Source organism: Sus scrofa, chromosome 4 (assembly GCF_000003025.6).
Source record: "Sus scrofa isolate TJ Tabasco breed Duroc chromosome 4, Sscrofa11.1, whole genome shotgun sequence".
NCBI classification, from domain to species: domain Eukaryota; kingdom Metazoa; phylum Chordata; class Mammalia; order Artiodactyla; family Suidae; genus Sus; species Sus scrofa.
This window is the reverse complement of record NC_010446.5, coordinates 17,910-554,950: the sequence shown is the minus strand read 5'-3', so window position 1 is coordinate 554,950 and position 537,041 is coordinate 17,910. Positions and strand designations below refer to the sequence as shown.

Here is a 537,041-nt window from a genome sequence, read left to right as displayed (position 1 = left end):
AAAAAAAAAAAAAAAAAAAAAAGAAGAAGAAGCAGGGATCAGGGAGTTTTCATGGTGGCTCAGCAGAAATGAACCCAACTCATATCCATGGGGATCCGGGTTCGATCCCTGGCCTCACTCAGTGGGTTAAGGATCCTGTGTTGCTGCGGCTGTGGCTCCGATTTGACCCCTAGGCTGGGAACCCCTGTAGGCCACAGGTGTGGCCCTAAAAAGAAAAAAAGAGAAAAGAAAAAAGGAAGTAGGATCAGGAAGGGCGCAGCCCTGTGTGGCCAGGAGAGCCCAGGATGTGTGTGTGGCAAGGGGCGTGGAGGTCGCCTGCGACTTGTGCCACAGCAGCAAGGAGACCCTGTGAGCTCCGGAAACAGCCGTGGGGGGCGGGGGGGGGCGGGGGGGGCTGGCCCCGCCCGGGGACGAGGGGAGGAACCGAGGGGAGTTCCCCGGCAGGCAGGGTGTTTGCCTAGAGAAAGAGCTACACCCCTGTTTGCTTCTGGGGGTGGGGATTGGGGTGGGGGAGGGGTGCGGCCAGTGGAACCTGGGGACAGATTCGGGCTGGGTCCTGCTTCAGGCGCGTAGTGGCCCATTACCCTGGAAGACCGTCCCGTGCCACAGGCCGGGGAGCCCTGGTCAGCCTGGCCAAGGCGAAAGCGTAGGACAGCTGGGTGCGGGGACAGGACGGGGCTGAGGAGCTGAGGGCTCAGGGCCCCTGCGGCCCCGGTTGTAGCTGCCGTGTGGCAGGAGGGGACCAGAGCCCACCTAGGCAGGCCCTCCAAGGCCGGTTCTCAGTGGCAGGGCGGCCAGGGACCCAGAAACCCCCTGCCATGGGTTCCAGGAGGTCATTTTCCTTTAGAATTTCTTCACGTTCTCTCCTGAGCAGTTATGACCGTGGATGTAGACAGAGGGTTAGGGTTTGTTCCTTCTGTTGACTTCGAAGCCTGGGCTGAGAAACTAGCCTTGCGAGCGGGCCTGTCTACTAAGGTGTCAGATCCCCAGCTCTGAGGCGGTCTCACTCCCTGCCCCAGTCCCGGCCTGGGGGGCTCGGCTGTGAGGCCTGCTGTCTCGGGTCTGCCCCCCTCAGCCTGGCGCCTTCCCCTCGTCTCCTTCCTGCGTGTGCTGGGGGCCCCATGCCTGCCTGGCACGGCGGCCCTTGAAAGTGTGTGACGTTTGAGCCTCAGAGCAGAGGTGGACACAGGGGCCAGGTGGGCCGGGCATGCTGGCCAGAGGACATTTGGGGAGCCAGGTGTACCAGTGCCAGGACTGCCGTAACCACAAGCACGGCTGGGGGTCGGTCTGGGCCACCGCAGTGGGCTCAGCACGGCTCCGGAGGCCGGGATTCGGAGACCAGGTGCTGAATCCTCCCAGGCCTCCCCTGGCGTCGTGGCCTGAGGCAGCATCACTGCAGTGTCTGCCTCTGTCCCCCCCGCGTCTTGTCCCCCTGCGTCCGTCTGTCTTCCTGCTGGCTGTGGGGCCCAGCCCACTGTGACCTCATCTTAACTGATTGCATCTGCAAAGACCCGGTTTCCAAAAAAGGTCACGTTGTGAGGTTCTGCCAAGTGCAGGAGTTTTGGGGACCTTTCACCCCCCCAGTCCTGTCATCCCGAGCTTGGTCCGGGTGCTCGGAGGGCGTCTTGTGGGCGGGTGTGGGGGTTTCCGGGGGCGGCAGTGTTGCGAGTGTGTGCAGCTGTTGGCTGCAGCTGCTCTGTGCCGCGGGGCCCTTGCAGCTCTGCAGCGCTTCAGCGAGAGCACCCTGGAGTACCTGGCCAACCTGGACCAAGCCCCAGACCCCACAGTCAGGAAAGATGCCTTCGCCACCGACACCCTCAGCGCCTACGATATCCTCTTTCACCAATGGCTGCAGAGCCGGGAAGCCAAGGTGCGGCTCCGCGTCCCTTAGGAAGCTGTGGCCTCGCCTTCCCGGCTGCCCTCTCCCCGCCCCGGGCCTGGCCTGCCGCCGGGTCCCGCTCCCGTCACCTGGGTCTCTGCTGTCGGCCTGTCTCTGTGCGTGGGGGGAGGATGGATCTGTCGACGTGCCCCCCCCCCCCCCGCCGGCACTGTGCTCAGGAGCCGAGGGAGGGGGTCTCCGCCGCAGGTCCCCACAGAGCAGGGCTTGTTTCTGAGGCCCAGACGCACAGACGCCCTTTCCCTCCTGCGGCCCCAGCACCGGCTGCGTCCTGGCCCTGACCTTGGCCTCCGACCTCTCCCCGCGGGACCCGCTCCCTGGGCCCCTTTAGGGACCCCCGCGCACAGTAAGCGGGTCCCCGGTGTCCAGCCTGGGGGCCCCGCTGTGAGGCGCGCTGTCTCGGGGTCTGCCCCCCCAGCCTGGGCTCTTGGCGAAGGGGCTTTTTACCCATTTCTGCCGTTCCTGCGGGCGTTGCTGCGCTGGTCTGGACGCGGGCGCCTGCCGCTGTCTCCTCCCAGCTCCGGCTCGCTGTGGTGGAGGCCCTGGGGCCCATGAGCCACCTGCTGCCCAGCGAGAAGCTGGAGGAACAGCTGCCCAAGCTCCTGCCTGGGGTCCTCGCCCTCTACAAGAAACATGCCGAGACCGTCCACACGTCCAAGGTGCGCGGGTGGGGGCAGCCCGGGGCGGCAGGCTCAGCGGAGTGTGTGGACCGCCCTGCACGGCCGGCAGCCTGGGGACCCAGGGCCACCTGGCCTCACCGGCGCCCCCTTTCCCGATCCCTCCCCTCCAATCCCCTCTGACCCCAAGGGGGGCTCCGTGTTAGGAGGCTCCCCTCAGCTGCGGGTGGGACTGATAGTGTCTCCTCTCCACCCTGCCACGAGCAGAGCCTGGCCCAGATCCTCGAGGCGGCGGTGAGCGTGGGCAGCCGCACGCTGGAGGTCCAGCTCGACTCCGTCCTGGCCGCGCTGCACGCTCAGGTGGGTCCTGGTCTGGGCGGGTGCGCAGGGGGAGGGGCTGGGGCCGAAGCGCATTTGGGGGCAGCCCTGGCCATGCAACTGCTCAGCACTGGCCCCAAGAGGGACACAGGACACTTGCGTGCCGGTGGCAAGAGCAGACAGCCAGCAGGACAGGGGCAGTGGCTGGGGTGTCTCCTCCGCCTGTGGGTGCCTGAGGGCCCCACACAAGCAGAGCAGGGGAGGGTCCTGGAGGCTCTGCAGAGAAACGGCCTCGAGGAGGCTCCTCGGCATGCAGGCCCCGCCTCCCAGGTCAGATGCGCTGCTTGGAGGTGGTGGGGACGGGAGTGGAGTCCGGAGGACTCTCTGAGTGAGAGAACCTGGGCAGCCGGCTCTTTGTGGCAGAGAAGCAGGGAGCCAGGCACTGCCCACACCCTGCCCGCCTTCCCCGGCCTGCACCTGCTGGATATCAGCCCTGCCCCAGGCCCGCTGGCCCGAGCCCTCTCCCCCGCACGCACAGACTGCCCGCCACGAGGGGCGGGCGGTCTGCGGTGGAGACGTTAAACACTGATCTAAGTGTTGTGAGCAATGGTAATGAACTTGAAAAGCCATATGAAATGAATAGATTCCTTGAAAGATTTTTAAACATCAAAGTCAGCAGAAGAGACATAGAAAACTGAAAGCAATAAAGAAACGGAAATCGCGTTCCAAGACCTTCCTTCCTTGAAACAGACCCAGGACCACATGGCTTTAAAGTTGAGTTCTACAGGACTTTCGAGGAAGAGCTAACTTCTGCCCTGTGCAGTGGGCTTGGAAATGAGAAAAAAATCCCGGAATTCCCGCTGTAACGCAGTGGTAACAAACCTGACTGGCATCCATGAGGACGCGGGTTCGATCCCTGGCCTCGCTCAGTGGGTTAAGGATCCAGCGTTGCCGTGAGCTGTGGTGTAGATCACAGACGAGGCTCGGATCCTGCGTTGCTGTGACTGTGGTGTAGGCTGGCAGCTACAGCTCCAATTCCACCCCTAGCCTGGGAACCTCCAGATGCCGTGGGTGCGGCCCTAAAAAGACAGGAAAAAAAAAAAGAGAAAAAAAGTCCAGAGCCACCTGTTAGAGTCTGTGAGGCTAATCTTGATTCCAAATCCAAGGCAGGACCACCCAGGAAACCCTTTGTTCATGTCTGTTAGGTTGAGCTGAGGGTCCTTTACTCAGTGAGGCTCTCGGACCCAAGGCCAAGCGCTCTGTGCTCAGCCCAGGAACTGGGGCTGTTCCGGGCTGACACCTGTCAGCTCACGTCACCATGGAAACAGATGGGGGGAAAGGCTCTGTGAGCTCCGCCGTCAGGGCCGAAAAGGCTTTTGATGAAGTTCGCCCCTGTTTGTCATCTAAATTCTTTGCAACCAGGATTGGAAAGAGGAGTTCCCAGGTGGCCTAGCAGTTAAGGACCCAGCATTGTCACTGCTATGGTGAGAGTTCCATCCCTGGCCCTCCCACTGTTGTGTGGCTCTGTTAATGGTATGTTTTTTGCCATGCAAAATTATTTAATTTTTACATCATAATTTATCATCTTTTATAGTTTGCTTTTGTTATGTTTAGAAAAGGCTTTCAAATTCTGCAATTAACTTTTTTTTTCTTTGCTTTTTTTTGGGGCCGCACCCACGGCATCTGGAGGTTCCCAGGGTAGGGGTCCAATCGGAGCTAAAGCTGCCGGCCTACACCACAGCCACAGCAACTCCAGGTCCAAGCCTTGTCTGTGACCTACACCACAGCCCACGGCAATGCCGGATCCCTGACCCACTGAGCGAGGCCAGGGATTGAAGCCACATCCACATGGCTGCTAGTTGGATTTGTTTCCGCTGAGCCACAGCAGGAACTCCCATGCAATGGACTTTTCCTTTCTCCCATTTTTCCCCTGTACTTTTATTGTTTAATTCATCTGGAACTTATTTTAGGGAGAGACTGAGAATCCAGTTTTATCTTTTTTCCAGGTGACTACCCACTTGCCCTAGTTATCTGCTGCTGTTTGACTGATTACTCCAAAATCTAGTACCTTAAAACAGGGGCAGTTTATGATCCCGAGGTCACTGTGAGGTCGGGGAGCGGCTCAGGCCTTGGGTAGAAGGGCCCAGGACAGCGTCCCTTGAGCCCCACCCCCAGGGGCCGTCCATGCTGGGTGTCTGGCCGTCTCCCCCGCCCCAACTGCAAGGCTGAGCTCAAGTGCCCGGAGCGGAGTGGCCTCCAGTCACAGGGCCAGCGGCCCCTCAGCCAGCAGACAGAGCGCCGGTGTCAGTGACCTGTGTCCCGCATCCCTGAGCAGGTCTGCGTGCCTGTGGAGTCGTCCAGCCCCCTGGTGATGAGCAACCAGAAGGAGGTGCTGCGCTGCTTCACGGTGCTGGGTGAGTGCACCTCGCGGCGCGGGCACTGGCGGGCTCGGCTCGGCTCTGGGCCCTTGCGGAGGGTGCCCTCCCTGCCGACTCGGGACCTCACGGCTGAGGCCTGGCTGGGGCCAAGGGCCGCTCGTTACGAAGAGGGTCTTGTGTCCTCGCCCTGCAGCCTGCTGCTCGCCTGACCGCCTGCTGGCCTTCCTACTGCCCAAGCTGGACTCCAGCAGCGAGAGGACCCGTGTGGGCACCCTGCAGGTGCTGAGGCATCTCATCAACGCGGCCGGTGAGTGCCCTCGCGGGGCAGAGCCTGAGACGCCCGGGGATTCCCACCCTTTGGGCGAAAGGGGCTTCTTGCTTTGAATGCTTCCAAGAGTTTCCCCAGCCTTCGGTGTCGCAGGATGCCAGACGTTTTGAAAAGTTGCGGGGACAGTGCTCATCTGCCTGCCAGCAGGTGTCTGTCGCTGACCTTGCCTTTGATGGCTGGCCACAGGCAGAGGGACGCTGCGCCCTGGTCCTGGGCCCGCCGTCCGGTGGCTCGGGGTCTCGCCGAGCTGTCACGCCACCTGCCGTCTGTGGCCGCCGCCCGGTGTGGCTCCAGTGCGCTGCGGTCCGCTGTCTCTTCGCCGCGGACCTTTGGGAAGAGGTGGGGCCGGTTCTGCAGGACGCCCCTCAGCTTCTGTGCGTCTGATGGTTTCCTCACAATTCAGTGGAAGAATTCGGGCTTCTGGCTTTTTAGGTGAATTTAATCAGCTACGAGCTTGAGCAGTTTTCACATGTGGGTCTGTTTTTCGCGGGGAGTCTCGGCCGCTGGCAGTGACCGTGGGCCGTGGTGGCAGTGATTTTACACGGCAGCGGGCTGTCAAAGCCGAGGAAGAGGAACCGGCGACGGAGATCCCGTGTGGCCCCAGCAGCCTCAGAGCCCTTTCTGGCCCTTCCCGGGACTAGTGCGCCCACCGAACAGCGTCCGTGGGCATGGGCAGCGCACAGATTTGGAGGTGGGGGGACGAGGCAGCCCCTGGGAGGGACAGGGACGGGGAGAACGGCCGCCCGGACCTTGGCCCAGGTGGCCAGGAGCCTAGGAAGGTGTGGCGGGCAGCCTGCCGGCTCCCAGCAGAAGGCACGCGGACTGGAGGCCGTGGGGCTGGGACAGAGAAGGCCACTGGCAGCCCCCCAGCCTCTTCCTTGAGCCCACAGTGCTCCCAGACCCGAGGGCGAGGAGGTGAAGCCAGGGTCTGTGGGGCGCGTCCGGGCGGTGGCCGGGCCCTGGGCGCCTGCCTGGCTCCCCGACTTGGGGTCTCTGTCCTCAGAGGCTCTGCCCTCTATGCGCCCGACCTGCGTACCTTCCTTGGTTAGCGCTGCCTTCGCCGTGATGCCCCTTGAGCGTCATGCCCCTTGAGTCGCTTGCTGCGCACCTGTGTTTCATTTGTTCCTTTAGCTGCTTTTCTGGCCGTTTACATAGACGTCAGCGCATCTATGCAGCAGACAGGTTTTTTCCCTAACCAAACAATGTGGTTCAAAACACGCTTCACGTCTGAGTACATCTCGAGAACTTAGTGTCAGCCCAGGCCTGTCTGTCGTGCCTCATGATTTTTATTCCGAAGCTTGTCTCATGCAGAGGGTGTGCACGCCGAGCCGACGCCGTGAGGTCACGGGGCCCACCAGCTGTGAGGACTAGGCCACACCAGAAACCGCCCCGGGCCTCCCGCGGGGAGCCCGGCCGCGCCCAGGGCAGGGTGGCCAGGCTGCGCGGGGCGGGTGAATTACTGGTTGTCCCCGCGGCGTTCTGTTTGTGACTCGATGGCTCAGGAGGGCCCTCTGAGGGCCTCCCAGTGAACGATCGGGTAGGGGCTGCTTCCTGGCTGTTTCGGTGCAAATATTTTCCTGTCCTTCCGTCGAGGAGCAGTTTCAGGTCCCAAGGAATGCATGTGTCCAACTGCAGGGCTAAAGCCTCCTGTTTTCCAGAGTAGCTGTTTCTACCCCAGTTTCCAGCCCGCGCCTGGCACCTCCCACAGCAGTGAGAGTCCTCCTGCTTCACGTCTTTCTCGGCGCTCGTCAGTCTCTTGTTTCTTTCAGGGCCGCCCCGCAGCGTATGGAGGTTCCCAGGCCAGGGGTCTCATCGGAGCTGCAGCTGCCGGCCTACACCACAGCCGCAGCAAGGCCGGATCCTAAACCCACTGAGCGAGGCCAGGAATTAAACCCGAATCCTCATGGATACTAGTTGGGTTCTTAACCCACTGGGCCACAACAGGAACTCCTGTCAGTCTTTCATTTTGGCCACTTTTGTGGTGTTTTGTGGTGTCTCACCATTTTATAAAACTATGAAATATATTTATTTTGATTTACAACGAGAAATTTGTCAATAGCTTATTGATCTATCTATCAGAAGTCCTTAAAAATTCTTTTTTCTCGGGGTTCCCATTGTGGCTTATCAGTAACAAACCCGACTAGGATCCATGAGGATTCAGGTTCGATCCTTGGCCTCACTCAGTGGGTTAAGGATCTAGCGTAGGTTGCAGAAGTAGCTTGGACCCCATGCTGTGGCTGTGGTGTAGGCCGGTGGCTGCAGCTCCAGTTCTGCCCCTTGCCTGGGAGGTTCCTGGGTATCTGCCAACTGGTGCAGCACTAAAGAGGCAAGAAAGAAAAAATTTTCTCGACGGCTACCAGATTTTCTTCTTTTTTCAACGTTCCTGAGAGATAATTGACACGGAGCGTTGTGTGACTTTGGGGCACACAACTGGCTGGAGGCCGCAGCCGCCTCCGTGGCTGGGTCCTCGGCAGGGCTGCTGTCCCACTGCAGCCCTGCTCTTCATGGAGCTCCTGCCGCATCTGAGCTCCGGGAACCTTCTGGGCACCTTCCAGAGGGCACTGTTACCCGGGGCCAGAAGAGCTGGCTCAGGTGCTGGAACGCCCTCCCTGCAGCAGCACAAGGCGGCAGGCCCAGGGTGCAAACCCAGGCCGGGCTGGAGCAGGCCGGCTGCTTTTGGATGTCTTCAGATTTGGGACGGACGTGTAAGCCGATGAAACTTGGGGCTGCGGTTGGCCCCCGGCAGGAGAGGTGCGGTCCTGGGCACTGTGGTCCCGGCAGCCTCTTGTGCCCGGGGAGCGCCACACCCTCCCAGCCCGACCAGCCGCGCGCCGCCTTTTGGCCTCTCGTGCTCTCTCCTCCTCGGGAGCCTTGATGCGCTGCTCCGTTCTCTGCGAGCCTCGTTACTGTGACTGCAAAGTCTGACGAGGCTCCGATTTTCCTCACGGAGACTTGGTCTTGTTGGCCTGGATGCCCGAAGGAATTTTATTTTTGTAAATCCAGAAATTTTAATGACTGTCCCGGCTGTTTTGGGGTGATACTTCTTCCCCAGAATGTGGAGTGACCTTTCGATACGTTGCTTCAGGAGTTCCCATGTGGCCCAGTGGGTGAAGAACCTGGCATAGTGCCTGTGAGGGTGTGGGTTCGATACCTGGCCTCACTCAGTGAGTTAAGGATCTGATGTTGCCGCGAGCTGAGGCACAGCCCTGTCGGGAACCCCTTCCCCACATCCCGTCTCAGTCACGGCTCCTTCCATTCACCCAAAAAGTGACAGTTATCCTGATTTTTTAAAAAGACGTTTTATTTTTCATTTCTTGGCCTCCCTGTGGCAGAGGAAGTTCCTGGGCCAGGGACCAGATCCTCGCGCCCTTGTGACCTGCCCCGCAGCTGCAGCAGCGTGAGGCCAGGGTCGAACCCGGGGCCCCAGCGCGTCCGAGGCACCACTGACCCCGCTGCCTTCGCCCCCCCCCGGGCTCGTCGGGGTCTCGGGGTGTGCGGCTCCCCGCGGGCGGCACCGTCTGCAGCTGTACGTGTTCATGTCTAAGAACAGGGACTGTGCCAAGTGCCCAGGGGCAAAATCAATGCCCAACCTTCTCGTTTTCCCTTGAAAGTCAGACTTTAAAACTGACAACACTGTCCACTGTTTTCCGTGAAATGACAACCTCGCTTTGTTCATTGTTGAGAAGATACCTGCTACGTCTTGGTATCCGCCGCGTCTCGGTGGCTGTGGCCTGTCAAGGTGCTTTTTTTCTAAGACAGACGGCTTCTTCAGACGCTGCAGAATGACATATGTGTCCCTCCTGTGTCACCACGGAACGTGACGAAGGGAGGCACTGAGAGGCCAGCCTTAACGACGTCCGGGCCTTTGCTGCTTCCCGCGCACACTGGCAGGTGAAGGCGCGTCTCCCGTGTGCGGGGGTGATGCCCTGGCCGCAGGGCTGTTTGGTGCACCCCTGACGGGGCTCAGGCTCGAGCGTGCTCGTGGGAGCGTCGGCTCAGCGGTCGTCAGGCCGGCCGGCCAGCCGCAGGGTCCTGGCTTCTCGGGAAGGAGGCGCCTCCCGTCGGGGGCCACGGCCTCTCCCAGGCCTGACACCGTCTGCACTATAGGGAGCCTTGTTGGCAAGCGGGAGAGGAGGCGTGAGTGAGGCTTTAAGGAGCAGACGGGTGGGGGGCAAGCTCAGGCGCGGCTGCCTCTGCAAGCGGAAGGCCCTGGGTTGGAGGGACGCGTGCAGGGAGCGACTTTCGCACTGAAGTGTAGCCATTGGTCCAACATTTGTGACCCTGAACGTTGTGTAGTCTGGGGGCCTGTGTCTCCACAGTGCCCGGGACAACACCACCACCTTCACTGCCAGGGCCCCTCTGGGAGCTGCAGCCTGGCCACCGCCCCCAGCACTGTGGGGCCCGCCTGTCCTTCTGAGGCCAGGGCCCTGTCTCCCAGACCCCCAGGCTCTGGGGACCCAGCAGGTGCAGGTAGGCTCATCTCTCCAAGTTCAAAGTGAAGAGTTAACACAGACAACACGTTGTTCCTTCCAAGGCCCTTCCTTGCTCAGGACTGAAGTCCCCCTCCCTGCGCTGCTCACGAAGGCTGCCAGTCCTCCTCCAGCTGCTGGGCAGCGGACAGCTGTGGGCAGCGGACAGCTGTGGGCAGCAGACAGCTGTGGGCAGCCTCCTGGCCTCCCCGCCTCTCCGCGGCCCCGGCCCCCAGCCTCTGCGCCCGCAATGCTCTTCCCTTTCCCCTGGACACCTGGGCAGGCCCAGGGCCACCGTGCACGCTGCAGGGCCCTGCCGGGACAGCGGGGGCAGGGCCGGTGCCCTGTCCCCATTGCGCCCAGCCGCTGCACAGTACCAAGCGTGATGTGGGAATTCTTTGGTCTGGCATTTATAGCAAAAGTGGGAAGGCTCAGTTCTGTCTCTCGGCAGCTGCCTGAGCCTGCCGTTTTCTTCCCAGAAACGCTCGTATCAGAAGGTGGAACTGCCCATAGTAGCCGTAATCCCATTTTTGGCCACACCTACAGCATGTGGACGTTCCCGGGTCAGGGATCAAACCTGTGCCACGGCAGCAACCCAAGCGGTGACAGTGACAACACTGGATCCTTAACCTGCTGTGCCACCAAACTCCCTACCGTTTTATTATTATTTCTTCAAACGAATGCTTTGAGGTGTAATTTACATGCCAGACAACTCACTCTTGCAGTTTTAGAATTTTTCATGGTGCCCGAAGCAAGCCTGTCCTGCGGCACTCTGCACCCCTGCCCCCCCTTCATCTCTACTCTGCTGGACAGCCCCTCCCCCATGTGTCGCTACCCGTCCAGCAGGTGCGACACCTGGGTGGTCTCCACTCTGGCCGTCACGGATGCTGTGCTGTGTGGACACGCTTCCACGTTCCTGGGCATGTGCCCAGGTGTGGGCTGTGGGTTACACAGCAGCTGCGCGGTAACCCGCTTCACAGCCACCAGCCGTGCCAGTGCGTGAGGGGCTGCATGACTGCCTCAGCTCCCGTCTGCCCTGTCCCAGCTCCCCCCTCTGCAGGAGGGCGTGTGTCCCAGAGTTTGACACCCCAGCGGTCAGCGAGCCTGAGCGCCTCCTGCTGGCTTGCTGGCCACCGGGCCGGCTGAGCTCCCTGAGCGGAGGAGCCTGCGCCTCGCTGGCCGGGGCGGGGCTTGTGGTCTGGATTTTCGTAGAGAATTGCGTCTCCTCTTGCCGTCTGTCCTTGGGACAATTCCCAGACTTTAAAGGACTTGGGTTTTGGGACCTTTGCCTGTTACGACTGGTGCCCCGTGTACCACCCTCTCTTTGGAAGTCGATCCCAAGCACCCTCCCACTCCAAACAGGCGCCCGCTCAGTGGGGCCTGTGTGCTAACCACAGGCAGAATGTGGGTGATTCAGGGCACTGCTCTTCCATAAAACTGGACTCATCCTGCATGGGGGCCTGATGACAAGCGCCTCAGAGTGGCTGCAGCCCCTCAGGAAGGTGAGCAGGGCGCCAAGCCTTCTGTCCGCCTCCCTCGGATACCCTGGCTCTGGCCGCGGCAGGCCAGCAGCAGGTCCAGGTGCTTCCAGTGGCGCAGGCGGTCCCGCAGAAAGCGATGCAACTGCAGGAGGTGACCGCGAGATCGCCTGATCTTCTAGAACTCATGACCTGCTAGTTTTCTTGTCTAAACTTACGTCCCTGAAGTGCTGTAGTTTAGGCAGAGCCATTACAGAATTATACAGAGGAGTTTGTGGCTCAGTGGGTTACAAACCCGACTCGTATCCATGAGGACGCGGGCTTGATCCCTGGCCTTGCTCGTGGGTTAAGGATCCGGCGTTGCCGTGAGCTGCAGTGTAGGTCGCAGACGTGGCTCGGATCCTTCATTGCTGTGGTGGAGGCTGGCAGCTGTAGCTCTGATTAGACCCCTAGCCTGGGAACTTCCATATGCTGCATGTGCGGCCCTAAAAAAAAAGGAAAAAAATTATATGTAAAAAAACTATTGTTCCTTAAAAAACTAAAATTAGGAGTTCCCCACTGGCTCAGTGGGTTAAGGATCTGGTACTGTCGATGCCGTGGTTTAGGTCACTGCAGTGGCTTGGATTCAGTCCTGGGCCGGGGAACTTCCACATGCCTAGGGCACAGCCAAAAAACCCCCCCACTAAAAATAGAGTTACCGTATGATCCAGCAGCCCCACTCCTGGGCATGTATCTGGAGAAAACGTTTAATTCAAAATGATACATGCATCCCAATATTCACAGCAGCAGCATTTACAACAGCCAAGACAGGGAAATACCCTAAATATCCGTTGAAAGAGGGATGGATAAAGAAGATGTGGTCCATGTATACAATGGAATATTACACAGCCGTAGAAAGAATGTATAATGCCATTTGCCACAATATGGTAGCAACCAGAGATTATCCTGAGTGAAGTAAGTCGGACGAACATCATATAACACGACTTTTACGTGGAATCCAATACAAATGATACGAAAGAACTCATTTACCAAATAGAAACGGACTCACAGACAGAAAACAAACTTGGGGTCACCAAAGGGGAAAGAATTTGAGATTAACAGATTCACTCTAGTGGAGTTCCCGTCGTGGTGCAGTGGAAACAATCCGACTAGGAACCATGAGGTTGTGGGTTCGATCCCTGGCCTCGCTCCGCAGATTGAGGATCTGGCGTTGCCATGAGCTGTGGTGTAGGTCGCAGAGGCGGCTCGGATCTGGTGTGGCTGTGGCTGTGGTGTGGGCCGGCAGCTGCAGCTCCGGTTAGACCCTTAGCCTGCAAACCTCCACATGTCATGGGTGCGGCCCTAAAAGCAAAAAAACAAACCCACAGATACACCCTGGTGTGTGTAAAATAAATAAAGAACAAGGACCTACCATACAGCCCAGAGAACGATACTCAGTGTCTTGTAATAAACTAGTGGAAGAGAACCTTTAAACGTATGTGTATTCTTTTTTACATGTATGAAAGGAATCACTTTGCTCTATGCCTGAAGCACTAACATTCAGTGGAAAAGTTGTATGCATGCGTATTACACACGAACTTCTCCCTCTTTTGGAGGCTTGGCCGTTGGCGCTTTAAGCGGTTCGTTTACAGTTGGTCTGATGTGCACCTCTTCTCATCTTGCAAAGCGCAGCTTCTGTCTGCATCAAACAGCACTCCCCGCCTCGAAGCCTCTCTCAAGTCGCAGGGTCCCCCCCCCCCCGTATGTTCTCCGTTATGGTTTATCTGCGGAAAGAGCCGGGGCCGTTTCACCTGGAGAGTTTCCTTTACGGGGGTGTTCTCGAGGTGCAGGTTCATGTTTTCTGTCTGCATTTCTTGCAGACGGCGGGAACTTGGGTCCGGCATCAGGGTGGCCCAGCCTCGCTCCGGGGCCAGGCGGTGGGGCCGGGAGCAGGTTCCGTTCCTTCGTCGTCGAGCCACCGGACGCCTCGGTCAGGACGTCTTCACCCCCTCCCATTCGGTCACGCAGGGGTGCGGCTTCATAAGAAAAGCAGGGTCAGCCTCGCCTCTTCGGTTTTTTTCTCATTTTCAAGATAATAGATTAGTCCCCATCATCATCCATTGGCGACCGTTTCTCTCTCTCTCTCTCTTTTTTTTTTTTTGGCCTTTTTGCCATTTTCTTGGGCCACACCTGCGCATGTGGAGGTTCCCAGGCTAGGGGTCGAATCGGAGCCATCATAGCTGCAGGCCTGCACCACAGCCACAGCAACGCGGGATCCGAGCCGCATCTGCGACCTACACCACAGCTCACGGCAACGCTGGATCCTTAACCCACTGAGCAAGGCCAGGGATCGAACCTGCGACCTCATGGTTCCTAGTCGGATTCGTTAACCACTGCGCCATGGCGGGAACTCTGGCGACCATTTCTCTTAAAATATGAGGGCTTATGAATGGAAACACATCTGATAGATGTCAATTCATTGCAGTTAGTACCACTGTTGAAGCTGGGACCGCGTCATCTTTGGGTTGTGGGAGCCTCTTCCCGGTCTGGATCCTTTGATGTGGCCTCAGAGCTTTTGGCCAGTTTGTTGTGTTTCTTGCCCCAGGCCTGGAATCAGCTATTTGTCCAAAAGCTGTGTTTGCTTTAGCGAGAAGCTGTCTCTCATGACACCAGCCGGGTGCTTGCAGTGGCCCTAACTGCTAGGTGGCCGCTGTTCTGGGCTCCGGGGGTGTGACAGCAGGTGGATAACGTCCCTATGGGTTCACATGGACACGGCACTTCGACTCGGGGCTGTGTTGGTCTTTTCTCTTCGGTCTCTACGTCTGCTCTCTGTGAACCTGCTCCTCAAGGGCCACATGGCGCGGGAACAGCCCGCGTGCTTCTCCCCGTTAACGTGCCAAGCCCCCCACTGCTGAGGCGACCCCTCCAGGGAAACGCTAAGAACAGGAAGTGTTTTGCACGTGCCCTCCCGCCTGCCACCGTCTCAGGAGCAGCGTTCAGGCCTCCGCGGTCCCAGTGGTGGCGGGTGGCAGGTGGCATCTCAGCGCCTCCTGCTTGTCTGAGGTCTTTCTCCCATGATCCCACGGGAAGGGCTCAGGCGAACACAGTCCTTGACTTCTTGCTTATCGGTAATGGTTTCTTTCTGCTTTTTATACTTGCTGATCAGTTTCGCTGGATATAAAATTCTTGCCAAAAAGTCATTTTCTCCTGGAGAGAAACGGGTGGGCTTTTGCTTGTGCACTCTCTCCTCCCTCCTGGGGGCCACGTGGGACCTCATGGCTTTGGGCCTTGGGTGGTGGGTGGGCCGGCAGCCTCCATCCTGGGGGCGCCTGAGCCATCTGTTCATTTCTTGCAGCCGCGCAGATGGAAGTTAAGAAACCCTTCATCCTCTCCTCCATGAAGCTCCCCCTTCTGGACACCAACAGCAAGGTAACTCAGAGGGCCGGCCCTCTCTGCGCCGAGAGCAGCTGCGGCAGTGTGGCTGGGCGGGCATCTGAAGCCACCACGGACCAGGCGGCCGCCCCTCAGCCAGGCCCAGACCTGAGCGGGCGAGTGCGGCTGAGGCCCCAGCTCCTCCTGGCATGAAGTTGGGAGGTGGCCTCTGGGACCCCCCCCCCAGGGCCCAGTCGCACTCTACGAGAGGCCCCGGCACGCACAGGAGCTGTCGCAGTCGCCACACGGGTTATCAGACACAGACAGACAGACACCAGCCAGGGCAGAGGTGCCGCGGACAGGGCCCGGGAGAGTCTGAACCTGGGGCCCTCCTTGTCCTGTCCCCAGAGAGGCGTGCGGTGACTGCATGCACGAGGGCTGCCAGCCAGCGAGGCCCCAGCCGTGTGCCCAGGGTCCTCGTTGGGCCTGGTTGGCCTCCCTTGGGAGGCTGAGCCGGCACCACCTGGCCCAGAGCCACCCCCACATCACAGTTTGGCAGATAGATGTGGCTGAAGCCCTGGGGGACAGGAACACGGGACTCAGGCAGGACATGCAGGGGCTTAGTGACGCCGCCCAGAACTGACGACACGACTGATGCTGACCTGTGCCCGGAGCAGGGTTCGGCCGGGCCTGCCTGCTCAAAAGTGCGGGGCCCCGTGCTCACCCCCGGGGGCCCCCCAGCCTTGGCACGTCCTGGGCATATCCTGTCCTTTGGCACCTTCCGTGAGAGTCTCAGGAGCTAGTGAAATAGGCCCCAAGCCACCAAGCCTGCATCTGTTTCAGGGCCCTGGGCCCCTGGGACCCTCCTGAAAGGGCCACGCCATGTGATGCCACGTGGCATGTGGTGGCCACGTGCTCTTAGCCCAAGCTCCGGCGAGCCACCCCCACACCCGGCAGTCCCACTGTCACTCAGGACACCTGTGTAGTTGGGGACGACCTGAGGCCCGGGGGAGGGGAGGCATTACCTGCACAGGGAAGGGCCCCCAAGGAGGGGCACCGGCCGTGTCTGCGGACAGAGTGAGAGTGGGAGGCCCTGGAGGGGACAGTGGTGCTCTTTCGGCCTGATGGCCTGGCGGTGCTCTCGCGTCACCAGACGGAGTTATCGAGTGGGGCTGGTCAGCCGGCTCCCAGCTCCCGGGGTGTTTGGGAGACAAGTGCAGATTCAGAGACTTTGCCCTGAAGGGTGAACGGAGCCGGTGTGATGGCCCGTGGAGGCAGCCGCCCTGAGGAGCCCAGCCCGCCGCCCGAGGCGGTAGCGAGCACTGGGCAGGGGGCCGGTGCTTCTGGAGCCAGAGAACCAGCGTCTGCTGCCTGGGAGGGAGGTGCGGGGGATCCGTGCTGAGAGGGGTGTGGGTGCTGAGACAGGTGCGGGTGCTGAGACAGGTGCAGTTGCTGAGACCGGTATGGGTGCTGAGACGGGTGTGGGTGCTGAGATAGGTGCAGGTGCTGACAGGTGCGGGTGCTGAGACAGGTGCGTTGCTGAGACAGGTATGGGTGCCGAGACGGGTGCGGGCGGGGGTGTGAGTGCAGGTTCAGGCACGTGTGCAGACAGAAAGGGTCAGAGTCCTGTCTCCCAGCTGGCCTGCCACGGTCACATGCAGCCCTCCGTCTGAGTCCCCTGCCACCTCTCTCTTGGTTCCGGGCAGGTGAAGCGGGCCGTGGTGCAGGTGATCAGCGCCATGGCCCACCACGGCTACCTGGAGCAGCCTGGAGGCGAGGCGATGATGGAATACGTGGTGCAGCAGTGCGCGCTGCCGCCTGAGTCGGAGGTAAGGGGAGCCTCCCCACCTGCTGCGGGCCATGGTGCCCCCTGCTGTCAGGGACCAGGTCGTCGGAAGCTGCCTGGCCCCAGGGAGGCCGGTGGGTGGCTGAACGCCGGCCGGGTCTGGGTGCCGCCTGCTTTCCCAGGCTTCTGAGTCGGGCCCTGCAGCCAGAGTCGCTGCCTCTGCTCCCTGGACGCAGGGAGAGGCAGGCTGTGCACTTGGCTCTGCGTGAGGCTTTTCCGCAAATCTCAGTTTCTTGAGGAAAAGATGGGGTTCGGCCTGTGGCTGAGCCCAGCTCTCGGGCGCCTCCCGCCCTGGTGCTGGTGTCTTCAGGCCCACAGAGCGGGCCTGTCGTCCGGGGCCAGCTCGGGACCCAGGCGGCCCCGTCCAGGGCTCCCCGTGCCCCTGAGTGGGACGTCTGCACTGAGGCCGAAATGCTGGAGTTGACCCGGGGCGCGTGGCCCCCGGCCAGGGGTGCCCGGCTCGGAGCTCTGCGTCCTCACGGCGGCTGGGAGGGAAGCGGGGGTGACACAGGCGCCGTGAGACCGCCCGCCCCGCCCCTGGGGGCTGGAGGATTGACGTTTGAAAACTCATGGCCTCCCGTGCTACGACCTGTCCTTTTGATCAAGACTCTATGAATTCTCTAATTCTGAACAGGAGGAAATCTAGCCGATTTAAAGACTCCTGAGAACAGCCCTGGCTGCATGTGGGCATCCTCCTTGGTGCCCTGCTCGATGCGGGAGCTGGGTGGACCCGTGAGGCTTCGTTGTTCAGTTTCTAAGTGTCCAGGGTGCATTTTTAAAACACAGAACACCTTTTGTCACTCTGAGATGAGATGGCCTTGGCAGGGAGTGTGCGGTGGCGACAGGACCCTGCCCGCACCTATCCCTGGGAGAGATGTGTCATTTACAGGTTGTGCGGCCACTGCCGTGTCAGGACACAGAAGGCTCCGGCTGCCACAGGTCCCTCGGCCTCCTTGTAGCCAGCCCCTCCTTGCCCCAGGGCACTGGCAACCCTCATCTCCTTTCTGCCCCTTGAGCCTGACTCGTGTCCCCGCCTCATGGTGTGTGAGGTCATCGGTGTTGTCACGCGTATCCGTACCGCGTCGTCTTACTGCTGAGGTGGATTCCGTGGCCTGGACACGCCAGTTTGTCACCTGCTCTCCAGCGGAGGGACGCTTAGATTGTTTCCAGTCGGGCAGGTGCCAGACCTGCGTTTGGACACCTGGGGCAGCACCCAGGAGTGAGATGCTGGGACATGTGGAAGGTCTGTGTTCGGTTTGGTGAGAACCTTCTAAACTCTTTTCTGAAGAGGCCGTGCCGTTTTCACGCCCCGGAGGTGGAGCAGAGTTGCGGCATCCCTCGGCGCTGGGGGCTCTGGTCTGTGCCGTTTGTTTCTTTTTCAAGCCATTCTCTGAAAAATCAGGGATTCCCACACTGAGAACTGTGCCTTTTATCCCTTTTGATGCAGACTCCGCGGGGCTGTGGCTCTAATCTGCGTCTCACTGGTGATCGGTGAGGCCTTCTTGTGGTTCTCTGCCATCCGCGTACCTTCTTTAAATGTCTGACACGTCTTTTGCCTATTTTGAAACTGGGTGGCTTGCTTTTTTTGTGTGTGTGTTTTTTTTTTCTTTCTGTTTTCTGTGCACCCGATGCTGGATCCTTAACCAGCTGTACCACAGGGGAAAGACCTTCCTCTTTTCTTTCTTTCTTTCTTTCTGTCTGTCTTTTTTGTCTTTTTAGGGCCACACCCACGGCATATGGGGGTTCCCAGGCTAGGGGTCCAATCAGAGCTACAGCTGCCAGCCTACACCTCAGCCACAGCAACATGGGATCCAAACCGCGTCTGTGACCCACACCACAGCTCACGGCAGCACTGGATCCTTAACCCACTGAGCGAGGCCAGGGATCGAACCCTCAAACTCATGGTTACTAGTTGGGTTCATTAACCACTGAGCCACGACAGGAACTCCCGAACTTCCTCTTTTCTTAGCTATTAAGTGTAGAGCGTTCTTTATATATTTGGGATACAGATCCTTTATCAGATTTATGGTTTGTAAATATTTTCTGACAAATCTGTTGCATCATACTTATCTTTTTATTTTCTTAACAGTGTCTTTCAAAAAGCAGAAGTTTTAATATTTTAGCAGTCTGCTTTATCGGGTTTTTATTTATTTTCTTGCTTTTGGTGTCCTAACTAGTAAATCTTCTCTTAACACAAAGTCACAAAGATTTTCTCCTATGGTCAGCATTCCCATCGTGGCTCAGCAGAAACGAATCCGACTAGTATCCACGAGGACATGGGTTCAATCCCTGGCTTTACTCAGTGGGTTAAGGATCCGGCGTTGCCATGAGCGGTGGTGTAGGTCGCAGAGGCAGCTCGGATCTGGCATTGCTGTGGTTGTGGTGTAGGCTGGCAGCTGCAGCTCTGATTCGACCCCTAGCCTGGGAACCTCCATGTGCCGTGGGTGCAGCCCTAAAACGCAAAGGAAAAAAATAGTTTTTGGGGTTTTTTTTTTTTTTTTTTTTTTTTTTTTTTTTTGGTCTTTTCTAGGGCCGAACCAGCAGCATGATCCTTAACCCAGAAAAAATAGATTTTCTCCTATGTTTTCTTCTAGAGGTTTTGCGTTTTAGATTTTACCTATAGGTCTGTGATCCATTCTGAGTTAGTTTTTGTTTAAATGTGAGCTCTGGATGAAGGTTCATTATCTTGCGTGTGGCTGTCCAGTGCTCCCAGCACCTTATACTGGAAAGACGCCCGTTTCTACGTGGATGGCTTTCGCCTTGGCATCTTTCTCAGTAGTCAAGTGGCTTCATCGACGTGTCTTGCTCCACTGGTCTCTCTGTCCCTGCTGGGACCACACTGTCTTGCCTGAGGCTTTACGTCAGTTTCGGAGCCAGAGAGCCCGAGTCCTCTAACTTTGGTCTTCTTTTCAAATTGTGTTTGGCTATTGCATTTCCTCTGCTTATCCATATAAGTTTTCGCATCATCTTGGTGATTTCTACAGAAGTAAACCTGTTAGAATTCTGATTGGGGTTGTGTGGAATCTGTAGAAGAGGCGAGAACTGACCCTTGGATGAGCTGAAGTGGGGTCTGCCCATTCGTGAAGATGGTACCTCTCTGCCTTTATTTAGGTCGTCTTTGAATTCGTCCATGGATCTTGTGTCGTCTAAAGCAAATAGATTCTGTACACATTTTGTTAGATTGGCAGCTATTTTATGTTTTCAGTGCTATTGTAATGAACAAGCCAATCTCCACTTGTCCGTTAATGGTGTATAGACATACGGTTGATTTTTTCCGGCTGCCCTCGTGGCATGTGGAAGTTCCCGGACCAGGATCAAATCCGAGTTGTAACAGCTGTGGCAATGCTGGACCCTTAACCAACTGTGCTGGGCTGGGGATTGAACCCGCCCCACCACAGAGACAACACTGGGTCCTTAACCTGCTGTGCCACAGTGGGAACTCCTCCAATTGAATTTTTACATATCGACCTGGTAGCCTATGGGCTTTTTATAGATTCATCATGGTTCCCTTTTTATTTTTTATTTTATTGTGGTATAGTTATTTATAACGTGGTGTTAATTTCTGCTGTACAACACGGGGCTTCGGTTACACGTGTGTGTTCTTTTCCCCTGTGGTTTAGCACAGGACAGTGGGTACAGTCCTCGTGCTCTGTAGGACGACCTTGGTTATCCACCGATATGCGAAAGGTTCATCCGCGGATGCCAGACTCCCAGTCCCTCCTCTCCCGTATCCCCTCCCCTCGGCAACCACAGACGGCCACAGCTCTATGTCTGCGAGTCTGATTCTGTTTCATAAATCTGGAACCTCGTGTTTTCTAGCAGTTCAGTCTTCCTTTCCGGTCTGAATGGCCCTTGTTCCTTTTTCTGGCCCCGCTGCCTTGCTCGGGGCCGTCAGTACACTGCCGAGTGCAGGTGGCAAGGGCACATGTCCTTGCTGTGGTCCCAGTAGGAGGGGAGCTCACTCAGTCTGTCACCAGCAGAGTCTGCTTTCAAGTCTGTCACCAGCAAAGAGTCCGCTTTCAGTTCTTTTGAGTTTGGAATTGACATAATTGATTGCTTTTTGAATATCGAGTGGACCTTGCCGTGCCAAGGTAAACCACACTCGGTCATGATTTGTGATCCTTTTGCTATAGTGCGGGATGTGATCTGCTGATATTTAGTTGAGAGATTTCGCATCTCTTCAGGAGGGTTATTGGTCTGCACTTAATGCCTCTCCCTGGCAATGCCTCATTAAAGGTCCCCTCCCCTCTAATTTCTGGAAGAACTTGTGAGGCATTGGTATCATTATTTCCCTAAATTTTGAGTAAAATTCCTCAGTGGAACCACATGGGCCTGGAGGTGTCTTTGTCGGAAAGTTAACCCTGAACTTAACTTCTTTCATAGACAAATTGCTGTTCGGGTGGCCTGTTTTCTTGAGTTAGCTTTGGTGCTGGGTCTCTGGGTCAGGGATGCTAAGACCACCTCCATGCTTGTGATTCAGAAGGACTTGCAGGACTCAGGGGGGTTGTACATGTAGCCAGGCTCCCGTGCTCACCCAGCAAGGGTCTCGCAGGACACACCCCCTCTTGCAGGGGTGAATGCAGCACAGGCGCAGGGTCTCTGCCCAGGGAGGCCGCCTGACATCCCAAGTCCATGTGGCCACATCGGCACCCTCTGCCAGCCACACCCACCAAAACAGCAAAAAAAGAAGAAGAAGAAGAAGAAGAAGAAAAAGACAGTCTCTTCAGCAAGTGGTGCTGGGACAGCCGGGCGGTGCCTGTAAATCCATGAAGTTAGAATACTCGGAGTTCCCATCGTGGCTCAGTGGAAACAAATCTGACTGGCATCCATGAGGGTGCAGGTTTGATCCCTGGCCTCACTCAGTAGGTTAAGGATCTGGCACTGCCATGAACTGTGGTGCAGGTCACAGACGCCGCTTGGATCTAGCATTGCTGTGGCTGTGGTGTAGGCTGGTGTCTGCAGCTCTGATTCAACCCCTAGCCTGGGAACTTCCATAGGCCGCAAGTGTGGCCCTCAAATAGGAGAAAAAAAAAAAAAAGAGAGAGAGAGGGAGAGAGCACAAAAGCTAACTCAAAATGGGTGACGGACCGAAACATAAGACATGACACCATAAAACTCCCACAAGAGAACCCAGGCCAAACCTCCTCCGACATAAATCATGGCAGCAGTGTTCTCTTAGGTCAGCCTCCAAGGCAATAGAAATACAGACAAAAATAAACGAATGGGATCTAATCGGACTTAAAAGCTTTTGCACAACAAAGGAAACCCTAAACAAAACAAAATGAGAACCTACGGAATGGGAGAAGATATTTGCAAATGACACGACCAACAAGAGACTTAATTTCCAAAATATACAACAGCTCACACAACTCAATTAAAAAAAAAAAATCCAGGGAGTTCCCGTCGTGGCTCAGTGGTTATCGAATCCGACTAGGAACCATGAGGTTGTGGGTTCGATCCTTGGCCTTGCTCAGTGGGTTAAGGATCCAGCGTTGCTGTGAGCTGTGGTGCAGGTGGCAGACGCGGCTCGGATCCAGCGTTGCTGTGGCTCTGGTGTAGGTCGGCAGCTACAGCTCCGATTCAACCCTTAGCCTGGGAACCTCCATATGCCACGGGAGCGGCCTAAGCAGTGGCAAAAAGACAAAAAGACCAAAAAAAAAAAAAAAAATCCAGGAGTTCCTATAGGGGCTAAACGAATCTGACTAGCATCTATGAGGACGCAGGTTCAATCCCTGGCCCCACTCAGTGGGTTAAGGATCCAGCTCAGATGTGCCATTGCTGTGGCTGTAGCATGGGCCAGTGGCTACAGCTCCGATTCAGCCCCTAATCTAGGAACCTCCATATGCCTCAGGTGTGACCCTAAAAATAAGTAAATAAATAAATAATAAAAACAATCCAATTGAAAAATGGGCAGAAGGGAGTTCCTGCTGTGGTGCAGTGGGTTAAGAATCCAGTTGCAGTGGTTCAGGTTTGATCCCTGGCCTGGTGCAGTAGGTTAAAGATCCAGCATTGCCACAGCTACTCATAGGTCGCAGCTGTGGCTCGGAGTCAATCCCTGGCCCCAGGAACCTCCATATGCTGCGGGTATGGGCATTGAAAAAAAAATGGGCAAAAGATCTAAATAGGCATTTCTCCGAAGAAGAGAGTTCTGGCCAACAGGCACATGAAAGATGCCCAATTCAGTAGTTATTAGGGAAAAGCAAACCAAACTACAATGAGGTATCACCTCACATGAGTCAGAGTGGCCATCACTAAAAAGTCTACAAATAACAAATGCTGGAGAGGGTGTGGAGCAGAGGGAACCCCCTCCTTCACTATTGGGGGGAATGGACCTCGGTAGAACCATTATGGAAAACAGTATGGAGGTTCCTCAAAAACTAAAAATAGTGCTACCATATGATTCAGCAATCCCACTCCTGGGCATGTATCCAGATAAAACCCGAATTTGACAAGATACATGCACCCCAGTGATCACTGCAGCACTATTTACAATAGCCAAGACATGGAAGCCACCTAAATGTCCATCATCAGCTGAATAGATGAAGATGTTGTGTGTGTGTATGAAATGGAATATGTATATAATGGAATATATATATAATGGAATACTACTCAGCCATGAAAAAGAAATAACGCCATTTACAGCAACATGGATGGAACTAGAGATTCTCATATTAGGTGAAGTAAGTCAGAGAAAGATAAATACTGAATGATAAAAGTTATATGTGAAATCTAAAATATGACACAAATGAACTTATCTACAAAAGAGAAACAGAGAACAGAGTCTCCATCATGGCTCAGTGGTAACAAACCTGACTGGTATCTGTGAGGACGTGGGTTTGATCTTTGGCCTCACTCATGGGTTAAGGATCTGGAGTTGCTGTGAGCTGTGGTGTAGGTCGCAGGCATGACTCAGGTCCTATGTTGCTGTGGCTGTGGTGCAGGCTGGCAGCTGCTGCTCCCACTCGACCCCTAGGCTGGGAACTTGCATGTGCCATGGATGCGGCCCTAGAAAGCAAAAAAGCAAAATAATAATAATAGTAGAGAACAAATTTGTGGTTGCCAAGGAGAGGGGACGAGGGCATGGATTCGGAGTTTGGGGTTAGCGGATGCAGACTCTAGGTAGGTCTTCCTCTGTGGCACAGGGAGCTCCGTTTACTATCCCGTAGTAAAACCACATGGAAGAGAACATTTTAAAACGAATATACATAGAAAACTGACACTATAGACCAAGTATAACTGGAAAATTAAAAGCATTAAGATAAACAGTGTGTATAACTGAATCACTTAGCTGTACAGCAGAAATTGCTGCATTTAAATCAACTAACCTTCAATAAGACAAAAATTCTGTATTTCAGCTCTAATAATTTTTCAGTTTTCCTTGTTCTTGGGTCATATTGCTATTTTCCTACCTATGGAGTTTTCCAGGTTAAGGCTCTTTTGGTCCATGTGCTGTAGTATTTCTGCTTTTGTTGGACTTTAGTTTTTGGGTTTGGTTTTGTTTTTGTTTCTTTTTTTTGTCTTTTTAGGGCCACAGCCACAGCATATGGAGGTTCCAGGCTAGGGGTCAAATCAGAGCTGCAGCTGCCAGCTTACACCACAGCCACTGCAATGCGGGATCCAAGCTGCATCTGCAGCCTACACCACAGCTCATGGCAACTCCGGATCCTTAACCCACTGAGTGAGGTCAGGGATCAAAGTCACATCCTCATCGATTCTAGTCGGGTTGTTATCACTGAGCCACAGTGGGAACTCCTTCTGTTGGACTTCTGTGTGTGGCCTCACTGTTTGCTGTCACATGGTTTGCACTTTCTTTTCTTTTAGGCCATGCCCACAGCATGTGGAATTTCCTGGGCCAGGGATTGAACCTGTGACAGCAGTGACAATGCGGGATGCCTAACTGGCTGAGCCACCAGGGAACTCCTATTTGTGCTTTTAAAAGGTTGTTGAGATGTTCTTTTTGGTCTAGTAGATGGATGGGTTTTCAAAGTTGTTTGTGTTTATTTGGCACAAAGTTTTACCTGTATTTTTAGAACATGCTTTAAAAATCGTTATTCAAGCCCTAAATATCTCCTTTTTTTCTACTTCATCCTTGGGTTCTTTTCTTTTTCTTTTTTTTTTTAGGGCTGCACCCATGGCATATGGAGGTTCCGAGGCAAGGCGTCGAATCGGAGCTGCGGCTGCCAGCCTACGCCACGGCCTCAGCAACTCGGGATCTGAGCCACATCTGCAGCCTACACGGCAGCTCACGGCAACGCTGGATCCCTAGCCCACTCAGCGAGGCCAGGGAGCGAACTCGCGTCCTCATGGATATCAGCTGGGTCCGCTAACCGTGGAGCCACAACAGGAACTCCTGTCTTTTTTTTTGATTCCTGGTCTCTGAGTGAAAGGTGTTCAATGTTTCCTACCAGTTCTCGCCGTTTCTCTGTGTTGCCCAGTGTGTGCTTTTCCGGACAGAGGGTCAGAGAGCCGAAGTCCTTCTCTGCAGTCAGTTCCCAGGGAGCTGGGGTTGGGAGCACCCTCTCCTCAGGTCTGCGAAACCACTGGCCCATCAGGCTGTGGAGCTTGGCTCTGCTCTCGGTGGAAAATGGTGCTTCCTGGGGTGATTATCGCTCCCACGGAGGAAGAACCTCTCCTTTCTGTGGACCCAGCCTTGCCCACATCAGGGATGAGGTTATTCCGCAGGAGTCAGTGGCTCATAGGAAATGCTCACCGTTTCCTTTATTCTGGCGACGAGAACTAAGCCGGGTGAGCCTGCTTCCTTGGGCGATTTTAGCACAGAGTGGGTTTCCTGCTGGGGCCAGGGGACAAGGGTGTCCCTCAGGGGAGGCTGGGAAGGGTCTGTCCCTCCAGCGCGAGAACTGAGAGCCTGGGGCCCTCGCCCTCCCGCAGCCTCAGAAGCCCTGCGCCGACAGCGAGAACCTCCCGGCCGACGGCGTGCGGGCCATCAGCATCAGCACCCTCTACCTGGTCAGCACCACCGTGGACAGGATGAGCGACGTGAGTGCGGCCCCGCCCCCGGGCTGGCCACGCCCCTCCCCACCCCTCAGCCTGGGGCCGCCCGCCCGGGGACAGCGACCGGGGGCTCCGTCCGCCCTCCTGGGAGCGCAGGGCAGGGCGCCGAGAGGCTGCCCGCCAACGGGGCGCTGCTGCCCGCAGGTCCTCTGGCCGTACCTGCTCGAGTTCCTCGTCCCCGTGCGCTTCACCCGGGCGCTGACCCCGCTCTGCCGGAGCCTCGTGCATCTGGCCCAGAAGAGGCAGGAGCAGGACGCCGGTGCCTTCCTCATCCAGTACAACGGCAACGGTGCGCCCCGACCCCGGCCCCGGCACCGCTCCCACCCCGACCCCGACGCCGGCCCCGGCACCGCTCCCACCCCGGCCCTGGCCCCGGCCCTGCTCCCACCGCCGTCGCACCCGCACCCCAGGGGTTTGTGGCGTCCCCTGAGTGTTTCCCGCCTCCTTTGCAGTGACCCTTCCGTCGCCCTACGCCATAACCACGAGACTTCTGGTAAGTAGCATCACAGCACGCAGGCAGCGTCACCTGGCCGTCAGAGGAGTGGGCTCTCCCCTTTGTCCCAGTGTCCCCGTCCTCCTGCAGTCACCGCTACGGAGAGGACACTCTCCCAGTGGGGACCGCCAGGCCCTCCCGGCGGGGTTTGCGGGAGTTGCGTCTCAGGGGGGCTCCTTGCACCTGGGTGGCCGTGCACGGCTTTGTGTGGGACATTGTGGCTCTGGCGTGAGTGGAGAAACCACTGCTGCCTCCTGCAGGTCGTGTCTTCCAAGCCCTACCTGGGGGATGGTCGCGGAGCGGCCTCCCTGCGCCTTTTGAGCGTCTTGCATCGGAACATCCATCCTGAGCTGGGCCAGCGGTGGGCAACAACCATCCCTCTGCTGCTGGAGCACCTGGATGGTGAGGCCCAGGAGGTGGGCGGCGCCGCTCCTCCTCTGACCCTGTTTTTGCCGGTTGACATCAAGTCTGGCCAGTAGGGACCAGGGTTCTGAAAGTTAGAAGAGGAGTTCCCGTCGTGGTGCAGTAGTTAACGAATCTGACTAGGAACCATGAGGTTGCGGGTTCGATCCCTGGCCTTGCTCAGCGGGTTAAGGATCTGGCCTTGCCATGAGCTGTGTGGTGTAGGTCGCAGACGCCGCTCGGATCCCGCGTTGCTGTGGCTCTGGTGTAGGCCAGCAGCCACAGCTCCGACTCAACCCCGAGCTTGGGAGCCTCCATGTGCCTTGGGAGCGGCCCTAGAAAAGGCAAAAAGACAAAAAAATAAATAAAATGAAAGTTAGAAGAAATGGCCTCAGCTCCGATTCAGGAAACAGCCTAGACGGTGGGACTGGAGAGGTGCTCCAGGCTCGCTGTGGGCCCAGCTCTGTGCTTCCCTGGTTGGAGCAGATGGGGTGTGGCCTGGGTGGTGAGGGTGGTGGGAGGGGCGGGGCGGGGCGGGTGCTGGGGGCAGGGACGGGAGAGGCCGGGCCCAGTGGGGGCGGGGCCTTGGCCTGGTGGGAGGTGCCCCCGCCTGGTGGGTGGATTACTCTGAGCCCACCACTCCTGCCTGTCCGGATGGGTCTGCCTACCAGGCTGAGCAGACGACTGGTCCTTTCAGAATATACTGAGGAAACCCTGCCACAGAAGGAATGGGAGGAGAAGCTGCTGATGGTGAGAGAAGGGAGAGGAGATGGAGTGAGGCCAGTCTTGGGCACAGAAGGCTTTTCTGGCCTGACTGGGGGAGCTTGGGGCAGCAGATGCTGGGGGGGGGGGCTGTACCTTCCCTGGGTGCGGATGCCGACCTTGACCTGGTGCGGCTGGGGAAGGCGCAGAGGGCCAGGAGGGTGTCTGGAGTGAGGACGGCCGGCTGCCCTCACAGATGGTCGACCTGCTGTGACAAGGTCGCCTTCAGGGGCTTTGAGCTGCTTTGGTCTTCCTTCCCGTTCCCTGCTTGGCTCAGAGCTGTCTGTGCCCCTGGGCGGTGCACGTGCCTGACCACCCAGAATGTGCCTTTTGTGGGCTCAAAAGTTATTCACAGCCATTCAGAGCCAGGGCACAGGACCCTGAGGTCACTGCGTGTGACTCCTCTGGGCCTTGGGGCCCTCCCCACCCCGCCCAGTGAAAGGCCGAGGTCCCGGCCCCTCGGTACAGCCCCTGCCCACAGTTCCTTAGAGACACCCTGGCTGCTGTGGCTGACAATACGTGGATTTGCCAGCTGAGTCTGGAGATGTGCAGGCAGCTACCGAACTACAACGAGACGCCCCAGGAGAAGGTGCGGAGGGGGTGGTAAACAAAGAGAAGGTGGGAGGGGGCGGCCCAGGAGAAAGGGCAGGGGAGAGGGAGGCGCACCCCAGGAGTAGATGAGGCGGGGAGGGGAGGGGGCACCCCAGGAGAAGGGGTCATCCCAAGAGCAGGTGTGGGGAGATGACCTGCCAAGGGTCTTCTGGGCATGGTGCTGAGGCTCTGAGTTCTGTTCCCTGATCCTGTGTCACCTGCTCCCTGAGCCTGTCCCTGGTGGCCCCTGTGGTCCTGGCAGAGGCTGGAAGAGAAGACCTGTGAGCCTCCTCTTGGTGGCCGAAGGCTGGAGATGCAGGAGCTGCGCACTGACCTCCCGCTCCTCAGAACTGCTCAGAACTCACCTAGTCCTGGCAGTGGTCAGGGTCGTGGGTCCCAGCAGCCCCTCCCACAGCCGGGGCAGTGCCTCGGTAGTGGTGGGCGTCCCTCCGCCCCGGAGCCAGGCTCACTGCATCCTCCGGCTCTGTTGCAGAACTTCCTGTACAAATGCATAGGAACCACCCTGGGCGCTGCTTCACATAAGGAGGTGGTGAGAAAACATCTGCAGGAGCTTCTGGAGACGGCCAGATACCAGGAGGAGACCGAGCGTGAGGTGGCCGTCACCTTCCCCACAGGCTGGCTTACAGCGGTCCCCACTGTGCTCTCAGACACTTAGCTAGCACGTGCATGTCTGCGTGTGTGTGTGTGCGCTGGTGTGTGGGGCGTGTCTGTGCATGCGGTGTGTGCTTGCCTGTGTGCTCCTCCCTGCCCCCACCCTGCCCAGGTGTGAGTGCACCTGTGTGCCCCCCAGGGCCTTGCATGTTGCTTCGGGATCTGTGCCATCTCCCACCTGGACGACACGCTGGCCCAGCTGGAGGACTTTGTAAAATCGGATGTGTTCAGAAAATCCACGGGCATTTTCAACATTTTTAAGGTACAGAGGTCAGGCTGACAGCGGAAGGGGCGGTCTGGGCTGGGCTTGGCTTATGGTTTTGTCTCAGCTGTGGTGCCCTGGAGGTCCTGGAAGGTAGAGGGTTGGCTTTGGAGCTTCCTGGGTTGGGTCCCCTGCAGGCTAGGGGTGGGACGGGAGGTGGCGTCCAGTGGCTGGCGCCGAGTGGTCCCCTTACTATCTACTGCTGGCCGCGTGTCCTCTGCCCCCTGGTGGCCAACGGAGGCCGCATTCTTGCTGGAGCCTGATTAGGGAGGGCTGGACGCCAGCGGCAGGCCTCCATCCCAGCCCTGTCCCTAGGCTTCCTGTGTCCCCCACCCCCACCCCCGGCCCAGGACAGCCAGTTGCAGAATCTCAGGGCTGCGTGGGTGTCAACAGGCCACGAGGATGCAGGGCCTCCTGGGCAGCGCCTCTGGGCCCGCCCACCCCGTTCCGCACGCAGATTCCCCGTCCCCCCGCCCCTCGCGCCGCTTGTCCCTGCCACTTTGGTCCCCCTCCGGCATCTTTACCCCTCTGCCCCTTGACCTGTCCTGCTGTTCCCGACTGAGGGCCTCTGGGCGGGGGGGGGGCGTCGCGCCCGCCCGCCGGGTCTCCCCCTCTTCCTGCGCACTTGGGCTCCAGCGCCCCCGCTCCGGCCTCGCAGGATCGAAGCGAGAACGAGGCGGACAAGGTGAGGAGCGCGCTGGTCCTGTGTTACGGGCACGTGGCAGCGCGGGCCCCCCGCGAGCTGGTGCAGCCCAGGGTGGAGTCGGACATCTTCCGGAACATGTCCCAGTGCTTCAGCACCAAGGTGGGCGCCGGCCGGTGTCTGCGGGGCGGGCCGGAGGGAGGGGCCGCCGCCAGAGCCCCGTCCTCGTCGTAACTCCTCTCACTTTCGTTGTTCAGGTTCTGGGGATAAAGGTAGAGACCAAGGTACAGTGTGTGGGCGGGAAGCGTGAGCTCCGCCTTTCCTCGCTGCTGGGGGCTGAGCTGTGAGCTTCCGGGCGGCAGCCAGGGGTGCTCGCTGGGGCTTCTTGCGCCCAGTCCCAGGGCTGGGCACTGGGACATCGCTCCGGGGCCTGTCCCTACTACCTTGGAGCAGCCCCTCCTCTTGGGGCCAGGGTGAGGGCCCAGGAGCAGGGGCTGCTCTGGCCGAGGCCCTGACCGTGGGCGGGCGGGAGGAGGGGACGTGCAGCCTTGGTCACAGCCCCTCCCTGGCTCCACCCCCGAGGCTCACGGCCGCCCCCTGGGCAGCAAGCACCCGGGAGAGGGGTGGGTTCTGCAGCCAGGGACGGCGCCCTCTGGCCTCACTAACACCTTTCCTTCCTGGACTGTCCGGCACTAACCTGGAGGCCCTCCCCGCAGCGGCCGGCTCTCCCCTTAGAGAGCGGACCCTCGGGGCCTCCTGGGGTTGGCTGAGCGGTGGGGCTGTTCTGAGAGCTGTCTCTTTGACTGAGCCCACCCTCTGTGTCCCCGACACGGGCCAGAGCCAGCCCTACCCTGCTGGGGCTCTTCTCGGGGAGCACGCATCTCCTCCCCTGGGGGTGCACCTCCAGCCACACCACAGGTGAACAGAGCGTGGTGTGTTGCCAGGCCGAGGCCAGGCAGAGAGCTGGGGGCCTCAGGGTTCCTTCACAAAGCGCCTCAGCCCGCCTGTAGGATGGGCTGAGTGCGCCGAAACGGAGGAGAGGACCGGCCGTTGCTCTGGCCTTGCTGCTGTGGGCAGCCACCCATTCTGGCTCAGCCCCGTGTGCCGAGGAGGAGGGGCCACGGCCCCGGGGCAGAGCACTCGGGTGGGGGGGACGGGGGGGCTTGCCAGCCTCCTGCAGCTCGCGTCCCCCTCAGGACCCGACGCTGAGGCTGAGCCTCGTGCGGAGCGTGTGCATGGCCAGCCAGGCCATCTGCGGCAGTGCCCAGGGCAGCGCCTTCCACTTCTCCAGGAAGGCGGAGCTGGTGGTGCAGATGACGGTGAGTGTGGGCAGGGCGGGGCCCAGGCCCCCGTGAGTTGAGGGACGGAGGCCACCTGAAGCCAGGCTGACACGGGGGCGAGCTGGTGATTTGGCCGAGGGCTGTCACGTAGCTGGTCCCCAGGAGTTCATCAAGGCAGAGCCCCCGGACTCCCTGAGGACCCCCATTCGGAAGAAGGCCATGCTCGCCTGCACTTACCTGGCGTATCCTTTCCCGTGGGTGCGCGGGCTCGGGGCTCAGGGCGGGCTGGAGAGGCTCCAGGCCCTTAACTCGAGGCTCAGCTCCCTGGAGCCGGCGCTGGAAGAGCAGGTGCAGGCAGAGCTGGTCCACAGTTGCCTGCACAGCGTCTTGGCCGTGCTGCCTGAGCCCACAGTGGAGGACGGCCGCCAGGAGGTAGCAGACAGGGCCCTCAGCTCACCCCTGGCCCTGGGGGCAGCAGGGAGGCTGCTGTGGGTGGCAGGGTCACAGCGGAACTGGTGGCCTCTCTCCTTCCAGTCCCTGTACCTGGACACCATGCAGGCCCTCAAGGACCTGCTCACGAGCCTCCTTCAGCGAGACATGACCTCCCAGGGCCTGCAGCGCATGGTGGAGGTATGTGCGCTGCTCTGGGGGTGCCATGGGGACAGCCACAGGGACCATGTGGTCCTCCCTGCAAGTGGGGGGGTGGCCTGGGAGCATGTGGGCAGCACCCTTCCTGCCTGGGCAGGCGTGCAGATGGCTATGGGTCTCAACTGGCCTGGGGCCGGTTGTCTGTTCCTCCGTCACGTGGTGCCAGATGAAGCGACCCTGAGGTGCCCAATGTGAGCTCCTGACCTTCTGGGGTCATCAAGATGGCAGAAGGGGTGGGCAGTGCTGGCTGCTGCCCTGCCTCCCTTTGCAGCCCTGCAGGGGCTCCTGGAGGCCCAGCTATGTCTGTGGGCCAGGCTAGCAGGACAGAGTGGCGGGGCAGGGATGCACTGCGCAGCTGGCTTGCTCTTGCCTGGCCCACGTGGTGGCCTGGCAGGGATACTACCCCTGAGCTAGTGCCTATGCGAATCCCTCTTCCCCAGCACCTGAGCCCGTGGATCAAGTCCCCAAGGGGCCATGAGCGAGTGCGGGCGCTCGGCCTGAGTGCTTGCCTGCTGCAGTACTTCCTGGAGCACCTGCATGTCAGCGTGAGTACCCACGTGGCCACCACACAGCCACGCCCATCCCATCCCCATTCCTGTCCTGGCGACAGGCCTGGGGACCACTGCATGTGGCCCTCAGTCTCCGAGTTCCCGGTGGATTGTCCTCCAGCTGCGGCCCAGGCTCATCCCGCGTCCCAGTGAGTCCCCCAGGCCTCTTTCTGGGGTGCGGACGGAGGACCTGTCAGGGCCAGGACTTATCCTCAGGCGGAGTCGGAGCTGATGGGCACCCCCGTCCCCAGGAGCCTGAGCATCGGCCAGGGCTAATGCGTGACGTGTCCGCACGCGAGGCAAAGCGCGACGGGCACTCAGGTGTGAGAGAGGCAATGAGGCTGACCGCGGCAGAGGCAGCTCTTTGGGCAAAGGGGGCCCCCTCTGGGCCCTTTGAAAGCCCTCCTGGTTTGCAGGTTCTGTGGCCGTCGTCAGGGTCACTTTTCCTCCAACCGTGTTTAATAATGGCTTGTGACGGGCAGGCGGAAAAACTATGGATTTTGGGGCTGTCATTAATTCTCTGCTCTTCAGACACACACTCGTTACAATCACAACCGTGGCAAGCTCACCTTCGACCCCGATGTCAATGCTGCAGCCGTGCCGTCGCCTGGCGCCAAGATGAAGGCTGTGGGCAGCCGGGGCTGCTCTGGTCTCGCTCTTAAGTGCGAAGCTTGATTTGCTTGGCACTGTTTATTCTGCATCACGTTCGAGAAGCACCTGTCTGCTTGTTTTAGTGACTGGCCGACGTCGGTGTGGTCAGGCACCTTTCTCTTGCCTCCCGGGAAGGTCTGGGCTTTTCCTGCTGGTTCTTGGTGTGCCCGCACCGTCACCACGTGTGCGGCTGCACCTGCAGGCTCCACGGCCTTACCACGTGCCCTCTCAGCTCCTCCTCCCAGGCGCCCCTGTGCCCCAGTCCTCATAACTCCAGTCCCGCTGGACTTCACACTGTTTGCGAGGACACGTCTGCCCTCACTGAGAGGAGGGCCGGCGGGTGGCCCTTCACCGACGCTCCAGCCTCCTCCTCCTGGAAATCCCTTTGGGAGCCTGTGCAGGGCACGGGCGGGTGGGGGGCTGCCAGGTGGACAGTGGAGGCAGGGAGGCTGGGGCTGGCTAACTGAGAGCGGGTCCAGGGCATAGGAAGCAGCCTGTTTGCTACGAGCAGGGTAGAGAGGGCTCAGGATCTGAGAGCAGAAGAGCCCGGGAAAGGTGGGAGCAGGACCCCGCCAGGGCGAAGTGTCCTGCGCAGCCTGTTCCCCACCCCCGGCACGGGCTTTGCCTTCTAGGGACTCAGCAGAGCCTGCCTGCCCTCTGCCTGCACATGCCCACCTGCCCAGCCCCGCTCCCCTCCTAGGGACCCTCACTTGGAGGGAGGGTTGCCCTGCGGGAGGAGGAGCTTGGCAGGGGCCGTACTGGCCAAAGGGACGGACAGGGGCCGCCCTTCTGGTCCCACTCCTGCCCATTTCTGGCTCCAGGTGGTGCAGGCAGGACCTGCGTCCCCTGAGCCCCAGCCCCCGACTCCGGCCGTCCCCCCAGGGTCCCCACAGCACCCCCAATCTGCCTCTCCAGGCCGTGGTGCCCTTCCACAACCTGGGCCTCCTCATCGGCCTCTTCTCCCCACGGTGCGCGGACCTCTGGCCCGCCACTCGCCAGGAGGCGGTGAGCTGCGTCTACTGCCTGCTCTACCTCCAGCTGGGCTATGAGGGTGAGCCCCTTGCCGGGCAGAGGCGCTGCAGGGCTGAGGGAGCAGAGCCGGGGCCTCTGCTGTCAGGGAAGACCTCCGCCCAGCGCCACGCTGCCTCCTGCCTCTGCAGGCTTCTCCCGCGACTACCGGGACGACGTGGCCGAGCAGCTCCTCGCCCTCAAGGATGGCCTCGTGCACCCTGACCCCGCTGCCCTCTTCCACTCCTGCCACAGCATAGCCCAGGTACTTGCCAGGGCAATTCGCCCAGGGGAGGAGGGACTCTGGAGGGGCCGCCCACGCCTCCCCAAGTGTCTGCTGTCGAGCCCCACCCCTCGCCCTCCTGCGAAGTCCTCCCTCTGAGGCCCAGGCCCGTGTGTGCGCCCATGTGTGTGCGCCCTGTGTGTGTGTGTGTGTGTGTGTGTGTGTAGGAGCTCAGCTGCTGCCTCCGAAGGGTGGGGAGAGCTGCCCCAGCCAGGATGGTGCTGCGACACCGTGCTGTCTCTCCCGCAGCAGGAAGGGAAGGGTCGGCAGGGCCCTTTGGGGAAGCCAAGACCCAGCCATGGGCGAGGCTGGGCGGGCTGGGCGCTTCGCGTCAGGATCAGACTTCTTGGACCTTCAGCCCTTGAATGCTCTCCTTTCTTCCTTGTACACAGTTCATCTGCTTTGACCTCTGGCCACCCTCTTAGGCAGAGGAAGGGGCTCTTTGCTGGGCTGGGTGGGCACTGAGGGTCCTATGGAGCCATCGTCTGACCATTGATTGTATTCTGGAGTCCAGAGAGGCCGCACGGTCGGGGCCACTCCCAGCCCGCCCCACTGGTCAGGAGGAGCCTCAGAGAGGGCGCTCTGACCTGGACTCCGCAGCCGTCCAGGGGCCAGGGCCTGGAGGCTGCGTCCTGGCCCCGGCCGGGCTTCAGTCTGGGGATGGGGGCTCCTTTGTAGGGACTCCCAATGGCAGGCAAGGCCTGCAAGAGGGTGGGAGAGGCTGGCGGAGGGATTTGAGAGGCAGAAGTGTCAGCCCTTCTTTGGCAGCTCCAGCCCCTGGCTAGCAGGCCTGGAAGCGGCGGTGCCCCGCCCGGTCTTCCTGACGCAACTGTCCCCCTAGGTGATCGCCAAGCGCCTCCCTCCAGATCAACTCATCAGCCTCCTGCTGACCTTATTTGAGGGCCTGGGAGACCCCGACAAGGACTGCTCCCGAGCTGCCACTGTCATGATCAACTGCTTGCTGAAGGAGCGAGGCCACTTGCTCCTGGAGAAGGTGGGGCGGGGCGGGGCGGGGCGGGGCTGGCGAGGTGTGTGGGCGGGGCCGCGGGGTGGGGCGGGGCTGGCGAGGTGTGTGGGCGGGGGCGCGGGGCGGGGCGGGGGCGTGTCCAGAAGTCGCTTGCTAGAGTGACTTGTGGCTGGATGACTCCGGGCTCCCCCCCACCTCCTCTGTCGGGGTTTGGCCCTAAGTACTTGGCCTCTTTTTCTTGTGAGCCTGGTTTGGGCAAATCTCTGTCCTTTGAAGACAGAATGTGGCGAAAGTAACTGCTCAGTGGCCAAGGCGGGAAAGGCGGCTGAAAGGGCAGCGCCGGTGCTGAGTTGTGGCACCGCGTGCCGCCGCTAGCTGAGCGCCCTGCGCGTGATGCTGGTGAGGACGCAGGTCGGGCAGGTCCCCAGGTGCCCACGCACAGGGTCCCACAGCAGGAGGGGCCCAGAGCACCCGGGCCAGGAGGCCCAGCTGCTGCCCCGTCCACCACGCATCACCCCATCAGCTCCGAATCCTGGCCCTGAGCTCGCGCTGTTGCCATCCACATCGTTCCCAAACTGCGTCAGATGGGCTCAGATCCCTGCAGGTCTGAGGCAGGCCTCTAGGGGTCACGTGGTTTCTAGACTGAGTGCCTGTGAATCCTGGAGAGCCAGGGGACCCGCCAGCAGGGTCCCTGTGTGCCTGGAGGGAAAGTAAGCTCCGTGTTAACGTGAAACAGGAGTTCCCTGGTGGCTCAGTGGGTTAAGGATCCATCATCGTGGCCATAGCTGAGGTCGATGCTATGGCTCCAGTTCAGTTCCTGCCTGGCTCAGGGACTTTTGCATGCTGTCGAAGTAAAGGAAGCACACTGGCGGAAGAGGGGGTCTGTCCCGACTGCATATGCCCTTGGAGTTCTCACAAACATGCAGGAGCAGCGTCGCCACCAGCCCCAGAGCCCTCGTGCCTCCAGCTAATCCTCACAGGCTGCCGCATCTCCCCGCAGTACTGAGCACAGCCTGGTGTGTGCTTCATGCAGAGGGGCCTGAGCACCTCGTTCTGGGTCACGCCTGTTTGACCGTCAGGCTCACTCGCCCGCCCGCCTCAGTGAACCCCCAGGCAACTCCCAGTCTGAGCACCCAGACTGAGCCCAGGTCCTTGGGACCTGAGGGCGCGCAGGAGAGTGACGGGCCTATGGGCACCGGGTGAGGCACCGGCCCGCCCCGTCCTTTTGCCACGGCCGAGTCTGTCCTTTCTGGTGGGCGTGTGCCCACCTCGCATTAGACTCTCATGGCATTTCTCTGGTGGCTTAAGAAGTGGAACAGGAGTTCCCGTCGTGGCGCAGCAAAAATGAATCTGACTAGGAACCACGAGGTTGCGGGTTTGATCCCTGGCCTCTCAGTGGGCTAAGGATCCGGCGTTGCCGTAAGCTGTGGTGTAGGTCACAGACACGGCTCAGATCCCACGTTGCTGTGGCTGCAGTGTAGGCTAGCTGCTGTAGCTCCAATTTGACCCCTAGCCTGGGAACCTCCGTATGCCGTGGGTGTGGCCGTAAAAAGCAAAAAAGAAAAAAAAGTAAACCCTGGGGCAGGGGGAGTGGAACACTTCTGCATGTTTCCTGGCCACTCGGAGTCCTCTTCTGGGAGAACAGCAGTCTTGCCCATTTTTCTTCTGGGTTGTCTCTGCTTTTCTTACTGACTTGCAGAAGTACTTTGTATATGCTGGATGCAAGGCCTGTGTGGATTGCAAATATCTTCCCAGCAATGGAGGAGCACGCATTGCGGGTGGGGAAGGGCATAAGGACTGCAGGGCTGCAGGGACCACGTGCCAAGGCAGCTGTGTGCGGGGTGGCGCCTGGGGAGGAACGCATGTTCTTGCAGGGCACTCAGCCAGGGCTGGGGCATGGGACCTGGGAGAGGAAGACGGTTGGCAGGGGGAGGAAGCGGGCACAGCCGTGAGTGGGAACTGGAGTTTGATGGGCGAACCCAGGGGCTCCCGGGTCACACTTGAGCCGTTGAAAGGTGCCCTGGTGGCTTTTGCTGGGGGAGGGAGCCAGGCCAGGTGCAGGTGGTGGCCACGGAAGGTCCCCTGTACATACATATATATACACATACGTGTCACATTTCGTTTATTCGTTCATCTGGCAGTGGACACTTGGGTTGTTTAGGCTGTTTTCACCTGTTGGCTGTTGTCAGTAACTCCGCTCTGCATGGCTGTGGACGTTTCCCTTCAAGATCCTGTTTCCTTCTGGGTAAATACGCAGAAGTGGAGTTGCAGGATCACATCTTTGTTCTATTTGAATTTTGGAGGAACTGCCACGCTGTTTTCCACAGTGGCTGAGCCAGTTTACACCTCTCCTAACCGAGCCCAAGCATCCCAGTTTCCGCATCCTCACTAGCACTTGTTACTGTCACTTTTGTTTTTGTCTTTTTAGGGCGGCGCCCACGGCATATGGAGGTTCCCAGGTGAGGGATCGAATTGGAGCTGCAGCTGCTGGCCTCCACCACGGCCACAGCGATGCAGGATCTGAGCCATGTCTGTGGCCTACACCACAGCTCACGGCAACGCCGGATCCTTAACCCACTGAGCGAGGCCAGGGATCAAACCCGCAACCTCATGGTTCCTAGTTGGATTCGTTTCCACTGCGCCAGGATGGGAACTTCTCCTTCTAGGAGTTTTTTAATAGTTCTCGATAAACCCAGGTGCCCCTCCCCTGGGCCCAGCACACCCAGCCACTTCTGGCCTCTTGGGAGCTGCCCAGCTGCCTCCACTCAGCTCAGGCTGGCAGACATGCTCAGCACGGGCTCCAGGGAGGGTCCCTGAGTCCCTCCTCGAGCCTGCCTGCAGCATGACGTGGACGCTGGCATCCATCTGCGGGGTCATGGAGGGCCCCAAGTTCTTTCCTGCCTGAGACTGCGGCAGGGGACCTCCTGGAGAGGCCTCAGCACTGTTGGACTTTGAATTTCTCTGTCACATCAAGTCAGAACACTTGGAACTAGCAGGTGACCTGCGACGAGGCTGAGCTCCCCCCACCCCACACACACCTCAGAGGAAAGTGGGGGAATGGGGCCAGGCGGGCGGGGGATGCGTGAGGGACACGGAGGGAACACCAGGAAAGGAAGGACCCCCCAACAGACAGGTGGGAGTGGAGGGCAGAGCCCCCATTGTGGAGACGCCCTGGGGACCGTGGCTGCGCCTGGAGAAGTGAAAGAAACTGGTCACTCCAGGCCACACAGCGTGAGGCTCCATTTCTCGGAATGTTCAGAAGAGGCAGATCCAGAGGCAGAAGGTGCTCCGTAGTTGCCACAGGGGACTGGGGACGGGGGCAGGGCACCGGGGCGGGATGGGGCATGGGGAGGGCAGCTGGTGGGAATAAGGCTTCAGGGCGGTGCAGGTGTTCTGACGGTGAAGGCGGGGTGGGGCACACCTGTGAATAGGCGGAAACCGCTGGATCGTCCCCTTCCGGTGGATGAAGTAGGTGGTGTGTGTGTGCAGATACTGTGAAGAAATGACCTAGACCTAGTGTGGGGCAAGTTCAAGGGCCCACAGCAGCCCACCCAGGTCTCGAGGGGGGGCCGCGGCCACCCTCTCCCAGCCTGCCCCCTTGCCTGCCTAGCTCAGCGCAGGAGGGGGTGCAGGCGGGGGGCAGCCCGCGGGTGGCCTGCCCCGGGCCCAGCAGGGCCCTCCTCGGCTCCCACAGCTTCACTCATGGAACATGGGGCCCCGTGGCTCCCACTCTCCTCTGCCAGGGGCCGCCCTCCCCGCCCCACCTCCGGGCAGCTCCTGGTGTGGGTGTGTCCCCACTGCAGGCCTGACCCGGCCACCCGCCCACAGGTGCCCGAGCTCGTGAGCGTGCTGCGCGCCAAGCTCCAGGAGACCCGAGAGGAGCATGTCCTGCAGGCCGCACAGCACAGCGTGTACCTCCTGGCATCGCAGCACCATGCAGCCGTGGTGTCCAGCCTCCTGGGCAGCCCTCTGCCCTTTGACAGGTACCCAGGTTCCCCCCGGCCCCCACCCCAGCTCCTCTGCAGGAGCCTGCAAGGCCCTGACCTGGGCTGGGGGGAGGCTGGCCCAGTGGGGGAGCTTTGTCTGCCCTGCTCTGAGGGCCCGAGGCTGCCCAGCAGGCTCTCCTTCGGCCCTGGGTCTCGGGCACCCTTGGCCACGGTCACAGGCTCTGCTGGCCAGTTCTCCAGGGCTAGTAGCTCCCTGCAGGGCATCCACGTGTATCTGCAAGCGAGCCCTGGACCAGGCCCCTGCTCGAGCTGGGAAGCATCCATACCCCACTTGCACCCCCAGCCCCCGCATCAATGATCTCAAGCTGCTGTCCTCAGCTCTAAAGAGCAGGACTTCTCACCAGAGGTCTGCGCCCCGTCCTGCATCCACTGTGGCCCCCAGGCACCAACCTCCCTCCCCCTGCGCCCTGTGCCGAGGCCCCCAGGGGGCTGTTGCCATGCTCCTGGCTCTTCCAGGGCTCAGGGCCTGCTGGTCCTGCCTTTCTTTGCTGTCCGTGTCATGGGTGAGGCCCCTCTGACCTCCCGGAGACCCCTGTGCCCTGGAGGCAGCACAGCTACTCCCTGCGGCTGGGGCCCGGGTGGCCCAATGCACCTGCATCTGCCGTCGGGGCTTCGGGCTCACGCTGCCTGCTTTGCTTTCAGTTAGATGCGGGCGCCATGCAGCCCAAGGTCCAAAGGCCCGCACCTCCTCCCCAGGGCGCCTTCTGGCCCGAGGGCCTCCGTTCGAGGTTGCCTGGGGTCCCCTCTCCCTTCCCGCCACTGTCGGCCTTGCTTTGCCTTTGCCTTTGCGGCGCGTCGCTGTTCGGTAGGAAGTAGCTGCGCTGCGTTGCCGACGCTGGGGGTTAACTCCGCCGCTGCCGCCGCTGCCCAGTATTTCCCTCGTCATTCTCGGCTCTGCTTTCGGTTGGCAGGGTTCGGCAATGACTTGGTCCCCACTCCCTTGGTGTGGAAGCGGCACACCTGTCGCGTCCTGGGGGCTGCTCTCAGAATGGCCGTGTGCGCACAAGCCCCCCGCCCCTGGACAGCGCCGTCTCTGCAGGGCGGCTCCTCTGCTCTGCTGGCTTGTACAGGTCTTGCTGCCCAGAGCCTGTCACTGTCGCAGCCGCTCTGTACGAGGTGGACCTGCCACAAACCCACCACTGGGCCCTGCGTCCGTCCCTGTGTTCCCTTTTCATGGGGTGCAGAGCACGTGCTGTCAGGACGCCTTTCAGCGGATCTGGGGGCCTGTAGGCCTCAGCCGCCCCTGGGCGGGAGGCAGCATGCACCCCCGTCACAGCTCCCTGCAAGGCCACCGTGGCCAGACTGCTGTCACCAGAGGTGTCTCTTCCTCTCCTGACCGTGGCGTGAGGGAGGCCGTGGGACTCCCTCCCGCTCCTTTGCCCGTGCATGTCCTGCTGGGGACCAGTTCCCCGTCTCCGGACATCTGAACATGCATGTGCCCGGCTGGCTTTGAAGGTGGCTTGGCAGTGGTTTTGTGTAGCCCGGGCAAGCTGACACGCACTTTCTGGCTCCGAGTCAGCGGGTGCCGATGTTGTGAGGGACACACACACCGGGTTTGCGGTGCTGCGCCTTCCGGGTGGGGTCTGCAGGCTTCTGCCCTTCGTCCTGCCGGGCAGCTGCCGGGCGTCTTGAGCCTGTGCCTCAGTGTCTGTGGTCAGCTCGGCGTGGCTTTCAGCCTTCCCTCCAGACTGGCTCTTCCTCGGCTGGTTTGTCACCAGTTCTCGGCGGGCCGACCTTTCCAGCCCTCCCGCACGCCCCGCTCTGCCCCGAGCTTCCGCCGGGAGGCACCTCTGCGGGGTCCCAGGGGGCTCCCTCTCCGTGTCCTCCAGTTCACTGTTTCTCTGTCCTGCTGCGTCCAGGCTGCTGCCAAACGCGTCCCCGAGTAGGGGCCATGAGCTGTGTTTCCAAAGCGCTGTTGGCGCCTCCAGACCTGCTCCGCCTTAGAATTGCCCGTGGGGATGGAGGGCTGGGCTTTGTTCCTTCTTTCTGTGAAGGGAGCCGCCTCCCCCTGTGCTGCTCGGCCCCAGAGCCCACTGCCTGAGCTCCCGGGGCTGCTGTTCTCAGGCGCGCGGCGCTCTGTGGCCACATGCTGCGTGTTGCTTGGGGCCAGTCCCTTGTAGGTGCCCCAGGCCTGGGGTGACACTGGCTCCTCCAGGGAAGCCTGGTATTTGCCTCTGGCAGCTCTCAGGGGACACACCCCCGCCCCCGTACCCGAGGTCTCCTGCTCTTTTTCGCCAGCCCTGCACCCTGTGGGGCTGCCGGCTTACAGCCCCGGGTCGGAGGACGGGGCAAGCTCAGATCTGAGAGCAGGACGTCACTGGCTGCCTGGCTGGAGCCGAGACGGGCGGGCGTGACTCGGGGTGTGGAGCCGCGGTCGGCAGCGCCTCCAGGTGACCGCCTCTTGTCCTGCGCTAGCCACACCGGCACCCTGTGGCGCGCGCTGGCCGTGGAGCCCGGCCTCACCGCGCAGGTCCTGGGTCTGCTCCTGGAGAAGCTGAGCAGGGACGTCCCGTTCAAGGAGGGCCGAGCCTTCCTGCTGAGCACCACGCCCGACCGTGTGGCCACACTGCTGCCCCTCGCGGTGAGTGCGGACTGGGGCCGCCGCGCAGCGCCCCTTCTCCCTTCTTGTCCGGGGGGCTGCGGGGCCGCTGGTGGGAGAGCGGGGCGGGGAGTGGCGGGCGGTGCTGGATGCTGCCCTGCAGGCACCTGGCCGCCAGCTAGGGCACCAGAGTCAAGTGAGCTCGGAGCCCGGCTCGTAAAGGCCCTGCAGGTGCTGGTCCCCAAGGGAGCCCCTCTGTTTCATCCCCGGGAAAACACAAGCCCAGCTGGGCAGGCTTCCACACAGAGCAGCTGTGGGCACTCCCTCCGCCTCCCTCTGTGGAGCCTCGAGCAGCTGGTGAGGCCCTGCCCCAGGGCGGCCACCCTGCCCCAGACCTGCCCCTGCCGCCTGCCCCTGAGCACCTCGCTGGGCAGGGCGAGGCTCTTGTCCCACCCACGCCCTGCCTCCCAGGGACCAAGGCTTCTGAGGACACGTGGCGCTTGTTCAGGAAGGGGGCTCCAGGCGTGTTTGGGTGCTGGGGTGCAGAGCCAGCCTTGTTGCTCATAGCCCCAGAGAGAGGGGTGAGGCTGAGGCAGTTCCTGCCCCCAGGCCACCTGTGCCCTGTACGAGGTCACGTCTGTCCCGGCCTCCGGGCCTGCAGTGCTGGAGCTCTACCCCCAGCTGTTTGCGGCGCTCCTGCTGCGTGTCAGCTGCACTGTGGGCGTCCAGTTGCCCCGGAACCTGCAGGCCAAGGAGAGGAGGAGTAGCGGCTCGAGCCTGGGCTTCAGGAGCCTTGAGCCCTGCAGGTAAGCGGGGCCGCCCTCAGCCCACCCGCCCCGCGCCCTTGGCGTGCACGGGCGCCGGCCTGCTTGCTCCAGGCTGCAGTCGGGGGAGGAGAAAGGGCTGGCAGGTGGCGGGGGCTGGGCTGAGGGCTGACGCCTTCCCTCAAGATGTCTGCGGGGGTAGCAGATGGGTCCTCAGAGCAAGAGGCACGTCCGGCCCCAAGGCTGCACTGGATCAGGGCGCCCCCTTCAGACAGAAACCGCACCGGCCTCACCGCCTCCCCCGCAGGGGCCTCTCACCTGGTTGGCCCCGGCCCTGCCCTGAGGGTGCCCAGCTGCACCACCTGCTGAGTACCAAGGCCCTGCCCCCCCATGCCGGCCTTGTGCAGCTCTTGCTGGATTTTGGGGCCCTGTGCCCAGGGGCTCGAGTTGTTTGCTGAGGGCAGCCTGCATGTCCTGCCTTTGGAGCCATTCCTGGACCGCCGTGGTGGCTCTTTGGGGCTCCAAACAGCTGCCAGAGGCCACAGGGCAAGCAGAGGAAGCTGATGCCCTGGGGCCACGGGAGCCTGAGCGCCAGTGAGCCTGGCCGCCGCTTCAGCCTTCTGTGGTGTCTGGAGTTGGATGCGCCCTTTGGCTGGGGACACCCGAGAGGCAGCGCTCGTGCGCCCCGCCCCTGCAGGGCTGCTCCACCGCAGAACCAACTCGCAAACTTCAGCAGGGGCTGCGTGCCAGGGCCGGCCTGACGCGGCGCAGACCAAGTGGAAAATGTGAATGGACCCGCGGACAGCGGCCCAACCAGCCCCGGGCCTGGCACGCTGGGTTCAGCTCCCCGGCCTGTGCTCTGCAGGGGCCACAGGCCCCCTGCCCCAAACAGGGGCTCCTGGGCCACCACCCCGAGCAGGCACGTGTGCAGAGCTGGACACAGGTCCCTGGTCTGATGCAGCCCGTCAGCCAGCAAGTCAGATCCTCGCAAAGGCCTCATCCGCGCAAGTTCTGGGTGGTGGGTGAGCAGGCGGGGGGCGCGCCCTCATCCGAAGTGCTGCGCCTTCCTGAGTCAGACCTGCCTCCGGCCACTCACAGTCTGTGGCGGCCGCCACGGATCCCCTGAGCACACGCAGCCCAGCCTGGTGCAGCGGGTGGGGCCCTGCCCCCACCATGAGGGACTCCTTGGTGATGCACCGTGGGCATCTGCCAGGTGGCCAGTATGGTTCTGTGCCTGGTCAGTGCGACTGCCCCACATCAGGGCCACCGTGTCTGGGCCTCCCCTCGAATTGAAGGGCTCCTGAGACAGAGCCACCTTCTAGGGTTTTCTCTGGGGAGGGGTCCCACCTGGGCGCAGGCAGCAAGGGCTCCCTGGGTGTGCTCCAGCTGTAGGCAAACAGCAGATCACCCTGCCGACGGCCCCTGTGGGGTGACCTTGGGGTTGGGCTAGGGTCTGAGCGGAAGGTTGTGTCCACACTGCTGGGCTGGGGGTGTCCACCAACGTCCGCCAAGACCCCTGGGTCCCCTCTGCTGCCTTCTGCCAAGTTCAGGGCCTTTGCTCCCTGCGTGAAAATCTCACAGGACCAGTCACAGGGTCCCCAGAGCTTGCTGGCTTCCCACGCCCACTCTGCCCCTCCCTGGATGGGTGGCCCTGCCCAGCAAGGCCTGCCCTCATGCCTAGTCGTGGTCCCAGGAGGGCAGGTCCAGTGCAGCTCTTGGGCCAGGAGCCCCGGGAGGGTCTCATGGGTGCACACGCGCACCTGCAGGCCGACGCTGGCCTCACATGTGAGGCAGCCTTTTTGCGGGGTGGGGACCGCAGGCTCCTCGTCTCCCAGTCCTGTCTGTGGGGTCCCACCCCAGCGTGAGTGGGGGGCAGGGTCAGCAATGAGACCAGGCCTCTCTTGCAGAGGAAACAAACAGCCGGGCACAGCCTGTGCCGACGGAGTCGGGCGCTTCCTGGCCCGCAGCCCCAGGTCTTGGCCACAGCCTAGCCTTGGAGCAGAGGTCTCTCCATCACTTGTGTGGGAGCCTGGCTGAGTATCTGAGTGGAGCAGGGCCCGCGGGCCTCGGGGTGGGTGTGGCTGTCATCAGGATCAGGCGGTGTGCGTCCTGGGGTGGGAGGCTCTGGGTGTGCGGTGCTGGGGTGCCTGCAGCGTCTGCTCTGGGGGCCCCCATGGTGCCAGGGAGGAGAGCCAAGAGGCAAGGGGCCCTGTGCATCCAGAAGGGCACCTACCCACAACACTGGGGCCCCAGAGTTTATTTTATGAAGGATTGGCTCCACTTTTCTCTTTTTTAATTAAATGAAGGTCTTCAAGGCAGCTGAAGCAAGCACTTGGTTGGTACCCTGAAAGCATCTGAAGGCTTTGCCCTCCCCAGAGGGCCTTGGGGACACTGCCCTCAGGCGCACAGGGAACAGGAGCAGTGTGCCTGTGACCAGAGGGTCCACTCTGGGGCTGAGGCGGGGGGGACCCAGCAGCTGCGCCCCATAGGACCGCCCGTAAAACACACACGGGGGTGCAAAGCTGAGCGCACACAGGGGCCTCTGGCCCGGGAGCCCCGCCAGACACACCCCCACCCCATCTCCACAGCTCTGCGGTGGATGCGCTGCAAGCCGTGCTTCTCCGAGGCGGCAACGAGGATGTGGTGCAGCGCATGGAGCTGGAGGGGGGCTGGGAGCTGCTCAGGACCTCGGCAGGGCACGAAGAAGGTGTCGCCCGGCTGGCCAGGTGAGCAGGCCCTGTGCACGTGCAGCAGCTCCAGCGCTGGCTGAGTTCCAACAGGCCTGGTTCCGTTCAGACAGCATCTAGGGCTCTGGTGGACCCAGCACGAGGAGCGGCTGCCCTGGCCTTGCGTGCAGGCCATGAAGGCAGGGGTGTCCTTTGGGTTCTATCGCCTGGGGTTGGGGGGAGCCCCTCAGAGGCCAGGTCAAGTGGGCCGGGAGGGGCGTGTGCAGGGCCTGGCAGCTGGGCGGGAGAGAGAACTCTTGACAGTGCCAGGTGGGCTTGGGGAAGCGCGAGGGACCAGACCGGCTCCTGCTCAGCGTGGCCTCCTCCCCAGCGCCATGGCAAAGTTCGCCGGCCCCCGGCTGCCCTTGGTGACGAAGGCGCTGTTCAGCACGCAGAGCAGCGTGTACGACATCCAGAGGGTCACCTCCACAGCTTTCCTGGCCGAGGTAGGAACCGCGTGCTCTGCACCCGGACCAGGGCCTGGCAAGGCAGCGGGAGGCCTTCCCGGCCGGCCGAAGCCACTGCCCAGCTCCCTCAGCAACCCCTCCCTCCCAGGTGCGCTCTCGAGAAGCCTGGAGAGCACCGCCCTGGCCATCTGGCTCCCCGTGACCTTGGACTGTGGCTGCCCGTGGCTCAGGGGTGGGGAGGGACAGGTTGAGCCCCAGGCCAGCGGGAGGGTGCTCAGGGCCCCTCTGCCCCCAGCTGCTCAGCAGCAACGTGGTGAGGGACCTGATGCTCTTGGAGTCGCTGCTGGACAACCTGGCAGCGCGGCAGAAGGACAGCTGCGCGAGCGTGCGGCGGCTGGTGCTCCGGGGTCTGGCCAACGTGGCCACCGGCTCCCCCGACAAGGTGAGCTGTCCTGCCCGCCCTGCTGGCCCCGCCCGTGGGCGGGGGGAGGGGGGGAGGCTCCGTCAGCGAGGAAGCCCAGGCAGACGGGCGTGGAGGGACTGGGACACGGCTGTGTGGCCTCCCCAGGTGCGGGCCCACGGCCCCCAGCTCCTGACGGCCATGATCGGAGGGCTGGACGACGGGGATGCCGCCCACAGCCTCGTGGCCCTGGAGGCCATGGTGGGCCTCGCGCGGCTGCTGGACCTAGTGGAGGCCTGGGACCTACGCTCCGTGCTTCTGCACGTGGCCATTCGCATCCGGCCCTTCTTTGACAGCGTAGGTGGGGGTGGGGGCAACCCGAGGCCCTGCAACCCTGCCCGCGGGGTCCTGAGCCACATGCCCACCACACCCCCTCCCCCCCCCGGGGCATGGTGCCTGCTGTCGACCAACGGGCAGGGCTGGGAAGGGCCCCAGGGGCTGATGCCTGCCGCCCCCGCACCCCAGGAAAAGATGGAGTTCCGTGCGGCATCCATCCGCCTCTTCGGGCACCTCAACAAGGCCTGCCGCGGGGACTGTGAGGACGTCTTCCTGGAGCAGGTTGTGGGCGGGCTGGCACCCCTGCTCTTACACCTGCGGGACCCCCAGGCCCCCGTGACCGCGGTGAGTAGCCCACGCGAGATGGGCAGGCCCAGCCGGGCACAGGGGGGACCCCAGACTCAGCCAGGGCTCTGCAGGCCTGCAGGTTCGCCCTGCGCATGTGCGGCCCCAATCTGGAGTGTGAGGAGCTGGCCGCCGTCTTCCAGAAGCACCTACAGGAGGGCCGGAGCCTGCACTTCGGGGAGTTTCTCAACACCACCTGCAAGCACCTGGTGAGGGGCGGGGCCGGGGGCGGGGGCGGGGGGCGGGGCCGGGGCCTGGCTGACGTCTCTCTGCAGATGCACCACTTCCCGGACCTGCTGGGCCGCCTGGTGAGCACCAGCCTGTTCTACTTCAAGAGCAGCTGGGAGGACGTCCGAGCTGCGGCCCCCATGCTCACAGGTGAGCGCTGCCCTGGGCGCCCCCTGCCCCCCCACCCCCACCCCTCCCAGGGACCCTGACCTTGGCTGCGCCCCCTCCCTGCAGGGTTCCTGGTGCTGCACGTGGAAGCTGAGCACAGGCCACAGGTGGACCTGGAGCAGCTCCTTGCAGGCAAGCCCCAAGTCCCGTGTGTGTCCCCCGCCCACAGGGTCAGGAGCCCAGAGCCCCCCCCATCTCCGCGCGCCCCCCCCAACACACGCACGTTGGGCTGTGCTGACCCTGTGGGCACCAGGGGGGACTAAGTGATTTTCCTGGATTTCAAGGATTTTTTCCCTGTCACTGGTGACCTCATCGTCTCTAGTAATTCACGGAAACTTCTGAACTGTTCCAAAAGAGCTTAAAAAACACTAAAAAAGGAAAAACTATCTTTCCGTTGGCTCCTGAGCCCTCCCGGCAGAGGCCTGTCTTAGGAGGGCGGTGGGCGGGCGGCCCCACGCACGGGGTGGGGTGTGAGCCTCGGGGTCCTGGCCCCCAGGCCCGGTGCGCCAGGAAGGGGGGCGGGGGGAGACCAGCCTGAGCCGCAGCTGTTGCTGGGGTGTAGGCGGGGCTGTAGGCTCAGCGTCGGTTCTCAAAGGGCCCTGGAGGCACCCCCAGCAGCGGCTCCCTGTCCCCCAGCGCTCCAGCTCCTGCTCAAGGACCCGGCCCCCGCAGTGCGCGCAAAGGCTGCCGAGACCCTGGGCCGCCTGGTGAAGTTCGCCTGAGGCTCCCCGGCAGGGCTGCCCTGACAAGCAGTTGTGGCCTGGGCCTCCAAGACGGGACCCTAACGAGCAGAGCAGAGCGGAGAGTCCCCGGCCCACAGCGAGGTGGGGGGGCGAGGGCCACCAGGGTGCGCAGTTTGCTGTTGCCCCCACCCACCCCAAATAAAGCCATTTGCTCCTCAGCAGGTGGTGCAACGGTGTGGCCTCTCCTTCTAGGCAGGTCGGTGCCCCCCCACCCCCCCACAAGGAACCCCAACTCAAGAAGGTCACACCAGCAGGGAAAAGGCCTCTATTGAGGGTCCGGAGCACAGGCGCGGCCCCGGAAGCGGGCCGCCTAGGAGAAGAGGCGGACCGTGCCGTCGGCGCCGGCGGAGAAGACCCAGGGCTGGGTGGGGTGGAAGGCCACGTCCAGCACCCCCAGGTCTCGGGTCAGAGCGTGCCCCTTCAGCACCTTCACGGGCACCAGCAGCGGGTTCTGCAGCAAGTCGCTGTGGGGGAGGACAGGCTCAGGACGGGCGCTGCAGAGCCCCGGGGCAGGGCGGGCGGGCGGGCGGGGCGGGTACTCACTTGTACACCATTCCGTGGCAGACGATGACACTGCCGTCGTCGGAGCCAGATGCAAAGAGCGGGTACCGGGGGTGGAAGGCCACAGCCCGCAGGGCCTTCTTGTGGTGCCTGGGGGGAACCAGATTGAGGCGGCGCCGGGGGCGGGGGGGCGGGTGGAGGAGGCAGGGGCGCAGCGTCACAGGCCGTGCTCTCGCCGGCACCTCACCTCAGCACTCGGTATGGCTTGGTAGAGAGATCCAGGTCAAACCACACCAGCTTGCTATCATAGCTGCCACAGATAACGTTGTCACCTGGGGGCAGACACAGTGGTGGGGACCTGGGGGCGCCCCCCCACCTGGCGCCCACCTCCCCCAGGATGCCCCCTCACCTGCAGGGTGCACTGCCAGGCTGGACACCCACTTGCAGTTGGGCAGCAGCTTCTTGGTGAGCTCCTGGCGCAGCAGGTGGTAAAGGCGGACGCTGCGCTGGGAGGCCACGAGCAGGAAGGGCCGCACGGGGTGGAAGGCCACGCGCTGCACCTGACCGTGGCTGCGGCGGAAGGGACTCTGGCTGCGACGCCGGCTCAACTGGTGGATCAGCACCTGGGTGTGGCCCGTGGTGGCCAGCACCACGGCCAGGTAGTCCCCACGCCCATGCCAGGTCACCTGCGTCACTGGCTGCAGGAACAGAGTAGCTAAGCCTCGCCCTCCACCCCTCCCTGTTCCCCCCACTCCCGCGCAGCCCCCACACCTTGCCGTGGCAGACACGCAGCCGCAGGCCCCCCCGACGCTCCTCCTCTGAGGCTTCCAGCCACTGCGCGGGCTGCGCAGCAGGCTCGGCAGGCGGGGTGTAGGCGCTCAGCAGCTGGTCCGTGCTGCTCACCGCCAGCCGGTCCCCCACGGTGGGGTTGAGCAGCAGCACCGTGTCCTCCCTGCAGCCAGAGCCAGAGGAGGCCACTCAGGCCCAGGACTGCCCCCCAGTGCCCCAGGCACCCCGGGCCTTGTACTCACACGGCCACGGCCACAAGGCAGATGGCAGGCTGGGGGTTCCAGGCCACACTCCGCACGACACCACCCACAGGCACGGTCCTCACGCAGCGGGCGGTGGCCGCCTCCCAGAGCCGCACCGAGCCGTCATCTGAACCTGGGCAGGGCAGACGGTCCCTCAGGAGCTGGCTCTTCAGTACCACCCCCCGCGTGGCGCTGCCCCGACCCTGAGCCCACCTGATGCCAGCCACTGGCCACCCGGGGAGACACTAAGGCAGCGGACAAGGTCACTGTGGCCTCTGTAGACCTGCAGAGAAGGGGCAGTTAGGGGATGCACCCCTGGGGACACAGACTCCCCGGCCACCCTGTCCGCTTACCAGGGCCTGGCACGTGGGAAAAGGCTGCAGGTCCCGTGGCCGAGGCAGCTTGGGGATGAGGTCTTCGGGGTCTACGTTCACCTGGGCGGGGGTAGAGCACGGGGTCACCTGTGTGTCCCCCCGCCCCTCCCCCCCATGCATCGTCACCAGCGTACCCTCATCTTGCGCTGCCGTGGGCACAAGTAGAGGTCGAGGCAGCGCTCAAAGCGCTCCTGGATGAAGCGGCCATAGGCGGGCACAGCCCGCAGGCTGGAGAACTGGCGCGGCAGGAAGCTGAGCTTCCTCTCCTCCGGCTCCTGCTGGTCCCAGGCCAGGCGCTGTGGAGGCAAGGGGGCGAGCTGGGAGCCGCGCCCACGCTGGGGCAGAGCCCAGACCCCCCCCCCCCCTGCGCCAGGCCCACCTCCTCCTCGCTGGGCAGGTACTCGGGAGGCGGGTTGTAGGACTCGGCGTGGCCAGGCAGGGCGAGCTTGGGAGCAGGCACGTGCATCTTGTGACGGCCCAGCACAGCATTGGGGTCCTCCTGCGCCCACAGGTCGTAGAAGCTGGGGGTGGGGTCCCGAGGCCGGCGCGGCTGGATCCAGCCCATCTTGATGGCGTGCACCATGCGGGAGACCTGCACAGACGGTGGGGTCAGAGCGGGCGGGGGGGCTCACCTGGGGGGTGGCGGGCTCACCTGGGGGACGGGCCCCACCCACCTTCTCCTTCTCCACCAGGGACGGGATAAAGCTGCGCTTGTCAGCGGGCCGGTTGGTCACCGGATGGATCATGAGGTCCCCACTGAAGAAGTCCACAGACGGCTGGAAGGACAAGCAGGGGTGTGTGGGCTGGGCCCCTCAGGGGGCCCCCAGACCCGCGGGCCAGCCACCGCCACCTACCTCGTATGGGTCAAAGCTCACGTCCCCAAACTGGCCCCTCTGCAGCCGCTGCACCAGGGCCACCTGCTCATCCGTCAGCCTCACGTCGTGCCCGGTCGTCCGGTCCTGCACCGTGCGCCTGGGGACTGCCCGTCAGAGCGCGCTCCCTGCCCCGCCCGCCCCCCGCCCCCCGCCCGGCCCCCACTCACCAGTAGTCAGGGTTGTCCATTTTGTCCAGAAACTGGTCCAGCTCATCCTGGGTGCGGAGGGGCTTGTAGATGCGTCTGCCATCCAGGTCGTAGCCCACATGGGGGAAGTCCTCGTACCACGCCAAGGGCACATTGCCCACTGTGTTCCGGATGTCCTGGGCCAGGAGGCCAGCATGTTGGCACTGGATGTCCACTGTGCCCACCCTTCCCTCCAAGCCCCCAGAAGATACAGAAGAGGAAGAGGCAGGACTCGCGCCTTCTCCCTGGGGTGTGACGTGGCACAGCGGCCGGCACTGTCCCCCATCCCCCGACCCTCGGAGGCGCCGGAGCTGCACCTTCACATTTTCCACTGAAGTGGTGCCAACCCCAGAGCCTCCCCCCGGATTCCTTGGCCGGGGCTCTGGGCAGCCACAGGCAAGGTGACCTCATCGCCCGTGGGCTCCCTCCCCTGGTGGGGCCTTAGGCAAAAGCGGGCAGCCGCGGGCCGGGACTCGGGGAAGACCCCCGCCACTCACCCCTCAGGGAGGCAGAATCCCCCACCTTGTGACCTGCAAGCATTCAGGGACTCCCGCAGCCCCCGGCCTGTCCCCATCCCACCCCCAGTGGGCAGTGCAGCCACATTCCTGGATACACATTCCTGGTCGAGGCCCCTGCCAGCCACCACCCTCCCTCCACCCAGCACGGAGACTGCTGCCCAGGCAGCCGCTTCCTGCAACAGTAGCCACAGGGGGAGGGGCCCAGATGAGACGGCACAGCTGGGCGCCCCCCTTGAAGCAGGACGGGACCCTCCGGGCTCGGCCCCTCGGCACCTGCCCAGCCCCACCTGCCAGCGTTAGTCCTCCCGGCTCCCCCGTCCTCCAGGTGCGCCCCCGAGCCCTGCTAGGAAAGCCCTTCCTTCTCCTGTGCCCCCCAAGTCTGCAGAGCCACCCCTGAACTGGGCAGATGGGGTTAGGGGTCCGTGGCCCAGAGAGGAGCCCACCGGAGCACTTGGCAGGGGAGGAGGATGCGGGTGGGGGTCTCCCGAGCAGAAGCACAGGCAGGAGCCACAGCCTGTGCCAGACCTGGTGTTTGATGCCAGCAGGGGTCAGGTGCAGCAGAGAAAGGCTGTGCTGCCAGGGACCCCAGGCCAAAGCTATTGGGGGGCGGCGGGGGGCAGCAAAGGGGCCGGGCTTGCCCTCTGGCCCCTCGATGCTCCTCGGTGCCCCCTTCTCCGGGCACAGAAGGCCCAAGTGTACATGGGAGGGAGGCAGAGGCAGACAGGGTGTGGCCGGGCACTGTGGCCAGGGCAGCTGGGTGAGCTTGGTCATGCCAAGGAAGGCCTGGGTCATGGGTCCTGCTTGATCCTCCTGGCCCCAGCTAAGAGGGGAGAGAGGAGGCCCCACCGCCCCGGCAGCACCTAGCAGGGGGCTCCCCCTTGCCCACGTCCCCCGGAGACAGCAAGATGCTCCATCCAGGCCCCTTCGCAGCGGCGCGCGAAGGCAGAGGGACGGAGGGCCCCTGCTCCAAGCCGCCTCCGGGGGCTGGGAGGCGGGGAGAGGGCGGGCCGGCGCGGGGGAGGGGCCGCCGCCGCTATAAAGGCCCGGCCCGCGGCCCCGCTCCAGCCCGGGACGCACACGTGCGCGCTGCGCCGCCGCAGCCGCCACTGCGGGAGCCACCGCCGGAGCCGGAGCCCGAGACCCGCGCCTCCCTGGCCCGGCGGCCGGCGGCGGCGGCATGCGCTGCGCTCAGCGGAGCTGACGGCGGCCGCCGGCCCACGTCCTTAGCCATGCTGCGCTCGGCGCCGCCCGGCCGCTACCTGTACCCCGAGGTGAGCCCGCTGTCGGAGGACGAGGACCGTGGCAGCGAGAGCTCGGGCTCCGACGAGAAGCCCTGCCGCGTGCACGCGGCGCGCTGCAGCCTCCAGGGCGGCCGGAGGCGGGCCGGGGGCCGGCGGGCGGGGGGCGGCGGCAGCGGCGGCCCGGGGGCCGGGGGGCGGCCGGGCCGCGAGCCCCGGCAGCGACACACGGCGAACGCGCGCGAGCGGGACCGCACCAACAGTGTGAACACGGCCTTCACGGCGCTGCGCACGCTCATCCCCACCGAGCCGGCCGACCGCAAGCTGTCCAAGATCGAGACCCTGCGCCTGGCCTCCAGCTACATCTCGCACCTGGGCAACGTGCTGCTGGTGGGCGAGGCCTGCGGCGACGGGCAGCCGTGCCACTCGGGGCCCGCCTTCTTCCACGCGGCGCGCGCGGGCAGCCCCCCGCCCCCGCCCCCGCCGCCCCCCGCCCGCGACGGCGAGAACGCCCAGCCCAAACAGATCTGCACCTTCTGCCTCAGCAACCAGAGAAAGTTGGTGAGTGCTGCCGCGGGGCCCAGCCCCACCCCAGCCGGCAACCCCGCCGGAGGGCAGGGAGGGCGGGGCCAGAGGCGGGCAGAGCCCCCAGCAGCACCTGTAACCCAAGGGAAGCCCCGGGCCCTGGGAAGGAGGCGCACGGGGAGGGCACAGCCAGGAAGGCAGGGCTGGCCTTTCCTTGGTCTTCGTCCCCACGAGTCTCTAGGACAGGAGCTTCCCTGGAGACCCGAGAGGGCCACCCAAGGCCCGGGGGGAGGAGACCAAGGCAGAGCAGACCCCAACCTGGAGGAGGCTAGGAGGGCGCCAGACCAGAGCGGGGTGGCGAGCAACTCTGGCCACCCACCCTGCCCCCTAGGAAGGGGACTCCTCTGGGGTCCATCTGCTCCGCCACAGCCCCTGCCACTGGCGTCTGGCTTATCAGGGCACCTGCCCGCCCTCCTGGCCCCTGCCCCTGGGGCTGCCCACCCAGACACCAGTGCGGGATCTGCTGGCAGAGGCTGGCAGGAGACGGGGGCTGGGAGAGAGGGCCACGCTGTGGGAGTCGGGAGGTGCTGGCCGGCTGTGATTTACAGCCCCTGCTGTGCTTGGTGGCACCGGAAAAGCAGGGTGAGCAGGGAGAAAATACGGCGCGGCTTTCCCCAATCCCCATTTCCTCTCCAGACAGCACGCGCGAGCTCCTGGGGCCTGAACATCTGGGAAATTTAATTTTACAATTTCGGCTGTGCAGCAGTGTTCTCCTCCCCAAACTGCACGGGGAAGATGGGGTGAGCGCGGAAGGGGGTACTTTCAGCACCCGCCACCCCATTCAGCACCCAGTGGGGAAGCCCAGGGGTGCAGGCTGCTGATGGGTCCCTGCCCAGGCCCTCCCTGACACTGCCCTCCCCCCGCAGAGCAAGGACCGCGACAGGAAGACTGCGATTCGGAGTTAGAGGCCGATGCGGCCGGCCGGCCACGCAGAGCCCCCGTGGGCCTGACTCCCCGAGGGCGCCCCCAGCCCAGCCCTGCCCTGCCCCCCGGCCGTGAGCGGGGCCAATGGACAGACAGGCAGCAGGACGCGGAGCTGGCCCCAGCACTTGCCCAGGGCCACTGGAACTTTCCGTGCTGGCTTCCTACCCAGTTTCTTCTGGTCACTCTGTGCTGGCATCTTGTGCCTTTGATATGATAATATAAAGTCTGGAAATTTTGTATAATTAAAAAACAAAACAGTATCTTCCAAACACAGACGCACACCGTCCTTGCGAGCCGTCAGGAACGCACCCTGAGCCACAGCCTGCGCCCACGCTCCCGGCCTGCGCCCGCAAGGCTGTTCTCTTTACGCATCCGCCCTCTCCCCCGCCCCCCGCACCTTCTGCTGGGGGCGGGGGCAGAGGAGGCCAGGAAAGGAGAGAGCCCACTGCCACATGGCGAGGGACAGAGCAGGACACAGCCAGCCCCAAGGCTGGGGAGCAGCCTTGCCCCCTGCTCCTCCCCCCGCTACGAGGGCCTGCCAGGTGCCCTGAGAGGTGAGGAGGGCAGCACTTGGAGCAGGCGAACTGCTGGCCTTCGTGGCCTCAGCAGCCGAGACTTTGCTGGCAGAGCCCCTAGAAGTGGGTGTGTGGGGGAGGGTACATGAGGGGCACCATCTGGCAGAGGCAGTTCCCAGGCCTGCAGAGGCCTGAGGGCCTGGACCAGGTGGCAGCTGCCTGTGTGGACCTCTGGGTGCCTACCCCTACAAGCTGGAAGAGGGAGCCTCTGCAGCACTGCTCACACCGGAAGGACTCCTGGCCGCCCAGCACTGCACCCACCCAACTCCCCCACAGCCCCACCTGCCCACGTGGAGGGCAGTTCAGGCCTCTCCCGGAGCCGCACACAGCTGGCTGACCATTAAAATCTTGCAGGTGACAATTACAGCTTAATGGCGCCAGCTCCCTGGGCATAGCAGAGAAGGAGGGTGGGGGCGGCTCCGTGGACTTCCGGCCGTGTTCCCCGCCCCCCCCGCCCAGGCCAGCCAGCAGGGAGGGAATGGCCAGTGCAGGTGCTGGCCCCCCGGCCCTCCCACCCCTCCGTGAAGGGCCCCCGGGAGAGGCCAGGTGCCGAGGCCCACGTGGGCACCCCAACAGGGCAGAGCCAGAGCTGCCCCCTCCCCTGAACGGACGGGCTCTGGGGATCAGAGGCGCAGGAAGCGGTGGTGTAATTTTGGAGGAAATTCTCAAAGCCAGAGCCATTAAGGGCTGGAGGGGGCTGTGTCCGATCTGGTAGAAATACAACAGAATAAAAAGTCACAACGGCAGGTCCCACTCAGAGAGAAACCCAACCCCAAATTTCCTCTCCTTAATCCTCCAGGAGCCTCCAGCTGGCCAGGAGGGAGGAGGGGGCACGCTCGGTCACTGCAGAAGCCCCCCACCCTGCCTGCCGGCCGGCAGAACCAACACCCAGGCAGGAACGTAGGGGTCCAGCTGAGGACAGAGAAAGGCACCCCTCCCCGCCTGGGCCCTGAGGACACTGCAGGAAAACGACCCAGGGTGGGAGGGGCCCATGTCCCCTCAGGGCTCTGAACCCGCATGCCCCACTGGGCCTCACAGCATACCTGGGCTGGGGGAGTGCGGGCCTGCCCACCACCCCAAAGACCACAGGTGCCAGGTGGGCACCCACCTCACAGTCACAGAGAGAGTCACCAAGCTGGGGTCGGGCAGACAGTGGGGGACAAAGCACGAAGGGCGTAAAGGCCAGGCTGGATGGAGCAGAGAGTTGGGGGAGGGGGCTCCCCAGGAGCAGGACAGACAGTGTGGGGGGAGGGGTGCAAGGTCAGGACCCCGGCGGCTGGGGAGCTGGTGGGAGAACAGGCCACAGGGCTGGTCCCCAGGGACCGGCAGGTCCGGGCTCAGTGCGCGTGGGCCAAGCCCTCGGCTGCTGGGCCTGTGACTCCAGCAGCGGCTGCAGCTTGGACGGCCTCGGGCCTGGGCAGTGGGCCCGGTCGCTCCCTGAGCTGCACCGGTAGCAGCAGAGGCCGAGGGCCTGGCCCGCCAGCCAGCCAGCGGGGGCGGGGGCGGGGGCGGAGCACACTCCGTCACCCTCCACTGCTCCAGAAATTCAAACCAGACTGGGGGTGGCGGGCCGGCCCTGAGCCCCTGCGGCCCCACGCGAGTCCACCACAGGGCTACTCACGGCCGGTGCCGGCCTGGGGGTGGCAGGTGCTCCCTGCCCACCCCCCACTTCCTGCCCAGAATGCGTGCCTCACCCTCCGCCACAGCCAAGGCCAGGGCCAAGCGACAAAGGCCTGGGGCTCCCAGTGTGCGAACCCCACAGAGGCAGCTGGAAAAGGGGGGGCCAGCCCGCACCCTGGGCCAGGAGCGCCTCTGCGGGCCAAGCCGGGCTGGAAACACTCCGATCGGCGCGGCTGTCAGCTCCCTGTCCCCAGCCTGGGGAACGAGCTGCTGGCGGCACCACATGATTCATCACTGGCCGCCCGCGCCCGCAGGCCAGCCGGCCCCCACCCTGCTCAGCACCTGCGGGCTGCCAGGAAGCACATGTGACCCTGCAGGGCGCGCGCCCGCCGACCCCTCCAGGTCAGGCAGCATGGAGCCCAGGCCGGGGGCACCGACAGCCCTGAGCCCGTGCGCTCCCGGGGGGCTGCTCTGCCCCCGGGACAAGCCTTTGGGTGAGGCCTGCGGGGGTCCACCCCCCCAGCCCCCTGCCCCAGACTGCACCGGACACAGGCGGCAACTGGCTGATGTGTCGGCTGGGATTTTTCTGCCCTCGATGAGCCCCCTCCCCTCCCCCTCCCCAAAGTGGCTGCAGCTGTCAGGACCGCAGATTGGAACTGCAGGTACGGTGCTGGCCGGCTGCCCACCTCCCTCCCGTGTCTGTCTGAGAGAGAGGAAGCCGGCCCACCTCTGGAATCCTTCACTCTCTCCTCGTTCCGCCTCTCCCACCTGTCCCCCGGGAGCGCGGGGTCAGCCCCCTCGCTCGTCTCTCCCTTTCCCTTGCCCCTCTCCGATTACAATGCAGGCAGTGTTCCCCGCTCCCCCTGCTCGACGCTCCCGCCTGTCTCGCGCGCCCTCGGCCTTCCTGCGCCTGTCTCTCCTGCTCCTCCCCGGCCTTCAGTCTCTGTCACCGTGCCCGGGACAGGACAGGACGAGGCCAGGCTGTGAGCCTCAGGCCCACCTGCTGCAGCTAAACCCACGGAAGGTTCCCACCGGATGAGTCCAGGTGACAGACAAACGGGAGAAGGTCAGGGCCTGGCGGGAGAAGGTCAGGGCCTGGCGGCCTCCTCCAGCTGGAGATCCGACGGGGCGGGGGGGGGGGAGCCCCCTTCCCAATCACCCCCTTGCCTGTTCAGGTAGCAAGTCGCCTGAGAGGCGGGCCCAGACCCCCCACCGGCTCTGTCCGGCCTCATCAAAGCGCCCCAGCCTGGTCTACCTGAGCCATCAGACACGTGTGGGCCCAGGGCCCCTCCAAGCCCCTCCTTGGTCCCCTACCAACACCACCTCCGTGGCTGTCGCGGGGAGGGAGCAAGGCCAACCCCCAGGCGCCCACAGAGAGGGGGAGGGGGCGCCACGGCAGCCCCTGCTCCCAGGTCCTCAGACACCCAAGACGCCCACCCACCTACACCCTCCTGGGGCTGACCAAGGGCCGGTGGCCGTCCCCACGTGGAACCCTGAACCTCGGCTTCCTGCAGGCCAGGGCTCCCAGAAACCACGTGGGGTGAGGAAGGTGGGCTTGGGCTCGACCCCCTGCTGAGGGCCAGACATTCCGGGGCTCCACACCCGCCCAAACCCCAGCCCTCCCACATCTCTTTCTGGAGGACACACTCTGAGCCCCAAGACTGCCTCACGCGGCCAGGCCCCCGCGGCCCCGTTCCTGCTCTGCAGCAGCCGCCCCCCCACCCCCACCCCCCAGCCCATTCCCCGCAGGAGGCGCCCTCCGCTGGCCACCCCCCTCTCAGCTGCGGCCCCCTCCTCTCTCAGGCGGCCCCTGTCCCAGCACCCTCCCTCCCACCTGGGCTCCCTCCTCGCCCGCCCCACCCCGTCCCCCCAGGGGGCACCCCTGTCTCCTGGGCAGGGGCACTGGTGGCAGGAGGGCACGTCCCCCACATTGCAAGCGCAGCGGGCAGGCCTGCCAAAGGCACCCGGAGGTCACAGCTGCCCCGCCCACCGTGCCCTTTGGCCACCTGCGAGGCCACAGGCCACACGGCACCCGGGGCCCTCCCAGGCGAGGCAGCCGGGGCGACCGGTGGGCAGGGACCCACGCGAGGGGCTGCCGGGGCCGGCCTCGGGGTGGAAGGCCGCCAGGGAGGCGGGCGTCTGGCCGCCGGGACGCACGCTCCCCACAACAGCTGGAAACCTGAGCCTCCTCCGCCAGCAGCGGCGCAGGCGCTGGGCGCGGGCGGCGGGGCGGGCGCGCAGGCGGGCGGGCGGGGCGGCGCCGGGGGAGGGAGGCCGCCAGCGCTGGAGGCAGCTGCCGGTTCGGTAGCTGGGAGAAGCCATTAACGGCGCTTGGCGAGAGAGCAGAGGGGATCGCGGCTCTGGACGCCGACGGCGGCCTTCCCAGCGGATCCCGAGTTGGGCCGAGCCCGCCCCCGCCCTGGCCCCTCCGGCTTCTGGCGTCCAGCGTGGGGCCCCTGGGGTCAGCCGCCCCGACCCCCAGGCTGAGCCGCCGCTCCCCCCGCCGGCCAAGGCCTCAGTTTCTCCCCGCAGCCAGAGACAAAGAGGAGGGGCCGCTGCCGAGCGCTGCCCTCCCCCGCCGCCCTCCTCCCCAGGTCCCCAGATGAGATCACGTCTGTGGGAGAGGGCTGAGGTGGACACGTGGGGCGGGGGCACCGCCTGGGACATGAATTGGGGGGAAGGGACAGAGGAGGGCAGCCACAGCCCATGCTCCGGTGAAGGGGGACGTCACCGACCAGTCAGCCCCAGAACCAGACCCAGCAGGGGCCAGCAGTCGGCATCCCCCGGCCTCAGAGTCCCCCAGCCCTGGCCTCAAATCCAGGCCCAAGGGGCTGACAGGACAGGGCCTGCGGAAGGGGAGCCCAGCGGCACTGGCACACCTCAGGTCCGCCCGCAAGGGCACGCCTGGCAGGACACCCGTGCCCATGCTCCAAGGGTGTGGAGAAGGGGCTGCCCGGCGTGACCAGCGTTCAAGGACCGCGGTCCCTCCCAGGTGCCAACCGAACACGTCACAGCCACGGGCTGGGGGCGGCCCCGGGGCTCCGATGGGCCTGCCGCCAGCCCAGCCCCGCAGCTTCCGGAAGCCCACCCTGCCCCGCGCAGATCGGATCGCCGAGACACGCGCACGTCCCAGGGAGCAGAGCAGCTGTCAGGCCGGCCTGGCCCCTGAAAACTGAGCTCTGCCGCCCCCTCGAGCCTCAGGCCGGCTGTGCTGGCAGAAGCGCGGCCGGGCGGGCACGGCCTTCCCTCCTGTCACTCAGGCCGACATATGGGATAGTCATCGCGGGAGGAAGCAGCCCCCGCAGCCCCCGCCGCGGCGCGGGGCCAGGCCAGGCCAGGAGGACCGCCTCCCCGCGGGCAAGCCAGGCCCCTCCCCCGGCCTCTGCACTCCATTTACAATCATCATCGATTTCTCAAAATACCAAATATAAAAAAGTAGCCGACAGGATGTGGCTGCCGACAGCCAGAGCCCCTGGGAGGGGGAGACAGGCAGGGAGCCGCGCTGCGCGGGCCCCCCTTCACCAAGTGCGCCGCTGCTCCGGCCAGGAAACCAATTTATTTTGTTTTGTCTCTGTTCTCTGAACGCACAGAGACCGGATCGGGCGGGCGGCCAAGACTCCTGAAGCCGCTGCCAAGAGAGCGGAGGATGGGGGTGGAAGCCGCGCAGGGGAGGGGGCGCGTGTCTCCCCAGGCCGGGACAGCCCCTGACGGGCGGCCGGCAGAGCAGCCGAGGGCCCCCCGTGCCCAAGGAGGCACACAGCCGGGGGCTCCCCCCCGGGGCAGTCGGCACAGGCCCACAGTCCTGCCTGGTGGCAAGGACACATGTGGGAGGGGGCTGGGCGAGCTGCACGGCCATCTCCAGCTCAGAGCGTCCCCCAGGGCCCAGGCAGCGCCCTGAGCGCCCTGGACCCTGCATCATGCTTTCTGCCTCAGGAAAGGGCCCCCAGCTTCGCCCAGGGCCACATCAGCTGCACCTCCAGGAGGCCAGGGAGGCAAAGAGCAAGGTGCCAGGGGCCACCCACCCGCTGCTCTCAGTGGCCAGTGCAGGCATCCCCTTCCCACCCCACACCCACCGACCAGCACAGGCCGGCCGGCTGGCAGTAGGGAGCTCCCCAGGCCTGTGTACCCACCCAGAGCACAAATACAGCCCCCACCACCACCTGCCGGCCACCCCACACGATCCAGGGCGCACAGCCCAAGACCAGGACGTGGACATGGCTGGCTGCACGGCCCACAGCCTCCCCTGTCCACAATGACACACTCCTGAGGTCGTGGGCCCCTGGCCAGGACGCCCACTCAGGACATGCAGTAGCCCCACCCCGCCCCCGACAGCGAGGCCCCCCGCCCCAGGCCTACCTCTTCGTCGGAACTGTCTTCCGCGTACTCGTCCTCGCCAGGCACGCTTGCCACCTGCGTCCTCGGGGAAGGGGTCCCGGCCTGAGCAGAGAAGGGGAGACGCGTTACATCCAGACACCGATGCCCTCTGATCCGGGGCGCCCCGCCCCTCCCGCCAACCCTGAGGCCGAGGTCCCCACACCCCGATCTCTATCTCCAACCTGACCCTGCCCCGGACAAGACTGGGGACACCCCACATCTAAGTGGGCCTCTCGGGGGGGTCCCACCAGGGGTCTACTGTCAAAGGCTGGACCCAGAACCACGTCCAAGCTCGGGGGAGGCCCCCAGGGGGACTGACACCTGGAAAAGGAGCATTCGGCCACCCCCGCACCCTTAACGAAGAAACCGGCTGCAGGGCTCCCGGCCCAAAGGCTCCGCTGGGCCCAGAGCCAGCCCAGGGTCGGCAGCAAGGCAGGGGTGGCCGCGAGGCTGTGGCAGGTGAGGGCCGGGGGACACCCCCACCTGGTCCAGTCCACAGCTGGCCCAGCCCTATGGCAAGACCCTCGCCCCGAGGAGGCCACGTCCAGCCTGGCTGGCCAGGGGCCCTCAGGATGCTGGGAGGCCACAGCCCCAGGCCGACCCCGCCTACTGCGCCAGAGAGTGGGTGCCACTGGGCACTCACACCCCAACCTGGAAAACAGATTCTCCTCTCTCGGGGTGGGGGCGGCTGTGCCGGAACTGGGGCGATGGAGAAAACAGGCCCATCTCAGCCCTGGAGCAGAGCATCAGGAGCAGGGCGCCTGAGCCCCGCGAGGCAGCTCAGCCTCCGACCTGTCTTCCCCGAGTGGGTTTTTCCAGGCCAGGAACCAGGCGGGATCCAGTCTCCGTGCGTCCCCACCTCTGGCTCTCGGTGCTGCAGGTCACAGAAAGTGGGTCAGCACTGCCTGGGGGCGCAGAGGGCAGCCCACAGCTCTCCTCCCATCCTCAGCCGGGGCAACAACCCCCCCACAACGCCAGGCCGCAGCGGCTGGGCTCGCAGCAGGGTCCACAGCGCTGGCCTCAGTGCTCCACTGCCACCGCCCGCCAGCTGGGCCAGTGCCCCCCACAGCGCTCCTGCCCGCCCCCCCCCCGCCGCCGCAGTCATGGGCCCTTCATCCCCCAGCGCTCCGGGCGCTCCACACTGCCCTCTGCCAGACACAGCAGGGCCTCGGCGAGGACAGGGACACCAGGCAGGGGGGCTGTGAGTTCCTGGATAAAAGAGCTGCACACCCAACCCCATGGGGCACCAGGGCTCCCGCAGAGGTGACTGCAGGGCCGATGGCAGCCGCCAGGGGGCAGCAGTGCAGCGGGGCGCGGCCCAGCCCCGCCACCAGCTCTGGGACAGGCTGACCCAGCAGGCCCCGCCCGGCTGGCCCACGGTGTTTAGGGAAGCAAACTCTTCCCGCCACTGCTCCGCTTCCTCTGAGCCGCCAGCCCTGGCCAACGCCCCTGGGCACAGACACAAGGCGGGGGTCCGCCCAGAGCACAGGCCGCCAGCACCTACCCCAAGAAGGGCTCAAGCCTGCCTGGCACAGGCTCCCAAAGGCAGCCACGTGGACAGTCAGGGGACATGGGCGGGACCAGAGGAAAGTGTCCCTCTGGGGAGGGGTGAGCAGCCAGGCAGGGGTGTGAAGACACCAACTGCCATCAGCAGAGGAGGGCAGTCAGAACCGGGGTCAGCTCCCAGACACAGAAGGGCAGCCTCCGGGTGGACAGGGAGAGACGGGGCGCACCTGGAGCAAGGGCCTCAGGGGAGGCGCACGGGGGGCGTCCGGACCTGGTCCACAGAGTCAGGAACCTGCACTTGCCTCTCTGCCCACCCTCGAGATTCCAGAGCATTCCAACAGCCCCAGGTGGCACCTCAGCAATGACACCTACCAGATGGCAGCAGGCCCCGCCCCGTCACTGCCACTCCCAAGCAGGCACGCGACAACTTCAGGCCCACCTCCCGTGAGTAGGCCGGTGATGGCCCCTGCGGTCAGCCGGGCAGAACCCTGCGCCCGCACTGCCTTCACTGCGGGGTCCGCTCAGGCCCGCCCACAGAAGGGAGACGGCCACCACACCCCACAGGTCACAGGGGGTGTCCAGACCGGACAATAACACCACTAAGACTCTGCAGGGAGCCCAACAGAGACAGGCTGGCATCAAAAGCACTTGGTGCAGGCAGCTTATCTAACAGAAAAGGGAACTGAGGCCTAGGAGACCCGCCGGGTTTTTAAAGAAAATACACCAGTGTGGCCTCAAAGGGCCATAGAGAGAACAGGCCACAGATCTGAGCGAAAGGAAGGCCACCCAGCAAGGGCAGAAGCCAGCCCCACACAAGGAAATGGCTGCTGCGGCCAATTTCAGGAACATCACAGACCAGTGACTGCTCCGCACCACCTGCGGGGCCACGGCTGCCCCGCGCCGTGTGGGGGGGAGCCCGAGACCCTCACCTGTGCTTGGGCCTGACTGAGATGAGAGCCTGGGGCTGAGAAATACAGCGGGCACGGCAAAGGCAGGCGGTTCTGAAGGGTGGGAAGGACGCCTACTGTGCACGGGTCGGTGGGCGGTGGGGCACCTGTGACTGTGCGTCTGCTTGCATTTTTGTCTTTTAGGGCCACACCTGCGGCATGTGGAGATTGCCACACTAGAGATGGAATCAAAGCCGCAGCTGCCGGCCTACGCCCCAGCCACAGCACTGGATCCAAGCCGCGCCTGCGAGCTACACTGCAGCTTGTGAAGGCCCACAAGCCGCCGGGTGAAACCAGGAATAGAACCTGCACCTCGTGGCTACGAGTCGAATGTTTAACCCACTGAGCCACAATGGGAACTCTGGCTGTGCTGTTTTAAGCCATGGCTACAAATCTTTGACTTTCCTTCCAATGAACGGCAAAGACTCTCTGCACATCTGGGGGGCTTGTGACTGGTTTGCCAGCCCCAGTGGAGCAGCCCAAAGTGACGGACAGAACCCCGGGTCTAGGTCATAAAGGACCTGCAGCTCCGCCCAGGATGCTGCCCGAAGCCCTGAGCGAGGGCACAGGCAGACAGGCCCAGGGATAGCCAGCTACTCGGGTCACCCCAGCTGCACACAGGGGTTAGGAAGCCCCAGCCGTTCTCATCTGTGACCCTCCCCTGAACCCCAGACGTGACCTGAGTGATGATTCTCCCAGGGCAGAGTGTCCCAGAACCCAGCAGGGCTGCAGGAGAAGCCGACGTGCTCCCTGTAGAGGAAGCCAGCTGGGGGAGGCCGCAGGACCCCTCAAACTCATTGATCGGTCACCCCAGAAGTGACACCACCACACCCTGCCCGAACTCTCATCCCCAGAAATGAGGGCCATGAGGCGGCTGTATGACGCCTCCAAGTGCTGGAGGAGGAGGTGGGACAGCTGCCCAGGGCCCCTCTCCAGGCACTGGGCCACAGGCTCGGCTCCAGGTACAGATCCAGGCACATCCTGCCTGGGGTGGCCGCCACAACCCAGCCCATGAGAATCACTGGGGGCGCCCCTCCCCACGCCCCCCCAGGCCCTAGGCTGCACCAGACAGCATCGACACCCAGACTCCAAAGGACACAGTGACACTGCGGCCTAGACCCAAGACGCAGTCCACCCACCATTCCCCAGAGCCTGGTGGAGGCCTGATGGGTCCTCCGGCCCAAAGGTTTGCAGGAAGCTCGGTGCAGACAGTGCGGGCAGGACCCTGACGCCAGCTGGGGCGGATGTTACGCGCAGGTCAGGCGTCGTTACCGGGTCTTCTGTTACATCCTTGAATGGGGCAAACAGACTGAACTAAGAAGGATGGAAACTTCCACACAAACAAAAAAGCAAAATAGGAAAAAATGCACGTAAACAGAAAAAAAAAAAAACAGACTAAACACAAGTAGGAAAAAAAAAATGGATCTAGGAATTCCCATTTTGTGGTGCTGTGGAAACGAATCTGACTAGGAACCATGAGGTTCCAGGTTCGATCCCTGGACGCACTCAGTGGGTTAAGGATCTGGCGTTGCCGTGAGCTGTGGTGTAGGTCACATACTCGGCTCAGATCCCGCATTGCTCTGGCTGTGGTGTAGGCTGGCAGCTGTAACTCCTACTTGACCCCTAACCTGGGAACCTCCATATGCCTTGGGCGTGGCCCTAAAAAGAAAAAAAAAAAAAAAAAAAAAAAAAGGATCTAAACAAGCACAGAAAGAAAAAAAAGGCTTTAAACACCCAAATCCACTCAGGACACGGGGACTCCAAAGGAGGCCCAGTGACTTGGGCCCTCGTATCTGTGGGGCCGGGAAAGCCTGGGAGGCACTGCCAGGTGCCCTGGGGGCGGTGCAGGGAAGCAGGACCCTCCTGAGCTGCAAGACCCTGGGCAGCCGAGCCACTGCCAGACGGCGGGGCCAGGAAGGCGCGGGGCCAGGAGTGGCCCAGCTCACAGAGAAGCCCCAACGCAGGCTCCTCTCCAACCTGTGTTGCTGTCAGGGGCCGTCAGCGGGCAAAGGGCTCCCCCGCCGGGCTGGGCTTAAGACATTACGTGCAAGCGTTGGGGGGGTGGCCAACTCCCCTCAGCCCCACAGAACTGTGGGGTGGGGCTCCTCTCAGCCTCCGAGCAGAGAGCACAGAACCCACCAGGAGGCTCCTCCTCTGCAGGGACCCTTGGTGAGCACACCCGCCCCAGGTGGGCGGCGGGAGGAGCCTTGAGACAAGTCACCGGGAACACGTCCTCCCAACACAACGTAGAGGGATGTGACCAGTGTGGGTGAAGCGACAGCCGGGAGCCCCCAGAAGGAAGTAGACAGAAACCTTCACAGCTGGGCAGCTGCTGGCAGCCCAGGTAAGAACCAGGCACGGGGCGGGGGCGCAGCGGAACTGGGGGCAAAGCAGCAGGGCTGTTTTCTCTTGTCACAGAAGTCATCGCATTCTCCAGTGGGCCCCCAGGCAAACATCGTTTTTTGATTGCAAAGCAGCGCACCTAAGACTACGGGTTATCGGCACAACCACACCCGTGGCCATGGCCATGGCTGGCACCACAGGGCCCCGGGGGACACTTGGCAGGGAGGCAAGCAGGAGCTGGAGCATCACCGCTGGCTCGGACCCTGAGAGCTAATGGGAGATGCTCACGCCACCAGCTGCGCGATGGAAGGGGGTCTGGAGCTGAGGACGCCCGCCCCCTGGGGCAGGAACACCCTGGGACGAAGCCTCCAGGCGTGACGTGTGACAACGCCTTGGCTGTGGCAGGTGAAGGGAGAAGAAGCCCCTAGCGAGGGAGGAAGCTTCTGCAGGGAAGCCAAGCGGTGGGGTACAGGTCCCAGCTGGCGGCACTGCTACTTGTGGGGGCGGCACTGCTGCTTGTGGGGGCGGCACTGCTGCTTGTGGGGGCCAGCGCGCACCCGACGGCCCATGGGGACAGGAGGCGGCTGTCTGCAGGAGAGCCCCTTCCCCAGGACAGCCTCCTGAGACACGTGACATTACCTCCTTCAGAGACTTCAACCTAAAAGCTCTTTTCATTAAAAAACAATTTAACTCAGTTATTTCTAAAATTCTGGAGTGTTTTTTTGTTTTGTTTTTTTTCGTCCTGTTGCTCTTTTTATTTTTAAGACTGAACCCGCGGCACATGGACGATCCCAGGCGAGGGGTCGAATCGGAGCTGCAGGTGCCAGCCTACACCACAGACACGGCAACAGCAGACCCAAGCCACGTCTGCGACCTACACCACAGCTCAAGGTAACGCCAGATCCTGAACCCACTAAGTGGGGCCAGATATCAAACCCACACCCTCACGGACACTAGTCAGGTTCATTACTGCTGAGCCACTACGGGAACTCCTAAAATTTCGCTTATAAGAAAGAGTGAAAGTCCTCTTTGAAAAAAAAGTTTAAGCATTTAAGCTCTTGGACCCTTAAGGACCTTTCATTTTAAAAGAGGAAAAAGATCCAGCAAGATAATATAAGAACGGCGGTCCCCACCTGGAGCAAAGACGCAAACAGGAACTTCCATCCTTTACTAAACAGCACTCGTGTCGGATTTCATTTTTTGTCAAACAGGAACCATTTTGCCATTTTAAAAAGTTAAAAAGAAGGGGGACGATGGCTGCCCAGAATCCCACGGACCACGGGCAAGGCTTGGGTCATCTTCCGTGCACCAGCGTGACAGTTAAAGCCTGAATGGGGAGAGGACCTAAATCTGACTTTAAATCTTTTCTTCCTAAGAACCAGAGCAAACAAGCATGTTTTTGGGTTTCCATCCCAGTCCTAAATTCTAGAACACCAGGGCTGTGGGGAGCATAAGGAGGTATAAACTTTTTCCTGGGTGTCCCAAACGACAGACATCACACTTGAGTTAAATCAAGCTTTTCTCTCGCGTTTCTCACTTAAAACAAGAGTGGGATGAGCCTTCCCCAGCGTCACAGCGACAGATTACAAAGCCTCGGGGTTGGGGGGTGGGGACCAGAGCGCCCCCAGCTGCCCCAGGCGGCCCCCAGCACGCAGATCTCCACCTCAGGCTTTGCCCCCTAGGAAACCCAGCCTCCAGCTAAGTCTAGCAAAGACTCAGCCCGGGAAGGGTGACATCAGAATCACGGTGGGTGGCTCACAGCCATGGAGATTTTCCGGGTTCCTACTGCGGTTGAAAACTGGTGCCCTAGGGCTCAGAACCCCCCCCCCCCGCACCAGAGGAAAGAGAAAGCAGAGCCCGCGAGCTGGCAGGCACTCTCCCGGCCACCCGCCCGGAGAGCGAGGACGAGCACACCAGAACACTGCTCGCTCACCCACCTGCTGCCCCGTGGCCTTCTCCATCCTGCTGTGCTGCTCCTCGCCGCTGGCCCCGTCCTCCTCCTCACTGCTGTCACTGCCAGAATCTTCCAGGCCTGAGAACACACTCTCCTCGCTGTCAGACAGGCTGGGAGCCGGGGCGCCGGGGAGAGAGGGCTGCAAGGAGCACACTGTCGGTGACCAGCTCTGTGTGGCGCAGGACCAGAGCTGCTTCTGAGCAGACTTCTGCCCACCAGACACCACCCCGGCCCTAACTCCACCAGACAGGGTGCACGGTGGAACAAGAACCTGCAGACTCTTAGCAAGCATTCATTGGAAGGCAAAATTCTAGATTTCATTGTTTTTCAATAGTTCCTGAGTCTCTCGCCAAACTGGACAGCCTGCACGGAGCAGCTACCAAACAGCACTCAGCACACACTCTATCGTGCCTAACTAGCTACACAATTACAACGGCAAGTAAAAATGGCACAAATGTTTTGGGCACAAACACAAACAGCCGCTGATGAATACAGAGGCAAAAGCACTACAAGTGGGTGAGCATGGTGCCCAGAGCTGCCTGCCGGCCAGGGAGCACCACGAGCACTTGTCACAAGTGAAGGGGCAGCCTGATAAACCAGCAACGTGGAGTCCCAGCTGCGAGGCTCGACTGCACAAGCCTGCTATGGCTTTCTACCACCGAGATTTGATGAGATTTGATGACACCCCCACAGCGCGGCTGGGGTTCCGCTGGACAGGAAGAGCATGAGTCCAGCTAAAACGGGCCGTCCAGTGCAGCAGGCGCTGCTTTCTCATCCTCGTTTCCTCTTCTACAACGTCTAACGTGTCAGGAACATTTGGCTATACAAGCAGCTACTGCAGGCTCAAATCTTCTGCGCCCAGATGACAATTCAAAGGCCCAGGAAGACCGCTGCGCAGGACGCCGGCTCTCCTTCCTTATTCTCTCCGGCCCAGACCTTCTTCCGACCCACACAACCGCCAGCCAGCTCCCTGCCCAGGACGCCCCCGCAAGGCCGCCGGGGCGGAGGACAGGAGACCCCTCCCTCCTCGCATTCCCAGGCCCGCCGGGCGCTGGGCGGGATCGCTCCCCGGCCGGTGCCGCGGCCCAGCCCCGCCGCCCCCCCCCGCTCCCGCTCCCGCTCCCGCGTCACCTCCTCCGGCTCCCGCCCCGGCTCCAGCATCCGCTTCCCGGGCCGCGTCCCGGCCACCGCCACGCGCCGCGCGCCCTGAGGTCCCGCCATGCCGCCCGCCGGTCTGCCCTGCGCCGCCACTTCCGGCAGCGACGCGACCGCGTGGGCCTGGGGGCGGGCCCGCGGGGTCAGAGGGCGCCGGGCGGGACGGGGGCCGGTGTGCGTGCGCGCGCCGTGGGACGCGGGCGGCGCCGGCGGGAGCGCGCCCGTCGCAAGATGGCGGCGGCCATGCCAGGCCCCGGGGCCGTGTGTGCGCAGCGGGCGGCGGCGCGCGGCCCGGGCGGCAGGCGCGGCAGCGGCGCTAGCCCGGCCCTCAGCCCCTCCTCGCGGTCCCGCCTCCGCCTCTCCCACCTTGCCCGGTATGGATCTGCCCGTGGGCCCGGGCGCGGCGGGGCCCAGCAACGTCCCGGCCTTCCTGACCAAGCTCTGGACTCTCGTGAGCGACCCGGACACGGACGCGCTTATCTGCTGGAGCCCGGTGAGGGGCCGAGGGCGCCGGCCCGGGGCGGGGAGGCCGCGGCGCGGGGGCCCAGGACGGGCAGGCCCGGACCCCGCCTCGCAGGCCCGGTGTGGGGGTGGGGAGCAGGGGGTAGTGCGGGGAGAAGCGTCGCAGGCCCGCTGGAGGTCGCTCCTGTCCACGCCGCTCTCCCGCGTTGGGTAGGAAGGGCTTCTGCCTCCGTGGGCTTGCGCTTGCTGCCTGTGGGACGACTGCGGGACGCGTCTGTGCTTAGAACAGCCCCCGGCTTCGCTAGTGGACGCTGGGCCCCGGTGGCCCCAGAGTTCCAGTGGTGTGGTGGGCAGTTATTCAGGGTAAATCAAGTCTCGGCCCTGGAACTGGAGGGCGTTTCTCTAGTTCGAAAGGAGAGGGAGCGAAAACAGAAAGCACAACGTCATAAAGTTCAGGCTGGTCTCGAGCCCGGGTCCAGATCCCAGAGCTGCTTTCCCAAGAGCGACTCGTGTTTCTTGCTCTGTGCGCGACTTTATTCACGCCCTGTCTCCCGTTGCCTGGCAGCGGGCAGGTGATTTACATGGTCTGACTCCGCAGGCTGGACAACTCCAGTTTGCGGAGGTTGGACTTGGAGATGGACGTCCTGGCTGTGACGTCGAGGTGGGGCAGGTCGGAGCCACGGCTCGCGGCTGGCAGGGGGGTGGCCTAGGCCACCGTAGTCGTAGGCAGGCTCCGGGCGCCTCCAAACGTGCTTACTCTCCTGAGCGCCCAAACGCTGGATTTCTTGGACCCCACTGAGTTGTTGCCTGTCATCCTGCTGAGCCCTTGGAAAGGAAGAGCAGTCTGGGCTGAAAGGAGCCCAGAGCTGGAGGCCACGTTCTCTCGTTCCACTTGTCCCTTTGAGGAGACCAGAAACCGTGCTGCATTCCCTTGGGGACACTGTGTGTTGTCCCAGCAAATATCCATGTGGCGTTCTCCATCCCAGGCCCTGTTTCTTTAACGGTGGGAACCACCCCTTGTTCCAGGCCTTGAACTTTGCCGGCCAAATGAAATGACCCCATTTTTCTGTCTTTTTCCCTTCTCCCTCTTCTTGTCCCTTCCCCGTAACTCCCGTTTGGGGGAGGGCACCAGAGGTCCTTTGGGATGAACCTACTGTGGGGACATCCCGCCTCTCAGTCTGCTCCAGGCCAGGCGAAGCACAGCCAGCGTCAGCTTGCTCCCCAGGCCTCACGGCCTGTATTCCAGGCAAAGCCTGGAGCAGGAAAGCGGACATGGTCCAGCCCGTGATGGTCTCTACTCAAGGTGGCTGCGCCCCCAGGCATGGTCTCCCTGGGGACAAGCGGCCATGGAGCAAGAGCTTTTGATCCTCCTTAGTCTGTACACAGAGCGAGTAGGGTGTGCTTGGTGCAGGACGCAGTGGGGCTGGCCCTGAGAAAGGAGACCAGCCCCTGCCTGGGGCCGGCAGGGTGCCCACAGGACCCCCGGGCCTCTGTCTCAAAGTCCGCTTGGAGCCCTTTGCCGACTCGCAGCCTGGAGTCCTGCTGTCGGAGGCCCCGGACAGGTCTGACGCCTGTGCCCTTGGCCCTTCCCCTTTGTGCTGGAACTTTGCTCATTGTTCCACCAGGAGAAAACCTCTGCCTGTGGCCCAGGGAATGAGGGGGAGGAGGAGGTGCAGTGGTCGACTCTGTGGTCTGCGTGATGCATGACCACGGGCGGGTGCCAGCCCTGGGAGCTGGGGCCGGCCAGCGGGTCGCTGCTCCAGAGGCACGTGTTGGTTTGCCCGCCCTTCCAAAGCCTTGTCCCGTCAGATGCGCCCCGTGCGGCGCCACGGCTGAATAGGCAAGGGCTCCCGCGGGAGGGGACTTGGTGACCGGGAGTGTGGCCTTGGGAGTGCTACCACCACGCCCCCTGGGACATAATGGGAGTCAGACCCTTCTGGCCAAGACTGAGGGCCTCTTTCTCCCAGGAACCGGACCTTGCCAAGGCCACCAGCCCAGGTGGCCCAAGTGAGTGCCACACTCAGGGATCGCTTGAGAGGGGCTAGTGTCCAGGTGGAGCACGGTCTCCGTGGTCAGGTCCCCAGCTCCCTGTGAAACCCCTGGCCACTCCAAGCTGGCAAAGGACCATTTCCAGAGACCCCAGGACAGGCAGGGCCGCCCTCTCCCCTGCCCGGAGCCAGGCGGGCCCCACCAGCCTGCTGAGCTGGTCCTCCGTGCAGGAGCCCGCAGTTGCCCCCGTGCTGGCTTCGAGGGCCACTGCAGAGCCTGGAGGTTCCCGGGGTCCCTGCACCTGATGAGCGTGCGTGGCCGCCGAGCAGGCCTCTGCCTGCCGCAGCCAAACCTTTTCCACACGGAGCCTGTCGCGCCTCCCATTGCCCTGCACGAAGGTGAAGGTGGCCTTTTTACAGACGCGAAACCTGAGCCTCGGAGGTGACAGGAAACGCGAGGAAGACCCTGAAGTGCACAGGCCCTTTGCCCGCCTGCCCCACCGACCGCGCTCTGACCGCGCCGAGTGTCGAGTCTCCAGTCGGGCGTGGGGTCCAGCTCGGGCTCCACCCCCCCACCCCGCGGTCTTAGCCGGGCCCGGCCGCACGTGGCTGACCAGCGCCCGGGGGTTTGTAGAGTTGTATTTTGGATTTTTACACGAGAGTCCGCCTTTCACCTCCCGCACAGACAGACAGATGTATGCGTGGACGGACAGACAGACAGACGGACGAGACGGGCAGAGATCCATGAAGGACAGGCTCTGTGCGTGGCCTCCCAGTCTGTTTCCTCCGCCGCCTGGGTGCTGGGGTGCGAGGGGCGCCGTCAGAGGGGCTGGCGGTCTGGGCACGGCCGCCTTGGAGGGAGGGTGGATGCACACAGCTCGCCTGGCTCCGCCGGACCCACGGGTGCTCAGAGGGCTTTGGTACCGCACCGGGGTTGGCGGGGAGGTGGCCAGGGCCCACGGGATCCTCTCGGAGTAAACAGTCAGCTCCCGTCAGGTGTCACGGACGCCCCAGAACCTGCACCCTTGGCTGCAAGATTTCTTTGAGGTTTGAGGTCTGAAGGGAGGCGGGGAGGCCGGCCCTCCGAGGGTCTCCTGAGCCTGGAAGCGCTGGCGGCTGCCCCATCTCGTCCCTCTGGGCCCCGACAGCTCCTGAGTCCGCAGTCAGCAGGGTGCGCACATGCAGAGGGGCCTCGAGACCCAGGGGTGGGCCGGCGGCCAGAGATGAGCAGGGATGGACGGTCTCGGGGCCTGGGCCGTGGCCCCGAGCCAACGTAAAGAAGTGGCGTGAGAAGCACGCAGACGGTCCTGCGCTTGCGTGAGGGCAAGATGGCCAGTGGGGCAGGGACCGAAAGTGGCTGCCCCTTTCTGCACCCCGCGTTCTTCCTCCTCATCCCCAACCCGTGTTCGTCAGCCTCTGCGCCCGGGGCTGCAGCGCTCACCCCGCACAGTCCCCGGGCCCCAGGCCCCCTGCTCCCAGAGCCCCTCAGTGGTCAGCCAGCCACACCGGGACACTGGAGCACTGCACGCAGACCAGTCCTGTGGGCTGGGGCGCTGAAATGGGCAGATGCTAGAAGAGTTCAGGTGGGCCCCTCCGGGAAGGGCCGTGCTGGCTCGTCCTGCTGGGCTGCAGGGCCTTTGAGGAAATCCTCAGAGACAGAGGCTGCGTCCGCGGACGTGGACACCGGGCAGCACTGCGTACGTTTCAGGTTACTCGCGGTCCTGTAGGAGGTATCAAGGCTTCGAACCGGGTTTCTAAGACTTAGTATTTCCCAGGAAGAGCTTTTCGGGGGCAGGGGCGTGGACGGCACACAGCAGCTGCTTCGCTGCTTCACTGCTTCTCTGCAGCGCTGCCGGATCTCCCAGCGCTGCCTTCCGTCCCCTCCCGGGGCGGCGAGGGCCGCCTGCAGAGAAGGGGGCCTTGACCAGGGCGAGAGAGACGCACCATCGGATTCTGGGCTGCACGCCCCGGAGGGCCCCCTCAGACTCATCCCGGCCCCAAGGTAGGGCCTGCAGGCCGTGCTCACCGTGCACGGCACCCTCGCGCTGCATGGGGGCCGTGAAACAGCAAGGCCAGGGGGAGGCCCTGGGGCGCGGGCTTTCTTCCCCGAGGCCGTTTTCAAAGTCCGAGAGCCTGGCCTTTGGAGAAGCTGAGGCAGCGAGAGTTTTCAAGGCGTGGTCCCGAGAGCAGGGAGCTGCCTGGCAGCCCCCATGGGTCTTTGGCCGAGCGCTGCTGGCCCGTCCACAGTGTGAGACTGTAGGGCTGGCCCGCGAACCTTCTACGTAGCCGACGGCTGCCGAGGGGCTGTGCGGTGAGTGGTTGCCAGACTCGCCAGGGCTGGCTCTGCGGTGGCTGAGTCCTCACGGCCAGAGCTTCACAGGGAGCTCACCACCGCCGGAGCCGGGAAGTGGGGCTTAGGGACAAGCCTTCGGCAAGGACCAGGCCCATCTTTCCTCTCTGAAAGGCGGACACCCCAACCCAGACACAACGTGGCCAAGTTCCTCGTGTCCGGATCCAGTCAAAACCCGCGGTTGAGCCAAGGGGCAGGGCCCAAGGGCCAAGAAGGGAAGAGCCCCCGCGGCAGCGCCGGGCCTGCCGGTCTCTGGCTCGGCCGGAAGGACATTGCGAAGGTGCCCCGCGGGCTCGAGGCGGAGGGCCAAGAGAGAAACGGAGAAACGGAAGCTGCTAGGAGGAAGGAACGTGAACGAAACGCCTCTGGGATGCGGCTCCTGTGCAGAAGAATTCCCGGGGAGGCGCTGTGTCACTGCCCCTTCAGAGGGCGGCTCTGGCGGCTTCCTTCCACGGAGCTCAGGCTGGGGGGCAGTGACCGAACGGAGGAGGCTCCTGAAGGCCCCGGCCAGCAGCATGGAGTCACCCTGACAGCTGTGATGGAAGGGCCACGCCACCTGCAAACACTGACACAACCCCAGCGAACGCTACGGAAAAAACAGCAGGCAAATCCATGTTGAGTAACTTCCTGCACGGTAGCAGACCAGACTCCTCAAAGCCATCGGGTGGTCAGAAACCAGAAAGGCCCAAGAGACGTGAAAGGAGTAGCCTGGGGGGTGACCTGGAGCAGAAGGACCCTATGTAAAATCTAAAGAAATCTGAGCAGAGTGGGGACTTTAGTTAACACTGGTCTGTGTGGAGCTCAGTGGCTCGAGGATCTGACATTGCCCACAGCTGTGCCATAGGTTGCAGCTGCAGCTTGGATTCAGTCTCTGGCCTAGGAACTTCCACAAGCCACAAAAAAGATGATAAATAAGTAGATAAAGCCTGTGGATTGACTGCTGAAGCACTTGCACTAAGGCAGGGCCGTGGGGAGTCCGGGTGTGGGGTAACTGGGGGTGCCCTGTTGTCCCAACTTTGCTGTAAACTCAGCATAGTTCTAAAAGGCTTTTTTCCTCCTTTTTTGGCCGCCCCGTGGCATATGGAGTTCCTAAGCCAGGGGTCAGATCTGAGCCACAGTTGCCACCTATGCCACAGCTGTGGCAACACCGGATCCTTAACCCATTGTGCTAGGCCAGGGATCGAACCTGCATCCCAACCTTCCCAAGACGCTGCCGATCCCGTTACCCCACAGCAGGAACTCCTAGAAGCTTGTTTTTATCAGTCCCTGGAGGGGATTAAACGGTCAGCTAGAGACTGAGGAAGAACAAATCACGGAACCAGCCCAAGCAAGGAAGGCACCACGGCGGCCCCAAATCGGCGGAGCCCTGGGGGTGCTCCCACGAGGCCATCGCAAGTCCGGGAGTGAGGAACGGGGGGCTGCAGAAAGGACGGTCGAAATTTTCCCTCGCGCTGGGATGGGGGTGCGAAAGCTGTAAACCCACAGATCCGAGAGTTTGAGTGACTCCCAAGGAGGATAAAGCACAGAAAAAGACGCCAACACATCCCGCTATCAAATTGCTGCAAACCAATGATGAGCAAATCTGAAAAGCCACCAGAAGGGAGCTCCTCGGTGGCTCAGTGGGTTCGGGACCCGGCGTTGCCATGGGGCAGCCCAGGTCGCTGCTGTGGCACAGGTTCAGTCCCTGGCCTGGGAGTACCCACTTGCCGGAGGCACTGCCAAACGGCAGCAGCGACAACAGCAACGGCACCCAGAAGAAAGGAAACTGCACACGGAAGGGCGAAGAGCAACGCTGACTTCCCATCAGAGGCGTGAGGCCCGGGACGGGGAGGGGCTGCAGTCAGCGCCCAAGCCTGCTGTAACGCTGCCACCTCGCAGGGTCGAGAAACACCGTGACTCATCTCAGCAGAGGTGGGAGCAGTTGACGAGACGCAACATCCATTTCATGATGAAAGCTTGCCAGACTAGGACGGGAAATTCTTCAATCTAATGAAAAGCTTCAACAACCAAAAAAGAAAAAAACTTACAACCAGCATTGTGGTTAATGGGGAAAACCTGAATACTTTCCCCCAAGACCGGAAAAAAAGGCCAGGAGGTCAGCTTTACGCCTTCTCCTTGCTGGTGCATCGGATGCCCTGGCCGGGAAATACGTAAATCACAGACATCAAGATTGGAAAGTAAGAAACAAAACTCTGCTAATAGGAAACATTATTGTTTACTTAGAGAATCCCAAAGAATCTACCAAAAAAAGTTATTAAAACCAATAGGTGAGTTTGGTCAGGATTCAATGTCGGTGTACAAAAGTTGATTACATGTCTACATACCAGCAATGATGTACTGCAAATGGACATGTTTCCAGTGGTATAAAACACACAAAATCTCAGCGTTCCCTTGTGGCACAGCAGGTTAAGGATGTGGCATCGTCCCTACAGTGGCTCCAGTCACTGCTGTGGTATGATTTTTTTGGTCTTTTTAGGGCTGCACCGATGACATATGGAGGTTCGCAGGCTAGGGGTCCAATCGGAGCTGTAGCTGCCGGCCTACGCCACAGCCACAGCGATGCCAGATCTAAGCCGTGTCTGCGACCTACACGACAGCTCAGGACAGTGCCAGATCCTTAACCCATTGAGCAAGGCCAGGGATTGAACCCCCATCTTCATGGATACCAGTCAGGTTCTTAGTCCACTGAACCACCCGGGAGCTCCCCAGGGCGGCCTTCGTAATGTGTCCTCGAATACTCTCTCCCCTGCCGGAGGCTCTGGGCTGCGAAGTAGAATCGTGGTGCACCATGGGAGGAGGTGGCCCAAGCTGTGAGATCCTGGGGCCGGAGGGGGTGCAGCCACAGGTTCTTTATCCCAGGCCCAGTCTCACAAAGTATATACAAAATTTATGCACTGAAAACCATAAAACATTGCTGAAAAAAGTGAAGAAGATCCAAATGAATGGAAAGAAATGCCGTGTCGTAAACGGCAGACTCATCGTGGGTGAGACGAACAGCAGAGCCCGCGAGATCCCAGCAGACACCTGGGTGGGGCCGATAACCTCGAGTGGGTGTGAGAAGGCCAAGGACAGAGAAGTGTCAGACTTTTAAGAACAAAGTGGGGGGAGTTCCCGTCGTGGCGCAGTGGTTAACGAATCCGACTGGGAACCATGAGGTCGCGGGTTCGGTCCCTGCCCTTGCTCAGTGGGTTAACCATCCGGCGTTGCCGTGAGCTGTGGTGTAGGTTGCAGACGCGGCTCGGATCCTGCGTTGCTGTGGCTCTGGCGCAGGCCGGTGGCTACAGCTCCGATTCGACCCCTAGCCTGGGAACCTCCATAGGCCGCGGGAGCGGCCCAAAGAAATAGCAAAAAAAAAAAAAAAAAACAAAGTGGGAAAGCTCACACTATGTGATACCAAGACTTACTTTGTGGGACGGAGTTCCCGATGTGGTGCAGCGGAAACAAGCCGACGAGGAAGAGGAACCGTGAGGTTGTGGGTTCGATCCCTGGCCTTACTCAGTGGGTTAAGGATCTGGCGTTGCCGTGAGCTGCAGCGTAGGTCACAGACATGACTCGGATCTCTCATTGCTGTGGCTGTGAAGTAGTCCGGCAGCTGCAGCTCCAGTTCAATATGCTGCAGGTATGGCCCTAAAAGGAAAGGGGAAAAAATGATTTACCATAACATCAAAAATAAACTTAGGATTTTTACCAAATGGTGCTGGAATAATTGGCCACCTACAAGGACACGTGTGAGTGAGCCTGACCTGTGCTTAAAGCCATATATCAACACAGAAATGAAACGCAGATTAAAATAATAAGAGTTAAAAGTATAGAACTTCCAGAAACTAAAGAAGCCAGACACGAATGTTCGTAGAATTTTACACGTTATAACCAAAAACAGGACACGACCCAAACGTCCACCAACCGCTGGGCGGATGGCGAAGTCCCGGGCATCCCGACCCTCACTGCAGGGGGACGGGGAGCTCACCCTGCGGCACTGGCGGCGTCTCCGTGGCAGAACTGGGGTGGGGGCGGGAATCAGGTGAGTCTTTGCCTGGGGACGAGGGAAGGGCTGGCTGCAGACAGACGCGGAAGTAATTTGAGGGGTGGAAATTTCTCTTGTTCCTCACCTGTGCAACTAAACGGTATGTGGAAAACTGGCAAATTATTATTATTGTATAAATATAAATTGTTGCTGTTTTTTCCCAAAGCTGTATGTATTTAAGGCATTCGCCTCAGTGAGTCTGGGTCGTATACACACATGAAATCGCGACCGTGGCAGCCAGACGCCCATCAGCTCCCAAAGCGGCCGCCCTCCTCCTCTAACCTCAGCAGAAAGCCAGCCCTCTGCTGGGGACCCAGTGGGTCAGGAAGACTGCTCCAGTCCACAGCAACTGGAAAGGACAGCTCAGGCTGTCACCTGGGCATCGGGGGCCACGTCTAACCGTGGTACAACAGAAAAACACACTGGGGAGAGCGCAGGCTGCGCGCTGGACAGCCTGCGAGGAGCTGAGGACACAAAAGCACACTGAGAAACTCTGCCTTGTTCTGGCCGGGTCTTTGCCAATTCTGTCTTCATAAGACTTGGTTACTACAAAATACCTGAGCATACATTTTCTCCAGGACCTTAGCGTTCTCAATAACAAAATGCTGTGTTGGGAGTTCCCGCCACGGCCCAGCGGAAACGAATCCAGCTGGGAACCGTGAGGTTGCGGGTTCGATCCCTGGCCTCGCTCAGTGGGTTAAGGATCCTGCGTTGCCGTGAGCTGTGGTGTAGCTCGCAGACATGGTTTGGCTCTGGCGTGACTGTGGCTGTGGTGGAGGCTGGCAGCTGTAGTTCCAACTGGACCCCTAGCCTGGGAACCGCCATATGCTGCGGGTGCGGCCCTAAAAAGCACACAAACAAACAAAAAAGATGCTGTTTTGCACTCTTTCCCAGCACAGCTCCTCTGCAGAGCAAGAAGCGTTCTTTTTCGTCCAGCTTTGGCCAAGAGCTGTTGCTCCCCCACCCCTCACAGGGAGCTTCTTAGCAGTTCTTCAGCACAGCTGCCCTCTGCCCCATTGTCACGGCTCAAGGGCACACATCTGTCCGCCAAGACTGACTCTGTGGGCTCCACCCCGTCCAGGGCCACGGTGCAGGGCCAGCGGGCAAAGGCCATTGCTTTCTGCAAGCATGCTACAGCCTCCGGGCTGCCAGAGTCCCCAAGCGCTAGCCGCCGCGGGCGCTCCATCAGCCCGGCCGTGATCTGACCCCTTCCCCGAGGATCCGCCTTGGAGGTGAAGCTCCCGCACCCAGCTGCCAAGGCCAGAAGGCCCAGACACACGGCCCGAGCCCACATTCCTCTGCCCAGAGCTGTGCGTTTAAAGTGGGAAACTGTCACACCTTCCTTGTTAGAAGGAGGGGGATGGGACGCGTGACCAGCCACATGGAGACACTCCGTCAGCAGGGCACAGCTCAGCAGGCATCCGGCCTGGGGCGAGGCAGGTGCTCTAGGTCCCGTGGGTGGGAAGGGTCCACGGGGAGACAGAGGCACGGGGCGGTGCAGCCCCCAGAGGAGCCCGTTTCCCCCCGTGTCTTCCAGCCGCAAGGATCGCCCTCTCCCACGCCAGACTCCCCAGCAGCCCAGCAAAGGCCTCCTGTCTGGAAATGGGGGAGACGCACCTGAAGCTGTGCCGACAGAGAAGTTGTTGCATTAAGTGACTGTAGTGGAAAACAAGACCTGGAGCTCCCGTCGTGGCGCAGCAGAAGCGAATCTGACTAGGATCCGTGAGGTTGCAGGTTCGATCCCTGACCTCGCTGCGTGGGTTTAGGATCCAGTGTTGCTGGGAGCTGTGGTGGAGGTCGCAGACTCAGCTCAGATCCCGCATTGCTGTGGCTGTGGCGTAGGCCGGCAGCTGTAGCTCCGATTAGATCCCTAGCCTGGGAACCTCCGTATGCCGCGAGTGTGGCCCTAAAAAGCAAAAAAGAAAAAGAAAGGAAAATAAGACTGGCTTCTAAGCTTCCATGTTGGGGGGGGGGGGCGCAGCGTAGACCCAAAGCAAGGCAACAGCAGTCAGTGAGGTTGAAAATAGTAAAACAAGGTAAATGAGCTGAACAGCAGAGTCTTTGAAAAGATCAGCGTTGGTGACTTAGGCACACCTCCCAGGGGAAGAAAAAGACGGAAGTTACCAACATCAGGCGGGGCAGAGGGTGTCACCGCAGACACCACAGGTCGTGAGCGGGTGCGAAGGAAGCCCACGGCAGCTCTCTGCGTGGAAATTCGACTGAGTGGGCCCACTCCTCGAAAAGCACAAACTGCCAGAACTCTCTCAAGGTGAAACGTGTCCATGAGTGATCCCGCACCTATTAAAGAAACTGAATTCCTAACAATAAACCTTTCTAAAAAGAAATCTCCAGCCCCACCTGATCTCACTGGCAAGTTTAAACGTTTGAGAAGTAATAACACCAGTGGTAAAACAGCTTCCAGAAGAGCAGTGGCAGGAACTCTGCACCTCATTTTATGAGGCAAACGTTCCCCTGAACCGAAGTTAGACCAAAACAGTGCAAGGAAACTGCAGACTGACCCCCTTCGTAACGTCTTCGACAAAATGTTAGCAGATCAAACGCAGCGACACATAAAAAAGAATACTCGAAACAGATGGGACTTATGCCAGGAATGCAAGGATGGTTGAAGATTTTTTAAATCCATGTAACCCACCATGTCAACAGCCTAAGAGAGAAAACCACATGATCATATCATTTGATGTGGAAAAAGCACATGACAAAATTTGATGTTCATAATATTAAAAAAAAAAAATCCCTCAGGAAACTTAAGAATGGCAAGGACCTTTCTCAGCCTGATACAAAAAAAGGTCTTTAAAAAACCCTTCACCAGAGTCCCCGTTGTGGCGCAGTGGTTACGAATCCGACTAGGAACCATGAGGTTGCGGGTTCGATCCCTGCCCTTGCTCAGTGGGTTAACGATCCAGCGTTGCTGTGAGCTGTGGTGTAGGTTGCAGACGCGGCTCGGATCCCACATTGCTGTGGCTCTGGTGTAGGCCGGTAGCTACAGCTCCGATTCGACCCCTAGTCTGGGAATGTCCATATGCCATGGGAGCGGCCCAAAGAAATAGCAAAGAGACAAAAAGAAAAAACCCTTCACCTAGGGTTCCTGTCATGGCTCAGCGGAAACGAATCTGACCAGCATCTGTGAGGACCCAGGTTCGATCCCTGGCCTCCCTCAGTGGGTTAATGATCCGGCGTTGTGACCACAGTGTAGGTTGCAGGCGCAGCTCAGATCTGGCGTGGCTGTGGCCTTGGCTAGCGGCTGCAGCTCTGATGCGCCCACCAGCCTGGGATCCTCCATATCCCACAGGTGCCGCCCCTAAAAAGACCAAAAAAGAGTAAAAACCGTACACCTAACAGCATACTTAATGGTAAGACACTACTTTTCCTGTAAGATCAGGACAAGGCACAAAATTTATTTTCACCAGTTCTAGTCAGCATCATACTGGAAGGCCTACCCAGTACGTTAAGACAGGAAAAAGAAATTAACGTCATATATGCTAAAATTGTTCTTATTCACAGCCTGATTCTTTACTAGAAAATTGTAAGGAATCTATAAAAATACTCTAAAACTTAACGAGTTTTGAAAGGTCAGTAGATAGATTTTTCATACTTCCGCAAAACCATTGTACTAGCAAAGAACAGTATAAAATTAATCTTTACAATTGCTCAAAAATACCAAGCATGGAGTTCCCGTTGTGGCTCAGTGGTAACCCGACGAGTATCCACAAGGACACGGGTTCAGTCTCGCTCAGTGGGTTAAGGATCTGGCAATGCCGAGAGCTGTGGTGTAGGTCGAAGACACAGCTCAGATCCCATTTTGCTGTGGCTAAGGGGTAGGCCAGCAGCTGCAGGTCCAATTAGACCCCTAGCCCGGGAACCTCCGTATGCCGCAGGTGTGGCCCTAAAAAAAACCAACAAAAAAAGAACAACTAAGCTCTTTTTTTTAAATATAAACCTAATAGAATGTGCAGGGATCTGAATGCCAAAACCATGAAATTCTAAAAACACTGTGAAAGAAAGCAAAGTTGACCTGATAGACATACCATGTTTATGGATTTTTTTAAAAGCAAATTTGAGATGTTTTTCCAGCCTTATTTTTGTGAATATTCTGGCCCTTTCTCCGCTTCCTGTGGTGCTCCTGTTACATCTACGCTGCTACAGGTGAAGCGGTACCATTGCTTCAAGGCACCTTTAGAGTTTATTTTGTTTCTCTCTGTCCTCCAGCTCTGTCAGTCTGTTTTCAAGTTCTCAGATTCTTTTTTTCTTTTTGCTTTTTAGGGCTGTACCTGTGGCATATGCAAGATCCCAGGCTAGGGGTCAAATTGGAGCTGTAGCTGCCACAGCCACCACCACGTGGGATCCAAGCCACCTCTGCCACCTACACCACAGCTCACAGCAGTGCCGCCAGATCCCTAACCCACTGAGCAAGGCCAGGGATTGAACCCATGTCCTTATGGATCCAGTTGGAATCGTTAATCTCTGAGCCATGACGGCAACTCCCAAGGGCTCAGCTTCTTGCTCCTGCGTTGACCTCTGCTGTTGAGCCAGTCTGGTAAATTTTCCATTTCGGTTGTCTGCTCGGTTCCAGTGTTTCCTCCTGGCTCTCCTTTCCTGTTCCTGCCTCAGCTCACAGCCCTCATCACCTCCCTCGGCTCTAGGACACGTGCGTACTGGCCTCTTGTCCCTGCAGGCGGCAGCTGCCGTTGCTCTTCTTCCCACACACAGGTCTCACTTCGTCCTGACGCGTCCTGTGGTCTCGTTGAGAAACTATGCTGTAGGTACTGATTTCCACCTCTGGGTGGTACGCTCACCCCCACCCAGCTGGCTCTGGTCTGTCTGGGGACTTGGCCAGGCCATTTTAGCGGGGGGGGGGGGCGGGGGGGGAGCCTCCTTCTTTGATCTTGCTGTTAGTTCACTGCCTCTTATGGTTATTACAGGCCCAGCCTTTAGGCTCTGTAATCCCTGCCTGATTGTTGCATCGTTTTTGTTTTTTTGTTTTTTTTGACAGCGCCCCAGGGCACGAGTTGTTCTGCAACCTGAGCCAATTAAATTTGAGGTACTTTTTTTATTTTTAGGGAGGCCTACGGAGGTTCCCAGGCTGGGGTTCTAATCGGGGCTACAGCTGCCCGCCCACGCCACAGCCACAGCAGTGTGGGACCCGAGCCATGTCTGCGACCCATGTTTGCTGTAAAGGGCACCCTTAGGCTTGTACGTTATCTCATGGTCCCTTTCAGAGAGAGGCCCCGGGGAGCTTCAGCGCTCTCTTTCCTTTGCATTGGCCTCCCCTGGGCAAACGGCGAGCCAGTCCTCAGGGTGCTGGGCAGGACAGGAGCCTCTGGGCTTCTCGGCTCGCCCCTTCCCGCATGAATGCTCTCCCCACATGCTCGCCAGGGTGAGGGTAGTGGAGGAGCCCCAGTGTTGTCAGCCTGCTGTGCCTGGGGTGGAGCCTCCGTTCTCTGGGTGGGGGCAGAGTGGCGAAGGAGACGCCAACCCGCCGTGCCCGGGAATTTAGCCTCTTCACCTGCAAGTTGGACGGGATGAGAAAGGCTGTTGGCCTGCCCCTCTCTGTGAGATTCAGAAAGCCGCCTTGGGCGCCAGCGGGAGAAGAATCCCTGTCTCCTAGGCTGCAGGGTCCCAGAGTGTAGTGTCATTCCAGGAGCACCGGTGCTCAGCTTGTGGCTAAAATGCTCCAGACTCACTGTTCCTGCAGAAGGGGAATAGGTTTTCTTCCTTTGCTATGTGCCTTTATGACAACCTCCGGGAGTTCCTGTTGTGGCGCAGGGGTAATGGATCCAACTAGGATCCATGAGGATGCGAGGTCCATCCCTGGCCTCACTCGGTGGATCGGGGATCCTGCATCCTGCATTGCGTGGCTTCGGCGTAGGTGGACGGCTGCCGCTCGGACGTGACCCCTAGCCGGGGATTTTTCCCTATGCCATGAGTGCAGCCCTGAAAAGCAAAAGAAAAGAAAAGAAAAATTTCCAGAGACTTTGGATGATATTAAGAAGCTTTGTTTTTTTCTCCTGGGAGGGGCTCACTTTTTTCTCCTGGGAGGGGTTTCTGATGAGAAATTAGCTGTTGCTAAGGATTCTTTGTGCGTTCTCTCTAGGTCTCTTGCTCTCTTAAGTTAGACTGTAGAGCATTTAGGTGTGAATCTTTTTTTTTTTTTTTTTTTTTTTTTTTTTTTTGTCTTTTTTAGGGCTGACCCCGTGGCATATGGACGTTTCCAGGCTAGGGATCGAATCAGACCTGCAGCCACCAGCCTACACCACAGCCACAGCAATGCCAGATCCAAGCCACATCTGTGGCCTACACCACAGCTCACAGCAACACTGGATCCTTAACCCACTGAGCAAGGCCAGGGATCGAACCTGCATCCATCCTCATGGATGCCAGTCAGATTTGTTTCCAAAAAGTCATGACAGGAATTCCCTGGGTGAATACTTTTGAGTTTCTTTCTTGGAATTTGTTTAGCTTCCTGAATAGTTTTCATCAAATGTGGGGCGTTTGGGGAGTTCCCGTCGTGGCGCAGTGGTTAACGAATCCGACTAGGAACCATGAGGTTGCGGGTTCGGTCCCTGCCCTTGCTCAGTGGGTTAAGGATCCAGCGTTGCCGTGAGCTGTGGTGTAGGTTGCAGACGCGGCTCGGATCCCGCGTTGCTGTGGCTCTGGCGTAGGCCGGTGGCTACAGCTCCGATTCGACCCCTAGCCTGGGAACCTCCATATGCCGCGGGAGCGGCCCAATAAATGGCAAAAAAAAAAAAAAAAAAAAAAAAAAAATGTGGGGCGTTTTGGCCATTATTTCTTCGGTTATTCTTTCCGTCTCCTCATTTCTGTGTACGTTGGTCTTTTGGGGTGTTCCACCAGTCTCGGAGGCCTGTTCACTGTCTGCTTCTCGGACTGGGTGGCCCCACTTTGCTGTCTTCCCTCAGGCTTGTTGATTCTTTCTTCTCATTGTCCAGATCTGATCTTGAGCTCCAGAGTGAATTTCCAATTGGAGCTGTAACACTTTTCAGCTCCAGGGTTTTTATTTGATTTGTATTTATAATTTCTGTCTTTATTTTTCTCTATTCTATGAAATGTCATTCTGTTCTTTGAACTTATTTCAAATACCTGATTTTATATATATGTGTGTGTGTATATATATATATATATATATTTTTTTTTTTTTTTGGTCCTTTTGTCTTTTCTAGGGCTGCTCCCGCGGTGTAAGGAGGTTCCCAGGCTAGGGGCAGAATCGGGGCTGTTGCTGCCGGCCTACATCAGAGCCACAGCAATGCAGGATCTGAGCCGCGTCTGCAACCCACGCCACAGCCCACGGCAACGCCAGATCCCTAACACCCTGAGCAAGGCCAGGGACTGAACCCGCAACCTCATGGTTCCTAGTCAGATTCGTTTACCACTGTGCCATGACGAGAACTCCACTGATATTTTTTGACATTTTCATTTTTTCTGTGGTAATCGATTTACAACGTTCTCTCCATTTCTGCTGTACAGCGAAGTCAAATACCTGATTTTAAAGTCTGTCTATTTTACAACTACAGATGTGATAAATTCACTTGAGGAGTAAAAAATAAATAATTAAAGTCTTTGTCTAGTAAGTCCAAAATCTCATCTTGCCTTAGCGACAGTTTCTTTTGGTTGCTTTTTTTTTTTTGCCATGTGTGGTCATACATGTGTCTTAGCTTGTCTCATTTTTTCTCTTAAAAATTGGACTTTCTGTTAATACGATGTTGCGCCTGGTAAACGCCATGCCGGATTCTCCCTATTTGCCAGGATTCGTGGCTCTTTCTTGTTGTTGCTCTTCGTCTAGTGCCTCATCTGCACTAAGTCTAGGCAGTTTGTTTTCGTGGCCGTGTGTGGTCCCTGAGGGCTCGGCCCAGTGACTCAGTGGCCGGGAGCGCCGCGTGTCCTTTACGGCACGGAACCGAGTCTCCACCGGGGCCGCTGAGTGTTGGGCACGCCTTCAGCTCTCAGCCAGGCAGTTGAAGACTCGTGACTCTCTCTCGTGCCCTGTTTGCACAGAGCCTCAGTCGGCAAGCGATGAGGGGCCTCCTCTCCCCAGCGTGCACAGCTCTGCCGCGCGCAGGCGGCTTCTAGGTCCCCAGGAGCATCTGGGGGTTTTCAGAGCCCCCTTGAGCTCTCATTTCCCAGCTCTTCCTTTTAGGTTTTCTGATTAGCTTGCTTTTCCTCGTTTGTTGTCCACTGTCTGGCCGCCAAAAGTTTTGGGGTCTTTTTGTTTGTTTGCTTATTAGGGCCATACCCGTGGCATATGGAGGCTCCCAGGCGAGGGGTCCAGTCGGAGCTAGAGCTGCTGGCCTGCACCACAGCCACAGCAACACGGGATCCGAGCCGCATCTGCGACCTACACCAAGCCCACAGCACTGCCGGGTCCTTAACCCACTGAGGGAGGCCAGGGATCGAACCCGCAACCTCATGGTCCCTGGCTGGATTCGTTTCTGCTGCCACAACAGAAACTCCCAGCCCCGAGTTTTTAAATTGCCTGTAGGTGTTTTCAGCGCACGTCCCTGGGAAAAGGCTTTCGATGATGCTGAGTGAGCTCCGGCACAAATCAAGCAACAGCAGACGTGGCGGAGTCTTTGGGGAGCAGCCGCGAGGAGCTGCAGCACCGCTGATCTTGCCCCGTGGCTGCCAGAATGCCGTCTCCCCCCGGCTTCAGCAGCGGGTTTTCGCAGCTGCAGTAGAGGAGGTGGGGACAGGGCAGGTCAGAGCGACACAGCTCACCCTTAAATGAGATGTAACCATTTTCTTAGCACTTTTTGGAGGAGAAAAGAGGCCCTTCCTGAAGCATCCCGTCGCCCCTCACACACTTGCACCACGTTTGCTTTGCATCCGAGTGCGGTTTGGGAGGCACGGCTCCCGTTCTGGGCGACACGACGGGGTCTTTCTAACTCCTTGCCCCTCACCTGACAGGCAAAGGCTGTGCCCAGAGTCCTTGGCGGAGTCACAGGGTCAGCACGTCCCAGCCCCAGCTCCAGGCCACCCGGCTCCCGCCGCTGCAGAGGTCTCCCCTGTCGCCCTCCTGGCAGCTTTTTGGACTGAGCTTCGGGAAGAGCAGCCTAGTGGGTTTTAATCTGTTCGTCATCTCTGTTACCAAAAAAAGGAAAAATGAAGTTGCATTTCTGAAAACAACTGTTTTCCTCCAGAGTAACTGAAGTTGGGTTCCCGTTTTCTTGGCTGCCTCCATTTGGGGTCTCGGCTGCTCTTAGGGAAAACATGCTGATGAAAACTGCAGCGGGGAGGTCCCGTCGTGGTGCATTGGGAATGAATCCGACTGGGAACCATGAGGTTGCAGGTTCGATCCCTGGCCTTGCTCAGTGGGTTAAGGACCCGGCGTTGCTGTCAGCTGTGGTGTAGGTCGCAGATGCGGCTCAGATCTGGCGTGGCTGTGGCTGTGGGGTAGGCCGGCAGCGACAGCTCCGATGAGACCCCTCGCCTGGGAACCTCTGTACGCCCCAGATGCGGCCCTAAAAGGACAAAAGATGGAATAATAAAAAAGACAGAAACCCTACAGCGGGGCCTCCGAAGGGGTGCAAGGCGCAGTGCTGCTGCTGCGGGAACGAAGCCCTGTGCCCTGGGCTCAGGGCGGGGCCCGGCCCGCGCCTGCAGTGACACCCCTGTTGTGTCTCGACAGAGCGGGAGCAGCTTCCATGTGCTCGACCAGGGCCAGTTCGCCAAGGAGGTGCTGCCCAAGTACTTCAAGCACAGCAACATGGCCAGCTTCGTGCGGCAGCTCAACATGTGTGAGTGCGGGCGCACCTGCCCGACGGGCCGCGCCGGCCTGAGCCGTGCATCCTGGGAAGGGGGTGTCGTGGGGTTCCGGGGTTCTCCTGGGACCAAGACGACCCGGCCTCCGCGGGCAGGGCTTCCGGGGAGCCGTGCCAGGCACTCCCAGAACCACATCACCCACGCTCCTCTGCCCGGGGCCCTCCCGTGGGGCGGCGGCCGCGCTGGAGTGAGGGGCTTGGTCCAGCCTGAGCGGAGCTGCCCCCTCCCTGGTCGTGCGCAGATGGCTTCCGGAAGGTGGTGCACATCGAGCAGGGCGGCCTGGTCAAGCCGGAGAGGGACGACACCGAGTTCCAGCACCCCTGCTTCCTGCGCGGCCAGGAGCAGCTCCTGGAGAACATCAAGAGGAAAGTGACCAGCGTGAGTAGCCGCCCGCCCTGCCCCAGGCCCAGGCCCTGCGACCTCCCTCCGGCCGTGAGCGGGAGGGGCGTCCACGCGGGGTCCCGCCGGCCTGGCTGCACCGACCCCTCTTCCTGCCGGGCCCGCGCAGGGCCCCGCCCAGACCCGCAGCCCCTTGGCCTTTCTGCTGTATCCCAGGCCCCTTCCCTGGAGGCCAGCTCAGCGGCTCTGCCCCTGGGTCCCCAGGTGTCCACCCTGAGGAGTGAGGACATAAAGATTCGCCAGGACAGTGTCACCAAGCTCCTGACCGACGTGCAGCTGATGAAGGGGAAGCAAGAGAGCATGGATTCCAAACTGCTGGCCATGAAGCAGTGGGTCTCGGGCCCGGCCAGGGGGGTGGGCAGCAGGCCTCCTGGGAGCGGGCAGAGGAGGGGCAGCCGAGGGCGTACAGGCCAAGGGCCTCTCCCCGAACTGCCTCCTTTGCGCTCTGTGACAGGCGCTTCAGGCCTTGCACTATCCAGACACACTAGGTTCAGGCCTGCACGGCCTCCCCCGGCCCTGCTGGGCTGTCCTCCTTCCCCAGGGGGGCGGAATTGGGCCCTGAACCCCAGCCGTCCAGGCCCTCCTGCAGGCCAGGGTGCCTGCTCCTCACCACTCAGGGTGAGGCCAGGAGGGTCCATGGTGTGTTCAAAAAGATAGGCCAGGGGCTTAGCGGGCCGGCCCACAGGAGGGGCAGACCGTGGGCTGCTCGAGGCCACCTCTGAGCCACTCCCAGGCCCAGCGAGGGGCCCTGGCACAACCCCCATAGGGCCCTGCAGCCAGCGACCAGGCAGCCTCCACGCCTGGTCTTCCCCCAGCCTCGTCAAGGCTCTTCCACCTCAGCCATGTCCAAGAAGTCGGGGGGGAGCGTCAGCCCGGATCCTGGGGGGCACCCCACATGCCCTGGCCTGTGCCCCACCTCGGTGCCCCAGCTGGGCACCCCTGACGTGCAGCAGAGCAGGGAGGGGTGGCAGCAGAGAGCCTAGGTCAGCCCCCAGCCCATCCCACAGCCCACCCTCCTGGGGGGTGTCGCCGGATGGTCACCCACAGCCCTGCACCTGCCTGGGGGTGGGAGGGCGGTGTGGCCAGGGGACGCCCCTCGGCCCCACTGACGGCGGGTCTGTTGCAGTGAGAACGAGGCCCTGTGGCGGGAGGTGGCCGGCCTGCGGCAGAAGCACGCGCAGCAGCAGAAAGTCGTCAACAAGGTGCCGGGCGGGCCGGCTGGGGAGGGGCGGGGGGGGGGGCCCTGTCCGCGCCAGGCTGACCCGCCTCTCCACCCGCAGCTCATCCAGTTCCTCATCTCGCTGGTGCAGTCCAACAGGATCCTGGGGGTGAAGAGAAAGATGTGAGGCCCTGGGGGTGCCCATCTCTTGTTGGCTGCGTGCTGGGTGTCGAGCCCGGGGACGCAGCTAACCCGCCCCCTCCCCACAGCCCCCTGATGCTGAACGACGCCAGCTCCGCACATTCCATGCCCAAATACGGCCGGCAGTACTCTCTGGAGCACATCCACGGCCCGGGCCCCTACACGGTGAGTGGGGGGCGCCGCAGGCTGGCCCGGGGGCGGGGGTGAAGGCGCCGCTCATGCCACCCCCGTGGTCGTGTCCCTTTGCTGGCAGGCTCCAGCCCCAGCCTACAGCGGCCCCAGCCTCTACGCCCCAGACGCTGTTGCCAGCTCCGGACCCATCATCTCCGACGTCACTGAGCTGGCCCCCAGCAGCCCCTTGGCCTCCCCCGGCGGCAGCGTGGACGAGGAAAGGTGGGGCCGTCACCTTCCCGTCGGCCGGGACCAGGGTGGGGCTGGTGGAGTCACTGGCTGACGCGTGCACCCCCGCATGCAGGCCCCTGTCCGGCAGCCCCCTGGTTCGAGTCAAGGAGGAGCCCCCCAGCCCACCTCGCAGCCCCCGGGCAGAGGCTGCTGGTCCCGGGCACCCGTCCTCCATCGTGGAGACGCCCCTGTCCCCCACCGCCCTCATTGACTCCATCCTGCGGGAGAGCGAGCCTGCGCCTACCGCCTCGGCCACCCTGCTCCCGGACACGGGGGGCCACCCGCCCTCGCCCCTACCCACCTCGGCCCCCGAGAAGTGCCTCAGCGTAGCCTGCCTGGACAAGTGAGTGCAGCCACCTTGGCCTCAGGAAGCGTGTGGAGGGCGGGACTCAGGGCATCCTCCGGCCCACGGGCTCAGGGCCTTTTGGGGTTGAGCTGGCAGGCATGGCCCTGGCCCCTGGGCCCGGAGCTTGGGGCTGGGGAGGGAGGCCGCTGCTGACCAGGTGGGCCCACAGCCCCTCTGCCGCCAGAGGCCCAGCAGGTAGCCAGGCAGGCCTGTCACACTGGCTCTCTGGCCACCCTCTGCCGAGACAGGCTGCTGGGTCCCTGTGTCTGTCCTGCTGCCCCGGAGGTGGGCTTGCGAGGGTGGGGGCTCGGAGTTGGCCTGGGCCCCACCTGCAATCAGGGGCTCTTGTCTTTCTATCTTGCAGTTGGGCTCGCGCTCCACAGATGTCTGGGGTCGCCCGCCTCCTCCCCTGCCCCTCCTCTCTGCATGGCCGAGTCCAGCCAGGGTTAGCGCCGTCCCCACTGGGGGGGGAGGAGGGCTCCGCCAGAGCTCGGGCCCCTCCCCGACCGCGGGCCAGACCCAGCCTGGCCATGAGCACTCAGCCCTGCCTGGTGACCCGGCACCCGGGCCCTCTTTGGGAGGGGCCAGCCCCCAGGCTCCGGGCCCGAGCCAGCGCCCCACGTCACTGACAGAGCAGGCGGCCCGGCTGGGGTGCTGACAGGCTGCCTCTCAGGGTGGGGCAGGGCCTTCTCGGTTGCAGCCACAGGACTCGCAGGAGAGGCTGGCTCAGCACCCACCGGGCACAGCCCCGCTCCCGTCCTGCCGTCTTCCATGCAAAAGCGAGGCCTTGTCGAGCCTGAAAAGCTGAGCCCCCAGCTCCTTCTGAGCATTCCTTGGCCCCCCTCCTGCTGTGGCCCAGCCCAAACGCTGCCAGAGGCCGCGCAGGGTCTCATGGGGACAGACAAGCTGGCCAGGCCTGAGCCACTCCACGTGCAGAGGGGCCCCACGTGCAGGGCCTCCTGGCCTGAGTGGGGTGGGTGGTGGCCGAGGGGAGCCCTTCCCTGGCAGAGGGGTGTGAGCGCCAGCAGAAAGGTGTCCGGGTAGGGGCGCCCAGGATGCCGCTTCACCTGCCCCGCTCGCCCTGCCAGGACTGAGCTCAGTGACCACTTGGACGCCATGGACTCCAACCTGGACAACCTGCAGACCATGCTGTCGAGCCACGGCTTCAGTGTGGACACCAGCGCCCTGCTGGACGTGAGTCCCAGCCCGGCCCGCCCCCAGCCCCGGCCCGGCCCTGGCCCTCGGGCACAGCCTGACCGCGCTTCCTTCCCCACAGCTGTTCAGCCCCTCGGTGACGGTGCCTGACATGAACCTGCCCGACCTTGACAGCAGCCTGGCCAGCGTGCGTAGGCAGGCCGGGGAGTGGGTGGGGGTGGGGGGCGAGCAGGACCCCTCACCGCATGCCCTCCTGCCCCGGCAGATCCAGGAGCTCCTCTCTCCCCAGGAGCCCCCAAGGCCCCTCGAGGCAGAGAGCAGCAGCCCTGACTCAGGTGAGCCCGCCCCCGCCCTTCCCCCCCCCCGCCCTTCCCCCCCCCCCGCCACCCCCGCCCTCCCCCCCCCACCCCCTCCCCAGGCCCAGCTCCCTGACCCGTCCCCACCCCCAGGGAAGCAGCTGGTGCACTACACGGCGCAGCCCCTGCTCCTGGTGGACCCGGGCTCCGTGGACGTGGGGAGCAGCGACCTGCCGGTGCTCTTCGAGCTCGGGGAGGGCCCCTACTTCTCCGAGGGGGACGACTACACAGACGACCCCACCATCTCCCTGCTGACGGGTTCTGAGCCCCCCAAAGCCAAGGACCCCACTGTCTCCTAGAGGCCCCAGGGGGAGGGCAGGCCTCCCGGTGCAGCGCTGGCCCGGGCCCCACACGCCTCACTCGGACTGACCAGCACACGGGTGTTCATAGAATTGTATTTTGGATTTTTACACGAGACTCCCCCTTCACCTCCCGCACAGATAGACAGATATACGCGTGGACAGACGGACGGACGGACGAGACAGGCAGAGATCTATAAACGACAGGCTCTGTGTGTGGCCTCCCAGTCTGTTTCCTCCGCCGCCTGGGTGCTGGGGTGCGAGGGGCACCGTCAGAGGGGCTGGCGGTCTGGGCGCAGCCGCCTTGGAGGGAGGGTGGATGCACACAGCTCGCCTGGCTCCGCCGGACCCGCGGGTGCTCAGAGCGCTTTGGTACAGCACCGGGTAGACAGGCGGGTGCTCCCTGTGTACCTTCCCAGCATCCACCCCACTGTGTTCACTGGCTTTGGCAGGGGTGGGGGGTGGTCGGCACTAGGGGGTGTCAGGAACACAGCTCCACCCTCTGGGTGGGAAGCCAAGGAAGCAGCATGTAGTGTAGGAGTCCGGCCCAGGCGCCCGCCACACCTGCTCGCCTGCTGCTGCCTGTCCTCTTGGCAGGGCCCTCCGCCCTGGGGTCCAAAGGGCATCCCTCCCATAGCCACCCCTTCAAGGCCTCTGTGGCCCAGAGGAGATGCGGGCTTGGGCTGGGCAGCTCTAAGACCACCGCCCAGCTACTGCCAAGGCTGTGAAGCCCACCCAGAGAGCACACCCCTGGAAGAGGGGAAAGGAGCCCAGAGCCCCTGCCCGTCAGGCTCTTGGGAACACTCGGGCTGCCCATGGACTGCCCAGCCCAAGGCCAGGAGAACCCGGGGAGGGGTGGGGCAGGCCCAGGGGAGCCAGGGGTCCCCCTGGGCTCAAGGATCAGGCCTCAAGCCACAGCACTGCAGGGCACAGAGTGTGGGCACTCAGGTGGAGGACTGGGCCAGACTAGCTGCCTCATCCAGGAGGCCAATGCCTGCCCCAGGTGTGCCTGTCGTCTCCCCAGGGGCCTGGCCTATCTGAGCTCTGCGGCCTTGTCTTGAACCCTCTGCTGGCCCTGACTCTTGACTCCTCCACACCTGGGCCTTTAGCCTCCAGGCCAAGCTGCTGCTGCTGCCGCCACCGCCACCGCCGCCACCATCACCAGGAGGCCAAAGGGACCCAGCCCCCCCCCCCCCCACACACACACACACACACACGGCACAGCCACCGCCTCCCACCAGCCCCACGCCCAGCAGGTTGAGGGAGGTTGCCGTGGACAGCACTTTATTGACACCTTTGGACCCTCGGGCAGATGGGCAGCGCTTCCAGAGCACCAGCACCTCCCACTGGCAGAGGCCTGTGCCTGCCTGCCATCCTGAGAGCAGGAGGGAGCCCCATAGGGGCGGAGAGGCCTCCTGAGGGCCAGGAGGCAGCATGGACCAGCCAGGCCCCTCCCCAGCTCGGGACCGGGGGCGCTGGCTGCAGGCAGTGAGGAGCGCAGGCAGTGCAGAGGGCCAGCCCGGAGCGGCTCAGGCCCCCGCTGTCGGGGCCTCGTGGTGGAGCACGTAGTAGTCATGGACGTACATGAGCACGGCCACCGGCTGCCCGATGATGAGCGACAGCCACACAGCCGCGTTGCCGTAGTTGCCACGGAAGAAGCGGCCCACTATCCAAGCCAGCGGGATCTGGGGACATGGGGGTGGTCAGCTGGCCTGCGTGACCAGGGGCCCGGCTCCGGGCACGCGGAAGGGGACGGGCAGGGAGGCGGCCCGGGGGTGCTCACCTGAGCCATCATGCCCGTGAAGGCCCAGAGGCGGAACATGCGCAGAGGGATGCTCACCAGGTACTGGGGGAGCGAGAGGGGGGCATCAGCGGACCCCGAGGCCACACCCGCCCGAGGCCGGAGCAGGACTCGCCGCAGAGCACTGACCTCGTGGAAGAAGGCTGAAGCCAGGAACACCCCCATCCTGGCTACCCACTTGCTGCTGCCCCGCCGGAGCATGGGCTTGTAGAAGTGTCTGCAGGAGGAGGACGCGGTGGGACAGGCGCCCGGGGCCCCGTGCCGCTCGCCCGCCCACCCCCCAGCCGCGTGCAGCGCCCACACCCACCTGAGGCACCACTTGTGTACAGGGATGTTCCAGTTCTGCCAGAAGTAGGTGACAGACTCCGAGTTCCTGGGGTGGGGAGAGTGGGTGACCCGCTGCCCCCTCCCCCGCCCGGGCCACCCAACCCCGCCCCCACCCCAGGCCACCCACCACCAGTCCCGGTAGAACTCCCGGTCTCCAAACTGCATGAGCTCAGCCACAGCGTTCAGGCAGGAGTGGAAGAGCCAGTAGAAGAAGATGAGCCAGATGAGGTGGTTGGGCACCTGAGGGAGGGTGGGGGGCATGTGCCGGGTTCCAGAACGCCCCTACCCGCCCCCACGTGCCGCGCCGCGCCGCGCCGGGCTGCTCACCGCCAGCTTCAGGAGGCGCTCGATGATGCGTGAGTAGTCCATGTCCTGCGGAGACTGGGCTCAGCCGGCTCCCTCGGGCCCGCCCCCACACCCCCTTCCCCGGGAGGGCCTGACTGCTCACCTTGAAGGGCTTCATGGAGTTCTGGATGGTGGGGACCATCCACTGCGAAGAGGACAGAGCCTCAGCCCCCGCCCCGCGCCCCCAGCCCCGCCCCAGCCCCGCCCCCAGCCCCGCCCCGTACCTGCTGGATCAGCCCCACCTGCAGCTGGATGAGGAACAGCTGGATAAGGAAGCAGAGATCAGCGGGCTGAGCGCCCCCAGGGTCCCGCAACCCCTCCCCAAGCCCCCCCAGGGTCCCGCCTCACCATCTCCAGGAGCCGCCGCAGCAGGAAGCGCTTTCGGATGCGCGGGGAGCGGGGAAAGTTGAGCTCGTAGCACAGAGTCGGGGCCAGGAGGAAGTAGTAGAGATCTGCAGCGGGAGAGCGGGGCTAGCGGGCGGGGGCGGGGCTCGCGGGCGGGGCGCGGGGACGGGGCGGGGCTCGCGGGCGGGGGCGGGGCGCGGGGGCGGGGGCGGGGCTCGCAGGCCGGGCCGGCCCCACGCGGCCCACCCCAGGCCAGCCCCAAGCAGGGTCCTCACCGCGGTAGGTCAGGTTGTCGGGGTAGCTCACGCTGTGCTGGGCGGCGCCCCCGTTGGCCTTCTTACCTGCAGAAGCTGCCAGCAAGTGGCAGGGTGGGGTGAGGCGATGCCGCTGCCCAGGTCCCGGCCCAGGGCACGTGGCAGCCCCAGCAAGCCCCAGCCCCAGGCAGCCCCTCACCGGCCTTGGCCTTGGCAGTAGCCCTGCGCTCTCGGCACCACAGGTTGACGTCCCGGTAGGAGAACAGCTTGAGGAAGAGGATGGCGTAGACCATCAGAGCCAGCAGGGAGCCCACTGCAGGAGAGGCATGCTCAGGCCGCGCCCGCCACAGGTCTCTCCCACAGGCCCCAGGGACCCGGTGCGGCGGTGGGGTGGGGGCCCACCTGGAGTGATGGACTCCAGCAGGAAAGCCACGGCCGCTGGGAAGCAGAGGATGGTGGCCAGGTTGGCCACGTGGATCAGCAGCCCCGCCTGCTCGGTCAGGGCACCCTAGGGTGGGGGCGGGGAGCATTCAGCCAGGGCCCCCACTCCCCAGGCAAAGGCCCGACGAAGGGCCGCCAGGCCTGAGGTGCGGCGCCCTCCCAGGAGAGAGCCAGGCACAGCCTTAAAAGGGCAGAGGGACTGGCTGCTGCCCAGGCCTAAGCCTGGGCTGGTGAGGAGCAGACCTCCCACAGGACAGGGTGGCGCAGGAGGGCACCGCTTACCACGGCCAGGCGCTTCTCCACCTGGAACGCAGTCACAGCAAAGACATTGGCCACTGCGGACAAGCACCACAGGGCAGGTTCAGGCCTGGGTCAGCCCTGTCCCCACACGAGGCCCCCCTGGGCACTCAACTCACCAATAACCAGGCACAGGGCAGGCCAGCTATAGGGGTCCTTCAGGAACAGAGACACCACCTGGATGGGGTCTACCAGGATGCCGTACCTGTGGACAGGAGCGGGGATGAGGGCCTGAGCCGCTGAGGCCAGGGGCGGGGAAGGGCCCCGGGGACGACACTCACTTGATGAGGTTCTCTAGAAACAGCCGTGCATTGCTCAAGACCTGCAAGACAGAGAGCCGGGGCACAGCGTGTCAGCCCAGCCTGGAACCCCACCCCCGTTCCTCTGGGGGCCTGCAGCTCGGGCAGCACCGTCCTGCAGGCCCAGCCCTGTCTGACCTCACACCAAGCTCCAAAACATGCCCCCCACCTCCCGAACACCAGTGCAAGCACAGGAAGTCCCTTAGCACTGCCCCCCGCACACCATTGAGAGGGCCAGCCCCAACCCCGGGCACCGCCCAGGCGCCAGTGTCCACAGCAGCCGAGACCAGTCCCACTGAGCTGGTGAGGGCCACGAGGCCACTATGACACCCCCAAGGCCCCACCCTGCCTTCTGGGGCAGTCCTTGCGGTGGCCAGTTATGTGGCAGGTGCTGCACCAGGAGTGTCCACACCCTGTGTGGGGTGGCGGGGAGATGGTGGCCAGAGTCCCGAGGAGTCAGGGAAGATGGGCCTGCAGGCACCATCCGAATGCACCCCTGCCCCACCTGGTCATCCCAAACCTGGGCCCTGGGCCCCAAAGCAGCTTCCAAGGACAGAGCCCCATCCAAACAGGCCTATGGCTCTAGCCCAGGGCTGGGCGCCTGGCTTCCCTCTGTAGGGATGGGGGCCCCTCCTGCCCACAAGGCACAGGTCCTCTGCAGGCCGGGGGAAGGGGCTGTGGAAAAGACATGCTTTGCTGGGGGACACCAGTGGGGTCCCTTACCTGGCAGGCTTCACAAGGAGGTGACAAGCTCAGAGATGCAGGGACCACCTGCCACACCCTCTCCCAACCAAATGCCTGAGCTGCCAGCTTACCAGGACGTACATGGTCCCACAGTGTCCCCCCACCTGGTGGTGGCCTGTCCTGAGAGGCCGCGACAGGCTGGAGCTGGAGCTGCCCATGGGCAGTTCCCACCTGGAGGCCCCGGCTGCAGAGGGCACGCAGCGGGCAGCCCCAAGCTCGGATGAACAGCTGCTGCAGGGAGGGTGTGGCAGAGGCACCAGAAGCAGGGGAAAGGCTTTGGGGGTATGCCAAGGGCCAGGCAGGCCCAAGGGGTTGCAGAGCAGGCAGTGCTGCCCAGGCCACTGAGGGCCCGTGCAAACCCAGCCTCGGCCAGCAGACCCGAGACACATCATCTCCTGACTCTGGGCTGGCATATGGCCCACTCTCCCCTGGCTCAGCCAGCTTCTCACCCACTGGGCTGCACAGCGCCCCCGCCCCCACTCCTCAGGGAGCCTCCAGGGGCCAGACAGGGAGGGTGTGGGACACAGGCGGCCACAGGAGCCACACCCAAGACGTGGCAGTTTGAGGGTCAAAGGCCCCAGACCACATCAGCACTGAGTGGTAGAGGGTGGACCCAGCCAGGACCCTGCCCCCTGCCCCCTGCCCCGCCCTGAAGGCTGCCCCTTAGAGCCCAGGACTCACGTGGTGCAAGGAGCTGGGCCCCCGTGGTGAGGCAGACGCAGGGCTCCTCCTACTCACCTTCCTGAGGCTGACGGAGAGGGGTCGGGGGCCCGCAGAGCCAGGGCCCAGGGCTAGCGGGCCGAGCCAAGGGGCCATGTCCCCTAGGGCCACCCCCAGGGCCACCCCCAGGGCCTGCAGGGGCTCCACGACCACAAGGGCCATTCAGAACAGGCGTGGCCCAAAGACCACCCACACACGCCGCCAGGGAGGCTGACACAGAGCACCCCCTCCGTAGCCCCAAGGCCCGCCAGCCCGTCTGCTCCTTCCTGCTCCCCCGCACCCACCCCGTAAACCCACTGGGGGTCCCTTGTACCCCTCTGCAGGCATCTCTTGCAACTCAACAGGGACAAGGGTTAAGCGTGTGGTCCTCGGGAGCTCCGGTGTCTGGCCACTGCAGGGACTGTCTCCGTGACCTCTCTCCCCACCAGCCTGGGCCCCACCTGCCCCAAGATGCCACCCTACTCACCAGCATGACCACACACCAATTCAGGATGCCACGGTAGTTGCTGAAACCACTGTCTGAACTGAACAAAGAATCCTGCAGGCGGTGGCACCTGGAAAGCAGGAGACAGGCACCCTGGTGAGCAGGCACCAGCGGAGCCCTGGGCAGCGGGCAGCGAGAACCTCAGGCGAGGCTGACAGCGGGCCCAAGCCTCCAAGCCCGACAGATGCGAGAGAAGCCTCCCTCTGGGCAGCTCTCGCCCATCCCGGTGCAGCAGCTGTGACCTCACCTCAGCCTCCCTTCTGCCCACATATCCAACTCCCCATTTACAGCCAGGGAGGTGCCAGCAGGGCCAAGCTCCAGGACGCACCCCCCGCCCCAGGCATTGGGTGGGGGCATACCACAGACAGAGGCTGGCACAGCAGACCCTGCCCAGCCCTCGGTGACTCCAGGCCAGAAGCCCACCACCCTCGCTCCCCAGATGCCTCTGGCGGCCGCCACCCACTCTGACTATGGAGTGGTGATGGGCCCACAGGAGAGGCCACCCCAAGGACCTGGAGGCCCAGCCGGTTGTGCTGGATGGGACAGGGGGAGGGGCGAACCTGCCTTCTCGTCAGCCCATTCCCCACTGCCCCCAGAGCCGCGGCCCCACTCAAGCCACCTCCTCCCTACATTTGGCCCACACAGGTCCAGGTGGCACAGGGATCCAGGCCAAGGGCCAGCCAAGCACCCGGCCTAGTGTGCACCTTCCCGGGGGTGGGGTCCAGCCCTCTTGTGGCCCTGATTGTTTCTGAAACATGAGAACCTGACCCAGATCCTACGTGGGCTGAGAGGGCCTCAGGGACCCACCCAGGGGCCCCGCCAGATGGCAGGGAGGTCTAGGGTAGAGGCAGACCCTCAGGTCCCTGCCTGACCCTCAGGGTAAGCAGAGACGGGGGAGAAGGCTGAAGCCCCACCTCACCTGAACTGCCAGGCCACCAGGCAGCCTCCCACAGCCTTGAGCAAGGCTCCGATTTTGTAAGAGGAGAGGCCGGGGCCTCCTTTCCCTTCTGTGGACACAGCTCTGCCTCACAGGGCAGCGGGGAGCAGAGGCCCCCTCAGAGGTGGCCCTGCCACCATGGCAGGCCTGGCTATGGCTGGGGCCAGCACTCCTGGCCCAGCCTGGGAGGTCAGAGATGCCACCAGCTTCTTCAGCCAGGGCGGAGTCCTGGGGCGTGCCTGTACCTGGCCTGCCTCCCCTCCCAGCCACCACCTGGCCTCCCTGTGCCCGCCTTCCAGCTGCATCCTGGCCACACAGTGAGGCTGTGACCTGATGCTCTCTTCTTTCTGCGTCTCTGCACCTGTCTTTCTGCGAGGTAGGCAAGAGTCCAAGGCCCAAGTCCCCAGAGAGGACAGTCTGTCCACTGGGTGGGCCTGGCAGCCCCCTCCCGCAAACTCAAGCCCATCTGCTTTCACTGGAACCATCCCAAAGCCACCTCATGCCACACCCTGCCAACCTCCATCTGTACGTCCACGCACAGCTCAACAAGTCAGCCCACAACGTGTCAGCGCAACAGTGCAACCCCTCCCCTCTGGGGCCACAGGGAAGCCAGGCAGCTTTACCTTCCACAATCTCCAAGGCGGAAATGAGGGCGGGAAAGGGCAGTGTCTTCCAAAACCGACAACAAACAACGTTATAAAAACTCTCCCAGGAGTTCCCGTCGTGGCTCAGTGGTTAACGAATCCGACTAGGAACCATGAGGTTGCGGGTTCGATCCCTGCCCTTGCTCAGTGGGTTAACGATCCGGCGTTGCCGTGAGCTGTGGTGTAGGTTGCAGACGCGGCTCGGATCCAGCGTCGCTGTGGCTCTGGCGTAGGCTGGCAGCTGCAGCTCCAATTCGAGCCCTAGCCTGAGAACCTCCATATGCCGTGGGAGCGGCCCTAGAAAAGGCAAAAAGACAAAAAAAAAAAAAAAAAAAAAAAAAAAAAACTCTCCCAGATCCCTGCTGTCAGGCTTCCAAGGCCTTCCCCAAGCCACCCCGCAAGCACCCCTCCGGTCCTCTACGGACCTTGTGACCACCCCCAACCCAGGCGCCCAGAAGTCAGAGGCCCCGACTCAGGGAAAGAAACCCACCAGGCCTCAACACTGAGGTCCAGCCTTGCCGGTGCAGTCAACTGAGGTGGGCCAGAGGGCACACGGACGCGGCTGTCACCGGAGGCAGAGCCCGGCCACCAGGCCCAGAGCTGCCTTTATCACCCTCTCCCCTACTGCAGGGGTGGCCCAGGCCTCTGTGCCCTCCAGCAGTGTCACACCTTCCCACCCAGCCAGCAGGGCCACTCTAACTCACTGTAGGTGTCACCTCACTCAACACTCATGTCAACCCTGGGAGCAGGGCACCAAGGTTCAATGCTCGCCCAGAAGCACTGCCGCAAGCATGGGCCACACCTGGGGACCACACGGTGCAGCTCCAGGGCCAAGCAGAACAAGGAGGGGCAGAGCACCAGCACATCGCTCAGCTGCCACCTCCTCAGCACTTGCCCTAGGCTGAGCCCCGGCGTGCAAGGTGGTTGGGTGGAGAGGGAGAAAGAGATGACACCCCAGAGACAAACCCCCTGGGAGAGCCCTGCAGCCACAAGGCCCCTGCTTGGAGGGCCCGGGAACCAAGGGCAGGACGGCGCAACGGGCACGTGGGGCACCTGGAAGCAGGCAGCCACGAGGCAGAGCAGAAAGGGGTGCCCCTCCTTGGGCCGCAGAGCCACACCTGGTCACGGCCAGAAGAAGTGAGCTCACCTCCAGAGCCTGAACCCGCCTGCCAGGCCCAGGGGAGCAGGAAGTGGAGGGAGGGCAGGGAGGGGGAAGGGGAGGAACAGCCACAGGCAGGGAGGAACAGGTGGGAGGAGGACGACCGGGAGGAGGTGCACCTGCCAAACACCAAGAGGGCAGCCAGAGCAAGGCCTGGCCCTGCCCCAGGAGACCCCAAGTCCTGTGGCACCTGAGTCTGAGGGCAGAGCCTGCCTGTCCCAGGGGTCAGGAGGGGACTGCAATGGACCATGCCTGCCATGCACCGCGCCTCCACACCAGGGTGCAGCCGTCGAGGTGGGCAGTCAGGGCTCCCACTCACTCGGCCCAACCAGCAGGGCGACAGGAGAGGCTTCTGGCCACCCGGCCTGTGTAGAGCAGAAATGTCGCTGCCCATCCAGGGTGGCAGCTTGCCCCAAAGTTGGCACCCCCCAATCTCATTCAAAAGGATCCCAAATCCACTGCCTGCAGAGGGAGATGGGGCTAGCCATGCCGTCTCCTGGAGACGAGGACACCCCTGTCCGTTGCAGCCTCCCGCATTACCACTCAGGCCCACAGGAAGCAAGCACCCCTCGGGAGAGCTGGCCTCCTCCCCACTGGGGCCTTCAGGAACTCTGCCGACCTTTGCTCAGCGCTGACATTATCTTATCTCCCAGGTGGACTGTGCACCCCAAGGGCAGGGACAGGGCCTGCACCCCAGCTGCCCTCGCTAATCCCCCTGCCACCCCAGCAGCACCTGGTGAGGAAAGCCTCACTTCTTGTTTACCGAGACAGAGAATCTTGCCAACCCACTGACCAGTGGCCCGCTTCCTTCCTGATAACCTCTAGCTCTGGACCTGCTCTCAAAGCCAGAGCCCAGAGGGCCCTTTGGCCAGAACGAAGACCAGAGGTGGGGGAGAGGGCGCCGAGGCTGCCAAGGGAGAGCCTGGAGCCAGCTTAGCTTGTAGGACTGATCCAGTTCCCCGGGTGGCCCAGGCCCTCCCCAGCAGCCACAGCTGGCTCCCCGACTGCTTCTGTCAGTCCTTCAGCCCAACCAGGGGTGAGCGTCCAATTCAGAACCCAACTCTGTCCCCAGAGCAGCCACTGCGCTGCGAATCCAAGCAGGACCCCAGGCCAGTCAGTCGCTGGTGAGGGATGAGGGACCTTGCTCAAGACCTTTCTTAGGAGGTCTGCAAGGGATGAGAAATCCTCTGGCCCGCCCCCTGCCCGGTCCCGGGCAGTCCCACTCCCCGCCGGCCCACCCTCCCCTGGGAACCTCATCGACCCACAAGGCACTGCTCAGAGCCCAGGAGGGATCCCCTTCATCACACCCGCCGGGCCCCATCCCTCTCCTTCCAGGAAGAGGACACTACGTGGGGATGGAAGGGGCTCGCCCTGGGAAAGAGCCTCAGGGCCCACCTACGGATGTGCAGAGGGAGGACGTCTGGAAGCAGGGCGGCGGCCGGTCCCCCTCGGCGCTCCCACATGGACGACTCTCCACCCTTAAGTCTCCCCCTAAGTTTCCCCGCGGGAGCCCAAGGGGCACACCTTTCCAGGCGACGTCCGGGCGCCAAGCTCTAGGATTCGGAGCCCGCGCTGCCGCGGACACGACCGGGGAACCAGGGAGGGTCGCGAGGGACCCGGGTCAGGGATCAAAGGTTCGGGTCAGGGGCACCACTACCTCAGATCCCAGTGGCCGCTGCTCACATCGTCGTGTCCGTCCTTGTCCTTGTCCGGCGTCGGTGCGTCCCCCCCGGCGCCTACGTCCCGCACCTCCTCTTCTGCGGCCGCGAACCCGCTGCCGCTCTGGCTGGAGGGCCGCGACCCCGTCCTCCGGCGCCGGGAGCCGCCCGCGCCGCTGCGGTCACCCATGGCCTCTGCCTGCACCCTGCCGCGGCCGAGTCGTGGCCCGCCGGGCTCACAGCGCCCGAGGCTTGCGGCCCCGCCTCCGGACCCTTGGCCAACAGCCGCCACCGCCTCCTGCCGGCCCCCGTAGCGCGCGCGCGCCTGCCCGCGCCTCCAATCAGTGCGCGCCCGCTCGGTCGTCGCGGCGCTCGCAGCAGCGTCGCTCCCGGGGCCGCTAACTGGCGCAGAGCCCCGGCGCGCGCCCATTTTGTAGTCCGCGGGCGCGCGACGCACCCTGGGAATTGTGGTCGCCGCGAGCGCGCGGTGCACCCTGGGAGTTGTGGTCGCGGGGCGGCGGACACTGTTGCCCGCAGGACCGCGCAGAACGCGCGCGGCTTCCTAGCAGCTGCAAGCCTCTGCTGACTCTGACCGCTGCCTGCACCTTGTCCTACTCTATAAACACAGGGTTTCGTCAGGCTTCAGTCCAGGCGCGGAGTGTGAGGATGTAGCTTACTTACGAAATGCCTAGTGCGTTGTGGTCCAGGCGTCTCGGGCCAACGCCGTGTCCGTAGAGCTCGCCGCACCTGATACCCATCGCGTTGGTTCCCGAACGCCCACCTCGAGGCGCAGCCGTGCTCCGCGAGCCCTCTGGTTACCACTATATGCACCCGCTTGTTCTCGGCTTAGGTCTAGACAAGCGCCAGGCCAGAGGATGGAGCAAGAGAAAGGCCCAAGGCCCCACATCCCCGGGATACCCACTCTGCCCAACGACTGCCAGGGCCGCCACCTCTCCCCCGCAGGCCCAGGCTGGGATGGGACCACAGTGCTGCCTCCCCACCCCGCCCTCTTCCTCCCTAGTCGGCGGACTCGCAGAGCTTTCCGGTTTCCCACCTGGACTTGAGGATCCTGTGGTGCGGATTCGCAAGGACCCAGAGACTCCTGTGCCATTACACAGTCTGTGCAGTCATCCATCCAGTCGTTAAACGAAGCATCCAATCCACCACAAGAACTGCACGGTGAGACTCCCAGGCAGGCAAGTTCGCTTCCCACCTTGCTTGACGTGGATTTTGCACGGAGCATGGAGTGTGAACATCCTGGCTCTCCGGATGCAAGGGTTCTCTGGGGGCACAGGCCTGGTTTACCCAGGAAACACCCCTAGCAGCAGAACCCACTAGCCATTCGCTCCCCTGAGGTAAAAAGGTTGAGAAGAGGTTGCAAGGTTTCCACTCTATGCAAACAAACCAAGTGGCTCAGCATGAGGTCAGTCCACCTTCCCAGGCTCACCCTCATCTATCACATCCACTGACAGGCACCTGGGCCTCGTGGTGATACATTCTGCTAACAGCAGACCACTTGGGGTTGATGCCAGCCCCAACTGGCAGGCTGAAGCTACCTGGCAGCCTGCTGATTGGGTGGGAGAACCCCTCTCAGGTGCCCACACAACCTCGGTGGGTCAGGACCAGCCCCGTCACCTCTCCGGTGCCCCAGAAAGTTCATCTGTTCATCTTCAGACCTGGGCCAGGCAGAGGTAGGCTTTTCGGAGAACTGATCCCGAGGGAGGTCAGACCGAGGAAAGGGTCGGCTCCAGAACCAACAGCATAGGAGTGAACTCCGGGAGCTCTGCCTCTCCCTCCCAGCTCCTCTCCCCGGCAGCTGGTGGGAACCCCTGCGCCCACGGGTCCCTGTGAGCCTTCAGGCCCTGCCACTCTCCAGTATAGAGCCAAGAACTAGAGGGCTGGTTTGGGCTGGCACGCTGATTGGCAGAAGATAAGATTGACGGCTCAGGCTGCCAGTAGGGGGAGGGGCTGAGCGCAGTAGCCGGTGAGTGAAGGGTCTTGCTGGAGGCGGTTGCCTGTGTGTCTGCGTCCAGGCTCCAAGCTGTTGTCACCTGACAAGCAGCAGCAGGAGTGAGGCGACCAGAGTGGACCGTGGCCACCAGAGAGGACCAATCTGACCAGGGGCCTTGGGGGACCAAGATTCCGGCGCTGGAGTGGAGAGCAAAGAGATCAGGGCCTGGAGCCAATGGAGGGAAGGCATGGGCTGTGAACACACTAATAAGCACAAATAAGGAAGAGCCTCATGGGGGGGCAGCGCGCAGGGCCTGCTTTGGGGAGGAGGCGGGAATTGAAAGTAATAGTGGGCGGGGCCTCTGGGAAGGAGGTGGGGCCTGCACCTGCCCCGCCCACAGCCCTAGCGCCTCAGGCTCCTAGGTGTGGTGTGGCTGAGGGAGACAGGGGAGGAGGAAAAGGTCTTAGGTAGGTGGGGTGTCTGGGGACAAAAGTGTGCATGAGGTTTGTCCAAGAAAGCGCAGTGGGGAACGCCCCTGCTAGTGGCGGCCGTTTATGGAGGCCTGGGCCTGGGGTGAGGAACCTGCAGGCCTGGCCAGATAAAGCCCTAGAAACATTTTGGGGTTAGAAAGGGCCTCTGGTGGGCTCCTGGTTGGAGGTGCCTTGGGCATGCCAAGGCCTGTGAGGGGTAGGGTCCATAGGAAGATACCGGGCAATACGGTCAGCAGCCTGAGCCTTCCATGTTCAAGGAAAGCAAAGTCCTTTCATGAACACCTGCCGAGACCAGGGTGGGCTCGTTCCAGCCTCCGTCTTTCCCCCTCCGCCACCCCTCAGAGTCCAGGAGAAGCTGGAGAGCCCTGGGGAGGAGTGGGCCCCCAGGAGCCTTCCTCCCTGCCGTCGGTGCCTGCCCAGGTGTGAATCTGGGTGGGTAGAGATTGGGGCAGGGCTTCGGTCAAAGGCAGCCCTTGGACAAGCTGTTTCTGTCTCGGAAGCTCAGAATCTTCATGGGCAAATTGGGCACTGATGCTACCTAACTTCACCCTAGACCGGGAGCTTTCCCTCCTGAAGTTAAGGATGATAGAGCTTCCCGAAAGGGGGCGCTCACCTCCAGGTGAGCACCAGCCTGAGCAGCAGGCCTACAGGCTGTGACATGCTGCAGGTGAGCCTCCCCTGCGGTCCACACCAGCGGAGTCTGTGTGGGCCTGTCCCCTGCCAAGGTGCAGACAGCTGCACTGGCCCTGGGCTGACCTGCTTTGACCACATGCCTCCAAAGATTTGGGGCCTTCAAGCTCATGCCTACCTCCCTGGGTGCCAGGGGCATTTGCTGGGGCAGGGGTCCATGACCCTGGGCCCTGCCCCTCATCGCTTCAACCTCACTCATCCTGAGTAGAGCTGGAGGGCAGTAAAAGCTTCTGGGCCCCCTGGGCACCTCCTCTGCAAAACTAGCCTGGCCCAGCAAGCTATGGAGGCCTCAGACGGGGGGAGGGGGGGCATATGCTCCTGAATCTGGGAGTCAAGATGTGGACAGCAAGCTGCAGGAAGGGGTCAGGCCTTGGACCCTCTGCAGTCCCTATTTTCTCCAGCGGCGGTGAGCAAGGCTTACTGGTGGCTGTCGGGCCTGCAGGGGCAGCAGGAGCCCCTCTACAGGGAGTGGGGGTAGCTCTGCCATACCTATTCTGGTTATTCTGGATCAGCCGTAGGCCTGGCCTGAATGTTCGCTGGAGTCCCTCCGCTCCACCAGGTCCTAACAGTCGACTCACTGCCCCTGGAGACCGGCCAGCTGCTTTGCCTCCGGGGCCGCGCTCTTTCCTTTGGCCTGCCCAGCAGGCCCTCCAGGGTGCAAGACCACACCCTAGCGAAAGACTCCCGGGCTGCGTGGGTAGGTTGCCACTCCCAGCGCCGAGCCTGAGCCTGAGCCTGCCTGACCTTGAGGTGTGGCAGGACCGGGAAGACGCCCCCCAGACGTCCCCAGCGCCCCCTGCGGCGTGGCCCGGCCCTGTATACACCAGCCCGACACGCCAAGTTCTATCAAGAGTGGCATTTATTCTCCTTGTGGAGGTGCGGCGCTCCGGGGAGCTGGTGCTATTGTGCTTAGGAAGGAGGTCTGTCCGTCCGTCCGTCTGTCCGGCCGGCCCGGCCCCAAACGGGGGCGGAAGAGGGGCGCGGCCCGAGTAAAAATCCCGGCCTGTTCCGGGTGGGAGTATGTACAAGGCGGCGGGGCGCAGGCGGGGGTGGGGGCGGGGCGGGCCAGCGGCCGCAGCCCCCACCCGAGGGCCCCCGCATCTCGGGCCCTACTTGTAGAATCAGTACAAAATAGGTGCTACCTAAACGTTCCTTCTACCTGAATTCGCTAAGTCGGTTATTGTGCTGCTTAGTTATGGGGGCGGGAGGGGGCCCATGGCTTTCCACGGCGGCGGGGTGTGGGGAGAGGCGGGAGACCCTGGCCGGCCCACGGCGCTCCGGCCTTCTCCTTAGGTAGGTAGATAGGCGTGTGGGGTAGGGTGGGGCGCCTGTGTGTGCGTGTGCATGCGGGTGTGCCCGGCAGTAGCGGGCAGGTCCCGGCTTGGGAGCTGTGTGAACACGGAGCTGGGATGTAGGGGTTTTGGACGTGGGCCCTGCAGTGCTGGGCCCTTGGGTCCACATCCACCCCTGTGGGTGCAGCTGGATGGCAGCCGGGCTTGGTACCCACGAGGATGGGGCTAGCCAGGTCAGATACTCCAGCGTGCACCTTTTGTCCATCCTGGGGCCCTGGCTTGACATGACAGAGCTGCTGATGCCAGGGTGGGCTGGAAGGAATCAAATTCAGTGTGGGTGGCCCTGGTGGTGCTGGGCCTTGGGGTCATGGGCCTGTGCCACCAGGCCCAAATCAAAGGCAGAGCCCCACTGTGTCCAACACTGGACCCGGGCTGGGGTGGGGAGGGGGGAGGGGCCCACGGTTGGGTCTAGGGACCGCGGCTCCCTCTGCATCTGCAGCCATCCCTGGCCTACCCAAGCCCAAAGGGCCCCTGTCACGAACATACACCCCCTGCAGGTTGCCACGTCCCTGGCGGACTCAGCAGCGGGCCTGACACTTAGTAGGTGCCTAATGAACGGTTGGTGGGTGATGGACGACTGAAGGAGTGGTCTTGGGGGGCAACTGCCCCGCCCCGCCCCTGAAACCATTACACCCGCCGGCCTCTGCCGTGGGAAGTGGGGTACGGAGAGGGAGGGGAAAGAAAGTCTGCGCGTCCGGCCCCGCGCAGCGTCCCTGATCTAGGGGCCTATGGGGTGAGTAGGGCAGGGGGATACCTGATTCTCAGTAACTCTAGAGGCGGCGGCAGCTTCGCATGCAGTGCGCATTATTGCTCTATAGTCGGCTTCGGCTAACTAAGAGGGACAGGGAGCGGGCAGCCCCGGGAAGGGACGGGAGGAGGGTTGGGGCTGCATGCAGTGACGTCACAAAGGCGGCGGCCAATGGGGCGGGCCCTTGGGGCGGGGTCGCCGCCGAGGCTTTGGCATAGACGGGCGTTAAGTTGGCAACAGAATGAGGGCGGGGTCTGGAGCTCCGGGGAGGGGGCTGGCCTCTGAGAGGCGGGGCCTGAGGCTCTCAAGAGGCGGAGCCCAGATGGGGCGGGGTTCAGGGGCGGGGAAAGAGATCCTGGACATCCCAAGCCCCGGGCGTCGGCGGGAAGGATGGGGGCCTCAACGCCCCCTCCCTGACCCGAGTGCAATCCGTTCATAAATAAAACGTACAAATACAGAAAGAAAGAAACCCGACGCATCCGCAACCCCCCCAGGGGGCTTTACCCGCAAAGCGAATACAGAGAGGTGTATAGAGGGCTGTGCCCAGGCCTGCCTGCCGGGCCCCAGGAATCCGTCCTCCAACACCGAATGCCCGGGTACGAGGGAGGGGGCCCCGGGGCCGGGCGGGATCGGGGTCTGAGGATGTCGGATAAGTCCATGCGATTTGATATGCGTCATTATTATTCGTTATGGAGGACAGAACCCGGGGAAACTGGGCTGGAAGAATTCGGATTTGGCAGAGGATGCGAGGCGAGGGTAGGAAAGCGGCTCGGATTGAGGCCCCGAAAGGAACCCACGGGAGAGAGGTGCCGCCATCCGCCCCCCTCCCCGATCCCCAATGCGTCTAACACTCCCGGGGGTCAACGAACACTGAGGAGGAGGGACGCCTCTGCAGCCCCCCGTCCTGCTCCTCCCCCGCCTGCTGCCGGGGAAGGACTGGCTCCCTGGACGTCTAGGCCGCAGGCCTGGCCCTGGAAGGCTTGGGAAGGGTTGGGGAAGACCTGAGTCTCTGCGACGCGATCCAGGGGCGCAGAAGAGGAAGGAGGGGGGCGCTTCCTACCTCACCCCACCCCGGTCTTCAGAGACCTAACTCCGAGATGAGGTTCGGTTCTGGGTCTCCTCGACCCTATTGCTGGGAAAAAAAAAAAAAGCCTGGGGCACCCTGGAGAGGAAGGGAGGGGGTTCGGGATGGGTCTCCCCTCGGGACCCTATTGCTTGAAGGGGCTGGCAAGGCCCCTGGCGGGCGGGGCGGGGCCGGGCCCCTCCCCCTATTGCTGTGAGGAGGGGCCCGCCCTCCGGCCCCTCCGCCTGGTCGCCGGCGGAGACTTCCCTGGGGGCCCGTATTGCTGAGAGCCGACCCGGCTGGCGGAGGCACTCCCGCCCTAGGCCTGCACGGGGCTGAGCTGCGGCGGCGCGGCGGGCGCCGGGGCTGGGGGGCCGCCACCGGCGGCGCCCTTGAAGCAGGCCGACTCATAGTGCTTGTTGAGATAGGACTTGAGCGCGAAGCTCTTCTTGCAGCGCTTGCACTGGAAGTGCTTGAAGGCCGAATGCGTCTGCATGTGCGCGCGCAGGTTGGAACGGTCGGCGAAGGCCTTGCCGCAGTGCGCACAGCCGAAGGGTTTCTCCCCGGTGTGGGAGCGCATGTGCCCCTGCAGCAGCCAGGGCCTGGAGAAGGCCTTGCCGCACACGCCGCACTTGTGGCGCAGGTCGTGCGTGAGCAGGTGCATGGCCATGGCCGGCATGGACACGTACACCTTGCCACACGTCGGGCAGCGCCGAGCCAGCTGACTGTCCAGGCTTCGGTGCGTCTGCTTGTGGCGGCTCAGGTTCGACGACGTGGCGTACGTTTTGCCGCACTCGCCGCAAGCGTGCCGGCCTCCCGCGCCGCCGGCCCCGGGCCCTGAGCGCGCCTCGGTGCCCGCCCCCGCGCGCGCGCCGCTCCGACCCGCGGCCCCCGACCCAGCACCGCGGGACCCCGCCCCGACCCCACCTCCGCCGTCGCCGTCGGGGGCCGCCGCCGAGGCCGTGGAGGGGGCGGCGGCCGCGTTGGCATTGGCGGCCTTGCGGCGGGAGCGCCCGTCAGTGATGAAGAAGGCGTCAGCGGCGTAGCCCTCGCTGACCGCCGCGTCGCCGTTGATGTAGCCACCCGCGGCTGTGGCCAGCTCCGGGCGCGGGGTGGGCGGCGGCGCCGAACCCGCGGCCGCCGGGCCCAGCTCTCCCCGCACGGCCGCAGCGTACATGGGCTCCGGGGACGGCCCTTTGAGCAAGGCCGCCTCGGCGTCGCCATCGTAGACGGAGGCGGGCCCCGCGTAGTCGTTGAGGTATCCTATGGGCCGAGGCGGACAGACAGGCAGACAGCGGGAGGGAAAGCGGGCAGCGGGTGAGACACACGCGGGCGAGAGGCGGGAGACACCGGGGTCCGGGAGGAAGGGAACCAGGAGGAGGACAAAGGATAAGGGGCCAAGGGACCGCGGGGCAGGGAGGATGGAGACAGCGGGGAGGGGAAGAGAGGAGAGGAGAGATGAGACAGGGCCCGGCCGGCTCCGCCCCGCCGCCTGCCCGCCCCACCCTCGCAGGAGGAGGAAAGAGTCGCATCTTCGGGCGCGGCTGCCCCCCTCCCTTGAAGCCGAGCTTCAAGGTCAGGGGGGAGGGGCGGCGCTACCCTCGCCCTCCTTCCCCGCCGCCCCCTCTCCTCCCCCTCCCCCTTTCCCTCCCCCTCGGGTTCTCCCCACTTCAGCAGTTTTCCCTGATTATGCAACACACTGCGGACCCGCAGCGCACAAAGCCAGGACTGCCTGTCCAGGGACCCCGGCGCTCCCGCTAACCGTGGTTCCCACCAGCTTTTCCACTGGGCCGAGAACCGCCCGCAGCCTCAGTGCTGCCCCCTCTCTGGGGTTCCAGGTCCCCCAACAAGCCCTGGAGACTACTACCTCCCCCGACCCCTCTAGCACCTCCCTTTCATCTCCGGGTTCTCCCACTACTCACTAGACTTGATCCTCTTCGGCTCCAGATCTACCTCTTGCCAATCACTCTGCTCCCCCCCCCGCCCCCCGCCTTCGGTCATCCTGAACCCTCGCTCCACATTACCCTCTTCCTTCAGGCCCTAATCCTTTGTGGGGGCCTTCCCAAGCCCCAGCAAAGGTGACCAATAAGAGGCTGTGTTGGGGACAGTGCCAGGGCATCCGCCAGGGGACACCTTCACAGGGACAAACTGCAGGCCAGCAGCATTATTCATGCTGTAACTGCAGTTGTTCTCAAGGCATGAGACGGATCTCACAACCTCAAAGTCACAAACGCACACCCCACACAATACTGGCTCTGGCTTCTTCAGGGTTACGCTCAGCCTCTCAGACACTGTCAAGCCTGGAGTCCCCTCTGTGTAGGCTGCAGGCTGATTCAGGCATACACCGCCTACTCATGCAGGGTCAGACATGCAGCCATCCCCTGACACCCTCTCAGCTAGGGTCACCAGTCACATGGGTGCATAACAGCCTCAGAGTCACATGGTCCCATGTAGTGGCACACAAGCAGGCACACACTCATACAGGGTCACACACAAGCGCACACAGTCACATGGCCACACGCAATCACATGGGTGCACACAGGCTTATGTTCCCGCAGGTCACACTTGTTTTACCACCCCAGTCTGCTGGCACTCCTGGACCCCTTGTCTGCATGTTCACAGTTGTCCTTGAATTTGGGCACCCTTACACAAAGAGCCTCCCCTGCCTCCGCCACTTTGGACTTCCCCTGCCCGCCCACAGACCACCTGCCCACACCCTTCTTCCTGACCCTGGATGGAGGGAGGATACTGCTGCTGCCTCTGCTGGTACCTTCGCCCTGACAGGTGGGCGGCCCCCAGGACCACATGGCTACTCCCTGGAGCTCATAGCGCTTCCCTGCTGGCCCTAGCAGGGGGTCCTGGAGGTGTAGCCAAAGAAGAGAAGAGGGTTCTGAGGCAGGCTCAGTTTTCTGAGTGGGTTTGCATGCATCGCTGGCTCCTGTCATGTCAGCAGGTGTCCATGCTGTGTTTGCCCCACCACAGGTCAGGGTGTGGGTCAGTGTGTACCTCCTGTTCTTGACCTCCGTTCCCCACATTCCCTCCTGCATTGACACTCTCCCGGCCCAGCCTTGGCTCGGTTCGGGCCTGTCTCTGCGTTTCCCTCTCCCCACCCCACCCCCATCTCCATCCCCTCCCAAGCCCCTCTCCAGCCACCGCCTCCTACTGGTTCTGGTTCGCTCTGGTCTATTTCCTGGGACTCCTGCTCCCTCCAGCCCTACATTCTGGCCCTCTACCCCCTCCCAGCATTGCCCCGGACCCCTCACCGCCCTCAGCCTCATCCCAGCTCGCACCTTTCTCCTGCAGTCGCACGCCGAGGTCGCTTCGGGCGCGCCCGTAAGAGCTCTCGAGGTCTGCCGAGGAGAACGTGTCAAGTTTGACCTTCTTGACCAGGAAGGATCTGGGCATGATTCCTGCGGGGCTCCGGCGCTGTGGGCCTGCGGAGCCGGGACGCGGGGGGCTGCGGCCGCGGCGAGGCCCCGTCACCATCCGAGGAGCGGCGGAAGCAGCACGAGTCCCCACTCTGGCCTTTGGATGCTGCCGCACGAGTGCCGTCCTCTCTCCTGCCTGCCTGTCTTGCGTTTCCTCCTCTGCTCCTCCGGATCCCTCTTCTTCTCCTTCCCTCCTTCTCTTCTCTTCTTCTCTTCCTTCTTCCTTCCTTCCTTTCCTCCTCTGGTCCCGGCTTCCCAGCCCGCAGTGCCGCCCCTGGACAGGCGGGGGAGGAGGCTGGGGGGGCGGGGAGGGGGGGGAGCGGCTCCGTCCCGGGCCCGGAGGCTGCGAGTGGGTGCAGGGCTGGCCCGGCTCCGCGGCCCCCTTCCCCTCCCCCCCGCCGCGGCGGCGGAGCCTCAGTCAGCGACCCCCCATGCCCCCGGGAGTGGCGGCGCGGGGCCGGGAGAACGCGGCGGCGGCGGCCGGAGCGTCGGCAGCTTCAGCACCGCGGCCAGCGCCGGCCCGGCCAGCACCTCGGCCAGCGCCCGGGCGCGCTCCGCCGGCGCAGGCAGCGAGGGGCGGGCCGCGGGGGCTCGGCCGCCGGGCGGGGGTCCTCGGCGGGGGTCTCTGGGAGGCTTGCTTTATTGTTCTGCAGCCCGAGCGAGCGGCGGCGGCGGGCGGGGGGCGGGGGTCCTCGGGGGAGGGGTGCGCAGGGAGGGCGGGCCGAAGGGAGGTGGGAGGGAGGGACGGGGGCTCCGGGGGCGGGGCTCGAGGCTCGGACAGCTCCTGCGCCCGGCCTCCTGCGCCCGCGGCCGCCTCTGCCCGTGGCCCAGCCCAGCCTCCGGCTTTTAAAGCCCAGGAGCTGAAGGAGGGGGAGGGAGGAGTGGGGGAGAGGTCGGCGGAAATGGCTGCTTTGGGCCGGGCCCCCGCCAGGGTCTCCAGGGAGGGGTCTTGGGGATGCCGCGGACCCCGCTCGTGCGGAGTTCCCAAAGAGCCGCCGGGAACCGAGGCCCAGCGGCCCACAGCATTGTCGGGCGTAGGGGGAAGGGTGGAAACAGGCCCGAGACCCTCAAGCCCCGACGTGGGATCTTTGGGGGAGGAACGCAGGGCGGGCCCTAGAGTGGTCCAGCCAGCCCAGCTTTCGGGTGCGGAGGCTAGGGATCTGCGGGGGCAGATGGGGGAGGCGGGAGGCGAGGCGGCGAATGCTGAGGCAGCGAAAGCGCAGTGTGGAAGTGCTGCGCGCGCCCTGTGCCGCAGTGACTCTCTGCCACTCTGTCACCCGGGCTGACCCCGTGCCCGCTGGAGAGGCCTCCAACACCCCCGCCTTTCTCCCGAGGGGCGGAGGTCGAGCGCAACGGCGACGCAGCGAGTGGGGTGTGAAGGGGGAGAGGGGCTGCCATGTCCTTGCTCCAGAAATTCGGTTTCATTGGCGGTTTTCTGCCCTTCCGCGCGCCTGCAGCTCCCCCACGCGGCCCCGCAACCAGGCGGATAACCCTGCCCCCGGCCGCCCCGGGTTTGCAGCCCCTATGACGTCACGCTCAGCAGCCAATGGCGGGCGCGGGGGTGCGGCGAGTTCCGGGCCGCACAATGGCCGCACGCGGGGACATATGTCCCCAATTAGGGCCCGGTGCCGCCATTGTCCCCTCACCCGCCCTCTCCCAGCAATTCGGATCTCCAAGCTAGGCGCGCGCCCCCACGCGGCCCGCTGTCTCTGGGGACCAAGGTCGCAGGGACGGCTCCCGGGAGTGTCGCGGCGCGTCCGAACGAGCAGCGCGCGCCAGGCGGGGGCGCGCGCTCACCCATCACTGCACGCGGTGACCTTGTGCGGGGCGGCACGGCGTGCCCGCGGACACCGGCCGGGAGCGCGCGGCGGGAGGGCCACGCGGGGCGGGGGGGACGCCTTCGGGGGCGTGCCTGGAGTGCTGAGCTCAGCGCCCTGGAGCCTGCCGGGCTCCCGGTTTCCTCCCGCATCTCAGCCCAGGAGCCCAGCGAGGGTGACTGAGCGAGCCGGCCCGGCCCTGGGGCGCGGCGGAGACCACAGGCCCGCTTTGTGGCAGCGCTGGGGTATTCATCTTGCGTGGCAGTTGCTCCCGAGGGGCGGGGGCAGGGCTCGGCCTCCCCCTTATCGCAGAGCCGCAGCCGGCAGGGCCCGCAGTGGGGGCGGGGACAGGGATCCCCTTGGCCGAGCCGCTTGTCCCTGCCCCCTCCCAAGGGGGCCAGGCAAAGGCGCAGCCGGAGGCCCGGGGCCAATTAGCATTTTGATTGCGGGACTGGGGGCCCATCTGGACCCAGGCCTAATTACCAGGCGAACCCTCGGGGCGCCAGCGGGACGTGCCAGGCGCAGTCCCTTCACCCCTTCACCGCCTCCTCCCAGACGATCCGCCCAGTGCTGCGGACCCACCGCATCCCTGTCCCCCTCCGTTAGTCCCAGTCGCCCAGTCTCTAGGTCGGTGTACTTTTGTTCCTCCGGCCCTTCCCTCATCCTTCCACCCTCCTGCCCCATTCTTTGTCCCTCCCTCCGCACCTTTCTTCACTCTCATTCCTCCACCCCCTTCACTTTTCCCTCCTGTCTCTGTTCCTTCATCCGTGGGTTCCTCTGTTCCTGCTCGAGGTCCCCATCCCTGCGGCCCCCAACCCTCTTGATGGACAGGCCATCAGAGCACCAACACATGTGTCCCTCGGCCGCAGCTCTCCAGGGGATCATTCAGGCCGACCTTGCCCTGGCTTGCTGGGGTAGAGCCTGCAGTCCCTGCCCCTGTCCCCTGGGAGGGGCAGCTGGGCCCAGGCCTTGGCCATCAGTCCGAAGCGCCCAGGGTTCGGAGTGCACATGAGGCCCAGGAGCAATTACTTGGTCCTCTTCACTCCACCTCCTTTGCAGCATCCCTGCCACCACCCTGATATCTGAGGTCACTGTGCGCCCCCCCCCCGCCCCCGTGTTGTGTGGTCCAGCTAGGAGAGGCTTGGGAAAGACAGTTGGAAATACCCATGTTTTTTTCAGCCCTCCTCCACCTGAGGCCACCCTGAGTCTCTCCCACTGAGAACTGGAGGTGTCAGGGGCTTTGTGGCAAGAGAGGAGGCTGGGGTCCCAAGGCAAGACCACTTTGGCCCCCGACAGACCTAGGAGTTTGCAGGGTGCTCCCATACTCCAGGCCATTGCATGGACCGCCCCCCATAGAGCCTCGGGGTCTCTGTTCCCCTTGTCCTGGCTCACATTGCAGCAGCTGGGCCCAGCCCAGGTCGGATAGGAAGGATTTGGCGATTGTTCTGTGTTCCTCTGCCTCCCTCTGCGTCAGGGATGTGCTGCCTCCAGGCCCAGCAGGTCCCATGTTACTGAAAAGCCGAACTTTAAGGGGGAGACTTCCAGTGGCTTTTTTTTTTTTTTTTTTTTTTTTTTTGTCTTTTTGCCATTTCTTGGGCCGCTCCCTCAGCATAGGCATATGGAGGTTCCCAGGCTAGGGGTTGAATTGGAGCTGTAGCCGCCAGCCTACACCAGAGCCACAGCAACACAGGATCCGAGCCGTGTCTGCAACCTACACCACAGCTCACGGCAACGCCGGATCGTCAACCCACTGAGCAAGGGCAGGGACCGAACCTGCAACCTCATGGGTCCTAGTCGGATTCTTTAACCACTGCGCCATGACGGGAACTCCGACTTCCAGTGTTTTAACCTCAGCACTTTGCCCCCAGCAGGTCCAGGAGTCCTGAGTGTGCCCACCCTGGCCCTACCCTCTGTTCCAGTTGGTGTATCTGGAGCAATTTCCGCCTTCACCCCACTCATCTTTATTGAACATCTGCCTGTGCTCTGAAGAGCGCGTTTGGGGGCAGGGCCAGCAGACACTGGCCTCTGTGCTCATGGAGCCCACGGCCCAGCCCAGGACAGAGATGCTAAGCAGAAAGGTGAGTAGACCGGTGAAAGCTTGGATGATGAGGGCAAGGGGTAAAGGACCTTGGGGAAGACAAGCCGTGGAAGCTACTGAAACCGAACTGTCCTGGGGAAGACAACCCATGCAGAGGCCCTGTGGTCCCAGTAGGGGGTATGCGGGCAGAAATCCTAGGCCACAGAAGGGCAAGTGCATGAGGGGGGGCTGTCAGAAGTTGAAGCAGGAGAGGAAGCGGGCAAAGGCTAGCCTGAGAGATGGTTGTGGTCCTTGATGTCTACTCCAGAGATGCTGTGATTGGCTGTCTTTGAGAAGAAGCAGCGAGGCCAGTGGGGATAAGCAGAAAGCTTGAGTTTATCCAGCTTTGGGCTTTGGCTGGGTGAGCTACCAAGAGGCATCTGAGTCATGGTGTACAAGGGTGGTAGCATTGCCTGGGGAATTGGACCCGGGGAGGAGGGTGAGGACGGCATCGTGGGGGCGCTATGCTGGGTCAGGAGTGCTCGAGCCAGGAGGGGGCTGATGGTCAGAGAGACCGGTGTTGAACTGAAACGTGGGGGCCCCTGGAAGTGACAGGGTCGAGGGTATCATTGAGGTGGAAGACAAGGGGGCCACTGACAGGAGGAAGAGGCCAACACTGAGGGGCTGAGAGCTGAGAGGTGGGCCTCAAGAATCCTGAGACCACCAGGCATTCACACATGACAGCGATGGGGCGTGATGCCCACAGCAAGGGCTGGGGTGGGTGGTCAGTGCAGCAGGAATGGGAAAGGGGCTGCAGACGGTGGCGAGGCCCAGGGCGAGGCAGAGAGAAAAGGCAGCCCCAGGAAGGCTGGCAGGAAGGGAGCCCGCTGTGGGGGCCTGCTGAGTGACAGGGCTGAGGAACCTGGGGGCATGGCTGGTGCCCAGATCCAGGGGAGGGTTTCAGGATCGGGGGGGAGCTTTGCTCCCAAACATGTGGTGTGTGCTGGGAGGGGCTCATGCCGACGGGGGCTCGAGGCAGACCGGTCCCTGCTGGGATGGGAGTGATAGATCTACAGTGGAGGCTTGATGCACCTGAAAATGTCCGCTCGAAAAGACCCAGAAAAACAAAGGGCAGATATCAAAGCAGTAGAAAATACTTGCAGTAAGTACGCCAATGGCTAATATTCTGCTAGTGAAACAACTGATATCAAGTGAACTTGGCACTGAACAGAGACGCCGATCCCCCGAAGGGTTAACAGGAAATTTACTACACAAGAGAGAAGGCTTCACCAGGAGAGACATGCAAATTAAACAACAAAAATACAAATTTAGAGGATTGGGGGGCTTTTCTTTTTTTAGGGCTACACCTGTGGCATATGGAAGTTTCCAGGCTAGGGGTCGAATCAGAGCTGCAGCTGCCAGCCTACACCACAGCCACAGAAATGCAGGATCCTTAACCCACTGAGTGAGGCCAGGGGTTGAACCTGCATCCTCATGTGTAGTAGTCAGCTTCATTTTTGCTGAGCCACAGCGAGAACGCCTTTAATTTATTTTTTATTTTTTAAAAATTTTTCTGGGGGGAGCTTTAAAGGAGGCAGCAGAGTGGGAACAGGAAGAGTGAGAGAGTGAGCTCTCCAGGTGGAGGAGGAAGAAGAGGGGCAGGCGGTGAGCCGAGGATGGCACCTGGGCCACCAAGCGGGAGGCTCCACCAGCAGGCATCGGGCTGCCATCCTGCCTGAGCTGCACAGAAGCTTGGCCGGCCGTCTGGCAGCCCGAAGTTCCTAGCGCAACGTGGATTTCCTGACCTGTGGAGCTCACACTTTCACTCAGCATTGGCTCTGGAACATTCACACCTGCACGGCCTGGAGCCTGCTCCCTTCCCAGAGGGAGGGGTCCACGGGGTCCACGAGCTGTGTCCTCTGCTGCCCCTGAACTGTCTCACTCCCTCGGGGACCAGGCCGCCGAGGACCACACTTCCCACCGGACAGCAGGTCACTCTTCTGAATTCTAGGAGGCCTCCCTCCCATCCCCCATCGCCACTTCTGGGGTTTTCTTTGTGGTGCGCACATGACGCATCGCCCCCGCGTCCTTCCAGGAAGGACTTTGGCCCAGTTCTTGAAGTGGACACCTCCAGCTGTCAGAGGGCCCAGCCATGGCCCCTGGCCCCGCGTCCTGGCCTTTGAGTGGTGGCCTGCCTCCCAAGGCTGATGGATGCGAGAGCAAGGGGCCTGCCATTTGGGCCTCACACGGACGCCTCTGGTGAGCCATTCTGACCGCGCAGCTCTCGCCGTGTGCTGAGCTGGCCTTGGCACCCTGCTTCCTCTCTTTCCTCCACGGGGCCGTCAAGACACCTTGTCTACCACTGCCTCCGAGTCGCCGTCTTGGAGACCCCAGCCCAGGAGCTTTAGTCGGGAACTGTCTGACGGGCTTGGGCAGGCTCGCTCACTGCCTGGCCGGCACTGCCTGAGCGTGGGGCACTGCTGCACGTGGGGCACAGACAGGCCCGGGCATGAGGCTGGGGTCCCGGGGGGAAGACATTCATCGGTGGTGAGCAGGGATCCCACAGGATGGGGACGCACCGACGGGCCCGCTGGACCAGGTGTTCGGAATGCGAGGGAGCCACTGTCACGGCAGAGCTGATGGGCGGGTGTGGCTCAGCTCTGTTGAAAGGCCGAAGAAAGGACGGTGGGCGCCTGGGAGCTGTTATCCAGCCACTGGAGGCCACGGCCCTTGGGCCGCAAATACTGGGGGAGGCCCCGCCTCTGCAGCCGAGCGCAGAAAGCAGCGAGGGTCAGGACATGGACGTGACCGTCAGCGGGGCCGAGCTCCAAAGGAGCGTCGGCGGATGTCCGCCTCCAGCACAGAGGCAGTTACAGGAACGCGAGTTACCAGCCTATCGAAACAGCTCAAGCACTGGAGGAAATCAGCAAGCAGTGGCTCTCAAGACACTGCACGTCAGTCGATGACGGACAGTGACATCTGAGAGTGACAAGCAAGGTGAGCCCTCTGATCACCCCAGGTCACTCCCTGGGAAGCACGTCCAGGCAGTCGCCGAGGGTGGGCAACCCTGGCAGACCCTGCCCCCCCAATTTCAGAGCCGCCAGCGCAGCAGGAGGACTTCCTGGTGAGAGAGCACCTGGCTGTGTCTGTTTCCGAGCCCAGGGGGAGGACCCCTTAGGCTGCACCTGCTGACCTGCTGACCTGCTGGGGAAAGAGCAGGTGGGCTCGGGGTGTAGAAGACCTCTAGGCGGCGGGGTGTGGGCCACATCCCTTTCCTAGTTAGGCAGGAAGGAGTAGCCCCGTTGCTCCAGGTGGGGAGGAGGCATTACCATGAGACAGGTGGGGCGATGGTGAGGGTCTGATTTCCTCTTTTTTTAGGGCCACACCCTTAGCATACGGACGTTCCCAGGCGAGGGGTCCAATCAGAGCTGCAGCTGCCACCCTACGCCACAGCCACAGCAATGCCAGAATCAGGCTTCGGCTGCAGTGCCGGATCCTTAACCCACTGAGTGAGGCCAGGGAAGGGATCGAATCCACATCTTCATGGGTACTAGTCGAGTCTGTAACCCGCTGAGCCATGACGGGAGCTCCAGGTCTGGTCATTCTTGTCTTGGCCAGAGGCTTGGAGTTCGATCTCCTGGAAGCAGCCTTGAAGCCCAACAGACGTGACCCCGCCCAGGCTTAGGCCTCTGTGCGCACCCTCCTCTGTGGACTCAGCCTTGGCCATGGGGCGTCAGTGAAAGAGACCAAAGCAGAGGCTTGGCAAACACGGCCTCTGGGGGCTTGGCCCTCCGAGGCTTCCTCCTGGGTGCCCAGTGGCGACACAGGAAGTGGGGATGCCCATGGAGGAGAGGCCACGCGGGCTGTCTCTGTGGGGTGGGAGGACCTCTGGGGTGCTCTGGCAGCAGCCGACTTTTCCGATGAATTGTAAGCGAATAGGGCTCAGGGTCCCCAAAGAAAGAAAACCAGGCATAGCTTCTTTGACATGAGAAGCCGTTTTCAGAGCCCCCATTGTGGTGCAGTGGAAATGAATCTGACTAGGAACCGTGAGGTTGCAGTTTCAATTCCTGGCCTTGCTCAGTGGGTTAAGGATCTGGCGTTGCCGTGAGCCGTGGTGTAGGTCGCAAATGAGGCTCAGATCCTGTGTTGCTGTGGCTGAGGTGTAAGCCGGCAGCTATAGCTCCAACTGGACCCCTAGCCTGGGGACTTCCATATGCTGTGGGTGCGGGCCTAAAAAGCAAAAATAAATAAGTAAATAAAAAAATAAAGATTTTTAGAAAAGAAGAAGGTGGTTTTGGTCTGAGCTGTTTTGGGTTTTTTTTGTCTTTTTTTTTTTTGCCATTTCTTGGGCCACTCTTGCGGCCTATGGAGGTTCCCAGGCTAGGGGTCGAATCGGAGCTGTAGCCACAGGCCTACGCCAGAGCCACAGCAACGCGGGATCCGAGCCGCGTCTGCGACCTACACCACAGCTCACCGCAACGCCAGATCGTTAACCCACTGAGCAAGGGCAGGGACCGAACCCGCAACCTCATGGTTCCTAGTCGGATTCGTTAACCACTGCGCCACGACGGGAACTCCCTGGTCTGAGCTGTTTCATGATCTAGGCCTGGCCGTGGCGTTGTCCTGGAGCAGGTCTCAGGAGTTAACGATCCTAAGGGAGGAACACAGGGACAGCGGAAAGGCAGCAGCCAGAGCTCAGCATAAGGGTCGTGGGTTGAATCGGAGCTGCCACTGAGGCCTGGGCCACAGTTTCGGGCAAGGCACGATCCTTCACCCACTCAGTGAGGCCAGGGATCAAACCCATACCCTCAGGAGTTCCGGTCATGGCTCATTGGAAACGAATCTGCCTAGTATCCATGAGCATGCAGGTTCAATCCCTGGCCTCACTCAGTGGGTTAAGGATACTGCATTGCCATGAGCTGTGGTGTAGGCCATGGATGAGGCTCTTAACTGGCGTTGTTGTGGCAGTAGGGTAGGCCAGCGACTACAGCTCCAATTCAGCAGCTAGCCTGGCAATCTCCATGTGCCGTGGACGTGACCCTTTAAAAAAAAAAAGTCAAAACAAACCAAAAAACCCCATACCCTCACAGAGACAGCTTCGGGTCCTTAATCCACTGAACCACAATGGGAACTCCTCCAACATAGCTTTAATTTTTTTTTAATTTTTATTTATTTATTTAGCTTTTTTTTTTTTTTTTAGGGCCCTACTTGTGACATATGGAAGTTCCCAGGCTAGGGGTCCAATCAGAGCTACCGCTGATAGGGACGGAGTAGGCACAGGTGGTTGTAGGAGTCCCTGTAGGGCATCATGGATAAAGAGGGACACCTGGCGGATGTTGGGGGCCACTGTGAGTTCAAGGACACCGTCAGAACAAGGCAGGTTTGCTCGACTAGCAGAAGTTCGAGAACTGCTTCAGGTCATTGGGCGGGGGATGGGATGAGGCCTGCATTCAGATTCAGACCCAGGGCAAGAGTTTGAGGACCGCCCTTCAGCTGATTTGAATACACACCTCACTGCTCTCAGAAAGGGAGAGGAGGGCTTTCCAACCCCCACTCCCCTTCGATGATAAAACCGGCCGCCGGATCCTCAGGCAGAGCTTGCTTGGCTGCCCGCTTGCATCTCTCACAAACGTCCTATCCTAATAAATCTGTTTCTTGCCTCTCTTGCTAAATTGCTTCTGTGCAGAGGCACAAAGAAACTGAAGCTTAGTGAGCCCAGACGCAAGGTAATTTTTTTTTTTTTTTTTTTTTTTTTTTTTTTTTTTGCTTTTTAGGGCCGCACCCACAGAGGTTCCCAGGCTAGACCTCTAATCGGAGCTACAGCTGCTGGCCTACCCCACAGCCACAGCAACGAGAGATCCGAGCTGCGTCTGCGACCTACACCACAGCTCCACGGTAACGCCGGATCCTTAACCCACTGAGCAAGGCCGGGGATCGAACCTGCATCCTCATGGATGGTAGTCAGATTCGTTAACTGCTGAGCCACGAAGGGAACTCTGACATAGTTTTAAAGGCGTCGGATCGGCTTGGATGAAGAGACAAATGTGAAGCAGGTCAAGAACACGGGCCCTGGAGGTCCCGTCGAGGCGCCGCGGAAACAGGCCGACTAGGAACCAGGAGGCTGCGCTTAACCTGCTGCACCACCAGGGAGGTCCTTTTATTTCTCCGGATCAGGTGGATCTGTTATGTTTCCTAGTCTGGGAGAAGCGGTTTTTGTAGCAGACCCCCCATGCAACGCAGCAGCACCCTCCCTCTGGTCACCAGAGCTGTATGCTCCAGCGTGCCCTCTGTGTGGGCTGCCAGGGTCCTTCTGCGCTGCCAGGGCCTGCCACTGTGGGCGCGCGGGTAGCGGGCTGGCCCCTGGCCGGTTGGGCTTTTGCAGACCTGGATCACGCAGAGGGTCGCCCCCTGGGCGGGGTCTTGACTCTGGTCTCCGCCCCTCCTGCCCATCTGGTGTGGCTCCCTCTTCCTCACTTTCGCTTTCGTTGGGAAGAGCCTTTCTGCTGCTCATTCCCTGTAAATAGCTGCAATGTTGGTCCCTGTGGGAGGAGGTGGGCTCAGGGTCCCCCTGCTCCACCCCCTTGGCCTACACATAACAATGTGGCCTTGGCCAGGAATTAGTCGCCAGACCACCTGGCTCTCTGGACCAGGGTCTGGAAAATGCAGTCTTTATTGGGTGGGTTTATATGCCAGCTAAACATGGGGGGGGGGCCTTTTCTGAGGAACAAATGGAAGATGGGCAGGGGGGCGTGCTCCCCATTCTGACGGTGTCCCCAGTCGTCTTCTCTGCTGCCAGCCAAGACTGTTTTTCTTGCAAATGTCCCTTGTCACCTGCTTCATAATAAATAGCTCTCTGTGAGGCTATTCCCACCTGCACAGTAATATGCATTTGCAAGTGAAAAAGGGAGTTTCCTGGTGGTCTAGTGGTTAGAATTTTGTGCTTTCACTGCTGTAGCCCGGGTTCAATCCTGGTCTGGAAACCAAGATCCCACATTGAGAAGCCATGCTGCACCCAAATTAGAAAAAAAGAAAGGGAGTTCCCCTCATGGCGCAGTGGTTAACGAATCCGACTAGGAACCATGAGGTTGTGGGTTCGATCCCTGCCCTTGCTCAGTGGGTTGACGATCCGGCGTTGCCGTGAGCTGTGGTGTAGGTCGCAGACGCGGCTCGGATCCCACGTTGCTGTGGCTCTGGTGTAGGCCGGCAGCTGCAGCTCCGATTGGACCCCTAGCTTGGGAACCTCCATATGCCGTGGAAGCGGCCCAAGAAATGGCAAAAAAGACAAAAAAAAAAAAAAGAACACTCACTCCCATAAACAGCCCCCTGTTCTCTCTGCCCTTGGCACCCCCCACCCACCGCCACTCCTGCAGGGCTGCTCAGCCCCTCCTGAGGCTCTTCAGGGGGTCCTCCAACCCCTGGTGAGCCCCCACCTCAGTGAACATAGGTCCCCTAACCCCTCTGTGTGTTCTTTCTTTCTTTCTTGTCTTTTTAGGGCTGCACCCACAGCATATGGAGGTTCCCAGGCTACGGGTCGAATTGGAGCTGTAGCTACAGGCCTGCGTGACAGCCACGCCAGATCCAAGCTGTGTCTGTGACCTATGCCACAGCTCACTGCAACGCCAGATCCTTAACCCACTGAGCAAGGGCAGGAATTGAACCTGTGTCCTCATGGATACTCGTCAGATTCAATTCCACTGAGCCATTACGGGAACTCCCCCAGTTTTCTTTCTCTACCCATGCACTGCCAGGCATGTGGGATGATGGCTCCAGAGCTGTGCTTCCTGCTCCTGCCCCTCTTCCCAGGGCCTCCCTGCCTTCTCGAAATCCCCCCCAGCTCACAAGTCCTGATCCCTCCATCCCTCCTCCCCATGCTCCTCGAGCTCCAGGGCCCAACCAGAAACTTCTTTCCAGCCTGCCAGCAAATTCCCTGTGCTACGGCAGCCTGCTGCCCTACCGAGGTCCCAGCTGCCCTTCTCTCCCTGCACGACTCCCACAACCTCCTGGCCCTTCCCCACGCCCTCCCCACTCCCCAGGGAGTCCTGCCCTTCCCTGGCCCTCCCCTCTGCCCGGTCTCCTAACTTGGGCCTGCATTGTACCCATTAGGTTTCCTGGCCCCTCTTCCCCAAAACCTCTCCCCTCAGCACTCCAGGCGACCTCTCAGCTCCTCATAGCAACTCCAATACTGAACCCTTGGAGGTGTTCCTGCTGTAGCTCAGCAGTTAATAAATCTGACTAGCACCCATGAGGACACAGATTCGATCCCTAGCCTTGCTCAGTGGGTTAAGGATCTGGCATTTCCAAGAGCTGTGGTGTAGGTCACAGACGCAGCTTGGATCCTGCATTGCTATGGCTGTTCCTAGTCAGATTCATTTCTGCTGCCCCACGATGGTAACTCCTGGAAATTTTTAACTTTTTTTTTTTTTTTTTTTTTTGTCTTTTTAGGGCCTCACCCACAACATATGGAGGTTCCCAGGCTATGAGTCTAATCAGAGCTGTTGCTGCCGGCCTATACCAGAGCCACAGCAACACCAGATCTGAGCCACATCTGCAACCTACACCACAGCTCACGGCAACGCTGGATCCTTAACCCACTGAGCAAGGCCAGGGATCGAACCAGCAACCTCATGGTTTCTAGTCGGATTCATTAACCACTGTGCCATGATGGCAACTCCTGGAAATTCTTAACTTTTTAACACCGACCTCCACGTTTTCATTTTGCGATTTCCGCAGCTGGTCCTTGTTCTGGGCCACTCAGCTGACACACTGGGCCTGGGCCATGAGCACGGCCCTGAGGGAAGGTGCTGAGGGAGGTCCAGGTGGACAGTGCCGGCTGCCCTGCCTTCTCTGCTCCCACAGTAGCTGCAGGCATCCAGAAGGGAGAACACCCACCGGACGGGGAACAGGGGGCTGGGTTTCCAGCAGGTGGGCAGGCGCCCGCTTCAGGGACATCCTGGGTCTCCTGCCCCAGCAGGCCTGGAGCACTGAAGGGCTCTGCAGTTGCAACTTGGAGACTGTCTAGTCCAGGACCTGTCCCTGGCCAGAAAGACCCTTTCTCCGCACAGGGCTTGACCTGCAGTTGCACCCCCAACCATTGCCGATTGGACCAGAAGAGGGGCCTGGCTCAGACCGGACCAATCAGATTCTGACTTCTGCGCCTTGGTCAGCACTTCTGACACCAGGGAGGACCAGTTCAGTGCCACTACCAAGAGAGGTGGTGGGATCCACACGAGTCATAGAAGCCTAGCTGCTTGTCGCTGCTACCCCACCTTCTAACCCAAACTCCAGGGTTGCTCCCTGAGGCCCTGTGACGCGTGCACCTGTGCAGAGAAGGCAACCTGGCTTGAGGCAAGAGGGCTTTATGGAGAATTAGGGCAGTGGTGGAGGAGGGAGATTGGAGGGGAAGGGACAATGCAGTCTGGGCTGGAGTGAGCGGTGGGTGCTGGCTGGCGACGTCATACATCCTGGTCGGACTGAAAGCTTGGCTTGTCTTTGGCACCAGTCTTGCGGGGCATGATGTAGGGGCTGAAGGTGGCCCCCTGTGGCCAGTGGCGGACGACGTGCCGGTACGATGTGGCCAGACAGTCGAAATAGTTAATGTTGAGCTTGCGGGCGATGTGACGGCCCAGGTATTCCATTTGCTGTGCGAGCAGGTGGCGGTCAGCTCTTGCAGAGACAAGAGAAGCCTCGCCACCACCGCCGCTGAGGCGACCCCCTCTCCTTGCCAGACTGCGTCTCCAGCCCTGCCCGTCAGCCCCCGCGCCCTCTCCACCGGCTCCCAGCTCGAAGGCCAGGGCCGGTGACCCTGATATACACCCTCTACCTGGGAAACGGAGCCCATTCTATGGTCCTCGACAGTGTCGTCGTGTCCGTCCCCTCCCCCCGCCCCCGTCATGCTGAACCAAGGAGGGCAGCGGGGCGTATCTGGGGCCCCGTGGCGGGCTGGGCAGGACCCACCTCGTAGCGCTCAGACAGCTGCACCAGCACCAGCGGCTCCAGCTTGTGGCCGCTCAGAACCAGCTGGAAGAAGCACCTCCCATAGGCTGGAGAGGGGCAAACTGCTCAGCCCTGCACTCGGAGAAGGAGCGGGCGGGAGGCTCCGGGGCAGGGCTCCGGGGGCGGGGCCCCACCTGCCCGCCCCTCCCCACCCCACGAGGTTTCCCCTTCGCTTGCGTGGTGTCCCTCAGATTGCCGCCCGCCCCATGCCTCACCATCGGAGCTGAGCGCCAGGCGCACATAGACCAGGTGCATGGGGCCCTGACACACGGTGCGGCCCTGGATGGAGAAGTGGTACATGCCGAGCGTGTGGTTCAGCACTAGGCGGCGCCGCGGCAGTGACGAGATCGTGAGCCACAGGCCCACGCCCATGCCGAAGGCAGGGAAGCCCCAAGTCTCCTGCTTCTGCACCTGCGGGGGGCGCAGCCGGGGCCTTCTGAGCCGCCGCGGGGCCGGGGGGCGGAGCGCCGTGCGGCGGGCCCCGCCCTCAGGGGCGGAAGGTCCTGGGGGGCGGGCCCGGGAGCTCAGACCTGGCTCACGAGGCCGAAGCTGATGAGCAAGAGGCAGACGGCGAAGAGCAGGGTCCCCTTCCACAGCGTGTCCAGGTAGTACTCGAGCACGAAGACTGGGGGCGGTGCGGCGAGGCGCGTGAGGCTAGCGGGCCCCTCGCGCAGCCCGAGGTGGCAGTGCCAGGGCTCGGGCCTGGATCCGCCGGCCTCGCGCAGGGCCCCGGGCCGCGGGGTGCGTCCAGCCTGCGGTTCTAGCGCCCCCCCGGGCCCTGGCCCCGCCCCTCACCACGGCCCGCCCCGCTCAGATCCCAGGCCCCGCCCCCGCCCCCGCGGCGCCCCGCGCGCACCGTTGGGCTGCAGCTGCGTGAACGGGTAGAAACAATTGCTCTTGAGGCGCTTGGCCAGGTTTCGCTCGGTGCAGAAGAGTCCTAGGGCCCAGAGTTGGAAGGGCTTGCCGCCCGAGGTCGTGGGCAGGCTGCTGATCTGGCCCTTGGGGACCTGGGTCAGGTACAGACGGTCGGCTGGGCGGCGTCTGTGGCCACTGCCCGCTGCCCACAGCCGCGCTGGAGGAGAGTACTGGGAGAAAACAGCCTCCAGCACCACGGTCGGGAAGGAGACGCTCAGGCAATGGCAGGGGAGCCACACCAGGTGGCCGTCCAGATGGGGCTGCCGGGGTTCTAGAAGCTCTGGGAGGCGGGTTCTAGAAGGGCCGTCCGGATGGTCATCCCTTCTCCAGGGAGTCACAGGCTGGCCCCGCCAAGGGCTGCTCTTCCCAGCTGGTCCCTACCCCACTGGCCTGGTTCACAGTCCTCACCCGACAGGGGGGTAATGGGACACTCCCAGGCCTCGGCTGGAGAGAAAACTGCAGGCAGGTGCCCCACAGTGAACCCCATGGCTGAGCCTGGCCTCTCCCTCCACTGCCACCTCTGCTCAGGTCAGAGCCTCACATACAATTACAGGCAACTCACCTTAGTGCCCCTGCGGGTGGAAAACACACACACACACACACACACACGTTCAGTCCAAGAGTCTGAGCCCAGGAGTGAGCGGGCAGGACACAGCCTCGGGCAGACTCAGAAGCCCTGGGGGGCTTCTGGGCCAGCCCTACCTAGTTCCCTCAGGGACAGCCCCTGTCCCCCGACCCTGATCCCAGAAATCACACTAGAGTTCCTAAAAAAAAGGTTTGTTTTTTTTTTCTCTCTTTTTAGGGCCGCACCAGCAGCATATGGAAGCTCCCAGGCTAGGGGTCCAGTCGGAGCTACAGCTGCCGGCCCACACTACAGCCACACCAGATCTGAGCCCCATCTCTGTAAACTAAACCACAGCTCATGGCAATGCCAGATCCATAACCCATTGAGCGAGGGCAGGGATCGAACCTGTGTCCTCATGGATACTAGTCGGGTTCATTACCACTGAGCCAGGACAGGAACTCCCCTAAAAATGTTTTATTTTTGCTTTTTACTTTTTGTCTTTTATAGGGCCACACTTGTGGCATATGGGGGTTCCCAGGCTAGGGGTCTAATCAGAGCTGCAGTTGCCAGCCTACACCACAGCGAGGCAGGATCCGAGCCGCGCCTGCAACCTACACCACAGCTCACGGCAACGCCAGATCCTTTACCCACTGAGCAAGGCCAGGGATGGAGCCCGCAACCTCACGGTTCCTCGTCAGATTCGTTAACCACTGCGCCACGACGGGAACTCCTAAAATGTTTTCTTGTAACCAAGTGCTCAGACTTCCCAAATGGGAAGGTGGGCCGGCAGGGCTGCCTGGAGCTGCCTAGCTTGGAGCGGGTAGGCTGGTGAGCAGTTGCTCCAGGCACCACCGGATTTCCTCTGGGCCCCTGTAGGCCCGTTTCAGGCCCCTCGGAAGGCAGCGGCAGGACTCCAGGTTGAGGTACCGCAGACCTGGGCAGTTGCTGATCACTGAGCTGTGGGGGCAGGGCAGGAAGTGGGGGGGTGCGGTCACTGGCCTGCAGGAGATCCAGGGTCCTCCCCCACCCCTGGCAGAGCCAGGCCAGCACAGCTGGCTTTGACACCTACCTTCCTCAAGACCCAAACCCAGTACCCTTGGTATCCCCAAGGCCAACCCCAGGGAGGGGCTTAGCTGGGATGAGCCTCCCTCTTTAGACCCCTGGAGTTGGCAAGCCAGGCAGGATGGGGGGGCAAGTGATCCTGACTTCAAGGAACTGGGGGGGGCGGTTGCTGACCTGACTGTGCTTGGTGTGACCCGGGTGCCCCTGAGGTTGAGGGAGCACAGGGCCAGATGTGAACCCACAGAGGTGCCTGAGAAGGCAGCTAAGGCCTGCTCCAGGTCCTTCTCGCTGAAGCCCTGGCCACACAAGTCCAGTTCCCGCAGAGTGTGACCCCACTTCTGGGTCAACAGAGGGCTGCCCTCCTTTGCTAAAGTCAGCCGATCCGACATGCCATACAGGCCCAGGTGAAGCTCCTCCAGCTCTGGCAGTGAGAGGAGGGGGTGTGAGCTACGGGGTGGGCAAGAATCCCCACATCCCACCTGCTCAGCCACCACCCAGAGAGTGCTGACCCTGACATGGCAGCTCACACAGGCCAGCAGGTGTAACTCGAAGACAGCCACGAAGATCCAGCAAGCGCAGGTTAGGGGAGCCATGGAGCAGGCGATCCAGGACCTCATTGGTCACAAAGTTGCAGGTGGAGCTGGCGAGGCAGAGCTCCTCAAGGCTGGGGAAGCCTGGGCCAGGAGTCACAGCTCGTCCGGAAGGCTTGGGCAGCCACATCAGGTTCAGCAACCGCAGCACCTGGGAGCAAGACCCAGGCTGCAGCCAGGGAGGGGGAGACAGCGGCAAGAGGTGGGGTATCAGGTACCTGCAGCCGGGGGCAGCCTCTCTGCAGAGCCTCGACAGGCAGCTGGAGGGCAGTGTGGTTGTCATTGATGCCAGTGCTCACCTCCAGGACCTGGAGCTGTGGGCAGCTGCCCTGGAGAGGCGGGGAGAGTGCAGAGTCAGAGGCCTGGCAGCGCCTGGCTCAGCATCCAGCTCTGCTCTGCTCCTGCCTGTCGCCAACCTACCAGCAGTGCACCCAAGATAGCTGTTGTCTGAGAGCCGTAGGTCAGCCACAGCTTCCGCATCCGGGGTCCCGCCTCCTCCAAGAAGCTTACAACAGCCGTGGACTCCACCTGGGGACCCAGAAAAGGGGGACCTGTCACCTCAGCCCAGGCTTCCCCAGGCCCTGGTGTGTGTGTGGGGGGGGTGCGCAGGGCTCACCATGGAGTGCTGTAAATCCAGGCTGTGGAGCTGGGGGCAGGCTCTGGCTAGCATGATCAGAGTGTCAGGGGTCACACCGTGGCAGTCAGAAAGCCTGAGGAAGGCGAGCCGGGGACAGAACTCGCTAACCAGCTGTGGAAGACGGAGGGCCAGTTGGGGCTAGGGGAGTGCAGGCTGTGGTCCACAAGTGAGAGAGACCCATGGCTGGTGCCGACCCCACTTTACTGCTTCAGCCATGGCCTCCTTTCTGGCCGTGCCAGGCTTACCTAGGTGCTCCCACCTCTCGCATCTCCCTGCTGGAGGAGACACCAGGAAAGGAGAACCAAGCAGGCACGCCCATGGGGCAGCGTTGAGCCTCATGGTGTCTGACCCCCTCCCTGGAAGTACTGGGCAACCCCAGAATGTCATGGCTGCAGAGCAGGGCAGCCTTGAGCTCTCACCTTCAACACAGAGTGCACCTGGGACTTCCAGTGGATGAGAGTCAGCCTCTGGAGCTGTGAGAACCTGGGCCAACAGCAGAGGCAGAGCTGCCGGGTGTTCCCAGGCTGCCCCTCTGTCGGCATTCTCCCCACCCACGGCCTTGGTCCATAGAGGCTGGGGCCTGGGGCTTTCCACCCATCACACAAGTGGAGTGAGGGGATGAGAAAATGTGGAACTTCTCACCGATTTGGCATAAGCCACTGCAGGGAAGCCAGGAGCTTCTTCTCCGCCTTGGCTCCGCTCTTGGCCCGGCGGCCAGCCAGCGGGGGTGAGAGGGTCAGGGTGTGCCAGAGAACGGGATGGGAGGCGGCCTCATGCCAGCGGCGGCACACACGTGCAGCCCTGAGAGAAAATCTCTGCTGAGGGCTGGGCCTTTTGTGGCCGATGCTCGCCCCCACTGGCTCCCGCTATGCAATTTCTTAGAGGAGGGGCCTGTTCCCCCAGTTCTCACAACAATGCAGACACCTCAATTCAAAGTCGGGCCCCTGGGGTTCCAATTGGACCCCCTGAGAGACTGCGCTGTCTGGGAGTTCAGCCACCCGCTGGGCACGCAATCCGAACTGCAGCGCTGTGGGTGATGGGCTTGGGGTACCTGCCGAGGAAGGGCATGGGCCCGTCCACCACCAGCAGGCCGAAAATCTGCAACAGGATTTCCAAGGGAATGCGGTCGCCCCAGCCCGGGTCGGGCACCTGCTGCGGCGCGGGCGCGGGGGCGGGCGCGGGCGCAGGCGAGGCCCCGGGCTTGGCCTTGGTCTCGGCGGCGCGGGACCCTGGGGGTCGCAGCCGCTTAGCGCGGCGGGCAGCGCGCCTCTGCCCGCGAGGACGGGCGGGCCCCGGGCCTGGAATCACCAGCAGCATGCTGTCCGATTGCAGCAAATGGTATCCGGAGCCGCTCGGCGCCAGCCGATCCCACCACCAGTTCTCAGCCGGCGGCGCGAACCGGACCGCGCGCCGGGTCCTCCGGGCCCCCGCGGGCGCCATCTCCACTCCGGACGCTCCAAGCTCCGCCCAGCGAGGCGGAAGGGGCGGGCCTTGCCGTGGAAGAGCGGGGACCATTGCGCGCAGGCGAGGTCCGTCCTGCAGGGGGCGGGGTCTGGGCCCGGAGCCGACTTCCGATACGGGGTTTCCGGGGCTGGGCCATCCCGTGGGCACGCCCGCGGGTGGTTCTCGCGTGTCCGCCTCTCCCGTGTCCGCCTCTCCCGTGTCCGGACCGGTGAGTTGCAGTCCTCTCTCGGGCTTGACTGCCTTTCCCGCCCCGACCGGTTCTGGTCTGGGGCCGCGACCCTGTGCTGGATGCGGGGCCCACGAGCGTGGCGGGACTGCTGACCCTCGGGTCACGGAGCGCGTGGTGCCCGACCGGGAGTTGCAGGGACCCCGGCGCATCGGACGGATCTCCGCGAGCCGCCTGACGCAGCGAGGGCCGTGCCCGCCGCGGCCACACCCCCAGTCTCGACTTTGCCCTGGCTGTTGGCAGGCTCGCATACACTGGAGGCGTGTGGCTCCTGAGAGGTGGCCCTGCCCCGGAGTGCTTGTCTCGTGCCTTTGCGGGTGAGTGTGGTGGTGCTCTTGGGAACTCAGACCCGAAGATTATGGCCTTGTTTCATCATGCTCCTCTTGTGTGTGGCACCTTCCCAATTCCTGCCTTGCTGGGTCAAGATCCCAGCACCCGCCCCCCTGGTTTCCCTGGTCTTGGAGGTCTGGTCCTCTTAATTTTTTTTTCTAATTTTTTTTTGTAGTTTTAGGACTGCACCTGCAGCATGTGGTAATTCCCAGCCTAAGGGTCGAATCCGAGGTCTAGCCGCCGGCCTACACCACAACCATATCTACACCACAGTCATAGCAACCACAGATTCCAGCCCGGTCTACGACTTACACCACAGCTCAGGGGCAGCGCGGGATCCTTAACCCACTTGAGTGAGGCCAGGGATGGAACCCGCATCCTCATGGATGCTAGTTGGGTTCGTGACCGCTGAGCCATGACGGGAACTGCCCGGTCCTCTTCGACTCCAGTTCTGTGTTTCTTTCTTGTGACCCTGCATGTATGTTTTTCTGTCAAGCTGGACGAGATCTTCAGTTCCCAGAAGAGCTGGAGCATCTTCTTTGGACCTAGGTGGGGAAAGAAGAGCTGGCTGTGACCTTTTCCCTGTCCTGGAGGCCCCCAGCTTTGAGCTGAATGGCAGCACCCCCGCTGGGCCGTCTGGTGCTGACCCACCTTCTGGTAGCCCTCTTTGGCATGGGCTCATGGGCAGCCATCAACGGGATCTGGGTGGAGCTGCCTGTTGTGGTGAAAGACCTTCCAGAGGGTGAGTGGGAATGGCCCAAGAAGGTGGGCTGCTGCTGCCCTCTGTCCCTCGGTGCCCTGCCTTGACACGGTGTCCTCTCATTCCTTGCAGGATGGAGTCTCCCCTCGTACCTCTCTGTGCTCGTGGCACTGGGAAACCTGGGCCTGCTGGTGGTGACCCTGTGGAGGCGGCTGGCCCCGGGCAAGGGCGAGCGGGCCCCCATCCAGGTGGTGCAGGCGCTGAGTGTGGTGGGCACAGCCCTGCTGGCCCCACTGTGGCAACACCTGACAGTGATGGCAGGACAGGTGCACTCTGTGGCCTTCCTGGCCCTGACCTTTGTGTTGGCGCTGGCCTGCTGCGCCTCCAACGTCACTTATCTGCCCTTCCTGAGCCGCTTGCCGCCTCCCTTCTTGCGTTCCTTCTTCCTGGGTCAGGGCCTCAGTGCCCTGCTGCCCTGTGTGCTGGCCCTAGGACAGGGTGTGGGCCGCCTCGAGTGCCCGCCGGCTCCCGCCAACGGCACCCCAGGCCCCCCCCTGGACTTCCCAGAGCGTTTTTCTGCCAGCGCCTTCTTTGGGGCCTTGACTGCCCTACTGGTCATTTCAGCTGCCGCCTTCCAGGGCCTCCTGCTGTTGTTACCATCACTGGTATCTATCCCCACAGAGGGCTCAGGGACTGGCCTGCGGGGGGGCGCCCCAGGAGTGGAGGAGGAGGAAGAGGAAGAGGCCTCGCCGCTGCAAGAGCCACCTAGTCAGGCAGCAGGCAACACCCCCAGCCCAGACCCTGCAGCCCATCGGCTGCTCTCCGCCCGTGGCGCCTGCCTGCTGGGCCTGCTGGCCACCACCAGTGCTCTGACCAACGGCGTGTTGCCTGCCGTGCAGAGCTACTCGAGCTTGCCCTATGGGCGCTTGGCCTACCACTTGGCTGTGGTGCTGGGAAGTGCCTCCAACCCCCTCGCCTGCTTCCTGGCCATGGGCATTCTATGCAGGTACACAAGGGATCCCCAAGCCACTCGGCGGGGCCGGTGTGGGGGGACCCTGGGCTGAGGGCCTGCGACTGGCACAGCCAGCCCTGAGTTTTCGCTCACCTCTGGCAGGTCCCTGGCAGGGCTGGGTGGTCTCTCTCTGCTTGGCACACTCTTTGGGGCCTACCTGATGGCACTGGCAATCCTGAGCCCCTGCCCACCCCTGGTGGGCACCTCTGCAGGGATGGTCCTTGTGGTAAGTACACTGGGGACACTGAAGCAGAGGTGGCAGTAGGGAGGGGACGGCCCTAGAGCGACGTGGCCAGTGCGCTCAGAGTGCTCCCGTGTCCACCCTCCCAGGTGGTGTTGTGGGCTCTGTGTCTGGGCGTGTTCTCATACGTGAAGGTGGCTACCAGCTCCCTGCTGCATGGGGGCGGCCCGCCGGCATTGTTGGCAGCTGGCGTGGCCATCCAGGTGGGCTCCCTGCTCGGTGCTGTCACCATGTTCCCGCCCACCAGCATCTACCGCGTGTTCCAGAGCAGGAAGGACTGTGTGGACCCCTGTGGACCCTGAGTCGGGGCGGGGACTTCACTCCACCCCACCCCCACCCCCGCGTCTTCGGGTTGGGGCTGCCGCAGTGCCTGTCTGCCCACGGCCCCGGGAGGCCCGGCCCACACGTGGCCAGTCCGGGACCCCTGCACACTCCACGGGAGAGCCTGGGGCACAGGGCAGGCTCAGAGCCAGGGCCCGGCCGGGGACTCTGTGCAGTTTGTACAATAAAGCACTTGGCTTCCGTCATTGGATTCAATCCCGGAAATGACCTTCTCTGTTCCCGTAGGCCCCGGAGCCCGAGCTAGAGCCTGGCCTGTCCAGCAGGGGCCTGCCCCTCCAGGTACTCAGAGAGCCCAGGGTCATGTATGCTCTCGCACCGAGAACTCCTGCTTCCCCACTGCCTCATGGAACCCCGCCCCAACACAACGCAGGTGCCCAGAGGGCGGGTGCAGGCCTGCCCCAGGACCTGGAGTCTAGGCCCAGGACCCACACAGGCTCTGGGGGCACTGAGTCAGCCAGGCAGGAGGTTTAGGGGGCAGGGGTGGCCTTCTAGTCACCCCCTGGTGGTCTGGGGTAGCAGCACTCACCCGCTGCTTTATGGGAGGGGCTGCCAGGGAATTTGCCCCAGGGCCTGTTGTGAAGTCCAGGCCTAGAAGGGGCTGGTGAGTGGGACGCAGGAGAGACTGGCTGGTGAGGCTGCAGCCAGTCCCAGGATCCTCCTACTCAAGAATGCTGCCCTCGCCTGAGCCACCAGCCTCGTTTCTAGAAAAGGCCCCACACCTCCTTTGATCCCCGCGGACACAGCAGCTGCCTTCTCCCTGGGCTGCCAGCAGGTGGCCCTGGCTCTGAGCAGCCCGAGCTCTGACCCCATCGCAGGACAGCAGTCCAAGCCTTTGCTTGTTGGTGTCTGCAGGGAGCACGCAGCAGCCCCCAGCAGCCTGCCCTGGACTGGGGGCGGCTCGAGTGACCCAAGAAGGCCTGGGGGTGGGGAGGCCACCTCTGTGTCCCCTGGGCGGGCAGGCGGGGAGCAGAGAGTCATGGGGACACAGGCTCCTGTGGGAAGCAAGACACCTGAGCTGTGATCCAGACCCATTTTCAGAGGCAAGGTGCCCCCCATTCTGTGGGGGCGCCTCCAGCCACAAGGAGCTGGATGTAGAGGCACTGGGAGAAGTGGCTTCTTCCTCTGCCCCCCAACTCCCTCCCATGATTGCTCTGGTCTAAACTTCAGAAGCCATCGTCCTTGACTGCTTTTGAAGGTCTTCCTTCAGGACTGGGGGAGGGGGGCTGTTCCCAGGCCTTGCCGGAAGCCTCTCGGTCTAGGGTTCCCTTAAGCACTGGGTGGGGCCAGGCTCCCACAGAGTTCAGACACAGCCCAGCCCTGAAGGCAGGAGGTTGCCCAGCAGGCTGGAGTCCCCTGCCTGGCCAGACAGTCCCCGTGGCTGCTTGCATTTGGGAAGTGGGCCTGCAGGTGGGGTGAGCTCTAGAAGCCGCCTTTGGTGGTGGGGAGCAGAGATTCCCAGGCGGGTGTCGGGGTGGAGCGCGTCCCTGTACCCTTTCCTCTCTGGCACCGTCTTCCTCTGCCATCAGCACCTCTGCCCTGCCCAGGTGGGGCTGGAGAGTGCTGACTGCCCTCTAGCGCCCTCCTGCCCTGCTTTGCCCCTGTGGGTGTGTGCCAGGTGTGCCAGGCCCCAGGCTGCGGAGCCGGGTTGTGCGCAGTCTCCCAAAGAGGGAGCAGGTGGCCCTGAGCCTCAGAAGCCAGGCCTGGGGGTGGGTGGGTTGAAGAAGCCACTGTCCTTTGAAGTCTCCAGGGCGTTCCGGTCAGGGCCCAGAAGGAAACAAGGCAGGGGCCAAAATGACAATGGGAGGAAGACATAGCGGCCAGGGCCTTGAGAGCTGCCCAGCCCGCCCTGCCCTGCCCTGCCCTGTCCTCCGCTGCCTAGGCCTGAGGTCTGTCGCCAGGAGGCAAGGCAGCAGTTGCCACGTCAACTCCCTCAGAGCTGACACCCCCAGGGATGAGTCAGGGCACCCACTGGACGGCGGCCACTCTGAGGCCCACAGCCTTGCTCAGGCTGTGGGCAACTTGGAGACCCAGGAGGGAGGCGGTGGCCGAGGCAGGACCTAAGTCACTGTGTTATTCCCAGAGAGCAGTCCCTGGTGAGAACCGAACTGCACGGCCCTTTGTTGGGGCCACATGAGCTTCCTCCACTCCAAGCACTCATTCTTTCAGTTTCCAGAAGGCTCGGAGGCCGCTCTGGTTCTGGGGGAGGTGTTAATAGCAGGACCCTCTCTGACCCGGCCGATCTAGCCATGGCGCCCATCCTCCTGCCCACAGTGCTTGAACCAGGAGCAAAATCAGACCCAGTATGAGATTTGTCTTAGGTATGGCAGTCACCCCAAGAGCCATAAAAACCATCTGTGCTACCTGGAGAGAGATGGCACCCCCGAGGCAAGCAGAGTGAGAGGTGGAGAGAGGCAACATCCTGGGATGGCCTGGATCCAGCTGTACCTGAAGCTAAACCCCGTGGACTTCCAAGTAACATGGGCCCAGGATTTCTTACTTATTTGAGCTGAGTTGGTTTGCGACCATCACAGCTGAAGGAGTTGCGAAATCCTTTCTCACCCCCTCTTTGAAGCATTTGGAATAGCTCAGACCTTTCTTTTTTTTTCTTTTTGGGCCACACCCAAGGCATATGGAGGTTCCCAGGCCAGGGTCCTTCACCTGCTGCACCACAGCAGAAACTCCTGGGACAGCTCAGACCTTTGCACACACAGCTGTGGTGATCTTTCCTTGCCTGGGGGAGGCTCAGTCTTTCTCTCGGAAACTCACCCTGTGGCCCGGGAGGTCCTGCGGAGCTGAGAAAATACAGTTCTCAGAGTTCCCATTGTGGCTCAGTGGTTCACAACTCCGACTAGGAACCATGAGGTTGCAGGTTCGACCCCTGGCCTTGCTCAGTGGGTTAAGGATTCGGCGTTGCTGTGGCTGGGGTGGAGGCCTGCAGCTGTAGCTCTGATTTGACCCCTAGCCTGGGAACATCCATGAGCTGTACCTGTGGCCCTAAAAAGCAAAAGTGACAAAGAAAAAGAAATATGAGAGGTGGTGCAGTAAGCGGAAATGAAAGGCTGCTGGACAGTAACGCGCATCCTCAGAAAGAACAGAAAGAACGAGCCCTTGGAAAGGTAAGTGTATCGCAGCGCGTATTTCTTTACAACTCTTCTCCTTTAGGATTTAAAACATAACTGCATAGAGCAATAGCCATGAAACTATGTTGCTGAATTTCTAACATGTAAATGTAATTGTATGACAAATAGCAAAAAAAAAGCTGAAGGGGAAATACATAAGATTGATTACATAAGAGCAAAGTTTTTATGTATGATTGAATTTAGGTTCATATTGACATGAACAAGATTGTTCTAAGTTAAGATGTTAAATTTAATCCCCAGGGAAGTCACTAAGAAAGTGAGTCAGGAGTTCCCGTCGTGGCGCAGTGGTTAACGAATCCGACTAGGAACCATGAGGTTGCAGGTTCGATCCCTGCCCTTGCTCAGTGGGTTAAGGATCCGGCATTGCCGTGAGCTGTGGTGTAGGTTGCAGACGCAGCCTGGATCTGGCATTGCTGTGGCTGTGGTGTAGGCCGGTGGCTACAGCTCCAATTAGACCCCTAGCCTGGGAACCTCCGTATGCTGCAAGTGTGGACCTAAAAAGACAAAAGACAAAAAAAAAAAAAAAAAGAATGACAAGAAAAATTGTAGAAAATATCTGTTAGCACAAAATAAGGCAGTAATGGGGTAATACAGTAATAAAAAAAACCCATAAGACATAGAAAACGAATAGCAAAATGGAAGCTGTAAATCTTATATAGTCATTACATTAAATGTAAATGAATTAAACACTGCAATCAAAAAGCAGAGATTAAGGGATTCCCCCTGTGGCACAACAGGATCAGTGGTGTCTCTGCAGCCCTGGGAAGCAGGTTCAATTGCCAGCCCCCAAAATGGGTTAAGGATCCCATGTTGCTGCAGCTGTGGCATAGGTTGCAGCTCAGATCTTACTGGCCCAGGAACTCTATATGCTGCGGGGTGACCAAAAAAGAAAACAGGAACAAAACCCAAAAAACGGGCAAGGTATTGAATAGACGTTTTCCCTGAGACGATATTCCAATAGTGAGTGAGCACAAAAGCACATGCTCAGCATCGCTAATTGGAAAATCGTTCGGCGGTTCCCACAGCGTCTAATGTGGAGCTTCCATGTGACCCGGCACTTCCACTCCTTGGTACAATTCACTGGTTTTTAGTATATTCGTAGAGCTGTGCCACCATCGCTATTGTCTAATTTTGGAACATTTATCACTCCCCAAAAAACCTGCTCCCTTCGGCTGACACTGCCTCGGTACCCCATCCCCAGTCCCCAGGCCCTTGTGGCAACCACAGAGCCCCTTTCTGTCTCTTCTGAACATTCAGAGAAAGGGGGTTACTCACCATGTGCCCTTTGGTGACTGGTTGCTTTCACTTTGCCAGGTGTTTTTAAAGGCCCCCACACTGGGGCCCCTATCAGTGCGTCGTTCCTTTGGTTGCTGAGCAGGACCCTGTGGGGACCTCCTGAGACAGACCCGCCCCCCACTCCCAGCATAATGTTCTCCACCTGCCTCTTGTCTATGAAAAAGCTTTAGCCTCGTAGGCCTTCCCTGAGTTCCAAAGGAAATGTTCCATCAGGGGAAAGAATATGCAGAAAGGAAAACAAGAAAAAATAATAGCTTAGTCATTAAACAAAGTCAAGGACTTTTAGTTCCTCCTCAAGGACGATGGATAATATTCTGAGCCCTTATTGTAAAGAGCTGTCTGGAGTTCCCGCTGTGGCTCAGTGAGTTAAGACCCCGACTAGTATCCATGAGGATGTGGGTTCCACCATTGGCCTCGATCAGTGGGTTAAAGATCCGGCGTTTCCGTGAGCTGTGGAGTAGGTCACAGATGCGCTTGGATCTGGCGCGGCTGTGGCTGTGGTGTAGGATGGCAGCTGAAGCTCTGATTGGACCCCTAGGCTGGGAACCTCTGTATGCGGCCGGTGCGGCCCTAAAAGGGAAAAAAAAAAAAGTTGTCGATCAAAAAGACTCAGCCTTCCTGAGTTCGGGTCCTCCTTACCAGGACAGCGGTGCTTCCGTGAGCGCTTGTGACATCGCAGGCTCCGTGGGACGTCCCTGGAGATCAGCCGAGGGCCGCACTGGCCAAAACGTTCCCTCCTCCAAGAGACGTCGACCCAAAGCCTGCCTGCGTCTGCAGCCTTTTCCTACACCGGCCGGACTCCTGCTGGGGACTTGCCTGCAGTAGGAGCGGAACGTTGCCTGCCCAAACTTCAGTTATTATTTAAAGGTTAGCTCGGCCCAGTCTGACTTTTCTCTCTCTCTCTCTTTTTTTTAATTTGTTATTTTTGTCCTTGTGAGGGCTGCACCCTCGGCATATGGAAGTTCCCAGGCTAGGGGTCTAATTGGAGCTATAGCTGCTGGCCTCCACCACAGCTCACGGCAACGCCAGATCCTTAACCCACGGAGCGAGGCCAGGGATCGAACCTTCAACCTCACGGTGTCTCGTCGGATTCATTTCAGTCGCGCCACGATGGGAACTCCCCTGACCTCTCTCATTTGGATCAAGCATCTTCTGGGCCAGGGTTTTCCACCTGGGACGTACATCAGATTCACTTTTGAAGATTTATACACACAGAGGACTCGGCTCTCCTCCCGCCGCACAGAATGGCTTTACTGACAGTTCGGGTGTATTCCTGGCATTCGATGTGCATCCCACTTCAGGGTGTTACGTTCTGTGTCATCATTTTCCCACTGTAAAAATTACTCATCCGTATCGATGAATCGGGTGTACTGTTCACCAGTCTTCTCTGAAAACATGTAATCATGTTCTTTAAAGAGGCTTCAAGAGAGTTCCCGTCATGGCTCAGTGGTCAACGTATGCAGCTGGTATCCATGAGGACACAAGTTCGATCCCTGGCTCCGCTCAGTGGGTTAAGGATCTGGCGTTGCCGGGCGCTGAGGTGTAGGCCGCAGGTGGAGCTTGGCTCCTGCGTTGCTGTGGCTGTGGTGTAGGCAGGCAGATGTAGCTCTAATTGGACCCCTAGCCTGGGAACCTCCACATGCCGTAGGTATGGACCCTAAAAAAGCAAAACAAACACAAAAACAAAAACAATGAAAATTCAGCCAAGTAAATGCGGACGTCTGATGGGTGGTGGTGATCATCCAACAATCGGGCAGCATCCCAGGGAGCACGAAGGGGGCCTCCGAGGGACAGGTTTTTAAAGGCAAGACGAAAAAGGCATAAACAGCAGAGATTACTCCCGGCTTAGGTCACCTACCTCTGGCGGACGCCCTGCGCTTCCTGCGGGTGAGAGGGCCCACGCGGCAGGGGCCTCGTTGGTGCTGACCCGAGACTTCGAGGCTGCCTTTTCCGGGAGGCAGAAGCTTCAGTTAGTCCTGGTGTTAAGCCTTGTTTCCTAGCTGAGCCTGCGTGTCTCCCTGCTGGGGCTGTGATTTTGCTTCTGACGCTGGATCCAGAAGGAGCCTCGGGCTGTCTGTGACCCAGAGGGAGTTAGCGGATCTGCGAACTGAAAGGCCACAGCCTTTCAAAAGGATGTGATCCTCCCCGAATCCTCTCCCTGACCCGGTGTCGTTACTCCTCACGGCAGCAGAGAGAGTTGCACACGCTGGGCGAGAATCGGCGTCCCTTCCACCCAGACACAACTGGAAACCTCGGTTGTGCACCCGAGGCCTTGCGGACGGGGGTCACGGGTTGGCTTGGTCGGGTCTGTGCCCACAAAACCCTCCCTGGCTTTCGGATTCCAGGCCTCACAGGCGCTCAAAGGTCACTTCTGAGCAGGCTCAGGAACATAGAAATTTGCTCAAGTTATAAGTATTATGTTTCTCACCAGGGCTGACATGACAGAGGCTCTTGAAGGTCCAATCTGGGATTTCTTTTGAAAACTTAACTTAGGGTGGCCCGTATGGTGTGTTAGCACTTGCCTGACCCGTGGGAACAACTGGGCCACATCGCTGGGAGCAGCTTCGTGTTAAGGCCTTTATTTGAGAGTGGGGGTGGGGGATGCTGTAAAGAAACAGGGAAACTTTGGAACAAGATGTTGGAGTTCCCGTCGTGGCGCAGCGGAAACGAATCCAACCAGGAACCATGAGGTTACGGGTTCGATCCCTGGCCTCGCTCAGCGGGGTAAGGCGCTGGCGTTGCCATGAGCTGTGGTGTAGGTCGCAGATGCAGCTCGGATCCCGAGTTGCTGTGGCTGTGGTGTAGGCCGGTGGCTACAGCTCCAATTAGACCCTTAGCCTGGGAACCTGTATATGCCGCGGGTGCAGCCCTAAAAAGACAAAAAAAAAAAAAAAAAAAAAAAAAGTTGTCGGTGTTTCCAATGGAAAAACCACGTGTCTTTTAGGGAATGTCCCTCTGGGTCATTTAACTGAACAGGTCCCAGCCTTTCATCCTCTTGGAGCTATTATTGTACCCTGTCACTCGCAGATGACCGACAGCAAGGCAGACACTTCCTATTCGTAGATGAGCACATAAATTTGGTCCAATAGAGGTTCTCTCGTTGTTTCCTGTGAAAAAAATCCCACCTCAGAGTTCCTGTGCAGCTTAACAGGTTAAGGATCCAGCGTTGTCACTGCAGTGGCTTGAGTCACTGCTCTGGCACAAGTTCGATCCCTGGCCCAGGAACTTCCACATGCCAAGGGTGTGCCCTCAAAATTAAATTAAATTAAAAAAAGAAAAAAGCCGGCGCTCCTGTTGTGGCGCAGTGTAAACAAATCCGCCCAGTATCCTTGAGGATGGGGGTTCCATCCCCGGCCTTGCTCAGTGGGTCGGGGATCCAGCGTTGCCGTCAGCTGTGGTGTGGGTTGCAGACGCGGCTCGGATCCTGCGTTGCCGTGGCTGTGGTGCAGGCCAGCCGCTGTAGCTCTGGTTGGACCCCTAGCCTGGCAACCTCCATATGCTGTGGGTGCAGCTCTAAAAAGCAAAAGAATTAAATAAATAAATTAAAAAGCCAGTCTCCATCTATTTTTAAATTTATTTCAGCCTTCTCTTACCTCATGTAAATTTGTGGACTTTGACTTTTTTTTGGAATTTGTAGCCCCTTTCCTGGTTCTCTCATTAGTTCAGGAGTTGAGTAAACCCTTGCCAAGCTCTACTAGTTTTCTGGGGCTGCTGGAAGAGAGCACCGCAGACCTGGACTCTTACGACTGCAGAGCTGTATCTCCTCACAGCGCTAGAGCCCCAGGGTCTGAGGTACAATGTTGGCAGGTTGGACAAGGGGCCGTGGGAGGAGCCCGCCCAGGCCTCTCAAGCCTCTGGGGGTGCCAGTCGTCCTTGGCGTCCCTTGGCTCAGGGCCACATCCATAACTCTGCCTCTGTCTTTTTTTTTTTTTTTTTTTTTTTTTTCGGCTTTTTGTCTTTAGGGCCGCATTCACGGCACATGGAGGTTCCCAGGCAAGGGGGTCTAATCGGAGCTGTTGCCACTGGCCTACACCACAGCCACAACGTAGGGTCCGACCTGCGTCTGCAACCTACACCACAGCTCATGGCACCGCCGGACCCTTAACCCACGGAGCGAGGCCAGGGATCGAACCTGCGTCTTCATGGTTCCTAGTCGGATTCGTTTCTGCTGCGCCACGACGGGAACTCCCTGCCTCTGTCTTCACGTGGACTTTTTCCATGTCTCAAATCTGCTTCTCCATTCCCGGGCAAGGACACCAGCCGTCGGGGTTCGGGCCCGCCTCACCCAGGCCGATTCACCTCGGGAGCCTTACCTGAAGCACATGCTAACACGGTCACCACACTTCGTCAGGACGTGCAGAGGCTTGAGCTCGGACACGCTGTGTCTGTGCGTCATGCTTCTTAACACACTTGCTCTCGTCGGCTATAACAGCACTTCGAAGATTCCAGGGCCTGGAACACAGGGTCCCTGCAGAATCAGGAGCTGTGCTTGGATGGCGGGGGGGCAGCGGGGGGAAGGGAGGAGCGCGCGTCTGGGGTGTGGTGGTCACTTGGGGGAGGTTTCCTTGGTGCCCTCGGGGCCCAGCCGTCCAAGTTTGAGGGACTTGACTCCATAGAGCAGCACCAGGGAGTCAAGGGGTGGGTACCCCCCATTCAGTCCAGGGGACCGTGCCCTGCCTTGTAGAGTGAGAGCTGCAGCCCCCAGCCCTGATGGGAGCCTGGGCCAGAACCAGGGTCCTTGGACGTGGGAATAGGTCAGAGTTCATTGCTTTGTTCGTTAGGGGCTGAGAAGCATATACCTCGTCTCTGGAGCGTGAACAGGAATGGCCACCGGATCCCCAGCCCAGGCCCTTGGAGTCCTAGGCCTCCAGTGGTGTCTGTACCTGAGGGCCCCGTGGTCAGCTGAGCCTCTGCCTTGCACCTTGCTTGTGGCCTTTTTCAGATGTCCTGGGGGCATGTCCATGCCAGCTGCACCTACACCATCTCCTGGGACTCTTTCATTGAGTATAATGGGGTTAGGTGGGGAGGCCAAAAGTGTGCAATTTGGAACTTTCCAGAAACCTTGGCCCTGGGAAGGGCTCCAGATTCACTTTCATCAGGCCCTGGCCTGGACACCAGGGACACAGCAGTGAAGATGAGAGGGCGCGTCTGCCCTCCTGGCAAGGCAGGCAACAAATCAGAACAGCCCCAGCTTTTGTCACATGGGGACACTGGGAGCAAGGAGACTCAGGACATTGACGCATGCTGGAGAAGCTGGGGTGACGTGTTAGATGGCCGAGGGACACCAGGAGGAGCAGGCACCCCTGTGGGAGAGGGAGGGGTCAAGGGGGGAGGGCCTGGCGCCAGAGAGGAGGAGAAGGAGCTGATAGGAAGGCCACCAGGTGGGACCAGCCTTTAAGGAGAAACTTCCTGAGTCAGTCAGCGTGAAGGTGGGTACAGCAAGTGTGGCAGAGGTGAAAATGAGGCCCAGGGAATCGGCTGCAAAACAACCAGGCCACAGGAGCACGGGGCCAGACACCCGAGGGTTGTGGGCCGCACAGAGGTTAGCGCATGGCTGGCTGGGGGATGGCCTTTTTTTGGGGGGGCCGCACCCACTGCATATGGAGGTTCCCAGGCTATGGGTCGAATCAGCTGTAGCTGCTGTCCTGTGCTACAGCCACAGCAACAAGAGATCCCAACCGTGTCTGTGACCTACACCACGGCTCACGGCAATGCCGGATCCTTAACCCACTGAGCGATGCCAGGGATCGAACTCATGTCCTCATGGTTCCTTAACCGCTGAGTCATGAGGGGAACTCCCTGGATGGGCCTTTGAAGTTCCGCAGAGTGGGTGCAGAGGCTGGGTGGAACTGCAGAAAGGGGGCCTTGGCTGCCCAAGGAGAGAAGGTGGACGAGAAGGTGCTACCTGTCAGGGGTGAGAGGGAAGTAGGTGAGAGAAGGGAGCTTAGGCAAGAGCTGGCAGAGACTCTGCGAGGAGGGTACCCATCCTGCCCTGCACTGAGGGTGGCAGGAAAGGGCGGGGACGGGCTGGCAGGCCAGTGCGGGAGGCAGCTTTGTCGTGGGCCTTGCCTGTCCTGTGCTCACCATTCACGGCCTTGTTAGTGACAACACCACAGGCCGCCTACCCGCACGCAGCAGGTGCTCATCTGAAATCGGACACTGCATGGGACAAGGAGCTATGTGAACTTGACAGTTACCACCTCATTTTGCAGCGAGGAAAGCGAGGCTTGAGCAGGTAAAGAGATTCGCCCTAATCCGTGGCTCAGAGCTGTAGCCGGACTGGCGCCCTTCCCAGCCTCCCACGGGTCCTGGAATCCAGCTCTCTCTGCACTGACGTCCTTTTGGGGTTCCTCCTGCTCCCCGCTTCCGCCCGTGCTGTGAGCTCCTAGAGAACAAGGGAGCCGACCTTCCCGAGCCTCAGCTTCCATCGAGGGTGGGAAAAGCCCCCAGCGGCAGTGACCGATGGCCTGCTCGGCCGAGGCACTGGCTGTGGCTCCAGCACCAGCACCTGCGTCCTCCGTCTGTGCACCGCCGGGTCCTGGCCCAACACTAGGCCGTCGGGGACCGCCAGGGGGCGCTGCTCAGCCGCGGACGCAGGTGCGCTCGGGGCGTGGCCTTCCGTCCGGCCCGCCCCCTGGGGGCGGCGTGCGCGTGCGCACCGCGCCCTCTCCCGCAGGGACTGCTGGGTGGCGGCGCGAGGCTGCGGCGAGAGGAGCGGCACGGAGCGGCGCGTCGGCCCCGGAGATGTGGAGACCTGTGAGCACCCCCGCGCTCCCGGTGCCCTCCCGCGGCCCCGCGAGCCGCCTGTCCCGGGCCCTCGGGCCCCTAAACCCTCCCCGCCCCCAGAGATCCTCCCCCGCCCGGCGGGAACCTCAGGGCTCTAGAAGGCGCCCTTCAGCTCCAGGTGCTCTGCCCCCCAGACCCCCTGACCAGCCCCAGCCCCCGGTGCGCAGAGGCCAGAACCACTTAGGAGGCCCCGCACTGATTGCCTCCCCAGCGCCTCCAAGGTCCCCTCTGCTCCTTCCAGGCTCTCTGCGAGGACGCTGGTCTCAGGACAGCCCTCGAAGCCCGCTTCCTCCGATCCCCCCTCCCCTCCCCAGAGACCCTTTCCCCCCCGCGGCGAAGTTGACACTTGTCCGAATCCCAGCCTGGGGGCCCTCGCCTTTCCTTTTACCTGCTCCCTTGAGAAGCCTAACCCGGTCACCAGCCCGCCCCAGATCATCCCGAGCTGACAGCTGCTCCTGCTTCCGAGGAGGGGGGGGGGGCTCCTCTCTCAGCCCTTTCCCTGCTTTGCCTGCCCCGCCCCGGGCTGCCCTCCCAACTCGCGCTTCCTTTGATCCTGACGACGCAGTTGGCAATCCAGGGTTTTTCCTTGTTGGGTGCCTTTCAAACCCGCGTTATCATCACTCACGCAGGTCTTACCCACTGCTTCCCCCAGAATCTAGCCCCATAGAGACAGAGGGGGGCTCATCAGCCTTTTCAACTTGGAACTTTCCAGAAGCCTTGTATTTTCCTAATAATCCTCGCCTTGCAGGTGTAGGTATTTATACAAATTTCCATTAACTCTTGTGGCTTTCGGTGAACAGCTCCGTGCTGTTTTATGGGCTGAGACTCAGGCAGAGAGACACCAGAGCTGGTCTGTTACAGGGTATAGAGCTGCTTCCCACGTGCAACCACTTAATCCTCCAGACAGCCCTAGGGAGTGGGCGGGCAGGTTTTGGTTGTGATTAGGAGAGGCTCCTGACCGGTGAGTGGCGTAGGGCCCAGTCGGCTTGAGCCCTCACTGGTGCTGAGAGGGGCGCAGGCCCTTGGCGAAGAAAAGGCCAGGGCCTTCATTTCATCTTCGCCACCTCTCTGGGCTCCAACTGCCGCCTCCCTCTCTTCCTGAGTATGAGAAGATTTCTGTGTTTTGGTTTCCTCTCCGGCACAGGCTGTTGACCTGCCATGGAACTGCCCAGGTTCCTGTCACCTCCTTGTGCTTCTCTGTCAGGCCTCAACTTGAGACTCAGCAGCTGCTCGTTACTGCTGGGGGCTGGCTTATCTGCAGTGACCTTTCCTCTTCCTTCTAACCCACTGTGTCTAATCTGCAGGGTGTGGAAAAACCGACAGCTCAGCTTGTGCCTAAACACGAGTGCAGGTGCTCATGATTCTGCGTTAAAGCACACACAGCGTCTTTAGCTTCGTAGTTTCTGTGTGATGCTGCGCAAGCTCTTTGCTGCTTGATGGGTTGTAGCTGAGTTCCAGGTGAGCGCTCTCTTTCTGCGCATGGGCCGGGCACTCACTAAGCCGGAGAGGCCGGGTGGAGGATGCCCGTTTCGTCTTGCCCAGACTGGGAGGCTTCGTTGGTGAGGGGTGCTGGGACAGCAGACGTTAACCTGGGCTGACCCAGGAGGCCATGCGCGTGACCCTGTGGGAAGGCGCTGGGCGCCAGAGGGTGTCCTGGGACCCCGCGCGCTCTCTCTGCCTGCTTCCTGCCACGCTCTGGCACCCAGGCTCTGGGTATGGTTTGGGTCTTATGTGATGTGGTGGAAACGCCCCTGAGTTAGTTCCAGGAAGGTCTGGCTGCAGACTTGGCCCCACATTTATAGCCACGTGACCTCATAGGCATGGGGGATGTCTCCTGCGTGACGGGGATATTTGGGGAATTACTAGGCATCCTGAATTGGAATGGGCCAGGTACTGGTGTGGGTCCCTGGGCCCCTGTGGGGCTCTGGGGTCTTCAGCCAGAGGCCTCATCCCTGGCGTCCATCTGGGGCCAGACTGGCGCTGTCTCTTGCCCGCCTGTTGCTCAGCAGCACCGTCACCGGGGTCATGTGGGTTTGGTTCGTTCTCTGCTTAGCCACTGTCTCTTTCAGTTCAGCGCGCGTCGATGGGGGCTCTGCTTTATCTGGGGGAGCACTGGGCTGGTAGAGGCACAGAGATGCCTGAGAGGTGGGCCCTGCGGGGAGAAGGACGGCACACTCACAGCCACATTCCTGTCTGATAAGGACAGCGGGCAGCATACAGAGGCGGGGGTGGGGGAAGGCCTAGGCAGAAAGCAGTCGGGAGAGGGGCCCGGCCAGGCTCTGCCAGAGGCTGTTTGTCACGGAGAGCGGAGGGCGAGCGGGGAGTCAGTTCTGGGAGTGAGGAGGTGCGGCCAGAGCTCCTGCAGAGGCTCCTCTGGTAACTCCTCAGGCCGGCCAGGCATTGCCTTGCCCCCGCTGAGCCTGTGTGCACGCTACATCAGCCACGTGTTCAGAGGCTGGATTCTGGTCTCCAGCGTCCCAACCAGAGCCCCTGATGGTGGCGACCAGTGGTCAGGAGGCTGGGGGCGCAGCCAGGGCAGGCCTCGCACTTGAGAGTAGATACCTCAGATTTCACAGTCTCCTATGGAGGAACTGTATGTATTAATAAGAAAATGATGTTTGTTTGTTTTGTCTTTTTAGGGCCACACTTGTGGCATACGGAGGTTCCCAGGCTAGGGGTCCAGTTGGAGCTGTGGCCACCAGCCTACACCACAGCCATAGCGACCCGCATCTGTGACCTACACCATAGCTCATGGCAACACCGGATCCCTAACCCACCGAGTGGGGCCAGGGATCGAACCTGCATCCTCATGGGTGCTGGTCGGGTTCGTTAACTGTGAGCCACGACGGGAACTCTGAAAATGTTTAAACTCACTCGACAGTCGGGTGATTTCACTTTTGCTCAGCAGACCCTTCCTGCTAATGACTCTGGACAACATGCTCCATTCTGTGGTTGTTGGGACCCCACCGTGTGGGGGATTCACTGCCGAGGTCCAGCCCCAGCAGCCAGGGAGTGCCGAAGGAGAGGATGGGCTACAAACGGCGCGGAAAGAATTGGAGCCAACTCCTCAGCTGCATGCTGCAGATGACCCAATTTATTAAATGAAAAGCATCAGTTTTTATACCTTATCACAATCAGGTTCCGTGTAAGATTTGACATTAACATTTGATTTAAAGCCCTTTTGTTCCCGCCACCCGAGATACAAAAAAAAAGGTTAGTTAAAACATGTTCCTTTCAACTTTAGATTTTCCTTCAAGATTACAAAGTTCCACACTGTATTTTTCTCAAAAGGTCAACAACAGTAGCTATTCTATTCTATATTAAGAACAAAGCTTTAATAAGTAATAAACTATGATACCTAACATTCTTTAACTAAAGGTGTATGTACTTAACAAAACGCATGAAAGCCTTGGGCGCATGGCATTCTTAAAACTACGGTTTATTTGGCGCCAGCAAGCTAAGCATTTAACCTATTGTGCTGATTTACGTAAGTTTCAAACCACCAATTTCAATAGAAAGGAGTATTATACCCAAAAATTAACAAATGCCCCCACAAGGGATAAAAGTTACAGGTGACACTGTTATTTGATAAAAAATGTATCTATTATAGAAAATAGCAATTTATAGGCCAAACAACATTTTTCCCAGCCCCAAACTTCTTTTTAAGTAAAGGGACTGAAATCATAAGTTTCCCCTGTATACTCTCACAAAATAGGTGCCATAAATTGTTACTCCAAAACAAAGGCTTTTTCCATTACATTGTTTAAATAACTTCACTCTGTTTGGTTCAAGTGTTTTACGTACCCAGGGCAAATCTTTAGCAGTAAGAAAGCTGTGAATCAAAGATAGAAAAAGAAGGATAAACACAGAAAAATAGATTAACATATTTTTTAGGGGATATCATTTTTATTTTCCTGGAGCCGATGTCTTTCAAGGGATTGCTCTGCAATCCTCTTTCTTTCTTCAGCTTGTCTGTAGCTCTGCTAACCAGACAAGCCTCATGCAGGTGCCGACTGTGGCTTTGCTTTCTTTACTGGAGCAGCCTTATGGCTCCCGACAATTCACCGCGAGCCAGTGTGAGAATAGAAAGGGTGCCCCGGGAAGCAGTTTGACCAAGTTCCACTCCCAGGTTTGCCACACATTTCTGCTGTGGCCTCTGACAGAACCCCGTAGAAATGCCTCCCTTTTGGGAATTCTTTTCTCTTTTTCTTTTTAGGGCTGCACTTGCGGCATAGGGGCTAGGGGTTCCCAGGCTAGGGGTCGAATCCAGAGCTACAGCTGCTGGCATACACCACAGCCACAGCCACACAGGATCCAAGCCACGTCTGTGACCTACACTGCAGCTTGCAGCAATACCAGATCCTTAACCCACTGAGCGGGACCAGGGATCGAACCTGCATCCTCATGGATGCTAGTTGGGTTCATTACTGCTGAGCCACAATGGGAGGTTCCTTGCGGGTTCCCGTCGTGGCTCCGTGGGTTAAGGATCCAGCGTTGTTACTGCTGTGGCTTAGGTTGCTGCCATGGAGCAGGTTCAGTCCCTGGCCCAGGGCCTTGCATGTGCTGCAGGTGCACACCAAAAACGAACAAAAGAAGAATCGCCCTCCTGTTTTTGCGCTCCTGTTAGGGGCCAGGCCTTGAGTGAGGGACTTTGTTTCCACCGTCTTTCCCCTTTCTAGCCTGGCAAGGTGCTCACAGGCGAGTGTCCGAAGGGGAGTCGGAGGAGGGCAGACCAGGCCCACCTTGCTGCAGCGCAGGGCTTGGCACGCCGTGGGTTCTGTCCTGCTCTACGGCACCCGAGGTGCAAGTTAGGTACCATCTCCATGTTCTCTGCTGTTCCACTGGGGTCACCAGCAGACCTAAGGGGCCACTGAGTGGCTGGTGCCAGCTGGGGCCACACACACTTCCTTGGGTGCATCCTTACCGTGTGCCCTCTGAGTCTCCCTAATGGACCCTGTCCTTCTCCAGGTGGCAGGGCTTAGGGGACCAGCCCCCTCTCGGGCACCTGGGTGATGCGAGTTCCGCCTAATCTTGGGGCATTTGTGCCTGAGCTCTGACGTGTGACAGTTCCTGCCAGCCCTCACTTCAGGGCTGGCACCTGCAGCCTCTGAACCAGGAGGCCCTTTGCCTGGCTCCTCCAGGTCAGTGGCATGTTGGCGAGAATAACTCGTGGATCTTTGCTTTCTTCCGAATGTTAATGTCTCAGAATAATCATTACCAATCAGCTCTGGCCGCTTTCCCTCTCTGTCTCAGTGGGACTTGGCAGCGAGCCCCACTTCGCTGGCAGCCACCCCGGTTAGCTGGGCCTTCTTCACATCTGTGTGTCACCTGTCCCTGAGCTTTTCTTACGTTGGTCCCTGGCTCATGGTAGTTTGATTTATCATTTTTCAACTTTGATGGTGCAAAAGTGATACACCTTCAGGAGAATGCTTTGAATTCTGGACTGTGGTCTTTTCCCGGACCAGTGATACGGGATAGATGCCCTCCTGGGGTGCTGGGCAGTGGCCGCGGCTGCCATCAACCCACCGTCACAGCCGACATACTGACCGCCGTCCTGTGTCCACTCTCAGTTCCCACGAGGTAGTTCACACTTTGGTGTAAAGCAGGCTCTGTGTTCGATGGCTTTGCCCACCTGTGGGCTAATGCGGGTGCTCTGAGCACATCTGCGGAAGGCCGGGCTGAGCTGTGGTGTTTGGTAGGTTTCGCATATTAAATGCATTTTCAACTTAACGAAACTTTCAACTTACACTGGGTTTATCAAAGTCGAGGAAGGTCTGTAGTCTCTTTTCTGGGCCAAACAAACCCTTTTTTCCTCCTGAGAAAGCAGTGGGAAGCTGGCAATCTTGTGAAAAGTTGAGTTCAGCCGAGCAAATGTGCACTCCTTCCTGTTTGGTACAGTGAAGAGGAGGGCTTGGGAAAGCCTGGCGGCTCCTTGACCCCAGGCCACCTCAGCACGACCCCTGCCTGCCCTGCACCCCAGGCTGGGTGCTGCTCCAGGGCTTGGCAGATGTCAGCCTGCTTAGCTGCGCGTTAGCAGTGCAGTGGTCCCCGCCGTGTAGACCGGGCGTCCGAGACACCACGCCAGCTGGCTGGTGAGTACTGGAGCCCGGCCTCCAGCTCCAGCCCCAGAAGTCTGGGTGCAGAGGCTGTCCTGGATATCTCAGCCTCGGCTCTGCTGGAGGCTCTGGGTGGGGCCGTGCAGTGTCTGGTGTTGAGCTGTGTCTCTGGCTTCTGCCCTCTCAATGCCAGGCAGTGACAACTAAGACCATCTCTAAACAGTGCCAGGCGTCTTGGGCACATAACTGCACCAGGTGAGGGCCCTACCCCAGGAGCTCCTCATCTTCCAAATACCTCCGTCCTGGCTGGAGGGCATGGCAGGTGGCCTGTACCTCGGGTCCTTAAAGCCTGTGAACACAGGGACGGGCTGACAGCAGGGCACCAGAGTCAGTTCTCCAGATGCCACCACCTTGGGCCCCCGCTGTCCAGCCCTAGGTGTTTCTTTTCTTTCTTTTTTTTTTTTTTTTAAATGGCTGCACCCTTGGCACATGGAAGTTCCCAGGTGAGGGTTCTAATTGGAGCTGCAGCTGCCGGCCTGCACCACAGCTCATGGCAATGCCAGATCCTTGACCCACTGAGCGAGGCCAGGGATCACACCTGCTACCTCATGGTTCCTAGTTGGGTTCGTTTCTGTTGTGCCACGACGGGAACTCCCGCCCTAGGTGTTTCTGTTTCTATTGGAAAATATACTTCTTGTTGTCATTGAACCATTTGAAAGTAAGTCCCAGACATTTTGACGTATAATCTGTGCAAACACCCCCAAGACAGGATGCCTTGCCCCACTTGTGGTACACCAGGCCACTGGGTCCTGGCCTGGGACTCCCCGCCAGCAGCACCCTGTGCCCTGAAGAAAACAGCAGTGGGCTCAGAGTGGGGGGAGGCTGGGGCAGGAGCAGGAGTGGGGCCTCCAGGGATGGGGCGGGAGGGTTCTGGCTGTGGTCTTTGGTCGCACATGGCTCCTAGGGGCAGGGCGTGTTCGGTGGGTGTGTGCACATGGCTCCTAGGGGCAGGGCATGTTCGGTGGGTGTGTGGTCAAGGATGTGGACCCAGGTGAGGGGTCTGGAGACCTCGCAGAGAGCAGGTGGGCCAGACAGCCCTGGCGGGATGGCATCTGGGGGCAGCGGGCTGGCCTAGCCTCCCCACACCTGTCATCACACCCTGGTCTCTGGAGGCGGGAGGCCCTAGGCTTCCCCTCCTGCTGTGCCCACCCGGCACAGACGTGCCATGCTGCCCTTTTGTGCAGAAAGGGGAGCTCTGTGTCCCTGACCTGCCCGCTGCTGGCACTCAGTGCCCTTCTGCCTGTGGCTGCCTGTGTCGCCACACGGGCTCTCCTTGAGGACCTGCACGTGCTGTGTGTGGCCTTGCTGCACAGAGCTTCCTGTCAGCCCCTCTTCTTCTCTTGGGACAGCGGGTCACGGACCTTTTCCTTTCACTTTTGTGTTGTTTTGATCCTTGGAATTGTCTTCAGGGCTGTGCGCTTTGGCCAGAAAATGCTGGAAGGTCAGTTCCGTGTTTGGCCCAGTGTTTGTAGCACTAGCGTTAACGTCTGTGCTGGGGTTGCTTTGCACGGTCTCTTTTTAGCCAAGAAATGGAGCCTTTACCGTTGAGGAACTCGTGGTGGAGGGTTCAAGTAAGATCGGGCGGCCTCGGCGACACCGAGTGTCGGTCGGCGGGGTGCTGGACAGGGCAGCGCCGCGTGCGCGCTCCCCGCTCCTTTGCTCGCGCCCCGGCGCCGCCTCCCTCCTCCAGGTCTCCACCCTGGGCTGGGCTCTCGGCAGCCGGCAGCCGGAGTTTCTTGTGCCCTCATCTGCTTTCAGAACGACCACCTCCAGCAGGCCCTGGGCCTTCTCCCTGAGCCCTCAGTTAGGGATTCTTGACCTCCCGGGGCCTTTGATCTCTGCAGCGGGACAGTGAGGGTCTCAGGGGCCGAGGGCCCGTCCAGGTGGGCCCTACGAGGGTGTTGACTGCACATTGCCTTTCCTTCTCTCACGTGATGCCTTGACCTCAGCCTTGCTTGGTGTGTGTCGAATCGGAGCTACCGCTGCTGGCCTACACCGCAGCCGCAGCCAACACAGGATCTGAGCCGCATCTGCGACCTACACCACAGCCACAGCAACGCTGGATCCTTAACCCGCTGAGCGAGGCCAGGCATCAAACCCACATCCTCATGGACGCCAGGAAGGGAACTCCCTCAGCCTTGCTTTCAACCCACGGATTGTCTGTTCCTGAGTCAGACATGCACAGGCCCCAGGAAGTTGTGACGCTTAGTGACGCTTTTGGGGGTGGGGGGTCATGTCCGCACCGCTGACCCCGTGCCGTCTGCTCACTCCACAGTCCCAACTCTGCCACGTGCACTCGGCCTTGCTCCAGGGCAGGCTGAAGCCCTGGCCCTCCCCTGCCACCTTCTTCAGGAGACACCTCAGAGTCCCGCCTGCCAAGTGGTGAGTTCCCGCCAGAGCACATGCCCCTCACCTGGCAGGGGTGACCACTCTTGTGAGTCTTGAGGCTGCGCCTTCTCTGGGTCCTGGCCTGGGACTGGTGTTCCGGGCTGGGACTCCCTGCCGGCAGTGCCCTGTGCTTTGCTGCCAACAGCAATGGGCTCAGAGTGGGGGAGGCCGGGGTCACGTAGTGAGGCCAAAGCTTTGCAAGGATGCGGGTGGAAGGGTTCGAGGCCTGAGGCCAGTGGGCAGATGACGTGGGAGTGAGTGGAGTGGCTCCAGAGGCAGACGCAGGCCTGGCAGGGCAGCAGGAAGAGGCAGGCATGTGACTGGGTGCAGGGCTCCTGCTGGCTTCTTGTCTTTTTTGGGGGGGCCACACCCGCGGCATATGGAAGTTACCAGGCTAGGGATTGAATCAGAGCTATAGCTGCTGGCCTACACCACAGCCACAGCCACGCCAGACCCCAGCCAGTCTGCGACCTGCACCACAGCTCATGGCAACGCCAGATCTTTAACCCACTACGGGAGGCCAGGGATTGAACTGCGTCCTCATGGATGCCAGTCAGGTTTGTGTCCGCTCAGCCATGACACAATCTGGGCTTTTTCGTCCTGACATTGTGGTCTGGTCGGGCCATCAGCAAGGTGGACTGTGGCTGTCCCTCTGTGCAGTGTAGGCCCTGGTCCCGTGAGGTCACAGCCTTGCCCTCGAGCTACTTCCTGGGTAGCTGAGGACCTGTTCCCTGAATCCACTGGCCCCTTGGAGCCTGGACTCGGGGGGTCTGTGGGCCTCAGGCTGGGTGACTCGGGCCTGGTTGGCGGAGAGCGCTGTGGTGACCACGCAGGCGTCTGGCATTCCTGCTGCCTGCCTGGACCCTGGTGCAGCTGCGGGGGCTGTGGGTGGGCCGGGGGAGCAGACAGGAAGTAACCGGCCGTGTGCCTGTCACCCTCCAGGTCCTTGAGACCCCAGCCCCTGTGGAGGAAGGCGCTGTCCGTCACGGCGGTGGGGGCGCCCCTGCTTCTTGGGGTGCGGTATTTCACAGCCGAGCCGCAGGAGAGGAGGAGGATGCGGCTCGTGGTGGATGGTGTGGGCCGTTTCGGCAGGTAGGGCGTGGCGGGGCGTGGTGGCTTTCTCCCTGCCCAGTCCCATCCGTGGGCACGAGGGGCTCAAGCTGGGCCGGGAGGGGCCGCAGGGCTCTGCCGGACCTGTCGAGGCTGCCCCCAGTTGTCTTTGCGCTGCCCGGTGGGCCAGCCGGGCTCCGCGGGGCCCACCCCGATCTGTGGCGGGTGCACTGGTGCCTCCCCCCACATTGGGTCCCTCCCCCGAACGTGGCTTCCAGGGGAGTTTGGGGCTCAGCGTGGAGGACTCACCCTCCACTCCCAGTGGACTGGACCAGACTGCTCATTAGCGCCCAGGCTCCCTTAAGCTGAAGGCTCTCCTCGTCCTCGGGCGGCGCTCGGGCAGGGCTGTCTTCCCGCTGCAGCACCTTGGGCAGGCGTTCCTGCTCCCGGCAGGTCCCGAGTGCCCACCGCCCAGGGTTCTGAGGGCCAGCTCCTGACCTGAGTGAAGCCGGCCAACCCGAACCCCCCTGGGCCGTGCCGAGCACCGGGGGCTCACATGAGACCTTGGCTGAGCAGCCGCCGGGGCGCCCGGCCCGGTTTCTCAGGGCAGTGCCAGTTGCCAAGGGTGTGGGGCATTGGATTCATTGGGCTTTAGCCCAGGGGCGCCGTCAGGAGGCAGGTGGCCGGATGCTTTACTGCCTCCCACCTTGAGGAGCAGGCAGTGGCAGCGTCGCGCGGCTCCCAGGGCCGTCACTGGATGGGCTGGCCTGGAGCTCCTGGTTGCCCTTGCACGTGGTTCTGGGCAGTCGCCTCTGTGTCCCGCAGGGCCTCCCAGTCTCCACAAGGCGGAGCCTGGAGGGGGCTCGCCTGTGAACACCTGTGCGAGGCCACTGCAGGGGAGGGGGACCGTCCCCGTGCAGCCTGGCTCTGACCCCTCAGCAGGTCTGGGCTGTCTCTCCTTGTGCCTCATGCAGGCTGCTGCGTCCCAGGGCTGGGGACCCCAGTGGCAGGCCCGGCGGGCCTGCCCCTCCTCCTCCTCCCTTCTGCCCAGTGTTTTCACAGCCTGCTCTGCCATGCTGAGCGGCATTTGATGGGAAGGAACTAGAACTGTAATTTTCCCAGCAGTCTGCACCATCTTGTCAACTCTAAGTCCTAACAGCTGCCAGGACAGGCAGCCCTGACGGCAGCCCTGGCTGGGCGCGAGGTGACCTGGGGACCTGCAGTGTGTCCTGGGTGATGGGCAGCGTGCATGCGGGAGCCCAAAGAAGGAGCGCGGGCAGGGCTGAATCAGGACCCCCCCCACCAGGGAGTTGGGGGTGTCGGGCTGTGGGGGGCGGAAGCCGGGCCGCCCGAAGTACCCAGGCTCGGGGCCTGGGTGGTGGATGGTGGTGCCAGGCTGCTGGTGTCTTCAGTTGTTGTTGTTTCTTTCCTGGTCGCCCTGGGCCAGGGATCAGACCTAAGCTGCAGCTGTGGCCACGCCAGACCCTTAAGCCACCGCCCTGCCGGACCGGGGATTGAACCTGTGTCCCAAGACACTGTCAGGTGCCGCTGATCCTGTTGCGCTGGAGTGGGAACTCCAAGGCCCTGGTTTCTTTTTTTTTTTTTTTTTTTGTCTTTTGTCTTTGTTGTTGTTGTTGTTGTTGTTGTTATTGTGGCCCTGGTTTCTAACCCCACTGCTCGTTTAATTTTAACTTTTAAAAATCCTGTGGTGGGTTTTTTTGTTTTTTTGGTTTTGGGGTTTTTTTTTGACACAATTTCTTTCTTTCTTTCTTTTTTTTTTTTTGCTATTTCTTGGGCCGTTTCCGCGGCATATGGAGATTCCCAGGCTAGGGGTCGAATTGGAGCCGTAGCCACCAGTCTACGCCAGAGCCACAGCAACGCGGGATCCGAGTCGCGTCTGCAACCTACACCACAGCTCACGGCAACGCCGGATCGTTAACCCACTGAGCAAGGGCAGGGACCGAACCCGCAACCTCATGGTTCCTAGTCGGATTCGTTAACCACTGTGCTACGACGGGAACTCCTTTTGACACAATTTCAAATGTCCAAAGAATTTGGGCTAATAATATAAAAGACCTTTTTTGGGAAACATTTACAAGTAAGTTGTCAACATGCCCTGGTATCCCCGAGACCTTGGGTTCCCCCACAAGGACACTCCTCCACAACCAACCAGGAAACGGGGGCGTCGTGCCCGCCCCCCAGACTCCGTTCCTGTGCTGCCAGGCGCCCCGGTCCCAGCTTTCCTCACAGGATCCTGTGTCTCATGTCCGACCTGGAACAGCCCGTCAGCGTTCCCGGCTCAGGGCTAAGCTCGGGTCGGGCAGGGTCCCCAGGCCCCGTGTCTGCCCAGGGCACCTGATGCCAGCAGCAGGCTGTGGCGTCCCCGTGGGTTCCCTCACGTCAGACCCCTGGCTACAAGCTGGGGGGCCACAGACTCCCTCAGTTGTGTTGTTTTTTTCTCCTTTGGGCCACCCCTCGGCATACGGAGTTCTGGGCTGGGATAGAGCTGAGCCTCGCCTGCAGCCTGAGCTGCAGCTCTGGCAACATGGGGTCCTTTAACTCGCTGGGCTGGGCTGGGCTGGAGCCTGTGTCCAGGTGCTGCTGAGAGGCCTCCGATCCCACCGCACCCCAGCGGGGGCCCCCGGACGCCCTCCGTTTTGACAGTTCCCTGGACGACTCGGGAAAGTCCTGTACGAACGATCATGGCGGTGCCGTGGCGAAAAAAGGCCAGTCAGAGAAGCGAAAGGAAGCGGTGCACAGGGTGAAGTCTGGGAGTGTCCCCTCCTGGGAGCGTCCACGGGGCTCTTCAGACACATGCCTGCCTGTCGTCCTCTGTGCCAGTACACAGGGGTCCCCCAAGCTCTGGTGTCCGGAGTTACTGTTGGCACTCCTGTCTGTCAGCCTGGTCATTTTCTGTTTTTGGCTTTTTGTCTTTTTAGGGCTGCACCCACAGCATGTGGCGGTTCCCAGGCTAGGGGTCGAATCGGAGCTGTAGCCGCCGGCCTATGCCAGAGCCACAGCCACAAGGGATCTGAGCCACGTCTGCGACCTACACCACAGCTCACGGCAACGCCGGATCCTTAAGCCACTGAGCGAGGCCAGGGATCAAACCCACAACCTCATGGTTCCTAGTCAGATTCATTAATCACTGAGCCACGACAGGAACTCCTGTGGGCCTGGTTAATTGACTCACTGGCCACTTCGCTCCGCCCCCAAACCCTAATTCCCTGGTCATCCTTGGTGGCCAGCAGAGCCTCTCGTTGGCACAAACTGTCAGGCTGTTGATGAGTCTGACACTGCCGTCACCTAGGAAATCCCGGGGGTTCAGAGGCGACCTCCCGGGAGCTGGTGGTATTAACTTTTTCCCGTGTGACGACCTTGACATGCTTGGGGGCAGAGATGCTCTAATATTGCACAACAGGGTTGGCAAACCCTGGCACTGCGCCAAACACAAGGGTCAAAGATGGCACTGGCCCTTTTGTGGAAAAAAAAGAAATAGAACTCCTTGGAGTGGCAGCCACCCCTGCCAATCCTGCCTGTGGCTTTTGTCCTGATGCATCGGAGACTGGGTGGCCCAGGGGTCCAGAGTGTTTCCTGTCTTACCTTTTAGGAAAAGCTTTGCTGACGCTGCCCAGGGTTTGCCTGATGGTGCTCCTGGTTTAGACTGTGTCGGACGGGCTCCAGCGCCTGCTCTCCTGTGCTCTGACACTGCTGCCCATCACCCCTCTGCTGCTGGCTTAGCGCCCGCTTAGGGTGGGGTTAGGGTTGGCCCTTGACTGAATGGAGCCCCTCCCTAAAAAAAAGGTTCCAGCAGGAGTTCCCGCAGTGGCACAATACAATGGGCAACATCTTGGTAGCACTGGGATGCAGGTTTGAGGCCCAGCCCCGGCACAGTGGGCTAAGGATCTGGCATTGCCACAGCGGCGGTTTGGTCTGATGCAAAGTTCAAACATACAGCACAGGTGCTGAACCTACATTTTACCATTAACACCGCTGAACCTTTTTTTTGCCTTTTAGGGCCACACCCGAGGCACATGGAGGTTCCCAGGCTAGGGGTCGAATCAGAGCTGCAGCTGCCAGCCTACACCACAGCCACAGCCACACCAGATCCGAGCTGAGCCACGCCTGTGACCTACACCACACTCACGGCAACGCCGGATCCTTGACCCACTGAGCGAGGACCGAACCTGAGTCCTCGTGCATACTAGTTGGGTTCTTTACCACAGAGCCACAGCAGGCGCTCCCTCCAAGCCCTTTCCATGTGTTTTGAACACTTCTCACACCCTGCTCAGGGACAGCCCGAGGGTCTGGGGTCTGTGACACTGGAGGCCTCTCCAGATCCAGGGCCACCTTGTCCATGGCCTGGGGCGCCGTCCCAGCCTCCCCTCGGGCGCCTGGGTCAGGAGTGCGGGGGCGGGGCCAGGGCACAGCCTGTGCGGGCTGCCAGCTCTTGGGTGGATTTTCTTGTGTAGCAAGTGTGAGCAAAGAATGAAACAGAACAAGCCTCGCCGTTAGGCTCACCTGCCCCGTGCGCGCCCGATGTGTCCCCATGTCCCTGTGTTCAGGGACTGAGGGTGGCATGGATGCCGGCTGAGTCTGCCCTGCTGGCAACGCCGTCCCCGAGCCCGGTGCCCCTGCCAGGCGCCCACAGGGCTGAGGGCAGCCTTTGCCGCCAGGTCTCTGCGAGTCGGCCTGCAGATCTCCCTGGACTACTGGTGGTGCACGCACGTCGTCCTGCGCGGGGTGGAGGAGGTTTGTCCCTCTGGCCGGGCCTCCCTGCCTGTGCAGCCTGCGGGGGTGGGGGCTGGGGAGGTGCCCGCCCACCCCCCACCCCTTCCCTCTACACCTGTGGTCAGAACAGCCCGAGGTACTTGGAGGTGATGTCTGCGTGTCACCAGCGGGCGGCGGACGCCCTAGTGGCGGGGGCCATCAGCAATGGGGGCCTCTACGTGAAGCTGGGCCAGGGGCTGTGCTCCTTCAACCACCTGCTGCCCCCCGAGTACATCAGGACGCTGCGCGTGCTGGAGGACAGGGCGCTCACGCGTGGCATCCAGGAGGCAAGCCCGGCTCCGGGGACAGAGGCCGGGAGGTGGGGGCCCGGCCGCGGCCCCCTCACCACTCTTAGGACCCGCCCCTGCAGGTGGATGAGCTGTTCCTGGAAGACTTCCAGGCCCCGCCCCGCGAGCTCTTCCGGGACTTCGACTACCAGCCCATCGCGGCGGCAAGCCTGGCCCAGGTGCACCGCGCTAGACTGCACGACGGCACGGAGGTGGCTGTGAAGGTACAAGGGGTGCGGGCGCCTCTGGGGGCGCCGGGGCCTGCTGGCCGGTCCTCCCTGCAGCCTCCCTGTGCAGGTGCAGTACATCGACCTGCGGGACCGCTTCGAGGGGGACATCCACACCCTGGAGCTCCTGCTCCAGCTCGTGGAGCTCATGCACCCCAGCTTCGGCTTCAGCTGGGTCCTCCAGGTAACTCGGGGGTCCCGCGGGGGCGGTTGGGGGCTGGCGCCCACCCCAAACCCTCAAGTGCTTGTGTGCGGCCTCCAGGACCTCAAGGGGACCCTGGCCCAGGAGCTGGACTTTGAGAACGAGGGGCGCAACGCCGAGCGCTGTGCCCGGGAGCTGCGGCACTTCCGCTACGTCGTGGTGCCCCGCGTGCACTGGGACACGTCCAGCAAGGTGAGGTGAGCTGGGCCCCTCCCGGCTGGGGCTGCGCGGGCCCACCAAGCTCAGGCCCCTGTGCTCCCGCAGCGCGTGCTGACCGCCGACTTCTACGAGGGCTGCAAGGTCAACGACGTGGAAGCCATCAAGACCATGGGGTTGGCGGTGCGGGATGTGAGTGCCACGTGCGCGGGGCGTCGGGGGCGGGCGGGCGGGGGTGCACCCAGGGGTGACAGCGCCACTGCCTGTCTTCCACAGATAGCGGAGAAGCTGATCCAGGCTTTTGCCGAGCAGATATTTTATACCGGCTTCATCCACTCTGACCCCCACCCTGGCAACGGTAGGAACAGCCCCTCGGGGCTGGGGGTCAGGGGTCAGGGTCAGGGCGGGGTGACGGGAGCTGACACACCATGTCCTAGTTCTGGTGCGGAGAGGCCCGGACGGGAAGGCCCAGCTGGTGCTGCTGGACCACGGGCTCTACCAGTTTCTGGATGCAAAGTAAGCTGGGGCCCTGCGGGCTGGGCGGGCACCCCCCGGCCGGCCTTTCCTGCCCCGGCTCATGGCTGGGTTGTCCCCAGGGACCGGTCGGCCCTGTGCCAGCTGTGGCGGGCCATCATTCTGAGGGACGAGGCCGCCATGAAGACACACGCGGCTGCGCTCGGGGTGCAAGGTGAGGCCGGGGGGTGGGTGCGCGGCGCGGCAGGCACGCAGCCCGGGCTCAGGCCCCCCCAGACTACCTCCTGTTCTCCGAGGTGCTCATGCAGCGGCCCGTGCGTCTGGGGCAGCTGTGGCGCTCGAACCTCCTGAGCCGTGAGGAGGCCGCCTACATGCGGGACATGGCGAGGGAGCACTTCGAGGAGGTCATGGCGGTGCTCAAGGCCCTGCCGCGGCCCATGCTGCTCGTGCTGCGCAACGTCAACACCGTGCGCGCCATCAACACCGCCCTGGGCGCCCCCGTGGACCGCTACTTCCTCATGGCCAAGAGGTGGGGCGGGGCCGGGGCAGGGGGCGGGGCGGGGCCGGGGCAGGGGGCGGGGCGGGGCGGGGCGGGGCGGGGCCGGGAAGGCGTCTGACCGGGTCTCTGGGCAGCGCGGTCCGGGGCTGGAGCCGCCTGGCAGGCACAGGGCGCCAGGACGCCTACGGTGCCCGCCTCTTGCGCCACGTCCGAGTCGTCTGGGAGACCTTCAAGTTTGAGGTAGCTCTAAGGTGAGCCGGCGCAGAGGGGGCTGGCAGGCGGGAGGCGGCCTCCACGCCCCACTAACCTGCGACCCCCTGACCACCCCCCCCAGGCTGGAGACCCTGTCGATGCAGCTCACCGCCCTCCTGGTTCGAGTGCTGGTCCACCTGGGCCTCCTGCCCGAGGCCCAGGGCCTGTACGAGTACCTGGAGACCTAGGCCACCCCAGGCAGGAGCCCACAGCTGGCAGGGCCAGCAGCACGGATGCCCAAGACCTGGGGGTGCTCTGGGCCCCACAATGACCACACGCTCTTCTCAAAGCAAACTCGTGTTCTTGCTCGTGTTTTATACAAAAGGGGTAGGGAGGTGGCAGCATCCAGGGCTCTAGAAGTGGGCAGTGACTCGGTCCGTCTCTAGCAGGTCATCCAGGATCTGCGGGGGGAGGGGTGGTAAGGGGGCAGCGGGCGCAGACGGGGCGGTGCGGTGCGGGGGGGGGGGGGGGGGCAGGCGCTCACAATGTCAGGCGTGGTGCCGATCTTTTTGGCCAGCTCGCCGCGCTCCATGGTGCTCAGGTACAGGTAGCGGTTGAGCAGCTCTCCGTCCAGGACGTTGCGCACAGCGTTCTGCAGGACGCGCCGGTCCACATGCAGCATCCTGGCGCGGGGGCGGGGGCGGGCACATAGGCAGTAAGGCATCAGGACAGACGTGCGGGGCGCGGGGGCGCAGGGCTGACACTCACCGGAAGGCACGGGGGTTGAGGCCAGCGTGGTGGGGCAGCATGGTGGTCAGCGCGTTCTGCAGCATCAGCAGCCGCCGGTAGGTCTTCTCCTGCATGGGCAGCAGGAGCCCGATGCCGCCGTCCAGGGTGGCTGGGTGTGGGGGGACACTGTGTGAGCCGACGCTCTGCCCCACGCCGGCACACGCACCCCGCACCCCGGCCCAGCGCTCACCGAACCATGTGATGTGCTTATTCTCCCACACGACCGACTTCTTGCTGGGCCCGTCTGTGGCCCCACGGCACGGGGTCCTCCAGAAGGTGTTCACGTGGGCGCCCACGTGGAAGTCCGCCCGACGCAGCAGCCGCATGCCCCCGAAGCTCTCCTTGGCTGGCCAGAGGGACCTCAGGTCACCACCTGCTGTACCCAGCCCGCCCGGCAGAGGGTGGGGCACACTCACCTTCCGGCAGGTACATGTACACCATGAGATTGCGGTCACGGTCGGACACTGCGGAGCAGAGCCAGCGTCAGCCCAGCCGCCCCTGAGGTCTCGGGCCCCGGGGCCCCTGGCCCCCGTGCTCACCCAGGAAGCCCAGCTGGGCATTGTCCACCATGAAGTCCACGCTGTACACTTCCAGGGGCTTGGCGTCCTGAGGACGGGGAGGGAGGGGCGTCAGGGGCGGCCCGGGGCCGGCGGCCCCTCACCCGGCGGCCCGCCCAGGGTACCCGCGACACGAGGCTCAGCGTCTTGCTCTCCTCCTGGTAGCGCAGCAGAGAGATGCTCTTCATGACGTCGGCGGCCAGGATGAAGTTCTTGACGCTGATCATCTGGTGGATGTAGAGCTGCGTGTCGATGAAGGCCATGCCCGTCAGCTCGCTGGCCCGCAGGCTCCACAGGAAGATCTGGGGGTGGGGGGAGGGGGGGCCGTGACCCGCAGGCTCCACGGGAAGATCTGGGAGGGAGGGGGGCGGGGCGGGGCTGGGGTGCACCTTCTGGCCGATGGCCGACACCAGGTGGCCGTTGCAGTGGCACAGGGCCGTCACAGGCCCCTTCTGCTCCTTCTCGTACAGGACCTTGAACTTGTTCTTGGTCAGGGGCTGGCCGGGCTCCGGCACCACCTCGATCACGTCCATGATCAGGATCTGTGGGGAGAGGGGGTGGGTGAGACCCAGGGACTCGCTCAGGGGCTTCGGGCCCTGCCCCGCCCCCACGTTGGCCACTCACCCGCCCACGACAGGTGACCTCCTCCCCCTGCATGAGGCAGGTCCCGGCCGCCACGTAGCCTTTGAGGCCCGACACGGTCTCCTCGCTGCGCAGCGAGACGGTCTTCATGCAGGTCACGTGCTCCCACTCCTCCAGCTCGATCCTGCACCAGGCCGGGTCAGCAGCCGCCGGCCCCGGGCCGCCACCGGCCCCGGGCCGCCACCAGCCCACCCCAGGGCCCGGCCTCACCTGGCGTTGGGGATGGCCTCCCAGCTGACGGGCGAGATGAGCTGGATGGAGAAGGCCTCCTGCTGAGGGTGGATGTACCGGTCATCTGCGGGGACAGAAGGGGTCAGGGAGGGGTGGCCCTGAGCACGGGCCCCGCCTGGGGCGCCACGCACCTCGGTCGATGGTCTCGAACTCCTTCTCCTCGCCCGTCATGCGTGGGATCCGTGTGCACGGCGTGTTGGTGCTGGTGGCCACAGCATACACCTGGGGGGGGGTGCAGGGTGTCACATGTTAGAGGCCAGGCCCAAAGGCCCCCAGGGTCCCTGGGGTGGGTGGGGGCAGACCTTGGACTCCACGTGGTAGGCGACGTAGTGGGCGGTGCAGCGCAGCGGGATCTTCCTGACGGGCCACGGGGCGTCGTAGGACAGGTAGGCAGGCAAGACGCTGATCCTCAGCTCGCCCTGGGTGCGGGTGGGGGGAAGGATGAGCCCAGGTCCCCAGGGGCTTCTTGGGACCAGCCCTCAGCCCCGCAGGAACAGGGCCAGGCCGCTGCTGTCCTGGGCTTTCGTGGGCTCCCTGTCCCTTCTCCCAGGCTCTCCCAGGTCTGGTGATCTGCGCCAGGCTTAGGATGCCAGACGCTGCAGGCAAAGGGTAGACCCCACACACCAGGTCCTGCACAAAACGGGGCCCCAAGCCACTCTCTTCCACCCCAGTCCCACATGTGCCAGTACCTACAAGACACCTGCCTCGTCACCATCACTGGGTCCCCAGCAGAACAGCAGCTGGACCCTGGCCACCCAGACGGGTGTCCTCGTGGGCTACGGCCTCCACTCCCGACTGCCCCGCCCTCCAAACCTTTCCAGCACCAAGCCCCACACCATCTCCTTGACCTTGGCGCCCACCACCCTCTGGACACCCCCAACCCTCCATTCCAGGGTACCCCATCCCCAGGGGGCCTGGCACTGGTCATCCCGGGCAGCATGGCTAGTGCCAGGGTGAGCCAGGCTGAGCCGCCTGGGGCCGCCCTACCTGTCTGTTGAAGTACAGGAAGCCACGGGGGCAGTTGACATTGTGGAAGGGCGCAAAGGAGTCGATGGGGCCGTCGATGCCCATTGGGTGCAGCCGCAGGGCCCCCCGGCCGGTCACCAGGAGCCAGTGGGGCGAGGGGCCACAGATGAAAACCTGGGGACAGGCACCATGAGGCCCCCACCGGGCAAGGCCCCATCTGTCCCTCCCCGGTCCCCACCACAGAGCCACGGCCATAAGTGTGCCTGGGTTCCCACAGAGCCACAGCCCACCACCAAAGCATCCATGTGTCTTCAGGCCCCTGTAGAGCCACAGGCCACCTCGGAGCAGCCAGAAATGTCGGCAAGCCCCCCTGGAGCCGCAGCCTACCCCTGAGTAGCCGTAAATGTCCTCAAAGTAGCGGAACCGTGCCACCCGGCCTCGGGCCCCGACCCCCTCCTCGGAGCCGCCACCTTCTGTCTTCTTCTTGGACGGCTTTGGCTTTTTCTCTCGGAAGTTGATGTTGTGGGGGACCTGGCGGGGGGGCGGGGTTTGCCGCTGCCGTGAGGGCCAGGTGCCCCTCAAGCCATCCTGCGCCTGCCCCCCACACCCCAGGCACGCCCTGGCCACCGCACCTTCTTGAAGCGCACTTTGAGGTTGCCCTGGCCGAGCTGCGAGTCGTGGGGGAAGGCCTCGTAAATGAGCAGCTCCTGGTCCACATGCACCTGGGGACGCAGGGACGTCAGGGGGTGGGGGGTGGGGGCCCGGGGCCCGGGGGCCCGGGGGCGGGCAGGGCCATACGCACCAGCAAGTAGGGCCTGCGCTGGCGGCTCCCCAGCGCCACCAGCAGCACCTCCTTCACGAGGGGCAGCTCGCCCTGGCGCGTGGCCTCCTCCTTGCGGGCCTCGCCCTGTGTGGTGGGCTGGCCAAAGGAGCTGTCCACCAGGACCCGCTGCCCCACCGGGAAGTTCTTCACCAGGAACACCAGCCGCCAGTCGGGAAGCTGGTAGATCTGTGGGGGCAGTGGCAGCTCGTTGGTGGGGGGGGCGCAGAGGCAGGGCCCGGGGCAGCGGCGGGCGGGGGGGCAGGGGCCGTACCTCCATGGTCCCGTTCTCCCGCACCAGCAGGCACCAGTGTGTGGGCTCGGCCCGGAAGGGCGCAGGGTCCCGGTCGGCAGGGGGCTGGCTGCTCCGGCGGGCCTCCTCCTTGCTGGGGCTGAAGAGGGAGCCCGAGTCCCCGTACAGCATCTCCTCCTCGTCATCCACCGTGGGGCTGGGGCGGGGGAGACGGCTGTCACAGGCCGCCTGGCCCAAGTCGCCTGCTGGAGGCCCGGCCCAGCCTGCCCAGCCCCCACACACCTGGTCTCCGAGCCCTGGCCCTCCGCCTCCGAGCCGCTGCGGCCCCCCAGCTCGTCGCGGGCCCCCCCCAGGCGGCTCTCGGTGGTGAACATGCCGCTGACGTCCCGGTACACGCAGAGCGCGATCACCTTGGACTGCTGCGGGGGGGAGGGGGACGGGGCTCAGTGGGGCGGCCGCGGGGGCGGGCGGGGGGGGGGGAACGGCAGGCCCTGGGACAGAGGAGGGAGTCTACATGGTGCAGCGGCGGCTTGTGCAGCGCCAGGCGGTGGTGGCGGCCCCCATAGGAGTCGCTCTTGAGCAGGAACATGGTGACGTGGCCCTCGGCGCTCATGATGACCACGTAGGGGTCGGCGACCGCGCACTGCACGATGGGGGAGCCCAGGTCCACGGGGATGAAGTGCAGCTGGTTCACTGTAGACACGGGGTGGTCGGTCAGCCCAGGGTGGGCAGCACGGCCAACACGGCCCCGTCCTGCCCGCCAGCCTAGCTCACCTCCTTCCAACAGGCGGATGCCGAGCGGCGACACCTGGACAATGTAGCGATTGTCCCCGATGTTGCCGGCAAAGACCGTGGGGCCCTGCGTGGCGAAGCCGCTGGTGTCCAGCTCCATGATCTCCTGGCCCGTCTGTAGGATCTGCGGGCGATGGCGAGTGAGGGGCTCCCCTCAGTGGGCGCCCCCCGCCCCAGGCCGCCGGGCAGACCCCAGGCCTCACCATGGTGGAGTCTTCCCGGCTCAGAATGAGGAAGCCGTGCCTCCGCCCATCGTCATCTGCCTCTGGGGCGCTGGGCTCCGGCTCTGCGCCTTCCCCCTTGGGGGCCTCCTCCTGTGAAGGCAGAGGGGGCGCAGGAGTCCCACAGCCCAGCCAGGGTGCCCAGCCAGGGTGCCACCCTGACGGCAGAGCCCGGTCTGGTAGCGGATGGCACCAGGTCACCCCAACCTGGGCACCCCACCTGCTCCTTGCGCACAGGGGCGATGACCGTCCACATGTCATAGCAGCCGGGAAGCTCGAAGGTCGTTACCACCTGGGGCCGGATGCTCTTCTGGAAGGGCAGATGGGTGTGAGCCCCCGCAGGCGCCCCCCGCCCCCACCCTGCAGCACCGACGGTGCCCCCCTCCCCCCCCCGCACACCTGCAGGACCGACAGCGCCCCATTCTTCCCGTAGCCAGAGCACACGACGATCTCCAGGTCTGGCTCAGGACTGTTCTGAAACTGCACGGGGTGGGGGGTGAGGATGGGGCCCCCCCTGCTGCCCCCCGTCCCCCCTGCTCCCCCTGCAGGCACCTCTTCAGAGAGGAAGGCAGGCTCGCCCATGGCAGCGTTGGCACAGGGTCCGATGTTGAGGATGCTGTCACACACCTGCGGGCGCCACAGCGGTCAGGGGGCAGGCTGGCCAGTGTGGGGGACCCCTCCGCACCCGAGCTCACCTCAAAGGAGTAGGTGGCCAGCTGCGTGCCAGACTGGGCCTCGCTGCCGTACACTTCGATCTCGTCCACCTCATCCTGCGGCACCGACTTGCCCCCTACAGCACCAGGGAGTGCCCATCGGGGCCGCAGTGGCTCGGCTGGGCCCTCCCCCAAGCCCCGCCCCAACCGGCCCCCACCCGACGGGCCCCCGACAGGTCCTCACCTGACCAGCCCCCGCTGGCGTCCACGCGCTTCTTCTTCGAGGGCGGCTCTTCCTGGGAGGCACGAGGGGCAGTGAGCGGCCCGAGGCTGCGCAGGAAGGCGGCGTCCCCAGGGGCCCCACACCCACCTTGTCAGCAGCCTCTCGGACGGCGCCGGCTGGGGGCTCCTGCAGCTTTTCTGTGTATTTGAGGAGCAGGGAGTTGCCCAAGCGAGAGCCAAGAAACAGGTACCCGGGCTCCATGGTGACCATCTGAGGGCAGGAGGGTGGTGAGGGAGGGGCCAGGCCCAGAGCCGCCCTCCACCCCCCGCGCCCCTCCCAGACCCAACTCACGCTGGTGGTGAGGACACTGGCGGCAGCCTTGTCGAAGTGGAAGGCCCGGACGCTGCGCATGCCGTCCGTGATGAGGGTCAGCACGTAGCTGCGGGAGGGGACCCTGAGCCAGGGGCGGGAGGGGAGGGGAGGAGGGGGGAGAGGGAGGGGAGGGAGGGAGGGAGGGGGAGGGGAGGGAGGGAGGGAGGGGGAGGGGTGGGAGGGGAGGGGAGGGAGGGGGGAGGGAGAGAGGGGAGAGGAGGGAGGAAAGGGGAGGGGAGGGGAGGGAGGGAGGGAGAGAGGGGAGAGGAGGGAGGAAAGGGGAGGGAGGGGAGGGAGGGAGGGGGAGGGAGAGGGGGAGGGGAGGGGAGGGAGGGGGAGAGGGAGGGGAGGGAGGGGGGAGGGGGAGGGGAGGGGAGGGGAGGGAGGGGGAGAGGGAGGGGAGGGAGGGAGGGGGAGGGGAGGGGAGGGGAAAGAGGGAGGGGGGGACGGGATCCCCGAGGGGACTCACATCTCGCCGCCCTTGAGGGAGATGACCATCTTGTCGTAGGAGATGAAGGCGGCCTGGGCGCAGTCCAGGGTGATCCGCACGCCCTCCTGGGTGCCTGGGGGGGGTCGGCCTGCTCAGCAGCCCCCCGCCCCCGGCCCTCCCCACCCGCCCAGCCCTCGGCCCTCGGCCCTGCTCCCCTGACACTCACGCAGCGGGAAGGCAGTGGTGCCGGTGGTGAGGCTGTTGAGAGCCACGCCGTAGGGGGGACGCTCTGGTTCAGGTACAGCAGGGAGTTGACGGCAAAGATCACCACCCCACCTGGAGGCCAACACGCTGGTGGGCGGGGCCCGGGCGCCCCCGCGGCGCCCCCGCCCCACCCCGGCCCGGCCCGCCTCACCTATGGGCTTGGGCACAGCCAGGGCCTGGGTGCAGTCGAAGGGCAGGCTGGTGAGGGACCAGATGACAGGGTGGACCTTCTGCGTGATGTTCAGGGAGATGGCCACGATGGAGCACGTGTCCTGCCGCACAGCCACGCGCCTGGGGCCACACCGCGGGTCAGAGGGGGACGGCCCCAGCTCCGCCCCTCCCGGGGAGGCCTCCCGGGCAGCCGGCCACTGAGGTCAGGGGGTCTCACCCCGGCCAGGTCTGGTTGGGCTCGAACAGGATGAGCAGGGTGGGCTCGTAGTAGCCGTGCAGGAACTGCAGGTCCACGATGTTGAGCAGCTTCTCGTCCAGGGCCCGCACGTCGATGATGTAGCTGGGCAGGAAGCTGGACCTCTGCCTGGGGGGGGGTGGGCTTCAGCGGGGGTGGGGGGACTGGGCACGGCCCCCCTCCACGGCCCCCGCACTCACCCTTCTCCCACGAGCCCCTCGTGCTCCTCGGCCAGGCTCTCCCGGCGGAAGGGCAGGACCACCAGCCGCGTGCCGTAGATGAGCATGGCCGCGCAGCGCCCGTCGGGGTCCACCCGCACCCGTGGCGTGTGCACGTTCTGCACGAAGCCGTCCTGGGGGCAGAGGGACATGAGGCTGGCCCGGGGCAGGTGCCCATGGCAGGCGGGGGGGCATGGCAGGGAGGCCTACCCTCAGCTCAGGCTCCTCAAAGTAGTGCAGGGACAGGGTCTTCAGGTCGTGGGTGCCCGGGTCGTACTCCACCACCGACAGCTGGCGGGGGGTGGCAGGTCAGAACCAAGGCCCCCCATGAGTGGTGGCCCGCCCAGCCTCCCGCACCCACTCCCACCTTGGCGTCCTTGAAGCTCAGGAGCAGGGCATCCCGCTTGGCGCCTGCCAGCTGCACGCTGGCCATGGACATGACGTTGCCGAAGAAGGAGAAGGAAGCCACCAGCTCCAGCTTTTCGCGGTGCTCCCGGTGGGCCTTCCCCTCTGGGGGAAAGCCAGTGGCTATAGGTCTGGGCCCCGCGCCCCCTCCCAGGCTCCCCCACCCACCCCGCTCGCTCACCTGTGCTCCTGTCATTCTTGGTCGGGGCCTGGAGGAGGGAGGGGGAGGGAGGGCAGTGAGGGGCCAAAGGGCTCCTGCTGGCCCACCTCCCTCAGAGACAACAGAGAAAGCCCGCCTGTGGCCGCCCTCCCCCAGGAGCCCCCCCCCCAAGATCCTCCCTGCAGTGAGGAGCAAGGGACCAGGCACGTCTGGGGACAGCCGTGCACATGAAGTCATGCTCACGCTTCAGGAAGCCCCCCATGGCTTCGCCAGTGGCCACCCTGACACTGGGACACTCAGGGTCAGAGGCTGGCCGCCCTTTATAAAAGTGGACCTGCAGCCTGAGCAGGGCCGCCACCGGCTCCCCAGGACGCATGACTGCCATGAAGAAGGAACCCCCTCTCTGCTGACCTGCAGGCCACCCCCCTGAGCCTTATCGGGGCACGATGCAGCATGACCCCAACACAGGGCCGGCCCCGGGCTGTGCCTCATGCTACCAGGCACCTTCCCCAGGGCAGGAGGCTGTGTCTCTAGGTAAGCCTGGTGACCATCCCACAACCAAGCTGTCATTCCGGAACACAAACTCAGTTCACCCAAGAACATCTATCACCACCGTTTACTCTGCCGTCAAAGTTAAGGGAAAGAGACAAATACCATATATATATCACTTACATCTGCCCTCTAATGTAGGGCACAAATGAGCCTGTCTACAGAACAGAAACAAAATCAAGACCTCGGAGAACAGCCTTGTGGTTGCCAAGGGGAAGGGGGAGGGAGTGGACGGACTGCGAGTCTGGGGTTGGTGGATACAAACTACTGCATTTGGAGTGGATAAGCAATGAGATCCTGCTGTGTAGCCCAGGGAACGCTAATCACTTGCGATGGAACATGATGGAGAATGGTGTGAGAAAAAGAGCATTTATATGTACATCTGGGCACTTCGCTGTACAGCAGAAATTCACAGGACATTTTAAACCAATTATCATAAAAAAATCTCTTAAAAATTGAGGAGAAAAATCATACATTGTTTTCAGTGGGTATAAAAAGCATTCGAGGAGTTCCCACTGTGGCGAGGTTCAATCCCCAGCCCGGCACAGCTGGTTAAGGATCCTACGTTGCTGCAGCTGCGGCTCAGGTCGCAACAACGGCTCAGATCGGATCCCTGGCCCGAGAAGTCCATATGTCACAGGGCAGCCAAAAAAGAAAAAGAAAAAAGAAAAAGAAAAAGCGTTCGAAAAAATTTAGATCCGTTCTTGACAGACGTTCTTACTGACCCAAGAGTACAACTCCCTTAGTCAAATGCATCCCTCCCCGTGCGGCGCCCTCCCCGATGGTGCGAGACGCCGGTCTGCCACCTTCTCAGAAGGCTAGGTTTCCAAGCAAAGTCCTTTTTCTTTGCCCCAACAATTCATGTCCGGATTCACTGGCCTGTCCTGCGGCGAGCAGAGTGAACTTGGATTCCACATCATGTTAGCACAGCAATACCTAGATTTTTTCAGTTTTTAAGGCTGCTCCTACAAGCATGTGAGAGTTCAGGGCCAGGACGGAATCCAAGCCACAGCTCTTCTTACTTACACCACAGCTACGGCAACACAGTCGCCTCTAACCCACTGTGCCAGGGAGGAGATCGAACCCACACCTCTGCAGTGACCCAAGCCCCTGTCCTCGATTCTGAACCCACTGTGCCACAGCAGGAACTCCAGCAGTACACACATTTAACACCAAAACAAACACGCATGTTCTGAGTTAGGGGCCCAGGAAGGCCAGCCTCCTTCGCGGTCTGCCCAATGCATCAGCCCCTACTCGGAACCCCCAGCACTCAGTGACTCCTCCCCACCTGTGGACAGCAACCCGGGCAGCAGGCCTTCCCACCCCAGCCCGACTTCACACACCATCGACACCCTCGACCGCTTTTGGCAAAGCACAGGAGTTCCTTCTGCCGGAAACATCCTCGCCAGCATCCCTGTGTCTGGCTCTTATCCCCCTTCAGAACAGATGAGAAGCTGCCTCCTGCAAGAAGGCCCATCGGACCAAACCTCACACCTCCAGCAACCAAAACACCCGTGTATTTCCTCTACCCATAGGCTCATCACATTTTACCGAACTCCTGCCAACAGCCTGTCCCCTCCCTAGACCCAGCCACGCTCCTTTTCCCCGACAACCTCCTACTCTGCCTAAAGGAGGCTCCTGTGATCAGTCAACTGGAAACACGCGGCCCTTCCTCCTCGCCTGCACCTTCTGCACTGCCTGCGGGTGCGTCTACACGTGTGCTCAATCAGTGCGTGTCCTCCCGCCCCGTTTTTGCAGGTTGTGTTCACCACTCTACCGTTACCACCACCCAGCACACAGCAGGTGTTCATATGACTTGCCGAAACAACAAGAGAGCAAATAAGTTGCCCAGGGCAGGCCGCCAAGCCCACCAGGAGGAGGGGGAGGCGGAGTAACGGAGCGGCGAAGAGAACCACCACCCAGGGGCCGTGGGGGACGGGCACCCTCGTCGCGCGGCTGCAGCGGGCGGGCCTACCTCGGCGTCGCGGTTCAGGCGGTACACGTACAGCTGCGAGGTCCCGGCCACCACGAGGTTGCGCTCGCTGTTGTTAAAGAAGTTGCAGTACATCGAGAACTCGAGGCCGGTGGGCGGGTGCGCCTGTTTGTACACGGCGTACATGGCGCCGAGCCCGGGCTGCACAGGCCGGAAGGCGACAGAAACTGCGGAGCCACCGCGCGCCCGCCGCCGCCGCCGCCGCCGCCGCCGCCGCCCGCCCGGCAGTTGGAGCCCGCTGGCGGGGGGCCGGTCCCGCGCGAACACCGCTCGGCCGGGCCCGGAAGCCGCGCGCTGGGGTTCCGGGCGCCTGCGCCTGCGCAGCGGCGGCCGTGGGGGCGACAGCGGCCCCTGGTGGTCGGGGCGGCCGCGAGGCTTTGCTCGTAGGCTCCACGTCCAGAGCCCCGCAACCCCGCCCTCGCTCCACCTCCAGGGTCCCTCCGCGGGGGAACGGGAACGGAGAAGCGGGTTGGAAGCCGGAAAGGGACTGGGGCGGCTCAGGGCCGGCTGGCCGGGGCCGTTCCCGCCCCAGAACCCAGGAGCGGGGTCGCCGTGGAGGGTCTCGCTCGGAGGAAGAGGCGAGGTCTTTACGGCACCACGTCCCAGTTGGGTGTGCGAGGAGCCCTTCCAGGTGCCAGCGCCGGACTCAGCTAGAGGACCCCGGCAGTGTGGTAGAGGTCCGACACGCCCCGGGTCGGGAAAGATGCCATGCTGCGCCCCTGATCAGCGTTCCCTCCCTCCGCAAAGCGACCCGCCACCACCACCACCACCACCACCACAGGCCCGAGGACGGCTTTCACCTGTTGTCCTTGGCCCTGCGGCCCCTGTAGGAGCCCCTCCCCTGGGAGAGCGCTTTTCCCCGGTCTTCCTCGCTGCTCCTTCCCCAGGCCTGGCCCAGTTGCCCTCTCCAAGGACCCAGGAACCAGCACCCCCCACAGCTAACCAGACTTCCTTACTGGGCCTAGGTAACAATGGCCAGGTCTGGGATTTAGAAACGGAATCTTAAGAAATAAAACAAGAGGGGTTCTCCTGTGGTCCAGCGGGTTAAGTGTCACGGTGGCATTGTTCTGGGTTGATGCTGTGGCGGTGCAGCTTCAGTCCTTGGCCTGGGAACTTATGCATGGGGCATGCACAGCCAAAAAAGGAAGGAGGAAAGGAAGGAAGGAAGGAAAAAGAAAGAGAAAGAAGAAAGAAAGAAAGAGAGAAAGAAAGAAAGAAAAGGAGGAAGGAAAGGAGGAAGGAAGAAAGAAGAAAACAGCTCAGTGGTAACAAATCTGACTAGTATCCACGAGGACACAGGTTTGATCCCTGGCCTTGTTCAGTAGGTTAAGGATCCAGCATTGCTGTGAACTGTGGTGTAGCCTGGACCGTAGCACCTAGCACAGGAATCTCCACATGCTGCAGATGCGGCCCTAAAAAGAAAAAAAAAAAAAAAAAAAAGAGAGAGAGAGAGGAGTTCCCTTCATGGCTCAGTGGTTAACAAACCCAACTAGGATCCATGAGGACATGGGTTCCATCCCTGGCCTTGCTCAGTGGGTTAAGGATCCGGCAGCTCTAGCTCCAGCTTGTCCCAGCCTGGGAACTTCCATATGCCCCAGGTGCAGCCCTTAAGAAAAAAAAAAAAAAAGAAAAGAAAGAAAGAAAGATAGTCACACCCAAGAACAGGCCATAGAAATATCTTTCTGTTGCATCCAAATCTGCCGCTTGCTCAAGTCAGCAATATGGCTTTACATCTGGACCCTTGAGCAGCAGACAAAGGAGTCACTTGGATGCCCAAACAGGTGTGTGACCCCTGAGCCACACCAAACCCCTTTAAAAGTCATAACTGGAGTTCCCACTGTGGCATGGTGGGTTAAGAATCCAACTGCAGTGAGCCACTGTGGAAGCACAGGTTCTGTCACAGCCAGCACAGTGGCTTCTAGGATCCGGTGCTGCCACACCCATGGTGTAGGTCGCAGCTGTGACTCAACTTTGATCCCTGGGCCAGGAACTTTCATACGCAGCCATAAAAAACAAACGAGCCAAACAAAATGCAACTGTAGCCAGAACCACCGTGAGGCTGTGATAGGGAGTTCAGCAGATCAGCAGGGGCAGTGGCAGAGCTGAGCTGTGGCCAGGACACTAAGTCCCCACATCCAAGTCAGCTGGGCACATTCAGGGCACCTGTATCTCAGGGCATCTGAGATGAAAGAACATCAGTGACTATGGAACCCTCAGTCTCAAGCTGGCATGAGTGAGAGTCTCTCTGTGCCCAGAGCCAGAGATGCCGAAGGAGGGAAGGGGGTAGTGGACCAGATGCAGCTCCATCCACATCAGAGAGAAGAAGGGGGGCGTGGGGCAAGGAGGGCTGGCAGTGGGGTGGCGGCTATGGTCCTGCCTGGTGGGTCTGCTTCCTCAATGCCAAAGGATGCTGTCAGCAGAAGCGACAGCTAGAAGTTGCTGGAGAGGGACCATGATGGGCTGGAAGACAGCCCAAGACTGAGGGTGGAGACGGGGCTGCCACGCTCAGAAGCCCTTGCCCTCCGAAAACTCCCTGAGCCCCACAGCTCGGGTTCCATGGCTAGTGGGCACTACCTCCCAGGCCACATCCTTGATATTATCCCGGGCCAGCGCTGTGCTGGGCTCTGGTGGTTTTCTGCATCTCTTTCATGCCGGGCCCTGTGCAGTATTGTGGACTGGGTCTAGGAGTGGTCGTTTCCAGACTTCTCTTACAGAGTTGGTAAGGTTCTTGAGGAATCCATGGCTCACGGAGAAGCTGGGGCATCTGGCCACCTGTGTCAGGCCAGGAGCTCTTGGACATGGTCCTTCTGGCCCATTTGCCTCCAGTTCCTGGCAGGTGGCAGCTACCTCCTCCAGCACAAGTGGACTCAGTGGAGCATAAGGGACTTCCACTCTCCTGCTCTTGTGCCTGTGGTACTGAGTCAACAACAGACTAAATCTTTTTTCTTTCTTTTTTTTTTTTTTTTTTTGGCTTTTTACCATTTCTTGGGCCACTCTTGCGGCATATGGAGGTTCCCAGACTAGGGGTCGAATCGGAGCTGTAGCCTCCAGCATACGCCAGAGCCATAGCAACGCGGGATCCGAGCCGCGTCTGCAACCTACACCACAGCTCACGGCAACACCGGATCGTTAACCCACTGAGCAAGGGCAGGGATCGAACCCTCAACCTTCTGGTTCCTAGTCGGATTCGTTAACCACTGCGCCATGACGGAACTCCTCTTTCTTTTTTTTTTAATCTCTCCCCAGATCACGTGGAAGTTTCTGGACCAGGGATCAAACTCGTGGCACAGCAGGGACAACACCAGATCTTTAATGTGCTAGGCCACCCGGGAACTCCACAACAGGCTGAATCTCATGTCCCCTGAGCCCTTACTCCTTCTGCCCTTTACTCCTACCTCCTTTGTGCTATCTGGAGAGTGCATCTGATGGCTAGCGCTCTGGCAGCCATTTTGGACCATGATGGCTATTATGGATTGAAATGTGTCCCTCAGAAAGACATATTGAGGGAGTTCCTATTGTGGCTTAGTGGGTTAAGAACCTGATTCGTTTCCATGAGGATGTGGGTTCAATCCCTGGCCTCACTCAGTGGGTTAAGGATCCAGTGTTGCCACAAGCTGCAGTGTAGGTCACAGATGCAGCTCTGATCTGGCATTGCTGTGGCTGTGGTGTAGGCCAGCAGCTCCATTTCGACTCCTAGCCTGGGAACCTCCATGTGCCGCCACAGGCGTGGCCCTAAAAAGACCATATATATATACATATATATATGTTGACTACCTAACCCACAGTACCTCAGAAAGTGACTTTATTTGAAAATAGGACTGTTACAGATGGCATTAGTTGAGATGGGGTCGTGCTGGAGTAGGGGAGCCAGCAACCCAGTGTGGCTGATGCCCTCATGAAAAGAGACAGACACTAGTGAGAAGATGTGTGAAGACAGAGGCCGAGACTGGGGTTTTGCTGCCACAAGCCGAAGGACACCCACGGCCACCAGAAGCCAGGAAAGCCTCATGGAACAGATTCTTCCCTGAAGACTTCAGGGAGGCGCACCGCCTGCTGACGCCCTGATTTCAGAGCTCTGCCTCCACAGCTGGGAGAAGATAAACGTGTGTGGTCTCAGGCGCCCAGTTTGCGGTGGGCTGTACTACAACCCCGGGAAACGTCCACGGGAGGTCTCCGAGGATGGCTACTTCCACTGCGGACCTGGGGCCGCCAGGGGAGGCCGGAGCCCCGGACCACGGGCTGGCTCGCACCCTAGTCCTCTCTCTCCAGGCCCACTTTCCAGGAGAGAGAAATAAACCCTCATCCGTGTAAAGCACTGCTGGCTGTTTTCGTGCTTCCGGCTCTAAGTCAGCAAGTTCGAGTCCTGACTGCACACCAGGGCCTACCTGCTGCCCACAGACCCTGGCCAGCGCCCGTGTCGCCGCTTCCCACGCAGGGGCTCCACCTGACAGACGCAAGGACTGGGGCTGGCTGCCTGGAGGCCCCTGAGCGCAGCTGCCCCGGCTCCTGGTCAGGCCCCAGGCACTGCTCGGGGGAGAGAGCGCCCGCACCCCCGGTCGACCTTCCTGGGTGGGAGACCTTTCCCTCCCTGGGAGGAAAGCAGGCTGGGCACCAGGGACAAGGATGTCTTTATTGAAGCTGGTACTAGGGCCTGGGGAGGGAGGCTCACGAAGGCCTGGCGCTGAGCTAGCTCAGGGCCAGGAGCCAGGGTCGAGGGCTGAGAGTGGGGCAGAGGCCATCAGAGGGTGATATTATCCTCATACAGAGACAGCAGCAGCAGGACGGTCCAGCCGCCCAGCAGGCCCGCGTTGTGCAGCAGGAACAGGAGCCAGGGCCGCCTGTCCCGCACGTTCAGCATGGCCGGGAGCTGAGGAGGAGGCGGTGGGCCCTCGGTCAGAGTCCGGCTCAGAGCTCCTGCTCAGCTCCCACCCAGGGCAGTCCCCTCCCGGCCTCGGTTCTGACCATGTCACAGAGCGCCACGTAGAGAAAGAGGCCTGTGGCTACTGCCAGGATCCAGGTCTCGCCGTCTTCGCCGACGCCGGCTGCGAGCGCCACGTAGAGGCCGATGAAGGCCGTGAGCCCAGATGCCAAGTTCAGCAGCATCGCGCGGCGCACCGACAGCCCCGCGTGCAGCAGGGCCGCGAAGTCCCCTGGGGCGGAAGGGGCGGGGTCAGGCCGGGAGCCCCGCCCAGTCCCGGAAGGCCCCGCCCTGCCCGGTAGTCCCTCCCAACTGCCCCGCCCTCGACCCACAGGAACCCTGCGAAGCTCACCCAGCTCGTGCGGCACCTCGTGGCAGAAGACGGCCAGAGAGGTAGCCAGCCCCGTCTTCCAGGAGGACAGGAAGGCGGCGCCCACGGCCAGACCATCAGCGAAGTTGTGCACGGCGTCGCCCAGCGTGATCACGTAGGGCAGCAGTCTCAGCTCTGGGGGCGGCAGGCGTGGATGGGCATCCGCCTGGCCCTGCACCTCGGTGCCCGCCCCCACCCTCCGGCTCTCCCACCCCCCCGACCCCCCACCGCGCCCCTGCCACTGGCCCTCGCCTGCACTGCGCACCAAACCCCTGGCCCCCAGCGCTCCCGCGGCCTCCCTCAGGGCTCACCCGGGCGCAGTCTCCGGGGCTCCGGGTTCAGCAGCTCCGGGCTCTCTTCTTCCACCTAGGGATGGGGCGACCGTGTAGATGAACCGCTGGGCACGGAGATGAGGCGGGGCACGCCAGCCTAGGTCCCAGGATCAGGCCCAGCAGAAGCCTTAGAGTGGGAGCTGGGAGTGCAGGCAGGGCTCGGCGCCGGGTAGGGGCATAAAGGCAGGGCCAGCTCACCAGGTCTGCGCGGGAGCCCTCGTGCTGCTTGGGCGGCCGGAGATCACTGGGCGCTAGTTGCATGGACACGCCGTGGCTATGGCCACTGTGGCTGTGGCCGTGGCTGCAGGGCCTGTCCTTTGGGTCCTGTGGGGACAATGGCTCAGGGTCCACCGTGCCTCCCCCACCCCTCCCCATACCACGTCCAGTTAGTTCCCATACACCTGACCTCTGGGTCTGCTGGCAGCAAGAGGTTGAAAAGGCTCTCGAACAGGAAGAAGGCATAGAGGCCTCCCAGCACAGCCAGGAGGCGCCAGGTGGGCAGCAGGTCGACCTCCCCATCATGTGTGTGCAGCCCCAGCACCTGGGGGGCAGGGGGCACTGGGCCAGTTGCCTCAGGGCCTCCTCCCCCCTCCAGACAAGGAGAGTGGGGTTAGGAGTCAAGGAGGGGCCCCAGGAGGGTGGACCTGGAAGGAAGGCTGGGTGGGGAGTGCCTGGTTGGGGGGGAATGGTCCTGGAAGGCTGGGGCCAACCTTAGGCGTCAGGTGCAGGAGAGCATCGCCTGTGAGTGCGCCCACAGCCATGCCCAGGAAGGTCTGGATGACGTAGTGGGTAGCAGCACTGCAGCTGGCACAGGCAAGGAGCAAGAGCCCAAAGATGGAGCAGAGGCAGATGAGCAGTGTGGCCAGTGAGCCGTACAGGTACCCTGGGGGCAGGGCAGGGGCAGTGAGAGCCTCCTTCTCAGCCTCAGCCCCCACCCCTGCCTCCCAGGGAAGGGTGTCCAGGTGGGGCCCCAGAAGTGAGCGGGAGCTCACCCAGACCGCAGGTGCTCAGGGGCAGGCCTGGCCTCCGCTCAGTCAGCGGGCCTCCAAGCCCCACCTTCTTCCCTTCCAGGCCTCCACACTGGCCCTGACCCCCTACTCCGGTGCCACTCTCCTCTGCCCAGTCCTGGCCCAGCTCTCCCATGCCTCCCAGCCCAGCGGCCGCTCCCTGCTCGCTCTGTGGTCCCACCTCCATCTGCCAGGCCCCAGGGCTTGGCCAGGCAGGCACAGCTGGGGAGGTGGGCACTCACTCTCTGACTGGCTGAGCTGGTCCTGGGTGGGGTGCATGGGTTGGGGGCTGCAGGCCCCACTCAGCTGTTGCTGGAGCAGGGCAGGGCTCAGCTGGGCCCAGGCCTCCGGGGTCACCCCAGCCTGCTCAGACAGCCCATACACAGCCATCACGTCTCCGGCACTCAGGCACATCTGCGAGCGTGACAGGACTGGGGGTCAGGGACCTGAGCAGACCCTGGGACCCCATCTCTCTCCAGGACTAGGATGCACAGGTTGCTCACCGTGTCCCACACGCTGGAGCTGCTGTTGGGGCTGGCAGGGGGCACGGGGCCAGGCTGGCTGGCTTCCTTTCCCAGATGACCCTGCTCGCTGTGGTCACCATGGGGCTCGCTCACTCCGCCCACGCCCAGGCGCTGCATCAGGGCTGCCAGCTCTGGCCGAGAGGGCAGAATCACAAAGTTTGTGTGGGTCGCAGACCTGCCCTCCCCTAGGGCATGGAGGGGGCAGGGGTGGTGGGCCCTGCTCTGCCTCACCAGCCAGTGTGATGTTGGGAGTCTCGCCACTGTGCTCCCGGAACACAAAGTCCACGAAGTACTGAGGGGTCGGCAGGGCACGGAAGCAGGAGCCGCTCCTGGCATGGTCCAGCAGAGCAGCGAGCACCGGGCCGGGGCTGCCAGGAGCCCCCGCCCTGGCCGCCTCCTCCAGCAGCTGAGGCAGGTCCACACAGGCCTGGGGAGGAGCTGGGGCTCAGCCTCAACGGGCAGTGTGGCCTTCCTGACCTCTAGCTCTGCCGTAGCCTTTTGTGTCCCCTGGACACCTCTGACCCAGACCAGCCGCCTCCCAGCACCACCTCTTCCCGCCCACCTAAGGCCTGGGCCCCGCCCCTGCCCCGCCCCTCCCTGCTACCGCAGCCCTTCCCCTTCCCCTTCCTGGCCCAGCTGGTCCAGACTGCCCCCCTTGACACTCCCACCCCAGCGCCTCCCTGTAGCCCCAGGAGCTCTCTGGCGAGGGCCCCTCCTGGGACTCCTGCAGCCCGGCCCTACTCCGCGGTGAACACAATTTGTGATTCTCCCAGCCCGGCCTCCCCGCTGTGTCCCCAGGTCTCCCACGGGCCCAGAAAGGCGTTGAGGCCTCACCCCCTAAGCAGTCCCCCCACTGGCTCTCCTGGCCAGGGCCCTCACCCCCTCTGAAGGGGACCAGCCGACAGCCTGGGACTGAATCCTCTGCAGCAACCTGGTCAGACCCAGGGTCAGGGCCTCTGGGCTCTGGAGCTGGGCCAGGAGGTGGTCGGCTCGTGAGGCCCAGCGGCCAGCACGCACGTCTGTGCATGTGCCCTCGGGGTCGCTGAGGTAAAGGGCAGAGGCAGCGCTCAGGCGGGCGATGTGCCTGGGCTCCAGCACTGGGCTGGAGGGGAGTCCTGGCTTCTCAGGCCTGCCCAGGGCCAGGGCGTCGTCCACCGACAGGCACTGTGGGCAGAGGCGGAGATGAGATGGGCGGGCAGGGGCCAGGCATCTGTGACCCCGGAGCTGGAGCTGCCCCCTTTCCCGGGGGGGGGCCACACGTGGACCACCATCCTCAGGCTCTGTCACCCTCACGCCCCCTCTCACTGCTCCCCACACCCTTCCCCACCCCACCCCAGGGACAGAGGTGCACGCACAACACACGGAGGGGTCCCGCCCGCCCAGGGCGGTCTCTTCCCAGACACGCCAGTTTGATCTGGTGAGCACGGGGTGGGGGACCCAGTGCAGCCCCCATCCGGGAAGGCAGGTCCCTCCGAATGCCCAGCAGAGGAGGGTGGGCTTGGGCCAGCAAGGTCAGGGCGCCTGGCCGCCGCTCGGCCCGCCTCCTGGAGTTTACCCAGGGCCCTTTGCTGCCGGGCCTCGGGGCGGGCTGGAGCCGGGGGACCCGTCGGGTGGGGCCTTACCTTTCCACACGGCCCGGTGGCGCAGTGCACACGGGCCGCCAGTGTATTTAACAGGCCGCCCAGCGCCACGCGGTCCAGAACGCCTTGGCCTGAGGACAGCAAGGTCAGCAGCCGGGCCGGTTGGGTCGCCGTTGCGGAGGCCAGCAGCACAGCCAGCAGCAGCCCCAGCCGGGCCAGGCCAGCCATGCTGCGGCCCCCGGGGGCTGCGCGCTCTGGGGAGGTGGCACGCGCCAGGATGGCTGCAGGCTGCATGGGCTGCCCGGTGCCGGACTGGGGCTGGGCCCGGCCAGGCGCCCTCCGGGCCTTGCCCGCGGGGCCCTGTGATTGGCTGCGGAGGCGTCCTGGGTTAACCATTCCAGCGGCAGATCCTCCCCGCTTGAAGTGGCCGCCCTGGGGGGCGAGGGCTGGGCCCCTCCTGGATGGGCCACCCAGAGCCGCAGGGCAGGGCCGCCACCCCCTACCCCACTCCCCCGAGGGTCTTGGTACGGAAACCCTGCCCAAGGCGCAGTGAGGCCAAGCAAACAAAACGTCACCCTTTGGAGCAGAGAAAGTTTTACTGCAGGCCATTCCAGGAGACAGGTGGCGTGTGTGCAAAGCCCTGAGTTCCCAGAGGGTTTGGGGCGCTGGGGTCCCGGGGTCCCGCCCCGGCGGTCAGGGGGTTTCCCGAAGAGGAGGGGCGGCGGGCGCAGGAAGAGCGGAATCGCACACCCTCTGGAGCAGCGCTCAAGCGGTCTCCAGTGCAAGGATGAACAGCAGCAGCTTATACAGGGAAAGAACCTACAACTTACATCGGCGAAGAAGATCAATATCTCGTGACTGCTCCAGGGTTACAGTTTAAGTGTAAAGACAGAAAAAGGCACCTGGATGGGGGAAAGTACGCCATCAACCCATTAAAGAGCAACCGGGCAGGTAGCTAAAGTCACATGTAGGCCGCAAGCAACCTTTGCAAATGTCGCATGCGTATTGTTGTTTCTTCAAAATAAAATGCCTGGTTACTATCTTAACAGTAACCCTATTTTAATTTTTATATCATAATAATCTTTGATACATTCTCTGCCTAAATCAAGACAACAATCATCAGCAATTTCTAAACTGTATTTTATTTTATTCTAAATAAACTTTAGCTGAATAATGCATACCAATACTATCGAAGATTATCTTGCAGAAAACAGAAATCCCTTCCAAAAAACCATTCTCTCCGTAATAAACAGCATGGAGCCATACTCTAGAGATGACCAAAGGCCAGCAGGCAAGACTAATTCAAGATTTAAACAGAAGGGAATTAATTCTTTTCTTAGGGTGAAAGAACAAACAGTAGACAAGGCACAGTGTGAGCAGGACACAGATCAGTTATTGAAAACAAAGAAAACACAAAGGACTGTATCCCCAGGCATCACGGCTTCTGGTTTCTGGGGGGCCTAGCAAACAGCAAACCTGCTGCTTTGCAGACTTCTTCAGAATCCCCCGGACTTTGTCATCAGGCAGATTCCTTTCTCGAAATTCGGCTCCCAGCAGTGGGGGAGAAGTTTTTAACAGGCAGGATTTGGTTTGAGGGCTGCAGTGCGTGTGCGTGCCTGCGAGTGTGTGTGTGCAGGCGCGCGCGTGCCTGCGAGTGTGTGCGCCCGCGCGTGCCTGCGAGTGTGTGTGTGCGCGCGCGTGCGCGTGCCTGCGAGTGTGTGTGTGCGCGCGTGTGTGTGCGCGCGTGTGTGCGTGCCTGCGAGTGTGTGTGTGTGCCAGCTTTGTTCTGATTGGTCAGTGGCGAGGTCACGGTGCTGTTCCAGGACTCTCGGTCTTCAGCCCTAAGGTTCCAGCCAGCCTGGGGTCTCCTTCCTTGGCCGGGGCGGGAGCCTTAGCTCCTCGGAGGAGCTCAAGGATATCGGTCTGTGTGTCCCTCAAGGAGGAACCTGGACCCTGCCCAGGGTGTGTGAGCCCATCTTGACGGTCCCTCCCTTTTCTGCATTCCTTCGCTTCCCTGATTAGCTTCGGCTGGAATCTGCCCTTGGAACTCAGGCCAGGACGGTCTTAGGGGGCTGGATGAAGCCTGTTTCCTACAAACAAGAAGTGGGGGACACGGAATGGGTTTGTGCTCAGGAGGCCCCTGCAGAGTCCTGCTCAGTCTCCCCGCCCCCACCTTGGGAGGCATCTCAGTCTTGAGGAGAACAGGTGTTAGGTAAGTGCAGGAATGGCACTTTGCATCCAGGAGTTAAGTACAAACTCTGCAGGGGTACTCGGTTTGGGGACTCGAATTCAGTCTGGGTGTCGCTACCTATGGCCCTTTCTCTAGGGGCTGCTCCCAAGCCACGGGGCCTGGGACAAAGGTCCCAGGCTGCTGTCCAGGGCCTCCCAGCTCGGGCAGCTTAGATGCCCCAGAGCCTTTGAGCTCTTCCTCCGGTGGGGATGAGGGGCCCTCTCCACTGGGGTCCCTGGATGAGGTCTCCATGCTGGGGTGGGCTGGAGTCTGAGGGGGGCTAAAGTCCTGCTGGGTCCTGCTCCTCCTCCAGGGGAAGTTCCCCAAGAAATGGCTAAACAGGAGCCCAAGCCCCCCCCACCACTCAGTGAGGGGCCGCCAGGCTCCAGGCCCGGCCCTGCCCTTCCTTGCTGGTTCCCACTCTGGCCTTTGAACGCCTAGGCCTTATCTCTGCCTTGTTGGCAGTCTGGGGAAAGGGGCCCCATGGAACACCCTGTTCAGCCTTCAGGGCCGCCTTGCCTTCCACACCTGGCTCCACACAGACCCTTGGCCCTGACCCTGCAGGGTGTGGCTGCAGTGGGGGAGGAGAGGCTCCAGGGAGCGGACCCTAGGCCCTGAGGACTCTGCCCCCATTGTCCTGTGGCATCAGGCTGAGGACAGTGTCCTGGGCTTGGGTTCAGGTGCGGCTGGATGGCCCTGCAGTGTGACATTGGTGGGTCTTAAAGGGATGTTGGGGAAGCGGGGGATGGGAAGAGTTGTCAGGGGTTCAGAGGATTCCTGGACCCCTGGTCCATGAGGAGGTTAAGCCAGAAAGACTTGGCCACCCCCTGTCCCCCCAGCTGTGACATCTGTGGGCCAGACTGCCTGTTTCCTAGCCCATCTTGCCAGGACCTTTGGGCCGGCGAGAGCTGGAGCTGGGGACCAGGCCACCGCTTCAGCTCTTCCTCTGCTCAAGGCCCCGTTATCTGCTGGGGAAAGGTCTCAGCCCAGCCATTCAGCCGGCCTTGCCAGGTCCCCTGCTGGAGGCCTGACCCATGGCTGGCATGCCCTGAGGCTTCAGAACATCTGTGCTGGCCCACACTTCTCTGCTGATGGCCCCCCACCCTATGCCCTCCTTCCCAGCCCAGAGCAGCTGTGGAGAGCACTGCCGACTCCCCTGCATGTCTGCCTGGCTCCTGCCTGCACACTGCAGCTGCTCCTGTCTAAAAACAGACGCCCACTGCTGGTGGGAATGTAAGCTGGTACAACCACTATGGAGAGCAGTATGGAGATACCTTAGGAAACCCGTACATAGAATGACCATATGACCCAGCAATCCCACTCTTGGGCATATATCTGGACAAAACTTTCCTTAAAAAAGATGCATGCACCACATGTTCATTGCAGCTCTATTCACAATAGCCAAGACATAGAAACAACCCAGATGTCCATCGACAGATGTTTGGGTTAGGAAGATGTGGTATGTATACACAGTGGAATACTACTCAGCCATAAAAAATGAAATGCCATTTGCAGCAACATGGATGGAACTAGAGACTCTCATAGTGTGAAGTCAGAAAGAGAAAGACGAATACCATATGATCTCACTTCTACCTGGAATTTAATATAAGGTGCAAATGAACCTTTCCACAGAAAAGAAAATCATGGATTTAGAGAATAGACTTGTGGTTGCCAAGGGGGAGGAGGAGGGAGTGGGATGGACTGGGAGTCTGGGGTCAATAGACGCAAACTGTTGCCTTTGGAATGGATGAGCAATGAGATCCTGCTGTGTAGCACTGGGAACTATGTCTAGTCACTTATGATGGAGCCTGATAATGGGGGAAAATAGAATGTGTACATGTGTGTAACTGGGTCACCATGCTGTATGGTGGGAAAAAAATTGTGTTGGGGAAATAACTATTTAAAAATAATAATAACAACAAAAAAAAAGGAGTTCCCGTTGTGGCGCAGTGGTTAATGAATCCGACTAGGAACCAGAAGGTTGAGGGTTCGATCCCTGCCCTTGCTCAGTGGGTTAATGATCTGGTGTTGCCGTGAGCTGTGGTGTAGGTCGAAGACGCGGCTCGGATCCCGCGTTGCTGTGGCTCTGGCGTAAGCCTGTGGCTACAGCTCCGATTGGACCCCTAGCCTGGGAACCTCCATATGCCGCGGGAGTGGCCCAAAGAGATGGCAAAAAGACAAAAAACAAAAACAAAAACAAAAAAAATAATAAAAAAAAAACAGATGCCCATGTCAGAGTTCCCATTGTGGCTCTGTGAGTTAAGAACCCAACACAGTGTCTGTGAGGATGCGGGTATGATTCCTGGCTCGCTCGGTAGGTTAAGGATCCTGCATAGCTGCAAGCTGTGGCATAGATCCCGGATGCGATTCAGATCCCGAGTGGCTGCGGCTGTGGTGCAGGCTGACAGCTGCAGGTCTGATTCACCCCTCGCCCAGGAACCCCCATATGCCACAGGTGTGGGCTGCCGTAAAAGGAAACCACGACAGACACTTGTGTTCGCAGTGGCGAGTCACAGCGGCCAAAAGCGGGTCAGTGGGTGAATGTGGATAAATACAACGTGGTCTGTCCACACGATGGGGTACTCCTCAGCTGTGAGAAGGAAACCCTGGAGTTCCTCTTGGGGCTCAGCAGGTTAAGAGCTGCACCAGTATCCATGAGGGTGCAGGTTCGATCCCTGGCCTCACTCAGTGAGTTAAGGATGCTGCGTTGCCATGAGCTGTGGTTGCCGATGTGGCTCAGATCTGGCGTGGCTGTGGCTGTGGTGTAGGCCGGCAGCTGGAGCTCTGACTGGACCCCTAGCCTGGGAATTTCCATGTGCCCCGGGTGCAGTTCTAAAAAGCAAAAAGAGAAAAAGGAAGGAAGGCAATTCTCTCAGATGCTATAACGTGGTACATGAACCTCGAAGGAAATGCTGAGTGAAAAGTGCCAGTCACAAAAGAACAAATTCTGGATGATTCTACTTGTAGGAAGCACTTACCATCATCACAGCCTCAAAGTAGGGAGTCGCGTGGCAGGTGCCCTTGACAGTGCCCTGGGCCATCCGAGAGCCAAAGCCACACGTGCATGCACAGCTCCTGCTCCCCAGGGGAGTGCATTCCAATAGGAGTTCCTCCAGCCTCCAGGAGCAGCCTGGGCTCAAGCCTGGTGCAATTCTGGGGTTCTCACTCTCCACCCCCGATCCAGCCCAGCCGTGAATGCCATGGGCGCAGCACCCGGCACAGTCCACACCTGCCTCCCGCGTTCCCCAGCAGGAGCTGTCTCCGCTCTCTCCACTAAAACAGCGCTGCGCTGAGCCCCTTGCCAGCACCCAGAGCTTCCGGGTACGGTGCTGAGCCTTTCCCCCAGCTCCCCTCCTCTCCCTTCCCCGGGGAACCCGGCTCACTCCTCGTCCTTCTGTCCAGTGCTGAGAGGCTGTCCCTGAACAGCACCACCAAGAATGAATGCCACCAGGAATTGCGCATGTCCCTTGTCCCAAGGCCACAGTGGCTAAGATGTGAACCGCCCCATCTTGGAGCTGAGCCGTGGTCTCAGCTTGCTGTCTGTCCTGCAGGACGAGGACGTGAACGCTGCTGGCAGGGCTGCTTGCAGCACCAAAGGCAGTAGGCCTCCCGCAGGCACACAGCAAAGAGCAGCAAAGGAATTGGTGCTGCTTCCCCACCAGGCTTTGGGCAAGGCCAGCCCAGGAGCTCCTGCAGTGTCCACTGGCTGGGCCCTACTCCCGGCTAAGGGACACCCCCGGGGGGCGTGCAGGACAAACTGAGTTCCAGTGAGCCTCCGCACAAGCGCAGGCCCTGCTACAAAGGGTGAGGCTCTGCACTGAACCGCGTGTCCTCCCCAAGCCTGGGCGACGCAGCAGCCTCTGTGCCGAGCCAGCCGGTCCCTCCTCCCCTCTAAAGCTCTCAGCGGAGGTTGGGGAGGTAGGTGTGGTGGCCAGTTCAAGCCACATACACCTGGCCAGGGTGGAGGCTCGCTCCGCTTGCTCCCCTACAGGGAGGTGGCTGCCTAACACTGGTGCTCAGGCTCCTTGCTGGTGGACAGGCCATGCGCCCAGAGCCTGCGTGCTCCAGATGGCGGGAGCTCCCAGGCCCAGAGGGCAGATGACGGTGACGACGACGATGCAGGGCGGGCCTGGGGGAGAGCTGCCCTCAGCGGCAGGAGTCAGAGAGCATCTTTATTGTGGGGAGGGGGCTCCAGGTTCGAGACACCATGGACAGACACCTAGATGGGGCTGCTGTGGACAGCAGGGTACAGATGACCAGTGGGCGAGCAGGAACCACAAGGAAGGCTGTGCCCTGGCTGCACATCTGGGCAGGGAGGCTGGGCTCAGGCGTGCAGGAAGCGATTGAAGGCGTTGTAGGCCGATTCCAGGTCAAAGAGCATCTGGCGCACCTGGGAGTCGTCCAGCTCGTCCGAGGCCGACATGCCGCTCAGGGTCTGCAGCCACTGGCTGACCGTCTGGCGGCCCTCGAAGTCGGGAGGCAGGTGGCTCATGCGATGCATGGTCTCCATCAGCTCCCGCAGGTCCGGCTGGATCTGCGGAAACCAAGCTGGCTGAAGCTGGCCCCGCCCCGGCCGGCCGAGCCCCGCCCCGGCCCAGGTGGGAGCCCCACCTCGTCCATGGCGCGGATCTCCAGGCGCAGCTTGTCCATCACGGTGATGAAGAGCTGGGGGAGGCGTGTGTGTGAGAGACACAGACCCTCGGCAGAGAGCAGGGGTGGGAGAGCCCCTGCAGCCCCGCCCCGCCTCCTGCAGCCAGGGGGCTCCTCCATGCCCGCTGGGCCGCTCGGTGGGTCTGTCTGTGCACAGCAGTCCTGGGCCTGCCCACGCGGGCCTCAGGACCTCAGGACCTCAGGGCGGGGAGGGGCCTCAGGGCGACTTCCTGGACGCTGCCCAGAAGGACCCGCCCACCCTGTTTCCAGCTACAGGGTGAACCCATGCGGTGGCGGGGCGCTTGGCCCTGCCGAGTCCCCACCGAGACGACATCAGCGATGCAGCGGTTGAGGTTGCCCTTGTCGTCCTTGATGGTGATGGGCCGGTCCTCCTTGATCCTCTCCATGGCGAGCGGGCAGTCCAGCTGCAGGAGGGCACACGGTGCTAGGCCTGGCAGGGCTGCCGTGCCCCAGCCCAGCAGCACCCGCAGCTCCCCCGCCCCTCAGGCTGGAGAGCTGCTCACTCACACGGAACTTGCGGCAGAATTCATCAATGGAGCTGACTTCTGAGCCCTGAACCTGCCGGAAGGCAGCTTTGTACTGGACCAGGAGCCGGGAGCAGGCCGCAGTGTACCTAGGGGGAGGTCAGGCCACCGCCCTCAGCACAGGGCCAGCCCTGCCCTGGCATATCCTGCTTCCTCTTGGCCCTCCCAGGCACAGGGCAGCTGGCACGGAGGGCTGGGTGAGGGGCCAGAGATGGGCCAGCAGGGGGTGAGTCCCCCATTGGGTTTATATGAGAAAAGAACTCAGTAGAGGGGCGGGGGAGGCTAGTGGCCAAAACACGGCTGCCACACAGCACCAGGCCTGGACCGTGCAGACGGGCCCCAAGCCCAGGCAGGCCCGGCGTGCCGGCTCCCACGACAGCACAGCTCACAGTCCTACATGGCAGACCTGCTGTGCTGAACAGAGGCTCCAGAGACCTCCTGGGTGCCAGGCCTGGCTAGTGCCATCTCACAGACCAGCCACCCCGGCCCTCCAGCTTGCCTCCTAAGCCTTGACGCTCATGAGGCCCGGGCAGTAGGGCTGGGACCGAAGAACCCGGGACCAGGCCGCAGAGCTTGCCTTCCCCCTGCAACACCTGGGTACCGCCGTTGGGACTGCTAGCACCCCGGGGGCCCTCCTTGTGCTGGGTGGGCCTCAGACTCCCGCCTCGGCTTCCTACGGGGTCCCCCAGCCCTGGAGGGCAGAGACCAGCTTGCAAGGACAGGCGCTGGCAGAGGCGTGGCGGGGGGCTCACTCGTTGGGGGTGACGCAGTCCTTGATGTACGCCTTCTCCAGGGCCTGCATCGTCTTCACGACTGCAAACAGCTCGGCCATGTTGTCGTACCTGGGGAGGGTGGGTCTTTCAGACGCAGCCGCCCAGTCAGGGAAGCCGAGATCCCCAGCCCACGGGTACCAGGCCAGCCCAAGGTGCAGCCGAGGTGGCAGAGCTCTGAGTTTGGCTGCCACTCTTGCCCTGCCCCTGGCAGAGGCTTCTTAGGGATCATGTCCTGGGGCTGAGCCCGGGTCCTTCTGACCCTCCAGGGGGCGGGGCGGGGGGCTGCACTCACTTCTCCCGCTCACGGGCATTCTTGTACAGCTTCACCTCCTGTTGGGGAGACAGGACCCAGGGTGAGCCCGCAGCACTGGGGTGGGCACGCGCTGCTGGCCAACACCGCCAGGCGGGAGCCCCCACTCACCTCATACAGCTCCGGCTTGTTTCCAGGGGCTGTAACAGAATAGACAGAGGGCTGGCAGATGCTCACGAATGACAGCCTGGCGGGCCTTGCCACCGCCCTGGGCCCGGCCCCACTGCCCACCCTCCTAAAGCCTCCCCAGTGCTCTGTCCCAGAGAGCCCAGAGTGCGCTGGCGGAATTTCAATCTCAGCAGCCCCCTCGGGTCAGGGGAACCTGAGCAGAGAACATGCCTCTGGGTCCAGAGGGCAACACGCCAGGCCTGGTCCTCCGTCCTCCGTTTCTTGGCTACTCCCTCGATGGCTAAGCGACCACACCTTGCTCATGATGCACTGAAACACGTCTGTCACATGCTTTGTAACCTTCTCCCTGGCTTGGTGACTCCAGGATACCCAAGACCCCCTGAGGTTCCAGCTACACTAAAGCTGTCACTCTGTGTCTGGCTGACCCCAGCTGGAGGAGGTCTCTGGGTCCCTGGCCACTGCCTGAGGCCTGACAGGGGCAGGCAATGATGGTCCTGCGGTCCGCGGACACGATGCCCCCCAGCCTCTGCAGCAGAAGTTGAGAGCCTGGGCTCTGAGTCCCTGTGCCCAGCTTGGACCACACTCACCTCCCATGCCAGGAGTGGCTGGGATCCCGTGAAACATCCTGCAGGCTCAGGTGGCCACAGCAGAGACCTGGGGAGCAGAGGCAGTGCTGACTCAAAGGTGACCCTAACACCCTTGGGTGCTGGGCCTCAGGAAGCGCTTCCCACCCTCAGCAGAAAGTGAGCACACAGGGCGCTGTGCCCATGCTGGGTACACCGGCCCTGCCCTGGAGGCAGCCAGGAGGAAGCAGGTGCAGGTGAGCATCTCAGGACAGCTGGGCAATGGGTGGGTGGGGGGCCTGCCCTGGAGCATATGGTCAGGGCAGGCCGCTCTAAGTCAGGTGACCAGGAAGAGGAAGAGGCTGCTGATGGACGACCTGGGGAAGAGCATCTGGCAGAGGGACCAGCACGTCAAATACGAGGTCTTTACACAGGAGTGAACCTGGAGGGACAAGTGGGGGTGGGGGGCTTTCTAAGCGAGAGGTGTCCCAGGGGATGAGGACAGAGAGGCGAGGGGATCACAGTGGGTTAAGGATCCGGCATTGTCACCGCAACAGCTCAGGTTGATGCTGCGGCATGGGTTTGATCCCTGGCCCAAGAACTTCCATGTGCTGGGGGTGCAGCAAAAAAAAAAAAAAAAAAAAAAAAAGGCACAGCTCTCAAGGGTCAGGAGGAGGAGTCTGGGTTTTCCCAACACAGCCAGCTGTAAAGTCAAAGATAAGTTCTTGAGGGGCAGAGGGCTGAGCAGAGAAGAAGCAGGACACCCCTGCACAACCAGGAAGTTGAGGCTCTTGTTGGGGACAATTCCAGACATGTTTCGCAGGTGGACCCACCAGATCCAGTGAAGAATACGAAACGGGGTTTAGATTTAAATTACTCAAGAATGATGCTCTTGGAGTTCCCTGTTGGCTTAGCAGGTTAAGTATCTGGCATTGTCACTGCTGTGACACGGGTCCCATCCTTGACCTGGGAACTTGTTCTTTTCTTTTTTTCCGTCTTTAAGGCCACACCCTCGGCATATGGAAGTCCCCAGGCTAGGGGCCAAATCGGAGCTGTAGCTGCCGGCCTACACCAGAGCCACAGCAACGCAGGATCCTTAACCCACTGAGCAAAGCCAGGGGTCGCACCCAAAACCTCATGGTTACCAGACTGTCTGATTCGTTTCCTATGCGCCACAATGGGAACTCCCTTCTTTTGCTTTGTAGGGCCGCATCCATGGTGTATGGAAGTTCCCAGGTTAGGGGTCGAACAGGAGCTACAGCTGTCGGCCGACACCACAGCCACACGGGATTAGAGCCGAGTCAGCAACCTACACCAGGGCTCACAGCAACGCCGGATCACTGATGGAGGCCAGGGATTGAACCCGCATCCTTATGGATACTAGTCGGATTCGTTTCTGCAGCGCCACAATGGGAACTCCAACCTGGGAACTTCTGCATGCCCCAGTCACCGCCAAAACCAAACCAAACCAAACCACCCTAATTTTTGGCCAAGGGCACCATGACAGTAAAGAGAATTGAGATGGAGACGGTGAACAAGGTAGGTTTGGGGAGCAAGTGGGTGCAGGGAGTTTGCATGCGTTAGGTTTGAGAGGCTCCGGAGAGGTTGTCGATGCAGCTGGAGGTCAGGGGAGAAGCCCAGCGGGGCTGAGCCAATGACACCGAGCGGGTGGATGGCGTCACACAGGGGATGGCTACGGGTGAATGGAGTAGGAGAGAAAGCCGCCCAGTGGAGCCCTGGGCACCCCGGCGTGCGGAGGCTGGGCAGCGGGCAGGCCGGGTAAGGGCTGCGAAAGCGGATGCAATTACAAGACCCCCACGGGGGTGGGCTGGGGACGCAGAGACCGCCGGGCAAAACTCCCGCAGCATCCGAGATGTTGAAAGGAAAAGAGGAATGAAAGGACCGTCGGTGGCCCCACAGCAGGACTACATTCAGCCGGGAAAACGGATCTCTTCGCGACAAGCGAGCACTCGGCCAAATCCCACCAGCCGGCGCGAGCCAGAAAAGCGGGCTTCTAGGGGCGGCCCGGTGTGTGCGTGTGCGACGGCTCTCGGGCTGCTACCGCGTCCGGGCCAGCCCCGGGGAAACCGAGGACGGCCCCGGGACCCCAGGACGGGGAGCGAGGAGTGCCCTTCGCGGCGTGCCGACGCCCGCGGACCCCGGCCAGAGTCGCCGCTCCCCCTCCCGCCGGCCCCGGTACCTGAGCGGCCTCGCGGGTCGCGGAGATGAGGCGGGGCGCGGCGCTCCCTGACGTCTGCGCCTGCGCGAGGCCGGCCGCTCGCGTCTGCGCCTGCGCACGGAGCCAGCCCCGCCCCGCCGGGGATACAGCCCGCGGGGGCCGAGCGAGCCCGGCCGTAGAGACACGGGGAGCGCGCGGAAGCCTGTTTCTCCGCAGGGCTTCTAAGCGGGCAGCTCTGCCCTTGAAACCACAGAAACTGGTGATCACTAGAACACTGTGATCTTCTTTTACAGTATAAAATCCCATCCACTTGTAACCTGCCTTCCCCGGTCAAAGCTGTTTAACTGTTGCTTGGAAAACTTGCACGTTCTAAAAAAGGTTTACTCTGAGCTGTTCTTCAGGAACGGGGAGCAAACTGCGTCCAATTTGAGTTCAGGCCATTTTGGACCGGTTGGGACCACTGACCCTAAAACTGGGCGCGCACAGGTGTCTGACGACCTTTTGTCAGAAGGCCCAGAACGCCACCCTCACATTTGGGTGAGCCACCCCAGTTTTTTTCTTCTTAGGGTCACACCCGGGCATATGGAGGTTCCCAGGCCAGAGGTTGAAATAGGAGCTATGGCTGCCGGCCTACACCACAGCCACAGGTACAGCAGTGTGAGATCTGAGCCACTTCTGCGACCTACACCACAGCTCACAGCAATGCCAGATCCTTAACCCACTGAATGATGCCAGGGATTGAACCCTAGTCCTCATGGATGCTGGTGGGGTTCACTACTGTTGAACCACCACGGTAACTTCAGACCACACTGCTGATGCTTTTTTTTTTTTTTTTTTGCTTTTTAGGGCAGTACCCGTGGCACATGGAGGTTCCCAGGCTAGGTGTCTATACCAAGCTATAGCTGCTGGCTTACAGCCTACACCACAGCTCATGGCAATGCTGGATCCTTAACCCACTGAGCGAGGCCAGGGGTTGAACTGGCATCCTCATGGTTCCTAGGATTCCTTTCCGCTGTGCCACGATGGGAACTTCCACTCTGCTTCTTTATCCCCTAAGTACCCCCAAGCCCCTAGCTCTGAAGGAAGTAGATCTGAGACCTGTTCTCCCATCTCCTGGCTTGGCTGCCTTGTGAATAATCCTTTGTCTGCTGCAAACCTTGGTGTCTCAGCGTTTGGCTGTGTGTTGGGCAAATGTTCTGTAATGCCCTCAATTCCAGAAGCCTTGAGCTTCCCTCCAAGCCCTGCCTTTGCCTTCAGCCTGGCACAAGCCTTCTAGGCAGCTGCATTCCTTTATTAGGAGCTGGGGGTGGGGTGGGGCATGGCGCTGGCCTGTCAGAGGCGCCTGAAGAAGAGCTTGGGGCCTTGGTCCAGGGTGCATGCTTTGGGTCCCAGCCGGCTGGGCAGCAGCTGGTGCGCGGCATCCCGGTCCTCAGCGGAGAGGCGTCTGCTGCACAGCTGCAGCTCCTGCAGCTGCACCGCCACCTGGTCCCAGAGGCCCAGGCCCAGGGGGCCCTGGACAGCACAGCCTGCAGGGAGAGGCAGGAATAGGCCTCCAGGAGCTGCTTCCTGAAGGGTGGAGCTGGGCGAGCCCCAAGGGAGCTGGGGGTGTTCAGAGCGGGCCCCATGGGACACCCAAGCCCGTGTTCTTTGCTCTGTACCAATGTGGCCGTCTTTCTCCGAGGCCCCGAGGGCTGCAGTGAGGTTGACTGCGTGAGTAAAGCCCAAGAGAGGCCCCATGATTCTCTTGGAAGGAGGGTGCTCTCCCAGAGGGGCTGCCTAGCCCTGTGGGCTCCTTCCGCAGCCAGTGTCCAGCCAGAGGGGCACTGGCTAAACACTGCGTCACATCTGTGTGTCAGATGATGCCTGCGTCTCACAGTCCATAAAACAGACCCAGTGGGGGCCCTGTGAGTCTCAGGACGCTGAGCTGCCGGAGCTCCGTCTTCGGGAGACCAGAGAGACCCAGCAGGCTCAGGACCCAGGGAGCTCAGTGAGAGGGGGCAGGTGCCAGGAGGCCAGACGTGTGGGGAGTAACCCTGGAGTGCAGGTCTCCGGCTGGCCAGCCTTTGGGGGCACCTTCCTGGAGGAGCCTGTCGGTTCCTCGGGGTGGGCTGGGCAGCAGGGGCTCCCTGTACGCATGCCCACTCCCGGTGCCTGTCTTTCCAGGGGGCAAAGCCTGGTCTCCTCTGCCCAGGCCCCAAGCAGGATGGGCCAGGCTGCAGGGTGGGCAGGTTACCACACGCACCTGCCCAGGTCACCCTCAAGACAGCTGTGGCAGGTGCCCAGCCTGCACATGGGCAGAATGAGAACCTGTGGAACCACAGGCCGGGCAGATGGGGTCCAAGCAGCCCCAGTGGGAAGTGGGAGCGTCCTGTGGAGGCAGCTGCTGCCACTCTAACCTTGAGCCCCCTCCGTGCGGACAAGAGGAACGAGGGAGCCCTGTGGCAGGGCTCCCCTGGCCGAGGTCTGAGGGCCCCGGGCTCCCCCTGCCTCAGGGTCAGGGGCTAGACTCACACCCGCTTCAGCACACTATCCCCCCAGGTAGCCTCAGGGGGCCGCCCACCCTTGCTATCTCGCTGGTGGCAGTGACAGCCTCCCTAGAGGAGGCACGTGGGCCTGAGGCAGGTCCCCGAGGAAAGAGCTGTGTCACCAGCCCCCCTGTATCACGCCTGGCTCACCTGACAGGCCCAGGAAGCTGAGGCCTTGGGGCCGTTCCTGGAGGGCAGACAGGAGCTCCTCCAGGCCGGCTCGGCTGACCTTGGGGTTGGCGGACAGATCCAGTGAGACCAGCGAGGGGCACAGAGGGAGACACCTGAGAACAGGGGAGAATTGAGGGGGGCTTCCATCACTGGGGAGGCTGCGCAGTGAACCTATAGCTCTGGGGGTGGTGGGGGCAGGCCCACTGGGCTTTGCCCCCAGCCTGGCATGGGCGTCTCTGACACACCTGAGCCAGCTGAGGCTGCAGGGCCAAGAGAAGAGGGCCCTTGTGAGGGCGGCTGCACAAAGGTGACAGGAAAGGACGTAGGAGAGGGAGTTGGGGCGGGGGGACGTGAGCGCCAGCCAGGCCCAGGGCCCCGCAGGACGGGGCGGCCGAGCCGGCAGCGTTACCTGCTCAGTTCTCTCACTGCCTGGTCGTCCAGGTGATTTGCCGACAGGCTCAGATGCTCCAGGGTGCAGCCTTCCTGGACAGCAGAGGCCAAGGGGAGCGGACCCACTGGGGCACCGGCCTCCCTCTTCCCTGTACAGCCCCGCCCCGCCCGCCAGAGGCCAGATGCCTTCCCTCCTCCTTGAGAACTGGCCAAAGACCGCCTGACCCCCAAAGCACCAGAGGGGAGCAGTGTCCCCTCCCAGGAAATGCCTCTCCCCTGGGTGTAACACTCTTCCAGCCCTGCCTGGAAGAGCCCCTAGGCGCAGGGGATGTCACCCTGGGTCCCGGGAGCCCTTCCTGCTGGCCAGGAAGCCGCAGCCCAAGACAGGCAGGTCTACACAAAGCGTGCCCACCCTGCTCTTTGCAATCCCCTTCTCTGGGTTGCCCAAGCTCCCTCCGGCTTGGTGTCCCTCCTTGACCACGTACCTCGGTCAGGTATCTGAGCACGGGCTCCAGGAGGCCTGGGTTGCCCTTGCTGGCCGCCACAGCGCTCAGCTCCAGGCGCAGGAGGGTGTGGGCGGGCAGGCTGCGCAGGGCCTGGGCCAGGGCGGTGGCGCCCAGGAAGTTGTAGGACAGGGACAGGGTCTGCAGGCACTTGGCATCTGCAGCGAAGGCCAGAAGGCCTGTCAGCCCCACACAGCCAGCTCCCTGAGTGCCGCTGCAGAGCCCTGGCCCAGACCCTCGGGTCAGCGGCCTGCGATGGTGCACAGGGCAGCCGGCTGCAGAGGAGCAGGATCGGCACGGAGCTCAGCTTCCCCCCCCCCCCCGTTTCTGGGTCCTTCTCTACCTGCCCCCACTCGTGACAGGACGGCCCTGGCCACCTGAGACAGACCTTGACTGGAATGTCCACAGTGGGGTGGGGCCGAGTAACGCACCGCCTGCTGCCGGAGCCCAGCCCCCTGTCCCCGCTGCTGCCCTCACAGCTCTGAGCCCCGCGTCTGAGCTCACGCCTCTGGGAAAACCCCGAGAGGACTCCTTTCCAGCCTCGGAGTACTGGGTCTCATGGCCCCAGAGGGCTTGCGCTGGAACCACCGCAGGCAGACAGGACACTCAGAGCTAGTGAGCACAGTGGGACCAAGGCTTTGGCCCGCAGTGTGGGTGGGAGTGGAGGTGGGTCCCCGGGGGCGGCCCAGGCCGGGCAAGCGCCAGAATCCCTCTGAGCCCAGACAGGTCCGGCACTGCACGGCCACCAACATGCTCCCGAGGCTGGGCTAGCACCCCAGGAGCCCCACATGTGCCCTCTGATGGTGACCGGAACCCTGGGGCCCAGGGGTGGCCGGGCCTGGCAGCTTACCTTGGAAGGCACTGCCCAGGGCCGCTTGGTGGTTCAGGAAGAAGCTGGGGCCAAAGCCACAGGCCTGGAGGTGCAGGGCGCTGAGCAAGGGGCAGGCCTGCAGGATGGAGGCCAGGGCCAGGCCACAGCCATCCCCCAGGGGGTTCATGCTTAAGTCCAGCTCCTCCAAGTTCTGTGGAAGACACGGGTCCCCCAGAGTCTGGTCTCCTGGCCACCCCAGAGCTGGCACCAGCCAGTGCTTGTCCCACCCAACGGTGGGCTGAACCTGCAAGTTCGGCTGCTCCCCTGGAACCAGCCCACGGCTCCCTGTGCGCCTACCTGCAAGGCAGCCTGCCCGGGGAGGCCTGCAGCAAGCTGGCGCAGGCCTTCAGGGCCCAGGTGGTTGGAGGAGAGGTCAAGGAGGGTCAGGCCGGGCAGAGTGTCCAGGGCAGCCAGCAGCTCAGCCACACACCCGTCCCCCAGCCGGTTCCCTGCCAGGCGCAGTTCCCGGAGAGCCGAGTGCAGCTTCAGGGCCCGCAGCAGCGGGGTGAGCTGGGCCTGGCGCAGGGCCAGGGAGCAGGCGCTGAAAGAAGGGCCGGAGCCCTGGTGCTCCATGACCTGTAGCACCTGCTGATGCTCCCCTGGAGAGGGACGTGGTGTCACCAGGACCAGAGGCATCATGGGAGGCAAACCGGGTGGCCCCCTCACTCACAAGCCCTGGAGCAGCCACCAAAGGTGCTGCAGAGCCCTCTCCCGCAAGCCTGTGGACCCAGAGCCACGCGAGCCACGGTGCAGCCGGCTGGGGACGAGGCCTTCTCTCCTGTCCCCTCCCACTGCCTACACGAGAGGCCACCAGGCAGGGAAGGAAAACCCGAGGACGGGCGTGTCGGGGGGACCTTGGTGAATACCCAGCGTCCCGGGACGCGAGGCCGGCAGACCTGAGATGGGCGCAGCAGGTGAAGCCCTTCTGCCAAGGCCGCCGCAGGGCCTCCTGGGCCCTTACCTTGCTCCAGGCTCTGGCACGCCCTCCGGTAGCGGTCCGTCAGTGGGGGCAGATCCCAGGAGGTCACCTCAGCCGACACCTGCAAAGCACCCGTGGGATACAGCTCCGGGGGCACCCAGTGCTGGCCAATGCCCTGCACTCGGGACCCTGGCCCCGGCCACTCACCTCCTCGTTGCTCTGCAGCACAGCCGGGATGGGGTCCTGTGGTGCCAGCAGGGCCCCCTCTTTTTGCAGGCTCAGCCGGGGCAACAGACCGCAAGCCTGGTAGTAACGCTGGGCAGCCTGTTCAGCCAGCCAGGCCACGGAGTGGGCCTCCTGGCTGTGGGGACAGAGGCGGGGCTGAGTCCTGGACCGGCCGGGACCTTTACCCCCAGAGGAGAGGCCCCTGGAGTCCCGCTGCCCCTGTTCTGGGTCTACAGCCCCCTGGCCAGGCCAGTGCCCCTGCACACCTCTGGCTCCTCGGGGCCCTTTGTAGGGGCTGCAGGGCCTGACCTGCCCACTCCAGGACTCTGCTTATGCTGGCGCAGGCCCCTGACCTTGGCCTGCGGCCTCGCCCTGGCTACAGGCCCACCAGCGACAGGACAGCAAATCAGGTGAGCTCTCATCACATGTCCCACCGGACCCGCAACAGTGAGAGTCCCCTCTGCCGCCTTCTGCCACCCCCGGCAAGGAGCCCACAGAGGCGCAGAGGGAGCCGGGGCTGGGAGAAGGCGGCCTCACCTGAGCGGGACGGGGACGAGGAAGAGACTGTCCTGAACTCGAACTCGAACTCGGATGGGAGGCAGGCCCTGACCCTGGGGGCGGGGAGGAACGGGCTGAGGCAGAGAAGACAGAGCCCCCGTCCCCACCGACCCCGAGCCAGGGAGCCGGCTCTGCTGCAGGCCTGCGAGCTCACCGAGGCCTGGCCTGCTGCGGGGTTCTCCCCACCGGACACCGTGGCCCCGGGGGCCTCCTGGCTCCGTGGGGGCTCTGTGGCTGAGCTGCGGTCTCCTTCTGCCGTGGCCGGTGTGCTCCAGCCCTTGAGATGAGGCAGCCGGCTCTGCCTGGCCCGGGCCTGGGGCCTGCTAGGACTTGAGCTGCCACCTGAGCCTGAGGCCCTGAGTCGGCTGCTGCCCTCACTGCTCTGGGGGTGAGGCGGGCGGCTGCCCCGGCGGCTGTGGGTCAGTGGCAAGTCGTCCTCCAGCCAGTCCCCAGCCAAGCACTCCTCCGGGACGAGGGCCGACTGGAGGGTAGGGGCCACACTAGGGCCCCGAGGGGGGCTGAGACCCAGACCGCAGCTCTGGGCACTGCCACCGCCCTGCACAGCTGCCCGGTGGGCAGCCCAGCCAGCACCCGCTGTGGCTGTCTCTCTGTCATCAGCGGGGCCAGACGTCCATGCCTTGGCCGACTGTGCTGGGGCAGAGTGCCGGGGCCTCTTCTGGGCAGGCCGGGGTGGGCCTGTGCCATCCTCGCCCTCCGAGCTGCTACTGCTGGCCAGCTTGTGCCTGCTCCTCCGAGGCCTGGCCACAGCTGGCACCGCCAGCCCCTGTGAGACCGTGGCACTGGCCTGACAGGCTTCTGGGGGTTCCCGGCTTGACGGAGGAGAGGTTTCAGGATCAAAAGGACTGTTACTTGGGAGGGTCTGGGGAGCCAGAGAGCCGTGGGGAGCTATGGAGAGAGAGAACCCGCTGTGAGGCAGGGCCTGGCCCCATCCCCACCACCCAGGGCCTAGGGGGCGCTAGGGACAGAGGAGGTCCCCGCTTGCCTCGGCCGGAGGAGGCCGCCTGGAGCAGCCTCTCCATGGCAGCCACCTTCTCCCGCGTCTCGAGGTCCAGATCCTTGCGGTACAGCCTCTCCCACTGCTGCAGCGTCTCCAGCGGGCTGTGGCCCTGTGGGGCACCCAGCTGAGCAGGGCTGGCCAGGACGGTGCCACCGGCCACGGCCCAGGCCCACCTGGCCGGGGTCCACACTCACCTGCCTCGTTCGGAGGGTGACCGAGGCTCCCCGCTCAATGAGCAGCTCGGCCACCTCGAAGTGGCCACAGGTGAGGGCATCGTGCAGGGGAGTGATGCCCTCACAGCCCTGGCCTCCCGGGTCGTCCACTGCAGCCCCGTGGTCCAGCAGGAAGCGGACAATGTCTGTGGACCAGGGGACATGAACCAGCTCCCAGACCGTTCCGGGACCTGCCCGCCACACGCCAGCACCCCCGGTCCCGGGCTCACCCAGATGCCCATAGTTGCAGGCCTCATGCAGAGGTGTCCAACCACAGTAGTCCCGAGGGTTCAGGGGGTGGCCCTGTGACCAAGAACAGGGAAGAGGCTGGTGCTGAGGGCCCCACAGGTCGGTCCCTCAGCCCGGCGCCGGCCCAGGTCCCATCAGAGCGAGGCGGACAGGCACCGACCACGAGGCAGAGTCCTGGGGAAGGCCAGCTGCCAACACGCATCAGAGAGCCACCACCCGGCCTGCAGGGCAGCTGGCACGGGGGGTGGGCAGGCCCACCTGCCTCACGAGGTCCTGGACGCGGCCCAGCCGGCCCTCAATGCAGGCTCGGTGCAGGAGGGTCTCCCCCACGTCGTTGCGCCGGTTCCACTGTGGGCACAGTCACCCCAGGATGGGGGTGGAGGCGTAAGGGCCACACCGGCGAGCACAGAGGGCAGCCCCCCGCCCCCTGGCCCCCGCTCACCCGCCGGCCCAGGCAGCCCCGCAGTTCCTCGTCCTCTTCCAGCTGCTGCGACTGGCTGTCAGCCTCACTCTCTAGAACAGAGCCAAGCCCAGCACCCAGGTGAGCCAAGCCCGCGCCCAGCCCGGATGCAGAGGACACAGCCCTGACCTTTCTGGCCAGTGTGGGCTGGCCTCTAGCCTGCTCCTAGATCCTGCTCTGGGGCTCAGCCTCCCCGATCCCAGGCCTCTGCTGTCTCTTTCCTGGGAAGCATGGGTGTTGGGCCAGGTCAGGCCCCCCAACAATCGCTGGTCCCTTAGGCCCACGCACCCTCCTCCGGGCCTGCTCCCGGCCTTCCCTGCCGCCCGCGCTCTCCTATGGCCCTGCCCGGCCCCCGCTCTCTGCCCGACCCACTCCTCAGCCCTGCTCCTGCCGCCGCCTCCTCTGTGGGCTCCTCTTACTATGGCTGTCCACTGGACAGCGTCGCCTGCAGCACCTGCTTTGGTCCTCTGCCCGCCCTTCTGCGGTCCCTCCTTACAACCACACACAAGTGACACCCCACCGGGCACCCCCCAAGGCACAGCCAGAACCAAAGCCCCTCTGCCAGACCTCAGGGATAGGTTCCTGCCAGGCAGCCAGAGGCCAGCTGACCCCTGAACCTGCCCATCTGGCCCCACCTGCCCAGCCTACCCCTCACGTCTGCGTTGCCGAAGACTGGCCCCGCTGACCTCCGTGGACACCCGCCCGCCTCTCGAGGGCATCAGGAAGCGTGAGGCTGCCCTGCGGCGGCTCCTGCGGCCCCCTCCTCTCCCTCTCGCCCCCGCGGTGCCCATGTGGGGTCCTCCCCAGGCCAGACCCTGAGCCACCTCCCCTGGCAGACGCCCTCCTCCATCCGTCTCACTGGCACCGCTCACCCTTCCTGGGCCCGACCGCTCCCTCCAGCCACAAGCCCGCAGGCAGGCCCCACCCTCCCCAGCCCAGCCCGGGACCCAGCTCACGGTGGTGTCCCAGAGGGGACATCAGGGCGGCCAGCACGGTGGCCAAGGCAGCTCTGAGCCTCACCGCTCTCTGAGAGCACCACCTCCACGGCCTCCGGGATGTTTTCGTCCCCCTCGTCCTCGTCGTCCCCCTCGTCCTCGTCGTCCCCCTCATTCTCTTTGTCCTCGGCCACACTCAGCCCCTGCAGCCTGGCCTCAGTGTCAGGGGCCGCCTGGGGCTGCAGCCTCAGCTGCACCGTGTGGAGGTGCCGCAGGACTTGCCTCTGTGGAGCAGGGGACACAGAGCTCGGGGCCACGGGAGAGACGGGACGGGGGCAGGTGGGCTGGGGGGAAGCTGAGCATGCAGCCTCTTGGCGGGGGGTCCCCACACCTGCAGCCGGGGCTGCTGAGCCTGCTGGGCACAACGGAGAGCCTTCTGGAAGCATGGCGCCAGCAGCTCGTAGGCATCACCAGCCTCCTCACGGGACAGCGCGATGTTCAACCAGGTCTTGGCCTCCTGGGGGAGGAAGGATGCATTCGGAGGTTGCTGCCCAGTCATCGGCTGGCCCCAGCTCCCCGCTGCTGCCCACGTGAGACAGGAGGCCAACGGCCCCGGGAGGGAAGTGCCCGTGTGTGCTAGCCCTTGAGGTGCCCGTCCGGGGGACAGAGCCCTGGGCCCGGCTGGGCACCCGCGCCTCTCACCTCCAGAGCATTGCCGTCACGCAGCCTCAGCTCCTCCTGGTAGTGGTGCACAGCCTGGCGGGGATCCTTCATGTCCGCCATGGTGGCAGCCAGGGACACGTGGATGACAGCCAGCTCAGGCCCTGGCCTTCTCAGCAGTTCTGCCAACTGCAGCTGGGGAGGCAGCGACAGAAAGGCCAGGCCTACTTCACACGCACAGCCCGCAGCGCCCCCGCCCTGGCCTCCCATCACAAGCCAGGGGGCGCACCTGCTTCTGGTAGGCCTCGGCGGCCTTGGGGAAGTCGCCTGCCTTGGAGAACAGGTCCCCCAGCTGCTCACAGATGCTCATGGCGCTTTGCGGGTCATGACCCTCACACTCCTCCAGCTGCTGCTGCAGCTGGACCACCGCCAGCACTGCCGGAAAGAGCCTCGTGCTGGGTGGCAGGGGGCCTGACCCAGCCCTGCCACCTGCAAGCCCCAGCCTGCGCTGGCATGTGGGTCGGCAAGGAGGCTGGACGGGGGGGCGGAGCTGCCTCGAGAGGTCACCACAAGGACTGGGAAGGCTGATTAAGGACCGCTTAGGGCAGAGAAGGACTGGCAGCATGGGGACCCCGCTGACTGCCCCCTACCAGGCCCTGAGGCCACACGGACTGCCCGCACTCCCACCTCATCGCCCCCACCCCGACACCCTGAGAAGCTCCTCCCAACGAGGTGGGGGGGCCCCATGTGGCTGTTGTCACCTCCCAAAAGACACACGCCCAGGCCTCCTCTGCTGAAGGAGGAGGGGAACTTCCTACCCCCTTTGAGGGGTTCAGCCCCCAGGGTCCCCTTTAGGCTCACCATACTTGAGGGTCCGGCAGACCACTGCCTTCTGCAAAGGCTTCTGGGAGCCAAGCCTATAGGCCTTCTTCAAGGCTCTCTTGGCAGCCAAAAAATCCCCAAGGTCTTGGAGGACCTGGGGGGGGGGAAGGGGAGGGAGGCTCGCAGGCTTCCGAAGGCCGGCCACCCACCCCCACCCCCCCCACCCCACCCCGGGAGCTGGGCCCGGAGCTGCCGGGAACCACTGGCACCTGCGAGATGAGCACGCAGCACTCGCTCTCCATGAAGCCCTGCTTCAGGAGGCGTGCGCACTCCCGGGCCCCCTCCAGGCAGCGCATGGCATCGGAGTGCTGCCCCTGACGCCAGTGGATGGCTCCCAGGTTGTAGCGGGCGCGAAAGAGGTCCTCGTAGAGGTGGTTCTGCCTGTGGGTGGGGACAGGCCCTCGTGCTGAGGCACTTGGCTTTGGGACAGCAGGGTGGGCACCGGAAGTGCCGATGTGCAACCTCTGATGCCATTTGGGATCCCAGCCCCCACGAAGCAGAGCCTGCTCTGGCCCCAGCCTGAGGCACAGACGTGCCAGGCTTCTATGCTAATAGGAAACTGCCAGGGGCAGAGGTGTGAGGTCAGCCCAGCCCCTTGCCCCTCGCTCCTCACCCCTCACAGCAGGGTCTGGGAGCAGCCTAGGGGGCAGCAGCTGCTTCCTCCAGGAACGGGGCGCTCGGCTCCCTCTAGGGGTCAAGTGAGGCCTTACTCAGCAAGAAAGATGCTCTTCTTCAAGTAGGCGCTGCACAGGGCGGCCTGCCGCAGGCTCTCGAAGGTGAGGCCCAGGTTGAGGTAGAGTCGGGTTCTCATCTCACTCAGCTCCCGCTTGGCCAGTGTCCCTGGAAGACATGCCTCCAGACACTCAGCACCTCGGCCCGCTGGGGCTCGCCAGCCTTAGGCCCTATCCAGCCTCTCGTAGGCACCAGGGGCTCTGCTGCAGTGTGGAGGGACAAAGAGCAGAGGCAGCCAGACCCCAGGCGGGGAGGAGCACAGGCCAGGCGTCCCCTCAGGGGGGTCCTGCCACACAGGGCAGGCAGGCGCTGGGGCTGAAGCCTCCTCTCCCCGCGGAGTTCGGGAGGTAGAAGGTGGGGAGAGCCAGGTCCCAAGGGCAGTCACCCTGAAGCTTCTCATCCACGATAGCCAAGCTTTTCTCGAAGGCCGCCTGCGCCTGCAGCAAGGCGTCCTCTGTCTGCTGGTGGTCATAGATGTCCAAGTGAGTGCGGCCAATGGTGGCCCAGGCCCTCTGTTGTTCAGTGTGGTTGGACAGGGAACGTGCCAGGTCCAGGTAGTGGTGCTGGTGCTGGGGCACAGAATGACCCCTGTGAGCCAAGCCCCACCTCAAGCAACCCACGCCTTCCCCAACTCCAGGGGGACGCCTAGAAGAGCTCTCCACTCCCCAAGCCCCCAGAGTATGCCACACACACCCGTTATCTCTTTGCCAAGGGCTGCCTGTGGGGACGGTAGCACCCCGCTCCAACCAGCCAGAGTCATCACCGGGGAGATGAGTGGGAGTTAGGGGGGCTGCTGCAGCCCCAGAAGCCAGGGACTAGGCAGCTCTGTGTAGAAAAAGTCAGGATTCCAACCAGCCCACAAACTCAGCTCCAGAAATATGTTCACGAGGGCTTTCTGCGGCCCGGCTGTGGTGTACCCATCCAAAGACCAGGCTGCCGTCGCCTGGCACAGGGTTCTCTGAAGGTGATGCCCAATGGTAGCGTGTCCCCCTCTCCCCAGGGGCCTGGACGGTGGAGGCTGTACTCCCTCCTCAGAAACGGACCCTCGGGCAACGCGGGCCCAGGAGACGCGGCCTCCACTCACCTGCAGGGCCTCGGTGAAGTTCTCCATCTCCGCCAGCCGCTCCCCAATCTTGCGGTGGGCCACCGCGCAGCCCAGGGGGTCGCCGGCGGTCTCCAGGAGCTGCAGCTCTTGCTGGTGCTCTCGCAAGGCTTCGGCGTATCGGCCTGGGCGGGCGGGGCACGTTCCAGTCTGGCCGGACAGGGGGCCACGGGCCGCGAGGGCCAGTGGGGCAGCGACCGGCCCTGGGCGGCACACTGAGCAGGCCCCCGCCCTGCCGCCTCCCCACCTCCGGCCCCTGGCCCCCCGGTCCTCCCGACGCCCCCCTCTCAGTCCCGGACTCCACCCCACGCACCATGGCTGGCCAGGAGCTCCCCTAGCTGGTGACAGAGATTAGCCTCCTCCCGCAGCTGCCCGCTCCTCTGCGCCTTAGCCTTGGCCTTGCTCAGCTCTGCAAAAAGAAGGACGAGGCCTGGATGCGGAGCCCCCCTGCCCGGGAGAGCCAGGCCCGCTCCCGGCCCCTGCGCTCGGGCGCTCGGCAGGGAACTCACGGCGAAGCTCGCGGTCTAGACTCATATTCCGGCAGCGGCGCCAGGGGCTCCAGACTTCCCGCGTTCTCGCGCCTTGGCGGCGGTCCCTCCCACTGGGGCGCCGCGCGCAGGCCCAGTCGGGCCTGCGGCCCGCGGAGCATCCTGGGAAGTGTAGTCCAGTCGTCCGAGGCATCCTGGGAGCTGTAGTCGTGCTGGCGCCTGGCCCGGAAGGGGGGCGCGGGGCGGGGCGAGATGGAGGGCGCCTCCCCAGATTCCTGGCACCGCCCCTCAGCCCGCAGCTGCCCTCGAGGTGGGAACTCCGGGGCTCCCACCCCTGCTGCCACTGTCCTGCCAGCCCGCAAACTTACCTGCCCGTGCGGCTTGATCTGCGGAGCGCACTGCCCTCGCGTGGGAGAAGAGGACGGAGTCTGGGACCGCAAGCACTTGAGTACTTGGCGTAATCAGAGGTGTCCCTGTCACAGAACCCGTGGAAGAGCCTCGAGCGCGCCACAGTCGTCACGTGTGGGGCTCCTACCTCCAGGGCCGGGGTCGGGGGTGGGGAGGGAAGGGGACTGTTTTCCAAAATGAACTGAGCAAAATGCTGCTTCCTCGATGTGCACGCCAGCCAGTTGTTTTCCTGGAAAACTCGGGAGTACAGCCTGCAAACCTGTTTTGTGCTGAGAGGGAAAAAGGAGCAGGAACGAAGCCCACAGCGCTCTAGCCGACTTCTCAGCGCAGGAGGACACGGGGGCCCCTGTGGTCGTGGGGCACCTGGCCTCAGAACTCGAATGCCTGTCCTGTCCTTTCCCCCACACCTTGAGAATCAAAGACCTGCCAGACCTTGGGGCTCTCAGTCCCTGGCCTGCCACGGGGCCCTGGGCACCCCGAAGGCCCCAGAGGAGGCCTGGAAGAAGTGGGCAATGGGCAGTTTTATTTTCTGTGGATATGGAAACAAACCCAGTGGGGTAAAACTCTCTGCCAGTGGAAGGGCAGCAAGGCCTGCTGTTGAGGGAGTAATAGGGAGGTTGGATGGGTGCCAGGTCCAGAGAAGGAGGAGCCACAGGAAGTGAGAAGTCGGCCACAGGTGGCCCTCCTCTGTGGCTCCTGAGTGATGTGGTCCTCTCTCACCCTGCCCCCAGGGGCCCAGAGGGCAGGACAGGAGGCCCTGAAACCAAGGTGGATGACTGGCAGGCAGGCTGGTGAGATGTGAAGGGCAACGGGGGAGACAGCGTGGGGAGGGGGCGCTGAGCCACAGAAACCCGGGCAGAGGGCGGAGGGCTCAGGGCTCCTTCCCACTCCGGCGCCAGCACTCAGAGTGGAGCAGCTTCTCCACGCCTCGGTTTCCCCACAGAGGGATCAGGGGTGCGTGTAGGAGGCAGAGCTGAGCGAGAGGCTGGGAGCCCGGCGGTGGGGGGCCCAGGCTGGGAGCCAGCAGGGGCAGCAGCGGACCCCTGGCTGGGAGGCGCGCCGAGCCCAGCCGGAAGCCCGTCCACGAAGCTGTCTTCTTATAAGAAGACAGAAACAAAAGCTTGGTTTGGAACTTTTTAAAACTGCAGTTACATGCAGAAAACATCCAAAGAGCACAGACCACAAAAGCCACATGTAAGTCGTACCCCACAGGGCTAAAAACACCTCTTCACTCTGCTCTTTAAAAAATTATTTTTATTGTTCTTCAAAATGTCTCCCTTTGGGCGAACTGAAAGCTGTAGTGCTTACAGGGAACTGGAGTGAAAGGGAAGGGGCTGGCTCCGCCTGTGCCCTGGGGCCTCCCCTACCCCCTCCAGCTCGGGATGCTAAGCTGGCTTGGGACCCTGGAGACAGACCACTGGGCTCTTCTCCTTCCGGACAACATGACTGGGGCAACCAACCAGTGAAGCCCCGTGAGATGCCGCAAGATTTATGATGCGTGCCTCTAGCCGTGTCCACGAACACACATGTGTCCCAGGATGCCGGGCTCGGCTGCTGAGGTGACTGTCCCCGGGCGGATTTGCCATCTTCTCAGGCACCTCTCTCCAGGGAGGGCCTTGCCTGGGTGCCACCCTCCTCCCAAGCACGCACTCAGGGCTGTGTGGTCCCCGCTCCCCACCAGCCCTCCAGTTCCCCACCGGAGAGGCCTGTCGTGCTGTTAGCCTGGGAATAAGGAGGCGGGCCGAGGGGTCTCGCCAGCCCTGGTTTCTCCTCCCCCTGCCTGGCCCTCACTGGTGGCCACCTACCTTCACAGCCCACCCCCACCCCCCGCCTCCTACCGGCCCCTCAGGGGCCACCTCTCAGCTGCCTCCATCTCACACACGCACCCAAACAACATGCCGACTGGGCCAGCCCAAGCCTGCCCTGGCTCCCTCACAACGTGGTCACTCTGGAATCCCCAGAGGGTGTCTGTCCCCAAGGGACTCGATGCAGTGACATGGCACCATCCCATACAGAGGACACCCAGCCTACCGGCAGGCAGGTGAACAGGAACAGTGCCTGAGCTCGGGGACAGTGCCAGGGTGTGCCCACAAGCATGTGCTGGGCTGGGTGGGCCTTCTCTCTGCAGAGGGCAGGCCAGGCTGAGTTGGCCCCACAGGAGGAGATCCCGGCAAGCCCCGAGCTCCGAGAGGGAACAGGGGAGCCATGAGCCTGGGAGGGCAGAGTGGCCGCCAGCAGCTGGGGTGAGGCTCAAACTCAACCCTCAGCTCCTTCTCTCCATTTCTCAGGTCCCACCTCTAGGGCCAGGAGCGAGCGGAGCCCCCAAAGAGAGGCCGGGTCTGCCCTGCCCACTGAGCCTGCAGGGCCCAGGCAATGGGGGTCAGGCTGGCCAGGGCTGGCGGAGCATGGAGGGGCCCGGCCAGGGGTGAAGGAAATACAGTTCTTTGGTACTGAAGCAATGAAAAGCTATCTCAGAGAAGCCTGGGCTCCCAAGCAGGGGAGCCGAGCTCTCTTTCCTGGAAGCTCTGAAGGTCCCAGGATCCTGGGCAGGGCTCCTTCGCCGGTGAGGCCCACAAGGGACCTGCTCAGGGCAGCCCCAGGGCCGAGTGGCAGGGGCGGGGGCGGGGGCGGGCGGCCCGCGATCCCACCGCCCACTGAAGACCTCCATGTAGGGCCTTGGGAGGCAGCAGCTGGCCCACTCAGACCCTCCCTCTGCCAGGCTTGCTCACTGCTGGCCGACCCCAGAACCTTCTTCACAGCCTGACCCTCGCGGTGTCAAGCGGACACCGCACCCTTGAGGCTCAGTGGAGGAGACGGCTTCTTGCTAAATTTACGTAACTTACAGAAGAACCCCGGAGGGTTTAATTTTGGGGGGAAGAGACGGAATATGACCCTGCATTCCGAAACGTTGCGGAGCCCGCTGGCCGAGTCCTGCCTCCGCCGAGCAGCCGGGGGTGGGCTGTGCTGGGGCTGCTGTGACCTCTGGCTCCGCTCGCCGGCCCCAGGTGGCAGAGGGGCCGCGTCTCCAAGTCTCTCCTGGGGCGGGGGGCTGGGGTGAGGTGGGGGTGGCGCGTGAAGGCGCAGGAACAGGGAGGGGTGGCTCAGAGCCCGGCCACGCCAAAGCCCCCGCGCTGTCCAATTACAGCCACGCCTTCGCCTCGAACAAAACAGCAAGTAGGAAACAAGGGTGCCTTTTTAATTGCAATCAAATATGCCGTCTGAGGTCAGCGCCCCCGAGCCCGGCCCAGGAGCCGCGTGCGGGCCGGCGTGAGGAGGCGCAGAGCAGGGCTGACCCCCTGCACAACGGGGGCCGGGCGGGCCACTGGGCCTGGCCACACCGCGCCTCTCGGTCCCCAGGCAGCATCTCCTCTGCGGGGGGCCAGCCTCCAGCGCCCGGGATGGGGGGGCAGGTGGGGCGGAGGGCGAGGCGTGGGCACGCACACCTTCGCACACGCATGCAGACGTCCCAAGGTTCGCTTGGTTCCTCCTCCTCCGTGGCCGAGGGTCGACGGTGCTGCGAAGCCACCGCCGGGCAGGCGTGGGGGGCGCGCGCGTGCGCGGCGCCCCTACTTCTGGATCTGGAACAGGAAGAGCCGCAGGTTGATGTTCTTGGCGGCCAGCAGCTTGTTGCACTCCACGGAGTCGACGATGGGCAGCGGCACGTAGTCCGTCTCGTTGCTCTCGTTGGTGAAGACGAAGTGGTAGATGACTGGGCTGATCTTCACGTCCTCGTATGGGCCCTTGAGCAGCAGGAAGGAGCACTCCAGGGGCGCCGTGACCTTGCTCTTGAGGAGCAGCTGGAAGGACAGCGTGCGCTTGCACGACAGGTTGGGGTTGCGCTCCGAGTCGTTGACGCGCGCCTTCAGGACCCAGGTCTGGTTCAGCACCGTGAACCGCGGCGTCTCGTAGTACAGGCGCGTGATGAAGTCGTCCGTGCGGTACGGCCGGAACTGCACCTCTGTGGAGACAGACAGGCCGAGGGCCGGCCGTCAGGGCGGGCAGGGCCGGGCGGCGGTGCCTTCCCAGCCGGCTGAGGCCGCAGGCTCAGCCAGGGAGGAAGGCCACTTACCCGGACACCGCGTGCTCACTTGTCACAAGGCAAGTCAAACGCAACTATGGCAAACGGAGGCGCACACAAGCTTGGGGAAACAACTACAAACAGAAGTGACACGCGTTAGCTGCAGGGAGTCCAGAGGCTGCGAGGGGTGAGCGGCCGGCCCCGCCTGACCCTGCTGGCCTCCCTCCTCGCCCCTCCCCAGGGCCCAGCAGAAGGAGAGGCCCCGCCCTGGGGCCGTGGGTAAGCAGACACACAGACAGGATGCAGTTCTGTGAACAAATGCACTTTATTGGTTCTGATACAGAGCTGCCAGGAAAGCCGGCGGGCGGGCTGGCATGTGGCACCCGCACCTACGCTGGGCTGTGAGGCGGAGCACCAGCGTGCGGCCCGGTGCTGGGCTCTGCCAGCCGGCCACAGGGCCCATTGGTCAGCGGGCGACTGCCACCATCACACAGTCCTCTCGGCACAGCCCATGGCCCGTGGCCAGCGAGTCCCTCCGTGGAGGTGGCCAGTCTGCCCTGCCCAGCCGCCACCGCAGTCATGATGCCTCGGCCCACCCGGACCCTCGAGGCCCGGCCTATTTGTGACACGGTGCCCACCAGGCTATGACTAACCGGGGACGTGGCCTGCTGCTGAGGCCCCGGGCCCTCGGCCTCCTGAGCCTCCACAGGCCCTCACCTAGCCAGGCCCAGGGCTGGACGGCACAGTCTGACTGGACGCCTGTGACTGCCCTTGACGCTCTGAGCCAGCTGCCTGGCGTGGGCAGGGGAGGGCAGAGCACCCTCAGCAGCTCCAGCGACAGCAGGTGCTTCTTGCTGTCTGTGTCGGGCCTGACTCCTGCTCCCCAGCGTGTCCAAAGGCAGTGGCGGTGCCAGGAGAGCCCGGGAGATCCAGCGGGCCTGGTGTAGTCCAGCCTGCCCATCCCTGGGCATTAGCTCCCAGCTCTGCAGTCTGAGTCGGGCACCCTGGCCCTGACCATCTTCTCGCTGGCCTCAGGAAGCCCATGGCCACTGCAGTAGCCGCCTGCAGGCAGGACCCGATGGGACGAGTGCTCTTCGTGCCCCTGGCTCCGCAGGGCAGGCCCCCAGCTCCCGGACCCCCAGACCCCCACCTTCTGGTTAGACCCCACCCCCGCCCCACCGTCCCATGGCTGTACAGCCCCAGGCTGCAAGGACGTCGCCTTGCTGGGGCAGCAGGGCCGGGAGGGGGGAGGACAGGTGGGAGGGAACCTGGTGAGAGCCATGCAGGTGTCTGCAGGGTCCTGCCCCCACCCCCGCTCCGCCTCTGGCCCATCTTCTCCCCTGAGGTGTCCTCCCATCGGCCGGAGCTTGTCCGAAGCCTGGCCGTCTGGTGCCACCTGCGCCTGCTGCCCGGAGTCCACTCCCGGCCCAGGCTCCCAGCTGCCGGGCCCACCCCTGGCCAGTGTGGCATGCAGCGGGTCGCAGGGCACCTCACCTGTGTAGCCGATCTTCTCGAAGCTGAGCAGGCTGAAGATGCTATTGTAGAGCTGCATCTCTTTGCGGTGGCTCTGGTCCATCTCGTCCAGGATCTCCATCAGCTCATTGCCCGTCTTGGTTGGGTGGGCGCACGCGGCCTCGTGCACTGTCAGCTCGTGGAAAGGGCCATGCCACGGGCAGCCGATGCGCTTGTACTTGCACTGGGTGACCCTGGGGAGGAGGCGGCACCCCATCACACCCAGGCCTGTGGAAGGTGGCTGTGCCCAGGGCTCCGTCGCAGGTGGGCTTCCACCCAGCGCTGCGCAGTGAGCCACCTCCTGAAGGATGCGGTCTGTGTGCCGGCCCCCAGGAAGGGGTCAGAGTGCACGAGAGACTGCGCGGGGTAACATGCGAGCCGTACGTACGCCAGGCTCCCCGGGCCGGGTGGGGGGCTCTCTGCACCACAGTCCCAGGTCCCACATGCCTTCCCTGCAGGGGCGGCTCAGCAGCCCGGCCTGCTCTGCCCCGAGAGCTCCAGGGCTGGCCATGGTCTCCTGGGCCAGGGACGCCAAGGACGCTCTCTAAGAAGCCGCCACACAGCCACGAAGAGCACCGGAGAGCCAGGGCGATGTCCGGACAGCCACCGGGGGCAGACTTAAGCACCCGCTCTGGGGGACCTCACGCCCGCCCCTCCAGGGCCTGGGCCCCGAGCAGCTTCAGGAGTGTCGGGTGCGCCGGCACCCCGCCTCCGGCAGGCCGACCAGCCCAGGCACCCACCTGTCCTGGCACTCCTCCTTCTGGTGCCTCTCCAGGAGGGAGCGGGGGAACTGGCACAGGCAGAAGCCACACTCGGAGGGCAGCTCGCTCACGGCCTTCTCCACGGCCAGGTTGCGGCAGCAGAGGCTCTTACTGATCTCGCAACGACAGTTGGGGCACGTGGCCTGCTCCTCCTTCAGCCGGGCATCTGCTAGTAGGTGGATAAAACAGCCAGCGCACATCAAGTGACCGTTAGTACACTGCGAAGAAGGAAAGGGAGATGAAGCTCACGGACCTGCGGGACGCGTGGAGCCCACGCGCCCGCCCCGCCGGCCGTTCTCATCCTGGGACACGAGCTGCAAGAGGGGCCGCGGGCGCCGGCGCGCAACAGGCAGAGGCTGCCGTTCCGGAGGCCCAGGCCTTGCTCCCGTGGCACTGCGGTCCCAGCCGACAGGGCCCCTGCGGAGAGGGCGCGTCCAGGGGAACCCTCTTTGGCTTGCGGAAGTCACAGCTCTCCACCGGGGCCTGAAGCCTGGCCTTTTCCCATCTAGGGGCCAGAGACTCTCCCAAGAGTCCCCCTCAGGGCCGGGCAGGGGACGCCTAGAGGAACGTGGGCCCTCAGCCAGGCCTGATGGTGGCACTCCGCCAGCAGCAGCCACTGCCCCCCATGCCAAGGCAGGTGGTCCTCTTGCCAGCTCTGGCCAACCCCCAGCCCCACTCCTCCACCGCAGCCTCCTTGGCCAGCACAGGGAGGAGACTGGCTACCTGCAGCAGGTGGGGGCTTCCCGAGGGCTGGTGGCACTGGTCTGTAGCAGATGGGGAGGCTGGGCTGGCCCGGGACAGGGGCGCATGAGCCGTGTCCGCCCGGGGAAGGCAGGAATGGGGGCTGTGGGCGTGAGCCAGGCCCCCTCCCTTTCTGAGCCTGCATATCTGAGGCCCCATGAGCGGGGGGGGGGGGGGGGGGCAGGGTCCTGGTGCCTGTGGACAGCAGGCTGCAGCTCGGCTGCCTCAGGCCCCTCACTGGTTCCACACGCACCTCCTGGGCACCCACTTGGCGCTGACGAGAGACGTACCATGGCCTGTGGGCCCGGTCCTGCAGGGGCTCGTGGGGGGCAGGGAGGAGAGGCCCACACAGGAACCAGGTGCAGGAGCAAAGACAGGCTTGTGCTCCAGGCAGACACAGCTCCCAGGCCCCCGAGAGCTGCTGCTCGCCAGCGCTGCAAATCCCCAGAGAGCTCCTGGGTCACAGGACCCCGGGTGGGACCCAGCATGGCAGGGAGACTCATGGGCCGCCGCCTGGCCATGCGCGCATGCCATCACTTCAGGGGTCTGTGTGCCCCGAGTTCAGGGCCGTAGGAGGCAGAGTGGGCTCTGAGCACTCGGGCCTGACTGGGGCCTCATTCACAGAGGCCACATCCACACAGACACTGCAGCTGAGCTGCACTCAAACCTCAACTTCCGAGTCAGGTCAAAAGTTACAACGTACAAGACAAGGAAGGGTGCCTGGCAGGGGCCAGCCGGCGCCAGCTTGGACGCACAGGATGGCTGGGGGTGGACATGGGAGGCCGCCCCAAGAGCGGACAGGGCAGAGAAGCTGTCCGTCTGGTCTGCCCCCTGGGGTCCACAGAGAAGCCCGAGATGCAGCACGTGGAGGGGAGGGTGGCGGACACAACACCATCGGCTGCTGCCGCCCCGCAGGAGGTGCAGCCCAAGAGCCCAGGGCACACGGCCTCTCACAGCCCCACCAAGGGCCTGAGCCAAGAGGCCCTGGCTTAGCCATGCCACAGCCCCAGCTCCCAGAAGGCAGAGGGCAGCAGCACATGCTAAGCTGGCCACGATGCATGGAGGAGGGCGCTCCGGGGTGCCCCGGAGGCAAGGCAGCCCCTGAGGAACGCACACAATTACGGGGCCAGCTCTGGTCCTTAATGCTCCTGGCGAGCGGCTGCCCAGGCAGAGCCCCAGGGCCTGAGCAGAGGGGCAGGAACGGGCCTGGCCGGTGGGCTGCCCTTTGGCGCTGGGGGCCCAGCCAGGGTGTGGCCTGAGGGTGAGAGACTCGCAATGGAGTCCTGGGACCTGGTGAGGGACACCGAGGCTGCCGCGGGTGTGACTGCTCACTCCCGGCACTGTCCCGAAAGCCCCTGCTCTGGAGCCAAGAGGGGTGACGTACGAGGCCCTGACCCCCCGCAGGCCTCGCCTTAGGACCTGAGTGACGGTGGCAGGGACCCAGCCTGCCAGAGCCTCCAGACCCCACCCAGGCTCAGGCAACACAGCACCTGCCCTCCCCTGGGCTCTGGGGAGAGGGGTCACTGCCCCTTCAGCCCTGACAGCTCGGCTCTGAGAACACGGCCGATCGGCAAGACGCTTGAGCGCTGCCGGCTGGCCAAGGACCAGCCAACGTCCACCTGCAGCTGGCCCCTTACCAGCCACGCCAGGATGCTGTGTGGACAGCAGGTGGCTGGCCTCAGCCGCAGCAGATACCCTGCCCAGGGGCCTCTCCACAGCAGGGCAGTCACCTGGCTCCAAAGCCTGCCCCACCACCCAGGCCTGGCCCAGGGCGGCGCAGACCAGGCCTCAGCAGTGGTCGGGCTGGACTGTCCCCAGCCAGAAGCCAGACCTCAGAGGACTCTGCAGAGCAGCACCTCCTGCCAAGCCTCTGATGGACAGCACTGGCCAGGGTGGGCCAGAGCGCCCCACTTGACCTACCAGGGCCTAGTCCCCAAAGCCTGCGCACCCCAAGGAGCAGTTCCTGCAGCACCCAGGCCGGGCTTCCTTCCCACCACCTGCCAGAAGACCCTGGAGGGCGTCCACAACCCAAGACGATATCCCTCCCAGGACAGACGCTGGCTTGACCCCACTGACGGCCACCTCTATGAGCTTAAGCTGGTCACCTCTCCCTCTGGGCCTCGACTTCCTCAGGTACAAAGGCCAATGGGGCCAGGACTAGCCTTGCTACGTGCTGAAGAGGGAGGAGGGGACAATGCGTATGGCCGCGTGGCTCAGCCCCCACGGAGCCTCGGAAAGGACTCCAGGCACAAGCCTGGGATTTCAGCAGGACTCCTCCCTCACCGCTGGGTTTCCCAACCCCACCAAGTGGGCAATGACCCTACTCAGCCCAATGACCAGGAAGGGCGCATCTGTACCTGCCCCCCAGGACACCACCCAGCAGCCCCTCCCTCTGCCTGGCAGCAGGCAGTGAACCTGCACCCAGGCCACACGTGCCGCACGCCGCCACCTGAACCAGCTCCTCCCAGCACGTGGAAGGAACCGCCTGAGGGCCTGAGGAAGAGCGCCGGCCTTTGGGGCAAAAGCAAGCCTCAGACAATGCTCCCAGTTTCTGGGGGTCCAGTCCTTGATCGGAAAGCCTGGGGTTCCCCCACTCCGCTCTTTACCGCTAAAGGAAGGCTCAGCCCCCAGACCCATGGGAGCAGCCCGCCCATCGTCCGAAGCACAGCTGAGGGCGCCAACCCCGCACGTGCCACTCAGTCCAGCTGAGGCCTCCCTGCACCAGGCCCAGCGGGGCCTCCCGGAGCCCCAAGCCCCGCACACTCAGCTCGTATCTCAGCCTCTTCTCAACAAAGGGCCCCGAAGGGACCACACGGCGTCCAAGGTGCGCAGCTGTCTCCGGCGAGGCCGTGACTCACCTCCACCAGCTCTGGGGGTTGAAGTCCTGGGCCAGCAGTTCCTGAGGTCCCACCACCCTGAAAGCCAGGACCCGGGTAGAGACCAAACACCCGCAGAGGCAGCTCCGGCTCAGAACCCAAGGGCTGCGTGGCTCAAACTCTGACTCAAAGGGTAACACGCATAACAAAGAAGACAGCTTCTCATCCAGCCGGTTCAGAAACTCCCCCTCTCTCGGCCCTTGATTTGGACAGCTGAGCAGACATATTTTCAATGCTCTTTTCTGCTCATTTCTCACCCCAAAGCATGAGCCGGCTACAGTCTCGGAGCTGGGGCAGAGGATCCCAGGTCGCGAGGGTGGGCGGCCCCATCGGAGATTCCCAATACATCACCTTGAGGAGAGGCCGCGGCACCCGGCAGGCCGACAGATGCCAAGACGGTGCCCTTGGAGACCCCCCACGTCCTGTACGCATACTGGCCAGGATCCAGGCAGAGACGGAACCACCCTGCCTCCTGGTCTTTTACCAGTGTGACTGCCAATTCGGTACCCAAGCCCCTTGGGCTGAGGCGAGTCCTGGTGGGGACAGGTGGCCTTAGGGGTGGGAGGACGTCCCCAATCCTCCCACAGCATGGACAGTGGCAAGTGCACTAGCCAGGAGGAACAGGCCAGGCATCCTCCAGCAAGAGAAGACCCCTCAGCATCAGGGGTGCTGCCTCAGTAGGACCACAAGGAGCAGGAGGGGGCACCCAGGCAGAAGGGGCAGGGCCAGGTCTGAGGCCAAGAGCAGAGTACACAGGACCCGAAGGTCAGTTGGTGCCACACCCCATGACAGAGGCCCCCTCACTACTCCTTCACCCCGATGGGGTGGCAAGGAGCTTTCCTGGCTGAGAACCAAGTTGGGGGTGGCAGAGCTCAGCAGCCCCTCCCTCCAGCTTCAGCCGACCTCAGTGGGTGAGGGCCAGGTCTGGCTTACGAAGGACATGCGGGCCTCGTGTGAAGGGCTGGGGTAGGGCCCAGGTCAGGTGTCCGGGGCCAGGCTGACTGCAACACTCCAGGCACCACTCATGGAGGCTGAGCTTCCCCCAAAGGAGGCCAAGGGGCCAGTTCGCACCGCCCCAGGGTGCGGGGCCGCGCGCAGACAGGTGCCCCCGCCTACATCAGCACGGAACTCCTGCGGCCTCCCACCCCCAGGGCTGACTGCTGCGGTGCCCGCCCAGGGCACGTCTTGTCAAGCCAGTCACCAAAGACACACCTAACACCCACAGGCAGAACATCAAAGCCAGCACCTGCTGGACCTGCCGAGGTCCTGACCTGAACTGACACAGACCATGGTGGGAACCACCGGCACAAATGCCCTGGTCTGACACCAGAGCCAGTTTCCCAGCCCAGGTGGTATGATGTACCGTGCATGGGCGGGGAGCAGGCGACACGGGGCCAGGGGCTCAGGTTAGGGAGCAGATGAACAAGCCCATCTGTGCAGCCCAGGTCTGCTCTCGCCAGCATCCAGGCTTCCCTGGAAGCACAAAGGCAGGTAGGGGCTGGCGGCCAGAAAGCAAACTCTCGAGTGACTGTGCACCCAGCCACCTCCAGAAGCCCATGGAGTTGCCCCTGCAGCCCCCGTGCCAGGCACAGCACGCAGGGCTCAGCGTGGCCACTAGTTCTTCTCCTCAGCCCAGAACTAGGTACTATCTTGAAAGGCCCTCAGATGCACGGCTCGGCTGGTACCCTCCCCAAGCCACGTATCCTGGTGGGGTCAGGCAAAATACTGCCCCAAGGAACAGAGAGCAGGACACACCACATGCCGAGGCCAGCCCACTGGAGACAGCCAGTCAGCATGACTCACCAAAGGTGGCCAAGAGAGGTGTAGGGTCGGAGCCAAGGCCGAGAAGGGGTAGCCAGCCGTGGGCCCCAACCTGGGGCACTCATTTCAAGGCAGCATATGTGGGGCCCATGCTGCCCTTGACCAGATCCTCCCAGAGCCAAGCCAACTCTGATGCCGACCAGGCAATAGCGTGGGCCTCTGGCCCGCCCTGAGCCCCTGCTTTACCCAGCAAAGTCCCCATCGGGGGCTGTTGCGAAGGTGAAGCGGAACACTGCAGGCGACAGGGAGCCACCAAGAGGCCTTCCCTCAGGCCCGTCACATCCCAGGCTCCGGCGTGGGTGCAGCGGTGCAGCTGGGCCCCACACACGCTCCCATCCCGTGGCAGGTCTCCTGGCAGCCACGGAGTTCTGGCCCGTGGCAGGGCTCCAACCCACCCTTCTAGAACCGCGGGTTCTCCCAGGGATCGCATGTCCCAAAGCTTTCTCCAAGCCTCCGGAGACGAGAGGCAAACAGCTCCCTGTCGAGGCGCAGGTGTCACTGAGAACGGAGGGGGGCACAGCGCCAGTGCCAGAAGCCACTGCTCCGCACCAGTGGGCCTGTCCCGCCGTGCCCCAGAGCCAAGCCCACTAGGCCACGGTCAGGTGGCCTCAGTGCCTTCACTTTCCACCACAGCTGCTCAGTCGCCGGCCTCAAGCCCGCCCCGGTCAGAGCTCAGCTCCCAGCACTGTGCGGGCCGGTTTGAACCAGCCGGGCTCAGAGGCAGCTCTGACCAGAAGCAGATCTGCAGCTCTCCGTGCTGAGGGGACCGAGAGCCGGCACCACACAGCCTGTTATCCTGCCAGGTCCAGCCCCAGCCCACCCACAGCAGGGCAGACGAGGCACCAAGTTACCCTGGGAGCCCCCACCATGGACTGGGCTTCTTAGATGCTCACTCGAGGCCCACAGAAGGAAGAGTTCTTCCATGTGAAAGGATCGAAGGTCACGGGCAAGAAAAAAGGGCCAGTCCTGAGGTGCACCCCAAGGCTGAAGGGGTTATGAGACGCACTACCCCAATCCACGCTTGGCTAGGAAGATTGTGGCCTCTGGCCAGGAGCTTCCCAAAGCCCAGGAGGGTGGGTTGAAAGCCAGTGTCCTCTCCCCAAGGAACTCAACCCACTTCCCCACCAATGCCTCTTCTTTCTTCTCTCCATCACCCAGACACACTGGGATCCTCCCAAGCAAACTCAGGCCCGAGTGGGAAGGATCTGGAAAGGCAATCCAGACTAGTCCTGCACTGTTCACTACGAAAACAGCCCTCTCACCCCTCGTCCCCAGTTTGAGTATAAGCAGGGAGACAAGGCCCCATCAGCCATGTGCAGCTCCTGTACATGCAAAGACAGGTGACAGGGCACCTGCTTCACCCCTCAAAGGTGCTCTGGGGGCGTGGGTATTATGGATGGGGGTTGAGGTGGAGAAAGCCAAAGGCTGCACAGTGACTCTGGGACCAGAGAGAGGTGGCCCCTGCTGCTACATGGCACACACGTCAGACCCACCTGGGTCTGGTGCCCTCTCTGACAGCTGGTTAAGGATTCCTGAGTCCAGCCACCACGCCCCATCTCCAGATGGAAGTAAAGTGGACAGACCTCCTAGAGCACAGGGAGCCTAGGAAGCCATGTCTGGCGTGGAGAAGGCCGGACGTGGCAGGAACCTAGCCTGAGGCATAGCAAGTCCAGAAGACGCTGGGTTGGGCTGGGGCTGGTCCAGACCATCTGGATGGTTCATCCAGACCAGGAATGAGGGGAACGGGTGGGGAAGAAAAGAAGTGACCCCCTCCCTTCTCAGCCTTCTCTCAGAAAGAAATGCCAAGGGGAAGGGGATTCTTCCACTAGGGAGAATAAAGGGGTACATCCACCAGGAGCATGAGGACACATCGGGGGGTGTGTCATGAAAGAACCGAGAAGGAGCTCTTGAGGAGAAGAAAGACCAGGGGCTCCCAGAGCCCAGGGAGCTGAGGATTGAGGGGAGCAGGCTGGGAGGTGGGCAGGAGGGCGGGCATCTGTCAGAGGGGCCATCTTGGGGGGGGTGCGGCTGGGGAGGGGGCAGCAGGGGAACCTGAAAAGAGGAGCATCTAAATGGAAGACAAGAGATTCACATCAGGAAATAAGGGGGAAAGAGGATTCCGAACAGGAAACAAGAAAGTCCTGAGGACAGAATGAGGAGCTTCCGAACAGGTGCCAGAGTCCCACCTCTGGGCCCCAGGGCTTGGGCCTGGCCTCCGAGGAGACGCGGTGCCAGGGGGCCCGGCCACGGCGGGGCTGGAGCCGAGCCGGGTCGGGGTCGGGCCGGCGGCCCTACCTGGTACACGGAGGCTTTGGGCAGGTCCAGGCAGACCGTGCAGCACAGAACCGAGTAGAGCCGCTCTTCTAGCTTCCCGCTGCCCGCCGCCGCCGCCGCCGCCGCCGCCTCGGCCGCCTCGGCCGCCCGTAGCCGCTTCTTGGGCGGCGCGTCGGGGTCGCCGGCCGCCTCCTGCAGCTGCCGGGCGCCGGCCAGGCCCGCCTCGTCTGGGAGCCCGGGCCCCGCGGCCTCGCCTAGCGCCGCCGCCGCCGGTCCCGCGGCCGCCCCGGGCCCGGCCCCAACCCCGGCCCCGGCCCCGACCCCAGCGCCGGCCCCGACTCCGGCCGGCACGGAGCCGGCTGGCCCTGCGGCCGGGCCACCCCCGCCGGCCTCCTCGGCGCCGGACATTGCGGCCGGCCGGCCGGGCGGGCGGGTGCCGGCGCGCTCCCCGGGCTAGAGGTTAGGGGCGCCGCGCGCTCCCACCGCCCTCTCGCCGCCGCCGCCGCCGCCGCAACCCCGCAGCCCCGCTCCCTGCGCCGCCGCCTCAGTGGGTCCGGCCCGCGCGTCGCCCCGCAGCCTCCGCGGCCACCGACCCCGGCGCGGCCGCCATCTTTGTTTTGCTGCGCGCTCTTCCCCCCGCCCCGCGGCCGCCACCGCCCCCTCGGTTTCCCAGTCACGTGACCGGCGTGAAGCCAATGCGGCTGCGGCTCGGGCGAGACAGCCCCGACGGCCAGAGCCAATGGGCGCGCGAGGGCCCGCCTCGCAGAATGTGGGCGGGGCCCCGGGCGACCGGCCCCGGCGCGCTCACCCCTGCAGGGAAGTCCTGGCCTGCAGGGGTGAGCGCCGTGCTTCCCGCTGGTGCTAGGCGCGGACCACACGCCTTGGTCCTTGGGGACCTGGGGCACCCTCGGATCCCCCACGTCTGGATGTGTCTGCGCCTTTGTCCCCGGACACACAGGCTTGCGTGCGCGGGGCTCAGGCCAGTCGCTTGAGCGAGAAACCCCGCCAGCTACCCCCTCCCTCTTGCGCGGGGACCAGATGTGCTTCTACAGGACTCAAGGGCAGGGATTCCCCAAAGGAGGGCTCTGGACCTGAAATCTAGCCCATTGCTCTGCCCACGCCCGTTTCTTAATCCTGCGCTTAGGAGCTGAGGAGGAGTCCGCTGAGGAAAGTGAGGGTCTTCAAAAATCAGGACTTGCCTTGCACAGGCCAGAGGACAAACGTGTAGTGTAGAGGTCGAGTCAGCCCTGGGAAGGGATGTACATTTCCGAGAAGAGCTGTGGAACAGCTCTCCCCTGTGCCCACCCCAGCCTGGTGGCCCATGGAGCTCACTGAGCCAGAGAGCCATGAGCTAGACCTTGTAAAGATGATCAGAACTCCACCATGTCCCAGGAGAGCAAGGGTTCCTATGTCTCCGCAGTCCAGGAGTCCTTCTGACAAAGGTGCATGCCCAGCAGGCCAAGCTAAGTCAGGCCTTCAGGGCTGGTTCCAGGGCATTGACTTCCTTCGCTCAGGGAAACAGTTGCTGCCCTGGGAGCCCCAGAAGCTCCTGGAGGGCCCCTCAATCCGTCTCAAGAATGGGCAGATGCCATATACCTGCTAGAACCCTAAGGTTTATTGCAGACCAAGCCTCTCTTTGGATCTACAACCATGGCCAGCCCAGAATCAGGCCCCCAAATGTGCCTGGGACTTGGTCCCCCTCATTCTGGTCTAGGCAAGTCCTCACACTCAGCCAGAGGAGGAGACAGTGCCCAGACTCTGCCCCCTGACCAGTCACTCTGTAGCAAGCTGGCTTCTGGAGGGAGAAGAGCCTCTCCCTAGAGGAGGAGGCCCGTGAGGGGAAGGCGGTAGCCAGGGGAGAAGGCTTGCTTTGCTGTCTCCAGCCATCACTCCCACTGCAGGCGCTGTGCGCGCAGGGCCTGGTGGTAGGTCCAACTGCCCGCAGCCAGGGCCCAGCGACAGAGGTCCTCCTTTGGTAGCAGCAGCAGTCTGTCCTCCTCCAGCCGGCTCAGGAGGCCTGCAGCACCCAGCATCACCCCCCCCCACATTCCATAAGTGTTGGTTGTGAAAACAGCCACGATGAGGATGGTCACCGCAACCACCAGCACCACCGCCTGGCCAGCCACAGAGCGGCCCTCGGCACCAAGGTGGTCACCAGCCACTGCCAGCACCATGCCTCCTCCTAGAAGCAGATTGGCAGAAGAGCAGTCCCCATTCATCCAGTGGAAATCAAAGGCCAGAAGGGGCAGGCCAATGACAGTGGCCACCCAGGCTCCAGCAAGACAGTCTTCATCTGTGCGGAGCCCTGGGGCCAGCGTGGTGGCAGCGGCCAAGGCCTGGAGCAGGAAGCCAGCAGCGGCCCCTCGACTTGCCTGTCAACACAGGGAAGGGGGGAGATGTAGGGAAAAGAGGCCAGGACCTTCCTTTAAGCAGGGAAGGGTTTGGGGTACTCACAGAAGCCCGGCCTCCATGCTTACCTCCCACCACCCTCTCGCTGATTCAGGAAACTGGCTAGGTCTTTTGGGTTTGGGAGTGGGCTATGCCCCTGCCCCGCCCCAGGGTACTCACCTGGGCAGTGCTCACCGCCGCATGCAGAGACACCGTTCCCAGTACCAGGTGGGACAGGGAAGCGCTCCACTCGCTCCATGGCCTGGAGGCCATGGCACCTCTGGCGGTAGTGAGTTTGAGGGGACAGGAAAAGGATCCTCAACTTTGGAGAAAAAGGTGGAGGCTGGCGACAGGGAGCCCCTAAGGGCGGCTCTCCGGGCCTCCCAGGTTCCAGAGTCCCATTACTAAACGGTAGAGTAGGCTCAACCGAAACTCCCGAGCCCTGAGGCCACTGGACACAACCGTGGGGAAGGAGAACCTACATCGGCTGGAAAAGAAGGGAAAACACGGAGCGGGGCCTGGACCGGGTGGGCGTTAGCTCTAGCGCCCTGGAACCCAAGTCGGGGCGCAGGGCCAGGGGTAGGGGCGCGGAGAGGGGCGCAGGGCGAGCGCAGACCCACTCGGCCCGGCCCCTGCGCCTAGGGAGGAGCCGTCCTCGGCACCCGGCGTGGAAACAGCAGCCGTGCGAGCACTCAGATCGCTGCGATGCGCGGCTGCGGCGCAGCGGCGACCAGCAGGCCGAAACCAGCCCACCGCACCGCCCTCCGACTCCCGTCCCGCCTACCGCGCGCGGCCTGCGGCCACCCCTTACCAACCAACGAGAGGAGAAGAGGCTAGAGCGGCGGCGGCGGGGGGAGGGGGGTGCGGGCCAGGGCGACGCGGGCGGGGAGGCGACCCGGTTGTAAGAGGTGGGCGGGGCTAGGAGGGCCGACGTCTCCTCGCTCCCCGCACGCAACCCCACCCGTCTGGGGAAGGGAGTGGCCTGAGGAAGGAGCCTCGAGGGGCGGGGCGGCGAAGGGGCGGGGTGCAGCGGAGGAAGGGACGAGGGGGAAGGGCCCCGAAGACGGAGCGGGGAGGGGCGGGGCCTCTCGGGGCGGGGCGACAAGGGAGGGGCGGGGCGACAAGGGAGGGGAGCGACCGAGGAAGAGGTTCGAGGGTAGGAAAGGTGGGACACCTGCGCGGGCGGAAGCCTCTCAGTGGATAGAGCCCTGGGGGCCCCTCGCAGAGGATTGGTAGGGATCCTAGAAGAGGGGATGAGGGGGCTATGGGTGCTCTCAGCCCGGGGTCTCCGCTACGTAGGGTGGCGGCCTCGAGGACACCTGTCTCTGGGCCCCTTTCCTCGGGCGCCGGTCCTCCGCCCGCGGGAGCCGGGCCGAGGGGGCGGCCGCCGGAGCATGCGCACCGGCTCTGCGGCGGGCGGGCGCGGAGTCGGGGCGCGGGGACGCGGGGCGGCGAGAAGCGGGGCCCTCTGCCGCCCCGCGCTCCCATGTACGCCTTCTACTCGCTGCTCATCTACATCTTCTACAGCCTCTTCCGCAGGGATGGCGGGGCGGCGGCGTCCGCCGATCCTGGGAACCCCGCCGGCGACCCCCGTCCTCCTGGGAACGGTTCTGCAGGCCTGCGCAGCGTAGGTTCCAGGGCGCTGACGCGGGGGAGGGACCATGTGGACGACCCTGTCTCTGATGTTGGAAGCTGAGATCCCTGCACCAACCCCTCGGGCTCAGTCCCCGAGGCAGGCAGCCGTAGGCCGCCTGGCCTCTCCTCAGGGGCTCCCCCTGCTCCCTCCCTAGAGTGTCCGCTGCAAGGCCGGGGGTCGCCGCCGCCCCGACCAGCCCACCGCAGAACTGTGGACCGAGCTGACCGGCCTGGTCGGTAGGTAATGGTGCGTTAGGAACGCTGCCTCCCCGGGGCCGTGAGGGAGTGACACCGTCGGAGAGATGCTGGGGCGCCTGTGACCCCTTTGGGAGGGAGGGACCTGGCAGGTACTAGCTGGTGGCCTAGCGTTTGACACGTGACCCAGGACGACTACCCATCCCACTACCTGGCCTCACAGGCTGCTCGGAGTCTGAGGGTGGCCCGGGAGGGGCAGCCGAAGGCGCTCCCGCCGAGGTCTCCCTGGAAGAGGCTCTCGTGCGCCTTGCTGAGTTCCTCTCAGTCCAGCTGGGGGCGGAAGAGAGCTTGGGGAATCCTCCAGACCTGAGCAAGGTAAGCAGAGCGGAGACTTCTCCTCCAGCGACCTGTGCTGTTTCCCCACTTCCTCTGATCTCCATTCATAGCGCTGCCTTCCGGGCCCTCATTCTTGCTCCCTCTGATTCGTGTTTCTTTCACAGCCGGCTGATGTTCCCCCACTGCTGACGGTGACTGGTCAGCTCTTGGCCCTCCTGGCATGGATTCGGAGCCCCAGGGGAAGGCAGGCCCTGCACCAGGGGACTCAGCCAGCCTCAGGGGTGCAGCCCCCTGTTCAGGCTGGTGCGTAAGGAGTAGTGAGTTGAAGGGGGAGCTTGTCGAGGGGGTGGCACCCACTGGAAACCGAGTGACCAGCCATGAGAGGTCACAAGCCCTTCCCCGCTCTCCAGGCGCCCTCTCCTTTAGGCCAGCGATGATCTCTTCAGTCCTAACGGGGTCCCCCTCCTCCTAGGATCCCCGTCCCAAGAGGAAAGCCCTTCCCATTCCCCGAGGGTTGAGGACCAGGGGCAGCAGCCTCCGAGGTTGGAGGAAGACCAGAGGGCCTGGCAGCGGCTGGAACAGCTCATCCTGGGACAGGTGAGGGGCCCAGGAAGCAGTGGGGGGCTGGGAGCGGACTGGAAGGAAGTGTCCCACCCTGTGCCCCTCCCTCCTTTCAGCTGGAAGAGCTGAAGCATCAGCTGGAATTGCAGGGGCAGGAGCTGGGTCAGCTGCGCCTGGGAGTGGTGAGGCTGCTGGGGTGGGGGCTGGAGGAGGGGGACCTGAGTGCGCCCCAGACTCTCAAGTGAGTCCTGAGAGCTTCCTTCTCTGCCAGGGGGCGACAGACTCAGAGAAGAGGGTTCAGCATCTAACTTTGGAGAATAGCGCCCTGAAGCAGAGCCTGAGCCTTACCCGGGACCTCCTGCTGCGCTGGGGCCCAGGCCCCCCCAGCAGGGCCCCCCAGGTACCTTTCACTGGGGCCATCTGTGCAGTCTGGGCCTCTGTGCACCGGGTCCCCCAGGCTTCCTCCTGCTTACTGGGGCAGAGGCAGGAGACAGGGCCCGGCCAGGACTGTGGGCAGCCTGTGCACGGGGTAGCCCCACCAAGGAGTCTGGGCCTTGGAGAATCCCATCCCTTCACCTGGTGGCTCCTCTGAGTGACTGTGCCCCAGAGAGCAGAGGGACTTGGGGAAGGGAGCACTGCATAGCTCCCTGACCAGCTCTGCCTGTCCTTCTCACGGCTTTTTCATCTGTGAAATGGGGCAGCTTGAGTGCCCCGCCCCAGTTCTTTCCTGGCTCAGTAGCTGATGTGGCTCCTTCTCCTTGTAGGAGGAGGCAGGAGCACTGGTGGAGCTCCAGGGCCAGCTTCAAGAGGCCCAGGACACCACAGAAGCCCTCCGAGTCCAGGTGGGCACGGGGCCAGGGACCGGGGAGTCTGGGGCGCTGGGAAGGGGGTGTCTGAGGCAGAGCCTGGTAAGTGCCTGTTTCCTCAGTGACAGGGTGGGGTTGGGCGGGGCAGCTGGGGGTGCAGGAGGTGCAGCTGCAGGGCCTTCGGGGGGCCCTCCAGCAGCTCCAGCAGGACACTGAGCAGAACTGCAGACGGGAACTGCAGCAGATGCGTGGGCAGCTGGCAGGTGAGGGCTGGGGCTGGGGAGATGGGGGCACAGCCATGGGGTCTGGACTTCCCTCACCACATCCTTCCCCCGCCAGGACTTCGTGCCTGCATGGCCAGCCTGCGTCAGGGCTGTGGGGACCTCCGGGGCCTGGTCAGCACCTTTACCCAGAGCTGTCAGGGTTCGCTGAGTGAAGCCCGGGGCCAGGTCAGGACCGATTCCCCTTCTCTTTTAGTTTTCTTTTCAGACCGCACCTGTAGCACATGGAGGTTCTCAGGCTAGGGGTCCAACTGGAGCTGCAGCTGCCGGCCTGTGCCATAGCCGCAGCAATGCCAGATCTGGGCCGTGTCTGTGACCTGCAGCACAGCTGACGGCAACACCGGATCCTTAACCCACTGAGCAGGGCCAGGGATTGAACCCACATCCTCATGGACACTTGTTGGGTTTGTTACCACTGAGCCACAAGGGGAGCGCCACTTCCTCCTCTCGCACCCGCCTTCTGGGCCTTCGCTTGGGGGGAAGCCTCGTTCTTCCTTCCTCTCCAGCAGCAGAGAGTTGCCTGTTGTAGTGGAGGCTGGAGGCTCTGGAACCAGAGAAATTGTGTGACCTCATTTTTGTTCCATATAAACTGGGGGGACAGTGATTCCCTCACAGTATGCCAGGAAGCCCAGGGGAGACGGATGACATCCTTGCCCATTCTGGGCCCCCTAGGGGACGCCACAGTGGGCGCAAAGCCATTGAAAGCTGCGGGTCACCATAGCTGCCACGCCACGCTTTTTCATGGGTCTTTCCTCCCCCCACTGTCTGCCTCACATCTGTGTCCCCCCCAGGTATCCTGGGCCCTGGGGGCACTGTCAGCGGGAGGGGCTGGGACTCAGCTCCTCGAGGCACAGCAGGGTCCCCCAACTGGATGCCCAGGGCGGCTGCTGGAGCTCAAGGGTATGGCAGGTTTGGGAAACCAGGGGGTGGGTGGGCAGAGGCAGAGCAAGTCGAGCCTCTCCGCGCTTCGGGACCTGGGAGGCAGCCAGCTGACCCGATCTCCACCCCAGGAAACATCCGTGTGCTGTGTCGGCTGAGGCCAGGGACACCCTCCAGCCTGGTGAGCTTGGAGCCCGGCCCGGGTGGCAGTGTCACCACCTGTTATCGAGGGCACCGGCGTCGCTTCCGCCTGGACTGGGTCTTCCCTCCACACGCCAGCCAGGAGGAGGTGATGCCCCCCTTGCCCCTGTGTTGACGGACCAGCCCTGGAGTCCAGAGGAGGCTTGGGCTCCGCGTCCCTGTCTGTCCCTGTCCCGGGGGAGTGGCTGGACTCTAGCAGGAAGGGAGGGAAGGGGGTGGAAGACTTGGAGGGCAGGACTGGCATCCCAGCGGGCACCACTTTTCCTTCCAGGGTTTTCCCTTTGCATCCCCCCACCAAACTCTGGCCCGGGGGAGACAGACCTTCAGTTTAGCCAGGAAGATTCACGTTTGCAAAAGTAATTTTTTGCCAGGAAACTAAGGAAAACGAATGTATCTGAGGTGGTGGTTACTGCGGAACATAGCTGGGTGCTGTTGTGGGGGGGACAGTGGTGTGACCCCCTTCCCCCAGGCTTCCCTGGTTGCCCACCCCCTTCTTGCTTTGTGGCCACAAAGAGGAAGGGGGCGCCACAGGTGAGCTTCCAGCCTCTGGGCTCCACCACCGCCCTGCACAGACCCCGCCCTCCTTCCCTCCTCCCCTTTCCTGCCAGACCCAGCAATGATGCTGCAAAGCAGAGGCTTAAGCCCAGCCCGCCACTTTGCCTCCCATTGCACACAAACCTTAAGACTGGAGCTTCCATAGCTGAGGAAGTGGAGGCTGAGAGCAGGGTGGGGGCGGGGGGGGTGTAGATAAAGGGCAGAGCAGTCAGACTCAGACCTGTGATGCCGCTGGGGGACACTGGGAGATGAGAGTCTGGCAAGTGGCCAGGGCCCCCCCACTTCTTGGCGCCGCGGCTCTTTTCTGCCTGCCTCTGCTGCACCCACCGCCATCCATCTTTAGTCTCCATCCCAAACCGCAGACCTGAACAGGGTCCTCTACTCAGTGTATCTGGATGAAGGAGCTAAAGGCACCTGTCACTGAGCCCCCTCCCCTGTGCTCACAGGCCCCCCACCCCATCACTCCCACGGCTTCTTTCTAGTCATGGCATTTAGTGACCTCATGGGGGATTCTGGACCCTGCCCTCATGCTCAGCCAAGCAGAGCTGATGGCCCATTCAGTCACTGGCCATCTTCTGGACACAGAACCTGGCCGCCTCATTACTCAGAAGACTGCTGGTTGGTGGTGTCCAGTTGCCGGCAAGACTCAAGCCCCAGCTCCATCCCTTCTTCCCCTGGCTCTCCGCACCACTCCTGGCTGCCCTCCATCCCCTACACCCCGGGACCCTCTGGGCTCATCCTCGTGTGCCAAGTGCCGGACTGGCCCTCTTGGCCCATGTTCCCACTTAATCCTCATGACAGGGGCCACTACAGTCCTCTTCTCACAGAGGGAAGGATGAGTGACTTGGCTGAGTCACACCCGGGCTTTGGACCTGGCCGTCGCGCCCAGTCTGGGCCCTTGCCTGCACCTTCCACCCGGACTTCAGCACTCTGCCCACCCACTCCCTCTTCCTGTCACATCCTTTCCCTTCACTGCCTGGCAAATTCTTGCAAACGCCACCTTCTCCGGGGGGGCCTCCTCTGTCTGTTGGGAGGTCCGCCCGCCTCCTCCCAGGGGACCCACGTGTCGTGTGGTTTACACCCGCCCCAGGTCCTGGGGCTCAGGGCCCCTCCTCCCTTCCTCCCCCCCAGGTCTTCAGGGAGCTGGAGTCAGCAGTGCTGTCCTGCCTCGGAGGCTACAGTGTCTGCATCTTCACCTATGGTCAGACAGGGACGGGGAAGACCTACAGCATGGAGGTGGGAGAGGCTGGCGTCAGGGCGGCTCCTGGGGCCAGGGGCTGGGATGTGAGCCCAACGCGGCTCCCCACCCCGTCCCCAGGGCCCACCTGAGGACCCCGGCATAGCTCCCCGGGCGCTGCAGTCACTGTTCCGGGAGATGGGGACAGGGGGACAGCACCGCGTCACCCTCAGCATGGTGGAGATCTACAACGAGGCTGTCAGGTCAGGGCTGAACCGAGCCGGCAGCGGGCTGAGGCCCCAGCTCCTCCTGGCCCGGCCCCCAACCAAGCCCTCCCCTTTCTCGCCAGGGACCTCCTAGCCCCAGGGCCTCCCCAGCGCCTGGCAGTGAGGCAGGGCCCAGCCGGCCAGGGGGGAATCCAGGTGGCGGGCCTCACCCACTGGGACGTGCCCAACCTGGAGGCGCTACACCAGGTGAGGCTCCCAGCGGGGCCGCGCCGTCGTCCAAGACCCCGCCCTGTTCCTCCCGCCCCGGGGCGCAGCCCCTGCCGCTCTGTCCTCCAGATGCTGAGCCTGGGTAGGAGCAACCGCGCCACCGCCGCCACCACCATGAACCAGCACAGCTCTCGTTCGCACGCCCTGGTCACGCTGACGCTGCGCGCGGCGCCCCCACGGCGCGGCCCGGCCACCGCAGGTACCGCGGGCGCGCCCGAGCCCCGCGGGGGCCTCGCGGCCCGGAGACCCGGCCTCCACGTCGGGCTCGCTCGCCCCCCGCAGGCACGCTGCACCTGGTGGACCTGGCGGGCTCCGAGCGTGCCTGGAAGGCGGGGGCGGCAGCCGGCACGCCGCGGGAGGACCGGGACAGCGCCCAGCGTCTGCGCGAGGCTCGGACCATCAACCGCTCGCTGCTGGCGCTGGGGGGCGTGATGGCCGCGCTGCGGGCCCGCCGGCCGCACGTGCCCTTCCGCGACTCGCAGCTCACGCGCCTGCTGCAGCCGGCGCTGGGCCCCGGCGCCACGGCGGTGCTGCTGCTGCAGGTGCGCCCCCGCGGCTGCGGGCCCGGGAGCGGGGTTGGCCTGCCGGGCGCCAACGGCCACAGCCCGCCCACCAGCGCCGCTTCCCGCAGATCTCCACGCGGCCCGAGGACCTCGGCGAGACCGTGTGCTCCCTCAAGTTCGCCGAGCGAGTGGGCCAGGTGGAGCTGGGTCCGGCCAGGCCCCGCAGGGCCCCGCGCTCCGGGACGCCCTCGTCCCTGAGCACGGACACACCCCTCACTGGGACCCCCTGCACCCCGACGCCGTCCCCCGGCAGCCCCCCAAGCCCTGGCCCGGACAGCGGCTCCAGCTCGGCCCTGCCCCCGCCGGAGGACCTGCCTTCGTAGTCCTGCCGGAGGAGCCCGGGCAGCGTCTCTGCCGGCAGAGGCGTCCAAGTCCCTGCTCCCCTCGCGACCTCTTGGACCTCTGGGGCCCCGGCGTCCCCCAGACTCCCGGAGCCCACCCCCTCCTCCCCGCCCCCAGGAGCGTTCTGCCCGGATCACCTCCTCTCGGCCCTTAGCTCCTTATCACCATCTGCTGTTATCGCGGTGCACAGCAGGGGATCCCAGAGCAGGGGCGGCAGATCCTGGCCAAGTGGTCACCAGAAAGTCACTCCCCGGCCACCAAATATCAGACTTGCATTAAAACGTTGTCTTCCTTTACTGTTCTCTCCCCCCACCCCCACCCCCGCCCCCAAGCGGGCAGGGCCTCTATACCCTATTCCCCTTGCCCCCTAAGGTGCTACCTCCTTCCCAGGCAGTTGAAGGAGAACAGGGTCTAAAGGCCGAAGCCACCATTAGTTTTCCCTCCCCCATCCCAGAGCCAGGGAGGGGAGGTGACAGGAGGTGATGGATGGATGGAAGGACAGATGGACAGAGGGCCGGAGAAGGTGAGACCAGGAAGGGCTACTCCCAGCAGGGCCCTGCTCCTTCCAGCCTTGCCTCTGGGGGTAGGAGACGCATCAGTGGCCATCGGGGCCAGGGGGCGCCCCCCTGGGCCACAACTCTTCTGGGCCATCCAATAAACACGTGGACCCTCAGCACCGCTCGGCTGGCGCCTGGTGCTTCAAGGCTGCTGTAGCCACACACACCTCTGGGACGGCATGGCCTTGGCTTCCCCTCAACCAGCCAAATGGTGGCAGGAGAGGTGGGAGAGGAAAGCAGGCCCGGCCCTGAGAGCCTCACAGGCTGTCCCGGAGAGCAACCAGCCTGGGGTGGGGGCAGCGAGGTCTCGGGGCTGGCTCACCCACACGTCGTAGATGCTCTTGTTGGGTGGCACCCCCTGGAAGAGGGCGTCGAGATCCCACAGCAGCCCCGGTGGGCCGTGGGTTTCAGGGGCCACCCTCCAATAGGCTGTGCTGGTTGAGGGTGGGCACCCGGGGCAGGAGGGAGGTGGTAGAGGGGCCAAGGGCATTACCACATTGGGGGTGTAGATGGGCAGGTAGGAAGTGGGCAGCTGCCCCCAAAGTGAGGCCCTGTGACCTCCCCCAGCCAGGCCCCCAGGGTCTGGAGTACCCTGCAGTAAGTGGAGGGGCCAGGCTCTGGCCTCCGGCCTGCTGGTTCCCCCCTGGGAGGTCTCTCCCTCCGCGCTCAAGGACCCTGGGAGGGGGCAGAGGGGCCACGGAGGCCTCCTGGAGGGCAGGACTGGCAGGGGCACCTCTTCCTCCCCACTGCCCTGGGAGCCTGACCGGCCTGGGCTACTCCGTGGCGCCCCCTCCCTGGAGTCACCTAGCAGAGACTTTATGCTGAAGCCCTCGCAGGGCTGCGGCTGGGGACTGGGCGGCCGGTAGGGCCGGCCATGCAGCACGTAGGGGCCCAGGTCCTTGGCGAAGGCTCCCCTCGCGCCCCTGCTCTGCCAGCGCCGGCACAGGGCTGTGTTCTGCAGCCGCAGCGCCTCGGCCGGGATCAGGCTCACGTCGACCGCCCAGAAGTTGCCCTTGGCTTGGGGCTTCGCGGGATCCTTGGGCACCTGGTGGGGGAGGGGGGCAGGCTGGGGTGGGGCCGCACGACCCCGGATCCTCAGCATTTCCGCCGGCGACCCGCCCCCACGCTCCGACCCTCGCCCTGCCCCACCTTGCGGAAGCATCGGTTGGAGGAGAGGTTGTGGCGGATGGAATCCTTCCAGCCCTCGTAATCGTCCCTGAAGAAGGGGAACACGGCCTGGACCTGACGGATGATCTGAAACCGCCGGCGGGCGCCGTGAGCCGGGCGCGGGCGCCCCCGCCCCCCGCCCCTGCCGCCCCCACAGAGGAGGGGTCCCCTCTGCGGGAAGGGTCCTGGCTGAACACCTTCGCTCCTCGCCGGGCGCCCAGGCCAGGACCCTGGTGGCCCAGCTGGGTAGGGCCAGGCCGGGGCGGAGGCGGGAGCCCGAGCCTTCGAGGAGGGTCAGGTGGAGGGCCCGTCCGGGTCAGGTCCGACCTCGGAGCGTGAGGGAGAGCGGGGGTCCTCTCACCTGGGCCAGCTTCAGCCTGCGGGAGGGTGCGGCCTGGATTACCAGGGCGATCATGGCCAAGTAGGTGTAGGGGGGCTTGTCATGCCGCAGGTATCTCTTCTTTCTCCTCTTGGGGGGCTCAGAGGGCGACTGCCCCCCGGGAAGCTCCAGGCGCGGGTTGCTGCAGGGCCCCATGCGGGGGGAAGCGGGCAACGTGGGCAGGGGCCTGGCCCAGTGGTGGGCGCGGGGCTACGGGGCAGTGTGGTGAGGCAGAGCTGGGGCCTGAGGCCAGGCGGGGGCTGGCGGGCCAAGCCCTTTATCATTCGGATGGAAGGGGGAGGGGAGGCCAAGGGAGGTGGAAATCGGCGGTGGGGGAGGGGAGCGTGCAGAGGGCAGCCACAATTAGCAGGTTTCGGTTAATCTGGAAGGGAGGGGCAGGGAAGATTCCAGTGGGGCTGTAGGCGGCCACCCAGGCCTTACTCCTCACCCCCGGGGCTGCCTTTGCCACCCCCTAGAGGGGAAAGGAAAAGCCTTTGGGAGGGGCTTATGACCCACGGTGACTCTAGCCCATCCAGATCTCAGGCTCCCATTTAACAGATGAGGGAGTGATTTGCCCAAGAAGGCTGCCAGGAAGGGGTGGGTCCTGCCCAGAGTTCAAGGCCAAGCAGCGGGCGGGACTTGGGTGGTGGTCTGGGAGGGCTTCCTATTGGAAACCTCAGAAACGAAAGGGGGACACGATGGACCCCGGAGACTTTCCACAGGCTGCTGCAGACTCAGGCCCAGGAGGCCTTGGTGCTGGTCAACGGTGGGTCCTGAGTGCTGACCAGCCCCCATCATGCACTGTGCACTTCACTGGCCCCGGGAAAGCTGGACCTGCATGGCCTGAGAGGGCTTCCAAGAAGTGTGTTTGCCTCCCTGCTCCGCTTCTGGTCCCCGGGGAGGCTGCCACTTGATCCTCTGGGGCACTCAGGCAGTGTCCCTGGGTGGGTGTGTGTGGATGGAGAGGCCTTCTAGCTGTAGGGATTTACGGGTACCTCTTGGGACCAGGCCTTGAGAGCACAGCCTCACGGGCCATGGTCCCTGCCCACGGGAGCCTGGGAGGACTACCTGGCTTCCCTCTGGGCAGGAGGGAGGACAGGTGTGTTCTGTGTGGGTGCGCAGGGCTTCCCAGGCAGCTGGGGTCTGACTGCGTGGGGAAGGGGCGCTCTGGGAGAGGGAGTGGAGGCCGGGGCTGGGGAGGCCTGCTGGGCCGGCAACCGATGATGCTCAGTCCTGGCCAGAGCCCCTGGGTTATTTTTGCAGGCACAAGTGCAAAGCTGCGGTCTGTGAAAGATGGATTTGGCAGCTGTCCCAAAACACTGTCCTCCTGCACCCCGGGCCCTTCTCTCCCCTGAGCTCCTCCCTGACCACCTGGTCTGTGGCTCTGCCCCTCGAGGCAGTCAGGGCTTGGGCTCTGCACCCTGCCCCAAAGCAAGGTTCTTCCCTGGTGAGGACTGGGCAAGTTGGCCCAGGGAGGTGTCAGGCCCAGGGAGGCAGCAGGGGGATGGTGGTGTTGGTAAGATACTAGGACCCCTAGACCCAAGGGGCACAGGGATATACCTCCCATCATTTTACTCCCGCAATTCAGCTTCTCTTGCGCACACACCCCAATCATATCCTTAAAGGGCTGAACGTCCGGAGGGAGTGATAACCTGGGAAGATAGAATTAACACACATATTTGACTAAATATGAAATAGGTAACCCCAAGGACCTCCTATATAGCACAGGCAGGGCTACTCAATGTTCTGTAATAGCCTATATGGGAAAAAAGAACGGATATACACGTATGTATAACTGATTCACTCACTTTGCTGTAAACCTGAAACGAATACAACATTGTACGTCAACTATTCCCCATGCAATTTTTTTTTTTTTTTAAAGGGTTGAAAATCTACAGCATATACAGTGGGTGCCCAGCTCTTGACGAGGTTCTGAGGGAAGAGACGAGGGGCGGGTGCACTGGAGGAGCGACGGGGCTGAGCTGGGTGAGGTATGCGGGTACCACACTGCTCCCTCCACTGTCTCAGGCGCCTCAGACTTCACCTGGCTTCCTCTGGACTCCTGCGTCACCTCCTCGACACCTGTCAATTGCCAGGGCTCATTGAGGGGTCCTTGTGTCTCATTAAACTATTGTGGCCTCCTAGCCCCACTCAGTCAGTAGAGGCGTCCTTCTTTCCCACATGCCTTAAGACATCCCCTCTCTTCCACTGGCACTCCCTTGCTTCCAGGATAAAGCCCAGCTCTTGGTTCTATGTTCAAGGCCCCTCTTGTCCTGACGACTGATCCCTGACCGCACTTACACCCCCACCAGCCCAAGCCTACCTAAACCACACCTCAGCTTGTCCCATCGCCCCATAGCCCTGGCTCTTTCCACCTTTGCGCATGCTCTTCCCTCCATCCGTGATGCTTCTTTCTGCTTCGTGGAGCAAACTCTAACCCTCCTTAAAAAGCTCAGCCTACGGAGTTCCCGTGGTGGCGCAGTGGTTAACGAATCCGACTAGGAACCATGAGGATGCGGGTTCGGTCCCTGCCCTTGCTCAGTGGGTTAACGATCCGGCGTTGCCGTGAGCTGTGGTGTAGGTTGCAGACGCGGCTCGGATCTCACGTTGCTGTGGCTCTGGCGTAGGCCGGTGGCTACAGCTCCGATTCAACCCCTAGCCTGGGAACCTCCATATGCCTCGGGAGCGGCCCAAGAAATAGCAACAACAACAAAAAAGACAAAAGAAAAAAAAAAAAAAAAAAAAAGCTCAGCCTAGGAGTTTGTGGCTCAGCGGTTCACGAACTCCAGTAACATCCATGAGGACGCACGTTCGCTCCCTGGCCTGGCTCAGTGGGTTAAGGATCCAGCGTTGCTGCTTGCTGTGGCTGTGGTGTAGGCTGGCGGCTACAGCTCCAACTGGATCGCTAGCCTGGGAACTTCCATACGCCGCGGGTGCGGCTCTGAAAAGAGAAAAGCTTGGGCTAAAGGGATGACCACCCTCCCGGGAACCTGTCGGCCCCTCGCCCTTCAGGCGCCCCCCGCGCGGAGAACGCCCGGGCCGAAGCGGGTCTCGCCGCGCCGTCGGCGGGCCCCGCCCCCAGGCGGCCCCGCTGCCCGGGGCGACCCGGCTTCCGGCTCTGAGCCGGAAGTGTAGCGTTGCCATGGCGAGGGCCCGGCGCGGGGCCGCCCCCGCGGCGCCGGGAGGAGCGCCGGGCGGACTGGCCGGCCGCCGGGATCCGATCGGCTGCGCGGTGGCTGCTGGCTCCGGGCGGAAGGTGAGGCGCGGACTTCCGGGGCCCCGGGGGGCCTGCAGGGACCCGCGGGGCGGGCGACGCCGAGTCCGGCGGGATTTTTCCGCGGCCCCGCTCGGGCGCTGATGGGCGAGGCCCGGGCCGCGGGTGCTCAGGGTCGGGACGGCTGCAGAAGTGGCGGCCGTGAAGGCCACCGATAGGCTTTTCACCCTCTAGCCGTCCGTGCCGTTGTTTCCTTTCTTGCGACCTGTTGGTCAGGTAGGCGGCACTAACGTTATCTCCATTTCTGGCTGAGGAAATTAAGGCCTGCAGAGGAGTGACCTGCCCGGGCTTTGTGTGGGCTTTAGGCCGGAGGAGCGACGGGGAGCCTTCCAGGGGCCCCCGGGCTCCGGCGCCGAGATTGCTGTCACGGCAAGAACGATAACGAATGTACTGAAAGTGCCTGGCCCTGCGCTGGCCCGGAGGTGCTCCAGGCCTGGGAGGGGGTGTCCTCCGTGTGGTGGAGCCGAGGCCGAGGCCACGGTGGGCTGGATCTCCGCGGGTGCAGAGAGGGCCAGTGTGTACGGGGTCATCGCAGGCCCACGGAGGCGGGAGGAAGGCCAGCCCTTCCCAAAGCTGGGGGCCTGCCTGTTCTTCCCGGATCCTTAATTTGGGGGTGAGGTGACAGGGGCTCCACACTGCTCTTCTCTGCCCTGTCTTTGCTGCTCCGGGTGCTCCCCAGCAGGAGGGGGAGCTCTCCCTGGGGGCAGAGTAAAAGGGCCTCTGTGGCTCTGGCGGGGCCACCTAGTGCACTTCAGGGGCATCCAGTGGATCCCCAGCCTGGAGCTGAGTTACCCGAGGACCTGTGGCTGCCTGGAGCCGGCAGTACAGGGGCTGGCCCTGGAACCCTTGTGGTGGTGGGCACGTGGTGCTCCGATCAGCTGCGCCCTGCCTGTAAGCTCTTGCTCAGAGCCGGGGTGGGAACGCTTCCCTCTGGTGGGCTCTCCACTGGCCTCACCCGCTCGGGCTGTGCCTGGACTCTGCTCTCCCTAGAAGGCTGCCTGGCCGGCACCTAGCGAGGGGGCTCTTGTGTCTGTGGGCTCAGTTGGGGTCTGTGTTCTTGGGATTTCCGCAACAGTTTGTGTGCCTCTGCGGGCAGTTCTGGAACCTCAGTCTCATAAACCTCTGGTGACTCAGCCCAGCATCTCTGTCCCAAGAGTGACCCAGCCCAGCACCTCTGCCACAGTCCGTGTGTCAGCCAGAGCAAGACGCAGTGTCTCCTTTCACTTCCAGGCTCCCTCAGAACTTCCTCCTAAAGAGCCCTGGTCCTGGCCCTCCTGTCCATCCCTTCGCCTGCCCCTGTGGCTCCTCGTTTCCTTCCAGGATTAAGCACTCACCCCTGGCCAATCTTGGCTTTGTCTCAGCCCCTGGATGGCATCCTTCTCGCCATAGCACATCAGCTTCTTGCACTCTCCTCCCTCACAGGCTTCAGGATTAACACTTGCATGTCTGCACACTAGCCCCCGTCCTCTGCCTCTGCCCCCACTTCTGACCCCCTTTCCACGTGTGTGTCGTGCCACCCCCATACTGAACCCTTGCAGCAGTGAGGGGGAGGGAGTGAGCCTCACCCCACCCCTTCCAAGCTCTCTGGCCTTAGGCACGTCGGACTGAGAGCCGGGGAGAGAGAGGCACAGGAGCACTTGGTCGCGCAGATGCCCAGAGGAGAGGCCTCTGGAGGACGAGCTTGTGCCCAGAACCCAGTGACGGCAGTGGGGCGGGGCCTGCGGTGGACATTGGGTGCTGGCCGTGTCCTTGCTGGGCGGCTGTGTCGGACGGACACGAAGCCTGGGCAGATTGGTGCTGGCAGAGGAGTGCGTGGCGGGGGGCGCACAGAGACAGGGCCCGCAGACCAGTCTTCACTGAGCTTCCAGTGTGAAGAAGCGGGGTGTGCGGGAGGTGGAGAGACTGGAGTTGGTTTAAATGGCCAGGTCTCCAGAGATGCGGAGAGGCTGCGGACTGGCGCAGAGGAGGCACTGCCAGCTTCGCGGTCTCGGCAGGCGGAAGGGGGCTGGGCTGTAGGGTGGACGTGGAGAACCAGGTGGGGCCACAGCACCAAGTAGCGGGAATGGACACCCTCCCCGGGCCCGCAAGGCCAGGGCAAGCCTTGCTCGCTGTTGCTGACAGACCTCCCGTGTTTCTTCTGGGCTGAGCGCTGGGGGTGGGCAGTGCCTGGGGCACCACTGCTAGCTCTGTGCCCCAGTGCCCGTCGAGCCTGGCCTGACACGGCTGCGCACACAGCCGAGTGGTGGTCCTGTCCATCGAGCTGGCTCAGTCACAAGCTCAGGGTCACCTGCAGCCCTTCTGCATGGTCCTCCCAGGGCCCGGAACGGGTCACTCCTCCAGCTCTGAATGCTTCCCGAAAGTCAGGCCCTGGCTTCAGAAAAGAGAACAGTAGGAGTTCCGTCGTGGCTCATCGGAAACGAGTCCATGAGGATGCAAGTTGGATCCCTGGCCTTCCTCAGTGGGTTAAGGATCTGGCGTTGCTGTGGCTGTGGTGTAGGCCGGCAGCTACAGCTCCAATGAGACCGCTGGCCTGGGAACCTCCATATGCTGCGGGTGTGGCCCTAAAAAGACAAAAAAAAAAAAAAAAGGAAAGAAAAGAGAACAGTAACTAGTGGCAAAAATTAAAATGGGTGAGGAGACAGGAGAGTGACAGGGTGGCCACAGAACTCCGAGGAGGAGGTGACACTTCCATTGAGATCTGAGTTACAGGAAGGGAGGAGCCAGCCCAAGATTCCCAGGGTGGACTTTCCGAATGAAAGGCGCGAGGCACGTTAAGCAGGATGGGGGTGAGGGGGTGGCATCAAACGTTCGGCAAGCCAGGGTTTCAGCCACGTGGCAGAGGGGTTTCGGTGACGGGCAGATGATACGTGTTTTCGGCTCTGCGGGTGACGCGACTCCTGTCCCAACTAATCTGCCATTTTGTGGAAAAACAGCCACAGACAACACATAAGTAAACGTGCTCTGTTTCAACAAAACTTGCTGGGTTTTTTTGCCTTTTTGGGGCCTCACCCTCGGCATGTGGAGGTTCCCAGGCTAGACCGGGGTCCAGTTGGAGCCACAGCTGCCGGCCTGCACCGCAGCCACAGCCACGCGGGATCCGAGCCGCGTCTGCGACCCACACCACAGCTCACGGCAACGCCAGATGCTTGACCCACTGAGCAGCGAGGCCAGGGATCAAACCTGCATCCTCATGGATGCCAGTCAGATTCATTTTCTCTGAGCCACGACGGGAACTCCATGTTTCAACAAAACTTCATTGGGGTTCCCATGTGGCTCAGTGGTTAACAAATCCGACTAGCAACCATAAGGTTGGGAGTTCAATCCCTGGCCTCGCTCAGTGGGTTAAGGATCCAGCGTTGCTGTGAGGTGTGGTGTAGGTCAGTGGCTACAGCTCTGATTAGACCCCTATCCTGGAAACCTCCATATGCCATGGGCGCGGCCCTAAAAAGACGAAACAGAAACAAAACTTTATTGATAGGCCCTGAAATTTGAATTTCATATAATTTCCACATGTCACAAAATATTCTTTTTACTTTTTTCCCAATCATTAAAAAAGGCAAAAGCCAGGAGTTCCCATGATGGCGCAGCAGAAATGAAAACTACTAGGAACCATGAGGTTGTGGGTTCGCTCCCTGGCCTTGCTCAGTGGGTTGAGGATCCAGCGTTGCTGTGAGCCGTGGGGTAGGCTGGGAACCTCCCAGACCCTTAGCCTGGGAACCTCCATTTGCCACAGGTGTGGCCCTAAAAAGCTTAAAAAAAAAGAAAAAAAAAAAAAGGTAGAAGCCATTCTTAGCTCCTGGGCCTGCACAAACAGACGTTGGGCCGCAGTTTGCCAGCCCCTGGGCCAGACACCAAAAGTGCTGTGTGTACTGACTCATTGAATCCTGTTAGGACACTTATAAAGGTACTTTATTCCATGTACAGATGAGGAAACTGATTTGAAAGAGGTCAAGAAACCTGCCCGTCCCCTCAACTCACTGCCACTTTAAAGCCCGACTCTGGCCCCAGAGCTCAGTTCCCCGTCACTGTGCTTCTGAGAGAAGCGCAGGAAGCAGGAAGCAGGCTGGGGCTGGGGTGGCGGGGGGACACGCTGGGAGGGGAGCCAGGGGAGAAGGGCCAGAGCAGCGGGTCAGAGGCCAGGGGAAAGCTGAGGCTGTGTACTTCTGGTTTTTACATCAGACTTTATTGAGGTATAATTTACATCCGTAAAGAGCAGCTCTATAAAGTGATTTGGTGGGTTTGGACAGACAGATATGTCCTTGTAAATGCCACTGTCGCCCAGGTGTGGAACCTTTCTGCCGCCGACCTGCTTTCTGTTGCTACAGATTCATTGTCCCCTTTCTTAGACCTTCACAGAAATGGAATCAAATGAAACAAACATGCTCGTGTCCGACTCATTTCTCCAGACGGGACATTTTTGAGACTCAGATTTGCCGAGCGGCTCTGTGCTTCTTCTCTTCGTCTTGCTTGGTGTTTGCTCTTCCCCTGACGCCACCATTTAATCCACACACACCTGTCGATGGCCATTTCGGTCCATTGCGGTTTTCACTGTTATGAATAAAACTGCTGTGAATCTTGATGTTTGTAAGCCTGTGTGTGGACATATGGATTCTTTCTCTTGGGTTGAGAGGAGAGAAATGATGGTTGAAGTGTGTATTTTTATTTAACTCATAGGAAATTGCCAAAGGATTTTCCAAAATGGTTGTATCATTTTACATTCCCAGTTGTTCCATATCCTCTTGTCATTCTTTGTCTTTTTTTTTTTTTTTTTTTTTTTTTTTTTGGCTTTTTAGGGCTCCACCCACAGCATGTGGAGGTTCCCAGGCCAGGGGTTGAATTGGAGCTGCAGCTGCTGGCCTACCCCACAGCCACAGCAGTGCCAGATCTGAGCTGCGTCTGAGACCCACACCACAGTTCATGGCAACGCCAGATCCTTAACCCACGGAGCGAGGCCCGGGATTGAACCCACAGCCTCATGGTTCCTAGTTGGATTCATTTCCACTGTGCTACAACGGGAACGCCAACACATTTAATTTAGATGAAGTCATTTGTCATTTTTCTCCATTGTGGTTTGTGCTTTCTCTTATGGTGTGAGCAGAGGTCGAGGAGCTTTGTTTTCCGTGGCTATCCAGTCGCTCCAGTCGTTCCAACACCTTTTTTTTTTTTTAGAGCCACACCTGCGGCACATGGAGGTTCCCAGGCTAGGGATCTAATCAGAGGTGCAGCTGCCGGCCTCCACCAGAGCCACAGCAACATGTGATCCGAGCCGCATCTGCCACCTACACCACAGCTCTCGGCAATACCGGATCCTTAACCCACTCATGGAGGCCAGGGATTGAACCTGCAACCTCATGGTTCCTAGTCTTGTTTGTTGATCGCTGAGCCACGATGGGAACTCTGAAATATGTTCTGTTTTCTATTTTGATTCCATCCTTGGCCTGTAGATTGTTGAGAAATATGCTTTAAAGTTTCATAGCAGCAGCTCTGATTCCCCTAGCCTGGGACCCTCCATATGCCACGGATGCGGCCCTAAAAAGAAAAAAAAAAAGAAAAAGAAAACTGCTTTAAAGTTTCTAAATATTTGGGAATTTTTCCAGACGTCTTTTTTTTTTTTTTTTGAAACAATTTTTTTTTTGTTTTACTTTTTATTATTATTATTTTTTAAATTTTTTTTCCCGCTGTACAGCACGGGGATGAAGTTATTCTTACATGTATACGTTTTTTTCCCCCCACCCTTTGTTCTGTTGCAATATGAGTATCTAGACATAGTTCTCAATGCTACTCAGCAGGATCTCCTTGAAAATCTCTTCTAAGTTGTGTCTGATAACCGGAAGCTCCCGATCCCTCCCACTCCCTCCCCCTCCCGTCGGGCAGCCACAAGTCTATTCTCCAAGTGCATGATTTTCTTTTCTGTGGAGATGTTCATTTGTGCTGGATATTAGATTCCAGTCGTAAGTGATATCATATGGTATTTATCTTTGTCTTTCTGACTCATTTCACTCAGTATGAGAGTCTCTAGTTCCATCCATGTTGCTGCAAATGGCATTATGTCGTTCTTTTTTATGGCTGAGTAGTATTCCATTGTGTATCTATACCACATCTTCCTAATCCAGTCCTCTGTTGATGGACATTTGGGTTGTTTCCATGTCTTGGCTATTGTGAAAAGTGCTGCAGTGAACATGCGGGTGCATGTGTCTCTTTTAAGTAGAGTTTTGCCAGACGTCTTTTTGTTACTGAATTCTAATTCGGTTGCGTTGTGGTCGGTGAACCAGTCTCTGTAGGCTTTCACTCCTTGTCAACTCAGTGAATCTTACCTTCTGTCCCAGCAGGTGGTCTTGTTGAATTACTTTTTTTAGCATCAAGTACACTGACAGGGTGGCGCAACTCTCATCTCGCCATTTCCCCGCTGTTCATTCACCTGAAGCAGAAAGTCGGTCCGTCACACCAGTTCCTTAGGCCGCCCCCGGCCCAGCCCCTGGAGCCACCACTGTACTTGCTGTCTCTGCTGTCGCCTGGCCCAGGTACCTTGTACAGGGGAGATCGCACGTGTGGCCTTGTGCCTGATGCATTTGTAGCCTATGTCAGAATTGCGTCCTTTTGTCCAGCCGAATAGCCCATTGTTTGCCTGCGCCACGTTCTGGTGATTCATCTGTTGATGGATTTGAGTTGTCTCTGCTCTTTGGCTCTTGGGAACGTGCTGCTGGGAACAGTGGTGTACAGATGTGTGAGTCCCAGCTGTCAGTTCTTTGGTGTCTGTGACCAGGCGGGACTGTGCCTCCGCCTTTCCCTCTGCTGCCTCAGAGCTGCTTCTGACGTCTGCCCTCCCCCCTCCTGTCTTGCGGGAGCTAGAAGCACAGAGCGGTGCAATGCACACAAAGCCTTTCCTTGCCTGTGGGCCCAGCGCCCGCAGGGCTCTCCGCTGGCTCCAGGTCTGTCCCCTTTATCAGCTCCTGGAGTGTTTCTGGCCCAGGCCCGTCCCTGGCCTTGCCCCCACGCTTCCTCCTCTCACATCTGGACCCAGGACAGGAACCACCAGCGCCCCGCTGGGTCTTTGGGGGTCTCGGCCTGGGCACATGTGGCTGCTTAGTTGGCCATCTGGACCCCACGCATGTCTTGGGAGGCTGTGCGGCCCAAGCGCCTCTTCCTTCCCGACTCTCTCGCCCTGGGCTGCAGGCAGCTGCCCAGGTGCCCTCACTTCTGCGCAAGCCCAGGGCCCGCCTCACCGTGGGGGTGAGTGGACGCGAGTCAGGGCCCAGCCAGGCTTACAACACGTCCCCGCCAGAGCCCACTTCCGTTAGTGTGGTTTCGGCAGGTCTTGATTTCCAAACCTGCGTGGTGGGGTCACGGGCTGCAGAGGCTGTGTCCCCTGACCTCTAGGCAGATGTGCTGCCAGGCCGTCCGTCCTTTTTCCTCCTGGCCGGGCCGCGGTTCCTGCTCTGTTGTCCAGGAGTCTCTTCAAGTGCAGACGCCTCCAGCTGTGTGCCTTCTTTCTTGTGGCATCTAGACTCCTGGCAGCTTGCAGTGAGTTAGTTGATTAGACTTCTTTTGGAGCCAAGTGGCAGAGGGAAGGGACCCCAGGAGCGAGTTTGGAGCCCCCTGCCTTTGGCGGAGAGGCCCTGGCTTTTCCGGCCGTGGCAGCTGCTCCTGGGCTTCCCCGCAGATTGTCTGGTGCTGCTCTGGCCCCGGGGCTCGGGGGCTGGGGCACCGTGGGCACAAATGTGCCGACGCCTTGGGGGCCTCCCTCCATCAGGACGGTCAGCTGGGCAGTCGTGACTGAGCCCGATGACCTGTTGTGTCCTGCGGTTCTTCTGCGGAGGGAAGCGTGAAGAGTCCTGAAGTCACTGGGAGAGGACGCCGTGGGGCCTGTCTCCCCACCTTCCCGCCCTCCCGTGTGTCTGGAGTCGGCCCTGTCACTCCTGTGTTATTCCTTTTTCACGGAGGCTGCTTGCTGTCTACAGACTGTAAGTCTTTTTTCCGTCACTGGACACGGCTTCTTTCTTTTTCTTTTTGCTTTTTAGGGCCTCATCCGCGGCACATGGAGGTTCCCGGGCTCGGGGTCTAACCGGAGCTGTAGGCACCGGCCTACACCACAGCCTCAGCAACGCCGGATCCGAGCCGCGTCTGCAACCTATACCACAGCCACAGCAACGCGGGATCCTTAACCTGCAGAGCGAGGCCAGGGATCGAACCCGCAACCTTGTGGTTCCTAGTCAGGTTCGTTAACACTGAGCCATGACGGGACCACCACGGAAGACTGTTTCCTAGTGACCTTTTCACGATGGTGCCTAAGAAGCTTCCTCATAAACCCCTCAGGGGCTTATTTAATGACCCTTAGATAGACATTTAGGTCATTTCCAGTGTTTTTTCTCAGAAAGGCAGTGAGGGGCCTGAGGATAGCGCTGTGGGGTTAGCTTCTAGAACATTCTAGAACAGGCCTGCTGGGGGCAGGTGAGTACACCCTGGTCATGGCTGCTCTGCACTCACCTGACGTCACCGTGGTGATAGTGCCCACAGCAGCACCCCCGATCTGCTCCTCCATGGACCTGGCCAGTGCTGGGAGCCCACCTGTCCCACTGCTCATGGCGCCCAGCCCGCCCCACCCCTCGGCCTGCCAGGTGGGCCCACCCCAGAGCCACCGGGCCTCCTTTTTCTCCCTGATGCCTCTGCTGAGGGCAGGCCTGTCCTCCCCAGCCCCTCCTGGCCCCTGCAAGGCAGGCCCCAGGGCAGAGCCGGGGAGGTGACAGCGCTGGGTGGCTGGTCAAGTGCCTGTTGTAAATCACGCCCTGCCCTGGGTGTGGGCTCCTGGCGGGGCTTGTCCACTGGTGGCTCCAAGCCCACCAGCCCTGCCCCTTGGCCCCTCACATACCCTGACGGAAGCCCCTTCCGCAGGCACGTGGCTGAGAGGCCCCCAGGAGCGCCCTGGGCCAGCTGTCCCCTGGGGGAAGAGACAGGCTGGGACAAACGGTGCCCCCGCGTCCAGCCTCCACCTGCCCCTGGTGCCTGCAGGGGTCGGGACATGCGGCAGGGACAGGAATCTCCCCAGGTGAGCCCGGCGGGGTCGGCAGGGCCAGGGTGCGGGATGGTGCTGGGGCCTGTCCCTCGCTGCCTCGGGAGCCCTGTGTCATGGCCCCCGAGCACATCAGCGTGTGCCAGCCGGGGGGCGGGCTCAGCTCTGCATTGGGGTTTCGGCCCCTTGCTCGCGGCACCCCCGCGTGTGACCCGCAGGAAGGCCGCCGCACTTCCCTCTCCCCGCGGGAGCCGCTGGGAGCTTCCCGGCTTTTGCTCCGACAGCCTGGGCCGCACAAAGCCGAGTCTCTGATGGCCCGTCACAGGGTCCCGCTCCAAAGCCTTAAGCTCCCCGGGGTGTGAGCGCCGACCCCGAGGGAAGGTGGCTGCGCTGGGCTGGGCACCCCCGCTCCTGCCCCCGCACGTCTCCGGGCTGCGCCCGCACCTCCTCCGCGCCCTCTGGGTGTGGAGGATGCTGCTGCTGACCCTCCAGGGCCCTGACCTTCGCCGCGCTGCCCCTGGGCCTCACGGGGCTGTGACATGGGTGCAAGGGGCCCGTTTCCAGGGGAAAGTGGGAGTGACGCCAGCAGGGGGCTGAGGAGTCGCTTGGCCAACCTGGTCTGCGAAAGCCAGGCGTCCGGTGGTGCCCTCGGCACCATCTCTGGGGACAGCCCAGGGGTCACTGTCCGCCCCCAAAGCTCCTCCCACTTCAGCCCCTCAGGCCCGTGCAGCTGGCCCGGGGCACAGAGCTGAGAACTGGGAAAATCGCCGATTGCCTCGGAGGCTTGGGGCAGGAATTGCGGACGGAGGCCGTCGCCACCCCGGCCGGCCCCCCTCGGCCCGCGCGGGGCACGGTGGTCGGCTGCTGAGACGCCCAGCGCTGTCCCGGCCTGGGGCGCAGCTGAGGGTGAGTGTTCCAGCTCTGGGGCTGTTCCTGGACCAGGTGCCCAGGAGGAGGCGGCACTCGGGGAGCAGCTCGGGGGCACGAGAGCTTGGGGTTCAGCCTTGGGGGAGCTGGGTCACGCCTTCCATGGAGAGTGTTGCAGGATGGGTTGCCCACGGCAGTGGGGTCCTGGGCCCCCCCAGGGTCACCTCTCTCTCAGAGGAGGCTGTCCAGCAGCCCAAGGGACCCACCCAAGGTCACACAGGGGCCCCCTCTGGCATCTCCCAGCAAGGAGTGCTGCTGACCGGGCCCAGAGCGGGTCGGGGCCTTCGGGAAGGCAGACCCACCAGAGCAGAGGCCTGCGCCCAGCAGGACACCCGCCTCCTGGGTGTACTGCCCGGGGCGTGGGGCCTGCAGGCAGAGGGTCTGGAGCCGGAGCCCTGTCCTCCCAGTGCGGCCACGGGGCAGGGCCTGGGGCTGGCCAGCCTGCTCGAGGCAGCTCTCGGATCCCCCCTGAGAGGGATTTTCATGGGTGGCCTTCAAAGGGACAAAGCACAACAGCTAGAAAAGACAGCGTCTGTTCTGCTCAACAAGCTGGCGGTTACTCTAGGTTTTCTGTAGGATGCGGATACCAGAACCGCTTTTCTCTCATAAAACGATAGTGTGGGTTATGTCCCCTAAATCTTGCTAAATTAACAAAGTCGGGCTGTGGCTGTGTCACTGGTGCTCATCTGGGAGAAGTGAAACTAGTCCCTGAGGCCCTGGGACCCCACTTTGCTGGGGAGCCTCGGCCTGAGTGCGGGGTGGCCTCCTCCATGGGTTGCCTTCCCCGAATGGCTGGAGAAGGGGTCATAGGCGGGGCTGGCACTGGGCAGAGGGCAGCGTGCTTTGCTCCTTCTGTGTGGTCTCAAGGCAGGCCGTTCGGGCTGGCTCCCCTGGCAGGCCCAGATGCTGCCTCCATAGAGAGGACAGACCCCTGAGTGGGCTGGAGGGCAGGCCAGCTCCCCGCCAGGGAAAGTGAGGGAGCCCGTGAGTGGCCAGGAGGCAAGGAGATCCTTGTGGGGGGCGGGAGCTCTGCCACGCCCGTGTGGCCTGGCACCCATGGCCGTCCTCATGGCCAGAGGGCAAAGGCAGTACTTGGGATCCGGGCAGCCCGTCTGGGTGGCAGTGTCCACCACGGCCCCAGTGATGTGCAGAGGCAGCCAGCTGGGGACAGGCTGTCCCGAGCGAGTGCTGCCTGGAGGCACTTCCTCGCCCCAGGAAGCCTCTGAGGCCAGGCCTGCAGAGGGGACAGACAGGCCGGGGCAGATTGTAAAGCCCCCCACCCCAGCCCAGTACGGGGGGTCTTGGAGCTAGAGACACCTGACCTGACCTGATCTGGAGCAGGGCAGTCCCTTCCAGAAAGAAGGGGTGCTCAATGAGGTCCCCGAGTGAGGTCTGGCCCAAGGAAGGCTCAGGAGGAGCACCGATGGCCCCAAGGTCTGATGGTGGGAAGGGGGCTCCAGGGACGCAGGCTGGGCTGCAGGTGGGTCTTCTAGGTGGACAGGGCCATGGCTTCCTGAGGGGGGGCCTGCGGCCGCCTAGTGATCACACCCGGGGTGCTGGGCAGGACAGGCCACGGGAGGTGGGGGTGGGGGGACTGCGGGGCTGCGCCTCAGCCTAGCTGCCTGTCTGTTCTGACAGATCCTGAGGCAGGCAGGCACCTGGGCCTGTGCTCACCCAGCCAGGGCCTGGGTTCCAGCCCAAGATGGCTGAGGCAGCAACCGGCCTGAGCTAGAAAGCCCAGCGCAGACGAGGCCCAGACTCGGGTGGCGAGGCACTGGGTGCAGGTCAGGACAGGCTGCGCCTCCTCCCTCAGCAGCTAAGATGCCAGGAGGCCCCTCTGGGCAGTGTCAGGAGAGCCCGGGGAGAAGGTGACTGCCAGGTCAGAGGTGCTGTGGGGACAGGGCCAAGCCAGGACCTGAGGGCTGCTGGCAGTGCCCCCCTCTCAGCTGCAGAGCCTGCAGACCCCTTTCTGGGAACACTGACGGCGTGAAGCAGAATGGCGGCAGAGCAGGAGTTCCCACTGTGGCTCAGCGGGTTATGAAGCTGACTAGTATCCATGAGGATGAGGGTTTGATCCCTGGCCTCGCTCAGTGGGTTAAGGATCCCGAGATGCTGTGGCTGTGCTGTAGGCCAACAGCCGTGGCTCCAATTCCACCCCTAGCCTGGGAACCTCCACATGGCCACGGGTGTGCCCCTAAAAAGAAAAGAATGGGGGCAGAGCAAGCCCCCTCCCCTCTGCCCGAGCGTCCTGCAGCGGTGCTCTGGCCAGCAGGGCGAGCCTCATGCAGGCTGGGGCCCTGCCCTGACAGCTTTCTCCTTCCTCTTCTCAGGCCGTTGGCAGCACCTGCTGTCAGGGAGGCTGTCCTGAAGACACAGTGCCCACCGTACCCTCGCTCTCTGGCTGCTTAGAGCCTCTCCCCGGCACTGGGGCCAGGACCTCCGAATACACCCCCGCCCAGGCCACCCAGCTCCCCCTCCAGCCACACCGCCTCACTAGCACTGACCCCAGGAAGGCTGGGGGCACCGCGGGAAGGCCAGCCATGGCTGCCCCCAGAGCCCACCCAGGCTCCTGAGGCCTGGAAGGCAAGGGGAGCTTTTAGGAGCCCAGGGTCCTCTGCCCATTGCCCTGGCCTCCCTCCACCTCAGCGAGGCGCCTAGGAGCTGCCACTTTGTTATCTAGGTAATTAGCTTCAGACCCTGGACCAAGGCCAGCCAGGTCCCGGACTCTTAACCACAGGCTGTGCACCCTGACCCGGGGAGGCCCTGCCCGCTGAGCAGCCGCTGTGCCAGGGCCCTGGGAAGCAGGCTGCAGGTGCCCGCCCACGCTGCCCTCTCTGCCCAGGGCCTGTGCCCCTCATGACTGCCCAGGCCTAGTGACGGGGTGGGGCCTCCTGACCCAGCCTTGCCAGGGGCAGAAGGCACCCAGGCTTGGGGAGGGGATGCCCCCACGGGTACCCGTCCAGCCAGCTGCCCCACCCCTCAGGCCCAGCCTGGTCCCCGCACTCCCCCGTCTGGTGCCCCCAGCAGCCCACTTGCCAGGCAGCCCCCGCCATGGCCGAGCACCTGGAGCTTCTGGCAGAGATGCCTGTGGTGGCCAGGATGAGCACACAGGAGCGGCTGAAGCATGCCCAGAAGCGACGCGCCCAGCAGGTGAAGATGTGGGCCCAGGCTGAGAAGGAGGCCCAGGGTAGGAAGGGCCAGAAGGAGCGGTCGCAGGAGGAGGCAGCCGGTGGCAGGCGGCAGAAGCGGGTCCTCTTCCCTCCCAGCGTTGCCCTTCTGGAGGCAGCTGCCCGCAACGACCTGGAGGAAGGTGAGTGGGGCTGAGCCCCAGGCCATCCACGGCCCCGGCCCCGGCCCCTCACCCGGCTCAGACCCCAGAGGTCTGCCTGCCTCACAGAGCCCCAGGTCTGTCCCTGCTTCTTCAGCCCCTGACGCCTGGTGGCCGGTGACCTCAAGGGGTAGCCCTCACGGCGCGGGCTCCTGCTGCGAAGGTGCCGCCAGGCGGGGTGGCCTGGGGCTTGGCTGGGGGTGCTCGTGCTAGAGTGCTGCTGGGCGTCCCTCGGGAGGGTCCTGCCACCAGCCGCTTGGGTCTCTGCCGACCAGGGAGGATGCTGCTGCCCACCTGGGCAGGTCAGCACACGGGGAGCAGGGCTCTGCCTGTGACCACTCCCCCATCAGCACCTTCCCAGGCTTCCTGTCCCTTCCCCTTGTCACACGTGCTCTCCAGGGAGACTCTCCAGGGAGGCTCCCAAGGGCTCTTCCTGCCTCCCTCCAGGGCAGAGGCCTCTGCTGTGGAAGCTGGGGTGCAGAGGGCAAAGAGGGCTGGGGAAGGGGGTGCGGCCATGGTGGGTGTGCCCCAAGGCCAGCTTGGGGCTCTGGGGAGCTCCTGGGGCCTGCAAGTACCAGAGGAGGGGCGTGTGGCAGGGGAGGGGGACCTGGGGAGCACAGGACCCACAGAGGGATTGATAGGGAGGGTGCCAGCACCCAGCCCCAGTGGGTGTCGGGACCGCCTCACACAGGATGGCCCCCCCGGGCGTCAGAGGGTCGGAAGGCCCTGCTGGAGGCGTCGGACTGCTGTCTGTGCCTGGCTTGGGGTCCCAGCTCCTGAGTCCTTGGCCTGGGCTCTGGTGTCCCTCCCACCACCTGTGCCACCACCGCCCTCTGCTCTTCCGGCTACAGCACAGCAGTCGGCCCAGGCCCCCAGATGCCGGAGCCTGAGCGGGACTCCTGTTCCTGTCCTGACCACCCCCGCTCCTCCCTGCAGTCCGCCAGCTCCTCGAGAGTGGGGTCAGCCCCGACCTAGCCAATGAGGACGGCCTGACGGCCCTGCATCAGGTCAGCCATTCCGGGGCCAGGGGGGAGGGAGGGGCGGCGGCCTGCCCTCTGGTGCTCAGGCCGTGCGCTCCGTAGAGCTGCATTGATGACTTCCGGGAGATGGTGCAGCAGCTCCTCGAGGCCGGAGCCAAGGTCAACGCCCGAGACAGTGAGTGCTGGACGCCCCTGCACGCCGCGGCCACCTGTGGCCACCTGCACCTGGTGGAGCTGCTCATTGCTCGGTAGGGCTGCTGGGACCAGCGTGGCTGGGGTGGGCCTCTGTCAGGGGGAGGTGGCAGCTGGGCCAGGGGGGCACAACCTTAGGTACCTCCTTGTGGGCAAATGTGCTTGGCCCTTGGTCTCTTGTGTTCCCACTTACCCGCCTGTTCCCTGGCCTGGAGCCCAGGACCTGGGCAGAGGCCTCAGCTGCTGCCTTCCCCGAGGACGCAGCACAGGCTCAGCGCAGTGTGGTCCTCTGCTGCCAGGCTGCTGGCACTCCCTCCAGCTCTGGCCTCCTCCCCTTCCCAGGGTCTGCACAGAGAAGTACTGTCGGGTCAGAGCGGTGACGGAGGCAGCCCCGGGGGCGGGGGGGAGGCTGGACACGGGTGAGGCCACTAGCAGGGGGGGCAGCGCAGGCCTGGGGCTCTGCACGGCCGCTCTTGTGAGCGGAGAGGGTGGTTCGCTCCACCAGGACCTCGAAGTGCCCCCTGCACAGTGCCCCTCCCTCTGACCTCTCTAGTCAGAGTCAGGCTCAGGCTGACCTTGGAGCATCAGTGGTGGGTGTTGCGGGGTGGTGGCGGTCTATCCCCTTTGCAGGGGGAGCGGCTGTATGCAGCGTCACAGGGCAGCAAAAAGGGGCACACACCCCCAACTCCCCCCTGCCCCCCCGAGGCCTGGCATCCTCTAGGGGCAGGTGGGCCCACTGTACCTGGTCATAGGGCAGATGGGGGCCGGGAACGAGTGGAAACTGCAGGGCAGCCCTAGGGCGGGCCTCCGAGAGGGCAGGCCTCCGAGGGGCCTGGGGGCCTCGCTGGGGGAGAAGGGCCTGTGGCCAGCACCCCATCCATCCTCCCCGCAGCGGCGCAGACCTCCTGGCAGTTAACACTGATGGGAACATGCCCTATGACCTGTGCGAGGATGAGCAGACGCTGGACTGCCTGGAGACGGCCATGGCCAGCCGTGGTGAGTGCCACCCTGCCCACTCACCCACCCGGCCAGGGGTGCCGGGCGTGCTTGGCCTGAGCCTCCTGCCCTGCAGGCGTCACCCAGGACAGCATCGAGGAGGCCCGGGCCATGCCGGAGCTGCACATGCTAGAGGACATCCGGTGCCTGCTGCAGGCGGGGGCTGACCTCGACGCCCCCCGGGACCATGGGGCCACGCTGGTGAGGATGTGGCCAGGTGGGGCCCAGCAGGGGTGTGGCTGCTGGCTGGGCCTGGGGCCAAGGCTCAGGGGCAGGCGGTTTTCGTGCAGCTACACATCGCCGCAGCCAATGGGTTTGGTGAGGTGGCTGCCCTGCTGCTGGAACACCGGGCCAGCCCAAGCGCCAAAGATCTGGATGGATGGGAGCCGCTGCATGCTGCGGCCTACTGGGGCCAGGTGCGTGCCAGGCGGGGGCGGCGGGGGAGGGCGCCTGGCAGCTCCGGAACCTTCAGCAACCTGGGCTCCCGGCCACAGGTTCACCTGGTGGAGCTGCTTGTGGCACACGGGGCCGACCTGAACAGCAAGTCCCTGACGGACGAGACGCCTCTCGGTGAGCCAGAGCCTCATCCTTCCGGTGTGGGGGAGGGGCAGGGGGCACCCATGATCCTCTGCCTCTCCTCCTCAGATCTGTGTGGGGACGAGGACGTGCGTGCCAAGCTGCTGGAGCTGAAGCACAAGCACGACGCCCTCCTGCGCGCACAGGGCCGCCAGCGTTCTCTGCTGCGCCGCCGCACCTCCAGTGCCGGCAGTCGGGGGTGAGTGCCCGCCCAAGGGCCCTTGGGCACCCCCACTCTGCAGGCTCTGCCCTGGGCCTTGTCCCAGCTGATGTCACCTGGCAGGCCAAGGTGCCCATCGGAACTTGGGGCAGAGTCCATAGGGCGGGCGGCATCCTCCCCACCCTCCCCCTGCCCTTCCCCAGGAAGGTGGTGAGGCGGGTGAGCCTGACCCAGCGCACCAGCCTGTACCGCAAGGAGCACGCCCAAGAGGCCATCGTGTGGCAACAGTCACCACCCACGAGCCCAGAGCCTTTCGAGGAGGATGAGGACCGCCAGACAGACTCCGAGCTGAGGCCACCACCCCTTGGGGTGAGCCCTGCCCGCCTCCCCACCCCCACCCCGCCCCCGGGCTCCACCCTCGCAGCCTGGCACCAAGGTCCTACCCCGTACCAGCCTCAGAAGCTGGCGGGACCAGTGCCCGGGGCGTCAGCTGCTGCCCCCACCCTTGTTTCTGCCCCAGGGTGCCATGCATCCTGGGGCCAGGGGCTGGAGAGACCCTCCTGATGGCCTCTGGGGACTGCTCCCCACACAGGAGGAGGACGTCCAGGAGGCCAGGCCGCACAACGGCCGAGTGGGCGGCCCCCTGGGGCGGCACCTGTACTCCAAGCGGCTGGACCGAGGCGTCTCCTACCAGCTGAACCCCCCGGAGGGCACCACCGCAGATGCCCTGGTCCGGGCCAGGGCCCACCACACCCTGGCTGAGCTCAAGCGCCAGCGGGCCGCAGCTAAGCTGCAGCGGCCCCCACCTGAGGGGCCCGAGGCCACGGAGTCTGGCCCGCCTGTGGACATGGAGGCCGCCCGGCTGGAGTGTGGCTCCAGGGCTGGGGGAGACCCGCCCCTGCTGAGACTCACAGCCCCCTCAGAGGAGGCCCCCCTGGAGAAGAGACCGTGCTGTCTGCTCATGTGAGGGCTGCTTCAGGGCCCCTGCCCTGTGGACCCCAAGGCACGCCCCCGCCAGAACGCCAGCCTCCTCCCTCAGGGGCAGACCTGCGGCAGAGGCCGTGCCCGGGAGGCACCTGGCTGCCGAGACCTGGTTTCATCCTGTGACTCTCGATAAAGGGCCATTCTGCCACTTGCCTTGTCGTGTGTCTCATCTGGGCCACCGTCTCCATGACGGTGCTCGGCCTGGGTGCGCAGGAGGCCTGCAGGTGCATGCTGCAGCTCGCCTGGGGTGCCCGCCCCTGCGTGGGTGTGAGGCCCACGGCCTCTGGGCAGGAAGCCCTTGCTGCACCCTGCCCCCCAGCCTCCTGGAGGCCTCTTTGGAACTCCTGGCTTTCTTGAGGGAACAGGGAGCTTCGGAAGGACGCTCCTTGAGGGCCGGGGATGGGGGTGTCTGTGCTGCAGGGGCGGGGCTCCTGGCCTGGAAGGGAAAGGCGATTTTCCAGGCCTCTTGGGCCAGAGCCAGAGGGGCAAAGCAGTACAAGGCCAGCGTCAGAAACCTCCCTGGTGGGGCTGGGCCCCCCATTCCTGGCATGCAGCCCCAATCCTGAGGCCTGGCTGCCAGCTTCCGCCCCCTGGGCTGGCAAAGAAGGCCAACAGTTGGCTGCTCAGGCTGGGAGCTGACCAGGCACGCTGTCAGGATGATGGGGCCCCTTAGGGGCCTCACATTGGAGGGCTAGGAGCACTGCCGCTCATCTGACCCTGGCAGGCTACTTGGCATAGCCACCAGCGCTGGGTGGCATGGGCTCAGGTCACCTTCTCTCCACCGGACACGGGCCTGGTCAGCTGGGTGCCCGCAGGCCCGCCCTTGCCTGAGCATCAGTGGTTGGAGAGGTGTCCTCAGCAGGGCTGGGGACAGGCTACTGGTTAAATTTAGAGTGTGGGGTGGTGCCGCTGCCCAACTTCCACTTGCCATCACAGCTGCCACTTCAGTCCTGCTGCCAGGGGGCAGGCGGGGGCTGGCTCTGCCTGGGCCGGGCCCATATTAACCTGTGCTCAGGCCTGGGCGGCCTGGGGGCCTGAGGTGGAGCTGAGCAGAGCGGAGCAGGAGGTGCAAGGTGAGAGGCAGGCTGCCCAAGCTCTGGGTGTTTCCTCTCTGGCCAGCAGCAGCAGCAAAGGAGCCCACTTCCCAGGCCTGACCCGCTGCCCACAGCTCAACTCAGTGGAGGGGCCGGCTCCCTGACCCTCAGCACAGAGTCAGACCCTGACGCTGGGGTAGCCACCCCTGGGCATGGCCTATCAGCTCCCTGCAGGGCTGGTGGAGGTGGGGCCCTGAGGGCTTATCAGGGCTTGCTTCCCACTCTCTCCACCAATTGGGAGCAACAGGGAAGGGGAGCTTAGGTCACCCTGTGTGTGTGTGTGGCCCCAAGGGCGGCCCCAGGCTGGCGGCATGTTTGGCGAAAGGGCAGGACAGCAGCGCAGAGCAGCTGAGGTGTCCAAGGGCCCCGAGAAGGCTCCGAGCAGCCCTGCCTCCTCCCCCAGCACCCCAGCCCCAAGACTCCAGCTCTGCAGTGCTGCTGGGGGACCAAGGACCAACCACGGGGCTCTCGCAGCCCCTGGGCCATGGTCCCCAGCGCGGGAGGGGCCAGATGGAACCTGTGTCTGATCGCCTCACTTCCCTCCCCCGACAGCCCCAGGATTCTTGACGCCTGGCTCAGTTACCTGGGAGACAGGCTGGTGGCCCAAGCAAAGATGGGGGGTCGGAGAGGGCTGGGCCTCGGCCGAGCCCTACTGGGGTAAATCTCCAGAGGCCCCAGGCCTCGTTCTCCCTCCCGGGCTCAGCCCTGCCCTACTGTGCCAAGCCCTCGGGGTGCTCAGCCCACCTCCCCTCCCCCAGGCCGTCTCTCAGGAGCTGCCGGAACCTTCCGTCTGTCCCTACCCCCCGTGTGGGTCTCCTACTCCCCTGTCATGGGGACACTGGGCGGGCACTGGGCCTCACCCCAAGCCCCACCCGCCTTCTCACCCACTCCCTGTGGCTCCCCGGGGGCAGGACTGTGCCCAGACGGGTGGGGCGGGGCCTGCCGGTCCCTCTCCTTCTTCAGCCTGTTCTCCGGCTCAGTGGAGCCAACAGGCTGTGGTGAGGCGGGGCCCCTCTTACTCTGACCCCTTCCCAGGCTCCCCCTTTCCCAGCCCTGGCCCACCAAGCCTGGACCCAGCTTCCCTCATCCCCACTTCCGGATCCTGCGGCCTCCTGAGCCTGCTTCCTGCCCGGTCTGAGCAGGGTCATGGCCTTGAGGGCAGGTGGCCACAGCCAGGCTGCCATGAACGGGCTGAAGGAGAAGGTGCTAACGCTGGACTCCATGAACCCCTGCGTTCAGAGGGTGGAGTACGCGGTGCGCGGCCCCATCGTGCTACGCGCCCTGGAGCTGGAGCAGGAGCTGCGCCAGGTATGGCCCGGGGCCCCACCACTGCCTCCAGGGGGCACCTGGGCAGCTGAGTTCCCCCCCCTCCCCGCCCCCAGGGCCACATGGGACAAGGGCCTTGGAGAAGTGACATGGTCCATTCTCATTGCCCACACGCCCTCCTTGCCAGGGGGTAAAGAAGCCCTTCACTGAGGTCATCCGAGCCAACATCGGGGATGCCCAGGCCATGGGGCAGAAGCCTATCACCTTCCTGCGGCAGGTGAGGCTCAGCACTGCCCTTTGCCCTCCCCTGTCTGCCCCTGTGCCCTGGCCTCAGCGCCCGCTCCTCCCAGGTCCTGGCCCTCTGCATCCACCCTGATCTCCTGAACAGTGCTGACTTCCCGGAGGATGCCAAGAGAAGAGCACAGCGCATCCTGCAGGCGTGCGGGGGCCACAGCCTGGGTGAGTGTGGGAACCAGCCCAGGCCCTGGCGATGGGCAGGGGCTGGAGAGAGGCTGTCCCAGGAGAAGGGCGGGCTGGCCCGCCCGCTGGAAGGGGCGGTCTCTTCTGCGAGGGGCCTACCTCACCCCTCAGACCCCTCACCCTCCATCCCCACCCCCCTCCTGCCCTGTCCCCTGGCCCAGGGGCCTACAGCATCAGCCCTGGCATCCAGATGATCCGCGAGGATGTGGCTCGGTACATCGAGCGGCGCGACGGAGGCATTCCCGCAGACCCCAACAACATCTTCCTGTCCACGGGGGCCAGCGACGCCATCGTGGTAGGCCGGGGCCAGCTCGGGAAGCCACCGTGGCTCCCAGGGCGTGGCGGAGCGGGGCGGGTGCAGCCCTCGGCCCCGCCAACCCCGTCCCCTCCCTCCCTCCCCCCACGCGCAGACCGTGCTCAAGTTGCTAGTGTTCGGCGAGGGTCGCACGCGCACGGGCGTGCTCATCCCCATCCCTCAGTATCCACTCTACTCCGCCGCGCTGGCCGAGCTCAACGCCGTGCAGGTGGACTACTACCTGGACGAGGAGCGCGCCTGGGCGCTCGACGTGGCCGAGCTGCGGCGCGCGCTGCGCCAGGCGCGTGACCACTGCCGTCCCCGCGCGCTCTGCGTGATCAACCCCGGCAACCCCACCGGTGCGTTCCCTCCGCCGCCCCCAGCCGCGCGGCGCCGCGCCACGCCGGGTCAGCCTGCCCCTGATCGCCCCGCGGAGAGCAGTGCGCCCTCTCGGCTCACCCCGGACCTGTCGCGCCTCCTTGCCCCAGGGCAGGTGCAGACTCGCGAGTGCATCGAGGCCGTGATCCGCTTCGCCTATGAGGAGGGGCTCTTCCTGCTGGCCGATGAGGTGCTGGCCGGGGCGCCCGTGGGGGAGGGCATGGAGGGCAGCGGCGGGCCCCCGGGTGACGCCCGTCCGCCCGTCCAGGTGTATCAGGACAACGTGTACGCCGAGGGCTCGCAGTTCCACTCGTTCAAGAAGGTGCTCACGGAGATGGGGCCGCCGTACGCGGCGCGGCAGGAGCTCGCATCCTTCCACTCGGTCTCCAAGGGCTTCATGGGCGAGTGCGTGCGGGCCGACGGGCGGGGACTGGCGAACCTCGGCCACCGCCCGACCCGAGGTGCCCTCGGGGCCGTTCGTTCCTTTCCTCCCGGCCCTGCCTCGACGCCCGCCCTTGCCTCGCAGGTGCGGCTTCCGCGGCGGCTACGTGGAGGTGGTGAACATGGACGCCGCGGTGCAGCAGCAGATGCAGAAGCTGAGGAGCGTGCGGCTGTGCCCGCCTACGCCGGGCCAGGTCCTGCTGGACGCGGTGCTCAGCCCGCCCGCGCCCTCAGACCCCTCCTTCGCGCAGTTCCAGGCGGTGAGTGGGCGCGGCCGAGGGGGTCAGAGTCGCGGGCACGCGAGGGCTGAGGGCGCCGAGCCCCCGGCCCGGCCTGACCAGCCCTCCCTCCACGGCCGCAGGAGAAGCGGGAGGTGCTGGCCGAGCTGGCGGCCAAGGCCAAGCTCACTGAACAGGTCTTCAACGAGGCTCCCGGCATCCACTGCAACCCGGTGCAGGGCGCCATGTACTCCTTCCCGCGCGTGCAGCTGCCCCCCCGCGCCGTGCAGCGCGCTCAGGTCTGGCGTCGGGCGGGCGGGGCCGCGGAGGGGCGGGGCCGCGGGGGGCGGGGTCCGAGGCGTCCCGCCCTGACCAGCCGCCCCGCCCCCAGGAGCTGGGCCTGGCTCCGGACATGTTCTTCTGCATGCGCCTTCTGGAGGAGACTGGCATCTGCGTGGTGCCTGGGAGCGGCTTTGGGCAGCGCGAAGGCACCTACCACTTCCGGTGAGGCCCGGCCGGTGCAGCCCCTCCCCGCGCCCCGCGGCGCCCCATTCGCTTACCTTCTCCCCCGTTTTAGGATGACCATTCTGCCCCCCATGGAAAAGTTGCGGCCCCTGCTGGAGAAGCTGAGCCAGTTCCACGCCAAGTTCACTCTCGAGTACTCCTGAGGACCCCGCTGTGCGCCCGGCCGCGCCAGCGGGCACGAACGTGGACTGACAGGGCCCAGGGCCCTGGGGGCGATCTCCGGGGCGCTCTGCGCTTGCTCCCGGGGCCTGCGGGGCTGGGCCTCTGTCTCTCGGCAGGCCCCGAATAAAGCTAAGACAGCTTGGCTGCTTGGAGGCCGTGTGCACACCCGTGTCCACTCCTGACTGCCTTTCCGCATCGTCTTCTGTGCAGGCCTGGGGACTCGGGAGGAACTGTCAAGAGGGCTTCCAGAGGAGGTGACCTTCCTACAGACACAGCACCTCTGCTGGCTGGGTCTCCACCATGGTCCTCTGGTCTTGGTGCAGAGATCTGCAAACGTTGCTAAGAGAACGGAGACAAGCAAGGAGGGGTGGAGGAAGGTACCAGGCGAACGGCAGCTCCTCAGGGGGACCCCGGAGTTGTTAGCGGTGAGGAGGGGACCGCAAAAAGAAACACAGGAGAAGGGTCCCAGAGTGTAAGCCTTTCCTGAGAAAGTCACAGAAAGCTGTGTCCCCTGTCCTGGCTGCATTCCCCTGCTGTCCACCTTGTCCCTGGCAGCCTAGGGAACATGTTAAGCCATAGGGTGGACTAGGCTGCATGGGGTGAGTAGCAGGAAACGGGGGACCATGGAGTTCCCATCATGGCTGAATGGTAACAAACCTGACTAGTATCCATGAGGACGTGAGTTCAATCCCTGGCCTCACTCAGTGGGTTAAGGATTCGGAGTTGTCCGTGAGCTGTGGCATAGGTGGCGGATGCGGCTTGGATCTGGTGTTGCTGTGGCTGTGGTGTAGGCCAGCAACCGTAGCTCTGATTCAAACCCTAGCTGGGAACTGGTGTGGGTGCCGCCCTCAAAAGACAAGCAAATGAACAGAAAAACTCAAGGGGTCGTGAGGGCTCAAAGAGGGAGTCTTGGTTTTCCTAACTGGGCAAATGGCAGTGGTGCGCTTGTGGGACCGCAGGAGGAGCAGCGGTGCCAAGAGCAGGGACAGGAGGAAGAGCAAGCCCAGCTCCTTTGCCATGTGGTGGTCCCAGTGTGGTGTGCGTGACGTCCCTGTGCTAACACAGTCCGTGGCTGGGAAGCCATGAGGGGGCAGCCCCTCCCAAGCTGGAGCACTGGAGGGCCGGTTTGGGGGAGGAGAACACCTTAGATGCTTAGGAGGAGGTGCCCTGTGGAGCGCTGGGCCGGGGGACACCTGGACAGCCAGGTGCGGGGGCGACCTTGTGTCCTTGAACCTGGAACACGGGGATGAGCAGGCCAGACACCGCCGTGGATCCCTGTCCAAACGGGCCTCTGTGGTGGGCATTGCAGTCCCCATTTTATAGGTGAGGAAACCTGGGCCCCCCACCTATGCAGAAATGACAAGAAACTCAAAGTGGCCTCAGCAGGGGAAGGAGTGTGTTGGATCAAGTGCCTGTGTGTTGGTCTAGGGGGTGGGCCAGCTTCATGGAGCCACAGGCTCCGAGACAGTACTGGCCAAAGCTCCAGCTCTGCCCATGCTTCACTACCTCCTCTGGTCCTCAGGCACCCCACATGGCACAGCTCTGGGCAGGAACGGCTGTGTGAGACCGCTCACGAAGCTCACGTTTCCCCTCAGATTGGCCTCTCCCTCAGCCAAGGTTGGCTGGAGCCAAGCTGGCCCCACATAGGCTCTCCTGGCCTTGTCACTGGACACTAGAGGGCGATTCCGGCAGCAGCTGGCTGCATCCTGTGCTGAACTGCGGCTCAGACTTCTCCCAAGAACTTCCTCCCTTTCACCACCTTCTGCAGGCTGGGGAGGGCACTGAAACCAGCGGGTGAGGGGTCCAACAGCAGAAGCACAAGAAGGTAGTGGCCTTAAGAGGCCAACTCCTCTGCAGGCGCCACTGAGCGACCCAGTGGACACTGCAGCCACCAGGCTCCAGGTGAGACACTAGGAGGCACTTTCTGGGTCCAGCCAGTCTTGGGACTGGATCTGTTAACTCTGCGAGGCACCTGGCTGGGCCGCGGGTTTCGAGGCTTCTCACCCTGGAAGCTGGTGCCCCTGGCGCCAAAGCTGACCCCGGCCGCCGCCAGGTTGACCACCGGGGGCGCCCGAGGGCGGCTGGCACTCTAGCCCGCTCGCGCCCTCTATGGCCACCGCGTCTCTCCGCGGCGCCTGCGCGGCCCGGTCCCGAGCCGGGCGGCGAGCACCGCCGTGGCCGACTCGCGGTCCTTCCGCGTACTGACGCCCCCGAGGACGCCAGCGCGCAGGTGCCGACGCCAGCCTTAAAAAAAATCTTGGCCAGACCCCACGCCGAACCGCCCAGCCCCCTCTGATCCCACCGCGGCCGGGCCTGGAACCCAGCCCCAGCCACCAGAGCCTGGGCCCATGTCCCCGCTCTCCTGGCCATGCACGGGAAGCTGCTGGTGCTTGCCAGCCTCTACCTGGTGCAGGGCCTGCCCTATGGGCTGCAGTCTGGCCTTCTGCCGGTGCTGCTGCGGGCTCGCGGTCTGTCCCTGACACACGTGGGACTGGCCAAAGTGCTGTATGCACCGTGGTTGTTCAAGCTCGTGTGGGCCCCGCTGGTGGACGCTCGGGGCTCTCCGAGGGCCTGGCTGACGCTCAGCACAGCAGCTCTTGGCCTCTTGTGTGGGTTGCTGGCAGCTCTGCCTCCTGCTGAAGCTGGCCAGTCTGGGCTGCCTCTTACTGTGGCAGGGCTACTTCTGCTACTGAACTTGGCTGCAGCTGTACAGGATGTGGCCTTGGACACACTGGCGATGCAGCTCCTGGAGCCGGCAGAGCTGGGGCCGGGCAACACGGTGCAGGTGGTGGCTTACAAGCTGGGGGCGGTGCTGGCTGGGGGTGGACTGCTGACCCTCTTGCCCACCCTCTCCTGGCCCCTGCTCTTTCTGCTCCTGGCTGCCACCTATTGGCTGGCTGCTGCCCTGGCTTGGGCTGCACCGGCCCTGCAACAGCTTCCTGCGCCTCAGCCATCAGAACCCCGCCGACACACGCTGCACCTTCAGCAGCACTTGCTGGCCGTGCCTGGGACCCTGTGGATGGCAGGTTTTGTGCTCTCCTACAAGCTGGGTGAGTAGGGGCGGGAGCCTGGGGGAGCTCCAGGTGGGTCCCCATGACTATGGGGCCCATTTGTGGGACTGCCTTCCTTCTTTCTGGAGTACGACTTGCAGGCTGGAGCCCAGTGGCCTCGCTTCTTGTCCGGCAGGTCCAGCTCCACAGCTGTTGAGCTCCAGCCACACTGCCCCCTGCCAAAGCCTCTCTACTCCCTGCTGACCCTGAGCTCAGCCAATGCCCAGCCCCAGCTTCTGGCACCTGTAGCCTGAGGCAGAAGCAGGGTTGGGGAAGCACAATGGAGAGGGAAGCAGGCTGCCCCTGCTGATTTTCTCTTTGCAGGTGAGCAGGGCACCAGCAGCCTGTTCCCACTCCTCCTGTTGGACTGTGGCGTCTCTACCCCAGAGCTGGGGCTGTGGAATGGCGTGGGCGCTGTGGTCTGTTCCATTGTGGGCTCATCTCTGGGTGGCGCCCTGCTGGCCAGGCACCGGTGCGTCCCCCTCAGCTTGCCCTGCCTGCCACCCCCCCACCCCTACCTTCCCCACCCCCTCTGACCTACCCAGTCTCCCCACCCCAGGCAGCCACTGCCCCTGTTGAGGTCACTGCTTCGGTTCCGTCTTGGGGGCCTGGCCTGCCAGACTGTCTTGGTTTTTCATCTGGATGCCCCTGGGGCCAGGGTGGGCCCTGGCACAGTCCTGAGAGGTGAGAGGTTGTCCATGGGGGGAGGAGCCTAGAATCCTGAGCCCTGCTGACCTCAGCACCCCCAGGGGCAGCCTTGCTGAGCCTGTGTCTGCAGCACTTCCTGGGAGGCCTGGTCACAACCACCACCTTCACCCTGATGATGCGCTGCAGCCAGTTGGCACCCAGTGCCCTGCAGGTGAGGGTACGTGGCTGGGACATTCGGGCCACGGGACTGGAGTCCAAGCAGGTCCTGACTGATCTCCACAAATCTCCAGGCCACACACTACAGCCTCCTGGCCACTCTGGAGCTGCTGGGGAAGCTGCTGGTGGGCGCGCTGGCCGGAGCCTTGGCTGACAGCCTGGGGCTGCGCTTCTGCTTCTTCCTCTTCCTCGCTCTCTCAGCCACACCCATGCTGTGCCTAGGCCTTGCACCCAGCACGCTGGCCTGAGCCGGGTGGCTGGCCTTGTCAATAAAGTGGAGTGGACCCGAGGCCTGTGTCTGGACTGAGATGTGCTTGGTTGTCCTCAGACTGTGGGGTTGTCCCCACTGGAAGGAAGGTCCCTAAAAAAGACGTGAGCATCTTTTATTCTGCTTTAAGGCCTCCTTGCCCCCGCGCCCCGGCAGTAGGCTTTGTCCAGAGGGGCTACACAGTGTTCTGGCCGCCGATGCCTCATCTCTGCTGTGCTGACACGGTCCCCCCAGCAGGCCACTCAGCGGCCCCACAGCAGGATCTCCTCTGTGGCCAGGTGCATCAGGGCGTGGAAGTTCAGGTGCAGGTATTTTCTCCAGAAGCGCCGGTCCCGCCCGTACACCTGGGCTGGATAGCGGGGACTCCCTGCGGTGGACAGAGATGTGGCCCTGGGGACTCTGGCTGCCAGCCCCTGCCTTTCTCCAGGCTGTGCCTCCCAGGTCCTCACCAATGCCGTGGAAGACGCGGGCTACAGCCCTGCCTGAGAACTGCTGCTCAGGCCACGAGGACAGCAGGTGGCGGATGTCCCGTCGGATCTGAGCCTCCCAGTCCTGGAGCTGCCCGTGGGGGACACATCAGTCTTGCCGCGGCACAGGGCAGGGAGTGAGTGTGTACCCGTGTGCGCACAGTGCACGCACGCTCATGCCTGCCACGGCCTGACCTTCCCTGGAGATCCTGGCACTCACCGTGGCCTGGCCTGGCTCGGGGCCCTGCTGGTCCATGCCCTCTGGACCTGCTTCCTCTTCCTCAAAGTAGCGGCGGAGCAGGGCCTTGAGCCTGCCACTGCGTTCCTCATCGGGCTGCTCCAGGCACGGCCCACAGCTGGGGAAGGCCACGCTGGGGTGGCATGGGCTAGTTAGGTCTGCCCACCTGGGGGTGGGTGGGGTGGCCCAGGCCCCGCCCACCTCCTCCAGCACCTGTGAAAAGCCCAGTAGGTGTGGTGCAGGCGGGCCAGGGCTTCTCGCTCTCGGGCCTGCACGCGTCCATGTAGGAAGTCACAGATCTGATCCTTCTCCTGGGCGGTCAGGTCCCCGGGGGAGCGCAGGTGGAAGGCTAGCACCTTGAAATCCACTAGCACCCCCGTGCCCCGAGGCAGACCTGCCAGACAGGGTGTTAGACATGGGCAGGTGGGCAGGTAAGCCCACCGCAAGCAGGGCTGGGGGGCAGGCGCACCTGTCCTGGGCTCCGGGTCCCACTGTAGCTGCCGGAGGGCCCGCCGCACGGGGGCCAGCTCCCAGCCCATGGAGTCTGCCAGCTCCACCACATCGAACTCCACAGAAGCTGTGTTCTCAGGGCTCTGCTGGGCTAAGCACGCAGCCAGGGGAGGACACCTGAGCCAGGGAAGGGGGCATGTGATCGGAAGCCTGGTCCTTGGTCCCTGTCCCCAGCCCAGGGGGAAGTGTAGTCACCTGCGGGCCAGGGCCTGGAGCTGGGTGGGGCCCCCAGGGCAGCGCAGGTGGCAGCGGGCATAGGTGGGTTCCAGCAGCTTCAGCCAGCGCTGTGGGTGCAGCTCCAGGTAGCAGAGCAGGGTCTCAATGGCTAGGGGCAGAGCAGGGCTCAGGGGACGTGGGGACATGGGGACGCCCCGGCCACACACGGCCCCTGTTTCTCACCCTCCTCGGGCACATCCAGGGCCTGCACCATTGGCTGCACTGGGAGTGCCCGCTCGTGGCCCGGGCACCGGGCTGTGAGCTCCACGTGGGGGTGGTCGGCATCCCAGGGGACTGTGGCCGCCGAGCTCTCCTGGCTCTCGCCTGGCTCAGGCACCAGGGGCTGCTGAGCGTGGCCGCAAGCAGGGAACACGTGCTGCACCAGCTTCTTCACGGCGAGGAAGTCGATGGCGTCGGCGTGCACATGTCTGCGCAGCTCCCACAGGTCCTCAGCCTGCAGCAGAGCAGCCACCGTGAACGAAGGGCTGCAGTAGGGGGGGGCGCTGGGCAGCTCCAGCGGGTGGATGCTCACCTGGGGCCTCAGGAAGAGGTGGCAGTGTGCGGGCTGCCCGTCGCGCCCAGCCCGGCCCACAGCCTGCACGTAGCTCTCGAAGCTTGGGGGCAGCCCCAGATGAAGCACGGCCCGCACGTCTGGCCGGTCCAGCCCCATCCCGAAGGCAACCGTGGCCACCACCACCCGTAGCCGGCCCTCCATGAAGGCCCGCTGCACCCGCCGCCTCTCCCGGCTGCACATGCCTGCATGGTAGGCTTCAGCCACGGCCTCTGGGGCCCAGCCTGCAGGGAGAGGCACAGATGGTCAGGTGGGGAGCGTGCCTACAGCGGTCTTGTGGGGCACAGCCCTGCCCCGCTACCCCAACCTCCGGGTCCCAGGGCCCAGGTCTCACGCAAGCAGGTGCGCAGCAGGGCAGCGACACGCTCGGTGTCCTCTCGCCTGTTGCAGTAGATGATGATAGAGTCCAGGGCACAGAAACGGTCACTCTGCAGCAGTGTCACCAGAGCCTGCGAGAGAGCACGGTCTGTCTCTGCAGCCAGGCAGCAGGACCTTGGCTGGGCCCCTGTACCCACTTACCTGGTCTGGGTCCCTGTCCATGGACACAGAGAGGTGCAGGTTGGCAGGGATGGTGCCTTGCCCCCTGAGGACAGACTCTTCAGCCACACCCAGGTGCTGAGCCACGTCGAGGGCAGTGCTGCGCGTGGCCGTGGCCGTGAGACCCAGGAAGCAGCTGACACCCACGCGTTCCCGTAACACCTGCGTGGAGGCGGGTGGTAAGGACAACCACCCCACCTTCCCTGGCCCACTCACCGGTCCCCTCAAGGCTTACCTTGCAGACTCGCAGGTAGCAGGGCCGGAAGTTGTGAGACCACTGAGAGAGGCAGTGGGCCTCATCGATGCAGGCGAAAGCAACCGGGGGCAGCTGGGTGAGGAAGGCAAGCCCCGCTGCTCCTGCCCCAGCCAGCGCCTCTGGCGACAGCATCAGCACTTGTACCTGGGCTGATCGAGCCTGAGGGTGGCAAGGTCAGGACAACTGCACAGGGCCTCCAGGGGACTGCTCCCTCTGCCCATCTGGCCCTTAGGCCCCCTTACCTTCTGCAGGGCAGAGTTCCGCTGCTTCTTCGACATCCCTGAGTGGATGCAGGCCGCCTTCAGGCCTGGGGGCAGGCCAGACACCTGCAGATACAGGAGCATGATGCCACCCACCCTGGCCCTTCCCCACACAACTCTTAGGATGGTTTGGCCTGCCAACCACTGCTCTCTCAACTTCGGGCCCTCTGAGGAGAAGAAACCTAGATCCTGGGTCCCACGACTCAGGGTTCAGAGCCACCTGCGGGCCTGATGCAGGAGCACCAGGAATAGACAGGTAGTGGGGGGGGGGTGTCATTCCCCCAGTGCCGTTCCTCCTGTTGGGGGGCCTGGGGCTGTGAACAGCCAGGCTCTCTGCAGCGCTGGGTGGGGCAGAGCAAGAACCAACAGCCCAAGTAGGTTGACGGAGCGGTGGCTACCCATTCTCACCTTCTGCATGTGCCCAGGGGCCCTGTCCACCCACCTGGTCATCCATGAGTGACATGAGGGGAGAGATGACCAACGTGAGGCAAGGGCTTCTCCGGGAGTAGAGCAGCGCAGGGAGCTGGTAGCACAGAGACTTGCCACCCCCTGTGGGCAGCACCAGCAGTGTTGACATACCTGGATGTTTCTGAGGGTCAATAGTGCCACCCTGTGGCCGGCCTTGGCCCCACCACAGCCCCCTGCCAACCAAACTGACCAGACAGGATCCGCATGACCACGTGCTCCTGTCCAGGGTTGAAGGCTTGGTGCCCCAGCTGCTCCAGGGCCTGGAACACCTCGGCTGGGGTGTCTGCAGGCACAGGTGTCAGGCGGTATGGCCCCGAGACGCCCCCACCTCCTCAGTAAAGGCACTGGGATGGTAGGTGGCTACTCACCTGCCACCTGCCCTGACGGTCCCAGCGGGTAGAGTGGGGGCACGGGAGGAGGTGGTGGACAGGGCGCCCTGGGCATAGATGACTGCATGGGCACTGACAGCTCAGGCCCTGCAGGCTCTGTGTCTTCCTCACCTGCCAAGAGCAGACAGGACAGGGTAGCACAAAAGCTCCAGGCTGGTCTGGGCTCATCCCGGAAAGGAGGCCACTTGCTCCAACCTCTTGTCCGCTCCTTCACGCACCAGGAAGTTGGCAGCAGGTGGTGCCCGTTCTCTGGGGTACTTCCTCTAACATGGGCAGAGTCCCTGTGTCATCCTCATCCTTGCCACCCTCCTTCTGAGGGGCAGGCTCTGGACCAGAGGTAGGGAGTTAGTAGGGCTTTTTGCTGGAGACAGAACTGCCTCCCCTTCCAAGCAGTGTGGGCTCAAGCAACCACCCAAGGCAGAGGCCTCACCTGGTTGAGGGCACTGGGATGCCCAGTGACCGAGCTGCCCACACCGGAAGCAGGAATCCTTGGCTGTGGCCCTGGGTTGACCACCCCCAAAAGACTCTCCTTTCTTCTGCCACTTCTGCTTCCACACCTGGCAGGGACACAAGAGAGTCACAAACCGAGAAGTAGGATGAGTAAGAGGGAACACCTGGCACCACCTCCTTACCTGCCTGCGGAGGAGCCTGCTACGTGGGGCCAGGCCCCGCACATAACGCTTCTGCTTCATGTTGAGCCGCACATAGTTCCCCCTGTCCTGGATGGCGGGTCTAGAAGAGATGCACAGGTGGGCTGTGCGCGATGCCCACTCGCCTTGACTTAACGGAAGGCAACCCCGCTTGGGGCCAGAGCAGGGATACCTGGAGGTGGTGGGGTTGCTGAGGGGCTGTGCCCGCACAGGCTCCTCTAGACAATCTTCTGTGTGCCCTGCAGCTGCAGCGCCCTCAGGTGGGGGTCCTCCTTGGTTACCATCCTGCTGGGGCTGTGCAGGGCTCCCCTGCAGCTCCCAACTCAGTCTCCGCTTCTTGCCTTGACTGTTACCAGGCTGGGGACTGCCTGCACTGACACCAGCTGCTTGTGGCGCTGGAGCCTCTGGGCTTAGTAAAGGTACCTTGGGGCCAATGCTGGGACTGAGTACACACGGGACACCTGAAGTCAGCTGTGACTCCTCTGCATCCCCGCCAGGCCCGCGGGCCCTGGGGACCCCCGGAAAATCTGGGGTTCCACTGTGACACCGCTGCAGCCAGCCAGGGTCTAGGGAGCTCAGCCGCAAGCTTAGGGATGCCCTCAGCTCCTGGAGCCGGCCTGACCTCAGCTGGGTCCTGGGAAGCTGGGAGGGCACCTTGCCGACTTCTTCTGGAGAAATGAGGGCAGCCGCTGTGCCTGGAGACCCTGGGGAGGACTTCTTGGAGAAGGGTGTTCGTTCAAGCCGAGGTACTCGGCCCAGGGCTGGCCCGGTCTGGGAGGGAGACAGGCAAGCAGGAGCTCAGGCCCTTGGGCTGCCGAAGCCTGAAACCTGCTGGAGTCTCCACCGTAACACTTGGGTGAGAACAAGACTGACAGGTGAAGAAAGGAAGCTGAGAAAAGGCTGCCCTGAACTCTTCCGAGGAGTGGTGCCCTGGTTAACGCTGGAGTTGTGTGTGTGCATGTGCAAGCTGATGAGCTTGTGTGGAGGAGTTCACAAGGACGGGTACCTGGTGATCTGCCCTGGGGCAACAAGCAGCTCTGGAGATAGGTTCGATGTACTGCCTGCCCAACCTCCCCCCCTTTTTTTAACTCAAAAAATTTTTTCCTGCCCAACCCTCACTCCTCACCTGCAGGCTGTCCTTTAGGTTGGCCTTAAGCCTCTTCCCATAGTCCTGCACAGATCCCTGAGGGATCAGCCTTGAGGTAGAATGGGGAGTCTGGGTCGCAGCCCGATTCAGGTGGGGCCCCCAGCAGCTGGGCTCCAGCGTCTGCAGGATGAGACAGTACTGACCTAAACTACGGAAAAACCGGCGTGGGGCCAGAGGTGTCTCCAGCCACCTCCCGCACACCCGCGCCCTGAGACCTGGGGGGGGCAGGGCAGGCCTTGCTCCACCCTCTCCATCCTCCCCCCAAGTTCTGTGTCCTGGGCCACGGCTCCTCGTGGCACCGGCGTACAGGGAGCTGAACGAGAGGTTCAGATGTCCAGCCCGGGTACCTCTTCGGCCGCCGCGGAAAGCGAACGCCCCAAGCTGTTAGGCCTGACGTCGCCGGCCTGGCCCAGGGTCTCCTTCAGAGCGCGGTACTCCCGGTAGAGCGCTGAGAGCGGGGTCAGGGGAGTCGGTGTTCAGGAGTCAAGACTCCGGCGGGGGTGCGGGCCGCTCGTTCACCCACCAGCCCCCGCCCGCGTCCCCAGGGCTCCCTCCGCCCCGCGCCCGCGCGCTCACCGCGGGTCTCCTCTGGCGCCGCCTCCACGTCCTCCTGTAAAGGGAGCGCGTTAGTCTGAGGCGGCACCCTCAGCTCCCCGCCCATGGGTAGCCCGCACCTGGCCCGGCCGCCGCCCGCGCTGCCGCCGAAACGCGCGCTCCCAGGCCTGCAGACGCTCGCGTATATCCCGCAGCCGCTCCATGGCAGCCCCGCTTGCCGCGCCCAGCGAATCTCCCGCCGGGAGGGCGACGCCGGCCGCCAGCCAATGGGGGCGCTCGGCGGGGTCGGAGGCGGGGCGGCGCGGCGGCCGCCGGGCCGGTGCAGCCTATCCGCGGAGCTCTGGTGCGGCAGCCAATGGGCGGGCAAATACATCATCGCGGCGCGCGGCGGCGCTGGGCTGGGGGCGACGTACGGCGAGGCGGGGCCGTCCGCGGTGGTGGCGGCTGCGAGGCTAGTGAGCGTTGGCCACCGGCCGGGGACGGGGCGGGGCGGTGTGCGTCCTGGCTCTTCCTGGCCGCACTAGGCGGGCGCGGGTAGCCGGGCCGGTGCCGTCCGGGAGGCGCAGGCAGGAGCCCGGGCATTGCGGCTGCGGAGTGGAGAGAACCCGGAGCCCGGCGCCGGGCTAAGCGGTCTCGGGTCTCGGGGGGCAACGCACAGGCTTCAAGGGGTAAGACCCGGCGCAGGAGGCGGAGGGCGTCGGATCGAGGGCCTCCCATGGCTCGAGGCTTGGAGGAGCCGAGCGGGGGCGTCCTCGGGGAAACGCCTGAGCCGCGGGCCCGCGGGAGGGGGCGGCGGCCACCGCAGAGAAGCTCCTCCCACGGTGACCATACTGGCTGCTTTCGTTTCCTCTCGTGACAGGTGCTTGGTTGGTCTGTCCCGTCGCTGCGAGGTATGACTCGTCCTCGCGAGATTTGTCCACAGGCGGAGCCTGGCAGAGGGTTGACGTCCCGGGCTCCTCAGGAACCAGTGCCCTAAGGACTTGTGTGTGAGGTCCGCAAGAGAGGGGCTCTGGGGCTAGGCTGCCACCCTTCCCGAGCTCATCACCCAGGCTGTGACCTTTGTGGGGAATGCCTAGGTCTTAGTTTTGTCATCTGTTTCCAGGGAGATGACCCGGAGGCAGTTGTGAGGGTGAGGTGCCTGACGCACAGTAAAGAGGCCCTAAGAGGTTCCCCTGGCGGGTGAAAAGAGGGTCCCCTGAGAGGTTCCAGTTAAGCGGGCTAACTGTTGCTGCTGCTGAAGTCAGCAGCAGAGCTGACGCCCAGGTTTACTGTGGCCTCAGGCATCTCCTCTTTGCTCCCCGGAAGCTTGCGTGTCCTTCTGGCCTCCGCCCATCTGAGCAAAGGCCTGGGTCTGGGGCCTTTGAATCCCACTGGTTTGAGAATTGGTCTCTCAACAGGGTTTTCCAGGGCTGAGAGAGGTGTTTAGACAGGTGGCAACAACCTCCTTCTTGCTTCCGTAAATTTGCAGGGGTCTCCGTGCCTCATGATGCTCCCGAGAGATACCACTAGAAGTGAGGCTCATGTCAAGGGCTTGGGTTACTCAGGCCCTCTGAACTCAAAGTTCCCTGGATCCTGGTCCTTTCTGCCTGCCTTGGTGTTTATTAAGTTGCGACTGTACAGGCAACTCCTCTTTGCGGTGCAGCACAGAATCTAAGGGTGGCCTGCAAGGGCTTCCGAGGAGGCTGGGGGAGGGCCCTGTGATGCACCTTCCAGCCCCCTGGGATTCTCCCATCCGTCTAGTACTTGTGTGTAGGGAGAGGGGCCTTAGATTTTTCCTACTTTTCAGGAAGGGAAGATATGGCTTTGTGATTGGAGAGGCTTGAAATACAGAGGCGGGGCGGGGCTGCAGAGCCACAGCCATCAAAAACACACCCAGGCGAGCTGGGCGTCTTTGGTAGCGTGCTGGTTATGTATTTCGTATGCTTGATGGCTTTGTTTCTCTAGGTGGCCCCCATGCTTCTGGAGGGCAGGGACCAGGCATGGCCTTGTTCTCCTCTCCACTCTGCTCAGCCTCTTGCAAGGCACATAGCCCTTGATCTTTGGTGCCGTGGTTCTCCACCCTCTGCCAAGCACCATGCTGAGCTTTCCCAGAGCTGGTGCATGGAGGGGGCGGTGATCTGGGGTCTATTGTCCCCCCCCACCCCACAGCTGAAGGACCCTTCCCTGCAGGTGGCCTGCTGCCTGGCCCATCGCCATGCACACCCTTGTGTTCCTGAGCACACGGCAGGTGCTCCAGTGCCAGTCAGCTGCCTGCCAGGCCCTGCCCCTGCTGCCGAGAGAGCTCTTTCCCTTGCTGTTCAAAGTGGCCTTCATGGACAAGAAGACCATCGTGCTGCGCGAGCTGGTGCACACGTGGCCCTTCCCGCTGCTCAGCTTCCAGCAGCTGCTGCAGGAGTGTGCCCACTGCAGCCGGGCCTTGCTGCAGGAGCGACCTAGCACAGAGAGCATGCAGGCCGTGATCCTGGGGCTGACTGCCCGGCTCCACACCCCGGAGACGGAGGCTGGCACACAGCCCCTCTGCAGGTATGGGCTCACTGGAGGGGCCCTCAAGCCTGGGGGGTGTAAAGAGGGTCCCCTGAGAGGTTCCAGGCTGGTGTAAAAGCTCAGTGCAGGAACAGGCATGTTGCTCCTGTCCCAAGGTGGCTGGGAGTGGGTGTGGGCTCTGTCCTCTCATCTCCTCCTTCAGCCCACCACTGCTCCCAGGAAGCACGCACTGCGTGTGCTGGACATGACGGGCCTCCTGGACGACGGCGTGGAGCAGGACCCTGGCACAATGAGCATGTGGGACTGCACGGCAGCTGTGGCCCGCACGTGCATCGCACAGCAGCAGGGCAGGACTGCAGAGCCTGGGCTGGCCCCGGTTCCCGTGGAGGTGCGTGTGGACCTGCGGGTGAACCGGGCCTCTTATGCGTTCCTGCGGGAGGCTCTCCGCAGCAGCGTAGGCAGCCCACTGCGACTCTGCTGCCGGGACCTGCGGGCTGAGGACCTGCCCATGCGCAATACTGTGGCCCTGCTGCAGCTTCTGGATGCGGGCTGCCTGCGCCGTGTAGACCTGCGCTTCAACAACTTGGGCCTGCGCGGCCTTTCCGTCATCATCCCACACGTGGCCCGCTTCCAGCACCTGGCTAGCTTGCGGCTGCACTATGTGCACGGGGACTCGAGGCAGCCGTCTGTGGACGGCGAGGACAACTTCCGCTACTTTCTGGCCCAGATGGGTCGCTTCACCTGTCTCCGGGAACTCAGCATGGGCTCCTCTCTCCTCTCGGGGCGGCTGGACCAGTTGCTCAGGTGAGTGGGCCCTGCTCTTGCCCTGCCCCTCCCCTGGCCCTGCCTGTATGTGACCACTTGTGCCCCCTGCAGCACTTTGCAGAGCCCTCTGGAGAGCCTGGAGCTGGCCTTCTGTGCCCTGCTGCCTGAAGACCTGCGTTTCCTGGCACGAAGCCCACATGCTGTCCACCTCAAGAAGTTGGACCTGAGTGGCAACGATTTATCCGGCAGCCAGCTGGAACCCTTTCAGGGTCTGCTACAGGCAGCAGCAGCCACGCTACTGCACCTTGAACTAACCGAGTGCCAGCTTGCTGATACCCAGCTGCTGGCCACACTCCCTGTGCTGACTCGTTGCACCAACCTCCGCTACCTCGGCCTTTATGGCAACCCGCTGTCCATGGCAGGCCTCAAGGAGCTCCTGCGGGACTCGGTGGCGCAGGCTGAGCTGCGCACAGTGGTGCACCCTTTCCCTGTGGACTGCTACGAAGGCCTGCCCTGGCCGCCACCTGCTTCTGTCCTGCTGGAAGCCTCCATCAACGAGGAGAAGTTTGCCCGCGTGGAGGCCGAGTTGCATCAGCTGCTGCTGGCCTCAGGCCGTGCCCATGTGCTGTGGACTACAGACATCTATGGGCGCCTGGCTGCAGACTACTTTAGCCTGTGACCTCCAGGCTCTGGGTGAGAGGCTGTCCTGGGGTCCAGGGCTGCTGGAGGCCCGTTGCCCCTTGGGTAGGCAAAGCCTTCACTGGGCCTCTGCTGGAAGCCTGACAAAAAGGCACAGTCTGATTTCTTTGCTCCCGGGAGCACCTCAAGCCTCCCATGCTTTCTGCAGCACCCTGCACAGTTTGTCCTGCTCCTGCTCCCCCAACGGGCTGAATATCTGTGGGCCCGGGGCTGGATTCCAGGCCTGCAAGGCCCTGCTTGGTTTGGCTGCTCTTGGCTGCCCTTTGGTGTCCTGGTTCTCTCCTTGGAATGATCCTGGGGTCTGTGACCTGAGAGAGGATGTTTTCCTCTGGGCCATCCCAAGAGCAGACTGCTCTGGGGGGCTGAAGTGGGGCAGGGGCTTGCTTCAACGAGGGCTGGGCCCCCACGCTCTCTGGGGCCGCTTATTGTTCTCACTGCCCTGATACCCAGGAGGCCGCCTGTTGGCTGGGTTTTGGGGCCAGGGGGTGTCATTAAGGTACAAACGTGCAGTGTGTTTAGAACTTAAATCTGTGGCTATTTTTTCTGTCCTAATTGGTCCAAGTGACTTGTCTTCTGCTCTGCTGTCTGTCACTCCTAGCCTGGCTGTCGGGTAACGTCTTCCGGTCTGTTGCCTCTTCCCATCCCTAGGCTTCTGCACAGTCTGTCGCACCTTCCACCTCGCCGAGGTCCAGGCTCTTCCAGCAGGAGGCGGGGCCGGAGGTGGACGTACCGAGCTGTAGGTCGGATGTTTTGGGGAGGGGTCTGTTCCGGAGGGAGGGCCTCTGTGGGGCTGTTGGGAGCTACCTCGGCCGCCCTCGGCTCGCACCCCAGGACTCCGTCCGTCCGCGGAGCTTGCCTGCCCAGGTGCTTGAGCCCCGCGCCCCGCGCCCCACGCGCCCCCCCCACACACACACACGGCTCGCAGCACAGTGCGCACGCAGCTTCCACCCTTTACTGACCGCGCGGGAGCATGCGCGGAGCGAGTCGCGCCGGCCAATCCGCGGCCCCGACGTCATCGGCGCGCGGCCCGCCCCTCAGCAGTGGATCTCGTAGGCGGCTGGAGGCTGCAGCGGGAGCCCCTGCGCGGGCCCGGCTGCCGTCCCTTCGCCCGCCTCCGCCGGGCCTTCGGCGAAGAGCGGCTTAGAGCGGTCGATGACGAACATCTCGTGGCCCCGCTCGTCGCGGAACTCCTCGAGCTGCGCGAAGGTGCAGGGCCCGTCCGAGTAGTCGTTGACGAAGAGCGCGCCCTCCCCCGGAGGGCCCGGCGCCTTTTTGCGCCGGCGCCGCCTGCGGCAGATCATGGTCGCCAGCAGCAGCGCCGTGAGCGCCAGCAGCGCGATGGCCGCCGCGATGGCGGTCTGCGTGGCCAGGCCCAGGGCGCGGAAGGCCATGCTGCCCGCCTCGGGCAGGGGCTCGTGGCTGACGGGGCCGGCAACCGGGGGCGGCGCGGGCGCCAGCTGCTGCTGGCGGGACAAGTTGACCAGGAGCTGGAAGGGCACGCGGGCGGCGCCGCCGGCGTTGGAGGCCTCGCACTCGTACTTGCCGGCATGGGCGAGGGTGATGTTGGTGAGGAAGAGCATGCCGCTGCCGGTGTCGGAGGCCCCGAGCCCACCTGGGCCCGGCACCCCACCTTCTGGTTGGGCCTGGGCCCGCAGCGGCCCCCCACGAGGCTGGGCCACCTTTCTCCAGGTCACCAGGGGCTGGGGGTAGCCGGAAGCCTGGCAGGCAACCCGCAGGTCCTCACCCAGGTTGGCTGTCACCTCCAGCGGCTCCACATGCACAGAGGGTGGGATGCAGATGAGGCTGCTGCCAGACACGTCCAGGAGATTCTGAAGTGCCAGGCGGGGGGGCTCTGCACATGTGATCTTCTTGTCCCTGAAGCTGAGCAGCCGCTGCCCCCCTTCTTTGATCCAGGCTCCTAGCCAGTGCAGGGCACAGTCACAGCGCCATGGGTTCTCTGCGGGCAGAGCAGCGGTGGGCAGGAAGTTAAGGAGTGGTTCCAGAACACATCCTGTGTGGTTAGGGTTGCTGGCCAGAGCAGGAGTCCCTTTCTTTCCTCCCAGAATGGGGGACCCCTGCCACTCCTTCTCTGACCCCAAACTCCTTAGAATGTGTTGTGTCCCCGTCCCCCAGCTCCTCTGATGTCTCTCCCTGCTACAGGTAGCTTTATTGGGGGGAAACTCCTCTGTCCACATGGACATCCCACCAGCGCTACCTTGCAGGAGTTTGTTAGCCTAGTCTTCATGTGCTGTCTCCGGGAAGTGTCCCCAGTCCTGGGCTGTTTTTCCAATTTTTGCCTGCCTGCCTTCTGGCCCCAAAGTGTGGAAGCCGCTCAGCTCTGTCCAGTCTGTTTAGGGACTTTAGTAGTTTTTCAGTCTTCCTTAGGCAGGGTCTCCAAACGGTGACCCTACCAGCACCCCTATTTTTAGCAGCCTTCTCTCAGGGCTATGAGTGATGGTGTGGTCCTCCCGGGCGCTGCCATTAGAGGTCCCTCCACAGCGGGGCCTGCTCTCTACTGCCTCCGCTGTGGACAAAGAAGATGGCTTTGCCCCTAGAAAGAGCTTACCTGTAAGGCGCAGGACCTGCAGGCTGGCCAGGGGCTGCAGGGCCTCCCGGCTGATGGTGCCCAGCTGGTTCCTGCTGAGGTCCAGCAGTGCCAGCGAGGAGAGCCCAGCCAGGGCCTGGTCCTCCAGCAACTCAATGCTGTTTTCCTGCAGGTGCAGCTCCTGCAGTCGCTGAAGCAGGGACAGTAGATTATCAGGGAAATGGGCCCTGGGGGATAGGTCCCCTTCTTACCAGGCTAGAGTGCCATGCTTTTCTCCTCTTCTGCCCAGGAAGGCAGGTGGCAGTGCAGGAGGACTTCTGCCCTTGCCCACTGCTCTCCGGCCCCCACCCCACCCCCGCCCCGCCTCCTCACCTGCAGGTGTAGAAAGGTGAAGTCCAGCAGCTGGACCAGCTGGTTACCGGCCAGGTAGAGTACACGCAGCTGGGCCAGGCCGGAGAAGGCGCCGACGCGCAAGCCCCGCAGCCGGTTGCCTGTGAGCGCCAGCTCCAGCAGGCGCGACTGCGCTCGGAAGGCGCCCGGCTCCAGGGCGCGCAGGCTGTTGTTGTGCAAGTAGAGACGGCGCAGGGAGGCGAGGGGCGCTAAGACGCCTGGCTCCAGGCGCGCAATGCTGTTGTCCTGCAGGAACAGGGTCTGTGCCCAGGAAGGGAGGGCATTTGCCCCGCTGAGCAAGTCTTCCTCTTCCCTAGGGCGCCCCATTTATCCACCGGGAAGGCTCGCACACCCGTCCCTCCACGTCACTGGCACTTGAGGCCCGCAGCCCGGCAACCCACAAGGTGCCCACCTGTGTCCCAGGCGGTATTCCAGGCGGGATCACGCGCAGCCGCAGGGCGCCGCACTCCACCGTGGCGCTGTAGCAGCGGCAGGCGGCGGGGCAGCCGACAGCGCAGCGCGGGAGACAGAGTAGCGACAGCAGCAGCAGTGCGGGCGCTCCTGAGTCCATCTCCCGCGGAACTGGCCGCGGGCCACGAAGCTGCAGCCTTCTCAGCAGCCTCCCTACAGTCTGGCCCCGGATGGGATGCACCTCCTGAAACACAAGTTGGCGGGCCTGTCCCTAACATTCGAGAGCAGTGAAAAGCATGGTTGGAGGCACACACTGTGTCTTTTCGAAAAGTTTTAAATCAGTGCCAGAAATGGAAAAAACGTTCATTGCCTTCCTACATAAAAAGTCATAAAGACCTGGGGCATCAGATCCCAGTTTAGAGTTTCTTATGTCCTCAGTCTGGCCACAGCCCACAGGAGGAGGGTCTGCCTCCCCGCTCCAACCCTCCTCTCCCCCCATTCCATCTCTGCCTGGCACTGAGGGGTTTCCTGCTCGTGCGCGTGGACGTCTGGACCACACGATGCCCTCTATGCCCAAACCAGACACTCCTTGGCTCTAGGGTGCAAGAAGCTGGTGCAAGGTATGGGCTTGCAAACACGTGGGTGAAGTTGAGGGTCAGTTACCAAAGCAAGGGCTAGAAGGGGAAGAGCAGGCTCTGAGCAGACACATCCCCGTGTCCACTGAGTGGACTCCTCACTCTGGGGACTGGCATGAAGCCTCTTAGGGCACAGAGCCCAGAGTAGAGGTCCTTTTTTTGCCCCCCGCCCCCCGGACAAGGCTCAAAACTCCATGCTGATATTGTCTATCCCTGTCCTCACCTGACCTTGACCCAGTGTTTAGTCATTCTTATCCCTAGAACTCATACTGTGTCCCCCAGACCTGGGATTGACCTGTTATGACTTGGAGCACACAGGCACAACTGGTCTCGGAGCTGGTAGCCACAGGAAAATGAAGGCACAGCTTTGTCCAGCCTCTGCCCTGCCCTCGTGGGGGCAGGAGTGGGCAGAACAGCCTAGCTAGAACTAGGGCATTTTTCTGGGAAACTTATTAGAGAATTGGGGGATGAGACAAACAATAGGAAAGCCAGTTCAGAAGCTGTGGGCCTGTGTTCTCCGTGCTGGTCCCCAGACAGTGCATCTATCTCTGGGGTAAGCAGGGCCCTGGAATGGCTGGGGTGTAAAAGGACCTTGGGCCACCAGCTGGTTTTCTAGCATAGTTTCCCAGGTAGGCTCTGGAAGCAGTGACCACCTGGACTAGGAAGGAATGTGTGGTGTGTTGAGGTTTATACACAAGCAGCTGTGAGCGTGGAGAGAAGGCTAGTTCTGGGTACAAGGTGACCCGTGTTAAAGGTGGGGCCTGCACTGAGAAGCCAGCCAGTCTGGAGACAGGGATGATGGGGCTGAGGGTGTGTCATCACCTAGCCTCATGGCCCACCTCAGATGGTCCTTGCTCTGGACACCTGCCTGTCCACCCAGTCTCCCTGTTAGGGAGAGTGAGTCATGTGAGAAGGCGCCAACTGGGCTTGGTGGTGTTTAAATCTTGCTCTAAATGCTAACTCGAATTTAAAATCACTAGAGAGAAGTAGGCACAGCAAAAGTTTTAATGGAACAGTTTTGGCCCAGGCAGAGGCACTTCCCAGATGTCTCAGAATGTGTGAACCCCAAGAAGTTGGGGGCATTCTCTGAGCCCCTGGGATCCATCTTCTTGAGCAAAAGGGCCCCCACCAGGCTTCCAGGGGCAAGGCCTTGCAAATAGGGAAGATTCTTGGCCTCCTCATGACTCAGGGGACTGCTGTTCAACCGGACACCGGCTAGGTGCTGATTCGTGTAGATGGGCTGGCCTGGGCAGGGTTGAGGACCCAAGCAGGAAAAGCAGGGGAGGCCAGCCCAGAAATCCTTTTACCCAGAGGACAACCCCCTAATCTGCCCAGGCAGGGGTGGAGCGTCACACACCGGACGCCTGCCACTGCCTCCAAGGGACCCATCTGTGCGGGGGCGGGGGGGGGGGGCGTTAAGGGAGGAAGCCCCACAACGCCCTCGGGCGCAATGCGAGGCCTGAGCCGGGTCCCTGGCTCTCCCAAGATGTCCCCTGCATCCCCAGCAGCGCGGTCTGTCCGGGCCGGTTCAGGACAGGGCGTGGTCTCCGCCAGGTCACACGCCCTTCTCGGTGAGCGGCGGGGACAGAGCCGGGACGGCCCCTGATCCCGCCCCCACGCCCGCTGACCTTGAGTCGGGCGCCCCCTCACCTGACGCTCTCGCGGCTTGGCTCCCCCGCCGAACCCCGGCCCACCGAGCAGCGCCGGGCGGGGGAGGGGCGGGCGCCGCTCGCGCTCACGCGCTGGAGCCCCCGCGCTTCCCGCCCGCCGCCCAGGTCTGCTGTCGCGAGCGCGGGCCGAACCAGAGGACGCCGAGGACGCCCCAGGCCGGGGATGAGGGGAGGGAGCAGAGCGCGGGTGACCCCGGCCCTCCCCGCGTTGGGGCTCGGGCCGCGGCAGCACCTCGGACAGCGCCGGGTGGGGCGGGGCCGCGGAGCACCTCCGCCGCGCACGCGTACTCAGCCGGCGCGCTCTCCGGGTGGCGCTTGCGCAGCGACGCGGCCCGGGGGGTGCGGGGGCGCTGGGGGCCGCTGGGGGGGCCGGGGGCCGGGGGCCGGGGGGCAGGCAGCCAGCAGCTCAGCGCGGCGGGGCGGCAGGCAGCAGTGGGGCCAGGTCCATAGTGAGGGCGAAACGGCAGCCCTGCCAGCGCACGTGCGAGGGCAGCTCCGGCGCGCCAGGCGCGTACTCGAAGCAGGCGCTGAGCTCGAAGGCTAGGGCTGATCGCACCAGACCCACGCCGCCCGCGCGCTCCGGCGCTGGGTGGTAGAGGCGCCCGTTAGCGGCTAGGGGTAGCAGGCGCGCTGGCTCGAAGGGTACGGTCAAGGCCTCGCCGCCGCCACAGTAGGAGAGGCGCGGGGGCTCGGGGCCCGCCGCCAGCAGGTGCGTGAAGACCACGGGCCGGTCCTCGCAGCGTAGGAAGTTGCGCTCCCTGCCGCAGGGCGAGAGGAAGGGGAAGGAGGTCTCGTAGCGGCCGCTGCGGTTGGGTCTTAGGCGAGAGAAGAAGAAGACCAGGAACTGTGGGTCTGGGGAGGAGGGTCAAAGAGCGTGACTGCTCAGCATGTCCGGCCCAGAGCCTCCAGGACCCTACTGCCCCAGGCAAGCGGCTCGCCCTGGGTCACACCAAGGGCTGGGGCCGGCTGTGGGAAGGCCAGCCAGGCCTCACTCTAGACAGGGGCTTTAGAGCACAGGGCGGCCAGTCCCCTGCAGCGGGCAGACCTGCCGGCAGGTTGGTCAGCAGGGCCCTTCAGGGCTTTCCCGGAAGGGAGAGGGAAGGTAGGGGAGGAGGACGCATCACTACCTTTGAAGCAGGTGATGAAGTTCTTCATTTTGGAGTCATCCAGGAAAAGCTGCAGACAGAGGAGCAGGCCATGGCCTTTGAGCCCTAGGTGGAAGCCGGACAGAGCTGCCCCCCGGGGGGGGGCGAAAGGACCTGAGGTCGGGCCTGTGTCCGCTTTCCTTGATGGCTGTGCACACGGTGTGCAGGGAGGCACGTGGAAGGCAAACCTGGAGGCCCTACCGACCTCCCCACATCTACCCTGGCCTTGCTTTCTCATGCGGTTTCTCTAGGCTGGCGTGCCTTTCCCGCGCTTCTTCCTCCTTTCACGTGTCTAATGAGATGGGCCCCCTCCTCTGCGGAGGCTATATGACTTGCTTCCTCCCGTGTGTGGTGGATGCCCCCACCAGGGCTTCCAAAGCAGGCCGGGGGGCGCGGCTGGGGCTGCGGGACCTGGGGCTGCAGAGCGCTGGCGCGGCCACCTGCGGGAGGCTGGCCTCTTGGCCAAGCCCTCTGGAGCCGGGAGCCCCGGTCATTTCAGCGCGCCGCCCCAGCTCGGCGGTCTGTTCACCTGCTTTAGAGACCCTGCCCCTCAGCCGCGCCTCCGCAGGCGCCCAGCACCCGGCGCCGCCCCTGTCACAGCCCCCCTCAGTCCCCTGCCCAGCCCACCTGGCCCTGGTGGTCCACGTAGTAAAAGTACTCGCGAGTCCGCGGCTCTGGGCTCTGACCCTGCGTGTAGGAGACTCCCTGGCCCCCGCCGTACGCCCGGGACCCCGAGGACCGTGCCCAGCCAACGGTCCAGGCCTGCAGGGCCCCTCGTGTCGCCCACATCCTCCTCCTTCGCCGGAAGCGGCCAGAGGGTCAGGCGCGGGCGGTGCTGCGCGAACGTACATCCCCCGGAGGCTGCGACCTCGGGCTTTGGGTTCCGGCGGCGGCGCGGAGCTCACTCCGTGGCCTCGCGCGCTGCCGGGATCCCGGGCGGTCTCGACGCTCCTCCTTCTCTGGGCCTTAGGGGCGCGTCGCCCTGCCTTCTGGCTGGAGAAGGGGTGGCGGGCCGGCTGCCCGACGGTGGAGTTCGGGTGGGAGACTCCGGTGCAGGCAAGGTCAGGAACTGGGACACGGGCTGGGGGCGGGGCGCTGGCTGGCACGCTGCCCTTGGAGGCTTGCTGCCCTCTTGAGGGCGAAGTACTTGCACCGTCTCCTCCCCACCCCCTAGGAAGCCAGCTCATGGGGCAATCTGAGTGTCCAGTTAGGCGCTGAACCGAGAGGTGGTGAAGAAACACAGTGCCTGGAAGCCCAGGACATTTGGGGCGGGTCAGAAAAGTACCCCCCATACCGCTCCCACCCCTGCAATCTGGCAGGGCTTTCGCGTTCAAGTAGGTTTGTTTTAAATTTTTTGGGGGCTGCAGCCACAGCTTGTAGAAGTTCCCAGGCCAGGCATCGAACCCACGTTAAAACAACCCGAGCCACTGCAGCGACCACGCTGGATACTCAGCCTGCTGAACCTCCAGCGAACTCCAGGTTCAAGTGTGATACTCGGGTGCCTCACACCTTGCACACCAACCTGGAGCGTTCTCCTGGGCCCATCACCTCACCCTGGAGAAGCTGTCTTGCTCTCCCCCCACCCTCCATTTTTCCTTGGCCTGGCATCCCCCCTGATGCCGAACCTGACAACTGGCCACTGAGAGCTGCCCAGCCCCCAACCCAGCCGAGCTAAGCCCTGCAGCAGCAGCAACTGGAAGGAATGGGAGGCAAAGCAAGGCTGGAAAGTGTCCATATGTACTTTATTCACACAAAGTGGTGTCACCTCTCGAGTCCATGCGTCAGAGTGAGAGTCTGTGGCTGGCCCCCCCCTCCACCCCAGGCCCTGAGACCACCAGACTGCAGATGCTCCCCAAGGGGACACTGGGGCTTGGCAGGGTGTTTTCGTTTTTAATAATAAATAAAAACTCAACTCTAAAAAATATATATATATAAAAACGGGGGAGAAATTAAGTTTTACAACAATTGGAACTCAAAATTCCAAAATGGAAAATGTACAAACGGAGAGTCTAGTTACCCCCCCTCCACCCCCACCCCCAGCTCTGGCCTGGAGGAAGGGCATCCCTGGTGCCCCTCTGGTCCCCCAGCTGGGGCCCCTTCCTTCCATCTCCTGCAGGTCATCTCCTATGGGGAGAGGGCAGGGTTTGGATTCTGGACAGAGGCCAAGAGGGTGGAGAAGAAAACGGAGTGATATCGACTTGTTTGCAGAGGATGGGCGAGGGCGACTCAGAAATAAATAGCATTTGGGTTAAGACTATGTCATTAGCAAATTTAGTTCTTATAGCTTTCGCTCTATTTATATCTCTATACACAGGCTGGCTGGGTTGCAGGATAGAATCTGAATTTATAGTTACACGAAGAAAAAATACTCTTGCCCCTCCCCCACCCTGCCCCAAGAATGCCTGCCCAACCCTGCCCCACACCCCAGACTGCTTTGGTTTGGGGCCCCCTTCCCACCCAGAGAGAGCACACCAGGCCCTGGACCAGCTGAGCGCTGTTGAGGTGGTGGACAGCCCAGGGCCCTGGAGCTCCCAAACTCCTGTGCCCTCACCACGCTGGAGGCCACAGGTAGCAGGGGGTGAGGGCGGCGCGGGACTGGGGAGGGCAGAAGCTGCAGACCAGGAGACCAAGGGGGAGGGGGAGGGCAGAAGGGGAGACGGGGTGGGGGTGGGGCAGCCGGGCTGGGCCCAGACCAGGGAGCCCCAGGGAGGGCGGCTTGTGCTCTCGGCCCCGGCCGGGAGGGGCAGTGTCGCTTGGCTCCAGGAAACAGAAGGCACTTTTCTTGGCGCGAACCCGCGGTGGGAGATGGGTGGGGCAGTGCCCACCGACCCCGCCACAGAGGCGGGGGTGGGGGGCCAGAGGCGCCCTTCCCGCAGCCCCTCTGCCCTGGCTGTGCCCTCAGGCAAAGGGCCTGGGTGGGGGAAATGGGGGTTCCAGGGCTGGGGCGGGCATAGGCGGAGCCTGGCATGCTGCCTCCGCGGCTGGGGCGTTCCCTCCCCCCCTCCCCGCGTGCTCCCCTGCCCAGCGCGCGCCCAGGCAGGCTCTGTCCCCACCCTCGGTCCTTCGGCGCCCACGCGCTATAGCACGCCCTCCATGAAGCTGGTGTCCAGGTGCTGGATGAGCACGCGCAGGAAGGACATCTCCTTGCGAGTGTTCTCGAAGATGACACGCGGGTCGTCCGAGCGGCAGCGCAGGCAATTGGGCGCCATCACCATGGCCAGGTTGCTGACATCCATCTTGGTGACGGCCACGTTGGCGGGCTGCACGAACACCTGCACGGGGGGCGGGCAGGGAAGGGCGGGTCGGCCGGGCTCGAGGGGGGGGAGGGGGGCCGGTGAGCGGGCGGGGGGGGGGGGCGCCGACTACCTGGAGGAAGCGGATGAGGTAGCACAGCACCAGACGGTTGATGCGGGGCAGCGCGTGCACCACGGCCACGGCGGCCTCGGGGCTCTCGTAGTGCGCGATGCACTGCTCGTAGAACTCGTGCGGGATCAGGGGCTCCTCCAGCTCCCGGTACCACAGCTTCAGCAGTGACGCTGCGGACACAGCGGGTGGGGTGCTTGGCGGGGCAGTAAGGGACCCGCCCCACCGGCAGCAAGAGAAGCGGGCTGCGTGCTGCAGGTGCCGGGCCCGGGCGGGAGGCGGAAGCAGACGGTAAGGGCCAGTGGGCAGGCCAGGGCGAGGTGTCCAGGCAGCACCCTGGGCTGAGGGAGCAGCCGGGGAGGAGGCAGGCAGGAGGGTGTCCGTGCTGGCAATGGGCTAGGGAGTGGGCCCTTCACGACGGAAAGCAGGGAACGCTGCTGAGGGGCTGGGGGCTCACCTGGGACGTGGGGATCCTCCAGGCCCGTGGGCACTTTCCACTGGTCCACTTGTAGCTTCAGGGCATTGACCTCATCAATGTCCCCAGGCACTCTGCCGAGCACAGGGCAGGTCTCAGGGAGGAGGAGCTGGGCTTGCTTAGGGCCAGGGCCGCCTGGCCCCTGCTCCGTGCCCCAAGGCCACCACTCCTCAACTATCTCCTAGCTGCGCCCATGCGGATCCCTTCCTCAGGATGGTCCCTGAGGCCCAAACCCGAAGCCTCCTTCCCCAGCTGTCCTTCTGGGCCCGGTAGGCATCGTGCCCGCAGGTGGCTGACCACGTGCCACCCCCCACGGGGCAGGGCTGTCAGCCTCACTTGCAGGTGAGGACCGTTGGCTGGGGACTACTGCATCTTTCCAGGCCCTGCCTGTCGGTGGCGTCCAAGTGCCTCCGGGCTCCTGGTGGCCATTTCTGCAGGGGCACTGTCCCTGGCTAGTTCTGCTGGTCAGGGTGGGCCCCCCTGCTGCCCTGCCTCTCCTGGTCAAAGAGCCCCAGCCCTTCCACTCCCTCCAGGGGGCCGCTTGCTGCCTGCACGCGGGCCTCTGGCTGCTCTGGGGCAGTGGGCCCAGTGCCCAGCGGCCCCTGCCTGCTGGAGACGCCCAAGGCCCCCACACCCAGGGCCCAGGTGGTGGGGCACCTGAAGATGCCTTCTGTCTGGTCCCCGTTGAGCGCGAGCACCTCCTCAGACAGCCGGGTCTGCACCCAGGGCAGCTGCCGGTCCGGGTAACGCTCCTTCTGCATGCTCATGACCTCCTGCAGCGCGCTGCCGAACATGGACGGGCTGAAGACGGCGTTCTTGGCGTGCCGGATCTCCTCCACGTTGGGCTTCTTCAGCCCCTGCAGAGGCAGCCAGCTCTCTGTCCCATGGGACCCAGCCACCCTGCTCCCAGCCTGCCCTCCCCTCCCCCGTCACCCTCTCATGCCTGTGACCCCCAGGCCTCTGCCTAGCCAGCATGGGCAGCACCCTGGCTCCCTTGTCACTGGGGGGCCTCCTGCTGGGCCAGCTACAGCATCAGAAGCTTCGAGGGGTACCCCCTCTGCACCTTGAGCCTTTGACTGGCCCACCTGCCCCCTCCCGAGATACGCAGCTCCCACCTCCCTTTGGACCCTGTCTAGGTGTCGCCAGCACAGGCTGCCTGCCCACCTCTGCCCGGCTCTGCTGGGGGAAGTTCATACCTTCTTGGCCCCAGTCAGGGCTGCCTTCTGCAGCTTGTGGTAACAGTACTTGGCATATGTGCTTATTGCCACCCCTGGAAAAGAATGGTGCCGGTTGGCTTGGTGCGGATGTGTAGGAGCAGGGGTTGCGGGCCAACCAGTGACTAAGGGAGGAAGCAGCAAGAGAGGCGAGGAGAGGCAGCTCCTACAAGAGCCCTGTGGGTCCGGGCCAGCCTGGCCAGGCGCCTGCCCACTGCTTGCTCAGCGCAGGGGGTCCTCACCGCCCTGTTCAAACCCGCGCGGACAGGCGTGGGGGGCACTTCCCTTGCTTTCAGAGGAGCGAGGCTGTGCCAGCCCATCCAACACTGCCCATGGCCAGGAAGGGCAGAGCCTGGTCCCGGCGCCTCCAAAGCCTATGGTTCCTCCACCAGCTGGCCCTGGGGAGCCTCTGAGAAGGGTCATTTCCATGCACAGCAGACCTGAGGCACAGGGCCCACTACCTTGGGCCAGCACTGGGGCAGGAATTTTGGGCTGGCTGGACAGCAGGGGCAGCTCCTGTGCAGCCCCAGGTGTGGGCCTCGGCCCTGGCTGGGGAAGGACGGCCGTGGAGGAGACACCCCGTCTTGAGCCTGGGTTTCACTAGGAGGCAGTGCAGGGGGAGGACCCAGCTGGGGCTCTGCCTGAGGGCTGAAGGCAGTAGGAGGCCAGGTCGCCTTCCTCAGACCTGCCGCAGGCAGGAGTTCTGGCGGGTGGTCAGGGTGGGATGGCAGGGCCAGCATCCCAAGGCAAGGACCTCAGGGCCCAGGGTTCTCCGGACTGGGGCACTTGGAGGTGAGGGCAGGAGTGGAGGAGCAGCTGTCCTGGCCCCCAGGCAGGGAAGGAAAGGAGCACAGCGAGGAGGACGAGCCCAGAGAAACCGCTCCTGCCACCAATGGGCCTGCCTGCTTGAGGCAGGCCTCTGGACTCACATCTCAAACCCAAACATGGAACCTTCTTTTAAAGGAAGCAGTTTCTCGAGAGGACAATGGGGTTCCTTGAACCGCAGTGTGAAGAACACAAACACCCATAAAACCTTTCCACTTCTAGTTACCACAAAGTGGTTGGCACCGTGCCCCATAGGGAGTCCTTTTTTAGAGTTCTCAAAATGAAAACATTTCTTCTAGATGTTTATTCCCTGGAGAGTCTGCCTCAGGTCCCTGGGGATTGACAGCCCCCTGGCAGAGAAGGCTGGTTGCAGCCTCTCATCAGCCATCTTGGGACACGGCACCTGGAACCTTCTGCCACTGGGCTGCACGGCCTCTGTGGGCAAGCTCTTGGCTCAGGGAGAGTGGATGGTGCTTGAGCAAACGGAACTTGGGCCGTGTCCTGACCAGCAACAGCTCACGGAGACTCTGAAGCAAGGCAGTGGGTGGCAAAGGCCTGGCACTCACCCAGTTTCCCTTGCTGGGGACACACCCACTCCTCCTCAGGGGAGGCCATCCTGGCTCTGGTCTTGGGGCTGGTTGGAGACACGCCCTGACTTCCCGTCATGGGCTTCCCGGGGCTGCCACCGCTCACCTGCAATCTTGGTACAGCCTTTCCAGGCCTTAGTTTCCTTCTCGGTAGGATGGATAACACCTGTCTCATGGGTGCCTGTCAAGGGCTGATCTCAGGGTCTGGCAGGGAGAGAGGGCTCAGCGGCTGCCGCTGTCGAAGGCCCAGAAGCAGGGGCCAGGACTACAGTGTCTGCTGAGTGTGCTCGCGGCCAGCCCAGGGAGAGAGACCCTCGTGGTGGCGTGGGGTGCTCTGCTCCAAGCCTAGTGCCCCATTCTGGCCTTGTCGGGGTATGCCCACGCCCAGGGGGAGGAGAGTGGCCCACAGAACGACCGACAAGGCAGCTTTCCTATAGCCTCTGCTGCTGGGCCGGGGCCCAGGCCTATAACTGGGCCTCAGGGCTCACGAGCCCAGGCCATAAGCCTCCAACGCCACTGGATGGAGCCAGAACCTGCCACCATTCGGCACTGATTCCGCTGGGTCCCAGAGCTCTAGCTCTCTGCTCCGACCCCCTCGGGGCTCCAACTGTCCCAGGTCCACGGGAGCCTACACTCTGTGCCCCTAGACCCACTTCACCGCGGTAGCGAGACTCAAGCAGGAGCTTCGCATTCCTTCTGCTCCTGTCCCAGGTGAGAGGGGCCCATGGGCACCTGGGGACCTGGGACTGGGGCGGGAAGCTTGCAGCCAGAGAGCCTCCCAGGGGGCGGGTGCCCAGGCTGAGTCCCAGAGCAAGGCAGGGCAAGGGTGGGCAAGAGGATGCTGGGGTGAGGCTGGTCCCAGGGCCCTGGTGGTAAGAGGGAACGATGACATGACAGAAATGGACTACAGGCTCTCCCGGCAGGGGCGCACAACCTTGGGCCAACAGGGCTTCCCTGGAGCCTGCGGAGGGCTGGGGGTCCTGAGGAGCACGGAGGGTAGGAATGCCTGGGCTGTGCTGGGGACCAGCAGGGAGGCAGGGCCAGGCTTGGCTCCCGGCCCCAGGGGCAGCCTGGCCTGGAGATCAAGGCCAGGGAGGCACTTTGCACAGGGCGCTCCCTCACCCAACACTCTACTGGGGCGCCTCCAGCAGCCCTGGCCATCACATCCTCACACCCCTCCAAGGAGATCTCAGCATGCAAGGTGAATCTGTTCTGAGGACCACGGAGAAGAGCATGGGGCAGCTGTGGCCTCTGCCAGGAGCTGGTGATGACCGGGGCTCTCAGCTGCTCAGGAGGAGGCCTGATGGTTAGTGCCCCCCGCCCCTGCCCAGCCCAGAAGAGGTTAGACAGAGGCCAGGCGGCAGAGGCCAGAGAGCAGAGCTGTGCAGACGCAGCACACAGAGGCTGCGGGAGAGGCCCTACCATCTGGCTCCTCAACATAAGGCTTGGGTTTCTTTCTCAACTTGGACTTCTTCTTAGTGTTTCTCTCCAGAAGCTCTTTCATGTGCTGTGTCACTGGGGAGCAAACAGAGCGGTGAGGACCACAGAACACAGAGGGACATGGGCCCACGCAGGTCCCACACATGGCTGGCAGGGAAGCCCTGGGCAGCTGGGAGTAGGAACCACCAGCCAATGCCCAGCCGGGAGCGGAGGCGGGGACCCCAGTCCGAGAGCGCTGGGGTGGGGGTGCCCTGCTCCCGCTCCTGGGGGATGGGTGTGTGTGTGTGGGGGGTGTTGCCAGGAAGGTGCCCCAGTGCTGTGGGGAGAGGGTGTGGCCAGCTCCCGACCCTCTGGGGCCCTGAGAAGGCCCCAGCCCAGCCATTGGGTTCCTGCAGGGCTACACCCCAGGGGCTAGGCTCCTGAGCGGGCACTTGGGGAGGCAGGGTCAGAGAGAGGAGGGGCCTGGCTCCCCTCTCAGGCTGATCTAGGCACCTCCCCCTCTGGACAAAAATAACTCAGCGCTGTTGACAGGGATGCTCCCTCCCCCATCCCAAGCTGGGGAGAAATCTGAGGTGCCCACCACGCCGAAGTGGATTCACTATCCCCGATAGTGGGCCCTCTTATCTACATACATTATTTGTAATTCTTCTGAATGGAACATATATCTACCCATTTCTTTATATCAGTATGGACTTAGGGATATTCATTTTGACTTTGGGTTATAATCCAATATGACTTTATTCTATTGCTCAAAGTGCTCCAGCTTTGGCCCCTGGTAGCTTTGTCTTGTGGCTTCCGTGTCCTGTGATGCAGCCACCCTCTCCCCTTGTCCCACCAGCATCTCCCCACTCTTGGCACTATAGCTTGCACATTCCCTGCCCTGGCCCAAGAACCAACTGTTTCTTTTCCAAAATAAGAGTCTGGTCCATAGAATGGAAAACGGTATCAGAAACCAAGATCTGGGGCCAGGTGTGCTCACTGCTATTGGGCTGTCACTGCGTCCAGGCCCACAGCAACGCAGGATCTGAGCTGCATCTGTGACTTACACCGCAGCTCGCGGCAGCACCAAATCCTTAACCCACTAGGCAAGGCCAGGGATCAAACCCACGTCCTCATGGATATTAGTTGGTCTTCCTTCCTTCTTTCTTTTGTGTGTGTGTTGCCTTGTCTGTCTTTTCTAGGGCCACACCCATGGCAAGTGGAGGTTCCCAGGCTAGGGGTCTAATCAGACCTGTAGCCACTAGCATACACCAGAGCCACAGCAATGCCAGATCCAAGCCGTGTCTGCAACCTACACCACAGCTCTTAGCAACGCTGGATCCTTAACCCACTGAGCAAGGCCAGGGGGATCGAACCTGCAACCTCAGGGTTCCTAATTGGATTTGTTAACCACTGAGCCATGACAGGAACTCCTCTTTCTTTCTTCTTTTTAAGGCCTTGCCCACAGCATATGGACGTTCCCAGATGAGGGGTCAAATCAGAGCTATAGTTGCCAGCCTACGCCACAGCCACAGCAACTCAGGATGGAAGCCATGTCTGTGACCTACGCCACCGCTTACAGCAACGCAGGATCCCTGACCCACTGAGTGAGACCAGAGATCAAAGCCACATCCTCATAGACACCAGCCAGGTTTTTTTTGTTTGTTTTTTCCCGGCTTGTTGCGGCCAAACCTGTGGCGTAGAGTTGTTTGTTGTTGTTGCTGTTGTTTTCTCTTTTGTCTTTTTAGGGCCGCACCCTCAGCATGTGGAGGTTCCCAGACAAGGGGGCGAATCGGAGCTGTAGCTGCCAGCCTACACCACAGCCACAGCAATGCTGGATCCGAGCCACATCTGTGACCTGCACCACAGCCCACGGCAATGCCAGATCCTTAACTCACTGAGCGAGGCCAGGGATCGAACCCGCGTCCTCACGGATACTAGTCCTGTTCGTCAACCACTGAGCCGTGAAACTCCACTGTTGTTGTCTTTTGAAAAGATTCTGTCAAATCCTTCTTCTACCTTTACTGAGATGATCACATGGTTTTTCTCTGTTGCCCTGTTGAGATGGCAAATTATATTGATTCATATTTGAATGTTAAACCAAAATGTCTTTACTTAGATAAACTCCACTTATTCAAGATGCATTATCCTTTTGATATATTGTTGGATTCAATTTGCTAAAATACTGTTAGCAATTTTTGCCTTATGTTCATGAGGGATACTATCTGTGCTTTTTTTTTTTTTTTTTTCTTCTCAAATTTTTGTTAATGTCCTTTTTAAAAATTTTTTTGGTCTTTTTGTCTTTTCAGAGCAGCACCCAAGGCATGTGAAGGCTCCAAGGCTAGGGGTCCAATTGGAGCTATAGCCTCCGGCCTACACCACAGCTGACGGCAACGCCAGATCCTTAACCCACTGAGCGAGGTCAGGGATTGAACCCACAACCTCGTGGTCCCTAGTCGGATTCACTTCCGCTATGTCAGGTCGGGAACTCCTTAACGTCCTTTTCTAATTTTGACACAGAATGAATTGGGAAATACTCCCTTCACATCAATCTTCCGAGCTTGTAAAGAATTGCTACACAAACATGAGATGTTTGATAGCATTCACCAATGAAGCCGTCTGGGCCTGAATTTTCTTTGTGGCAAAGTTTTAAAGTACCTATTTAATTTAATAGATGTGATTTCTTTTTTTGGTGATTTATTTTGTATTGAGTGATCTTCAGTAGTTTGCCTTTCAAGGAATCTGTCCACTTCCTCTAAATTGTCAAATTTACTGGCATCAAGTTCGTAATATTTCCTTATTATCCTTTTAACATCTGTTGCATCTGTAGTGATATCATCGCTCATTCTTCATATTGGTGATTTACGTCTTCCTTTTATCCTTATCAGTCTGGCTGGAGGTTTATTAATTTCATTCATCCTCTCAAGTAATCACTTTTTTGTTTCATTGATTTTCTGCATTACTTTTTCTGTTTTTCCTTCATGGATTTCTTTTTTTTTTTTTTTTGGTCTTTTTTTTTGTTGTTGTTGTTATTGTTGTTGTTGTTGTTGTTGCTATTTCTTGGGCCGCTCCCGCGGCATATGGAGGTTCCCAGGCCAGGAGTTGAATCGGAGCTGTAGCCACCGGCCTACGCCAGAGCCACAGCAACGCGGGATCCGAGCCGCGTCTGCAACCTACACCACAGCTCACGGCAACGCCAGATCGTTAACCCACTGAGCAAGGGCAGGGACCGAACCCGCAACCTCATGGTTCCTAGTCGGATTCGTTAACCACTGCGCCACGACGGGAACTCCTCTTTCATGGATTTCTATTCTGATTTTATTTCCTTTCTTCTGCTTACTTTTGGCATAATTTCTGCTCTTTTTTTAAAGTGTCTTAAAGTAGGAGATGAGATCATTGATTTGAGATATTTCCTAATACGAACATTTAGGTGCTACAAATTTCCCTATAAGAATTGCTTTGGCTGCATCACACAAACTTTTTTTTAATGGCCACACCCATGGCATATGGAAGTGCCCAGGCCAGGGACTGAATGAGCCACAGCTCATTTAATGGCCACACCCATGGCATATGGAAGTGCCCAGGCCAGGGACTGAATGAGCCACAGCTGCGACCTATGCTGTAGCTATGGTAATGCCAGGTCTTTTAACGCAATGTGCCAGGCCAGGGATCAAAGCTGCACCTCTGCAGAAACCTGAGCTGCTGCAGCTGGATTCTTAAGCCACTGCAAAGAGCAGGAACTCCATGCAGCACACAAATTTTAATGTGTTTTGTTTACTATTTTTTTTTTTTAAATTTCAAAATACCTTTTTTGTTTCTTTTTCTTTTTTTGTCTTTTTTTTTTTTTTTTTTTTTTTTGTCTTTTTGCCATTTCTTTGGGCCGCTCCCACGGCATATGGAGGTTCCCAGGCTAGGGGTCGAATCGGAGCTGTAGCCACTGGCCTACGCCAGAGCCACAGCAACGTGGGATCCGAGCCTGGCAACGCCGGATCGTCAACCCATTGAGCAAGGGCAGGGACCGAACCCACAACCTCATGGTTCCTAGTCGGATTCGTTAACCACTGCACCACGATGGGAACTCCTGTTTTTCTTTTTAGGGCTGCACCAGCAGCATATGGAAGTTCCCAGGCTAGGAGTCGAACTGGAGCTACAGCTGCTGGCCCACCCCAGACACAGCAACACCAGATCTGAACTGCATCTGCCACCTACACCACAGCTCATAGCAACTCCTTAACCCACTGAGCGAAGCCAGGGATGGAACCAGCATCCTCATGGATACTGCTCAGCTTCTTTTTTTTGTCTTTTTTTTTTTTTTTTTTTGCTATTTTTTGGGCCGCTCCCGCGGCATATGGAGGTTCCCAGGCTAGGGGTCGAATCGGAGCTGTAGCCGCCGGCCTACACTGGAGCCACAGCAACTCGGGATCCGAGCCGCGTCTGCAACCTACACCACAGCTCACGGCAACGCCAGATCGTTAACCCACTGAGCAAGGGCAGGGACCGAACCCGCAACCTCATGGTTCCTAGTCGGATTCGTTAACCACTGCGCCACGACGGGAACTCCATTTGTTTTGTTTTGTTTTTTTGATGTGCTCAGCTTCTTAACCTGCTGAGCCACAACAGGAACTCCTCAAAAAACCTTCTCACTTCCCTTTTCACTTTAATTTAACCCACGGATTATTCAGTAGTATCTTCTTCTTCTTCTTCTTTTTTTTCCAGCCACGCCTACAGCATGCAGAAGTTCCTGGGCCAAGGATCAAGTCCACACCACAGCATCGACCTGAGCCACAGCAGTGACAACACTGGATCCCTAGCCTGCTGAGCCACCTGGGAACTCCTGATTCAGTAGCATGTTCTTTTCTGTGTGCATTCTTTTTAGGGTCTCGATTGTGGCATATGGAAGTTCCCAGGCTAGGGGTCGAATCAGAGCTGTGCTGCAGCTGCCAGCCTGCACCACAGCCAGAGCAAGACCAGATCCAAGCCGCATCTGTGACCTATGCCTCAGCTTGCGCCAACACCAGATCCTTAACCCACTGAGTGAGGCCAGGGATCAAACCTGAATCCTCATGGATACTGGTCAGATTCTTAACCAGCTGAGCCACAAAAGGAACTCCCAGTAGTATGTCTTTTAGTTTCCAAATACTCAGGGATTTTCCAGGTAGCTGTGCTGCTGATTGCCAACTTAATTCCACTGTGGTTAGAGAACACACTTTCTATGACTTGCATTCTTTGACCTTTATTGAGACTTGTTTTATGGCTCAGAAAATGGCCTATTTTGAAAACATGGCTGAGATCTGAGTCCCGGCGTTCTGGGTCCAGAGTCTTTAACTTCCACTACTCCATGGTAGCCACTTTGTTTCTTTTGTTTTCAGCACCAGGGTCATTCCCACGGCCACACCACTGCCGGCAGAAGCTGGCTCCACGTACTGCTGAGCTTTTAGCGTCTGCTACCTACTTAAGTGTCTTAGCTTCTCCACCACCTATGTGGAAATCCACCTTTCCGGGTCTGCCAAGTCAGTTTCCAGCCACTGTTCATGTGCTTTTCAGTTTCCAAAACAGAGTTGTTCTTCCTCTTCCATACTTTTTGTTCAGATGGATTTTAAAATTTTTATTGTAATAAAATATACATAACATAAAATTTGCCATTTTAACCATTTTTAATTGTACAGTTCATGGTATTAATTACATTCATATTAATGTGAAACCACCACCACCACTCAGCTCCAAAACTTTTTCATCTTCCAAACAGAAACTGTACACATCACAAAATAACTCTCCCTTTCTCCCTCCCCCTCATCAACGGCACCCACCATTCTGTCTCTGTGCCTCTGACTCCTTTAGGGACCTCACATGAGTAGATTCATACAGTACCTGTCTTTCTGTGTCTAGCTTATTTCACTCAGCATAAAGTCGTCAAGGTTCATCTATGTCGTACTCTGTGCCAGGACTGCCATCCTTCTTTAGGCGGAATGTTCCGCAGTCTGCGTCGACCACATTTGATTTATCTACGTATCCATCGATGGGTACTTGGGTTGCTTTCTGCCTCCTGGCTGTTGTGAATATGCTGCTATAAACATGGATGTACAAATACCCGTTCATGTCTCTGTTTTCAATTATTTTGGACATATACCCAAACGTGGAATTGCTGGATCCTATGATAATTCTTTTTTTTTTTTTTTTTTTTTGGTCTTTTATCTTTTTAAGGCTGCATCTGCGGCATATGGAGGTTCCCAGGTTAGGGGTCAAATTGGAGCTACAGCTGCTGGCCTACACCACAGCCACAGCAACATAGGATCCAAACCGCATCTGCGACCTATAACACAGGTCACAGCAGTACTGGATCCTTAACCCACTGAGCCATGAAGGGAACTCCAGATAATTCTTTTTATTTTTTGCTTTTTAGGGCCGCACTGGTGGCATATAGAGGTTCCCAGGCTAGGGGTCTAATTGCAGCTACAGCTGTCAGTTTACGCCAGAGTCACAGCAACGCAGAATCTGAGCCACATCTGCAACCTACACCACAGCTCAGAGCAACACCGGATCCTTAACCCCCTGAGCGAGGCCAGGGATTGAACCCACAACCTCATGGTTCCTAGTCGGATTTGTTTCCGCTGCGCCATGACAGGCACTCCTATGATAATTCCATCTTTAATTTTCTGAGGAACTGCCATTCTCTTTCCCATAGTGGCTGTATCATTTTACATTCCCTTGGGAGGTTTTTGTTTTTCTGCCTTTAAGAACCTCCTTCGCTGTTCCTTCATTATGAGATCAAGGTGGCGTGTAGATAAACGCATGTGCTCAGCCTGCCGTCTCTGCCCAGGAACTGGGTTGTGCCGAATGCATGGATGCACACACAGTGAACGCCCTCAGTCTCCTGACGTGCTCCCTGGGGAGCAGATGGGAAAGCTGCAGTCTGCTGTGTCCACCACCAAGCACCCCTGTGACGCCTGTGCTGAGAGCCTGCTCAGGGAGGTCCATCGGAAACAAACAGTGAAGTCAATTGGTGGTGGCTGGCACGAAAGTGTGACCATGCGTAAGCCGAGGCTAAGGCTGGCGGCCTGGGGTTCACTGTGTGGTCCCTTGGGGTGGCGACCACACAGCAGATGTCACACAGGTGCTGGCAGACAAATCAAGGGCGTCTGAGGCCAAGGAAGGCAGCGAGGCTCAGGGTGAGGTACCGCACACAGAGCCGGGCTCAGAACCCCCCTCGCTGTCACTGCCAGGACATACTCTGTCTCCTTTGTCTACGCACGGGCTGTCTTCCTGAGCTGCTGAGGCCTGCCTGCCTGACCAAGAGCTAGCACCCCTGTTCTTGATAAGGGCCGGCAGGAGGGAGTGGAGGCCCTTCTCGGGCCTCAGCGATGAGCAGGGCTTGGCATTAGACGCCCACCAAGGGCTGGGTCTCAGGGCTGGAGACAGGGCTCTGGCTAGAGGGCAACCCTGGGCCACAGAGATGAGACCAGATCGTCACACAGCCCTGAGGCAGACTCAGGTCCAGCTGGAGGGATCACGCAGACCAGTGTGGTCTGAGGGCAGAGACCTCACGGTGCTCTGAGACCACCTGGGCCTCAAAACCACCGCTGCCCAGGCTGACCCTGGGCTCTCTCAGTCTGGCCCCTGCCGCACAGGGGCTGGATGAAGATACATGAACCTCTGTGCCGATGGCAGTGTCCTGATACTGCTGGACAGTATCCAATCCCCAGGGAAGCCCTGGTCAAGGATGAGGACGCCTAGAGCATCCGGCCTCCATGCACGCCCACTCGCCTTCCGCTGAGCAGGTGCTCCCGAGCCCTGAGGGCTGCATGCTGAGCGGTGGCCACACACCTCCGAGCCTGTCGCTCAGGGCAGTGACATTTCCAGGCCTTTTTGGAAGAGGTCTCAGTGAACTCTGAAGCCAGTGGGGCCCATCTGCTCCTGGAAAGGTCTAAGAAGACAGGCTGTGGGTCTCCACGTGGCAGGGAGCTGCCTGAGGAGGCCTGTCTGCTTCAAAACCTGCATGCCTGAGTGAGCTCATGGCGCCCACATGGCTGACCTGCTGCATGGAGCTTCTGCTTCTCACACTTTTCCTGGGACCCGCCACTGCCCTGAAACCTCAACCCTGGGTGCACGCACACCTTGGCCCCTCACGCTTGGGCTGGGGCACGGCCCAGGCCAGACCAGCATGGATGGCCACTCCCACAGAGCGATCTGTGGCACGTTTGACCCAGAAGCTGTGAGAGTGCGCGAGTGTGAGCGTGCACACGTGTGTCAAGATGTCGGCTCCATGGCTGTGCCCGGAGGACATTCATGCATGGCGGGCGGGGGGGGGGGGGGCTGCTGCACCGGCAGATGCTGCCTACGGCCCTGGCCCCAACCCCATTCTGACCAGCCTAGGACAAGCTCACCTGGCTGGCAGGCCCACGGCCTGGAGTCCGCCTTCAAGGGGGCTGGGCCCAGATGGCCCCGATGTGACCTCCAGGAGCCCCAGGCAGATACAGCCTTGTGCTTTGCGCCACGTGGCCACCAGCAAGCGGACTCCTATGACAGTCCTGCCCTCTGACCCTTGGGCAGCTCGGGGCCAGCTCAGCTCACAGCGCCCCAATGGCCTGCTGCTCACTTCAGACGCAGTGCTGGGCCATGCACCCGGGCCCCTCCCTGCTCTCAGGAACCCCCCACCGAGACAGCCACCAGGATGGCATGAACCTGGCCAGAGCAGGGTGATCAGCCTTCAGGCTGCACGATGGCTGAAAACAAAAACAGTAATTGCACACAGGCCAACTGGCCTCCAGGGTGATCAGGCTCGTGGCCTCAGAACAGAGTGGATGCTGCTGGCAGAGTCCCCCCACCTGACAGCCTGTGGCCAAGGACTCTATGCTGTGATGGCCTGTGGCTCTTCTCGGGGCCTCGATGCCAAGAAGGGGCTCCCTGAGGACCCCACATCCGCATGGCGACCCAGGAGGTGGCCCTGGGGACGTGTGTCTGCCTGGAGAGGCTACATTCAATTTCACGTCCCTGCTGCTGCCAGGTGCCACCCCGCACTGGCAGGAAGCTCTCACCACAGCCCTCGCTCGAGCTGGTGGCAGAGCCCAGGGGCCCCGGCCCCCGCAGGGGGTCTTACCTTTGGTGTCATTGACGGGGTCCATGTGCCGGTAGATGTAACCCTCCAGGTAGGAGTGGAACTTGGGTGTGGGTGGGAAGAAGGCCAGGCAGATGGCCATGAGCTCCCAGCCGCGGGCCAGGCTCTCCAGGCGGAAGTTCTCCGTGGTCTGCCGGCACAGCTGGATGTACAGCTCATCCCGCAGGCCCTGCACGCTCCAGCCTTTGGTGGCGATCTCCAGGGCCACGTGCAGCGGGTCTGCCTTGGCGCGCCGGTCGCCCATGTACATCTGGATCAGCTTGAAGACCTCGCAGGCCTCCTTCTTCACGTGGCGGTCGCTGGTCACAATCATGGGCTTCTTGATGGACTCGCTGCTCCAGGCCAGCATGTTGGCGATGGACACCCTGCGCCGGAAGAGGCCCTGCGTGTGCTTGTTGAAGTGCTTGGAGGCCCAGTTCTCGATGTCGGTCTCTGAGGATGGCTTGCGCAGCGTGAAGGTGGGGAACACGCAGCTGGCACTGGGCATCACGCTGCGGGCCTGCCGGCTGCTCTCAAACTGGGCGCAGGTGCCGAGGTCTTCAGACTGGGAAGGCAGAGAGGTGGTGAGGGGCCACGCCCCGCTGGACCCAGAGAAACCCCTCCTCTGCCTTGACCCTCTGGGGGAGCTCACCCTGGGCCAGAAACCAAGGGTTGAGGTCCGGCTCGGTTCTGGGGGTGGAAGGAGCCGCAGGTGGGTGCATCAGCTTCTCAGGTGGCTGCAGCCCCCAGGGGAGTGTGCTGGGGGGTGCTCCCCGAGGCAGGAGGCCAGGACCTGGCGTGGGTAGGGCAGGGCGCTGCCTCCTACCAGCCCCGCTGGGGCCATCTGGCTCCAGCTGGCTCAGACGGGAAGAGCAGCCACGCACCCACGGGATACCCAGGTGCAACGGTGGACAGCAAAACACAGGTCTCTCTGGGCTCACAGGGCTGCCTGTCCTCCCTGCCCCGTGCCCCTCTCCCCAGCAAAGATACTGAATGGAGTTGTGGGCCCCGAGGGGGGCCATGGGCTACAGTCCTCCCCTCATCTCTGGAACGGCCTCGGCCCTCGCACAGCCCCTCACTCAGTACTCTTCGGGGGCTCCCACCACCTCTGTCAGGAGGAGGGCTCTTGCCCCACACAGGCTCCGGCCTCCCCAGCCTACGGTCGCGGGCAGCGCCAGGTGCAGGCGTCGCTCAGGCCCTGGAGGTCACATGCAGGGAGCTGCGCACTCATCCTCCGCCGGCACCTCCCCGCATCTGTCCCACTGTCCCCGTGTAAGAAACCCGGCTCCGGGCTCTCCAGCATGGGGGTGCACCAGGGTGGGCATGTCTTCCCCAGATGGCCTGCAGGTGGACTGAGGAGCCCGACCCGGGGAGGCCCTCTGGCCACTGCCAGCTCAGAGCAGATGCCAGGGCAGACCCTCAGCCTCAGCCTCGTGCAGCAGACGGGCGTGGAAGTCCAGGGCCTGGGAGGTGCGAGTCAGGACACAGATCGACACCGAGCCTTGAGCAGCACGCTCCTCGCACGTGACCTGGACGGAAGGTGCCCAGGGTCCCCAGGGCCTTGGACGTCCACACCTGGTGCCGACAGGGCAGACACGCCTGTCGGGGCTTCCGCTTTGGCTCCAGCTACAGCCTGGGGTTCTGGGAGCCACGTGTCAGGTGTCCGGTCTCCCTGCATGTGGGAGCCACACTCCGGATGGGTTCAGAGCCACCCAGGGAGCATGTGAGGCTCTACCTGAACAGCACGTCACCTGAGGGCCTGCGCACAAGTGGGAGGTCGGAAACTCGGGGCTCAACGTGTGGGTGGCTGCCACTGTGGCCTGAAATGAGGACATGGCCTCCAGCCCCCGGTGACTGGGCAGCACTGGCTGGGCCTCGCTAGGAGCTGGGGTGAGCTCCAGTGCTGGTGGAGGACTCGGGGGCATCTTCTCTGTCCTCACGCCCGCCCCACCCACCCCTGCCCAGGGACCTGCCCGCGCTGCGCCCCTACCTGTGAGGGGTGGAGGTAGGGCTCCGGGGAGGCCAGGCTGGTCTGCACAGACACGCTCTTCTCCAGCAGGGCCTGGGGGAAGGTGAGCCTGTCCAAGGCGCCCCTCTGCCAGTGCTTGCTCTCCTGCTGGGCCAGCGCCTCGTCCTCGCTGAAGGCGCGGACCACAGGCCCAGGCATGGGCAGCGGCACAGCCCCGTCGCTCTCGTAGCCTGAGCCATCCTGCTGAGAGTCCCAGCTGCCCCTCTGCTTCATGTGCAAGTGGGCCTGCTGTGCCTCCCAGGCCAGCCGGGCCTGCGCCAGGAAGGGCTCAGCCACGCCCCGGGCCCCGTCCACCTCACCGGCCTTGCCCTCTGTGCGCTTTGTGGGCGCCAGGCTGGGCCCGCACAGGGGCCGCTCCTCAGTCAGGGGTTGCTCACTGAGCAGGTCGCGGTCCCCAGGGCCTTCGGTGGACGAGGTGCTGGGGGCGTGGCACAGAGAAGGGTTCCTGCTCTTCCTCTTGCGTGTGCTGGGGGAGTAGCCCGTCGAGGACATGGTGTCCTGCTGGCTGGACCAGGACATGGCATCGTCCTGGGCCTGGGGCAGTGGTGTGGGCAGCTGGGTATGCCGCAGCTCGGGGCCCTCCATGCTGCTGTAGTCCCCGGAAGTGATGCCCAGACGCTGGTCCCGCAGCAGGCAGGGGCTGGGCTGCAGGGAGAGCGAGCCGCCACCAGGGTTGGGCGTGTACTTGTGCCGCGGGCCTGTGCGCAGCTTGGGGCTGGAGCCGGCCTGCTCCACATACACCAGCTGCCGCACGTACTCCTTGCCCGCGGGGCTGTACTCCAGGCTCAGGTAGCGCTCAGGGCACTTCTGCCTGGTGAGCACCAGCTGCTGGTAGGGCGAGGCCGAGGCCTGCTTGGGTGGCTTGCGGCCAGGAGACCTCTGGGGCGAGCTGGCCTGATAGCCCCCGCCGGCCTCATACTGCACGTCCATGGGGGGCTCGTCGTAGATGGGGGCCTGGTACTCCACAGGAGGCTCCTCGTAGAGGGGGGCTCGTAGGCGTAGCGCGGGGAGGGGGGCTGCGAGTCACCAGCAGGCTTGCGGGGCTGGGCCAGCAGCGGGGAGCAGCTCCCGAGCTCAGCCCTCTTCAGGAAGGGCGATGGCCTCCGGTCAGAAAAGAAGACAGGGCCGTCCGCCTCGGGGGTGAAGGTCTGCAGGCTGGGTGAGTGCTGCCCCCCAGAGGGCCTGCGGGGGCGACCACCGGGCTGGCTGTCCAGGGGGTAGCCGTTGCCCTGGGGGGAGAGGAAGCTGGGCTCCCTGTCGGCAACTTTGATGAGCATGCGCTCCTTGGTGCCCGAGTTCCAGCGGAGGGAGGAGGTCCTGGGGGGAGGGACAGGTTACCTAGGCGGTGGGTGACCCAGGAGGTCTGGAGGGGGGGGCGGTTTCCTGGGGGAGGCCCTGGGCGGAGGCGGGGGGTGGGGAACAGGTTACCCAAGGGAGGTGGAAATCTGGCCCCTCTGCCAGGCTGGCCCCATGACCCACCTGCCTGGACCTCATGGGTGTCTGAAGTCAGGGCCCAGAAGGCCTGGTCATTTCTCACTGTCCCCTGGCTCAGGGCAGGTTGTGGGGGTCTGGTACTTGCCAGGGGGTTGCTGTGATGAGCTCTGTACCTTACCTTAATTTTTTTTTTTTTTTCTTTTTTGGCAGCCCCGTAGCATATGGAGTTCCCAGGCCAGGGGTCCTATCTGAACTGCATTTGTGACCTACATCACAGCTGTGGAAACGCTAGGTACTTCAACCCACTGTGCTGGGTCAGGGATCGAACCAACGTCCTGGTGCTGCAGACGCCGAGGATCCCACTGCGCCACAGTGGAACTCCCAGCCGTGCAGCTTTCACTGCTGAGGCCTTGACCCCTGGTCTGTGCGGCTGAACTAGCTGCCCTCTGGCCCCGGGGCCTCCCCCAAACCTGCGGCCGCCATCCGTGGTGACTCCCTGCAAGGGCCTGAGTGTGCCTCTGAGCTGGGTCCAGCCAGAACCAGGCAGAGAACTACTCTTGTACAGACTCCTAGAGGCTTCACTGCTGGGCTCAACACTTGCGCTGCTCCCACCAGGAGGAGCAACCTCGCCCCTTGCGCAGCAGTCTCTCGGGCCCTGGTCTGCACACACAGAGGCTCCTGTGACTCCGGCCACCATCAGCGCTCTTTACCTGGACAGAGTTGATAAAACTGCCCTCTGCCGCCTGCCCCCGTGCCTGGAAAAGCCTGCATCAGGCTAAGGAACCCACAGCCACAAGGAGTTGTAGGGCCCAAATCCTGGCCTCTCCACCCTGTGCAGTGTGGGGTGGGGGCACACAGGCCGTTCGGCATCTTCTAGGCCTAACGGGTAAGGACATGGGTGACACTGCCCGCGGGGATACACGCGCTTGACCACACACGCATCCCACAGTTGTTCCTGCCACGACAGGCTGGTCCAGGAGTCCAGGAGAGACGAGCACAGCTCGCCTCTGCCACCCACGCTCCCCTCCAGAGACCTTGGCTGCTTGGAGGGCTTTCTTTTCATATTTGGTTTTCAGAACATAAGCTTTGGTGTCTGGGATTTATAGCACTTCAACCTGCGGCCAGACGTCTTTGATGGTTTTTGGAATCGGTATCTTTCAAATACTATTTTGATCCTATTTCCTCTCTCTTCTTTTCTGGGAATCAATTACACTCTTCTTCACTGTGTGCCAGACGGCTTCAGGCACTCCTCTGTATTCCCATCCCACACAGCAGACGCTTTTCTCCGCTCTACCTTCCAAGCTACTAATTTTCTATTCTCAGCCATTTTTAAACTGCCCTTACACCCATCTATGGAGTTCTCAGTTTTTGTCACTATATCTTCAGTTCAAGAATATCTATGTAATTCTTTCAGAGCACTTTTAGGTTTACAGCAAAACTGAGCAGACAGCACCCAGATTCCCCGAGTCCCCCCCGCCCTACGCACGCACGGCACCCTCACTGAGCAGCATCTCGGAGAGGTGGTGATTGGGTGCAACGGACAGACCTACGCTGACACATTATGATTATTGTTATTATTATTATCATTATTAATCTTTTTAGGGCTGCACTGTGGCATATGAAAGTTCCCAGGCTAGACCTCCAATCGGAGCTGTGGCTGCTGGCCTACGCCACAGCCACAGCCACAGCCACAGCCACACCAGAGTCGAGCCTCGTCTGCGACCTATGCTGCAGCTCAGAGCAATGCGGGATCCTTAGCCAGCGGAGCGAGGCCAGGGATAAACTGGCATCCTCATGGATAACAGTCAGGTTTGTTACTGCTGAGCCACGACAGGAACTCCAAAGAGTTTAATTTTAATGAGGCCCAATTTACCAATCACTTCCTTCATGAACTGTGTCTCTGGCGTTCTACCCAAGACGTCCTTGCCAATCCCAGGTCGCCTGCGTCTTCTCCTGTCACCGTCTAGAGGTCAGCTCTGTGTCTTACATCGACAACAGTGGTGTTTCTTGAGTTAATTCCTATGAAAGGTGTGAGGTCCGTGTCCAGACCCATTTTCTTGCACGTGGACGTCCAGCCGTCCAGCACCGTCTGTGGAAATGACCGTCTTCGCTCCACTGCCCCTGTGGGAGTTCCGGTGGCTGGAGAGGGTCTACCGGTCGTCTCTCCAGACTGTTCCATCACTGTGTTGATTCTTCCCCCAACACCACACTGTCCTGATGACAGTCCGTCTCGAAGTTGGGTAGCTTTATCCTCCAGTTTTGTTCTCCTTGAATATCTTGCTGGCTGTTTTGGGTTTTTGGCCTCTCCACACAAATTTTAGAAACACTTTGTCAATACCCACAAAATAACTTGCTGGGATTTTGACTGAGATTTCATTGAATCCAATGATGAAGTTGGGAAGAACTGGAATCTTCCTCCATTTATTTAGTTTTTCTGATATCACTTATCAGAATTTCATAGTTTTTCTCATACATTTTGCACATATTTTATTAGGTTTATACCTAAGTATGTCATTTCAGGGGTTACTAATGTAAATGATTTTTTTTTTTTTTTTTTTTTTTTGGTCTTTTGTTGTTGTTGTTGTTGTTGCTATTTCTTGGGCCGCTCCCGCGGCATATGGAGGTTCCCAGGCTAGGGGTTGAATCGGAGCTGGAGCCACCGGCCTACGCTAGAGCCACAGCAACGCGGGATCCGAGCCGCGTCTGCAACCTACACCACAGCTCACAGCAACGCCGGACCGTTAACCCACTGAGCAAGGGCAGGGACCGAACCCGCAACCTCATGGTTCCTAGTCGGATACGTTAACCACTGCGCCACGACGGGAACTCCTTGTTTTTAATTTCAAATTTCACTTGTTCATTGCTACTATGTAGGCAAGCAATTGACTTTTATATATTTAGCTTATATCCTGCAGTCTTAGTATAATCACTTAGTTCTTGAAGTCTGTCAATTTCTAAAGAATTCTACATGTCATCTGCACACAGAGAGTTTTATTTTTTCCTTCCCAGTCTGTATACCTTTTATTTCTTTTTCTTGTGTTACAACATGATGTTGAAAAGCAAAGATCAGAAGGCAAACCCCTACCTTGCTCCTGGTCTTAGTAGGAAAGCTTTGAGCTCCTCACTGCAGTAGATAGTAGCTGTAAATTTTTTTTTTTTTTTTTTTTTTTTTTTTTGCTTTTTAGGTCCACACCCACGGTATATGAAGGTTCTCCGGCTAGGGGTTGAATCAAAGCTGTAGCTGCCGGTCTACACCGAGCCACATCTGCAACCTACGCCACAGCTCACGGCGATGCCAGATCCTTAACCCACTGACCAAGGCCCGGGATTGAACTTGCAACCTCATGATTACTAGTTGGATTTGTTTCTGCTGCACCACGACGGGAACTCCACTGTAAATTTTTTGTAGGTATTCTTTTTTTTTTTTTTTGTCTTTTGTCTTTTTTGTTGTTGTTGTTATTGTTGCTATTTCTTGGGCCGCTCCCGCGGCATATGGAGGTTCCCAGGCTAGGGGTTGAATCGCAGCTGTAGCCACAGGCCTACGCCAGAGCCACAGCAACGCGGGATCCGAGCCACGTCTGCAACCTACACCACAGCTCACGGCAACGCCGGATCGTTAACCCACTGAGCAAGGGCAGGGATCGAACCCGCAACCTCATGGTTCCTAGTCGGATTCGTTAACCACTGCGCCACGACGGGAACTCCCTGTAGGTATTCTTTATCAAGTTGAGGAAGTTCCTCTTTAGTCCTCGTTTACTGAGAGGTTTTGTGTGTGTGTGGTTTCGTTGGTCTGTTTTTTAATCACAAATGGGTGTTGGATTTTGCCAAGCGCTTCTTCTGCAGCTGTTGATACGATCATGGATTGTTCTTTGGCTGGCTGATGTAACGGATTAAAGTGATTCTCAAATGCTGCACCAGCTGACACACCTGGGATAAATCCTGCTTCGTCATGGTGTATGATTATTTCCGTCCGTTGTTGATTTGATTTGCTAATGTTTGGGGGGGCTTTCAACCTGTTCATGGGAGAGTCTGCGTTCCTTGCAGGTGCTTTTCTGGTTTTGCTGTCAGGTAATTCCAGCCTCACAGAATGAGTCGGACGTTTTCTCTTGACTTCTGTCCTCTGAGAGAGATTGCAAAGATAACTCGTCCGTAAATGTTTGGTGGAACGCACCACTGAACCCGCCGGGGACTGGTCTGTCTGTTGTGAAAGATGAAGACCATGGCGACAGTGTGGCCTCACCTGAAGCACGTGAAAGTTCCTGGGCCAGGGACCGAACCTGCGCCACAGCAATAACCCTGCCCCCTGCAGTGACAATGCTGGATACTGAACCCACTGTGCCACAAGGGAACTCAGGTGAAATAAGCCAATTTCTTGAAAGGCAAAATCTGCCAAAAGTCCCATAAGAAGGAATAGACAATCCAAAAAAGTCTATATCTATTAAAGAAGTTGAATCAATAATTTTACAATTATCAAATTTGTAAAATTATCAATAATTTTACAATTATCAAATTTGTATCCACAGAACTACATATTTTCTTTTAAATGTCCAAGGAATCCGTAGTGATATTTCCTCTTTCATTTTTTTTTTTTTTTTTGGTCTTTTTTTGTGATTTTTTTTGGGCCACTCCCACGGCATATAGAGGTTCCCAGGCTAGGGGTCGAAGCGGAGCTGTAGCCACTGGCCTTCGCCAGAGCCACAGCAACTCGGGATCAGAGCCGAGTCTGCACCCACACCACAGCTCGCGGCAATGCCGGATCCTTAACCCACAGAGCAAGGCCAGGGATCGAACCTGCAACCTCATGGTTCCTAGTTGGATTCGTTAACCACTGCGCCACGACGGGAACTCCTCCTCTTTCATTTTTGATATTGGTAATTTGTGCCTTTTCTTTTTTTCTTAGACTACCTAGATTCTTATTAGTTTTATTCATCGTTTCAAAGAAACAGCCTTTTATTTCACAGATTTTCTTGTATTGATTTCCATTTTCAACTGCATTGATTTCTGCTAATTCTTATATGCATCTTTTCTTTTGCTTACTTTGGACTTAACTTGCCTGTCTTTTCCTAGTTTCCAAGAATGGAAACTCAGGACGACCAATTTTACATCTTTCTTCTTTTCTAATACGTACATTCACTGATGCAAATTTCCCTCTAGGGACTGCATTTACAGCAGGCCACAAATCGACATGGTGTGTTTTTGCTTTTATTTACTTCAAAATATTTTAAATTTTGAGTTTGTTTTCTTGGTCTTCTTAGGGCCGCACCTGCGGCATATGGAGGTTCCCAGGCTAGGGCTCTAACGGGAGCTGTAGACGCCGGCCTACACCACAGTCGCACCAACGCGGGATCCCAGCCGCATCTGTGACCCACATCACAGCTCACGGCAACGCCAGATCCTTAACCCACTGAGCAAGGCCAGGGATGGAACCTGCATCCTCATGGATCCTATTTGGGTTCGTTAACTGCTGAGCCACGTTGGGAATTCCCCAGAAGTTTGTTTTTTAACCTACAAGCATTTGGAGGTTTTCCAGCTATCTTTCTGTTACTGATTTCTAGTTTAATTCCACTGCGGTCTGAGAGCAGATGTTGTATTATTTCTTTTAAATTTGTTAAGCTGTGTTTTTATGGCCTAGAATGTGATCTTAGTGAAATTATTTGATTTTGTAAAAATTGCCACTTAATATCTTATATAGACAGATCATATTTATAAAAGTCAGTGTCTGGTAACTCCAGAATACAGCTCTCCCGTGGGTCTGTTCTGTTGTCTGTTTTTAACCAGCTCTGGCAATTTTAGACCGAAAGTCTGGTGATGCAACTGAATCACAACTGCAGATACCATCTGAAGCTCTGCGTTTCCTTCTGTCCCTGGCAGGCAGGAGGCTGAGGCTGCTCACCTGGATCACATCCGCGACCCAGCTGACTGGAAGCAGGGCCTGTGTTCCGAGTACTGGCCACCTCACGGCTCCCCATTCCTTTTCGTAACCCTGCAGTCCAGGCCGAAACACGCGACGCTACCGAGGTCCCCTCCGTGGCTTCTGAGTGCTGACGTCCGGTCCCCTAGCCCGGAGGCAGAGTCACCCGTGCAGAGCTGCACTAACTGCCACGCCTCGGCCCCTCGACGCCTGCGTGACAACTTGGTCTGTCTTGTTCTTGTTGTCTCAGTGAAGTCACTCCACCAGCACAGAAGCAGAGAGCCCAAGCTTCTTGAGAAACCAGCCGTGTAGCCCGGTCCCTCTGCCACTGTCTTCTGACTGAGACTGGGCCTCTCTGGGTGAGGCCATGAATCCTAATTAGTGGGGGTGAGGCAGGATTAGAGACCCCGGGTCAGCGGCGGTAGGTCAGGGCGAGACGGAGAGGCCCTGAGGTGGCTGGAGGTAGCCGGCTCCAACTCGGCAGGACCAGACCCTGCTGGCTGAGGACAACCACCCCGAGGAGAAGTCGGACCGCAGCAGGGCTCCTGGTTGTCGGAGGCCGCTCCTGGGGGGATCCTCCTGCGGGCATGGCAGACAGACCCTGAGGACCAGCTTTGGAGCTGAATTCCGCCCACGGCCCCCTGGCCGTGGGCCTGGGGAGCGCCTCCCATCTCTGTCCCAGAGTCCCTATCAGTCCTTCCGAGGGCGAAACACGACGGGTGTAGCAAAGTCCTCGGCTCAGAACCGGCACACTCGGCAAGTGGGAACCACTATTCCGCACGACTTTCCACCACTCAGCAGACACGGCCCAGGACCAAGGACCACCCTCCACGGGGCTGCGCTGGAAAGAACACGCCCGCCTGGTGAGGGCTACGGGACTGCGGTCCAGGAGGCCCCTTGCCGGCTGGTGAGTCATGGGCAGACAGAGCTGCGCGGTGGGCTGAGGCTGGTGGAGCGTGTCCGGCAGAGTCAAGAGCTCACATCTACTCCAGGGCCTGAAAGTGCTTCCACTGCGTCAGGGCAGAGGTGAGACTGTCCAGGTAGAAGGCGCCAGGCAGACGGCACCCCTGGGCTGAGGGTGGGCCAGGGCTGCAGCTCACCCACTGGGTAGCATCTCTGCAGGACCTCTTGTTTGATCCTTAAGACCGGACTAGAGTCCTGGGCTCCTCATCTTATGCAGAAATGATCTCCCGGCGGCCCAGAGATGGCCCTTGGTCCTGGAGAGACGCTGGGCAGCCAAGCGGCCCAGCTTGATGGCTGCCTAACGAGTCTTCTGGTCTGACGAGGCAAACTCAGCGCACCCTCTCGGCCTCATCCGCCCACTCCTGGTTCAGGCCGCTTCCCCGTTCCGCCCACAGGCCGGGCCTTCTGCAAGCCAGGGCTCTGCATTCCCGTCTGGCCCCCCGCCCTGCACTTCTTTCAGGAGCCCTCCACGCACACTCGCATCCAGCTTCCAGGCCCTGTTGTCTGTTTCTAGTCCAGAGTCTACCCCCAGCCCGTCCAACCCCAGACTGCCTGCTCTTTATGGCTCCCCAAACCTAGGAAGCTTGTCCTTCTCTCGTGCCCCCTAAACCCCTGTCACCCCTGCTAGGGTGGAGGAAACAAGGCAGAGAGACACCCCCTGCCCCATGCCCCTGCTGAGAGGACGCTGCTGGGAGGCAGGCACAGAACCCAGCAGTGGGCTGGGCAGGGCAGGGGTGGGGCGAGCGAGGGCGGGCAGCAGGCGGTGCAGCACAGGGTAGGCAGGAGGTGGTGTAGGGGGCGGAGCATGGGCGGGGCAGAGAGCTGAGCTCGGCTGGGCATTCCACCCAGGAAGCGTGGAGATGCCGCACAAAACCAAAGCCGGAGAAGGTCCTGCTCTGCCACCACCTCCTCAGGGAAGCCCTGCTCTGGGTGTGGCCGCCCCGACCAGTGAGAGGCAAGCCTCTGCCACGGACGCGTGGGCACAGCTCACCAGCAACAAGAAGAAACCAAGAGAACGTGGAGCCATGCAGCCCTCCGACCCTCAGGCCCACTGACTGCGCCTCGACACCCGGCTCACGGCCGGCTCCCCCACAGCTTGGTGGGGGGCACAGGCCTTGCTTCCTCCTTGCAGACCCTGTCTGTCCATAAACAGCCTTCCTGTCCTCCCCACTCTATCTGGGTGAGGGCGTTTCTCTCACATCCAGCCCTGGTGGCACCGTGGATGGCAGGGCCAGGGCAGCGTTGGGTCACCCAAGACCAGGAGGCACGTGCATCCCATGGGCAGCAATGTGCCGCCTGCAAGAGCATGTCGCAGTGCTCTCAAGGTGCCACATCTGGGGACCTGCCCTGACCTGGAGCTGCTGTGAGGGCGGGCCCAGCCAGCCGCCCACACCTCTCCCAGCAAGAACACAGAAGCACGTGAGGCCAGGAACGACGCCGCGGTCTCGTGGCCACACCACGGAACCCGGCGGCTCAGGCTCCCTCCACATCGCCAAGTCCGCATCGCCAAGTCGCTCCTCCCTTCCAAGCTCCATCTTCAAACTGAGCAAACTGCCAAAGGTCCCTCACATCTGCAGATCCCGCCCCAACACACAGGGGCAGGTGGTACTGTTGTTGGTCTGTTCCGGGGGCACCCTGCCAGGCCCACCCTGCCAGGCTCCCATCAGCTGCAGGAGGTGGTGCCTGCTCCAGCCTGGGAATGTGAGCTGACCAAGGGACAGACCCTGCCCAGCTTGAAGGCTGCTGTGCCCGAGGTCCTGAGGGTGGGCTCCAGAAGCCCCAACATGCTGCAAGGCCAAGCCAGGGCCGAGGAGCCAGCCCACTCCCTTCCCTGCGGCTGCCACCATTCTCCCCGATACCGCGCGGGAAGCCCCCCAGTGCAGGCTCCAGAGCTCCCAGGGAGCCCACACGCTGAGGAACCCCACGACAAGGTTCTTCCAGGAGTAGTCCCTGCTGTGCAAGTCTGGGGCCACTGGTCTGAGCCAGACTCTCCTCCAGCTCACCTGAGAGCTGCAAGAACACCCCCCTGCGGTCAGGAGACGGGCCCAGGCCCGAGGCAGGGGCTCTACCTGCAGTGGAGGAGGTGGCCGTCCGCACTGTAGTCCCGGTAAACCTCGTAGTCCTTCTCAGGGAGCACGCCCGCTGCCGAGGGACTGAAACGCAAGCAGACGGAAAGGAGACCTGGACACTGGCGCGACCATTTAAACCCGCTGTGACCGAGGCCACGTGCCTTTGGGTCACTTCTCAGCGTGCGGATGCCGCCCACAAACCCGCCCCCTCCACCTCCTCCCGCAGTGCCCAGCGCAGGGCCCTGGTGGAGGGGACCGGAGGCCACTGTCTCCACAGGGACAGCCCCATGGGGGCCCTGTGAGAAGAGGGGGCAGGTAAGGACACCAGCTGCCCATCCTGGATTTTAGGGTCCAGCGTGGCTGTGGCTGTGCGGAGGCCGGCAGCTGCAGCTCCGACCCGACCCCTAGCCCGGGAACCTCCATGTGCCATTAAAAAGGAAAAAACACGTCATTAGTTGTCAACCAGAAAAACTAAAATAATCAGCTAAAACTATGAGAAATATTAAGAGGCCAACAACTGTTCACTTCTCTAGTGTCAGCAGCAGCAGCAGCAACAGAAATAACTTTCCCAGGCACGGGGATCAGAGCGAGGAAAACCATCAGTTTTACTGAGGCACATGACGCAAACTGTGTGACAGGGAAACACATGCCTTTGGGTGGGGAGAGGCAATAATTATAAAGACATAACTTCTCTCTAAATTGCTTAATAAATTTCATGTAATTCTAAGAACATGTCCAATCGGAAGGGCTGAATGTAGAACTGAGGGTGTTTATTTTATTTTATTTTTATTTTTTGTCTTTTTTAGGGCCACACCTGCAGCATAAGGAAGTTCCCAGGCTAGGGGTGAAATCGGAGCTGCAGTCACCGGCTGTGCCACAGCCACAGCCACAGCCACACTGGACTTGGACCTTTGCTTGTAGTGGCTGGAACAGTGTGTGCCAGGCACAGACAGTGGGGCATGGGCCCTCAGGATGCAGCCTCGGGGAACAAGTCCTCGGGGTACCGGCTCCAGGACACGGGGCACCCAGGGTACAAGCCAGGTACACGCAGGCAGGGCCTGGGCTGCAGTCGGCTTTGCCACCAAAAGCAGGAAGTGGGCACAGGAGAGCCGGGATGGACATCCGGATGTGTGGCAGGCCAGCAGGAAGTGGTGGCCACTGGATGCAGCAGGCACATCCTGGGCTCTGAGGGCAGGCCACTCTGCCCGGGGAAGACACTGGCCTCTAGCGCAGGTCCTTCGCAGGGCTGCCTCTGGGGTGCCGATCCCCCCTGGCACTTCCCACAGCACACAGGGCCAAGCACGTTCACATGCAGCCAGAAACCCCACAAGCCTACCAGTGCGTGGGGCCACGACAGCAGAGCAGCCCCCAGTGGCCAGGCCGGAGCCCTTCCCTCCGCCCCCAGGGCCCAGCCTCACCTGCTGCTCTCCTCCTTCACAGCCCCCAGCGCAGCCTGCCGGCCGGCCCTGCCCAAGGGCTCCTGCGCCCTGTCGCCAGCCTCCAGCTCGGGCTCCAGAGAGGAGCTGGTGCTGCCGTCGCGGCTGACGCTGCTGCCCCTCCCCGGGCTGTTCTCGGCCGAGGCTCGGGGGGACTCGGTGTTCTGCTTCAGGGTCTGCAGCTTGGCCAGGGGGATGATGTCGCAGTCCTGCGGCCGGTGCCACACGGTGCGCTGGGTGGTGGCGTTGTAGTAGTAGAAGCGGGACGTGTTGGGGTCGAAGAGCTCCCACCACTGGTTCTCGCTGGTGCGCTTGATGCGCACACCGGCCGGCGGGTCCCACACGCACTCGCCCGTGACCAGGTTGGCGTACATGCGCTCGCGCGTGCGCGGCTCAATGATCTCCACCCACTCCAGCCTGCGGGGACGGCAAGCGCAGCGCTCCAGCTGGCGCCCCATCGCCCTGAGCCCACCCGGGGCCCCACCCCAGGGCCACCTGCCCGGCAGGCCACCGCCCTGCGGCCCCGGCTGGCGACAGGCTCATTCAGCACCAGGTTCCCTCCCACAGCCGCCAGCCCCGAAAGCAAGAAATCTCGTCGTGTCCAAAATAAAACCGGCCAAACCTCAGTTGGACCCACACCTGGTTTTCTAAATGCTTGCTAAGGCGCAGCCCCTCGAGAGGCTGGTGGCTTGCGCCTGGCCCCTCTCTGCTGGTCCCACAGTAGGGGGGCCCTGGGGTTCGGCTCCCTATCCTCAGAGGGCCTGCACCTCGGGCACTGCCCACACTCCTCCCAGCCAGCCTCCAGGTCCTGCCAGGGCACTCTGGCTGCTCTTAGCTGCGGTCACTGCAGGCCACCACCACGCATCCTTCTGCTGCAGGAGGTTGCCACCATCGCCACACTGCCCTGGTCAGAACGGGCTTCGGTCCCAGCAAAGCCGGCTCCTTCCAGAAGCCCTGCCAAGGGCCCCCCACCCCAGGGCAGGACTTCCATTAAGGTAAGGCTTTTTGTCTTTGTCGTTTTAGGGCTGCACCCATGGCACATGGAGGTTCCCAGGCTAGACAGAGCTGTAGCTGCTGGCCCACGCCAGAGCCGCCAGAGCCACAGCAACGCGGGATCAGAGCCGTGTCTGCAACCTACACACCTACACCACAGCTCACGGCAACGCTGAATGCTTAACCCACTGACGGAGGCCAGGGATCGAACCCGCATCCTCATGGATGCCAGTAGGGAACTCCTAGGTAAGGCTTTTTTAAAGAAAGATTATTTGGAAAACAGTCCACGAAAGCTATTCGGAACAAGGCAATTTTCACGCTGATGTGTTTGATATCGAGGTGTGTTCCAGCTGACAACTGGCCTGTTTTTATTCTGCTTCCACACAAGACTGAGCGCCACAGACTGCCCTGCAGCGCATGTGCCGTGTCCGTGCTCCCCGACTCTGTGCTGGCCTGGTCCTCACCCGAACTGGGACGGTCAGGAGTCTCCAGGACGAGGAGCATCAACTGCGGGGCTCTGAGAGGTGGGAGGCACCCTGCTCCCCGCCCCACGCTGCAGAGCCCTGGTTGCCCGGGAGGAGCAGAAGGGGCCTCGGCAGAGGGCTGAGCGGGCAGTGCTGACAACCTTCTCTGAGGACCTTGTCCCTGTCCTTGGAGAGGGGACGTGTTCAGGAGGGAGAAGGCACATCCCACAAGGCAATGAGCCCCATCACTCAGCGCGTGTGCACACGCCTAAACATACAGCGCATGCACACGCACGCACACAGGAATGCACATCCATGCCCACACACAACACGACCACTCAATATACATACGTCTCACCCGGCCACACAACACACACATACACCACATATACATACAACACACATGCACACATGCACGCACAATCCAGTCACACATACACACACACGCATGCATGCACACAAACACAATACCTACACACGCACCATATGCGTACCATTCACTATACACACATGCACACACACACACCCATGTGGACAGGTACACAAACGCACATGCATACACGCATACAATACACACATACACACACACTCCTGGCCCTGCCCCTCAGCAGCCCTGCAGGCTCTGGGGCCTCCTTCTGGAAGCTATGAGGACTGCAGGGCCGGCTGAGCCAAGTCAGGCCAGGCCTAGCGGGCAGAGGTGCCGCGGAGAGGGCAGGAGACAGGGGAGGAGGGGCAAAGCGGAAGTGCCCTGGGGCTCCTGGGCTGAAGACGGGGCCAGCCTGTGGGCCTGACAGATGTCTGCACAGCCTCCACTGAGGCACAGGGAGGTGCTCCCTGTACCATGAGCGCAGGTGCCCTGCGGCCGCAGGACCAGGCCTGGAGCTGCGGGTCTTGCTCCTGTCACACAACCCATCACCCTCAGCTGACCGGTGCAGAAAAGGCCAGAGGCTTCGGGAAGGCCAGCGACCTGGGGGTCCAGAGGCACCTGGGGTCCCCACCTCACTCCTCCCCAGTCACCTGCGCTCCACTCCGGCATGGGGGCTGGGCTCGAGCAGAACGAGGGCAGACACTGCCCAAGGAACGGCTGTTCCATGATTAGCTCAGAAGCACTGGGCCCCACAGACACAGCTCCAGGGAAGCAATACCGGGCAGCATTTTTGCTTAAAATTCAAAAGAATTTAATGGCTATAATTCTCTCTGAATAAAGAACATCTGGAGTCCCTGTCGCGGCTCAGCAGTAACAAACCCGACTAGCATCCATGAGGACACGGGTTCCATCCCTGGCCTCGCTCCGTGGGTGAAGGATCCGGTGTTGCTGTGAGCTGTGGTGTAGGTTGCAGACACAGCTCGGATCTGGCATTGCTGCGGCTGTGGTGAAGGCCGGCAGCTACAGCTCCAATTCGACCCCTAGCCTGGGAACCGCCATATGCCTGCGGATGTGGCCCTAAAAAACAAAACAAAACAAAAAGAACACCATCTGTTCCCTTTTTGGGATCCCACCTTTTCAGAAGAATGTTCTGGGCATCCCCTACAGGACTCCCTGGGGACGCCAAGCCTGTAGAGAGCCGGGAGCAAGGCAGGGACTGCGCAGACCCCGTGCGGACGGGAGAAGATGCCTCATCCTGGTGACGGTGTGTCCACACCCAGCACCAGGTCAGCGGGGCTGCACAGAGCAAGGCTGCCCTGCACTGTGATCAGGCGCGTGGCCACGGAACGGTGCTGAAACTGCCCCAGGGGCCTTGCTGCCAGTAGGCGTGTCGGGACCTGTGGGTGACGAACTGGCCATGGGGTGCCCACCCCACTGGAGCCAAGCTTGAGCAAGATTCACTGGGCCACAGCGTCAAACACGAAGTAGGAAGGAAAGAACGACCCATGTGGGGAAGAGGTAGGACTCACTATGATGAGTTTCCTGGGCGTGACGCAGGTGTCGGCGTGGCACCAGAGCCCTGTGGCCCCTCCCACGTGTGCTGGCCATGCTGCCAACTGTCTGCCTCTTGCCCCCAAGTCTGGGCAACACTTACTTGCAGAAAATGAGCTGTTGGAATACTTATTTCCTGGAAGACCCCAATGAGTGCTATCTACCAGGTGACAGGGTGAGACCTGGTGCTCCATGCACGGTCTGGGTTCTTGCAACGGGTGCAATTACTCCCAAATAAAGCTATAAATTAGAAAACTTAAAATGATCCCCTGTGGCCACCTGCCTGCCAGAGTGGGCAGAGGGAGCTGGCCCAGCCATGGGCCGGCAGGGTGTCCAGCCAGGCAGCCAAGCCCACCTGCCCAAGGTGGAGCCCACCTGCTCCAGGACATCCATGGCAGAAGGTGAGGCACAAAGAGCCTCGAAGAGGAAAAGACCCTCTGATCCATCCACCCGCACAGCGCCCGCCTTACCTTGTGCTCGACCCTGAACCCCGAGACTCCTGCAAGCTGCCATGGTGTCTCTCGCACTCGTAGTCCTGCGCCTGGGACATTGCAGCCTTGTCCTGGGGACCCAGGTGGACGGACATCAGTGGGTTTGGACACCCCTCCAGCGTCAGTGGGGAAGGTACCGCCCTGCAACAGAGCAGAAGCCTTTATTACACCTTTGGGTTTGGGGCTCCAGGAACCACCAGTCCAGTCTCATAGCCCAGGCCTGAGGCAGTTTCTAAGCTCCCTACCCTGACCCCCCAGCTGGGAGCCAGCCCTTGCCCAACCCCGGGAGGGCAATCAGACCCCGGTGCCTGCTGGCCCCTGAGTGAGCTGCCTGCCTCTCCAAGAGCAGTGTCCTTCCTGCTAAACAGGGACACCGCCCACCTCGTGTCCCCAAGCTAGAAGCACACCCTCAACTGCACAAAGGCGATTGAGGCACGCAGAGGGCCACTTGATTTAGGACAGAGGGGGCTGTTCAAAAATGGTGCTGGGCTGACACGATACACACAGGAGAAAACAAACTGCACCCCTACCTCATCCAATGCAGTAAACTCAATTCCAGATAAGCTGTAGGTCTAAATGTTAAAAGCAAAACAATAAGACTTCTTACAAAAAAAGAGAGAAAAAAACCTTTGTAGTCTCAGAGCAATCAGACATAAAACCCCACTAACCCCGAAACACTAACAAATTGGACTACAATATTAAGAACCCTTGTTTTTATTTATTTACTTTTATGGCTGTATTGGGGGCATACGGAAGTTCCCGGGCCAGGGACTGAATCTGAGCCATGGCTGCAACCTATGCCATAGCTGCTTTAACCCACTGCACCAGGCTGGGATCAAACCTGCGCCTCTGCAGTGACCCAAGCTGCTGCTCTTAACCCACTGCACCACAGTGGGAGCTCCCAGAACGCTTGTTTATAAGTTTTTGCCATTATAACCAAACAGACAAATCCAGAGTGGGAGAGATTCACTATATAGTTAGTGTATGTACAATACATTACGTGTGTGGTGTGTGTATATCTGATCTGACCAAGGACTTTTTCCAAAACGTATAAAAAGTTCCTAGAGATAAGTAAGAAAAACAGATAATCCAACAGAAAAAAGAAAAAAAGACTTGAAAGCAGGATTTCCCATCGTGGCTCAGTGGTAACAAACCCGGCTGGTACCCACGAGGACCTGGTTCGATCCCTGGCTTCGATCAGCGGGTTAAGGATCCCGAGTTGCCGTGAGCTGTGGTGTGGGTGGCAGACACGGCTGGGAGCCTCTGCTGCTGTGGCTGTGGCTGTGGCTGTGGCCAGCAGCTGCAGCTCTGATTCGACCCCTAGCCTAGGAATCTCCATATGTCACAGTTGCAGCCCTAAAAAGACCAAAAAAAAAAAAAAAAAAAAAAAGGAGTTGAAAGCCATCTAAATGATCTAAATGGCTAATAAACACAGAGAAGTGTGCTCAGCCTCATTAGTCATCAGGGAACGCTAAGAGGAGGCATTCTGGACTCCGGGGACACCCACCAGAGTGGCTAAAATGGAAGAGAGAACCTATCCTGTGCTGGCAGGGACACGAGGCCCCAGGGCTGAGAGGACTGGCAGGCCCACCGTGACCACACTGGCGGCATGTCCTTGCTGCTCACGCACCGCAACCCTGCATCCAAGGCTGCCACCCCTGGTGAGGGAGGCCAGCAGAGGTGCCCAGCGAGGAACCGCCAAATGTCTAGTTCAAGTGCACGCAGGGGTCATCCCCACCAGTGGGGCGAGGCCCTGGGGTGAGAGACAGAAGCCTGACCCGCCACAGCCACACAGCACCATCCCTGATGTGACGCTGCCGTGGGCACCACGAGCCTCTGCTGACAAGTTAGGAGCAAGGCCGGGTAGGTCTGGGGACAGCGTGGCCTCCACACCCGAGTGGGTTTACAGCTCTCCGAGCCTCAGGCCCTCTCGTGCACGTGCTTCTGGAAAACGTCCGGAGAAAGGAAGTGCAGCACGCGGGGCACTGGACTCCTGGCTCCCTGTCCCCGTCGCAGCAGGTGTCAGGACCAGCCTGCCGCGGAGGCCCGCACACAGATCCTCACGGCTCCTGCGGGGAGGTCAAAGAGTGAAGGGCGGGAGGTGGGGGCACAGGCAGCCGGGGGCGGAGGGGAAGAGGCTCTGCTGGCCAGTCACACACTTTCTTGAGGGCCCAGGACTGGGATGCCCCAGGTCCCCCCTGCCCCCACTCAGATCTCCAGCTGGAGAAGGCCTTCTCCTTTCTGCCACTTGAATGTCCACAAAACTACAAGCTGCAATGCCTCAGACCACCAGGAATGCCACTAACAAAAATGAAACACGTATTTCTAATTCCCTGTCTAAAACAGGTCGCCTTCATGTATGGCTTCAACGTTTTGTTTTGCTTTGTTTTTTTGTTTTGTTTTTTTTTTTTGTCTTTTGTCTTTTTTGTTGTTGTTGTTGTTGTTGCTATTTCTTGGGCCGCTCCCGCGGCATATGGAGGTTCCCAGGCTAGGGGTTGAATCGGAGCTGTAGCCACCGGCCTACGCCAGAGCCACAGCAACGCGGGATCCGAGCCGCGTCTGCAACCTACACCACAGCTCACGGCAACGCCGGGTCCTTAACCACTGAGCAAGGGCAGGGACCGAACCCGCAACCTCATGGTTCCTAGTCGGATTCGCTAACCACTGTGCCACGACGGGAACTCCCACCGTTTTTTTTAAAAAAAGTACAGCAGCAGTGTGAGTGAAACTCTGAAAAACTAGAAGGCACTTACTTCCCTGGCCTGAGAGCAACTCAGATGAACCCCCCTACCCCTTCGCCTCCCCCCCAGCTGGTCCAGAGCGGCAAAGCCACCACCTCCCCTGCGCCTGGCCCGCCTCTGGCAGGGTCGACGCCGGCACATCTTCTCCAGAAGTGCCTGGGTCTGAAATCACAGGGTGTCAGGCCTCCAACTTCGCTCTTCATTTCGTAAAGCTGCTTTAATTATTCCAGGTCCCGAATCTCAGACCTGGCTGCTCAGGCTCCACGACTAGCCTGCTGGGGTTTTGTGTGCAGCTGCGCCGGAGCCACGCACCAAGGAGAGCAAACCCCTGTCCCGACAATCCTGGGCCCCCCTCCTGTGAACACGGCGCTTCTCTCCATTACACACCTGGCTTCTCTCAGCAACATTTTGTGGGCTTTTGTGTAGATATCTTCACTCAAATCTCCCTGTATTTCTTATTTTGGGTGCTGAGAAAACATAATTTCCAATTCTTTGTTACTGGTACAGAACCATATAACTTGTTTTTGCGTACTGGTCTTGTACCTACAACTTTGCTAAACTCACTTCTTAGTTCTAACTGCTCCCTACCTTTCAAAAACTTCATCAGAATTTTTACTCAGAAATGGTGAACACACACAGACTAGTCTGTACTTGATTCTTCTTGTGATATTGTCTGGTTTTGGCATCAGGGCAATACTGGCAAAATGAAAGGATTTGAGAAGTATGCTCTCCTCTCAATTTTCTGGAAATTTGTGAAGAAGTGCTATTATTTCTTCTTCAAATGTTTGGTTGAATACACCAGTGAAGCCATCTGGGCATGCGGTTTTGTGGGTTCTTTTGTGGGAGAGGTTTTAAATTATGAAATGAATTTAATAGAGAGATACAGAGTTAATCAGGTTTCTTTTTCATTAAAAGTTTATTACAGTTGATTCACAATGTTCTGTCCATTACTGCTGTACAGCAAAGTGACCCAGTTACACATATACATTCATTCCTCTTCTCACATTATCCTCCAGCATGTTCCATCACAAGTGCTGGGACACAGTTCCCTGCGCTGCACAGCGGATCTCACCGCCTGTCCACCCCCAGCCAAGAGCCGATCCCAGCCCATCCCACTCCCTCCCCTTCCCCTTGGCAACCGCAAGTCTGTTCTCCATGTCCATGATTTTGTTTCGGTTCTGTTGAATTTCTTCCTGACTGAGCTTTAATGGTTTTTCTCTTTCAAGGAATTTGTCCATTTCATAGAAGTTGTCAAATTTATTGCCATAAAGGTGTTATGGTGTTGGTCATAGTTTTCATTTACTATCCCCATTTCCTTTGTTTGTTTTCTTGCTGCACCTGCTGCATGTGGAAGTTTCCAGGCCAGGGATCAAACCCAAGCCACCGCAGTGACAATGGAAGATCTTTAACCTGCTGCACCAGAAAGAAACACCTCCTTTCCTATCCTTTTAAGAGCAATAGAATCTGTAAGGATGCTGTCTCTTTTGTCAGGGATACTGGCAATTTATGTCTCTCACTGTTTAATCTGTTTGGTCAGCAGTTCGTCAATTTTTAGAGCAGCCAAAAAAAAAAAATTATATCTTATGCTTTCCTTTTATTTAGCCTTTGTGTCTCTAGATATTTAAAGTGGGTTTATTGGATAAGCCAGTATAAGGCTACATAATTGCTTTTATTTATTTATTTATTTATTTATTTATTTTTGTCTTTTTAGGGCCGCACCCGAGGCATATGGAGGTTCCCAGGCTAGGGGTCAAATCTGAGCTGTAGCCGCCAGCCTGTGCCAGAGCCACAGCAACGTGGGATCCCAGCCGCGTCTGCGACCTACACCACAGCTCATAGCAACACGGGATCCTTAACCCACTGAGTGAGGCCAGGGATCCAACCCGCAACCTCGTGGTTCCTAGTCAGATTTGTTAACCACTGCGCCATGTCGGGAACTCCATAATTGCCTTTTTATGCAATCTGACAATTTCTGCCTCTTAAGTGGGCGCTGAAACCATCTATATTTGTGACTCTTGACACGGCTAGGCTGGCATCTACCATCTCGTCTCCTGGTTTCGACTCCTATCTGTTCTGTGCTCCCCCGTTTCCTCTTTCTCTGCCTTCTTTTGAATTAAGTATTTTGTGTGACCCTGTCTCATCTGCACGGTTGTCTTAGCTATAATTCATTGTTCGCTATCTGAGTAGCTGATTTGGGTGTGGAGTGTCCACATTTACCACACTCTGAAATCATGCTACGATTGTGCAGGTCTATGAGTTTGCAGTTTCTACTGGCCTTTGTGCAGTCTGCGTCACGTATTTCATTCTACGTGTTACAACCCCCAACTGTACCACAGTGTTATCATTTTTAATTAATTATCTTTTTAAGGAAAGTATATATTTAGTCTGGTAGGTACTGTTTCTAGGAATCTCCATCATAGATCAGTTTCTATCTGGTTTCATTTTCCTGCAGCCTGAAGGGTTTCCTACAGCATTTCTTGCTGTGAGGGTCTTTCAGGTTTTGTATGTTCGAAGTATCTCTACTTCACCTTCATTTCAGGGACTCTTGCTTTGGGGTTGGCTCCTGAGCTGACAGCTTTCATGCAGGTCCATCCTCCGCATCGATTCCAAAACCTGCCACTGCCCATGTCTTTTTTCTGTTTTAAGACCTTTCTTTCTTTCCATCACCACGTCTCTACTTAATGTCCCCAATATTTCCTCTAGCTTTTTGAACATGAGCAATGGAATCATAATTGCTTTAATGACTTTGTCTGCGTAATCTAACATCTGTGTCAGTGTTCCATCAGTTTCTATTGACCTTCCACTGCATTATAGGTTGTATCTTCCTGTTTCTTTCCATGTCTGAGAATTCCGATTGGATGCCAGACATTGTGAATTCTACCCTTTAGGAAGCTGTATATTCTCTGATTCCTAGAAACATTCTCGAGCTTTGTTTGCAGACAGTTACCTGGAACCAGTGTGAACCTTTCGGATCTCGCTTGCCTTTGTTCTGGGGACTAGCTGCTCCCCCGACCCAGTGCTCTGTGAACTCTGAAGGGTTTCGGTCTGCCCGACGAGGCACTCTTCACAGTGCTGTGGGAATGCCAAGTGCTCTTCCCTCTAACCCTTCTGCGTGATTCCTTCCCAGGCCCCCAATGGTTTCCTCACACCCATTCGCTCGTCGGCACTCTGATGGAACTAAGGGAGACCCTTGCACGTCCCTGAGTTCTGTCCACAGCTCTCTGGTGCTCCTCCCTGCAAACTTGAGGCCCTCAGTTACCCTGGAGTCTAAGCCCCAGCTCTGGAAGGGAGGCGTCCTGCCAGGCTCTGCATCCTTACAGCATCTGGACACTCCCCCGGAGCAGGGTACTGTGGAGATCAGCGGGCTCGTCCTCTACGAGTCCCGCCCCCAAAGGATCACCGCACTTTGTTGCCTCTCACCCAAAGTTTAGAAAACCAGAGTTTCCTAATAACTGCCCAGTTCTTATTCGTTTCAAGTGGGAGGGCTAATCTGGTCCCTCTGACTCCACCTTGTGTGTAGGTGGAAGTTCAAGTGCTTTTGTGTAGTCTTGTATAGTTACACGCATACCATTATAAGCGTGATACCCATCTGTGGCCCCACCGAGGGTGAGGGTAAGCTCCCTGAGGGCTGAGAGGATGGATGTTTGCTTCGTTAACCCTACATCCTGGACACACAGTGGCCAACCAAACGTACGCTGAAGGCACACATCCCTTAATCACACATGCCGGTGCAATTAGGGACTAAAGGTTTGCTCTGCTACAGACTATATACTCCAAGTGCTAAGACAGTCTGGAAATGGCCAAACTGTATCGACAGCGAAAAGCTCACAGCTGCCAGGGATTCGGGGAAGGGAGGAGGCTGAATGGGGGGGCACAGGGGATTTTCCAGGGGGGCGAAACTGTTCTGATACCGCCATGGAGCTACACGACAATAGCATGTCTCAGAATCTGGAGAACTTTACAGCAAAAAGAATAAGGCTTAATGTACACAAATTAAAATAATTTAGGAGGTCGAAGGTTCTCAGGATGGGATGCGGCAAATGACAAAATAACTTAACAGTATCACAAATGAATGAAACTCTCTCACTGGTGGGGATGGGTGACAAGCTGCTGACCCAAGGAACTCTGGGATGAGCACCGGTGCCACTGTGCTCCGGCTGCCGTGATCAGGGGCTCCCGACACCCCTGTGTGTGCACTGGGAGGGAACAATGACGAGGCCGGCAGGTGGTGGGGCCAGGCCTCTTGCTGCTGGGGTAGAAGGTTACAAATTAGCGAGGGGAGGAGCCTGGAATGGCCCATTAGGCAATGGGTTTGAGGGGGAGACTCAGGAGGGCCTCACACCTCGTGTAATACAGACACAGGTCCCACATCTAGAGATGGTCATACGCTTGTGTGCGTGCAGATGTCAACACACACAAATACACTTCCTTTCTCCACCAGCCGAGAGGGCCTAGAAGCAACAGCTGGAGCAACTCACTCACTCAACGCCATTCTCTAAGAATCGGGACCAAGAATCCTTGGAGAGATGGCCAGAATGACTGGGCAGGAAACAACAGACAAGATGAGCCTGGAGGATTTCGGAGTAAGAACGTGAGGAGGAGCTAAGACAAAACAAAACCTCACAATGGAGGGGTCTGTCAAAGGGGCGATGGTGCCAGATAAGAGCTCCCAATGACCAAATGGAACATTTGGAGGAAAAAAAGTCACGCTGGATTATAAACCAAAGCACAGAATACTTTATAAGATACTAATATAAATCACTAAGCAAAGTGGGGAGAAGAGACAAGTTCCCCTGCAGAAGGCCAGTCTCTGCAATCACCTGGCCTCGAGGAGGGAAGCTGACCCTCTGCGCAGCTGCAGACGCCTCAGCAGGGTTGGCCGCCTGGTCCTCTCCCATCCCACTGCCAGTCCACGGCCCTCCCTCCAGAGCAGGACTCGGTTCTAGCAGGAGTCCTGGGCTGCACTGCTCATCTCACACCAGATGCTTTCCAAACGTGACTCTCAGTGTGCAGACCACCCCTCTACTCTCGGGTCTCACACTCTCTCTAGCTGCAGCCTCTCCTCCAGCTGGTAGGACCCCCAACACAACCAGAAGTTTCTTCCTTCTGGTTCCAGCAAGAGAGTCTCCTGGTCACTGAGCGGTCACTGGGGCCCCAGTCTCGGTCAGTGCTTCGAGGAGGGCAGGGGCAAGGGGCTCCGTGGGCATGCAGGGGCCCTCCGGCAAAAGCTCCTTTAGGCTGACGGTCGGCCCAGGAGAGCTGAGGCCTCACAATAAGGTGGTGGCTCCAGGCACCGCCTCAGGCCGGCACTTCTCCTCTCTTCCTCCCCTTCTCCCTCTGAAGAGTCTGGATCTTGTGAAACGCAGCTGGAACACGGGAACCTTCCTCCTTCAGCTCATTTCACACCAGACACCCTCTCACATCTGGGTTCTCCCAAGGCCCACCCAATCCACAGACCCAACTTTGCGAGTAAATCTCATCAATGATATCCCTAAAAATCCTCTTTGTTGAGTGAAAACTCAGCCCTGCTTGAGGCTCTGGCTCTCGATTCTCTTTCCCATCTGGCCAACACCCTCCTCTGTCTTAGACTCACTGTAGGTTCAATCCTGTTCCCTATTTTTCAGTCTTTGGGTCCATTTCAGTGAGTTTCAGGGAGGGAAGTAGAATAAATAAGTCTTCACTTGCCATCATTTCCAGAGGCCTACGCTGCATCCTCAATGCTGTTTTTAATAAGTTTTCCAAGCTCTGAACAATGAGCCTGTCTCAGTTTCATGTTCTGAAAGTCTGGCTCTGAGCTGGAGGCACAATGCCCCATTCTCCACGCTCGGCAGGCAGGACAGGGTGGCATTTCCGTGTCCGCGCCTCCTGCAGCAGCTGTTCTCACCGACCCCTCCTCCAACAGACGGGCCACGTCGTTACGATTAAAATTGTGACCCAACCTGTCGGCAAATCATGGAATCAACCGTGGGTCAGAACTAGAGCCCCAGCCCTCTCTGGGGCTGGATGTAAGACCCCGCGGGCCCAGAAAGAAGACTGTTGTCTGCAGCCACGGGGGTGCAACATAAATCACATCTCGGAGGGCAGGGCTGCCCTTTGGGTTTGCGGAAAGCTTCCACTCTGGGGACTCCTGCGTGGCCTCAAGGGCACATGATGGGCCATAAGGACGCAGACCCACGGGCCACACCACCCTGCTCCACTCACTGGTGGAGCCCCCCGTGCCATGCCTTCCTCTGCCCCTCCCCCCGGCTCCCTGACCAGCAAACCATGCCAGGGGTCCTGCAGGACCCTTGGGAGAGAACGAAACCTCTATCCAACGTTCACAAGTGGGGAACCAGGAGGCAGAAGCTGGCCTGTGACTGGGAATAGCCCAACACCGTGTTCTGGCTTGTTTCCCAAACCCTCCAGGGACAGGGCACCCCAGCTCTGTGAGAGACTCCCATCGTGCACGGCTACGAGGATGCCAGCACCAACACTGTGCCCCGAGGGCCCACAGGAGCCCCCAGCCTCCAGGTGGTGGCAGACACCCCCCCCCAACTGCTTCAGCCCAAGAGGAGGTAGGGCTCCATCGGGGGCGGGGCAGTGACCTGGGGCTACAGACAGAGATGGGGTCTCAACAAAGGAAGGAAGCTCAGGGCGCTTCAAGACACTCTGGGTTTTCCTTATTCCTTAAATCTTGCTGTGATTATTTAAAAACACACTAAATGAAATTAGCACAACACTGTAACCCACTATACTTTAATACAATTTTTAAAAATCCACAGAAAATGCGAAGAATGCTTTCTGCTCGGACTCCTCTCCAGCGCCTAGACCTCTGCTCTGTGAATCAGCAGGTGCTCAAGGGAATGGAACTGGCAGACCGAAAAAAAGCCCCTCTGAATGAAGTGGTGCTGAGGCAGGGGTCAGGCAGAGGAAGGCATGGCACGGGGGGCTCTTCTCACGGCCTCTGCCCTCAGCCCTCAGCCCGGGGAGGCTGTGCAGAGCCCAGGAGGCTGGGCTCCCTCCGCCCTGCTGCCTGGACGTGCAGACATGGGCAGTGAGAGGCAGCCCCGCCAGAGCCCTGCTCCTGCCCAGCGCTGGCTCTGCAGGAGCACATCTCCCCGCCAGCCTTTTCCCTGCCCCTCGCTTCTGCTCAGGGACCCAGGGGCCTTTCCAGTGTGTCCACGTGGATGGCTGGCCTGTTTCCTTGAGGAATCCAACCGGAGGCCGGGCCGGGCAGCCCCGCTCTGCTTAGGTGCCCGCCTGTCCTGGCCGCACTCCCCGAAGGGCTCCACACGGGCTGTGCGCTTGAAGGTTCGCAACCCTGACCGTCGCTGCAAGTGGCACCCCCGCAACCCCCCAGCACCGGGGCTCCAGCCCCTCTGCTCACGGAGACGTGGGGGCGGCCAGAGCAGGTGGGAGCGCTGGGGACGGCGCACCCGTGCTGCCCGGGCCACCTCCCCATGCCAGCGCTTGGGCTCCACTTGCCTCCTCAGCCCCAGACTCTTCCTTCCCTGGTCCTGCAGCCTTGCTCCAGAAGAGCTCCTGGTGCCACAGACAGACACGCATGCGAAAAACTCACAAAACCTTCACCGGATGTGACAGCCGCTGCCCTGGGCCCGGTGTGCTCAGGCCCACCTCCCTGAGGACCTCACCAGGCGCTTGCTCCGCTGTCCTTTCATCCCCAGAAGGCAGGTCCTGCCCAGTCCTCAACCCACAGGCGAGCAGAGTAGCCCAGGCCTGCCCTGTGCTGCGGCTGAAGCTGCAGGGGGACAGTTGGACAGAGGGCTGGCAGGGGCCACGCCTAGAGCAGGAGAGGGGGCCCCGCCACCCTCCAGGCACCCACCCCCCACGGTCCCCCCTACCCGCGGCTGCTTGCTCCTCCCAGTCCCGTCCACCCTGCGGGAAAGTTCCAGTCGTAAGTGGGCAAGAAGGCTCTTGATTCCAACTTCCTACGCCTCCTGGAACAGAAGACGCTCTGTGCCGCTGCCCAGCGGGTTCTGTTTGGAGCGGTATGAGCCCCAAAGGCCGCAATCTGCTCTTGGTGCCCAGCAGCACTCCTCACACCCAAGGGTGGGGGTCCAGGGGACGCCCGCTACCCGCCAGGCTGGCAGGCCTGCCTGCGAGCAGCCTGCATGGAGAGGCCGGCGCCGGGGGCAGCCTGAGGCCTGAGAGTCAGGGATGGCCTGCTGCTCTCCGCTCCCCCGGGGGTGCACACTGCAAGGGCAGGGCAGGGGCACAGCAGTGACAGGCCCACGGCCACTAGTGGTGCCCTCGGCAGGCGGGGGGGCCCCGGGACACTGAATGGCACCTTCCATCCGCGGCTTCGTTCAGGCAGAAGATGCTGAAGGCTGGCGCCACCTCCGGGAGGCTGCCCTGCCCCTGCCCTCGGCCCCACCTCCGGCCAGGCACAACCTCCCACGGCCCGCCTGCCCTGGTCTCTCAGGAGGCCTGTGCCCAAGAACAAAAGCTCACCACCTCCCCGAGACCCCAGCGCTCACAAGGCTGAAAGGCCAGCAGATCTTTCCCGAAGGCGAAGCTGACGAGTCCCCAGGAGCTGACAAACCCACGCAGCTCAACGGGCCCCTCGAAGAGGCAGCCCCGCCGGGAGGTGGAGCATTTCTCAGGCGGCCACGCAGGGTCTGCGGCCACGGGGTGGGACCGCGAACCCAGAGGCTCTGAGCAGCGGGGCGTCCCCAGGTCCCCCAGTCGTGTCACAGAAACAGGAATGAAAGGCAGCGGTTTCAGCCAGAGAAACAAGAGCAGCACTTCGTTCCACAGGCCCTGGAGCAGGAGGGCTCTGGCTGGAGCAGGTGACCCTGCAGGGCAGACCACGACGGGCCAGCGTCGCCCGTAGTTCTCAGGCCCAGAGGCGAGCAGATGCGCCTGCGGACTCCCACTGCGCCTGACGACATGTCCTCGAACACGGGCGACAGAAGACCAAGCGGAAACGTTTCATCCCCGCGACAGCGAGGAGGACAGTAAAGCATCGGGAAACACGGGCCTGAGCCCTGCACACCCCAGATGACGCTGGCAGTCGTGGCGCTGGGCCCACGGGGCCGCACGAGGCCCAGCGCGGACGCCATGGAGGCCCTTCTGCCAGGAAGGCGGATGGGGGGGCGCTGCCCCTGCCTGGGGGGAGGCAGGTTCCAAACAGCTCCTCCCTGGGAGGTTCCAGAAAACGTCTGATGAATATGAGGAATGTTTCATCAACTCAGACCATCTGAGCTCCTCTCTGTCAAGTTCCAGTCACAGAAGGGACAGTGACTTCCTGGCAGGACCAAGCCCAGCGGGCAGCTGGGAGAACTGAGGGCAGCCTTACAGGGAACAGCAGCCTGGGAGAGGAACAGGCCCCCTCTGACACAGGAGACTGGCTCCAGAACCTACTAGAAGACTTTTGGAGAACACTGCCCTTCTGTCACAATAATCAACGAGACAGCTTCGACCGACCGTCTTAAGAGAACACACAGCACCCTCATGATAGTTTTAAGCTACTGAAAAATTTTAAATCCACTGAAGAGATGAGAAGAAAGTTCAGAACCTCCACGGGCAGACGCTAAGTAAATCTGGGAAGAGAGATGCCAAGGAGCCCCCGCACCTGGAGGCCTGGCCGTGGCTGACCTGGGGCATCTGTGCAGTGTGGAAGGAGCAGGAGAGCCCCAGGCCCAGGTGGCGACCCACTTGAAGATGCTCCCAAGGCTGAGGCCCCCAAGGCAGCAGGTAAAGCAGCTTCGCCAGAAAATGTGACTGTCTCCCACCCCCCGCGAGGCAGCAGGTGCTACAGGCCGGAGCCGAGGGGTCAGCCTGCAGCTGGATGGAAGTAATGAGAAGGAGCCTCCAGGAGTTCCCGTCGTGGCGCAGTGGTTAACGAATCCGACTAGGAACCATGAGGTTTCGGGTTCGATCCCTGCCCTTGCTCAGTGGGTTAACAATCCAGCGTTGCCGTGAGCTGTGGTGTAGGTCACAGACGCAGCTCGGATCCCGCGTTGCTGTGGCTCTGGCTTAGGCCGGCGGCTACAGCTCCGATTAGACCCCTAGCCTGGGAACCTCCATATGCCGCGGGAACGGCCCAATAAATGGCAAAAAGACAAAAAATAAAATAAAATAAAAAAATATTTAAAATTAAAAAAAAAAAAAAAAAGAAGGAGCCTCCAGAAACAGACCTGACGGTGGGCCTGTCGCATGGCTGCAGGCTGGGGGCGGGGGGGCATGTCCGTGAGAAAGAAGAGTCAGAGTCAGCATAGCTGACGGGCTTCGTGTTGGGGAGGGGGCATCCATAGAACAGGGATCACAGACCAGGGCAGAGAGGTCAAAGGTCCCAACCCAGGTCCAAGGACCAGGTGCCCAGCCACGCCCCTACCCACGGGCATGGCAGTGAGTCAGTGAGTGGGGAACTGGTGAGTAAGTGGGAAACAGCAGGCACACTGGGAAAAAGGAGGGTACATGGCTGGCACTCCCAAAGCCAGTGTCCAGAAGGTTCGGGAAAGCTGGGAACAACCATATGGGACAAAGAGGTGAGGCTGTGGCCGCCAGCGGGGCCCATTCAGGCCCACCGCACAGGTCCCAGGCATTGTTAGGGAAACCTGGAGGTGAGTCACCCAGAGCCCTGACCTTCTTCCCACCACCCCTGGCCTCAGAAGCCCCCTCGACCTGCGTCTGCCCACCACGTGCAGCACACAGCTGGCCCGTGGGTCTGCAGGGTGGACGGCAGAGTGAGAGACCATGTGCGCGCCCAAGGCCAACCACCCCACGAGCCGTCTCTGGAGGGGGTGCGGGCCAGAAGCTTGGAACCCACCAGGCAGCTCGACCTCCACTTTCCCTGACCAGCCGTGAAGATGCGCTGCCCCCCAAACTGCCTCTAGCCTCAGCATCTACCCCAGCACAGCACCCGGCCTCGCGTCACGTACTCAGCACCTACTGTTTACTGTGACACCTGGCGAGCATGGTCAAATACCGTCACACTCCTTCCTCGACCCGTTCCTCGTCTTACAAAATGGAAAACGAGGTCCCGTATCTAAAAGGCAATCTCTGAGCTCACGCTCTGAAGCTCCTGCTGGCCCAGCACATGCCGCAGGGGCAGGGTTGTCCATCTGTGCCCAGGACACCCCTTCCCTGGGGCCTCCACATATCTGAGTGGAGGCCGCCTGCACCCTACCACACGGGATAGGTGCAGAGCAGGGCAACGTCCCTGAGAACGTGGGAGAAGACTCGCCCCACCTGCCCGATGCACCAGCATGGGGCCCAGGGCCTGCAGTCCCCAGTGGGGAGAGGCTTCTCAGGGAAAAAACAAATGGAGACAGAAATAAATAACAGGGAAAAGCAGAATGGCCACCTGGCACCTGGATCCAGCCAACCTTGAAGCAGGTGCCTCTCAGAGAAGCCAAGTGAGAGGACGGTGGTGCCTCATCCTAGAGCCCTCCTGTCCCTGTAACGCCCACACCTGCTGCTGTTACAGGGAAGGGGGAGGGGCGAGGCAGAGCAGGCTGCCCCTCCAGCCGCGGTGCAAAAGGCAGGCCCCAGAAGGGAGCCCCTGAAAGAGCAGGTGCTCTTCAAGCGGTCATGTGGGTCTGGAGTGCACAGCTGTGCTTCCCGAGTGTTCGGTGGTGGGCAGGCAGGCTCTCACCCAGCTCATGCCACACAGGCCTCTAGGTGGGTGGCACTCAGGGTGGCCCCTTACCCAGCAGTCATCAGTCATGTCCAGAGTGAAGCAACTGTGGGCGACTCCTGAAGGTCTGGGACCAAAATGACAGGAAAATGGCAGCCAACCCTCAGAGCTGGACAGCAGTTCTGGTGCCCGGAGAAGGCAGCAATGCCCAGAGTGGGACCCCCCTACCACAGGGGAGACGAAACAGGAGGGCACAGGCTCAGGCAATCGGGCCCCGAGCCAAAAGGAGACAGAGCACAGACGCAGCGGGCGGTCCTCGACCTCCCCCAACAGGCCAAGCAGACAACGCCACCGGGTCCGACTGTCCGAGCAAACCCGGCTGCAGATAACCGCGGCTGCCAGCCCTCCCCCGGTGTCCGCCCGACCGCAGCGCCCATCCCAACAGGCAGAACAGCTCAGGCGGGCCTGTGTTCCCCCAGACTTCGCGGTGTTTCCCTGATCCCCAGAGCTGCCGGTTCCCTCTCGGCGGGGCTGTTCTTAGGAAACGGATGGGCGTTCCCATACGTCCAGGGGGTGCCGTCTGCTGCAGGCGCTCCATGTAGCTAGTCTCCGTGAGGTCCCAGGCAACAGATTTCCCACTCCCCCTTGCCCCTGCAGCAGGGTAATCACTCAGGTGGCGGCACAGGCTGAGCCGGAGCGGCGGGGCAGGTGCAGGAAGCCTGGGGACTGGGCCAAGGGGAGGCCGCCAGGGCAGGAGAGGCGCTTGCCCCGTGTGTCGAGCAGCTGCTCAGCCACATGCACCTGCGGTTCAGGAAGAGGTCTGAGTTCTGGGTGCATGTTTAGGAGAAATCAGCACACCAGGAAGTTTCCTCTCCGTGGCCAGCATGGTCAGCGTCTCTGCCCGTCCTGCAGGTACCCACCTCAGGCTCACCCACACCATGCAGCGCCCTGGGACTGACCGCACAGCAGCCACCACTTGAAGCCGAACCTTCTCCAGAGTCCAGCTTGTGTCCAGCCCCGTCGACCTTCCCCAGCACCCACAGCCCCACATACACCAGTCTCGATGGTCCCTCTCTGAGAGGAGGCACCGAGGGGGTGAGGCCCACCGCCCGGTGCGGTCAGCGTGCTGCACCCGCACCCCTTCCCATCCAAGCTCAAGTCCCAAACTCAAGGAAGGGTGGGGCACCAGGAGGCCTGTCCATCCTGTGTCACCCCCCACCTCCCCGCCAGCCTCCTGGGATGCACGGCTCTGCCCAGCTCTGAGCTCCTGCTGCATCCTGGCCCGCGGTGACCAAGACAACAGCAGCACATGGACAACCAGAAAGGCCACCACGAGGCTGTGACCCTGGGACGCTCTGCGAGGAGGCGAGATTGCCAGAGCCATGCAGACAGGGAACAGGCGAGTTTGGCCAGTTATAAAAAAGGGATTACTGTGGATGATGTGATAGCTGCCGGGGTTCAACTGTCAGGAGTGTTTGCTAGTAGGATAATGCAACGTTTGAAGCATTTGTATTAGTTGTAAAAGTCACCCCTGCAATGCGGGCTGGACAGACCTCTGAAGTCACAGCCCTGCGCCACTGTGCACCATGGCACTGGGCCCTTCTCTGGCCCCCACACAAAGGGCCGCAGTTCCAGACTGTGAAGACCTGTCGGGAATTCCCGTCGTGGCGCAGTGGAAACGAATCTGACTAGGAACCATGAGGTCGTGGGTTTGATCCCTGGCCTCACTCAGCAGGTTAAGGATCCAGCATTGCCATGAACTGTGGTGTAGGTCGCAGACATGGCTCGGATCCGGTGTTGCTGTGGCTCTGGCATAGGCGGCAGCTACAGCTCCGATTAGACCCCTAGCCTGGGAACCTCCATATGCCGCACGAGTGGCTCTTAAAAGCAAAAAAAAAAAAACCCTGTCGGGGGCAGGTCCAGCACAAGGACCATCACCCCAGACCTTCAGCCGTGTTTCCTCTGCTCTGTCTGCACAGCGGCCGTGAGCAGCATGGCTCTCCCCAACATCTTCCCAGGGCAAGGCCGGAGCTGAGCCTCTCAGGCAGAACACTGTCGTGACCCAGAGCAGGTGAAGGCATGGGGACCACAACACATCCACAGAGATCACGTGGCCAAGCCCACGGGGCACAGGGTTCAAGACGGGGCTGCAACTCCCATGGCAAAGGCCACGAGGAGAGAGCGAGTGACCAGGCAGCTGAGGATCCACTGGGAGGTGCAGGGCAGTGGCCCATCACAGGGTCCCTCAGCGGCCCACTGACCAAGTCCTCCACACCACTGTTGACACGGTGTTCTCTGCCGCCACTGGCGCTGCTTCAGGACATGACAGGTGAGAAGACCCTAATGGTTACCTGCGTCCCAGCTTGAGGACGCCCACCAGACACACTCCAGACAACGATGGGGAGCACTCAGCAGCCAAGGCTCTTGCTGATGACAATCAGAAAACTAAATTTAGAAACGCTTTAAAGAAACCTATTCAGGAGTTCCCTTCATGGCGCAGCGGAAATGAATCCAACTAGGAACCATGAGGTTGCGGGTCCGATCCCTGGCCTCGCTCAGTGGGTTAAGGATATGGCGTTGCCATGACCTGTGGTGTAGGTCACAGATGTGGCTTGGATCTGGCGTGCCTGTGGTGGAGGTCAGCAGCAGCAGCTCTGATTAGACCCCCTAGCCTGGGAACCTCCATATGCCGCCGGTGCAGCCCTAAAAGGACAAAAGCCAAAAAAAAAAAAAAAAAGAAGAAGAAAAAAGAAACCTATTCAAGGGCAAGGAAATGCGACCCAGCAGCCAGGACCCAAGGGCCACGGCCCTGGGAACCCCCCAGGGAAGGGAGCCTCCTCAGGGGCCTGGGGCGCCTATCAACCCAGAGGCTGAGGCTGCAGCACCTGGGAGCCGGTCCAGCTGGGCCACTGATGTCACTGGATTTAGGCGGCAAGCCATGGAATTTATAAGTACCTGTGACCTACGGATTCATGAAGACAGATGACAAGAGAAAGAATTTCACCAAAGAAAGGGTTCATATGCAAATCTGAGACCTGAAAAGCACAATAACTGAAACTGAGATTCCACCCTCAGGCGTGATGGCAGGCGGACAGTGCAGGGAGCTGCGAGGAAGTCAGCGGACTGGACCCGGCGGAAGTATAGAGAAGAAAAGGTAAAAAAACTGGAGAGAGGGACACCTGGGAACCACAAGGGGGGCCACACGCGCGTCGCCGTGCCCTGATGAGACAGTGGACACAGGGCAGAAGCGGCGTGCGAAAACAGCTGACAATCCCTCCAAGCTGGCCAAAAGCCTCAAGCAACCAACGCAGAAGGGGTGCACAGAAAGGGCCACAGCAAGGACGGGACCGCTGCAAGGAGGAAAAGCCGCCCAGGAAGGACAAAGGTGCACATCTGTGACCGGGAGGCCGGCCCCACTTGCTAAGCCAGCCGAGCCCTCCTGGAAGAGCGGCTACAAGAACGGCTGACACCTGCCGAGACTGCTGCCCCCACTATGCTTTCCAGTCTCCTGCTTACATGGTGGCCAGTTATTCCAGGAAGACGCCCAGAACTCCCGGCCTCTCCCGGAAACTTGCCATCTCCCCATGCGCTGACACCATCCCCCCCTGGGTCCATCCAACTCCCACAAGCACGGTCCTTGAGCCGGCCCTTCTAACCCCACCCCCCGACACCTGCTTCCTCGCCCAGAATCCAAAGCTCCCTCCCGCTCCCCATTACGGCCACCCCAACCCCAACCCTCTAAAATACCAGCTAACATCAGTGGAGATGCAGCAGTAACACTGGGAAAGGGATGTAAGTGAAACAAGGGTGCAACTGGCCTCGGGACCCACAGGCGCCTGCGCAGTACCCGGGGCCGGGTGGGTCGGGGTAGGTCAGGGGCAGAGCAGGGGGAGAGGGGCGCTGGGCTGGACGTCAGCCTGTCTGAAGCTTGGACGATGAGGCCTGGCCGACTTCTAACTTCCAGAACCCTACTAAGAAGCTGGCCTGGGAGGTGCCGTCTCCAGGTGCCGGCCTGGTTCTGCCGCGTGCTTGCTGACCCTGCCGGTGACCCTGTCCTGTGCCTGAAACGTTCGTCTGTTTTTCCCACCAAAGCTGTGGTCTACGCTCAAGAGGCTCAGGCTCTGCGGCCGATGTCGCTGTGAGGTCTCTACGGAAGCCTGGACGCCGCACTTTATCCCGGCTTAGCCATCCCATTCTGCACCCCCTTTCTCCGACGACGACGATGTGTCTCTGTAAACATGCATTTGTTCTTTGTCTGAAAATACGGTTTCACCGTGCTCTGAAATGATAAATGTGCAGGAGGCCAGGGTTTCTCCCACTGTCTTCCTGGCACCCTGACGGCCGAGGAGCAGCCATCAGGACCCGCAGTCAACCTGGGCGATCCTTTACTTCTGGCTTGAAACACTGTCTTGGCCTTTGGAGCTTTGCTGGGACGTTTCTCAACCTGGAAACTATCTATCCTGTTTGAAATACTCGGCATTTCCATCCTCACATCTTTTATTGACTCCAGCCAACAGCTCTTGAAACGCTGCCTCTTCTCCATCTGCGTCCCCTTTGGGGTTGCAATCTAGTGTAGCCCAGCTCCCACATTCCATCCTCAACTCCTCAAAACTTCTCTGCCATATTTTCTGTCCTGTTAACTCTTTGCTGTTCTTATTGAACTCCTTTCAGCTTGTTCACAAGTCTCTCTTCTAATGCATTTAATCTGGTAAATTCCAACTACTATTTTCCTTGCGGTTCTCTCTTTTTTTTTTTTTTTTTTTTTTTTTTTTGCTTTTTAGGGCTGTACCCACAGCATATGGAAGTTTCCAGGCTAGGGGTCTAATCAGAGCTACAGCTGCCAGCCTACACCACAGGCACGCCAGATCCAAGCTGCATCTGCAACCTACACCACACACAGCTCAGAGCAACACTGGATCCTTAACCCACTGAGCAAGGCCAGGGATCGAACCCGCATCCTCATGGTTCCTAGTCAGATTTGTTTCCACTGCGTCACAATGGGAACACCTCTCTTTTACTTCCTGAAAGTCCCTGAGGCCTCTAAATTTTGAGCCCTTTGAGGATTCTGTGGTGCAAAAAGAATTAATTCTCAGTTTGCTGTGCTGCCAACACAGAACCTGGCTTTCTCAGATCTGCTAAGTCAATTACGAATTATCCACCTGCCTCCGAGCTTCCAAAACTTTACTGCTATTGTCTTTCCTCTCACTCTACCCAGCCTTGTGAGTTTGACTTTTTTAATCACTTTACTGTGCAATGAGCAGGTGCGTGGGGGAGACTGAAATTGGGTACATGTGTTCAATCTGCCGTCCTTACCTGAAAACCAACATGCTTCCCTTAAAAATTATCTTCAGCATGAAAAACTGGAGTTGGATTCCAGAAATATACATATACATTTCCAGACAAATATATATATTTGTCTTTTTGTCTTCTCTAGGGCCGCACCCGCAGCATATGGAGGTTCCCAAGCTAGGGGTCTAATCGGAGCTATAGCCGTAGGCCTACACCACAGGCACAGCAACACAGGATCCAAGCCGCATCTGCGACCTACACCACAGCTCACGGCAACGCCAGATCCTTAACCCACTGAGCAAGGCCAGGGATCGAACCCGCCACCTCACGGTTTCTAGTCGGATTTGTTCACCACTGTGCCACGACGGGAACGCCTCAGAAATATTGTTGTTAAATTTCATTTCCACCACACAGACTATTTCAAGACACGGAAAAAATAACTTCTTAACCTCATCATCTATGAACATTAACTACATCACAAAAGCAGGAGACCCCGTGGAATCATTCTTGTTAACATTTTTCAGTTGAATATCTTTTGGTTTTTGACAGTTTAAAGGTTTATAAATGTAAATCAACTATGCTTCGATTTTTTGAAAAGTTCGTCAATTGGGAGTTTCCGCTGTGGCGCCGGGGGGGGGGGGGTGGTTCGTGATCCGGCTGGTCTCCGTGGCATTGCCATTTCAATCTCTGGCCCAGCGTAGTGCGTTAAGGATCTGGCATTGCTGCAGCTGCAGCATAGGTTGCAGCTGCAGCTCAGATTTGATCCCGGGCCCAGGAATTTCCGTGTGATGCAGGTGCAGCCAAAGAAGGGGAAAAAAGTTCATAGAACATATATAATTCCTCCAATATGTATTTCAGTCAGTGGTTCTTAATGAGGGAAACTATATTTATGTCAAAAAACTAAATCGACAATTTCCTAAAAAATAAAAATAAAAAAACCCAAAACCAGCTTCCTCAAAACAACACGTAGGGAGAAAATCTCAGGTTGGAACCCAAACGCCAGGTTGGGAGACGCACTCTGCACGCTCACATCCGGAAAGTGTCAACGGGGAGCCGCCACAGCAAAAGCAACGGCGAACGCCTCCCTTCCCCCGCCTGAGAATTGTTTTACACCCTAGCGTGACGGCCCTTCTCGCACATGAAGGTCTTTTACCAGGATTTCGGACATGTTTTAGGAAATCAATTGATGATCAGCTAACAATTTTTCCCATTTAATACAATGAAAGTTCTGTTTTCATGTGTAATGTCTGATTTTTAGGAAAGGGGACCAATGCTGCATAAGAAACACGTGAACACTTACTTTTTATAGAATATGTTACAAATGTAAGATAGAAAATACTGACAACCATTTCTGCCCCAAGGCACATCAAGGGCTCTCTGCCCTGTTGGAGGCTCCCTGATGCCAAGGATTTGCTAAACCCTGATGCCAGAGAGATTAAGACAAGCCGCCGTAAGTTTGCTTTCCACCTTCAGCTGCTCAGTTCCGTACGGAGGGCAGAGCGCGCAAAAGAAGGCAACGTGCATGGCACACTGACACAGCAACATTCCCACATGGACTGAGCAGTAGCAACAACAAACGCGGACATGTTACGGCAGGAAAGAACAGTGTTTTCTTAATAAATATCTAGGGGGGCAGATTAACATCCCACAAAATATTAAAAATTTAGTCAAGGAGTTCCCTGGTGGCCTAGCAGTTGAGGGTCTCGCGTTGTCCTGCTGTGGCGTAGGTTCACCTCCTGACCCTAGAACTTTCCCATGCCCCAGGCATAGGCAGAAAAGGGGGGAAAATGTTTAGCTAAACTCCCCGGTTCACCACTGTCAATTTCAGCACCTTCAAAACTGTTTTACTTCAACCGGCCTCACTGCCGAAGGATAAACAGTATGAGATCTCACTCGTCTCTACTGCTATTCTTCTACTTTTCCTTTCTTGGTTGTTTGTTTGGTTGGTTTTGGTTTTTTGTTCACAGTGTGCAGCAGCTTGATGTGGGACCTTAGTTCTCAGACCAGAGACTGAACCCAGGCTGCAGCAGTAAAAGCACCAAGTCCTGACCACTAGGCCACCAGGGAACTCTCTCTATTTTCTTTCTTAATTAACAATAGTAAACATTCTATTAAGAACAAAAACCCAAAACATGATTTTTTTTTTTTTTTTTTTTTTTTTGTGGCAGTGACCGAGGTGTGAAGTTTCAGAGCCAGGGACCCAGACCTCTTGCCTCCTGACCAATGTGCAAGACACCATCCAGAAGGAAAGAGTACACAGAGTCTGCCTACCAGCTACCCAGCCCATCCACACCTGCTCCCAGCACCGTTCAGCTGGCAGACACCCACTTGGCCTCACCTGCAGCACCGATGCAGCTGACCTCTGCCGCCAGCCTATCACTGGCTCACCCGCCCCTCCTGCGAGAGCAGGTCCAGGGAGAAGGACCAGCAGCCGCCATGTGTCCAGGAGGCCCCAGCAGAAGAGCCAGAGCTGCTTTCTAGCGCAAAAGTACACCCGCGCACCAAGAAGAGTAAATAAAAACAAATCCGGAGCTCCCATCATGGCACAGAGGAAACAAATCTGATTAGGAACCATGAGGTTGCAGGTTCGATCCCTAGCCTTGCTCAGTGGGTTAAGGATCTGGCATTGCTGTGAACTGTGATACAGGTCACAGATGCAGCTCAGATCCTGCATTGCTGTGGCTGTGGCAAAGGGTGGTAGCTCAAACTCCAATTCCACCCCTAGCCTGGGAACTTCCATATACAGCAGGTACCGCCCTAAAAAGCAAAAAAAACCCAAAAAACAAACAAACAAACAAAAAACACCCACATACAGACTTACTGCCGTAAAGGGCCAAATGTCCTAAAAGCTACCAGAAAAAAGAAAAGCATGACTGATGGGCCGAAAAGACGCCAGCAGGCTCCTGGACACTAAGATGTCCAGTTAGCAAGGCACCATGCCAGAGAGGCCACAAAACAGCAGGATCTAAGCTGCTTTCCTTGATGGTGGCCAACCTTGCCAACTCCCACCTAGTGGATGGGAAGATGAAGAAGTGACACTGTGACCCTGAGGCCCGGCTGCAAAAGGCGCTGCAGCTCCACCACACGCTCTCAAGATGTGCTCTGGCTGTCAACTCAGACGTCGAATTGGAGCTGCAGCTGCTGGCCTACACCACAGCCACAGCAACGCGGGATCCGGGCCTCATCTGTGACCTGCACCACAGCCACAGCAATGCCAGATCCCTGACCCACTGAGCGAGGCCAGGGATCAAACCCACATCCTCATGGATACTAGCTGGATTTGTTTCTGCTGTGCCACAAGGGGAACTCCCAGATTCAGTGTATTTTTATTTTTATTTTTATTTATCCTTTGTCCTTTTGGGGCTGCACCTGCAGCATGTGGACGTTCCCAGGCTAGAGGTCGAATCAGAGCTGTAGCTGCTGGCCTACACCACAGCCACAGCAACGCCAGATCTAAGCTGCATCGGCAATCTACACCACAGCTCTCGGCAACACCAGATTCCCAACCCACTGAGCGAGGCCAGGGATCAAACTTGCATCATCATGGATGCTAGTCAGATTCGTTTCAGCTGAGCCATGACAGGAACTCCCTCCAGTGTATTTTTAAAGTTCTCAAGGTGATTTTCATGTGCAGCCCGTGCTGAAAATCACTGACAGACAAAATAGTATTTAAGACAAGAATATTAATAGGAAATCCCAGAAACTCAAAATAGTACATTATACACACATGCCTGAGACCTAATGCATAGTAGAAAGCTGCTGATGACAAGAAATGGGCCTGCACCCCCGAAGAAGGCATATTTCCTCCACCCCAGGGCCATACTTTTGCTACAAAGAAACCTCCCCAGACTGAAATCACCAGCATCCATCATCAGAGACTGAAAACCCTGACGCCTAACCTCCACATCCTCGTGTCATCTGCAGCAAAGACTTCCCATGAAGAAAAGTGACCTAGAAAAAAATCTAAGGAACAGCCTTCCAGTGAACGGAGCCAGAGCTCAGGTCCTGTCTGGGGCTGGGCACACCTCCTGCTGCGGAAACTAGCACTTATGCCAAGCATGTGCCGCATCTTGTCAGACCCTGGACAGCAGGCAGCACCCCAGCTTCTGCTAGACACACTTTCCAGGCCATGGGGCAGGACGGGCACCCCGCAAGGGCAGTGCACCAAGCTAAGAAGAAACACCGGAAGTGCCTGACCACTCCTAACCGCAGTGAGAAGCAGCAGGAGCAATGAACGTGAAGACAACAGAAGTGAGGTATCCAAACAGAAGCTCAGAGAAAATGAACGGGACTCGGAGGCCTGCAGAACATCAAGCATCCTAAAATGTACGCTTGTTAGAATATATGTTCTACACACCACCTCCAATAAAAAGGAGAGGACAGCAAAAATAGTTGAAAACAGCAGTTCCCATCATGGCGCAGCAGAAATGAATCCGACTAGGAGCCATGAGGTTGCAGGTTCCATCTCTAGCTTCAATCAGTGGGTTAAGGATCCCGCGTTGCCTTGAGCTTTGGTGTAGGTGGCAGACGCGGCTTGGATCCCACGCTGCTGTGCCTCTGACCGGCAGCTGTAGTTCGGATAAGACCCCTAGCCTGGGAACCTCCATATGCCGCAGGTGCGGCCCTAAAAAAGACAAGAGACAAAAGAAAAAATTGAAAATATAATGTTAACAAAGTTTCCAGGGGTTCCCATCATGGTTCAGTGGGTTAAGAACCTGACACAGTGTCCAAGAGGATGCAGGTTCGATCCCTGGCCTCGCTCCATGAGTTAAGGATCCGGCGTTGCCACAAGCTGCAGTGTAGGCTGCAGATGTGGCTTGCTTCTGGTGTTGCTGTTGCTGTGGTGTAAGCCTCAGCTGTAACTCTGATTCGACCCTTAGCCCAGGAACTTCATATGCCATAGGCGCGGCCATAAAAAAAAAGAAAAAAGAAAAAAAAAAGAAGGAAAAAAAAAGGCAAGAGTCTCAAACTGGATAAAAAAGTAAGACTCAAGAACATTCTGTTAAAGGAAGCCATTATACCAAGTTCCCATCATGGTGCAGTGGTTAACGAATACACCTAGGAACCACGAGGTTGCGGGTTGATCCCTGGCCTCACTCAGTGGGTTAAGGATCCAGCGTTGCCAAGAGCTGTGGTGTAGGTCACAGACACGGCTCAGATCCCACGTTGCTATGGCTCTGGCATAGGCCAGTGGCTACAGCTCCGATTAGACCCCTAGCCTGGGAACCTCCATATGCCACGAGAGCAGCCCTAGAAAAGGCAAAACAAAACAAAAAAAAACTTATAAAAAATAAAGGAAGCCATTACAAATGCAGTGATACACAGAAGTAAAAAAGTAAAAGAGTGGAAGAGATACACCATGTGAACACTCATCATAAGAAAGCTAGAAGCCTATGCTATGTATTAGCAAATAAAGCAGATTTCTGGAAAAGAAATATTACCAGGAATAAAGAGGGTCAATTTATTAAGAATATGCAAAAACCATTAATATGTATTCACCTAAAAAGAGAGCGTCAGAGTTCCCTGATGGCCTAGTGAGTTAAGGATCTGGTGTTGTCATTACTGTGGCTGGAGTCACTGCTGTGACGCAGATTTGAAATCAAGCACAGGAACCTCCACATACCTCAGGCATGGCCAAACAAAAAAATAAATAACAAAAAAAATGTTCCCATGGTCAGAATGACCATCACTGGAGTTCCCGCTGTGGCTTGGCGGTAATGAGCTGGACTATTATCCATAAAGATGTGAGTCTGATCCCTGGCCTCACTCAGTGGGTTAAGGATCCAGCCTTGCCATGAGTTGCAGACATGGCTTCAATCTGGCGTTGCTATAACTGTCACGTAGGCCAGCAGCTACAGCTCCGATTCGATCCCTAACCTGGGAACTTCCATAGCCTTGGGTGCGACTCTAAAAAGACAAAAATAAAAACAAGCCCAAAACTGGCCATCATTATTAAGTCTACACAGAGCAAAGCCCGGAGAGGGTGTGCAGAAAGGGAAACTCCCCTCCACTGCTGGTGCCAGGGCACTGCTGCAGAAAGACCTGCCCTTGGACAGCCCCGAGTTGGTGGGGTTCAGTCAGAGGCCTGCCCTGGGCCCCCCCAACTCCCCATCCCCGTCCCCGTGGGCCCTGCTGCCCCAGGGCTGCCACGTCAGTTGATCGGCTTCCGACGGGATCTCACTCCCAGGGGGACTCTCCCTGAGCTCCATCTAAAGGTGTCCTGGGTTTGCTCTCAGGGTTGTTGCTCTCAGGGTTGATGGGTTTGCCCATCCCCAGCCCTCCGGGGCACCGCACCACAGCTGCAAACTGGACCAGCCTTGCAGCTTCCGGAGCAGGGCCTCGCCCCCGAGGTACCAGCCCCCAGCACCACGCCCCTGTGCTCCACAAAATGAATGACCAGCAAGGTACTAACAGCTGACCCACGTGCAAGGGCGCTCCTCTCACACCGCAGCCCCCCCCCGCCCCCCGCCAAGCCTCACCCTCGTGGGCGCCAAGCACTGGGTCCTCCTCATCCCAAGCGTGCGTCGCCTCCAGCCTGTGGGTCCCTAACGTCAGGACTCTTCAAGGACGTGTGCAGCTAACGTGAGGTGAGGCCTGTGTCATGTCTCACCCCCCGGGACGGACCCTATGCTGTGCCCAGCGGGGACTCACTCAGTGGTGCCAACGGGCAGCCCGCCCAGACTCTTGCAGGTGCTTTATCTTCTTTAAAATACATGAGAATGGATCAAGGGTGGACAATCCCTTCCTGTCGGTTCCTTTTTAATGGGGGAGGGGGGGTTCCAGGCCAGAGATGGAACCAGCACCAGAGTAGCAACCCGCCCCACAGCAGTGACACCACCAGATCCTTAGCTGCTAGGGGGCCAGTGAACTCCTCCTTGATGTCAGTTCCGATGTGTTCCAGAAAGGAAAGGAATCGGTAAAGAAGAGCCTCCTGCAAGCCCTGCCTGTGCTCACCTGCATCCCAAGAATGGAGAGGAGGGAGGCGTCCCTCCGTGAGGCCACCAAGCTCTCAGCTTTGCAAACACATTCTCCTCTCTGGACACCCAGCCCCAAAACGCTCTGGAGCTCCGGCCTCCTCCCCTGGAGGCACTGCTCCTCTAACTGGCTGGCTCCCCCTTCTCTCCAGAAAGCCTCCCTCAACTCTGCCCGAAGGCGAGGCTAGCGCCACCCCAGGGCCTCCCCACTGCGGTCCACATGAGGTCATCACCATCAGGTCCCTATGTGCCCCATCAGGGGCCTGGTGGGTCTCTATTTATGGGCACCTGAGTGACAAGCGGCTGGCACACAGCAGGTGACAGGAGAGGCTGGACACGGGCAGGCCTGGCAAACAGAACCAGACACTGAGTCCTACCAAACCAACAGAGAAAGTCCCTACCCTGAGCAGCGCTCACCCCCAGCAGCCTCAGGCAGGAAGGCCCTGCTGTCCCCAGACAGCCGTCGGTGGTCTCTTCACGCCCCTACGTGAGGTCCTCTGTGGCCCACAGTGTTACTCCCTCCCAGCCATTAGCAACCAGAGGCTGCTACTTTTTGGGCTTCTCAGAGACGGAAGAAATAGGAATCCCAGTAGTACAGCTGAATTCTGAATAAAAGGCCAACATCACCGAAATTAGATAGCAATTCAGGTACAATCACTACGGAGAAGAGTATGGAGGTACCGCAGAAAACTAAATACAGAACTACCACATGACCCAGCAATCCCACCCTTGGGCATATACCTGGACAAAACTTGCCCTGAGAAAGATACACTCACAATAGTCAAAACATGGAAACAACCTAAATGTCCACAGACAGATGAATGGATTAGGAAGCTGTGGTACATACACACAATGAAACACTACTCAGCCATGAAAAAGAACGAAATTATGTCATTTGCAGCAACATGGATAGAACTAGAGACTCTCATACTGAGTGAAAAAAGAGAAAGACAAATACCATATGCTATCACTAATATCTGGAATCCAATATAAGGCAGAAATGAATCTTTCCACAGAAAAGAAACTCATGGACTTGGAGAGCAGACTTGTGGTTGCCAAGGGGAGGGGGGACTGGGAGGGACTGGGAGTCTGAGGTTAACAGATGCAGATATTGCATTTGGAGTGGATAAGCAATGAGATCCTGCCGTAGAGCACAGGGAACTATATCTGGTCACTTGCGACAGAGCATGAGGGAGGATAATGTGAGAAAAAGAGTATTTATGTATGTATGACTGGGTCACGTTGCTGTACAGCAGAAATGGACAGAACACGGCAAATCAACTATAATGGAAAACACAAAAAACATTAAATTTTTTAAAAAATCAGTATCTAGAGTCCAAAACCTGCCAATTTTATGAATGACACATGCGATCAGATGCTCACAACGTGGAGCCTGTGGGCTGGAAATCTGTCCTATACATGCGTCACACAATTCTAACTGCTAGGAGGAACATGGGGCAGCCAGGAAATCCCAACACATGGCCAAAGGGATCGTACAGAAAACCACCAGCAGTGTCTCGGGGATGGTATTCCTGCAAAGCTCAAGCCAGAGGGACGCAGCAGCCGCTCTGGTTGGTGCTGGGGCCTCTGAGAACTTCAGGGAAGAACCTAGAGAAGAAGCAGAACAGACAAAGGAGTTCAGCCAAGAAGGAAAAGAGGCTGGGGTAGTGGGGGCTAGACGAGGGGCCCAAGGCCTGAGCCCAGCTGCTGGGTCGACAGGTGTGCTCACACTTGCAGCCAACTATACTCGGGCTCAACCAGTTTGCAAGAAGTCAGAAAACAGCTCTGCGGACTTGGCCTCTTGGTGCTGACATTAACTTTTAAAAATTTTACACACATTGGAGTTTCCGTCATGGCTCAGTGGTTAATGGATCCGACTAGGAACCACGAGGTTGCGGGTTCGATCCCTGCCCTTGCTCAGTGGGTTAAGGATCCGGTGTTGCCGTGAGCTGTGGTGTAGGTTGCAGACGTGGCTCAGATCCCGCGTTGCTGTGGCTCTGGCATAGGCCGGCAGCTACAGCTCCGATTCGACCCCTAGCCTGGGAAACTCCATATGCCGTGGGTGTGGCCCTAAAAAGGCAAAAAGAAAAAAATATATATATACACATATAATACTAGTAATTTACAGAATTCTCTGAAATTCAGTCATACTTCAGCCTCAAAACACCCATGGAGAATAAACGGGACAGACATAAGTAATCTAGACGGGGGGTGAGAGCCAAGATGCAGACACTAAGCCATGTGCAGACCCTACATCCAGCATCTCAGAGGTGATCAGAGTCACCACGCTGCCCACTGGACTCCCTACCATGCCGAGGCCTTAGAATGTCCCATCTGAAAATTCTACATATGTGTAACAATCACTTTGCTGTACACCTGAAACTAACCCAACACTGTAAATCAACTATATTCCAAAAAGCCTTTTAAAATCTAAAGAAAAAAGAAAAATCCTAGTCACTCTTATTTTTAACAGCTTTATTGAGATACAAATACTCACATGCTGTACAATTCCCCATTTAAAGCATACCACTTTAGGATGTTTTGGTATATTCACAGCCTTCACCAGAGTCAGTTTTAGAATATTTTCATTACCCAAAAAGAAACCCACACCCCTCAGCTGTCACCTCCCAGCCCCTGGCAACAACTAACCTACCTTCTGCGTCTATGAATTTGCCCACCGGGTCCTTCCTGTCAGCAGAACTGTATGACACATGGACCTCTGCATCCAGCTTCTTTCACTCAGCACAACGCTTCAAGATGCATCCACACTGTAGCATGAATCAGTGCTGCACTTCTTTTTATTGCCAAATTATACCCCATTGTATGGAGACCTACACTCTGTCCACCGTCTGTTGACAGACGTGGCTCAGATCCTGCGTTGCTGTGGCTGTGGGATGGGCCAGCAGCTGTAGCTCCAATTTGGCCCCTAGCCTGGGAACCTCCATATGTCGTGGGTGAAGTTCTGAAGAAGCAAAAAAAAAAAAAAAAAAATTAAAGAAAAAAAATAAAAATAAATAAAATATAGATATATAACTGGTAGAAATAAACGGCCAAAGAAAGTACAGAGTTAAAGACATTAAGAAACAAAAGTGGGGAGTTCCCGTCGTGGCGCAGTGGTTAACGAATCCGACTAGGAACCATGAGGTTGCGGGTTCAGTCCCTGCCCTTGCTCAGTGGGTTAACGATCCGGCGTTGCTGTGAGCTGTGGTGTAGGTTGCAGACACGGCTCGGATCCCGAGTTGCTGTGGCTCTGGCATAGGCCGGCGGCTACAGCTCCGATTAGACCCCTAGCCTGGGAACCTCCATATGCCGCGGGAGCGGCCCAAGAAATGGCAAAAAGACAAAAAAAAAAAAGAAAAAAGTTTAAAAAAAAAAAAGAAACAAAAGCGGAGTTCCCGTCGTGGCTCAGTGGTTAACGAATCCCACTAGGAAGCATGAGGTTGCGGGTTTGATCCCTGGCCTCGCTCAGTGGGTTAAGGATCCGGTGTTGCCATGAGCTGTGGTGTGGTCCCAGATGCAGCTCGGATCTGGCGTTGCTATGGCTGTGTCGCAGGCCGGCAGCTGTAGTTTGAATTCGACCCCTAGCCTGGGAACCTCCATATGCCGTGGGTGCGGCCCTAAAAAGACAAAAAAGACAAGAAAAAGAAAGAAAGATGTTGTTTCTAGGGATGGGCCCCAAGCACACCTACAAGTCTGCACAGGGTGGTACCTGCGCCTTATTTGTAACTGCACAAGATACAATATTCAGCAGCAGGGCCTGGTTCGATAAGTTACAGCACCTCCACACAGCTAAACACTACACAGTTATGAGAAAGACTGAACTGGAAAATGTACTGATATGGAGTGACCTCCCGCACAATTCAGCTAAAAAGGCAAGGCTAAGGAGTTCCCATCATGGCTTAGCGGAAACGAATCTGAAGAGCATCCATGAGGATGCAGGTTCGATTCCTGGCCTCACTCAGCGGGTTAAGGATCTGGAGTTGCTGCGAGTTGCGGTGTAGCTCTCCGATGCAGTTCGGATCTGGCATTGCTGTGGCTGTGGCGTAGGCTGGCAGCTGTAACTCCTGTTGGACCTCTAGCCTGGGAACTTCTGTATGCCTCTGGTGGGGCCCTAAAGGCAAAAAATAAGAGTAGGGGAAAAAGAATACATGCACATGTTTGCTTGCAGAGATACAAAGCTTCTCTGGAAGGAGGGACAGGGGACCAGGCTTTCGGGGCAGAGGAGGGAAGGAGGAAACAGACGGCGATGCTGCGCTCTCTGTGCCCTGCAAGCCCTTGAATGTATCATCTACTCCAGAAGAATGTTTTAACCTTTAAGGGAGCGAACATAAAGAGAATCCATGAAAATGAAAACCTTTGTGTAGCTGGAAGCAGCCAACATGGGCAAACCAATAAAGGAGCTGATCCTGCTGCTGTTCAGCCGCGGAGCCCAAGCCGATCACCTCTGCTCATGTTCATGCACAAAATGCCGCAGGAGACGCTGAGAAGACAAATGTGTCTGCTGCCCTCAAGGACTTCCCAGTGCAGAGGGAAATCTGACAAGCTGAGGCTATGCAGAGCCCTGCGGGAGGCAGGGCGAGACTCCCTGGCTAAGAGGGGGCTTAGGCCCTGGGCAGGCCCCCGCTGGATCAAAGGGGTGGAAGGAAGCCCGCCGCCCCCCTGGCCCAGCTCTGCTTGTTTTAGGGGAGGAGGGGTGAGCAGCAAGGGCCATGGAAAGAGGTCTGGGGGGCTCCGGGAGCCAGGGAGGAGTCAGGGCAGCAGAGCGCCTGGCAGACAGGCTCTGGGCCTGCTCCTCACCCTGGCACATGGACCATGGGCATCCTGGGCATCATGGATGTTCAGAGGCACCCCTGGCCTCCACGCACTCAATGCCAAGCTGCAACTATTCCCAGTTGCAACAAGAGAAAATGTCTCCAGACAAATCAGCCCTGGGTGAGAACCCCTGTTCGGCACACACCACCCGAGCAGCCATGTGAGAGACGGAGGCGGGGGAGGCCTAGCCAGGATGCACCGCCATAACGCAGACAGAGGAGGGTTGGATGTCAACTACTCAGGAGGTGCGGCGAGCTGGACATGGAACAACAGGACATGGTGCTTAGGGGAGGACCCAGGGGGCCAAGCTCAGGCAGCCACAGCAGATGGTCCCAAACCATCCAATGGCCAAGGCTGGAAGTGAAGACACAGGGCCCAAGAAGCCAGAAGGTCTGGCACCTTCACCCCAAACAGAGCACGAAACAGGCTCATTTCTCCCTTGGGTGATCACAGCAGTGCTCCCGTTATTTGGTCACCCTTCCCCACAGGAGGGCTAACGCCCTGCAGCCTGCCCCTGGCTGTGGCACTTCCACTCCCTCCGGCGGGGGCACTGGGCCACACGACCTGTGTTGGCCCATGGAACCCAAGTCGCCAGCTCTGAGCTGGAGCTCAAAGGGATACTGAATTTCTGCCACCCTCTCGCCATAAGCAGAGCATGTCCCTGGCAAGGGCACGTCCCTGAGCCTGGGAAGGAAGACTCAGAAAAGAGCCACAAGCTAGTGAAATGCGAGTTAGAAACAAACCTCTGCCGAGCCACTGAAATGTCAAGCTGCTGCCACAATTTTTCTCGAGGAAACGCCCCAGTAAACTGCGTGACTCGGGTGACTTCTCCTCCAATGCAGCCTACACATCACTGCCAGGGAAGAGTTCCCGAACCACCTGATCAGGACGGCCCCGTTCACAGGCCTGAAGTGGCTGCCTGTTATTCAAAGAATCAAATCTAAAGACCTTCCCACTCTAATCCTTATTTCCTCTTCTTCCTCACACAACCTTCTAAACCTCACAAACCGCACATACCCCACCGTCTTGTCTTTGTTCCCCAAACCTGAAACAATCCTGCCGAAGCAGGCACAGATGACACAGAAGTGGATAAGGGTGGCTGCGCTTCAATAAAACTTTATTTATTTATTTTAAATTTGATTGATTGATTTGCTTTCTAGGGCCGCACACCAGCATACGGAGGTTCCCAGGCTAGGGGTCTCATCGGAGCTACGGCTGCCGGCCCACACCACAGCCACAGCAATGCCAGATCCAAGCCGCATCTGCAACCTACACCACAGCTCACAGCAATGTCAGATCCTTAACCCACTGAGTGAAGCCAGGGATCGAACCCGCAACCTCGTGGTTCCTAGTCAGACTTGTTTTCACTGTGCCACGACGGGAACTCCAAAACTTTACTTTCAAAGACAGGCAGGGGCTGTCGGTGGCTGGAGCTTACAGACCCTTGTCTGCAGCACGGTTTGGAAGACTGGGACCTGCACAGCAGGGGCAGGAGGGAGCCAGGACTGCAGGCCACATAAGGCGGCCCTTGTCAGCAGGGTACAACAGTGTAGCTAGAGGGTCAGAAACAGCCGCAGGGAGCAGGGCAGGGCTGCCCGGCAACATCAAAACAAGTCCCAAAGGCTGGCAGAAGGCAGTGAGGCAGGTACAGGCGGCAGTGGAGACGGCCAGCCCCTAAGGGTGCAGACGCCACCCGGGAAGTAAGAAAGGTAAGAGGAGAAACCTGGAGGCAGGTGAACACTCCAGCTCAGCTCTGCCCAGGGGTCTCCCAGGCCCAGCACTGCACCCAGGCCGCGCTCTAGACAGGACCCTGACAACACTGACCCTGAGAAGGAGTGTGTGCGACCTACCACAGATGGCCTAAGGGGTCAGGACACAGGCACGGCAAAGGCATCTTGTTGTTCTTGTTCTCCTAGTAAAATTAGGTATTTCACTATGAGAACATATTATACATTTTTTCAAAAGCAGCAAAGAACCAGGTAGAACCTTAACCAGACGCCCCGTTCACTGTGCTTCCACTGTTCAAGGACAGCCCACACGCAGGAGAGAGGCTGGGACGGACATTTCAAAACCTATCTTCAGATATTTTAAAATGTGCTCACAGAAGCTATTTCATTACCATTTGTTCTGAACATCAAACGTTCTCAACCTGAAACCCACAAATGCTAAAACACTCTACTTAGGGTGGGGGGCTTCCCTCTAGTCTCGGAGTCACACGGGTTAAGGGGATGAGATGAAGTTACCTAGGGTAAGTCTAAGAGTCTCCCCCTAAGAAAGTCAGTCTCAGATACTTTCCCTGCATCAGAGAAAGAGCACCATCTCCTTGGGAAACAAGATGAATTTTTCCACTTTGTTCTAAAGCACATCAAGTGATTCCCTCCAACAGCTCAGCAAGACTGAATGTTACAGCACTGCCAATTCCAAGTTCTCGTGCCCTCACTGTCACTTCAAGTTTGTTAATAAATTATCTCTTCTACTACAAAGATAACACTGTGAAGTCTAACAACTATGGCTTTGGTAGTTTTATTCAAATGGAGAATTACCCAAGAACTGTCTTTACATCTCATTTCTGTCAATAATAACCCTACCTACCTCCTAGGGCAGCAAGTACTGCAGGGCTCCTGACTGCTCGTTAGAAGCTTTCTTTGCCTAAAAATATTTTTAACAACAGCTCTATGGGATACTCTATCTCAGCACATAAGATTTCTTCCTCATTTACCTTTATAAAAACATGTTTCTCTGGAGCTTCCTTGTGGTCCAGTGAGTTAAGGTCAGGTTGCTGCTGCGGCAAGGCTTTGATCCCTGGCCCTGGCTGCAGGCACAGCGGAAAAAAAGACCTGTTTCTCCAAATATGACCCCAACTTGTGTAAGAAAAGGTAGCCAAAGACTTCAAGTTAAACTAAGACAAACAGCTGAAGAACCAACAACCCAGCAAGTGCACCCTGGAAACCAGATCTTGGCAGTGATAACTCCTGACTTTTCTGAACACTCACAAGGCACAAGTAATTCACTGAGTCTCAACAACCACCCCAGCCGGTGTTACTGGTGTTCCCATTTTAGAGATGAACCAAAGGCAGCGTACAAAGCCAGTAAACAGAAGAGTCACAGACTCAAAGGCAGGCAGGCAGTCTGGCTCCAGAATCCGCCCTCTTCTCCACTCTGTTCTCCAGCCTCTTGACAAGACTGCTGACTAGACAAAGTGTGGCAGAAAGGCCTGGGACCTCCGCTCCTCCCGAAGCTGGCAGCCGGCTAGCGTGTGCGCCAAGCGCCTTCTCGGAAGGTCTCCTTGCTTCTCAGTCACACCTCCTAGCAAATCTCCCTCCCCTCCCCCAGCGAGGAGAAACACACCTTGCTCATTGTGAAAGGGGAGCCGCTGACCGGGAACCACCTGCTGTTTACAGAGGCACCCAGGATGTACAGGGTTCAATTCTCCCGCAATGGCTTCAAAGACAAATCCCCTATTGTCTGCACCAGGGGCAGAACACGAAGCCTTGCAACTGTAGGTTTCTGCAAAGGTCACAGGAGGTTTGGTTAAACCTTACGACGCTGAAGAGGGTGGCGAGGCGCCGCATTTTTGCTGCTGAAGGCTGCACAGCGCCCACAGCAGCTGCTGGTGGGAGCCGCATGTAACACACCCACAGCTGCCGCGGCCTCGCAGCCAGCTGCACGTTTTAAAATAAAAGACGTCCTGACCCCCAAGATGCGCACGGCCTGCCTAGACCTCGGCCCGCATACGAACACGGCCTCCACCCACACCAATCCCGCAACCGAGGGCATTCCAGATCTCGGGGACAACCAGGGCGAGAAGGAGGGGTCGCCCCAGCCCTCCTCGCAGCGGAGGCCAGATCCACGGGGCTGGCGGCCACGGCCCGAACCAGGACACGCGCGTCCCGGCTCCCCGAGCCCCGACAAAGCCAGGCCCGGCCCCGCACCGCCCCCCGACTGCGCCCCGGAAATCTGGCCGACGCCCCCCACTCAGGCCGGGCACTCCACTCACGCCCACCCTCGGCAGGGCAGGCTCACCCCCTTCTCCGCTCTCAGGCCGGCACGCTCACCTCACCTCCGCCTTCAGCCCGCACGCTCGCCCCCACCTCCGGGCCGGCCCCCCACACCCACCTCACGCCCTGGCCCCGCGCGGCCTGGGCCTTCGCACCCATGCGCCCCCGCCGAGCCCGGCCCCCACACCCAGCCCCTGCGCCTTCGCGCCTGGCCGCGGCCCCACCCGCCGCCTCGGTCGCCGCGGACCCGTATCCTCGCGGGCCGGGTCCGGAGCCTCCGCGAGGCCGGGCGGGGGCCGCAGCGCCGGCCCCTCCGCCATCTTCCCGGCCCGCGCCGCCCACTGCCCGCGCTCTCACCCGCCGGCTGTGTGCGGGCCGCGCCACCGCAGCCTCTCATCCCGGCCCGCACGCCGCGCGCAAGCTGCTCGTGGCTCTCCCGCCGCCGCCTTCGCCGCCGCGGCACCCGCTCGGTGCGCGCTCGCCGCCGCCGCCGCCGCCGCCGCCGCCGCCGCCGGCCCAGTGAGCCGCGGCCGCGCGTCCTCCCGTCACCAGCGCAACCCCCCGCCTCCGGCCCCGCCCCCGCCCCCGCGCGCCTCGCCGCCAGGGGGCGCAGCCGCGAGCCCCGTGCGCGTGAGCCGGCGCGCGGCACGCCGGGAGCCGGAGTCCGGCCGGGGGCGCGCGCTGCATCCCGAGAGCCGGAGCTCGGCCGGGCTGGGCCCGCCCACAAGGAGGGTGTGGCGGCCTCGCGCTGTCCCGACCAGTCCAGGGGTGGCGGCGGCGGCGAAGGGAGGCCTCTGGCCGACTGACGCTGCCGCCCACCTCGGCCTCGCGGTCCGCACGCCGCCGACCTCGCCCTTCCGATCGCTCAAGAGACTTCGATCCCCTTCCGTGCTGTGCAGTTGAGCTTTCATACGTGTCGGTGTGGATTTGGTGTGATTTTACCTGCACAAACCATGTTGGACTTCCTGAACCTGAGAGTTCACTTTTCCTCGACTCTGGAAAGTTACCAGGCATTGGCTCTCCTCCATTCTCGTAGGTTCTCCCTATGCATCTGTTAGATAAACTGGACGGTCTGTAGCCTCTTTGCTCCCTCATCTTAACTCTTGGTACGTGCTCAATTCAGCTTTGCTCTTGTCCTCTTTAGCATTTTTTACTCTGCGTTTGGCCTCTTCTTCAGGCTTTTAAAATTATTACTGCCTATACAGAGTTCATTTCCAGAAGTTGTCGTATTCGACCTCCATTTCTATAGAAATGGAAGCTGGTCAGCCTGCAGCTCCTACAACAGAACGCAGAAGTCCGCAGCACACCGGCCAGGGCCTGGATCCCATCAACGCAAGAAGCTGCAAAGGCTGAAAGCCCAAGTTCAGAAGCCCTCAGCTGAGTTGCAGTTCCCGTCCTGCAGCTCACTCCTGCTCTCTTAACACCCTGCCTCCTGCGGCTCGCTGATGGAGACCCTCACCCCTCTCGCCCTTTCCTTTAGGCCTCCTTCACTCTGCGCGCGGGTGCACACACACACACACACACACACACACACCCTACCTCTGGTCTCTGCCTCACTCTGCACACACACCCTACCTCTGGTCTCTGCCTCACTCTGCGCACACACACACACACACACACACACACACCCTACCTCTGGTCTCTGCCTCACTCTGCACACACACCCTACCTCTGGTCTCTGCCTCACTCTGCACACACACACACACCCTACCTCTGGTCTCTGCCTCACTCTGCGCACACACCCTACCTCTGGTCTCTGCCTCACTCTGCACACACACACACACACACCCTACCTCTGGTCTCTGCCTCACTCTGCACACACACACACACACACACACACACCCTACCTCTGGTCTCTGCCTCACTCTGCACACACACACACACACACACCCTACCTCTGGTCTCTGCCTCACTCTGCACACACACACACACACACACACACACCCTACCTCTGGTCTCTGCCTCACTCTGCACACACACACACACACACACACACCCTACCTCTGGTCTCTGCCTCACTCTGCACATACACCCTACCTCTGGTCTCTGCCTCACTCTGCACACACACACACACACACACACACCCTACCTCTGGTCTCTGCCTCACTCTGCACACACACACACACACACACCCTACCTCTGGTCTCTGCCTCACTCTGCACACACACACACACACACACCCTACCTCTGGTCTCTGCCTCACTCTGCACACACACACACACACACACACACCCTACCTCTGGTCTCTGCCTCACTCTGCACATACACCCTACCTCTGGTCTCTGCCTCACTCTGCACACACACCCTACCTCTGGTCTCTGCCTCACTCTGCACATACACCCTACCTCTGGTCTCTGCCTCACTCTGCACACACACACATACACACACCCTACCTCTGGTCTCTGCCTCACTCTACACACACACACACACACACACCCCTCTGGTCTCTGCTCTCCATTGTACACACCTAAGAAAGGTCATTGCATGAACCCCACCCACCCTTCCTCATGGTGAATACTGCAGAAACATCACACAACTGGGCTGGCTGGCTGCACTTCAAACAAGAGCACTTTACGGTTTTTGGCGATCTTATTTTTCTCCACAGGTTAAGTCTCCCACTCTCCAAAGTGAGATTTCTTGGGCCTCTCTAGCTGATGAACCTCCCAGAGGAGACTAAAGCTCTTCTTATCATCAATCCCAAAGGCACATCCGTCCCTGCCCTGCCCCTCCCCTCCTGAATGTGTGCAGGCCGTGTTTCCCTGCTGCTGTCCCAGGCAGTGCCTCCTCTGATGAACTGGAGCCTGCTCCCTCTTGCACTCTCAGAGCTGCTCAGCTCTCTCCTACGCTGCATCGCCTGCTTGTCACTATTATTTCCACAAGCATTCAAAGACACTCTGATGTTTCTTTCCTTCTCTCTCTCTTTTTCTGGCCGTGCCCACAGCATGTCGAAGTTCCCAGGCCAGGAACTGAACCCACCCCACAGTAGCAACCCAAGCTGCTGCAGTTACAAGACCGGATCCTTAACCTGCTGAGCCACAAGGGAACTCTTCTGAAATTTCTCATCATAAAAACTTTAACTCCACTTCTTCCCACCCCACCCCCCGATCCTCATATCCGCTGGTGGCCATGCTTCACAAAAACTTGCCTGCACTTCACCATGTTGGGGGTTTTGTTTGTTTTGGTTTGTTTTTTTTTTTTTTTTTTTGTCTTTTTGTCTTTTTTGTTGTTGTTGTTGTTGCTATTTCTTGGGCCGCTCCCACGGCATATGGAGGTTCCCAGGCTAGGGGTTGAATCGGAGCTGGAGCAACCGGCCTACGCCAGAGCCACAGCAACGCGGGATCCGAGCCGCGTCTGCAACCTACACCACAGCTCACGGCAACGCCGGATCCTTAACCCACTGAGCAAGGGCAGGGACCGAACCCACAACCTCATGGTTCCTAGTCGGATTCGTTAACCACTGCGCCACGACGGGAACTCCCTGTTTTGGTTTTGATTAAAGAATAATTTACAATGTTATGTTGGTTTCAAGTGTACAGCAAAGCGATTCAGTTATGCATACATATTCTTTTTCATATTCTTTTCAGAATAGGTTATTACAAGATACTGAGTGGAATTCCCTGTCTGTGTTGTTTGCCTATTTTATAGGTTAATCCCAAACTCCTACATCATTCCGTTTTTATTTCATGCTCTCCTCATCCTCTGATGCCATGGAAAACATTCCTGCTACCACCTGGCTGCGCTGTCAGGAACACCCAGCCTCCTAGTCGCCTTTGTTGCTGGGGGCACTGCTGTTCTCAGAGCAAGCCCAGGGCTCTAAGAACCTGACTCTGTGTCATCTACTCGCAGCAGAGCAGAACGTCAGCATTTTGGCTGAGGACAACGGGTGTTCCAAGTCCTCACTTTCTAGAAAGATGCCTGACACATTATTCAGGGCCCCGAGGAGGTGGCCAAGGACCATTCTGCAATCCTTTGCCTTTGACCACTCTAGGTAACTGGCAGCTAAGGAAGTGAGAAGGTGGATGAGGGTTTCCTTGGAAAAAAGATGCAGGCCTACTAGTGCCAACATGTTTCCTTTCCATTCTCCTTGCCCACCCCCTGTCTAACATAGATGAGAGCATTTATATAAAGGGAAAAAATCAAAGTACAAAAAAAGATACATGGGGGAAATGAACCAAAATAAAACTGAGGTAGAAATTTTAATGTCAGACAAACACAGAATTCAAGTTCAAAACATTAACAAGAGCCAAAAGGAAATTACATTCTGTTTTTTGGTTTTTTTGTCTCTTTAGGGCCACGCCTGCGGCACATAGAGGTGCCCAGGCTAGGGGTCTAATGGGAGCTATAGCTGCCGGCCTACGCCAGAGCCACAGCAACACCAGATCCGAGCCACATCTGCAATCACACCACAGCTCACGGCAATGCCAGATCCTTAACCCACTGAGGCCAGGGATCGAACCCGAAACCTCATGGTTCCTAGTGGGATCCGTTCACCACTGAGCCACGATGGGAACTCAGAGGGAATTACATTCTGTTTAACAAAAGACTACAAATAATACAAATAATATGTGCATTAAAAATATACTTCGGTATATAAAGAATAGATTTATGGGGAGATAGACAAATCAACAGCAGTAGATAGAAAATTCAGCATATGTTTTTGGCAAGTCATACAGAAAATCCCCACCATAAAGCATCATAAATAGCCCTTCATTAAAGGAGAAATAATGAAGAAAAAATTAAATAATTAGGGCTGAAGAACACTCAAAAACACCAAAATTTCTAGGACAAAATTAAAGCAACATAGGAAATTTTATTTATTCATTTATTTTTAAATTTTTAAATTTTTTTTGCCTTTTTGCCATTTCTAGGGCTGCTCCCGCGGCATATGGAGGTTCCCAGGCTAGGGGTTGAATTGGAGCTGTAGCCGCCGGCCTACACCAGAGCCACAGCAACACGGGATCCAAGCCGAGTCTGTACCCACACCACAGCTCACAGCAATGCCGGATCCTTAACCCAATGAGCAAGGCCAGGGATCGAACCCGCAACCTCGTGGTTCCTAGTCGGATTCGTTAACCACTGAGCCACAGCGGGAACTCCCACAGGGAATTTTAAATAGATCTTCAGAGAATAGGAACAAATGAAACTTTAAGCTAAATGTTCAACTCCAGAAGTTGGAAAAAAAAATAGAGCAATCACACATTAATAAGAAGGAAGGAAACAATAAAGCTAAGAGCACTAACCTATAAAAATCAAGATAGCAAAATGCAGAATATCAGCAAACCCATAGCTGGTTATTTGAAAAGACCGAGAACAGACGGATGGGAGCGCAGCTGCACTGAATCCACTGGCTCTCAGTTCTCCTACTGGAGCCACGAGAAGCACGCGCCACCACTGATTCTCTCTCCCATCTGGACCGCTTCCTCCGCTTCATTTTCCAGAATACTCACCTGCCTTTCCATCTACTTCTCCACATGCTACCTCTTTTTTTTTTTTTTTTTTTTGTCTTTTTTTTTTGTTGTTATTGTTGTTGCTATTTCTTGGGCCGCTCCCACGGCATATGGAGGTTCCCAGGCTAGGGGTTGAATCGGAGCTGTAGCCACCAGCCTACGCCAGAGCCACAGCAACGCGGGATCCGAGCCGCGTCTGCAACCTACACCACAGCTCACGGCAACGCCGGATCATTAACCCACTGAGCAAGGGCAGGGATCGAACCCGCAACCTCATGGTTCCTAGTCGGATTCGTTAACCACTGCGCCACGACGGGAACTCCCATGCTACCTCTTAATATTCTCTCCCGTTCCTCCTCATCTTCATGATTCCTCAATGTTAAACAGCATCAAGGCTCAGTCCTTGGATCTTGTTTATTTTCTAGCTACACTCATGCTACTGCTACTTGGTGACCTCACATACACAGGAGGGTTGGGTGGGTACTTACTGCAACAAACTTATTCCTTTCAGTTCTGGAGGCTGGAAGTCCAAGGTTAAGGTGCTGACAGGAGTTTCCACTGTGGCACAGTGGAAACAAACCTGACTAGTATCTATGAGGACGAGAGTTTGATCCCTGGCCTCCCTCGGTGCGTCGGGGATCTGGCGTTGCTGTGCCTGTGGCATAGGCTGGCAGCTGTGGCTCCCGTTCCACCCACAGTCTGGGAACTGCCATGTGCTGCAGATGCAGCTTTAAAAAAGAAAAAATGGCGCTGACAGATTTGGTGCCTGATGAGGACCTGCTTCCTATTCAGAGACGTCACCTCACGAGACAGATGGGACAGGGGTCTCTGCAGCCGCTTTCATAAGGGCACTAACCCCTCACAACCTAATCACCCCCAAAAGTCCCATTCTCAAACCACCATGTTGGAGACCAGGTTTCAGCTTAAGTATCTTGATGGGGAGTTCCCGTCCTGGCGAAGCGGAAACGAATCCAACCAGGAACGTGAGGTGGCAGGTTCAGTTCCTGGCCTTGCTCAGTGGGTTAAGGATCTGGCATTGCTGTGGCTGTGGTGTAGGCCGCCAGCAACAGTTCCGATTAGACCCCTAGGCTAGGAACCTCCATATGCTGCAGATGTGCCCTAAAAAGACAAAAAACGACAAAAAGACAAGTATTTTGATGGGATACAACCATTCAGTCTATAGCAAAGACAAATACTCACTGAAGACTTTGTAAAAGTAAGCAGATACCTCCCCAACCCACAAACTACCTCTTTCGCAACAGTTTAATAGATGAATTCTATCAATCTTTAAATAGTACCTATTTTGGGACAAGTTGTTCCAAAAAGGAGAAAAGCTATCTCACTTATTCTTAGGTCACAATCGTCTTGATTCTTAAATTGGACAAGTTTAAGAAGTTAAATTGAACAGCAACAACAACAACAACAGACAAAAAGACAAAAAAAAAAAAAAAAATTGGAGTTCCTGTCGTGGCGCAGTGGTTAACGAATCCGACTAGGAACCATGAGGTTGCGGGTTCGGTCCCTGCCCTTGCTCAGTGGGTTAACGATCCGGCGTTGCTGTGAGCTGTGGTGTAGGTTGAGACGCGGCTCGGATCCCGCGTTGCTGTGGCTCTGGCGTAGGCCGGTGGCTACAGCTCCGATTCAACCCCTAGCCTGGGAACCTCCATATGCCGCGGGAGCGGCCCAAGAAATAGCAACAACAGCAACAACAACAACAACAGACAAAAAGACAAAAAGACAAAAAAAAAAAAAAAAAAAAAAAAAGAAGTTAAATTGGACAAGTTAAAGGGGAGGTGGGGGAGGGATCAATTGGTCGTTTGGGATAAATTAGGTTCCCTTTAATTTAAATATAGATGTGAAAGCCTTACATAAAATATTAACTGAATGCCAACATGCAAAAATACAGAATGCTTAAGGATAGAGATGTCCCCGTGTGGCTCAGTGGGTTAAGGATCCATCATTGTCACTGCTGCGGCTTGGGTTCAGTCTCTGGCTTGGTAACTTCCACATTCCCCAGGTACAGCCAAAAAAACTTTTTTTTAAAATAAGGGGAGTGGGAAGGGGGACCTCTGAGTGTTGTCCTAAATTCTGGGCCCCTTGCACGTGTCACTGCTTCCTTGCGTCCTGCCTGGGTAACACAGGCAGGCATGGGGGGCACTGGCCAAAGCCAGGAAGGCTTGATGAAGGAGGACTGGAACCGGCCTTGAGGACAGGAGTATGATGGTACATGGGACAGAAGCAGCACCATCAGAGGTGGAGCATGGCAAGAGGCACCTTCCCAGGGGCCAGGGAGATGGGAACATGACTCTGGAGCAGGCAGGGCCTGGCCTTTGTCTCCTGGAGAGTGTGGTCCGTCCCAGAGGCCGTGGAAACATGAAGTGTTTTTTGGTATTTCTGTTGCTGCTGCTGTTTTTAGGGGCACACCTGCGGCATATGGAGGTTCCCAGGCTTGGGACTGAATCGAGCTGCAGCTGCCAGCCCACACCACAGCCACAGCAACAGGGATCCAGGCCGCATCTGTGACTGGCAACGCTGGATCCTTACCTACTGAGTGAGGCCAGGGATCGAACCCAAATCCTCAGGGATACTAGCTGGGTTCTTAACGTGCTGAGCCACAACAGGAAGTCCAGGTGTTTTTGAGGAGTAAGGCAACATCAGGGAGGGAACGCTTCCGGCTGTCTAGGCATCGGGACTGTGACAGGTGCTCTGTGGGGCTCATTTTACCTGTCATCCTGGTGTAATACCAAGGCTTGCCTGGTCCTCAGAGATCGTAAATCAGTTTCTTGATTATCGAAAACTCGTGCTCCATTTCCGTCATGTGGATCCTGTGTCCAGAGTCAAGCTTACCCGCCCGAGGCTGCTCCTCAGCCTTGCCCTTGTGCTGAGACGTCCCTATACTCCAGGAAGTGGTGCAGAATACCAGAGAGCCGGGCATAGGTGAGCTTGCCAAGGGCCTATCTGGTGTCAGCATGTGCCAGGATCTCACTCCTCTCTGAACATTTGCATTTCAGGAGAAGCTGGGGGATCTGGAATCACAACATGGGGAAGTGGGTCATGGAATTCAAACTTCAGTGGCCCTAAGCACTGATGGCCACTATGTCCATCTCCACAGCCGGGATCGGGCAACAGGTGCGCCACTGCCCCTAGCAGTCTCGCCATGGCTCCCCCAGACCGAGCCTGGGTGGTGTCTGCACGCACCTCCATCTTCATGTGTCCATTTTCTTTCCTCTCAAGGGTGGAGTCAGAGCTGAATGGAGTTTTCCTCAGACTTTCTCTAACGAGGTATCAGGTTTCTGCTAAGGTAAAATCACGTGCTCTTGCCCTTTGGGGAAGTAAGTGTCAGACAGATGAAGCTTTAGAACGACTTGAAACTGTTCAGCGCCACACCTACAGGCTCTTGTTTGGTCCTCACAGATGCTCATCCACACCCGTTCTGAGTGAAGGGGCGGGAATTACGGAAGCATGGGTTTTGGATGGATCTGAATTCCTTATTATGTAGTCGCCAACAGTTTCAGTAACCCTCATCCTTAGTTTTCTCACCTGTAAAATGGTCCTGTTAATATCTACCTGGTGCATGTGAGGCACTCAGCACAGCATGGCATGTGGCAGGCAGTCAAGGAGTGGCAGGTACTGTTATCATCACTTAATGCTCAAAGGCAGCAATAGTGTCATGCTCTGAATCAGTGACAAGACCCAGGTTCTGACTTACAGCTTCTGGGGTCGGGCTACCCAGAGATTTTATGTTTAACCGCACCCCCCGGAAGCATCCCAGGCACTGCCAGAATGGAGAGTTCTTTTTTCTACATGCATTACTTAGCTCTCATCCTCCACGACCCCAGCTAGTCCAGGAGGGTAACTGTGGAACCCAGTCCCATGGATCCTAATGCCCTGGCCACCAAGGTCTGACCCCACAGTTCTCAGACCTCCTCCTCCTCATCTGCACAGGCCTTAACCACCCCGGGGGGGCGGGGGCAAGGGGCAGGGCCTCTTCAAGTTGGGTGACCAAGTGTCCCAGCCGTAACAGTGCCCGTCCGGCGCCCACGTCTGTATCCAAGCCTGGAGTCAGTGCGCTAGCCGCTGGACACTCCCGGCAGGCCTCGTCCTCCGGCTCTTGGCGGTCGAGCCTCTCCCACCAAAAAACCAGTCCGGACATCCAGAGCCCGCCTCCATAAGACCTCACATCACACCGCGCCACCGGCACAAAGCCGCCTCCGCATTTCGGCAGCGGCGGCCGATCACGGAGCTGGGGGCCTAACGACCCCAAGTCCAGGGCTAAAAGACCACCTGCAGGGCGCCGGTCGACCCCACTGCGGGTCACTCAGCCACCGCGGAAGGCGGAGCGCTGGGCGGCCGAGCACCACCGAGTCGATGGTCTTCCCCGGTCCTAGAGCGGCGGGGGGGGGGGGGTGCGCACGCGCAGGCCCCACCCCGGGCCACTTCCCGAGGCGCCGAAAGGCCGGCGCGCAGACGTCGCCCGGACCTTGGCTCGCTGTGAGCCGAGGGCCGCGCGGGCAGGTCTCCTGGAGGCGCCGCGTCCGGCGCCAGTGGTTGGTGAAGGGCTTCCCCTGTACGCACGGTCTCGGGAAGGCCCTCCAAATAAAGCTTAGTCTGGACTTGAAATCCTGTTTCTCCAGGTTGACTTCTCTAGCTCCTGCCGGACTCCCGGCGAGCCGCCCCGCTTACGTCCCGCCCCGCGTCCACCTTCTACGCGAGGGCGCCAGTCTTCAGACCTGGTCATTGCGGGTTGCTGTCCATGTTTTTGTTTACAGCCCGCTAGGCCGTGTGAGGGGTAGCTCCTTGTGGTTTGACCTGCGTTTCCCTGAGAACCAATTTTTTTTGGCCGCACCTGCGGCTGTGGAAGTTCCCGGGCCAGGGAATGGAACCGCGCCACTGTAGTGATAGCATAGGATGGTTAACCCTTTGTCCGCAAGAGACCTCCCCAGAAAGCTAATTAGGTTGAGCATCCTTTCACGTGCTTAGAGACTATCTGAATGACTTCTTTGCAGCGATCCTGTTCAAATCCCTGTCAATTTTTATTTTTATTTATTTTTTGTTTCTTAGGGTCGCCTCCACCGCATAGGTAAGTTCCCAGGCTAGGGGTTCAGTGGGAGCCAGGGGGGGATCCGAGCTGCCTCTGCAGCCTACACCACACCTCACCACAGCATTGCAGGATCCCTGAACCACCCAGGGAGGCCAGGAATCAAACTCGTGCCCTCATGGATACTAGTTGGATTTATTTCTGCTGAACCATGATAGGAACTGCTTTATTTAAATCATTTATTTCTATTTTTCAGCCACACTCACAACATACGGCAGTTCCGGCAGTTCCCAGATCAGGGATGGAATCTGAGGCGTAGCTGAGGCCTCAATGGATCCTTAACCTGTGGTGGGAAGGGGGAAAGGGCCTTCCCACATCAAAGGGAAGGGAACTGGCTGCACCAGCAACCTGGGCGCGCATGGCAGCCCTGCGACAATGTAGCATAACCTGTGTCCCTAAGCACAGGAGGATCTATAACTTTCTGCTCAAAATGTATAGAGTACCTTATAAGGGAGACAAAGAAACTTAGATGTAGCCAGAAAACAAGCCGGGAATATAAGGTGGTGCCCTGATGCGTTGGAGGCTCAGCCTCGATAGTAATCCACTAAGCCAGTGCCAGCAGGAATAAACACTGCTTCCTGGTAAAAAGCCTTGGTGTCTCATTTCTCTGTACATAAGCCCTGCTTACAAATCCATTGCACTCGGCTGGGGATCAAGCCTGCTGCAGAGACAACACCCAATCCTTAACCTGCTGCACCACAGCAGGAATTCCTAAACTTTGTATTTTGATATAATTTGAAGCTTATGGGAAAGTTACAATAATGCAGATAATTCCCACATAACCTTAAATCAGATTCACCAATTTTTAAACTTTCACCACTTTTACCATTTCTCATTTTTTCCTGAACTATTTATTTATTTTTTGTCTTTTTGCTATTTTTTGGGCCGCTCCCGCGGCATATGGAGGTTCCCAGGCTAGGGGTCTAATCGGAGCTGCAGCCACCGGCCTACACCAGAGCCACAGCAACGCTGGATCCGAGCCGCGTCTGCAACCTACACCACAGCTCATGGCAACGCCGGATCGTTAACCCACTGAGCAAGGGCAGGGATCGAACCCGCAACCTCATGGTTCCTAGTCGGGTTTGTTAACCACTGCGCCATGACGGGAACTCCCTTTTCCTGAACTATTTAGAAGTAAGTTGAATATATGGCTTGAAGAGCTGTCCTTTTCATAACTTCCTCCCTTCATTTGATCTTTCATTGCATTTCTCCCCCCCTTTTTTTTGGCAGGGAGGGGCAGGCATTTTCATTCTTAGTTTTGAAATATCTGATTCTAGGTGTTTTCCGTATCTCCAAAGCTTGTCTGTGGATCTCCACTTCAGCTTGGGATATTACAATTTCTTCTGCTCCTGCTGAACTTGAGGCACTTTGCCAGCCCTGCACTCCCGGCTCCATTTCCTCACCTCATAGAGACTGTCCAGCACCTCTGTGCAAGGAAGTGGATTTTTTCTAGTTTTTCTTTACACAGATGGCAGAGCACTCAGGGGCTTCAGTGCTGGATATGAGCTTATGTTCCCACTATCATCCTGGAGGAAGTCAGGCCTCATGTATTGTCTCCACATAGGGAAGCCCCCCCCACCGCCCCGAACTGCTACAGCTTCATTTTCACGTTTGAAGCTCTGATTTCCATTTCTGTTTTTTAGTCCCTGGGTGCTGCCTCTCTCCCTGGTGCTTAACCATGACTTTTCCTATTAACACTCTTGTCCCAATAAACCTGGTATCAGTGATCACAATTTTCAAAAGTAGAGCTACTTGGCAGCCCCTGCCTTGCTAGCCCGAGGTGTTACTGACCAGGGTTTTTGGGTTCCCTAATCAATAGAAATTGGTAAGAGGTCAGACAAGAAATTCAGGCAAGTCTTTACTGGAGCTTCCGCTATAGCAGAAGGGAGCAAAACTGAGCAACAGGTTTCCTTGCTCACTCCCTGAGTGTGTGTGTGGGTGGGTGGGGGGTGGGGGGGGTGGCAGTGAGCTGGTTCATTATATAGGAGCGCCCAGGGGTCAGGCTAGAGGGGTGGCTTAGGAGGCCTGCCCACCCTCTTGTTGGCCTTGTGTGCAGGGTGCATCTGTAGTACCCCATGTTTGCTCCTGACACAGTTTTTGGTCTTTTGGTATCTTGTTCATAATTCGCCCCTGCTGTGCATGCACACAGCTGTTCTCAGTCCCTTACAGTTACTTTGTATTGTGTTGCTTGAGGAGACATTTTTCAGGTGCAAGCCCTGAAGCAAAGGGTCCCAGGTCACACCTGCCTCAGCTACCCTCCTTGGCTAAACTGTAGAGCATCTTTATTTATTTATTTATTTATTTATTTTTGTCTTTTTGTCTTTTGTTGTTGTTGTTGTTGTTGCTATTTCTTGGGCCACTCCCAAGGCATATGGAGGTTCCCAGGCTAGGGGTTGAATTGGAGCTGTAGCCACCGGCCTACGCCAGAGCCACAGCAACGCAGGATCCGAGCCACGTCTGCAACCTACACCACAGCTCACAGCAACGCCGGATCATTAACCCACTGAGCAAGGGCAGGGACCGAACCCGCAACCTCATGGTTCCTAGTCAGATTCATTAACCACTGCGCCACGACGGGAACTCCTTTAGAGCATCTTGAAATTAAAAAATAAGCTTTCATTTTACAAATGCAAACACTGAGGTTCCAAGCGAGACAGGGACTCCCACCTGTGGGTTGGTCGGGTGATGAGCCATGCATGGCAGAGAATAAGGCTTGAACATACCCTGCTGGGCAGGTTTTCTGAACGCATTTAGAGGCAGATGTGTAGGACTGAAACTAAAAATCTCAAGTCAGGGCTTAAATAGGAAGGCAGAGACTCAGGGAAATATAGCAGGTAGGGCAGACAGAACTGATGGGTGAACTCGCTTCTCTTGTCCTGCACTCATACATTTTGAGTATCTGGTGGTAACCTGGGCACACAGTCACCTTCTAGCACAATGGTAACCTCTGCACAGAAAGCTTATTGTCCAGAATGAATTATTTACTTCCAAACGTAATGACTTAGATATCTGAACTGTTTATTTTGCTTTGCTATTAATATTTTGATCTTCTTACTTGACTTCCATGTTACCATCCTACCCAATACAAAATAGACAAATGCTGAACTGTTCCCCACATTTATCCCATTAAAAGTGTCTTTCTTGGAAAATCTTTTTACTATGAATAAAGTATCTTTCAGATTCATCATTTAAAGGTGTCTCTCGCACGTGGACTTGCTGATGCTGTGTGTCATGAGGTCTGGCTGAAGGTGCTCCCACACATGACAACAATAAGACCTCTCACCAGCAGGAGTTACCTCATATTCAGTAAGGGTTGAGCCCTGACTGAAGGAGTTTCCACAATCTTGACTTTTGTAGAGCTTCTCCCCAGCACCAGTTTTCTGGTGTTTGGTGGGTTGTGTGCTGGGACTGGAAGGTTTACAACGTTCATCACCCCTAAAGGATTTCTCACCAGAGTGAACCGTCCAATGCAGAACAAGGTTTGTGCCATGGCATCTGTCATACACAGAGTGTTTCTCTCCAGTGTGGATCCATCCACGTGGCCTATGGCTGGAGCCATGAACACAGGCTGCGGCACATTTTCTGCACTCGTGAGGGTTCTGCCTAGAATGAATTTTCTGATGCTGAGTCAGGGTGGACCTCCGGCTGAAGGCTTTCCCACAATCACCACATTCATAGGGCTTCTCCCCCGTGTGGACTCTGTGGTGCAGGACAAGCTGTGAGCTCTGACTGAAGGCTTTCCCACAGTCAGGGCATTGGTAGGGCTTCTCCCCACTGTGGACTCGCCGATGCTGAACAAGAGTTGAACTCCGACTAAAGGCTTTGCCACACTCAGCACAAACATAGGGTTTTTCTCCAGTGTGAATCCGTATGTGTTCAGTAAGATGGGAGTTAAAACCAAAAGCTCTACCACACTCAGTACATGCATAGGGCTTCTCACCAGTGTGAACCCTGTGATGGAGAAAAAGGCTTGAGCTCTGACTAAAGGTCTTGCCACACTGACTACATTTATGGGGCTTCTCCCCAGTGTGAATTCTCTGATGCTGAATAAGGCTTGAACTTCGACGGAAGGCCTTCCCGCACTGACTACATGCATGGGGTCTCTCCCCAGTGTGAATTCTCTGATGCTGTGCTAACTGCGGGTTCTGGCTGAAGGCTTTCCCACATGTGTTACATTTGTACGGTTTTTCTCCTGTGTGAGTTACACGATGTTGAATGAGAGTTGAGCTCCGACTGAAAGCCTTCCCACATTCACTACATCCAAAAGGTTTTTCCCCAGTGTGAATTCTCTGGTGAAGAAGGAGGTAGGAATGAAGACCGAACTTTTTCCCACATTCATTACATTTGAATGGTTTGTTTCCAGTGTGAACCTGCTGATGCAGAATAAGTCCTGAGCTGTGAGTAAAGGTTCGTCCGCATTGACCACACTCATATGGTTTCTCCCGAGGGTGATTCCTCTGGTGTTTACTTAGGTCTGAATTATATTTGAAGGTTTTGCTACAGATATCACATTTAAAACCTCTTTCTCCTGTTCTAGTTTTCTGAAGTCTAACAACATTTTGGTTCAGACTCAAGTTTCTATCAAATGTACCACATTTCTGGATTCTTTCTCCCGGAGATCTTTGCCTACACATGAAAATTTCTTTGCTGAAAACTCTCTTGTGAAGATGGGGTTTCTTCAAACTCTCCCCAAAAGGATTTCCCAGGTGTTCTTCTAGTTTATTCTCAATGTCCCAAGCTTTCTGTAACTTAGATGCTTGTGGATTACCCCTTGAGAATGTTGTTGATATCAATTCTGGTGTTTTCACTTCTTCAGAACATTTCTGGTTTAGAATGAATAACTCCTTCTCAGTCCCAATCACAGAATCTGTTACACAAAACATAACGGGAGAAACACACATCAGAAATAACATCCAAAGGAGTTCCTGTTGTGGCTCACTGGTAACGAATCTGACTAGCATCCATGAGGACATGGGTTCAATCCCTGGCCTTGCTCAGTGGGTTAAGGATCTGGAGTTGCTGTGGTGTAGGACAGCAGCTACAGCTCCAATATGACCCATAGCCTGGGAACCTCCACATTCTGCCGGTGTGGCCCTTAAAAGAGACCAAAAAAAGAAAGAAAGAAAATCCATAATCTATTAAAAGCTGCTACAGGAGTTCCCTAGTGGCTCAGTGGATTAAGGATCTTGTGTTGTCACTGCTATGGTACAGGTTCAGTCCATGGCCTGGGAATTTCCACATGCTTCAGGTACAGACAATAAATAAATAAATTTAGAAGAATACAGACAACCTTGGCAATACTCCCAGGTGGCTCCAGACCATGCAATAAAGCAAGTGTCACAATAAAGCAAGTCACACCAATTTCTTGGTTTCCTAGTACATGCGAAAGCCATATTCACACAATACCATATTCTATTAAGTGTACCACAGCATTGTGTCTAAGAAAACAATGTACATGCCTAAATTAAAAAATACTTGGGGAGCTCCCACTGTGGCACAACAGGATTGGCAGTGTCTTAGGAGCACTGGGATGCAGGTTTAATCCCCAGCCTGGCACAGTGGGTTAAGGATCTGGCATTGCTGCAGCTGTGACTTAGGTCATGACTGTGGCTCCAATCTGATCCCTGGCCCAGGAGCTCCATATGCCATGGGACCACCAAAAATGAAAACAAACAAACAAACAAAGAAAAAATCCCCAAATCTTGGGTGTTCCTGCTGTGGCATAGCAGGTTAATGGCCCATAGAAAGACATAACACATGCTCAAACTCCTTTCATGAGGTTAATACAACTTTGATACCAAAACTTGACAACAGTGTGAGAAAGAAAATTTTAAGGTTAATTTCACAATTATCAACCCAAAAACCCTAAATAAAACATTAACAAGAGCAATGAGATTCTGCATAGCACTGGGAACTATATCTAGTCACTTATGATAGAGCATGATAATGTGAGAAAAAAGAATGTATACATATATGTGACTGGGTCATCTTGCTGTGCAGTAGAAAATTGACAGAACACTGTAAACCAACTATAATAGAAAAAATAAAAATCATTATAAAAACAAACACGAGGAAAAGAAAAAATGAAAAAAAAATAAAACGAACAAACAAAAAACATTAACAAGGAGTTCCTGTTGTGGCGCAGTACAAACAAATCTGACTAGGAACCATGGGGTTGCGGGTTCGATCCCTGGCTTCGCTCAGTGGGTTAAGGATCCTGTGTTGCCATGAGCTGTGGTGTAGGTCATAGATGCAGCTCAGATTCTGAGTTGCTATGGCCACGGTGTAGGCCAGCAGCTGCAGCTCGATTTGACCCTCCTAGCCTAGGAACTTCCATATGCTGTGGGTGCGGCCCTAAAAAAATTAAAATAAAGAAAAAAATTTTAATAAAATTCAACACACATTTCCTTTTTTTGTTTTGGTTTGTTTTTAATGATCACATAAGCAGCTTAGGGAAGTTGTGCAACCCTAGGGAAAAAAAAAGAGGAATTAGAGGAACACTTGGGGGAGGAAACCAATTCATCTATAAATAGGAAAGAAAGTGGTATGGTATCAGCTCTATCTGGTCCCACAAGACTGCGGAACAGATCTACAAGTTATTCAAAAGAAGAAATGTGAGCCAAGGGTTTTAGGTCCAGCCAGGCTATCTTTCAAGCATAAAGGCCACATATGGTTCCTGCTTCTAAGTATGATGACAAACACACTGCTGGAATGGCCCCCCACGGCAGAGAAGAGCTATAAACGGGGACAAAGCACAAAAGGCAACCACCTGAAGGCGCTGGAATGGCCAAGTCACTGTGCGCTGTGGACGTGCACAGTCCCACAGGTTAAGTCCCTGCCCTGGCTACCAGCCTGAGGCTAAGTACACACTGACAATGCGCAGAGGCAGGGGCACAGGGAGTAAAACACACGGCACTTCTGGCTCCAGGAGCCAGAGATGGGAGCTGGGCACTGTGAACTCCAGAGACAATGGGAGATTCCGAGGAAGGACAGAGCCAGAAAAGCAGCCCCAAGCTCTTCACACCTGCATCACCAACCCCAGAACCACCCCCCCACAGAACAGACTCAAAGTGGCCCAGCTAAGAAAAGCGACCTGAAGGCACCAGAGTTTTCAGTTTAAGCTCAGCTATGAAAATTAGCTGTTAAAACAAAGAAAAACAACACTCTTCAGAGAAAAATAACACAATCCAGAATCTCCACTCCAAAATTAGCCAACACACAGAGTTCCTGTTGTGGCTCTGGGGAAATGAACCCAACTAATATTCATGAGCATGAGGGTTCAATCCCTGGCCTCACTCAGTGGGTTAAGGATCTGGCATTGCCATGAACTGTGCTGTAGTTTGCAGAGGCAGCTCAGATCTAGCGTTGCTGTGCCTGTGGCATAGGCTGGTTTGACCCCTAGCCTGGGAATTTCCATATGCCCTGGATGTGGCCCTAAAAAGCAAAAACAAAACAAAACAAAATTGCCTATACACAAAGAGCAAGCCGACACCCCCCCCCAAAAAAAAAGGTGTGCACGAGCTTGAGTGCACATGTTGTGCAATGTCTGCCTGAGATCACACCCAGGACTTGGGAATGAGGCTCCTCACCCAACCAGCCCCCTCTTCTAGCTCTGGAGGTGGCTGGGGAGATCACCCTAGCCAGCCCCCAACCCCCCTCTCACCTGTCCTGCTCAAAACCTCCTGTTGCTCAGCTCGTAGCAGACCCAGCACCCACCACTCTTCACCTTGCTCCAGCTGGGAGATCAGCTCTGGCTTAGACACAGGGAGTCCTGTGGAGGGGCAGGCACTGGGTGAGTGTGCGCAGGGGAGAGGGCATGGTCAGGGCAGGAGGGCTGAGAATGAGCACGGAAGAAGAATTCCCTGGTCAGGGGACCCAGGTGGCTATGGGCATCTCGAAGTGAAGTCTCTAGAACTGAGACAAAGGCAAGCACTCGCATGAGGAATATGCAGAGACCAGATTGGAACCTGGGGACGAGGGGCAGGACCCTCTTCTCTGAGCTCCAAACTGGCAAGCAGCGTCCCCAGCTCCCTAGAGGCCCCACCGTGAGCTGGCGGAGAGCCTCACCCAGCGAGGCCACGTGCCCGTAGTTCTCCAGCATCACGTCCCTGTATAGCGTCCGCTGGTCTGGGCCCAACTGCCGCCCTTCCTCCCAAGAGAAGTACACAGCCACGTCCTGGAAGGTCAGCGGCACCACCTCCTGCAACGACAGGTGGGTGCTGCCCGCGGGGCTGTGCCCACTGGGTGGACCTGTGGTGGTCAGCCAGAGGGCCAGCTGCCCTCTTCCGTCCTGAGACCCAGCTAGTCCCCCAGCAGCCCTCTGGCGGGGGGGGGGGGGGGGGGGGTTGGGGGTTGGATCCCAGAGCCCTGTCCTTGGGGTGCTAGGGCTCCTGGCTTCTCGGCGTGCTGGGCTCACCGCTCCAGAGGGGGGAGGACAGGGAGGAAGGTGAACTCACCTGGGGCGCCAGAAGCCAAGTGTGGCAGCCATCCTGGGGGAGTGGGATCTTAGGGAAGACTCGGGACCTGAGGGGGCAGCCCTGGCCCGGCCTCCCCCAGCTCACCGTCAAGGGGCAGAGGCCCACACCCAGACCCATTCAATACCATTCAGTCACTCCATTAGCTTCCAAGGGCCTGGTGAAGGACGGCAGAATTGGGTTCCTGGAGTGGCCTCCTGGGGCCACGCGTAAAGTCGCTCATAAACGTTGCGGGTCAGAGGCAATCACAAGCCAACGCGAGTCGGACTGGCCAGAATCCCACTGAAACTCCCTAGAATGGGGGAGCAAGGGCCCAAATGGCCCTCGTGGGCCCAGTGGGGCCGGGAGGTGAGGGTGCAAGCTGGCAGCTCCAGTGACCCAGCGTCCCAGGACAACCTGAAGCAAAGAACCGCACCCCACCAACAGGATGAGAGGACTGGGCGGCCGGGTGGGCTGAGCTACTGAGGGTGCAGCTGGAAGCCTGCGTCCTTCTCACCGCTTGGTCCCCAGCTTCCAAATCGGCCTCCCAATCCTGGCTGCTCCTTAGGCCAGGCTGCGGTCGCTTCCTCATTCTGCCAACAGACTCCCCTCCGACCTCTTCCCAGCCCTGCGGGCCCGGTGACTCCTCGGGTTCGCGAGCTCCGGCCGCCCGGGGCTACAGGCACAGCCCGCCGCTTCTCCGGCGCCCCCAGGCCATTGGGTGCCGACGCTCCGCGGGGCAGGCCTCCCCTGAAAGCTCCGCGCGGCGGCCCCTGGCCAACGCGACCCTGGCTGAAACCTCCCGAAGCTCCGCCCGGACGCACCTCGGTCCCCGGGGCCCGCCCACCGCACTAGAGCGCGCCCCGCCGGCAGGCGCCCCTCTAAGGCTCGCGCCCCAGGCGAGCGCACGCGACCGGCTTGCACACCTGCGCGCACCGGTCAGCCCGCGGCGGGGCAGGGCCGCCCGGGCCGCGCTGCGCACGCGCAGGACGCCCCGCCCCGCCGGGTGGCCGCGGAGGGCGCCGCAGCCGGTGCCCCAGGACGGCCCACGGGGACGATCCGGCCGGAAGCGGCCGCGTGGTCCCGGCCCCGCCCTTCCGGGCGGCCGGGGTTCAGCGGACCCGTCCCGCTATGCCTTGCTCTTGGCTCCGGGCTGGGCGGAGGTTCGAGTCGGACCCGCTCTGCCCTCCTCTCCGTCTCCAGGGCCGCACGTGTCGCCGGATCGCTCCAGTCCGGCGGCGGGGCTCACTCAGCTGCGTTCCTGTCGGTAACGAGCACAAGCTCGCAAATAAGGACGCAGAGTGAAGGTGTTTAAATCACACCTGTCACTCGGAGGAGGAAGGGACGGGGTAAGGGTAGGGACGTTAGGTGACACCGAGGACCCTCTTGTCTTCCAGACGCGCTGCTGGAATCAGGCCACCGGTTCAGGTCTGAGCTCGAGGCAGTCAGGTAGCAGGAGGATATCCAAAACTTTAAACACCGTGCAGAGACGTCACACGGGATTAAAACGCTGCCAGGCTGGAGAGTGTGTTGCTGCTGGCGGGGTCTGATGAGCAGTCTTGAAATCAATGCAGCCGAGTATGCAGCCCCATGAGATCAGGTAGTACTAGTGCTGTGTTTTGTCCACTAGGAAACCACCAGCCTTACAGCAGCGGCAGGAGCGTAGGAAGCATTCTGTAAATACTGGGTGAGCACTTGGATAAAAGGATAAAAGGCTGAAAGGAAGCACATCACTCTAGTTTTAAGACTGCAAAGTACATATTTGATTGCCTTATTTTCTGAGGCTTTCTGAATTGATACACCTCCAGCTTATAGGGTTGCCAATTGCCGGGCAAACAGTCCATGCATAACAGCACAGCAGGTGACAGGATCACGACCACATTTCTGTAGATTCCCTCAGCAAGGAGCACAAATGACAGATCATTTATTTCTTAGGCTCCTCAGACCCACAAGATGACAGGAAGCACAGACAGCAGATTCCTCTGTTGCTTGGCATCAACTCCAAACCAAACTACCTCCAGGCAGCTTTGCTCTGCAGCTGTACCCCAAGGGAAACAAAATGGAAAGTCCAGTAAAGACGGCATCACAGTTGATTCTACAAGATTGATTGTCTTCCTTTGTTTCCAGGGAGCCTCCGGCATTCTGCCAAGACTCAGCTCAGGCTGCAACTCAGCCTTGGCCACATGGCCAGTGTGGAAATGTACAGAGCTGTTCCCTGCACTAATGACCTCCCTTTTGCTAAAACCAGTGCGTGCGTTTTATTATTTTTTTAAGTTATCATGTTATTATAATTAATTTTCGTCTTTTTTTGTGTGTGTCTTTTTGCTATTTCTAGGGCCGCTCCCGCGGCATATGGAGGTTCCCAGGCTAGGGGTCGAATCGGAGCTGTAGCCACCGGCCTACGCCAGAGCCACAGCAACGCGGGATCCGAGCCGCGTCTGCAACCTACACCACAGCTCACGGCAACGCTGGATCCTTAACCCATTGAGCAAGGCCAGTAATCGAACCTGCAACCTCATGGTTCCTAGTTGGATTCGTTAACCACTGAGCCACGATGGGAACTCCCCTTCTTTTTTTTTTTAATGGCACACAACAGCATACAGAAGTTTCCAGGCTAGGGATCAAATCAGAGCTGCAGCACCACAGCTCACAGCAATGCCAGATCCTTGACCCACTGAGCAAGGCAAGGAATTGAACCCATGTCCTCATGGATATTAGTCAGGTTCATTACCACTGAGCCGCAATAGGAACTCTGACGCATATTTTAGTGTTCATCTTATTCTACCTCTCAGAGATAATTGACACAATGGACCTACTATCCTTTTTTTAAAAATAACTTTTAGGAGTTCCCTTGTGGCACAGTGCGTTAAGTGTCCAGCATTGTCACTGCAGTGGCCCAGGTCGCTGCTGCAGTATGGATTCAATCCCTGGCCCAGGAACTTCCATATGCCTTGGATGTGGTCCAAAACAAACAAACCCTTTTTGGTCATTGGTTAATAAGCATACATAAAAATGTGCAAAAAGGAGTTCCCCTCTGCGGCGCAGTGGGTTAAGGATTCAGTGTTGCCACAACTGTGGTGTAGCTCCCAGCTGCAGCTCAGATTTGATCCCTGGTCTGAGAACTTCCGTGTGCCAAGGGTGCAGCCGAAAAAGGAAAAAGACACGTACGGACATTATAAATGTACAGTTTCATAAATTGTCCCAAAGTGAACCCCACCCAGTTAAGAAACAGAAGATGAATAGGACTCAAAGGAGTTCCCTGGTGACACAGTGCGTTAAGTCTGGTGTCACTACTATGGCTCTGGTTACTGGTATGGCACAAGTTTGATCCCTGGCCCCAGAAATTTTTTATGCTGTGTGCACAGACAAAATATAAAAAAATTTTTTTTAATTAGCCAAACTCATAGAAACAGTAAAATGGGGAGAGTTGGAGGGATGCTGGTGGTTGGAAGAGGGTGAAATGGGGAGGTGACGGTCAGAGGTTACAGTTTCAGTTATACAAGAGAAATAAGTTCCAGAAATATACAGCATTGTACAGATAACAATACTGCACTGTACACTTGAAGTTGTCTAAGAGGATAAAACTTACATGTGTTCTTCACACATAAGTAATAATAATAAAGGGGCAGGAGGAAACGCTGGGAGGTGACGGACATGTTTATTTGTGGTAGTGGTGTTGGTTTCATGGCCGTACACTTGTCTGCAAACTCATCGAGTTGTATGCATTAAATATGCGCAAGTTTTTACATGTCAATCATAACTCAGTAAAGTGGAGTTGTAATAATAACAACAACAAAATTCACATGCCATGGGGTGGCCAAAAAAGAAAACAAAGCAAAAACAAAAACTAAACACACACCTGTTCTGATCCAGGAAATTCATTCCTAACCATTTAACAAAGAGAAATGAAAACATACACAAAAGACTTCTACATGAAAGTTCACAGCAGCTCTATTTATTTTTATTTTTTTTATTTTTTGTCTTTGTCTTTTTAGGGCCGAAACCAAGGCATATGGAGGTTCCCAGGCTAGGGGTTGAATCAGAGCTATAGCTGCCAGCCTATGCCACAGCCACAGCAATGCCAGATCCAAGCCACATCTGTCTGTTCTAGGACAAAATGGAAGAGATTGCTGACAGCCGGCAACAGCATGAAAGAATCACATTATGTGGAGCTGGACCCGAAGAGCATATACTATTTATCTTCATTTAGGTAAAGTTCCAGGAAAGCCAAAGCTAACCTGTACGGAAATTATGGCCTAAGCGTCCTGGGGAGCAGTGGGAGGTCTGACTAAACCCAGAGCCTGGAGTACACCAGGGGCTTATCTGCTGAGGGGGGCTGGGCAGCCTTTGGCATAAACGAGCCTGTTCAAGGCTGAGCTCTTCCCTCACTGTGCTCACAGGCAGAGAGGTTCTGACGGACCCAGCCTGGGTCAGGGTCCTACAGTCCAGGCCATCAGTCCCTGATGCTGAGATCCTCTGAGCCACCACGTTCTCATCATAGGACACTGGAACAGATAACATGAGAGGGGCCAGCCACTTTGGTCTGGACGTCCACCAAGCCTTTTCCATACCCGTGCCTGTCTGATGCTTTGGCCTCTTTCCCGCTTCAGCTGGACAGCTTTCACTCATCACAGTATTTTGCAAGTTCCCCTATGTCCTAGCATGCCAGTACTCCACTCTTCTTTGTTGCTGAATGCTGTTCCATTGAGGGGATAGAACACAATATGCTCATGCATTTGCCAGCTGATGTACATTTGTGTTTTTATATCTTTGGTTATTATGAATAATGTTGCTAAGATTTTTATGCAAGATTTTGTATGAACATATCTTCATTTTTCTTGTGCATATAACCAGGGATGGAATTGCTGGGCTATATAAATATTTCCAAGTTTTTTAAAAGTTAAAAATTTTTTTTCCCATTATAGCTGGTTTACAGTGTTCTGTCAATTTTCTACTGTACAGCAAGGTGACTCAATTACACATACATGTATACATTCTTTTTTCTCCCATTATCCTGCTCCATCATAAGTGACTAGACATAGTTCCCAATGCTACAGAGCAGGATCTCATTGCTCATCCATTCCAAAGGCAACGGTTTGTGTCTATTGACCCCAGACTCCCAGTCCATCCCACTCCCTCCTCCTCCCCCTTGGCAACCCCAAGTCTGTTCTCCATGTCCATGATTTTCTTTCCTGTGGAGAGGTTTGTTTGTGTCGTATATTAGATTCCAGATATAAGTGAGATCATATGGTATTTGCCTTTCTCTTTCTGACTTACCTCACTCAGTATGAGTCTCTAGTTCCATCCATGTTGCTACAAATGGCATTATTTTGTTCTTTTTTATGGCTGAGTAGTATTCCATTGTGTACATATACCACATCTTCTTAATCCATTCATCTGTCAATGGACATTTAGGTTGTTTCCATGTCTTGGCTATTGTGAACTTTTTTTTTTTTTTTTTTTGTCTTTTTGCCATTTCTTTGGGCCACTCCCACGGCATATGGAGGTTCCCAGGCTAGGGGTTGAATCGGAGCTGTAGCCCCCAGCCTATACCACAGCTCACGGCAACGCCAGATCGTCAACCCACTGAGCAAGGGCAGGGATCGAACCCACAACCTCATGGTTCCTAGTCGGATTCGTTAACCACAGCGCCATGACGGGAACTTTTTTTTTTTTATAGTGAACATTTTTAACCTTTTAAGATACTGCAAAACTCTTTTCCAGTGTAGCTGGACCACTCTCCCCTCCCACCAACCATGTAGAAGGGTTTCATTTTGTCCATGTCTTCCCAACACTTGTTATTTGTCTTAGTCTGTTTGGGGTACTATAATGAAATACTACAGATTGGGTGGGTAATAAACAACAGAAACTAACTTCGCACAATTTTGGAAACTGGAAGTGTGATATCAGGAGGCAGCATGGTCAGATTCTAGTGAAAGATAGCTACCGGGCTGCAGACTGCCGAATTCTGATGGTGTCTTCATACAGTGGAAAGAGCTAGTCAGCTCTCTGTCTCTTTCTCTCTCTTTTTTTTGTTCGTGTTGAAGTATATGGAAATTCCTGGGCCAGGGATCAAACTGGAGCCACAGCAATGACAATGCCAGATCCTTCACCCACTGACTCCTGTGGTCTCTTCTGAAGGGACACTAAGACCATGCATGAGGGCTCCCCTCCTGACCTGAGTGCCTCTCCAAGGCCTTATCTCCAAACACCATTACAGTGGGATTAGGGTTTCAACATAGGAATAAACATTCAGTTCAATGTGGGAACTCCTCACTGATTTCTTAAAACACCTCTTTACTGGCGTTCCCCGGTGGTGCAGCCCCAACGAATCCGACTAGTACCCATGAGGACGGCTGTTCTATCCCTGGCCTCACTCAATGGGTTAAGGATATGCGTTGCCCGTGAGCTGTGATGTAGGTCACAGACACAGCTACATTCCGCGTTGCTATGGCTGTGGTGTAGGTCTGCTATAGCTTCAATTCGACCGCTAGCCTGGGAACCTCCATATGCCGAGGGTGCCGCCCTAAAAAAGCAAAAAAAACCAAAAAACCCCAAACCCCACCACCTTATTGAGACGAATGCACACCCTATTCAATTCAGTCATTCAAAGCGTACAGCAGAGAGGCGAGGTACGCTCACAATCACCGTGCAGCCGCCCCCCCAGGCCACGGCCGTGCTCTTCCCCTCTCCCGCCGCCACCAGACACGCAGAGAAGGGCGGAAGCGCGCCTTGCCCACCGGGATCCCCAGGAGGAACCCGGAGGCCTAGGCCCCGCCCTTCCGGCCGCGGGTCCCGGGGGCGGGGCCACCCGCCGGTCTAGAGCCGCCCGGAAGTGCCTCCGGGTCGCTTCCGGAAGCCGGGCCTCCCTGCCGCTCTTTGCTCTGCACCGCTCGCCAGGTGTGTGGGAGGCGCGGGCGGCGGGACTGGGAGTGGGTGGCCCTGCCGCGCGGGGCGGCGGACTCGTGCAGGTCCCTTGGCCGCCGGACGCTCTGGAGGCAATCGGCCTGTCCGGCAGGTCGGGGCGGGACCCGAGCGCGCTGACCGCGGCCGGGGCGCGGCGGCTCGGGCGCGCTTGGGTGGCCGCCCAGGCGCGCTCCTTCCTCCAGGCCGGCGGCGGGGCAAGGGTCGGCTGAGGGTAGCGGGCTGGCCTCCGGGGAGCCGGGCCTGAGCGTCAGGTGGCGGGCAGTAAAATGCTCTCCCGATCCTGGCCGGGTCCCCAGGGAGAACCCTCGCGTTCTGGCACTGGGCGGTAGTTGACAGCCAGCATTAGGGGCCTGGCCTTCCGGTGGGAGTGGGCTGCGGCGAAGCCAGTGGAGAGTTCCCTGTGCCCCCGAGCTCCGCCCCCGGCCCCCCAGGCCCCCTTTCCGCTGCGCTGTGAGGACCAAGGGCTGTGATGGGCTTGTGACCGCCCTCCTCCAGCACCCAGGCGATTATTATGGGCGGTGCTCTCGTGCATAGGCACGTGTTGGAGTTGGTCACTGAGACGAGCTCTTCCTTCAGGGACTGCACCTAAAGTTTGTTGTCACACGCCCCTCAGCCCCTCCTACCCTGGGGGTCGCCGTCTGGTCCCCTCATGCTGTGGTGAAAACAGCAGGGACTTCTGAGTAGATGAGCCTGGGTTCTAGTCCTTGACTCGGGCATTTGTTTGAGCCTAGATTTCCTCGTTGGTAGGTTGAGAACAATAACCTGCTCTTGCAGAGTCGTGAGGCTCGCAGGTGGAATAGTTAGTAGACTGGTCCTGGAGTCATCTGTGGTAGCGGCAGTGGCTTTTGTGTCATTGTATTCTCTGGAAACCCCCCCCCCCCACACACACACACCTTTTTTCGGCTGCCCTCTGGGTATGGAGTTCCCCGGGCAGGGATCAGATCTGAGCCACATCAGTTTGACCGCAGCTGCAACAACCCGGATCCTTTAACCCACCGTGTCGGACTGGGTGAGGATAGACTCTTCATTCTGGCGCTTAAGAGACGCCGCCCATCCCGTGGAGCCACAGCAGGAACTCCTTTCTGGACCTTTTTTCTCCTTCATTCTTTCATCTGTTATTTATTTGAACTTATGCGTGCTCCCCTGTGGTTCGGTTCTCTTGCTTGTCTCCTGCCGACGTCTGATGTCAGCATTAGGCAGGTGGAGAGCATATTGGTCCTCATTTGCTGGCCCAAAGGCCATGGGAGTCACTGGGCTTCTCTCCCACACCTCTTTCCAGGCACTTGCAGCTGGGAGCTCTCCTCTGGGCTGGCTGATCAAAGAGCAGGAAGCAGCGATGTCTGCTGTGGGTTCTGCAGCTCCATACCTGCATCACCCTGCTGACAGTCACAGTGGCCGGGTGAGTTTCCTGGGGACCCAGCTGCCCCCAGAGGTGGCATCCATGCTGCGGCTCCTGGGAGACCTGGACAGGGGCACGTTCAGAAGATTGTTGAAGCTGGTGGTCAGCAGCCTGCAGGGAGAAGACTGCCGCGAGGCTGTGCAACGCCTCAGGGCTGGTGCAGACCTGCCTGAGGAGCGACTGGGTGCCCTGATTGCTGGCATACACACCCTGCTCCAGCAGGCCCTCCGGCTGCCCCCGGCCAGCTTGAAGCCTGATGCCTTCAAGAACCAGCTCCAGGAGCTCTGCATCCCCCAGGACCTGGTTGTGGACTTGGCCAGTGTGGTGTTTGGGAGCCAGCGGCCTCTCCTTGACTCTGTGGCCAGGCAGCAAGGAGCCTGGCTGCCCCACGTTGTCGACTTTAGGTGGAGGGTGGACGTGGCCATCTCCACCAGCGCCCTGACCCGCTCCTTGCAGCCGAGCGTCCTGATGCAGCTGAAGCTTTCGGATGGATCCGCACACCTCTTCGAGGTCCCCACGGCCAAGTTCCAGGAGCTGAGGTTCGCCGTGGCCCTGCTCCTGAAAGAGATGGCCGACCTGGAGAAGAGATGCGAGCGCAAACTGCAGGACTAACCCTCCCCCGCCAGTCCCCTTCTGGTCACCCCGGGGACAGCTGGCTCAGACGCTGTCTCCAGAACGAAGCCCGGCCCCCACCCTCAGGAGGCCCTCCAGTGAGAGCGTTGGGTGAAACCACATCATTCTCTAAATGGAGGACATTTCTTTTTTTTGGAAGTAAAGCGACTATGAAAACCATGTCTTCCTGAGTGGGTGTCAACCTGCAGACCCCTCCCCTCAGCTGTCAGCCGGTCTTGTTGCAGAGCAAGGGCAGCGCTCCAGTGTGGCCACGTGTGGTCTGATCAGTGTCTGGGGTCCAGGCCAAAGCTTTTGCGAGGACACAAAGGTCGATCTGAGTTCTTGCTCATTTGCTCTTGTGACCTCTGTGTTTCAGGATGGATATTTCATTCCCCTTCTTAAGCCCCTGCCCTTATGGAGCCAATATTCTAGTGGGGAGGGGAGGCACTCCATTATTTCAAAACGCATCATGAGAGAGAAGTGGGGTAGGAGTGCCTGTGGTGGTGCAGCGGTAACGAACCTGACTAGTATCCATGAGGACATGGGTTCTACAAAGAAGAAAAAGCTGGTGTAGCTTGTGAGAGGAGGGCCAGTCAGGCGGGAAGTAGAGCCACTCTGGAGGGGGAGGCAGGGGTGGGGAAAACTGGGACTTTTTTTTTTTTTAAACTTATTTGACTTAAATGTATATTTTCATTTCTTTCCTTTTTTGGGGGGGGCTTTTCTAGGGCAGCATCCACAGCATATGGAGGTTCCCAAGCTAGGGGGTCTAATTGGAGCTGTAGCCACTGGCCTCACCAGAGCCACAGCAATGTGGATCCGATCCGCATCTGTGACCTATACCACAGCTCATGGCAACGCCAGATCCTTTAACCCACTGAACAAGGCGAAGGATCAAACCTGCATCCTCAGAGCTACTATGTCGGGTTCTTCAGCCACTGAGCCACAACGTGAACTCCTGGGCTGTCTTTTTGTGTGTGTGTGTGTGTCTTTTTTAGGGCCGAACCCATAGCATATGGAGGTTCCAGGCTGGGGGTCAAATCGAAGCTGTAGCTGATGGCCTACCCCACACCCACAGCAATGCAGGATCTGAGCCATGTATGCAACCTACACCACAACTCACGGCAACATTGGATCCTTAACTCACTGAGCCAGGCCAGGGGTCGAATTTGCGTCCTCATGGATGCTAGTTAGATTCATTTCCTCTGAGCCATGATGGGGACTCCTGGGCTGTCGTTTTAAATTGGGTCTTGGGGTGGGCCTTCCTGAAGACATGGTGTCTTAGCAAAGACTTAAAGAAGGCGAGGGAGCAGAGGATCTGAGGAGGAGGGACCCTTGGCAGAGCGAGCAGTGAGTGATGCACAGACCACTCAGCTGTGGGGAGGGGCAGGCTCTCAGTTCTGTAAGAACTCGGGCTCGATTCTGCCATGAGGGTGGTGTGACCATTGTTTTTAAAGGATCGTGTTGGATGTTGTGTTGACAGCGGAGTGTGGGGCCCCGGGTGGGGACTGGGGTTCTGGGGGAGAGGCTCTTGCTGGGGTGGAGTGCAGTGGCAGGAAAGAGGCGAGCAGGGGCCTCTCCCAGGTGCCTCCGCGGTGGGCGCCTGGGGAAGCTCGTTCTCTCACAGACCAAGTGGCTTCAGCAACAGAAGCTGACTTCCTCACGGTTCTTGAGGCTGGAAGTCTGAGATCGGGTCCTGGGGAGGCCTCTCCTGTCCTGCGTGCACACAAGCAAGCGCAGGGTCTTATCCTTGTGACTTCCCACGACCCGAATCACCCTAAAGTCCTCGTCTTTTTTTTTTTTCGGCTGTGCCTGGAACACGCAGTAACTCCCAGGCCTGGTATCGAACCCAAGCCACAGCAGTGAACGCTGAGTCCTTAGCTGCTAGGCCCCCAGGGAATTCCCAAGGTCCCACCTAGACACAGTCACACCAGGGTTAAGGCTTGGACGTGTGAGGTTTGGGGGACACAGTTCAGTCCGTAGCGGTGGGCATGTGCCAGGGAAGAAGGGAGCACCTGTGCCTCCAGGCTGAGCATGTGCTGAGTGTGGGGCTAGCTCCACACTGGTGGCCTGGCTGCACCCCAGGTGGGGCCTTGGGGGTCCTCCTTCCTGCCTAGCTGTTTGCATTGGGCTCACCTTAGTGGCGCCCCTGCTGCCGCTGTCTGCTCTGCCAGGAAACGGTCACAAGTCTCCTGGGACAGTAGGCCAGTGCAGCATGCAGGAACTTCCTCTAAAAACAGCAAACGAGCTTTAGTGCCTGCTTTGCACCCTGCCGCGTCTGTGTTGGAAGCCCCGTCTTTCCCCAGCCCCCTTCTCCGCCCCCTGCTCCATGCCAGACCTGTCAAGAGTGCCAGCGTGCTCCGTGCTGTTTACAGAGCACTCCTGCAAATCTAATTAGAACCTTTCCCTAGGAGCTGCTGCCGTGAGTTAAGGACCCAGCATTGCCACAGCTGTGGTGTAGGTTGAAGCTGCGGCTCAGTTTCCTGGCCTAGGAGCTTCCATATGCCTCGGTGTGGCCAAAAAAATCACAGAGATCTTAGTGGTAAATGGCCAAAGGATGTTAAATATGAAAACTCTTTAGCGAGTATCCAGGACATGGGTTTGATCCCTGGCCTCACTCAGTGGGTTAAGGATCCGAAGTTGCCGTGAGCTGTGGTGTAGGTCGCAGATGCAGCTCAGATCTGATGTTGCTGTGGCTGTGGTGTAGGCTGGCAGCTACAGCTCCGATTTGACCCCTAGCCTGGGAACCCCACATGCACCCCCCATATACTGCGGCACTAAAAAGACAAACAAAAACAAAAACTGTTTAGAAGTAGGAACAGAGGAGACAGAATGTGAACATTTTAAACGGTGAATCATACAATGTGTAGCCTCTTGTGCTGGCTTTTGCTTGGCATGGTGTTTTTAAAACCGGTGTGAATATTTTAAAGCCGGTGGTATTGTTTCTGAACTGACCCAAAGCATGTCCTTGAGCGCCCCCTACACGCCAGGCCCTGTCATCGCAGCCGAGAGCGCAGAGGTGTTACAGTCACAGGGCCAGGCCTGTGTTAACTATCTGCTCAGGCCTGTGGCCGCCCCCGTCACAGGCGAAGGTGCAGAGAGGTCGTGCTCTGGGGGAGCTGCCCTTCTGTTCTCCATCAGCCTTCCCTCTCCACCTGTCCTTCGTCTGCTGACTGGGCATGTGGACCTGGTGGCAGGAGAGGCAGGGTGTGTCCCTGCGGGGGCTTCAGGAGGCTCCCTGTGCCAGCTCATGTGCCCTGAGTGGCTGCTGCTTCCAGAGGAAGAACACACCAGGGTTGAGAGCCACAGACTCAGCGGCTTCTGCTGTGCAGGGTTTCCGCAGTGAGGTTTGGCCAGTGCAAATGGGTGGAGACCTGGTGTCTGAGCCCTGCCCACGCAGCCCAGTGGGTGCCCGAGCTCCTTTGCCATGGAGGGACCCAGTGGCTGCCCGTGTGTGGTGCTAAGTCAGTGGTGCTCGGTCGGTGAACACGGAGACTCACACCCCTCTGCCCACCAGGTTGCTCAAGCCCTGTCCTTGTGGGCTCCTGCCCCTGCTGGTCCACTCCTCAGGCCCCCGAGGCTCAGCGTCCAGGCACCCACGGGGCTCCAGCCGCCTAAGTGCAGTGCGCTCTGCTCCTCACCAGCTTCCTCCACCCACCTCTAGGAGGCCCCGCCTGTGCCTTTCAAGTCTTTGGTCAGAACGCTGGGATCGAGTATTGTTCCCTATCCTTGGGGGGCTGGAGAGAGTGGCTCTCTCACGGCAGTGTCCCCAGATAAGCCTGTGACATCTGACAGCAGATTCTGGGTCCAATTTGTGAGCCCTCCTGCTTCTGCATCAGGGAGGGACACACGGCCTACGGTGCTAAGTGGCTTTTGGGAGCAGGCTACTCCCGGGACTGTTGGCTCCTGGGGCTATGAGGAGCCATGGGACTAGGGCCGCCAGCCTCGAGGGTGAGGCAGGATTGTGGTGCCACCATGAGAGCAGGGGAGGCAGGGGCATAGGCTTGCAGGCCAGCAGCAACTCCATCCTCTAGCTCAGGGGTTGGTGAACGTCTATAAAGGGCCAGGGAGTAGCTTTTCAGGTCATAATGATTGTGTTAGCTCTGCCATTAGCTCAAAACCACACAGAGACAATACTGAAATGAAGGGGCATGACTGTGTCCAACAAAATTTTTTGTCTTTTTTTTTTTTAAGGGCCGCACCTGCAGCATGTGGAAGTTCCCAGGTTAGGGGTCAAATCAGAGCTGCAGCTGCCAGCCTACACCACAGCCACAGCAACGCAGGATCCTTAACCCACAGAGCAAGGTCAGGAATCAAACCTGCATCCTCATGAATACTAGCCGGGTTCATTACCACTGAGCAACCGGAGGAACTCCTCAACAAAATGTTTTAAGGACACTGAAATTTTTATTTTGGGTAGCAAAATTTGTCTCAACCATTTTTTTACGGGGGAGAGGGGTGCACCTGTGGTATATGGAGGTTCCCAGGCTAGGGGTCTAATTGGAGCTGCAGCTGCTGGCTTACACCACAGCCACAGCAACGTGAGATCTGAGCTACATCTGCGACCTACACCTCAGCTCACGGCAACGCCGGATCCTTAACACACCGAGTGAGGCTAGGGATCGCACCCAAACCCGAACCTGAATGGGTTCCTTACTGCTGAGCCCCAACAGGAACTCCAAAATTTGTCTCAACCATTTGAAAACCATTCTCAGCTCCAGGGCTGTAAGAAACCAGGTGTCAGGTGGGTGGTGCTTTAACTTCGACACCTCCCAGGGCCCAGCTCTCACTGGGCTGGGTAGACCTTGTGTGCCCGTGCGGCACCCCAGGCTGCACAGGAACTATCCACCTTCACCCGCGGTCAGTCTCCACCCTGGACCTGGACGTGAGGGCAGGGGCAGGCCCCATTCGCCCTCACCCCCAGGCCCAGACGAGGCCTTGCTTAGAGGATGGATGTCTGCACCCGGAAACTCCCTCACGTTGTGCCTATTTAGATCCCTGCAGAAGCTTCTGAGACCAGAGGATTCTCTCTTCCACAGGCCTCCAAAGCCTCAACACCTGGGTGCATCCCAAACGCATCGTTCACTCACTCAACAGACGTGACCCAGGCTGAGTGCCAGCCACATGCACTGTGGACAGAGGGATGTGAAAACCCACCTGGGCTCTGCACACACGCACACGCGCACACACACACAACAATTTGTGAAACTTCCAAAATGCTCTAAATGTCAAACCAAAGCTTAATCTGGTAACTGAGACAAAAAACAATTTCAGGTCAAAATCATGGGTTCAATTTATTGTCTCCGAAAGAAAAATCCAAACTTTTGTTTGGTTTTTGTCTTTTCTAGGGCTGCACCCATGGCATGTGCAGGTTCCCAGGCTAGGGGTCCAATCGGAGCGGTAGCCGCCGGTCTACACCACAGCCACAACAAAGCGGGGATCCCAGCCATGTCTGTGACCTACACCACAGCTCATGGCAACACCAGATCCTTAACTCACTGAGCGAGGCCAGGGATCAAACCCAAAACCTCATGGCTCCTAGTTGGATTCATTAACCACTGAGCCACGATGGGAACGCCCCAATTTTTTTTTTTTTTTTTTTTTTTTTTTTTTTTTTTTACTATAGGGCTGCACCCGAGGCATATGGAAGTTCCCAGGCTAGGGGATGAATCGGAGCTGCACCTGCCGGACTACACCACAGCCACAGCAATGCAGGATCCTTAACCCACAGAGCAAGGCCGGGGATTCTCAAGGATACTAGTCGGATTCGCTTCCGCTGCACCACCACTGGAACTCCCCCAACATATTTTAAAATCTACTCTGAATGAGTCCTGGAAATCCTTAAGATGAGTTTGTTAACTTTACTGAAGGTGGAGTTCCCATTGTGACTCAGTAGGTTAAGAACCCAACTAGCATCCACAGAATGTGGATTTGATCCTTGGTCCTGCTCAGTGGGTCCCACGTTGCTATGAGCTGTGGGTATAGGTCACAGACGTGGCTTGGATCTGGCGTTGCTGTGGCTGTGGTGCAGGCTGGCAGCTCTGATTCGATCCCTAGCCTGGGAACCTCCATATGCCTCAAGTGCGGGCCTCAAAAGAAAAAAAAAAAGCGTACTAAAGCCCAAAGTGGGAAACTAGAGTTGAGATCAGGACAGAACAGTCCTGGCAGGCGGCCCTCTCAACCTGGCCAGAAGGACCTGCACACATGACTGGCAGACGCTTCTCCTGTGCTCTGGGGACCTCGAACCCGCACCATAAGCTCTCATCTCACAGGCAGCACACGGATGCCACACACCTTGTTCACGGGGCTGAGAAAGGACTCGCCCTCTCCTTCTGCGGTCCACAGCCTAGACTGGGAAGTAGGGCCGGAGGTGATTTCCACTGCGTGCTTGGTTGAATCTAAGTGAACAGACCACACTAAGAATTGGGAGGAAAGTGATCCCTAAAGACTGGAGGCTGGGAGTTCCTGTTGTGGCTCAGTGGTGAACGAATCCGACTAGGAACCATGAGGTTGCAGGTTCGATTCCTGGCCTTGCTCAATGGGTTAAGGATCCAGCGTTGCCGTGAGCTGTGGTGTAGGTTGCAGACGCGGCTCAGATCCCACGTTGCTGTGGTGCTGGCGTAGGCCGGCGGCTACAGCTCTGATTTGACCCCTAGCCTGGGAACCTCCATATGCCACGGGAGCAGCCCAAGAAATAGCAAAAAGACCAAAAAAAACAAAAAACAAAAAAAAAAGGAAAAAAAAAAGACTGGAGGCTGGCAGTTCTACCCAAGTTAGGGAGGCAGGCCTGCTGGTAGGCCAGAGGCAACAAACAAATGGCCAGCTTGTTCCAGGAACCTTCATTTGGTCACAGTGAAATCTGATTAAAACTTAATTTCCCCCTGCCCCCAACTATTTAAAAACGAAAAAAACCCACTAGCTCATAGGCCGGTTAAAAGGCAAATGGAGGTGCGCTGAGATTCTGAAGCTGATCGGCACGACGCAAAGGTGGATGGCGGCGAGCCCCCGTGACGGCAGCCTTAGAAGCAAAGCCTCGGCAGCTTATAGTGAAGTTTCCTGGATGCCAGCACACTCACAGGACTGACGCTGGCTTAGGTTCCAGTGGGCTTGTGTAGGTCCCAGGCTTTACAGCCACCAGGCCTCACCAGTACAGGCAAAAAACTTGCATCTGGCCGGCCAGCCCGACTAAAGAACGTGTTGGCCCAGACAAAACCCACATACTGAAGCAAATTTAGGGCCAGGTCCTCCAGCTCTTCCCGGCCGCCTGTGGGTGCTGTCAAGGGAGAGAAGTGTCCTGCCCAGGGCAGAATCTGGAGCCCAGACAGCCCTCCACCCTTCGTCTGTCATCACAAGGAAGTGGCCAGCCCACTCCCGTGTGGGGAAGGCGGCTCCAGTGACAAACCGCCTTCCTCAGGTGCGGAGGCCAGGCGTGGGCTCTGTACCAGGGCTAGGAGAAGGCAAGCGTGTGGCATGTCCACCCAGGACCCTAGCTCTTGTCCCGCTGCTGGGCGACTCACAAGCCTACTCAGATGCGCCCGCCGGTCCAGCTCGGAGGGCAGTAACTACCCGGGTGAGCACAGGGGCCACAGCGGCAACGTCATGTTCATCTGTGCAGTTTGTGAGACTCTCTGGCCCCACCTGCAGTGGCCCTTCAGGTGCAAGTTCTGGAAAGACCAGGGGAGAGCTGGGCAGATGGGGTTATGGCTACCAATGGCATGGCATCCTCCACCTGGGGAGGGGACACCCTGCAGGTCCAAGTCTAGGTCCCAGAAAAGAGCACTGCAGCCTGAGCACACGTTGCCCCTGGTGCCCAGCCGGGCAGTTGTGGCTTGAGCTGACCTGCTTCAGGGCCAAGGTCTCAGTCCACATGCTGAAATTGGAAACTCAAGCAAACTTGACTCTCTTGAACGCTGCTGTCTCTGACACCAACACGAAGCTCCAGACCCTTGAGGCACACACGTAGGGAGCAGCCCTTGTTTCCCTGATACAAACCCGGAGGCAGCTTGGGGGCCACATCATACCTGGCAACCGAGGCTGTGATGTCTTGGAAGCCCCCCCAGGGGCTTAACCGAACCAACGTGACAGTGATCCCACCAGGTGTTGAAGGTGGTCCTTAAGGGCCCCACATCCCTCAGGGTCACCTCTCCCTGGATGCAGCCCTCTGCCCCTGTGACTACTGGCAAGGACACCAGGCTGTCCCCGTTAAGTACTCTGGTCCCAAGAGGCTGTGGTGAGTCCAGGAACCTGGGGCAAGGCTGGAGTCAATGCTACTGGTCAGCCTCATCCTGCGGCTGGGAGGCCTTAAATGGATGCTCCATGGGACAGTCAGTGGTCCCCGCCTGTGGATCAAATTGACCAGAGCAGCGTCCTGTGTGCACCAAGGTGGCTGGGGCCCCTGGCTGCTCTCCCCAGGGCCCATAAGCAGACAGAACCTGGGGAAGGGGCAGTTTCCGGCCCTGCCAGCTCATGACACAGTGGGCTTGCTCCACTGACGTGAAAGCTGTTGCTCGGTCAGTGGGCTCTCTACCTTGGCGTGGCCATGCAGCTGGCTCCACTTCCCAAGGCTTCTGTGAAAGGACATAGTTTCTATGTCCACTTGCAGGCCTCCCTGTTCTGGCGGTCTGTGTGGCTGGAGTTTTGAGGAAGTCGGGTCAGCAGCAACAAACACAAATCCCGGCCTCCAGTGGGTCCTCCAGCCATCCTGATGTGAGGCTCCTGCAGAGCTGAGGGCAGGCCTGGGCTCTCAGCAGGGGCAAGGGGGTGGTGTGACCCAAGGGTGGCTACCCTTAACGCAGCTCTCAGGCAGGCAGCTGGGCTCTGGATTGATGGAGGGTACCATCCCCAGACCCAGGGGCTGTAGCAGGGCCCTTGGTTCATGGGTGGCTCCATCCCTGGGCTGTTCTGATACAGGATGAGGAGGCGAGAGGAAGAGGGAAGTCAGGCACCCCTCCTGGGGGCCTGCCCTAGGACAGCCCTACTGCTGAAGCCAGTCTGGGTCACTGGTGCTTAAGCAAGACATTTTGGGTAACTTCTTTCAATCCATGTATCTGGTGGGGCCCCCAGGGCTTTTCTCATGCCTCTTCCTTGTCTGTAAGACCCAGGGTCTTCCCTCTGAACTCAAAACGCTACACATGGGCATCCTGATGTGAGGGCACGGGCTTTATTGAAAGGGATAAGGTCAAACATGCCAGCAAGGACACAGAACTTTGTATGGATCTGGACATTCCCTTTCTTTCTTTTTTTTTTTTTTTTTTGTCTTTTGTCTTTTTTGTCTTTGTTGTTGTTGTCATTGTTGCTATTTCTTGGGCCGCTCCCGCGGCATATGGAGGTTCCCAGGCTAGGGGTCCAATCGGAGCTGTAGCCACCGGCCTACGCCAGAGCCACAGCAACGCGGGATCCGAGCCGCGTCTGCAACCTACACCACAGCTCGCAGCAACGCCAGATCGTTAACCCACTGAGCAAGGGCAGGGATCGAACCCGCAACCTCATGGTTCCTAGTCGGATTCGTTAACCACTGCGCCACGACGGGAACTCCTGGACATTCCCTTTCTTAGCAGAGCAATTCTGAATCTTTCCCAACATTCTAAAGTGTCAGTACAAACGGCCCCATGGAAAATAAGTTAAGGCTGTAGGTTTACTCACATTTATACACATAAGATTAAGTGCTACCCCGTATGGATTTTCTGATGCTGAGTAAGCCTTGAGCTCCGATTAAAAGCTTTGCCACATTCGTTACATTTGTAAGGTTTCTCTCCAGTGTGAGTTCTCTGGTGTATAATTAGATGCGAGCGCCATCTGAATATCTTTTCACACTCGTTACACTTATGCAGTTTCTTTACAGTACTGACTTTCCTCCGGCTCACATGGGTGGAACCTTCCAGGGCATTCCCATACTCATGGTTCCACTGGGCTCGAGTGTGTATCCTCTGATGCTCAATCAGGTACGAGCTCCGGCTAAAGGCTTTTCCACACTCGCTGCACCCATAGGGTTTCACCCCAGCATGAATTATCTGGTGTTGGAAGAGGGTGGAGTTTTGACTGAAGGCCTTCCCACATTCACTACACTTATAGGGCCTCTCCCCTGTGTGCACCCTCTGATGTATTGTGAGCTGTGTGCTCATACTGAAGGCTTTTCCACATTCGAGGCACTCATAGGGCTTCTCCCCCTTATGGATCCTCTGATGGTAAATGAGGCTTGAGCTCTGACTAAAGGCCTTTCCACAGTCGCTGCACTCATAGGGTTTCTCTCCAGTATGAATCCTCTGGTGCTGAATTAGGTGTGAGCCCTGCACAAAGCCTTTCCCACACTCATCACACTTAAACGGTTTTTCTCCAGTGTGAGTTCTTTGGTGGCGAATAAGCCGTGAGCTACAGCCAAAGGCCTTTGAACACTTGTTGCATTTGTATGGTTTCTCTCCAGTGTGAGTCAGCTGATGCTGACTCAGGCGGGAGACCCATCTGAAGGCCTTCCCACACTCATCACACTTGAAGGGTTTCTCCATAGCATGGGTCCTCTGATGTGCAACTGGGATGGGACTATCTGGATTTTTTGGCAGCTCAAGCTTCTCCCCAGCATGCATCCGCTGGTGCTGAGCTAGGGTTGAGCTCTGGCTGAAGGCCTTCCCACACTCGAGGCAGGGGTAGGGCCTCTCTCCTGTGTGAGTCCTCTGGTGCCTGACCAGCTGAGACTGCTGGCTAAAGGCCTTCCCACATTCGCGGCAGGGGTAGGGCCTCTCCCCTGTGTGGACCCTCTGATGGTGGATGAGGCTGGAGCTCTGGCCAAAGGCTTTCCCACATTCTTCGCACCTGTAGGGCTTCTCTCCTGTGTGAATTCTTTGATGCTGAATAAGTTTTGAACTCAGGCGGAAGGCTTTTCCACACTCGATGCATTTAAATGGCTTCTCTCCTGTGTGGATTCTCTGATGCTGATGAAGCTGTGAGCACAACCTGAAGACTTTCCCACATTCTTCACACTCATATGGCTTCTCTGCATGGAAGGTACTTTGATGTCTCCCCTGTAAGCAATCAGGTAATTTTTTCTGGCACTCTTGACATCTGTTAGGTTTCTTCTGTGCATTCGTTTCCACATGCAGAGCAACATCTGAATTAGATCTGAACCTCTTGCCACACACATCACACCTTCGGGACCACCCCTGACTTTTATCAAGCTGACAACCCAGGCGGCCACTGCTCCCTTGCTCACCGCGTACCTTGGCCTTGCCCTTGGGAGCCAAAATCCCTGTGTTTGAACAGTTTCCCTGGAAGAGGAAGCCTGGCTGACTCTCAGACCAGACCTCCAAATCAGAGGTGGCTCCAAAGCAAGGACTCTGAGGAAAGTCCTGGGGGAGTAGTTTGACCATAGTCACCCGGGAATCTGGCTTCAGAATGTCCACATCCTCACAGGCCTGCTGACTGTTACTCCCAATCATAGAATCTGAAACAAACAGGAAATAAACTGCTCCTTATTCCCTGTGCTAAGAAAAAGGACAGACTGGGGGTGAAGGGTGCATACCACCCCTGGACTGAGCTCCCTCCCAGGACAGGCTGCATTGAGCACATAAAAGATGACACAAGAAGTCAATACCTTTGACAGATCTCAAATTTGCTTTCATACATATTTTTCTATTTCACACATTCATTCGGCTACTTTGTACTTGCAGAGTGCAAAAAGCCACCTTCCCACATGGTGAGTATGTTACTTTATGGGGAATTAGTACAAGAGAAAAATCCACAAAGAAGTGTGCCTGACGGGGTTGGCGGTCCAGCAAGAGGCAGGGTTTGGCTGAGAGATCAGAGGCTCCTGATTCCAGAGGAAGGAGACTAAGAAGGAAAGACAGGCTGAAAACTGTGAACAGAGGGAGGTTAGGTAACTAGAAAAACAAGGTACAAGGGCTGCCGGGGGGCACCCAGAGGCTGAGCCCAAGAGGGCTGGGCATCGGGCTCTCCAGTGGGTGGTGATCTGAGCAGGACCCCAGGCCTGACTCTGCATCTTCCAGCTGACCCGGCCTCTTGCTAGTCTGCCCCTCGGCTTCCAGGAGGCCACACCCACTGGCCACATTGACTCCCACTTGTTGTACGTTTCTCGAGGGTCTGCCTACACTACCTGCCCTCCACATGGAAGCTTGGTGATGTGGCCACCAACCAAGTAATACCTGGGGCCACCAAGTAATGGGAGCAGCATGATGGACCCTCACTACAAGTTTCAGAGGGGACACATCCTGCTTGCACCTAGACTTTGGCTGTCTGGCCTTCAGAACTGACAAACAGTACATCTCTGTTGTTTTAAGCTTCTAGTTTGTTACAGCAGCCCCAGGACACTGACACAGTCTTGGAGCCTGATCTGAGAGGTAGGGGTCACCCAGGACCCCAAGAAATGCTGGAGGGAGCTGCTGGCGGAGGCAGTAACTGTTTAGGGATGGCTGTGAGAGCGAGGCTTAGAGCTGCCCCTGGGGGCACACGCTTGTTCTTGTGCTTAATCATAGTAGTAGTAAAATCACAAACCGAACAAAATGTGACTCAAAAGCAAACTGCTTTTGTCATAATAACAGGCTCTGTGTCCTTGCTTTTCCAGAGTTCAGTCTCTCCTGAGGCCACGCCACAGCGGCCCAGGCAGCCCAGCAGGCCTCCTGCCTCTACAGCCCTTGCCTGGCATGGGTTCCCTGGAGGCCTCTGTGCTACAGGCCTGAGCCTCACCTGTCCTGGAGGGCCTGGGTGCCTCTCTCCCCTCTGTTCCTTGCAGGTCGAGGACCCATGGCTCCTGCCCTTGTTCCAGCCGGGAGATGAGCTCAGGCTTGAAGACCAGGAATCCTGCTGTGGGGTGGCAGAGGAGACACGTGACTGGGAGTGCGGCTGGGGGCTCAGCCCCATGGTTTCCAGGAGCAAAGGGGGAGGGCAACAGGGGCACAGGCAGAGCCTCTAAAGGGAGCATCAGGGGGTGAGTGTCTGGGCCAGGGGCATGGTGGCCCTCTGTCTGTCCAGCTCCTGAAGCCAGAGAGAGAGGAATGTCTAGACTCCCAGCCTCTCTCTGTCTCGGTCCACAGCAGGACCAGGGTCCCCAGGGAGCCTTGTCACCAAAAAGTCTGCAGAGGACAGGCCAGGTTTACCCCAGGAAGAGCTTCCCTAGCAGAGACAGGCAGTCCCTCGGTTCCTCTAGTCCAGGACCTCAAAGAGGCAGGGGTGATGGACAAACAACAACAAACCAACAGACAACAAACAGACAAGATGGATTTTAAATGAGAAGGTGTGCAGTCCAAGGTGCAGTAGCCCCAGTCTCGAGTCCTCACACAAAAGCCTGGGGGCCTCAGCAGATGGGGAGGGGCAGAGGCCTTCTGGGTCACCAGCCCCCATGCCATGGGGTGCCCTGTGTCACGCTCCCAGCCCACCCAAGGGCTGGCCAAGCCCTCAGGTTTCCAGCCATGGGGGTGAAGGGCAAGCAGAGAGAGTCCAGGTCCAAGGCCTCAGGGGAGAGCAGGACCCCCCATTCAACAGGAAACACAGGGAGTTCCCATCATGGCTCAGCGGTTAGTGAAGCTGGCTAGCATCCATGAGAACACAGGTTAAATCCCTGGCCTTGCTTAGTGGGTTAAGGATTCGGTGTTGCCAGGAGCTATGGTGTAGGTCGTAGACTCAGCTCGGATCCCGCGTTGCCATGGCTCTGGCGCAGCCCAGTGGCTACGGCTCCAATTGGACCCCTAGCCTGGAAACTTACACATGCTGCGGGTATGGCCCTAAAAGACAAAAAGACCAACAAAACAAAACAAAACGAAAAAACCCCCAGGAAACATGGATTCTTGCCCAGCACATGTGCGATGCCCACAAAGAACCATCCTTAGGCGAGCCACACAGGGGGTCATGGCACAGGCCACAGAATAAAACCACAGCCTGTGCCCAAGCTGAAGGCAACTGGACCTGAAGGCAACCACAATAGGCAGCTCAAAAAGATTAGCTACCTGAAAACTAAATAACAAATCACTAAGTAGCAACTACATTTACTCTGAGTCAAAACTTGCGGGACGCCTCTGCAGCAGTACTTTAGAAATCACATTCCGCGCCCCTAAATACACTTACTTATGCCAGAAACGAGACTGACAAACACAAAAAAAGTAAATACTAAATTCAAGGTGCTGGGAACAAAACAACACAGCAAACTGAAATAAACAAAAAGCAAGAAAAACAAAGATGGCCAAGATTCAGTAACCCCCTTGGAACTCCCAACTGGTTCCTTTGAAAAGGCTTATAGCAAAGCCTATCAAGAGCAACAAAGTGCCAAAATGCTGCCAAAAAATAAATGAGGACACAAATACAAACATGATGGAGATTAAAAATGAAGAGCATTATGAACTAATACATGCTTAAAAAACCTGAAAATCTGAATGAATAGACCAATTTGCACAAAAACTAGAAATGACAAAATTGGCACAGGGGAAAATTCATAAGCTTGACAGACTCTTAAGCATTAAGGAAATGAAACGCTAGTGAAAGAACTTCCTTCCCCAAGGGGCCCAAGGCCCAGGTGGTTTTAAGTGAGTTCAACCCAAAGCTCAAAGGTTCAATGAATTCCTTCCATATAAATCTTCCAGAAATTAAAAACAATAGCTAAAGCTTCCCAGCACACTTCATGACACTTGTATGCAAAAAAAGTCAAACTAGAGGAGTTCCCATAGGGGCTCAGCAGTAACAAACCCAACTGGCATCCATGAGGACATGGGTTCAATCCCTAGCATCAATCAGCAGGTTAAGGATCTGACACTGCCATGAGCTGCAGTCTAGGCCACAGATGAGACTCTGATCTGGCGTGGCTGTGGCTGGCAGCTGCAACTCTGATTGGACCCCTAGCCTGGGAACTTCCATATGCCTTGGGTGTGGCTCTTAAAAAAAAAAAAAAAAACAACCTCAAACAATTAAATACATAAAATAAAACTTCAGAGTACAACCCATAAGGCAAAAACCAAATGACTTTAATTACTTTAAACCTGACCTCATAAAGTTAGCAAGCAAAGACTGGGAAGGATATTTCTGAAGCACAGCTCTGTGCAGTCTCACCACACCCCATCACCCTAAGATGGACCTAAAGAGCTTGTGCTGAACATGGGTCACAACTGGGGCCCTGCTGTCCTCAGCCACATGGTGCTGTAACCTGCCATGAAGCCTGTGCATAGGCAGGCTGGGCCACAGCTACTCACATGGAGTGACCAAGTTAAAACCAGTCTTCAGAGATGTAAAGCAGACTGTTTCCAAAGCAATGACTGCAATTCAGTCACTGGTAAATCAGCAGCTATGTGCACAGGGGCCAAGACAGGAGGATGGCACAGCGTGGGAGCCATGTGGTCTGTCAGCAAGATCCACCCAAAAGAAATGGCTGCTACATACCAGCAGCAAAGTGAAAACCCAGCAACACTTGAGAAATGCATGGAGTTCCCTGTTGGTGCAGTGGGTTAAGTATCTGGTGTTGTCACCGCAGCAGCTTGAGTCACTGCTGTGGTGCAAGTTCCATCCCTGACCCAGAAACTTCCATGTGCTATGGATGTAGCCTAAAAAAAAGAAAGGCAGCATTGCTCAGGCTCTCCTCAACCCAGAAAGCACAGGCGCAGAGGTCAGGAGGGGACATGATGCCCAAGCCTGCTTGGTCCGTGTCTTTCCCTTTCTAGTTCAGTGACACGTGGTACCCCTTCTCTAAATAGGTCTGGAGCACTCTTAAAAAGTGTAAGATAGGAGTTCCCTGATGTCCCAGTGATTTGAGATCTAGCAATGTCCTTGCTGATGCACAGGTTCAAACCCCGGCCCAGGAACTTCCACACGCCTTGGGCAAGGCCAAAAAAAAAAAAAAAAGTATAAAAGAAAAAACTCAGCAGTTCCCGCTGTGGCCTCAGCAGGTTAAGAACCTGACATTGTATCCACGAGGATGCCAGTTTGATCCTCGGCCTCGCTCAGTGAGTTAAGGATTCAGCGTTGCTTAAACTGCAGTGTAGGTCATAGATGTGGCTTGGATCCAGCATTGCTATGGCTGTGGTGTAGGCCTCAGCTGCAGCTCCAACTCAACCCCTAGCCTAGAACTTCCATATGCTGCAGGTGCAGCTGTTTAAAAAAAAAACAAAAAACCTTAAGGAATAAGAAAAAAAAAAATCATATGGCAGTAGAATCAGCAGCACCCAACCTCCGAATGGTACCTAAAATGATGTTTTATAACATACAGCATCGTGGGTTCAGTGAAAGCTAACACAAGAAATAATAAACGCACTCAAATCAGAAAGGTCCAGTAACCCCAGTAACAGGCCAAGGCTCTGAGCAGACACTTCACTGATGACATCTGGCTTTTCCCAACTCTAACAGGACTGGAAAGATGCTCAGGCTCATCTGGCATTGGAGAAGCGCAGGCTCCAACCACAAGAGCCTCACCATGTGCTCCTGTCAGGACAGAGGGGGACAGGCCCGGTCCAAATGGCTGAGGCACCTGGCTGACCACTCTGCCATGCCCAGGCCACTCTAGTCCCCTAGCCCAATGCTCTCTCACCTCTCCCATCATGTGTGATGGGACTAGAGACCATGTGGGGCCAGCACAGCAGGGATCACACACCTTCTCACAGCGGTGCAATCCAAGGTGCAGAGCACAAAGAGACAGACAGGAGGCTCACCAGAGTGCCCACTTATGGTGTCGGGGACAGGAGAGGAAGACAGTGGGCAGGGCAGGAGGGGTGGGGGAAGCCATAACAGCCTCCACGTAGCCATCCCTGGGCTATCACTGCCGCCCTGACTTCAGCTGTACAACCATTTCCTCGGATCCCTTGAGCCAGTAACTGCCCTTTTGTTGTTTAAGCCATTCCAAGTTTGCCATCTACTTCTTACAACAAATTAATCTGTTAGCTCACAAAAAAGGTGGCTTGGTTAGTTCCCAGAAGTCCTCCTGCACTGAGAGTTGAATCATGTGACATGCACAAAGCTCAGAGGCTGCCCGGCTCACCCTGGCTTCTCCTGGGGTCAGCCTCTGAACCACAAAGACTCAAGGGCCCACAGCCTCCAACCGAGGACTGGCTAGGTGGGTGCTAACTGATGACATACGGGTAGGGGTATCCAGATGAAGGCTCACCTAGTCCGGCCACACTGCTGTGGTTCTCAAGCATCACCTCCTTGTAGAGGGCCCTCTGGCCAGGGTCCAGGCACTGCCACTCCTCCCGCGAGAAGTGCACGGCCACATCGCCAAATGTCACAGCCTCCTGAAAGGACACACACCAGTTCCCCAAGGACTTCTGGGTGCCAGCTCCATCCTGGCACACGCAGCACAAGTTTGGGTGAGACAATCACCAGGCCCCTTTGGCTCTCAAATCAACGCAAGCAGGGTTGCCTGGTGAGTCAGTGGGTGGGAGATCTGGCATCTCTGTGGCAGTGCAGGCTCCATCCCCAGCGGGCACAGTGAGTTGAGTATCTGGTGTTGCCGTAGCTGTGGTGTATGTCCCAGCTGCAACTCAGATTCCATCCCTGGCCCAGGAACTTCCATATGCCACGGGTGTGGCTGGAAAAGAAAAAAGGGGGGACGGTAGCTCCTGGTGGGTCAATAGGTTAAGGATCTGGCATGTCACTGCTGTGGCTCAGATCACTGCCGTGGCGACCCCTGCCCCAGAAAGTTCCACATGCTGTAGCCAAATAAGTAAATAATAAAATCAAGGGAGAGACAGTATAAAGGAAAAGAGGGACACAGACCCAGGTAACCTACAGCCCTCCCCCAAGAGCCTCAGGTGGGGCCCAGTGTGGGCAGCGGCTTGCCCACTGCGTTGGTGATGGGCAAGCCTGAGCTTGGAAAGGGCCATGCAAGGGGCCAAGGGAAGGCCTAGGCCCAGGCCCAGAGGGCAGGGGTGCCCAGAGGACGTAAGGGCCCTCACTGGATAAGCGAGGGAACAGGGAAGTCAGGCTCCTACCATGAGGCTCGGTGGGCGGGCTTCCACGTGTCCGGGACGAGAGACCTGTGGGCAGTTATGAAAGGGTCAGAGGTCAGGGTGCTGGAGGCCCCAAGCCCTAATTTCCAGGCTAATCTTGGGGGTACTGCCTTCTCCCATCCTTTACCTCCAACCCCAGGTGTTCTCTGGCAGGGATGTGAGGCAGGGCCAAAGCAGCCATGGCACTTGATTATCTGCCCCTCGAAGCTTCATTCACCTTTCAGAGTTTGCGCAGAGTGCAAATCACTCTGAAACACGAAAGGGGGGGGCACATGTACCAGGTGCTCAACTAAGCAGTGAAGAAGGACTCTGCCTTCATGAAACAGTCTAGTGGAGGAAAGACTTAAATGACCACTCCACCAAACACCAAGTTACACCTGTGATAACAGCACCGAAGTACAAGGAGCCCTGAAAGCATTTAAACTTGGAAACTCCAACTTCGTCTGATGGGTCACCTCCCTTGGCACTAATGCAGCCAAGATAATGGAGATGAAAAGGCCACTTAGGGCAGCAGGAACGGCACATGCAAAGGGCATGAGGCAGGAAGGAAGAGGGCTAATGAGCCGGGGCGGGGGGGGGGGGGGGGGGCTGGATCACAGGCATCAAGAGGAAGCAGGAAGGACAAGAACCAGGAGGATAAAGAGGCTGTCCCCACCCAACAACTTGGCCCCTCCCCAGGGAGGTCAGAATGAAAAGCGGGGTTCCTAGGTGAGCGTTTGGCTCAAAAAGTGGCTTGAGGGGGAGTGCCCTAGTGGCCTAGTGGTTAGCACTATGGCCCAGGCTCAACCCCTGGTCTGGGAACTGAGATCCCCACCTCAAGCTGCTGGTCACCACGTCCAAAAAAACCCCAAAACAAACAAACAAAACTACTTGAGGGCAGAAACCCCAGGCCGTGAGCACAGCGAGGGTGACCCAGTCAGCAGTGACCACTGCCAGGTGGGTGCCCATCTCGGCCTGGCCAGGAGACATGTGGCTGCCAGTGCTAGTTTCTGGGTCCCTTGCAGAGAAATGCAGGCCTCGAGCAGCAGCCAGAATTCTGAGAAGGTAAACAGCCTACCCCACCCACGGCACAGCCGTTTTGCCACTAGGTCTTCGAGGGGCGGAATAAAAAGCTCCTAGAGGGGAGTGGTTGTGCAGGAAGAAGCTGAGAGCCCCTTGGAGCACGCAGAGACCTGGCGGGAAGGTGACGAGGCTGCCACGAGGCCGGATCCGCGGGACTCCACCTTCCGCCTCCACCGGCCTCGGCCAAGGCTCGACCACCGCCCTGCCAGTCGCCCACGGACTCTGCAAGACGCCCGCGCGACCCGTGCTTCTTTGCGGACAGGCCCGCGGAGCGAAAGGCCCGCAGTGTCGGAGGCGGGACGGCGCGGGGCCCTCCGGCAGCCACCCCGCCCGCGGGCGTGGAGCACGTGGGCCGCCCGGACCCTCACCCACGTCCGTCGCACCGACTCACCCTCCCCAGGGCCGCCCGAGGCTCTACGAGCGCGACGACGCCGGAAACGGGCCTCGGGCGCCCGCTCTCTCGCACAACTTCCGGCCGTTCTGGGCAGCTCGGAGGCTCGGGCGACTCGGTGGTTCCCAGCCCCGCCTCCCGGGAGCCAGAGCAGGGGCGGGGCCAGGTCGCGGGAAAGGACGCAGCTCCGAGAGGGCGGGGCCGTAGCCCGGTAAGGGGCGGGGTCACAGCGAGACGGGCGGTGGGGCGGAGCCGAGGCCCAGGAACGGAGGTGGAGGAGCAGACCCGGGCGACGCGGCCCGCGAGCGAGAGGGTCGTCCGGGTCAGTCCAGCGCAACTCGGGTCACCAGTCCCAGGGCCCTGGTCCCCTTATTGGATCTATGTCTGGGTTTGCTGAAGCACCCGCTGGGCCCAGGACTGCAGAGACGCCCCTACCCAGGCTGTGCCCCGGGTGGAGGGGGACAGGGGGAACGGCTTCATCGCGGGGTTCGGGGCAGGACAGCTCAGGACCTGCGGAGATACTGGATGGTGTAGGATCCCAGGCCAAAGGTGGCGCACCCTGAGATCAGGTCAGACTTTTTCCTCCCTGCGCCCCACCCATCCCCAGCTTCTTGTGGACCCCGGAGCCGTCTGTTCTGGGAGTTCTTCCAAACCCACTCTCTGTGCTGTATGTGGGGGCAGCGGTCACCTCAGCTTCCTTGGGACTGACCGGAGCCTCCCCCTCAGCAGCCCAGCTCCCTGCAGCCTTGAGGAGGGCGCTGCCTGCGTCTTTGGGAGCCTCAGCTTCCCCTCCGGTTCCGGGCCTTGGAGTGCTGGTCTGCAGCTGCGGCCTGACTCTGTGCCCGGCCTGACCCTCGTTCACACTGCACACCCCTGGAGGCAGGACAGAAAGTGTGCACAGCGAAGACCCTGACACCCTACTGGTTGATGATCCAAATCCCGAGGTCCCTCTCAGAGTCCGGTGAGATCCAGAGCCAGCTAGAGGAAGAAAGTGGCCGCGTCAGCTCCCGAAAGGCCGTCTGGGTGAGGTTGAAAGGAAAAGCCAACAGGAGTTCCCATCGTGGGGCTTCGGAAACAATCCGACCAGGAACCATGAGGTTGCGGTTTCCATCCCTGGCCTGGCTCAGTGGATTAAGGATCCGGTGTCTCTGTGGCTATGGTGTAGGCCGGCAGCCGTAGCTCCCATTCGACCAGCAGGCTCTCGGGTCCACCTCCTCTCCCCGTGGTCCTGTGCTGCCTCTTCCTACCCTGCTCCTCAGCAGCTCAGTGCAACTCTCCTGTCCCCCGCATCCTCCCTGGTCGCACGCAGAGAGCATCTGTGCAAAGACAACAGACGCGTGAGTGGACAATGGGAAAGGAGAGGGACATGCCTGCTTCCCAGCTGCCCTCCAGGTCCTAAGCCCCAGCCAAGGGCTTGCGGGTACACTGTGCACCCTAGTGGTTCTGACCTGCGGGAGCCTTTCACCCAGAGGTCTTCCTGCAAACCTGGACCCCAGCCTGGTCCTCTCAAGGGAAGGGGGGCACTCCCAGGATGACACAGGGAGCAAGAGCGGGAGCCTGCAGACTCTGAGGACAGAGCCAGGCCCAGAGTGTCCACCCAGTGGACACGTGGGCAGTGTGAGGGCATGCAGGTCCTGGGGGCCTGGGGGTGGGGATGGAGGAAATGGATTCTATCCACTGTAGGCCATGCTGGGGTCTCCACCTCCCGGTCCCATAATCCTCGCTGAGCCTTGGACCTGCTGTGCAAACAGGCTACTGAAAGACAGGGGCCTTCATGGGTCCCCAGTAGGTCACAGCGCCCCTTCTCTGGACCAACTCAGGTTGTTTTGGGGCTATTTCCAGCCTGAAATTGGGATTCCAAGATATCCCAAGCCAATTTAAAAATCATTTTTGAAGAGCCCCCTGGTGTTGTCACTGCAGCGGCTCAGGTCTTTGGTGTGGTTTGATCCCTGGTGCTGGAACCTCTGCATGCCACAGGCACAGCCAAGATAAAATAAAATAAAATAAATATGAGTTTTCAAAGAGATAAATTTCCTAGGCCACTTTCGGCTTCCTAGACAGTGCCCTAGGGCAGTAACACTTTGGTTTTTTTTTTTGTTTTTTTTTTTTTGTCTTTTTGCTATTTCTTTGGGCCGCTCCCGCGGCATATGGAGGTTCCCAGGCTAGGGGTCGAATCGGAGCTACAGCCAGAGCTGTACGCCAGAGCCACAGCAACGCAGGATCCGAGCCGCGTCTGCAACCTACACCACAGCTCACGGCAATGCCGGATCGTTAACCCACTGAGCAAGGGCAGGGACTGAACCCGCAACCTCATGGTTCCTAGTCGGATTCGTTAACCACTGTGCCACGGCGGGAACTCCTAGGGCAGTAACATTTTGAATGAACTGGAACAGAGAGCCCCTCTGAAGGCCACCGCTGTGCTTGGGCGTCAGCAATCTGTGTGAAAACGTACCTGTGGTTTGTGTTCTTCAGGGGATGGTAGTTCACGCAGACTCGGAAATGAAGGAAGACATGTGTACCCACAGGTCTCTAGGAACAGAAGGCAGGACACACCCTGCAGGGCGGCACAGTGAAGCACCAGGTTGGCCAGGAGGCAAAAGCAGGGAGGAAAGCGAAGCCCAGAGCCTTTATTGGGGTTTACATGGGAAGGAATGGGCGAGGCGGGCAGGTCCGCTGAGAAAGCTTGGTGTCCTATCGTTTGAAAAATCTCAGCAGGCTGCGCTGTAGCGGTGGTCTCTAGCTGTCCAATACCTGCCCCTGGGGTGATTCAGGGCGGGGGACGCTGGTGTGGTGTGCGAGTCTGATAAGGGAGAAGTCAGGAGTGTAGGCTCGGGATTGGTTGTTTTGGATCAAAGCCTGGCTCTGAGGATTGTTTGCTGTCTCTGTGGGTGTCTTTGGATCTAGCCAGGGCTCTAAAGGTGGCGGGAGGAAACGGAGCCCCGAACAGAAGCAGCCCTGAGCTCCCCAGGGTTTTACCTGAACAGGTCAGGGGCTCAGGATCCTGAGCCTAAAAGCAAGGAAGGGCTAAAAGTAGGTGCCAAGGGGGCCTGAGGAGGCAGGTGGCAGGGCTCCTGGTGACAGGCCTATGGCCTGCGCAGAGAGGTCTTGTCACCACCTGCTCCCAGCTGACTCCTGTCCAGCACTCAACTTCCTTCTGCTCAGACCTGAGTCCCTGCATCTCTCCTGTGCTCAAGGAGGGCCGCGCACAATAAAAACATGTCTGAAAGGCCAGTGACGCTCTGGCTCAGCAAACTTATTTATCTTGAAAGGAGATAAAAGGTGAAAAACAGGATTTCCGGAAATGAAACAATTTCCTGGAGTTCCCCTCATGGCGCAGCAGAAACGAATCCGACTAGGAACCACGAGGTTGCAGGTTCAATCCCTGGCCTCGCTCAGTGGGTTAAGGGTCCTGCGTTGCCGTCGTGGAAAGTAATGTGTTTTCCTTTGAAGGAAATCTTGTGACCCCATTTTGCTCCCGTTTCAGCTGAACCGCCCTCCTGCGACCCCCTCCTCTTTCCCTCTTCTCCTGGTAACAATTTGTTTCAGATGAGCCCACCGAGAAGAAAGTGCGCCCTGACCCGACCCATGGGAAGGGGACAGGTCCGTCGCCTGCATTAGGGAGAAACAGGGAGGGTCTTCTTGGCGCGCTTTCTGAGCCCCCTCGCCCTTCTGCAGAAGGAAAGCGCCTTGTCGAGACCTCCCCATGCTCATGTGTCTCATTTTCCGACACGGACGATCCGAGCCGTCTCCCCAACACCATGAGCTGTGGTGTAGGTCACAGATGCAGCTCGGATCCAGCGTTGCTGTGGCTGAGGTGTAGGCCGGCAGCTGCAGCTCCGAACGGACCCCTAGCCTGGGACCCTCCACATGCTGCGGGTGCGGCCCTAAAAAAACAACAACAGTTTCCTTCATTCAGAACAGGGATTCCAGCTTGGCCAGGATGAAATCCAAATGTGGAAAAATATGGCTGAAGTGGGCAGGCGCACTCACCGCGAAGCTCCTGATGCCAGGGAGGGTGGGAGGCCCTGTCCCCCGCCCCTCGCAGCAGGCCTGGGAGTGGGCCTCCTCTGCAGCCTGTTTTCCACCAGCGGGAGAAGGAGGCTTCTTAGGGGCTGGGTTGTCCCTTGTGCTGCTAGGGCCTCCGGGGGAGGCAGTGCAAGCCGAAGCCTTCCAGCGCTGGGGGAGCATCGGGCCTCTCCCCTTTTGCACTCTGTCCTGCTCTCTTCATGGGTGAAGCAGGCCTGGCTGTCAGGCGAGTGCCAGTGGCAGGACAGCTGTGCTGCAGGACCCTGGGGCTGTGTCTGGGTCCGGTCTCTCTGGGCAGCTGCTCAGAAAGTCCAGGGATGGCAGGTGAGGCACACAGGTGTGTCTTACAGCAGGCAAAGGTGGGTCTCAGCCCCTCACCCCTTGGCGACCTCCGCCCCCCGTCGTCGCCCCCCTTCTCCCCTCCTCCTCGCGTCCTTCAGACCCATGACCCTCTCAGTTGTTCTTGTGAGGCCTCTTGCAGCCGGAGCCCGTCTCGGCTGAGCCCCTGTAGGTGCTCTGGGGGCAGGGCTCTATCCTCCCACGGCTACAGAGTCCTCCAGTGGCCCCATAGGTCCAGTCTGGATGCGCGGCCGGGACGTGGAGTTCACCTCCGCTGCCCCAAGGGCTCCTACCTGGAAGGCCTTCCCCTAGGCCTGGTCCCCGAGCCGGTTAAGGTGCTGTAGGGTCTGAGCGTGGCCCACCCCTCTTACCCACAGGTCCTTCTGCCTCTCATAACAGCTCTTGGGGGCAGGCTGAAGGCGAGTGTGCCGGGGAAAATGTGTCAGTTCTGGGGGAGCATCACAGATACCCAAGAAAAGCGTGTGTAACCCTTCCCTGAAAGGTCACGTAATCAGTGTACAGCCATGTTTACTGAACAATTACCCTCCATTTTGTAAATCAGAAAAATCACATTTGTCAGATCGTTCTATCAGGAGAACGAGATTGCTGCCGAATGCTTGTCATTTGTAATTTTTTTGGCCATGCCTACAGCACGTAGAAGGTCCCAGGCCAGGGATCTAACCTGTGCCATAGAAGTCACCAGAGCCATAGCAGTGACAATGCGGGATCCTTTAACCACCAGGCCACCAGGGAACTCCTCATAATTTCTAATTTTATCAAGGATTATAGACTGATGTTGGAAGGTTTTGTTTCAGGCAGTAAGTGAAATTAATATATGTTAACTAATAAAATGGATGAGCACAGGCCCAGGTGTGACACTGGGCTGGAGAAGAGGGTGGGTAGGTGCCAGCGTCTGGCAGGCTGAGGGGCTCCTTGTTCTAATGTTGAGTCAAGGTCTAATGCCACGTGATCTTCTCCCCACCCTTAGGGCCACCCAGACCCTTTAGCTCACAGAGGATGCCCTGAACGGACTCCCAGGGAGCCTACAGAAGACCACGGACTTGAGAAGGCACTGTGAACTGCTTGGTAGCATCTGCAAGATGGGGTTTGGTTTCAGGTCTGTGTCCTGCCCGCCACCCTCAGGCCCCGGTGGGCTCAGGAGGGCCTTGGGCACAGCCCGAGGGGCCTCGACCCTCATACAGTGCAGAGCAAAGTCAGAGATGGGTGGAGGCAGCTGCTGCTCCGGGTGGGAGCTGATGACATCCCGCCTGTCGTGTAGACATTTGAGTTAACTGGCCCTGGGGTTGCCAATAATCTCAGTCAGGTCAAAGCCTCCACTCGGAGACGTTTGGGGCAGAAACCTGCTGATTTACCCCTTGTTTTAACTCTTGGGGAACAAGGGGATTGCTGACCGCTCCCACTGGCAGGGAGCAGGGAGTGGAAAGAGAACAGCCCTCGAGGGAGAGGCCAAGGAGCCCGTCTGCTCTGGCTCTGCACCGTCCAGCACAGTGGCCTCAGCCTGTCCCAACTGCGATGTGCGAATGTGCACAAGAAACACCTGATTTCAAAGACGTTGAAAAAAATGCCAAATATCTTTCTAATAATTTTATATTGATTGCCTCTGGAAATTATGTTTTAGATGTGTTAAGGTAAATAAAATATATTATTAAATTTAGTCCTTTTTGCCTTTGTCTTTTAACGTGGCTAATAGAAAATGTAGCATGACTGCAGTGGCTGCTGTTCTGTTTCCGTTGGTCGGTGCTGGTAGATGGAGATGCCGCCTGGGCAGGCGGCCCCAGGGACGCTGGGGGAGCTGCCCTGGGAGGGGCTCTGAGCGCCCCAGTCTTCCCTAAGGGGAACCAGAACGAGGCGTCCTCATGACTCTCAGGGTGTGGTGACGCTTCGTTTTGAATCAGGAAAGAAGGTTTTCCTTCTTAAATGTCTCCTCGCATGTGGTGTTTGAATCGGACAAGACAGAAAGTACTCAGTTTTGAAGAACGGAACCCATGTTCTCTTCTCGCCCACCAGTCTTGCCCTCCCGGGAAATGAGCGAACAGGGGAGTGGGAGCCCCGTGCACTAAGTGCAGGACTCTGCAGGGAAAGACCCTTGCCTTCCTGGTGGTGTTTTTTTGGGGGGAGGGCAGTGGGCAGCGGTATTGGAAGTGATGCTCCTTTTTAAACTTTTTTTTCCTTTTTGGCCTCCGTATGGCACATGCAGCTCCGGACCAGTGATCAGATCTGAGCAGCTGTTGTGACCTAAGCTGCAGCTGTGGCAAAGCTGGATCCTTAACCCACTGTGCCCGGGCAGGGAATTGAACCTGCATCCCAGTGCTCCCTGTTGTGCCACAGCAGGAACTCCTTAAAGCGTTTAATTTAATTTCACTTAAATAATTAATTAATTTACTTTTTAGGGCCACGCTGGCAGCACATGGAGGGTCCCAGGCTAGGGGTCAAATCAGAGCTTCAGCTGCCGACCTGCACCACAGCCCCAGCAACACAGGATCTGAGCCGTGTCTGTGACCTACACCACAGCTCACAGCAGCGCTGGATCCTTAGCCCACTGAGCGGGGCCAGGGATCGAACCCGCAACCTCACGGTTCCTAGTCGCATTTGTTTCTGCTTCGCCACAACGGTAACTGCTAATATGTAATTTTTATGTCTTTGTGATGGGCTTCTTACACTTAGCATAATCTTTTCAAGGTCGATCTATGTTATAGTATGCATCATTACTTCATTCCTTTTTCACACCGGGTGATATTCCACATTAGAAAGAGTCTAAGAAAACATACCAAACATCAGAGTCGGAATTTCTGGAGAGAGAAAGAGCACTTTTTTATGTTTCTTTTTTATATGCTTCTGCCTTTCTGCCTCTTCCAAATTTTCTTTTTCTTTTTTCTTTTTTTCTTTTTAGGGCCGAACCTGTGGCATATGGAAGTTAGTTCCTGGGCTATGGGTTGAGTCGGAGCTGCAGCTGCAACCTACACTGCAGCTCACGACAACACTGGATCCTTAACCCACTGAACGTGGCCAGGGATCGAACCTGCGCCCTCATGGATACTAGTCAGGTTCTTAACCTGCTGAGCCACAACAGGAACTCCTCAAATCTTCTACAATAACTTTATATTTAGAAAAAAGCCATGTTAATTGTAAAATACACATTCATGAGTGGCGCCCTCTGCCCAGCTCAGGGCCGAGGGCTTCCTTCCTGGCACTTGCTTGTGAGATGCCTCAGAAGCCTCTCAGCCTCCTCAGGGATCCCAGGGTGGGAGGCTGATGGTGCAGAAGGGGCACTAAGATGGCCTCCCGGCCAGCGGGCTCTCAGGGCCTTGCTCCTTAGAGAGCGCCATCTGTGGACAGGCCAGTTGAAGGCCGGCCACAACGAGCCCAGCTGGGGTTCCAGAACCCCTGCCAGAGAGCCAGGGGGCCAGGAGACTACCCTTGAGCCCTGACCCGTGCCACCGTCACCCCTCTGTCCCTGGCTCATTTACAGAACCTTGGCCCAGAGTTCCCGTCATGGCACAGTGGTTAAGAACCCGACTCATGAGGCCCTTCCCTGCTGTGCAGAAGCCGGTGTTCAGCCAGAGTGGACCTGAAGCAGAAGGCCTGGCCCCACGCGCCGCTCGCCACCCTGGAAGTGCTTTTCAGTGAGGATGAGCCGGTGCCCCAGGACGATGCAGCTCTGCTTGAAGGCCGTGCCCGCTCAGCGCACTGGAAGGGCTTGGCCCCATGTGAATGGCCCGGGGCCTGTGCAGCAGCGGGTGGTACTTGAAAGCCTTGCTGCAGGCCTGGCATCTGTGTGCTCCCCGCCTGCCCTGCCACAGCCTGGGCCTGGGCCCCACAGCTCTTCTTCCAGGGCCTGGGGTGAGGGATGTGCTCAGCTTCCCGGCCGGTTGCCTGACCCATCCTCAGGTCTGCCATCCAGGTCAGGTAAAAGGGGGTCCTGCCCAGGGAGGCACCCCCAAACCTTGCCCACAGTCCTGCCTGCTTAGAGAATGTCTCCTCAGAGAAGACTCCTTGATCCCGACGGCTGTCCTGGAATCTGGAGAGTGAACAGAAAACGGGAAGATGACCTAGCTTTTGCACTTAGAAATGGCACTTACTGGGAGTTCCTGTCATGACGCAGCAGAAATGAATCCGACTAGGAACCATGAGGTTGCAAGTTCAATCCCTGGCCTTGCTCAGTGGGTTGAGGATCCGGTGTTGCGGTGAGCTGTGGTGTAGACTGGTGGCTACAGCTCCGATTGGACCCCTAGCCTGGGAACCTCCACATGCTGAGGGTGAGGCCCTAAAAAGACAAAAAGACCAAAAAAAAAAAAAAAAAAAAGAGAAAGAAAGAAAAAGAAAAAGAAAAAAAAAGAGAAAGAAATGGCACTTACTGATTTTTTTTTTTTTTTAACCTTTTCTTGGGCCACTCCCACGGCATATGGAGGTTCCCAGGCTAGGGGTCGAATCGCAGCTGTAGCCACAGGCCTACGCCAGAGCCACAGCAACGCTGGGACCCGAGCCGCATCTGCAACCTACACCACAGCTCACGGCAACGCTGGATCGTTAACCCACTGAGCAAGGGCAGGGACCGAACCCGCAACCTCATGGTTCCTAGTCGGATTCGTTAACTGCACCACGACGGGAACTCTGGCACTTACTGATTTGAAGACAGAATCCGTGTCAAGTGCGTTTGAGAACTGCTGGCAATAAGCTTTAAACTCAGGGTTTGGGAGTTCCCGCTGTGACACAGTGGGATCAGCGGCATCTCCGGAGCCCTGGGATGCAGCTTCAATCCCTGGCCCTGCACAGTGGATTCAGGATCTGGTGCTGCCAGAGCTGCAGCATAGATTGCAACTATGGCTTGGCTGACCCCTGACCTGGGAACTCCATATGCTGTGGAGCAGAAAAAAAAGAAGAAAAAAATCAGGTTTTGGATGAGAAAAGGGAGCCAAAAAGTTAATAAGGGCTTAAGGACAGTGGGAGGCTGGCTCAGCCCCAAGGACTGAGGCGCAAACTGGGAGCAGGGCGGGCCCTGCATTCTTCGCTCCCACCTCCCCCAGCTCATCCACAGTTCACTCCGCAGCCAGCATGTCAGGGTCCTGTCTGGGCAGCCCCACAGACTGGAGGCCACCACTCCCTTTCTGCAGGCTCCACAGCGCCAAGCTGAGCCCCTGGCACACAACCTACAGGGACCTGGGAGAATCCAAGCTGCTCAAGGGTCTCCCCTGCTGAGGCCTCCCCACACATCGACAGCCCCCAAGACCTGGTCTGACACCTTGAGCACCAGGATGCACGCTCATGCCCTTGGGCAATTTGTACTAGTTTGTCCTGAGTGATCGTGGACTCAAAGCAGGGCATTTCTTAGGAAACGTGACCCTGCTTTGAGGAGCTAAATGCACCGCTTTCTCACTGCGGGAGCACCCAGGAACCTGCAAGGAGCTGTGTGAGGACCAGCCCCCAACCCCCCCGCCCCCGCTGGCCCTCACATGGGCCCAGGCTGGCCTTGGTCCCCTGCTTCTCAGCTGCCTGCACAATCAGGGCCATTGCTCCAAGAGGGAGATGAGCACCAGTTTGGTGCTGAAGCCTGTGCAGAGAGAAGAGCATTATGAGTCAGGGAGGAGGAGGGAGGAAGACCCCTGGCTAGAAGCCTCGGGGCCCCCATGGCACTTAGAGAGGGTCCCCGGAGCAGGAGAGCTTCCAGGTGGCCCCAGGGAGGTGGAGAGCTTCCCTTCCACACATATATGGCTTTGCTGTCGGAAAAGAACCAACTTCCCGGCACAGCCAGTGGAAAGGGCAGGGTTGTCTCTGAGCTCAGTCCTAGGACCAACCAAGAGCCTCACCTGCAAGGACACGTGCCTGTGTTTCTCTAACATCCCGTCTCTGTGCAGCACCTGTTGGTCAGGGGCCAGGCAACTCCACTCTATCCCCGCGAAGTACACAGCCACGTACCCAAACAGCAGCCTCCTGCAACCATAAACCCTCTGACTGGGGCTGTCCGGGCAGGAAACGTGGAGGCCACATTAGAAACATTCAGAGAACCTATTCAGCTCTGGGAGTTAAGGCTTCTGTCTGTGTGGTCACTGCTGCACACCCAGGGCCTGACACAGAGGGGACACCCTACTACTCCCCAAGGCAGACACCATGAAGCCACCAGCGGGAGGGGGGTTCTCAACCTTGGCCTCATGCCTCTGCAGGCTCTCAGCGATCTGGGGAGGGGGCACCCCAGATATGCTGATGGCTGAGCCTCTGCCCTGGTCTGCTCCGGTTCTCAATTCCCAGCAGACAGGCCCAAGGCAGTGTGCACCGAGGAGGGGCTCACTGTTCTCGCCAGGATGGAGCCGGTGCTCGGGAAGGACGGGGACCCTGGAAGCTCGAGGGCTACAGAAGGCCCAGGGCAGCCTCCTTCTGCTTCAGCAAACCTCAGAAAGGAGTCAGCAGAGTCCTTCCTGGGGGGGAGGCTGCAAAGGGAGGGGCCAAACCTGGGCTTGCAGACTCCATCCCTATGACACGCCTGAAGGAATGGGGGTGACACGAGTGGGCCTAGGACTCCCTGCAAAGGGGCTCAGAACTGAAAAGCTGAGGCTGGGGCTGAAGGCAGCCAGCAGGCTGAAAGGAAGCGCTCACCTGGGGTCCAGGCATCAGGGGTGGCACCGCCCTTCGGGGCAGAAGCAGGAGCCCAAGCCTCGGGGGCATCCTCGTCCCTCAGAAGGACTGCCCAAGTCGAGAAGAGTCAGGAAAGGGTAAGATGTGAGGCAAGCACGTCGCAGCCACCCCAGCTGCCGGCCTCAGGTCCCAGGGAGAAGTGGCTCCCTGCATCTCACCCCCACGCCCCTGGACTTCCCAGGAGGACCTCCTGGACAACCCCCTGGAGTTCCTGCTGTGGAGCAGCTGGTTGGTGAGCTGGCATTGCTGCAGTTATGGTGTGGACCACAGCTGGAGCTCATGTTTGATCCCTGGCCCAGGAACTACCATATGCCACGAGTGTGGCCAAAAAAATGAAAATAAAATGTATTTTTAAAAGATGCCACCTTCACCCCAGAATTCCCTTCCCTCATTCCTTGATTTCTTTCTTTCTTTCTTTCTTTCTTTCTTTCTTTCTTTCTTTCTTTCTTTCTTTCTTTCTTTCTTTCTTTCTTTCTCTCTCTCTCTTTCTCTCTCTCTCTCTCTCTCTCTCTCTCCCTCCCTCCCTCCCTTCCTTCCTTCCTTCCTTTCTTTCTTTTTTCAGGGCTGTGGCATATGGAAATTCCCAGGCTAAATGTTGAATTGGAGTTGCAGCTGCCAGCCTGCGCCATAGCCACAGCCACGCCAGATCTGAGAGTGTCTGCAGCCTACACTGCAGTTCCTGGCAACGCGGGATCCTTAACCCACTGAGCCAGGAACTGAACACATACCACATGAATTCCTCTATTTTTCTGATTTCTTCAAGACTCACTATTTGTTTGTCTTTTTTCTTTTTCTTTTGTCTTTTTTGCCATTTCTTGGGCCACTCCCGCGGCATATGGAGGTTCCCAGGCTAGGGGTTGAATTGGAGCTGTAGCTTCCTGGCCTATGCCACAGCCACAGCAACTCGGGATCCGAGCTGTGTCTGCGACCTACACCATAGCTCACGGCAACGCTGAATCCTTAACCCACTGAGTGAGGCCAGGGATCGAACCTGAAACCCCATGGTTCCTAGTTGGATTTGTTAACCACTGAGCCACGACGGGAACTCCAAGACTCACTATTTGTTAACAAATGTGTTTTGCCTCTGTGGTTGGGGAAGTTATTTAAAAATAAACGAGGAGTTCCTGTCGTGGCTCAGTGGTTAATGAACCTGACTAGGAACCATGAGGTTGTGGGTTCGATCCCTGGTCTTGCTCAGTGGATTAAGGATCTGATGTTGCTATGAGCTGTGGTGTGGGTCGCAGACACAGCTCGGGTCCCGAGTTGCTATGGCTGTGGTGTAGGCCAGAGGCTACAGCTCCCATTGGACCCCTATCCTGGGAACCTCCATATGCTGCGGGTGCAGCCCTCAAAAAAAGACCAACAAGTAAATAAATAAATAAATCAAGACAAATTCTCTGGTGGCCTAGTAGGTAGACTCAGCACTGTCAGTACTGTGGCTCAGGTCACTGCTGTGATGTAGGTTCCATCCCTGGCCCAGGAATTCCCACATGCCACGGGCACAACCAAAATACATAATACATACATACAGACACACACACACACACACACGCAATACATTCTGCTCTGGCTAGGTGTTTGCAGAGCAGGCACAGGGCCCTGGTCTACAGCCCTTCCTCAATCGTTCCTTGAGTTTCTGTGTTTGAGTAGGGGTCTCTGAAGTGGGTCTTGAGCCTCCAAGGTGGCTGCTACTTTGTATAGTGGGTCCTGTTTAGGCATCAGTAAACAGAAAACCTGTGATTATGATTTCGTGAGGTGACATTTGGTAGGAGAGCCCTTTAAACATGAGTGTAATGGACTGCAGATGATTCGAGAGTCTTGGTGGGCCTCTGCCTCGATAGTGCACATTGCAAATGCACAGGACAACAGAACCACGCACTGCCAGCCTGCTCCCAAGCGCCGTCTGCCCAGGACCTATCTGGACAATTGCTGCTGCCCCAGCTGACAGGTCTCTGTCTTCCTCACCCTGACAAAGCAACTGGAATATCTCAAGGACACACAGCACCCTCCACGCGACGAGGGGGACGTTACACGGGCTTTGTTCATGTCCGGGAGGGCTCACCATCTGGTGGTGATAGGGAACTGCTTTTAGTTCTACGTTTGGAACCAGGATAGAAATCTTTGATCAAAGGGAGTTCCCGTCGTGGCGCAGTGGTTAACGAATCCAACTAGGAACCATGAGGTTGCGGGGTCAGTCCCTGGCCTTGCTCAGCGCATTAAGGATCTGGCGTTGCCGTGAGCTGTGGTGTAGGTCCTGAGTTGCTGTGGCTGTGGAATAGGCCGGGCAGCTACAGCTCCGATTAGACCCTAACCTGGGAACCTCCAAGCCGTGGGAGAGGCCCTAGAAAAGGCAAAAAGACAAAAAAAAAAAAAAAAAAGAAAAGAAAGAAAGAAGAAAGAAAAAGAAATCTTGGATCAGATAAAAACAGTGCTAGGTTGAAAAAAAAACAGGGGATCACGATAATAAAACAGACCAGGTTCTTTTCTGCTTTTTAGGCCTGCACCTGAGGCACATAGAAGTTCCCAGGCTAGGGGGTGAACTGGAGCTACAGCTGCAGGCCTACGCCACAGCCACAACAACGCGGGATCCGAACCACATCTGCTACCTACACCACAACTCATGGCAACACCAGATCCTTTACCCACTGAGCGAGGCCAGGGATCGAACCTGCATCCTCCTGGATACTAGTCGCGTTCATTTCCGCTGCACCACAACAGGAACTCCCAGAGCAGGGAGAAACGGCACCAACATCGATGGAGGTCAGGAAGGGCTTCCTGGGGAATCACATTTAACTGGGGCCCGAGGACCAGCAGGGGTCACTCTTCTCTCCGTTTTTCAGGGCTTGCGACACCTTGTCCCCCGGCTGACTACACTGCAGCCAGCATGGCTTAAGTGGGGCAAGGCCATTCTGGGGCGGTTCCCTTCACTCAGACGTTTCTCCTCGGGATCAGCAAGGCCTCTCGGCCATTAGGTTCAAAGGCTAACTCTCGCTCAGTGGGTTAAGGACCCGGCGTTGCCGTGAGCTGTGGTGTAGGTCGCAGACGCGGCTCAGATCCCTCGTTGCTGTGGCTCCGGTGGCTACAGCTGCGATTCGACCCCTAGCCTGGGAACCTCCATATACCACAGGAGTGGCCCAAGAAATGGCAAAATGACAACAACAAAAAAACCATCAAGGGCTCCTCTGCGGAGGGGGTTGGGGGTCGTCGAACAGGTACAGTGTGAGAGTGAAAGGGTGTGGGGCGGGCGCTCAGGGGCCGACAGGCCTGAGGCCGAGGGGGACGCATCCCCGGACAGAGCTGGTCCTCGCAGGCTCCCGTCAACTGCAGTCTCAGCTCGGGCAACCACTCGGGCTCCGGGGATGTGGCGCTCGGGGAAGGGAGCCGGAGGGAGGGAGCCTGTACCCTTTGGTTATCCAGACGCTCCCGAAGGCCCAAAACAGAGGGGAGGCGAAGGGCGGCGCCGGAAATAGCCTCTGCCAGGCTAGGGTCCGAGGACCGCGGCCCGCGAGCGCCCCGAGACCGGAGTCCCGGGACCCCGGGGCCGCCCCCAGAAAAGGGCGCCGGCGCCGCTTGGGAGGCTGGAGGGGCCGTGCCTTTCGACTTCCGGGGCGGGGCGGAGCCGTCGCTGGGGGCGGGGCGGGGCGGGGCGGGGCGTCTGGGTCGAACCCGCAGGTCCCGCGGGGCGAGCGGTCTCCAGCCGTCCCATGTTTGGACGCGGGGCCTCTTAACTCTGCTTGCAGCCCCGCGGAGCAGACGCGTTCACGGGAGAGCCAGAGCGTCTTCCCAGGCACCGGGTTCTGAGGCAGCGCCTCCTCCCTTTTCTTTTCTCTTTTTGGGCGAATCCTGGACGTAAGGAAGTCCTCCGCCTGGGATTGAACCCTCAACACAGCTGCTGCAAAGCGGGATAACCCGCTGCACCTTAGCTTGAACTCCTCTTTGTAACTTTGTATTTTGACATCATTATCAGTTGCAGCAAGTTGCAAAGGTAGTGAGTAGAGATTCACATATCCACCCACTTCACTCACTTTTTAAAAAAGCTCCTCCTGGGTCATGTCTTTGTTTTCTTTCTAGGGCCACACCTGCCGCACGTGGAGACGTTCCCAGGCTACAGGTGGAACTGACCTGAGCCATAGCCATGGCAGCAGGGGATTTGGAACACACCTGAGGTCTACACACAGCTCATGCTAGATCCTTAACCCACTGAGCCAGGCCAGGGTTGGAACCCAAGTCTTCATGGATACTAGTCAGGTTCATAACCTGCTGAACCACAGAGGTAACTCCAATGGGTCATGTGTTTCAAAATTTTTCTGACTGAGATTCACAGTAAAAAATGCTCCTCTTGTGGTGCAGTGGAAACAAATCCAACTAGGAACCATGAGGTTTCGGGTTCGATCCCTGGCCTTGATCAGTGGGTTTACGGATCCAGTGTTGCCATGTGCTGTGGTGTAGGTCGCAGACGCGGCTCGGATCTGGCATTGCTGTGGCTGTGGTGCAGGCTGGCAGCTATAGCTCCAATTCAACCCCTAGCCTGGGAACCTCCATATGCCGTGGGAGCGGCCCAAAGAAATAGCAAAAAGACCAAAAAATAAAAAATAAAAAAATAAATAAAAAATAAAAAGAATCTGACTGTAGCATCTTGGGTCATTTGGGAGGTGCAGGTTCGGATCCCTGGCCTGGGCAGTGGGTCAAAGCATCCAGTTGCAGCTGCAGCTTGGATTCGATCCCTGGTCTGGGAACTTCCATATGCTGGGTGTGGTCATTCAAACAACAACAACAAAGCTTTACACTGTGACAGAGCACAAGCTGACATCTACATAGGTAAGTGCTTACACATGTATTTTAAAAATTGTCCAAGAAAACTGGTTTTTTTTGGCTGTGCCTGTGGTGGAAGTTCCTGTGCCAGGGATGGAATCAGTACCATAGCAGTGACCCAAGCTGCAGGAGTGATAAGCTGGAACCTTAACCTGCTGGGCCACCAGGGGACACCTCCCATGTCTTAAAACTAAGTAGTTTTGGAGTTCCCTGGTAGCCTAGTGGTTAAGGACTAGGCATTGTCACTGCTGTGGTTCAGGTTTTATCTCTGGCCCAGGAACTTTGGCTCTCCACGAGTGTGCCCCCCCACCACAAAAAATGCAATGCAATGTGAAATGTTAAATATAATGTTTATTTTTTTATTTTTGCTTTTTAGGGCTGCACTCGTGGCATATGGAAGTTCCTAGGCTAGTGGTTGAATCAAAGCTGCAGCTGCAGGCCTATGCCACAGCAACTTGAAATCTGAGCTTTGTCTGTGACCTACACCACAGCTCATGGCAAGGATGGATCCTTAACCCACTGAGTGAGGCCAGGGATCGAAACCTGAAACCTCATGGTTACTAGTTGGGTTCGTTAACCACTGAGCCACTATGGGAACTCCAAAATGTTTTGTGGTTTTTTTTTGTCATTTCTTTGGGCCGCTCCCGCGGCATATGGAGGTTCCCAGGCTAGGGGTTGAATCGGAGCTATAGCCACTGGCCTACACCAGAGCCACAGCAACACGGGATCCGAGCCGCGTCTGCAACCTACACCACAGCTCACGGCAACGCCAGATCATTAACCCACTGAGCAAGGGCAGGGATCGAACCCGCAACCTCATGGTTCCTAGTCGGATTCGTTAACCACTGCGCCACGACAGGAACTCCCCCAAAATGTTTTTTTAAGTAAAATGTTTTTAAGTACAATTTTCTCATTTTAAAAAAGTGCAAAAGCAGGGGCTACACCTTTTTGAAAATAGAGGGCACATTAATTGTTAAAATCTACTAGGCCACACAAAAGGAACACCTGTATTGCAGGGAATCTACGAAGTTATCTGAAAATAAAACATTAAATTTAGATGTAGCTAGGGAGTTCCAAATGTGGCTCAGTGGGTTAAGAATCTGACTAGTATCCACAAGGATGCAGGTTCAAACGCACTTAGTGCGTTGAAAGTTCTGGGATTGCTGCAAGTTTCAGCATAGGTCGCAGGTGCAGCTCAGATCTGGGTTTATTGGGCTGTGGTGTAGGTGGACAGCTGCAGCTCTGATTTGATCCCTAGCCTGGGAAGTTCCATGTGCCTCAGGTGCAGCCCTGAAAAGGAAAAAAAAAAAATTTAGATGTAGTTAGTTAAAACAAATCTTATAAGTTTAGAAGCTAAATAGCAATCTACTAAACTCTTATGATAAAGAGAAAATTAAAAAAAAGTCACATAGAACACTAGAAGATAACTTGGAGTTGAAAGAAGTGAAAACACATTGCAGGATAGTTACAGGGAAACATACAATAATATAGATATATGTGCATCTAGTAGATGTTTACGTGTATATATACAACCTTCAGCATGTGTATTCACCTACTATAAGCATCTTGAAAGACCTGATTCTTTTTTTTTCTTTTTTTGGTATTTTGTTTTTTCAGGGCCGCACCCGCAGCACATGGAAATTCCCAGGTTAGGGGTCGAATTGGAGGTACAGCTGCCGGCCTTCACCACAGCCACAACAATGAGGATCCAAGTGTTGTTGCCACCTGCACCACAGCTCATGGCAACGCCGATCCTTAACGCACTGAGTGAGGCCAGGGATCAAACCCGCAACCTCATGCTTCCTAGTTGGACTATTTCCACTGCGCCACAACCGGACCTCCTCATTTTTGTTTGGATATACACATATACGTGAATTTCTCTTTACTCCAGTTTTACCCCGCATCCCTTCTCTCCTTGGAGATACTGGAGGCTTGGATCACCCCTTTCACAGTTTTTGGAGGTCTGAACACCTCCCAGAAATTTTTACGAGTTCCCATACACTTAAAAAAAAAAAAAAAAGCAAAAACCCTTCATTTTTAGTAGAAATCAAAGGAATTACAAATGCCTTCAGCATTCGGCATGACCTTTGTCAACAAACTGATGGTGCCCAGGACCTTGAAGCCTCCCAGGGCCCCCTCTGGTCATTCTCAGACCACCTGTCTGTCTGTGCCTGAGCTTGGCCACTTTCTGACTTCTACAGCCCTCGCAATTAAAAAAAATTTTTTTTGGTATTATAGTTGATTTGCATAGCCCTGGTGATTTTGTAGGCTCACTTTATACCCTTAGTGTGTATTCACGCGTTTAACCCTCTCAATAACCCTACGAAAGATGTGGGAGCAGAATGCTGTTATTTGCCTCAGGGCTGCTTATGCTGGGGGTGGGGAACCAAACCAACAAGACAGAAGAGGGTCATGGTTAATCGAGTTTGTACCAGTTACTTGTGTGTGTGTGTGTAACAAGAAACATTTAAGAGCAACTTTAAAAGGAAATATATAAATAACTTCTAGAGGAATTCCCTTGCGGTGCAGCAGTTAAAGGACCCAGCCTTGTCACTGCAGTGGTTCGCTCGGCTTGCTGCTGTGGTGCAGGTTTGATCCCTGGTCCTGGAACTTCCACATGCTGTGGGTTTGGGAAAAAAAAAAAAAAATTTAGGAGTCAAGTTTGAAACGCAGGGAAGAGATGACCTTGGACAGCATGAGAAGGTGCCCCAGCTGACCAGCATGAGCAAAGGCATCTGTGGGGAGGCCCTCATCTAGGGGCAGAGGCAGGTGGGCCCCTCTTGAAGGCCCAGTAAGGCTGCCTTCACCACCAACAGCTGACCCAGATCTGCAGAGCCCTGGCTGTGTGCCAGGCTCAGTGGCCTCACACGGCAGCCAACATTCAGGCCAGTGAGAACCAAGTCCCAGGTCTCTGGATCATGAGGGGTACAGCAGCCAGTACTCCCATCTCTACAAAGAGGATGCACCAGGAGGCATCATAAACATCAGACAGTATCCGCACACCCCCACCCCCGACCCCTGCCTGCCTTCCTGTGAGTCCACACCTGCTCCCTCTAGGTAGGTCTTTGGGAGGGGCCCACATGAGCAAGCTCCCTGGAGCAGCACCTCCCTGGGCTCAGGGCCCACAATGGGGCTCATAGCTGCCGGATACCCCTGGGGGCACCTGGATGGCACTGCTGCCCCTGTCTCATGTCAGACTGTGGCAGGACCCTAAACACATGCCTACAGTTGGTCTGGTCATCCTCTTTCTGGCTGCATCCACAGCTCTAGCACCCAGCTCAGGGCCAGAGGGAGCGTAGAGGGCCCTGCAAACCCCCCGCCTCCATCCCAGGGACTCCACAGCCGACAGGTCCAAGCACTATCCCACTCTCACCCTGCTTTTCTGGTCCTTCAGGCCTATTCCAAGCTGACCCCAGAACACCTCACCCTGCCCCAAGGAGGCCCAGTTGTCTGTCAGCTTCTGGCCCTGCATGGGCTGTGCTGCCTCCTGATACCCTATCCCTGCCAACCCCAGTCTGTTGCCTCTCTCAGGGCCTCATGCACCAGTCCCCTCTGATCCCCTGTGGCTTCAGCATGTGGCTACCAGGCCCCCCTTCCTTCTCTCTCCTGTCATTTTCTCCTGATGTCTATTTTGCCTCCATCTGCGCAGAGCCTGCCAGCAAACACACCACCTGAAGTCCTGGCTGCAAGCCTGTCTGCTCCCAGACCCCTCCCTGCCTCACTGGCGCAGGTCTCACCTGCACACCTGGAGCCTTGGTCACCAAGTTCTCCCTTTCTCCCTGCTGAGTTTTCACTCAGACTGGGGGTTCCACCTCCTTTTCTGCTTAACTCCAGGGACCCTCTCTGGAAGGACGCCTCCCACTTCTCCAGAAACCCTCTCCAGGAAGGATGTGCCCTACCCAATGGGGAAGACTTGCTCCTTATCTTCAAGTCAGACCCCCATCTCACCGCCCCAGCAGCTCCCTCTCAAGGCTCCAATCCCACCCACCTCTCCCCAGGCTCTGGACAGGTCACGTGTCGAGTCTCCGTGTCCCCAGCCATCCTTTCAGAAGCGTGACCCCGCCCACCTCTCCTTCCCAGCTATTGGGGATTCCCCACCCCACCCCCAAACGCTTTTTCCTCTCCTTTTCCTGGGCTGGCATCCCCTTCTCCATCTACCTAAAAAGGGCGTCGCGTAGCCAGGAGGAGGGCTCCCTCCCTAGGGGTCTCACCCATCCCAGCCGAGACTCCCGCACCTGTGCCCTCTCCCACTCTCTCTGCCGCTCCCACCTCGACCCCACCGGCGCTCCACGCCCACCCTAATCCCTCCCAGCAAAGACCAGGATCCCCGGCTCTCTCGCCCCAACATCCGCATCTAGGTACGGCCGCTCTGACATCTCCAAGGACCCAGCAATGCGCAAAGTCCCCATGTCCCCAGAGCGCCCGCGCCGGTAGGAGTCGGACATCTCTCCTCTGTCGTCCAGGCCCTGTGTTTTTACTCTGTAAACCAGCACGTTCCCCGAATCAGTCCACCCGTTTCCTTTAAAGGTAGCCCTTGTCAAAGCAGGAGGAGACCCCGAGCCCCGAGTGAGGCGCTCGGTCGTGGGCCGCACCAAGCTGGACTAGTCACCCAACCTCTCGGGGCCTCCTCGTTGCTCACTGGAGAATACCCGCCCGGAGGCCTCTGTGAAAGCTGAGCGCCCCTCTCCCTCCCACCGGGCCTCGCCCACTTGGTGATCCTGAAACCCGAAGGCTGCACCTCTGCCAGAGCTCGAGCTCTATGCGCCTGCAGTGAGTCCCTGTGCGGGGTGGGGGTGGGGGGTGCACTGGCGCCCGCTGGCCGACTACAAGTCCCGGCGTGCATTGCGCTAGAGCTTGCGGGTCCCACCCCTGACCGGAAGATTGAGGGTTCTCGGCCCCGCCCCGGAAGATAAGGCGGCTCTCAGGGGCCTGTTTTCCTCTTTCGGCTGCGCTCGGCCCCAGGTAGGACGTTTTGGTGCGGTTCGGGGCCATCCGCGGCCATCCGCCGCCCTGGGACCCGCGGGGAACTCCAGCGGCCGGGGTTGGGGCCGGAGGAGGGGGTGCCGAGGCATGGAGGGAGGAGGCCAGGGAGCGAGGGCCCTGGAGCCGGGGTGGCGGGGGTGCCTGGGCCGCCTGGGCGCTGACCGTGAGCCACCTCTAGACCGCCACCATGGGCCGCGTGATCCGTGGGCAGAGGAAGGGCGCCGGCTCCGTGTTCCGCGCGCACGTGAAGCACCGAAAAGGCGCCGCCCGTCTGCGCGCGGTGGACTTCGCCGAGCGACACGGCTACATCAAGGGCATCGTGAAGGTGCGACGTGCGGGCTGAGGCGGGTGGGGGCGCGGCGCGAATTGGGGAACCCCCCCCGACCCTGCTCATGCCTACATAACCTGCAGGACATCATCCACGACCCGGGCCGCGGTGCGCCTCTGGCCAAGGTGGTCTTCCGGGATCCGTACCGTTTTAAGAAGCGGACGGAGCTGTTCATCGCCGCCGAGGGGATCCACACTGGCCAGTTCGTGTACTGTGGCAAGAAGGGTAAGTCTCGCGCCTGGGATGCAAGGTCGGGGTGGGGCGGAGGGACGCTGAGGCGGAAGCCTCGACTGTTGAGGTTCGCTTGGCGGAAGCTCCCCGTGGGTGCCGCGCAGGCCTGAATTTCTGGGGGTAGGAGTTGGGACACACCGGCTTACCCCGCTGACGGCGCTGTCTCTCCTCCACGTGCAGCCCAGCTCAACATCGGCAATGTGCTCCCGGTGGGCACCATGCCCGAGGGCACCATCGTGTGTTGTCTGGAGGAGAAGCCTGGTGACCGGGGCAAGCTGGCCAGAGCCTCGGGGAACTATGCTACCGTCATCTCCCACAACCCCGAGACAAAGAAGACCCGCGTGAAGCTGCCCTCAGGCTCTAAGAAGGTCATCTCCTCGGCCAACAGGGCTGTGGTCGGTGAGTGGAAGGCAGCAGTTGTGAGGCTCCTGTGAAGAGTTAGCCGCTAGCAGGGCCCTGGAAGCCAGGAGAGCTGCTTACTCGCCTGAAGCAAGAGCTCCGTAGGCACCCCCGTGGTCTGTGTGGGCCGTTTGTGAAGTGGGTACAGCGGTTCCTGTTTAAGGGCTGGAGGCCGTAGAATGAGAGTGGCATCGTAAGGGCCTGTAAGGCAGGGCTCCTGCTGCTGTCTCTACCTGGTTAACTCTTTCCTGAGGGATGTGGTTTTCTTAAAGCCACGTACTGTGATAGGGTTTCAGCTCAAGTTTGCTTATTGTGCTTTTTGCTAATACCCTCGAATGTATGTGACAGGCCGGGTCCTTTTTTTTGTTTGTTTGTTTGTTTTTCTAGGGCTGCTTCCGCGGCATATGGAGGTTCCCAGGCTAGGGGTCTAATCGGAGCTGTAGCCACCAGCCTAGGCCAGGGCCACAGCAACGCCGGATCCTTAACCCACTGAGCAAGGGCAGGGATCGAACCTGCAACCTCATGGTTCCTAGTTGGAATCCTTAACTACTGTGCCACAACGGAAACTCGGCCCGGTCCTCTTTGATGGTGTGCTCACAGAACCAGCAAAGTGATGGCTGAGATGTGGCAGGCCAGGTTAGGTGCCCTGTTTGGGGTGGGGAGGCCATTCCTGTCGAACCTGCGTCGAGATAGGCATTCCAGAGGATATGAAGGAGGCCCTGGTTTATCCTATGGAGCCTGAAGAAACTTAACAGCTGACAGACAAGGGAACTTACTGCTTGGTTTTGAGGCTGCCTGGAGCATGTGATCCCCTTGGGGGATGGGGAACTGGCAAGGACCCAACAGGGGAAGTCTCCACCTGATGGAAGGTCCCCCCCAGTGCTGGGCAGGGTGTGGTAATCTGAGGTGCGTGGTCTTCAACAGGTGTGGTGGCTGGAGGTGGCCGCATTGACAAGCCCATTCTGAAGGCCGGCCGTGCCTATCACAAGTATAAGGCCAAGAGGAATTGCTGGCCACGCGTGCGGGGTGTGGCCATGAACGTAAGTTGCCCAGAAGTGGTTGTGGGGGGGTATTCATGTACAGGGGCTGTTGGACTGGGCAGGTTCCTTCCTGCAGTGTCCTTTTCCTTCTGCTGGGGGATTGTGGTGTGAGACACTGGGTGTTCGGTGAGCACAGGCCAGTTGATCCTGTCTTTCCTCAAGCCCTTCTGAGGTAGGTTGAGGCCTCTCCCACTTTAACACCACTTCTCTCTTCCTGCAGCCTGTGGAGCATCCCTTTGGAGGTGGCAACCACCAGCACATTGGCAAACCCTCTACCATCCGCAGAGATGCCCCTGCTGGCCGGAAAGTGGGTCTCATTGCTGCTCGCCGGACAGGGCGTCTCCGAGGAACCAAGACTGTGCAGGAGAAAGAGAACTAGGGGCTGGGGGCTCAATAAAGCTTGTCCTTTTCACAACCAAGCCGCACTCTCCTGTGGTTTCCGAGGGAGGGTTATGCTGCTAGGAGGACAGCCGTGGTGTTCCTGGTAGAGGGAGGAGGAAGATGGAGCAGATGCACCAGTGAACAGTGGAAGCCCATCCCCACTTGGCATGCTGAGTAGAGAAGCCTCCTCACAAGGACTGTAACCCTTTGTTTTGAGCACTTGGAGAATCTGGATGAGTGTGGGTGCTATTGGGTGGACAGCAGTACTATTTGGAAGCCACAGGCTGGAGAGCAGGGTGCCTGCTTGCCATGAAGGACCAGGCTAGTTGCTCAGAACAGATGGGCTTCCTTTTTGGCAGTTGTTACCAGCACCTTGTCGCAGACTGACAGGCTGGTCAAAGCTGATAGACCCAGGGGCCTCAAGCTGGGAGTGAAGGTCTATGAGATCCTCAGGACCAGGACACTTGCTTCCTGGGAACCAGACGGAGCCCCCCCAGCCCAGTGTTTCCCTTAAGCCACCGTGCCTGACTGACCACTGGAGTGTGGGTGGTTTGGAAGCAGACTGGGTGGAAGGGCACTGCCTGGAGTCTGGCAGCCACCATGCATGAGAACTGGTCACCCTTGCTGCTCTGAGGGCTGTGTGGCAGGGTCCCCCCTTGGTGATAGGGCCTACCTAGATGCCAGGTGGCTTCCTATACGCATGGCCCAACCTCATTTCTGGTCTTGCTTTCTGGAGACCTCACCCCCCCTGGGCAACTCATCACACTTAGTGACCCAGGAAGGCTAGGACCTTGGTCATGGTAAGAGGAGGGCAGTGTTTCTTCCTGCAGAAAAGAGCACCTGCCATGGTTCTTTAGACTATAATCTGCTTGCTTTACTGTTCCCCTTCTGGGTGAAGTGGCCTTGAGGCGTTTCCAGGTGGCTGGCCGAAGGGAAGGGTTTGTCCCAGGAGCACTCAGGCACGCTGCAAATCCTTTTCTGGTAATAGAGTGGACCCTGGGCCCTGTTTACAGGGGTTGGGGCTGGGACAGTGGGTTAAACTCTAAAATGGACTACGTTGACCAGTAAGCATCCTCTTCGCTTTCTGGGTGATCTCAGGGCTCTGAGGGTGTATGTTCCGCCTACTGTAAAGGAAAGAACTGATCTTTGGGGTGCAACGCCTTGAGCAGCCGGCCACCGAGACGTGGCGTCCGATTTCCAGAGCGGCAGGGGGCGGAGCAGGCCACGTCACTTCCGGCGGGGCTTCGCCGGCGGGTCTGGACCAGCCCGCGGGATCCACTAGGGCGGCCGCGGTTGGGCGGCGCTGAGGTGAGTGTGGGGAGGATGCTGCGGGGGCGGCGGCGGCCGCGGGGCTTCCCCGGCGCGGAGCGCGGATCCCCGAGACCTGCGCGCTACTCGGCGCCAGGCCGGGGTCTTTCCTCGCCGGGCCCGTTTCCCGCCGAAGGTCTCCATCACTGGTCCAGGCCGGTCCCGGGGCCTCCCCGCCTGACTCCTCTCCCGGGGGGGCCCCCCCGGGCTCCTTCTGCGTCCCGAGGTTCCTGAGACCGTCCTGCCGAAGGTAACAGGCCCGGTGGGCCGGGCCCTTCCCTCGCACTCGGGTCCCACTCTGCTGTCACACCCGCTCCACCCCGATCTATTCCTGCTGCTGCCTGTGTCGCTCGCCGTCAGTCTGCACGCTTCCCGCACGGCCCCGCCGCGGCCCGCCCCTACCCCGCCTTTAGCCGCCCTTCCCCCTGGATGTAGTTCCTTCCATCTGCTCCTCTTCTGCTTGTGGCTCTGAGGCATTTCTCCCAGTGACCAAAATTGTTTCCCTTCTTAGAGATTTTTATTCAAGATCTGACACCTTTTCATTGGCCCCATGGTTTGGTGCTTTTAATATGTAGCTTTAAAAAAATCTTTTCAATAAAACTTTAGAAATAAAATACAGAGAATGGATTAGCAAACACCAGAGATTGTTTCGCTGGGATTGTAAATTCCTTCTTTTTTTAATTTTTTTTATTTTAAGGGAACTGTTAAAATTACTCTTAGAGGAGTTCCCGTCATGGCGCAGTGGTTAACGAATCCGACTAGGAACCATGAGGTTGCGGGTTCGGTCCCTGCCCTTGCTCAGTGGGTTAACGATCCGGCGTTGCCGTGAGCTGTGGTGTAGGTTGCAGACGCGGCTCGGATCCCACGTTGCTGTGGCTCTGGCGTAGGCCGGTGGCTACAGCTCCGATTCAACCGCTAGCCTGGGAACCTCCGTATGCCGCGGGAGCGGCCCAAGAAATAGCAACAACAACAACAACAACAAGAGACCAAAAGACAAAAATAAATAAATAAATAAATAAAATAAAATTACTCTTAGAATCTTACCTAGCTTTCTCAGGCAGTGTCTATTTTGAACATTATCCTTACACCTTTTTTAAGTTTTATTGAGATAAAATTGTATTTAAGGTGTACAACTTGATTTTCAAATTTTATTTATTTTTTTACAGCTTGATTTTAATGTACGTGAACATTGTGAAATTATTACCATATTCAACCTAATTAACCTTCCATCATCTCACATAGGTACCATTTTCTTTGTTTCTTTGTTGTGAGTTCACTAAAGGTCTTTCCTCTTAGCAAATTTCAAAGTATACAGTGCAACATAAAGCGTAGCCCCCAGGCTGTACCTTAGATCTCTAGAATTTATTCATCTTGCATAATTGAAAGTTTGTATTCTGACCAACATCTCTCCATTTTCCCCAACCCCCAAACCCTGGCAACCACCACTCTACTCTGCTTCTATGATTTATTTAGACTATTATATTTTTATTTGTTTTTTTTGGCAGCCGCACCGAGGCACATGGAAGTTCCCAGGTCAGGGACTGAATACCAGCTGTAGCTGTGACCTACATCCCAGCTGTGGCAATGCTGGATTCTTTTTTTTTTTTTTTTTTTTTTGTCTTTTTGCCATTTCTTGGGCCGCTCCCTCGGCATATGGAGGTTCCCAGGCTAGGGGTCTAATTGGAGCTGTAGCCGCCTGGCCTATGCTAGAGCCACAGCAACGCGGGATCCAAGCCGCATCTGCATCCTACACCACAGCTCAGGGCATCACCGGATCCTTAACCCACTGAGCAAGGCCAGGGATCAAACCTGCAGCCTCATGGTTCCTAGTCGGATTCATTAACCACTGAGCCATGACAGGAACTCCAATGCTGGATTCTTTAACCTGTGCCTCTGCAGCAACCTGAGCCACTGCAGTCAGATTCTTAATCCACTGCACCTCAGTGGGAACTCCTGATTTGGACTATTTTAGATTCCACATATAAAAAGAACCATGCAGTGTTTGTCTGTGTCTGGCTTATTTCACCTAGCATGAGGCCCTCCTGGTTCATCTGTGTTGGTAAAGTGGCAGGATTTCATTCTTTTTAGAATGAGTGAATAATAACTGCTTTGTGTGTGTACCGCCCATTTTCTTTAACCCTTCATCCATGTGCAGAGACTTGGGTTGTTGACAGATCTTGGCTGTTTTGAATGAGGGAGCGGTGAACATGGGTTGCAGAACTCTCGCTGAGCTTCACATTTTCCTTCTTTGGATATATACTCAGAAGTAAGATTGCTGGATCATATGGTAGTTCCATTTTTTATATTTTGATGAATCTCCCTAGTGTTTTCCGTAGTTGCTGCAGCAATTTACATTTCCACAAACTGCGCAGAGGTTCCTTTTTCTCCACATCCCCACCAAGGTTTATTCTCTTTAGCTTTTTGATAATAGCCATGTCTAACAATGGCTGGTATCTCACTCTGGTTTTGATTTGCATTTCCCTGATGATGAGTGATGTTGAGTGCCTGAGCATGTAGCTCTTGTTTGTATGTCTTTTTTGGAGAAATCTGTATATTTGTCCCCCTCTTTTTATTTTTGGCTATGTGGGAGTTCCTGGGCCAAGGATCAGACCTGTACCACAGCAGCGACAATGCCAGATCCTCAACTTGCTGAGCCCGCAGGGAACTCTGCATATTATTTTGTTATAGCAGCTATAAGCATTTTTAAGAAACATCTAGGCCATATTTTTGTGCCATAGAAAGCAGGGTCAAATTGTATTTCCCTGTGGAAAATCAGTTGTGCCAGCTCCACTTATGGAATATGGTGTGTTGCTGTTCAGGTCGCAAGTATGTTATTAATACATGCATGGATCTGTTCCATATCTTCTTTCCTGCAGCATAGGTTGCACCTGCAGCTTGGCTCTGATCCCTGGCCCAGGAACTCAGTATGCTGCAGGATAGCCAAAAATAAAGTGGAGGAAAAATCCAAGAGGTTCCAAAAAGCAAAACTTTAATTTGATACACTTGGCAACATAGTATTTTCATTGTATCTACAACTATTTGTGTAGCTTTTTTTTTTTTTGCCTTTTTTAGGGTGGCTTCCTGCAGCATATGGAGGTTTCCAGGCTAGGGGTCTAATCGGAGCTGTAGGTGCCGGCCTACGCCAGAGCCACAGCAACACCGGATCCGAGCTGAGTCTGCAGCCTACACCACAGCTCACGGCCACCCTGAATCCTTAACCCACTGAGCAAGGCCAGGGATCAAACCTGCAACCTCATGATTCCTAGTCAGATTCGTTAACCACTGTGCCACTACGGGAACTCCTATTTATGTAGTTTTTACATTGTATTTACTTTGTATTAGATGTGATAAGTAATCCAGAGGTGATTTGAAGAATATGGGAGGAGTTCAGTTGTGGCTCGGCGGTAAGGAACCCAACCAGTATCGATGAGGATGTGGGTTTGATTCCTGCCCCAGTTCAGTGGGTTAAGGATCCTGTGTTGTCATGAGCTGTGGTGTAGGTTGCAGACACAGCTTGGATCTGGCGTTGCTGTGGCTGTGGTGTAGGCCAGCAACTGCAGCTCTGATTCATTCCCTAGCATGGGAACTTCCATATGCCGTGGGTGCCACCCCACCCCCAAATTAAAGTATATGGGAGATTAGGGAGGCTGTGTGTGCATTATATGCAAGAACTATGCCATTGTATATAAGGGACTTGAGCATTTTTGAATTTTGGTAGCCAAGGTGGGTGTCCTGGAGTCATGTCTACTACTACTACTACTGTCTACTACTACTAACCCCAACCCTAACCCTTGATATCTGGCAGGCTATGCCTCTGCTTTAGTCTTTCATTTTTTTGGCTGCATCTGCAGCATGTGGAAGTTCCCAGGCCAGAGGTTGAACCCATGCCATGGTTATGACCTGTGCCACAGCTGTGGCAATGCCAGATCTTTAACCTGCTGTACCACATGGGATCTTTCTAACTTAGTTCTTTTTGGCATTGCACTGGTTAATCTTGGATCATTACTCTTGTGATATTTAGGGTCATTTTGGTCAGATTTCATGATGTGGCTGTTTTTTTGTTGTTGTTGTTTCTGTTTTTTTGGTTGCACCTGCAGCATGTGGAAGTTCCTGGGCCAGGGATCGAACCTGAGCAACAGCAGTGACAATGCAGGATCCTTAACTGCTAGGCCACCTGGGAGCTCCGCAGTTTTGATTGTATAGAATTAATGGATTTATCTGAGGAGAATTGACATTTTTGTGATACTGAATCCTTCTGTTTATCAACTTTGTTTCTCCCTAGGTTTTTTTGTTTTTTGTTTTTTGTTTTAATTTTTAGGGCCGCACCTGTGGCATAGTCCCAGGCCGTTCCCAGGCCAGGGGCTGAATCGGAGCTACAGCTGCTGGCCTGCACCAGAGCCGCAGCCAACATGGAATCTGAGCCAGGGTCTGTGACCTACAGCACAGTTCATGGCAACGTGGGCTCCCTGACCCAATGTGTGAGGCCAGGGATCGAAACCGCATCCTCATGGATACTAGTCGGATTCGTTTATGCTGAGCCACAACAGGGACTTCTCTCCATAGGTTTTAGTGTCTTTCAATAAAGTTTGATCATTTTATCCATAAATTACACGTGTTTTGTTAGACCCTTTTTAGATGCTGTATGGTGTCGGTAGCTGTTGTGAATGTCATTTTTTGGTTGCTGGGGTGGTGTTAATTGGTCTTCCTCAACCCACTGTGCACGGCCAGGGATCGAACCTGCGTCCTCATGGATGGTAGTCAGGTTTGTTAACCACTGCGCCACGATGGGAACTCCCGGATTTGTTTCTGCTTCACTGCAATGAAAACTCCGATACTCTCAAATTTTCTATGTAGGTGGTCTCGTCATTCTCAGATAATTAGGATTTTGTCCATCTCTTCTAGTTTTTGTGGCTCTATCTCTTTTCTGTGGCTTATTGTGTTGGCTGAGGTCGTAGGTACACCATCAGTAGCAGCTGGGCAGGGAGTAGGCATCCCTTTCCTCTCACTGACCGACATGGATGCTTCCTTGTGTTGCTTGGTGTTGCTAACCCACCAGGTACTGGCCTGCACTCTCAGAAGCCCTGCCGTGTGTGGTAGAGACTTCTGTCCCTTCTTTGTTCTAAATAGGATTTCCTTTTCCATCTCTTCCCCTTCCCTGCATTGAGCTTGTCAGATGTTTGTGTATTTTAGCATTTTCAAAGAACCAACATTGAGGAGTTCCCGTCGTGGCTCAGTGGTTAATGAATCCAACTAGGAACCATGAGGTTGCAGGTTCGATCCCTGGCCTTGCTCAGTGGGTTAAGGATCTGGTGTTGCTGCGAGCTGTGGTGTAGGTTGCAGACACAGCTTGGATCCCGCATTGCTGTGGCTCTAGCATAGGCTGGCGGCTACAGCTCCGATTCGACCCCTAGCCTGGGAATCTCCATATGCCACAGGAGCAGTCCTAGAAAAGGCAGAAAGACAAAAACAAAAACAAAAACAAAAAACCAACATTGAGATGATTTTCTCTCTCTTTCTCTCTCTCTTTTTTTTCTCTTTTTGCCTTTTCTAGGGCCGCTCCTGCAGCATATGGAGTTTCCCAGGCTAGGGGTTGAATTGGAGCTGTAGCCGCCGGCCTACACCGGAGCCACAGCAACTTGGGATCCGAGCTGTGTCTTCGACCTACACCACAGCTCACGGCAACGCCAGATCCTTAACCCACTGAGCAAGGCCAGGGATCGAACCCGCAACCTCATGGTTCCTAGTCGGATTCATTAACCATTGAGCCACGATGGGAACTCCTCTCCTTTTTTTTTTAATGTCTGCACCTGCGGCATATGGGAGTTCCTGGGCCAGGGACTGAATCCCAGCCACAGCTGCAACCTGCGTTATAGCTGCAGGCAACATCGGGTCCTTTAACCCACTGCACTAGGCCAGGAATCAAACCAGCACCTCCGCCATGACGTGAGCCACTTCAGTTGGTTTTTTAACCCACTGCACCACAGCAGGAACTCCTATTTTCTGTTTCTTTAAATCATACATTTTTTCTTTTTGCTTTTGGCCATACCTGTGGCATATGGAAGTTCCAGGCCAGGGATGAAGCTGACCCACTACAGTGACAACACCAGATCTTTTTTTTTTTTTTTTTTTTTTTTGCTATTTCTTGGGCCGTTTCCGCGGCATATGGAGATTCCCAGGCTAGGGGTCTAATCGGAGCCGTAGCCACCAGTCTACGCCAGAGCCACAGCAACGCGGGATCCGAGCCGCGTCTGCAACCTACACCACAGCTCACAGCAACGCCGGATCCTTAACCCACTGAGCAAGGGCAGGGACCGAACCCGCAACCTCATGGTTCCTAGTCGGATTCGTTAACCACTGCGCCACGACGGGAACTCCAACACCAGATCTTTAACCTGCTGGGACACAAGAGAACTCCTAAATCATACTTCTTAAATTTCCTTCATCTTTCCATGAACTGCTTCTTACTCTTTGTCTGGTATCTCGTAGAAGACTTAGGTTATTATTTTAATCTCTTTGTTAAAACAAGTGCCTTAAGGATACACATTTTTCCTTGGGTAGCCTTTGCTTCTGCTTCCACCTTAGTCTTCATTTTTACTTTTTTCTCGGAGGGGGTTCCTTTTTAAAATCAGGTATTCCTAGCATAACAACAGTAGGGTCAGAGAATGTTTGGCAAGTGGTATCAACCTTTGGAATTTGTCGAGACTTTCTTTTTTTGCATGGTATGTGGTAATTCTTTTCCTCCTCAGCCTCGAACAAGTTGTCTTTATTCTTCCATATAAAGTGAGTGAGGGGAGTTCCCACTGTGGCTCAGCGGCTTAAGAACCCGACGAATATTCATGAGGATGCAATTTCGATCCCTGGCCTCACTCAGTGGGTTACGGATCGGGTGATGCCGTGATCTGTGGCATAGGTCATGGATGTAGCTCGGATCTAGCATTGCTGTGGCTGTGGAGTAGGCCAGCAGCTACAGCTCCAATGTGACCCCTAGCCTGGGAACTTCCATATACCATGGGTGCAGTCCTAAAAAGCAAAAAATAAAATAAAGAAATAAAAAGTGAGTGTCTGTGCTTCTCCTGGATGAGCTCACTCAGTGTGCCTGCGAGAAGGTGCGGCACATGTCTGCAAGGAGCAGGGAGGCTGCCTGCAGGAGGGGCCAGGCTGCCCTCCCACATGTTCCTCTCTCCTCCCGCAGCATCTGAGTGACTGGCTCCTGCCTCCATCCCGGGGAAGCCCAGGACACCAGGCAATGATGGCAGCGTTGCATCTGTCTGCCCCTCAGGTGAGCATCTGCCTTTGGGAGGTGTGAGGTCTCCACCCAGGACTCCCCAGTCTGTTTGGCCTCAGCAGACACTCTCAGGTGCCTTGGTATGCGGTGCTGAGTGGAGGAAGAGTGGCCTTGTGACTCCCCCAGCCTCCCTGGGTGAGCTGGCTCAGTGGCCAAAGGGCTAAGCCATTGACCAGGCCATGCGGGGGATCAGGCCTGTGATCAGCCCTGTGCCACCTCCTCCAGCGGGCTTCTGCTGCCTCTGCCCCTGGGGCCCATCCTGAGCCACATCTGGACCTGCAGCAGCCCCTGTCGTTCCAGGCTGAGGTGACCTTCGAGGACGTGGCTGTGCTTCTCTCCCGGGAGGAGTGGGGCCGTCTGGGCCCTGCTCAGAAAGGCCTCTACAGGGATGTGATGCTGGAAACCTACAGGAACCTGGTCTCGCTGGGTAAGGCCCCAGGGATGCAGCTCAGGGAATAGCCCTGGCGGCTGAGGGCTCAGCAGGGGCTGGGCTGCGGGCCTCATCCCCAGGCCTAGGGACAGGCGTCAGTGACCCTGCCCGGGGCCCAATGCAGATGCGGTTCCTGGTGGACAGAGCCCCCTGTGCTCCAGTCTTCGTCTTTGTGACCACCCCCACCTCCCCCAGGAAGTGTCCATACTTCCCATCACCTGCCTGGACCTGTGCTTCCCCTCCCCCACCAGTCCTGGGCTGAGACCACACTGTGTCCTTGGCACCAAGCCCAGCCCCTGTCTCTTTCCCAGGAGCTGGACATGCAGGTCCCAAGCCTGGAGTGATCGCACAGTTGGAGCGAGGGGATGAGCCGTGGGTCCTGGACATGCAGGGGAGAGAGCAATCGACCATTGATGGCTCAGGTGCGTCGGGGGCTGCCTCCTGATTCTTGCTGAACAGGCATGTGTAGGGGTCCGGGGTGTGTGGTATCACCAGAATAGAGTTTGGAGGGAGATGTCTTATGGCCAATGTGACAGGCCTGGGAGTGGCCCTTGCTGAAACCAGGTCCCCTCTGTCAGCCTGGGTGCTGCAGTTGGGTGATTCTTCTCCTTCCTTCCATCCTCCCTCCCTTTGCTTTTCAGGGCCGCTCCCGCAGCATACGGAAGTTCTCAGGCTAGGGGTCAAACAGGAGCTGCAGTTGCCAGCCTACCCCATAGCCACAGCAACGTGGGAGCCGAGCCTGCATCTGCGACCTATACACCACAGCTCACAGTAACGCCGGATCCTTAACCCCCTGAGTGAGGCCAGGGGTCAAACCTGCATCCTCATGGATACTAGTTGGGTCCTTAACCTGCTGAGTCACAACAGGAACTCCCTCTTTTTCTTTCAGTCAAAGTATAGTTGATTACAGAATTCTCTTAGCTGCAGGTGTACAGCGTAGGGATTGAATGTTTGTACAGATCGTGCTTCATTTAAAGTTATTAGAAAATAATGGTTATACTTCTCTGGGCTATGCAGTATATCTTTGCTGCTTATTTATTTTCTACATGTCAATGGAGTGATCCTTTTTTGTTTATTTTGTTCTTTTTTTTGCTGCCCAGCGGTATATGGAGTTCCTGGGCCAGGGATCAGATCTGAGCCACAGCTGGAAGCTACATCACAGCTGCGGAAATGCCAGATCCCTTAACCAGGCTGGGGGTTGAACCTGCATCCTGGCGGGGCAGAGACGCCACCAATCCTGTTGTGCCACAGAGGGAATTCCAGTGGGGTCATTCTTGAGCTGACTCTTCTAGGAGGGTGTGAGGAGAAGAGGGGAGGTAGCTCGGGTGTTCTGTGAGGGAGAGCCGGGCCCATGGAGCTCAGGTCCTCTGAAGGGTGTCAGCAGGAGCCACAGAGACAGAAAACATGGCTTTGTTCCCCCTCTTCTCCGTTACCTGCTTGATGGTCATAGAGCATTATAGGAAAAGAGGGGGTACACTTCACCTCAGACCTCACCCCCAGATCCAGGTGTGGTCTGGTGTGTTCCTGCTGTCCCTTTTCCAGTGATGCCGGGTCTGCACCCACACACAGACTTGCTTCCTAACAGGAACGCAGAGGTCCCTGTGCACTGCTCTGCCACCTGCTGCTTCACTGGAAGTGCTGTGGGGAAGGGTGTTCTCCAATTTCATTGCCGTGGACAGCGTTATGAGCATCTTTTCATGTGTCTTAATGATTCCTAGGAAAGAACTGTTGGCTCAAAGGACCTGAATTTCACTTTTGTAAATTTATTTATTTGTATCTAAATACTTATAGAAATTGGGGCAAACCCTTTTTGCAGCTTAGTGATTTTTTTTTTTTTTTTTTTTTTTTTTTTTTTTTTTTGTCTTTTTAGGGCCATACCTGAGGCATATGAAGGTTCTCAGGCTAGGGGTCGAATGGAAGCTGTAGCTGCTGGCCTACACCACAGCCGCAGCAGTGCAGGATCTGAGCTGAGTCTGCGATGTACACCACAGCTCACGGCAATGCTGGATACTTAACCCACTAAGCAAGGCCAGGGATTGAACCTGCTTCCTCATGGACGCTAGTCAGATTCATTTCTGCTGAGCCACGATGGGAACTCCCAGCTCAGTGAATTTTTATTTAAAAAAATCCATGCTCTGGATTAAGACAGAAAACATTCCTAGTTCCCTGGGAGCCCACAGGGTCCCCCCCCACATTGTTTCCAGCTGCTCCCCATGGGCTCTGCTGTCTGACTCACAGGGCAGCTGTGTATTATGAGGTTAACATGCTGTGTGCAGTTTGTTCTCTCTGGTCACTGGACACTCCTCTGTCTAAACATACCACAGATTATTTTCTACTGTACTGCAAGATGTTTGGCTCTCTGCATCCTGGGACGTGTGTGTGTGTGTGTGTGTGTGTCTTGGCTCACAGAGAATGCATTTCTGGTGGGTGTGTCCCTGCAAGTGGAGTCAGTCAGGAGACATGAGGGCATTGAGAAGCATCCTGTTTGGCCTCTTAAGGTGCTGGTGGCTCCCTGGATTCCTCTAAGGCCTCAGGAGTTTGTGTGCTGCTAGGGAGGCTGAAGGACCTGGCCTCTATTCACTGCCCCCTCCTCAGCTGGCTGAGCTCTGCTCTTTGCCCTCCTGGGAAGGCAGTGGTTTTCCCACCATGACTTTTGAGATGGATTAGCTCTTATTGGTTAGCCTTGGCTATAACTCTCTTGGTTTTCATTTCTTTGTCACATGTCCTCCATGACTTTTAAGGCCCTTCCTTGCTCTCATTTCCATGAAGCTCTGAAGCTTCTGTTTCCCATTCTTTTGTAACAAGGACAAGTGTCCTGCAGTCCCACCAGGCAGGCTTTGTGAGCAGCAGGCAGGCAGGAACAATGTGGATGTTAGAATTGGGCAGATGCTTACACTGCCACCCGACTGCAGCCCTGGGCGAGGCATTTAAGCCTCTGAGTTCCAGGCCTCATGTTTGCAAGGTGTTGTGACGAGAGTTGGTGTTGGAGCTGGTACTCTGCAGGGACTGGCAGAACCCTTATGACTTCCAGAGTCACGTGACCCTGAGGTGTTCTGTTTATTGTTTCAGCTCATGGCACCAGCACTGAGCACCAGGAGTTGACTTCAGGGGAGATGTTTGATGGGACAGAACTGGACCAACCCAGAGGGACTGTTCTCCAGGGACCCGAGCCAGGAGAGACCTGTGAGCATGTCAGGGAGCCAAAGGAGAGCCTGGACAGGCCTGAGGAGCAGAAAGGCCGCAGGCCAGTCCTACTGGCCAGTGAGGCAAGCACCCTGGAGGCTGGGGGAAACCTCAGGTTGGGGTCGAGCCCTACCCCTGATCAAAGACCTCACAAATGCGATATATGTGAGCAGAGTTTTGAACAGAGATCATATCTTAATAATCATAAACGTGTACACAGGTCCAGAAAAACAAATATAGTTCATGATTCTGGGGAAATTTTCAGTGCAAATTTAGTTGTTAAAGAAGGTCAGAAAATTCCTGTTGGGAAAAAATTGCACTATTGTGCTTACTGTGGGAAAGCCTTCAGGTACAGTGCTAACCTCATCAAGCACCAGCGGCTTCACAGTGAAGAGAAGCCCTACAAGTGTGACGAGTGTGGGAAAGCCTTCCGCCAGAGCTGCGAGTTCATTAGTCACCGCAGGATGCACTCTGGGGAGATCCCCTACCGCTGTGATGAGTGTGGGAAGATGTTCAATCAGAGACCCAACCTCATGAAGCATCAGAGGATCCACACTGGGGAGAAGCCCTACAAGTGTGGCGAGTGTGGGAAGCACTTCAGTGCCTACTCTTCCCTCATTTATCACCAGAGGATCCACACTGGAGAAAAGCCCTACAAGTGCAGCGACTGTGGGAAGGCCTTCAGTGATGGCTCGATCCTCATCCGACACCGTCGGACTCACACTGGGGAGAAGCCCTATGAGTGCAAAGAATGTGGCAAAGGCTTTACACAAAGTTCCAACCTTATCCAACATCAAAGAATTCACACTGGAGAGAAACCCTATAAATGTAATGAATGTGAGAAAGCCTTTATCCAAAAGACAAAACTTGTTGAACATCAGAGAAGCCACACTGGAGAAAAGCCTTATGAATGTAATGACTGTGGCAAAGTCTTCAGCCAGAGCACACACCTCATCCAGCATCAGAGGATCCACACGGGGGAGAAGCCCTACAAGTGCAGTGAGTGTGGCAAGGCCTTCCACAACAGTTCCAGACTCATCCACCATCAGAGGTCACACCATGGAGAGAAGCCGTACAAATGTGCTGATTGCAAGAAAGCCTTTAGCCAGGGCACCTACCTCATCCAGCACCGGAGGATCCATACCGGGGAGAAGCCCTACAAGTGTGGCGAGTGTGGGAAGGCCTTCCGGCACAGTTCCAACATGTCCCAGCATCAGAGGATTCACCTCCGGGGGGATGACTTTTCCCCATGACGTCTGCTGTGCACTTCCTCCACGAGCCTTGCCCACCCCTTTATTTATTGTCCACATGGTGTTGCCACAGGTGAAAGGGCACTTCTGACTGATTAAAAAAACTCTTTTCTTAAACCAAAAGCAGTGCATGTTCTTTTTAGAGAAATTGAGTGAGAACAGTAAACAGAGAGGAGAGGCTCCTGCAGCCACCCTTTAGACAAGGAACTCACCACTACTTTGGCTGTGGGTTCCTTCCACACCCACGGAAGAGCTTTCACAGCTGTCTTGCTGGAGTTGCTGTCGTGGCTTAGCAGTAACAAACCTGACTAGTATCCATGAGGATACAGGTTCAATACCTTGCCTCACTCACTGGGTTAAGGATCCTGCATTGCTGTGGCTGTGGTGTAGGCCAGCAGTTACAGCTCCAATTTGACCCCTGCCAGGGAACTTCCATATGCCTTGGGTGAGGCCCTAAAAAGACAAAAAAAAAAAAAAGAGACAAAAAACAAACAAACAAAAAAAACCCCACAAAAACTGTTGTGCTCATCACTGCATCCTCTGTGTACTCAGTCTCAGAAAATTCACACTGGAGAGGATTCTACATGTTTACGTAGTTTTACACATTGTAAACTTTTAAAAACTAGCATGTTCATGCTTTTCTGTTATTTAATAGAACTGGTAATTGCCTTATTGTGGTAAAATATAAACATAATTTACCATTTTAACTGTTTTTAAGTGTATGATTCAGTGGCATTAAATATATTCAAAATATTGTGTAACCATCACATCATTTAAAAATTTTTTTAATTTTTTATTTTTTATTACTCAAAAGAATTTATCACATCTGTAGTTGTATAATGATCATAACAATCCAATTTCACAGAATTTCCATCCCATAACCCAAGCACATCCCCCCCATCCCCCAAACTGTCTCCTCCGGAGACCATAAGTTTTTCAATGTCTGTGAGTCAGCATCTGTTCTGCAAAGAAGTTCAGTCTGTCCTTTTTTTCAGATTCCACATGTCAGTGAAAGCGTTTGATGTTGGTGTCTCATTGTATGGCTGACTTCACTTAGCATGATAATTTCTAGGTCCATCCATGTTGCTAAAAATGCTGGTATTTCGTTCACTTTAATGGCTGAGTAATATTCCATTGGTATATATGCCACATCTTGATCCACTCCTCTGTCGATGGACATTTAGGTTGTTTCCATGTCTTGGCTATTGCAAATAGTGCTGCAATGAACATCAGAGTACGTGTGTCTTTGCGAGTCGTGGTTTTCTCTGGATAGATGCCCAGGAGTGGGATTGCTGGATCAAATGGTAGTTCTATTTTTAGTTTTCTGAGGATTCTCCATACTGTTTTCAACAGTGGTTGCACCAATTTACAATCCCACCAACAGTGTGATAGGGTTCCTTTTTCTCCACACCCTCTCCAGCACTTATTGTTTGTAGACTTTTTGATGATGGCCATTCTGGCTGGTGTAAGGTATGACCTCCTAGTGATTTTGATTTGCATTTCTCGAATAATGAGTGATGTTGAACATCTTTTTATGTGTTTTTTGGCCCTCTGTACGTCTTCTTTGAGAACTGTCTGTTTAGATCTTCTGCCCATCTTTTGATGGGGTTGTTTGTTTTTTTTGGTATGGAGCTGCAGAAGGTGTTTATAAATTTTGGGGGATGAATCCCTTGTCAGTTGATTCACTTGCAAAGATTTTCTCCCATTCTGTGGATTGTCTTTTCGTGTTGTTTAGGGTTTCCTTTGCTGTGCAGAAACTTTTCAGTTTGATTAGCTCCCATTTGGTTTTTGTTTTTATTGTCAATACTCTAAGAAGTGGACCTGAGAAGATGTTACTGTCATTTATGTCAGAGAGTGTTTGGCCTATGTTTTCCTCTAAGAGTTTTATCGTGTCTGGTCTTATATCTAGGTCTTTAATCCATTTTGAGTTTATTTTTGTGTATGGTGTTAGGGAGTGTTCTAATTTCATCCTTTTCCATGTGGCTGTCCTGTTTTCCCAGCAGCACTTATTGCACAAGGCATCCTTTCTCCATTGTATATTCTTGCCTCCTTTGTCATAGATTAGTTGGCTGTAGGTGCGTGGGTTGAATTCTGGGCTTTCTATCCTGTTCCACTGATCTATATTTGTCTTTGTGCCAGTACCATATGGTTTTGATGACTGTGGCTTAGTCTGAAGTCCGGGAGCCTGATTCCTCCAGCTCCATTTTTCTTTTTCAGGATGTCTTTTGCTATTCTGGGTCTTTTGTGCTTCCAAACAAACTTTAAAATATTTTGTTCGAGTTCTGTGAAAAATGTCCTTGGTAATTTGATAGGGATTGCATTGAATCTTTATATTGCCTTAGGTAGTATAGTCATTTTGAAAATATTAACTCTTCCAATCCACGAGCATGGTATATCTTTCCATCTATTTGTGTCATCTTTGATTTCTTTCATCCATGTCTTATAGTTTTCAGAGTACAGGTCTTTTGTCTCTTTAGGTAGGTTTACTCCTAGATATTTTATTCTTTTGGATGTGATGGTAAACAGGATTGCTTCCCTAATTTCTCTTTCTGCTCTTTCATTGTTAGTGTATAGAAATGCTGTCGATTTCTGTGTATTAATTTTGTATCTTGCGACTTTGCCACATTCATGGATGAGCTCTAACAGTTTTCTGGTAGAGTCTTTAGTATTCTCTAGGTATAGTATCATGTCATCTGCAAATAGCGATAGTTTTACTTCTTCCTTTCCAATTTGGATTCCTTTTATTTCTTTTACTTCTCTGATTGCTGTGGCTAGAACTTCCAAAACTATGTTGAAGAAGAGTAGTGGTGAGAGCGGACATCCTTGTCTTGTTTGGGATCTCAGCAGGAATTCTTTCAGCTTTTCACCATTGAGAATGATGTTCGCTGTGGGTTTGTCATATATGGCCTTTATGATGTTGAGGTAGGTTCCCTCTATGCCCACTTTCTGAAGGGTTTTTATCAGAAATTGGTGTTGGATTTTGTCAAAGGCTTTTTCTGCATCTCTTGAAAGGATCACATGGTTTTTATTCTTCAGTTTGTTAATGTGGTGTATCACACCGATGGATCCATCACATCATTTTTGAATCTATTTTACTTTCCCAAACAGAAACTCTGTACCTAGTAAACAATGGCTCTCCACTCGCCCTTTCCTTTTTTCAGTCTCTTAAGTATTTGACTATTCTAGGTACCTCATAGAAGTGGAATCATAGAGCATTTGTCCTTTGTGCCCTGGCTTATTTCACTGAGCATCATGTCCTTAAGCTTCACCCGTGTTGTAGCAGGTGTCAGGACATCATTCCTTTATTACGACTGAAGAATGTTCCATTTCTTGTATTTTGTTTACCTGTCGTCTGCTGATGGGTACTGGGGTGTTTCTGCCTGTTGACTCTTGTACATAAAGCTACTGTGAACATTAGTGTAAATTCTGTGCTTATACTTTCCCTACTTTGACTACTTTGGGGTGTAATCCTAGGAGTACGGTTACTGGACCATACTGTATTCTGTGTTTCCATTTGGGAAGAATGGTCAGCCTTTTCCACAGGGGCAGTGGCGTTTTACATCCCCAGTAGCAATCAGCTCATGAAGCTCCCACTTTCTCCATGTCCTTGCCAGCACTTGTTATTTCCCTTCGTTTTGATAATAGTCATCCTGCGGAGGTGAGGTGGGTTTGGATTTCCCTAGTGACTAATGATATGGCATCTTTTCACGTGCCTGTTGACCATTTCTCTGCCTTCACTGGAGAAATGTCTACTCAAATCCTCTGGCCATTTAAAATTATTTCATTGAAGTATAGTTGATTTACAATGTTGTGTTAATTTCTGCTCTACAGCAAAGCGATTCAGTTGTACATACACACATTTTTTATGTTCTTTTCCATTACGTTTATTACAGGATATTGAATATAGGTCTCTGTCCTATACAGTAGGACCTTCTTTATCCACTCAGTATTTAATAGTTTGCATCTGCTAATCCCCCTTCACCCCGCTTTGGCCATTTTTTACTTTTTTTTTTTTTTTTTTTTTGGCTGCACCTGGAGCATGTGGAGATTCCTGGACCAGGGGTCAAACCTATTCCGTAGCAGCAACCCGAGCTGCTGCAATGACAATGTCGGATCCTTAACCTGCACTGCCACAAGGGAACTTCCCTTTGACCATTTGTGAATTGAGTTCTTTGTTTTTTATTGTTGGGGTGTAGGAGTTCTTTATGTACTTTGAATACTTTGAATAGTACTCTTTCTTTTTTTTTGCTTTTTTTTTTTTTTTTTGCTTTTTTTGCTTTTTAGGGCTGTACCCTTGGCATATGGAAGTTCCCAGGCTAGGGGTGGAATCAGAACTACAGCCCTTGGCCATGGCCATAGTCACAGCAACAAGGGATCTGAGCCAGGTCTGCAACCTACACCATAGCTCACAGCAATGCTGGATTCCTCACCCACTGAGCAAGGCCACAAATCCAACCTGCATCCTCATGCCAGTCAGATTTTGTTTCTGCTGTGCCACAATGGGAATGCCCTAAAAATGTTTTTATTATAGTTGATTTACACTGTTCTGTCAATTTCTGCTGTACAACAAAGTGACCCAGTCATGCATATATATATATACACATATATATATATATATACATTCTTTTTTCATATTATCTTTCATTGAGTTCCATCATAAGTGATTGCACATAGTTCCTTGTGCTACCCAGCATTGCCTATTCATTCTTTTTTTTTTTTTTTTTTTTTTTGGTTTTTTTAGGGCCACTCCCATGGCATATGGAGTTTCCCAGGCTAGGTTGTCTGTCGCATTGTAACTGTAGCTGCCGGCCTGCACGACAGCCACAGCAACACAGAATCTGAGCGGCGTCTGTCACCTATACCACAGCTCATGGCAATGCCAGATCCTTAATCCTCTGAGCGAGGCCAGGGATTGGACTCATGTCGTCATGGATACTTCGGGTTCATTACTGCTGCACCACAATGGGAGCAGTGAAGTCGGCATTCCTCTTAATGCTCTCTTGATGAGACAGGCACAGAGGTTGCCCTGTTGGGGCTCAGATGCCTGCTGGGCCCCCACTGCACCCTGGCCCCCCTGAGTTTAGGCACTGCTTGCAGAGAGCTTGCAGCCCCAAGGCTGGCCCAGCTGACTAATTCTGGGCTGGTTTTTCTTTTTTCCTGTGGGTTGAGTAATTCTGGCCCATTGAAATTGTATGATTTACTTAATATGGTTTGGTAGGTTTATCTTCTGGATGTGTTATCAACAAAGTAACATTGGAAAATGGTTGAGTTGGGAGTCTCTGGCTTGTGACTTCACTCGTTGCCCAGTCACAGTATCCCAAAAAGAGGGAATGTCTGTCTTTTCCCAAGGTGGCACCTGAACCCCTAGGCTGTGTTGGAAGCCCCTTCCCAGGCTCTCCCAGCTTCAGGCTGAGTAGGGCCTCAGAGCTTTTAATCCAGTCGCAACTTCTGCTTGAGAAGAAAGAACTTTCAGGAAGAAAAAGAAAACTCACTGTTATTGCCGCAAGCATCTCTCTGGCATCCTTTCAGAGACAGGAGGACTAGGAAGTCATGGCAGGGTTCTCACCGAGGCCTGTCGAGTGCCAAATCAGGAGGAAATAGTTGGGGTTTTGTCTGTATTTTCATCTTTATATACAGTGGACAATTTACTTAATTGAGAACCTCAGCTTTTATTTCTAATTCTCTGTTTTAGATTGTGTAGCTAAGATGTCTTTGAGTAATTCCTGCACCAACTGTATTGAATTGTATTTACCTGGCCTCACCTGGCTTGGAGGCGCCAGTACTGCCTGGAGCAGGGCTGTCTCCTCATGGCACAAAGCCTCTGAGCTGCAGTCGCACACTCACCTGCATGGCGCCTCCTGGCTTCTAGACCTGGGAGCTTCGATGCCGTTGAGAAGGTCGTTCTGGTTTTTCCAACCGATGAAAAGAAGCTACTTCTAGAGAGTTTTATGCCAGGGCCAGCACATGTACAACCTTCCAAGATCCCCACCATGGCCCACTGGTGGCACAGGCGTTGTCACCCAGAAGGTCCTGGAAACAAGCAGACCGACTGTGCCTAGGACAGTTTTGACATCCAGGAGGTCAAGCTCTGCTCAGACCTCGTTCTGTCTCAGGCTTGTTCTGAAGACGCCTGTTCCTGCTGCTCTAGCTGGTCTGCTTATTGTGTATCCCTGTGGGAAGGAGTGAGTAGGGTACTTTCAGGTCCCTGGAGCGGCTGCTCATGAGGTGACATTTCTCTCTCCCAGTGCTGTCACACCTGTGCCAGCCCTACTGCTTTATTGTGTTAGTTGATATTTCCTCTTTCCCCACCAACTCTAAGGTTTATTTGAGTTTCAAGCACTGAAAGGTAGTGGGGGGATCCCATTACGCCTTTATGTTCATGCAGCAGTAAGGGGCGAGTGACTCAGGCCGCTCCCCTTGATCCTGATTACTGAGGGCCTGGCTCTCCAGGCAGCAGGACCAAACTGAGTTTTTTCCACCTTAAAGCCGCATACGTGCAGCGTCTTCTGTGTATCTGAAGGTGGAGCCAGAAGGAAACTGCAGGATGGAAGTTGGAGGGGTTGGTCGCGTGCACCAGTGACAGACACCTACCTCAGATGACCTGAGCAAGGACAAGGAGCTTCGTCTGCGGGGTCCCAGCACATCTCGGGGAACCCAGGTGGGGAGACAGCTGGAGTTGGGAACCGGAACAATTTCTGGATTTCTCGCCCCAAACTGGATGCTGGTTTCCCTCCAGACTTACCTTCTCAGGGCCACAGTCTGCTGGGATGAAAAACTGTCCACCACAATGCCTGGGTTCATATCTGCTGCTTCTGAGAGACCTGCCGGAAAAAGGCTGGGAACTTAGTACTTTGATTTGTATTTTAAGGAGAGGCCCCAGCCAATCTGTGGTCAGGTGTCCACTCACGCACCCATGGACCTGTAGGATTCCAGTAAATGAGGCCCCCCTGGTTTGGATGTCAGTGCCTGTCCAGTTGGCTGTGTCCAGAGGAGCAGAATGGGGCCACTGTACTTATTAGGTGGGCAAGAGCAGGTCCTTGAATAGCGTATGGGGGCGTTAGAAGGCCATGTAGATAGCCGCCCTCACAGGGGCAGCCAGAGGCCAGGAGGGCCTTGTGAATGGGCAGGGGCTGGAAAGTTCCTACAGCTTAGCAGAGCTTCTGGGCACCCTGCCAGTGCCAGCTCTGCAGGAGAATAGGCACCAGAATTGGTCTGGGCGAGTCCTGCCCCCACCTGAGCAACCTGGCCTGGGGGCTCTGGTGGTCTTGGCAGCACCAGCCTTGGGCATGGCCACGCCCCCAAGTGTTGGAGCATCATGTCAGGTGGAGGCTGGTACAGACAGAGGCTCAGAGTGAGCAGGGGGGTGGGGGCAGCTCTGAGACGGTGCACAGAGATGCTGGGGTATCTGAACAAGCGAGGTTCCAACTCCCTACGAAGCTTGGGGTGAGGGTGTCTACACTGCATCTAAGGCCATGAGCCCTACAGATGAGTGGGGTTCAGTGCTGACAGCACTGGGGATATACTTAACCAGCTGCAAAATGCAGTTTGGCCATAATGAGGTTTCAAAAAATGTACAGCAACAATTACTCTCATGTAGGGATAGGAGTGAAGTTGGAACAACACACTGGAAAATAACTTGGCATCATTAATGAAGATGCAATAGCCCAGAACCCACCTCCACTCCACATCCACGCAGCAGATCCTTCCATCAACACCAGGGGATGTGTCTCCAGATGCTCATGGCAGCCATGTTTGTCAGCAAAATCTGATAACGTGGTGTTATCAGAATAAAGCAAAAGGTTTTATTCATATGTACAGTGGAAAACTTCATAATGAGGGAAAAACTGAGAGAAGTCCAGGACAAAAACACAGCATAACGTGCCCAGTGGAAAGCACATTTGCATGGGATACGGCAGCCTGTGTGCACCCAGGCCCTGCCCCGCCCTCCTCGTGGGCCTCGGGGTCGCGTCAGGGTGGTCAGGACGTCACCACCTCGTGGGCACTGGCTGTCCCAATGTGTCAGCATGTTTACCTTATTCTGTGACAGTTTAGGTTGGCTGAGAAGTAGTGTTTTTTATCAAGCTTGCAATAAAATTATTTAATCCTAACTAATTCATGAGAGAGTGGCATTTTTACTGTCATAGGTGGTAGATGGATGGACCTCTAATTTATTGAGATGTCTCGGACACCTATCAGTGTGTTTTCTGTTTTCTGATGTTGCTGCCGGGCTTTGTGTTCACCGTGTTATGCCCCCTGGTGGATGTGCAGAGCCTGCTGGTCCTTCTCTCCTGCTTTCCGTTCCTCCTGTCCTTTTCAGACATGGGATGTTAGCTGACACTTGCCCATTCAAGCAAAGACGATGTTTCCAGCTGCGCGGCCATGAGATGTGGCATGTGGGCCGCGGGCGGAAGGGACGTGTGTGTCTTCCAGGTCTCATCTCATCGTGTCCCAGGGGCTGAAGCAGTGACTATGCGCTGGGGCAGGGGGAGCCCTCGGGTGGAAGGGCCTGTGCCCCTCCATCTTCGGGACGACGACCACCACAGCCGTGTGGTCTAATGCAGGAGACAGAAATAGCTTTCTGCCTCACTGAAGCCAGCGCTGGTTTAGAGCCTCTTGACAGCAGCTGAGAACACAGTGGTGCCAAAACAGAACCTATGCCTGAAGAGAAGAGCTGGCCTAATGATCAGGTGGAGGGCAGGGGCATTACAGGTGGAGAACTTTGCTGTGACCCTTGCTGTGATGTATTAGGTGTAGACTACATGCGACTAAAACTACAGCCAGCCCTAGGGAGTTCCCGTCATGGCTCAGCGGTAACAAACCCAATGAGTATCCACGAGGATGCGGGTTTAATCCCTGGCCCCACTCAGTGGGCTAAGGATCCGCTGGGGCTGGCACAGGCTGGCAGCTCTGATTCAACCCCTAGCCTGGGGACTTCCATGTGCCATGCTGGTGGTTCTAAAAAGACAAAAATAAATACATAAATAAATAAAACTACAGCCCTAGAGAAATCAGTTCAGAATTGTTCAGAATGTTGGCAAGCCTTGGTTACTTGTCCCCAGTTTCAGCAGAGCTTTCTAGAGAGACGCAGGCTGTAGGAGGGCAGGTAGAGGCACAGGTGGAGGGACCAGAGCTGGATAAGGGGTTTGCCCTCTGCCTAAGGCCTGTGATCCGTGCTGACCAAGAGTCAGGTAAGCAGGCTCCATGAGGCTGAAAATGCCAGCTGCTTCTGACGCCCACCTGAAGCTTTGAGAAGCCGAGGCAGGAGAAGCACAGGCCAGGTCTGTGCCCATATTCCTTCTGAGTACCTAGTGCTCTCAGCCAAATGACAGGTCAGTCCAGCATCCACCAAACCCTGCCCTTCTTTGCCCAGAGCCCTGGTGACTGACAAATGTAATGCACATGAAGATGGCCCCGTCTGCAGAGGCTGTGCCTGTGTCTCACAGTTTCAAGAGGACCTCAAGTACTCAATGGATGAATAGCCAAAGGCAGGCACTGCCTTCCCACTGAGCCTGGCAGTGCAGGTGCCCTCAAGTCACCTTGAGCTGGAGCGTTAGGAGGGCAAGCACAGAAAAGGTAAAAAATAATACGAGACCTCGTTTTTTTTTGTTTTGCCTTTTAGAGCTGCACTTGAGACATTTGGAAGTTCCCAGGCTAGGGGTCGAATCAGAGCTACAGCTGCCGGGCTCCGCCGCAGCCACAGGAACACAGGATCTGAGCTGCATCTTCAACCTACGTCACAGCTCACGGCAAGCTGGGTCAACTCGGGAAATCCCGAGGCTTCAGGCTTTAGCTCGAGACCTTTGCATGTGGAACTAGATGGAATTGTGCAGGGAAGAAGCTGGCTCAGACTCAGAGCTGTCAGGCGGGAGGCCCCTGTAAAGCTGGGCAGCCTGAGCCAGGGCAGCCGCTTGCCTCTCTGGAGGCCAAGTCAGACCTGATTGGGCCCAGCACCCAGGGTGCTCCTCCCAGAGCTGAGTGTGCATGCCTGGGGTGCTGTCGTGCAGCTCCCTCCCGCTAGGGTTAGGGGTGCCCACGGGGTCTCTGCACGCCCTGCACACTCGCTTACATGGGTGGAATCATTGCATTTGCAATTACTACACGACCTACACAACAATGCACATCAGACTTGTCCTTGGACACAGCACAATTTGGACACTGCTATTTCCCATCCTCCTCTTCCATATTCAAGTTGGGGGTGCAGGGGACAGGCAATTTGTCCCTTAGTTATAGGACCTGCTGGAACAGCTGCACCTTGACCAGAGAGACTCAGATGAGCTGCATTAGGAACTGGCCGGGACTTGGGTTGTTCTCTTGGCCAGGAGCTGCATCTGATGGGGTGGCCTCATGGGGACTGCGGCACAGCAGCTCCTCATCCCTATCATTCCTTCTAGTCGGCTAGCAGGACATCACAGGTGGGGAGCCTGGGTGAACCGGCCACAAATTTGTGGTTTTACAGGAGGGAAACTACTTGAACCTCGAGTGCAAACACTGGCCTTACCCCGGCTCCGAACTCAGCCCAGCAGAGCATCCCTTCCGCCTCAGGGTCTCGGAAAATTTCCTTAGTCTTTCTGCTAACCTCATTTCTTCACTGTCCGTATTTAGGTCTTTAGTTCTCAGAGCCTACCACTGCCTGTGTTGTCAGGGAGGGTCTGGTTCTGTTTTCCTCCATTTAACACCACCTTCTAAACAACCCATCCTTCTGCCATTTATCGCGGTGCCACGTTACCATCTGTTAAATGCCATCTGCACAAAGTCTGACCCGGACCTCTCTGTTGTGTCTTGAATGCTCTTTGTTAATTCCCCAATATTTCAGTTTTTGTTGCTATTGTGGAGGGGACGTTGTTACATTATCTCATTGGTTATGGAGCAGAGAAATGTTTCTAACTTCTTGAAATAAATGTTCGTCTTTTTTTTTTTTGGTCTTTTTTGTCTTTTGTCAGGGCCATATGGAGGTTCCCAGGCTAGGGGTTAGAAGTGGAGCTGTAGTTGCCGGCCTACACCACAGACACAGCAGCAAAGGGTCCGAGCCTCGACTGCGACCTGCACCACAGCTCACGGCAATGCTGGATCCTTAACCCACTGAGCGAGGCCAGGGATGGAACCCAAGACCTCATGGTTACTAGTCGGGTTTGTTAACCACTGAGCCACGATGGGAACTCCTCTGTTTTCTTTAATAATGAAAGTAGTTAAGGAGTTCCCATCATGGTGCAGCAGAAATGAATCTGACTAGAATCCATGAGGACGTGGGTTTGATGCCTGGCCTTGCTCAGTGGGCTAAGGATCTGGCGTTGCCGTGAGCTATAGTGTAGGTTGAAGACAGGGCTTGATCCTGTGTGGCTGTGGCCTAAGTCGGCAGCTGTAGCTCGATTCGACTTCTAGCCTGGGAACCTTCACATGTCTTGGACGTGGCCCTAAAAAAAAAAAAAAATTATTTAAGGTGATATATAATACATATTTTTCTCTGAAAAATATTCAGTGAATATTATGTATTTTACAGTTTACACTGCATTCCATAGATGTGAGAATGAAGTATTTTTGCTTTTCATTGTTTTGTGGTCTAATTTTCCAGCTAGTATCATTTTTTTTTTCTTTTCTTTTCTTTTTTTTTTTTTTTAGGGCCGCACCTTCTGCACATGGAAGTTGCCACATCCTTAATCCACTGACTGAGCCCAGGGATGGAACCCAGATCTTCATGGATTCTAGTCTGGTTCGTTAACTGCTGAGTCACAAAGGGAACTCCCAGCTAGTATCATTTTTATTTATTTATTTATTTATTTATTTTGCCTTTTTTAGGGCCACAGCCATGACATATGGAGGCTCCCAGGCTAGGAGTCTAATAATTGCAGCTGTTGCTGCCGGCCTACACCACAGCCACAGCAACGCCAGATCTGAGCTACATCTGAGACCTACACCACAACTCATGGCAACTCCTGATCCTTAACCCACTGAGTGAGGCCAGGGATCGAACCCGCAACCTCATGGTTCCTAGTCAGATTGTTTCTGCTGCGCCACAACGGGAACTCCCCAGCTAGTACCATTTTTGATTCAAAGTTTGTGTAGACAGTGTTTCATAAATTTCAATAGTTACAGTTTGGGGGGTCGACTTTTTATTATTTTTGTTATTTCTTTTTTTTTTTTTTTGGTCTTTTTTTGCTATTTCTTGGGCCGCTCCCTTGGCATATGGAGGTTTCCAGGCTAGGGGTCGAATCGGAGCCGTAGCCACCAGTCTACGCCAGAGCCACAGCAACATGGGATCCGAGCCGCGTCTGCAACCTACACCACAGCTCACGGCAACGCCCAATCCTTAACCCGCTGAGCAAGGGCAGGGACCGAACCCTCAACCTCATGGTTCCTAGTCGGATTCGTTAACCACTGCGCCACGATGGGAACTCCCTATTTTTGTTATTTCTATTCTAACTTTCATAGTTTAATTTTCCTGTAAAATGCATACTTTAAAATATTTGTATTCTTCATGTCTAAGCGTATCATCGGTTTAATCAGTTTTTGTAAAATGTTCTGTGGACAGCCCCATGAACATTACATATGGTATATACGTAAGGCATTTGTTTTCCATCAATCTGTCTAATCATGTACTGATTGAGGGATTCAGTTCTTCCACATGCACCCTCATGTTCTTATCAAGCAACGTCTGTTCTGATTCTACCGAGTTCTTCCTGCCTGTCCCTTTCTGTCCAGTTACTGTTAGGTAGTGAGTGTAGATTGGGAAAGAACTAAAAGGTGGCAAAAGCCAGACAGCTTGGGAACAAAAATAACCTCATGAAGCACAAAGCTGCAAGACAAAAATAGGTGGAGAAACTGTTAAATTGTAACAACATAACTATTTTTGTGTGTCTTTCGTCTTTTCAGGGCCGCACAGGTGGCATAGGGAGGTTCCCAGGCTAGGGGTCGAATCGGAGCTACAGCTGCCAGCTTACACCACAGCCAGAGCAACGCAGGATCTGAGCTGGGTCTTCGACCTACACCACAGTTCAGGGCAACACCGGATCCTGACCCCATTGAGTGCGGCCAGGGATCGACTCCGCAACTTCATGTTTCCCGGTCGGATTCGTTTCTGCTGCCCCACGATGGGAACCCACGATGGGAACTTTTGCAACAACATAACTTCTATCTTCCCTGTTTCTTACTCCATCACAAACCTGTGCTAAAAATAGAAACCACCTCTTTTTTGAGGTCACTAACTGCTCCCTAAGCAGCGGGGAGCCTGCGTTCTCGCTGCTCAGCGCTCCCGGCCACTTCGTTGGTCGATAAACCGGCTGAGACCTCATTGCTCCACCCCCCGCCTCCTTCCTCCCCGCCATGTCTAACAGCTACCGCTCGGCTAGTTGCGCCCACAGCCAGTCATCGCGAGGCAGCTGGCGCTCCAGGCGCCTCCCGAGAGCAGAGGGTGTCGGGAGCTCACTGACGGAGTCGTCAGGCTCCCCGCGCCTAGAGCTGCCTCGCTGGGCTGGGCGAGGGGGGCGGGGAAGCAGCGGGCCGGAAGTTGAGGGGGACTTCCGGGGTCAGCCTGTGGGCCGCCTCGAGGCGTTGCGCGGTTCTGGGAGCGGCTGCGGTGGGGGATGCTCGCGCGCGAGGCTCCTCCACGTCGCAGCCCGCGCTCCCGCCTGACTCCGAAGTCCCCGCGGTGGGTGCTGGTCCCAGGAGGCCCCGACTCGGGTGCGCGGCGTGGGGGAGGGCTGCGGGGGCGGCCCCTGGACGGTGCGCGGCGGGGCCGAGCAGCGCCTGCCCGGGGAGCGCGGCTGCGGGAGTGCGAGGGCAGGCCTTCTGGCGCGGGCGGTTGGGGCGGAGAAGGGGGCCTCAGGAATCGGCGCGGTCGTCGGAGCTGTGAGGAGCCGGTGAGAAATGATTGGGGTTGTCGCTTGGTTCCGGGTGTTCTGCTTGGGGGCCCAGTCGGTGGTCGTTTCGCCCTGAAGCTGAAGAAGGGCATTTCTCCCCCCAGGGGAGTGGGGCTGAGGGTGGGTCGTGCCGGCGCCGCGGGTACCTGCCGAGGACTGGTGGCTGCTGGTCCCCACAGGTTTGTCTTTGCTTGGCACCAGGTTGAGCCCAATGCCAGTTGAATCGACTTCCAAGCTCGTTGGTAGAATTCATTTCCTGAGGTTGCTTTTCCTTGCTGACTGCCATTAGCTCCTGGAGGCCGCACTCCTTGCGCATGACCCATGCTTCTGAGTCAGCGAGTTTCATGGGATTAGTGGGTCCACGAGGATAATCCAGGCCCATAACCTTAACCTTAATTTCCTCTGCAAAGTCTCTTTTTGCTGTGTAGGGTAGGTTCCAGGGATTATTATGGGACATGGGTTGGGAGGGGCATTCTCCGCCACAGTCTCTGTCTCTGTTCTTCTGGGCAAGAGCCCACATGTACTGAAGCAAGAAAAGCAAGATGTTAAATGAGTGTGGTTTGGTACAACTTAAAAAGGCAAAGATATTATAAACGTATTTGCCTGTGTAAGCTTAGAGAAATTTGGAAGGGGACCTTGGAAACAGGGAAGGGAACCGAGTGGCTGGCTGGGGATATTTCAACTTAACGCCTCTTTAATTTTTTGAATTTTGAGCCACATGACGTTTCCCTTACTCAAGAGACAATTTTAATTTCAAGAATTCTAAAATAAAGTGAATTTGCAGTTCCTGTTGTGGCGCAGCAGAAACGAATCTGACTAATATCCATGAGGATACAGGTTCGAGCCTTGGCTTCGCTCAGGAGGTCAGGGATCTGGCGTTGCTGTGAGCTGTAATGTAGGTCGCAGATGCGGCTCAGATCCCGTGTGGCTGTGGCTGTGGCGTAGGCCGGCAGCTGTAGCTCTGATTTGATCCCTAGCCTGGAAACGTCCATATGCCCCAGGTGTGGCCCTAAAAAGCAAAAGCAAAAGCAAAAAAAAAAAAAGTGAACTAAATAACTACCGCAAATGAGAGAGAGTGAAGGCTACCCCCTCGAGGTCATCGTCTGCTCTCTCCTGCTGCTGCATGGATGGGTGCCAGGAGTCTTCTCAGATGTCAGTCTGCGTGCCCAGGCCAGGTTGATCTTCCTGTGCTTTTCCCTTAGTTCTGTCTCTCCTGAGGGAGAAATGCGGCTGGTGCCTCACTTTCATCAGGTCGTCAAGGCCTCTTTAAATCTGACCCTTAGTAATTCTGCCTCTGAGCTCTGTCCACACCTCTGCCCTGTGTCACCTCTGCCTTTTCCCACTTTCCCAGCCAGGCAGGGCTTGAACTCTCTTCTTCAACCCATCTGCCCAGGCTCTGTCCCTTCCCTGCTTCCTCTGTCCAGGCATGTGCCCATCTCATGTCTGTCTTTCCTCTGCCATCTGTCTTACTCAAGTCCATGAGGGTGATGGTCGCACCTCCCCAGAATAGCCCCTGACATAAAGTGGGTGTTTTGGAATCTTTGAAAGCATGTGTCCAAGAAGAGAAGTCCAGTCCCAAGGCCGCAGGTGCTGTCCACGGTGGGCTTCTGCCACAGTTCCTGCTTTGTCTTCTCCACCCCTGAGGGGCAGAAGGGTCAGTGGTACCTGCTGATGGTGCAGAGCGAATAAGGGGCCAGGGGATGTTGCCCCTCTCTCAGGTAGGCTGGTGAGCAGGGCTTGGTGTGTTTGCTCAGAGAGAGGGCAGTGGGAGGGGTGGCGAATGTCCAGGTGGGAATGTCCCATTCCTGATCTCAGAAAGCACCTAAAGCCGGAGATGAGCCCGACCTAGTTCGAGAGTCTTCACAGGGTAAAGGATGTTGCTGCCTCGGGACTGGGCACATTAACCAGGTTAAGGTGCCGAAGTGAGCCCTGTAGCCCCGGCATGAAGAGGGAGTTAAGGAGGGATCTGGGAGGGAACCACTGGTGCTGTGGGAAGGCAGCCAGAAGGGTGGGGATGGGGCACCCACTGTGGATGCTGCCAGGAGGGCACAACTCAGGACTGACGAGTAAGATGGCACTGATGACTTCATGCCTGTCTGCGGCTGCCCCGTGCAGGGTCGGGTGGCCCCCAGCAGGCACAGGCTCCGTGGGAGCTGCTCTCTTATCAGGGCAGGCTTGGGCCTTCCAGGTGGTGCCCATGGGACACTGTACTTACCCTGCTCCACGGTCCGCATCCTGCCCCTTCCCACCTGGCTCGTGTGTCCCTGTCCCCCTGGCCGGCTGACCCTCCCCTGTGGTCCAGGATCAGGGAATGCAGCATCAGTCCCCAGGCCCTCCTGAGGTCTTGGGCTTGCAGGGTTGGAGGACGTGAGCCTGCTGGGTGGGAGGTTGAGCCCCTGGAGCTTGGCCCTCTGCACACTCACCTGCATCCTTGCTGGTCTCCAGGTCCCAGCCATGCCCAGCCTCAGAACTCGTCCTGGAAAGGCAGAGATGGAGCCCTCAGTTCCTGGACCATCCCTTCGGACCCCCGGCACCCAGGTCTCTGTGAGTGATGCTCCTGCTGTGACCCACCCTGGATCTGCACTTCATGGTCCCCTCAGCTGTGGTGACACTGAGCCAGGAGCCACCCCTCCACACCATCAGCTGGCAGGTAAGGGAGTGAGTTCCCCACTGGTGCCCTTGTTCTGGGGGGCTTTGTCTACGTCACCCTGCACTTACCTCAGGACGTGTCTGTGTCACCACTAGGGGCAGGTGCCTTGTGGATTTGAGGGACCAAGGCTGGAGGTCAGAGAGAAGTTGGCCTGGCACCTGGCTGTCTAGGTGCCCTGAGTGGGATGGTGGTATCCTCAGCTGACACAGAAGGGCGTGAGGTGCTGGTCGCTAGCTGAGCCCAGCCTAACTTCTTCACCGGACTGGTGGTGATACCTGCCCTCAGGCCTTGGCCCCGCTCCCTCCTGGCAGCCTTCACTGCCCACTGCTCCCACCCCTGTCAGACACCAGCGTGTCCTTCCTAAAGGCCCTTCACTGACCCTCTTCTGCAGACCTCACAGGTTGACTGGGACAGCTTCTCACTGTCAGCTTTCCTTCCTGGCATCTCCTTTACGAGAACCCACTCTTAACTACATGGGACTGTCGTGCTCAGGACATCGGGGCAGCATGCCCTGGTCAGACCCTCTATGGACTGGAAGGTTGGGCCAGCGGCAGGGATGGGTGCCTAGAGGATGAGAAACACGATGTAGACCCAAAAAGTGGCCCCGAGGGGAAGCCTGCTACCAGATGGCCAAGGGCGTTCCAGGCAGTGAGGTGAGCTAGGCCAGGACTTGCTCCAGGGAAGAAAACAGGCTGGTAGTAGCTCATGCTTTAATGCTGTAGGAGTTCCCGTCGTGGCGCAGCAAAAGGAATCTGACGAGGAACCATGAGGTTGCAGGTTCGATCCCTGGCCTCGCTCAGTGGTGTAGGTCACAGACGCAGCTCAGATCTGATATGGCTGTGGCTGTGGTGTAGGCCAGCAGCCGTAGCTCTGATTTGACCCCTAGCTTGGGAACTTCCATATGCCATAAAAAGCAAAAGAATGAAAAAATAAATAAATATAAATAAATAAAAAGCTGCTGTAGGAGTTCCCTTTGTGGCAGTAAAGAACACCACTAAGATCCATGAGGGTGCGGGTTCAGTCCCTGGCCTGGCTCAGTGGGTTAGGGATCCAGCCTTGTCATGAGCCCTGGTGTACGGTGGCAGCTGTAGCTCCAATTTGACCCCTAGCCTGGGGACTTTGGTATCCCATGGGTGCAGCCCTAAAAAGACAACAGATAAATAAATAAGTAAATAAAAAGCTGCTATAGAGCAAAATGGTGGAGGAGGAAGCAGCTCCAAACACTTCCCTCCACATAAACTTTTTTTTTTTTTTTTTTGTCTTTTTTTAGGGCTGCACCCTCAACCCTGTGGTTCCTAGTCAGATTTGTTTTCACTGTGCCACGATGGGAACTCCACACATAAACATTTTTTAAAAAACAAGTAGAAACTGGAGTTGCTGTCGTGGCTCAGTGGTTAACAAATCCAACTAGGAACCATGAGGTTGCAGGTTCGATCCCTGGCCTCGCTCCGTGGGTTAAGGATCCTGCGTTGCCCTGAGCTGTGGTGTAGGTTGCAGATGTGGCTCGGATCCCGCGTTGCTGCGGCTCTGGCATAGGCTGGCGGCTACAGCTCTGATTAGACCCCAAGTCTGGGAACCTCCATATGCCGCGGGTGCGGCCCTGGGAAAGACACAAAGACAAAAAAAATAAATAAATAAAACTGGGATCTATTCTTCCTGAAAAAAAAAAAGAACAAGTAGAAACTACCAGGACCACCCTTGTCAGAAATCTAGAACAGTCAGGTTTCCAGCAGCCAAGCAAATGCTCCGTCAGGAAAAAGGCACTTGGGAGTCCTGTTGCGGCTCAGCAGTAACCAACCCTACGGGTATTCATGAAGATGTGGGTTCGATCCCTGGCCTCGCTCAGTGGGTTAAGGATCTGGTGTTGCTGTGAGCTGTGGTGTGGGGTGCAGACGCAACTCAGATCCTGTGTGGCTCTGGCTGTGGGGTAGGCCGGCAGCTGTAGCTCCAGTTCGATCCCTCGCCCAGGAACTTCATATGCTGAGGGTGTGGCCCTAAAAAAAAGACCAAAAAAAAAAAAAAAAAAAAAAAGAAAGAAAAGGAAAAAGGCAACTTAAAATGGAAAGCTTTACAAATACGGTTCAGTAGCAGTCTCAAAGTGAATAGGCTGTGTTCCCAGTGGGGATCCTGGTCTCTGGTTCCAGAAGGAGCTTATTCAGAAGTTATTTTGTTTGTTTTCACCTGTGTGGGGTTGGGTAAAGAATTGACACAAAGTGTTTGTCTCTGTGTTGCCTAACTCCTAACTTACTCAGCAGAGACCTGGTGGGCTCAAAACATTTTAAGGTGAACTGAAACCCCACAGGCACTTGGGTCATCAGTTAACGGTACAGTCAACTGCCTAAGGCCTAGGAGGGAAAGCTGGAGCAATGAGGGCATTCAGAAACACCCCTGTGTATCAGGGCATTTAGAAAAGCCCGTACATGACCAGGGTAAGGTGTACGTTTGGAAGAGACCTGTGACAGGAGCTTCCATTGTGGCTCAGCAGAAATGAATCCGACTAGGAACCATGAAGTTGCGGGTTTGATCCCTGGCCTTACTCAGTGGGTTAAGGATCTGGTGTTGCTGTGGCTGTGGTGTAGGCTGGCAGCTGTAGCTCTGATTAGACTCCTAGCCTGGGAACCTCCATATGCCACAGTTGAGGCCGTAAAAAGCAAAAGAAAGAAAGAAAAGACCTATGACAATTGTAGCTTCATTTCTGGCTGATCTCTAAAGTCAGTGAAAGCAGGAAGCTAGGACAGGGTGATAAATGGAATTAAAACAGTGACCACAAGTGACAAGGAATGCAGTCTTTGCAAAAGTAGTTTGGAGGAGGGAGTTCCCCTTGTGGCTCAGCGGTTAAGAATCTGCCTGGTATTCATGAGGATGTGGGTCAGTCCCTGCCCTTGCTCAGTGGTTTAAAGGATCCAGTGTTGCCATGAGCTGTGGTGTAGGTTGCGAATGCAGCTCAGATCTGGTGTTGCTGTGGCATAGGCTGGTGCGGCTACAGCTCTGATTCGACCCCTAGCCTGGGAACCTCCATATGCTGTGGGTGCAGGCTCCCCCCACCCCAGAGAAAAGACAAAAAAAATAGTTTGGAGAAGTTCCTGTTGTGGGTCAGTGAGTTAAGAACCTGACTAGTATCCATGAGGACGCAGGTTCGATCCCTGGCCTCACTCAGTGGGTTAAGGATCCGGCGTTGCCATTTAGGCCGGCAGCTGAAGCTCTGATTCGGCCCCTAGCCTGGGAACTTCCATATGCTACCAGTGCTGCCCTAAAACAGACCAAAAAAAAAAGAAAAAGAAAAACAAGTTTTGGGAAGTGACTAAATGAACAGATGACTGTAGCCGCCAGTAGTTTTAAGAACAGCAAACCCTGGAGGTGGGAGAGGCTGATTTACAGTAACTATTCCAATGTCTAGTTTTTAACAAAAATTCATAAAGAATACAAAGCAGGAAAGTATGGCTGGTTCCTTCAAGAGAAAATAATTGGCAGAAGTGTCCCTGAAAAAGCAGATGCTTGACAGACTCTAAATCATTTCTCTTAAATGTGCTCAAAGATCTGAAAGAAACCACGGACGAAGAACTAGAGGAAAATGACATGTGAACAGAAGGAGAAAATTGAGATAATTACAAGTGTATAATTTATATTTTATTTATTATAAGGGAATAGACCTCCTAAAGCTGAGGATTCGAATAACGGACAGGAAGAGTTTGAGCAGGCACCAGAACTGGTGGACTTGAAGACAGACCATTGAAATTAGCCAGTCTGAGGAGCAGAAGGGAAAGTGAGCAGAGCCTAACAGACGTGTGGGACCCCATCAAGGGACCAGCACACGTGGGAGTCCAGGAAGTAAGGGACAGAGGGGGTATTCGAATAATGTCCAGAACGTCTTCAGTTTGACGAAAGTCAGGAATCTACGCATCCAAAAAGCTCAACAAACTGACTAGGACACATTCAAAGAAATCTATACCAAGAGTCATTATAATCAGATTGTTGAAAGACTGAATCTTAAAAACAGTAAGAGAGAAACAATCCGTCTTGTATAAGGGATCCTCGTAAGATGAGAAACCGCCCGTTTCTCATCAGAACCCTTGGAGGCCGGAAGGTAAAGTGCTGAGAGAATGAAACTGCCAGCTAAGAATTCTGTATCTAGCAAATTACCTCTCAGAAGGCGGCCAAAATTAAGATATTCCAGGATAAACAACGTTGAGGATGTTTATTAGCCACCGACCCGCCCTGTCAGAAATGTTAAACGGGTCCTACAGGTTAGAGAAGAAGGGAACGCAGAGCAAGGGAGGAACCAAAGGTCTCTGGCAAAATGTACTGCCTAGGACATGAGAGCTGGTACTGGCGAGGGCCACACTGGGTTAAGGGTCTGACGTTGTTTCTGTGGTGGCACAGGTTTGACTCCTGGCCATGCACAGTGGTTAAGGATCTGGCATTGCTGCACCTGTGGCGTGGTCACTGCTGAGGCTCAGATTTGATCCCTGGCCTGGGAACTTCCGTATGTTACAGGTGCAACCGGAAAAAAAAAAAAAAAAAAAAAGCTACTATTGGAGTTCCCTGGTGGCCTAGCAGTTAAGGGTCTGCATTGTCACTGGTGTGGCTTGTGTTTGATCCCTGGCCCAGGAACTTCTGCATACCAGGGGCATGGCCAACAAAGCTAGTATTTTTACATTTTTAGTTTATGACCCCATTTCTTACTTCCCATATGATTCGAGAGGCAAGTGCGTAAACACCACCCTCATCCTCTGCCGCCGAGCACGCGGAAACGTTTGCGACGGCAGCAGCGGAGACGAGGGAGCACGTCTGTGTGGGAGCAGAGCTGTACGCTCTTGTGGCCGAGGTGGTATCAGGTCAAACTTGATGGCTTTCTTCTGGGGCTTTCATGTACAGCCTGGGAATGTGGTTCCTCCTGTGTGCTGGAAAGTCGCCAAGAGAGCAGGTCCTCAAAGCTCTCCGCACACCCCGGGCAACTGAGGCAGTGGATGTGGGATGTGGGACCCCTGTGGAGGGAGTCGTTTGTATCGATTCATTCCATAAACTTACATGATGTTATGTGGCAGTTACACCTCAGTAACACTGGGGGCTGGGACCAAAAAAGCTCAGGGAGAAAAGCAAACGAGATTGTTTTAGGATGTTCGTTATGATCCCCACAATACCACTAAGAAAATGAAGTATCTAAAAAGTATGCCCAAAAGGAATAAAGAAATCACAATGGTACACTCCAAAAAGAAACAACTGAACACAAAAGAAGACACTAGAGGAAATGAGAGACAGAAAAGGTAAAAGATACTGAAAATAGAAGATTCAGAAAGCAAAGTAGCAGAATTAAGTCCTTATCAGTAATTACTGTAAATGTTAATGGTTTAAACTCGTCAAAAGGCACATGTTGACAGAATAGATTTTTTAAAAGCTGTGTACAGGAGGCTTACTTTAAATCCAGAGAAACAAATAAGTTCAAAGTGACAGGTGAACAAATATATCCCATGCAAATAGTAACCGAAAGAGAGCTGGGGTGATTACACTAATGTCGGACAAAAAAAAACTGAGTCAAAAACTGTTGCAAGAGAAATGGAGGACATTATATATTGAGGCAACCGTCAGTTCATCAAGATAGAGCAGTTATAAACATACACACCAAAGAAGAACCCCAAAGTATGTGAAGCATAGACTTGAAGGGAGAAATAGGTTCTTCTGCCAGAGCAGTTGGAGACTTCTGTACCTCACTTCCAAAAGTTGTCTGGGAGTTCCCATTGTGGCTCAGCAGAAACAAATCTGACTAGCATCCATGAGGACGCAGGTTCAATCCCTGACCTCGCTCAGTGGTTTAAGGATCCAGCATTGCCATGAGCTGTGGTGTAAGTCGCAGACATGGCTCGGATCTGGCGTTGCTGTGGCTGTGGTGTAGGCTGGCAGCTACAGCTCCAGTTCGACCCCTAGCCTGGGAATGGCATTAAAAAAAACCAAAATCAAAATCAAAGTCGTCTGAAGAGAAGTTCAGCCATGAAATTGAGAACTTGAACAGCACTCAGCTAGACCCAGTAGGCACGGCTACTCACTTGACCCAAGGAGGTAGATAGACATTTTTCCCAAGTGCATAGGAAACATTCTCCAGCGTACCATATGTTAGACCACAGAAAAGTCTAAATACTTTTTTTTTTTTTTTTGTCTTTTTGCCTTTACTGCGGCCACTCCAGCGGCATATGGAAGTTCCCAGGCTAGGGGTCTAATCAGAACTGTAGCCACCAGCCTACGCCAGAGCCACAGCAACGCGGGATCTGAGCTGCGTCTGCGACCTACACCACAGCTCACGGCAACGCCAGATCCTTAACCCACTGAGCGAGGCCAGGGATCGAACCCGCAACCTCATGGTTCTTAGTCCGATTCGTTAACCACTGAGCCACGACGGGAACTCCCTAAATACATTTTAGATTGAAATAAATGTAAAGCAACATCTCCAACCAATAACAGGAAAATTGGAAAATCACAAATATGTAGAAATAAAAGCACACAGGTTTAACCATTTGGTCAAAGAAGAAATCACAAGAGAAGTTAGTACCTATAGGCAAATTAAAACAAAACCTGGGGTTCAGCAAACCCGACTAGTATCCATGAGGACTTGGGTTTGATCCCTGGCCTTGCTCAGTGGGTTAAGGATCTGGCATTACCGTGAGATGTGTAGGTCACAGACGTGGCTCGGATCCTGCGTTGCTGCGGCTGTAGGCTGGCAGCTGCAACTCTGATTTGACCCCTAGCCTGGGAACTTCCATATGCTGCAGGTGCAGCCCTTAAAAAAAAGAGAGAGAGAAACAAAGAAAAAACCCACAAAATGCTAAAACTTATAGGATGCAAGGAAGGCAGTAGCAAAGAGGAAGCTTATAGCAGTAAAGGGCTACATTAAATTGGAAGATCTTAAATCAGTAATTAACTTTACATCTTCAAAATCTACAGAAAAGGGAACTAAACCCAGAGCTAGCAGAAGGAAGGAATAATAAACCTTAGAGGAGAAATAGAGAATGGGAAAACAGTGGAGGTTCAGTGAGATTGAAAGTTAACTTTAATTTTTAAAATGTAGTTCTTTAAAAGTTGGGTTTTTTTAGGAGTTCTCTGGTGGCTCAGTGGGTTAAGAATATGGCCTTGTCACTGCTGTGGCTTGGGAACTTCTACATGCAACAGTCATGGCCCCCCAAAAAATTGTTTTTTTGAAATGATCCACACAATTGACAAACTATGTATTTATTTTATTGGCCATGCTCTCAGCATGCAGTGACAAGGCCAGATCTTTAACTGCTAGGCCACCAGGGAACTCTAACAAAGGTGTTTTTTGTTTTGTTTTGTTTTTGGATTTTTTGCCTTTTCTAGGGCCGCTCCTGTGGCATTGGAGGTTCCCAGGCCAGGGGTTGAATCAGAGCTGTAGCTGCTGGCCTGCACCACAGCCACAGCAACATGGGTTCCGAGCCGTTTCTGCGACCTGCACCACAGCTCACGGCAACCCCAGATCCTTAACCCCAGGGATGGAACCCGCAACCTCATGGTTCTTAGTCGGATTCGTTAACCACTGAGCCACAAGGGGAACTCCTCACAAAGCTTTTAAACGACAAAAGAAAGACAAGAAGACACAATACAAGTCGAGTGAAAATGGGATGGGGACATTATTACCGACTTCACAAAAGGAAAAAGGAGTAAGAGACCGGCTGCACACTAACAATTCAGTAACCTAGATGAAAGAGAAATTCTTCACGCAAATGACCAGGAGGGACTCAAGACTAGATAGAACGTCTGAACAAACTTACTACAATTAAACATCGAATCAGTAACTTTGAAATCGTCTAACAAAGAAACATTCAGCACTGGGACTTCCCATTGGAGTGCGGTGGAAATGAATCCGACTGGTGTCCGTGAGGATGTGGGTTCGATCCCTGGCCTCACTCAGGGTTGGGATATAAGCTGTGGTGCAGGTCACAGACGTAGCTCAGAACCCGCATGGATGTGGCTGTGGTGTTGACCAGCAGCTGTAGCTCTGATTCAACCCCTCGCCTGGGAACCTCCATTTGCAGTGGGTGTGGCCCTAAAAAGAAAAAAAAGAAATATTCAGGACCACTTGGCTTCGCTGGTAAATTTTACCTAAGGTTTAAGAAGAATTAGTAGTAATTTCCCTCAAACTCTTCCAAGCTGTAGAAGAGGAAGGAAAGTCAAAGACACCACAAGAACAGAAAATTCCATATTGAGACATTTGATGGCTTTATAAGCAAAATCGTCAACAGAATGCTAGCAGACTGCTACCAGCAGTGTATTAGGTATTTACCCCATGACTAAGTGGGAAGTAACCCAGAAATACAAGAGTGGTTCAACATCAGAACCAGTCAGTGTGATTTACCACCTTAATAGAATAAAGGAAAAGAGCTATAATCTCACTTGATGCAGGAAAAGTATTTGACAAGATCTTGGAGTTCCTGTCATGGCTCACTGGTTAACGAACCCAACTAGTATCCATGAGGACGCAGGTTCGATCCCTGGCCTCGCTCCGTGGGTTAAGGATCCGGTGTTGCCGTGAGCTGTGGTGTAGGTCACAGACGCAGCTTGGATCCCAAGTGGCTGTGGCTGTGGCTGTGGCTGTGGCCAGCACCTACAGCTCCACTTGGACCCCTAGCTTGGGAACCTCCATATGCCTCAGGTGCGGCCCTAAAGAGACAAAAGACAGAAAAAAAAAAACAAAAAACAAAAAAAACCAAAAAAACAGAAAGAAAATGTATTTGATAAGATCAGACACATTTTCATGATAAGAACACAGAAAACTCATAATACAAGGAAACCTCCATGTGATAAAGGGCATTCATGAAACACCCACAGCTAGCATATACACATTAGTAAAAGATTAAAAGCTTTTCCACAAAGATCAGGAGAATAGGCCTGCTTTCACATCTGCTATTCAGTGTTGTATTGAAAGTTCTAACCAGAGCAGTCAGGCAAGAGTAAGAAAAGTCATTCAAATTGGAAAGGAAGAAATAAAGTTACCTCTATCTGCATAATGCATGATCCCATGTATAGAAAATCCCAAAGAATCCATTAAAAAGCTACTTGAGGAGTTCCCACTGTAGCGCAAAGGGATTAGCAGCATCTTGGGAGCGATGTGATGGAGATTCGATCCCTGACCCTGCACAGTGGGTTAAGGATTGGCATTGCTGTACATGTGGCTTGGGTCTGATCTGATCATGTCTAGGAATTCCACATGCCTCGGGGCGGCCAAAATGAAAAAAAAGAAAAAACTACTTGAGGGAGTTCACTGTCAGCTCAGCAGGTTAAGGATTTGATGTCACTGCTGAGCTACAGGTTCGGTCCCTGATTTGGAAACTTCAGCCAAAAATAAAAAAAATAAAAAATAAACCCAGAAATAAAAAGCTATGTAAGCTAATAATTCAGCACAGGTGCAGGGGACAAGTCAGTCTGTATACAGCGAGCAAATCTGAAATGGAAATGAAAAGAATTCACTTCTAATAGCATCAGAGAAACAGTCTAGAAGTAAGTTTAACCTGTTGGGTGAAAGGTCTGTTGGCTGAGACCTACAAAGTGTTGCCCTAGAAATTCAAGACCTAAGTGACCGAGAGGCCGTCCTGTGGCCCAGATTGGACTTGGTAGTGTTACAACGTCAGTGCTGTCCAGGCAGCCCTCGGGTTCCATACAATCCCTGTCAAAATCAGCAGCCTGGGAGTTCCTCTCACGACTTAGCGGTAATGCACCTGAGACTAGTATCCATGAGGATTCGGGTTTGAACCATGGCCTTGCTCAGTGAGTTAAGGCTCCAGCCTTCCTGTGAGCTGTGGTGTAGGACACAGACCCCACGTGGCTGTGGCTATGGCTGGCAGCTGCAGCTCTGATTCGACCCCTAGCCTGGGAACTTCCATATGGCGCAGGTGCAGCCCTAAAAAGCAAAAACAAAACAAAACCAAAAAAATCCAGCAGCCTCAATTTTTTTTTCTGTTTTTTTAAGGGCCACATCTGCAGCACATGGAAGTTCCCAGGCTAGCGGTTGAATTGGAGCTACTTCCAGCCACAGCCACAACCACAGCAATGCCAGATCCCCAACCTACTGAGCGAGGCCAGGGATCCAACCTGCATCCTCATGGATACTAGTCGGATTCATTTCTGCTGTGCCACAATAGGAACTCCCCCAGCCGCCTCAAATTTATAAGGAATTACAAGGGGCCCTAATAGCCAAAGCAAGCTTGAAAAAGAAAAAAGTCAGATAACTCATTCTTTTCAGTTTCAAAACTTACTTATGAAGCTGCAGTGATCAGGAGTTCCCTGGTGGCTCAGTGGGTTAAGGACCTGGTGGTGGCACAGCTGTGGTACAGGTTCGATCCCAGGCCCTGTAATGTTTGTATGCTGCAGTCACAGCCCCCAAAAAAGTCTACAGTTACCAAAACAATTTGGTACAATGTAGGATAAACAGAGATCAATGAAATAGAACTGAGAGTCTAGGACTAAGTGAGTATATCTGAAGCGATAAGTGGATTTCCACATGCAAAAGAGTGAACTTGGACCCCTGCCTCATGCAGTAGGCAAAAGTTAACTCAGAATCATCCAACAAATACAAAAACAAGTCCTAAAACAGAAGAAACCCTTTCTTCTGTTCCTTTGCATAACAGTGGGTTTGGCAATGGATTCTTAGCTATGACCTCAAAAGCATGAGCTACAAAAGAAAGATAAATTAGACTTCCTTAACATTAAAGACATTTGGGGATGAAAGGACGTTATAAAAAAATGAAAAGGCACTCTACGCAATGGGAGAAAATCTTTGCAAACCATACAGTCTAGTACCCAGAATGTGTAAAGAACTCTTACAATTCAACAAGACACAACCCACTTTTTTTTTTTTTTTTTTTTTTTCCCATTTTTTGGTCTTTTTGCCTTTTCTAGGGCTGCTCCCGTGGCATATGGAGGTTCCCAGGCTAGGGGTCTAATCAGAGCTGTTGCCCCCCGCCTATACCAGAGCCATAGCAATGTGGGATCCAAGCCGAGTCTGCGACCTACACCACAGCTCACGGCAACGCCAGATCCTCAACCCACTGAGCAAGGCCAGGGATCGAACCCTCAACCTAATGGTTCCTAGTTGGATTTGTTAACTACTGTGCCCTGATGGGAACTCCCCCACTTTTTTAAATGATCAAGGAACTTGAATAAACATTTCTCCAAAAAAAATGTACAGACGACCAACAAGCAAATGAAAAGATGCTCAAATTCATTAGTCATTTGAGAAAAGCAAAACAAAACCTTCATAAGATTACTACCTCATACCCACTAGGATGGCTGTAGTAAAATGAGGATTGCTTTCCCGGATGTGGAGAAACGGGCGCTCCCGTTACTGGTGAAGACAGTCTGGCAGTTCCTCGAAAGTTTAAACAAAGCATGACTGTGGGACCCGGCGGTTCCGCCGCTAGATACCTGCCCAGTGAATTCAAGGCCAGGACCTGGCCAGGGGCACAGACGTCATGTTCCTGAGCTGTACACACAGCCTGGAGGTGTAAACAGCCCAGAATCCATAAATGCATGGACCGAATGTGTTCTGTCCACACCAGGGAATATCATTCAGCTGTGAAAAGGCGTGAAGCACAGATAGCTGTTGGCATTAAGAGAAAGACTCCAGGAGTTCCCGTCGTGGCGAAGCAGAAACGAATCCAATTAGGAACGATGAGGTTGTGGGTTTGATCCCTGGCCTCGCTCAGTGGGTTAAGGATCTGGCGTTGCCCTGAGCTGTGGTGTAGGTCGCAGATGCAGCTTGGATCCCATGTTGCTGTGGTGTGGGCCACAATTTTTTTAAATTAATTTTTAAAATTAATTTTAAATTTTAATTTAAAATTAATTTTTAAAATTAACTTATTTTTTTGTGGATTTTACCTCAGTAAATTAAGGGAAGTGGAAACAGCCGCTGCAGTGGAGTGTGTGGTGCCACTCAGGGTCTGGACGAGGCCGGACGGGTCGCTGCTTGGCCTCGGCCGAGGGCGCAGAGCCGCGCATGAGTTGTTTCCCATGAAGCGGGCAGCCGCTGACCATCTCCGAGGAAACGCTGCCGGCCTGCTGTGTGCGCGAAGGGCCGGTCGTCACCTCTTCTCCAGTTGCTGCCACACGTGCAGTTGTTTTCAGAGCTGTCCCTCACCAGTAGATCCAAATTTAGGGAGTTCCTGTTGTGGCTCAGCAGTGGTGACCCTGACTGTATCCATGAGGATGCCCGTTCGATCCCTGGCCTTGCTCAGTGGGTCGGGGATCCGGCGTTTCTGCAAGTCCTAAAAAGAAGGGAAAAATCCTCTGATCGTCCTCACCACGGGACTAACACTTGTTTCCTGTCTCAGGAAAAGCCTCCAGGTTGACTGTTCCTCGGGCCCCAAATCCATTTGCCACTGCCAGCACCTCCTGAGCCACTCCAGTGCCCTCGTTTCAGTTGCGGTCAGTGCCATGGCCCGCAGGCCAGACTCGGCTGGCCAGTGGTTTGTGGCCTGCAAGCCAAGAACCGTGTGAGGTTTTTAAGGATGGCAGTAAAGCAGATCGTGTGGCAGATCCTGCAGCCACAGAGGCTGGAACAGGTCCTCGCTGACCCTTTATGGACAAGCTCCGGCCTTTCTCCACATGCAGCTGGCAGAGTGGGGCTCCTGGCCAGTCGGGGGGCAGAGCGAGCCCTGGGCCGTCCTGTGCAGATCTTCGTTCCTGCAGCCTCACAGGGCTGGGGGTCTGGGAGAAGGTGCTGTGAAGACAAGCCTGCCCGAGGGTCCACAGGAAGGCACAACACGGTGCCTAGGTCTGTGTGCCCGCCACACACTGGGCTCCAAGGAGGGGTCCTGGTGCAGACCATGAGGGGCTTCCAGCCCAGCCCGTGTGAGCCGTGGGTCAGGGGACTGGAATGCAAGCAGTGCCCACCAGACACGTGAGTGGGGCTGCCAGACAGGCTGAGTGGATGGCCAGGCTGGGTCTGCGTCCAGATCAGTGGCGGCTCCAGGGACAACAGAAACCTCCAGAAAGAGGCAGGGAGACAGAGGTTGTGGTGGGAGGTTCTAGAAGTTCTAGCTGGGAGAGACAGTGTTGTCCTGAACTGAGGGGCAGGTCAGAGGGCGACCCTCAGGCACCACTGGCGTCCCCCATCTTGGGACACGGAGCCCTGTCGGGGGTCAGGGCTGTGCCAGGAGAGAAGTGAGGAGTGGGAGCAGAGCTGGCCGGAGGGAAGGAGGGAGTGTGGCCATGGGATCGGGGGTTGAGTGCCCTTGATTCAGGCCTGCTGTGGGCAGGAAGGGAAGGAGGGCAGCCTGGGTGTCACTGCCCAGGCGGTGTGGCCTGGGTGTCAGGCCGGGAGGGCAGTCTCCTTGTCCAAGGTGTGAAGAGGAAGGTGCCTCCTGTGCGGCCCTGGCGCCAGCTAACGAGGCGCGTTCCCAGTGCAGGCTTGGGGAGGCAGGGGCTTCGGCAGGACGGGCACGGTCCCTGAAGGCTCCCTGGTCCAAGTGGTCAGAGTCCCCAGCAGCCCCGCTTCCCCAAAGGGCCGGCGATTCTTGGCAGGGATGCCGTGGAGGCGCCGTGCGTCTGGAGCAGGAAAAGCCCGGGGTGTTGGCTGCGGAGGGCAAGGGCCTGGCTTTGGGACCTGCTCCAAGGCAGAGCCCACGGGACTTGCTGGTGACCTGCCGCGCTGGCTTTGGGACCCGGGAGCGAGACTGCGGTGACCTCCTGCGGGAGGACTGGCTTTCAGTGCCGGGCAGCCTCACCCCCCCAGTGCCACCCCCCAGGCTTGTCTGCATCTCCCTGTATCCCTCCAGCTGACCTCATGGTGTCATTTCAGATTGGGACCTGAGGACCGAGGGCTCACAGCTTCTTCAGAAGGAAGATGCTTCTGAGGATTTGGAATCCCAGGCGGGAACATCAGAAGATTATGTGGGTGCTGGTTCCCAGGCCCCTGAGCGTGGAGAGCTCTGTGCTGACGTGCTAGGGAGTGACTGGGGGGTCCCCCAGGGCGAGAGACTGTCCCTCTGCCAGGAGGGGGGCTTCATGCCCGCGTACCTGCTCCCCGGCAGCCCCTTAGAAGAGCCAGAGATAGACACCGAACCCTTGGAGAGAAACTTTGGTCTCATCATCACCCCAGTGGCCTCTCCGGGCGAGCCAGAGGAAGAGACGCCCCAGCCGTTCGACGCATGTGACCAGAGCGTCCACTGCGGCGTGGACCTGGCCGGCCACGAGGGTCTGCACGCAGCCGAAAGCTCGTTCATATGCGGCGAGTGCGGGGAGTCCGTCGGCCTGCACTCGGACCTCCTCAGGCACCGGCTCAGCCACCGCGGGGAGAAGCCTCACGTGTGCGCCGAATGCGGCGAGGCCTTCAGCCAGAGCGCCAGCCTCGAGAGCCACCAGAGGTCCCATGAGCCGGCCAAGCCCTTCCAGTGCAGCACGTGCGGCAAGGCCTTCGGGCGGAGCTCGAGCCTCATTAAACACCACAAGGTCCACACCAGGGAGAGGCCCCATGCGTGCGGCGAGTGCGGCAGGCCCTTCAGCCGGTTCTCCAACCTCGTCAAGCATCGCAGGGTCCACACAGGCGAGAAGCCGTACAGGTGCAGCGAGTGCGGCAAGGCTTTCAGCCAGAGCTCGAGCCTCCTCCAGCACCGGAGAGTCCACACCGGGGAGAAGCCCCACGTGTGCCCCGTGTGTGGCAAGGCCTTCAGCTACAGTTCCGTGCTCCGAAAGCACCAGATCATCCACACGGGTGTGAAGCCCTACTCGTGCAGCGCCTGCGGCAAGGCCTTCAGCCACAGCTCCGCCCTCATCCAGCACCAGGGCGTGCACTCCGGCGACAAGCCCTACGAGTGTCGCGAGTGCGGGAAGACCTTCGGTCGCAGCTCCAACCTCATCCTCCACCAGCGAGTTCACACGGGAGAGAAGCCCTACGAGTGTGCCGAGTGTGGGAAGACCTTCAGCCAGAGCTCAACGCTTATCCAGCACCAGCGAATCCACAACGGCCTGAAGCCCCACGAGTGTGACCAGTGCGGTAAAGCCTTCAACCGCAGCTCCAACCTCATTCACCACCAGAAAGTCCACACTGGGGAGAAGCCCTACACGTGCGTGGAGTGTGGGAAGGGCTTCAGCCAGAGCTCGCACCTCATCCAGCACCAGATCATCCACACGGGAGAGAGGCCCTACAAGTGCGGTGAGTGTGGGAAGGCCTTCAGCCAGCGCTCGGTCCTCACCCAGCACCAGAGGGTCCACACCGGCGAGAAGCCCTATGACTGCGAGGCCTGCGGGAAGGCCTTCAGCCAGCGGTCAAAGCTGGTCAAGCACCAGCTGATCCACGCCAGGGAGTGAAGCTGCTCAGCTCGGCCACAGCCCCCCACCCCCAGCTGGGCTCCCTGCCGGCTCCTCCCACCCCCAGGCCTCCCTCCCCTGGCCCCACACAAGCCCTGCCCCTGGGACCCAGCTTCTCTCCTGTGTTGTTCTGTTTTGTTATCAGACTGCCTGTGTGTTAGGAGGGAAGAGATGATGGGGCTGCTAGCTTAGGAGCAGAGTGCGTTCCCTTCCCAGTGGTCGGTAACCAGCAGAGTAAACCGAAATCTGTGTGGAGAGAAACACAGTGGCCTTTTGTCTGGTCACTGGTCTCAGGGAGTGAGGTCCTGGTCGAGGCCACACTTGCTTTCTCTTTACATAAAGTCAGATGGAGAGTTTTTCAGGAGTTCCCGTTGTCTGAGCAGTGATGAACCCGACTAGTATCCATGAGGATTCGGGTTTGATCCCTAGCCTTGCTCAGTGGGTTACCGATCTGGCGTGGCTGTGGCTGTGGCGTAGGCCGGGAACTTACATATGCCTTAAAAAAAAAGTTTTGTTTTTCAGGTCTGATTGCTGTCACCTACCCTCCAGGGAGCAGATATTTTTTTTGCTTTTTAGAGTTGCACCCGCAGTATATGGGAGTTCCCAGGCTACGGGTCGATTCAGAGCTGCAGCTGCCGGCCTACACCACAGCCACAGCAACATGGGATCCGAGTGATGTCTGCGACCTACACCACAGCTCAGGGCAACGCCAGATCCTTAAGCCACCGATCGAGGCCAGGGATCGAACCCAAAACCTCATGGTTCCTAGTTGGATTTGTTTCCGACATGATGGGAACTCCTTGGGGTGTACTTCTTAATGTCCTTTCTTGTCCCTCCCACTCTGTACCGGGACTTCCACCCCCCGCCCCACCCACGTCCCTGAGCCCATCCGCGTCCTCCTTGCTCTGCTCTGAGGCAGCCCCCATGGCCCTGCTCGGTGCTGTTTCCCAGTGTCCGGGCTGTGCCCTTCCTCTCCCCCTACAGGCCCTCAGGTCGCTCTTCCCCAGGTCCGTCACCGTTTATAGGGCACCTAGCTGCCTCTGGTAGCTGGCCACTGGCCCCTCCTCTGTTTGCCTGAGCTGTGACCCTGCTCCCTAAGCAGCGGAATGTGGTCCAGAAGCAGCACCTCTGCCACAGGGAGGCCTTTGGATGCCAGCCGGCCAATCTTGACCTGGGAGGGGGGGGGTCACAGGGTGGAAGGAGCGAGGGCACCTCCTGCATTTTTCCAACAGGACCAGAGGCATGGGCAGGTGTCGTCGGGTTTGTAGTTACAGTGGGCAGGTAAGGTTTTGGCTTCTGTTTTCTGAGGGAAGTGAGGCAAGACCAGCAGTTGCAAATGAGGATAGAGAGGTGGTGGGAGCTTGGGAGAGAAACCAGTGTGGAGGGGCCGCCTTGGACCGGAGGCGGGTCCCCTGGGCTTGGCAGCACCGGCTGCCTTCTCTTGCCCGAGACCCTCCAGGCAGCTGCTGCTGCCCCCCAAGGCCTTCCCTCCACTTCAGCCCCTGCCCCGGGCAGGCCCCCCCCCCCCCCCGCCCGCCGCCCTCCAGCTCAGTGCTCTCACTGTCAGGCGGCCTCCTGTGGCTCCACATTCCTCCTCTCCCAGCCTGGATTCCACGCTTCCTTTCCATTGAATACATGCTGGGTGGTTGCTCCGTGCCACTCGGTGGGGGAGACAGCAGGAAACCAGACAGACAAAAATGCCCGCATTCCAGCAGGGAGGAAAAACTGCCTAAGAGTTATGAGTGTGGTGAAGCCAAAGTAAAGCAGGAATGGGATCAGGTGTTTTGAGGGGCTCAGTCTCAAATGGGGCAGAGAAGGCCTCATCGAGACATCATGTGCAACATGGGAGCCGAGTGATGTCTGGGACCTAAACCGCAGGAAGGGGGCCGTGGGGGCCTGTGGGCCAGGAGCGCCCTGACGAAGGGAGAGCAGCTCTAACTTGCTTTTGAGCAGCAAACAGCAAACAGCAGAGCCAGGCTGCTGGCTACAACTCCCCCTGACCTTTGATGGCAGAGACGCACCGCGTTTCCCTCACTTGAATCAGAGCTTGCTTCACTGAGTCGTCCAGCACCCTCTGCAGGTGGCAGCCTGGGGCCGGCAGTGGAGATGAAAGTCCACTGCCACCTTCTCCGGGAGAAGTGACAGGAGTGCCTCGGCCACTCGCAGTGAAGTCTGGGACTTGGGGGGCGAGGCGCCCGGTGAGGCTTGTACTGTGGCCTGAGTGTAGTTACAGACTTAGTGACTGAGCGATACTTTGCGGCATCTGTGAGGTCAGAGATTCCTGGAGCTTTTTACACCAAGGGGGCAATTCCAGGCAGTGGCACGAGTTTGCAGATGTGCAGATGGGCCTAAAAAAAGCAAAATAAATAAGCGAACAAACACAATGGGAATTGGTTGACGGAAAGTAAACAGTTTCTAAAATTGAAAAAAAAATAAGGGAGTTCCTACTGTGGCACAGTGGAAGCGAATCTGACTAGTATCCTTGAGGTTTCAGGTTCTCCTCACTCAGTGGGTTGGCCTCTGGCGTTGCTGTGAGCTTTGGCGTGAGTTGAAGGCATGGCTCAGATCTTGCATTGCTGTGGCTGTGGTGTAAGCCGGGAGCTGTAGCTCTGCTTCAGCCCCTAGCCGGGAACCTCCATATGCCCCACTTTTGTCTTCCCGACACCATTTCCCACTTAGATGGCCTAGGGCTCCTTAGTAAAACACTGATTCCATCCCTAGGATCCAGGGAGCATAGGAGTTGAGCCTAGAGTCTTGTCAGATCAGAAATCTAGGAGCTAGAAGTGATCAAAGGGCTTGTGTCAGAAAAACTCTGGGCAAACTTGAAGAGATTCCTGGTGACCAAAGATGGGATGACATGTGTAATAATTTTTTTTAATTGTAATAACTACATTACATTTCTTTTAGTTCAAATGTTAATAGAAATAAAAAGACTTAATTAGTCACCTCTGGAGAATGCTAGAAAAACAATATATAGTATTCTGAAAGTTAGTAAATAAAGGTAGTAATTCAACATTTAACTTGCCTTTTCTTTAAGGACCATATTTTCACGTGGACAGCAGAGGGCCCAGTGTCCTCGCCCCTCCTGACACCCTGCAAAGGCCAGACAAGGCGCCCCAAGTGCGGGCAGATGTGAGTCAGGTCCCAGATGGGAGTTGCTGCAGGAAAAACTCCACTTGCTCGCCCACCGGGCCTCTAGCAGGTACTTTGGATGCGCCAGTGAACAAGTGACAGAGCTGCAGGTGGGATGGGTGCTCCAGAGAGACTTAATTTGCATTTCTGTTATTAAAGAGTGATGTTTTAAGAATAATTTGTATTTTGTTTTCTGTGAATGGTTAATATTATTTGCCTAGTTTTTCTTTTTTTTTTTTTTTTTTTTTTTTTCAGGACTGCACCCATGGTATTTGGAGGTTCCCAGGCCAGGAGTCCAATTGGAGTTGTAGCCGCCGGCCTACAGCACAGCCACAGCAACGCCAGATCTGAGCTGTGTCTCCGACCTACACCACAGCTCATGGCAACGCCAAATCCTTAATCCACTGATGGAGCCCAGGGATTGAACCTGCAACTTCATGGTTCCTAGTTGCATTCATTTCTGCTGTGCCACGACGGGAACTCCCTAAGTTTCTTTTGAAAATGGTCAACGCCAGTCCTACCTGAAACTAACATAATGTGTTGAATTTGTCAAAAGTCAGTGCGGACACAATCTCAAAAGGACCGTTTCCAGCTTAGCACTCTAACAATGCACCAACAGCATGAAAAATTTCAGGTGCGTCCCTGGAAGCCTCTGATTCTTTTCCACCAAAATAGTCAGGGATCCTGAGGGGACTGACTCTACATATGCAAAAGCCAGAAAAGCAAGGGAGCCCTAGACCACCCTGTGGTTCCAGCCCTTCTAGTTACTTTCTTTCAGGGAAAGGGGTAGACAGATTCCCTGGTGCGTCATCTATTAAAGAGCCTCACACAGGCTCATTTCCCTTGCACACTTGGGTTTGGGGAAGTGGTGTCAGTTGGCAATGTGGATCCCTCAGTTTAGATGACGTCAGTGCAAAAAAGGGGAGGGGGCATTCAAAGTAATAAATATAAAAGTCTGCTTTAAAAAACAAGGTAGATTCAAGCATGTCAGCCAACTGCAGCAGCTCCCTTTGATTGGCTCAGACAATTTGGACATTTTTCAAGTAACTAATAATTATAATGATACTTAGTTGGATAAAGCAGAGTTGGTGAAAGGCTTAGGTGAAATAAAAATTTATATTCTAAGGCATAGGAATAGGAATTCTGTTGTGGTGCAGCAGATTAGGGATCTGATGTCTCTGTGAGGATGTGGGTTCGATCCCTGGCCTCACTCAGTGTGTTAAGGATCCAGTATTGCTGAAGCTGTGGTATAGGTCGCAGCTTTGGCTCATATCCGGTGTTGCTGTGGTGTAGGTATGCAGCTGCGGCTCTGATTAGACCCCAGGAACTTCCCATATGCTGCAGGTGCAGCTATAAAAAGGAAAATTGTGCGTGTGTGTGTGTGCATGTGCACTTAAAAGTATACTGTATGAGGTGGAAATCAAGAGACAGAAGCTATAGAAATAATTATGTAAAATATATATTACAGGAATTAGAACGCATGCAAATGTGGGACATAATCAATTCCAAGCAACTGCTGTCTTTGCCTCTGATGCTGGAGCAAGACAGGTGTTGCAGAGGGACATGGGTGCAAAGTGGAGCAAGCAGGGATGAGCTGAGACCCGTGGTGTGAACTGGAACCCATGGGGATGGACTGAAACCCTCTGTTTTTCCTGGTGATGTGGGTACCCTGCAGAACAGAGAGCCTTTTGCACTGGGGCTAAATACAGCCAGAATCAGTGACGCTGAAGGATCCAGAGGGAGGTGGAGCAATTGCAGCTCTGTTGCTGTCTTATGCCACCGAGCCAGGGGACACGTCTGAGTGGCAGGTACCACCTCTGGACACGCTCATAATTCACACGTTTATTCTGTTCCGCCTGCTTTCCCCACTCACATGTGAAGTCCATGAGAATAGGGACTTACTGGGCATGTTTCTCGTCTTATTCACTGATCTAACTTCAGCACCCAGAACAGTGCCTAGCACACACCAGGCTCTCAAGAAATAGGCACTTGCTGAAGCAGAGAGACAAAAAAGTGGCAGAGCTTGACACACAGAAATGCTGGTTGCTGAATTGCTAGAAAAACTAGCAAAATATCAGTTGTTGACTCTAAGGGGAAAATGAACAGGTATTTGTCGTATTGTTTTTTCAACCCTTATGAATGAACATTTGTAAAATAAGTTACAGAGGAGAAAAAGAGCAGGATGTGGTCAACATCCCAACATCGGTTCCGGGTTGGGACCAAGGTTGCTGGGACAGACCTCATCCCCGTTGTTAAAAAGTAGACTGAGGCATATAAAAACTTTGAAGTGTTTATTTGAGCAAATATGGAGTGGAACTGGGCTCCAGCAGGAGCTAGAGGAAAGTAAGGTTTTTATAGAAGAGAGGCAGAAGCAAAGCAAGGAAGTTGCTTATAACTTAAGCACTTGCCTTACTTGGAAGGGGGGAGCGTCGCTTAAGTAGCTACCCAGGAGTTCCCATAGTGGCTCAGCGGCTAGCGAACCCGGCTACCATCCATGAGGACGTGGGGTAAATCCCTGGCCTCGCTCAGTGGGTTAAAGATACGGTGTTGCCCTGAGCTGTGGTGTAGGTCGCAGACACGACTAGGATCCAGCGTTTTTGTGGCTCTGGCGTAGGCCGGAGGCTACAGCTCCGATTAGACCCCTAGCCTGGGAACCTCCATATGCCCTGGGTGCAGCCCTAAAAAGATCAAAAGAAAAAAAAAAAAGGAGCTACCCAGGCAGTACAGCCACCCAGTCTAATGACCTTGTTTAGTTTAACACTGCCATCTGGCCAAAACCATCTAGGACACCGTCGGACCTGAGCTTCAGGCCGGTGGCGAGCAGCAGACGCAGTTCCCCGTGGGAAACTGACCTCACGCTCCACGGGACGGCAACCCCCGCCCCTGACGCCGGCGCCTGCCAGCCTCCTCCACTCCTCCACTTCCAGCATCGGGCCTCTCCCCAGACCCCTTCTGCAGCCCCACCGTCGGGGCACCTGTCCTCCCACTCCGCCTAGCTCGTCCTGAGTCCCAGTCACCCGTGCCCCTCGGGAAGACCTCGGCCCGGCCTGAGACCCAGCAGGCGCGGCTAGAAACAGCAACACGGCCACATCGTGTCCTCCCGCCCCGCGGGTCCTCCCGCGTTCCTGTCCCGGCCGCCGCCCCCACAAAGCGCAACCACCAGCGCGGGGTGGGCGGGGAGCCAACCACCGCAGCCCGAGCCAGGCCCCGCTTCTGAGCCCACGGCTGAAGCAGAGCGGGGACGGACCAGCCTAGAGGACCGAAAACCGACCGGAGCGCCCGGCGACAGCTTCCGCGAGGCCGCCGGAAGTGCGTCCGGGGCACGGCGCGGCCTCTCTAGGAGCGGCGGGGGATTGGTCTCTCAGCGGCCGCGGAGCGCGCCGCACGGCCTCGTCAGGAAAAAGGCGGCGGGCGGGGAAGGCGGGGCCAACGGCGGATTGGGAGCTGTCGCGCGCTAGGATTGGGGGCCTGGGGCGTGGGCGGGACCTGTGGGGGTGGGGCCCTATGGGATTGGCGGATGCGCAGACGGGGCGGGGCGCCCCCTTTGTCTGAGTGCTTTGCGGACTGCCGGCCCTGACGCTGGAGGCTGCGGCGAGACGGTGAGTCAACCTGTGGGCCACGCGGGGCCGAGACCCGCACGCGGGGGGGTTCTTCCCGCGCGCGCCCGCCCCCCGGGCCCCTCTGAGCCCCTCTCTCGCCGTGCCCAGGCCCGCCCCTCCCCGCGGACGGTGAGTCCGGCGGGCAGGGCGGCGCCGCGAGCCCCGGCCTCGCGCCGGGCCCGGGGGCGGGGGCGGGGCGGGCTAAGGTTCCAAACCGGTGCCCTGGGCGGCCCTGGGCGGCCGGGGCATCTCGTTCGGAAACTGCCTCCCGGATTCCATTGCTCCTTCTTTCCTGAGGCCCGAGTCCCTGCTGCTTTGTGCAGCCCTTTCTCACCGAGTGCGATCGGCCTTCTCGGCCGCTTGTTAGCCACTTCGCGCTTCAGTGGAAAATAGGGCGCAGCCTTTGGAGGGCGAGCCCCGCGGCCCCGCGGGTGGTCGTAGGTCCGGCCCTCGCCGAGCGCCGGCTTTTGCGTTGCCTTTCTGATCGCCGGTTCCTCCTCTTTCCCGTATATGTTAAAAATATTCTTCTCAAATTGTTCTCTGACTCCTTTCTGGCGTTTTATTCTTTTTGAGATGGAAGATTTCGCGTTTTTAATGGGCTTTTGGCTCTGTGGTGTATTTTAAAGGGTTTTCCCCACTCCAGGATTAGTTTTAAAATAAGCTCTTGTTTTTCTCTGGTACTTGTAAAATGTTGGATCCGTCTGGAATCATTTTGGTGTGGGGCAAGTTGGGAATCCAGCCTCAATTGTTTTTCTGTAAAGCCTGGTATTTCTGACACTACCTACTGAATAATTCATTTTTTCGTTGATTTGGAAAACCACCTTTGTCAGGTATTAAATTCTCCCAAGTCTTGGGCCCATTTCTGGGATTTGTGGTGCTTTGATGTACAAAGTATTTCGATTTTCATGTCAGCAGATCTGTGGGTCTCTGCTCCCCCAGACTCTCTGGTTTTGGTTTGTTGCTTAGAAAGGCTCTTTCCACTTAAGCGATAACAATTTCCCTGTTTAGCTCATGATCATCAGTAGCCTAGTGGTAGATATCAGATGATCTAGTTTTCTTTCTGTCCTGTTTTCATCTCTGCTTTTGCTTAGTTTTTTAGAGATTAGTTGAGCTGGGTGCAGAATTCTAGTTTTAGACCCATTGTCTTAGTGCGGTTTCCTGGACGGTCGTCCCCAGCATTTGAGTGGCTGGCCTGACTCTGTTTGTTTATAGAGGTGGCCCTGCTCTGCCCCTTCTGGTCCAGCCAGGCCTTGTGGATATAGTGCACAGAATTTACATCACATTTTGGAAGTTTGTTTTAGCCTTGTTTCTCGGGGCCGTGTGTGAACAGAATCTTGCTCTGTGGCTGGTGTGTGGGCGCACTTTCGAAGGTGCCTCCACCCTGGGGCGTGGGGCTCTGGAGATGAAGAAGGAGGGTTCGGGCATTCCAGCAGGCAGGTCTGAGGGTGAGGGTGGTGAGGAAGAGGCAGAGGCCCTGTCATGCCTGCCGCTGTGGGTGGGCTGTTTGGAAGGACAGCTCCTTGCTCTTTTGTATCAAGATTATCTAGAGCACCCGCTCCTAGACTTAGCTTAGTTTACAAAATAGAGTCATTTAATAAATGCGAAATCCTAAGCCCCCTGCCGGTTTTAGTTCCTATTCCTCAGTCACCACCAGAGCCAGACTTTACCTGGCAGTGTCTCACTGCAGTGTGGCCACTGCTGCAGAGAAATTGATCTGTTCTGGTTTTGGTCTGGGTCATTCCCAAGGGAGATTTCCAAAGACAGAATTCCTGCATCTGAAGAATGACCGAGACCCATGGGTGGGTGGGCGGGTCTTGTACTTGCCCTGGGTTGGGGGCAGCTTGGTCTCCCTAGGAGGCTCCACAGAGTCACTTCTGGCCTTTGAGGGTGGTGGTTCCAGCTTTGGGGACCTTCCCAACAGGGCTTGTCCTGCCCACCTCTTCTCCCTTCCTGCCTGAACGTCGCGACAGCCTGGAGCCGTGGACTTGGAGGGAGGGGTGGTCTAGGAAAAGTGGGGTTCAGAGCCAGGTGGCTCTGCTCCCTGCGGTGTCCTGCACACCTTTGCATCCAGCACAGACTTGTTCCAGGAGATCTGGACAAGTCAGAGTCCAGAAAAATGAAAAACTAGTTAGTACCTCTCTTTAAACTTGTTTTTATCTGCATACAAGTGTCTTATCCCATTTGAGCGGCAGTAAACAAAACCCCACCGACCTGGTTTCCTGTAAGACAAGAGACCTTTATTTCCCGCTGTGCGGAGGCCGGGTGTCTGGAGCTGGTAGGCTGGGGAGGGCCCTGTTCTGGTCGCAGGCGTCTGTGTCCTGACGGAGGAAGGGGCCAGGAGTTCTGGGGCCTCCACCCTCCTGACCTGGGTGCCTCTGACACCGTCACTCTGGGCATTGGGGTTTCAATACTTAGATCTGGAAATCTGGGGGAGCACAGACATTCAGGCCGCAGGGACAAGCATGCTTCATGGTACGCTGTTCCCCTTTGGTAATGTGTAGAGTTCTTAGATGCTCTTCTGGGACTTGCCGTGGCAGGGTCTTGTCCACCCCTCTCAGGTGTGTCTACAGCCTGGTTTGAGTTGCTCTAATCATGTGATACAACAGGCAAATGCTATCCCTAATCTTGCCGTCTTCAGGAGGCCCTTGGGAGTTCCCGTTGTGGCTCAGTGGTAACCAACTAGTATCCATGAGGACACCAGTTCGCTACCTGGCCCCCCTCAGTGGGTTAAGGATCTGGCGTGGCTGTGGTGTAGGCCAGCACCTGCAGCTCCAATTTGATCCCTAGCCTGGGAATTTTCATATGCCGCAGGTGCAGCTCTAAAAAGCAAAAACCAAAAAAAAGAGGCCCTTGGAGGAGGGGTGTTATTTCCCTGTCTTACTGGCGGGGGCGAAGGGTCGCACCCCCTTTGTGGCTCTGGGGTCCTGTCTAGGAAACAGGAGCATCATGGACATGCTCCGTGTCCCATGCTTTTGCCGATGCTCCTGACCTCCTGTTGTGGCATGAACCTTGGTCTTAGTGGGGGCAAGCCTGCTGTGCACGAGGACTGGTGGCTTTGGCAGCAGCACCCTGAGCCTGCTGCTATCCCAGGGCACAGCACTGCTCCACCTGAGCAGGCAGGTGACTTTCCTGGGAAGCTCCGCCCTGCGGCAAGAGATGGCAGATGTTTGGTCTCATTGCTCCTGTAATTTCATGCGCTTCTGTTGAAACTCCGCAGTTGCTGAATAGAAACGTTTTGGATGGAGGAGAAAAAGAGCTTTTATTGCTTTACCAGACAAAGGGACCACGACAGGTACTGTCTTAAATACTGTGCCCTCTTGGAGGAGATTAGGAGGTGGTTTTATAGTTTGGGGAGTGGAAAATAGGGCCACAGATAAGGGTCGGGGTTGAGGCAAGCTTTCTTTGCTTCTCCAGGCTGTGTTTAGTGGCCCCCGGGCTGGTACTGGTGGTCCTCCTTCTTGCCAGATTGAGGACTGCACCTTCAGAGCGGTTCTGCAGAAAGGCTCAAAGGTGGTGTTGTGCATATTCCTTGAGGAGGGACCAGGCCCTGCCCCGAGGCTGCACTGCTGTCTCCTTACCACCCTTCCTGGTCTCTGCCTCCCCCCCCCCCCCCCAGAGCAACCGTCTGAGCGGAAGGTCACAAAAACAAGAAATGGAGGCCACAGAAGGGTTTGTGCGCCCAGGAGCCTCCCAGAGCCCTGCTCGCTTATACGTTCTCAGCAGACTTTGCCGCTGCTGCTGTGCTGGGACAGGAAGGGAGGCTGAGAGCTGGGTGAGGCAGGGGCCTCGGTGAGAGCACCATGGCCAAGCATGAGCCACCAGGCGGGCGCCGCCTGCTGGGCCTGGAGCCAAGGAGGTCACCGGTCACTGTGTCCCTGTGTGTCCCTGTGGGGGACAGGGCGGGACCGTGCTGCTGCAGCCTGAGTCTGGGTGCCCTTGGAGGGTGGATCAGGCGTGGGTATGAGAGGGTGGCGGGGAGACCAACTTGGGGATCTGGGCTGTGTGCTGCCCTGCGGGAACAGAAACGGGGTGGGGGGCCGAGTGTCTGGGGTGCTAGAGGGCAGCCCCGAGGGAAGGAGTTGCCGGCTCAGCACACCACACGGGAGCCCTGGACCCCACTGACTGCAGGCTTGTGGGGTGGGCGCAGCCTGGGCGCTGGCCTGGGTCGGCTGCACAGGCTGCCAGCTCCCACTGGGGAGGCTGTGAATGGGGCCCCTCTCCTGTGGTGTCCGCTGTTGGATCCTGGCCCAGGTGCCATCAGGCCGTGGTGCACGGGACTGTCCACCTTGACTGGGTTCCCAGAGGGCCGGAGGCGGACGTCTCATGCAGATGTGGGTAGTCCGAGCGGTGTCCAGGAGACCTGTGGCCACTGAGCTGCCGGAGGTCACAGGAGACCCTGACCAGGGCCACTTGGGGTGAAGGGAAGGGGCCCACTCATGGGAGGCAGTGGGACCCGGCTGTGAGGAGGACGGCTGACCTTGAGAGGTGGCAGGGCTGGGCACACAAAGGTCGGGGGAGGGGGTGCTATGGCCACAGCTTCCCCACCTGTGTGGCCAGGTGGGACCAACACCCGTTGTTTCAAATTCTGTTCTTATTCACTTCTTTCTTTAAGACGCTGGTTGTCTTTTTTCTTTTTTCTGTCCTTTTTAGGGCCGCACCCGCAGCATGTGGAGGTTCCCAGGCCACGGGTCTCATCGGAGCTATAGCTGCCGGCCTGCGCCAGAGCCACGGCAACGCCAGATCCGAGCCGCGTCTGCGATCTACACCACAACCATGGCAACGCCAGATCCCTTAACCCACCGAACGAGGCCAGGGATCAAACCCGCAACCTCATGGTTCCTAGTCGCTGCGCCAAAACGGGAACTCCCTGTTGTCTTTTAAATTAGACATTTGAATTGTAATTAGAGTTGCTAGTTGCAGAAAAGGACAGACATTTGGGAACTGAGCACTCGTGGTGAACAGTGAACAAAGGGACTGGGCTGTGGGGGTCTCTCCCCAGGGTCCTTTTCCCCGCAGGTGGCTGCTGTGCAGTTCAGCATCTTCTTCATACACCTGCTGTTGGACAGAGACGGTGGGGTGCTGGCTCCCTGCTCCGGTGCCACAGACCCCTCAGCCTCTGGAGGGTGTCAGCCCCACAACTCTTCAGGAGAGCTCTCGGACCCCCTGCCATCCGGCAGTTTGGGTGTGACGGACACCTGCTAGGTCCTGCTGTCCCCAGAACCTGCCAGCCCCTGCTTGGTGGGTACACCAGGACTGCCAGGGCAGGGCCGGGAGTGGTTGAGGTGCTAACATGCCGGCAGGAGGGTTGAGGTCCAGCCGAGCCTGTGGGGCCTCGGGAATGTGGCCGTTCCCAGCCTCTTCTCTTGGGGAGTTGTTCCTGGAGGCAGCCTGGCCCGGGGCCCACACCTGCCCAGAGGACCGGCTCCTGGGGAGCGTTCTCACCTGCCCCAGGAGGGTGCTCTGGCTGTGCTGGTGGCCAGAGCCCTGGGGCTGCACAGTGTTCCTGGGCACCTTCCTGGGCTTCTCAAGTGTGCCCTCCTCTTCTTCAGGCACCCCCATTTCCTTCTTTCTCGGAGACCCCAGAGGATCAGGTCATGGCAGCCACCAGGCTCCTGCCACCAGCTGCGGCACCCCAGGTGAGCGGCCCCCCGAGGCTGGCCCGGCACCCCTGCCATCCCTCGCAGTCGTCCCGCCCCTGGGGCTCCCCTGGACGCTGTGGCCCCTTCCTGTCAGGGCCCCCCCAGCCAGGTGCCTCCCCACACCCCACACTGATTGCACCCACTTGTCCCGAACGTGGAGCCTCAGTCTGACCTGCAGCTCCTGTCATCCAGGCCAAGGTGACCTTCGAGGACGTGGCCGTGTTCCTCTCCCAGGAGGAGTGGGACCACCTGGGCCCCGCGCAGCGGGGCCTCTACCGACACGTGATGATGGAAACCTATGGCAACGTGGTCTCCGTGGGTAAGGCCCTCGGCAGGCCTGTGTGCGTGCTCAGCCTTGGGAGGCTTGGGGGTCCCAGGGCAGAGGGTCCTCACACATGCTGTGTAGACAAAGGACTTCCCTCCCTGAGCAGGAATTCCAGGGTCCAAGCCCGAGGTGATCTCCCAGCTGGAGCGAGGAGAGGAGCCCTGGGTCCTGGACAGGAAGGGCGCCGAGGAGCGCAGAGCCTGGGCAGCGGCTGCTCAGGTGAGTGCGAGGATCTGGCTTTCCTGCACCTGTGGGTGCTTCCACCTGGGTTCCGACCCGGCAACCTGTGTGGAGGTGGCGAGGCGCCCAGGCCCAGTGCAGGGAGTGAGGCCAGGTGGGTGGAGGGCTGGGCGCGTGGTGACTGTCCCCTGCCAGGTCCCTGCTCTTACAGGACATTCAGATTTTGCGGCTGGTTTAGGAAAGAAGGGAGCATCCTAAGCGCAGAAGGAGAGGTTATCCTGGTGCTTAATGAGGGCTGAAGCCCGTTGTTTGAGATGAGGAACCAAACTAAGGAGCCCACCGTCCACAGCCACACGGCATTGACAGGGGGTCCTGCCCGAAGTACAGCCAGCCAGACAAAACAATAAAACGGAAGCTACGAGAATTGAGAAGGAGGAGGAGCATTGCTTGTCGTTTGTATAATTGTCTCCTTGCAAGAATATTGATTAGGGAGGTCCCGTTGTGGCTCAGAGGAAACAAATCTGACTAGTATCCGTGAGGTTATGGGTTTGATCCCTGGCCTCACTCAGTGGGTTAAGGATCCAGTGTCACCATGAGCTGTGGTGTAGGTTGCAGATGCCATAGATCTGGCGTTGCTGTGGCTGTGGCACAGGCCGGCAGCTACAGCTCCAGTTTGACCCCTACCCTGGGATCCTCCATATGCTGCAGGTGCGGCCCTAAAAAGACAAAAAAAAAAAAAGGAATACCAATTAGAATTCACATGAGTTTCCTCCATTCCAAATCAGTGTCACTTCTTTTTTTTTTTGTCTTTTGTCTTTGTTGTTGTTGTTGTTGTTGTTGTTGTTGTTGCTATTTCTTGGGCCGCTCCCGCGGCATATGGAGGTTCCCAGGCTAGGGGTTGAATCGGAGCTGTAGCCACCAGCCTACGCCAGAGGCACAGCAACGTGGGATCCGAGCCGCGTCTGCAACCTACACCACAGCTCACGGCAACGCCGGATCGTTAATCCACTGAGCAAGGGCAGGGACCGAACCCGCAACCTCATGGTTCCTAGTCGGATTCGCTAACCACTGCGCCACGACGGGAACTCCCAGTGTCACTTCTGTTCATCAGCAACAAAGGGATGATTTTTTTCTAGTTTTGTTGAGATGTAAGTGGCACCCACGTTGAAGGGATTCGACTTGGTGTGTGTGTGTGTGTGTGTGTGGTGTTAAGTCGCAACCATGGTAAGTTTACTTACCATCCACCATCTCGTTAGGTACAAAAACAGGAGAGAAAAAGGCGCTGTTCTTTTTTTCTTTCTTTGCCGCACCCCTCACCTCGGCATATGGAATTCCTAGGCCAGGGATCAGATCCAAGCTGCAGTTTCAGCCTAAGGTGCAGCTGCAGTGACACCAGATCCTTACCCCGCTGCCAGGCTGGGATCAAACCTGCATCCCAGCGCTTCTAGGACGCGGCCAGTTCCACTGCGCCACAGCAAGAACTCCAGAAAATGTTTTCTAAGATGTGATTTTTTTTTTTTTTTTTTTTTTTGATTTTTAGGGCCACACCTCAGCATATAGAGGTTCTCAGGCTAGGGGTCCAATTGGAGCTGTACCTCACTGGCCTACACCACAGCCATAGCAACCCAGGATCCAAGCCGCTGGTCTGCGACCTACACCACAGCTCATGGGGAAACGCCAGATTCTTAACCCAGTGAGCCAGGCCAGGGCTCAAACCCGTGTCCTCATGGATGCTAATCAGGTTCGGTAACTGCTGAGCCATGATGGGAGCTCCAATGCCGGATCCTTAACCCACTAAGTGAGGCCAGGGATGGAACCTGCGTCTTCATGGATACTAGTCAGATTTGTTTCCGATGAGCCAAGACGGAAACTCCAAGATGTGATTTTTTTTTTTTTTTCAAGATAACACAACATCATCAGAGACTTGTAGTATCCAGTGATTGATCTACCAAGAGATATGCCGGCCCTTTGGGAGAGAAGGGTGGGTGGGTGGTGGCAGGCGTGTCCAGTCCTAAAGGCAGGGTCCGCAGTTGCTTCAGTCCTGCAGGATGTGAGGGTGGCGAGCTCCACCCCCCACAAGGCTGCACAGCTCCAGGGTCCTCGGCTGGCCCCCTCCCCCTTTTCTAGGGACTGTGGGGCGGGGGGCACCAGGCGTCAATAGACAGCCTGCCCGTCACTGACCTGCACAGTCAGGGCCCCAGAGAAGTAGTCAGTGGGCCAGCCTCGGAGGATCGCGTTTTCCAGTGAGTGCAGAAAGACACAGCATTATGTTGTGGAATCTCAGGCAGAACTTTAAACTGCTTGCTGGAGTTCCCATCGTGGCGCAGTGGTTAACGAATCCGACTAGGAACCATGAGGTTGCAGGTTCGATCCCTGGCCTTGCTCAGTGGGTTAACGATCCGGCGTTGCCGTGAGCTGTGGTGTAGGTCGCAGACGCGGCTTGGATCCTGCGTTGCTGTGCCTCTGGCATAGGCTGGTGGCTTCAGCTCCGATTAGACCCCTAGCCTGGGAACCTCCCAAGAAATGCCAAAAAAAAAAAAAAAAAAAAAAAGATAAACTGCTTGCTGACTGCAGCCACAGTGGGTTCAAAAACAGCTGCCACCAACCAGCCCTGGGCTCCCTGGCAGCCAGCCGTGGGATCACCCAGCAGAGGTCTTGGACGAGCACCCTTTTTATATGATGCCAGAGATTGTGAGTCTCCAAGAGCATGGTGGGTCAGAGACAGAAGCTTTTGCACAAAAGCACCTGGTTACTCCGTGGGCCTCGGAGGAGGGGTCTGAGAGATGAAGGGTGTGCAGAGTGGGAGCTGCCTGCTGCAGCCTGGGCCCCGCCATGCATCTCAGCCTCACCTCGGCAGCTGCTCGGGATGGTTAAGCGTGTGCACCGGGCTGGCCCTGCTGTTTGTGACTCGTGAATTTATTTTCCTATTGTAACGGCAGCTTTTCCACTCTCCAGAGAGGTGTTTCTTTTTTGTTCCTTCAATTCTGTTCTTTTTGCAGACGACCTCAAGTGTGACCACATGACAAGTTGTGTGCGACAAGACAGCTCCTCCTGTCCTTGGGGTAAGTGTGTCTGACCTTCTCTTCAGTCCCGTGCAGTCCCTGGAGGTGTTCGTGCTCCTGGTTCGCCAGCACAGGAGCCAGTTCCCAGGCGGCCCTGATGCCGAACTCTGGTTTCATTACACAACACAGTCTCTGTAAAATGCCAGGAGCGTTGTGTTTGTTTTAGAGATTTGGTTTTCTTTTTGTTTGTCTTTTTAGGGCCGCACCCACGGCACATGGAAGTTCTGAGGCTGGGGGACCTGGATGTGCTGGCCGGCCCTCCGGAAGGAGAGGTCTGGCTGTGGGCAGGTCACCCGCCTGAGCCCTGGAGAGTAGTGCAGGTGGTGGGGGCCGGGGTGTCTTCATTTCAGGGGGTCAGCTGAAGCTGGGGCACCCCAGCCTCTGTACCCCTTTGGTGTCACCCTGGGGAAGTGTCCCCAGCCTCTCCCAAGAGGACCCTCTGCTCAGGGTCTGCTGCGGCCTGGCTTCCACCCTGTTGCAGGATGTCTTCGCATTTGGTGTTTCGGACCTCCTGGACGTCACGAGACACTGTAGGTCAAATCAAGCACGTGTCTCATTTGTTGGCGCCTTGGCACAAATCTTTTTCCAGATACTTCACTCCGAGTCCAAGTTAGACTCTCCCTTGCTTAGTGGGGGTACTGCTTGGATTTGATTCAGCTATTTCAAGGGTCCTTGTTGGGGTTTGAGGAAGCCCACTGTTCAGCATTTGTCTTCCCAAACCAACTTCTGAATGAATCAAAAAGTAAAGCTTAGGGAGTTCCCACTGTGGTGAAGTGGGTTAAGAATCCGTGCGCAGCGGCTTGGATTACTGCAGAGGTGCACGTTTGCTCCCCAGCCCAGAACAGTGGGATAGGGATCTGGCGTTGCCTCAGCTGCAGCTCAGATTCAATCCCTGGCTCAGGAACTTCTGTATGCCATGGGTGTGGCCATTAAAGAAGAAAAAGTAGGAGTTCCCACTGTGGCGCAGCAGAAACCAATCCGACGAAGAACCATGAGGTTGCAGGTTCACTCCCTGGCCTCGCTCAGTGGGTTAAGGATCCAGTGTTGCCATGAGCTGTGGTGTAGGTCACAGACGTGGCTCGGATCTGGTGTGGCTATGGTGTAGGCCGGCGGCTACAGCTCCGATTCGACCCCTTGCCTGGGAACCTCCATATGCCTCGGGAGCAGCCCAAGAAATGGCAAAAAGACAAAAAAAAAAAAAAAAAATATATATATATATATATATATATATATATATATTCGGTATCTCTGAGTTCCCGTCGCAACTCCGCGGAAACAAATCTGACCAGGATCCATGAGGATGCAGGTTCCATCCCTGGCCTCGCTCAGTGGGTTAAGGATCTGGTGTTGCTGTGCCTGAGTTGTAGGCCAGTGGCTACAGGTCCAATTCGACCCCTATCCTGGGAACCTCCATATGCCAAAGGTACGGCCCTAAAAAGACAAACAAACAAGGAAAACAGCTGATATCGCAGTAATGCTGTTACCACCAAAAATAAAAGGCTCATCGGACTTAAAAATGCCCTTTTAGAATAAAAAGCACAATGGGGGAGAATGTGATGGGTTGCATTCAGGGCGGTTCCTACACTGAGCTCCAGAAGGAGACTGTTGCCCACCAGACCCAGGTGGCCCCGGGAAGCATGTTGATCTGGGGTTGATCAGCTTCCCCGGAGTTACCAGCCCCCGGCACTTGTCACAGGTCCCAGCTGAGTCCTTGTGTGACCAGAGTGGGAGAGCCCCTCCTTGCATCCCCCTCCCCCCACATGGCTCCCTGCTCTGGCATACCCTTCGGGAGTCTGAAGGTGGCAGCACGTTGGCAGGAGGACCAGCCCCACCTTCCGAGGGTCCTTAAAGAGATTCGCTCTGCGCACAGCCCCTCCTCCCAGGGTGGTCTCGTCCCCTGGTGACATGGTGTCCTCGGCACCCCCTGCTCTGGCCACTTGGCCTGCAGAGCCCCCAACCCGAGCACTTTCTCCGTCCTCACCCCGGCCTGCAGATCCTGTCTTGGCCCCAGTGTGTCCAGCAAAGTGGTCATAGCCCTGGCGGGGGGAGTCTTCTGGACGTGCGCATGGGAGCTCATGCGTCTCCCCACCAGCCGCCACCACCATGGTTGCAGGTGTGGTCCTGCCTTGCCAGCTCCAAGGGCCTCTGAGGCCCCAGAGAGGGCAGGACTCGGGTGGCAGTGGGCTGTGACCCCGTGTGCTCCTCAGACGGGAGCCAGTGCCGTCTCTTTAGCTGTACTGTCAACCTGGGCACCTTTCAGTTTGTGACGTGCTGGCGGCTTCTCACTTGCGGGCACTTTGGAGCCACCCCTTCCTCAGCAAAGCACCTTTAGGGCGGCACTTGCTGTGCAGTTGGAGTGGGGTTCACACTCACTTTGGCTTTGCTGTTTCAGGGTCTGAGGACAAGGGGCAGAACCCAAACACAGACTTGAATCTGAGGCCGCTCACTTCCGAGGACACATCGGCAATGCTGGGTTCGACGCCTGCAGAGTGGACGGCTCGGGGCACTCGCCAGCCTGAGCGGAGCCTCCGTCTGAGCCCCAGCTGTGTGGACCCCCCCGACGGCCGGGCCTCGAGCCAGAGCGGGCCTCTCACTCGGCTGCCGGCCGTCCCTGGCGGGGAGAGGCCCTACAAGTGCATCGAGTGTGGCAAGTGCTTTGGCCGGAGCTCCCACCTCCTCCAGCACCAGAGAACCCACACCGGGGAGAAGCCCTACGTGTGCGGCGTGTGCGGCAAGGCCTTCAGCCAGAGCTCCGTGCTCAGCAAGCACCGGCGGATCCACACGGGCGAGAAGCCCTACGAGTGTAATGAGTGTGGCAAGGCCTTTCGAGTGAGCTCAGATCTCGCGCAGCATCACAAGATCCACACGGGGGAGAAGCCGCACGAGTGCCTCGAGTGCCGGAAAGCCTTCACGCAGCTCTCACATCTCATTCAGCACCAGCGCATCCACACCGGGGAGAGGCCGTACGTGTGCCCGCTGTGCGGGAAGGCCTTCAACCACAGCACGGTCCTGCGCAGCCACCAGCGGGTGCACACCGGCGAGAAGCCGCACGAGTGCGAGGAGTGCGGCCGGGCCTTCAGCGTGAAGAGGACGCTGCTCCAGCACCAGCGGGTGCACACTGGCGAGAAGCCCTACACCTGCAGCGAGTGCGGCCGCGCCTTCAGCGACCGCTCTGTCCTCATCCAGCACCACAACGTGCACACCGGGGAGAAGCCCTACGAGTGCGGCGAGTGCGGCAAGGCCTTCAGCCACCGCTCCACCCTCATGAACCACGAGCGCATCCACACCGAGGAGAAGCCCTACGGCTGCTACGCGTGCGGGAAGGCCTTCGTGCAGCACTCCCACCTGACCCAGCACCAGCGGGTCCACACCGGGGAGAAGCCCTACGTGTGTGGCGAGTGCGGCCACGCCTTCAGCGCCCGCCGGTCCCTGGTCCAGCACCAGCGGATCCACACGGGCGAGAGGCCCTTCCGCTGCGCGCAGTGCAGCAAGACCTTCAGCCTGAAGGCCACGCTGATCGTGCACCTGAGGACCCACACGGGCGAGAGGCCCTACGAGTGCAGCCGCTGCGGGAAGGCCTTCAGCCAGTACTCCGTGCTCGTGCAGCACCAGCGCATCCACACGGGCGAGAGGCCCTACGAGTGTGGGGAGTGTGGCCGCGCCTTCAACCAGCACGGGCACCTGATCCAGCACCAGAAGGTGCACAGGAAGCTGTGAGCTGGGCCGCCTGGAAGCCACACAGACCCGGGAAGCCTCAGTCCTGGGGCAGCATCTGTTCACTGGGGGACACCCTTTGCTGATTCAGTGTCCCCAGAAGACGCCAGAGAAGCACTGAATGAAATGTCTCTGCAAGAACTTCAGAGGATGCCTAGTTGTTTCTGTTTCGTTTTTTTGGCTGTGCCCACACATGCAGAAGTTCCCGGGCCAGGGTTCAAACCCGAGTCACAGCAGCGACAGCGCTGGATCCTTAACTGCCAGGCCACCAGGGAACTCCAAGGATCCCTCATTTGTCTCCCAGTGAATCGAAGTTGTAGCGCGGATTCACCACATGGCTGTTGTGAGCTTAACTCTTATTTCACGTTAGTTTACCGGACATGAGAAACTCCAGGAAGTTAGGGTGTAAGTAGCACTGTCACCAGACTTCCTTTCACCCCAGATGTGTCTTAGAACATGGTAGGCCTTTCCTAATACAATGACTGTTGGGCTAGCCTCAGTATCCTGTTAAACCTGAAGTGCTGCGTGGGTAAACGGCTTTGAAGAAATTGTCACCAGGTGTCGTGTAACATGGCTGGAAATCCTAACGGTGAAACCACTTGTTTTGTATGAAGGGAGGGCCTAGAGATTAACTAGTGAAAAGTGATGTAAACTTAGAAACCCCTTTTTCTGGTCACTTAACTTTACTCAAGATCGGGGGGCTCCAGCCAGCGGGGCAGAGTAGGGCTTGGAAGTCGCTCCTCCCACAGATACACGTGCGGGGGGAGGGCGAGTGGGTTTGGGAGGAACGCGTGCACACGACCATGTATACACCGATAACCACCTAGTTCCCGCTGTGCAGCACAGGGAGCCCTGCCCAGTATTCTGCAATAACCTGAAAGGGAAGGTCCGAAAAAGAACGCGTGTTTGTGTGTGTAGAACCGATTCGCTCTGCGGAGCACCCGAAACTCACACACCCTGTAAATCAATCAAGTACACGCCAGGATACAGTAAAAGTTACACTGAGAAAGGAATACACCTACAGTGGAACAGAGCTCCCAGAACACCTGCTGAACCCCAGCAGAAGACCCCAGACACCTGAGCAGGCAAGCAAGATCCCCAGGTAAGAAAAAAAGGTTTTTGGTTGTGTGTGGACTGTCTACGTTTCAGCGACTCCCATCATTCTGTCTTATCTCAAATCATCGTTCTAGTCCCCTGTGTTGAGTAAACCAGACATCAAGTTTTTTTTAATTTTTAAAAATTTACTTATTATAGTTGATTTACAATGTTCTGTCAATTTCTGCTATACAGTCAAGCGACCTAGTCATTCATATATATATACGTTCTTTTTCTCACATTATCCTCCATCATGTTCCATCACAAGTGCTTAGATAATAGTTCCCTGTGCTGTGCAGCAGGACCTCATTGTACAGCAGGGTGACTCAGTCACACATACATGAATACATTCTTTTTTCTCACATCATCCTGCTCCATCATAGGTGACTAGATATAGTTCCCAGGGCTACGGAGCAGGATCTCATTGCTCATCCATTCCAAAGGCAACAGTTTGCGTCTGTTGACCCCAGACTCCCAGTCCATCCCACTCCCTCCCCCGACCCCTTGGCAACCACAGGTCTTTGGTTCTCTATGTCCATGAGTCTTTCTTCTGTAGATAGGTTCATTTGTGCCGTATATTAGATTTCAGATATGAGTGCTATCTATATACGGTATTTGTCTTTCTGACTTACGTAGTATGAGAGTCTCTAGTTCCATGCATGTTGCTGCCAACGGCGTGATTTTTTCTTTTTTTATGGTTGAGTAGTATTCCGTCGTGTATGTGTACCATAGCTTCCTAATCCATTCACCTGTCCGTGGACGGTTAAGTTGTTTCCGTGGTCTAGGCTCTTCCCTAGTGGTTGAACCAGCTTACTTGCCCTTTTCTCCATACCCGCTCCAGCATCTGTCACTGGTCGACTTGTTAACGATGGCCATTCTGACAGATGTGAGGTGGTACCGCATAGTAGTTTTGATTTGCGTTTCTCTAGTAATTAGTGATGTTGAGCACTTTTTCATGTGCCTTCTGGCCATCTGTGTATCTTTGGAGAATGTCTACTTAGGTCTCCGTCCATTTTTTCAATTGGGTTATTGGTTTTTTTGCTGTTGAGCTGTAAAGACACCAAATTGTGCAGCTGTCCAGGTACAAGTGTATTTTGTCCCCCTCCCTAAGTCTCTGAGAGATCATCTCCATCAAAATATCCCCTTGGGAGTTCCCATCGTGGCTCAGTGGTTAATCCGACTAGGAACCATGAGGTTGCAGGTTCAATCCCTGGCCTTGCTTAGTGGGTTAAGGATCCGACATTGCTGTGAGCTGTGGTGTAGGCCGGTGGCTACAGCTCCGATTAGACCTCTAGCCTGGGAACCTCCACAGGCCACAGGAGCGGCCCTAGGAAAGGCAAAAAGACAAAAAGCAAATTAAAAAAATCCCCTTTCTGGAGTTCCCATCGTGGCTCAGTGGTTAACTAATCTGACTAGGAACCATGAGGTTGTGGGTTCGATCCCTGGCCTCACTCGGTGGGTTGGGGATCCAGCGTTGCCGTGAGCTGTGGTCGGATCCCGCATTGCTGTGGCTCTGGCGTAGGCCAGCGGCTACAGCTCCAATTAAACCCCTAACCTGGGAACCTCCATGTTCTGTAGGTGTAGCCCTAGAAAAGACAAAAAAAAAAAAAAAAAAAAAAAAAAAATCCCCTTTCTTAGAACAATTACAGTAATTTTTTCTAACATTTCCTTTGGCTGCTGTTCTGTGAGTTATCAACCTGGCCAGTTATCTCATTAGGTCGAAGTTTTTTTTCCTTAAAAAATTGTATGTTTCTCTACTCAGACCGGGCGACTTTTAACAACAGACATTTCTGTTCTGGTTCTTGTGGCCGGATGTCCAAGTCAGGGTTCCCTAAGGGTTGGTTTCCTGTGAGGTTTTTCTACTCAGCTTACAGGTGGCTGCTTCCCGCTGTTCCCTCCATGGCATTTTGTCTGTGCATCCGCTGTCTTTTCATCTTTAGTCTTTGACCACACCCGCGGCATATGGAAGTTCCCAGGCTAGAGGTTGAATCAGAGCTGCAGCTGCTGGCCTAGGTCACAGTCACAGCCACTCGGGATCCAGTCCACAACTGTGACGTACACCACAGCTCACGCAATGCTGGGTCCCTAACCCACTGAGCGAAGCAAGGGATCTAACCTGCAACCTCATGGATCCTCGTGGGTTTGTTACTGCTGAGTCTCACAACGGAGACTCCCTCCTTTCATCTCCTTGTAAGAATTCCTGTTCTGTCTGATGAGGGCTCCACCTCACGACCTCCTTTAACTGGAGTTTCCCTCCTTCAAGACCGTGTCTCCCAATACAGTCACTTTGGATGCTAGGGCTGCAAAATATGGGTTCGGGGCGGACACAGTCAGCCAGCCCATGATACACAGTGTCTGTGGCCAGTGACTGTCTTGCAGTTACTAAGTCTGAGGCAGGAAGAAGTAAGAAAGTAGATAATCAAATATTTAGGGAGTTCCTGTCCTGTTTGTGGCCCTGACTAGGACGAGGGTTCAATCCCTGGCCTTGCTTAGTGGGCTAAGGATCCAGTGTTGCTGTGAACTGTGGTGAAGGTTGCAGACATGGCTTGGATCCTCTGTGGCTGTGGCTGTGGCGTAGGCCAGCAGCTGCAGCTCTGATTCAATCCCTAGCCTGGAAACTTCCATATGCTGCAAGTAGGACCCCCCCCCAATTTTTTTTTTTAAATCTTGAGCGACTACCAATCATGACCCTCCCACACTTGACTTTCCTCTTCTTGCAGGAATAATGTCACTAAGTCCATGCTCTGTGTTCCTGTTTATTTGTGGTAAGTGAGGGAAAGGAAAGATTCAAGCACTGAGATGAAAGAGCCTAGCTCAGCTAAATTAAAAAGAACCCAAGCGTCCTATTTGCACCTTGTTTCTGCCTTCATAGACAAACAGCATATGGTATCACTTATATGTGGAGTCTAATAAAAATGAGACAGAAAACCTTAGAAAATGGAAACACATTTCAAAACCAATCTTGAACACTGCAGCTGAAACTTGAGGGGGCGGGAGGAACTGGGAGGGCGGGGGTGGCACGCGCAGCACCGCAGCACGGCGTCCAATGGTCCTCAGCGAGAAGCTGCTGTACCGCATGGGGAGAGCTACTCGTAACGACCTGTGGGGGGAAACGGTGTATGTGTAACTGAATCACTTTGCTGTGCACCTGAAGCTACGATAACATTGTAAGTCAGCTATACGCCAATAAAGTTAAGTTTAAAAATAAATATTAAAAGAGCCCAAGTGTCCTATTTCTACCTTGTTTCTGCCTTCAGTTCTAAGAACCTTTTCCTGGCCCCCTAACCTAGTCCCTGAAGCTCCTGCATCTCACAGCTGTTCAGCCTGCCTCTCGCTCCTGAAGCTTGGGTGAACTTCAGATTGTACCTCCTGTCAGGCCTGGACACACGTAAACAGCTCTCCTGTGACTGCCACATCCGCCATTCGGCTCTGACTTCTCATTTTTCTCTTACTTTCCATTCTTTAGGCAAGGTATCCATTCTGAATCATTCTTATATTTCCTTTTTTCTTTTTGTCTTTATAGGGCCGAACCCTCAACATATGGAGGTTCCCAGGCCAGGGGTCAAATCGGAGCTGTAGCTGCCGGCTTGCACCACAGCCACAGCAACACCAGATCCTTAACCCACTGAGTGAGGCCAGGGATCAAACCTGTTTCCTCATGGATATTAGCTTCGTTTCTGCTGAGCCACAGCAGAAACTCCTCATCCTTACATTTCCTAGGAAATACAGTTCCTATTTCCTCTAGTTCTCACTTGCATGTAGTAAAAGTTCTTAGATAATATTGATGATTTGTGTTTCAGAATTGGAGGCTAGGATTAAGAAGAAAGTTAACATTTAAACCGGAAAACTTATGAAGAAATGAAATACAAGAAATGGTCATAGCAGGATCTAAGCTCGGTAAAAACTGGAAAGATGAGGTGAGACTGCAGATTCGAGTGACTTGTGAGTGTGAAACACCCTCATTCTGAGAAGACTGGTTTCAGGCCAACGACAGTTACCCAGAGGGAAGTTTTTTTTTTTTTTTTTTTTTTTTTGCTTTTTAGGGCCACATCCACAGCATATAGAGGTTCCCAGGCTAGGGGTCGAATCAGAACTGCAGCTGCCGGCCTAATGCCACAGCCACAACAACATCAGATCTGAGTGGCAACTGCGACCTACACCACATCTCACAGCAACGCCGGATCTTTTTTTTTTTTTTTTTTTTTTTGTCTTTTTGCCTTTTTCTAGGGCTGCTTCCCACGGCATATGGAGGTTCCCAGGCTAGGGGTCTAATCGCAGCTGTAGCTGCTAGCCTACCCCACAGCTCATGGCAATGCCGGATCCTTCACCCACTGTCAAGGCCAAGGGATCAAACCCGCATCCTCGTGGTTGGTCGGATTCGTTTCCAGGGCGGGGATGTAACAAGTCAGAGGCAAAATTTGAATCTGAGCTCAGACTCTATCATTTCAGGAGTTTCCTGCACAAGAGCCGTCTCAGCAATGTGATCAAGGTTTTAAACATAATTCGCCCTGCTGTATAGCACCGGGAACTCTTATCTAGTCGCTTGTGTTGGGACATGATAGAGGATAAGGTGAGAAAAAAGAATGTGTTATGTATGTATGACTGGGTCACTTTGCTGTACAATAAAAATGGACTGAACACTAAGTCAACTATAATGGAAAAAATAAAAATCTTAAAATAATTCGCACGGACAGTGGCAATCAAGGAACCCAGATACTGGAAAAAACATGAGAAAAGCTTTCATTCGGGTCTCGGTTCAGCGTGAGAGCTCATACTGGAGAGAAGCCCTCCCAATCTAGGGATGCTGGGAATCCCTCGGGGAGCTCTCGGTGGGCACAGACCCCCAGAGAGCCCGCCCTGGAGAGGAAGCTGCGTGTAGTGGCTGCGGGAGCCTGCATCAGAGCCCGGATCAAGTGGGCGTCAGGAAACCCACGTGGAAGCCCCACTCGGGCGTGACGACCGTGGGGGGCCTTGAGACGAAGCGCCCGTCCTGCTCAGCATGGAGCTCGGAGCGGGCAGAAACCCCACGAACGTCGGGGCTGTGGGAACCTTTAGACGGTTCACACCTCCGTCGGCATCAGAAGCACACGGTGCCCCGCTGACGGCAGATCACAGAGGGAAGCTGCGTATGCGGCGGGTGTGGCACCTTTAACCAAAACGCGCACTTTATCCGGCGTGTAGCATTCACGCCTGTGAGAAGCCCGCGAGTGTGGAGCGCCTGGGAGGCTCAGGGCTCCCGCACCGGGCTCCGCACCATCCACCCCACACGGGAGAGAGACCCGTGAGAACCTTGAATCCGAGGAAAGACCTGCCGCGAATCCTCCGCGACGCGCCGTCCCTGCGGCTCGGTCGCCATGCTCAGCTCAGTGCCTGGTGACTGCCGCCCTAGTGGGTCCGAGTGGTAAAGACCCACGGTCAAAGCCTTAATTAAATGGCTTTTGAATGTGCCTCCAGAAAGGGGAAGGGAAAGACCAGCCAGGTGGCCATCCGGCAAACCGTACCCTAGTTTCGTAGCCGCGGTTCATCCCGGAGCAGCTGTTGCGACTGAGGGAATCCTGCTTCTACTTAGTGATCTTTCTGCTGGAGAACTAGTATTCAACCTGTAAGCCAAACCTGTCAGCTCTACTTCAGAATTCCTCTTCCTCTCCCAGATGGAAGACTCTGTTCTCTCTCGTCTCACTATTCCAGCGGCTTCACTCTTGCTCCCTGAAGTCTAATCACACCACAGTTGGTGATTTCAAAATGCAACCAATCTTGCTATGGTCCTGCTCACAATGCTTCCGTGCCCTCACCTGCCAATATCCTTCGGAATAAGATAGTTTTTGTTTTCCTCAGTTCTTTTCTGGAATTAAGTTAAAACGTTTGTCGCTAGGATTTCTTTGAATGTAACTGACCTGCAACACTGTTAGCTCCAGGTGCACAATGTGGCGCTTTGATATCTCTGTACATCACGAAAGGACCCCCTGGAAAGTCACCATGCGGAGTTGTCCTAACTGGAGTCTCCCTCACCTGTTTCACTGCTCCACCTCCTCTCTCTTCTCCGGCAGCCCCTGTTTGTTCTCTGTATCCGTGAGTGTTTCTGTTTGGTTTGTTCATTTGTTTTGCTTTTTAGATTCCACATGTGCGTCAGATACGGTATTTGTCTTTCTCTGACTTAATTCATTTTGCTAAGACATTGCGTCCTGCCTGTGTTTCCAAAATTCCTAGGAATTTTAAGGTTTCAGGTCTTACTTTAAAGCCTTTAATCCAGTTTCAGTTGATTCTGTATATGGTGTGACAGAGTAGTCCAGTTTGATCGTTTGGCATGTAGCTGTAAAAGTGAAGATTCTTCACCGTGTGGCCCCTGACTACAACTCTCATCCTCTCCTGCCTCTCTTCCCCTTAGGCTCCCTAAATGTGAAAGCTCATAGCAAAGGGGTCTTTGCATCTTTTTTTGGCCGCCCTGAGGCATATGGAGCATAGGGATCAGATGTGAGTTGCAGTTGCAACCCAAGCTTCATCTGCAGCAACGCCAGATCCTTAACTCACTGTGCTGGGCCTTGGATAGAACCTGTGTCCCAGCACTCCCAAGACACGGCTGATTATGTTGTGCCACCGTGGTAACTCCGAGATCTTCGACTTTGATAGTACCTCTGCCTGGAGTTCTCCTGGATATTTGCAAGGCTTGCCCCCCGCTTTTCCATTCCCTGCTTCGGTGTCATCTAAGCATTTGATGGGGGCACCTCTTTTATTCTCCTTAGAGTCTGCTGGGAAAGAGACTTTACAACTACAGAAAACTGGAGTTCCCGTTGTGGCTCAGCGAATTAAGAACCCAGCGTAGTGTCTGTGAGGATTCCTGGCCTCACTCAGTGGGTTAAGGACCCTGCATTGCCGCTAGCTGCTGTGTGGGTCACAGTCTCGGCTCAGAACCCGGGTTGCTGTGGCTGTGGTATAGGCAGGCAACTGCAGCTCCGATTTGATCCCTAGCCTGGGAACTTCCATATGCAGTGTGGCCCTAAAAAGAAATTTTTTTTTCACATTGGACCACAAAATAAAGTCCAACTCTTGAAATGTAGTGATTCAGAAAGATTAAAAATAAAAGAATGAGCAAACACATAAAAGGGAAATCCAGACAAAAAGAAGGCAGGGTAATGACAATATCAGACAAGATAGAATTCACATCAAAAAGCATTCAATGAGGAGTTCCCGTTGTGGGTCAGTGGTTAATGAATCTGACTAGGAACCATGAGGTTGCAGGTTCGATCCCTGGCCTTGTTCCGTGGGTTAAGGATCCAGCATTGCCGTGAGCTGTGGTGTAGGTCACAGATGCGGCTCAGATTCTGCATTGCTGTGGCTGTGGTGTAGGTTAGACCCCTAGCCTGGAAACCTCCATATGCCATGGGCGTGGCCCTAGAAAAGATTAAAAAAAAAAAAAGGCATTAAATGGTGCAAAAAAAAAGTTTACAAGGTGTTCCTGCTGTGGCACAGCAGGTTAAGAATCCAGCATTGCGGCAGCTGTGTCATAGTTTGCAGCTGCAGTGCAGGCTCTATTTCTGGCCCAGAAATTTCCACATGCCATGAGTGTGGCAAAAAAAAAAAAAAAAAAATGCCCTCAAGCACAATGCTGAAGTGCTGTCTAGTGTCCCTAAGTGCCAGAAAGCTGTGATTGACGCCTTGGAGGAAACGTACTAAATAAACTTCATTCAGTACAAGCCATAGTGCTCTGGCTGAGTTCAATGTTTATGAATCAACCACAGTTTAAAAACACATAAGGTGTTTTTAAATGGAAGCACACACAAAACAAGGTTATATATTGATTGGTTGATGAAAATGTTGTGACTGGAGGCTCTCAGGAACCTAAGCGTATTTCCCGGAAAAGCAATGGTTCAGTATTCGCTAATTCACCATTTCCAGCTACTTTACAAAACATGAATAATGAGAATTAACTGTATATAAATATTTATATTTGCACATGTGAAATCCATATCATTTTCTCAACAGGCTAGGGAGTAGGGCAAGGAAAGATTGTGTTGGTGGAGAATAGTGTGTTTCAAGAAACAGGAAACCTGAAATGATGGTTGAGAGTGAAATACGAGGAGTGGCCGTGGAAGTGAGACAGCCAGACAGGGCTAGAGAAAGACTTGCAATTCACGTTATGGACCTTTACGACCTGCCGGGGTGGGAGGCGGTGGAGAGATCTGGAGACTTGCTGACGTGGAAAACGAGATCTTCTGCACCTTCCTCTCTCAAGTTCTTCGAGGACCTAATTACTGGGTCTGGGGGTTTGAGTAGGTTCCAGGACCGCTGGGGAAGAAAAATGACGTGGCGCCGAGGGCAGTGGGGACTGCAGGGGCCTATAAAGAAAGGGGCGGGTGGGTGAGGCTCTCGGAACGCTGGCGGATCGGTGGGATCAGAGCAGAGTGAGGTCTGGAAATACTTGCTTCCGTGTGATTTATGGGGCCTGGACTGGCGGGAGCGGCAGGCAGACAGCTAGGTAAGGAGCTTGGACTTTATGTTGGAGGAAACAGAAGATTTCTAGGCAGAAGAGCAGGAGTCCTGGTTTTAGAAAGACCACTCCCACCACAGGGTGGTTCCGAAAAGACAGGAGAGGGTGACAACGCAAGCAGAGACGAGGGAGAACTCGACTGCAGCTCAGGCCAGAGACGGTGGTTTGTTCGGGGCGTGGGAGGCATGCAGACAGGCGGGTAAGGCTCCGGCTGAGCGAGCACAGGGGCGGGGGCAGGGAGCGCAGCTGGCGTGAAGCCCGCGCTCAGGCACCGTATCTGGGCTGAGAAGGTTCTGCGGGAAGCGGTTCTGGGTCCAGTCGTAGGGGGATTCGCACCTGGAGTCCACTCACCACCGCAAGCTCTAGTCAGTCCTCCAGGACCGAAATACATCCTAACTATGGTTATTTTATTTATTTATTTACTTATTGTCTTTTATCAGGGCCGCACCCGCGTCGTATGGAGGTTCCCAGGCTGGGGTCGAATCAGAGCTGTAGCCATCGGCCTACACCACAGCTCACAGCCACGCCAGATCCTTAATCCACTGAGCGAGGCCAGGGATCGAACCCGCAACCTCATGAACTATGGCTATTTTAAAATACGCCTGGGAGTTCCCGTCGTGGCGCAGTGGTTAACGAATCCGACTAGGAACCATGAGGTTGCGGGTTCGGTCCCTGCCCTTGCTCAGTGGGTTAACGATCCGGCGTTGCCGTGAGCTGTGGTGTAGGTTGCAGACGCGGCTCGGATCCCGCGTTGCTGTGGCTCTGGCGTAGGCCGGTGGCTACAGCTCCGATTCAACCCCTAGCGTGGGAACCTCCATATGCAGCGGGAGCGGCCCGAGAAATAGCAACAGCAACAACAAAAGACAAAAGACAAAAATAAATAAATAAATAAATAAAATAAAAAAAAATAAAAAAAAAGAATTGTTTAAAATAAAATAAAATACGCCTGGAAAGGCTTGATATTCTTTCCTTCAAATGTGACGCAACCTCAAGAGCCTGAGCTAGACCTGCCGGCCACGCTTTTGCTAGATTCCTGATCCTCAGAAACAATGGGATAATGACTCTTTGCTGCTTTCAGTCTGCTAAATTGCCTGGTAATTTGTTACACTTCAGTAGATAACACACTAGTTGCTTGGATGACCAGTCTCTGCCCTCTGAGACCTCCCAGCCCAGGTCCGCAAAGCTCCCCGCTCCACTCCTCGCGGCGGAACCAGGCGACGCGGATGTGTTTCCGGGGGAGCGAATTCGGCGTCGGACCGGAAGTCCTCGGGCGGCGGCGGCAGATGGCGGTGAGCGGCGGGGAGAGGACGCGCGGGTGGCGGGGCCTTGGGCGGTCCGCGGGCCCTCGTGACTCTCTTGCTTCCCGCTCCCCTCCGTCCCGCCCTTTCTCCAGGCTCCAGGACATCCTGCTCGGGAGACATCGGCTGCGCCAGGTCCAGGTACGGCTTGCGCACCCCTCAGCCGCGGAGCCCCGGGTCCTTCCACTGAAAGGTCCCACACAGTGTGTCTCTGCTTAGGGCACCCTACGTGCGGTGACGCCGCCTCCAGGGCCAAGAAACAAAAGAAGAGGAAGAAAGCCCGAGATGGGACCTCTGTGGCGAGTGGAGGCGGGAAGGCCTTGGAAAAGCCGGCCCCAGAGGAAGCCCCCCTAAGCGCGGAGGCCCAGGCAAGGGCGGGCCTCAGTTCCGAGGGTGCCCTCCGGGTGGGAGTCCGCTGGTGGGTGTGGTCTCGGATCTGCAAATTTAGGCGGGGAGGGGGTGAGATGCGGAGTTTTGGGTTTTGGGATGGGGCCGGAGGCCGCGGGGTCCCGGTGCCCTCTCACAGCCACTATCCCCAATTCATCACAGGCGGAGCAGCTGGCCCGGGAACTGGCCTGGTGCGTGGAGCAACTGGAGCTGGGGCTGAAGATGCAGAGACCCAGCCCTAAGCAGAGTGAGGGGCCGCATCTGAAGTGTTGGGGGGAGGTGGATAGTGACAGCACCTGCAGGTGCTGCCAAGGGGTGGAATTGCTGCCTTTGCGGTTAGGGCAGTTGGAGAGGTGAGGGTAGAGAAGGTGACCGGTCCTTTATTTTTATCCGTAGAAGAGCAAGCTCTTGGGGCAATCCGAATCCTGCGCAGCCAAAAAACCCCTTTGCCCCGGAAGAGGCAGCTGATGCACTCCTTGTTTGGGGACTATCGGGCTCTGATGGAAGCCCAGTGGCGCGAGGCCCTGCGGGCTCTAAGGACTGGTGAGGAGCTGGGAACTGGCTGATGTAGAACTGCCTAGTTCAGGGGGTTGGGGAGGGAGAGTGGAAGGGGGAAGCCCAGAGCAGTATGGCTGGCAGGGGCACAGGGGTGACTCAGGAAAGCCTCAGGAGCAGGACCTCGGGCACACAGAGCTCTGGCGTGAAGGAGGGAGGCTGGAGCAGGATAGTGAGTGAGTCTGTGATTCTCAGCCGGGTTGTGATGATAGCACCTACATTATAATTCTGAGAAATGAATCAGTTCCTTTTTATAAGGGAGCTAGAGTTAATGGGCACAGGTGGTGTCCGCCGTTATCATTCAATTCTGACACGTCTCCCCCTCCCTGCAGCAGCCCACTCAGCCCAGGTGCAGCCTGTAGGCGAGGCCACCAGAAAGAAGAGCGGCAGGGTGTGCAGGCTTCGTCAGGCCGGGCGAGCTAAGGACACCAGTGACACTCCTGATGAGTTTAGGTTCAATTTCTTTTAGCCTCTTCCCCATTCTGCCAACAGTCCTCCCCGGGGTGATGGAGTGCAGAGCTTTTCCAGGAAGGCGCCGTCAGATGTGGGGTTGCTCTGTCCCTGGCTGCTCGCTGGATCTGGTGCCATGGCTGTTGGGCGGATGTGAGACATGCATGTTGGGTACTGACTGCCTCACAAGCACAGGACCCCATTTGTGGCTTTTCAGCTGAAATGTCCCTCCTGCTAGAGAGGGAGGTGCACTGGGAAGTGTCTCCATAAACTGCAGTGAGTGTGCAGCGTGTCATAGGGCTGACTCAGGATGGAGGGCGTTGGCCGTAAGGATTAGGGCCGAAGCTGCACAGCTGTGCCCTGGGGCTCACTTACGAGAGGACGTCCTATCAGGTGGTGTAGAGCTTCCTGCCGTTATGTTACCTCTCATTAATAAAGTGACTTCTTATAAAAGTGAACGAGTGAAAGCCTGTGCTGTCTTTATGAGAGGAAGGCTAGATGGGCTGGTGTCTGGCAGTACTGGGTTCAGGCCCTCACCCCAGTGCTTGTTCTTTTGTGTGTACTGCCTTCGTTCCAGAACAGGAGTCATCCTTGGGGAGCCAACATAGATCCCAGAAGCCCAGACTCTGTTCTTGAGAGCAGATAGCTTCTTGCGTAACAGTCCCTCCCAGACGCGAGGGCTGAGGGTCATTGGATGACCTCCGGATGTCGGCCGCTCCGGGTGACCATCCCAGGCCTTCTACGGTACATTGGTTTTTTTGGGTTTTTTTTTTTTTTTTTTTTTGCTTTTTAGGGCTGCATCCATGGCACATGGAGTTTCCCAGGCTAGGGGTCTGCCAGCGTACACCACAGCCACAGCAACACCAGATCCAAGCTGCACCTGCAACCTACACCACAGCTTACGGCAATGCTGTATCCTTAGCCCACTGAGCGAGGCCAGGGATCAAACCCACAACCTCATGGTTCTTAGTCGGATTCATTTCCACTGGGAATTCCTATGTTGGGTTTCTAAGGTGGCTTCATTCTCCTCAGTGGCTGTGATGCTTTCTTTGGTGCTGACTCCCAGACTCGCAGACTAGACAAGGTAGATGCCTGGAGCCTGACTGCTTCCTCAAGGTCTCTGCTTTGATGTTTCACAGGCATTTCAAATGTGTCCACAACCTCCAATTTGTCCCTAAATGTCCCATCTTTCCCTGCTTTTCAGTGTATGGCACTACTGCCCAACTAGCCCATGAGGCCAAAAATCTGTGTCATCTCTGCAAAAGGGGTTCCTGGCTCCAGCCTAGTGTATGTTTTGTGTGTGGCTTTCCCTGCCAGCAATAGTTCTTGGACACCCGCAGTCTGTTCACCTGCACTTCTCACCAACTGGTCTAAGGCACAGGTTCCCACGACCCCTCCTTGGGTTCAGTTAACTTGCTACAGTGGCTCGCAGAGTCAGGACAGCGTGTTACTCACTAGATTACCAGGTCATTACCTGGATGTGAGTAACAGCCAAATAAGAGGTGACGGCGTGCGCGCGGAGAGGCAAGAAACTCTCCGGTCTCCAGGGTCCACTCCCCGGAACTCTGAGCCCGAGCTGTCCCTTTCCCCTCCCTTTTCATCTTTTACAGAGGCGTCATTATATAGACATGAGTGATTGAGTCACTGACGACTGGCGATTGATTCAACCTCCAGCCTCCCTGCCCTCCCCAGAGGTGGAGTTGGGGGATGGAGGGGCGGACTGAAAGTTTCGACCTTCATCGTGTGGTTGGTTCCCCTGCCAGTCAGACCCCATCCTTCATTGGGATCCAGAAATCACTTCCCTAAAGTGTTTTCAGGAACTGAGGACCAGAGACCAAATAGCCCATCGCCCTTGTCACTCAGGAATTTCCAAGGGTTGTGGAGCTGTGAGCCGGAAACAGTGGACGGGGACCAAGTATAGGGAGTTCCCTGATGGTTCAGCGGATTAAGGATGTGGTTGTCATTGCTGTGGTGCAGGTTCGATCCCTGGCCTGGAGGAACTTTTGGCTGCCGCAGGCGTGGCCCAAATATGTGTGAGAAATATTTTGATCATTTGAATGGCCAAACACATTCAAATGATATTATAAACCATGATATTGCACCTGCTGTTGTTCTTTTTCCCCGCGCGCGTGTTTAGGACTTGAGCTGTACCTGAGCTCTGCCTTCGGACTCGGTCTTGGGCTTTCGTGCTTTGTCCTCTGGGCCCCTTGTGCTGGCCTCTCACCCTGACTGCTCTGCACTTGCTTCCCGTCTTCTCACCAGCCAGGGTTCCTCCCCTGTCAGGTCGGGCTCTCTTCCTCTGACCCAGTGACCCCCGCGCACCCAGCATGCAGTGTGAAGGCTGGTGGACAAGGCCCCGCACAGGCCTGCACACACTGAGGTTCCCTCCCCTGTTGCTGCCCTGCTGGCTGAGTCCCGCTGCAGGGTCTACATTTCTGCTGCTCCCTTTGCCTGCTTGCTCTTCCCCCAGATTCTAGCATGATTGGCTTCTGGGAGAGTCCCTGGCTTTCACAGTGAAGTGACTCCACCCTGTCGTTCATCAGCTGGCAGCGGGGAGGGGCCAAGGCTGAGTGCTATGTGGTGCTGCAGCTTCACAGACGGTCTGCCTATAGCAGGCCTGGACACAGGGGAACATGATCAGGAAACAGGAGGCACTTGAAGATCAGTGATGTGGGGGCGCTGCCTGGCTAGGGGTGGGCTGTCAGCTGGCCACCCTCTCCAGTCTTAGGTCAGAAAATCTTTCTGGGAGTTCCTCAGTCTTGGCGCAGTGGTTAACGAATCCGACTAGGAACCATGAAGTTGCGGGTTTGGTCCCTGCCCTTGCTCAGTGGGTTAAGGATCCGGCGTTGCCGTGAGCTGTGGTGTAGGTTGCAGACGCGGCTCGGATCCCGCGTTGCTGTGGCTCTGGCGTAGGCTGGTGGCTACAGTTCTGATTCGACCCCTAGCCTGGGAACCTCCATATGCTGCAGGAGCGGCCCAAGAAAAGGCAAAAAGACAAAATCTTTCTGCCTGGGGTGCTTCTCCTCTGGCCTTTATGCAGTGGTGACCTTGTTGGGCTTCCCTCTGTTGCTTTTTTGTTGGATGGCCACAGCTAAGTCCCTTCGCTTCCTCAGTTCCCCGTCTGCAGATGCGATGGGGCGGTTAGCTGGAGGCCCTCAGCCACAGGCCGTGCACTCAGCCTGGGTCCGCTGCTCTGTGTGTGGTGAGGTCTCAGGCCAGTGCCGGCTCCGTGTCTGACACAGACACCATTGGTCCCTCTGGTCTGGCCCCTGCAGGGGTGCTGGTGTCCAGCCACACGGAGAGCCCCCAACCCACTCCTCTGCTTGCCTAGAGACTCTTGCCCACTCTTCTCCCTGGTATCCTGCGCCCCAGCACTGCCCCCCACCAGGCCCTGTGCTTCTGCTTGCCCCTCGCTCTTGGTACCCTCCACTCTTGGGTTCCCTTCACCTCATACTCCCTCTGGGATGCCACTCCTCCTCCCCCACAGACCCCTTCTTCCCCCTGTGCCCCAGCTCCCTGTCCCCCTTCTGGCTCAGCTAGCACTGGGACTGCTTCAGCCCAGCCCTGCAGGGATGCGTGGAGGAGGGGAGCTGGAATGGAAGCCCAGCCTGTCTCTACACAGGCCCTTGGCACTGCTGGCCACACCGTTGTGCTGCCTGTTCTCTTCTTCCTGGGGCTGGGAGCCACCCAGGCAGGGCGCATCTGTGAGTCCAGCTGAGGTTCAGCCTGTGGGTCAGCATGTCCATGGTTCTGGCAGGACCCTCAGCTGGGATGGACACAGGGACTCTGGACAGGCTCCAGGTGTCCTGAGCAGGTGGCAGCAGTGTTCTGGCTCCATTGTTCCCACCTTCCTGTGTGCACTGGACCAGAGCCCTGGGGGTGCCTGGTGCAGCTTGAGTGCTGGGGAGGGACCTTTCCTCATAACTGAGTACTCCCTTTTTTCGTGGAGTTAGGGGTCCAGGAGTCAGAATGGATGCAGTTTTGACAATGTAATGCACATGTTGGTTTTTAATAAAATAGGCCGTTTGTTCTATGAAATGTTACCAGCACCTGCTCAGCTCCCTGTTGGTCTATTCTGAGGACTGTACTCCTTCCAGCAGAGGGAGGGGCTCCCGTACTTGAGTCCCACTGTCTCGTGGAAAATGGAAGTATGTCTTCCACCCTCTGGATGCCGGGACAGGTCAGGCTCACGGGTACACCCTCTACCCCCTGAGATTTCAGGGCCCACCTATGCCCACCAGCAGCTGCACATACCCTGCATCGTGGGGTTCCAGGAAGCCCCCAGCCCAGTTTGTACACTTAACTGTGCCCGTGTGGGACTCACTGAAAGCTGACCCCCATCCCAGTCTTTCTCTTTTGGTCAAGGGTACCAGCTGCCCACTGCCCTCAGGTCATGTGAGCGCCACACTTGGGGAGCTTTAGAAACAGGGGACCCCCACTCTCCTGTGGTCTTCCTTGGAAAGGCGGGGTGAGCTCCTTACACTAATGAATTCCAGAGGCACAGAGCTAAAGCTGAAAACCACCCTCTAGAAATGCCGAGTTCCCAGGCCAGGGACTGAACCTGCACCACCGGGACCTGCGTTGCTCATTCCTTAATGCTCCGTGGAAATGCTTCCTCTTCAGTGTGCAAGGGAGATACTTGTTTTCTCTCACCAGAAAACTAAGATATTCTTAGACTTGCAAATATTTCTTCTGATTATGTCTTAAAGGTTTAGGATCACCATCTCCTTTTTAATTTTTTATTTATTTTTTATTTTTATTTTTTGTCTTTTTCCATGGCTGCACCCGCGGCGTATGGAGGTTCCCAGACTAGGGGTCTATTCGGAGCTGTAGCCACTGGCCTACACCACAGCCACAGCAACGCCAGATCTGAGCCGTGTCTTCGACCTACACCACAGCTCATGGCAACGCCGGATCCCCAACCCACTGAGCGATGCCAGGGATTGGACCCACAACCTCATGGTTCCTAGTCGGATTCGTTAACCACTGAGCCACGATGGGAATGCCACCATCTGCTTTTTGAAAATTTATGTTTTAGTTAAAGTATAGTTGACTTACAGTGTTGAATCAACTTCTGCTGTACAGCAGAGTGATCTGGTCAGATGTGTACACGTGTACACACTCACACACTTCCCTGGGCTCATTGTCCACCATGGTCCGTCCCCGCAGATGGGACACAGTCCCTGTGCTGCACACTAGGACCTCGCTACGCATCCACTCTAAGTGTCCTGTTTGCATTTACCAACCGAGCTCCTTGTGCATCCCATTCCCTCCCCCCGCCTTGGCAACCACGAGTCTGCCCCCATCTCTGTGAGTCTTTCTGTTTTGTAGATAAGTTCATTTGTGCTGTATTTCACATTCTACATATAAGCAATAGATGGTATTTGTCTTTCTCTTTCTGACTTCACTTAGTACGAGAATCTCTAGTTTCATCCATGTTGCTGCAAATGGCATTATTTTTTTCTTTTTTCTTTTTTTTTCTTTTTAGGGCTGCATTTGCGTCATATGGAAATCCCAGGCTAGGGGTCCATTTGGAGCTGCAGCTGCTGGCCTACACACAGCCACAACAATGTGGGATCCGAGCCGAGTCTTTGACCTATACCACAGCTCACGGCAATGCCAGATCCTTAACCTACTGAGTGTGGCCAGGGATTGAACCTGTGTCCTCGTGGATCCTAGTCAGGTTTGTTACCAATGAGCCACAACAGGAACTTCCTATTTTGTTCTTTTTTATGGCTCTGTGTGTGTGTGTGTGTGAATCTTCTTAATCCATTCACCTCTCAATGGACCGTTAGGTTGCTTCCATGCTGTGGCTCTTGCGAGTAGTGCTGCATTGCACATAGGGGTGCATCTGTCTTTTTGAATTAAAGTTTTGCCCTGATAGATGCCCAAGAGCGGGATTGCTGGGTTGTGTAGTAGTTCTATACTTAGTTTTCTGAGGACTCTCCATACTGTTTTCCACAGTGGTTGTACCAGTTTACATTCCCACCAACAGTGCAGGAGGGTTCCCTTTTCTCCACACCCTCTCCAGCATTTGTTATTTGTAGACTTAGGTTCTGCCTGGTTTCTTATGTTCACTGGTTTCTGGAAAACCTTCCTAATGTGCATGTGATGACATATATGGGAATTGTTGATTTTATTAGCTTTTTTTTTTTTTTTTTTTTTTTTGCTTTTTGCTTTTTAGGGTCACACCCACAGCATATGGAGGTTCCCAGGTTAGGGTCAAATTGGAGCTACAGCTGCCAGCCTACATCACGGCCACAGCAACATCAGATCTGATCCTCGTCTGTGACCTACACCACAGCTCTCAGCAATGCCAGATCCTTAACCTACTGAGTGAGGCCAGGGATCCAACCTGCAACCTCATGGTTCCTGGTCAGATTTGTTTCCACTGTTCCATGACGGGAACTCCTATTAGGTTTGCTAACAGTCTTATAATTTAATAGGAAATTGTGCTTATTTTTAGAAGTACATACTAAAGTATTTGGGTGTGCTGTGTTGTCTGTAATTTACAATATTCTAGTGAGCTTCAAGCCTGTTTATCTAGCCCTCTTGACGTTTCTCTGAACTTCCTAGCACCTCTTATAAAAAGACACATTTTACTGCAATTTTAAAAATCAGTGGTTCTTGGAGTTCCTGTCGTGGCTCAGTGGCTAATGAATCTGACTAGGGATCCATGAGGTTTTGGGTTCAATCCCTGGCCTTGCTCAGTGGGTTAAAGATCCGACATTGCCGTGAGCTGTGGTGTAGGTCGCAGATGCGGTTCGGATCCCGTGTTGCTATGGCTCTGGCATAGTCTGGTGGCTACAGCTCCGTTTAGACCCCTAGCCTGGGAACCTTCACATGCCGCAGGAGCAGCCCCAGAAAAGGCAAAAAGACAAAAAAAAAAAAAAAAAAAAAAAAATCAGCGTTTTGTATTTTTTTTTTTTCTCGCTGCACTCGGACTATGCAGAAGTTCCCTGGGTCAGGGATTGAACCCAAGCCATGGCTGTAACCAAAGCCACAGCAGTGACAATGTCAGATCCTTAACACATTGAGCCACGAGGGAACTCCATCAGTGGTTGTTCTCCAGGCTCATTTAGTATATTTTCAGCAGCTGGATGGCTCCTAGGTTTCCTTACCCTGTTGACTCTTCTGAGACAGTGACACCCTGTAAAACTTTTTTAATAGCCTCATCTGATCTGTTGAGTCAACTAGGCAAGTCTTATTCAAGTGCAGTGACAATTACACTGTGGGAGATCTCTGAGTAGAAATTAACCTGGCAAGGTGGTGGTGAGGTCATCCCAAGGCAAGGGGAAAACTTATCACTTATGCAGTGGAATCATTAAATGAGTTCACCAAATTAGTGAATAAAGAGACCCTACCTGTAGTTATGTGACTTTCCCCTGAGAGGGAGGGAGGGAGGCAATAGGTGTAGATGAGACGGATGTTGCTGCAGGTGGTTGGACTCTTCCCTTTGGGGACGAGTGGTGCCTTGTAGCAGTAGGCCAGCTTCCCTTCTGGAGAGATTTTCATGAATCCAGGCCACATCTTTGTCACCACACGGAGTAGGGAGGCTGAACAAAGCAGGAGAGATGTTTTGCCATAAACATGGGGGCCTTCACAGCAGTTATAGTACCTAATGGAGAAAAAGTTAATGTGTTTTTGTCTATAGCTTTTTATTTATTATTTATTTATTTATTTTGTCTTTTTGCCATTTCTTGGGCCGCTCTCATGGCATATGGAGGTTCCCAAGCTAGGGGTCCAATCGGAGCTGTAGCCACCGGCCTACACCACAGCTCATGGCAACACTGGATCCCCAACCCACTGAGCAAGGCCAGGGATCGAACCCGCAACCTCATGGATACTAGTCAGATTCTTAACCTGCTGAGCCATGACGGGAACTCCCAGGGCTATTCTTTTGATATAACTTAAATATATATATATGTGTGTGTGTATGTATGTATGTATCTCTCACTCTCTCCCAACTGTGTTCTTCTTTGGAATGGCTTAGGCTATCCAGAGGTCTTTGTTGTTACATACAAGTGGTAGGATTGTTTGCTGTGGGTAAAAAATGCCACTGGAATATTGGAGGGAGGTCATTGGCTGAATTAAGTGGTGTGGACCCTCCCTTGGAGGCCCACTTTACTAACTGTGGAACAATTTTGGCGAGCCAGTTAGGAGAGTGGGGCTGGAATTGCCATTCCATCCAGTCACCAGCCCGGAGTTGCCTGCTGACTTGGGATCAGCAAAGCTGGCTACATAACCGGGCAGTTTGCCCCAGTCCTTAACCTTTGGGCCAGTGAGGGCCACAGAATTCAGTCTGAGGTCAAAAAATCAGCCAAGGATTGGGTGGCATGCTCCCCAGATAACCCCCGCTCCAGTGTATCTACAGCAAGGACACTTGCTACAGGTGAGGGCAGTGGCGCGTGAATGACTGACGCGGGGCAGTGACCACACTTCAGCCAGTAAAGCCGAGGCTGGATGGTTGAGGGGAAGGACCCTGGCCATCTGGTTGGAGGCAGAGCTCTGCCTAGAGGACTGGACTGGGGGTTGGTTGTCCTGACCGAGTGCAGCTTTAATCTCTTCTCTGGTCTTGTTTGTGCTGGTGCCCTTGGAAACCCTTGCTGAAGCGGTGGACGTGGGTCAAGCACGTCAAGGCCGACAGGGTGCTCGCTGACCAGGGCAGGTGAGCCCTCGGCTCTCTGCCGAGTGGAGGCAGGCGTCCATGTAGGTGAGCCACTCCCGCCTGCTGCTCTCCCGCCTCTCGGACACCGTCAGAAACCCTCGAGTGCATCTTTAGTGTTGGTCTGTCTAACCCCAGTTCGCTGTCCCGGGCAGGGCGCATGTCTGTCGGGGAGGCCTCTCCCCACTCCCCTCCACTGCACCCTCCGTCCTCAGTCATTAACGCTTGAAAAACCTGTTTGGGGAGGTCCCACTGTGTCGCAGCAGGATCAGTGGCATCTTGGGAGTGCTGGGACTCAGGTCTGATCCCCAGCCTGGCACAGTGGGTTAGGGATCCAGTGCTGCAGCTTTGGCTTGGATCAGCTCCCTGGCCCTGCAACTCCATATGCCACAGGGCAGCAAAAAAAAAAAAAAAAAAAAAAAAGGCAGCTCTTGTTTTTGCCACATTTCAGGGAAATCACTTCGCCTGCTGGGAAAGAAAAAGAGGGACCCCCCCCCATCACCCAGAGTGCTTGGGTCCTTGTAGGTGACTGTACAGAGGACTGAACACATGCCAGATGGGCACTTGGCCTCCCTGACCGTTACCTGAATCGGGCGGGGACAAGCCCTCTTTGAGCAAGTCTCTGACTGCTGGAGAGGCTCTCCGGGCAGTGCATTTGGCTGGAGAACCCTTATTTCCCACTCCGCCGTGACTCTGTCTCCAGGGTCTGCTGGCTGAACGTACCCACCGACCTCAGGAACTGCTCAGCCTCCCGGTGGGTCTGGTGACGTCGAATCCCTGGCCTAAGACGGGACCTTATGACTGAAGTCCTCTCAGGCGGCACTCCCCCAGCCATCCTCACAAAGGCGGGTTTGTGTTTCCCTTAGAGCGCCCGGACCTCTGGTGTGGACTGGACCCTGGGATCTGCATCGCAACCAGCCCTAGGAGGCGGCCCCTGGGGAGCCTGAAACAAACGAGAGGTGAGGCCTCCCCAGGTGGGGTAACCAAGCCGCTGTCCCGGTGAAACCGCCAGTAGGGTGCAGCCTCCGGACCGGGAAGGGACTGCCCCCAACAGCTTCGTTTCTGTGCAGCAGAACCCTCACCAATGGGTACGTGGAGGAGGTCGCCCTCTGACGGCGCCTCCAAGTCCAACACCATTTCTGCAGCTGCACCTCTCTTGCCAGAATTGGAAAAAAACAGGGTTGAGAAACCCTTGTCCAGTTTCACACGGTGCTTTGCCAAACCAAGGGCCCCTGTGAGAAGTTCAGGGTCATTTCTAATCTCTCTCCTGGTATTGTGGGCTCAGCCTGAGCATCCTCTGGTTTCTGCCTCTGCTGTGAGTAGCTGCTCCCCTTTCTGACAGTTCCCCTGAGTCATCTGCTCCTCCCTCGCCTGGTTCCCTGCCCCTCTCTCCCTCCAGTCTACCAGTCCTCCCTGCTGTGCTCAGCCCTCCTGATTCCCCACCTCCACCTCTTGGCAGGCCTCCCCCAGGCACGGGCCGGGTGCGCCCTGTAGCCGCCCTCAGTGCCAGCTCTCTGGACTCACGAGGCTGCTCCCGCTTCGAGATGTTCCTGGTGCAGAGGGCAGACTGTCCACCCCGAGTGGCCCTTCTTGTCCTTGGATCTGTTATAACCGGAAGGGTCAACACAGGGGTTGAAGGGAGGCCCCAAGGGAAGTCCTTAACTAATTTTCGTTTTATTTTATACTTTATTTTTTTTTGTCTTTTTGTCTTTTCTAGGGCCACACCCGCGGCATATGGAGGTTCCCAGGCTAGGGGTCTAATCAGAGCTACAGCTGCCAGCCTACACCACAGCTCTCGGCTACGCCAGATCCTTAACCCACTGAGCAAGGCCAGGGATTGAACCTGCAACATCATGGTTCCTTGTCGGATTCGTTTCCGCTGCACCACGATGGGAACTTCAGTTCATTTGTTTTTTTAATTTTTATTTATTTTTGTCTTTTTAGGCCCGCCCCCATGGCATATGGAGATTTCCAGGCTAGGGGTTGAATCAGAGCTGCAGCCGCTAGCCTACACCACAGCCGCAGCAATGCCAGATCTGAGCTGTGTCTGCAACCTACACCACAGCTCACGGCAACATCAGATCCTTCACCCACTGACAGGGATCCTCATGGGTCAGATTCCTTTCTGCTGAGCCACAGTGGGAACTCCAGGAAGTCCTTAGTTTAGTCTGAGGAGTGTTCCACATGCCTTTGCTCACTTGGGTGGATGGCGACACCCTCCTGAACGTCTCATTCACTGGGGAGGAAAAGACATCGATTATAACTAATACAAGGGAGGAAGCTGGTAAGACCGATAAACATAATGCAGGACACGAGTTCGCTTTTAGTGCATCAGGTTGAGGATTTAGTGGTGTCACTGGAGCAGCTTGGGTGGCTGCTGTGGGCTGGGAGCTTCCACGTGCCATGCGTGCAGCCTGAAAAAAAAAAAAAAAGAAAAAATACTGTGGGAAGTTCCCATTTTGGCTCAGCAGGTGAAGAACTCGACTAGTATCCATGAGGATGCGGGTTCCATCCCTGTTCTCGCTCAGTGGTTTAAGGATCTGGCGTTGCTGCAAGCTGTGGTGTAGGTTGTGGATGTGGCTTAGATCTGGTGTTGCTTGGCTGTGGCGTAGGCTGGTGGCTGCAGCTCCAATTAGACCCCTAGCCTGGGAACCTCCATGCTATGAGTGTAGCCCTAAAAAGCGAAAAAACAAAAAACAGGGCGTGCTGTATTCCAGCCTGGAATCCAAACCCTTCCCAACGTGGATGCCAGATGGGATCATTGAGAGGGAAACAGTTTGCAGCACCTCACACATTTCAGGAATTTAAGGACATACGATGGACTGGGAAGAAAGCCATGGATTGGAATAGGGTTCAGAGAGCCATCCTGGGACTAAAGGAAAACCCTTCAGCCTTCCTGGAGTGCCTTTGTGGGCACACACACTTGAACCTGGAGCCAATGGCAGGGCACACTGTTCTTAACTTCCATTTCACTTCCCTGACTGCCCCGACATTAGGAGACGATAACAGAAGTTGGAGGTGGGGCCCACCACGCCCAGTCTCCCGGTTGCAGTCGGCATTCTGGGTGTTCAACAACCAGGACCTGGAGGTGGATGCCAAGGAGGACAGGTGGGCAGAACCAACTGCCAGTGCTCTGGCGTCACCTCCCAGTGATGACGAGGGACCCTGTGGCATTGAGGAATCACCCCGGGTGTCAGAGTCTTTGCCCGTGGAGAGAACACTGCACGGAGGAGGCCTGGAAAGGGGGATGCCCCAGACGCCTGGAAGGATCCAAAGGCACCCCTGTGTCCTGGCTCATCCTCACTGGTTTCACACATGAAAGAAGACTGAGGGGGGCCCAGGGGCTCCTTGGAAGAACCCCAGCCGATTCTGACTGTGGGGAGGAAAAAGGTTTCTAGTGGACACAGGGGCTACCTACTCAGCCTTGAGCCCCCGACAAGCTGAATGACCGAAGATAAATGTGAGAGAATGGGAGGGGAGGGAAGACACAGGAAGGCGTTTTTACAGAGCCCCTGAGTGCGCCCGGGAGGGGACACGTCACCCGCACGTGTGTTGGGAGCCCAGTTCCCTTGTAGGAGGAGCGGGACTGTATCTCAGAGATGAACGCCTTGCCATGGAAATGCCCAACACTCCCGTCCATTCAGTGGCCTTGGTGCTGTGGCCCCTCTGCCCAAATAATAGCTAATTCACCTTGAGGGGGTTCATCGCTCTCTGGGGACCCAGGCACCATGGGCAGAGTCAGAAAGGCACCTCCGGTCTTGGTCAAGCTGTGACCCGGCTATAATCACCCAAGTAAAAGCAATACCCCTACATGAAGAAGCCCTAGCAGCATGAAGCCTCTTCAAGCAAGCGCTTCTTAGACCCCTAGTCCCTTTGCAACACTCCTGTTCTGCTGGTTAAGGAGAAAAGTGGGAAATACTGGCTGGTTCGGCACCTCTGAGCCATACATGAAGCCGTGGAGGAGATTCATTTCGTGGTGCCAAACAGCTTCTAAATCCTTAGACGACCCAGGTCTCAGCGTTAGACTTAAAAGAGGCTTTCTTGGGAGTTCCCTTTGTGGCTCAGTGGTTAACAAACCTGACGAGGATCCATGAGGATGCAGGTTTGATCCCTGGCCTTGCTCAGTGGGTTAAGGATCTGCATAAGCTGTGGTGTGGGTCGCAGATGCGGCTTGGATCCTCTGTTGCTGCACCTGTGGTGTAGGCTGGCAGCTGTAGCTTTGATTTGACCCCTAGCCTGGGAACCTCCATATGCCCTGGGTGCAGCCATTAAAAAAAAAAAAAAAAAAAAAAAAAAAAAAAAAAAAAAGCTTTCTTTTGTGTGTGCCCCAAGCCCCAGAATCGCAGTACGTTTTTGCACTTGGATGGCGGGACCCTGGACAGCTTGAGAAATACTGTGCTGGATGCTTCTGCCCCAGGAATTAAACTCCCTGCCCTTCTTGGGAAGGTTTTAGCTGAGGGCCTCGGTGACTGCCATTCAGTACGGAAACGGTTCTCCAGCCAGTGGTGACCTCGTGATCACTGCCTCACCGCAGAGCTTCCTGACCTTGACGTGGTCAATGTCTTCGGTCGCCTGGCAGAGAGACAAGGCAAAGTTTCAAAGAAAGCAGCTCAGATCTCCCTCCAGTGGGTGGACCGTATGGGATTCATCATAGAGAAAGTGGCACCTCCCAGTAGAAAGCAGCTCCGGGAATCCGTTGCTGGAGGTGCCCAGAGGCTGTGGCCTCCTGAGCCTCCAGGAAGGATAACGGGAGGCAGAGGGGAGCCTGGTTCACAGAAAGGGAGCTTCTGCCAGAACAAAGCCTGGGTCTGCCGCTTGCCACCCTGTGTGCTGGGGCAGGAACGTGAGAGCCAGGCTCCTTCCTGCCCAAGACACAGGACATCCAGGGCGCTGGTCACTGGACTCCCACATGACATTCAAACCCTCTCCCAGGGCTGGCCTGTGGGTGAGAAACACCACCTAAAGCCTACTGATAGAGCAAGTGGGTGCCCAGGGTGGGGCTGAGAACGGGGAGGGTTGGAAAGTAACCCAAGGACCTGCTTTCCCTGCGGTGCCCCCCGGGGAGCCCAGGTGAAGGTGGCCCCTCACGTCAGTGCCCTCACAGCCCTGACCCCCATATCCTGGGCCTCGGGGGGACAAATACCCGAGCACCCCCAGTACCTGCCTGCACCTGCTGCAGTTAGGGCTGCCCTGTCTTCTTCACGGACCAGTCCTCACCCCTCCCTGCAGGCCTCCATGGCAGGAGCAGGGGTCGCGAATGGAAGGAAACTTCTGCACTGGGCAGAGAGCCTCCGCCAGGCTGGGGCCCGAGCGGGGGCCACAGGACTTGATTCAGTGGGAGTCTGTAAGCGGTGGTGGTCTCTGCCCCTGGGGTGAGCGGAGGGGGCACTCAGAGCCCCAGCACCAGCCCCGTGGGCCTGCACCGTGTGTCCTCATACCCCCAAGCCCCACACTACCCAATAGTCATGCCATGCGACACTGGCTGCAGATGTCCGGTCAGGAGAGGCCCAGAGGTAGCCCTGGTGCCAGATCAGATGTGCCTTTTCATGGGCAGCGGGCATACCAGGTATCAGAGCTTCGCTTTGAGTGTCTATAAGCTGAACTGCTCTGCAGACGTGACGCCCACGTGCAGGGCAAGGGCGCGCATGGTCGCTGGCTCGGAAGTGTGTGTCCAGGGGCCGACCGCACCCGTGCTTCCTGCCCGACGCTTCCAGGCCTCCCTGGTGGGCATGGCTGGACCCGCCTCCATGGGCTCCCTGACCCAGAACCTGCGGGGCCACCGCTGGCGGGGCCGCCGGGGATGAGGGTGGTCACCCGCTCCCCGCCCCCCACGCTGCTCAGCTCTTCCTCCCCAGGGACCAGGGGACAGCCGGCCGGTGGAGTCTGGGCCTGGCACCGGCAAAGCTCGACCCACCCCTCCACGGGCCCTTGGCCAGTCCTCAGGCCCCCAGTCTGGCCCTCCTGGCGTCCACGGCCCCCCGCCCCTCACTCCTGGTGTGGACGGCCGCGTACACGAGCTGCCCGGGAACTCTTCCCACGCGGGACGCCCCCCATCCTGCTTCTCTGTCCTGCCGCCTCCTGGGGGCCCATGGGGGCTGCTGGGCCTTGAGATCTGAACGCTTCCAGGTATGGGGTGAACCTTCCCCTCCCCGCTGGAGCCTCCCCCTCCAAGGAAACAGGGGGACCCCCCCAAGCTGGCCCATCCCCGGGCTCTGCTGCGAGTCTGCTGGCTTTGCCCTCCTGACCCTGCAGTAAAATCTGTGGGAACGGGACCGGCGAGTCCCCTCAGGACGGCGTTCCCGGAGATTTCCCAAGACCCCTTGCCGCCCCGTTAGGAGCAAATCACTAGTCAGCCCGTGCTTCTGTCACCCCACCAGCAGGCTGGGAAGCCGAGGCCCGGAGAAGCCAAGTAACCCACCGAAGCGCAGATGTGGGGCCACGGAGTGGGGTCTGCACCCTCCATCCACCCAGGTGACGGCCCGCTCCCGGCAGGTTCCACGTGCCCCCATGAGGGGACCAGCTCTCAGAGCCTCCTCTTAGGGGCAGTGCAATCCTTCCCCTCACTGGGGTTTGTTTTACAAATCCTTCCTTTGCTGGGATTTGTCTTACAATCCTGTTTTGGGGTCACCCAGGAGGCCTTTCCCTGTGAAGTGGGTTCAGACTTGTGTCACCAGGGCAGCTTTCCTGGGTCACACTCACCACCTGCTCGTCCATTCCCAGCTCAGACCCAGAAAGACCCCAACCCCATGGCTCCACCTGGGCACCCACTCCCCTCTAGCCTGGCCTTTTCCTCCCATGTCCCCTGAAGCATCACCAGGAGCTCCCACCAGCCTGGGGTGGGGTATCCGCTCTGTCCTAGGAAGCCTCCATGGTGTCAGGTGGAAGAAGCAAGAGGTACTCATGGGGCCTCCCTCATGGAACACAGTGGCCAGCCCCCAGCTACTGAACTTGACTCTCTGGATGAGCCTGGGTAGGGGTCCAAGGACCTGCAGCATTTGCTGGCTCTCGTCTCATCCCAACACTGCCCATGAGGATATGGAGGCCCCCTGGGCAGTCACCCAGCAGCCTCTGGGGCTCACGTGGGCAGGCCCCCCGACAGGCTCAGCACCCAGGAACCGTGCCCAGAGCCCTCACTACAGGCCGCCCCGAGCTCCCCGTGTTGGTCCGAGCTGCCCCTGATCACTTCAGAGCAGGATCTGGACTAACAGCAGCTCCTGGACAGGTCTGTGTTCCTGGGCTTCACTCTGTGCAGCCTCCCTCCACTGGGTTTTCCAGAGGCTTCCACCACACCAGGTACCTGGCCTGTGTCTCCACCCACCTCCCCTCCTCTCCCTGATTCCAGGGTTTCTCTCATGAGAAGAGGGTCTCTTGAAATTGTCTCCCACTCATGAGCCAGTTAAAATGATTAGAAAATGAGCTAGAGCTGCAGCCCCTTGTCTATCCGGACCCTCAGGACCCCACACCTGGTCCTTGTACTGACCCATTTGCAGCAAGACCCATTTCCTGCAACCATGAGCCCCTGGTGGGTGAGAGTTGGCTGCCCAGCTGTTCGCAGGTGTGCTGAGTTAAGGTCTGTCTAAATAGCCCCTCCGGGCAGCAAGAGTACCTGCAGCTGTACCCAAGGGCACACTTTCTGCCCTGTTAGCCGCTGTGGGCCGGGGCTGTGTGGCGGGAGTGAGGAGCCGTGGCCTCTGCTGGCCCTTCCACAGGAATCACCAGGCCACGACCTGCTAAGGAAGAGCACCCGAATCTGCTCTGGGAAGTCCTCCCCAGGCAGAGGTGAGGAAGCAAGAAAAGAGGCAGAGAGGGCTCAGACAGCAGTTACTCAGGTAGGCAAATGGAAAGCTTCCGGAAAAGCCCCGAGGCTGGGACCATCCCCCGTGGCCTGCAGACGCCAGCTCGGCAAGTGTGTGTTCCTGGCTGGGGCGCCCAGCCCTTTCTTCCAGGTTTTCAAGTCTGCGCATGCTCAGGTGGTTTACCTGGGAGGGTGGATAAGGCTCAGGAGCATCATCTGCTCAGAGACCCTGACACAGGCCGCCAGCTTTCTGGTGACGGTGCTCCCGTGGGGGCCGCTGCTGCGCGGGAGAGCGTTCCCCACCTCTGACCAGCCTCGGATGGTTCCCCGGGGCAGTGGGTGTCCTCACGGAGTTTTTCTGTGTAACTGGCGGGTTCTCAATTAGCCGCGTGAAAGGCCCTCGGTCAGGGTTGAAATGCCCCCTCCCGTGTGCAGGTGTAGGAACCCGGGGGCCGTGTGCAGCCAGCACCCTTCGGGACGGCCTTCGGACTCGACCTCTCAACCTTGTGCTGTCCAGCCTCTGCTTTGGGTTTTCTGGGGGCCCAGAGCTGACTCCGAGGTCTCTCTCATCCAGGCTCTATCTGCCTTTGGAGAGACCTGCACTTCCAGGATCCTACAGAGCAGCGTCTGTGGGGCCCTTCTGTGGCTTCTCTTGCAGATGACCCCGAGCTGGGTGGTTTAAAGCAACGGGAACCCATCCTCCCCCAGTCCTGGGGACCAGACACCCGAGGTCAAGTGTCTCAGCGCTGAAGTCCCTCCGGAGGCTCCAGGGGAGGGTCCTTCCTGCCCTTTCCAGCTCCTGGGGTGTCCAGGGGTCCCCAGGCTGTGGCTGCCTCCCTCCATCTCTGCCTTACCTCAGGCGGTTTCTCCTCTGTCTGTGTCCCCTCTGTTGTCTCTTATCAGGACTCTGACATTGGGTTTAGGGCCACTCTAGCCCACAATGACCTCGTCTCAGGACCCTCATCCACACCCGCAAAGGCCCTTTCCCAGGTATGGTCCCGTTGATGTGTTCCGGGGGACACAGCTTTTCGGGCCACCATTCAATTCTGTGCATAAACCAACCCTCGTTTTAAGAGAAGACCAAGGTGCTGTGTTGACGGGCACAGACGCAGCCACGGGCGTGCGGGTCTGGGGAGAATGAGGACCCTGGAAGCACCTGGAAAGGAGCAAGGCCTGGCGGCGTCGGAAGCTGAGCGCTTCCACCACGTCCCGTGAGAACCGCCACTTCACCCTGTCGGTGGAGAGGAGCCCAGCGCCGAGTCCGGGAGAGGCTACCTTGCAGAGCCGGCCCCTCTGGGAGTCCATCCTCGGTGGCATCAGGCAACGGATGACTCCGGGCTTCAAGGCATCACTTTCCGGCAGGTGATGACGGCACTGTCCCTTTAGGCTCAGCAAGACTAGAATGGGGGGTTGGAAGGAGACGCGTTTGGGAGCGTGTGAGGCTGGTGGTCAAGGAAACGTCCCCTTTAAGCTGAAGGCAGACCTTGGGGAGTTGGACTCCAGGCACCTTTTAAAGGGGCTGCCCTGAAGCACCCTGACCTGAGAGGTGGTCTCGGCACAGGCTGTGGTTTGAGGGAAGTGTGACGAGATGAAGCCTTCCTTTCTGTTCCTGATGGGGAGGGTTTTACAGGCACTTCAGCTTTCAGGGCGAATGTTTGTTACTGGAACAAAGTGCCGTGTCCTGAAATGGGCTCAAGCTCAAGATGTCTCTGCCCCCTTCATGGGAGGGTCCAGGGCGGGGGGTGTCAGGGGCCAGGCTCTGTCCCCCTTGTTTCTCCTCCCTGCTTCTGGGTGGAGGACTCCAACCAGGAGGGGGTGGGGTGCCCACGTGGGCACCATGAGCGGGTAACGGATTACGGGCTGTGGTGGGCGCCGGGCAGCTCTGCTGCAGCAGGGTCACCAGGGCACTAGCGCACGTCTCTGGGTCCTGTGAAGTGGGACTGCACGTGGGCGTGAGCTCTCTGGTGCTTGTGGTTCTGGAAGTCACGGAGGAGGTGTCCCCCGGCAGGTGAAGCTCATGTCCCCAGTGGTGGTGAAGCCAGATCTGCGGTTCAGACGGGTGTGGCCGCGTGTACGGGACAAAACGAACGCGTGTGCCTGTAGATCAGGCGCACGGGGCTGCCTGAACTCTCCTCTCGCGCGCCCTCCCCGGGGACCCTCCTCAGCTGCGGAGGCTCCGTAACTCACGCGCAGGGGATGGAGCGTGCCCAGCCTGAGGGCTGATTTACCCTGCGTCCGAGTCTGCTCGGCGCTGCCACATCAAATGCCCGAGTCCAGGCGCTTACACAACAGACCTGTCTCCTCGCCTGGATGCTGTCTGAGATCAAGGTGTCTGCAGGTTGGTTCCTCCCGGGGCTTCTCTCTGCGTGTGGACCTCCGTCTTCTCCCCATGTGCTCACGTGGTCACCCCTGTGCCTGTGTCCTGGTCTCTTCTTGTAGGACTTCAGTCCTGATGGACCAGGATCCACCGTCATAGCATCGTTTTACCTTGACGGCTCTTGAAAACCCCATCTCCAAAGACAGTCACATCCTGGGTTCCTGGGGGTTAAGGAGCCAGCACGTGTTTTGTGGGGAAACAGCTGAGCCCACACCGTCCTGCTTAGGACCTGGAGGGGCTCTGTCCCCGCTTCCCTCAAGTTCCATGGCAGTGGGGGTGGGTGTGAGACAGCCCAGGGAGAGGCCACTCGTCCAGGTCTAGTTGGGGACAGTGCAGGGCCTTAGTTAGGGAGAGGGCAGGGACTGAGTTAGGCATAGTTCAGGGCATTTGTTAGGGATAGAGCTGGGCCTTGGATAGGGACAGCTTAGTCTAGTTAGGGAGCCCTCAAAGCCTTACTTAGGGAGAGCTTAAGGGCATTAGTTAGGGAGAGTATTGGGCCTTGTTAGGGACAGCGTAAGTGTAGCTGGGAGCAGCACAAGGCTTTAGGTAGGAACAGGGCAGGCCCTCCTTTGGGACAGCTCAGTGCCTTAGTAAGAGACCTTGCCCAGGCTTTGTTAGGGACAGCTCAGGGCTTTAGGGACACTGCGGTGCTGTAGGTAGGGACAGCGCAGGGCCTTAGTTAGGGACACTGAAGTCCAGTTAGGGACACACGGAGGCTGAGGTCATGAATGAAGGGTGGGAGTGCAGCGGTGTTTTGGTGGGCAGGCTGTGCCCATCTCTGTGCCCTTTCTCTTGCGATTTCTCCCCAACGTCCTGCTCGCCTTTGCACCTGAGCCTCTTTCTCCTGTCCCCGACCGGCGTCATGGGGATCTGACCTAAAGGCGTGTCTCGTTGCTTAAGGCAGGGTGACCTAAAGCTGGCTCTCCTGACTCAGTGGGGCAGCAGGGCAGCTGAGTGTTTTAAGGTCGTGGGATGTGGCAGGTTGGGGTGGATATCCTGGGAGGCTTTGAGAAATACCCCATCTGTAGGGCTCTTCACTGTGCTTAGAGGGAGAGGAGGACCGAAATCGAGCTGGCAGGTGCCCAGGATTAGTGCCCCCAGGGGCTGCTGAGGGAGACGGAGGAAGGACTGAGAGTTGCTGTTAGAGGACACGGCCGCCAGAGGGCGCCAGAGCCCCAGCAGCGCCCCGCCCCCCGCAGCTCCCCCCGCAGCTCCCTGGCCGCATGTCCAGGCTCAGAGGACGGAGATGGGTCGGTGGAGCCCCAAGGGGGTGCCCATAGCTTGGGGCTTGGGTATAGGACACCTCTGACCACCTGCCCCCATTTTCCTCACCTCGGAGAGGAGACACACTTCTGCCTTCCTATCTGTGATCAGTTCTTGTCTGGTGGGGTGACCCAACGGCTAGAGAGCGTGACAGGCTGTCTGTGGTCTGCGTGCCCTTTGATGGTTTGGAGGCACAGCTCCGGCCCCAGAAATACCTGGCGCACATCTTGTATGTGCAGTTTTCTAGAATCAGCTTGCAAGGGCTTTGGGCTGGTGGTCGTGAATGGAGGGTGTCAAAGGGGTGCTATGTTGGGGGGTGGGCTACGCTCCCCCCTGTGAACTTTGTTTTGAAATTGATCCCCAGCTTCCTTTCTCCCTTCCCTCTTCCCACCTCTTGGTAGGGAAAAATACCTAAAACCCAGTGACGTGAACAAAGGGTGTGAGGTTACTGATTTAAAGCTGGGCCCCAGGACTGAAGGGTCCAGATGGATTTAACGGCCACTCCTGTGCATTAAAAAGCAGGGCGGCTGAGGGATGGCAGGCTGGGGGGTGGTGTCAGGTGGGGCGAGGGCCCTGGCAGACCGAGAAATCCGGGCCCCGTCTGCAGGGCCTTTCATGGTGCTCATGTTAGGGCACCGTTGACTGAACCACTGAAACCGCCCCCCTGGGCCAGGCAGGACCCCAGTCCTTGCAGGAGTTGTGTCACAGCAGGTGGCCCTGAGGAGAAACACGGTGCTGCCCTGGAGACAAAGTGGGAGGGTTGGGAGGGCATGGGAGGGGGGCAGACGACCAGCCTCCCTGATCCGTAGGCTCCGTCTCGGCTGAGAAGCACGTGTGCCACCAGGAAGGCCCCCGGTCCCGTAACACCTGAGGCTTTGAGCCGCATGGCGGAGCCGTTCTCCTGGGCTCCCTCCCCTGCTGCCCTCCGCCTGGGCGTCCTTCCCAAGAAGCCTCTCCCTCTGTCGGCACGTGTGTCTCCTGAGACAATTCATTTCCCAGTGTCAGACAGGAGCCCACACTGGGCCCTGGAGGGGTCCCCTTCTGCCGCAGCTGGCGACTCTGCCAAGGCACCTTCCTCACCGGGACTGATACCCCGACCATCAGGCCCCGGCTCTGCTCCCTCATCCCCCGCTTCTCTCAGTCTGGCCACTCTCCCTCCCGCTGAAACCTCTGAAGACTCCGCATACTTCCATTTACTGTCGGTGCGCTGAGGCTGAGCAGGCCCTGGGACGTCCTGGGAACAAGCCTTCCTGTGTCCCCTGCTTCGGGATTTTAGGGAACCAGTTTCAGCCTCCGTGACCTCCCCTGAGCTCCCAAAGGGCAGGTTCAAACTGCTGCTCATCAGGGAAGGGAGGGGAGGCAGAGACAGGAGACCAGTCAAGAGGCAGCAGGGCAGCCCCGGGACCGAGTCCTGGATCCCCTTCAAGGAACACGCATAACAGCCTCTGAGTCCCTCTGCAGAACGAAGCCCCCAACACGTGACAACCAGAGTGGAGGACCCCCGGAACCAGTCCTGGGGCCACGAAACACCGACTCTGAGGGGGAGTAAAGCTTGCATCCACCCCGCCCTTGTCTGGGCCCCTATTTTCTCTCCCCAAACTCTAAAAGCACCTCCTGTTCTCTCCCGAAGGCGGGCACAGTCCTTAGGGCGTGAGCCGGCTGTGGCCTCCTCTGCCTGGCAAAGCAATAAGGCTATTTTTTCCTCCTTTACCCCAAACTCTGTCTCCAAGTTTCTGTTCGACACCAGTGGACAGACGCCAAGTTTCGGCCACTGTACTGGGATCTGCCATTCCGTGTCTCTGAGGGTTTTCTGAGAGACGGCAATCTTATATTTCGGGGGCCTATGACTAGGATGCCCCCCCCCGCCCCGTGTTTTGTGCATGAGATGTTGTGATTTGTGATGGCCATTCTGCCTTGTGACATGGGACGTTCTGGTTCTGTTCCACTGCGGTGCCCTCTGGGGTGAATTCTGTCTGACTGGGAAGATTTTCACTATGAGCCTAAGACTAAGAAAAAGACACTTTATTTTAATACAGTGTAGCCACAATATTCTTTAGATTCCAGAGAAAATTGGTCTAGGTGAAACTCTTGAAAATTTCAAAACTGGTTTTTTGGCATAGAGTTAGAAAAAGCGAGTTCGATAAAGTATCTTTTCAGAATTCTGACCCTGCGATAACAAATTCTTCTGGGAGAACTTGTGTTTCTGTCCACGCACCTTGAGACCTGGGCTCTCAGGATCGCGTGTCTAGGCCATCGCTAATGGACCTGCATGGGTCGTGCAGTGGTTTTAGCATCTGGTTGGCCTCATACTGGCTTCTGGAGAGCAGGGCGTATGGCCGTGAATGCAGTGCATTGATGCAGTGGTGTTGGGGGTGGGGGACTAAGCCGACCCCTGGGCTTTTCCCCTCCAGAGATCTACAATTGTTCTTCCATCCCAGCCAAGCCTCTTCCTCCGCTGTCAGACACCTGCTGCAAGGAAGCTTCCTAAAACCAGGAAACGTGAATAAAGGCTGGGTGGTCCTTGATTACAAGCCGGGTCCCACGGCTGAATGATGCTGATTGAGTCAGAGCCTGCTCACATGACTTATAAAGTCGGGTCCTTGATTTGAGGGGGAGGTGTCGTGTGGGGGAGGGTCCTGGCCGACTGTGAGCAAGTCATGCCCCCCCGCCCCCGCAATGTATCTCAGTGCGCCCCAGAGGGGGAGGAGCAAGGGCATCAGGCTGGCAAGGGGCCCAGGCCAGCACAGACCAGGCTTCTGCTGTGCGAGGCAGAGGCGGGGCTGAGAGGTGCTGGTAGAGCACATGTCCGCCAGAGGGCGCCAGTGCACAGCAGGGCCCCTGCAGCTCCCTGGTCGCACCTCCAGGCTCAGAAGGGGGTTGGACATGGCCCCATGGAATTTCAAGGAGGTGCAGGAGCCGGGTGTTTGAGTTCATGGTGCCTCTGACCCTGTGAACCAATTTGCCTCAACTGAGGGGACAGTTCTGCCATCACATGTCACAAGATGAGGGAGATAGAGAGGCTGTCTGTGGTCTGAGTGTCCTTTGCTTGTTTGCAGGCAGAACTCTAGACCCAGAGACATCTGGCTTGAGTGTGGTACATGCAGTTTTCTAGAATCAGCCTGTCAGGGAGTTTGGCTTCCGGAAAGCTGGGCTTCAGTTGTGAATGCAGTGTGTCTATGCGGTGGTCTTTTGGGGGGTGGGCTGTGCTCATGGTTGGGTTCTTTCTCTCTAGAGAGCTCTACAGTCTTCATCTTCTCCCTGCACCTGAGCCCCTTCAGCCTCTGCAGGACACACATTTGAAGGAAACTGTCTAAATCCATGTAAGGAGACTCATGGCCGGGTTATTTAGGATTCCAAGCAGAGTCCTGGGGAGGAAGGCTGCTGAGTCAAAGTCTTCTGTCCTGACTTAAATAGCAGGGTTGCTGATTTCAGGGAGTGGACAAAGTCGGGTGTGGTGAGTGGCCTGGCTGATTGTGAATAAGTCACAACCCCACCATCGTGCATCTGAGTGTGAGGGAGACAGGTAAGAAAACCACACGGGCACGTGGCCCAGGCAAGGGCAGACCAGGGTTCCTCTGGGAGGCAGAGGAAGGACTGAGACTGGCAGTTAGATGCCACGTCCAACAGGTGGCGCCTGAGTGACAGCAGTCCTCCCCACCAGTGCCCCCACCCTGCAGCTCCCTGACCACAGAACCAAGCTCAGATACAGGGTGGAACATGATTGGTGGAGGCCCAAGTCGGTTCCCAGACATTTGCCTTTGGTTACATGGTGCCTCCAACACTGTGACCCAATGTGCCTCAACTCGGAGAAGGACGAAGGTTCTGCCGTCCCATCTCAGGCTCCGTCTCTGCACAATCATGTGGTCCAGAGGATGGAGAGTTTGACAGGCTGCCTAGGGCATGAGTGCTTGTTTGGAGGATATCACTGGATCCAGAAATCCCCGGCTTATGTCTTGGGCCTGCAGTATTTTAGAATCGGCCTGGGGTGACATTGGCTTCTGGAAAGTGAGGCTGTTAGCGGTCAGTATGGTGCATCACTGGGGTGGTGTCGTGGGGGCGGGTCTCAGCCATTCCTGTGCCTTTCTCTCTCGAGATCTCCACCTCCTCCTTCTTCCCGCTCCACCTGAGCCACCTCCTCCTCTGGATGTAGGATCCCTACCTACATCCAGGGAAAGTGAATAACTGGGAGGTCCTGGATCTCAAGCCGGGTGTCAGGGCTGAGGGCTGCTGATTGATGGCCAGTGGGCTTTGTTGACCGACCAAGCAGGGTGTTTGATTTCAGGGAGTGGGGTGGTCTCGGGGGAGTGCGCTGGCCGATTTGAGATAGTCCTACACCTGCCCTTCATGTATTTCAGTGCGCTGCGAGGGAGAGGAATTAGGAAATCAGGCTGGCAACTGGCCCAGGCCAGTGCAGACCAGGGTCCTGGTGTGGGAGGCAGGAGGGTTGAGAATTGCTGTTAGAGCAGTTGGCCACCAGAGGGCATCAGAGCTCCAGCGGAGCTGCTCCCCCAGCTCTGACTTCACCTTCAGGCTCCAAGAAAATCTAGAAATGGGTCCTTAGCACCAAAGGAGGTGCCCAGAGCCTTCCATTTTGGTATATGGTGCCCCTGACCCTCTAACAAATTTGCCTCCTCAGGAGAAATAATTCTGCCGTCACATCTAAAGTTCAGTTCCTGCATGGTCAGGTGTCCCCATGGCTAGAGAGGTGACAGCCTGTCTGGGGTCTGAGTGCCCTTTGACTGTCTGGAGGCAGGTCTCTGGATCCAGAAATACCTGGCTTGAGACTGTTTTCCAGAATGGGGCTGGGGTGCAGTTTGACTTCTGGAACCCTGGGCTTCTGGTTGAGAAAGGTACCAGGGTTTACAACCAGTGGCTACTTTGGGATGGTCTGTGCTCCTCCCAGTGACTTTTCTCTCCAGAGGTCTCCTCCACAACCTCCTCCTTCCCTGCCGAGCCCGGGGACAAAGAACCCAGCCAAGTCCAAGTAATGTGTAGAAATGCTGGGTGAGCCTTGATTTCAAGCTGGGTCCAGGGCTGAAGGGTTCTGCCTGATGCAAAGCCTGCACATTTGACTTCAAAAGGGGCATGTTTGTGTCTGATTTCAGGGAGTGGGTTTGGGTCGGTGTGGGGGAATTGCCCTGGTGACTTTGAGATCGTCATCACCCCGCCTACAGGGTATTTCAGGAGGCGGAGAGGGAGAGAAGGAAATTACACTGGCAGCAGGTCAGAGCAGAGCTGGGCTCCACTAGGGAGGCAGAGGAAGGTCTGGGAGCTGCCGTTAGAGCCCAAGTCTCAACAGAATGTGCTGGGGCACCGGCAGAGCCCCATCTGCAACCTCCCTGGCTGCACCTTCAGACTCAAACACAAAGTTGGGGATGGGTTGGGGAGGCCAAAAGAGGGGCCCAGAGCTCGTTCTGGTTACAGGGCACCTCCAAGTCTCTGGGCAATTTGTCTCATCTCAGAAAAAGGGACATTTCTGCCATCGCATCTCAGGTTCAGTTCCTGTATGGTCTGGTGGCCCAATGGCTAGGGAATTTGACAGGCTGTCTTGGGTCTGAGTCTCTTTTGATTGTTTGGAAGCACAACTCTGGACCCAGAAATACCTGGCTGTAATTCTGGCCATACAGTTTGCTAGAATCAGGCTGGTCCATGTGGAGCTGAGCTTCTAGAAGTCTGGCTTTGTGGTTGTGAATGCACTGTGTCATCCCAGTTGTTTCTGGGGACAGGCTGTGCTCGTACCAGTGCTCTTTCTCTCTAGAAATCTCCTCACACTCTTTCTTCACTCCCACCCGAGACTCTTCCTCCGACAGACACTTGTTCCAAGGAAGCTACCTGCAAACAGATAGTGTGAAAAAGGCCTTGGTTTCATGCTAGTTCCCAGGGCTGAAGCGTGCTGACTCATTCAGAGCCTGCTCACATGACTTATAAAGTGGGCCCATTGATTTCGGGGTGTGTGGTGGTGTCGTGCAGGGTGAACGTCTTGCTTGAAAGCGAGCTACTCATACCTGGCTGGTAGTGTATTGCATTGCTCCGAAAGGGAGCGGAATAAGGACCTGAGGCTGGCTGGTGCCCCAGGCCAGTGCATGCTCCTGACTGGGAGGCAGAGGAAGAGCTGAGAGCTGCTGTTAGAGCACATGTCCGCCAGAGGGCGCCAGCGCACAGCAGCGCTCCCTGTACCTACCTGTTTGGATCTCCACGCTCAGAAGGGGATTGGGGTTTCACCCTTGGATCTTCGACATGGTGTGTGGAGCCTGGTGTTTGTGTTCATGGTGCCTCCGACCCTGTGACCCAATTTGCCATCAGGTGTCTAATTCAATTCCTGTCTGATCGGGTGGCCACAAGGAGAGAGAGATAGACAGGTGCCTGGGGTCGGAGTGTCCTCTGCTTGTTTTCAGACAGAACTCTGGACCCAGAAACACCTGGCTTGAATGTTAGATGTGCAGTTTTCTAGAATCAGCCTGGAGGGGAGCTTGGCTTCCGGAAAGCTGGGCTTCATTCGTGAATGTAGTGTGTCCATGAGATAGACTTTTGGGGAATGGGCTGTGCTTATGGACGGGATCTTTCTCCCCAGAGATTTCCACAACCTCCATCTTCCAACTGCACCTGAGCTGCTTCAGCCTCTGCAAGACAGGCATTAGAAGGAAGCTGTCTAAATGCATGCAAGGTGAATCATGGCTGGGTTGTTTAGGATTCCAAGCTGAGTCCCGGGGAGGAAGGCTGCTGATTCAAAGCCTGCTGTCCTGACTTAAATTGCAGGGTTGTTGATTTCAGGTGGTAGATAAAGTCAGGTGTTGTGAGTGGCCTGGCCATCTGTGAGACAGTCACAGCACTGTCCGCAGTGCATTTGAGTGTGCTGAGTGGGAGACGGGAAAGAAAATCTCATTTGCAAGTGCTCCAGGCAAGGGCAGAGCAGGGTTCCTCTCTGGGAGGAAGAGGAAGGGCTAAGACTTGCTGTTAGGGCTCCTGCCCGCCAGATGGTGCCAGAGCGACAGCAGAAGTTCTGCTCCCCCAACCCCTGCCCCTCTGCAGCTCCATGGCTGCATCAACAGGCTCAGATACAGGGTGGAAAATGATTGGTGGAGGCCCAGGAGGTTCACAGATATTTGCCTTTGGGTACATGGTACTTCCAATCCTGTGGGCCAATGTGCCTCAACTCAGAGAAGGATTATGGTTGTGCCATCACATCTCAGGTTCAGTCACTCCATGATCAGGTGGCCCAATGGGTCGAGAGTTTGACAGGCTCCCTAGGGCCTCAGTGCCCTTTGCTTGTTTGATGTACAACACCGGACCCAGAAACCCCCAGCTTAAATCTTGGGTGTGTGGTATTTTAGGATCAGGCTGGTGTGATATTTGGCTGCTGGAAAACTGGGCTTTTGGTGGTGAATGCAGCGATCTGAGGTGGTGGTGTGGTGGGCAGGTCTCAGCTTCTCCCTCTGCCCTTTCTCTCTAGAGCTCTCCACCTCCTCCTTCCTGCTCTGCCCGAGCCTCTTCCTCCTCTGGGGTGGAGGCTGTGCCAAGGAACCTGCCTAAATCCAGGGGAAGTGAATAAAGCCTGGGAGGTCCTGGATCTCAAGCTGGGTGCCGGGGCTGAGGGGTGCTGATTGATGGCCAGCAGGCTCCATTGATTACCAAGCAGGGTGTCTGATTCAGGGAGTGGGATGGTCTGGGTGGGATGAGTGCCCTGGATGACTTTGAGATAGTCCTACCCCATCCATCATGCATTTCTGTGCACTGGGAGGGAGACAAGTGAGGAACTCAGGCTGGCAAGTGGCCCAGGCCAGTGTAGACCAGGGTTCTGCTGAGGGAGGCAGAGGAAAGACTGAGAGTTGCTGTTAGAGACTATGGCCACTAGATGGCGCCAGAGCACCAGCAGAGCCACCCCTCTGCATCACCCAGACTTCACCTTCAGGTTCAGAGGCAAGGTTGGAGATGGGTCCTTGGGACACCAAGGAGGTGCCCAGAGCCTCCCATTTTGGTATGTGGTGCCTCTTTCCAAATTTGCCTATTCTGAGAGGGGGAAATATTTCTGCCATCACATCTGTGTTTCAATTCCTGCATGGTCAGTTGTCCCAATGGCTGGAGAGTTTGACAGCCTGTTGGGGGTCTGCCCTTTGACTGTAGGCAGATCTCTGGATCCTGAAATACCTACTTGGAGTCCTGGGTGTACCATTTCTATAATCAGGCTGGAGTGCAGCTTGACTTCTGGAAAGCTGGGCTTCTGGCTGTGAGGTACCAGAGACTCCACCTGGTGGATATTCTGGGATGGGCTGGGCTGGTCCCTGTGCCTTTTCTCTCCAGAGATCCTCCAAAACCTCCCCCTGCCCTCCCGCCTGGTCCTGTTGCTGCTCTGCTCACCCCAGTGATAAGGAACCCACCCCAGTCCAGGTAACATGATGAAAGCCTGGGTGATCCTTGATTTCAAGCTGTTCCAGGGCTGAAGGGTGCTGACATTCAAAGGCTGCTCATTTGACCTAAAAAGAGAGGTGTATGGCTGATTTCAGGGATGGGTTTATGTCAGGGGTGGGTGTAGGTGCCCCGGCGACTCTGAGATAGTGATACCTCTGCCTGTAGGGTATGTCAGTGGGCTGAGAGGAGAAGAATAAGGAAATCATGCTGGCAGGAGCCTGGACCAGATCAGAGCAGGGTTCGGCTGAGGGATGCAGAAGGCGGCCTGGGAGTTGCTTTTAGAGCCTGTGTCCACCAGAGGGTGCCAGAGGACGAGCAGAACCCCTCTTCTGCTCCATGGCTGCACTTTCAGACTCACATTCAAGGTGGAAGATGGGTTGGGGGAAGCCCAAAGAGGTACCCAGACCTGGGGCTGGGTTACAGGGCACCTCCAGTCTCTGGACAATTTGCCTCATCCCAGAAAAAGGGACATGGTTCTGCCATCGCATCTCAAGTTCAATTCCTGCATGGTCTGGTTAACTAATGGCTAGAGAGTTTGACAGGCTTTCTTGGGTCTGAGTCTCCTTTGATTATTTGGAGGCCCAGCTCTGGACCCAGAAACACCTGGTTTGAATTTGGCTGTACAACTTGCTCGAATGATGCTGGTCCACCTGGAGTTGAGCTTCTGGAAGGCTAGTCTCCTGGCCGTGACTGCACTGCGTAAGCCTGGTGGTTTTGGGGGGCAGGCCATGCTCATACCCCTGCTGTTTCTCTCTGGAGGTCTCCTCACGCTTTTTCTCCCCTCCCACCTGAGCCTCCTTTCTCCTATGCCGGACACCTGCTGCAAGGAAGGTGCCTAAAACTGGGCAAGGTGAATAAAGGCTGGGGTGGTTCCTGGTTTCTAGCTGGGTCCCAGGGCTGAAGGGAGCTGACTGATTTGGAGCCTGCTCACATGACTTAGAATGCAGGGTCCTCGATTTGAGGATGCGGGGGAGATGTCGTGTGGGGTGAGGGTCCTGGCCGACTGTGAGAGAGTCATGCCCCCACCCGCAGTGTAGCTCAGTGCACCCGAGAGGGGGAGGAGCAAGGGCATCGGGCTGGCAAGGGGCCCAGGCCAGCACAGACCAGGCTTCTGCTGTGCGAGGCAGAGGCGGGGCTGAGAGGTGCTGGTAGAGCACATGTCCGCCAGAGGGCGCCAGTGCACAGCAGGGCCCCTGCAGCTCCCTGGTCGCACCTCCAGGCTCAGAAGGGGGTTGGACATGGCCCCATGGAATCTCAAGGAGGTGCAGGAGCCAGGTGTTTGAGTTCAATTTGCCTCAACTCAGTGACAGAATGGAGTTTGCCACTTGTCTGATTCAGTTCCTGTCTGGTCATGTGGCCCCAAGATGACGGGGAGAGAGAAGATATCTGTGGTCTGAGTGTCCCTTGCTAGTTTGCAGACCTCTGGATGCAGAAACACCTGGCTTGAATGTGGTACATGCAGTTTTCTAGAATCAGCCTGGCAGGGAGTTTGGCTTCTGGAAAGCTGGCTTCTGGTCATGAATGCAGTGTGTTTTGTGGTGGTCATTTGGTGGGTGGGCTGTGATCATGGCTGGGCTCTCTCTCTCCACTGATCTCCAAAATCTGTCTGTCCTCTGCTCCTGAGGGGCTTCAGCCTCTGCAGGACACCCATTCAAAGGAAGCTGTCTAAATCCATGAAGGTGAATCATGGCTGGATTGAGTCCCAGGGAGGGAGGCTGCTGATTCAAAGCCTGTTGTCCTGACTTAAGTAGGAGGGTTGCTGAGTTCAGGGCATGTGGTAAATTCAGGCGGGGTGAGTGGCCTGACCAACTGTGAGTCAGTCAACCCCTCGCCCATCTGCATTTGAACACAGAGAGGAGGAGACGGGTAAGAAAATCACGCTGGATGGAGCCTCAGGCTAGTGCAGAGCAGGTTCCTCTGTAGGAGGCAGAGGGAGGGCTGGGACTGGCCGTTAGGGCCCATGTCTGCCAGATGGCTCAGGAGTAAGGGCAGAGCTCCTTCCCAAAGTCACCCCTCCTGCTGACAGCAACTCCATGGCTGACTCACCAAGCTCAGATACAAGGTGGGAAATGTTTTCATGGTGCGGGAGGGTTGCTGATTTTTGGGAGTGGGATAAAGTTGGATGGGGTGAGTGGCCTGGCTGACTGTGAGGCTTTCATGCCACCACCCTCGTGCACTGGAGTGTGCTGAGAGGGAGGGTGCTATGATAGTCACGCTGATAAGTGCCCCACCTGAGTGCAGAGCAGGGTTCCTCTGTGGGGTGTAGAGGAAGGGCCGAGACTTGCTGTGAGTGCCCATGTCTGTCAGATGGTGCCAGAGCACCAGCAGAACCCCCTCTGCGGCTCCATGGCTTCACTTTCAGCCTCAAATATATGGTTGGAGATGGGCTGGTGGAAGCCAAAAGAGGTGCCCAGAGCTGGGGCTTAGATACAGGGCACCTCCAAGTCTATGGACAATTTGCCTCATCTCAGAAGAGGAACATAGTTCTGCCATCTCATCTCAGGTTTAATTCCTTCATGGTCCACTGGCCCAATGGCTAGAAATTTTGACAGGCTGTCTGGGGTCTGAGTCCCCTTTGATTGTTTAGAGGTATGACTCTGGACCCAGAAATACCTGGCTTGAATTTTAGCCCTACAGTTTTCTGGAATCTGTTGGTCCATTTGGAGTTGATCTTCTAGAAATCTGGAATGCTGGTTGTGAACGTACTATGTCAACCGGTGGCTTTTTTGGGGGCAGGCTGTGCTCAGGCCCAGGCTCTTTCTCTCTAGAGACCTCCTCATGCTTTTTTTCCCCCTCCCACCTGAGACCCTTCCTCCTCTGCCAGACACCTGTTTGAAGGAAGCTACTGCAACTCGGTAACATGAATAAAGCCTGGGTGGTCCTCGGTTTCTATCTGGGTCCCAGGGCTGAAGGATGCTGATTGATTCAGAGCCTGCTAAAGGGACTGACAAAGTGGGGTCACTGATTTCAGGATGTGTGGGGAGAGTATCCAGGGTGATTGTAAGCGTTTCATACCCCCGCCCCCATAGTGTATCTCAGTGCGCCCGAGAGGGGGAGGAGCAAGGGCATCAGGCTGGCAAGTGGCCCAGGCCAGCGCAGACCAGGCTTCTGCTGTGGGAGGCAGAGGCAGGGCTGAGTTGCTGTTGGAGCACGTGTCCGCCAGAGGGCGCCAGCGCACAGCGGAGGCCCCTACAGCCCCCTGTTTGCCTGTCCAGGCTTCCAAGTGGATTGGAGATGGACCCATGGAACCTCGAGGTGGTGCCTGGAGCCTGGTTTGTGTTCATAATGCCTTGGACCCTGTGGCCCAATTTGCTGCAACTCAGTAAGGGGACAGAATTCTTCCATCACGTGTCTAATTCAATTCCTGTCTGGTCAGGTGGCCCCAAAATGACGGAGATTGACAGGCTGTCTGTGGTCAGAGTGTCCTTTGCTAGTTTGCAGGCAGACCTCCAGTCCCCAGAAACACCTGGCTTGAATGTGGGATGTGCAGTTTTCTAGAATCAGCCTGGCAGGGAGTTTGGCTTCTGGAAAGCTGGGCTTCATGTCATGAATGCAGTGTGCCTGTGCTGTCGTCTCTTGGTGGGGGGGGGGGGTGGACTGTGCTCATGGCTGGGTCTTTCTCTCCAGAGAGCTCCACAACCTCCATCTTCCACTGCACCTGAGCTGCTTCAGCCTCCGTGGGACACCCCCTTGAAGGAAGCTGTCTAAAGCTACATAAGGTGAATCACAGCTGATTTGTTTAGGATTCCAAGCAGAGTCCCAGGGAGGAAGGCTGCTGATTCAAAGCCTGCTGTCCTGACTTAAAAGGAGGGTGGCTGATGTTGGGGAGTGGGATAAAGTTGGGTGGGGTGAGTGGCCTGGCCGGCTGAGACAGTCACTCCCCTCGCCTCCCATTGTGCATTTCAGTGTGCTGATAGGGAGATAGGTAAGAAAACCACACGACAGGTGCCCCAGGCCAGTGCAGAGCAGGGTTCCTCTGTGGGAGGCAGAGGAAGGGCTGAGACTTGCTGTGAGGGCCTCTGTCCACCAGCCTGAGCCAGAGGAACAGCAGAGCTTACCCGACCCCCACCTACTCTCACCACCATGGCCGCATCACCAGGCTCAGATTCAGGATGCAAAAGGCTTGGTGGAGGCCCAAGTGGGTACCCAGACATTTGCATTTGGGTACTTGGTACCTCCTACACTGCGACCCAATGTGCCTCAGCTCAGAGGAGGATTAAAGTTCTGCCACCACATTTCACGTTCAATCTGTGCCTGATCAGGTGGCCCAATGGCTGGAGAGTTTGACAGGCAGCCTCAGGCCTGAGTGTCCTTTGCTAGTTTGAAGCACATCGCTGGACCCAGAAACCCCTGCCTTAAATCTTGGGCGTGCGGAGTTGTAAATCAGCCTGGGGTGAAATTTGGCTTCTGGAAAGCTGGGCTTTTGGTCATGAATGCAGTGCATTAATGTGGTGGTGCTGTGGGGGCAGGTCTCAGCCTCTCCCTCTGCCTTTCTCTTTAGAGAGCTCCACCTCCTCCTTCCTCCTGTTCCACTTGAGCCTCTTCCTCCTCTGTGGGGGAGCCTGTCAAGGAACCTACCTCAATCCAGGGAGTGTGAATGACGCCTGGGAGGTCCTGGATCTCAAGCCAGGTACAGGGTTGCGGGGTGCTGATGGAGGGCCACCTGGTTCCACTAACTTACCAAGGTGTCTGATTTCAGGGAGTGGGGTGGTCTCAGTTGGGGTGAGGGCCCTGGCTGACTCTGAGATATTCCCCCCCATCATGCCTTTCAGTGCGCTGTGAGGGAGAGGACTTAGCAAATCAGGCTGGCAAGGGGCCCAGTCCTCTGCCTGGAGTGCAGACCAGGCTTCTGCTGTGGGAGGCAGAGGGAGGCCTGAGAGTGTTAGAGCAGATGGCCACCAGATGGCGCCAGAGCACCAGAGTGCCCCCCTTGCATCACCTAGACTTCAACCTCAGGCCCCCAGGCAAGATTGGAGATGGGTCTTGGTCCAGTGGCCCAATGGCTAGAGAGTTTGACAGGCTAACTCAGGTCCGATTCCCGTTGGTGGTTTGGAGGCACAACTCTGGACCCAGAAATACCAGGCTTGGATTTTGGCCCTACAATTTGCTGGAATCAGGCTGGGCCATGTAGAATGTACTTCCAGAAAGGTGGCCTTCTGGTTGTGAAGGCGCCGTGTCAGCACAGTGGTTTCGGGCGCAGACTGTGCTCATACCTGTGCTCTTTCTCTCCAGAGATCTCAAGCTTTTCCTTCCCTCCCACCTGATCCTCTCCCTCCTCCGCCAGACACCTGCTGCAGGGAGGTTACCTAAAACCAGGTAACTTTTACAAAGGCTGCATGGTCCTTGGGTTCATGCTGGGTCCTAGGCTTGAAGGGTGCTGACTGATCAGGGGCTGCTCATAGGACTTACCAAGTGGGGTTGTTGATTTCAGGGTGTGGGGTGAGTTCCGGCTCTGAGATTGTCACACCCCAGCCCGTAGCGTGTTTCTGGGCGCTGAAAGGGAGAGGAGGAAGGAAATCACACTGGCAGTGCCCCCGGGCCCTGCAGAGCGGACTTCTGACGTGGGAGGCTGTCAGGGCTCCGAGTTGCTGTTAGAGCAGCGCATTCTGGTTAAAGGGCTCTGGAGAACCCCGGAGACCCTCCACTCCTTCAGGCTGAAATACATGGTTGCCGATTGTATGACGAGACCCCATGGAAGTGCTCGGGGCTGAGATGGGGTTACAGGGCGCCTCTTATCATCTGGCCAATTTCTTTCACCTCAGGATACTGGCATAATTGCTCACACATCTTTGGCTCAAATTCAGCGTGTTTCTCTGATAAATGACCAGAAAATTTGACAGGCTCTCTGAGGGGACAAGCAAATACCTGGCTTGAATCTCGAATGTTCAGGTTTCTGAAACCGGGCTGACATCACGCCCTCTCTTCTTGGGTGTTCAGTTCGCTGAGAGGAAGGAGCAGAGGACACTCACGCTGGTCTGTGCCCAAGACCAGTGCTTCAAACGGCAAAGCCCCATCTTTAGCCCTGTTGTTTCTGGACCCAAGGGTCTGCCTCTGGAGCAACAGGGCCAGCTGACCCAGGGAGCCTGTCACACTCTGGCCCTGGGGCACCAATCTGGCTGACATGCCCGCCAGATGCTGAGGGCACAGCTGTGTCCCTGCCCTGAGGTGAGTCCGTTTGGCCAGAGCCGTAGAGGCTCCCTGTTTCCAGCCCAAGCCTCTGAGCATGTGCTGAGGGTCCCACAGTCCTCCCTCAACTGCACCTCTGAGCCTGGAGTCTCAGCCAGGCGTCTGCCAGGGGCTCTGCCTGGGCTGGGGTTCAGCCTGGCGACCTTCATCTAACACCGTCTCTCAGCCCTTCCTCCTGTTTCTCAGCCGCCCTAGAAGCTACCCGGGCCTTGGGCCTGAGCTGCTCGATTTCATTTCTCCTCAGCTGCTGAGCCGAATGAATGCCCTAGATGCTGAGGTATTTCCCTCTCACAGTGTCCCCGAGTGCTCACCCCAACTTACCCCACCCCAATACATAAAAACCTCTGCATCCCCACCATTGGGTACCGAGAGCCTTCTTTAAATCAGTCCCAGCTGCCTTCCCTCTCAGGCCCTTCCCTTAGTTCTGCTCCTTGAAACAGCGATTGCAGACAGGACATAGAGGTTCAGATGGAAGGGGAAGAAAGAATCTGGGGAGAACTCCTGAAAGATAAAGCCCAGGGATTCCTGTCTGCCCCCTCAAAATAGCACCACTTTCACAAGCTCCCTTCATGACCACCAGCCCCGTTGGACATGTGATGACTTTACAGAAGCTGCAGGATTGGTAATTGTGAGGCCAAGATTCAAGCAGATATTGTGGGTCCAGTGTCCCTGCCCCCTGAGAAACTAAGAGCAAACCAACCCCAGAGAATGTGTCCACCTCTCTGGCCCCTGGGCAGCCAGAGCTGGATGGAACTACCCATCAGATGCAGAAAGCAAACATCTTTCTGCTCCCTGATGCGAGTCAATTTGTGCCAGAGAGTCAATAGCGCCCTGTGAGCCATCTTAACACATCCTAGGACTCCCACTAACCCCTCTTGGCACCACCTCGTAGCCTGGAGGTGCAGCCAGGGGGCTTCAGATGGGCTTTGTCTGTGCTCTGGCCCCTTCCGGAGGCCGTCTCCTCTAACACTGACTCTCAGCCTTTCCTCCGGTTTCCCTCAGCAGCCCCCCAGGGCTCTCCTGGCCTTGGGCAACTGCCAGCTTGATAGAATTCCTCCTCACCTTCTAAGCCAAGTGAAGTGCCCAGAAAGAGGGGCAATTCTCTTAAAGACTCCCAGCACGCACCCCCCCCACCCCAACTTAATGCATTAAAATCCTTTTAATTACCCTACTTTAATTCCCGAGACCTTTAAGTCTGCTCCCTGAAACAGGGCTTGGGGACAGGAAAACGAGGCCCCAAAGGAAAGAGAGGAGGGAATTTGGGGGAGGGGTCTTGCAGCGCAAAGCCTAGCGAATTGCACAGTCGCCCAGTGGAACCAGCACCACTGTTAGACGCTCCCTTCCCGACCATCAGCCCCTTTGACGCATGACAATGACCTGGGTGGGGGGCGGGGCCAAGATTCAAGACAGACATTTCCCGTCCAGAGTCCTGCCTCTGAGAAACAGAAAGCAATCCATCCCCAGAGAACCTGTCAAACTCTCCCGCAGCTGGGCCACCCAGGCAGGCTGGAAACGCCCATCAGATGCTGAAGGTGTTAAGTCCCCTCCCTGAGGTGAGGCCATTTGGGTCAGAGTGTTGGAGGCACCCCAACCACCCCCAAATCGATGAGCCTGTGCTGAGTGCTCCCACATTCCTTCTTCCACTCGGGCTCTGAGCCTATTCGAATGTGCTGCCAGGCAGCGGCAGAGGGTCTCCGCCGGGGCTCCGTGCGGCCTGGTGACCATCTGCTCTGACCCCATCCCTCAGCCCTTCCTCCCGGTTCCCTCAGCAGCCCCTGCAGCTACCCTCTCCTTGGGCCCTGGCCGCTTGATTTCACTGCTCCTCAGCCACCCAGCACAGTGAAGTACCCCAGACACTGGGTCCTTCTCAGTCTCCCGCACGCAGCCTACCCGATCCCCGGACATTCAAACTCTCCGCCTCCCCACCCACTGCGTCTTGAGTCTTTAAATCAATCCGCTTTCATTCGCAAGACCTGCCTTCAAGTCGGCTCCTTGCGATACAGAGGTAGAGGCCAGAAAAAAAAAAAAGGCTCAGATGGAAAGTGAGGTTTGGGGAGACGCCTTGAGGAAGAGACCCAGGGCTCCTCCAGCCGCCCCGAGCACCCGCCCCTTTCACACCGGAGGACCTCAGGAGGCCGGCGGCTCGGAACCTGTACGTCCGAGACTCAAGACAGATATTTGCGTGTCCAGAGTTCTGCCTCTGAGAAAACAAAGGTTGCGTTTCCTTCCAACAACAGCTCGCAGCCCTCGCCTCTCATTCCCTCGGCGGCTCAGCAGGACGTGCTGGCCTCGGACCCATGCCAGCTGGAGGTCCTTTCTCCTCCCCTTTAGCGCAAGGACTGCCCAGCAGCCGGGGCCTTCCCTTCTCACAGGCGCCCAGAGCGCTCACCTCGGCCGCCTCCGCCCCAAGCGTGAGACTCCCCGCCTCCCGGTTCCCGAGAGCCTTGTTTATTTCAACCCCTGCGCTCAGGGCGGCTCCCGGAAACCCGCTTAGACACGGGGAAAAAAGCTCAGATGGAAGCACAGTTAGAAACGCAGGTAGAACTCTTGAGAGACAAGGTACCTAGATTGGCACAGGTGCCACAAAAAATGTGCCCTTTTAACATGTTCCGTTCACAAACATCCACATTTCCCCCCCTTTTTTTCAGGGCTACACCCGCAGCATATGGAGATTCCCAGGCTAGGGGTCCAGCTGCAGCTACAGCTGCTGCCTATGCCACAGCAACACAGGATCCAAGCTGTGTCTGTGACCTACAGCACAGGTCACAGCAACACCGGACCCTTAACCCACAGAGCGAGGCCAGGGATAGAACCAGCAACCTCATGGTTCCTAGTTGGATTCGTTTCTGCTGCACCAAGGTGGTAACTCCTGAAAAAAATTTTTTTTAATGTAACAACATCATGGAGGCTCGAGGCTTGAAAACTGCAAGCCCAAGATTCAGACAGACATGTCAAATCCAGAGTCCTGCCTTTTGAGAAAGAAAAACCAATCTGACCCCAGAGAATTTGTCAAATTGGGCTGCCTGACTGGGCTTGACATGCCCATCAGATGCTGAAGGCACAGGCCTGTCCCCTCCCTGAGGTTAGGCAATTTAGGCCAGAGGGTCAGAGTCACCCTGTAACCAACCCCAAGACGCTGGGCACCTCCCTAAAAAAAAAGGGAAAAAAAATGTGGATGTTTGTGAACGGAGCATGTTAAAAGGGCACATTTTTTTGTGGCACCTGTGCCAATCTAGGTACCTTGTCTCTCAAGACACGTATTTCCCCTTCCTGAGGTGAAGCAATTTAGGACAGAGTGTCAGAGGCACCTTGGAATTAACCCCAACTCTCTGGGCATGTCCTGGGGTACTTACCAACCCGAATTCAAGCCCACCTCTGAGCCTAGAGGTGTGGACAGGGAGCTGCAGATGGGATCTGCCTGTGCTCTAGCGCCATCTGGCGGCAGGCCCCTCTAATGACAACTCTTCACGCTTCCTGTTTCCCTCAGCAGCCCCCAAGAGGGCACTGGCCTTAGGCACCTGCCAGCTTGAAGTCTTCCTCCTCACATTTAAGTGCCACGACTTACTCTGCAGACTGGGGGTATTTCTCAAAGTCTCCTAGAGCGCTCACCCCAATGGAACCAACTGCAATACCTCAAAACCCTCTGCCTCCCCGACCACCGGGTCTTGAGCACTTTCTTTAAGTCAATCAGCTTTCCTTCATGAAACCTGCCTTAAAATCTGCTCCCTGACAGAGGTTAGAGGTCAGGAAAAAAAAAAAAAAAGGCTCAGGGGGAAATAGAAGAAGGAAGTTTGGGATAATGTCTTGAGTGAAAAAGCACAGTGATTCAAACTGCCAGCTACTACAATCATCACAACATTTACAAGCTCCATTCAGGACTACCAGCCCCTTTTCCACATGACAACTTTACAGAAGCCAGTGACTTGAAAATGATAATTCCAGGATGCAAGACAGAGATTGGTGGGTCCGGAGTCCTACCTCTTGAAAAACAAAGGCTGGTCTGACCCCAGAGACCTTGGAAAACTCTCTGGCCCTTGGGCTATCTGACCAGGTTGGAATAGCCAATCTGATGCTGAAGACACACTTATTTTTCCTTCCTGAGTTTCACCAATTGGTCCAGAAAATCATAGGTGCCCTGAAATTAGCCCCACACTCTAGGCACCCAACTTTCACCCCATCTTTGAGCCTGGAGATGCAGCCAGGGAGGTGCAGGAGGCTCTGCCTGTGCTCTGGTGCCACCTGGTGACCATCTACTCTAACACCAACTCTCAGCCCTTCAAGCTCAGCCCCTCTGGGGCTGCCCTGGCCTTGGATGTCCCCCAGCTGGATTTGGTTCCAGATCTCCCTCTCAACCCAAGGAAATGCCCTACAGACGGAGTCATGACTTTCTCGACGTCTCCCAGCACGCCCCACCCTAGACCACCCACTACCTGAAATCTGTCAGAGGCCCCGCATTTTCAATCCTGTGAGGAGGATTTAAAACAATCAGCACCCTTTAGGCCCTTGAGCCAGACTTAAATCAGTAAACCTCCACCCCCACGCATGTTACAGGTTTTCAGATGGGTCCCACTAACAGGGTTCCGGTAGAGGAGGAAGAGGCTCAGATGGGAAGGGAAGCAGGACACTTGGGGAGGACACCTGAGAGAAAAAACCCACAGGGACTCAAAGCCGACCACCAATCTATCAGGAGGTTTCCACGCTCCGTTCATGAAGAACAGACCCCTTTTCTTTTCCTTTCTTTTTTTCCCCTTTTAGAGCTGCAGGGTCATATGGAAGTTCCCAGGCTAGGGGTCAAAATGGAGCAATGGCTGCTGGCCTACACCACGGCTCAGAGCAATGCCGGATCCTTTAACCCACTGAGTGGGGCCAGGGATGGAACCTGCATCCTCATGGATACTAGTCAGATTCGTTTCTGCTGTGCCACAATGGGAACTCCCAACAGACCCCTTTTCCAAATGACAACCCACACAAGTCAGAGGTTAGCAAATTGCAAGCCCAAGGTTCAAGACAGGTGTTTCTAGGTCCAGAGCCCTGCCCAACATTAAAAACAAAGGACAGTCTGACCCCAGGGAATGTGTCAACCCTCTGGCACTTGGGCCACCCAAGGAGACTAGAAAGGCCCATCAGATTTGAAGGCAAGAGTGTGTCCTGTGCCTGAGGCGAGGCAGCTGGTGGGGAATGGGGGGAGTCAGAGTCTCTTTAAACAACTTCACAACTCTGGGCAGATCCAGGCAGTTCCATCTTCAACCTGGTATCAGAGTCTGGAGGTGTGTCTAGGGAGGGGCAGGTGGGATCTGCCCCTTCTTACACAATGAAGTGAACAAGCAAAGCCCTTTGAGAGGTGGGTGTTTCTCTCTCCAAGTAAAACAATGACACACACTCCTCCCTATATCCCACACCAGACGCAGTAAAAGAGGTGAACCCAAGCCAAACAGGTGACCAGACTTAAATGAAACAGCACCCCGCTCTTGATTTCTGTGTCTTGGCTTGAGGTAAGAATTTTCACCAGGGGTGAAAGGAGGGGAGAGGCTCAGATGGAAGGAAAAGAAGAAAATTTTCAGAGAGCCTTCAAGAGACAAGGCACTGGGATGGATGCAAACTGCTACCAAGGAACTGTTGCCTTTGCTCTCCTCACTCATGAGGACTGCCAAGCTGCCCAGATGCCAAAAGCAGTGCAAACCAGATCTGGGAACCCTGCAGGGCCAGTATTCAGTCAAACGCTTTTTGGGCTCTGATGTCTGCCTCTGCAGAATCTGAAAGCAATCAGAATTCTTTTATGGACGTTCCCAGGCTAGGGGTCCAATTGGAGCTGTAGCCACTGGCCTACACCAGAGCAACAGCAGTGCAGGATCTGAACCATGTCTGCAACCTACACTGCATCTCATGGCAAAGCTGGATCCTTAAACCACTGAGGGAGGACAGGGATTGAACCCACGTCCTCATGGATGCTAGCTGGGTTCACTAATTGCTGAGCATGATGGGAACTCCCTGAAGGCAGTCAGAATTCTTTGTTTTTTTTTTTTTTTCCTTTTTTTTTATGGGCTGCACCTGTGGCATATGGCGGTTCCCAGGCTAGGGGTCAAATTGGAGCTGTAGCTGCCGGCCTACACCACAGCCACAGCAATGCCAGATCTGAGCTGCGTCTGCAACCTACACCATAGCTCAAGGCAATGCCGGATCCTTAACCCACTGAGCAAGGCCAGGAACTGAACCCAAAACCTCATGATTCCTAGTCAGATTCATTTCCACTGCTCCATGATGGGAACTCCCAGTCAGAATTCTTTTTTTTTTTTTTTCTATTTCTTTGGGCCGCTCCCGTGGCATATGGAGGTTCCCAGGCTAGGGGTCCAATCAG

At 58.3% G+C, this 537,041-nt stretch overlaps 34 protein-coding genes and 3 long non-coding RNA genes across 163 annotated transcripts in view; 18 read left to right on the top strand and 19 right to left on the bottom strand.

The window, feature by feature from the left end:
* MROH1 (maestro heat like repeat family member 1) overlaps positions 1 to 47,728 on the top strand; it is a 70,637-nt gene extending 22,909 nt beyond the window's left edge. For 3 of the 13 annotated variants that reach the window (XM_021090405.1, XM_021090403.1, XM_021090404.1), the window contains exons 8-44: positions 1,719 to 1,870; positions 2,416 to 2,556; positions 2,782 to 2,874; positions 5,168 to 5,246; positions 5,404 to 5,517; positions 14,820 to 14,893; positions 16,543 to 16,665; positions 25,572 to 25,679; positions 25,839 to 25,983; positions 26,147 to 26,187; positions 26,448 to 26,589; positions 27,287 to 27,339; positions 27,833 to 27,940; positions 28,436 to 28,555; positions 28,754 to 28,876; positions 29,535 to 29,681; positions 29,777 to 29,791; positions 30,716 to 30,838; positions 30,962 to 31,041; positions 31,120 to 31,231; positions 31,334 to 31,429; positions 31,888 to 31,992; positions 33,562 to 33,697; positions 33,807 to 33,919; positions 34,779 to 34,931; positions 38,733 to 38,887; positions 41,327 to 41,492; positions 42,060 to 42,256; positions 44,803 to 44,940; positions 45,272 to 45,386; positions 45,643 to 45,789; positions 45,916 to 46,104; positions 46,273 to 46,428; positions 46,503 to 46,637; positions 46,704 to 46,806; positions 46,891 to 46,956; positions 47,461 to 47,728. In XM_021090405.1, the coding sequence (XP_020946064.1) occupies positions 1,719 to 1,870; positions 2,416 to 2,556; positions 2,782 to 2,874; positions 5,168 to 5,246; positions 5,404 to 5,517; positions 14,820 to 14,893; positions 16,543 to 16,665; positions 25,572 to 25,679; positions 25,839 to 25,983; positions 26,147 to 26,187; positions 26,448 to 26,589; positions 27,287 to 27,339; positions 27,833 to 27,940; positions 28,436 to 28,555; positions 28,754 to 28,876; positions 29,535 to 29,681; positions 29,777 to 29,791; positions 30,716 to 30,838; positions 30,962 to 31,041; positions 31,120 to 31,231; positions 31,334 to 31,429; positions 31,888 to 31,992; positions 33,562 to 33,697; positions 33,807 to 33,919; positions 34,779 to 34,931; positions 38,733 to 38,887; positions 41,327 to 41,492; positions 42,060 to 42,256; positions 44,803 to 44,940; positions 45,272 to 45,386; positions 45,643 to 45,789; positions 45,916 to 46,104; positions 46,273 to 46,428; positions 46,503 to 46,637; positions 46,704 to 46,806; positions 46,891 to 46,956; positions 47,461 to 47,546 (4,349 nt within the window). In that variant the 3' untranslated portion in view covers positions 47,547 to 47,728. Of the gene's footprint in view, positions 1 to 1,718; positions 1,871 to 2,415; positions 2,557 to 2,781; positions 2,875 to 5,167; positions 5,247 to 5,403; positions 5,518 to 14,819; positions 14,894 to 16,542; positions 16,666 to 25,571; positions 25,680 to 25,838; positions 25,984 to 26,146; positions 26,188 to 26,447; positions 26,590 to 27,286; positions 27,340 to 27,832; positions 27,941 to 28,435; positions 28,556 to 28,753; positions 28,877 to 29,534; positions 29,682 to 29,776; positions 29,804 to 30,715; positions 30,839 to 30,961; positions 31,232 to 31,333; positions 31,430 to 31,887; positions 31,993 to 33,561; positions 33,698 to 33,806; positions 33,920 to 34,778; positions 34,932 to 38,732; positions 38,888 to 41,326; positions 41,493 to 42,059; positions 42,257 to 44,802; positions 44,941 to 45,271; positions 45,387 to 45,642; positions 45,790 to 45,915; positions 46,105 to 46,272; positions 46,429 to 46,502; positions 46,807 to 46,890; positions 46,957 to 47,460 lie in introns of all 13 variants that reach the window. The other 10 variants (XM_021090402.1, XM_021090400.1, XM_021090401.1 and 7 more) reach the window with 4 other exon arrangements.
* BOP1 (block of proliferation 1) lies at positions 47,810 to 68,389 on the bottom strand. Of its 2 annotated transcripts, none has more exons than XM_013988007.2 (16): positions 68,249 to 68,389; positions 67,101 to 67,256; positions 60,350 to 60,430; positions 50,516 to 50,670; positions 50,328 to 50,445; positions 50,148 to 50,249; positions 49,853 to 50,065; positions 49,608 to 49,769; positions 49,453 to 49,533; positions 49,313 to 49,382; positions 49,100 to 49,232; positions 48,840 to 49,020; positions 48,478 to 48,766; positions 48,316 to 48,400; positions 48,111 to 48,218; positions 47,810 to 48,031 (listed from the first exon to the last, which is right to left on the bottom strand). In XM_013988007.2, exons 1-16 carry the CDS (start codon positions 68,336 to 68,338, stop codon positions 47,878 to 47,880), a joined length of 2,178 nt encoding a protein of 725 aa, XP_013843461.1. In that variant the 5' UTR covers positions 68,339 to 68,389; the 3' UTR covers positions 47,810 to 47,877. The 2 variants fall into 2 exon arrangements, 1 of the variants encoding a protein (XP_013843461.1); XR_002343657.1 differs by having other exon boundaries at positions 47,819 to 48,031; positions 48,316 to 48,378; positions 68,249 to 68,386.
* SCX (scleraxis bHLH transcription factor) lies at positions 51,675 to 54,067 on the top strand. Of its 2 annotated transcripts, XR_002343667.1 has the most exons (3): positions 51,675 to 52,850; positions 53,511 to 53,614; positions 53,741 to 54,067. XR_002343667.1 is itself a non-coding variant. In XM_021090541.1 (2 exons), the coding sequence occupies exons 1-2, from the start codon at positions 51,957 to 51,959 to the stop codon at positions 53,777 to 53,779; spliced, it is 933 nt and encodes a 310-aa protein (XP_020946200.1). In that variant the 5' UTR covers positions 51,675 to 51,956; the 3' UTR covers positions 53,780 to 54,067. The 2 variants fall into 2 exon arrangements, 1 of the variants encoding a protein (XP_020946200.1); XM_021090541.1 differs by lacking the exon at positions 53,511 to 53,614.
* On the top strand, positions 68,468 to 91,420 carry HSF1 (heat shock transcription factor 1). 14 transcript variants are annotated; one of them, XM_013987992.2, is made up of 15 exons: positions 68,468 to 68,765; positions 86,034 to 86,182; positions 86,755 to 86,863; positions 87,130 to 87,266; positions 87,444 to 87,616; positions 88,414 to 88,489; positions 88,568 to 88,629; positions 88,716 to 88,812; positions 88,901 to 89,040; positions 89,123 to 89,392; positions 89,760 to 89,840; positions 90,484 to 90,589; positions 90,672 to 90,737; positions 90,840 to 90,885; positions 91,000 to 91,420. In XM_013987992.2, exons 1-15 carry the CDS (start codon positions 68,504 to 68,506, stop codon positions 91,203 to 91,205), a joined length of 1,980 nt encoding a protein of 659 aa, XP_013843446.2. In that variant the 5' UTR covers positions 68,468 to 68,503; the 3' UTR covers positions 91,206 to 91,420.
* Positions 91,286 to 102,061, bottom strand: DGAT1 (diacylglycerol O-acyltransferase 1). 3 transcript variants are annotated; one of them, XM_005655311.3, is made up of 17 exons: positions 101,660 to 102,061; positions 97,245 to 97,332; positions 95,297 to 95,337; positions 95,135 to 95,220; positions 95,001 to 95,053; positions 94,680 to 94,785; positions 94,477 to 94,590; positions 94,365 to 94,373; positions 94,027 to 94,130; positions 93,903 to 93,941; positions 93,782 to 93,823; positions 93,661 to 93,705; positions 93,461 to 93,573; positions 93,314 to 93,379; positions 93,136 to 93,223; positions 92,989 to 93,051; positions 92,471 to 92,890 (listed from the first exon to the last, which is right to left on the bottom strand). In XM_005655311.3, the coding sequence occupies exons 1-17, from the start codon at positions 101,848 to 101,850 to the stop codon at positions 92,735 to 92,737; spliced, it is 1,404 nt and encodes a 467-aa protein (XP_005655368.2). In that variant the 5' UTR covers positions 101,851 to 102,061; the 3' UTR covers positions 92,471 to 92,734.
* Positions 105,838 to 111,851, bottom strand: SCRT1 (scratch family transcriptional repressor 1). Its single transcript, XM_021090532.1, has 2 exons — positions 111,246 to 111,851; positions 105,838 to 109,218 (listed from the first exon to the last, which is right to left on the bottom strand). The coding sequence occupies exons 1-2, from the start codon at positions 111,439 to 111,441 to the stop codon at positions 108,275 to 108,277; spliced, it is 1,140 nt and encodes a 379-aa protein (XP_020946191.1). The 5' UTR covers positions 111,442 to 111,851; the 3' UTR covers positions 105,838 to 108,274.
* On the top strand, positions 112,445 to 122,105 carry LOC106507406 (translation initiation factor IF-2-like). Of its 9 annotated transcripts, none has more exons than XM_021090500.1 (4): positions 112,446 to 113,445; positions 115,069 to 115,278; positions 117,175 to 118,214; positions 120,992 to 121,075. In XM_021090500.1, the coding sequence occupies exons 1-2, from the start codon at positions 112,584 to 112,586 to the stop codon at positions 115,185 to 115,187; spliced, it is 981 nt and encodes a 326-aa protein (XP_020946159.1). In that variant the 5' UTR covers positions 112,446 to 112,583; the 3' UTR covers positions 115,188 to 115,278; positions 117,175 to 118,214; positions 120,992 to 121,075. The 9 variants fall into 9 exon arrangements, with proteins under 9 accessions (XP_020946162.1, XP_020946159.1, XP_020946161.1 ...); XM_021090496.1 differs by having other exon boundaries at positions 112,448 to 113,827; positions 115,072 to 115,278; XM_021090503.1 differs by lacking the exon at positions 117,175 to 118,214 and having other exon boundaries at positions 112,445 to 113,445; positions 115,072 to 115,278; positions 120,992 to 122,093.
* On the bottom strand, positions 124,558 to 126,612 carry TMEM249 (transmembrane protein 249). The gene is made up of 6 exons (XM_005662816.2): positions 126,601 to 126,612; positions 126,067 to 126,502; positions 125,741 to 125,835; positions 125,426 to 125,621; positions 125,172 to 125,257; positions 124,558 to 124,855 (listed from the first exon to the last, which is right to left on the bottom strand). Exons 1-6 carry the CDS (start codon positions 126,610 to 126,612, stop codon positions 124,670 to 124,672), a joined length of 1,011 nt encoding a protein of 336 aa, XP_005662873.1. The 3' UTR covers positions 124,558 to 124,669.
* On the top strand, positions 125,591 to 133,494 carry SLC52A2 (solute carrier family 52 member 2). Of its 5 annotated transcripts, none has more exons than XM_021088739.1 (6): positions 130,566 to 130,651; positions 130,913 to 130,986; positions 131,496 to 131,741; positions 131,832 to 132,705; positions 132,814 to 132,937; positions 133,042 to 133,494. In XM_021088739.1, the coding sequence occupies exons 3-6, from the start codon at positions 131,612 to 131,614 to the stop codon at positions 133,252 to 133,254; spliced, it is 1,341 nt and encodes a 446-aa protein (XP_020944398.1). In that variant the 5' UTR covers positions 130,566 to 130,651; positions 130,913 to 130,986; positions 131,496 to 131,611; the 3' UTR covers positions 133,255 to 133,494.
* Positions 127,152 to 130,518, bottom strand: FBXL6 (F-box and leucine rich repeat protein 6). Of its 3 annotated transcripts, none has more exons than XM_013996410.2 (9): positions 130,031 to 130,518; positions 129,622 to 129,780; positions 129,399 to 129,462; positions 128,959 to 129,090; positions 128,763 to 128,870; positions 128,561 to 128,671; positions 128,262 to 128,493; positions 127,927 to 128,173; positions 127,153 to 127,647 (listed from the first exon to the last, which is right to left on the bottom strand). In XM_013996410.2, exons 1-9 carry the CDS (start codon positions 130,492 to 130,494, stop codon positions 127,497 to 127,499), a joined length of 1,668 nt encoding a protein of 555 aa, XP_013851864.1. In that variant the 5' UTR covers positions 130,495 to 130,518; the 3' UTR covers positions 127,153 to 127,496. The 3 variants fall into 3 exon arrangements, with proteins under 3 accessions (XP_013851863.1, XP_013851864.1, XP_013851862.1); XM_013996408.2 differs by having other exon boundaries at positions 127,205 to 127,647; positions 128,262 to 128,511; positions 128,642 to 128,671; positions 130,031 to 130,427; XM_013996409.2 differs by lacking the exon at positions 129,399 to 129,462 and having other exon boundaries at positions 127,152 to 127,647; positions 128,959 to 129,052; positions 130,031 to 130,437.
* ADCK5 (aarF domain containing kinase 5) lies at positions 144,369 to 161,231 on the top strand. 6 transcript variants are annotated; one of them, XM_005662812.3, is made up of 15 exons: positions 144,369 to 144,486; positions 152,908 to 153,014; positions 153,963 to 154,112; positions 158,747 to 158,822; positions 158,927 to 159,127; positions 159,211 to 159,351; positions 159,425 to 159,538; positions 159,617 to 159,748; positions 159,821 to 159,904; positions 159,989 to 160,070; positions 160,150 to 160,228; positions 160,309 to 160,400; positions 160,463 to 160,715; positions 160,820 to 160,936; positions 161,020 to 161,231. In XM_005662812.3, exons 1-15 carry the CDS (start codon positions 144,475 to 144,477, stop codon positions 161,123 to 161,125), a joined length of 1,746 nt encoding a protein of 581 aa, XP_005662869.1. In that variant the 5' UTR covers positions 144,369 to 144,474; the 3' UTR covers positions 161,126 to 161,231. The 6 variants fall into 6 exon arrangements, 5 of the variants coding, with proteins under 5 accessions (XP_005662869.1, XP_020946122.1, XP_005662870.1 ...); XM_005662813.3 differs by having other exon boundaries at positions 144,405 to 144,486; positions 158,932 to 159,127; XM_013996404.1 differs by having other exon boundaries at positions 144,441 to 144,634; positions 158,932 to 159,127.
* On the bottom strand, positions 161,219 to 172,064 carry CPSF1 (cleavage and polyadenylation specific factor 1). The gene is given in 38 exon segments (XM_021090408.1): positions 161,219 to 161,338; positions 161,422 to 161,560; positions 161,646 to 161,775; positions 161,857 to 162,012; positions 162,083 to 162,130; positions 162,206 to 162,272; positions 162,349 to 162,525; positions 162,613 to 162,765; positions 162,848 to 162,989; positions 163,076 to 163,160; positions 163,228 to 163,318; positions 163,399 to 163,515; positions 164,084 to 164,236; positions 164,450 to 164,593; positions 164,695 to 164,784; positions 164,865 to 165,071; positions 165,157 to 165,331; positions 165,418 to 165,554; positions 165,650 to 165,828; positions 165,910 to 166,051; positions 166,131 to 166,241; positions 166,369 to 166,458; positions 166,548 to 166,628; positions 166,701 to 166,775; positions 166,844 to 166,938; positions 167,046 to 167,097; positions 167,172 to 167,294; positions 167,376 to 167,463; positions 167,866 to 167,959; positions 168,053 to 168,112; positions 168,115 to 168,162; positions 168,242 to 168,381; positions 168,479 to 168,625; positions 168,697 to 168,848; positions 168,925 to 169,005; positions 169,082 to 169,224; positions 169,301 to 169,328; positions 171,804 to 172,064. Coding segments are annotated over 38 exon segments (4,332 nt in total). The 5' UTR covers positions 171,948 to 172,064; the 3' UTR covers positions 161,219 to 161,290.
* SLC39A4 (solute carrier family 39 member 4) lies at positions 176,432 to 182,270 on the bottom strand. 2 transcript variants are annotated; one of them, XM_021090449.1, is made up of 14 exons: positions 182,029 to 182,161; positions 181,383 to 181,454; positions 180,595 to 180,683; positions 179,852 to 180,136; positions 179,204 to 179,399; positions 178,952 to 179,103; positions 178,691 to 178,862; positions 178,152 to 178,324; positions 177,848 to 177,982; positions 177,640 to 177,765; positions 177,421 to 177,475; positions 177,092 to 177,244; positions 176,784 to 176,971; positions 176,432 to 176,688 (listed from the first exon to the last, which is right to left on the bottom strand). In XM_021090449.1, the coding sequence occupies exons 6-14, from the start codon at positions 179,087 to 179,089 to the stop codon at positions 176,560 to 176,562; spliced, it is 1,269 nt and encodes a 422-aa protein (XP_020946108.1). In that variant the 5' UTR covers positions 179,090 to 179,103; positions 179,204 to 179,399; positions 179,852 to 180,136; positions 180,595 to 180,683; positions 181,383 to 181,454; positions 182,029 to 182,161; the 3' UTR covers positions 176,432 to 176,559. The 2 variants fall into 2 exon arrangements, with proteins under 2 accessions (XP_020946108.1, XP_001925395.3); XM_001925360.5 differs by having other exon boundaries at positions 180,595 to 181,454; positions 182,029 to 182,270.
* On the bottom strand, positions 186,913 to 192,049 carry VPS28 (VPS28, ESCRT-I subunit). Its single transcript, XM_001927458.5, has 9 exons — positions 191,953 to 192,049; positions 189,777 to 189,843; positions 189,172 to 189,200; positions 189,043 to 189,080; positions 188,730 to 188,819; positions 187,961 to 188,066; positions 187,756 to 187,857; positions 187,394 to 187,447; positions 186,913 to 187,316 (listed from the first exon to the last, which is right to left on the bottom strand). Exons 2-9 carry the CDS (start codon positions 189,811 to 189,813, stop codon positions 187,107 to 187,109), a joined length of 666 nt encoding a protein of 221 aa, XP_001927493.1. The 5' UTR covers positions 189,814 to 189,843; positions 191,953 to 192,049; the 3' UTR covers positions 186,913 to 187,106.
* TONSL (tonsoku like, DNA repair protein) lies at positions 193,202 to 204,959 on the bottom strand. Of its 3 annotated transcripts, none has more exons than XR_001307944.2 (26): positions 204,853 to 204,959; positions 204,657 to 204,752; positions 204,326 to 204,468; positions 203,627 to 203,810; positions 203,220 to 203,349; positions 202,719 to 202,890; positions 202,489 to 202,603; positions 201,917 to 202,062; positions 201,670 to 201,822; positions 201,359 to 201,484; positions 201,053 to 201,251; positions 200,015 to 200,085; positions 199,831 to 199,920; positions 199,554 to 199,626; positions 199,306 to 199,469; positions 199,097 to 199,220; positions 198,248 to 198,999; positions 198,073 to 198,146; positions 197,518 to 197,671; positions 197,353 to 197,431; positions 196,689 to 196,990; positions 196,371 to 196,542; positions 195,503 to 195,678; positions 195,037 to 195,106; positions 194,607 to 194,740; positions 193,202 to 193,457 (listed from the first exon to the last, which is right to left on the bottom strand). XR_001307944.2 is itself a non-coding variant. In XM_013996402.2 (26 exons), exons 1-26 carry the CDS (start codon positions 204,875 to 204,877, stop codon positions 193,264 to 193,266), a joined length of 4,122 nt encoding a protein of 1,373 aa, XP_013851856.1. In that variant the 5' UTR covers positions 204,878 to 204,959; the 3' UTR covers positions 193,202 to 193,263. The 3 variants fall into 3 exon arrangements, 2 of the variants coding, with proteins under 2 accessions (XP_013851856.1, XP_005662868.2); XM_013996402.2 differs by having other exon boundaries at positions 195,037 to 195,110; XM_005662811.3 differs by lacking the exons at positions 203,627 to 203,810; positions 204,326 to 204,468 and having other exon boundaries at positions 195,037 to 195,110.
* On the bottom strand, positions 206,479 to 219,812 carry LOC100152459 (cysteine and histidine-rich protein 1). 2 transcript variants are annotated; one of them, XM_021090523.1, is made up of 4 exons: positions 219,264 to 219,812; positions 211,510 to 211,748; positions 210,752 to 210,963; positions 206,479 to 209,197 (listed from the first exon to the last, which is right to left on the bottom strand). In XM_021090523.1, exons 1-4 carry the CDS (start codon positions 219,648 to 219,650, stop codon positions 208,806 to 208,808), a joined length of 1,230 nt encoding a protein of 409 aa, XP_020946182.1. In that variant the 5' UTR covers positions 219,651 to 219,812; the 3' UTR covers positions 206,479 to 208,805. The 2 variants fall into 2 exon arrangements, with proteins under 2 accessions (XP_020946182.1, XP_005662867.1); XM_005662810.3 differs by lacking the exon at positions 219,264 to 219,812 and adding an exon at positions 212,562 to 219,257.
* Positions 220,836 to 222,537, bottom strand: LOC110255327 (cysteine and histidine-rich protein 1-like). Its single transcript, XM_021090545.1, has 2 exons — positions 221,811 to 222,537; positions 220,836 to 221,614 (listed from the first exon to the last, which is right to left on the bottom strand). The coding sequence occupies exons 1-2, from the start codon at positions 221,901 to 221,903 to the stop codon at positions 221,129 to 221,131; spliced, it is 579 nt and encodes a 192-aa protein (XP_020946204.1). The 5' UTR covers positions 221,904 to 222,537; the 3' UTR covers positions 220,836 to 221,128.
* Positions 222,730 to 230,328, top strand: KIFC2 (kinesin family member C2). 6 transcript variants are annotated; one of them, XM_021090435.1, is made up of 18 exons: positions 222,730 to 222,795; positions 223,158 to 223,257; positions 223,421 to 223,502; positions 223,961 to 224,113; positions 224,269 to 224,393; positions 224,474 to 224,539; positions 224,629 to 224,757; positions 225,122 to 225,199; positions 225,312 to 225,426; positions 225,503 to 225,612; positions 226,236 to 226,344; positions 226,455 to 226,612; positions 228,211 to 228,315; positions 228,398 to 228,519; positions 228,606 to 228,729; positions 228,820 to 228,949; positions 229,033 to 229,292; positions 229,382 to 230,328. In XM_021090435.1, exons 4-18 carry the CDS (start codon positions 224,017 to 224,019, stop codon positions 229,634 to 229,636), a joined length of 1,983 nt encoding a protein of 660 aa, XP_020946094.1. In that variant the 5' UTR covers positions 222,730 to 222,795; positions 223,158 to 223,257; positions 223,421 to 223,502; positions 223,961 to 224,016; the 3' UTR covers positions 229,637 to 230,328. The 6 variants fall into 6 exon arrangements, with proteins under 6 accessions (XP_020946094.1, XP_020946090.1, XP_020946092.1 ...); XM_021090431.1 differs by lacking the exon at positions 222,730 to 222,795 and adding an exon at positions 223,684 to 223,835 and having other exon boundaries at positions 222,907 to 223,257; positions 223,961 to 224,099; positions 224,507 to 224,539; XM_021090430.1 differs by lacking the exon at positions 222,730 to 222,795 and adding an exon at positions 223,684 to 223,835 and having other exon boundaries at positions 222,909 to 223,257; positions 223,961 to 224,099.
* On the bottom strand, positions 230,381 to 234,341 carry FOXH1 (forkhead box H1). 5 transcript variants are annotated; one of them, XM_021090534.1, is made up of 4 exons: positions 233,319 to 234,341; positions 231,741 to 232,140; positions 231,362 to 231,466; positions 230,381 to 231,257 (listed from the first exon to the last, which is right to left on the bottom strand). In XM_021090534.1, exons 2-4 carry the CDS (start codon positions 231,912 to 231,914, stop codon positions 230,409 to 230,411), a joined length of 1,128 nt encoding a protein of 375 aa, XP_020946193.1. In that variant the 5' UTR covers positions 231,915 to 232,140; positions 233,319 to 234,341; the 3' UTR covers positions 230,381 to 230,408. The 5 variants fall into 5 exon arrangements, with proteins under 5 accessions (XP_020946193.1, XP_020946194.1, XP_001925315.1 ...); XM_021090535.1 differs by having other exon boundaries at positions 231,741 to 231,900; XM_001925280.4 differs by having other exon boundaries at positions 231,741 to 233,410; positions 234,082 to 234,341.
* On the top strand, positions 234,903 to 252,330 carry PPP1R16A (protein phosphatase 1 regulatory subunit 16A). Of its 16 annotated transcripts, XM_021090489.1 has the most exons (14): positions 235,021 to 235,248; positions 243,922 to 244,075; positions 244,752 to 244,945; positions 247,297 to 247,646; positions 247,991 to 248,276; positions 249,231 to 249,301; positions 249,377 to 249,522; positions 250,359 to 250,462; positions 250,539 to 250,663; positions 250,753 to 250,878; positions 250,957 to 251,032; positions 251,108 to 251,237; positions 251,402 to 251,567; positions 251,791 to 252,330. In XM_021090489.1, exons 5-14 carry the CDS (start codon positions 248,018 to 248,020, stop codon positions 252,163 to 252,165), a joined length of 1,578 nt encoding a protein of 525 aa, XP_020946148.1. In that variant the 5' UTR covers positions 235,021 to 235,248; positions 243,922 to 244,075; positions 244,752 to 244,945; positions 247,297 to 247,646; positions 247,991 to 248,017; the 3' UTR covers positions 252,166 to 252,330. The 16 variants fall into 16 exon arrangements, with proteins under 16 accessions (XP_020946143.1, XP_005662860.1, XP_020946142.1 ...); XM_021090484.1 differs by lacking the exon at positions 235,021 to 235,248 and adding an exon at positions 234,903 to 235,014 and having other exon boundaries at positions 250,957 to 251,237; XM_005662803.3 differs by lacking the exon at positions 235,021 to 235,248 and adding an exon at positions 234,903 to 235,014 and having other exon boundaries at positions 247,297 to 248,276.
* GPT (glutamic--pyruvic transaminase) lies at positions 252,453 to 257,204 on the top strand. Of its 7 annotated transcripts, none has more exons than XM_005662808.3 (13): positions 252,453 to 253,255; positions 253,829 to 253,933; positions 254,419 to 254,584; positions 254,730 to 254,819; positions 254,893 to 255,001; positions 255,184 to 255,317; positions 255,433 to 255,676; positions 255,806 to 255,885; positions 255,964 to 256,100; positions 256,222 to 256,396; positions 256,498 to 256,653; positions 256,746 to 256,858; positions 256,932 to 257,204. In XM_005662808.3, the coding sequence occupies exons 2-13, from the start codon at positions 253,890 to 253,892 to the stop codon at positions 257,020 to 257,022; spliced, it is 1,539 nt and encodes a 512-aa protein (XP_005662865.1). In that variant the 5' UTR covers positions 252,453 to 253,255; positions 253,829 to 253,889; the 3' UTR covers positions 257,023 to 257,204. The 7 variants fall into 7 exon arrangements, with proteins under 7 accessions (XP_005662865.1, XP_013851846.1, XP_005662863.1 ...); XM_013996392.2 differs by having other exon boundaries at positions 254,312 to 254,584; XM_005662806.3 differs by lacking the exon at positions 253,829 to 253,933.
* On the top strand, positions 258,996 to 261,244 carry MFSD3 (major facilitator superfamily domain containing 3). Of its 6 annotated transcripts, none has more exons than XM_021090519.1 (5): positions 259,001 to 260,091; positions 260,416 to 260,563; positions 260,651 to 260,775; positions 260,870 to 260,956; positions 261,030 to 261,244. In XM_021090519.1, exons 1-5 carry the CDS (start codon positions 259,410 to 259,412, stop codon positions 261,107 to 261,109), a joined length of 1,122 nt encoding a protein of 373 aa, XP_020946178.1. In that variant the 5' UTR covers positions 259,001 to 259,409; the 3' UTR covers positions 261,110 to 261,244. The 6 variants fall into 6 exon arrangements, with proteins under 6 accessions (XP_020946180.1, XP_020946178.1, XP_020946176.1 ...); XM_021090517.1 differs by having other exon boundaries at positions 259,003 to 260,091; positions 260,841 to 260,956; XM_021090520.1 differs by having other exon boundaries at positions 259,006 to 260,091; positions 260,870 to 260,950.
* RECQL4 (RecQ like helicase 4) lies at positions 261,322 to 267,745 on the bottom strand. Of its 8 annotated transcripts, XM_021090415.1 has the most exons (24): positions 267,607 to 267,745; positions 267,509 to 267,542; positions 267,280 to 267,380; positions 266,912 to 267,052; positions 266,408 to 266,556; positions 265,958 to 266,227; positions 265,768 to 265,867; positions 265,566 to 265,692; positions 265,354 to 265,461; positions 265,115 to 265,246; positions 264,937 to 265,029; positions 264,721 to 264,857; positions 264,261 to 264,344; positions 263,998 to 264,177; positions 263,745 to 263,924; positions 263,560 to 263,674; positions 263,187 to 263,449; positions 262,838 to 263,108; positions 262,634 to 262,763; positions 262,398 to 262,555; positions 262,142 to 262,322; positions 261,911 to 262,061; positions 261,673 to 261,781; positions 261,323 to 261,590 (listed from the first exon to the last, which is right to left on the bottom strand). In XM_021090415.1, exons 1-24 carry the CDS (start codon positions 267,688 to 267,690, stop codon positions 261,466 to 261,468), a joined length of 3,423 nt encoding a protein of 1,140 aa, XP_020946074.1. In that variant the 5' UTR covers positions 267,691 to 267,745; the 3' UTR covers positions 261,323 to 261,465. The 8 variants fall into 8 exon arrangements, with proteins under 8 accessions (XP_013851844.2, XP_013851840.2, XP_020946074.1 ...); XM_021090414.1 differs by having other exon boundaries at positions 264,721 to 264,827; positions 265,958 to 266,556; positions 267,607 to 267,706; XM_013996391.2 differs by lacking the exon at positions 265,958 to 266,227 and having other exon boundaries at positions 267,607 to 267,705.
* Positions 267,866 to 275,195, top strand: LRRC14 (leucine rich repeat containing 14). 5 transcript variants are annotated; one of them, XR_001307943.2, is made up of 7 exons: positions 267,902 to 268,155; positions 268,347 to 268,478; positions 269,657 to 270,010; positions 270,191 to 270,775; positions 270,848 to 271,429; positions 272,084 to 272,171; positions 274,688 to 275,195. XR_001307943.2 is itself a non-coding variant. In XM_005662801.3 (6 exons), the coding sequence occupies exons 3-5, from the start codon at positions 269,682 to 269,684 to the stop codon at positions 271,413 to 271,415; spliced, it is 1,482 nt and encodes a 493-aa protein (XP_005662858.1). In that variant the 5' UTR covers positions 267,902 to 268,155; positions 268,347 to 268,478; positions 269,657 to 269,681; the 3' UTR covers positions 271,416 to 271,429; positions 274,688 to 275,195. The 5 variants fall into 5 exon arrangements, 1 of the variants encoding a protein (XP_005662858.1); XR_002343662.1 differs by having other exon boundaries at positions 267,866 to 268,155; positions 270,848 to 272,171; positions 274,688 to 275,190; XR_002343663.1 differs by having other exon boundaries at positions 268,347 to 268,377; positions 270,848 to 272,171; positions 274,688 to 275,190.
* On the bottom strand, positions 272,362 to 277,319 carry LRRC24 (leucine rich repeat containing 24). The gene is made up of 5 exons (XM_003125437.3): positions 277,067 to 277,319; positions 274,783 to 275,025; positions 274,353 to 274,631; positions 274,002 to 274,170; positions 272,362 to 273,392 (listed from the first exon to the last, which is right to left on the bottom strand). The coding sequence occupies exons 2-5, from the start codon at positions 274,939 to 274,941 to the stop codon at positions 272,470 to 272,472; spliced, it is 1,530 nt and encodes a 509-aa protein (XP_003125485.1). The 5' UTR covers positions 274,942 to 275,025; positions 277,067 to 277,319; the 3' UTR covers positions 272,362 to 272,469.
* On the bottom strand, positions 276,403 to 279,307 carry C4H8orf82 (chromosome 4 C8orf82 homolog). The gene is made up of 3 exons (XM_021090544.1): positions 278,859 to 279,307; positions 278,214 to 278,262; positions 276,403 to 277,938 (listed from the first exon to the last, which is right to left on the bottom strand). The coding sequence occupies exons 1-3, from the start codon at positions 279,018 to 279,020 to the stop codon at positions 277,493 to 277,495; spliced, it is 657 nt and encodes a 218-aa protein (XP_020946203.1). The 5' UTR covers positions 279,021 to 279,307; the 3' UTR covers positions 276,403 to 277,492.
* Positions 279,953 to 348,816, bottom strand: ARHGAP39 (Rho GTPase activating protein 39). Its single transcript, XM_003125457.6, is given in 13 exon segments — positions 279,953 to 281,503; positions 281,598 to 281,767; positions 282,052 to 282,143; positions 282,727 to 282,926; positions 283,266 to 283,339; positions 286,118 to 286,210; positions 295,209 to 295,770; positions 297,196 to 298,217; positions 298,220 to 298,551; positions 307,612 to 307,695; positions 309,030 to 309,464; positions 312,893 to 313,054; positions 348,666 to 348,816. Coding segments are annotated over 12 exon segments (3,375 nt in total). The 5' UTR covers positions 313,009 to 313,054; positions 348,666 to 348,816; the 3' UTR covers positions 279,953 to 281,308.
* On the bottom strand, positions 361,851 to 368,262 carry ZNF251 (zinc finger protein 251). The gene is given in 6 exon segments (XM_021090452.1): positions 361,851 to 362,107; positions 362,110 to 363,720; positions 366,517 to 366,624; positions 366,921 to 367,053; positions 367,310 to 367,342; positions 367,455 to 368,262. Coding segments are annotated over 6 exon segments (2,016 nt in total). The 5' UTR covers positions 367,458 to 368,262; the 3' UTR covers positions 361,851 to 361,979.
* Positions 368,383 to 372,267, top strand: LOC102158405. Its single transcript, XR_002343681.1, has 3 exons — positions 368,383 to 369,553; positions 371,418 to 371,516; positions 371,707 to 372,267. It is a non-coding gene; the product is annotated as an uncharacterized LOC102158405 (long non-coding RNA).
* Positions 374,109 to 376,424, top strand: COMMD5 (COMM domain containing 5). Its single transcript, XM_003125430.5, has 2 exons — positions 374,109 to 374,206; positions 375,513 to 376,424. The coding sequence occupies exon 2, from the start codon at positions 375,570 to 375,572 to the stop codon at positions 376,242 to 376,244; it is 675 nt and encodes a 224-aa protein (XP_003125478.1). The 5' UTR covers positions 374,109 to 374,206; positions 375,513 to 375,569; the 3' UTR covers positions 376,245 to 376,424.
* ZNF7 (zinc finger protein 7) lies at positions 385,380 to 395,734 on the bottom strand. Of its 7 annotated transcripts, none has more exons than XM_003481315.4 (6): positions 395,622 to 395,711; positions 394,296 to 394,416; positions 394,151 to 394,195; positions 393,325 to 393,451; positions 388,935 to 389,051; positions 385,380 to 387,675 (listed from the first exon to the last, which is right to left on the bottom strand). In XM_003481315.4, the coding sequence occupies exons 2-6, from the start codon at positions 394,347 to 394,349 to the stop codon at positions 385,907 to 385,909; spliced, it is 2,112 nt and encodes a 703-aa protein (XP_003481363.2). In that variant the 5' UTR covers positions 394,350 to 394,416; positions 395,622 to 395,711; the 3' UTR covers positions 385,380 to 385,906. The 7 variants fall into 7 exon arrangements, with proteins under 7 accessions (XP_003481363.2, XP_013843420.1, XP_013843422.1 ...); XM_013987966.2 differs by lacking the exon at positions 395,622 to 395,711 and adding an exon at positions 395,341 to 395,615; XM_013987968.2 differs by lacking the exon at positions 394,296 to 394,416 and having other exon boundaries at positions 395,341 to 395,734.
* LOC110260418 lies at positions 395,810 to 401,661 on the top strand. Of its 2 annotated transcripts, XR_002343669.1 has the most exons (3): positions 395,863 to 396,190; positions 396,351 to 396,958; positions 400,975 to 401,661. It is a non-coding gene; the product is annotated as an uncharacterized LOC110260418 (long non-coding RNA). The 2 variants fall into 2 exon arrangements; XR_002343668.1 differs by having other exon boundaries at positions 395,810 to 396,958.
* RPL8 (ribosomal protein L8) lies at positions 416,300 to 418,846 on the top strand. The gene is made up of 6 exons (XM_005655297.3): positions 416,300 to 416,408; positions 416,608 to 416,754; positions 416,841 to 416,982; positions 417,169 to 417,387; positions 418,312 to 418,427; positions 418,648 to 418,846. Exons 2-6 carry the CDS (start codon positions 416,617 to 416,619, stop codon positions 418,804 to 418,806), a joined length of 774 nt encoding a protein of 257 aa, XP_005655354.1. The 5' UTR covers positions 416,300 to 416,408; positions 416,608 to 416,616; the 3' UTR covers positions 418,807 to 418,846.
* ZNF34 (zinc finger protein 34) lies at positions 420,026 to 432,971 on the top strand. Of its 4 annotated transcripts, XM_013987983.2 has the most exons (6): positions 420,123 to 420,366; positions 421,283 to 421,358; positions 427,309 to 427,395; positions 427,702 to 427,828; positions 428,143 to 428,253; positions 430,901 to 432,971. In XM_013987983.2, exons 3-6 carry the CDS (start codon positions 427,363 to 427,365, stop codon positions 432,265 to 432,267), a joined length of 1,638 nt encoding a protein of 545 aa, XP_013843437.1. In that variant the 5' UTR covers positions 420,123 to 420,366; positions 421,283 to 421,358; positions 427,309 to 427,362; the 3' UTR covers positions 432,268 to 432,971. The 4 variants fall into 4 exon arrangements, with proteins under 4 accessions (XP_003125503.3, XP_005655353.1, XP_013843437.1 ...); XM_003125455.6 differs by lacking the exons at positions 420,123 to 420,366; positions 421,283 to 421,358 and adding an exon at positions 420,026 to 420,116; XM_005655296.3 differs by lacking the exon at positions 421,283 to 421,358 and having other exon boundaries at positions 420,067 to 420,366.
* LOC100621388 (zinc finger protein 250) lies at positions 446,124 to 492,067 on the top strand. Of its 12 annotated transcripts, XR_002343660.1 has the most exons (9): positions 473,574 to 474,096; positions 475,804 to 476,042; positions 476,354 to 476,440; positions 476,636 to 476,762; positions 476,875 to 476,987; positions 479,948 to 480,010; positions 482,403 to 484,826; positions 488,620 to 488,736; positions 489,269 to 492,067. XR_002343660.1 is itself a non-coding variant. In XM_013987979.2 (8 exons), the coding sequence occupies exons 2-8, from the start codon at positions 474,044 to 474,046 to the stop codon at positions 483,725 to 483,727; spliced, it is 2,007 nt and encodes a 668-aa protein (XP_013843433.2). In that variant the 5' UTR covers positions 470,757 to 470,804; positions 474,022 to 474,043; the 3' UTR covers positions 483,728 to 488,028. The 12 variants fall into 12 exon arrangements, 9 of the variants coding, with proteins under 9 accessions (XP_020946116.1, XP_020946113.1, XP_005655358.2 ...); XM_013987979.2 differs by lacking the exons at positions 488,620 to 488,736; positions 489,269 to 492,067 and adding an exon at positions 470,757 to 470,804 and having other exon boundaries at positions 474,022 to 474,096; positions 482,403 to 488,028; XR_002343659.1 differs by lacking the exon at positions 489,269 to 492,067 and having other exon boundaries at positions 488,620 to 488,842.
* C4H8orf33 (chromosome 4 C8orf33 homolog) lies at positions 493,238 to 508,943 on the top strand. 7 transcript variants are annotated; one of them, XM_013987986.2, is made up of 8 exons: positions 493,238 to 493,292; positions 494,418 to 494,593; positions 494,698 to 494,743; positions 494,822 to 494,970; positions 495,152 to 495,236; positions 495,386 to 495,532; positions 505,526 to 505,618; positions 507,656 to 508,943. In XM_013987986.2, the coding sequence occupies exons 1-8, from the start codon at positions 493,253 to 493,255 to the stop codon at positions 507,976 to 507,978; spliced, it is 1,059 nt and encodes a 352-aa protein (XP_013843440.1). In that variant the 5' UTR covers positions 493,238 to 493,252; the 3' UTR covers positions 507,979 to 508,943. The 7 variants fall into 7 exon arrangements, with proteins under 7 accessions (XP_013843440.1, XP_013843438.1, XP_020946174.1 ...); XM_013987984.2 differs by having other exon boundaries at positions 507,377 to 508,943; XM_005655305.3 differs by lacking the exon at positions 493,238 to 493,292 and adding an exon at positions 493,336 to 493,503 and having other exon boundaries at positions 507,377 to 508,943.
* Positions 528,220 to 533,279, bottom strand: LOC110260419. 2 transcript variants are annotated; one of them, XR_002343680.1, is made up of 3 exons: positions 531,053 to 533,279; positions 529,910 to 529,993; positions 528,220 to 528,315 (listed from the first exon to the last, which is right to left on the bottom strand). It is a non-coding gene; the product is annotated as an uncharacterized LOC110260419 (long non-coding RNA). The 2 variants fall into 2 exon arrangements; XR_002343679.1 differs by lacking the exon at positions 531,053 to 533,279 and adding an exon at positions 530,366 to 531,045.

Coding starts and splice junctions, on each gene's coding strand:
- SCX (XM_021090541.1), top strand. CDS start 51,957: ATGCTCCATCCAGGCCCCTTCGCAGCGGCGCGCGAAGGCAGAGGGACG. Junction 52,851..53,740: donor TCAGCAACCAGAGAAAGTTG/GTGAGTGCTGCC, acceptor CTCCCCCCGCAG/AGCAAGGACCGCGACAGGAA.
- BOP1 (XM_013988007.2), bottom strand. CDS start 68,338: ATGGCGGGACCTCAGGGCGCGCGGCGCGTGGCGGTGGCCGGGACGCGG. Junction 50,066..50,147: donor CCCTGGTGGAGAAGGAGAAG/GTGGGTGGGGCC, acceptor CCGTCTGTGCAG/GTCTCCCGCATGGTGCACGC. Junction 48,401..48,477: donor CCTGGCAGTGCACCCTGCAG/GTGAGGGGGCAT, acceptor GTCTGCCCCCAG/GTGACAACGTTATCTGTGGC.
- HSF1 (XM_013987991.2), top strand. CDS start 68,504: ATGGCGGCGGCCATGCCAGGCCCCGGGGCCGTGTGTGCGCAGCGGGCG. Junction 88,490..88,567: donor AGCAGAAAGTCGTCAACAAG/GTGCCGGGCGGG, acceptor CTCCACCCGCAG/CTCATCCAGTTCCTCATCTC. Junction 89,841..90,483: donor CATGGCCGAGTCCAGCCAGG/GTTAGCGCCGTC, acceptor TCGCCCTGCCAG/GACTGAGCTCAGTGACCACT.
- DGAT1 (XM_021088697.1), bottom strand. CDS start 101,850: ATGGGTGACCGCAGCGGCGCGGGCGGCTCCCGGCGCCGGAGGACGGGG. Junction 94,374..94,476: donor TACTGCCAAGGCCAAGGCCG/GTGAGGGGCTGC, acceptor ACTTGCTGGCAG/CTTCTGCAGGTAAGAAGGCC. Junction 93,574..93,660: donor AGCGCCTCCTGAAGCTGGCG/GTGAGCAGCCCG, acceptor ACCCTCCCTCAG/GTGCCCAACCACCTCATCTG.
- SCRT1 (XM_021090532.1), bottom strand. CDS start 111,441: ATGGTGACGGGGCCTCGCCGCGGCCGCAGCCCCCCGCGTCCCGGCTCC. Junction 109,219..111,245: donor CGTGCGACTGCAGGAGAAAG/GTGCGAGCTGGG, acceptor CTCGGCCCATAG/GATACCTCAACGACTACGCG.
- LOC106507406 (XM_021090494.1), top strand. CDS start 112,584: ATGCTGAGGCAGCGAAAGCGCAGTGTGGAAGTGCTGCGCGCGCCCTGT.
- TMEM249 (XM_005662816.2), bottom strand. Junction 125,622..125,740: donor GCTTCGGCCTCGTGAGCCAG/GTCTGAGCTCCC, acceptor CGCCCCCCGCAG/GTGCAGAAGCAGGAGACTTG. Junction 125,258..125,425: donor CCTGGCGCTCAGCTCCGATG/GTGAGGCATGGG, acceptor GCCCCTCTCCAG/CCTATGGGAGGTGCTTCTTC.
- FBXL6 (XM_013996410.2), bottom strand. CDS start 130,494: ATGGTCCCCGCTCTTCCACGGCAAGGCCCGCCCCTTCCGCCTCGCTGG. Junction 129,781..130,030: donor CCCATGCCCTTCCTCGGCAG/GTACCCCAAGCC, acceptor ATTTTCTCTCAG/GGCTGCACGTGTGTGCCGCC. Junction 128,174..128,261: donor GTGTGAGCTGCCATGTCAGG/GTCAGCACTCTC, acceptor TCTCACTGCCAG/AGCTGGAGGAGCTTCACCTG.
- SLC52A2 (XM_005662796.3), top strand. CDS start 131,612: ATGGCAGCACCCCCGCTGGGCCGTCTGGTGCTGACCCACCTTCTGGTA. Junction 132,706..132,813: donor GCCATGGGCATTCTATGCAG/GTACACAAGGGA, acceptor CACCTCTGGCAG/GTCCCTGGCAGGGCTGGGTG. Junction 132,938..133,041: donor CTGCAGGGATGGTCCTTGTG/GTAAGTACACTG, acceptor CCACCCTCCCAG/GTGGTGTTGTGGGCTCTGTG.
- ADCK5 (XM_021090463.1), top strand. Junction 153,015..153,962: donor AGAGTCCCGCCTGCCAAGTG/GTGAGTTCCCGC, acceptor GTCACCCTCCAG/GTCCTTGAGACCCCAGCCCC. Junction 159,352..159,424: donor GCACGGAGGTGGCTGTGAAG/GTACAAGGGGTG, acceptor CTCCCTGTGCAG/GTGCAGTACATCGACCTGCG.
- SLC39A4 (XM_001925360.5), bottom strand. CDS start 181,161: ATGGCCTGCAGTAAAACTTTCTCTGCTCCAAAGGGTGACGTTTTGTTT. Junction 178,325..178,690: donor CCAGCTCAGCCAGTCAGAGA/GTGAGTGCCCAC, acceptor CCCTGCCCCCAG/GGTACCTGTACGGCTCACTG. Junction 177,476..177,639: donor AGGGCTCCCGCGCAGACCTG/GTGAGCTGGCCC, acceptor CCCCATCCCTAG/GTGGAAGAAGAGAGCCCGGA.
- VPS28 (XM_001927458.5), bottom strand. CDS start 189,813: ATGTTTCACGGGATCCCAGCCACTCCTGGCATGGGAG. Junction 188,067..188,729: donor GACTGCGTCACCCCCAACGA/GTGAGCCCCCCG, acceptor ACCTCCCCCTAG/GTACACTGCGGCCTGCTCCC. Junction 187,858..187,960: donor AATTCTGCCGCAAGTTCCGT/GTGAGTGAGCAG, acceptor GCCCTCCTGCAG/CTGGACTGCCCGCTCGCCAT.
- TONSL (XM_013996402.2), bottom strand. CDS start 204,877: ATGAGTCTAGACCGCGAGCTTCGCC. Junction 203,350..203,626: donor CGTGGATGAGAAGCTTCAGG/GTGACTGCCCTT, acceptor CATGTCTTCCAG/GGACACTGGCCAAGCGGGAG. Junction 199,000..199,096: donor GGCGGCCTCCTCCGGCCGAG/GCAAGCGGGGAC, acceptor CTCTCTCCATAG/CTCCCCACGGCTCTCTGGCT.
- LOC100152459 (XM_021090523.1), bottom strand. CDS start 219,650: ATGTCCGGCGCCGAGGAGGCCGGCGGGGGTGGCCCGGCCGCAGGGCCA. Junction 211,749..219,263: donor CCAAAGCCTCCGTGTACCAG/GTAGGGCCGCCG, acceptor CCTTCTTCGCAG/TGTACTAACGGTCACTTGAT. Junction 210,964..211,509: donor AAGGAGGAGTGCCAGGACAG/GTGGGTGCCTGG, acceptor CCTCCTCCCCAG/GGTCACCCAGTGCAAGTACA.
- LOC110255327 (XM_021090545.1), bottom strand. CDS start 221,903: ATGGCCTCCAGGCCATGGAGCGAGTGGAGCGCTTCCCTGTCCCACCTG. Junction 221,615..221,810: donor CGGCGGTGAGCACTGCCCAG/GTGAGTACCCTG, acceptor CTGTGTTGACAG/GCAAGTCGAGGGGCCGCTGC.
- KIFC2 (XM_021090430.1), top strand. CDS start 223,117: ATGTACGCCTTCTACTCGCTGCTCATCTACATCTTCTACAGCCTCTTC. Junction 225,427..225,502: donor GATGCGTGGGCAGCTGGCAG/GTGAGGGCTGGG, acceptor TTCCCCCGCCAG/GACTTCGTGCCTGCATGGCC. Junction 225,613..226,235: donor TGAGTGAAGCCCGGGGCCAG/GTCAGGACCGAT, acceptor TGTCCCCCCCAG/GTATCCTGGGCCCTGGGGGC.
- FOXH1 (XM_021090533.1), bottom strand. CDS start 231,914: ATGGGGCCCTGCAGCAACCCGCGCCTGGAGCTTCCCGGGGGGCAGTCG. Junction 231,467..231,740: donor GCAGGCTGAAGCTGGCCCAG/GTGAGAGGACCC, acceptor CGGCGGTTTCAG/ATCATCCGTCAGGTCCAGGC. Junction 231,258..231,361: donor CCAACCGATGCTTCCGCAAG/GTGGGGCAGGGC, acceptor CTCCCCCACCAG/GTGCCCAAGGATCCCGCGAA.
- PPP1R16A (XM_021090480.1), top strand. CDS start 248,018: ATGGCCGAGCACCTGGAGCTTCTGGCAGAGATGCCTGTGGTGGCCAGG. Junction 248,277..249,230: donor CCGCAACGACCTGGAGGAAG/GTGAGTGGGGCT, acceptor TCCTCCCTGCAG/TCCGCCAGCTCCTCGAGAGT. Junction 251,238..251,401: donor TCCAGTGCCGGCAGTCGGGG/GTGAGTGCCCGC, acceptor GCCCTTCCCCAG/GAAGGTGGTGAGGCGGGTGA.
- GPT (XM_021090477.1), top strand. CDS start 253,890: ATGGGGGGTCGGAGAGGGCTGGGCCTCGGCCGAGCCCTACTGGG. Junction 254,820..254,892: donor CTATCACCTTCCTGCGGCAG/GTGAGGCTCAGC, acceptor CGCTCCTCCCAG/GTCCTGGCCCTCTGCATCCA. Junction 255,002..255,183: donor GTGCGGGGGCCACAGCCTGG/GTGAGTGTGGGA, acceptor CCCCTGGCCCAG/GGGCCTACAGCATCAGCCCT.
- MFSD3 (XM_021090517.1), top strand. CDS start 259,410: ATGCACGGGAAGCTGCTGGTGCTTGCCAGCCTCTACCTGGTGCAGGGC. Junction 260,776..260,840: donor CCCTGGCACAGTCCTGAGAG/GTGAGAGGTTGT, acceptor CAGCACCCCCAG/GGGCAGCCTTGCTGAGCCTG. Junction 260,957..261,029: donor CCAGTGCCCTGCAGGTGAGG/GTACGTGGCTGG, acceptor ACAAATCTCCAG/GCCACACACTACAGCCTCCT.
- RECQL4 (XM_013996385.2), bottom strand. CDS start 267,690: ATGGAGCGGCTGCGGGATATACGCGAGCGTCTGCAGGCCTGGGAGCGC. Junction 263,109..263,186: donor ACCTCTTCCTGAGGCCCCAG/GTGAGCATCCAC, acceptor GCTCTGCTGCAG/GCTGAGGACCTGTGGGAGCT. Junction 262,062..262,141: donor ACCTACTGGGCTTTTCACAG/GTGCTGGAGGAG, acceptor ATGCCACCCCAG/CGTGGCCTTCCCCAGCTGTG.
- LRRC14 (XM_005662801.3), top strand. CDS start 269,682: ATGCACACCCTTGTGTTCCTGAGCACACGGCAGGTGCTCCAGTGCCAG. Junction 270,011..270,190: donor GGCACACAGCCCCTCTGCAG/GTATGGGCTCAC, acceptor CACTGCTCCCAG/GAAGCACGCACTGCGTGTGC. Junction 270,776..270,847: donor CGGCTGGACCAGTTGCTCAG/GTGAGTGGGCCC, acceptor TGCCCCCTGCAG/CACTTTGCAGAGCCCTCTGG.
- LRRC24 (XM_003125437.3), bottom strand. CDS start 274,941: ATGGACTCAGGAGCGCCCGCACTGCTGCTGCTGTCGCTACTCTGTCTC. Junction 274,632..274,782: donor GAATACCGCCTGGGACACAG/GTGGGCACCTTG, acceptor TCCTGGGCACAG/ACCCTGTTCCTGCAGGACAA. Junction 274,171..274,352: donor TCACCTTTCTACACCTGCAG/GTGAGGAGGCGG, acceptor TCCCTGCTTCAG/CGACTGCAGGAGCTGCACCT.
- C4H8orf82 (XM_021090544.1), bottom strand. CDS start 279,020: ATGTGGGCGACACGAGGGGCCCTGCAGGCCTGGACCGTTGGCTGGGCA. Junction 278,263..278,858: donor ACGTGGACCACCAGGGCCAG/GTGGGCTGGGCA, acceptor CTCTGTCTGCAG/CTTTTCCTGGATGACTCCAA. Junction 277,939..278,213: donor CTTCATCACCTGCTTCAAAG/GTAGTGATGCGT, acceptor CCTCCTCCCCAG/ACCCACAGTTCCTGGTCTTC.
- COMMD5 (XM_003125430.5), top strand. CDS start 375,570: ATGTCTGCTGTGGGTTCTGCAGCTCCATACCTGCATCACCCTGCTGAC.
- ZNF7 (XM_003481315.4), bottom strand. CDS start 394,349: ATGGCTGCTTTGGCCCTGCCTCACATCCCTGCCAGAGAACACCTGGGG. Junction 389,052..393,324: donor CAGCAGTGTGGCCGGACTAG/GTGAGCCTTCAT, acceptor GCCACCCCACAG/CAGGATTCCTGGTCTTCAAG. Junction 387,676..388,934: donor ACCCAGGCCCTCCAGGACAG/GTGAGGCTCAGG, acceptor TGTTTGTTTCAG/ATTCTATGATTGGGAGTAAC.
- RPL8 (XM_005655297.3), top strand. CDS start 416,617: ATGGGCCGCGTGATCCGTGGGCAGAGGAAGGGCGCCGGCTCCGTGTTC. Junction 416,755..416,840: donor ACATCAAGGGCATCGTGAAG/GTGCGACGTGCG, acceptor CATAACCTGCAG/GACATCATCCACGACCCGGG. Junction 417,388..418,311: donor GGCCAACAGGGCTGTGGTCG/GTGAGTGGAAGG, acceptor GGTCTTCAACAG/GTGTGGTGGCTGGAGGTGGC.
- ZNF34 (XM_003125455.6), top strand. CDS start 427,363: ATGATGGCAGCGTTGCATCTGTCTGCCCCTCAG. Junction 427,396..427,701: donor TGCATCTGTCTGCCCCTCAG/GTGAGCATCTGC, acceptor CTGTCGTTCCAG/GCTGAGGTGACCTTCGAGGA. Junction 427,829..428,142: donor CAGGAACCTGGTCTCGCTGG/GTAAGGCCCCAG, acceptor TCTCTTTCCCAG/GAGCTGGACATGCAGGTCCC.
- LOC100621388 (XM_021090457.1), top strand. Junction 448,768..462,565: donor TCCACACCATCAGCTGGCAG/GTAAGGGAGTGA, acceptor GTGTCATTTCAG/ATTGGGACCTGAGGACCGAG. Junction 464,064..482,625: donor AAGCACCAGCTGATCCACGC/CAGGGAGTGAAG, acceptor GGCCGTCCCTGG/CGGGGAGAGGCCCTACAAGT.
- C4H8orf33 (XM_013987984.2), top strand. CDS start 493,253: ATGGGGCCTGGACTGGCGGGAGCGGCAGGCAGACAGCTAG. Junction 495,533..505,525: donor CCTGCGGGCTCTAAGGACTG/GTGAGGAGCTGG, acceptor TGTTTCCCTTAG/AGCGCCCGGACCTCTGGTGT. Junction 505,619..507,376: donor GAGCCTGAAACAAACGAGAG/GTGAGGCCTCCC, acceptor GCTGTATTCCAG/CCTGGAATCCAAACCCTTCC.